Here is a 560,599-nt window from a genome sequence, read left to right as displayed (position 1 = left end):
GAATAGTTTTAGCTATCTGGCTGCTACAGGCACAGAAGAAGAAGAAGGGCTCCGGGGCCCAAACCTGCGAAACCAACAGTGCCAGGCGCGCTGAATATTAGCGCAGCCTCGCTTTCCTCTGTTTTGTTCTGCACCTAACCGGACAACTCGGGTGCCCCTACTCCAAGGCAACCTGGGTTGGACAGAAGCATATAACAACAACTTTTTAAACAACGTGGCCCCTTTTATTTGTTCGGATGGTCCTCGTAAATCAAAACTGATTATCAATCCTAACAGGGCCCCGGAGAGCAAACGGCGAAGGCCCGAAAACTCCCCCAGGACCAAAGAAATAAAAGAAATAAAATAAAATAAATCAAACAGGCTGGTGTGACCCAATTGTTGTGAGTCCTCAACCCCCCCCCAAACCACACTAGTCACAGACAAAGGGAGCAAAGATCACAATACAGAAGAACAATTAAGGTTAACACAGAAATTCCCTTATTTAGAATGGTTAACACAGTTTCATCACATTACTTGCAATATCTAAACAACAACACAAAAAAATAATTCCAGTCTTTACAATCCGATCCAGTGAATTGTCTCTGGTATGTGGACCCAATAAACAGTTCTAGAGGTAGCTGTCGCGAACCAGAGTTCAAGTCTGTTAGGCTGCCCAGAAATCCCACAGCCGGAATAGAACATCCAGTCACAGGTTCGCAAAAAAACAAAGAAACAAAGAACACAGAAACTGTACCTTCGCCTCCAGAGAAACGGGCGTGAAGAACCAGCGGGTTAGAAAAGAGCGATGCTCTCGCATACAGCCAGCTGGAGCAGGGTGAACGGCCAGAACGTCGTCTGAGCGGCAGGGTAATCCAAACATCGGGTCCGCGGAATGCATCGGAGCTCCGGCCGTCCCCGGCAGTGCGAAGCCAAGCCGTCCAACTCCCCTCCCGAAAACACGCTAGCTCTTCGCCAGGCGGCCGTGCTGCCTCGCTTTCTATCTGTGCTCTACAGTCAAACTCTGCGCTATCTCCGTTGACACAGCACCCCAGCGCCGCGCGCGGTGACCGGAGCCGGATTCCACACACAGGGGGAAACTCCGCATAGACTCACTGCGGCACCGTAACCTCCCGGTTACTCTTCGTTCGGGTTTGGTTCTGACCGCCGGACTTTCCTGGTGTCTTCGCTGTAAAGGCACGCGCGCGCTTCCTACCGCAACCCGCTCGCTCTCCCTCGCGCGTGCACGAACACTCCCCCAATACGTCACTTCCCCTTGGCTCATTCAGGCAGGCTGCTAAAAACCCTACATGGCAGTTCTCCACAAATTATAAGTACGTGCCCTCACATATGCATTCTGGGATATGTTGGGCAACGAAGTCTACACCGCCACATCCTTAAAATTCAGGGAAATGAAGGATGCATTTGAGGGCCGCATTTCGAGCAGTGTTTGAATTGGGACAGCCTTCGTCGCGTCGCTGTGACGTAATCGGCCTTAAAATGCGGCCTTTAAGGCTGCAGACCCTGAATTGGGATACAGCCAGGAAGTGAAAAACATGGATGTGGAAAAAAAACTGACCATGACAAAACTGAAAGCACTGGGTCAACCACCCAGGAACCCTGACAGATATTAGCCTGTCAAGAGGAGATATAGGACACCGGAATAAAGATTTATTATATATAAACTAAAGTCATAGTGGGTTATTAAAATTACTCACATTCTACTTGATGTTCATTCATCTAAACTGGAGATTTAAAGAAGAGAAATGTAGTAAGGAGCCTTGATTAAGGTCTTATTGATCGATATATGTTTAAATCAGTTTGAGTTATGTAGCACACTTCACATAAACAATGTAATGAATATAAACAGACATTAAAATGAAATGATGGAATTATATATTTAAATTGTTGTATTATTATTATTAGTAGTATTAGTTATAATAATAATAATAATAATGCAGATATTAATATGGAAAAAGATGATTGATAGTATACAATGTATATGAACGTATAAAAGTTCAAGTTCTATGAAAATAAAGTGTTTATTTGATTTTTGTGAAAACAGTCACACAACGAGAAAAAAGTGTAATTGGAAGTTTCCATTTACTTTTTATGCAAAAGAATATAATGACAAGCAATAACTAAAAAATAAAGTAATAACCTACATTCTTTAAAAAAGCATTACAATATCTGTCATCAGAAAACTTAATCAGCATTTTTTAAAAGACAGAGTGACTGAATTAATGTCAGACAGCAGGATAAATAAGGGAAAATAAAACATGTTACATCCGATTCTTTTGAAAGAGTGCATTAAGATGAAAACATCCTAGTCTTTAAAAAGTTCAACACCTTTTCTCGAATTTCCTTTGTTTTCAAACCATAGATGATTGGATTTAGTGTTGGGGGAAAAATTAAAGTTGACAAACCCATAAATCTTCTGAAATGGGGTGAAACATTACTTAGTCTATATGATATGATGGTGAAAAGACCAAGACACTCCAACAAGAGAAAAACAATCAGATGTGTAGCACATGTCTGCAGGGCTTTGGCTTTTGTATCTGATCGTTTAGATCTAAAGCATGCTATGAGGATCCGGAGATATGTGTAGAAAACAATTCCATTAGCCACCAATTCGGAAAAAGCACTTATCAAAAGCCCATAGATATTGTTAATAGTTGTGTCAGCACAGACCAAAGTCAACAGAGATGCATTATCACAATAGGGGTTTGTCATTTCAGATCGACAACGAGGCAAACGCAAAAGTAAGAAAAAAAGCACAGCAATTAAAACTAAACAACTCATCCATACAATGGTGATTATTCTCATGATATGGGCATTACTCATCACGGCACTGTACTGCAGTGGGTAACATATGGCAATGTATCTATCATATGCCATTGCACTCAGATTGAACACAGTGCCTGCTGCATAGATATGGATAAAGAAAGCTTGAGCAATGCAAGCTGAGTATTGCATTATCCCACTGTTTCTCAGTATTTCTTTGATGAGCTGTGGAAAGAGAGCTGATGAACCTATAAGGTCATTAATAGGAAGATTCAGCAGAATTAAGTACATTGGCTGATGCAGAGATTTATTCAGCACAATGGTGAGGATTAGAGTAAGGTTGCAAAATAGTATGATCATGTAACTCAGAGTTGCAAAAAGAAATGCAGGAAAAACACTCTCAGAAGAGAGATTAAAGACATTAATCTGTAAAAAAGAGGATGTGTTGTATTGGTTGTTCATTTTGTTGCTTTTTCACACTATAAAATTGAGAAGTCACTCATCACTTCTTTGCTAATGAGCAAGACAATATTTACTTACCTCAAAGGACATAATAGAAAATATATAAAAAGAAGACAGGATTAAATGTTACAGTTCAGTTATAATCAACAAACTCTAACCTCCCTCTCCAAAGAACTCCATATACATTTCATGTCATATAATTTGCACTCATAAAAAAAACTTAGAATGTTTTGACCTTAAATTTAAATAGCGCATAGAACACATATATATATAGCAGTCAATCACTTCAAAGGAGAAAAAACATTGTACATATGCACAACATTGTACATACAAACAAAGCACTCATCTTTATCCAGTTATGTCAGTGCTGGCCATGACTACCTAGTAAAAGATTCATGGGGATTAAAGGGTTTATAGACGTGACTCTGAACAGCAGGCAGTTCTCTGGAGTATTAGGTGTTATCTTAAAGCTCATCTTTAGATTCGCATGGTCTTAACCACTGCCTCACAAGGGATTTATCAAGGATCAGAAATGTTATATCATGTCATTAACTACCTACACAAACACCAACAACATATCAACAGGTCAGCTTTCATCATGTTATCAGTTTTTCAAGATTATCTGTAAGCACATAGAAACTGGGGAAAAACAATGATAAATCTGCTGATTATTATTGAATATGATCATTCTATTACCAAAAAAATAAATAAATTCTTTTGATTCTGTGTTTATTGGGGATGGGGGAACCTTTTTTTAATTTAAAGTGGACCAGTGTGTGTTCATAAAATGAAACGCCTCAATGAAAGAGGTAGTTTTAAAAAAAAACAGCAAAGAGAGGAGGAGTCACTGTTCCTACATGATGTTCAGACATCTACACTGTAGATTTAGATGAAAAGAGAAATATGTCAATTAGCCTACATTACAAAAGATGTTAAAATTAAATGATTGGATTACATATTCAGATTGTACAATTAATAATTGGTCTTTTTTTGTCTATTTTTCCTACTTTTTTTTTTCCTTTCTGCATATTGACAGACACACAGGCAGTGACATGTGAAACAACAAAAGCCAAGCATTGCTGAGCCATAGACACATATTTGCAGGACTGAGGAGGCTAATAACAAATAAGATAATAAAAACTATTCAATATTCAAATAAGTACCCACTATCTTTGATTAACTCAGCTTTTGAACCCCTTGATGGAGCCGCTATTTTTACTAAACTTGACTTACGCATTGCCTATCATCTGGTCTGTATCCAGGAGCGGAGATGAATGGAAAACCACATTCAATATACAACTTTATCCTCATTAACGCTCCAGTTTTCCTGGTATTAGTAAATGACATTCTAAGAGATTTTCTGAGCATCTTTGCGTTCATATGTCTTGATGATATCCTGACTTTCTTCAAAACCCCCAGGAGCACTGTGTCCATGTCCACTCCATCCTGCAACGATTCCTCGAGAACCGCTTATATGTCAAGGCCAAGAAATTTGTTCCACTCTTCTGTCAGTTTCTGGGTTATATTTTGGCAGGAGGACAGGTGAAGATCGACCCAGCTAAGGTCCGAGCTGTAAGTGAAGGGCACACTTCCACGTCACACAAGCACCCACCACACCTCACCTCCACCAAAGTCCTGCCTGTCTGGTCCACTGAAGCCAAAACTGCCTTTGTCTTGCTAAAACACCTGTTTTGATCCACCCAGATACCACAAAACCATTTATCATAGAAGTAGTTGCATCAGACTCTGGAGTCAGGGTTGTTCTCTGTTCCCAGTGTTCTGGAGTAATAGGAAAGCTGCAACTTTGTGCCTTTTTCTGTCACCTCCTGCAGAGAAAAATTATGATGTGGCCAACCGGGAGTTGTTAGCAGTGAAGTTGGCACTAGAGAAATGGAAAGAGGGGGCTTACCATCTCGACAGACCATAAAAAGTTAACCTATTTAAGAATGGCTAAAAAAATTAATGTCTGTCAAGCCAGTCTATAGTCTTTGTTTTTGCTCACTTCAAATTATCAGTCTCTTACCATCCAGATTCTAGGAAGTTCAAGCTAGATACCTATGGAAATTGTTTCTGACAGAGGTCCACAGTGTACTTCTCAGGTCTGGAAAGCCTTCGACTCCGCACTTGGAGAAAAGGTCAGCCTCAGCTCCGGTTATCATCCACAAACCAATGGCCAAACCGAGCATCTCAAACAGAAACTGCAATCAGCTCTCTGCTGTGTCACCACGCAAAACCACCAATCTGGTCTACACATCTTCCCTGGGCATACACACAAAACATCAACCCCATCTGCAACTGGTCTCTCACGCTTTGAAGACACCTCTGTTTCCGTAAGCCAAGGCTCACCTTCTCCCTCCACACCATCTGCAACAATGTTGACGCATCTGGACCGAGAAGGTGCTACTCAGATCGATCAATCTTCAGTTCTGCCGTGCAGACAGCCTAAGGACACCTGCTCCCAGGTACCAGCCTGGGCAATGGGTATGACTTGCTGCTAAAGACAATCCACTGAAATGCCTTTCCCATAAGCTCGCTCCATGTTGCATTGGCCCATACGAGATTGAAGCTATCATCAGTCCTGCGGCAGTTACAGTAAGCTGCAGTGCATTCCAGTCCTCTGTGCCCACGACTTGTCAAAAAACTTTGTTTACATAAACTTGTAAATCTTATCGCTGTTTCTGTTTGGTGTTTGCGCTTGGGTTCACTCCCACATACTGGGCTCCAGGCCCCTTTGACAATATTGCTGGTGCAGAAAAGGCAGTGTGTTTGTGTTGCCTTGAGTAACACAAAGTGTATAAAGAGAAATCTGTATTTTGGGTGAAACACAAATTAACAAACTCAGTAATGACCTAAATACCAAACTCTGTTAACAGGCTTTGTCATCAAATGTGTGATATTTTCTGTTGGGGCCATGACACTGTGCATCAGTGCATCTGTGATCAGTCTTTACAAAATGCTTGATCTGTTTTCTTATTACAGTTTTGTATTTAACTACCCATGACTGCTTCAGTTGTTCTGTATTCCTGTTTAATAAAGAAATTACCAAAGTTTACAGACGTGCTCTGGAGACAAGAAATAAACTATAACTCTGCATTTATAGGAAGTACTTTCAGTAGGTACACTGTGGTTAACTTAAAATGAAGTAATGTTTTCAGGCTTCTCAGTGACTCAACTTTAGAATCAAATCAACCTCAGTGGCATTTTGATAAGCTTACTTTTGTTGCACTCTCAATAAAAATCATAGGGGCTAAAAAAAACACAACAAATTTCCCAGGTGTGGGAGTAATAAAGGTTTATCTTATTTCATCGTATCTTATCTTAAAACAAACTTCAATTCTTTTTCCTTATTTCTTGTCTATTTATCATGTTATCATATGGAGTCAACGATGAAATTTCAGGAGTTTTTTATTCTGACACAAGCACAATGATAAAATCAAAAACATGAAAACATAAATACACAAATAAACATGTTACTCATACGAATTCCATAAGAATTAGTAAAAAAAAAAAAAAAAAAAGAACAAAATATATGATTCACATATTACTAAATGCATTTACTTATTTGCAATATACATTGAATATAAATTCCAATATCATTGAAATCAATATTAGATTAATTTCATAACAGTCACTAGGCCTGTAGGTTAAAATAATGATAATGAACATGAGCAGAAGTTCACAATTCTATATTATTCTAAAGTAACTGCATGTGCTAATCTTGTATATTTTATTTCATTATTATTTTATCATTATTTTTGCATAAAGATTATTCTTTAGATTCATTGGTGGTCTTTGATTTACAAAAAAGAGAGAACAAAAACTACAACACAGAGGAGATCAAGAAAAGATTTCTCAGAAGAAACTTAGTATTCAAAGGACTAACTTATGTCAGTTAGATTGTAATTAAATAATTTGATAAAAAGCAATCAAGATTTAATCAGTTTATCAACTGAAACAGAAGTTAACCTACTCTGTAGAATAAAAAAGACATATGTAAACAGCACATTCAATCGGAAAAGTGGCTACATTGTTAAACCCACATTTCGTTTTAGAAACATTACTATGCATTGCTTTAGTTCTTTAGTTTTCAGTCCGTATATAATAGGATCGAGGAAAGGGGGAAAAATTAGAACAGACACACCAAATGCTCTTCTCAGAACAGGGGACGAGCTGTCGATGCGGTGAGAAATCAATGCAAAGACAGTGTTGATTTGTAAGCTTAAGAAAACAATTAAATGTGTACCACATGTCTGAATGGCTTTTCGCCGGGCATCTGTATGATTAGTAATGACACATGTACGCAAGATCTGTGTATATGTGTACACAATTAGTGCCAACGGGCCTCCCATAAGCAGGAATATAGTTGCTAATCCATAGTAGTTGTTCACACTGGTGTCTTCACAGATTAATTTTACTAATGACTGATTGTTACAGTAAAAATCTACAATGTTTGTTCTGCATGTTTTGAAACGTGCAAGCAGAATAAACAATGTAAACATCATTGACAAATTTATGAACCATGTTATAACAATCATTTTCATTAAATTATGTGAATTCATAATGGTTGTATACCTCAGTGGAAAACATATAGCAATATATCTGTCATATGCCATGATACTCAAGATGAGCAAATTTCCTGTACCATAAACATGAATCAGAAAAGCCTGAAAAATACATGCATGGTGGGAAATAAGTCTGTTCTCTGCCACAATGCTAAAAATGAGATGAGGAAAAAAAGCCGTTGCACCCACTATGTCACTAATGGGCAAGTTGAACAGCAGGATAAACATGGGCTTGTGTAGTTTTTTATTCATAGCGATGACAGTTAACACTAACAAATTGGAAAACATAATAATTAAATAGGTAAGTGTTCCAAATACAAATGCTGGATAGATATCTGTGCTAGATAAGCCCAGTGTTTGCAGTGTTAGAAGGCTACTTGTAGATGAATTAGTATACATAATTATACAATCTTTAAACTGTTTCCTTTCCTATGGAAAACAATATGTTCCTCCTGCTTGTCAAAATCTGTATCAAATTTCTCCAGTTAAAATAAATTATCATAAATTAACAAGCAATTTCAATTTGATTATGAAACACAAAGTTAGTTGTACCTGTGTTGTTTTTTTTCCTGAGGCCTTGCATCACCCTAACTTCACCCTTACAGTGCTGTAATTACCAATGATGATGATGTTGTTCTTTATATAAGCCAAAGATGCCCCATGAGGCTAGCTGTTGGAGCATTTTGCATGAAGTAAGTCCTTAAATAGAAGTAGATATGTAAAATTTTACTTTTATTCTGAAAAAGTCTTTGAAGTATACCTCATTAATAATTTTGGCATGCTTTACCCTCCTTTGATTTTAAAACTAAAGGAGGGGTTGCCAAATATGTAAAGTAGAGAATTGTTTCAAATGTGAACACTTATATATGCACATTCAAGCTTCAATGAGCTGAGATTGACTTTCATGACCAGCATCTTATATCTTGGCAACCTGGAATTTGAAGTCCCAGGATTTTAGCTCTGCTGTTCTCAGCCACCTTTTGCTGGTGCATGTTGAGAGTACTTCTAAGTCAAATTAGGCACAGATGTCTCTTTTCCTGTCCCAGTCATGCCCAAGGTATGTGATCTAACATCATGAAACTATGAGCTGGCTATCTTTGCACAACCTGCACTGTCTCTACCTGCCTCTATTTCTCCAATAATTAGGGCCTTTTCTGCCATAAGATCACAAAGAATTTCTGTGTTGTCTTCTAAACCAGCCCCTAGACATGGAGAGGATTTATTTACATCAGCAACTTCCTTGACTTGCTGGTGATGCCTCCTGTGAAGGGCCATAGTCTTCTGCATTGTTTCCTATCCCTTCTCATCTCTGTAATTTCTATTGCCTGGGCCCCTGACTTTTCTTCACTTTCATTTATGACAGGGGTGTCCAACTCCAGGCCTCAAGGGCCAGTGTCCTGCAGGTTTTAGATGTGTCCTTGATCCAACACTGCTGATTTAAATGGCTAAATTACCTCCTCAACATGCCTTGAAGTTCTCCAGAGGCCTGGTAATGAAGTAATCATATGATTCAGGTGTGTTGACCCAGTGTGATATCTAAAACCTGCAGGACACCAGCCCTTGAGGCCTGGAGTTGGACACCCCTGATGTATCAACTGTGCTTCTCAATCTATATCACTTCCTAGGCTGTATCCATATCTACTTTTAATACTGCAAAGGCTTAGACCTCTGCAGAATACCAGTGCAGTGCACAACCTCAGTATACTTGATAGTGACTAATATGCCTTCTGATTCTATGTTTTAGTGATATAACTTGTTGAAGTCAGTCTAAGCTATATTCCGATACACTAGGTCAGGTCTTTTCTTAACATGGGGATTTAGATACTTTACAAGTGTTTTATGGTTGACTTGAATCCTTAAAAATGAAAGATTACTAAATATACATAGCCAAGAAAACAGTCCTCATGAACTGGAAAAATAAAAATAATCTTAATTCTAACCAATATAGAAATTATCTATTAGATTACATTAGTCTTGATACAGCCTCTGCCACACATCAGATCAATTGCTCTGGGCTCCTTTGATCAGCTCCATCACCTAGTGGGGGTGGGGGGTCATAGTTTGGTCCCACCTTCGCTGTTGTGATTGGTGTGGGGGTAGGGACAGGATTGGGGCGTCAGGGGATTCCCCAGGAGCATCTTCCTTGGAGGGCTCAACCCGGGGTTCCGGTCATGGCCTATTAAGGGCTCTGTTGGCTCTTAGGTGACGGTTTCCTCGTGGCTGCGTGCAGCGGGGCTAGGGGAGGGTCTGTGCTGACGGACGTGGGTTACTGACCTGGTAGCCTGGCTGCCCCAGGGTGGGTCCGGGACGGGTGTGGGGTTCTGGGGGTGCTCCGTCTCTGGGCTGGGGCCCTGGCTGGGCCTTGGGGGCTTGGGTCCTGGGTCCTGGTTGGTGTGTTGCCGGGGTTGTGGGCGGGTGGGTGTATGGGGGCCCAGCCCTGGCACAGGGTGCCGCCAGTGCATCGAGCCACGTGGAGGGCTCTTCAACTGGTGGGGGAGGCTGTTACATCTTGCAGGAGGTCTCCTCTCTTCAGGAACTCACTCTGCAGGAGGGGGAGATATAGGAAAGGTGGAGGAAGATCTCAGCCTGGGCGTCTATTGTCTTGTGTAGTCTGGAAGATGAGTGGATGACGGGGTGGGTGCAGTTTTCTCTGTGGTGGGGTCGGGTGGGCTGTCCCGGGCTCTATGGGGCCAGGCGGCGCTGCTGAACTGGGCCCCGGTCCGGATGGGCCTGGGCCCCCTTTCCCTGGCGGGTTGCAGAGTATGGGGGTGCCTACTGGGGTCAGCGGGGGAGCTGGCCCCAGGGAGGGGTCACTTGCCCCCCCTTCCTTCCCTCCCCATCTCCACCTGCCTCCCTCTTCCCGCTCCACCACAATCACCCACACATGCAGGGCCTTGGGGTAGGGGTGTGTCACCAGAGTGCAGGGGAGGCATCCCCCCCCTCTGTCCCCTTCTGGCTGCCGGTGCCTCAATTTTATCCCACAACTTAGACATTCATATTACTCACACTCTCATAACGCATACATATAGGATCTTGGGGGTGGGCACGCTACACGGAATCCAAAAGACCATCAGGGTGTACAACCTCACCCCTGGCGTCGTTGCCCACCTCTCAATTTTAAATACATGTAGACATTGAGGGCTATCAGGAGGTGCTATGCACTTACCTGCTGCTCTCTGGCAGGTAGCTCCATGCCCTCCTGGGTTTTAAATGCACCTTAGAACACACATGCATCAACACTACATATGAGCGGGCGGAGGGCGGTTTGGAGTCTTCACACACCCCCATTCTCTGCAGCCTGTTGGAGTGGGGGGGCTGGGAGGAGGAGTTGGCCGTCCGATTGGGGTCTGGATTGTGGGGCCTCCCTGCTGCTGCCGAGTCGGGGCAGTCTGCTTCTCTCCACCCCAGGGAAAAGGGTAAGACTACCTGGGTCTGGGTGCAGTTTCCCCCTCCAGGCGCAAGGGTACCTAGACCTGGGGCTTAGAGTACGTTTGGGGAGTGTGATTGTGTGTACAGTGTCTATTTATGTCTGTGTCCACGTTGGGTGAGTGCTGAGTAATTGCTTATGAGAGCATGAGGGTGGGAATGGATGTTTGTATCTGTGTGTGCCTGTATGTCTGTGTCTATATGTCAGGTTGGGTATCAGACGCCACCTCTCTAGGGACATCTCAGGCCCTCCAAGGTATGGAGGCCTATCTCCCCCCACCACTTCCCCTGCCAGTGGCAGATGCCCTCAGACATCGGTGCGTTGGTGGTTCTTTGTGTCCAGGGATGGGCGTCCAGGTACACACCGGCTCACTCCTTGGTGGCTGCTTGTCGGGGCCTGGAGCCTGGAGCTCACTTGGGCCACTTCGGGGGTGGGGTACCCTCAGCCTCTCGGCCTGGGGCTCGGTCACTCTGGCACAGCTGGCTGCCGGCAGAGCTCATGGGCACGTCACTGCAACCCCCCCTGGCTTCTGTTCCGCGGCTGCTGAGTGACCCCTCATCTGGGACTCTCCTCAGCTCTTTCTGGGATAGTGGCGCGGCTGCCCCTCTGTTGGTCTTCCTTGGTCTCTTGTGTTCTGAGGGCCTCTGGATGTCTGGAGTCTTGATCTCCTCCATACCTGCTTCATGCCCTGGAGGACTGGGCTGTGGCTCCCCACACCCTCTAGCACAGGGGTGTCGAAGTCCAGGCCTCGAGGGCTGGTGTCCTGCAGGTTTTAGATAATACCCAGGGTCAACACACCTGAATCAAATGATTAGTTCATTACCAGGCCTCTGGAGAGCTTCAAGACATGTTGAGGAGGTAATTTAGCCTTTAAATCAGCTGTTTTGGATGAAGGGCACATCTAAAACCTGCAGGACACCGGCCCTCGAGGCCTGGAGTTCGACACCTGTGCTCTAGCAGATCATTACATGAAGGAACCTTTTAAATACAAGCGCGCTCATGCTCACAGGTGTACACACGGGTGCTCACACACACAAACTACACCCTTTTTGGCTCCTACCTCAAAGCACACTGTGTGCTGTCAATCTTACGTGCTGCACAATAATGTTTAATATTTAGTATTTACTGTTATATTCCCATAGATCATCGTGATGTTGTTTATTATGTTGCTCTTTTTTTTTCTTCTGCTTGTTTTCTCTTTTTTCTTTCTCAACAGGTGATCCAGGTGATTGATATATGTATTTTTTGTCTGCTTATTTTGTTGGTTTTTGTTTTTTGCCCTTTATCCCCGTCCCTCTTCTCAGCTGTTTTTCTTTCCCTCTTTCTTTCTCAACTTTCTTTTCCCCAGTCCAGTCTGTCCCGTATTTAGCAAGTGAAAATAAAATAAAATAAAATAAACAATAAAAGGTGAATCAAATAGACCATTTGATTGCCAGCAAGGCTGGGATGGTCCATTTGGTAAAGTAAATCCGTTGGGCATCTTTCTATAAAAAATGAAGAAAAAAAAAAAGATCACTAAATAACTATGTAAGGATTGTGCTCTTTCTCTCGCACCACTTCCAACAGAGTTTAACATAAAGGCAATCTGGGAACCAATCAGTCTGTCTACTGACCAACTTTGATGAGCTTTACCTGATGGTCCTTGTTTACAAATAGTTGTAAGACATGTTAAAAAGAGATGAAGTTTTTGAGATTGTATTTAGGTAAAGGCATGACCTCCATTGTTTTCTACACAGACTGTTTACTTGTATGAGACCAAAGCATTCTAAAATGATATTGGTCAGTAAAACTCAGAGTACAAGCAGATTATAAATCAAAATCAAAAAAATTACACAACCAAAAGTAATATCCCTCCCTTACAAATTCTGCATAGAGATTTGGTTAAGGGTAAGGCGATGGGGATAGAGTCAGCACAGCAGGCTACAGACAGAGGCTTCATGGCAAGCTGTTTGACAGTTAAAGGCATCTATGTGTTCATGCAGGTCACAGGCAGTTACATTGCAATATATAAAATTTAAAAAGTAAAGTGCTTCTTACTAATTGTGATTTATTTTATGCATGTATACAAACTATGCTCTTTTATTTATTTAGTTTTGTGACTAAACAACTTCATGTGTATATATTTATAAACTGGCATGAACCAGAGGTTCAAGCAAGATGCAGACCCAAAAGCAGACTCAAAAACCCACTTAACTTTTCACAAGTCTTTATTTACACAGCAAGAGTGGAATCTGGCTAAACATGAATACACATGAGGAGACACCAGCAGAGAACAGGTCATCACGAGGAGTCACTAGCGGAGAATGTGAGCGGAACGAGAACTCTGAAACAGCAAAATAGCAAAAAAGCATTCATTCACTTCAATGCACAATAAAGATTATATCTAAACCACATACACACAAAGCAGTCATCTTTATCGACTTATGTTAGTGCTGCCTGTGACTACCCGATAAAACATTCAAGGCTTTATAGGTTTGATTTTGAACAGCAGGCAGATCTCTGGAGTATTGGGTGTTATCTTAAAGCTCATCTTTAGATTGTTAGTTGTGACTTAAGCACTGCCTCACAGGGTTTGTGAAGAATCAAAAATGTATTATCATCTCACTAAGGACATGCACAAACGTGCATGTGGAAATCAGACATAATCGCCCTAATTGAACATTGCAAAAAACAGTATGTGCTCTGTGTTATGACATTTATGCTTGGAACACTAACATCATCTCTTATTGGCAGGAAACAGTGGTGAAGATCTTTTGTGTACAACGCCACCCTATTTTTTTCCTTCTTTCTTTAGAAATAAGCTAGACCAAAATGCTCACAGAAATGTTGGAATATTTTTAATATAGAGCTAATGAAGTGGATAGCACTTGATAACAGTCTGTATGGACACTATAGGGTCAGCAATGGCAACTTCAGTAATATTCCCAGTTGCCCATTTAATTGCAGTACTTGTAAACCTGTCAAAAACAATATAAATAAATAATTAATTTAATCCACTTGAGTCCCCAATGTTAAATTATTGAAGGTATTTCAGCCCCAAAAAGATGAACTTTTACCATTTCATTTTTTTTTTCCAGGGGACCAATGACCACACAGAAACTTGTGGATGAATCGTGATAAATCTGGTAGTTATTTATGAGTATTATGTTGTCATCCTATTATCCAGAAAAATATCCAATTAGCTCAAATAGCCTGATATATATAGCCCAGTATCACACAAAAGACAGGGGGTCATTTGATCCTGTTTCTTTTTTGTTTGTTTTGTTTTGTTGTGTTGTGTTGTGTTGTGTTGTGTTGTGTTGTGTTGTGTTTTGTTTTGTTGTTTTGTTTTGTTTTGTTTTTACCAGTGTGCATTAGTAAAATATCTCTGTCATAAAATATTCTAGTGGAAATTATTACGATGGAAAAAAAAATCAGCAATAAAAATGATATTAGCCTGTTGAGAGGAGATATAGGACACCGGAATAAAGATTTATTATATATAAACTAAAGTCATAGTGGGTTATTAAAATTACTCACATTCTACTTTATGTTCATTCATCTAAACTGCAGATTTAAAGGAGAAGAGATATGTAGTAAGGAGCCTTGATTAAGATGTTATTGACAGACATATGTTTAAATCAGTTTGAGTTATGTAGCACACTTCACATAAACAATGTACTGAATATAAATAGACATTAAAATGAAATGATGGAATTATATATATAAATTGGTGTATTATTATTAGTAGTAGTATTAGTTATAATAATAATAATAATAATAATAATAATAATAATAATAATAATAATACAGATATTGAAATGGAAAAAGATGATTGATAATATATAAAGTATAAAAGTTCATATTCTATGAAAATAAAGTGTTTATTTGATTTTTGTGAAAACAGTCACACAACGAGAAAAAAGTGTAATTGGAAGTTTCCATTTACTTTTTATGCAAAAGAATATAATGACAAGCAATAACTAAAAAATAAAGTAATAACCTACATTCTTTAAAAAAGCATTACAATATCTGTCATCAGAAAACTTAATCAGCATTTTTTAAAAGACTCGACAGAGTAACTGAATTAATGTCAGACAGCAGGATAAATAAGGGAAAATAAAACATTTAAAATGTTTCAGTATGTTACATCAGATTCTTTTGAAAGAGTGCATTAAGATGAAAACATCCTAGTCTTTAAAAAGTTCAACACCTTTTCTCGAATTTCCTTTGTTTTCAAACCATAGATGATTGGATTCAGTGTTGGGGGAAAAATTAAAGTTGACAAACCCATAAATCTTCTGAAATGGGGTGAAACATTACTTAGTCTATATGATATGATGGTGAAAAGACCAAGACACTCCAACAAGAGAAAAATAATCAGATGTGTAGCACATGTCTGCAGGGCTTTGGCTTTTGTATCTGATCGTTTAGATCTAAAGCATGTTATGAGGATCCGAAGATATGTATAGAAAACCATTCCATTAGCCACCAATTGTGAAAAAGCACTTATCAAAAGCCCATAGATATTGTTAATAGTTGTGTCAGCACAGACCAAAGTCAACAGAGATGCATTATCACAATAGGGGTTTGTCATTTCAGATCGACAACGAGGCAAACGCAAAAGTAAGAAAAAAAGCACAGCAATTAAAACTAAACAACTCATCCATACAATGGTGATTATTCTCATGATATGGGCATTACTCATCATGGCACTGTACTGCAGTGGGTAACATATGGCAATGTATCTATCATATGCCATTGCACTCAGATTGAACACAGTGCCTGCTGCATAGATATGGATAAAGAAAGCTTGAGCAACGCAAGCTGAGTATTGCATTATCCCACTGTTTCTCAGTATTTCTTTGATGAGCTGTGGAAAGAGAGCTGATGAACCTATAAGGTCATTAATAGGAAGATTCAGCAGAATTAGGTACATTGGCTGATGCAGAGATTTATTCAGCACAATGGTGAGGATTAGAGTAAGGTTGCAAAATAGTATGATCATGTAACTCAGAGTTGCAAAAAGAAATGCAGGAAAAACACTCTCAGAAGAGAGATTAAAGACATTAATCTGTAAAAAAGAGGATGTGTTGTATCGGTTGTTCATTTTGTTGCTTTTTCACACTATAAAATTGAGAAGTCAATCATCGCTTCTTTGCTAATGAGCAAGACAATATTTACGTACCTCAATGGACATAATAGAAAATATATAAAAAGAAGACATAGGATTAAATGTTACAGTTCAGTTATGATCAACAAACTCTAACCTCCCTCTCCAAAGAACTCCATATACATTTCATGTCATATAATTTGCACTCATAAAAACAACTTAGAATGTTTTGACCTTAAATTTAAATAGCGCATAGAACACACATATATATAGCAGTCAATCACTTCAAAGGAGAAAAAACATTGTACATATGCACAACATTGTACATACAAACAAAGCACTCATCTTTATCCAGTTATGTCAGTGCTGGCCATGACAACCTAGTAAAGGATTCATGGGATTAAAGGCTTTATAGACATGACTCTGAACTACAGGCAGTTCTCTGGAGTATTAGGTGTTATCTTAAAGCTCATCTTTAGATTCACATGGTCTTAACCACTGCCTCACAAGGGATTTATCAAGGATCAGAAATGTTATATCATGTCATTAACTACCTACACAAACATCAATAACACATCAACAGGTCAGCTTTCATCATTTTATCAGTTTTTCAAGATTATCTGTAAGCACATAGAAACTATTTTTTACTAAACTTGACTTACGCATTGCCTATCATCTGGTCTGTATCCAGAAACGGAGATGAATGGAAAACCACATTCAATATACAACTTTATTCTCATTAACGTCCCAGTTTTCCTGGTATTAGTAAATGACATTCTAAGAGATTTTGAGCATCTTTGTGTTCGTATGTCTTGATGATATCCTGACTTTCTTCAAAACCCCCAGGAGCATTGTGTCCATGTCCACTCCATCCTGCAACGATTCCTCGAGAACCGCTTATATGTCAAGGCCAAGAAATTTGTTCCACTCTTCTGTCAGTTTCTGGGTTATATTTTGGCAGGAGGACAGGTGAAGATCGACCTGTAAGTGAAGGGCTCACTTCCACGTCACACAAGCACCCACCACACCTCACCTCCACCAAAGTCCCGTCTGTCTTGTCCACTGAAGCCAAAACCGCCTTTGTCTTGCTAAAACACCTGTTTTGATCCACCCAGATACCACAAAACCATTTATCATAGAAGTAGTTGCATCAGACTCTGGAGTCAGGGTTGTTCTCTGTTCCCAGTGTTCTGGACTAATAGGTAAGCTGCAACTTTGTGCCTTTTTCTGTCACCTCCTGCAGAGAAAAATTATGATGTGACCAACCGGGAGATGTTAGCAGTGAAGTTGGCACTAGAAAAATCGAAAGAGGGGGCTGAACATAAATAAATGGTAAAATGGTAAATGGCCTGTATTTGTATAGCGCTTTACTTAGTTCCTATGGACCCCAAAGCGCTTTACACTACATTCAGTCATCCACCCATTCACACACACACATTCACACTGGTGATGGCAAGCTACATTGTAGCCACAGCTGCCCTGGGGCACACTGACAGAGGCGAGGCTGCCGAACACTGGCGCCAAGGGGCCCTCTGACCACCACCAGTAGGCAAGTGTGAAGTGTCTTGCCCAAGGACACAATGACAGAGACTGTCGGAGCTGGGGCTCGAAATGCCTTTCCCATAAGCTCGCTCCATGTTACATTGGACCATACGAGATTGAAGCTATTATCAGTCCTGCGGCAGTTACAGTAAGCTGCAGTACATTCCAGTCCTCTGTGCCCACGACTTGTCAAAAAACTTTGTTTACATAAACTTGTAAATCTTATCGCTGTTTCTGTTTGGTGTTTGCGCTTGGGTTCACTCCCACATACTGGGCTCCAGGCCCCTTTGACAATATTGCTGGTACAGAAAAGGCAGTGTGTTTGTGTTGCCTTGAGTAACACAAAGTGTATAAACAGAAATCTATATTTTGGGTGAAATACAAATTAACAAACTCAGTAATGACCTAAATACCAAACTCTGTTAACAGGCTTTGTCATCAAATGTGTGATATTTTCTGTTGGGGCCATGACATTGTGCATCAGTGCATCTGCATCACCCTAACTTCACCCTTACAGTGCTGTAATTACCAGTGATGATGATGTTGTTCTTTATATAAGCCAAAGATGCCCCATGAGGCTAGCTGTTGGAGCATTTTGCATGAAGTAAGTCCTTAAATAGAAATGGTGTCACGGCCGGCAGGATCGGCAAGGCGCTGAACAGCATCACTCCACTCCTAGCCCCCCTTCTCTCCTCTTTTTCCTCTCTCTCCCCCTCTCTCCCCTGTTTTGCCGGGGCGGAACTCATGGCGGGTTCACGCCCTTGGTCCACGCCTTCTCGGATTGTGCACACCTGGGCCTCATCAGACCAGCTGGTATATCAGAAGGAGGAGATCAGCTGTTCAGCGCTGGATTGTTGTGAAGGCTTCTGTCAGTACACACCCAGCTCAAGTTTCCCGTGCCTCTGTCTCTGAGACTTAACGTGTTCCTTTGTTCCTAGATTCCCCGGACCCGTTCCCGTGTTTCCCCGTGTGGTGTGTGGAAGGAGTGACAGCTCGCTAGTGGAGAGGAGAGAGGCTGTTTGGAGCGCGAGTGTGGTTTCCCCGTTTTTCCTGGAGCCCTGGACCCCTGCCCCTCACGTCTTGTATATAGCACTAACCCCGCACTGTCTATACATACACTCGGTGAAGATTTGTAATAAACTATCTCTGTGTGAACGCTACCCAGGAGTCCTGCGAGTGGATCCTCTAAGCAGCTCGTGACAGTAACAATCCAGCCATACTATGGATCCAGCGGACTCAGCTCAGCAACCTGCCCCCCCTCCAGAAGCCGTGTTGGAGCGACACGAGCAGATGCTACAACACATTAACCATCAGTTGCTCGCGCTCACTCAGGCTCTCGCTCAGCTTATACCTCTGCCAGGTCCCGCTATGCCCCCCCCCCCGTCTGCTCCCGCACAGCCGCCAGCCCCGGAACTCTCCATGCCGCCGGCCTCCGCTTCCGCGGAGCCCCCGGAACGAGCTCTACCGTCACCGGAGCCTTTCGCTGGTGAGTTCCACAAGTGTGCTGGGTTTCTAACACAGATTACGTTGCAGTTTAGGCAGCTGTGGCGAACATATGAAAGTGATGGAGCTAAGATAGCCTTTTTTGTTCAGTTACTCCGCGGTCAAGCCTTAAACTGGGCTCAAGCCGTGTTACGAACCAACCCGGAGATTACTTATGCTGATTTTCTCTCTAAGTTTAAAAGTGTGTTTGAAAGGGGCACCGGAGCAGAGGCAGCGGGCCACCGTTTGCTGAATTTAAAACAAGGAAGACGGTGTATGGCGGACTTCTCTGTGGAGTTTTGGACACTGGCGGAGGAGACCGGATGGGGGCAGCCTGCGCTGATAAGTACCCTATTAAACAATGTTTGTGATGAACTCAAGGGCGAACTATTAATGAGGGAGCTGCCCAAGACCCTGTCAGAAGTAATCACCTTATGTGTTAAGGTAGATGAACATTTGAGGGCGCGTCGCCGCACTAGCAACTACAGTTCCCAGAGGCCCGTGGGGCGAGCAGAGACTGCTTCCGGCGGAAGCGGAAGCAGCGATCGGGAAGCGGACCGCGGCGACGAGCATGAGCAACCTATGCAGATCGGACGCTCCCAAATTTCCCCGGAGGAAAGAGCACGCAGATGGAGGTCCGGTGAGTGCTTTTACTGCGGCCGCAAGGGCCATCTCGCCAAGGTCTGTCCAGTACGGCCAAAAGGTCTCGCCCGCCAGTAGAGAGGAGGATACGGGTGGGCGAGGTCTCCTTTTCACATGCTCCTCCACGCCTCATGCTAGCTGCTAAAGTAACTGTTCACTCTGCCTCTCACTCCCTTCAGGCGCTGATTGACTCCGGGGCGGAGCAAAACTTCATGGATGCTTCCCTGGCTCTCAAACTCAAGATTTACACACAAGCATTGCCCCACTCATTGCAGGTCACCGCGTTAAATGGTCAGCGTCTCCCCGACATAACTCACATCACTGAACCCATGTCCCTATCTCTGTCTGGGAATCACACTGAAATGTTACAGTTTTATGTCTTTCAAGCTCCTCTCACACCCCTAGTGCTAGGATTTCCTTGGTTACGCCAGCATAACCCCGTACTCGACTGGAAGAAGGAGAGGGTTCTGGGGTGGGGGGAGGAGTGTCACATGACCTGTTTAAGAGCAGCTACTCCCGGAAAAGCATCTAACCCTCAACCACACGAGCCCCCTGACCTTTCAGCCATCCCATCAGAGTATCATGATCTCAAGCAAGTGTTTTGTAAGGACCGAGCACGCTCTCTCCCTCCTCACCGCCCGTACGATTGCAGTATTGATTTGCTTCCAGGTGCACCTCTTCCCACTAGTCGCTTATACAGTCTCTCTCAACCTGAACGTGAATGCATGGAGAAGTACATTAATGAATCCTTGGCTAATGGACTGATTCGCCCCTCTTCGTCCCCCGTGGCTGCCGGGTTCTTTTTTGTTACTAAGAAGGATAAAAGCCTTCGGCCATGTATTGATTTCCGGGGCCTCAATAACATCACTATTAAGAATAAATACCCTCTGCCGCTCTTATCCTCCGCCTTTGAACTCCTACAGGGGGCGACCATTTTCACTAAGCTCGATCTGCGAAATGCTTACCACTTAGTCAGGATAAGAGAGGGAGACGAGTGGAAAACCGCCTTCAACACGCACCTGGGCCATTTTGAATACTTGGTCATGCCGTTTGGACTAACTAATGCTCCCGCTGTGTTTCAGGGTCTAGTCAACGATGTTCTCCGAGATTTCATCAATCGTTTTGTGTTTGTGTACCTTGACGAAATTCTCATCTTCTCCCCCTCGCTCTCTGATCATGTACGCCACGTCAGACTAGTCCTGCAACGTCTCCTGGAGAATCACCTGTTTGTTAAAGGGGAGAAGTGCGAGTTTCATGTGAGTACTGTGTCATTTTTGGGCTACATCATCGAACAGGGCGATCTAAGAACCGATGACAGGTGAGTTTTCCCCCGTGGGCCCATTGAAGCACCCGTGAGCGAACAGATGTGGGAACAAAGAGCGATCCCGGGGGGCCAGTCCCTGGATCCGGTTCTAAGGTACAAGCAGTCTTGGACTGGCCCACTCCACCTAACCGTAAGCAGCTTCAACGGTTCCTCGGTTTTGCCAACTTTTATCGGAGATTCATCCGTGACTACAGCAAAGTTGCTCTGCCACTAACCCGTTTGACTTCCCCCAAGGTACCTTTCTGCTGGGATGATCAAGCTCAGGAGGCCTTCTCTCGGCTAAAGAAACGCTTCGTGGCGGCTCCCATCCTCCGACAGCCGGATCTCAAGCGGCAGTTTATTGTAGAAGTGGACGCCTCGGATGTAGGGGTCGGGGCCGTCCTCTCCCAGCAACTAGAGGGTAAGCTCCACCCTTGTGCTTACTTCTCCCGTCGTCTCTCTCCCGCAGAGCAGAACTACGACATCGGGGACAGGGAGTTGCTGGCAATCAAACTCGCCCTGGAGGAGTGGCGCCACTGGCTAGAAGGCGCAACTGAACCCTTTGTAGTATGGACTGACCACAAGAACCTCGAATACATCCGGTCGGCTAAACGACTAAACGCCCGACAAGCCAGGTGGGCTCTGTTTTTTACCAGATTCTGCTTCACCATCACCTACAGGCCCGGTTCTCGGAACGTGAAACCCGATGCCCTGTCCCGCCAATTCACCTCCTCAGAGGATCCCACCCGTGAGGATCCCATTCTCCCTCCCACATGCGTTATCGGAGCCCTGTCGTGGGAGATCGAGTCCGCCATACGGGAGGCCCAGCGGGCAGAACCGGATCCAGGGACTGGCCCCCCGGGATCGCTCTTTGTTCCCACATCTGTTCGCTCACGGGTGCTTCAATGGGCCCACGGGGGAAAACTCACCTGTCATCCGGGCATTCATCGCACCGTCACCTTCATCAAGCGGTTCGCCTGGTGGCCTACTCTGGCCAAGGACGTCCAAGAATTCATCGCCGCCTGCCCAACCTGTGCCCAAAATAAACCTGTCAACCAGCCCGCCGCCGGCCTACTTCATCCCTTACCTACGCCGAGCCGCCCCTGGTCCCACATTGCGGTTGACTTTGTCACTGGTCTTCCGCCGTCATCAGGTAACACAGTCATCCTCACCATTGTCGACCGTTTTTCTAAAGCTGCCCACTTTGTTGCTCTCCCCAAGCTCCCCACTGCCCTGGAGACCGCCCGGCTTCTGTCAACTCATGTGTTTCGCCTCCACGGGATCCCCGCTGAAGTGGTCTCGGACCGGGGTCCACAGTTCACCTCGCGTGTTTGGAAGGAGTTCTGCACCTCCTTGGGGGCCCAGGTCAGTCTCTCGTCAGGTTTTCATCCACAGACCAACGGTCAAGCAGAACGGGCCAACCAAGAACTCAAAGCAGCTCTCCATTGCCTGACGTCCACTAATCAGACCACCTGGAGCGAGCAACTGACGTGGGTGGAGTACGCTCACAATAGCCTTACCTCGGCAGCCACGGGCGTCTCTCCGTTCGAGGCCTCCCTGGGGTACCAACCCCCCCTGTTCCCTGCTATCGAAGGTGAGCACTTTGTGCCCTCTGTTCAGCAGCACCTGCGACGGTGTCGGCGCGCATGGCGGGCCACCAGAGCTGCCCTTCTTCGCACAGCGGACCGGAACAAACGGCAGGCAGACCGCCACAGGGCCCCGGCTCCGGCCTACTCACCTGGACAGAGGGTTTGGCTCTCGACCCGGTATGTACCTCTCAGAACGGAGTCGCAAAAGCTCTCCCCCACCTTCATAGGCCCGTTCGAAGTGGACTCCGTTGTTAACCCCGTTTCTGTGCGTCTCAAGCTCCCCAGGACCATGCGTATCCACAATGTGTTTCATGTTTCTCAACTCAAGCCCCACTGTTCCAGTCCTCTGTGCCCTCCTTCCGGACCCCCTCCGCCCGCCCGGGTCGTTGCTGGCCTTCCGGCCTTCTCCGTGACTCGGATTATGGACGTCAGGCGCCGGGGTCGTGGCTTGCAGTATCTTGTGGACTGGGAGGGCTATGGCATCGAGGAGCGTTCCTGGATCCCGCGGGCGGCTCTGCTGGACCGGGCCATGGTTCGGCGGTTCCATGAGGCTCACCCTGGGAAGCCTGGGGGTCGCCGGGAGGCTCCCGTTGGGGGGGGGGGTGCTGTCACGGCCGGCAGGATCGGCAAGGCGCTGAACAGCATCACTCCACTCCTAGCCCCCCTTCTCTCCTCTTTTTCCTCTCTCTCCCCCTCTCTCCCCTGTTTTGCCGGGGCGGAACTCATGGCGGGTTCACGCCCTTGGTCCACACCTTCTCGGATTGTGCACACCTGGGCCTCATCAGACCAGCTGGTATATCAGAAGGAGGAGATCAGCTGTTCAGCGCTGGATTGTTGTGAAGGCTTCTGTCAGTACACACCCAGCTCAAGTTTCCCGTGCCTCTGTCTCTGAGACTTAACGTGTTCCTTTGTTCCTAGATTCCCCGGACCCGTTCCCGTGTTTCCCCGTGTGGTGTGTGGAAGGAGTGACAGCTCGCTAGTGGAGAGGAGAGAGGCTGTTTGGAGCGCGAGTGTGGTTTCCCCGTTTTTCCTGGAGCCCTGGACCCCTGCCCCTCACGTCTTGTATATAGCACTAACCCCGCACTGTCTATACATACACTCGGTGAAGATTTGTAATAAACTATCTCTGTGTGAACGCTACCCAGGAGTCCTGCGAGTGGATCCTCTAAGCAGCTCGTGACAAATGGCCTGTATTTGTATAGCACTTTACTAGTCCCTAAGGACCCCAAAGCACTTTACACATTCAGTCATCCACCCATTCACACATACATTCACACACTGGTGATGGCAAGCTACATTGTAGCCACAGCCACCCTGGGGCGCACTGACAGAGGCGAGGCTGCCGAACACTGGCGCCACCGGGCCCTCTGACCACCACCAGTAGGCAACAGGTGAAGTGTCTTGCCCAAGGACACAACGACCGAGACTGTCCAAGCCGGGGCTCGAACCGGCAACTTTCCGATTAGCAAGGCAAACTCCCAACTCTTGAGCCACGATCGCCCCAAGAAGTAGATATGTAAAATTTTACTTTTATTCTGAAAAAGTCTTTGAAGTATACCTCATTTAATAATTTTGGCATGCTTTATCCTCCTTTGATTGTAAAACTAAAGGAGGGGTTGCCAAATATTGTTTCAAATGTGATCACTTATATATGCACCTTCAAGCTTCAATGAGCTGAGATTGACTTTCATGACCAGCATCTTATATCTTGGCAACCTGGAATTTGAAGTCCCAGGATTTTTAGCTCTGCTGTTCTCAGCCACCTTTTGCTGGTGCATGTTGAGAGTACTTCTAAGTCAAATTAGGCACAGATGTCTCTTTTCCTGTCCCAGTCATGCCCAAGGTATGTGATCTAACATCATGAAACTATGAGCTGGCTATCTTTGCACAACCTGCACTGTCTCTACCTGCCTCTATTTCTCCAATAATTAGGGCCTTTTCTGCCATAAGATCACAAAGAATTTCTGTGTTGTCTGCTAAACCAGCCCCTGGACATGGAGAGGATTTATTGACATCAGCAACTTCCTTGACTTGCTGGTGATGCCTCCTGTGAAGGGCCATAGTCTTCTGCATTGTTTCCTATCCCTTCTCATCTCTGTAATTTCTATTGCCTGGGCCCCTGACTTTTCTTCACTTTCATTTATGACAGGGGTGTCCAACTCCAGGCCTCAAGGGCCAGTGTCCTGCAGGTTTTAGATGTGTCCTTGATCCAACACTGCTGATTTAAATGGCTAAATTACCTCCTCAACATGTCTTGAAGTTCTCCAGAGGCCTGGTAATGAACTAATCATATGATTCAGGTGTGTTGACCCAGTGTGATATCTAAAACCTGCAGGACACCAGCCCTTGAGGCCTGGAGTTGGACACCCCTGATTTATCAACTGTGCTTCTCAATCTATAGGCTGTATCCATATCTACTTTTAATACTGCAAAGGCTTAGACCTCTGCAGAATACCAGTGCAGTGCACAACCTCAGTATACTTGATAGTGACTAATATGCCTTCTGATTCTATGTTTTAGTGATATAACTTGTTGAAGTCAGTCTAAGCTATATTCCGATACACTATGTCAGGTCTTTTCTTAACATGGGGATTTAGATACTTTACAAGTGTTTTATGGTTGACTTGAATCCTTAAAAATGAAAGATTACTAAATAATTATGTAAGGATTGTGCTCTTTCTCTCGCACCACTTCCAACAGAGTTTAACATAAAGGCAATCTGGGAACCAATCAGTCTGTCTACTGACCAACTTTGATGAGCTTTACCTGATGGTCCTTGTTTACAAATAGTTGTAAGACATGTTAAAAAGAGATGAAGTTTTTGAGATTGTATACAGACTGTTTACTTGTAAGAGACCAAAGCATTCTAAAATGATACTGGACTCAGAGTACAAGCAGATTATAAATGAAAATCAAAAAAATTACACAACCAAAAGTAATATCCCTCCCTTACAAATTCTGCATAGAGATTTGGTTAAGGGTAAGGCGATGGGGTTAGATGCTCTTTTATTTATTTAGTTTTGTGACTAAACAACTTCATGTGTATATATTTATAAACTGTCATGAACCAGAGGTTCAAGCAAGATGCAGACCCAAAAGCAGACTCAATAACCCACTTAACTTTTCACAAGTCTTTATTTACACAGCGAGAGTGGAATCTGGCTAAACATGAATACACATGAGGAGACACCAGCAGAGAACAGGTCATCACGAGGAGTCACTGAGAAGAAGTCACGGAGAATGCGAGCGGAACGAGAACTCTGAAACAGAGGAGAGGAAGATTACTGGACTGGTAAGGTGATAGAGGAAAGCTGGAGATGAGTACTGACTGAAGGGAGTTTTGCAGGCCAAAACTGAGACCCTTTGGGGAGGGTACCTGTGGGAGTGTCCAGAGCAGGGCATGAACACTGACAACGGTGGAAAGTCAGTTTTCCAGATTCTCCAGAGGGTCTAGTAAAGGCACGCTGGGCAGGAGGGCATGCAGGTAAGCAAGGTTATGGATTCTGAGAGCAGTTTGCAGGTGAGGAAAGCAAGCAGTACCAGCGCTGGAAAAAGAATGGCAACAGAGGGTCGATCTGGGAGACTGCGACCAGGAGCTGAAGCGCATAGAAACAAAGTTGCACATGAAGAAAACTGGGATGAAGCTAACCATAAGGGAGGCCTAGTTATCACTAAGAGGTAGCAGGATGAGTGGGAGGCAGTGCTGGCCAAAATAACCCTCCTGCTGATTGCTCATGAATGAGATACAGGTGACACACCAGAACCTCTGAGGGTGGACACCAGAAGCACTGGAAAATCCCTAGCCACTCCGACGGGCCATGACATAAACCACAACACAAATATCTCCCATCTTTTCTCCATTTTTCTTATGGATCATGAGTATATTTTCTGTAATTCAAAAAACTGTATAAAAATAGAATCTAAATATATTATCATTTATAATAAAGATGATCAGAAAAATGTACTTTGATGTATTGAGCATGTGCAGTATATTGTTAATATATTGACATCACAAAACGAATCACAAAACCAAAAGAAAAAGATCAGGATAAAAGTAACAACAAGTTTTTATAACTGCAGTACGATGTAGTCAACAATCATTCATTTTAAGTGGGATGAATGTTTATCTCTATATTTTAAGAATCGCTACATCTTATAAGTGTTATTGAGTCAAACTACATTAGCAAAAATGTCAGACACAAAAAATCCACAATAATATTTCCTGTAATACAGGAAACTGCAGATTTTTCCACAGTGATGCAGATGGCTTATGTGTCTGTTCATGTGTGTGTCATTATTTTACATTACTTCTTCATGTGTAGCTCTTACAGTTTTCAAAGTGCTGATCAGATGACGCAGTGTTTTAATTTTTATTGCAGCTCAAAGAAGAATTTTATGATTTGATTAACAATAAGCAAATATTCACATAGATACTCTATTTTTTAAGACTCTCAGGAGAGTGCTTCGTATTTCGTTTGTATACAACCCATATACGATTGGATTCAGAAGTGGAGGTACAGTAAATATGAGCATGCCCATGATCTTTTGCATGTCAACCGAAACATTTTGGAATCTGTGAGATAATATCGTGAATGTTGCCACAACCTCAAATATGAACAGTATAACTAACTGTGCGACACACGTGTTGACAGCTTTTGCCTTTGTTTCTGATTTCCTTGTAACCACACATGCGATGAGAATTTTAACATAGGAATACGCCTGAATGGATACGCTTACAACTTGTATAACAGCAGTGTTAAACAGCCCTATAATATTATTGACTGTTGTGTTTCCACACGTCAGCTTCAGGAGAGATGGGTTATCACAAAACACATTCATAACAACATATTTGCACCTGGGAAGTCTTGCCTGCAAAGAGAACAGTGATACAATCAAGACAAAGTCGAGGCCCCAAACTAGTGCAATGATACAACTAATAACTCTTGGTATCATGACAGAGCTATAGCGTAAGGGCATGCAAATAGCAACATAACGGTCAAAGGACATTGCTGCAAGAATAAACAAAACGCCACCACCATACATGTGGAGCAGGAATGCCTGTAAAACACAGAGAAGATAGTGTATTTTGTGTGTCTCTGTAACAATATCTGAAAGTACTTTTGGTAACATTGCAGATAGTCCTATGAGATCATTGAGTGGAAGACTAAATAGGATGAAATACATGGGTTTGTGAAGGTTTCTGTTCAATATGATTAAAGCCAACAAGGTCAGGTTGCAGGAAATTCCAAAAATGCAAATTGAAATGCCAAGAAAAAATACAGGATACTTTCCTCCAGGTGGGATAACAAATGGATCAAGGGTTAACTCGGAACTAAATTCAAAGGACTGGTTTTCCATTTTAAACTTAAGAAGTTAGAAAAAGACAACTGTGAATTTACATTACTAAACATTGTTACTAAAATATTTTCACATTATTATTAAAATTAAGTCAATATTTACAGAAATCAATCATGCCATTTTTCAAATGTAATGTTGCCTGAAGTGCTCCAAACTGTTGTGCTTCTCTTGCTTTATTAAAGTCACCTTGACCAGAACATGTATACGTCACCCCGTGACATGTATACTTCTGGGATTATCCATGGATTTACAAAAATAGAATAACAAAAATCTTTTTGTTAAGTTTGTATTCAGTATCCAAATCAAGTACTAAAAGTTTTACTTAATTTAGCTAAATAAACTAATGTTAAGGGCATTACTATTAAAATAACCACCAGTAAACTACAGGCTAAATGTAGGAAACATAAGGAATAAACTAAAATGTTTCCGACACAAAACAGTCTGTTTGTTCCAGTTATGTATATGAGACTCTATGATAGCCAGTGCCTTTTATCACAGCAGTATAGAATAGAATAGAATTCAACTTTATTGTCATTGCACATGTCACAAGTACAAGGCAACAAAATGCAGTTTGCATCCATCCAGAAAGTGCTTAGCAATAATACAGATATATTACAAAATATATATTAGTAATGAAATAGATATATAGACATATTACAAAAATGTGTCTATTATAGGTATGAGGGTACAAAATTATGGTCTTAAAAAATTATGAGGGTCTATTATGTACATGGTATGAAGGTATGTTATAAATATGCTATAACTATAAGTATGTACAGGCTGTAGTGAGTGTACAAGCTATGAACAGGCTATGAACAGGATATAAATATGAAACTGTATAGAAATATGAACTATACAAGTTATAAACAGTTGTTGAACTATAATAATTATTGTACAGAATTATACAGTAGTGCAGTTTAGATCAGTGAGATATGTTGCTAATTCCTTCAGAGGTTATATAAAGTGCTAGTGGTTGTGAGTGGTGGTTCAGTCCATGTTATTATTGTGTGTATGAGGGTACAGTTGGTCATTTGTTTGTTTTTGTGCATTGTGTGTGTGTTCAGTTATAGGTGGTTGTGGGTGTGTGTGTGATCAGTCCATGAGTTTAATGTGGGTCAGGTGTCAGGAGGCAGAGTTCAGCAGTCTGACAGCTGTAGGGAAGAAGCTGTTCCGGTACCTGGTGGTCTTAGTCCGGAGGCTCCTGTAGCGCCTCCCTTAGGGCAGGAGGGTGAAGAGTCGTTGATGATTTTCCCAGCCCTTTTCAGACACCGCTTCCTGTAGATGTCATTTATGGCAGGAAGTGGTGCTCCGGCAATGCGCTGGGCGGTTTTCACGACCCTCTGCAATGCCTTCTGGTCCGAGGCAAAGCAGCTCCTATACTAGACTGCTATACAGTTGGTCAGGATGCTCTCGATGGTGCAGATGGCGCACCTTTACCTTTCAGTTAAAGGTGAGATGGGTTAGAAAGTTTCTTTCAGTTTTTACTGATGTTAGATTTCCTTAAATAAGGTGATGGTACCAAATATTCAAATGTGGCTTCTTATTGCTTATTGCTTTTCAAAGATGTTTCAAAAATAGTAATTCTATCATATTGTTTGAATTTTACAAATGGCAAACAATAAAGTCTTATATATATATATATATATATATATATATATGTATATATATATATATATATATATATATATATATATATATATATATATATATATATATATATATATATATATATATATATATATATGTATATATATATATATATATATATATATATATATATATATATATATACACATATATGTGTGTGTGTGTGTGTGTGTGTGTATAGATAGATAGATAGATAGATAGATAGATAGATAGATACAAATGGCAAACAATAAAGTTTTATATATATATTATTAGTAAAGATATGTTGGTATATAGTGCTACAAATAATACTTTAAAAGTATTTCTTTTATATACTGTTATAACTGTTTTATAACATAATTGCTGCATTAGCATAACAATACCTTATACCATAAAGTATTGCCACAGAAATAATAAAATATATTTTTATTCAGCTTATATATAATTTCAGCTCTTAAAATAAAGAGCTGTAATTAAACTTTTATAAAACTATTATGTAACTGGAACCACTTTAACTGGGCAGAATTACATCAGCCAAATGCCTGATTACTTTGTCAAAACACATTTTTAATGAGCCCCTTAGAAGTTTGATTAATTGATGTGTTATTAACTGTCTCACATTTTAATTAATCCCTGGACAAATGGTAAACCTCTAGTCTAGAATGATATACTGTTTTACTTGCTAATGAGGATTGTTTTTTAATAATACTCCTGGGAGGTGTGTGTGACTCAGATGTTGTTAAGTGGAGTTACATTTAATATAATAATGTGTGAACATTTGATTTTTTTAAACTTTAATCATGAACTGTGAAATGAAGTAAATTATTTTTACACCTTGGGTACTATAACACTGTTTATTATTTTTTTCATAAATATATAAATTATTATAATAATTTATTATATTTTATATACATTCATTTGCACTGTAGGAACAACAGTTCCTTCTGACATAGTAATTTATTAATATTGAAGTAAAATGTTTTACAGAAAATGCAGAAAGACAAAAAACCATGTTTAATGATTACAATGTTCGGCCTTTCCAGAAAGTATGAAAGAATACTAATTGAAACAGAGCTCTGAAGTGATCACAGCAGGCAATGGGGAACAAGGACAATTTTAACTCACACAAAAGGGCAGTAAGGACATTAGGACTAATCATCTTCCCCTGGGAATTGGACATGATGAACCCTTGAGCTGCTTTGATAATTCATTTGACCCACTTATTACATTATTTGCCCTTTTTTAGTACTTTTCCACAGAAAAAGGCATGAGTTGAGTTTACTGTCTCGGGCCTTTCTATGTAAGGTTAAGGTATTTTTCTGCTTGATTGTTTATTTGAATGGTTGACATATCTGATGACATGGTTCATTGGAACATAAACATACTCACATTTGGGGAATTTGAAATTGCCCCAGTGAAAGTCCCTGGTTCATTTTCAGATGTTAGTGTAGATGTGAAATACTGAAAATATTTATTTATTTATTTTTACATGTGCTTATCCCTTTATAGAGCACTCATTGAAATACATGGAAACTCATGGAAATACATGGAAAGAGGCAGGGTAAATCCTGGACTCCAGCTTGCCACAGGGCTCTTTTTTTCTTGTATGTAATTCAGTCAAAACTAAATAAATCATAGGTGCACAAGGGAGCTTAATAGCAGGTCCTTCCTCCCAGCAGCTTTTAGACTTTATAACCATCACTCTGCATATTATCAAACAACAGTGCTACCATTTCTATGCCACAAATTTCACAAATTTTTAGAATCCCAACAGAAACAACACCTGTCTCAACATTTAGAATAACTTTTGAGCATACATTGTTTTGTGTTTTTGTTTGTTTTTTCACTTTCACTCAAACTCTTATTTCTGATGTTTTGACAAACTACCAACAGCCTTTGATTAGATGTTCTCAGGCTGCGAGAGGGAGTGTGAGGCTCTAAGAGATCAGAAATATAGGCAGGAGACGGTCAAGGTTCTTTTTGCTCAAAAAAAGAAAAAGATTGTTACAGTAATCTAAGCGAGAAGAAATAAAAGCATGAATAATCATTTCTAACTCAGATTTAGACAAAAAAGTTCGCAGTTTGGAGATATGACAGAGAGAGCATTTTTAAACAGCACAGCAGGTAGAATGTCATTTGGACAACTGGTGATTTTCATTTTATCCAGCAGAAGTGAAAGGTCATGTATGGTCAAGGGGTTAAACACTTACAGTAAATGAGGGGAGGGGGGGTGGACCAGAGACACAAACAGGCGGTATTGAAGAACCAATGCTCATGCAGACATTATTAACTTTATCTACAAAGAAGTTTAGAAAGTCATCACTCTCACATATAGAGGACACGGGTACTGGGTGGTCCACGGAGGAAACAATAGAGTTTATGGTTTTGAACAGTACTTTGGAATTTCTCTTGTTTGATGAGATCAACTGAGAAAAATATCCTGATCTAGCTGATTTAATGGTTTCGTGCTGGGAAACCCAAAGTTCCCTAAGGTGGAGCCTGTGAACTTCAAGTTTAGTTGATTTCCAAAGGCATTCTGCTTTCCTACAGAGTCTTTTGACTTTCCTAATGTCATCATTTATCAACGGATGAGCTCTTTTTGGGGCAGCAATGACAGTTTTTAAAGGTACCACTGTCACGATCCAGGGTCTTTTGACCCAGCGTTTTGAGTTTTAATTTATTTTGATGTTTATAGTGTATGTTTAAGCTCATTAGGTTTTCTATGTTCATTTGCTTATTAGTTTCCCCTTATGTTTTCAACCCCTGTGTTAAGTCTCCCTTGCCCGTCATGTGTTTCATGTCTGCATGTCTTTTGTTAAGTTCATGTCGTCAGGTCTGCTTTTCATTATGTTTCCTGTTTTATTTTGAAAGAGGTCCTGTGTTCTTGTGTTCATTGTGTTATGTTCATGTGTGTCAGCTGTTTCCCCATGTCTTGCCACTTCTCCTGATCACCTCATGTGTGTATTTAAGTCCTCTGTCTTCCTGTGTTCAGTGTTGCATCCTCCCTTATATATGTTTGTGTGTTCTGTTTGCCAACCCTGCCAAATTTATTTTGTATTGTCAAGTTTAGTTTATTGCTGAACACTGGAAAAACTAAAGCCACCATTTTGAGTTTCAGCCTGGCCTCTATGTTTGTGTCTGCATTTTGGGTCCTTTCATGCCTCCCTCCACTCCACCTCCTTGACAACGTAGCAACATCAGCATCAGTGCAGCCCCTGATCACATGAGGATCCAAGAAATCAGAAAACTTCAGGGCAACATCCTGATTTATGAACCACTTATTGAACAAGAGATTGGATGGTGGTGTTTCCAGAGGGAAGCTAAGGTTAAAAATAACATAAGAATGGTCACTCACTTGTACATCCTTAACACAGAGATTAGTTATGTCTAAGCAAAGAGAAAACATGAGGTCCAAGGTGTGGCCTTTAACATGAGTGGGACCAGAGACATGCTGAATAAAATTAAAAGAGTCTGTAATGGATAACAAGTCAGAGGCCATGCCACAGCTAAGATCATCCACGTGCAGGTTTAAATCGCCGATCATCAAGACTTTTTCCAGTTCAATAATGGAGGATAAAAAGTCTGTGAAATCCTGGATATAAACACCAGCGGGGCCCGGAGGGCGGCAGATTAAAACACAGTAAAATATATTTGATGAACCGACCTTAAGAAACTGTGACTCAAAGGAAGGGAAAGTCTCAGAGTCCAAAGCTCTGCAGGAGAAACTGTCCCGGAAAACAGTGGCAAGTCCAGCACCACCATATAATATAAGGCCTAACTTAAAAAAAAAAATTTTTAATTTGATTAAGTGTGTTAAGCTGTGTCAGCAGATATGTCTATAACACTTAGTTGCACTTGGTGGTAATGATAAATCCATGAAGGAGAAGTCCACATTGTTTCCATATCCCATTGCTTTCTTCATGTGTCTGGAAGGACTGCAGGTGGAGTGCAGGTCACAAACATAAAGTGAAAAGTTGAAAGAGTACAATTTCTACAGATAATACACACTGACCACTATTTATGGTCCTCATTCTTGTTAATAATTTAAAAAGTGCTTGTTAACTTTTTTTTCTTCTTTTGAAGGGTATGGCAGGAAAAGTTTTAGCTTTTATTCTTGCATCTAGACAATAATTAAATATCAAACTCCATATTAATTCATGTGGGAATCTATAACGAGCCCTTGATAAATATAGAACTGTAGCTGAAATGGAGAAGCCAGTAAATTCATATCAAATGTTACACCCTGAAGATAAAAGTCACTCAGCTGTAGCTGCTGATTAGATTCCCTCCTCCACAGCCAAGGTACAAAACACTAGCAGCTTAAAACACTGTGACTTCACATTGTTGTAGGTTTTGTTGAGCATTTTTTTGTTTTGTTTTGTTTTTTCCAAATATCTGCATTTTCACTTTAAAATGTTGGTACTTTCCTTAGTTTATGGTTATGGTTTATTGGTGTCAATTTTAGTTGTTGTTGTTTTACACACCATATTTGAAAATGAATGAAAAAGGGTTTTTTATGCAAGAGAACAAGACAGAATTTGATTACTGAATATTTCAATTGAAGGTAATGTGTTTTTAAAAGTGTAATTTAATTTAATTTTGTGTTTGTTTTTCTTTTTTGTTATCCTGAAGCATTTTTAATCATATTTTATTTTTATTGATTTTTTTTTTTTTTTTTTAAAGTGTAATAAGTATGTTCATTCAGCTTTAACATACTGGGACACTTATTATGTTTCATTGTCAATGTTTTTTCTTTTAGGTTTCCCATTAAGTAAAGAGAATGGAAAAAAACAAAACAGTTTCAATCGATATTCTGGAGGTCCAAGGTTTTGACATTTCTCCAGAGTTAACGTATCCTCTCTTTTTCTTACTGCTCTTTGTTTACTTCACCCTACTTTTTTCTAACATTGGAGTCCTTTTGCTTATCATTTCTCAGAAGAGTTTGCACCAGCCAATGTACTTTCTGTTTTGTAACCTGTCTGTCAATGATCTCATAGGTAACACAGTCCTGCTGCCTCAGCTAATGGCTCACATCTTGGCAACCGAACGGTTTATCACCTACAAACAGTGTGTGGTTCAGGCTTTTCAAAGTCACACATTTGGATCAGCTTCACATATGATCCTCATCATTATGGCAATTGATAGATATGTGGCGATATGCCACCCCTTAAGGTATAGTTCCATTATGACAACTAGAACTGTGGTTGGGCTCTCCGCAGCTGCCTGGGGGGTGTCAGTAGTGCTTGTGTCTATATTAATAGGTCTTACTGTGAGGCTGTCCCGCTGCAGATCCACTATACAAAATGCTTATTGTGACAATCCATCACTATTCAAGCTTTCTTGTGAGGATGTGTCCATCAACAACATCTATGGACTCTTTTTCACTGTGCTGCTGTTTACTAGTTCAATTGGAAGCATAGCTGCCACCTATTTTAGAATTGCTCTCATTTGTTGGATTAAGAAAAACAAAGACTTAAATAACAGAGCACTGCAAACATGTGCAAGCCACCTTGTTCTTTATCTGATCATGCTCTGGTCAGGATTTTTAACAATTATATTGCATCGTTTCCCAAATTACCCAGACTTAAGAAAAATTGCATATGTTTTATTTCATGTTGTCCCTGCTAATTTGAATCCAATAATTTATGGAATGCAAATGAGATCATTAAGACATAAAATTACTGAAATACTGAAAAGAAAAGTGGTTCCATCCTAATATTTTTAATCTTCAATTTACAATACTAATAATAATACATTTTATTTATAGGCGCCTTTAAATACCCTGAAGGTCACCTTACATTAGTACAAAATAAATAAAAAAAAATGAGGCTTGAATCTAGATGTATTATTAAAAGTTTTCACTGGTTGCAACTAAAAGGTACCTATTTTAGATTAACCTTTTTTTTTTAACTTTTTTTAACTTTCCTTTTGAAAAGTCTTTCAACAGCTCAGTAACAATAACAACAGCATAAAATGACAAGACATCAGAATGAGTGACGCATTAATTTTCCTCCCACCCATGTATTAAAATCTAAATGTTTTCTACCAACCATTTTTTTAAGTGGGGTCAGGCCTACACACTTCTATTGATTGATTGCTGAAAAGCCATTAAAATAATATCTATGACAGAGCATAAAATAAATAAAAATGTCCTTATAATCAGTATCACTATGCATGTATTTGAAGATGAGTAATGCTTTTGTTTTCAGTACGCTTGTGGGGTTTTTCTGTGTAGTCATTGTTAATAACTTACAACCCAAAACTTATGCTCAAAAAGTTAGTAATGTTTTTTTTACTTTAAGTTTTAGAGTATCACGATACAAAATGTATTTATTGTACATATACCAATAGGGAATATATTTTCAGTTGTTTATTATGCACCCTTGCAACTATTATTTTCCATCTAACGCTAACTGAAGCTTCTGAAGCTTTTTTTTTATATCCTATTAATAACAAAAGGCTTTTAGAGTTTTAACTAATTTTACTCATAAAAGCCAACTAAGATTACTGTGTGGCTAAAGATAATAAGAAATGAAAAATTTGTCAAAATATTTCCTTGGTGAATGGCTGTTTGGATCAACTTAATCGATTCAGTTCTTCATTCTAATCCATTATCAACACTGTTCTGTATTGTTTGGCATCATTGTGTGCAAGGAGTTGTCTTTCACACCTTCAGAATTAGGACCATCAGATAGAAGGAAAATATTTTTTACCAAAAATATATTTCTGAATTTAAAAAAAAAAAAAGTACCATTGTAATCCCCCTAAAATACTTTCCTTGTCTTTCTGCATGCCACATGCACCTGGATTATCCAGGACAGATTATTTTTCCATGACATTTTACTGTAATTCTTCTCTACTTCTGTTAATGTGACATTGCATTGTAGTGCATTTCCTAACAGTTTAGAACAGAGTACTGCTGACTAAGCATTGAGACTATTTTCCTTTCTGGTCGAGATTAAAGAGGGCTATCCCTCTCTAAAACATATAGATGAGGGATTATACCAAGAGCTAAGATAATGGCTGCAAACTATGAGATTTCACGGTTAATGCATAAGCGTTACACCAGCGGCATCATCATAAACATGTTATATGTTTTAGAGAAACTGGTAACACAATTTCTATCAAAGGGTCTTGTGCTAGTATAATTATTTTATACCCATACCAGCTGTTATATTTTCATGGATTTATAAATTAGTCAAACAAGCCATGTGAAGCATTAAAAGAGCATTGAAACCCTCTCAGGGTTCACTGGAGGCCTTACTTTCTCAGGACACCACCAGAACTATAGTAAGTGCTTTGTCAGATTTTGGGTTGGAGGGGGGCTGGAGCCTATTTTAGTGAGGGGTGGGATAAACCCTGGGCACATCACCAGTCTATCACAGGGCTATTCAGCTGATTTTAATCTCTGCAATCAACCTAACATGTGTGTCTTTGGACTGAGGGAGCAAGCTGTTCACCCAGGAACAGGGAGAATATATAAGCTCCACACAAAAAAGCCTCAGGTACTGACTGTTTTGAATGAAAAACCCTCTTTCTGTGACATGACAATGATGACCACTATATAAAAATTACTGTCACATCACTGGTTCATGAGGTCCCATTTTGGGCCCTCTATTTGAAAATTATGGGCATTACCATTTAGGCTTTTTGGAGACAAAAGTGACAACATTAGGTTCATTCATAGATCTATAATTAACCATGCATTACAGATACCTGCTAATTAGTGCAGATACCCAGTCTCATTAAGTGAGCAATGCATCTTTAACACTTTAATACCTTTTGCATAAGTCACAGTGCATTTTAAATGGGTGAGCCATAAAAAAATTAAAAAATAATTCAAATATATAATAAATCACCCTGTAAATTTGTTATGAAGGGGAATTTTTCCTATAGAGACTTAAATGGTTTGTGAACCAGGCCGAAAACATGTTTATTTCTGCTCAAAAGTTGTGTTTTTCAACAGTCAGTCTCAAGTGGCTAATTAAGTATTCAAAGAAACTGCAAGTAACTGTTTTTGCTGCTTAAATGATCTGTGTGTTTATTTCATCACTTCACTATTTCATTTTGTATCAGTAAATTAATTGATTCTTTTCTGGGATGTGGACATTTTAAATTTTCCTGCAACAATAAGACATTTCTTAAGCAACAGTGGATAATATTTATTTGTTGCTTGTTGATATTAGTTTATGAACACCTTAAATAAAGGGGAAATAAAAGTTCCTGTATAGAAATTAATCTGTATTTTATTTATTAAAAGAAGAATTCAAAAGTGAACGACTGAAAAAAATATCATTATCATAAAATATATAGATTTGACAAAAGAACTTCCCACTTCTTGGGTGAGTGGAATAACTTTCACATAGCAAGGGGAGAAAGTCCATAAACAACAACTTTATCAAAGATTTAATTCTACTCACAAAAAGGTTTGTAATAGGAGGTGAAATCTCAAACATTCCTGGAAATATGAGAAACTTTTACAGAATCTGATAATACTGGATGATTCCTGTCCTAACCTGGAATAATCTTTATGCTATTAACGGCATTTCATGCTGTCACCAAACCTTCTGAAAAGGTCTGCAGTTATATGGTTTTGCCCATGATGAGAAGGCTCATGAAAAACACCATAATGAAAAAAATCCACATGAAGAAGCGGTCTAAAACTTTGGCCACCTTCTTCCACTCTCCAGTCCTTTTCTGTGTGGCCCTCTGATCTCTGTGGCAGTTGGCTATATACTCTATGTTACGCAAGAGCTGTGTTTCATTGCTTTGGGTGCTGCAGGAAATCTCTCTGTCTTTTTTCTCTCCATCACTCACTCCTCCCTTCCTGCATCTCCTCCCCTCCCCTGAGTCACCACAGTCCAGGCTTGCAAAAATGCCATTCTTCCAAGAGCTGTAGTTGCTAGTAGGGTTCTTCCCTATTGAGCCTATAGGAGACAACATCTGATCCATGTCTTCTTTTTCCTCTGTGGGCATAGATCCCACTATCTCTTGTCCTCTCTCCATTCTGAAGATGCAGTCCTCTCTGCCCGGTCCCGCCTGACCATTCATGGTGCAGTTGGTGTTCTGTACAGGAGGAGGCTCCTGTTTCTCTGGCTGAGGTGACATGCAGTTCTCCCCAACTTCATAAACAAAGCACATTCTGGCCATGTACTGCAGAATGACTTTCTTGGCCCATTTGGGAACAGGCTTGGCATCAGGGCCACAGTGGTGTATGTTCATGACAAATATGGTCAGAGCAGTGGAGGCTGTAATCATCGTCATTGTTGCAATGTAATATTTTCCTGTGGAAGGAAATGAGATGAGAAAATATCTGAACAGATTTGTAGTACATTACTATCAAACATACTGGGATTTGATTCTTACCAATTAGTGGTACATTCTCAGAGGGGGGCATGATCTCTGCAACCAATAACTGAAAGACAGTGAGTGCCAGCATCACTGTGACACCCAATGACACCTTCTCTCCAGAGTCAGCAGGAAGGTAGAAACCAAGTGGTGCCAGAAAAGAGATCATCACACATGGTATGAGCAGGTTGAAGACATAGAAGGATGCTTTCCTCTTAAGTTTCAGTGTGTAGGTCACATCTGGGTAAGGGTCAGCACAGCAACCATAAAGAACAATGCTCTTCTTAGCTGGCATACCAAGCACCTCCCACTCGACATTTTCCACCAGGTCAGCCAGGTCAGCGCTCTCCATTGCATTAAGGATGTCAAGCTGGTTACCGTTGTAGGTCCAGGAGCCGTAGGTGAACCGGCATTGCTGAGCATCAAAGGGAAAGAAAGACACATCCACTTTGCATGAGCTCTTAGTGATTGCTGGAGAATCCCACATTATCTGTCCATCATGTCGAATCACCACATTGGTGTCCATGGGACCAGTGAAATGATCATCTGCGCTAAAAAACAAAGAAATCATTGCTGAAAAAACAATGTTCAACAACACTGTAAATTCATACTAGGAGCAAAATTTGGATAGGTCTTTTACAAAAACAGCTTTGATTAGTTTCAAACTGGAAAGGCACAAGTACACTAGTTAAGGATCATGTCTGTTTTTATAGCTTTTCAATAATATAACATGATTATGTTTAATGTTTCAGCATCCTTTAGTTTCAATGACACTTTTAAACCATGGGAGGCATCACTATATGGAATTACTTTACACCTACTTACCTAATACTTTCTTGCTCTTTAAATCACTTGTCTAAAATTCAAATTTTATGTTTTTGTTTTTATAGTTACCTAGACTGTTGTATATGCTGCATTATTGGACTATAAGAAGCAGCCGGCATAGGCCTGGACACCTACAAATGACAGCTTCAAAGCACGTTTAGCTTGTGTATTTCATATTGGGCAAAATGTTGTGATACAGTATTGAATTTGTGAACTCTATGCCCATCCAACCTACCTGTTATAGAGAACTATATCAGGTCTCCATACATAACTACCCGGTATGCGGATGGTATCAAGGCCATCATAATCATCTTTATTCCATTTAAGGTGTGCATCAAACCACACTTGCCGTATCCATAAATATGCAGTTAGAATTTGGTTTCGCTCATCCTGTAAAATATTGAGAAAGGTGATCATAAAGGGGGAATATTACAGTTAAAACCGTAAAAATAAAAAATAAAACAAAATAAAATAAAATAAAATACAAAACAGCATTACAGATATATGTGTATCTGCATGGATCAATTTCACTCATACAGTTATGTGCACTGTGGGAGTTTACCATGTCAATTATCTGGGAGAGTGTAACCTGTAGAGTTACATTCAGGATGGTGTTTGTGTCCTCTACAGGCCTCAGTGCGCTAGTGTAGTTTGTGAACAAATCCTTTAGGAGTTTCTGAGCATATCTTCCATGAGCACACCAACAAGCTAGGGCAAGGAACAAAACAGTTTAAAGTTATGTTAACACAAAACATGTGATGCCTTTCAGTATTCATGTATGTCCATTTTAATTGAGAAAAATATGTGTTTGCTATTAAAGGCATGCTGGTGTGATCACGGATCATTAGATTTTCAAGCCAGTGACATGCACAGCAAAGGCAGTGCTGTGGATTTAGAGGGTTGCAAGAAAAGGGAGAAACATGTGGGGCATGTGAGACAAAATAAGTATGGTACAACAGATGGTGGTAGGGAACAAAGGGCAATGGCAATCTATATTTCCCTTCTATAAGGCTCTAGAAATAGACCAAACACATCTGCCAACATGTGCCAACAGTGACTTTCTCTGCTAAAGCACTTTGTATGGAGTGCAACATGTGTTGATTTAATGCTTAATCCAGTGAACAAACAACAAATCAAAATGAGCCTAAACCTGAAGGGGAAAGTGTTGGGAATTATTCGTCAAACACACGAAGCCATTATTCACGCATTAAAATGAAATCTAATTAAAATAATCACTCATCAATCAGGAAACGAGCAGGAAGAGTTTTCAACAGGAAACGTAGTTTATAGCACTAAATTTATTCCCAGTGTCAACAATGGATTTGGACTAACCAGATGTTAACCTCGAGTCCTGTTTCAATAAAGCCTCTGAGCTGGATGCAAAGAAGGTCTACAGGATTATGATGACAGCAAAATCCCCAAACAGCTGGCAACAAGTTTGCGGATTCCGGGAAACAGCTTGAGGGGGAGAGGAAATATGAGGTGAAAAGGATGTTCTATAAAATATAATAGATACAATGAAATACAGATGACTGGGATCACACGTCCAACCACACTTTATAGAAAAATGTTATCTAAAGCTCTCTTCTCTGCTAGGACAGTTTTAATATAGTTCCCTTTCATATGATATAAAACCAACCTAAATAGGAAAGCAAAATTGATCGACATACCGACATCGTTTTAGATTATACGAGGTAAACAGAAAATAAAACGAAAGTAAACTTACTCGGCAAAATACCGACACACAGCAGCCAGCGGAATAAAGTCTGGATTCGCCATTGTTTCATCTTGCTGAAGCAAATGCCCTCCATCCGAGAACCATTTGAACTGCTCTGTCCCCAAACACGTTTTCTTCGCCGAAAATAGTCTTTACAAAAGCACACCGATGGGGGAAGTCAGCAGCGATGTAATCCGGTGTTGAACAAGCCCAACAAGCGCTCGGGAAGGGGCGGGGCAGAACGAATCCAGCTGATACGACCACGTGTACACCCTGCACAAACACGGCGAGTTAAAGGTGGTGTTGTGTATTATCTTTGATGGGGTTTTGGTGGCGAATTAATGATAATAAGAATCGTCCCCCTGTTTGCTGTGATTCAGCACCACGGAGAGCTACCGGCAACTAACAAACAAATAATAACACATTTCTCGCTCCTTGTCTTCAGGCTAAATTATCTTTTTTTAAAAAGATAATAATTACATAATGCATAATTTGCATTATGTCGAAATATATATGCTGTAGCAATCACAACACTGTCCTCCTCGACTTTCTCTTCCGGGTGCTGGTGGTCTCCACCTACTCGTTTTACACGACAAGGATGCTACACCCGCAGGCCCGTTATCATCTCATCGGAGCATTCATCTGAGGTCGTGCAAAGAAACAAAACAAACACCCCCTAAAATGCGGGAATTTAAAATGACTGGATGAGCCGAGCAGTGTTTTAGGCGATCGACGATAGCTGATAGAGAAATGCACGTCCACCGCCCTGCATGATCACTTAAATAGTATTGTTACAGCGTAGGTATTGTTGGGAGAGACCACTGGCAAACAGTAAACAGGGTGAAGGTAGGATGGATTTAGCCATTACATGTTCAGTAAATTCACGCGAATGTTTTAAATCTTAAATGTGCCCGAGAGGTTCAAGATAAATATTGACCTTATGGATGTACTTGACATGTTTACTCATCTCCAGTCTATTTTCTTCTTACCTAGCATAGCTACAGATGCCAGGAGCGTTATATCCCGTATGTGATCATCTTTGCACGATTGTTTCTTTTCCCGCTGTCGCAATCTAAGATGCTACAAAGTTCAAATATTTTGGGGCATGAAAGACCCCTGGTTATTAGGGTATCATTCGCCACCTGTGTTCTGGCGACTGTGTGCCTACCCCTGCTCGGGCTCATCACTTGTGTCTTCATATCCTCTGTTTTTCATTTTGAAGATGCCACTGGTACACACTGCCAGGTAATGTGCATGTTTTTTCCTACTTATGCTCATAGTTCTGTGGTAGTAGTTGCAATACCTTATTATGTATTGATTATATATTTTTAACCTAAACAAAATTCTTATTGTGTGTGTTTAGGTTCCTAATTACCTGCCATCTATAAGTGCCTCTATCAGCTTAAGTCCTGAGTGCCACATTTGGCGATTCTGCATTGGACTACACTCAGCACCAAGGTTACTGGTGGCTTTTACCTACTTCAAGTTTTACAAGGCTCGCTTTGCTACCAGGTTTCCAGAGAGTTCACTCAGCTGTTTAAACCTGGGCTTTTCTATATCTGAAAACCTTGGACTCTTGTTGCTCACATATGTATCATCCACTGAGACTTACTGTGAGTATTCTGAATTTATTTTGTGTTTTTGTACAGACTTTGTCTGTACAACTATAGTGAAATACTATAATAATAATACTGATAATACTATTACCTATTCTTGGACATTAAAAACAAGCAGTTTCAGTTGTTCTAAGTATAATATGACCAGTGGTTGGTGCATTTATGCAAAGTTTAATAACATATTATCACAGGTTCTTCCCATTTGTTGATCAAATTTCCCTTTCTCTTTGTGTTTTTGCTCCTTAGTTGTGCATAAGGAAGGTTTTGTCCTGTTCATTGTAAGTTCTCTTATCTACATGTTGATAACCTGCCGTTTATGGAAATCTATTAAGAAATATTCCTTAAGTCCTGAGGTAAGAAATAGCAAATGAGGCTCTAGAACTTAAAAACTGCCATATCATTTGTAGAATTACAGTCAATTTCAGTATTTGTTTACTTTGTTGTGCCCTCACAGGATGCCAAGTCTCACCACTGGAAAGTGCGTTTCTTACTTCTCAATGTATGCTTCTGTGCTTTTGCCGGATTCTTTTACTGGAAACACAACATGTACTGTGAATCAGGGAGTGAGTATTTAACCCATCCTTATGTTTCTGTGAGGATTGTGGGCTGCTTTATTAATATTAATCATCAATCATCATATTTACAGTAATGCAAATATTCACAATATTCTGACCAAATTATATTTTTTCTGTACTCTGTTTCTTCTTTTATCAGGTTACACATTTTTTGCCCTGTTTGAGTATCTAGTTGTTTTCTCCAATATGGCCTTCCATCTTACAGCCGTGTGGGACTTTAAGAGCCGGGAGGTCATGGTCATTTCATCTTCAGAGGATAAAGACTTCTGACTAGAAAGTCAAGGACTAGGTACTACATGCACCACCCCCCAACCACCTGATGACAGCAGCCTTGATCCTGCTGAAGAGGAAGAGTGGGATGAAGGCCTTTTCCATATATTTCCATGATGACCACTCACAAATCCTTAGTGAGTGATGATGTCTGACAAATGAACATAAGATATGCACATGTGCTACTGTAGGGTTATTAGGATAACTTTAAGTGCATTTTTTGCCTCAGTGTCTCATTCATGGATGCCTTCGCCAACCTACATGATGTTATGTAATGTGACATTTTAACTTTTATACACTGCACAGCAAATTTGTGGTCATATTAGAAATGTGCCAAAGTAAAGTGATAGTTCTTCAAGTATGCTTGGCTTTTATTTTGAAATATAAACTCAAAGATAGGAAATGGATGCATTCTGAATTCTAAGCCTTAGTGTCCAGCTTCAGAAACACTGCACTCCATCTAGAGTCCTCAAAAAAGATTGGCACCGATACTCACTTTCATGTAATAAAATGCAGTATTCAGGTTGCTGTTGACAAAGCACTTTATTCTATGTTGTTATTTATTTATGGTTTATTTTTTTAAGGGCAAGTATATTACATGAACCACATTACACGCCAGAGTATTTTTAATCTTAGCTAGTTTGCCATGCCCATTCCTAGTCGGGCTTTTAAAACACAAACAGAGACATAATGAAGTTCAGTAAATCATAACTTTAAATACTTCTGCAATATTGGCAGTTGAAATGTTAATTTAACACTTTTCAAATCAGATTTCCTCAATAATATGTGAGGAACTGTGCACACTATTGTGTCCTGATTACCTAACTCTTCGCTGTGCACCAAAATTAAATCCCCCAATTAAAATCCGCAGATTTAAATGAAAGAGTATACTCCAGATTGACATGACATATCAACAGCTTTAGGAAAAACATGATAAAATCAAATGAAATTAAAGTACCTAAATTTAAGAAAGCAATCAATCAATCAATCAATCAATGAACTGTGTAAAATAATCCAATAGAGTGAATAACTTACCTGAGAAAGTCCTATATTTGTGAAACTTATAATACTCAGGTCTTGCTAACACTGTGTTAGGGATAGATTCACATTTTTGTGATGATGGTTGAATTGGCAGGTTACAGCTCAAAGTTAAGATCAGCCTATAATGTCAGTACACAAGCCTATATTATATCATCTCAATACCAGGAAGGTTCAGCTAAAAATACCTATGTAACTGGCAAATTTAATTTAGGGTGCACAATTTAAGTTGGTTTAGCCTGACTACCTTTACACAACTTCAGCGCATCTCTTTATACTAGTTATACCGTTATCAGTACCATATCTGTTGATGCCTGCCCTGTTTATGTAGGCTGAAGTCTAAGGCCTTACACTTTCCATGTATGCACAAAGGAATTCCTGCACATGGAAATAAATTTGTCTGGTTAAAATTTAAATGTAACTGTGCTGTGCCTAATAAACAAATCACTGTAAAGGTTATTTCATCGTTCTAACAGAACTTAAAATATATATGCACTTCAACTTATGGTTGACTTAAGACATCATTATATGCTACTGTTCATTTGTATTATACCACCAAGATTGTAAGGTAGTCTCAAAATATTTCCTCTGTATATATCTTGCAATATGATTGAATTTGCACTGCTCTGAAGTGTCTTATAATTCACCCATATATCTAAACCAGATGATGCAAATGATCCTCAGGTTACTGGCAAGAAGCTTAATTTTGTGTAGTTTCTAATATTAATCAATCTATCAATCATTAATATTAATCAAATATTATGTGGCAAATGTATGTGAAGTGCATCACTAAAAGTTTATTATTTTGTTCTTCTGTTTTAAGATGAAGTAGTCAGTAAATATCTTGTCATAGTCAACATGTCATTAAAGATTTTAACAAAAGCTATATAATACTGAAACCTATGAACCATGATGTGATGACAGTAATTTCCTCCAATATTAATTCTTTTATTTGCACTTGAACTTAAGGATATTCACCATAATATATTGGCATGACTTGGAAAATACCTCAGTGTGCAGGTTTACTCTACTGGAAAGCTACAGGACCCTGTGTTAGCCTAAGCAGTCAACATATACTCTACAAAGTCTGTACATGTGTTTAATAACAGGAATTCTAAAAAATGAGTAAGAAAAGTAACAACAAATAATATATATATATATATATATATATATATATATATATATATATATATATATATATGTATATATATATATATTTAATTCAAGCACCATTATTCTTTTAAATAGAGGTCTCTATCAAACAGTCAAGGTTTCCCTTTATAGTATAACTCTGAATTGATAACCAGATTAGTAACAGTCAAATAGTTTTTTTGGACACTTTTAAAATTTCTCAGCAAAAGCCATAAACCTTCTTTAAATGCATCTTAGTTCAACAGAGCAGCATGTTTTGGGGCATTAGATCCGCTTTACTTCAAGGGGTGTCCTGCCAAGCTTTGCTGGTGTGCATTCAAGCACAGGAACGTATTGCACTTCTTGGATTTCCACCTCGACACACCCTTTGGACAGAGGTCACACCATTCCAGCCTTTCACAGTGAAGCAGCAGATGTCCACACCTGTCCTAACACATATCTAGTTGTGTTGTTGCTGTGAATATCCTGGGATGTAGACTTCCTTTTGAAACAACACATGTGGTGGAGAGGAGGATTACATTTATCCAGCTGAAAATGCTGGCATGTTGACTTGCTTAAAATTGTGAGCAACTGCCAAGCAAAACCTGGATTGGTGTCTCATTCAATAGGACACAGATGAGCCAGCAATCTGAGATGCACAGGACGAGGATGTATCTAAGCAGGGGAAAGTGCCATCGCCTTGGCCTTGCTGTTGTCAAGACTGACGACCTGTCCAGGGTGAACCCCACCTCTCATCTCATGGTAGCTGGGATGGACTCCATCAGCCATGACGACTTGCGTAAAATCTGGTTATAGCTTGTTGAATTCAGCTGTGTAACTCTACAAAGAGCAGAGATTGAAAAAAAATCAGAGTTTTTGTTTTAAATGTTGTATAATATTCTATTATAGTCCGAAAAAATAGGTAATAAAGAGACAAATATTTTTTTTCCTCATCATTGCAAAAATACTCGATGTCTTAATGTCTCTCTTCAGCTTGGACGCTTGGATCAAGTATAGCCTACACTCCAAACGCTAGGGGGCGTCATTAGCCGATGATGACTATACGGAGGAGGAGGGGCTACTAGTGCCTTTGCTCTGTAGAAGAAGACAGTTTACGTCTGTCCACATTCTGCGGCTTTTTCGGTTCAGTCTCTCGGTCGGTGGAAGAGCGAGACCTCTCACAGGAGGTGGAGTTCGCCGTGCTTAAGCTACGCGGGACCAGTCGTCTCCTGCGATGTTAACAGAGAGCTGAAAAGACAGACCTGCTTGCTCCGATACATGACAGGTAACTTTATCCTGTGTTGTGGTGTCCCTGTAGTAGCATCCAGCGTAGATAAAAACTACAATCCCTCTTCGGTAGCGCTCTCTCTTGTGGTTAGCTAAACGTCAGCAGTCGCTAATGTGCGCCTGTAGAAAATGCAGCAAGTCGACAGTGAAATAAACACCTCCATCTGAAAACTATAGAAGCGTCTATATGAGGCGGGTTAGACTGTTATTTTTCCATTGGAGGCTATTACACCCAATTGTCGAGTTAACGGAGATGTCAAGCTAGCTAGCTAGCACGCCAAGCCCTTTTTAGACATCAAACTACGAGACGGACCAGACTTCTGTCACTTTCTCATAATCTTTTTACTTCTCTTCCTGAAGTGATATTTTGGGGAATGATAGGGAGAAAAAAGGCCACATACCAACTAACCCAGCATAGTAATGGCTTAAAGGTTGCCTTAGCTACAACCAGGTATTAGTAAGCTAATGACTGTATGATGGCTCGTTCAGGAAGAAGAGTCACACATGAGAAGTGAGCTTTATGTAACAGCATTTCTTGGTGTGCCCTAAGCTGCTTAACGTAGTTCCGTGTCCCTGGGAAAGCGGTCATATGTTGTAATATACCACCACTACACTCCGCATGTGTTATGCAAGAGTTGTCAGAGTGTTTCATGGACTCTTATCTTATTTCCAGCGTACACGAGTCATGGAGCTCCACAGATCCTTGAGCTTGTGGATATTGTGTTTGTGTCTTGTTGGAGAAAGTTTGACTGAAAAGCCAAGTTCACCTACACCGGTGGACAGTCAGCTTGCTGAAAATGGAATGCCAGGTGAGTAATCAATCATGGCAATAATTTGTTATAGCAAACCGTGAAAGATGTAATTTTATCCCTCTTGACACACACTATACTGCCTGTTTGAGGACTGCAGTCTGTGTCACAACATTGCGTGCAGGCACTAAATGTAGCCATGCTGAGAATAGTCTGGCTGGCATTTGCCATTAAGCCCTGTCCTCCTACTTCGATCTAGCCACTGAGTCAAACAATAAGCAGTTCATTAAAAAAAAAAAAAAAAAATTAGTGGAAAGAATGACTATTGGGTGAATGTAGGCATTTTATTTCCAGTAAATAATAGATTAGAATAATTATTTTCCAACTACTTGTAGCACAAAAGACAAAGGCGCATCAGCCAATTATAACTTTGTTTTAATTGGTCCACTAGTTTAATGATTTTTAATAAATTACAATGGATTTTAATTTTTTTATCTTGTAAATTGTTTCTATACTTTTTTGAATAGCAAACCAGTACCACTGAATTAATCATTTCTGCGTTTTCGTTATTGAACAGTGCAGTGAAATGAGAAACTGCCCAAATCGTCTACGCGCATCAGTAGAGACGATGCACTTCAAATGTATTTTACTCCTAAAAATTTCAGTGTGCCAGGTAATTTATTCTTGATGTGACAGTGATTTTTAAAGCTTGACTGGTATTCTAAATTATCATGGGAGACAGTAGAAGAAGGATTTATGGGGTGGAAAAGCTATGGGTGTATTCTTCATCTACATGGAAGCTCACAGAATGACGTGAGTAACCTGAGCTCTTAAAAAAAAACCAAACAAAAAAAGACCGCTCACTGGTATGCAAATATCTTATCTTCTGTCTCTGGAGGTTTGCAAGCCAAATGAGAAAGAGAGAGAAGGCCAGGTTTGGCGTTTGAGAGTGTTACAGGTGGTAGACTTTTTACTGGAGTAACTGTCATTTTTTTTTTTTTTTTTAACACAAAGTGTGTTAACGTTGAAGTGAGTAATCACTTTGTGGTATGTGGCTTTGCAAGTTTGCTAAAAGTTGAAAGTGTGCATGCTCACAAATTAACTTATAACTACACGGAAGTTCACCCACACCATCCTTCCTATTTCTAGCTTTAGTGTTGTCATGTAGACTATAAGGTATACTTTGCTAGTTAAAAAAAAAAAGTTTTATAGGCTTACAGACACAAATTCATGGACAGAAATTATTTCAGATATTAATCTGTGACATTTTTACTCTCTGTTCTCTGTCCTTAATTGCTAAGCCTGCATGTCAAAACATCCAGTTCTGGGAATTAACAAAACATGGATTGGTATGATGTGTTGATCAGTAGGAGGGGGCATTACACTGTAACCTCCGGCACAATGCAAGCCAAATGCCTGCAGTCTGTTATAGTTGAGAAGAAAACAAAAAAACAATGTGGGTGTCATTGATTAATGATGAAGCCGCATGAGCTCATTTATGAAAGGGGAAGTGAGGTTATGTTTGCACACTGCTACACCATGTTATGGGAAAGGTGGTACAACAAAAAGAAGAATCCTTGCCTGAGAGTCAACACTGCTCAGTTTTCAACCTAGAATCAAGGTTTTTGTCAGTAATCTGTAGTGTGATTAAAAAGTTCCATAAAAATGTTTCTCCAGGAGTATGTTGTTGCTGTAAAATATCCAAGTTCAGACCCAGAAAGGAAGTCTTAACCACTGTTTCTTGTTGGCATGCAGGCAAGGCGTGCTTCCCTTTTAACTCTTTCCTTCATCGTTTCCTTTTGTGGTTAAAATTTAGTCAATTGTGTAGTAAAGCTTACTGCTTTAATATATGCTTCTTAATCTTACTTATGTTTTCTAAACTTGTTGTTTTGTAATATTAGTCATTCCCTTCATTGGTTAAAATAGTGTCTGAGATATACCTGAGATCAGAGCTGCATATAGTTCATACAAGATAGATTTAGAAGATAGATTTGAAATCAATAGAATATGAAGCTTTCAGGAGTACTGTTCTTGTAAGTTTACCTGAACCGTGCTGCATTCAATCAAGGAATGCACACACACTCTTAAAACTGCCATTGCTGCACACATGCAAAAATGTTTTCCTCATAATGGGAGTGGCGTCATTATCTCATATCTAGCAGAGGATCAGTAATCCCTCAGGAAGCAAAGTGACACAGGAAAACAGTGGGCACGCAGGGACATCATAAGAGATGTGCATTTTGATTTCTGTATAATTAGAGTCCTACATACGGATATTTTTATACAATACTAAAGCCTGTAGAATAGCAAACCTGAGTTTCTTGACATTAAACAGAATAGTGACAATGACATCTAAAATTATGATGGCTCTACATGTTGAAAGCTTATAGTTATTTAAGATCGATTCACTTCAGTGAATGGTCTGTTTTTGGTCTACACATAGGTGTAGCAGATACAGTCAAGAGTACCTGGCTTTGTAACAGCCCGCAGTAAGCGAAAGGCCTTATATAAACAAGCCTTCCTATGCAGCCAAGGAATGTTGCAGTTCAGTTATCTTTGCAAAAGAGAGTGCTGTGGGGAAGCCGATTCAGCAGGGGACATTGAGAAGGTTTTCTGTCTTTTCTGCAGGAAAGTGCACACAAGATTAAAAGCTATTAGCCTTTATTGCATCACAGTGTTACAAAGGAAGTGCTAAGCGCAAAAAAGAACATCTTAGACATTATTATTTTTACGAAAACCTCTAATGTTATATAAATGTTTTTTGTTTATCTGTGCATAGTTACATCTACTCTTTATCCATTTGTGCTTTTTTTTTGTCTGTTTTTGTTTGGTATTTTTGGTAATTGTAAAAAGTAAATTATTAATTGTAGAATAAGGAAAAAACTAAATGTAAGTCAAAGAATTCGTGGACCTTTGTCACTTAACAACTTGTGGATATGACTTCTGTTTCTTCACCAGATTTTTGTCGCATTGATGAGCCACTATGCAAGGATGAAAATGCCTTTCTCACCTTTGAAGCTATCCGTAATATCCATAAGCAGATGGATGATGATGCAAACGGCAATGTAGACGTCGTAGAGACAGATGGCGTAAGTAACAACCTGAAAAGCCCTCTAAGTTATACAAGACTGAAGTGTTGCTAAACTCTAACAATATCAATTCTGCCCTCTGTATTGGAGAAGTGAAGAAATATTGATACAAAGGGTTATCTTGCGTGTTTTATCTCACTGACACAGTTTCTAACTTGCTCTAAGAATAAGACATCCTTCTTTGGTGGGGTTTTTCTTTCTTTTCTCTTCACAATTCAAGAGCTCTTTCTCCTGAAGTCTGTGAGTGAGGGGCAGGGATACAACCAGCTGAGATCCTGCTCTTAGTGAGGGAGTGTTCTAAGGCTTGGACACACTTCACTAGAGCTGAAGCTGACAGTGCACCCGTTATATACTCATTGTCATGCTCAAAATGCTAGTTTGAGAGGATTTGAGCTTTCAGACATTGCACGTTGGAATGTGGGCAAACTGTGGTTATAAAGGTACTAACAATACTTAGGTAGGCTGTGACATATAAGTTACACTCAGTTGGTACTAAGGGGCACAAACTGTGCCAAGAAACGATCACCCACACAATTACACCACCAGCAGCAGCCTGAACCACTGATACAAGGTAGAATAGATCCATCCTTTCATATCGTCTCTGACAAAGTCAAATATCTAAATCACAGTAGGAATTGCGACTCATCAGAACAGGCATAGTTTTTCTTATCATGGTTTTTCTGTCCAATTTTGGTGAGCCTGTGGGACCAGTTTGGATCATGTGTAAATGCAATGAGGTGGTGCTATGTGGTTTGATAATCATATACTGGTGTTAAGCAGTTGAACGTAGAGCAGGGCGATATGGCCAAAAATATTTATCGCGATATATATTTGAAAATTTGCGATGACGATATAACTGACGATATAATTGATGCAAGACAAAATATCAATCTAACAGTGCAAATGCAAATTCCTTGCTGAAATTTTAACCAAAAGGCATTTCCAGTAGTCAAATACGTATTTTTCGGACCATAAGGTGCACGGGATTATAAGGCACATTAAGCGAAACAAAGCAGTCAGATAAATCAAACTTTATTCAACTCATTCTTCTTGCTTCCTCCACTTCTGTACCATTGATTCATTAATGCTGTATTCTATCACAGCTGCTCTATTCCCATGTTGTTGCAGTATATTAATGACTAACTTTCTATTGTGGATGGATTATCTCAGTAGTTCTCCTGACTGAAGTGTGGTCCGTTTACAGCAGGGGTGTCGAACTCCAGGCCTCAAGGGCCGGTGTCCTGCTGGTTTTAGATATTACCCTGGGTCAACACACCTGAATCAAATGATTAGTTCATTACCAGGCATCTGGAGAACTTCAAGACATGTTGGGGAGGTAATTTAGCCATTTTAATCAGCTGTGTTTGATCAAGGACACATCTAAAACCTGCAGGACACCGGCCCTTGAGGCCTGGAGTTCGACACCTGTGGTTTACAGCATCCTGCCATGCGATTGCATTTGTCTCTAACCATCAGGAACCCTCACGTTAACTTTTATTGACTGGAAAAGTGTTAGCATTCATCCTCCAGCTTCACTGTTTATGTTATGCTAACATAGCTGTGTCGCTAGCGGCCACGTAGCACATCATTATATACCACCTAGCCCAACTTCAGTAACCCTACAAACGTCACTGCTGTTTAGTTTCCTGTCTTCATTTATGTTGGAAGTGATAGCAGAGCTGTACGTTTTAATTTTTTCAGAAATCTCTCAGTCAGAACATGCTATATCATGCTTAGGTAAGTAGCGAAACTAGCGAGCTAACTTCTGCTAACTTCCTGCTAACTTCTAACTCCGTTAAATGTAATAAATTCTGTTTTCATGGATGCCTGGATGTTAAACTTAATTGTTACACCTGGTAAAGCAGCAATGCTGATCATTTTATTAAAGATGAAAGAATTTAGACAGTTTTTAACTCTCTGTGATGCCGCAGTGTTCGTTTGACTTTGGGACCTGAAGCGGACGGAGTTTTGGACCCAGATTACTCCCAGATTTACGAGCACCTTAGTCCGACAATAATGTCGGCCCACTTGCATAGAGCAGGGCAATATGACCAAAAATATTTATCACGATATACATTTGAAAATTTGCGATAACGATATAACTGACGATATAATTGACACTAGACAAAACACTTTACAATTCCACAACTTTATTAGTGCAACCTCCCCCCCCCCCCCCCCCCCCCCAAAAAAAAAACCCCATCAATGTATTTTCACTTAAACAAGCAGCTGTTTTTTATGTGCATTAAAGTTATATAAAAATTTAACAGTGCAAATGCAAATTCCTTGCTGACAGTTTAACCAAAAGGCATTTCCAGTGGAAAGTAGCCTACATATCCTCAGCATAACCATGTATAATATCCACAAAACTTAAAAAGAGGTTATACACACACAATTAGTGCTGGGCGATATGGAAAAAATATTTATCACTATATGAATTATTTTATATCACGATAACGATATATATCACGATATACGACCTGACCTGTGGTCATCTGGAAAGTACGCAGTCTGTAAACAGCGAGTGCCGAGGGTGCAGTCTTTGTTTTGAGTTACCGTAAAGTATGTCGCAAATCCGGGTGCACGTACAGCAGCAAACCACGAGACGGAGTTTCTTTGCGAAAAATATCATTTTTTTATACCATATTATTTACTTGCATAAAGTTAAGAGCATGTATATTGAGAAGACAACACTAATATATTTGCCACAGGCTATTTAACCCTTTAAGACCTACCATAGAACCAAGTCCGCCAGAGCTTATCTTTATGTTTTTACATGCTGTAGTGCCATTTGTGGGAGTATTTCAAGTTTCCATATATCAATACAACCGTTATAGCCCAAATTTTAATAATATGTATGCATTAAGTCCATAGTAACTACATAAATTGCAAAAACTTGTAGTGCAATAAACTACAAAAAAATTGAAAATCGTTTTTTTGTTTTTTACATATATTTCTAGTTAAAAAAAATTTAAGCGGTGTATCCCTCAAAACTGTAAATACAAAAGTTTCCAACCACGAGAAATTTATTTTGAGTGTCTTCATAGTTTTATTTTTGAGATACACTAATTTTTATATACTACAGGAAAAATGAAAATAAATATTATAATGCATCAAAATAAACTATTTCCAACAGTGTAATTTGAGTTCTAAGCATCCCAGAAACGATACAGAAAAACATAAAGTCAAACATGTCTTTTAAAAACAGCAACATAGGCTTATAAGGCCCTTTCGCGAAAATGACGTCACTTCCGGTTTCGGGCAGGTAATGCCGGACGTGCGATAGTTCGCGCTGACGTATATGCCAACGTAGGAAGTCTTATGAACGTCGGCAAAGCCTGTTTCTGGAATATTGTGTTTTTGTTGCTGCAAGTGCTTCTTATGCAATTTTTGCAAAGTTATATGTGGAAGGAAACCGTGACTTTGGACAAGCTAATGGCATAAGATGTAAGTACAACTCCGGTTTCACATGCAAAAAAAAATTATTGCACTACCTTATGTGGTTCCAGTTCTACAGGGATTTAAAAATAGTTAGGTAAAACGGAGTGTGCCTGCTCCGACCAGTTGTAAAGGGTTAATTATATATTTCATGTAATAATTTATAAAATTTGGGTTAGTACGATATAAACGATAGAAGACAAATGGCACGATAGACACTTTTCTATCGTCCACACGATATATATCGTCATATCGCCCAGCACTACACACAATACGGTAATATTATGTTGAAGCACAGTACGTATCACTCCGCGAGGCTCCTGCCTACAGTAGCCGTAATGCTCCGACAATCCATCAAGCGGTGCGGGTTCGTAGCTTAGCAAAGTTGTACTAAAACATTTGACAGATTTTCGAGCGCCGTGTACCACATAAAATCGTTTCGAGGTCAGTAAACACAACCAGAGTTCATACATAAGGCACACGGGATTATAAGGGGCACTGTCGATTTTCAGAAAAATCAAAGGATTGATTTTAAGTGTGCCGTATTTTTCAAAAAACACGGTAATAATGACGGTCCGCTAGCATGCTCTACCAAAAATAGTGCTTTGTTGTGTATCTGACGGACGAAAGCTAAACCAGTTCCACACCACTGAAGTTGCAGCATTTTTACAAACCAATTCTGGTTCATCCGTTTCATTCAACGATCTGCTTTCACCCTTCTCATGCTTTTTCCGCCATGTGTGTATGAAAACGAAGGCACTGCGCATACGCGTTTTACCCATATTCTATCGCGATATTTCATTTTCTTGTCATTGCCCAACATTATACCGGTATTACTGTGAACAGTATGATATGGACCAGCCCTACGCTTGCATGTTCTACAAAAAAATGTGCTTTGGTGGGTATCTGACGGACAAACACCAAACCAGTTCCACACCACTGAAGTGGCACCATTTTTACAAACCAATTCTGGTTCATCCGTTTCACTCAACGATCCGCTTTCCCCCTTCTCATTCTCTGTTGCCGCCATGCTTTTTCGGCCATGTGCGTATGAAAACAAAGGCATTGCGCATGCACGTTTTACCCATATTCTATCGCAATATTTTATTTTCTTATCATTGCCTAACATTGTACCGGTATTACTGTGAACGGTATGATATGGCCCAGCCCTAGTTGAATGAGTGTACCTAATATAGTGGCTATGCTGTTACTTTAAACCCACTGTCATCTAAAATTTTATAGATTTTGCTCCAAAGGTAGCCAGATAATGACTGTTTAACTGGTAGGTTCATCCTGTTGCACTCCAGTGCTCTTGCTGATATACCTTTTTCCCTTGTCAAATAATTAACCTGGTGTATTTACTGGCTTAGAAAGCATAGCTGGTATTCTTTCTACCCTTGCCTGTCAGAGTTGACACAAAGGCATTTTTGAATACTCTTGACAGCTTTTGTCATTACAGTAGAATCACGACCATGCAAAAGACAGTCCTAAAACAACACATGCAAATGATGGCCTAGTTTGAAGATGGGTGTGGTGTGGGAGAGTATTTCTTGCACTAAATCCTGTTGTAACTTGCTGTGATTTGTAGACAATTATGCTGCATTTTCTTTAAAAATATGTAGCACGAAGGGATTTGTGAAGCTACAATCTGCTTTGTGCTTACGGTAGAGTAATACTGCACAGTACAGTAGTTCTCTTCAATAGCATGAATTATAAGCAAAACAGAAAAAAAAATTACATATGCATATGTACAGTAGTGTAATGTTGCACTGTAAGCTTTAGTGTAAACTACAAGTTTTGGCCTCGAGAAAGCCGCCTCTGGTGACTTGATTCAGGTATGGTTCGGGCTCAGTCTGTGTAATGCAGCTGAGGCCAGATCAAAGCAGGTGGCACGATCACTGCTTTTAAGAGGGGCACTTGGCATGCAACCCCCTTAAAGCAAATAATGAAGAGAAGCACAGTGAGCAATCATATGTGTAGTGGCTTTTAGCCAAGAAATGGAAAGCTCAAAATGATGATGAAGAGTGCTTCAAGACAACACTCTTTTTCTTGTTAATCATACAGTGATTAAATAAAGTGGGGAGTTGCTTTCTTTACGAGCAAGATGAAAGTGTACATCTGGTCTCTTAACAGTAACCTTGGTGACTCTGTCACATTATACAGGTCTTGCTAATTTTCCACTGAATATGTTTGGGAGTGCAGTATTTCACCTGCAGCAGAGACATCTTGCTGCTCTGTAGTGAAATCTTCCTACACAAATCTATCAAGAAAGAAAGGCATCATGACTTATTACTGTCTTTCACCCATGACTCTGCTTTTGTGGGAGTGCTAGATGTTATGTAGGGTTCATTTTTAAAAACCTGGTGAGTGGGTTAGCCTACAATACAGTGGGCAATCAGCAATGTGGTTCCAAAAGCCAGCGATGGACAATTACCATTTCAGTGAGAGTGCAAGTGGAATTTACATTACGACCAGTCTTTGGTACAGTTTAGTGAGCATGACACTGTTTTATTCTAAAAGGAATACAAAAAAGCTGTTTTTATGATTAAATGTATAGTAATTTTGAACAAAAGTGAGAATGGCATTCTGTGTTGCACAATTAAATAATGAGGGGAAAATCCCTGATGAGGTATTTATTATGTTTTATTTCATGTTAAGCGAGTGAAGGCAATGGATATATCCCACAGGAGTTGCATTTAATTGCACTAAAATGATGGATTGATAATTACAGCAGTGAAATGGGTCAAAGTGCTCACAATCAATAGAAACCCTAAACACCATTTACAAATGTGGTCTTTCCGCATTGTTACAAAGCAATGCACCTCTTTGTAGTAATGGTTTCATTAGAAGTGATCATGTTTTGTGGTGTCACAGCTTTGCAACATGAGAAGTTTGCTTCTCATGTTAGCCATACAATTTTTTTTTTTTAAATTGTATGGCTAATGTTTTGTACACAACTCATGATATTGTTCTAAACATAGCCAAGTACTTTTACTGCCTAAATGTAAATAAACCCTAACTGAGAGCTCACCGTTTGTTCCCCACTGCCTCATCTTCATATGGGGTTTGTGACTTAACGTTTTCACTCTCGGTGTGAACTAGGGCTGGGCGAAATGACCCAAAATTCATATCTCGATATTTTTTTAGCTGGATGGCGATATAAGATATATATCTCGATTTTTTTTTTTTTTTTTTTTTTTAATGCCATAAAGTAAGAACAAAAAGAGAGTTCTTAGTCAAAGCTATGTCCCAGATGTCACACAGGCACTTTTATTAACATACAGTATAGATATACATGAAAAAAAACTACTCAAAAATAAATTATGAGCATTTATTAAATAATAATGCTCCATAAATAAAAGAAAACTGTTGTTTTTGTGCATAACAAAGAGCTCACAATTGTGCAGTCAAAATGTAAACTAAAAGACGCTGAGCATAATAACATAGACAGATTTCACAGCTGCTCTGTTCCCAACTTGTACTGCGTGACTGACAGCCTGGAGTTTGAAATCCGCTTCGTAACCGTGTCTCTTAACAGGTGCCATTTATGGTCCTTATACACGCATTTGCATTTTTTTCCAAGTTGCAAAGCTATCATATGATAACATGGCGATACCTTAGTTGTAGTGATTGCCCTACAGCAATATTGTATTGTAGGAACAACATCAACAAGGTAATATAAGGTGCCACTCCCTTTCCTTTCACTCTTGATGGCACTCGCCCCTTTTAGCAGCAACATTTGTTTAGATAGTTTGTTGAACATGACACCGATTACAATGGGTCTGATTTTTGTCTTACAAAATTCACACCACTTCAATTAAGCAACTAAGTTTGATATACAAAGGTATCATCTTTCAAAGCCACCTTTAAGAACTTAATGATGTGCTCAAAGTTTGGTCAGAATACACTAGCCAAAGTTTTGTATGCACTGTGTCAGTTTCAGTGGTGGAATTGCAGTTGTAAAACAAATGTTTTAACAAGTGTAGCTATTTTGTCATGCAAGTCTTGTAAAAGGTTTTTGTTTGTAGCCATTACAAATATGTCTTTGTCATACTGCAGTTCCTGAGAGAAGATTTAAACTACCATGACCCCAAGGCCAAACATAACAGCTTCCATGGGGATGACCAGTTCATCAGTGTGGAGGACTTGTGGAATTCATGGAAGGGCTCTGAAGGTACAGTTTTGTTGCAAAAAAAAGGCCTTTCTTTCACATCTATTTCTATGTAGAATTGTATGTTGTAAACCTTTTTCTGCACACTTGATACCTCCAACCACTACTTAATGTTTGATATTGTACCAGTGATTTTCATTTTTAATGAAGCACTCTTAGTGACTTTGATTACCAGTCAGAGAGAATGGCAGAGCTTTTATATGCCTGTAAATAAAGGTTTATGTGCTTCCCTCTGACTGAAAGTGTGTGTTACATCTTATCCATGCTTGACCCTTTCACTCAATTAACAAAGGCACAAAGTAGTTGATAAGATTGCATGCCAAGCAAAGTGCACTGTTCTGCCAGAGTGGCCCAGAGTTAAGATCGTTGAAGCTGTCAGCACAAAATTCAGTCACACTTCTTTCTGACTATGTCCAACCATACTAATGTATTCTATTATACTCACTAAGAGCACTTTCATGTGCTGTATCTGGCACTCATCTTTCAGCACCATTTCTCTGACTGCTTTTACCACAGTTTTGTTCACAGTACTGACTTACTCTGCATTGCAGTTTCTTGACAAAGCTTTAGCCATTCTGAGCAAGGAAACAGGGTTATTGTACAAGAGAGCAATGTATTAACTTAGTCAACTCACAGTTTTGACTCTCTGCCAGGTGCTGGGGATCAGATTTGCCTTCCCCCAATTATTCCTGTCAGCATGTCATGCTGCGGGGATCTCGTAGATCATTCAGGATGTGTATGCACACAGTCAAACAATGCATTTTGTGTCAACCTGTATTATGCAGTTGCAATAGTGATGCATTTTTTCTCTGCTGCAAGTGTTAGATTTGAAATGAATTGATGTTTATGAGGTTACAGCTGTTTCTCAGCTTTAATTTGAAAGTGTTTACAGTGTAGCTAGAAAGGAGAACATTGGTTAAATTACTCCAGCCTTTGCTACAGTAATAGTTAATACTCAGTTTCACTTGTTGTGACTACCTGAGGTCTATGAATCAGACATCAGGAGACACTTGGTTTCTTCCCTCTTGACTCTCTGCTGCCCTATATTCGAACATGCTTTAATTATTGCTGGTTTCAGAATTATATATTTTTTGCCTTCAGTCTGTTTTTAAGCAAGTGAAACATTTTCTATCTAGTTGAGGTCATCTAACCAACTGCTGGCGTAAAAAAGGAAGTGTAATTCCCATTCTTGATTGCTTTGATTAACTGTTGTGCTACATGACTCTTAAATTAGTCGCTGGAAAGCTACAGCTGTCCACATGATTCCTTGAATCTTTAGAAGTTGTGTATCATCTGCATAACAGTGGAAACTAGCACTGTATTTGTGGATGGCCCAATGGAAGGCCTTAGATGAAGAATAAAATGGTTCCAAGACTTGAACTCTGGGGAACACCACATGAGAAGAGGGCTGAGAATGAGCTGAATCATCCATTTCGGAAATAAAACAATCTAACTGACAAGGAGGATTCCTTGAACATTCTCAAACACAGTGAAAGATTACAGTCAAAGATTCTCTTTTAAAACAGTTGTGTTAGAACATAGCAAAGCAGTAAAATATACTGCAGCTATTTATTGAGTTCTCTCTATGAAACATGTGAATAAATATGAATTCTACTATTATAAAATGAATAAAAAACAGAAAGAACCCCATCCATGCCACATTGTCATGGATGAGGCTGGAGGACAAGCTGGCATGTAATTTGGTCTTTATATCTGGAACATTTGTGGTTATAGAAATCCTACATATATGTATTCACAGCTAACACTGACAAACACTGCTATAATGCCAGACATGCTTTTATGGGGTATTTTAATTTAGAAGCAGCAAGTTTTAGAAAGGAAATCCTGTTGAGTTACAATAGATTATTATCTGTGAAGACTGATTCATTCATGATATTTGTTAGCAGAATGTCCATCCATCCATTTTCTGTCATGTATCTGGGTCTTAATCCTGGGGCAGCAGTCCGTGCCAAGATGCCCAGACATTCCTCTCCTCCACCTCTTCCAGAGAGACACCAAGGCATTCCCAAGCCAAACCATAAATCTAATCTCTCTTGTGTCCTGGGTCTGCCTTGGGGCCTCCTCCTAGTAGCACATGCATGGAACACCTCACCTAGTAGGTGTCTGGGAAGGCATCCTGGTCAGCTGCCCAAAGATGCCTAACTTACTGTGGGGGAGTAACAGTTTTACTCCGAGCCACTCTTGAATGGCCGAGCTCCTCACTTTATCTTTAAGGCTGAGTCCGGCCAATCACTGGTGGAAGCACATTTCCATCGCAGTTTAACTCTTTTGGTCACTACCCAGTACTCATATTCGTAGGTGAGGGTGGAAGCAAAGATCAACCGATAAATCAGCTGCACTCTCTTATTACTAATACACTCATCTTACTAGCAGAATGTATTTGTCACATTTTTTTAATTGTTTGTGGGTTGTTATACGAGTTGAAGGAAATATTTTTCATTGTAAATAATTGATCCATTATCTGTAGTTTGATTGGATTTTTTTTATAGTGTTTATATTTTGGACTACAGAAAGAATAATTGTCGCTTTGGGAACAACTAATGTGCTGCAAAATAAAGACTAAAATAAAGAGAATTGTAATTATAGTGGATGTTTTTTTTCTTCTTTTTGCCAACAGTGTATAATTGGACAGTGGACGAGGTGGTGAAATGGCTCATCACCTATGTGGAGCTGCCGCAATATGTGGATGCATTTCGCAAGATGAATTTCAATGGAAGTGCCATGCCAAGGTGTGACATCATCGTGACTTTATTTTTCTTTCTTTCTTTTTTCAAACTGAACAGATCTATGAACCCTACACATCACTGTATGTGATAACAAACGTTCTTGGTTTACTTATTACTGTGGAGATATTTTTATGTACTTAATACAACTTTTTAAAGTCATTAAATTGGCTGTCCTTGTTGATCTGTTTTATTTTGATATGGGTTACTTTAGTTTACCTTTGATGAATTAAGGACTTGTCAAGCGATCGCATTACAATCTTTATGTGTGTGTGTGTGTGTGTGTCCTGCTTTCTTCCTGCGAAATGAATGCACGTCTGGTCTCTTTCAGGCTTGCTGTAAAGAACACCACTCTGACACTCTCTATTCTGAAGATTTTGGATCGCAGCCATGTGCAAAAGTTGCAGCTCAAATCTTTGGACACCGTACTCTTTGGAGCACCACTGAGTATGTAACTTTATTTTTTGCAAGTCATATCTGACTTTTAAAAACACGGCTTCCCCAGCAGACAGTCTACTAAATGAATCTCTTGCGTTCAAATGTTTTACTGTGGAAAACAAGTTTCATTACCAACATGACCAACATCCTGCCCAATTTGGTTTACTGCTCTCATTTTCATTCGCTCTTTGTCCCTGTGAAGTGTTGTGGCCAGAGTCACCAGGTCTATGCAATGCTTGGTTTATAGTACTGCACTAAATCTTAACTGTAACTATGCCATAGCACCTTTCCAGAAACGCTACACATCACAGCAAAGCAGATCTCAATAACTCTTTGGTAATGAAATGTGGCGTATTGATTAGTGGAAGGATTATACCTCTGTGAAACATAATGTAATAGACTGTAATTGTGGCTAGCTTCCTCATTAGACTGAAGCAGTAACTCATAATTTGCCAGTTTAGCTTGTGTTTGTTTCTTCTGACAGGTGTAACAATCTGTGTATAGACTCAGTAAGTCCTACAGTCTTCTCCCCATTCTGAATTCCAGTTAATTTAACTATTGTTAAAGATTAATTGGCTTTCACTCATGACTCATGTTAGAAAAATGCAGACACAACAGTGTACGAGTATAAACAACATAACCCACAACTGTGAAAGGTGTATGCTCATTCAACCCAGTGCTATCATTTAAGCTTAGGAAATCCTGTACCACCTGTATCAATTTCAGGGACTGAGGAAGATTTAGACTGTTAGACCACAGTACTCTGTATTCCAGACACATCACTCTGCGTACAGAGGCAAATAAACACTCCACTCATCCTCTTCCTCTGCGTCTCCACTATCTCTGCTCCAATTCTGCACTTATAGATTGTAATCCTTTAGGGGTTTCTCAGTTTTTTTTAGCTCCTTAGGGATTTGTAACATCACAATGGATAGGTTGTCTTTGATGTCATATGTCCTGTCAGCAGTTTAGATGTTTTTTAAAAAATTGTTTTGATACTGGAGAATTATTTCCCAGGAATTTCAAAGTAGAGTGAAGGTGTGTATTTAGAAGAGTGTTTATGAGACATCAAAAAAAAAAAAAGAAAGAAAATCTAATAAACAGTCAGTGGAACCAGGTATTTGCTTTAAGCACACAGATGCACACACAAAAACAGGACAGGGGAAGAGTGTGTAGTGGTGTGTGTCTGGCATGTGTCATTGTAAATGTGTTTTGTAAGAGTCACCCGCAGGAAGACATTAGCAAGGGCTGTCTGGCTTTGACAAGCTCTCAAAACCAGGGGGTCCCACTAACAGCCAGACTGACCAACTGTGAAGCGAAGCAGCATTTTAAGACACACTGCACAAAAGGTTGCACCTAATCTGGCCGACAGTTGTGTAATAATTAACCCAAGCTCGTTTGGGTCCTGTTATTTCCAGTTCTGTGGCTAATTACCTGTCACTTGATGCTCTCTTGGTGGTATTCCTGAAAGAAATTGAATGTTTTGTTCACTGTATGTAAAAGGAAATTGCCTACAATAAATAGCCCAGCAAAGGAGTGGCATCAGGAAATTGCATTCTCAGAGATAATGCCCTGTTTTTCATTTTGGCATCTGTGCTCAGTGAAGAACTATGATGCACTAGACATGCATTTCAGTAAGCGTGACTCATTTTGGGTTATTGTGTTCCAGGTCATTTAAGAGGTAAAGATCTGTTACTCAAGGTCACATTATTGGAGGAACGACCACCAAAATAAGGTTTTTCTTCTGTTGCCTGTCAGCTAGACGTTATTGACCCATTTTGATCAAAACGAGGTGAAAAACCTATCTGTGTGCTTTTATTCTTACATCAATGTAAAAGGAGTTATTCTGTACATTATCTATGTATGGCAGGGGCAGGGAGTGATTAAAATTCTGTGGTTACTATGCATGGTTCTCAAGTGCCCACAACTTGCTGTTTATTCATCTTATTCTGAGAGGTGGTCTAAATATTTGGCCTGGAACAGGTAAAAAACTTACAGGCTTGTACTTCTGGATTGTCCAGTGTTGGCCTTCATTTTAAAAACTGTGTTTCAGCCCTCCAAGGCTACATGCAGGTCTGACTAAAAAATATGGATATATTGTATGCAAAGTGCATTCCTGTTATTCCTACTTATTCAGTGGAACTGATAAGACTTGAGCTGTACAGGTACTTGAGATTTACAGCTTGTGTTGTAGAAGTTCTGTTTCTTCAGGTGACGGAACAAGCAGAGCTGGCACAATTTACTGATATATTCATTTTACTTCCCTTTGTCTCACTCCAGGAAGTATACTGTTCTTTCCTGTATACTCCTACTCAGGTTTTGCAAGAAAAACTTGTGTAACTTGCAAAACTTTGAGAAACTACGTTAGCTGCTGCATGCATGTTATTTGTCATCAAATGACAAATAACTGTTGTTAGTTCCCAGTGGTTGTAAAGGGATCTGAATATGGGATGTGTTCTTACAAGTAGGATACTTGATTCCAAGCTATTGTGACTCTGAAAATCTATAAAACCCTCACAGTGATAACGTCAATGAATACTTATAGTTGCAGCTAAAGTTTGAGCTTTAGCTTCATAGCTTCCCCAGATTAAAATAGGTCGTGTTAAGCTGTCTTTATCGTGGTCTTTTGCACTGGGTCCCTCTCACCGCAACCTGAAATTGTGCTGGTGAGTCTTCTATTTGTGTCACTCCACAGCAGTTGCAATATGACTATGAGATTCAAGTTTCACACCACGTTCTTGTAAAAATTTCTGTGTTGTTAAACAGCTTTATCCTATAATACATGTTGCTGACCAAAATGCATCTCCTTATCTATAGGCCTGCTTAATGACTTAGTTTCTTGTCTTACTAAAATGTAACCTCATGTCTTTTTATTTCTTTCAGTGAATAGACATAACCACTTGAAGGACTTCATGCTGGTCGTGTCAATAGTCATAGGCATGGGTGGATGCTGGTTTGCCTACATCCAGAACCGCTACTCTAAGGACCATATGAAGAAGATGATGAAGGACCTAGAGGGCCTGCAGAGAGCTGAGCAGAGTCTGCATGACCTGCAAAAGAAGTGAGGGTTTTTCCCAACACCAACACAACAAGCTCTATTGCATTTAATTGTATTTTCTGCACATGGCATTCATTTTAGATTTAATATGAAACTGTTATTTTTGTCTTCACATGAGAACTTTTGAGCTTTTAATACATTTAAACTCATCATCCACTTGTCTGAGGATAACTCTTGTACATTAAACTGTGTGCTATAATAATCAGCTGTAAACAGTTATTTCTGACATTCCAACATTTACTGATTCTAAATGGTGGAGGTCACAAGTGAACAGAAGATTTTTACTTTCCACTTGAGCATTCTGCTGATATCCAACCTTGAATGACAATCAAAGCAACAGCCTGACTCGTTGTAGCATGTTTGCAGGGTTACTCCCTAGTTCTTTTGCTGTCAACTTTCAATGTTTTTCTGGTTTGATTGTTTGGATTTGTATATAGTTTTCCCAGGTTTGCACACAATCCTGGGAAAGATTTGATTAATGGCATTCATTGTTCTCAAATAGGAACTTGTGTTATGTTATAAAAGACTGGCAGACCTGCTCTAGCGCCGGGCACTTATGTGTTTATACTCAGTTATCATCAGGCCACTATGGACCCATTCCACGGAGCGTTTTTATGTTCAAATATGATTTAAGCAGGTGACTAATTTAGTGAAGCCAAAGTCTTTGGATAAATGGTGGAAGGTTTGCTTCATGCATTCGTGAAGCTGTCTGATTGCATGAGGGGGTTTTTTCTGCTGTTTTATTTATTTATTTATTTATTTTTCTGGCTTCATACACTAGCATGTCACAGCAAGTCACACATTAACTGGCTGCAGATGCATGTGATCAAGGCATGCTTGCTTCTTTATTTAACAAACTAAAACACTGCTTATTACTGGTAGCATTGGCTGCAGTTTTATAGCCTCCATATCTGCGTAGTCGTAAAGGTAATTCTTAATTTAGTCTCCAGCCATCACTTCTGACTATACTCTGACAAATTGTTTAAAAGTATACATTGTAAGTACCAGTGATCAAAATCACACTTTCCTTTTAGAAGAGAAAAATCTTAGGAATTTGTAAAATGGTGGCCAAAACTCAAGGCTAAACCTTTTAGAATTTTAGAACTCTTTAAAAAAACAACTTTTGAATCACACGTTTTATACTTTGCCCTTGCTTATATCTTATAATACAAAGTATTTCATACTCTGAGGAGTTTTTTGGCCATCAGATCATTCCAGCCTGTCTTGTGATTTAAGGTTTGAAATGAGATGAAATTTCAGTGTTTTAAAGTAAAGCTACATGAATTGGTGAATAAAAGAAAGGCTAATCTAACTATTTTAGTCCTGCTAATACCTGAAGGAATGCTCAGAATGTGCTTTAAAGTGCATATCCTATTTTGCCTTTCAAGGAGACTTGAACTCAGTTTTGACATGATACATGAATCAAAGATTTTTGAGCTTGAAGGTGCAAAGAGATTCCCATTTTATGGTTTTGCATCTCTAACACAGTTTATCCACTGGGGGAGAGGTCATCTTCAAATAAATTTAAAAAAGGAATAAGCTCAGGCCACTGGAAAGAGCCACATAACTGCGTAACATTCTTGTCTTTATTCTTGAAAACAAAGGGAGAGGTGAACTCTTGTCGCAAATTTTTCTTTGACTGCCCTTATTACCCACATACGTTAATGTTTGTATGTTAAATGGGGGATAAATGGAGACAGGTTTTTGAAATATTCATTTTATGCTTTGTCAGTGCTTACTGACTGAACTGAAACTAATGTTTGTGTCTGTTATGGATTCTTGATTTTTTACAGTTGCACCTTTATCTCCTGCATCAGCATATTTTTGTAACAGACATGTTCTTTGTTAGTTCCTTTTCTTTTCAGTACACTAGGTGGAGGGAAAAGTGTTTTGTGGGAGTTTCCTGCTGAATTCCAACAAACAGTGCAACTGATGGCTTAAATGGGGACAAATCAGTGAGGTCAAACTCTGTCCTTCTGACGCTGCCAAGTTAATCTTTGTGTTGACTCTGTGGATTTATACTTTGACTGTTTGTAAAACACCTGCCACTAGCATCTTTGAAGTGGATTTTGACTTACCTTTTTTGCTAAGCTAAGTACGCATAGTTAATTCTCCTCTACAGATCACATTGGCAAACCTTAAGTAAATATTAAAGGCCAGCAAGTGCAGACATTATTTAGTATCCCATGCAAGTAAACAGTCTGCACCATGGTTGTGCGTAATACTTATTAGTGGTTTGTCTGTCTGCAGATAGTACTATAGTGCTTTACAGGAACTGCTCAGATCCCTGAATTATGCTTGTTTGTTCAGCATTGCAGTAAAATTTGCCTGTTACAATTCAGCGGTGTTTTGTTCAGCTGCATTTTAAACTTCAGCTCAGTTCATTTTGCAAAAGGATAAAAAAGGCCATAGAGGTCATTTAAATTCTATTTAATTAAAAATATCTGAAATGCAAGTTGAGAACTTCAGTGGGAACTGCAGCTGCCTCAAATCGGTGTGCTTTGAGCTTTGACCCTCTTGCTTTATGTGTAGTTGGCTCAGAGGATTGTGGGTTAGAGTGGCAGGAAAAGCATGTGGGCTTGTGCAAAAGTGTGACTGCATGCAAAAAGGGCGTTCTATTTTTGGCAATACTGCATGTGACTTTTTCTAGCATAATAAATGCTATGACAGAAAAGGCTAGACCACAGGATCAAATACTTTTGTTGAGTCAAGTCATTTCAAAACCAATAGTATGAGGTCATGATGATTATAGGGCTGCATTACTGTGCAAGCATGGGTATTGTGTGCATTTCTGAGGCAATATGAATGCCAAAGGATATGCAGGTTCTGGTATAATAGGCTATCAGACAGGCAGCAGGTTTTTCAGGCATGCTTGTTTCAATAAGAGTGCCACACAAAAATCAGCAGCTTGAGAGGTTTGTGCTCTGTCTTTAGTTGTGTGTTTCTTACTCATCCCTGCAGCCAGCTGCTCTCTTTCCATACCTTTAAGCAGATCCTGCGATGCTGTCAAGTAGCCTGGTCCAGACATGGCTTCACTGTTGGGAGACAGTGTAAGGAGGTTGTGACGAGAGCTGGATTTCCTGGGTGACTTTTGCAACACTCTTTGACCTTTCTGCCTCACTGGTGGGCGAGTGTTTTAAGCATGACTGTTAAACATGTCAGCTCTGATGCTAATTCACCCACATTTGAATTCGGGTGTGGTGTGCAGATGAAAGGCCTGAAAAAGGACAGGTGACAGGGACGGCTTGCATTGCATGTGAAAAGAACTTAAAGGTTGGGCATATAAGGTTACGTATGTCTTATAATATCAGTGTGTATTCAGTAACGTTACCTGCAAAGTCTGCAGAGACATTGTGTCTGCATTCTTTAAGCTCTGTAATTCAGGTCATTTCATTCAGGAACAGAATTTGGCATCTACTCTGTGGACACTGTTAGTGTCCACAGACTGTTAGTGCCAGTGCTTTCAAATTTTAGCTAGAGAATGGCAGAGGTCAGGGTCGAAAGCATTAGCAGGACTGCCCACCAGCAACATTTTCCATAGCTCATGGTCTGGATCAAGTTTCAATTCTCTGCGCTTGTGTCCTCCTTCTGCTGTTGTGTTCAGCCTCAGTGGGGGAAAGTGCTGCTCCCTGGTGACTGAAATGTGTTAGTACGTTCTGCCCTTGTGCCCCATGTTTAAAAAAACAATAAAACAGAAATTTGAAAACAACAGCATTTTTTTTGTTGTATCACAGTATATGTATAGTATATTCATCAGGCTATCAAGGCCAGTGACATTTTTCAATTGAAAAATATTACAAAGTCCTGCATAAATGTAACCACATCACAGGTTTAGTTGGGCCTGAATGGTTACAGATGAGAGTATATCGGAATGGTGTGTGCGTCAGTGAAAACAATCGTGTTATTGGTGACAAGCCCTCTTTCAAAGGCTTTTTTTTTTTTCTTTAAAGGCTAGTCTAAATATATCCACCACTTGCATGTTCAGAACTCTACAGGAGCACTGGGTGCCACACTGTACTGTTCTAAACTTAAATCCTGACAGCTGTTCTCTTCTTGGCTCTGCTTCCTCTGATGTCAGATTATTGTGAGCTGCCTAGCAGCTGACCACAGTCCTTTGCTCTTCTACATGTTAGCTGTTTCTGGTGATGCATGGCTGATGCAATGCCTACGTTTCATATATACTATGGCATGCAATCTAGGCACCCCTAGTAAACATTTCTGTTGATTTCATCACAAGATAAACTTTCTAAAAGAAATAATGTCAGAGAGAAATCTATCTCTTTAATGTGTTTTGCAATTGTTGAGTAAAAAAGAACAAGAAACACAAAAGATTTAAAATTTGATTCCAGGTACCTTTTACCAAAAGTCAAAGCTTTATAAATCCTCTGCCTCTCTAATACTTGTCATAACAACTAGCACTCAAGGGCTCCTTTAAGCCGGTGCAGCACTGAGCACTTTTTGAAGACGCCAAAGCATTTAACCTAACTAAGAAATGGTATTTAGCAGGAACGGTGGTGGTCAAGTTAAGGTCTGGAACACTGAAAAAACTGATGCTACTAGGATAGCTAGAAAGGTAAATCAAAATTTCTCTTTGACTAAAAAAATCCTTGGCAGACTGATGGTGCATTTTTTCCACTGTGCAGTCTTCAAAATCCTGCTTACTTAGAACAAAATTCAGCATTAAAGCCATGCATATAAACCTCTAAACAAGCCTGATACAGTCTAGAAATGAATCCCGAGGTTGGAGGATAAGATTAAAATAGAACTTATTTGCTGTGATGAGCAAAGGTATGTTTGGAGATGAAAGGGTGCTACAGTTACACAAAAAGAAGAACTTTCCAACTGTTAGTACAAGGGTTGATTGATCATGCTTTGGGCTTGTGCTGCAGCCAGTGGTACATGGAACATTTTCACTGATAGAGGGAGGAATGTACTAAATAGCTGAATAATATAAAGGCAGTTTATTCTGGGAGCAGTCTGTTGCTAAAAGCTGAAGATGACAGGAGTCTGGATTATACAACCGTATAATGATCCTAAATATACCCTAAAAATGCACCATGGACTACCTCAAGAGGATCGACCTGAATGTTTTGCCTTGGCCCTCTCAATCCAGTGATTTAAATATAATCCAAAATTTTTGATTAGACATCAAAAGAGCAGTGACTGCTAGACAGCCAACAATCTCTCAAAATTAAAAGTTGTGATACTTACAAAAAAAAAAGGGTTTTATTTAGTTCTGACCACTTTTTGTAATTCTAAAAAATGTAAAAGATGGAATGTGGTATTCCTTAATCTTGGGGAAAAAATTAGAAATGTTATGTTAAAAAAGAATGTTCATTGTTTTGGAAATCAGCTCATGTTTTACTTACAGAAATTTTGTAGCAGAAATTTTGACCAGGGTTGCTCAAACCTAAGCACATCTCCATAGTTCATAGAAAATAACAATAGCTCCAACACGGCTTCATTTGCTTGGGCTTAGTAAGCAGCCACTGACTAAAAATTGAGCCTGACCTTTGGTCCTTTTTTCCTTAGGTTGCAGATTGCCCAGGAGGAGCATCGAACAGTTGAAGTAGAGAAGGTAAATCTTGAGCAGAAGCTGAGGGATGAGATAAACGCTGCTAAGCAGGAGGCCCAACGATTGAGAGAGCTGCGTGAAGGCACAGAGAATGAGCTGAGTCGCCAAAAGTATGCAGAAGAAGAGCTCGAACAGGTAATGGTTGCAATCTGATCAATTACATTTAAACGCAATCTGTAGTCCACAAAGTAGAAGCAGTGAATTTAAGTAAATAGAGAAGAAGACTTCCAAGGTGGCATCGGCACAGTATGTTTAGGTCTTTCAGATTCACACTAGCTATAGTGTAAATACACCCACTCAAGTCTTTGTCCTTTGGAATTTGGCAGAAGAAGCACAGTTCAGCCCACGTGCGTAAGTAAGTGAAACTGTTTGTGCTTGGAGGATTATCACAGTGCACTAATTCAGATGCTTTTGTCACATTTGACTGTCCTGCTAATTTGGGATTAAGCAGGGCTTCTACATTCCATATAGGTGCTGTTTTCATTAAATACAAGCCTGAACTTTACTAGATTTGAAACCCCTGCTGCGGTAGTACCAGTTGTACCCATTTAAAGAATAGTGCAGGTAATCGTGGATATAGGTAATTAACAGGTAAATGGTGGCCAAACCTGCATGATGCCGAGACTCTCCTGATGTGTGCAGTTGAGAAGGGGCAACTATGGAAATGTTCGGACTTGATTTTACATAAATCGTCCAAAATTCATGTTTGAAAATGGGGGCCATTTACCTAGACACCTTTATTCAGGTTTGAGGTTACATCTGAGCTTTCAGTGTGTGGGATTGGGTTATTTGTGGATATAGGAAAGGCTAAAAATTGTTGGCAGATTGTGGGTACATTTTTCCTTATGTGCTCATCTAGCATGGCTAATAGTTGAAACTTGTTGCAGGTGCGCATGGCATTGAAGAAGGCAGAGAAGGAGTTGGAGTCACGGAGTAGCTGGTCGCCACCAGAGTCTCTACAGAAATGGCTGCAGCTCACCCATGAGGTGGAAGTGCAGTACTACAACATCAAGAAGCAAAATGCTGAACGGCAACTACTGGTGGCCAAAGAAGGGGTTAGCATGCAAAATATATATACATTTCCTTGTGTATGTTAAACAAATAGAATATCATAAAAATAGAGCTTTATGCTAATAATTTAATATCCAAAAATGGTAAACTTCCACAAATTCTGTATTCATTACCCATGAAGCTTTTCCTGTTCTTAAATATTTGGTCAGTTGTTGTAACCTGGGCACCACTTTCCACTTCCTCCTGCTTACCTTGATAAGTCCTTGGTCACTTGCTTTTGCAGGCAGAGAAGATAAAGAAAAAGAGGAACACTCTCTTCGGGACTTTCCATGTGGCTCACAGCTCCTCCCTGGATGATGTGGACCACAAAATATTAGCAGCAAAGTAAGTCAGAGACTCTAATTGTGCGTTGATATGTTGTTAAAAAATAAAAGCTGAGGAAAGACGATTTCATACATACATTTCATACATTCTCCTCTTTGCAAAGTTTTCTTTTAAATACTTTCTTCTGATCTTTTGCAGACAAGCCCTTGGCGAGGTGACCGCTGCTCTGCGAGAGAGGCTGCATCGCTGGCAGCAGATAGAGATCCTAACGGGTTTTACCATCGTCAACAATCCAGGCCTCCCATCACTGGCCTCGGCCCTCAACCTCGACCCCACTTTCATGGGCGGCAGAGCTACGCCTCAGCACTTCATCATGTCTGACGACATGGACGACATGGACGAGGATATCGTACCCGGAACTCTGCCATGTAAGAGTTCCTCCGAAACGCTCGGCCTTTCAGTGGGGATTAGCAAAAAAATCCCTAAACCTTCCTCCAAGGCTCTGCTTGGGAAATCCAAAAATCAGCTCACATGACAATTTGGACCTAATGCTACTATATGTATTATTGTGGCCTCCATGGTGCTGGCGGTAGTGGGGGTTAGACATGTCGAAAATGAGTATTGAATGTTGTTTTACACTTCACACTATGTAAATTCAGATAATTGTCTTGTTGTTTTACACACGGTACCACTTGCCTTTTTGTTAACTGTTATTTTGGATACATTTGTTTATTTCATTCAGTAAATTATTGAAACTGAAGATTGCCATGATTTTCCTCTGGAAACTGAAACCCAAAGAAAAATATACTTCTTAAAGAGAACAATTTTTTGTGTTGACCGATTTGTAGTGCTTGTGTCATGATGCATGTTATAGATATGTTGGCTCAGCTTTTTTTTCGAAGGATGCCAAAAAAGGAAATACTTCAGATGTAGTCACTGCCAGAATTATATTCCTATTTAGGAACAAGATAGGAACACCAAAAAACACAACTCAGATTCTTACACACCTTACAGTTCTTGCAGAATTCATACATTCATACATATGTCGGTTTCAAACCATATTTGACTTTATATGTTAGGTTATGGGTTTAGGTAACTGGAGCTCCAATTTGCTGCACAAGTGAACAAGTGTTTAATCAACATTAATTACACTGCCTGTCTCACTCCCCTCTCTCCCTCCACCACTTCTCTGGTATTTGGCTCCCACTGCTGTCTCATTGGTCCAACTACAGATGGCAATCGACTGTTGGAACGGCGAGCTAGTGACCTGTGGTCCATTGGTTCAGACTGTCAGCCCGTGTGGAAATATCCTGGTTGGCCATTTATTCATGCCCCACTTCAGTCCTCAGTCTGACCTTCCCATCTCCGCTTTTGCCTAAAAAGAGTTTTCATACATTTTAACTGGCAGTATGCTCCAGATGGACCCAGCTGTAATTAAAAAAAAAAAAAAAAAAAAAACTTCTCCATGCTGCGTTCATTTAAAAAACACCCCTGACCTGACATTAGTTGCTTGCTTGGTATTGAAATCCTCCTCCTAAATGTTGCCCCTCCTCCAGACAAACCCCTTTTTTCTACTCCACTATTGTTTTGTATTTGTTTTGTTTTTTAAAGAAACAATTTTTTCCTATTTAAACTTCTTATATTCTTATAATCTGTCTCTATTAGATGGAAAGATTAAACAAGTGTTGGGATTTTACTGATATGCATCACTATTGTGGAGTAAAAAGGCTAAAATTTGTGTATTTTTATACTTAATAATGTGTAACGTTTCCAAAGACTAAAGCATCTTTTCAGTAATTTTCTCATTGTTCTCACTTTTTCCATCAGCCATTTATTTTATGTTAATGTTACTAATGCTGTTATTTTGTGCCAACAGCTCCCAGTATGATGTCTCTGCGCCAACGCCACATTGATCCCCAGCTGGCCCTGGGCTCCCAGAGGTTGGTAGAGAGTTGCCTGTTGGCGGGGCAGCAGGGCGAGGGAACCCCCTACCATTCGAGGCCTAGGGCTACCTTCAGACATTCACGCAGCCACTCGTTTGGGCAGCTCGATTGTCTCCCTCTGCCTCCCCTCTCCTCGGCCGTTTCTCATCCGTCCATAATCTTTACTTCCAGCCAAATTCCTCAGTCGTCATCATCCTTATCCTCATCTTCCTCCTGCTTACCCAGCTCTGTGGGTGGCAGTGCAACCCCTCATTCCCATGCATACCATGCTTCTTTCCAGCCCATGGATCCTATTCCTGATTTGTCATTCTCAGATGTCTCCAAAGTGCACTCCTCGTGCAGCGACAGTTTCGGGTACCCATCTGTCTCCGTTTCTCCACACACTTTGCATGTGCGTGGGTGTTTTTACACCACCTGTCATGGTTTTACCTTGATAACACATGTAGAGTAAATACTTCCCTTAGTATATTCATTTTGTTATGTTTCCATTTTAATAATTTTTTTCTTTTATTAAATTTCTCATCCATAGCTGTTTTTAAGCCATTACAGAAACTTTGCATTTACTCTCTTTCAACCTCTCAGTGTTCCTCCTGTTCTTTGCCTGCTCAACTAACAAGTGTGGAGCCCCACTATCCAGGCTGTGCCCTGCGTGTCCGTGGCTTTCAAGGCATAGTGTAGATAAACTCAAGCATGCAAAGCTGCTTTTAAACATTCCTTGGATCTGATTTTTCCTTCTCTAACCTGTGAATTTTTCTTCCTGCAGGGATCTAAATCGCTCCGACTCAGACTCCTCTTTGTCCCTTTCACAAGTTGGTGATCGGCTGTCTGCCTACAGCTCCAAAGGCCACCTAATCAAGCCCACTTCTCTCATGCATGGCCTGTCCAACCGGGCAGATGATGCCGTCTCACTGCATGCTCACACCCCCAATGGAGGGAACCGTGTTCACGAGGGAGGTCCCGACAGCCCCATACTCATGAAGAAGGTGTACAGCCTGGGAGAGATCAACAGTCTGTCCGAGTCATCTCGCTCACTCAGCCCAAACTCCACTGAACCTGACACACCATCACCAACAGGAGGGCAGGTAGGAGTGGTGGGAGTTAAAGCCAACAGCCGCATCCCACAGCTGTCCTCCAAGAAGAGCCCCCTAGAGGAAGATAGTGGTTCAACAGGAGAAGACACAGATTCAGCTGCCAGCCGTAAGAAACATACCTTCAAGATCTTCAAAAAACAGAGGAAATAAAAGCTAAATGAACTATGGGCTACCAAAGCTGTCTGACTGTATTCCTCTGTTTGACCTGTTTTTGTTTTTGTTATGTTTTTTAGTTTCTAGTTTTGGGGGTTCATTAATGGTCACATGATAGCAAAAAAATTTGTCATTGAATCTTTTTGTAGGTTACAACACCTACTTTGAGAGACTGTGGACTGTTTTACCCAGCTTTATCTGCTTATACTTGGTCAATGTTGAGTATGTGGGGAATGGGCAGGTTTGTATATTGGAATGTAAAGTATTATTTATTCTGCAGGAACTTGTGCCAGTGTCAAAGGGAAATATGTCTCCCTCTTGTTTCCTTTTTTTTCCCTTCTTGTTCTACAATCTATAACATTTTGCATGTCTTCACTATTGTTTGACAGATACTCGAATGCTCTTAGTGTTTGCTTGGTTCTTGTTGTTAACCTGCTTAGACAACACTTGTTTCTTTTATTACTATCAAAACACCTACAAGTCCAAAGTGAATGCGCACTCCTGAGTATTTTCTTTTTATTGAGGGGTACACTTTGTCTGTTTTCTTTTTGTTGATGTCTTGTTTGCGGAGAAAATGGCACATTCAGGGGATCTTCAAATATAAGAGGTGTATTAGAATGCTCCTGTATATTACCTTTGGCTGTAAAAACAAATGTTGCGTGTTGCTATTTGAACTCAGTATATTACGATGCCTTCTTAGGGCCATTCTAAGTAATAATAATAATAAAAAAACAAAAAACGATCAGGGAGGGGGTGATACTCTGAAAAAGAAAAAATCCTAACTTTTATGAGATCTTATGTGGAAAATTTATTTTTAAAATGAATGCAAAAAACCCCAAAAACTATAGTCTCACATTGAAGTCACAAATATACAAAATAAAAATGTTCCTCTTTTTGTAAAGCAATCTCATCACACTAGATGGTGCTTTGCCTCTATTATTCCTACTGACATTATTCAGATGCAGTCAGCAACTATCTGGGAGCCCATAATATCACATTAAGTATAGCAGTTTATTGGGTTATTCAGAAGAAATATACTGATCTGCATGAGATGCTTTTGTGTAACAGTTATTCTTGCATCACGCCTCAACTTGGCCATTCTCTGTTTAGCAATAGAAACCAAATTTTTAAAAAGATAAAATAAAGATGATTATTAAGGGTTTTTAATTTTTTTCTCAGAATATTAATCAGTTATCTTTTTTTCCACATAGAACAGCCCTAATAAGCTGTCCTAGTGTATCAGCATTAACCGCTGGGTCTAAATGTATTTGTATTGCACCCTAGAGGTAAATTCTTGCAAAGTATCTAAAGGACCAGCATCAGACCTTTTGCGGTTTTGAGTTTTAGTGCATTTGAAAAATGGGAGAGTGAAGAATGTCTCTTCTATCTCTTTGCTGAAATATCCAGCTTAAGGACTATCACTGATTAAACTGGGGTTTTACACACACCCTCACTGAACCATATGGTTATCAGGTGTTTGAAGACTAAAAATGTCTAGGGTGTATATAGAAATAATTTTTTTATTAGGCAAAAAATTACCAAGATGTTTGAAGTGGCAGCCATGAAATGCAATGGTATCTTTAGGTATTTAATTTTAAAGTTAGGATACACATTATGAAAAAAAAAATACTAGAGATGCTTGCTTTCTACACCTGTATATCATAAGAAGATGTACAGCTTTGGGTTTGTTTTGTAAGAATAGCCCCTTGAAGGTTAACCAGGATCCCACAATTTTCACGTAATGTGGATTGGGCTATGCTGTCCTGTCTTTTAGTTTTATTATTTTGTTTGTCTTTTTAGTGGACAATAAAAGATCCACAGCAGTTTTTCAGTGAGGATTGGTTGTTGGTAAGGGCTATAATTAAGGAAAGTCTTTTGCTCTGTACAAGACTGAAAATTTAAAGTTGTAACCACTTCTGGTTAACGTTTTATGGAGGCAGGAAGTCAATCATGTAAAAGTGCCAAATTGTGATTTCTGTCAGAGGCCTTTGTATTTGTAGTGTGTTCTAAACCTTGAGCCCCTTTTGCACAGAAGACAAAAGTGCATGATGTATACAGTAATGTATATTCAGAGATGAAATGCTGAATGTCCGAGGGTATTTTCTGTAACAGTATGATCAGTACCGTATGTTTACATTTGTAACAAATAATTATTCTTCTCAGATAAGTACAACAAAAAAACAACAACCTTGTGCCAGTTTTAATGTTGATTGCTTTATTTGAGCACAAAACTATGCATCTAGTTGTAGGTGATTACTAAAGTAGTAGGGACGCCAGTACACTTGGGGTGCTCCTGATCAACGAACAACCAAAAAGTGCTGCAGAAGACACAGAAAGTCTCCCCCAGCCTCATAATGTAACAGGTGGTTTGGATTTATAAGACACGTTTAAATATTTTATTTAAAAAAATAAGACGAGCTTAAAAAAATAACAATTTCCTACTGGTACTTTTTTAAAGTGTCATTTGTACCTTTTTTGCACGACAGAGCTGTAAATTGGTTATGCCATCTGAATGTGTGAGTGTACGTGCGTGTGTCTGTCTGCTCCCGGTATAATGCACTGTAACGTTGATGCATGTCATCTGTCATAACGAAACCTATATTGGGTTAAAAGAGTGGATCAGCTTAAGCTCTTAAGTCCTCCACCCTACTTTTCTCCTTGTCTTTATTTTGAGCTTCTATTTATGAAAAACTACAGTATATTTGTACAGGGAAAAAAAATCATTTTGCATCTAATGTTGTGGTCTAAACTTTGATGGCACTCCTGCATGAAAGCAATAAACTATTTTGAATGAAAGGTGAGCTGCTTCTTCTAATACACAGCACTTTGATTTCCTGCTGTAGAATTTTTTTTGAATTTTTAGATTTGACTCTAAAATTTGCACCAGCACAAAGAATTCAAATGTAGGTTGTGAAATGTAGATTCAGGAAACGGGTGAATAATATTGGGTTACCTTTTGTTATATTGTCAGCAGTGAAATGCAACCAAATCCAGAAAGCTCCACGGAGGTGTACATAGTAAGTGGGTGGAGCTTTGTGCTGTCAAATATTTACCTAGGAGAGTAGCTGAGGTAGAGCAGGATAAGATCCGGGTCTTGATGCTTCTGTTTCACTGCAGCAAGATTAATGCTTGGGCAATGGATTCTCATACACTGTACAAATATATCTGTCAGCTTTGCCTCACGATGCAGGTAGGAGAAGGTTTGCCTTCATCAATAATTCAATAATACACTGATTCCTTCTAGTGTAGTCTTCTCAGGAAAATGTATGCTTGTCTTCTGTCACATACAGGTTGTTTGGGGTTTAGATGAGGTGAAAATCCTGAATCCTCCAGAGGAGGCTTTGCCAGACCATCTTTTGCAAGTACTGTACTCTTGTGATGAACCTGCTACAGTACAGCTGGACTGTGTTGTATCCTTTGAAACTGGCACCATAAGCACATTTCTGCTAAGACAGTGGGCTTGTGTCCCAGGTGTCAATAAAATAAGGACTGCGAAACTGAATCTGCCAGACTGGTTGGTGTATCAAGCTGATGGGATTGTTCCAGACTCTCAGTGGGTGCTGAGTTGTATCCTTCGAGCCTCAGTCAGACACACTGGATATGATGATACGGAGAAGTCTGTCAGAGCTCAACATGTGGCAACTTTGAAACCTAAGCCCTACTTAAGTCGACGTGTCAAACAACATCAGCTCTGTATTGCCTGGGGCACACAAATGCTCCAGCTAACTAAACAGTTTACCCAGAAACAGTGTGCCTTGGAACAAGGTGAGGATGGAGAAGTAAGAGTAAAAGTTAACTCTATATGAAGTTCAAGTGAAGCTATGAAAAAAAAAATTCTCTCACCATGTTTGACAGCAATATTCTGTGAATCTTAAAGATTTCAGAGAAAGATGAAAAAACTCACACAGTCCTCGTTTTTTAAACTTTGTAATAACAATGCTAAATTGTAGGCTTCCAAATTTCATTTAGAAACGCTTCATTTGCTGTCTTCAATCTATGCTTCAAGTGGAGAAAGCTTTGGTATCACAAAGACACTGAATCCCCACAGGAATGAGGTTCTGGAGTATTTACGTGTTAAAGCCATCTCTTTCCCATGGTATGATAGACTGTTTACAGTATATCCACTAGTTTTCCATTCCGTCATTGAAGTTATCATTTAGGGTCATATAAACAAGTCTTTTTTATGGGGGGGTTTCTAGGTGTACGCTTTCCATCTGGATATTTGTAACCAGACACTGCCAGGAAGACTTGTGTGGCGTGTTTCATCATATAAATTCCCAAAATAGTTATATCACACCAGCAATACTCCTCACAAAGTCAGGTATAGTTAATTTTTTCTTACATATTCTATTTATCGCATTATCTTGACTTACATAAGGCTCATCTCTCATTCACATTAAACACAGGTCACCTACACATCCAGATGAATGGAGAGTCTCAGGAATCCTCTGCATTTCTCTCTTCATTCAAGGTCCCTTTAAATGTGTGGTGCAATCTTATTGTGATGGTGCAAGGTAGAACAGTAAGTAGTCTTTTGTTGACACAGCATACCGTTTATCATGCACATCATCATAATAATGAAAAAAACATGCTCATTGTCATTGCATCTCAGGTGGCTGTCAATATGGTATGCTTGGATAAAGACCAGAGAACAGTTAAAACTTCTCAATATATGTAAGTCTATTTCTAATGTGACATCGTGATTCAGTTATTACCCAGAGGAAAAAACTGCATTTGAGGTGTACTATAACACTATGTGCTCTTCTGCTGTATAACATGCTTTACAGGTTTAGATTTATTATCATGCTTGATGACACAGAGGGATATTTTGTGATTGGAGGAGGGAAGTATATACGAGGAGTGAAAGGCTATTTTGGACCAGTGATATACCACCGGAACCGAATAGTGCCTGACATTATGGTACTTCTAGTAATACTGTACTTAATACTTGTAGCTACATCCAACTCAACTGTTCACTGTGTTCAAGTCTGATTATATCTTTCTTTTTCAGTCTGAGTTTTATGTTCCAGATGTTATACAGAATTTAAATCTCACCAGGTGGCTGCAGACTTGTGAAGAATTTAGCCTTGACATGAATGTCAAGATCAGTGGCCATTCAATCAAGATCCAGCAGAGGACAGAAGCCGGTAATACCAGCAGTAGGGTTTACTTACACTAGATGGTGCAAAAAATAACTTTTTAACTAAACTTTTTAAAATAATCACACTGTGAGTAATGTGTTTGTGCTGCTTTTCTTCAGAAACTTGCTCTCATGCTTTCCATAAGTGGGTGGTAAAACACAGACAAACATCGAATCCACAGTGTGAATCGTGGGAAGCAGCTGCTCCTCGCAGAAGACATGCCGCTAAACTGGCCAAATTATTAGTTTTAAAACATGGTGAGAGATGAAGTATAATATTTTCAATTGCCAGGGCATTTTAAAATATAATGCGGTCTGAATGAATGATGCTTTTCTGCAGTTGTAATAGCTGCTGTTTTGGATTCTGCATGTCATTAAACACATTAAAGTTCAATTTGTCCCTTGCAGAAGGAAGACCAGTTAGCCTGCATGATTTGGGCAGAGCACTGTACTCCTTATCACTCCATAAGCTGGGCAAAGCGAGAAGCACGGAAGTGGTCAGCAAAGTATTATCACTGCTTCTCCAAGCTGGCTGTCTAGCTGATACCCGAGCTCTGCACATGTCATCTGTGCTCTACAGTACTGGCCTAGGAGTCCAGAACGAGCCTTTTAAGGTCTGTTTTATCAGGTCATTTATAGTTAAACTAGTTATTTGTTTTTTAAAAGCTTTTTTTCAATATATTCTCACATGTTCAAATGTATGATGCAGGCTTGGCTCCTGGGCCTGCTGGGTGCCCAAAAGGGTGATCGATTGGCATTGCTGCATCTTGGGCACCTGCACCACCTTGGACTGCATGGTCAGCCCAAGGATCATGATCTGGCCTATGCCTATTATGCTAACATTGCTCAACAGACAACTATAGACCGTCACAATCCCTCACCACAGCAGGTTTGGAAAGCATTGTTTTTTTCTATATAAATATATTTTTATACAATTTATGACCTGCTTTACCAATACATTTAGATTACTTTTTATCATGGCTACAGTTTTTGGATTTCTGTCCTCAATAAATGTATCTTTGTTTCTTCAGTTCATAAAAAAGCAGCAGTATAATGAAGGCGGCATTAATACAGTGATCAAAATTAGTTAACATTTAATTTAAAGCAAATTTATTTTTTTATTTTTAACCTTAGCATTTGTCTCCTCTTTTTTTCTCCTTTTTAGACAACAGTTGAGGCTATTTTTGTGAACGATGAAAAGATGTTGAATATCCAGACCAATGAAAACCACCACATCTTTCAATGGCTCAAACATCAGGCCCGGAGGGGAGCAACTGAGGCTGAGGTAGTCTACTGACTTTGTTGTTGCCCTTTTGTTTCAAGTATGCTTCTCACATTTCATCAAGCCAAAGACTGAGTTAACAGGTTTGTCACAAGACTAACTGCTGATATAACTGTTGGTATAATTGTTCTTCCACAAAGACAAAAGCAGAAGTAAAATCACTGATGTTCTTTAGCAAGAACTACAGAGGCTACAGAGGTGGAGCATTGGCAAAGGAAGCTCTGCTGGTGTTGATCTGCATCACTTTTTTTAAAACTTGACTCCTAGTTTATTAATGCACTGCAATGCCTGCAAACTCCCTAAGTGCTTTACTGGGACATTTGTTTAAACTGAAATTTACTGTAAAAAAAATCTAAAATAGTGGATTGAAATGATAATGTAGAACATCACAAGTAAAGACATTCTCAAGAAATGGGGGATTTCAACATTTAGATTTTAGTAATACTTTGACAGTTGTCTTACAGCAAGCTATTGCCCGCATGCTATTCTGGGGCCAGCAAGGAGTGACTCCAAACATCCGGGAGGCTGTGAGACACTATGAAAGGGGAGCTGTCCAGTGGGAGGATCCAGTGTCAATGTATGACTATGGGATAGTACTTCTGCAGGTCAGATTTGTGTTTGATATACAATATGGAACAACACTGACAGATATCTTAATCTAAAGCATTTTCCTTCCACCTGTGTTAGCATTTAGTCACATCTACTTGTAATATATGAATGTTTCTCTCTGTAGGGACATGGAGTGGAAAAGAACATTCCAAAAGCTGTCACATTCCTAAAGAAAGCAATGGATAAGGTGGCTAAATGTTAATAACTTCTTTATGACGTATTTGTTATCTATGCTGTAACATCTGGAGTCCACTTTAAGTTTGCATCTCATTCTGGTTCTCAAAATAATCGGTCCTACAGGGTCATGTTCCTGCAATAAATGCCTTGGCCTGGTACTATGAGCACTTTGAGAAGGACTACAAACAGGCCGTACAGCTATGGGAACAGGCTGATCTCCTCATGTGTCAAGAAGCAGCTTTCAATCTTGGTGTGATTTACTCACAGGGCCTTTATCCAGGAAAACCTGCCAACCAGGTAAGCTCAACTGTAACATCATCATCCACTGTAACGTATATGTCATGGGTCCTGTAAGTGGTAATAACGAATATATCTTAAAATATAACACATTTATCTGTCCTACAGTATATAGCCTATAAGTACTATCTGAAGTCTGCAGAGAGAGGAAATATCAGGGGAGGGATTCTGATTGCTGACATTTGGACCACTGGGATGCCTGGCTTTGTCAACAGACATCCATCGGACGCCGTTTTGTCAGCAACTTACTTTTTTATTTATTTTAGTTCACATGCATTTCTATTTGTCTCTTAACCAGAATGTATTCTTAACTGACTGCAGGTGGGTAAAGTGGGCAGCAGAGCACAACGGATACTTGGGCAGCATCTTACACAAAGCTTTGGATGCCTGTCTCAAGAATGACGTGTAAAGTCTTTCTCTAGTCACAGTTGCCAAAATCCTGATCAGATCGCTAGAATGCAATTACAGCTATTTCATCTTCTGACTTCGCTACAGGTTCACATCACTATTATATTACATGATGGCTGCTGAAGCAGGATATGCAGTTGCACAGTTTAATGTGGCGTACCTATGTGAACAAAATTCAGTAAGTAACAGAAATGTAATTCTGAAATTTGTCTCTATTAGTCTAAATGTTATTGTCACTTTCCTGCTTACTTCAGCTCTCCCTCTTAGAAATATTTACCACTTTTTATGTCAAAAGGGAGGTTTTCTGGATCCAGTATATGCATCAGACTGTATGTGGAGATACTACAACCTTACGATCCAAAGTCAAAATCCTAACACCTATGGTAAGTCACTAGCTTTAAATGCAATAGAACAGTTGCAGACTTGTGCAAACACTTACTATACCTGATTTGATCTCGAAATCTGTTTTCGCCCCAGCTTTTATTAGGATGGGTGACTTGTTTTACGAGAGGCATGATAACAGGCAGAAAAACTTGTTTTCTGCAGCACAGATGTACACACTGGCAGCACTAAGGAACAATCCCCAGGTTTACCTGCTTTTACATTACACCTTTGCTATGTTTTTGTATACATTGTGTGCATTTGTTTATGTTTTAGTAAGTCATACCTGTCATTTTCCACAGGGATGGTATAATTTAGGTGTCCTTGCTGAAGAAGGTTACAAGCTGCCACTGTCTATACTGATTAAACTTGGCATCTCAGAGTTATACCTGGCAGACAAGGAATTGCTTCTAATTGCCCTGTACAAAAGGTTTGTTTGAATACCGTCTGTATTAAAAATGGAGCGTACTGCACGTACATATATGCAACAAAAAAATCTATATTTCTTTCCAAAAGATGCAGAGACTCGGAAGATGCAGACTCATTCTTTCCTTGCAGCCTTGCCCTTTTCAGTGTATATGTACAAACATTTCAAAAGCACTATAGCGCTGCTATTAAGGTAAGTGTAATATCCATATCTACACCAACTCAGTGGCCAACATAAGATTTAACAACCCAAAATTAGGTTCAAACACAATATGTCATAACTGAAGTACTCAATGTCTTTAAATTATCATTCTTTGTGTAGCCTGTAACATGTTTCTATCATTATACAATATAATGATATTCACACTGATAAGAAGTCATCAAATTTAAAAACTTGAAAATATTAAAATCTAAATCTATTAGGTAATGTGGTGTAGTATATATTTCTCTATCAAATTAATACTGCTGTGTTCCTGTTCCTTTTATTTCCCACAGTTCTGCACTGCTCTTGCTGTGGTTGCAGCTCCAACAGTGTTTTTAATCATCCGTGCTATGTTCAGGAGACGCTTTTTGTCTCTGCACTAGAACCAAGGTTGTTGTGACACTTGCCTGCAAACAAACTGAAGGACTATGTGGAAAAGTCAACCTTCATTAGCACAGAAACACCACAGTAGTTTACCTATTGGTTACTTGGGACAACTGTACGGAGCAAAGCTGACATAAAAATGAATGTATTTTTTGTATATGTCTGTAATCTCTTTTTACTGCTGTTAAAAAGACTCGCTTTTATTTTATTTTTTAATTGAATAAATCATAAAGAGTGCTGTTTCCTCTGTTGATTATTTCATCTTGGTTCATTTGTGAGTGAATGACCATCAGATGGTCAACTCCACTATCACCACTTTATACTGCATCATGAGAAACATATATCTTATATTTCAAAATTAATATTTGGATTTACATAAAGTAAACAAACTAAACACATTTGTTTAAAAGCAGTAATAATATCCACAGCCCTGCCACTTTCTGAAAGGTTTAAATGTAATATTATATAATGCTGCTTGCAAACAGAAAACAAGCCAGAGAATTTATATAGCAATTCATATTCTAATAATCAGAATTAAACAAGTAGTCACTGACAACTCTACTCAAAACAAATTAGTGGGGGGGGTGATGATGGTATGACAAATGTTTAATTTTTTCGATAACATTGCATCCTTGCTACTGAGCTGAACATGTGCTCACATTTTAAGATGGCATCCTGAAAAAAAACCCTTAAAACATCTAAAGAAAAAACAATTCACCCTACCATATTCTTTAGTAATATCACTTAAAGAATTAATCATATGTTTGATATTCCTTCGTTATTGGGAAAATGTATGAAAAGAATGCAGAAATGTGTGCCGAAATATTTTTTTCAGGCTAAGGGATTTGCAGGAGTTGACCGGACAGGCTGAGCCAGAGGAGTCATAACATCAGAGCATGTTGTTTTAAGCTAGCATTAGCCAAGAAGTTAGCCAATGCTATTGGCTACCCTTAGCTCCAGAAACAAGGGAACCTTTTCCCCCCTTTTTTACCCACATTGCAAAGCATAATAACATCATGACTGGTAAGTTGCAATGTCGAACATGTTGAATTAATTAATGGATAGGTCAATGCAAGCTTTTTCAGTTAGTTTTTTTAGATACATTTTTTATAGTATTTCTCCAGCTAAGTGCAAGGAAACTTACATTTAATACCATACCATATAAATGTTGCAGCCTTCAAAAAGACTCATCAGCTTTTTTCCAATCGTCTGTTGTCCAGTTTTGGTGAACCTGTGTGAATTGTAGCCACTCCTGTAAGCCATCTGCTTTAAGGTTTGACAAGTTGTGTGTTCAGAGATGTTCTACCTTTGTTGTTGTAATAAGTGGTTGCTTGAGTTTCTGGTACCTTCCTGTCACCTTGAAACAGTCTGGCTATACTTCTGTGAAACCCTGCATCAACAATCCAGAGATCCATCCAACATCCAGAGAACTGCCATTTACTGGATGGTTTTTCTTTTTCAGACCGTTCTCTGTTAACATTAGAGATGATTGTGTGATAAAATCCGGTCATTTTGACCGTGTCTACACACTGAGTTGCAGACATGTAATTGGCTAACAAAATATTTGTGTTAACAAACATTTGAACAAGTGCACCTAATAAAGTGCCTGATAATATAGTTTCTGTATTTGTGCATCATAGCCAAATACTCCAAATAAGTACAATAATTTGACAGCATAAAAACAAAAAGTAACAATTATTTATTCACTCATGAATGTACACTGAATGTACCTTGAATTTCAGTTGAAATGCCCCTTCATGATGTTAGAGTTTTCTATTTTCAGGAATGATTTTTTTCCATTTACTGGTGATGGAGGCATATGACTAATGTACCTATTGGACAGCAGCTTGCAGTCAGCAGGGAGACTGACCTTCAGCCTCCAGACCTGGATTCAAGTCCGTGCATCAGCTTATGTTTTTGAGAAAGTTCCAAAATTCTTAAAACCTGGAGCGTTTCTATTATCCAGGTGACCTCTGTTCTTACCACAATGTTGAAAAGGGCAATGACGTGGTTACAGAGGGTTGACAAATTAATGTCATCACCTCACTGATAATGACGTGAACCCTAAAGTAATACATCAGAATTACAAACACTGCCAAAATGGTTGGTTAAATTACCGGAGCCTGTCTGTCAGTTTAATATATGTCTCAAATTCCCAATACTACCCTGAACAATAGCTGTATTATAATGTGTGAGACATTAACCTCTCCAATTGAGCTGTTTAACAGACAGAGGCAGAGTGGGTAGACTGGGTAGTTGGACAAGTGCTTTTGAAATGTAGAGATGGATGTTGTGCTGTGTATTGCTTACATTATAAGAGAGTGGTGATTTCTGTACTTATGTTAGTGATGATAGCTATTTTGGCATAATTTGAAAAACCTCTAAATGGTGAACTGCCTGTTATCATTTTAATTTATTCAAATTTTACTGGGTCTAGTAATTTAACGGTTGACATATATGCCAGTAACAAAGAGAAATATACATGAGAAAAGCCAGTGATGTCTGAATAGTTGGTCTCACTTGTTCTTCCACTATTTTTTGCTGCTCTGATATATTACCACTATTTTACGGCCATTTTTATCTTGCTTCTTTTGATTTAGGACAGGGACTGTTCTACAAACCATATCTGTTTTTGTTCCCCTTACTGTGACTTTAATATGTTTTCAATTACTTTGTACAAAGAGAGGTTATAGGGTACGCTGTCCAAGCTTCAATAAGGTTCTGCAATCATTGTAATTTAAGTGCTCCATAGCCAGGCTTGTGATTTGAAGCTCAAAAGCTGAAATGTGGAGAGAAGTTGAATAGAAAAGGAAACGCCAGCACTTGGGGAATTTGAAATCAAATTAGTGTAACTCTGCAGCTTTTACTTTGTGCATGCTGGTTTACAATGAATGCAGCTCCTGACAATCTACATTATCAATGCAATCTGTCTCGCTTTTTCTTTTCTTCTTTTTCCCATCCACTGGTTTTGATCTCCTTTTTCTCTTTTTTTCATTTTTCCCATCTGTTTCTCTCCCTCTGTGTTTGCAGAGGTTATTTGGCTGGTGCAAGGAAAGAGAGCTGTGGCAGTTGTGTGTGTACAGATGAGGCGAAGGGAAGAAAGTCATTCAGGCGGTGAGCTTCACTCGTTTGTGGGATATACAACTGAAAGGCTACACAGAGGTGCAGATACTGTGAAGGTACTGTGTGTGTTAGTGTGTGTATGTGGTTGTGTGTCTATTGTATTTGGGGGCGAGTGTAAAGTAGTACTAACTGCAGCACTTGTGGGCATTTTTAATCATTTCTTGTTTGCAGCACTGAAGACTTTTAGTTGGATTGAAGCTTTCCTTTTCAGAGACTTAAAAAGTTAGTTTTAAGTTCAAAGGAACATGTGTGGTATTTGTCAACTGTCATTATTTTTTAAGCTAAGTCTCCACATAACTGTCTTCAAGGATATCTGCTGTCTTTTCATTTTGGGTCTTCATCTAAAAAGCTGTCTTTTCACTTTTGGTTAATATTCTGTTATTTAATCTTAATCTTACAAGTTTGGGTTATTATGGAACATTGGTATACCGAAGCTATAGTACTGTGTGCTCAGTATAATTAACTATAGCCTTGAAATATTTTATTTCCTTTAAAAATGCGATTCTGGACAAAAATCACATTTTCCCATTTTTGCTATTTCTGCTCAAATCTTAAGCAAAATAGTGATATGTTTATGAGTCACTATGTTTTTCCATGTTAGAAATTATATGCCATAATCAGTGGGCCATAGATATCATAATGCAAGTGGTGTGATAAAAGCTATTTGAAAATTTGCAGCACACTCATTTTCTGCTAATTGTGGGGATCAAAGGAACTATAAAGAAAACACTGATCAACCATCTTAGTGCACCAATAAGGCCTTCTTTCTAATGTTGAACGAAAGCCAGCGACAATAATTAAAATGTCTTGGAGGACTTTTTAAAACCACTGATGAGTTTTTTCTACTTACATTTACATGTAAGAAAGAACATTTATCCACAAACTTTGTAATGCTGAAATTTAAGTAAGTTGAAATTTAGTGTTATCTTCCAGTTTACACACAGTATGAAAACCTCGAGCAAGGATTGGAGCTGTCACTTGAGAAAACGAAAAACAGAGGAAATCAGTTTAGGCTTAAGGGAAAGAAAGTTGATGCTCACAAAGTAAGAGATGGATAAACAAAGCTATCATGGCATTTTCAAGTGTCAAGAACTATAGTGAGAAATATCATCAAGAAATTCACACAGTGCAGAACATGCCTGCCAGAGCAAACATTTCAAAGACTCTAGTCTTGTTTGAAAGAAAACTAGTGAGAGATGTGTCTTAAGACCCCAGTACAACTGGCAACACATGAGTGAATCGCTCAGGCAAGTCGGGAATTGTGGTATAAAAGAAGACAATCAAAAGAACCCTACACAAGAATGGATTCCGAAGTTGCAGTGCAAGAAAAATTCCACTTCTGCACAAGATAAAACCTGCAAGCTAGACTGAAGTATCCTAAGGACAATCTGGATGGAGAATCTGCATCCAGATTGTGTGACCAAGTGCATCCCTCGGTCAGATGAGATGAAGCTAGAGCTAGAGCTCTTTGGCCATAAAGACTTGAAGCCCATTGAAAATCTGTGAGTTGAACTGAAGACCAAGCTCCATGCCAGCAGACCATCAAATCTGGAGGAGCTTGAGAGATTTCCCAAGGAAGAATGGGCGGATTGCTCAGGAGATGTGTGTGAGACTTGTTGAAAACTAAAAAAAAAATCACTGCAGGCTGTTATCAAAAGCCTGATAACAGGCTTTTGATAAGCCTGTTATCAAAAGCATGTTATCACGCTTTTGATAACAGCCTGATAACAGCATCGGTTAGCTGATGCTAACTGACTGTTAGCATCAGCGGGTTTAATAATTTTAACCCTGGTAGTTCTTGTTTTCTGTGAAATAATTTTATTTTTGCTTGGAAAGTAAAATAATGTAAGGATCCAAAATAAAACTAGGATGTTTGGAAAAGCTGTGTTAAAAAAAATCCTTGCTCTATTTAACAGCACTTAGGAAATATTTGGGGAAAAAAATTCATTTTCATAGGGAGGATATTAATTCTTCCTTAGCTGTGCTATATGTTGCCACTTTTCTAATCCTGGCACAAGAAGACGACATTCCTGTTCTTTTTCTGGATTTCTGTGAGGGAAATGAGACTTTTCCAACCCAGAAAACGCACTAGTGAACATCAGAATATGAAATTCAGAAAAAAAGAAAAAAAAATCTGCAGGTTTACTTGTGTTTATTTTTCTTGCTGACTTTCTCAGGAATCATTAAAAACTGACTCCTTGCATAACTTAGCAATTAGGTGAGAGTAAGTTCTCTTTTGTCAAATATGTTGTGTATGTGTATTATTACAACTTATAGGATTTTATGTTTCAGTTATATATAACCCTATAATAGTCACAACTCTGACTATTACAAGTTGGGGTTGTAATCACATTAAATGTTCAGTTCTCTTTGTATGTTGGATTAAGCAATACTCTACCAGACTGATGTGTTGTAATGGATGGTGATCAAGATTGTCTTCATATTGTTTAGTATTTGCAAGTCTTTTTTTTTTTTTTGTCTAATTATGAAATGGAGCCAAATCATCTTTTTCTTCAGTGTCAAGATTTGAATAAATGAGTGCATAAAAGTGTTAGGGTATTGATTTTATTCTTCTTTTGGAAGCTCGTTGTTAAATGTCAGAATGAATGATAGCACTTAGTATACCTTGCCAGATAGTGTCCATGAGTTATTAAAGTGGGAAGATGGAGCTTTGCCCACATTTTACTTCACTTCATTGCTTAGTGAAGACAGAATGTGTCTTTGCAGATATAAACACAGTTATGAGTATGCATCTTTTAATTAAGAGCAAGTAATAATAAGTATTTAATAGTGGTTATATACCGCCCAACATCAGCTTTATTATGTATTTATTAACACCATTAATAAATCTTACACAGCCAAGTAAGTTGCAGATTATCATTTGAAGTTTCTCCTATGATCAATTATGATTATTATTGTTATTGTCTTGTACTACTGTTGTCTTTTCAAGTAACTTAGAGGTACTACTGGATTGAAATGTTTAATCATTTCCTGATGGTCTTACATTTCGGAAGCACATTTTGTTTGTTTCAGATTTCACATTTTTTTTATGTATATATTTCTGAATGTCTTAATTCATCAAACTCTACATTTTATTAAAGGTAAACTGATAGATTTTATCTGACTTAGAACAATTGTAAAACTATAAACCTATATTAATACTGTGCACCCGTGTATTATGGGCACCTTCATCCTGCAGCTGTTGTTTGTCCTGAACTGATTTTTGTACCATAAGTTAATTTCAGCTGTAATATTGTTATATTTTTCCAGGTGTCAGAAGGTACCATGGTCACAAGAAGCTTCAGTACTGCGGGATGCAGAGCTCTCACAGTGTGTGTAGCGCTTTCCCACTTCAAACTTCCTTTAATTTTCTGTGGTCACTTCCTGGGTGTCCACGGTCAAGGTAAGAAAACCCCCCAAATTAAACTCTGTTTCTACTACACTGTGCTATGAGGCAGGAAACATGAAAAGGACCATCTTTTATTTATAGTTCAGGACCGCTGTAATCAGAAGAACATCAGTGTTTCCATATACAATCATTTATATTTCTTAGTAAGGTGCAATCAAGTGAGGCCTTTCCTGCCCTTCCACTTGCATATGTCAAAAGCATAGGGAAGCATGGGAAGAACTCACCTCTCTCACACTTTCTGCTTCAATTGAAAACAAATTTGTTATTTATAAAGTATCAAGTATCAATTATTCTCTGGTTCCAGGTGGATGTGTTTTGTTTTGCATTGTATTGTTGGAAGGTCATTTTCACTTGAATTTTTTAAAAATTCGTTTTGGTCCCAAAACACAATAAGAGTAAACTTAAAGACCCTGCAACATCATATCCTAGGTGGAAGCACCAGTGACGCTATATGATGAGGTATGTAAGAAGTTTGAATGTTGTTTTATATTTTGATAGATAAATAATACAGCATGTTAAAATCTGTGCATAATCTATATAATGTGCAATAGCACACTATATGAGAGCCGTAGTGAGCTGCAGAGCAAATTTAATCCCCATATCCTAGAGAGACAAGGCCACTATGCCCTCTGCTGTCAAGGCACTCCACTGGCTTCCATCCCTCCCTGTGACTGGTGTTATTTATAGCATGGCAGGAATAGGTACACTAACAAGTGACAAAAGCTTAAAATATACACGCACACGTATACACACTCACATATTCTGAAGAACAGACACTAGTGCACACTAGTTCCAACTTTCAGGGGTGGTAAGGGGCAGCAACAAGGTTAATGCATGAGAATCGAGTGCGGGGTATTCAGTCTTTATAAAATTAGCTCTGATTAATGGAGCTCAGTTGTGGCATGTGCCAGGGTAAAATGTGTGGGAGGACAGATGAGGACATGCCACACCAGAAAAAATAATTGATCCATCTTAAGAAGCAGATATTAAATACTTGCCACAGTTCAGTTACTATTCTTCTTTAAACTGTTTTGTCTGTCACAGTAATACTGAAACATTTTTACTTAATGCTATAATCCACACTTGCTTATCAGATGCTTGCTTATCAGATGAAGAAAGCTTCCCACAGATCTTTTGACCTTAAACCCTGAAAGTTAGTTTTATAATTGGCTGAAAGCTAAAAAAAAAAAACGTGTTTGTGGTTGACATCTGGTTATTGGCTTCCCATGATTCTATGCCTTCTGTTGAGGATATGGTATTCTTGTCAAGGTGAACTGCCTGCTGCAGAGACACAGGCAGGAGATATAGCTTGTTCTCTGTGCTGCCAGTTTGCTATGCTCTTCACATGTAAGTAATGACACATCACATTATAAATAAACTGAAACAACTAAATCTAGTAGTTTTTACCCCTCAGTCATAAAAGCCTGATAGGGTATGGTAGTCAGCCTACTGGCCAGGCGGGCGTGTGGGCAGCGTGGACACCTAAGATTGTGAAAGTAATAACTCGAGAACAAGGCGACATAGGATTATCAAATTGATGCAATAGGTGCAGCTAATGAAAATCTTGGATGAGTTTGAATCTCAATAAGCTTGACCTCAAGGTCAGAGGTCAAATTTTCTGAAAATGTTGTGAATGCAGTAACTCAATAAGGAAGTCATCTAGGCTTTTTAAATTGATACCAAAGGTTAAATCTTGGACAAGTTCGAATCCCGGTGTCCTTGAGCTCAAGGTATAGGTCAGAGGTCAAGTTTTCTGAAAACTTTGTGAATGTGATAACTCGGGAACAAGGAGACATATTTTGAACTAGTGTGTACTGGGAGGCTGAAGGGTAGCACTGCCAGTTGCTATTTTTTGACTATAAACATTAGACACTAAAACCACCAACATGGGTCATGGACTGCACTCCTTTCCTGCAGTTCTCTGCAACCTGCCCAGTTCTCCATGGTTATAGTTGTCTTTATAGTTGTGGCTCTAAAGTTAGTACAAAGCACAGCAGCAAAGCTATTCACAAACACTTCACTTGAGTCCTTGCAAAATTACTTTGGCTTCCTATTCACTACTTCTTCTTCTTTTAACTCGTCCCTTTAGGGGTCGCTACAGCAGATTATCTGCCTCCATCTCACCCTATCCCCAGGATCCTCTTCTGTCACACCAATGCTCTGCATGTCTTCCTTCACTACATCCATGACTTTTCTCTGTGTTCTTACTCTTTTGATCCTGCCTGGCAGCTACATTTTCAATATCCTTTGCCCAATTAATTATCTTTTCATTGCAAAAGCCATCTCAGCCTTGCATCTTTAACTTTGTCTCCACAGCTGTGCTTCTGATGTAGTCATTTCTAATACTCCCCATTTTTGGTCACTCCGAGTTAAGATCTTAGCTTCTTCAATTCTGCCACTTCAGCTCAGCCTCCTGTCTTTTTGTACACACATCATAGCAGATCTCGCTACCATCTGGTAAACCTCCCCTTTAACTCTATTCTTCAGCCACAAATCACTCCTGAAATTCAGTTCACCCTGCTTGAAATCAGTCCTTCACCTCTCTTGTGTACATTCTGTTGCTGTGAATTGTTGACCCCAGGCATTTAAACTCATCCACCTTTATTACCTTTGCTCCTTGCATCTTCACTTTCATCTTCACTTCAGTGCATGCTCCACTTTATTTCTCAGAACAATAACTGATTCACCCTCAGAGTGGAGAATAAATTACAAAGGGGGGACTGTGTATTCCCCATTTCTTTGGAACAAACTTTCTTTTATCATTAAATCAATAAAAGCTGTTCCCCATTTAAAAAAAAGAAAACAAAAATCCGCCTGTGCAATTTGACTTTTGTGTAATTTCTTATAATATTTTCTTAAAATTTTACTCTAGCCTCTTTATCACTTGTTTGTATTTATATTTTTCTTTCATTCATTTTATGTATTTTGGAATGTTTTTATGTGTTTTTGTAAAATCTATGAAGCAACTTATAACTTACACATGACTTTGGTCAGTATTATTATTATTGTTATTATTTTAGATCTTGCTGATGATAGGACAGCCTTCATTACAAAATATGTATAAGTTAGCCAACTAGGTAAGGTTACGCTGATTACTATGAGGTCAAAATGATGCTTTCGGCAGTTCCAAGTATACAGTAAGTAGTCCTGTTGTTTTATTTATTTAATTTTTTAAAATATCCCACACACTCCAAAATTTACTATATGATGAATAAACCTATTTTAAGAAATGTGATAAAATATGATTCAAAATGACCACTTTGGCATTTTCCAGTGTAAACACTGTTTTGTAAGATAAGCATTTTTGTCAACACACTGTAATACTTTTGGCTGATGTAAATCAGTGTCACCCAGAGGTATGAGCTCATGTTACTGCTGCACTCATTCTTAATTGCACTGGTTAACTGCATCATCAAATAGCCTAAAATAGGAAGTGTACTGTATGCTGATCTTGTGCCATCATATAAAACTGTCATGCAATTCTAATACATCCGTTATAGTAATTCTGCCAAGTCACGATCTCTGATTAAACAATCAGTGTAAATGATATGCAAGTAATTTCTTAGACACACTGGACAACCCTGGGAACAGCACTGGAGGCACTTCAAATGCTTGTAATGTGCCAAAAGACAACTCTGCCTTATAAGTAGCAGTGGAAGCCTGCCAACCACCTTCCAGATTGATTCTTTTCATTACCAAGAATAAATGGTTATAGAATCTATGAGTAACGTTGTGACTGGCACTGAAGACGCTAATGTATTTAAGTTGAGTGTGGGAAAGTAGAGTTTGACAGCCAAGCAGATTGTGTCAGGTGTAGTGTTTTACATTTACACAATGAAAAGTGCCCAAAGCTGCAAGAAGGGACATCGAAAGGCTTCACTGCACTGGCACTGCTCACATTTTTCAACCCCTTCCTGTTAGTACTCTTTGATTTGCAGTGCTATATATTTGTGGTAACAATCAGCATATATAACAGTAGCTGCTTTAGCTTTCATGTAATATGCAAACACATTCTTAAAACATCATTGCAAGAAACTTTTTATATAATTATCCTGTTTACTGTATGTTTTATCACTGGAGAGAATTGCAGTGGTTTAGTTATTTCTTCATAGCTTACTTTCTTGCTTATATGAAGTAAACATACCAGAGGGTACAGATAGAGTCAAGATACAGCTGTGGCTGTCGTACCATTTGTCACTGCAGGCATTTATTTGATCTAGACGCCTGAGCCAACCTTCAAAACCTTGAGAGAGCATGGCAGACATTCAAAGCGGGAGCATGGTGGCGCAGAAATAAAACAGGCCTGTAGCCTTTCTGAAAGAGCACCTGTAATAAGTGAAGCAGAGTCCTGGTACATTTGGCACTACTTACAGAAATCCAACTCTGTGGTAGATCAGTATGACAGTAGGAATTACAAAACTGTTAAAAGTAGTCTTTAAGCATGAGCATGCAGCATTTGCTGGGCAGGCTCAAGTGATAATTACAGGATTGTGGTATTTTAATTTCTGCTGGTCTCTAAGCTTCAGAAGTGAGGGGCACACACAGCATACCCAATCTGCTACTTGTGTTATAAACACAAAATCTCATCTCAATGCAAGCCAGTAATTTTACTGCTCGAAGAAACAGGAAACCTAGTCTTACGTGTGCCTCAGTGGAATTAAATCAGGAAACTCTGTACCATTTATATTTCTTACTTTAGGTTGTTGGTTGAGGACATCAAAAACATCAGAAGGGAAAAAATGCAATTTCCACACTAAATGTCTATTTTAATCTACTTTACAGCATACCAGTGTATTCTCAACTATGTTAGCAGACACTAGTGATAAAAGCAGTCAAAGCAGTCAGCTGTATCGTCAGCTACTGCTAACCCAAGCCAAATGTCAAGCAAGTGCAGCAGCACAAGAAATCCACATGGAAGTTTTGATCTGCTAGTAAAGAAGCATCAATTTTAAATACTGAGTCTGACAAGCAGGCATCCCAGTTGTGTTAGCGTGTATCTTAGTTAGCAAACAAACCAGGATCCCTCATCTGCTTCTGTGCACACTGCTTCTTTTTGATTCTGGTCATCTTGTTCAAGTTCCCTGCTGCAGTGCCTGCTCTTCTTTCAGTGACCTTTTAAATGTGCTTTTGCAGTGTAATTTTTCCAGGAGCTTGTTTTGGCTTTCCCAAGTCCCAAAGTCCCAAAACAGGAAGTTGTAAGGTGGAAATGGAAATGAAAGTGGTTCCATACCTAGTTTATTGTGTCACATAATACATAATATTAAAAAAGGACTGTGGTGCTAAATTTCTCTGTATTGTTAATAAAGCCATTTAATTCCCCCTTATCTGCTTTTAAAGAAACTTATTGAATAATATTGACATTAAGACTGTCTGTCGTCTTATAATACACGTTGTTGCTTTGAATGCCGTCATTGGCATCGCCTGTGAAGACGTGTCCACTTTCATTAAAACACTAGGTGGCACTATTGCTTTGTTTCAAATTAGCAACTATTTTAGGTAGAAATGATGTGTCAAAAGGACAGGGATTTAATTATTTGATAAGTACTATAAGGTGACTTAGTCTATAGTGTTTATTCCTTGAAGTTGAATCTCTTCCTGAGATACTTTACTGTATTCATATTAGTTTTCATTTGAAAGGTAATGTAAATTAAACCTCTTAATATAGAGAGATTTTTACAGTTTAATGCTTGATATTAATAACAAATTTGTTTAACAGAGATGCTGTGCTGTTGAGAGTGGGGTGATTTTCTTCCTTTTGTTTTCTAGACCTCTGTGTCTGCAGTGTGTCTTATTTTTTAATGAAAGTGTGGAGTCATCTAACATTCATTAGCCCAAACACTGGTGTTGTAGTCAATTGAAAAAGCCCACAGCTCAGCAGGGTGCGGCTCCATTACAACACAAATGACTTCAGAAAGCCATCTTACGAAAACCACTATTTAGGGAGTTCATTTAGGATGCCTGGTTGCACTTGCTTATTCTGATGACCTTAATGTCACTGAGCCAAAACACATCACGGTGGAAGGGTTTTTGTAGCAGTGTTTATTTTAGGAGACTGACTGGTGCCGCTGTGTTTTTCATCTGCTTCACTCTGATTTACCAATGTATAGGGTCATGAAATATTACGGACTATAAAAGTCATGGCACATATACCGCCCAGTACAGAACTGGGGGAGTGAAGTCTCAGTGGACTATGTCACAGTCACAGCCTCTGACTCCCTGCACAGAGCAAGCCTCATTAAATCTGGCTTTACGCTTCCCACGAGCAACACCTCTTTTACAACTGAAATTGCTGTGATAGTAATGTTTATTCAGGAATAAATGATATAAATGTGACACAGTAATTTTGTGTTATGAGGTTGTGGCCTTTAAATTGTTTTCTCGAAGAGTCGCAGCATAAAAAAAGACATTTGAATTTGAATTAAATTTTGTCATTCAGCTAGAAACTCCTACCCAGATCAACCTCAGCGACTAGTTCGTCTGCATCATAGGAAACTAGCAGTGAGACGTTCAGGGGAGGAGAGACAAACATTAGCTGCAAAACAAGTCAAAGCGAATTATTGTGGCACTCCTGGAGACAGTGTTGCTACCACACACTAGTCATTTTCTGTCCTCTCTTTGTGAGCTTTTCTTAAATCAAATTGTATCACATAATAATGTCAAGATGGACCTCCTAAAGTTGTTATGGAACTGCAGATGTTTAGGTGTAAAAGGAGATCCAGAGACCATGTGTGAGGGATTGTGTAATTCCTTTTGTGGCTCGTGAGCTTTCTAAAAGCGGATAAAACGAACCTGATTCGATGACACCACCAGAATTTGCACATACGGGAAATGTGCAACATGGCATTTTTGGAGCCAGAGTTATTCTTGCAGGTCAAATTCTAACTCTACAGCTTCAGCTTTTGTCAATTTAACATATCTAATATAGGCCTCCTATCACAGATTTCTAATCCTTGTAGACTAAAGATTCCATGGAGATTTTTTTTGCTGTCTACCGTAAAAGAAGTAGTATATAATAAAATAACACCCATCCACAAGTCAATTTATTATTTCTATTTCATTTGATTCTTTTCTGCATTTGATAATTAATTAAATAACATTGACCAAATATTTGTTCATGTTTTACATTTAATATTTATTGTATAAACACTAAAGTTATGGTTTATAATTCTACTGTAATGGCATCCACATAAAGGTCAAGCCCATAACCCTCTTGAGAAAAACAAGATGAAAAGTGTGCAACAGAAATAAATACCTACAGCTATAATAGAACAGGTTTCTGTAGCTTTACCTGCCTTGAGGGAAGCATTGAAGCTGCAGCAGAAAAGGTCTAGTGAACCTTGTCATCTTGCACAATGACCCCTGCATTGTGTTCTCTTGTTTAATGCCCCTTTTCCCCTGAGAGAGCCCGGCTTTCATTGACCCATTGTGATCCTGCAGCAGTCGTACTTGTGGGCTCAGGAATTAGGTATGTTATTGCATACTCTTGAGATACCAATTATGGAGATCTTTCGGTTTTTGAAATCATACCCAGTACTTGTGCTTTTGTGACTCTGACTGTGCATGAGGATTTATTTGTGTGCTGCTCTTATAAATTTAGCTCTGTTGCCAAGTGGGAAGACTCCAGATGTCCTCTGAGTGTTTAAGTGTTTGTCCTCGGAGCATGATGGTGTTGTGGCGGGGGGTGTGGCTGCATGACTGGGCACCTGCTTTGGTGCTAGCACTGACACTGTTCTTCAAAATGACATCTGAGGGAGGGACCTTTCTCCATATGCATCACAGTCTCATCAAGTCTTGCAGCCTGCCCCAGATTAATGGGGCTGAGAGCTGATTATGCAGGGCTGTACATCATGTCTGTCTAACTGCCTGCTGCTCTTTCTGCTTGTCAATGATCCACCCTTCTAGAGTCTATGCTTTCATGGAAAATGCATTCTGTTGCTTTCAGAATGAAAGACACCTGTCGTTTACTCCCAGACGTATGATATGTTTGAGCAGTTTTCATGTAGTTGTAGATAAAACTACATGGTTGGTGAATCTTCCTACTATCCTTATGGTTGCTACTACTATGCTGGTACTATAGTCACTTGTAAAGATGTCTGCCAAGACCATACAACTTGGAAATTTTAATTGGAATTTGAAAGATGTGGTTTTTGCCACATGTGGGAACTGTAGTTTCCAGTATTTTATTATTATTTTTTTCTTTTTGTTTTGTTATGACACCTGTTTTTACCCCCAGAATTATGCAATATTATATGCTTAAACAGTTTGTTATTAATCTGTAAAGAAAGTACCAGTTTGGTGAAACATCTCCACCTTTGTAATTGATATACATAATTGTAAAGCCATCTATCAAACACAGTTCAAATACAGTTTTTAAAGCACTTGCACCATATTGTATCCCTTAATTGACAGGACATGTACATAGTGTGGATCTAGGAGGTTGGCATGGCATCCTTTAGGTCATTTGGGTTGTGGGATGGAGCCTCGAAGGTTTGGTTTGTTGCAGTGTATTACGTGGATGCCCAGTCAAAATTGAGTGCAGGAAGTCTGGATGGCAAGTAAAATATCTTAGACCGTTGACATGTCCTTTGTTGATGTTGAATAGTTTGTGCACCACAGGGCACTCTGCAACTTTGACAAGTTGTTGTGATAGTAAAAACAAGATTATTTATAAATGGCATTTTCTTTTTGCATAAGTAAGGATTAGGGATGTTCCTTTGGACTAGTTTCTTAGTGTTGGGTCTATGCAGGGGCCTCCTCCTGGTAGGACATGCCTGGCTGGAACACTACACAGGAGGCGCCCGCTCACCCACCCCCTGCTTGGGTTTTATCATTGTCCTCCTGGGAGAGATCTTGATTATTAGGGAGTACCATTTTAGGTGGCATGTGCCGAGGTAATACCAATGTCAGTGCCAGGCTTCAAGGTTTCAGAACATTGCCACATGGTAATGAAATGGTGGTATTATTCAAGTAGTTTTAATCGTCTGTCAAATCAGTGTACATCATTTAAATGCTGGGGGATAATATGCAAAGTATTTGATGAGTCATTTGTTAAATGTGCTGCAACAAATTGTATTTTAAATTTTGCAAAACATTAAAAGGTACGGCATGTGTGGCATCTTGTAGATTTAATTCATGACAGTGTCACACTAGAAATTGTAATTAAATGGATTGGAAATGCTAATATACAGACATTTTAACTCTGAAGGCCTTAACTGCTGAGTTGGGTTACCTGCATGTGTAAATTACCTCAGTCGCGGCACCCCGTGAGCCCAGCCCAGTGTGGGGGATGGATTAATCTTCCCAGCACATTATTGAATGTGTTCCCTTGCTTGGGAGCAGCCGATAAATTGTGCTTGTCACAATGGCCCTGCACCTGCTCTCCACAGCCTTGGAATTTCTAACAAAGCGTCACATTTCTGAACATAGCACTCAGGGACATAGGGAAAAAAACAGTCACAACATGGATAGAAAATGCTTGAGGATGATATGAAGTGTGTCATTTGGAGGTTTACCAATAGAACCATAGGAAAGCCAGGTAGAGAAACCTAGTTGTTATTTTACATGGCATACTATACTTAATGTGAACATCAGGATTTTAAAATGTAATTATTTAGAGACAAATAATGGTGTGGTCTTAAAAATCAATAGTAACTGCCACTGGACTATTTTGAGCAACATGGGTTGCATATTCAGTGAAATATTCTTAGCAGTGACATTTTATATAACCATTGAGAACAAAATTGTTTACATTTTGATATCTAAATTAGCTACTGTTGTCTATTTAAAATCACTGCTGAATCCATATCTTAAATTTGGGGTTGCACAATTCTGTGTTACTCCTTTTTTTTGTTGTCTACAGCAATACTGCGTTTTAGTGTCTTACTAAAGATATGTGTTCTGTCTGCTGATGTTATTGAATATTAGTTTGGATGTAGACTCCTACATACACTGGCCTTTGCAACTGTAATGTCTGCACATGATTCATGCAGACTTGAAATTCTTGGCTATTAACAGCTACAAACAGTCCACAGAGCAGAATTAGCCAGCCAGCTCAATCTGACACGCTTAAACACACATCGACTATGAATATATTTCATTTGGAAACAAACGCAGAAGAATGAATGGACTCCCTTTACATCATTTGCACTGCTCAATAATTGAAACAGCTCCCACAAGTATATTTTTTCCACTGATCTCCCCGTACCTCTTTTCATGCAATTATTGTCATCCAGATCAATAGTCAGTACACTCCACTGAGCGCACTAAAGACTATTGACTTTACAAAAGTCTTGGAAATTTTTTTTTCCACATTGCTTTTTTTGTTTAGTTGCTGATTCAACAACTTTTCTTATATACTAAGCACATTGCATAGCTTCATTTGAGCCTGAAATGTTATGTCCATCTGTGACTTGTACTAATATGCAGTGTGGTGTAAAATTTCAGTGTCACCAATAGGGGGAGCTTGCACACTTGCCATCATATTTGTTTCTTGCAAGCTCTCTTTCAGTCATTCGTCGAGCAGTTTTATTCATGCCATCCCATGTAGCCCTTCTGTAGCCTTTGTTTCACTCTCCACCCAAAAAGGTCACATGCTGTATATTTTCCGTGATAATTTTTATTGTTTTGTCACATTAGTGCTTGGTGGTTTGCAGTGCTCAGACAGCAGTGCTTATTTTGCTTCATTGTGGAGTCACTAAACAAGACCACTGACACCAGTTGTCAAATGAATTTCACTACATCTCCTACTCCATTTTCACCTTCGTCGTTCATGTCTCTTTGTTTTTCACTCACTCACTTCTCTCTCTGCGTTGACTTCCTACACCAATACCACCCATCCCTATTTCCCACCCTGGCTTCACTCATGCAGTTTCATCCCCAGAGGTGAAGAGCCGACTCCTATAATTACCCAAGTGTCTGTGAAATGAATCATTGGGCGGCTGATTGAGCTGCATGATGGGAAACATCCATCCTGAGTAGTACTACTGAGTGTTCTCCGCCCTCTACCCCATCTCTCTGCTGATGCCCAGGGCTGGCACGTGTGCATACTCATTGCCACCGCTGAGAGAGAAAGGGTGTGGTCTGCAACCGCTGCATGCTGTACTAGAATCCCTGACAGCTGACAGGGAAATTTAGTAATCATGAATGCTCTTACATAAACAACTCAAGCGACACACGGATTACTGCGCTGGCATGATTGCAATTATAAAATTGTGAGACTGTGCAAAGATTTGAAATCATGCATGGCATAATTGCATGGCCCACCTAATAAGATGCACATGTGTGTTCGAGAGTTTCTTTTACCTTCTTAGTCTCTTTGGTTGTATAATTTCAGCACATGCTCCTACCTTTAGCTGTTTATTTAGAGGCTGTGCATACTGTTGTGTGACATTTCATTGTGAGCCTGTTTTGAAAAGAATATGAGGCTTATCCTCGTCCTTTTAAGTTCATTTTGATTTTTCCAACACTGATCCCTCACATTACCCAAGGCTGAGTAAAGATACCAAAAGATGTTTTGATTTAAAAAAAATAGAAAGATAAAATATAATAGATGGTTATCCAGATCAAAGAAGGTAAATTTCTTGTTCACAGTTTGACTTTTCTTGTCAGACAAACATGGCAATTTCTGCAAAGCTCAACCTAAAATAAATGTTTATTTTGTTGTGGTTATTGGTCTGTACTTGTACTTTGTTATTGTTAAATTAACTATCCAAAAGCAGTTTCTTACCACAGTTACCGCTGAGTGTAGCAAACTAAATATGTTTATTTTTATGTGCCAATAAATCTGAGCATTTGTGACAGAGATGAAACAGCATGTGCAAACTAAGTGCCTATTTTCCTTGACTGTTACCAGAGTAGATACACCACAAAGTTGCAATCTCTTCCTAATGTTAAATGGATAAAAGGCACCACTTTTCAGTTCTTAGATAAAGGCAGATGTGTTTACTTGGGTCAGGTGACTTGTTAGCAGTAAATGTTCTTTCAACTTGACAACATGATCAGTCTCTGTGGTGGCTCCTCTCACAGCTTTCCAAGTCGACAAAACCAGATCATTGTGAAGTCACCTGATGATTTCCCAGGAGGAATAAATGACATGACTGTTTACATTACTGACTGGTATAAGTTCCTGGGGACTTAGTCACCTTCAGATGTAATAAAACCTGCATCTTTAAAGCTTCCTGACAGATACTCAGCACACCCTCAGTGTACATATATGCAGTTCACTTTCACTCTTACTTTCTGTATTTAAAGCGAAACACTCTTTAGCAAAAACATTGCTACACTAAGCCTTCATGGTTTGAAGGCTGTTGACACAGACAGTGTTGACGACTCTCTGTGTGCCAATGGAGTATATTGCATTATACAGTAGATCCAGCTGAAATTATGCCTTGTGCAGTATGTTAGTATGAGGTAGCTTCATTCAAGTTCAGTTAATAAAACACATATTTCTGTTCCAAATTTCTTTTAACGTTGACTTAAATAATATGTTTGTGGATTAGTTTTGCATCAACTTTATATCGTCTATTTACTGTGGATGACATTGTATTGAATATGAAATAGTATGCAAGGTCCTGTTTATTCCTGCATCCTGTTATGAGTAAGTGCTGTGCCAAATGCTTAATTTCATGCATCCACACATCGAGAGAAAGTTATTTCAATACACTTTTGGAGTGGCAAGTCCGCAATGCAACTTCAGTCACATTTGCGCTCAGCGCTTTAGCTTAAACTCGACACTAAAGCTTTGGTTTGCTCTGTCAGAGCTCAGTGCGGCTGCTGCTTTGATGCTGACTCTGTGCTCACAGAGACGAGGAGAGATAGGGGCACAAACAGTGTGTGACAACAGCCCTTCTCTCTGACTGGCATTAGACATGGGACTTTATACTGGGGAGAGGATGAGTGCTGTGACAAAGTCAATAGGACAGAAGGGGAATGGGACTGCATGGGCCTGATTGTTTAATTAGACTTTACTTCATGGCATGCCAAGCCAAATGAAAAAAAGGGGAAAAAAAGTACTGGGGACAAAAGTCTGATATTCTTGGCCAGAACTCATTCTCACAGATTGTGATGGGCTCATGAGATTCTGGTGAGTTGCTGATAGTGTTGTCATTGTAGAATTAGCACTTGTGTTCAAAGCCAAGACTTTTCATATAAACAATCACATTTTTTTTACATCATTTTTTATTCATGCTTTATGAACTTGCTAGCATAGTCATGTAGTGTGACAGTGTGCATTTACTAATATTTCTTACACATTTCACTATATCGGACAGTGTATTAGCCACCTGGTATAACTCATTGGTAACACCCATCTCTATCAAGGATCGAGGTAGCTATTGATACTTGGAGCTCCAATACTGTCACTTTGGGCCAAGAGGACAAAGCTTTAGTTTGCTGCCACTGAAATCTACATTTTTACCCTGCCTGGCAAGTGTGTAAATGTCAACATTGTCTCAGTCTCAGTCAAATAAGACCCAGACAAAACTAGAAATGTTCGTGTTGTTTGTTAGTTCTGATGATATTCTGGCACATACAGACAGGTCCAGAAGTATTTTGAGAGTGACACAGTTTTTGTAGTTGTATCTCTGACACCACCAAAGTGGTGGTAGAGGTCGTCATCTACTAATCGGAAGGTTGATGGTTCGAACTTTGACTGCTCCAGTCTACATGGCAAAGTATCCTTGGAGAAGACACTGAACCCCAAGTTGGTCCTGAATTGTTCAGAGTGTGAATGTTAGCTAGGTAGCACATGGACGGAGAAAAAAAAGTTGCTTGTATGAATCTGTGTGATTGGGTGAGTGAGACCGCGTTTTGAGTGCTCAAGTAGAAAAGTGCTACGTACAGTAAGAACCAGTCCATTTTTCAATCACAGCGGATTTGAAATTAAACAACTAAAATCTGATTGATGTACAGACTTTCAGCTTTAATTCACTTGTTTTAACAAAAAACGATTAACCATTTAGGGGTTATAGTCAGTGTTTATATCAATATTTTTTTGTTATAAACTCATAGTTTATAACATGACAAACTAACATTGTACACAAGTTGTTTACTTTTAACTCAAAGGTTAAAACAAGTCCAGAGATCTATTAACAGTGATTGCCCCAGCGACTCCACAGTAGGGACAGGTACAGGTAGAAATGATGGTACATTTCTACAAGTCTGACGACTCATCACTGATTTTGTTACCATTTAACATTCAGGCTACGTCCACACGTACCCGGGTATTTTTGAAAATGCAGATTTTTCTATGCGTTTGCACCTTTCATCCACACGTAAACAGCGTTTTCGGTCACTGAAAACGGAGATTTTTAAAAACTGCCAGGGTGGAGTTTTTCCAAAACTCAGTTTTTGCATTTACGTGTGGACGAGGAAAACAGAGAAAACGCAGCGTCAAAGGTGTGCGCCTTTTTTGACATCACACTGTGCGCCACGTTATTGTTTCGGTGAAATGGATTTCTACAATGGTGGACTTAGACAAAATACTGTTACTGTTAACTTTACTCTCTGCAGTGTTTACATGCTTACATATACAACACAGTTTCTGTCCCTCCACACATAGGACTCAGTTCTGCTTCTATGCGCCATCTTTGTTTACTCTTTCCCACCCAGGTTTCTAGACTTCTGATTGGCCAACATTTCTACACGGTTAGGAATATATTGCCACCTGTTGTTTTGGCATGTTCCTAGCAGCGTTTTCCTTCGTTTTTGCGTTTACGTGTGGACAGGATTAAAAAGAAAAAAACGAAAACGGAAAATCTCCGTTTTCAAAAATGCCCGTGTACATGTGGACGTAGCCTCAAGCTTTGGCTGCTTGTCAGAAGTCAGTGTGTACTCATGTTTAACATCATTCTGGTTTCAGGGTTCTTTGTTACAAGCTTTGTGTTAGCAAATTGTCTTTGCATATTATTACAAAGAGTTGATGTTTTATTAGTAGACCCAGTTGTTTCTAGTTGTTTCTAGACACAGTTTCCCATCACGTTCTTGCTCTTTCGTACAATAAAAATACCACTTATGTTCATATTTCCATAATCGAAATTTGGATACAGTTTTTCTCCTCCTTCCACATGAACTAAAATCAGCTGATTGTAGCACAAGTTTATAGAAAAAAAAGATACTTTTAATTTTTAGCCATCGGTCTGTCCACAAGTTATCTTTCCTTGATTCTTTTGATTATAGACCATTACATCCACCTTTTCATAGGTGATCTTGTCACAGCGTTTCCTTGATGCCATATTTTTGTTAACTTTTAACTTAATAGTCTTGATTTTTCAGAATTGTGGTGAAATTACAGAAACTGTGTCACTATTCAAATACTTTGACCTGGAAGTGCAGTTGACACATAAAATATACAAGAAAAACAATTCTTTTAAAAGTCCTTGTTACTTACCCAGACAGCAATAAAACATAATTTTCATAGACTGATCCAAAATCAGTAATTCACCTCAGTGTTGCAGTTTTTTTTTTTACTGACTTTCAGAGGTGATTGGTGTATTAGCCACCTGGTTTGCCATATGCTTTGTGAGTTGACAAAAAAAGACACCTGAGTAGATGAACTTTCTATATTTTTCCACGTCTTCATATGAATAAATAAACAAGTAAATAAAACAAAAAACCAATAAAGGGACAGTCCTGTGCAACTATATAATTTACAAGTAGAGAAGTGTTGAAAGATGAGATTCGTATCTCTTGTCCAGTATGCTCTGCTAATACAGTGCATGTGCATGTTTGTGGACAGCTTGTATATTACATCCTTCTTCCAAGGTATTTTTTGACTGTATTATGGTTTGTATCTCCCTGCTGAACATATCCGTATAAAAAGACACTGGGTATTTCCCCATAGGCTACTCTAAATATACTACTTTTCTGAAGCACACCTGTTTTAGCACTAAAGATTGGGGAGAGAGATTCCCACCTGTCCTCAGAAATTGACAGTGCTGTGTTGTGTGACATCTCTTTGCTGTTACTGGGTTCTCTGGGTAATCCAGTGCATATGGAGCAGTACCCTGACAACTGCAGCAGCTCCCCAGCAGCCTGAGAGAGCTTACAACTGTGCAGTTGATAGAGTATACCTGACTATTGTCAGAGCAGTTACCTCCACCTACACACACTTCAACACAGTTTCTGCCAGTCATCACAGCCCGAAGAAGAATGATTGAACTCTCAAATTATTAAAGTCCTTCATATGCCCTTTCTTCTTCCAAGCTTTATTATCTGCAGTATTTTTCCATCATCTGGATTCAGTGAATATGCATACTTCTTTTCCAAAGGGGATGTTCAATAAGAAAAATGAAGAAAAATGTTAACATCCGCTTTTATTTTAATTATTGCCTTTGCTTCTGCTGATATGGTATACACCATATCTCTGTCTGCAAGAAGGACCATATATTACATTTTTTAATAAGGATTCTGCTCTGAAACAAACAAAAGATATTACTTCTTGTTTTTTTCCCCCTATGTTTAATGCATTGCTTTTTGAATATAAGTGCTTATGAGGCCTGATAAGGTCTGAGATGTGTGACACAGAGTGTAATATCACTGCTGTGGCCATCGCTTGACTAGTCTGAGATTGGGACAAAATGCCTGCAAGGATAAGCTTCACAAAGCAGTTTGAATGTGACAGCGTGAGAGAATTGGTACGGATTTATTGAATTTTCAGTAGGATGTGGAAAAAAAACACAAACTAATAAAACAACATGAGCTTTTTTCCTATAGGGCCATATTTATGACTTTTTGCCATCTCAATAAGAACTGAGAGCTACGGGTTTGTGCATTTGTCTTTAGGCTATGTTGTAATTATGAACCCCCATCGCCCTGCTAAGAAGGGGCTGAGAAAGGGCCAGTCACGCTGCATCTAAAATGACTTTGGGACTGCCTTTATTCTCCTGTCATGCTGACACAGTTATATTTAGTCTTTCTTTTCATTTGCTTTCCTTCAGTGGAGGATAATTTACATATGCTGTGCTTCAGAAAGAAAATACAGAAACAATAGAAGTCTCTTTAATATGAGTACACCAGAGTAACATGTGTGGGTGGGAGTGTGAACAGAATACAAATATTTGCCCAATTAATTGTCTGTGTATTGTGGACTATATAACATGGTCACGTTTTTACCCATTTGGCCACTTTCCGTCGGTTATAAGAAGTAACTCATTGCTACCTTTTAGTTGTGGTCCTGTTTGCGTTCATGGTAAACTTGAAGTGTTAAACTACTTTATTAGACAATTATTGGGATTGCCATCCTGCATTACTTGCCACATGGGAAAATCACATTTTGGTGACTGTTAGTTGGTCATAAAGCTCTTTATGGCTTCTTTTATGTTGATTGTGGTCTCCTGTGTAAAAGAAAGACTCCACAAGGAAGCAGATTATGGACACTATTAGTTAAAACTGACTCATGTACAGTTTGCTCACTTAATTATATAGGATAAAATACACCAAGTAGCACAGCATATCATCTTTACTTTCTTGCTTGATTATTTCTATAATATAGATAAACTAATATAATATATATTTTTATATATATATATATATATATATATATATATATATATATATATATATATATATATATATATATATATATATATATATATATATATATATATATATATATATATTAGGGGTGCAACGATACACAAAATTCTCGGTTCGGTTCAATACTTTGGTGTCACGGTTCGATATTTTTTCGATACAAAAAAATGTTCATGCCTTTTTAATTTGTCATTTATTAAAATTATAAATATATATATTTTAACTCAAAAGTACAGTTTTTAAATGTAATGTTGCTGAAACAACAAAATAATAAAAAAAAAAATCTATCTGATCGAGAAATCCCTCATCTTTGGAAAAGAGAGTTTATTACAGAGAAATGGCTCTTTCCAAAATAAAAGCTATACTATACGCTTCTTCTGGGGTATATTCTCAGCAGCATATTAAACATATCAGGTCCCCATAAGGAGAATCATGTGCTAACGGCTGTCTAAATGACTCGGGTAAAGTTTGTAGCATGCGTGCTTGTTGTTTTTGTCTGCTTCCACTTGTCTTTGCACTAGGATGATGTCGGCGTAAATGTGCAGTCATATTCATTGTGTTCCCACTAGTGCTGTCAGCGTTAATCTCATTAAAATGACATTAACGCCATAACGCCGCAAATCTCCGTTAACGAGTTACCGCGGATCGCCCCGTGTGTGGGGCTGGACGGCGTCAACACTTTAACGAGCTAACTGCGCTAACGCACTAGTTCCCACCAATGTAATTGAGCATTGCGTGGCACATCCGACATACTATTTTACTTTTGTCCATGACGCACTTACCATCAGGGTCATGCTTCACATGAAAACCAAAATAGTTCCAAACGCCAGATCTGAATGAGGGTGGGGGAGGTTCAATTTCGGCTAGCGTTGAGGCAGTTGCCATGTTGCAACGAGCTTAACTTCTGTCTCGCTAGCTTGCGCTGCACTCAGTGGATCTGCGCTCGACACTGCAGCCTAGGCGGAGTAGTCGAACGCAGATCCACTGAGCTCTCAATACAGACAGCATCGTCAGAAGAAAAGTTGATAAAATAAATTAAAATTTTGTATTGTTCGAGACATATGCGTACCGAACCGAAAGCACTGAATCGAACGGTTCAATATCGATACGAGTATCGTTGCACCCCTAATAAATAAATAAATGAATAAATAAATATAGTAGCTCTTTGAATGTGTACTAAATTTGTGCTAAAATTGCACAGATAGTATCTGACACGGGGTGCTTTGAGTGCAATCTGACCTCAGTTTTCAGTTGGTTAAACTCTGACCAAAGTTTGACTGACAGCTTGTATATCAGCATAAAATAATTGAACTAAACAAGCGGCTGCACCAATTTGATAGATATGCACTGTTAAACTGCACAAATGCAAAGTTAGATGTGAGGCAAATTATTTAAAGCAGCATCAAACATTAACATTTAAGCGTGTGTACTAGAACTTGCCTGTAATTCTCTTGATTGCAGGACCTCAACTTAGTCAGTGTCACAAAGTATTTCACATGGCACCATTATGGTGATCTACGCCATACAGAGCAAGACATTTCAATTGGATAGAAAAGCCTCTTCCTTTTCCACATTTCCTCTTTTTAACAGTGACAACTCTAATCATCAGAAATTGATATTTTAAATGCCAAGTCTTGAGCTTCATTAAAGTGGTGTCAGGGGCAATAATAAATATCTTTAAAGTAGGAAGAAATGTGTTTAATAATGACTTTAATCTAATTCATATCAGCATGTTCTCTTGGGGAAACTGTTTAATTTTTATGATTTACACATAGTTCTTTGTCTGGAGGCGAAAATGAGCAATGGCCCATATTTTTGTTAGCATGATATGAAAGCATTAATTTTCACCCACAAACCTGACAGAACAGGGCTCCTAGAGGCAAGTTAATACAAAATGATCACATTTTCACTCATAATCAATATTGGTCAGTGACAGTAGTCTCCTATTTTTCATTCCACCAGTTGTCTGGAGAGAATGATATGTGGCTCTTTCCTGGTAAAGGGCCCTCTCAGCGACTTGGAGATGGAAATGGCGTTTTTAACAAGTGGCCTGGGAAGCTATTGATTATAGTGCCATTTCTGGAGCTGCAGTTTCTACGCCCTGAGAGCCTCTCCAGCCTTCTACGCCGGTTGGTTCTTAACAGTGTGAAAGTAGGAATGTTGAAACTGTAGCCACTGTTGTGTGATGCTTTATTTTCAATATTTGCTGTGCAAGTTGGCTTTGTGGATTTGTCAGTATCTCCAGTATGTTGTTAGTTGAGGTGACCGCTTATTCATTTCTTTTATTTTCTGGTTTTTGATTTTCTGTTTTTTTTTTGTTAGTGGGACGAAAGTCATCTTTAGTGTTTGGAACTATTAAATTGATTTATACTATTTTCCTTAGTTAATTACTAATTACTAATTGACTTTTCTAATGACTTTTACTACCATTGAGCTTCCAGTTGTGTATGTTACTGTGGCATGTACAATCCACATAAATGTTGTTGTAAACCAACCCTAAGCCCCTAGCCCCAAGGGAACAGTGGTCCTAAGCAGCAGCCAGCTCCTCTAGCAGAAAATGCTGAGGGCCACCTCAAGGAAGAAAACAAAGGGACCTAAACTTTGATGTGCAATCTTACGCTGAGAGGCCACAGACACAGCTCATAACATCCACAGCTACCACTTTTAACAAGGAACCTCAGAGGTTTCATTGTCGTGCTTGATGGGCAAGACACACGGAGGACCTAAACATTATTAGGTAGATACTGATCAGTATATATGTCAGGATCTTGGCACACCTACTTAGTACAAAACTAATAATGCTAGATTATTTTCATATTTAAAAAAATAAAAATATGAAAATAAAATGTCATCAGTGATTCAGGATATAAGAGATGGTGATTTTCAGCCCATCCTTGTACAAGCATAGAGTAAGGCTAAAATAGTTTTTCTCTTGTAACTTGGGCGTAACATGTAAGTAGACCTCAGGGCCTTATTATTGACCATTATTAGCTGTTTTGCATTTATAAAGACTGAAAAATGAAAAATAAACTAAAAGGAGACAGGAGAAACACCCTTCAACTGTGTGTGAATATTGATGTTGTAAAGTTTGTCCACCACATGGCACTCTGCAACTTCCTTGTTGGAAACTCATGTGTTGGGAACACTACAAGCACGACAACTGCTGATCTGGGTAAACAATTTTATGTAAATCTGCTTATTTTGTGTGTTTGAAAGAAAACCCATATTTTACACTAGATCAAATTTTTAAATGACCAAATAGAATAAGTCTTAAAAATCCTATATCAGTCTGGCTCTACATGTAACGATACAAGACAACACTTAAGACAGAAATGGATATCACAGTGTGTTGACAATAGACAGAACATAGCAGAAACAAACTTTAAAGTAATAGTACTATTTAGTGATAGATGGGAGGAATGAAGTAATTTGTAAAAGTATGTAGTAACTACTGATATGTAAATATACCAGAATATGAAGTGCAGAGATGAAAGCGTAAAGCTCCTCTTAATTTAATGCGTAGCTTGTCAGTGTCTTTCTGGACCTCCATCCATTTTTGACTGCTTGTTCAATTCAGACTCCCAGAGTAAAGGTGGAGCCCATTCCAGCTTTCATAGAGTGGGAGGCAGGATAGACGCTGAACAGGCTAACACAGAAAGACTGACTAAGGCCAGTTTAGAATCACCAACTAACCTAACGACATGGATGTCCTTGGACTGTGGGAGGAAGCTGGAGGACCTGCAGAGAACCCACGACCTTCTTGCTGTGAGGCAACGGTGGTAACCACTGCACTGCTGTGCCGCCCACAATGCAAACATACCGTACAAGACTGTAAACATGTCTGAGTTAGCTTGTTGAGTCTCTTGATGCAAAGAAGGACCCCCGAGGTGTTGAGGAACCTTAATGCGTGGGAGAAGAAGCTATTGCAGTGTCTCATGGTGGTGGCTGAGATGCTCTGAAACCTTTTTCCAGGCAGCAGAAAAGTGAATGCTTCTCACACACGAGGGGTCTGCTACAATGCTGGTAGCTTAGCGCACAGAGAGTGTTGTTCCATAGGGGAGCTTAGGGCCATATAAAAAACAAATACTATCTTCCAAAATTGTTCTCTCATCAATGTCTGGGTGCAGGTTTTTTTCGCTTTTGTTAACATAATAAAATGGTCAGTCTTTTATTATGGCTATTACAAATCTGCTAAGATTGAGTACACACCAGAGGATATGTGAAAACCTGTCCACATGGTTTAGTTGCTGTATCCCAACCTCTCCCAAGCTGTGCATCTTAGGTGACATCAGTGAAGTAGATATGTAAGTAAATACATCACATATACTCCTTAGTTTTCTTAGTGATGCATAAGGAAATATCTTCATGAACTGGAAATCAAAAAACAGTTTCTATGGGTATCTATGGGTGGTTGGCTGTAGGGATGGGTACCGATAATGGCACCGGTTCTGACATAAACGGTAGTAACCAGACCGAAAAGCAGCACACATTTCGGTGCTTTTTTTTTTTCCTGAGATGTCACACACTTTGGATTCTAGCCAATCATTTTACCTTTGCAAGGATAGTAGGCGGGCCCAGGTACGTACGTTCTTTTAGAGCTACAGATTAAAAATGCCCAAGGCGAAGCGGTCAAAAGTCTGGCTGTACTTCACAGCAAAAGATGCAAACTCAGCAGTCTGCAACAAGTGCTTTAAGGTGATACTGTGATACTGTGCAAAGGAGGTAACACCTCGAATCTGACGACGAACCTGGCGACGCATAGCGTTTTTTAAAAGCAGAGAAATGTACCGAGTTAGCAACATCCCCCAAGAACCCGAAGAGGAGAGTCATGGTCCCTAGCCCTGCCAGTTTAGCAGAAATGATGACGGATGATGATGGCAGCAGCAGCCGTTCTTCTCTGCGTGAGTAGCTTAATGTTGTTCGTGTGTAATTTACGTTGAGTAGGCTAACCACGTTATTAAATTAATGCATGTAAGGTGAACTAGCAAACACCGTCGTAGTTACATGCAGCTGTCTTCTTGTTTGATGGCAGATACTCCCTTCACCCTGGCCAAAAAGGCTCAAATGACCAAAGAAAAAGTGGAAAACAGCTAAACATGAGAGGTTTTTGGACAAAGTTTGTGTTTTTTCCATTGTTTAAGCGCTGCTTCCAGCCAAGAGTGATACTATATATGCCCTATAGCTGCAGAAAAGGCTAACATTGTTATCTTTTTACAAAAAAACAGCTAAACATGAGAGGTTTTAGGACAAAGTTTGTGTTCTCCATTCTTTAAGCACCGGTTCGAACACCGTTTAAGCACCGGCACCGTTTAAAAAGTACCAGTTTGGCACCGGTATCGGATAAAACCTAAACGATACCCATCCCTACTTGGCTGTAGTCTTTTTTCCGCCTTCATCCACCTTGCAGGTGTTCACTGTGTTGGGTGGGTTGGCCAACGCTGGGAAGTCCGTTCCGCACCTTGGAGGCTTGTGGGTGCATCAAAGACCCGTGGTGTGGATTGCTGTGTGAAGCTTGTCCCAGACCCAGACCTGTGTGTCTTGTCCCTCTTGTAATTTAGTGGCGTGAACATTTCTATTTGTGCGCTATCCTTTTATTACATCTTCCAGAACCCCCCCCCCCGCCTTTTTTTTTTGCCTGTCCTGCCTTAGACATTGTCATACTGTATGCCACATGTAATGTAATAACTTAAATAACACGACTAGAAATGAAGAAATAAGCAGATAAACCCTGAAGAAGAGGAGCCTATAGAGAATTTATAGAGCTGATCTTGGAAAAGCAAAATGTGTTTGGCACAACAATGCATTCAGATCATGGTACTGATTGCAAAAGCTGCCAGATAGGACAGGATTTTTTTTTTTTAAAGATTGAGTACACAGAAAACGCTGGTAATAAAAGTTCTTGTGTCAAGTCATTGTTAAGCTGACTTCAGGCACAGCACATTTTTGTAGCTTATTTCCTCTGTGACACCTTTACCTCATTGGTCCCAAGCTTACTTGATAATCTTGTAGCAGCTCGATAACAACTTACAGTGTGTTTGCAATATCATAACCTGATCTGAAAGTAGAACTAGAACCTTTGGATACTTAGAAATGTTGGTTCAGGTACTGATCAAGGTTGGCAACACATAAAATTCAATCCAAGGATAAATTATCTACCCATTTTATGACTCTGAGCCTCAAGTCCATTTGTTTGTGTTGAAGATTGAAATCTTAAGCCTTAGAGCTTCTTTTCCTCCCTTAATATACTACAGAGACTGGCAGTCTCTCCACTCAAGCTGCAAAAACAAAATAAATCCATCAGATTTAGAGGGATCACAAGAAGTAGCCAAATTAACAATTTGGTATGTTTTGAGAATAAAGACAGTACTAGTGGGCACACCAGTAACTTAAAACTAAGTCTAAAAATTGTTGTAATTCTTATCACAATTTTATTACCTTTTTAATGATCACCACTCAGTCAAGTTAGGTAGGTAAACATGTCCCAGTCTGCTCAGAGCCCACTGTGTTTCTGCAGGTTTAATTACATTCTTATTGTAGATTTTATTGGCCACACAGAAAGAAAACAAATATTTCAATCATGGATGGGCAGAAAAAAAGTGTCTTTAGTCTGTCGAGCTTCTCCCAAAGACTTTTTTTTTTTTTTTTACCTTGGGGTCACCTTACCATTGTATAAATTCTTACAGAAGCATCCATTTTCATTGCTCATTAATTGCCTAATTACTCCCCAACTGTCTTTGTTTCAGAGGATGGCTTACTGACCAAGGGGGTAAGTCTCCCAGCTGGTGTCTCAAAACAACCTATTAATCCTGTGTCACAGCAATTCTATGAACTTGTCAGCATTAGCAATTCATTCAACTCTAATCACAACTTGAGCTTTATTTTTAAGAAATTTCAGGTTGCTGAGTTGAGTGGATCTGGTGTTATTATAATGTACCGTTGGCTAATCCTCCACCTCTCTAAAATATTTTAAAAACTGAACAAGGAGATTTACTGCAACTTGCTATAGGAAAGACCATATTTTAATATATACCCAGGTTATAAGAATGTGAAGTTTTTTTTTTAGTTGCTACAACAGCTTTAATTGTATGCCATAATTAATTGACTTTCCTTGTATCCTTATTTATTACTTGATATTTTCTGCTTGGTCTCTTCATTTCCCTAGAGATTTGGTTTATTGGTGTAGACTATAATTAGGCTGAGTTTTGATTCCTGTGCGTTTCTTTTATTATTCTTGTTTCTTGTATTTTAGAATTGTAGTTACTGCGTAGTGTTTTTGAAGTTTTGGTTTCTTTGGTTTTCTCCTGGTATTTTGTTATTTCTAGCCTTCCCAGTGTTCTCCTGTACCTTGTAAGGCTGACTTTTGTCTCTGTTTGGTTTAGTCTTCTCATTATTTCCTATTTTACTTTGTTTGTTAGTGTCTCTTGTGTCTTGTGTTTGCTTATACCACCTGTGTGGTGTTCATCTTGATTTTGTTCAGCGGTGTCTCGATCGCTTCCTGTTTCCACTTCCCCAACTAGCCCTAGAGTATATAGAGTCCTGTCTTTCCCTTGTTCACTGTCAAATATTTGTTGTGTATTCATTGTTCATTCCATCGTTCAGTTTTTTTGTCTCTCAGCTTGCTTTGTGAAATTCTGTGTGCAGGACTTCAGCTCTCACCCTAAAAAAGGTTATTTTTTTCTTTACTGTGTTTGCCTTGGAGTCTTGTGTTTGGATCCACTCTCTGCTGAAAACATAACAGATGAGTGTGTGTAGATCATTAAACTATTGTTAGTAATTAAAAAAAATATATTAATAAATAACACCAACACACTTCCACACAGTTCCGATTGGGGTGAAGAAAATGGATGCATCCCCTGGCTTTTTCTTTTAGGTCTACCAGTCTCCACACCCCATAGAGTGTTGATGAATGATTTGCTTGGCTGAGCATACTAACAGCAACTAGAAAGAGAGATTATATTTATCACATAGTGGTTACTCTTCATTGGCTCACTGTAAAATTCAGAATAAAATTTAAAAACCTTCTCCTCACATACAAAGTCCTGAGTGATCAGGCACGATTATGTATTTAAGAATGCATGAATTCATAATAGGATTGTTTCTCAGTAGAAAATATTACTTTCAGAGTGAACTTGTGCTTCCTAAAGCTTCCAAAAGTAGAATGTGAGGTAGATCTTTCAGTTTTCTGCCTCATTTCCTGTAGAACCAGGTCCCATTTGAGGTTAGGAATAACTGTCTGTGAAGGTTCTCAGGAAGAACGTTCTCTTCTTGTCTTAGAACTCATCTTTGTCATAAAGCTTAAAGTCAGGGCTATATCAAATGCCCCTGAAACATCCCTTACTTATGTTGCTGTAAACTACTTTAACTTAGTTCATATTTATATTTAAAGTATTTAATACTTAGTAAACATACAGGGAGTGCAGAATTATTAGGCAAGTTGTATTTTTGAGGAATAATTTTATTATTGAACAACAACCATGTTCTCAATGAACCCAAAAAACTCATTAATATCAAAGCTGAATGTTTTTGGAAGTAGTTTTTAGTTTGTTTTTAGTTTTAGCTATTTTAGGGGGATATCTGTGTGTGAAGGTGACTATTACTGTGCATAATTATTAGGCAACTTAACAAAAAACAAATATATACCCATTTCAATTATTTATTTTTAACAGTGAAACCAATATAACATCTCCACATTCACAAATATACATTTCTGACATTCAAAAACAAAACAAAAACAAATCAGCGACCAATATAGCCACCTTTCTTTGCAAGGACACTCAAAAGCCTGCCATCCATGGATTCTGTCAGTGTTTTGATCTGTTCACCATCAACATTGCGTGCAGCAGCAACCACAGCCTCCCAGACACTGTTCAGAGAGGTGTACTGTTTTCCCTCCTTGTAAATCTCACATTTGATGATGGACCACAGGTTCTCAATGGGGTTCAGATCAGGTGAACAAGGAGGCCATGTCATTAGTTTTTCTTCTTTTATACCCTTTCTTGCCAGCCACGCTGTGGAGTACTTGGACGCGTGTGATGGAGCATTGTCCTGCATGAAAATCATGTTTTTCTTGAAGGATGCAGACTTCTTCCTGTACCACTGCTTGAAGACGGTGTCTTCCAGAAACTGGCAGTAGGACTGGGAGTTGAGCTTGACTCCATCCTCAACCCAAAAAGGCCCCACAAGCTCATCTTTGATGATACCAGCCCAAACCAGTACTCCACCTCCACCTTGCTGGCGTCTGAGTCAGACTGGAGCTCTCTGCCCTTTACCAATCCAGCCACGGGCCCATTCATCTGGCCCATCAAGACTCACTCTCATTTCATCAGTCCATAAAACCTTAGAAAAATCAGTCTTGAGATATTTCTTGGCCCAGTCTTGACGTTTCAGCTTGTGTGTCTTGTTCAGTGGTGGTCGTCTTTCAGCCTTTCTTACCTTGGCCATGTCTCTGAGTATTGCACACCTTGTGCTTTTGGGCACTCCAGTGATGTTGCAGCTCTGAAATATGGCCAAACTGGTGGCAAGTGGCATCTTGGCAGCTGCACGCTTGACTTTTCTCAGTTCATGGGCAGTTATTTTGCGCCTTGGTTTTTCCACACGCGTCTTGCGACCCTGTTGACTATTTTGAATGAAACGCTTGATTGTTCGATGATCACGCTTCAGAAGCTTTGCAATTTTAAGACTGCTGCATCCCTCTGCAAGATATCTCACTATTTTTGACTTTTCTGAGCCTGTCAAGTCCTTCTTTTGACCCATTTTGCCAAAGGAAAGGAAGTTGCCTAATAATTATGCACACCTGATATAGGGTGTTGATGTCATTAGACCACACCCCTTCTCATTACAGAGATGCACATCACCTAATATGCTTAATTGGTAGTAGGCTTTCGAGCCTATACAGCTTGGAGTAAGACAACATGCATGAAGAGGATGATGTGGACAAAATACTCATTTGCCTAATAATTCTGCACTCCCTGTATGACATACGGTATTTATTTTTAAAAGTTTGACAGTGAAACCATGATAAGATGTTTTGAGCCTTTCTAACTAAATCCATTTGTAGACTGAATTTTAGACCTTGTGTTTGTAATGGACCATGGATAGTCTTGATAAAAAAATACCCCCTCTCTAGACCCCAGATCCCAATTTGATCCAGCAGATGCATGGAGACCTCACATGATGCAGTGTGCAGTGTATTTTGCCTCCACTGTTTTCAACATGTGTTGATATGCTACTATTGCATGTTATTGGCTTTGCTCTTCTCATCTGTACATACTTTTGGCCTGGCTGTTTTTCACAGTCTGTCTCAGTCATGTCAGATAGCTGAAGCTCTCCGAGTGTGGTTTTGCCTGAGGTCTCTTCCTGTTAAAGGGAGTTCATCTTCTTCTCTGTTGCCAAGCGTTTGGTCACAGAGGATCATCACATCTCTATGAAATCGCTGAATATGAAACACCTTCAGATAATTGTTGTTGTAAACTGCTGCTGTATAGATAAAAGTGAATTTATAGCAGCTCATCAGTCTACATTTGATTAGAGAAAGTAGCAATACAGCTATACTATAAGCCAATACAATAAATCCAACTGCCGTGTGAGGGGAAATGGGAACCCAAAAGCAGATTCACATGCAGACAAGATTAAAGAAAGGTCACCTTTAATAATAGTCCACAAGATGGGAGTTCAAAAATCTGAAGAATAACACAGTCCGACTCTTACTGAAAACTCAAGGGGCAGGGTAACAGTGGATGACTAGAAACAGACAGTACAACAAGACAAAAAATAGACTCAAATTGAGGGTTTAAGTACACAAAGATCGATTAGGGGCAAAGGAAACGGGTGGGTGAACAAACAGGCAGAACCAATCAAGGGAAGCAAGAGAAAAGCCAGACATGGGTCAAAATACTATCAAAATAAAACAGACAGCGACAAGACAACAACCACCTAACAAAGAGACTGAGACCTGACAATAAGATACAGGCAACAAACGGGAGTCCAGATAAACTGAAACTGAAGAATTCTAACCACAAAGAGTTAGTCTGCAAAAAGCTAAGAACAAGAAAACAGAGACAAAACTGAGACGACTAAAAAAAACAACCTGGAATTAATTCTAATCACCATAAAATTAATCTAAAAATAATTAGAGAAGTCTAAACTTGCGCAAAAAAACAGGGACAATTAACACCAAAAAGCCTTGAGGTAAGTTATCTCGATATTTAATGTGATATACACATCACAAACGGATGGCTGAGTTTTGTGTCTTGAAAACAATTGTAATTAACCGAGGAGACATAGATTATGTGAATGGGCTGTTTTGTACTGTTGAAGATGAGTGGCAGCTTACAACTGCAGATCTGTTAATTGCCACAGATAATGCTGGTAACATGCCAGGGGCTAAACAACTAAGCAACTTCAAACACATGAACCTAGCTGCTCAGTGAGTTCTGTAGCAGCCCTCTGTGTCACCATTACTTGGAAGGATTAAACAAATCTCCACAGCTAATCATACCTTGGTGGTAAAAGCATCGGCTGCAGCATATGCCACTTGCTGTTTGGCTTGAAATTTGAATAGCACCTTTAACATAATGGAGAGGTATGTTTTTTTGTTTTGTGCAACAACCTGCCATTTGTGTTGCTCTCCTCTCTTCTTAGTTGTGAAAAAGCAGAGCTGATAGTAACACTAATCCAAATTGACATCAGTGGCTTTTAAGCCACCGAAATTAGTGGGCATCATTACACCTTTCCATCGACTGAATTGTGACACATGAACAGGCTTTGGTGGTGCTGCTACATAGGATTTTTGGGAAATTAATCCAGATATACACGTTGGGTTAACTGACTCACATAGCCTTGTTTAACCTGATGCTTACGTCATTGATGTTCAACTGGACATACACTTGGACATTGTTAAATATCCCAATTCTTTGATCTTTGGGCTGAAGGAAGAACAACACTCAGTGTATAAATGCTCAATCAACAATCTCTTTATTCCATACAATTCTCATTATTCCATACAACACTTTGAGCTTTAAAAACGTCTAGACGGGAGTTGTGGACAGGAGGGTGTCCACCAGATCTCAAAGTGTCTGATCGTTTCTCACATTCTTATAGCTTCAACCCCCCCTCCAAACTAAGCATTCACATTCTTTCTCTCTTACGGCGCCTAAGTGACAGCCTTGGCTTCCTGTTTTATCTCCTGATGAGATGGGGCAGAAAACCTCTACGGTATGTTCTGTTCTTTCTAATCAGACAAATAAGGCCATGATTCTCTGAAAACAGTGTTTCTTATAAATCAGCAGTATAATGCATCATAAAACAATGTCATTCATTCACAATAAATCAGCAGTCTACTGTAATACAATACAATACAAATCAGTCTAATAAATGTAATAGTTATCACCTTCTTCTAAGTCAGGAGTATAATGCAACCTAAAACTACATAATGATTTCACAATCTTAGAGGTATAACGTGGCATAAGATAATATAATAATCTCACAACATACACTTTATAATGAGAGACTGCAACACTGTGCAGTTTCTGCATATTTTGTATTATTTTGTATTTTTGCATTTTCCATTGTCACAGGAGGCGACCAAGGACAGTCCTGAAAAACTAAATCTTTTATGATTATTTGATTAGGTTTAAGATGACGGGCATGCACCAAAATGAAGAGTATCTTCTGAGATGGATAAAAATAAAAGATTCAGTGAGGTTGGAGTAACTGCGACTGCGAGCTCCCACTCTTTTTTTTTCTTTAGTAAGACTCTTAGGTGGGTGTCTTTAGCACACTTAAAAAATACTAGATACTCCTGTGCAAAAACATACAAAGATTTAAGAGATTGCTTTTTAACTCTCAAAATATGAGGTGATGAGGTTTTTTCCATTTCTCTCTACATCCTATCTGCTGTTCATAACAATTTATTATAAATAGTATATTTCTATTTTTTTAATCACAGACCTTGCAAATGTCTAAGAGCCTTTCATATTTCAGAACCAGCTAGTTGGAAGTAAATACAGATTTCAAACAGTTCACATTCAAAGAATTTCTATTCAGCTGTAGCAAACACTTGAACATCGCCATGTGTGTGAGATTATAATCACCTTGTCATTGTGTCCTCTGTTGTTGTTATGTGTTGATCATTAAAGCTGCTTAGTGTGGGGCTGGGCCACAGCTGTACACATGTGGCCATATGCAGGGATCCTTCTGTCCTTTCTCCTGTTTGACATATAAGCTCTGTTGGTGCCAGATGAGCTCTCACTGAAAACTGGATGTAGGCCGGTCAATCCTCACGGGCTCACCTGTCAGCCTGTGTTTCTCTTTCCCTTCTAAAGCAACGCTGACACTTCCTCTGTCCCTCGTCTCTACTCTTCTGCTGTCACTCTTTCTTCTCTCCTTCACATTCTTACTGACTCAGTGACTTGTGTCACCAGTACAGGGTTAATCATGTACCTGGCACAGGTATTTCCAAGATGCCAGATCCTACCATGTATCAGTCTTGTCTGGGTCTATATCGTTAGTTCCCTTTAATCCATATATGCCGTGATTTTGGGCAGCAAACAAATTTGTACAAATTGATCAGTAGCAAGGTTGCTAACTGGCCTTTTATACTTCTTTTTTACCTTGCGCAATATTCTTGTTGTTGGAGGTTGTGGCTTTTTTTTTTTCTTTAAAACCACATATTTCTAAAAAAAAAAAAAAGGAAAAAAAAGATCTTAAACACATATTTCAGTACAATCTATCAACAGTGCAAATTGAACAACAAATAAAATAGTAGTCAAATAGTGTTTCATTTCTGCTGGAAGTACTTAATTGTTTATCCACTAGTTTGTTTAGGTTGCAGTAGCTCTGGTTTGCAGTTGTTTGAGCCTTGCTTCCCTGTAGTGGTACAATCATATACTCTCCAAGCGCATTTTTAAGTTAGTGGGACTCAGTACTTTTTGTAATAGATTCATTCCAATTACACTGTTGGAAACATTCCTTTGAGATTCAGATTCATGCTAACAATTGTGATTGCAATACAATTTTTGCAGATTTGGCTACTGCTCCTTCATCCTGATAATCTCCCATTCTGCCACATCCCATTGGGTTTTATTGGATTCAGATATAACCACTGAAAACCATGAGAGTCACTGTCATGATATAGCTACATAGACATACACATAGCAGACAATAGAATTTGACTTTGGTATTTATGCCATGATTGATTTGTATTTATTCCATAAAACCTTTGTTTCCACAAATGTGCAGAAGGCTGAACTTTGACACTAAACAGGTTGGGATCAGTGGATTCATGCTGTTGACACTAAATTCTGACCCTGCCATCTGCATGCCATAGCACAAATTAAGATTAATCAAATCCATGCAACCAGTGCAGTCTGTGTGAGCGTTATAAAGAGTGTGAATTTTGAGTAACTGTGTGCCAAGCTCAAAACAGTCTGGCTATTCTCCTCTGACCTCTTTCATAAACAAAATCTTAGACAGCCGGCTATCTCCAGGTTCTGTTGATTCTTTTGCTTTAGATTGCACACAGATTTCTGTTTCACCCCTTTTCATGTCGAGATGAAGTGCTGCTATTAAGCCAGGCAGACATATTGGAGGAAAAATGAATGAAACAGCATCAAAGAATAACGGTAAGATAATACAATAATAGAGAACAGCCAAACCTGAACAAGCAGGCTACTGGCAAGCAATTATAACTTACTGATCAATGTGCGATATGACACTACACAATGGTTTAATTGCTTGATTAAGCATACAAAACTGTATTACTTATAAAAAAGCTAAAACAAGAGAGTGTATCAGGTTTTCATTTGTTTATTAGTGTAACTAATTCTTTGGCACATGTTTTGTGAGGTGATCTCATTCATCTCACCTAATTTGTTAAGGTTTCATATGACCACTTTGAAAATATTTATTTTTCTGCCAAACCCTGAAATTTTTCAGTTGATTTAATTCGTGTAACATAATGTCGTAATAATTAATTGACCTATTTTTTCAGCATAATATGATTAACTGCTCCTCTGCAGAGTTTCTGTGTAAACAAACAACATATGGGCATGTCATTTATCAAAAAAACCTGCTGTGGGTATTAAAGTTCAAAAACAACATGAGGATAATTAATGATATCGTGTTTAAAAACCAAGCAATAATAATAATTATAAAACTACTGAATGTATTTTACACTTGACTATAAGTACAGTAAGTGCATGCATACATACACAAAAATATACTGATTGCATGTAAAATGCAATTATTAAAGCGCAGTATATCCAGCTTATTGCTACAAGCTGCAACAAACACTTTTGGGTGGGCAACCCCCCCCCCCCCAAAAAAAAACATTACGCAACATGTAAAACTTTACATATGCATTCAGTTAGAAGGCTTTGTTACTAGTTGTTAAAGTACTTTTGAAATCCTTACAGGGCTAGAAATTAAATATAAATAAATACTTGAACCCGATGGAGCAAAAATATTTAATCAGTATATGAGTACACACTTTTTGTATCAGTTAGATAAGAGCTTGTCAAATGATAAGTATTCCACCTCTCCTATCACTCTATCTCAAGTTCATCTTCGATTTCCTAGCTGCAGCCTGGTGTTAATGCTAATGATATGTGGTATCATTGGAGACACTAAAGTTGATGGCTAGCTTTAGTGGACTTGTGTCCTGTATAAAACCCTGTCTCCAGATATACCAAGAAAGATTTAGTGAAGAGCGAAGGGGTCTTTTAAATGAATAAGTGCTGGAAATGTGGTGACACATCTCTACACCCAGCCATTTGGATTGAAATTGCAGAGAGGTGAGCACTGAGGTCCTGTCCATTTGGAAGACTGACAGCACAATCAGGGACGTCTTAATCACATCTGGTTGTCTCATTAATCAAAGGAAGTACTATTGTTAAATGTTATGCCTCTGTCCATCACTTCACCAGTACATTTCTGGTAATAATTTGGCTAGCATTCAAGGAAAGTTCTTTGAATTGACACAGCATGCAGCTGACCTGCTGTCTGTTTTAATTTTTAGTTTGCAAATATCATATGGCTACATTTTCAACTACTGAGAGAGGGTTCGTTATCAAGTCCACAAAGTATATGTGATTGACATGACACTGGAGGCTCTGAAGCATGAGTATTTTCCAAAAAAGCAAAAGCAAAGTGTGCTTACTGAAATAGTTGCTGGGGTTTTTGCCAAGTAGAATTTCCAGAGTATTTTTATTTGATTGAAAAGAAGTCAACACTCCCTTAAACATTTAAATGTTGCATAAGCTGTAGAAAGTGAGCAGCCATCAACATGTATTTGACATCTCATTTCAGTATTTTTTACTTGGTCCATCATATAAAACTTACATGATTGATCAGTTTATTAGGAGATTGTCCTTACGATTATTTTAAAAGTTCAGAAATTGCTAACCAACTACTCCCATTCCCAGAGCAATGCACCACAAGATGGAAATTAGTCAAATTTAAGTCAACTTAATAATAAATAGAACTATTGGCTATGCAATTCATTTTACCCAAGTGTCAAGAACTGGAGGGAGAAGTATCATCAAGAAAGCGAGAGCCACACTGTACAGAACAAGCCTGGCAAAAATATTTCAACTCGTCAAGGATGTATCTAGAAATCTCAGAACAACTGGCAACGAACTATTGAATGACTTAGCCAAGTCGGGAATTGTAGTGGGGATACTTCAGTGCAAGTGGAGCTGGAAATCTCATCAAGTTGAAAGAAATCACAAAGAAACAAGGACGTATGAAGTTTTTGAAAGAAAATCTCAAACAGTCAGCACCAAAACTGGATCTGGGTCTTCATTTTGTCTTCTAACATGACTTTTTGGAACAAACATCAAAACATACATTGCTCCTGGTGAAGAACTACCTCCAGAAGACCAAAGTGAACAGTATTGACTGGCCTGCACGAAGCCCTGGCTGGAATCCCATTGAAAATATGTAGGGTGAGCTAAAGATGAAGGTCCATGCCAGAAGACAATCAAATATGGAGGAGCTTCAGAGATTTGCCAAAGAAGAAATGAGTCTTGGATTACACAGGAGATGTGTATTGAAAACTACAACAAATGACTGCAGACTGTTATCAAGCAAAAGTGAAACACAGTTGATTGTTAGAATCAACTGTGTAGATAGTTTTAGTTTTGGTGTTGTGAAATTATTTTTTTTCTGTGTGCAAAGTAAAAAAATGTAAGCATCCTAAATAAAACAAGAATATTTAGAAAATCTATCTTGAAAATTCTGTACTGTGTTTAACAGCATTTGGGAGATAATTGAAAAAATCATGGAGGCTAATAATTCTGTCCTCTATGGTATGTTTTTTGGTTTACACTTTAGTTTACATAGTCCTTTATCTACTCAGTCTAATTGACTTTTATTGATATGCAGTATTGTCTCAGGGTTTTGGCGTAATGGAAATATTTGCTGTGGAGCATGTTATATATTGTATTGTTTAACTATTCATTTATCAAAGTACATGAATGGCCACTAACAACACCACCACCCGCTGCTTAATCCACCACAATTAGAATCTAATTGTTCGAAAATCCCTGCACAGTATTATTGAGAAACTCTTTTGTGAATGACAAAGGGTTATTTTTTGTTTTTAGTTTCTATTTGACTTGCAGAATATATTTGCCATTGCATGTTTGTACTTTTATTATGCATGCTGAATACAGACTTTTCAGTGCTGTGAAATGTACAGTGGAGATTTCATGTTTGGTATTTTTCCGTGTCAGATACCTGTATCAGCACAGCTAATAACATTCTGCCTCCATGCTTGGAGTCGGTCATCTTTCTAATTCACTCCAATGTTCTTTCCACTCAGTTACAGTATACTCATTTTCACAAACTGCACTAAACTGTCCAACTACTATCCCGTCTCACCTCTGGACAAAGCAGGCATCTGACTGCCCAGAAGAGTAATTCTTAAAGATCCTGCTGAATGCTTCCCTCTTTTGGCTGAGGTAGCTTAATCATTACAGTTAATGGAGATACTTCACTGTCTGTGGGTTTAATACTGTACTAGATGAAATCCTCAATTTTTTAAAGCAAAATTGACTTGTAGAGTCAGTTGTCGTTGATCCTTTCGTTGCAGTGTGACACAAGAGTCCAGGGTTGTCAGTTTCAGGATCCTCCTCTCCTGCTTTTCTGCTCCCGTTGTGACATAACGTGCTGTTGATATGTTGTAGGAGAAATGTCGTTTAAAAAAAAAAAAAATATATATATATATATATATATAAAAACAGGTTGCCTTCAACTAGTGTTGACATTTCGATGTTCAGCTGAGGACAAACACTCCACAAACCCATGATGAGGGTTGACTTGCAGAAAGCTATGACGAGCTAACAATCAATTTATCTCCAACATTCATATTCAGTCTCGCATCATCACTGCAGTCCTTAGGATAAATGCATAGCGGTCAGCATTGTTTCAGGCAGGTTACTGCTGCGAATGGGATTTATTGACTAAGTCATAGTTGTTTGTGTGAATTAAAGAATAATTGTTTTTTCATGTGTAAGGTTTTTGATGAAAACAGTGCAGTAAAATCAGAATGTTAAACCCTCTTGAACAGTTTGTAGGCAACGATTGACTGACTTTCTGCAACCTTCAAGTTGGTCTCATAAAAGCTGGCTAACTGTCACCCCTGTCAGCACAGCCCGAGAGGTGGACGAGACATGTCATCCCAACAAAATTTAAAATGTGTTTTGAGGCCCCTTAGTAGAGTGGCTGCCACTCTTTCTCATCCCCAGGCAGATTTAATGCCCAACACTACTCCAGAGAGCAATGCGCCCACCCCAGCACATCATGGGGTGTATTTCTGTCTTTCTCAAACTCTCTCTCTCTCTGTCTATGTGAAGGGACCCAGGTGGGGCTGTTATAGAGCTGAACCTTGAATTCCCTCCAGAATGTTTCTATATATCAGAAGTTTGACCTCTGCTTTCCATTGAAGGCATCTGAATAAGAATTATTATTGTACGAATTTGTTTGCTTTACCCGAAACCATAATAAACAGTGTGTGCCTGTGATGGAAATATCCTCAGAAATGCACATTCATTGCTTAAATAAATGTGAAAAATTTGAAATTGCATCTGTGAAACTTCGTGCGTGGAGCAGTTTGCCTTTTACCGTAATTTAGTTTATAGTACAGGCAGGTTTAGCTGAAAAGGCTCTGATCTTTTGTTGGGAGTTCTCTAAGAATTTGAATAGCAAAAACTGTTCAGCTTGTGAATCACAAACTTTATTTGAATAGTTTCCTCATTTTCTCAATGCTGGAAATGAATTGCCATCTTAATTTGACCAGAAAAGTCTGTTTCTGTCCTCAGAAATCACTTAAAGACGTACTATGTTTGAGAGTATACTCACCTAATGTACTCTTCTCTCTCTTTCTTTAGTCATCCTCCTCCACCACAGCCAATATTTTGTAATAACAACATTCTAACAACAGTTTCGTATTCAACAAAGGAACATATCCTGAAATCATAGCTAAATAATTAACTGATTAATCAAAATGTTCTGATTCTTTTATTGATAAAGGAAATTATTGCTATTTTCAGTCATGCTCTAATATGGTCACTGCCAGTAGCAACATTTAAAATTGCAGAAAAGATTGTGCCATTATTAAGAGAGCAGTCTGGAAGCCTTATGTTTTATTTAAACTACCAAATGCAAAACATTAAATATGCCAGCTATGTGCTGTTGATTTAGATGCATGGCAATACAAGCATAATTCGAAATGCGTCACTGCCAGTATACCTGCTCTAATTATTCACAATAGTCAGAATTATCAACTAGGACAGGTATGATCTGTCAGTTAATCAGCTTTTCAAGTGTCAGAATTTATAGATGTGATACAAATGTACCAGTACTAGTACTAGTACACCTTTCATGTGTGACTAAGTGTGTGGTGGTACACTACACTTTCTAACCATGTGACAAGTGTCCCTTTTTCCTGATGGTGAACAAGGAAGTTCAGGGGGAAAAGAATATCATTATGGAAACATCGAACTGAGTCTGAGTGCACCTCTCCACTGCCAATTCTGTGTAGTCATCATTTAAACAGGATAGGGGGATAAATTTCATATTGACTGGCTGATTATACTCATTCAATTTGCAGTGATCAAACGAAAGGATGAGCTGTAGGCTTCGGTGACTGTATGGTTGCTGGGTTGGCAGCTCAAATAAAGCCTGAGGTGCCTCACATCTACCTGGAAGTCTCTGTGAGATGATGTGATTGTTGGTGATGATATGGGGTAATGGATGTGTATAGCTTTCAATCTACTGGCAGTCTTTCCTACTCCTGTGCCTGTTGCGGGCAAACTCATTTTGTAAACACCTCAAGAAAGTTATTCGGAGAGACAGGGGTTCTTACTCCATCCATCTGACTAAATAGGACTCTGACAAAGCTTTGGGTGTGTATTTTTATAATGAGAGCTTCTTTCCATGATCCCAAACCACCTTTTGGCATTTCTGCCACAGTTATTTTGTATTTGATAATAAATAACCCCCACATAGTTACTTTATATTCTTAGAGCAAACAAGCCCATGGACTGTATACACCCGATGATCAATTGGCTAGCAGTCTAATAGTCTGCAAATGTACAGTATTCAAATGAATGAGACTGTGCATCAGCCCGAAGCAAAACTGAGCTAATGATTTATGTCTGCTGGCACAGTGACTTCAGTGCAGCCCATTTCTCACCTTTCCATAACATTACCTATTATGGTTCCTCTCTACAACTATATGATAGGCAGTATGAGTAGAAGTACTGTGTTTCTGTATGCAGTAAAATTATAAAAATCCCCACATGAATATTAAAACTTTCACAGAGGGCAAAAGATGTAATGTTTTAATCTGGAAAGGGTCAGAAGCAGTTATTTAGGTATTCATAATTCTGAATGGGCAAGTACTAATAATTAAAATTGTGTTCTGCTTAAAGTAAAATGTCATCCCTAATAAATAAAAAGAAAAAGCTATAATCGAAGCTGAAGGTAACCTTTATCTTCTCTTGATTTTCATGACTACTTAAAGTTTAGTTTTCTGCAGGGTCAAGTACCAGTTCACCATGATGCTTACTTAGATATTAATATTATCACTCTTTTCATTCTTTCCTGGAACCCATTACCTAAATTAACAATTGTCACAAAATTTTTTAAAAAGATAAGCTTTTTCTGTATTTCTGCCTTTATTAGTTACTGCAATTTAAATGTTAAAGTAGTTCAATAGCCAATGAGACTTATAGCTCTATAATATAGAGCCTGGGAGACATCATTATTGTGATAATGCCATATGTAACTCAACTCAATTTTACTCTTGGAAATAGTTAAAGCTGGCAAACTAGTTATGTATTGATCTGTGGTGCTAAACTGTGCGGGTTAGTTTAGCAGAACTATACAGCTCCATCTAGCATTAGACTATAATTATAATGCAGCATAGGTGTAACAAAACCACAGCAGGAGAGAACTCAAATGCAAACCACCAGTTGGGACAGATATCCAAAATGCTGGTCTTTTAATCCAGGCAGGCAGTGCATGCACAAGTGTTTATTACATCAAACACATCCAGCAAGGTAGCAGACACGGCAGAGACCAGAAACAAGCAAAAGGTTATACACGAAGAAATTGCAGTTTGCATGAGGTAGCACAGAACGTTCACTAGGAAAACTACAAACACTGGTGATGATGCACATATGAGGGAGAGAGAATTTTGACAAGGGAAAAGGGCAAGATGAATATAAATTATGAAACTGAGTCAAAGGTTGAAATTGAAAAAGGCAGTCTGGCAAGTGGGAGGGGAAGGACATTAGATATACACTGAGAAGATAAATTGGCTAACTAGAAATGGGTACAAGAAATTAGACACAGGTGAAACTGGTGAGGAGAGGGCAAACAGCTGGAAAGGAAGCAAAGCTAAGAGAGACAAGAACCTGAGAGACCAGGGGGTACAAAATAAAACAGGAAATCACTTGAACAAAAACCCAGAGCCATGCTTAAATTTAAAAATTCCAGTAGTCTGAGGGCAGCTTTTGCCCCAGAGTCTTGTGATGTCACAGCTGTAATATTGATATTTAGTTAGATTAAACTCTAATTGTACTAAGGTCCAGATTAAAACGGCCACAATGAAACTCTTTGGAGGAGGTCTTTGTCCAGTTCTAAACGGGCTCCAGAGTTCTTTTATGGTGAGAACGTGATCTGACCTTGGTCTAACCAAACTACCAGGTGTATGGTGCAAGTATGAGTTAGGCAGCAGAGTACTGTAGACATGCTTAGTACAGCCCAAAATATTGCCCTGATTAATATAAATTAATGAAGTGAAATAAGTTCTCCATGATGTCTAGCAAGACAGAACACAGCATATTCTTTCAATATTTACCTTTTTCGCTCCCACCCTAGACGCATCTGGCCAGTACAGCAAGTGGACCAAAACATGCTTATGTGGTTTTATTGATGTATTTTGCTTCGCTTGACGTTGCTTGACGCTTTCTCTGTGTGACTGGAAACCAAAGCATGGGAAAAAGGTACAAGTTTGCAATTGGTGTGAAGACAACCTAAACAAGAGTGCAACTCGCATCTTCTTGTCAGCACTTTTAAAAGAAGCATTTAGTGTATCAAGATGCCATTTTGTTTTTAATTGAGCCTAGATTAACATGTCTATGATAATCACCACCTTGATGATATCACCTGGTGATAAAATGTCTTAATTTTACCTAAATTGGTGCTTTACAGTTTTGACTTTGTCTATTTTTCTCACATAAAGCAGCATATGCTCTAAGCTTTCAGTTATGGCAAGCAAAAATAGTTTAGTTGAGGAGTTTGTTACAGTAAAATAAATAATTGCAGGTCATATTTTGTTGAGTTTTAGATTTATTCTAAAAATGTCAAGTGTTAGTATAACACTTGACATCTCTATATAAACTACATTTACCATTATTGGAACTTTGCAGCAATGCGACAGTGGTGGGATTTATTTATTCTACATTATTTGTTTTTTATTTGTTACACTCTGTGCCACCACTGTCTTTATGCCATTCTAATAGTGTCATTGTGTCACTATCTTGCAGGACTTTGTTGTGAACAAGCGAGTAATTGCAAAGTACTCGTGTGACATACTGCTAATGGGCCCACTCAACAAAAAAGAACAACAAAAAAAACAAGCTGAAATGCTGTGTTGAGCTGTAAGAGGATATAGCGATTTGAAATATGAGTGAGGCAGAGAAAGAGACAGAGAAGGAGAGAAAAACCGTTGAGAACAAGATTGTTGAAACATGTTATTAAATTGATTGTGTGATATAGAGTGCACAGTGCTGTTGGTCTGAGGAGCTTGTGACCTTCAACAATGAGACCATTGATCAGGTGAGTGGAGATAGGAGAATTGACCACATGTACAATAGTCTGTCCTGCTAGTGGAGAACAAAGCACCAATAGACTGATTCATGCCGTTACAGTTTTGTAATTGTTGCCAACTTTTTGTTGCCCCAGTGGATTAATGCGGGGTACAGATTATTTAGATTTTTACTTTGATACTGTTCACTAACACAGCTGATGGATATGAATTTAATGCATGCTTTTTCGGTTATGGTGTATTTTCTTCATCACATGAAAATAGATTTTGTTAAGTATAAAGCAGTTGTAGCAGTAACATTATTCTTATGACTTTGTATTAGCATTAAAATCAATCTGTACAAATTCACTTGTTGAAAATGTGTTTCCAGTTTACAGCTTTTGTTGGATTACAGATATTAATACAGATATTACAGACATTTTTAATTGCCATTAAGGTTGTTTATGTCAAAGCGTAAAAAAATAAATGTAATGGTCCTTGTTAACGATGCGCATATAAGAGAGAGCAAAAACACCAATACCAAAGCAGTTTTTGTTAATAATTCCTATATTAAATACATGTAAATTTATCTGCTGTTGCCAGTTAAAGATAAAGACAGCTCTTGTTAAAAATAATTTAATAAAGAATATGACTCACTTGCTGTTAAATCCAGAAATTCAGCTTAGCTTCATTAAAATGTTATGCAAAGGGTTTTATTACTACCCATAAAAATCTGATATGTTTAAAATGTGTCAGAACAATAATGTCCCAGTGGCAGACAAAACCTTCCAACCACCTGTTGTGCAGGTTATTTCAATGACAATTAACTTAATCTAAAATAAAGTTAGGGTTGAGTGCACCGTAAGTTATAGGTGTTTTGTTAACCAGTCAGTCCAAAGTTGTTGTTTCTTTTAGACTGCAACAGAACATATTTTTAATATGTCCCCACCTTCTACTAACACTAAGATGCATGCCAACTTTTTTGCCCATTATTCAAAATCAGCTTTTCTTTCCCCCAGTATAGGCCGATTGAGGATAACACTGCATTAATACTTGATTGTGTGATTTAATTGAGGACGAGAAAACAAAGGAAGACCTGAGCACGAGGCAGCAGTTTGGGTTGGTCTCAGCTGCATTTTCGAGTCACGCTGCCACCAGTGTTCCATACAAGCATGGTGCTGTTGCTTTTTTTAGCGCCTGCTTTCCAGTTTGCAATGCTCTATTAGACAGAATGTCCATCTGCCAATATATTCAAAATGCACAGCGTAGGGTATTAACATGCCCTTGGAAAAAAGGGTTTGGCTCTGTAGGGCAAGCATTTCCATAAATCGCAGCAGAGGCAGTTTTATTACAGGTTGTAAATAGAAGTCTCTGCCATATTTTATGACAGCCATCACTAACTCATTCTGATTCTTATTACCTCTCTGTTCTTTGACTTGCAGGACCATTCATAGACACATTCTGTGCACAAGTTTATGCGGCATAAAGGATTGATTGTAAAGGAATTTATTCCCAGTGTAATTGCGCCTTTAGCTTGTGCTACACTTTTGTCTTCAGCTGCTGTTTTCACGTGCATTATAACAGGACCAGGCAGTTTTTACACATAAAATTTTTATACGGATGTCATATGTACATATGTACTAGGAAATTGATTGAAGAGCCATCAAGTACAATATGTTATGAAGGCAGGGAACACTGTGATTAGATTACAGAATATTAAATCTACATGGGGCTTGAAGGGAAAAGTGACTGTTTGATTTTTACTGAATTGATATTACTATAAAGCACTTTATTGTATAGGGATAATTGTTTGTGTAATTTTGTGATTAAGAATTGGCATGACCTTTAATTAAAATTAAACTACAATATCTAGTCTTGTTAGACACTGTGCCCTTGCATTTATAATTTTTACGCTGATAAGTCATCAGCCAGACCAGCCAGGCTCATACATATGTGCATTGCAAATATATTTGCTAATCGTTTTTTAGAAGCACTCCACTTTTCTAGTCTAGCTTGTTTACTTATTTGAATTGGCTGGCAGAGCCATAATCAGCTTATGATCTTTATCATTTTGTTGCCAGGAGCGATACTGAGATTATTGCTCTATTCAAGTATGGTGATTTGTTGACCATAATCTATACGTTAAAGTGAAAATATTAACAAAAAGAGAGTGGCATGACTTTCTCAGCTTTGCTATCTCAGTACAGTTGAATTTAAAAATTAGGGAAAGGGCAACATTCAGCTGCTCAAAGAAGAACAGCTCTACCACTGATTATTTGATTGTTGTTGCTCTGATTCTAGCAAATTATAATTAGAATGTTGATCATTTCCCAGAAGTTAGCAGTGCAGGGGAAATAATAATTTTAGTGCTGCGTTTCAAGAGAGGAAAACAACAAAATCTCTTCCATTATAGACTTCCAAACTACACCCCTGTTTTGTGCTGGGACACACATGGGTGGAGTGAATGGGGATGGATGGCTGGATTAGGAATGCCGGGAGCGAGTAGATTATCCAGTATCTGGGCAGGCAGATGCGCAGAGAAGAAAATGACTACACAAAGAGCCAGATCTCCATCAGGGGATCAATTCATGGTGCTCGGTCTGTCACTTCCTGTGAAAAAGCAAATTTCATGGTGTTTTTTCACAAGGCCAGCTCTGAAAATAAACATCACAAAGACAGTTTCTCGCTCTCTGTCTCACTCGTTTCCTCTGTCCTCCTCCCTGTCCCCACTTCAGCTATTTCTGCTCCACACTCACCTACCACATTCTTGGAGTAATAAAATGTGCAATCAGATATGCACACATGCACAGTTACACTTGAGACACATGACCACATGCGTGCTGTAACCTATATTTGCTGAGTATGGTGAATGCCTGTGTGTAAATTTTTTAAGAGGTTTAGCCAGCAAGAGCTGGAATGAGCATTGCTGTTGGCTGAGTTTCTCAGCCTGGGGCCCCTTGCTTTGCTCCCCCATTTCGCCCAGTAGAGCTTCGTCCTTATCGCTGTCCTGCACCCCATCACTGCTGAAGCTGGGTTCCTTTCCTGCTTGACCACATTTATCCAGGGGGCTCTTGTCTGGGGGTGATAAGCTGTTAGACTTACCAGTATGGACGTTGGGGTTCCCACATCCTCTCCTTCACTCCACTCTACAACTCTTTACTTCTTTCACAGTAGTGAGGACCATTTTGGGGACAGTACCCAATTCAACAATACTTTCACACTTAATTTTTTTCCTGCTTTGGCTATCACACACTGCACAGGTTCCACTCTCATCCCACTTATCCCATCTCTTTCTTTCCTCGTCTTTCTTGTGCTAATGTGATAAAGCACCTAAAAGTGAACTGAATCAAAAACTACTTTCAGTGATTAGTTGTAATGAACACATTGTGATCATATTGTTCAGGTACTCCAAATTTGTATCAGTGTAACAACAGATTGCACAGACTCCACCTTTTTGGGTTCTGAAGACATGCGCAGTTTGTCTTGAGTTATTTTCCTGTGAAGTTTGCATTCAGCACTTTCTCACGTAGTTTAAAGTCTTTGTCAAATTTCTTGTGTGGTTGTGTCATTTTGCTGTGTTTAAAAGGGATTGTGATGGGCAGAAGCCTTGGTTTTATAAATATTTAAAAATGGGGGAAAAAAAGACTCCTCGTCTTTGTTGTAGTGTGATGAATCCTTTGCTTAGTATGGGACTGAGAGCTGTAATTATAGCCTTAAAAGTGACAGTCAGTATTTTCAAGGTTCTTGCTATCCAGCCTTGGGTTAAAAGCTGCAAAGCCATGTGACACAATCTCTAACAAGTTGTCAGTGTAGACCACTTTCTATTTAGCACAAGCCATACCACATCCTTCATGTGTTTTCAGGTTGTCCTCCACTAACCGCTGGCATTGGAGTTACTTGTTGCTTAGGCTTGCCAGCTTCATTTAAATTTGGAGCCCAAGGAACCATCCCAGGCTTTTTATGTGTAAAAAGAATAATCTCTGAGTATTACTGCTTAACAAAAAAAGCTCCAGGCATTTGATGAAAAAGTACTGCTTAGAAGTGTAGACATGCAACTAGATTTATTGCGGTATTACAGTTTGAGTTTGCCTTTTCTAGTCCCGATTTGCTTTTGTAATTTTATATCTCAATTAACAGGAGACTGTCGTACTTTAAATTATGTACTTTAGTTATTGTCTAATAGCCCATAGAGAGAGAAACATTGCACTTGTTTATTTCTCATTGGAAATGTGTATTGCCAACATTGTAACGAGATGTTACAAACACATGCTCCTGCTGGTGTCATCTCTTTTCTCATGTGCAGGGAGCTTAATTATAGTTCTTCGTGTTGTTGCAGGTTGTTATGAAGAGAAAGCGAGATAGTGTGAAGAAATGGGAAAAGGAGAGGGTAAACCATTAAAGACTGTGTGCACATTCAGAATATTAATTTGCGCTGTGTATAAAAAAAATTATGGACTTGATCATGGGTTTCCTCAGAAGCTGTAATTAGGACATTAAACCATGGTGTGTGTACGACAGCCTGTTCTTACTCCCCACTTGTGAAGTACCTGTTTTATGAACTTGGAAGCATAATGACCTTGGAGCTTTAAGATATCTAATATCTTGATCAGCTACACACCACCAAATATTCAGAATAATCTGTTTATCTACTTAAGATTTAGTATTTTGTTTTTATCTGTGTGTCTGCTTATTTAGGCATGTACTGGAGGACCTGCAGTTTTTACAATTCTTCTAACTTAATTGTTAAAAGCTATACTGTAGAATACAGAAACTAGTTTCTTTATCTCAGTGAGCAAAATCACTAAAATCATCAAGTGTAAGTTGTAGTTTTGGGGCCTGTGAAGTCTAAAGCTGATGTGATCAGCTGTTTGCCCAGTCAATAAAAAGACAATCCAGTCACTTAATCCTTATTAGCTGTTTGTGAAGAGAAAATGGCAAATGTCCTCAGGTTTGGGCTTGCTGCTTTTTTCAGTTTTATGCAACACTGAATCAAAATATTTTTGTGTTTCGGACTGTTGATGGGGCTGACCGTACGCTTTGGAGGTGTCACTTTTGCTACTTAGTTTTAAATATTTCAACCCCCAAAAATGTAAGCATTGCAAAAAATAAGAATAAAAATGTAGCTGCTTAGGTTTCAGATTGATTGAAAGATTTAGTTTGCCTTCATCAGCAATGTTTCCAGGATGTCTGTCACAGCTTTTCTGAAGAGCTGTCACTAAAGGGGTGGGACAAGAGGTGAAATCCCTACAAATTCCCTACCAGAGTGCTCCTTGGTGATCCCTCCTCTTTTCTATCTGTTCTTCTTGCTCCTTTGCCCTTTAGATCCCTAGACCTTTACATTCTCAATGGAGAAACAGTCTCCATGCAAATTCCCTGCATCTCAACAAATATGGACCTTGTTCCTCTTCTGTCACCTTTTCTCACCGTGCTCCTGTGTGCTGTTTACGGTATCAGACAGCCTCAGTCAAACACACCCACGGAAACTCCTTGCCACAGCGCTGAAGGTGGATTGTGCTCCCACCTCTTGTTTTCTCCACGATGTGAAGCTCTAAGCCAAAGACAGAGCTCAGAGGAATGAATTCCTCGTGAAACCCAGAGTGAGGAGAGCAGGAAATAATTCAGCAGCAGCTCCAGCAGCAGCATCAGCATCGATAGTGGTGGCAGCAGTGAGCGTGAGAGAGACGGAGAGAGAGGGAGTGTATGTGTGTGTGAGAGTGTGTGAGCAAGCTTGAGTGAGAGCGAGTTCCTATGCACTGAGCCGAGCGTAGCTGAGCCGTGCCGTCGCATGGCAAGCTGTGTGTTCCCCTTTGGTTCCCGCGCGCTCTGATGAGACAGAGCTTACAGAAGGGAGAGATGTGGCTTCACTCGGATCTCCAGCGTCAGTGAAGACCAGCACCCAGCCGGGGCATCACACAGCAGCATGGTAGGACTAGAGACCCACTGCTGACACCAGCGTGACTGATGATGACAGCCCACGCGTGGGTTACCATGCGCCACAGCCGCGCCGCTCTAGGAGGAAACACAGCCATGTGAAAGTGACTCGGCTGCCAGCAACTCTTGGACATGTTTTCCAGGGCAAAGTCTGGATTTCTTTCTGTTTTGAACTTGTTTGTTTTTCTCTTGGTGTTGTCTGGCTGCCCCGAACTCACCTATCAGGCAAGGACTAAAGGCAGATGGAACAAGGGGGGTAAGTCATGATGGGCAACCATGATTTCCATTTATTTTGGTTATTAATTGGAATATTGGAGTAGTGTCATTGAACTGACCTATACCAGGATATTTTATAAATGAGACATTGGACATTTGACTGTGATCTTGTGTGGGATAGTGTTAAAATCTCATCACAGACTGACGTTGCCTTTTAACACTTTTGGAATAATACAACTGTGGATTTAACTGTCATGCTTCTTTTGCAATAACACACTCTGGTAGAAGTGCGTGCAAAGAAAGTTTACCCTTTTTTTAACACAGAACAAAGTGATGACCGCTTACAACCACTGAATGGTAGCTTCCAACTTTTCAGAGCTAGCCATTGAATCGCTGTCCAACACTGAACAGAGGTTAACATTTTTCATAGATGGGATTTTATTTTAACTGTCTAGCTGTGATCTTTTAGATTTTTAAAGATCTAGCTTGAAATCCCTTCACATACACGCACACCCTTCTGTCTCCGTGTGGCGAAGGTGTGTTGCGTGAGATCACATTTATCTTTGCACCCTGGAATGTTTGGTTGGCAGGACATGCCACCGGTGTCTTAGAACTGTGATTTTTGGTTTAAAGACTTAGATCACTAGTCTTGAGGGGAGGTGTAAATAATTCATCTCAGCCCCTCCGTGGGAGCGGTCCTCTCGCCTCTCTTGTAGCATTTAATCCCCTTTGTCGGATTAAAGGAACCTCTAATCTTAGTGCTAGTACTCAGCGAGAAGGCTGAGAGATGCTCCCTGCAGCCTATCGGCATTGTTAGCACTCAAGGCTCATGCTCAGTGGGTGTGTGTCTTCAAAGAGGCAGTGTCACCACCGTGATCTATTTAATGATTCCTTGTTACTTTGCTCTTTTTCTGCCTCACCCACTCTCCACTTAAAATTTCTTGAAATCCAGCTCTTTCACACCCGCCTTGTACATGAACTTCTCACTGAGATGCATCATTAGCACCCAGCAGTTCTAAATTAATGACTTGGACCAAGCTTTCAGGTCACTAATACACATTTTTAAAAGAATATTAGGTAATGAAAGAATTTCTCTTTCCATTTCCAGTACCTCTCACGTAAGTCGCTCTACATATTCACCGTTTAATTTTTCACAGTTTCAGCTATTGGTGTATTTTCAGCCCAGTTTTGAATCACTTGAAATGATAAAGTGTGCTTAAGAGTAGAGCTTGATTTTTTATTTTTTTGCAAATATGAATTAGCAATCGGTAAACCAAGAGTAAAAGCAGTTACAGTATGAAATCCCAGCTATCACTGGCCTCTGGTGAAATGGAGGGCAGTGACCTCCCTCGGTGTAATTAGGCCATAAACTCCATCCCTATCTGTGCACTGTTGAACAAATCATTCCACAGGCTTGCTCTTAATTTTAACCTTGGTGGCTTAATTATAGTTTTGTGACAAAAAAAACTAATGTTTCTTCATATTTAAGATAAGATATGTGTGGAGTTAAGAAATGTTTGTGGATGCCGTTTCATTCGCTGTAAAGATACTAGTTGTGTGTAATTCTGTGTACGTCATTTGTGTACCATCACAGTGTAACTGGATTTCTCACATGATCATATAATTTGCCCGAATTATTTAGGTTGTCAACATTTACCCTGCTGTTACTTATAGCTAAGAGTCCTTTGGAAAAAGGTGTGCACACTGCATAGTTTTATATGTTCAGACTGAGTTTCCTGTTACAAAAATACAGCATGAGCAAAATATAAAATGATATAAAAAACATAAAAAAAACCATCAAACTGACCCAATACATTGAGGTTATTGGCCACCCAATATCTTATGAATGTCAGACACTCGCCATCCACCTTCCAAAGGAATGAAAGCTGTTTATAGAAATTTGGATTCCACTAGGGGCAAGTTGTCACAGTGGAAAGGTGATCAAAACTCTCATAGAAATATCTCAAAGCACTTCTGCAATCTAAGGAGACTGGCTCCCATATTGTGATATCTCACTCCATGAGCTTTGAAGCGCCGCTGAAACACCACTGCTGCTGTTTTTGAGTGAAGGAAAAAAAAAGACTATAATATTTTTCTGCCTCCTGTGATAAGTGGAAAAAGACTTGTGTTGCGTTGATTTGGGTTGCATCGTACTGTAAAGGTTGGCAACTGAAAGAAACGTACTGATATAAAACTGAAAGTCTGTAAGTTAGAACTTCCAACAAGAAAGAAAACCCATTTATCTATAAAATTACAGCAAAAAAACTTGCATTGCATATTTTTGCTGTAAAATTTCAAACGGACTCGAGCATCGGGCTTTGCTTTGCAGCTGAGCGTGGCTGTAGTCGATATTAGAGGTGCGAGCTTCTTCCCACAGATTATGTCTTAGTCAGTGGTATTCTTTGGTTGTTGCTTTAATCGTTTGCTTTAAAGGTAAGAGTAGTTAACCCTTGTACCTGCACGCATGCCACTGATGGGTATTTCACTTGTCATTCCTGCAAGTTGCTAAATTTCTTTGTTAATTCATCCATTGGTCGCCACATGACCTCTCTTTCTAAAGGTCTATCATATTTTAGACATAGGTACAAGCTAGATATGATAAGTTATAAAACAACCTGATCAGTTTACAAACTGTTCTTTATCTATATGTTGCGTTGCTTTTATCTGTTCCAACATCCGACTTCAAAGGTAAAAAGAACACAGACTATTCCCGACTGCCAACTAGCATTATGACAGAAGAATGTGACAGAAGTGAAGGCTTTTTGTAGACACATATTACTATTAACTTTTAGCTGGATTTAGAGATCAAATCAGAACTGGTTGGTCAGACTTGTTAAAAAATCTTAAATCAGTGTTGTCCAATAAAACTGCAGTCGGAGCATCTTTCAGCCATCTTTCCGCAGCCTGGTTTGTGCTGACGGTGTTTAGCCATTTGATTAACACCATGTGTACAAGGTGTGCTGCTGTGTAGGTAAAAATCAATGGTTAAACATTATTTGCTTTCATCCAATCTCCAGAGAGTGCTTGTTCTGAGTGTCTTGTGATCAGGAAAGATTCCACTTACTTCCTATCCATGATGTCTGACACGACACTGGAGAAAATCCAACAAATTACTGTTCCTTCATATTCTTACACCACCCTGCAGAGACATCCTCCATAACTAATATCACACAGGCACCCAGATCAGGGACAGTAGAGATTGAACTGAGCCCAGCAGTGGGGGAGAAATCCAATTGAATGTATTACAATCCCACCAAACTACAATAAATGGTAATGTGAAGACAGTACCAGGTGGAGAGAAGCCTGGCTGTGTTAACACAAAGCTATGAAGACAAATGATATGTGGAATACTCCAGGTTTAGAGATGGGGTCACTTTTTGTAATGTTTTCAAAAACTGATTTACTAAATGGGGGGCCTGCTGAGGTGGTCAGCGATGAACACACATTAGAGAAATAACACACACTCCAACAGCAGAGTATCTCTGGCCGTCTGGGATGATAGTGAGAGTATCAGATTTATAGAGCAAGAGAGGAGATGGGGAATTAATATCATCACTTCCTACTCACACAGGAATAATATGTAGCCTACAGATCAACAGCACAAATTGCTTGCTTTATCACTGTGTTTGCACATGCTCTGCTTCATAACTGTGCAATTAGTAAGTGCCGGTCAAGGCCGAGCAGTCCATTAGAAACAATAAAGCGATCATCTGAAAACGTTGCATACAAAACAAAATTAGCCAAACAAAATGAAGTTTTTACAGATTTATGTAGGTAGGCACCCTAGTTTTAACAGACACGCGCTGTTATGGGATAATTTGTTTGTTTTGCACATATCAAATTCATACATTCAAATTATGAAAATACATGTTTATACCTTACTGACATGACACTGGGATATGGATAAATCAGCTTCTATCAAGAAAAAATGACACATCACTGCATAGGGATGGTAAATACATTAGAGGGTAAAGTATACAACTGGAGCCTGAAATATCACCTAATGACCAACCACCAGCGACAAAACAGGAAATGATTTCCATTAAAATCGGATAGGTGCATTAGTGTTCTTACTTTTAGAGTAGTTAAATGTCCCAGGAATCCACAGGGTAGAGGTTTCTGGCACAATTTGACCTGCGTGCAATGTGGATGGAGAAGATTACAAAGTCTGGTGAGGTTAAAGCTCCAGCAAGTTGCTGCAAGTTGATTGTTTAAAGAATGTGTTGCAGCTTGTGGCCAGACAAAAAAAAAAAAAAGAATTACTCCTCTCTCATATACTTACACTACCTACTCTATAAATCAACCCTTTTCCAGACATTTCTGCTAGAGAAATCAACAACACTTGTTGCCACAACAGACACGGGCACATCAGTGGGCTGAGCATAGAGATGCATTTTGTAGTGTTTCCTTTTTCCCCCACATCTTTGAAATCACAGCTCATGCAAACTTTGTCTCTGTTGGCTTGCTCACAGTTATGAATAGAGTCAAATCTCAAATACTCCCAAAACGTTTAGTAGTTATTCTTTATTTACTACCGACAGCCACCACATTTAACAGCTCAGTTATAAGGCAGAGCTCAGCTGACTATTCAGCAGCAGAGACTGCCTGATGTTGTCATGTTTATGCTGTTTACCACAGTACATGACCTCAGTGTAGCGTTTCTATGAATTTGATAGAAAGAGAAGCATTTATTTTTGAAGGTAACAAAAGTCAGTAGTATGAATAATAGATGATAGTATTGAGAAAGCATGCTTTATGTTGGTACTGTAGTAGATTTAGTCTTCCGTTTTCCTCAGAATTAGGTCTATTTTTTTGTGAACCAGTCTTTATGTAAAATTGCTATTAATGGATATGCCTGAACCCCCAATGTGCCAGTCATGCCGTGGCCCTAGCAGGAAGTCAGAGCTGGCTGCAGGGATAGGAATATTATACAAACTAATGGGGGGAAAATTAGGCAACAGCCTGACAGGAAAATTAAATCACTGTCATTATTTTTACAATTAATAAGCTTTGACTTGTGTCTTGGGGCAGGGAACACATGAAGGACTCGCACGGAACAAGCAAAAAAACAAAAAAACAAAATCACTCACTATCTGTTCCTGTGACGTTTTGCTTGTTTTGCTGACATTCTGTGACTCAGTTTGATTTCATTATAGAGATTTCTCAGAACAGTTTTCACCCTCTCGTGTATGCTAATGTGAAAATGTAGGCCGAATTTTCAGTTCTGCTAAACACTTGATTTTATTTTAGAAAAAAAAAAATGCTTACAAGACAGCCAAGCAAGTACATCTGTAATGAGTGAAGTAGCTCTCCTAATTACGCAATCATGAAAAAGGCTCGAAAGGCAAAAAAATTTGCCTGCTGTTTCTTGTTCATTCCAATTAGATCATTAAGCTGTGTGCCACTGCAAGTTCAGAAGAATCGTTTTCTCAAATGTACTTGCCTTATGTACGCCTACATGTGGTTAGGAAAAAAAAATGCATTTGTACAAGCTGAAAAGTGTGGGCGAGATTACAGATACAGTGGTAACAGGATTGAGTCAACATTAGGTAAATGTTGTTGCTACCCAGTTTAGAGTGTTAGAGGGTTGATGATAAATGAAAGCGAAGAAAATTATTATTTTATGCGTTCTAACGCTGCTTTCTTTACTGTAATGTATTTTTTTTAAACATAAAGCATACAGTGACAAACATATACACACAAAGGTAAAAAATTCAACATTGTTATTTGAATGCAAATTTTAGAAGTAAATATATAAACACATCTATCGCTGTTTTAATTTGTGATTGTGTGGGTGTCACAATTTGCCGTCCAGTATGTGTTTATTTGATATTATCTAACAATCTTTGTGTTGTGACTCATCGGGTTGTAATGAGGGACTGAGGCTATTCATTTATAGATAGGCCAGTGTTTTTTCTCTCTTCTGTGTGAATAGGAGTTTGTCTCACTGTAGTTCGTCCTTCAGACGAACACAGAGCTTGTTTTGAACCTTCACCTTTCTTTCACCATTTTTTATTTTTATTTTTTTTATTGATGGGTTTTTATGCCATGGATCTTGTTGCAAGAAAATTGCCCACTTTTGTCACTGATTTGGCTTTTCTTTTTACACCTGTGGGAACAGAAGGATCAGGAAAATTGTAATCTTTTAATGCTTGTATGGGTGTTTTGAAAGTGATTTTACAGGTTAAATTCTAATTGTCCTTCAATGTCTGGTTTATGAGCCTAACATGTTCCGAGACAGTTAGGTAAAGACAAACAAAGGTAAGGACATTTGTGGGATAATAGAATTCAATAGTAATATTCAGTTATCTGTCATTCCCATTTTGGTATGGTTTAAATAATATGTATGAAAATGTGCCACTAATTTTGCTAATGTGACTTTGGCTGCCAATCAAAATAATAATCCATCTGTCATGTTATGCAATTAAATATGTCAGTCACAGTGTTGTTGTTACAACTAGCTATCTTAAACTTTTAAGTGAAGGGGTTCATCATTTTTGATAAACCTGAGGAAGATTATTTACTGTGGACAATTATAAAGGAAGAGGCAGTGAAATAACTAATTCTGTAAATGGGTAAAGTGCCATCACTGTACTTATTGCTCTTTTACCACTTGCCATGTATACAGCTTAGCTTAATTTCCACATTCTAGTCTTCTAACGAAGCTGACTTCTAATAGCATAAGAAATTACACAGTACAATAACAGTGTTTTATGAGTAAATTTCACACTGTAAATATGACAGCTTAGCTTGACGGATAGAAGAGGGCACATTTTATAGCTGCAGATCCATTCACCCTGTCGTTATCTGACTTGGCTACAGCCACGTTGCAGAGTATCTGCTTGATCACATGTGAAGATGGTCCAAGTATAATAGTGTATGCATGATTGCTTTACTGCACACAATATCCTTTCCTCTTGCATCTCGCTCTCTCTCTAGCTTGGTCTCTAGAGATGATGATGGCTATGATGTGATGATTGTGACGAAACGCAAGTTTTGCTGTTTAAACTTTGGATTTAAATATTGTATTGCAGCAGAAAAACTGTGCTAGTCAGCAGAGAGTGTGGAGAGAGTGTAACGCCTTACTGTTCAAGGTAATTGTATTGTAGGGATTCTTTATTATTTCTTTGGAAATGTCAGGAGCTAAGCTCTAACATCAGAGTCTTTGGCCAATTGAATTTTTCTACTGTTGCCAGGAAGATGACGCTGTCACGGTCAGAAACAGGAATCCTTCACAAAGCATGTCAGTAGACAGAACTACATCTCAGTAAGCTTTTCTTTTCTTTCTTTCTTTCTTTCTTTCTTTCTTTTTTTTTTACCTTATCTGTGACTCTCTCCTCCACTCTAACTCACTTTCTTTTGATATACCTCCTTACCTCTCTTTGCTCTCTGCAATAAAACTTTAAAGAGATAAGAAGCTTTTTTCTATTTCAGGGTCACCATTAGCCTGAATAATGCATTGACAAGAGAAGAGCAGTTTGAGTTCTGTGGAGGATAGAAGCACAGCCTTCAATTAAATTATACATCATTATCACAGCTGGCAAGCCTGGTGCGACCGTACCCACTCCATCCTCCTCTAAATGTTCCATGTTACTGTCTTGTCCAATATTGTGTGTCAAGCAACAGCCTCTTCTTGTGCCAGCATAGAGCTGGGATGCAGATAGCACCGCCTATGTTGGTTAGAGGAGCACATAAAAAAATGGGAACAGTCTAATACAGCAACTTAACTGAAAGTACCGTAGTGGTGACTGACTTCCTGATTACGCCCATCTTTAATGGACCGTGGCATCCAGATTGTTAAGTTGTTCCAGTCAGTCTGTAAAATAATGCAATATGCAGCAATATGTTTAAATAAAACGTTAAGGCAGTCTCCTGTTTGTTTATTTTTTTTCTAAATTTCCTGCAGTGTGTCCTTGAGTAGTGTATTTGAACCTGTGACTGCTAATCAGTAAGGACATTTTAAGAATTGGATCCACTATTGTTTCTGGTTGTCTGTTTCATTCTTGTGTCTGTAAAATATCTGCCAAAGGAGGGAATTTCTTCAAATTTGGCACAAACAATAAGCTTGTCTAAAAGATAAATTAATTAGAATTTATGGACTATGGTCGACAGTAAGTATTGTTGTGACTTTACAAAACCCATTTTTGTCCCACTGTCACATCTCAATGAGTGGCACACATTATCTGCTATCATGTGTGACATAAGCATAAATGACATACTGCGTTTTTTGTTTTTTTTTATCTGTTGTTTTTTGACTGCAGCAAACACAACAGCTTTTAATATGACACCAGGCGTCTCTTAGCTGTACATTTGTGGCAGCTAATTGCTTCTTCCGTAAAGAAAATGTCAAATGTAAAGATCTTAAATTGTTCGCCAGCATATTAAGAAGTCTGAGCACTCATTTGAACAGCATCTTGGACAATAATTGGTTTGCACGTACAACGGTGTATATTTTTATTGCAGATTTATTAATGCCAGTGGCTTTTAAAAGCCACTGTTGTATAAAATGATAACTTTCATTGTACATCTTACTTGTAGAAAAACTGAAAGCTGTAGTTGAGAAGGACATTCTCTAGTGTGTTATTACCTGCCCTATATTAGTGCTGCATTATTAACATTGTCCTTAGCCCACTAGTTAATTAACCCCAAAGACCTTAATTTACAGACGAATAATGCATAACAATGGATTAACTTCCTGTTCTCATTACTAAGATTGATTGATTAAAATCACAGTTGTGTTATCGGTCATGTTTAAATATGAACATATTATCAGTGAGTTGCCATTATTGAGCTATTACTAGAAATTAACTCTAGCGTACTGTATTCAGCTTTCTCATATTCTGACAAAGCTGGTACGTTAAGCAGTTTTGACTATCCTGTCATGACTCCCACCCTTTGTGAATTCTTTCAAGTCAAGCCGTGTTAATACAGTTTAATCTCAGAGTTGTCTTGTGATTAAATATTTGTAAAACACCATATGCCGTACCATGGTACTGTAGAATTAGTTGTCATTAAAAATCTACGGAGTGTCATTAGGCAAGGGAACTGAAATTTTAATATTTTCATTAGCAGTCCAAGTTCTAATAACCAATCATGTTTCCTCAGGCTACGTGCATAGTGAATAAAACAAACAGAATTTACCAAATAGCTTTTTTGAAATTGCCAGATTTAATCTGACTTAAATTTGACCCTAGTGGATAGCTGATGCGTTTCCTGGCTGAATGCTAACATTTCAAACTTACAAATTATACAGTCTTATATGCGTTATTACAAGACAAAAATAAATAACGAAATGCAGCAAATTATTTGTGGAAATTTTTTTTGTTTCTCTGTTAAAAGGAAAAGCAGCCTTAATAGCAGTCTTGTTAAAAAACAGTACTTTTTATATATGTACCAAAGTAAAATAAAATCTATCTGCTTGTGCTCATACTCAGTTTTAACACCACATAAAATTCAATTGTAAAAAACATCCTTCTGAAACAGGACACTGTAGCATTGCATTTTTGTTGCATTGAGCTCATATTTAGTGCAGCATTATTTCTCTGTGCACTTTTGTGTCACTGGATTAGTGTGTTTATAGTCCAATTTATCATGTTGGATTTACCTGCCATGAAAAATCTCTCCCTATCTCTGAATATGTAATGGCTCTGCTTTGCAAATACACCGAGATGAATATTAACAAGTGGTCTCTGCAGTCTTCCAGCTGATGCCCTGCAAAGGTTTTAGAGCGTGATTTCTTGCAGAGACTAAAATAACTTGTAGAATATTAACCCAAAGCCAACAAGTGTAAAACAAAGTAATTCCCAGGCTCTCGCTATACCTACCAGAACCCTTGTTCCTTAAGCATATAAAATACAAAAAGTTTGATCACTGGGAGCTGCAATCTTTTGCTTTTTGTCTGCCATAAATGTCTCACCTTTGCTTTCTGACAGAGTGGGTGGCTATGATGCAGTGGATAAAATGAAGTGATATGTGACCATGGATGCTTTGAAAGATGAGGTGGAAGTCTGCACAGTGAGGCTGGATTAAGAGTTTAATGACTGGTAAAATTGTGGCATTTCGTCCAAGGTGACCCCTGTGGAGAGGTGATCACGCCAAAGCTAGATGGAAAGTGAAGGTAATCCTTCCTGCCTCATTTTCAGATAGATGTCACCAGCACAGGCTTTGTCATCAAAGCCCAAGGCATGTAATTACACTTTTATTGGCTTTAGGGAGCCTGCATCATTCATTTAAAGAATAATCTCACTTCTGAGCACAAGCCACAGTACATATAGATCATACCTGCATGAAAGCCTCTTGTTCTTACTTGCTGTGGGTTTAATGGACTTCTATGAATATAGGTTTGATTCATTGCTACCAGCACGTAGGGCGTTAATACCTGAGTGTTGCCCAGACGTTAGCCCTCTCTCTTCCTCAGTTGGGTGTTTCGTGAGTTGAAGAGCAAGGCCATATGAGTATGACAGCAGTAGCATGTGAGTGTCTGGATCTACTGCCAACCAGCCTTGACACCATTAGCTCTGGTGACACATTAAGGTTCTGTTTGCCTTGTAATTTGTTTTGTCTGTCAGTTTGATGGATGTCTTGTTTGCCGGCACTTCCTCACACATTGGAAAATGGTGGCTCGAGGACATTGTTAAACGAACTTCAGAAAGGGAGGCAGAAAGCATTTGTTTTCTTCAAACAGGTTTTTTTTGTGCGTGTGTGTTAATGGGTGTGTGCAACAATGTCTCCACTCACTACCGCGTCACACACTGGGTAATTAAAGGTGAAAAGCTCATTTGAGGGCAAAGGCAGGGTAGGTACAGCGGTATGAGTAAGCTAGAAATGGAGATGGCGGTGACATTCCTTTGAGTAAATTTCCTAGCACTGAGATTTAAGTCATATGCTCAAATATGATTTGTACTCAAGTGTGAAGACTGTAAAACCACAAATATGTCAATCTGATCTTATTTTATTTCCTGTAAATATATGCTGGTAAGCACCGCTTTTATTAATTCCGCTCTGCTATGCTTTGTTCATACTATTGACCTTATGTCTGTGACTGAGCAGCATGGCAGTATCCGTAAATGCAGTTTAGCACACTTGAGGAAGTGTAGCAGTATGCCAAAGAATGGTTTCACCTCTTTCTGCTCAGCAGGTCATGCAAACGGCAGCATAGGACTGTTGAAAATTTCACTGCCTGACCACTCGCCCCCAGCTGTGCAATGTGGGAAGCCATCAGAGCCTTCTACCTCGACCACTCGGCTGTGGAAACATTTCTGCTACAGCACCAGCTCAGCTTAATGAGCCTCTTCGCCATTACCTACAATATATGTAATGCCCCCAAAGGTGGGTGAATGAATAGATCTACAGTCAACACACTTTATTTGGTGCTCAAGCTTCAAGGATGTTTCAGATATGGGACATGCCATAACAACGTTGATGTTGTTGTTTGTCCTGTCTAAGCGTGGCCAAATATTGGAATCCCATAAATAGCTTAATATGAATGAATTTAGATACATAATTCTTACTGTTTAACGCTGCGCTCATATGGGTTGATGTGTACTCACAGTAGCAGTAAATATCAATATAAATGTAGCTGGTTTCAAACAACCAAGTGTAAAATATGGATTGATTGGTAGATGGATCCAGCTTAGATTTATTCAGAATTTGGATTACTGAATTTTATGTCTACATTGTTTATAAAGGTGGACGTAGCTACTGTGATACTATGTATTGGTAAGTGAAGTCCTGTAGTAAAGTCTCAAGATGAGAGTTTTTCTTAACTCACAGCTTCCTGTTTATAAATCAGACGTGACAAGCGAGGGGCACTGACTGCACGTAGACTAGCAAATCAGTAACAAGGTACTCCCACCCTAAAACATAACTTGCTTTATTCTTCTTTTTGACTTTACTGAGGACTGTAATTTACAAAATGAACATCATGTTGTTTGAATAAGACTTGAAAACAGTGATTTAAAACCACATAGTTATTAAGAAACTGTTTACTGAGGTCTTAGACAAAGATAGGTGGAGCACCATTTTCAAGAACAACTAAATAACTGGAATCTATTTTGCCAGTGTTCCTTATTATGTGAGAATTTTCGTAATTACAATCTAAAGAAACTGCAGTATAGTCACCTGCTCGTCTTCAGTGCACAGTGATGTTAGTATGGAGCAGGTGAGCAGTCTGTGATGAAATGCTGCTCAGGTGCTGCTCTGCTGTTTTCTTCTGTCAGCCCTGTTGACAGTGTACTCAGCTCACTCAGTCTCAAAACTTGACTAAAGTTGGTAAGCCCCGTGTGCTATCACTCTTCCCCTCTTTTCCTCGCGTGGTTTCATTTGTTACAACAGACCTTGAAATTTGAGAGACTGTGAGAAGAGCGATGTAAGACTGTAACAGACGTATCACAGTCTGGAAGCCATGGCTTCTCTTCCATTTTTCCTCACATGTGGAGAAGATAATATGTTACAGCTGAATCTCTTCACCACTCTAATCCACGGAGCAGGGGATGAAATCTTATTTGGGGATCAGCACCAGTGCATCACTGCCATGATAGCAACAACATGCAACTCTGCAAGCTCTTTTTTAAGAGCATTAGAGCCTAGGAATGAATCAGTCAGCAAAAACCCCCAAAAAACTACTTTTTGGCTCAATTATTTCATTTTATTTTTTTTCAATTAGAACTGAAACAGCTGGATGCTGGTTTCTTAAAGTGTGTCACTAAAATAGCCATGCCTTAATCCCTCCATTCATTGAAAGTATCAACTATACTCGCCATTAAATCATGGATGTCTGTTTGAATCACTATAGCAAAATATTTGAGACAGAGAGCGTTGGATTATTCAAATACAAAGGCTTGGTGAATGAGCTTTCCTTTTGTATGTGTTTGTTTCCTTTTCTGTCCTTTTAAATCTGAAGCCAAGCTTGTCTCAGAAGGATATGCAAATTTAGAAGAATAGCTGTCTGGCTCCCTGAGAAGCTCTTATCCTGCACTGTAGCTTCAATGCTGAATAGAGCTGGAAGATTTTAATGTGCTATAAGGGGCCGTTTTGACAAACTCTTCCTTTTGAACGATGGAATAAGCGTCTGTTCGCTGTCTGAGCAACATAACTGGACCCTTTGGTAGAGATTAAAGCATTTCTGTTTCTCTGTTCTGTTGTTGATGGCCTGAATAACTTTGGATTGTCTATAAATAGCTAATATCTGTTATCCAGCATCCTGTCACCAGTTTTAATCTCAAATCTTATTTTAGATTTTGACAAGCTAGTCTTAGTCTGAATAACACCTGCTCACGTAAAAGAAAGGAGGGCACCTCATTTCCTATCATGTTGAATCACTGAGGGCTGAACTTGCTCTCCTCTGTTAAACTTGCATAGCAAATAAGGGTCTCCGAGGAGCCATGAAAAGCTGGAGGAAAGTGTCACAGCTCATAAACAGGAGCTCGGGAGAGGTGTTACAAAGCAAAAAAAAATCGGAGAGGTAAAACTGCAGAACTGCAATTTGACAAGCAGGTTCAATCTTCATTTCACTCAAGTAGCTGCTGACTGTGATTGTTCCCCACAAAAACTCAAATGGTGTCGCTTTTATTTTCTGCTCGTAATGCTTACAGTGTTTCCAACACTTGATTTGCGCAGAGACGTAGTGATGCAGTTATTCAGTTTGTGGATGCAGCCAAAGTGTTTTTGCTGTAAACATTTGTTCATGATTAAGAAGACACCATTAGCATATTGGAACTCTGTTCCAATTAATAAAGATAATTTCATCCATGCCCACACATGCCCCAAATCTGTGCATGGTGGCAGCCTACAGTAACAGCTGAGAGGATAGATTTTGACTCAAACAGATGAATGAGCAGATGTGAGTTGACAGTTCGCCACCACAGGTGAATCTGATGTTGGGGATATCATAGAAAAAAGCAGCCTACCCCAGAATCATTTTCAACAATGCAATCATTTATTCTAACATGATTAAAAGCTAGTTATGAGCCAAACTATCACTCGATTCCATTTTTTTCTTGGCTGGTTCCTTCTTTCTGCTACGTTTTGTTGCAGTGATGTGTATCAAAGTAAGTACGGAGCTTTTTATTAAACAAGAAGGGCTGATTTTATGTTGTTTGTTGTTGTCACGTGTTAAGTTGAGGACCGAGTACAATACATATTCATCATACTTACATAGACTGCTTGTGCTTTAAGTAGATGTCAACTATTAGATGATGGCAAAACTTCGCAGTCTCCTCAGCTGGACTGCACTAGGATGAAGAAGGTGTGGTGCTTCTGTAAGCAGGCCATCGTGATCACATACTGTATGAATATTTTATTGTATGTGCTCTGATGGGTTACTTCAGTAAACCACAAGGAAAGACCATTGCTAGCTGTAGATACACTGTAGTTTTGCCCATCGGAAATGATCTTTTATTATTCTCTTGACTCGATGGGTATATAACCATAGCTAATGATGCTTAGAATGTTTGTACCATTACTTTTACATTAATGATTCCAGTATCTATTGTTTTTTATAGACTGTAATGGTGTTTTTATGAATAGAGTTTAAAAAGGTTTTTTTTTTTTAAATAGCAATTTCAGTTGAATAGATCTCATGTATATACAGTAAAACTCCATTACAAAGATTATACACTTATAGTTATGCAACAAAAAAAGCTGTTCCTTTATGAGAGTCACATATCCAGGTATTTCTACGTGTAACTGATTTGTTGGATAGCCTACTTGTGGACTGACCCTAATATATATATATATGAATTCTTTTCATGTGGATAGCAGTGATATTTAAATTAAAAATTAGTTAGCAAAGGAAATGTAAAAAACATTTGGGTAAGATTTCAAATTTCCCACACTATACTTTTGTTAACTTAAGCCCCCTACTCAGTAAAAAGGACTCAAGAGGCAGAGGGGGTGTTTTTTCTCTTAACTTTGTCCCATTGGGATGACATGCTGTCTTTGTTATCTTACACCCAACATCAAACTCCTGATCCCAATCATAGCCTTTTTTTTTTTTTTATCTGACTGTGCACACTATTCTCCCACGTCACCCCAGCTGCTCCAGCACTGCTCCTCAGATTAGAGAACTGGCCAGCTCTCAGCTTTATCTACCATTGTTCCCCACCAAACAAAATTGGCTCCAGCGGGGAGTGGGAAGGAGAGTCGCTGGGGTTTATCTTAATCAGGAGCAGACATTAAAAAGTTACACAGAATTAGTTTTTTTCTTGCTCCTCTCTGACAAGGGTCATTAGGGTTAACGCTGTAAAAAAGGGATGGGATGAAGTAGAGATTTGTCTCAGCATGTTCTGACTTGAAGTACAAAGCTTCAAGGACAGTTGTGAATTGAATACACCTGGTAAGACATGGTGGGACAGAATGAAAAAGAATCAGCATGACGCTTGACAGCAGTTTGTATTTTGGATCTGTGTCAGAGGCTTTCAAAGGATGGTTACTGTAAAATGTTGCTGTGTTTTGTCATGAAATATCAGTTTCTCAACTTAGCTTGTTTTACTCATGTTTTCAATGTAGATAGTTGCATGGTTGAACAAAGTGTCCTTTATCAAAATCATCTCATCATATTGAAATTCTGCCATACTGAAACTACAAATCGCAGTGGATAAACAGGAGTGCTTGAGATTGTCTGGAACTATAGTGAATGATGTATAATCACTAAGTTAAATTTGATATTGTTTCAAAATAATGCTCTTTTTATGCATTTAAGCCTTGTATTAGTGTACAGTTTATATCTGGGCATGATGTCTGGATAGGGAGGATTAAATGTTAAATGCTGATGTAATTAATTACAGCACATTACAATCACAATGTGAGTGGATAGGTCAGACAGGTAGACTTGACCACTAGACAATATTGGACAATTTGACCACATATTCATGAGAGAAAAAAACCTTCCCAACATATCAAAAGGTCACCTACATCATCCACCTGTGAACTTTATTTTGTATTGATATAAAGACTGAAAGTGATTCAAGACTCAGTATTTTTGTAATAGTGGTTCATTCAGCCACTTGTTGATCTTAGGGTTTTTGAATCCCTCCGTTTGAAACCTTTGGGCCATTCAGAGTTTATTAAGTGGAGAGCGTGAAAGTCAAAGTAAAATAAACATGTAGTCTGGAGCACTCAAACAGTGCCATGCAAAACTAACAAATTTAAGAGGATGAATATGGGTGGTATTTGTCTGTAGCAAGATTTGAGAAATGTACAATAGGTAGTCTAATGCAAACTCAAATGAAAAAAGGGTTATAATGAGCTGTGTATAAGGCGAGACAAAAGAGAATGGACAAAAGGACTTGTAATAACGGGCTCGACGAAGAGATTTTCGCTGGAAAGGATGTGCGGTAAGTTAGGTTGAAGGACAGAAATGGATATGTGCTAACAAGTAAGGAGTGTTGAGAAAATGGAAGGAGTACTCTGGGAAGTTGATGAGACAGAAGGAGATGTGACTGTGTCTTTGTGGATCTCAAGAAGGCATATGATAGGGTGCCAAGAGAGGAACTGAGGTATTGCGGGTTTAAGTCAGGATTGGCAGAGACGTATGTGAGGCAGTTGAAGGACATGTATGAGGACAGACAAACAGTGGAGAGGTGTGGTAGTACTAACGGATACTTTCAAGGTGGGGATAGGATTACAACAGGGATCAATTCTGATGTTGAGTTGACAATTTTATCTCAATTTTCATATTATATTCATGACAACACAATACATTGCACTGCATTGAGTTATTTGTCATTGTTGTCAAAAGTATTGTTTTTAATTTGAATTTCAATAAAATAAAATGTTTTTCACACTTTTTTTTTCACAGTTTTAGATTAATTTTAGTCCCATGTTCCCTGTGTACCAGAACTGTTGGTACTCAGTGAGCAATTCTGGCTCAAAATATCTTCTCTTCCTCACTGGCCCAGTTGGTATTTCCCTGCCTGCACCTGCGCTCCTATAATTAGTCATGTCAATGTCTCCTAAAAAGTTCAGGTGTAGACTGAACTATCCATGTTAATGGCTACCAACTATACATTGTTTGTGTGCATATATACACATTTACTGTACAGGTCAGGACAGACTGGATGAATTTGTGAAGAACAAATGCCTGCATTCACCCACAGATTGCAAGACATTAGCTCACACAGATGGAAAATTTAACTTGGACATTTACTGATTTACTTTTGTAAATGGTCACATATGCTACAATTCTGGTCACAATCTGGAGCTCTGAATTTAAGTTTAGATTGTTTATATTGGATGTTGGATGTAGATAGAGGAAGCTAGTTTCTTTAACCTTGACATGGGACCACCAAATCCATCAGATCCAACTAGGCTCATATGATACTGAGATATGACTGTAATGTAGGCAGCACTGATAACGAAAACACTTATTAATACCAAGATGAGGTAGAAACCCATGATCTGATGTCATTATGAGATAAAGCACCCTAATACAGGTTCATCATTTTTAATTCATAAGTTTAGTTGGATGGGTTTTTTTTAAACCTGGTGATTATACCACACACCCATGTCACGTTACAAGTTTCCTGTGAGTGTGGACCTTAAATGGTTCTGATTCTTATCAATTCTCACTATGTCCTGGTTTTAGTCCTGACTCACACAGGGAGTAAATGTAATGGAAAAAGTGAGTGAAGGACAGCCTGTATGTCCCTGTGGCCAGTGTCCAGTAAGATGGACTTCAAATATGACAGTGAAGGGCAGGGGTTATGGACAGAACCAAATCCCTCATCAGAATTTTGATTGAAACCATAAGACAGTGACAGATTCACTATGACCCTGACCCAAGCTGACATGGCCATGGTGAACTATTCAAATACATCAACCGCGATGAGCTTTTGGTTTTCTCAAAGAGCTGACCTAACTGGCACGTTTCTCTTTCAGTCTTTGTCATTTACTAAGACAGAGCTTACACTTCCTGTATCTCCTCTACTTATCCTTCATAACTCAATTCTCTGTAACCCCTCACATCAAACCTCCCATTTGGCCTAATTTTCCCATGAGCTGCGTGTATTAATCAAGCTTAAGGCCTGATTGACAGGAGTTATCACCAGTGAATCAGTTCAGCCCTGCCTATCTAGCCCTTTCTGTCTGACTGGGAGACTATCAGAGCTTCTGCTATCTCTTGCGCCTGCAGCCAGTGTCTACCATGAGGAAGGGCTGCTACATCTGTGGCTCTCGCTTATCTCTTTCATTTTTAAACATCCCACAATCAAAGAGCCTGTAGCATTTCCTAGCTAATTGCCAGAGGATAATAAATTGCAAAATCCCACAACACCCCCGTCCTCTCTGTTAACCTCCATCTATGGTGCTTACAGTAACTCACTGGCAGCAGGTAGCTAATAATCCGCTTCATTGGCGCCTCTCTTGATCGCCTGACTTGAGCATGTCCGCTATTCAGTTACAGGCTGAGTGACCCACTTTAATGGAAATTGTACCTGAATCCCTGGAACTCATCAAACAAATGGTAAGTTATTCCAAGCGATGTGATGGTATACTGGTACTCTATCTGCCAAGATAGAAATATGGAGCACTGTGGCTGAGCTGCAGTTTTCATTTAAAGATATTGGTCTCTGTCATTGCCCCAATTTACAGGATTACTATCTTTTCATTATGAACTGGTTATGTTAAACCAGATTTACTGTATTTAAACAGATGGCATACGAGGGTGTCAATTTTGCATGACAGGATTAGGCTCATCTCGCCATTTGGGGGTCTTTTAAAAAGCAGCAGAATATTAAAACAGCGCATTAGGCAAGATGCTTTCATGCAGAGTTGCTGAGTGTAATACTAAGGGGTGATAATTGCTGGGGATACACCCTTGGTCCTAATAATGTAAGGCTTAATTATTCCATGAAAAAGAAATGTTGCCTGATCATCTCGACTCCAGCATTTAATCTAAGCCTTATCTAGATTCCTATAGCCTTTTTTGGCTCTACTTCTGCATTTGTAAGCATCCTGATGTTAAACAACATTGGCCCATTGAGACTTATCTGGTTCAGGATGTTCTCTCTGATTATCACTTTAACAAGAAGATTCTTAATTTTGAAGCAAATGTGTCAGTTTATTAACTGCATTAACTCCACACATGTATGCTCACACAGAACACTCTGGTACACACAAACACAAAAGCGCACAAAACTCTCTCTTTTTAAAAAATATCTATTTACACATAGAGCATTAAATTATTATCTAATGTTTTGACATGTAAGTGGAGGACTTTTTTATGTTTTTCATAACACAATGAACCTCACATTATTCTGACGTTTGTGTCATACAGTTTTCAGATCTCTAAGATTTGCACAGAAAGTGTTTTGAACATTAACTTGGGATCAAAGCTGTTGTGAAGTGTCTGATGAATATGTACATGTAGATTGGTTACAGTGGCGTAAATTTAATGTATGTTTTAGCTGGTGTTTTCTACTCCTGGAAGGTTAAACTTCTAGGAAATTTTACCAATATCTTACCGATAATTTTCGTAGTTATGAAATTTTACGTCACCAACAGATAAAGTGTTTGTGAAGGAAATTAGGAAACAACCCTTAAGTTGGTTTCAGAGATGATTTAATTGAGAAGACAAGCTAGTATGTGAGAAATTGAATTTTTGAATATTAAAAAAACACCAGCACAGCTAGTCTCAGAGCACTAACTGTAACATGAACATAGGATTATAGAGTGAGAACTTCATCTACAGTTTTCTCTGGAGTATCTACTTTGCTGTACCTGTCATTAGGGGATCCTCTTGGAACCCTCCAGTCATCCTTCTCACCATTCCTGTGTCCCAGTTCCCACTCCTATTTTTCCTCTGGGTACTAATTATTGTGTGGAGGAGGCTGAGAAGTTAACCAGCAGATACATTATAACAGCATCCCTATGTCTCTGTGACTCCTCCCAGGGACACAAGATACTACTTTTGATATCACTTCAAATCAGACACACATACTAATACTGGTGTTTACTGATATATCTTGTATTTTTTTTTTTAAACTTTGCATTAAAACTGATGATGACACAATTTCATATAGTTTCATACAATAAAACTTTACCAAGTGCCAAGTTAAACCATTTGCCGGCAGCACAGGGACAAACTCTAAGCACCAGATCGATACAGGCTGGGGTCTAGCTCACCAGGCAAGACCCCAGCAAAAATGTGCAAAAATGACCCTGAGACAATCCAACGCATAAAAGCAGGATACTAGCAGGCAGGGCATACATAGAACACCATAACCAAGTGGCTGGCATAGTATACAGGAACATCTGTGCTGAATATGGTCTGGAATTCCCAAGTTCAAAATAGTATGCGACCCCTAGGGTGGTTAAGAATGAGAAATCTAAGATCCGATAGGACTTCCAGATACAGACAGACAAACTGGTGATGGTTGACCAACCAGACACAGGAGTGATAGACAAGCAGAGGAAGAAGCCTTTTCATGATAGATGTAACTATAACAAGTGATATCAACAATAAGGAGCAGGAGCAGAAAAAAACTTGAGAAATACTAAGGGCTGAGAGAGGAACTCGAGAACAGTGTAGGGTAAAGGCAACAGTGGTCTCTGTGGTAAACAGAGCACTTGGGAAAGTGACTCCCAGATTGGGTGAGTGGCTCCAACAGATACTAGGAATGACATCTGGGATCTCTGTTCAGAAGAACAGCAAAAATACTGTGCAGGACCCTCAAACTAGGCCTATGGTAGAGGACCTGATCTTGAAGGATAAAGACCGCCAACAGCTGCCCAATCACATGGCAACCTGTCGGTGCATTTAGGCATGTTCACAAGGATGTTATTCCAAGAATGTGTAAGACAGGTGATTTAAGTGACTCTGAACGTAGCATAGATGGTGGTGGCAGATGGGCTGGTCTGATCAGAAACTTCTGATATACAGGATTTCCTGCACAGCCATCTGCAGAGTTTAAAATACCCATGAGCAGAAACTCTTCTTCAGAAGCTCTTCTGCTGGCAGTGTAATGGTGTGAGGGAGTGTTTTTATATATATTTAGAGAATACTCTCAGTCACTATTAGCACTAACATCTCAATGTGTTACAGGTTAAAGCGTGAAATCTGAAAAATATTAAAACATACCAAAACCAGCTGACCTTGAAACTATGTTCAGTTATCATATGGGGAAAAATAGCTACTTGAACAAAGATGCTAATACATACATAATCCCAGTAATTCATAAAACATGTAACAGCAATGGGCATGAGTAAACAACCTTGTTTATTCCACCAATGTTTTAATGACTCACCTTTGTTTTGACCTCAGTAGGCCACATAATGTGCATTTTTTAATGAGGCCATAACATCCATTTTAACATAAGTAAACATATTTTTGATTCATTTAACACTGTACGTATGATAATGTGTAATTGATCAGTTGTTATTGTCATTCTAGTGTATCATTAATATAGTCACTTTTACAGTATAAATGTGTGTAAACTTTTTTCTGCCACTGGATGCATAAATAACCATAACCATTATATGTTTAAATCACAGTCATGTGGTGTCATGGACAGCACACGATAATAATCACATTTATTAAGAATTTTAAATGAGGTGTTTACACTTTGGCGCTTTCATCCAAGTCTATATGGCACATAAAGAATGCAGCCACTTACGAAGCAAGTTGTTTTCTAATCTTGGTGTATAGCAGTTGCTGGATGCATTATTGAAGTTTTACCAATCTGTGTGTAATAAATCCTCTTGACTCCTATTATTCATTGCATAATGGCTTCCATTCATCACTGAAAACATAGGGTAAATTAGCTGCTGGAACCTGGTGTTTGGCTCTAAGGCTTTATTGAAAGAATCTTTCAGACTCTTTGTCTATTAGTTCATGTCTTTAAGAAAAGGAAAACTTTACTTTGCGTAATGAACCCTTTTAAAATATTGCTTTTGAACTTTAACAATAAGATATCCCCATGAAGTGGCAAACTGTTCTTTTGATTGTGTTTTTTAAGACCTCACACATTTGAGATAAACTTCATATTTTCTGTTCATGAGCACTCCATGTTTTAGATCATCACATTACACAGATGTGCCTCCTCCCATTACTTTCAACCCTTCCCCCCAAATGATAATTAAACAAGGAATGCGTCAGAAAGCACAGAATTAAAGCACTTGATTATGCATTCTTCACACATTAATCTTTCATGATTTGGGAATCAACATTCTTAATTATTCAAAACTGCAAAATGTATGAAAAGTTGAATGTGGAATAGGCAAAACACATGAATACAGGAATAAGAAAAACAAAATGCACGTGGAAGTGGAGAAGCAAAAGTCTAATACCACATAGTGCGAAGCAAGCTTTTTCTCAATTCTCTCATCATTAAGTCAAAAATGTGCATCAGGGAAGAAGACTGGGTTTAATTACCTGATAAAATTTTAATGCAGGGCAGAGAACAGAATGGCCTAAGTGGTGCGGAAGAGATCTTTGACCTGAAACGGCAGTCCTGCAGGGCACATAGACCAGTAGGGACAGAAGGGCCTATTTAGCTATCATGTTGGATCAAAGCGAAGTCAAGTTAAATTAGGTGAATAGAATGTGTCAAGGTACCCATAGTGGTTTTTCTCATCTGTCCAGTTTCAGTTAATCTTATCTAGGAATTAGAGTAAACTTCACAAGGGATTATTTTGTGTATTTTTTTTACTGGAAATTGTTTAGCTCTAATTAATAGAGAATGAGAAGTGATTAATTTAATCCATTTTAAATGGCTGCAAAAGATGAAAGGCCACGTTTTAATCCACCCATATTTCAACAAATAAACAATCCCTTGCATGTTTGCATAAGGTCACACTAATGCTGTGTATGCTCTTTCAATCTGCTTGTGTGTATATATACTGTGCATTGTGTTTGTTTTTGGCTAACCCCAGTTAAAAAACCAAATCAATTAGTCACTGTGACAGTGAATACATTTCGACCCCGCTCTATTGTGGCCATAAATTGGTTTCAAGTTTATGGAGTCTAAAGGTCCTTCTGAGAACAAAACACTGACCTCTGCCTCTGAAATCTTCTGTAGTCTAACAGTGACTCTGTAAACCACAACCCTAGGAGAGAGTTGTTACTGTGGCTGGAGGTCACCCAGGCAAGTCTGCTGGGATGACACAAGGGCTCCCGGCATGTTTTCTGGCCACTGTTGCTTCCACTCCCGGTCACCAAAACAAAGACAGTAGCTTGAGCCAGCACTTGGCCTCTCTCTCCCCGGCCCTTGAAGGCAGTGACAAACATATGCACTATTGTGCGTGTGCATACACACATAACTGTGCATTGGAGTTGACCAAGGTTCCCCATGAGGGTCTTGGCCTGTCATCTGACAAAGCCTAACAATAGCGGTGAGCAGATGCCTGGGTTCCAGGGCCAAACAGATGGATTGGCCAAGTGGCTTGGATAAGGATCACCTTCCTAACCCATAAAGGCAGCTTGGGGTTCTGACTGTCAGGGTGTTGTGTTTTTAGATAAATTAGCACAGTGAGAAGAAAAACAGTGGGGTTTGGGTTTGCAAAGGTCCAGGAACAGCTTGCAGGAAGGCAGGCATAAAAGAGAAGCTTGCTTAGGGCCTAGACTCCTACCAAGTCTAATCCTTCACCCATGGCTTGGAAGTCCAGAAGGGAGGACTGGTATCTCTCAATGAGGGTTTGAATTATTAAAGTAGATTTAAACCATCAGGCTGGCCTGTTCAATGGCTGATGGGCTGGTTTGAAATGACCTTTAGATGTAACATGCTATAGGCAGTGTGTCAGTAACCACGGTTTCCACTATTGCAACTGTGCCCGAGAATTAGGGATTAAATATATATATATATATATATATATTTATTTATTTATTTATTTGTGTGTGTGTGTGTGTGTGTGTGTGTGTGTGTGTGTGTGTGTGTGTGTGTGTGTGTGTGTGTGTGTGTGTGTGTGTGTGTGTGTGTGTGTTAAAGCCTGAGCAACATTTTTGGTACCTAAAACTTGACCAACAAAAAGTAAAATAAGCAGCTAGTGAAAGGGAAATTTTTTAAACGGTCCAACACTAACTCCAGTCTTTGTGATATATAGTCTAGTTTGTGACATTTCTACCCCATGTACCTCCTAACATGGAATTTGTCACTCTCTAAAAATTTAAACACACTTGTGTATCTTTTATGGAACACATGGTTCTTTTGGGTTGTTCCGTTGTGTTCATTTATATAGAGGAGTATTTCTGCACAAAAGATGTAGCAAGAGTTGCACCAGCCACACAGCTCTCTTGTGCCAGCTGTGCCACCCAGTAGGCATTATGGGAGGTGGATAGTGCTCTGTTAAAATAGTGTAAAATAAAAACTAGTTTGGGCTGTTTCCAAGCTGCATTTTTTGCTATTATTAGTATTCATATTATAATTTATACATTTTCTCTTTGATGTTTTCCTTGTTTCACTGTATACTCCAAGACTACTCCAACATAAAAAATGTTATTAAGAGATTAGTGAAGGAGAGTCTTTGCCTTCAAAGAGCCCCAATGTGCTGCTGATGTTACACAGCTTGGCTTGTAATGATGGCTTTGTTGGCTGGCAGCTGTAATTTGAGGAAGAGGAAGTGCTGGTGTCTGACCTCTTGGTTTTCAGGCAGCCCTCACAGCACATATAGTATTAAAACTCTGGCAGTCAAACAGGGAGGGGCAGGCGGTGTAATGGTCCTGAGTAAAGTAGAAGAGGGTGCTTAGCCAGGGTAATTTAAGAGCAGGGCATACGGATGGAATTGGGGGCAGAGAAGAGACTCGGCAGGGCAGCAGTGATTAGACAGAAGGGCTCTCTTAAATGCAGCAATGGATCTTGCCACCATGATAGAAGAGCCACGAGAACAGGGGAACCCTCCTTGTGACGTCATCAAAGGGGTGAAAATGGCAAGGATGCTGACCATGAGGTTTGGGAATTCCATAATCAAAGGGCTCAGTGAAGTCCTTTTGACAACGCTGATCATGCTGTTTGCTAAAAAGCAAGTAGGACACCGGGTTGCTATGCTCAGTAAAAATGTCCTCGTGGTCAGCAATGTACAACAAAGGTTTTCCCAGAGGATACGAATATGGGAAGTTAAACGTTCAACAGCCAAGTACTGTAATGCTACACTGCTGCATCAAGCTTTGTGCACACACAATCACAAGAATTAGCAAAAAAGCACAAGTCATCATGCAGTGGTGCTGCAGGATAGTTAAACACCCTCAGGTTCAAGAGGTTGCTGTTGATAGGGCAGGCAAACACTGAAGGCATGCAAATGTGTTTCAGATGATTTGATGACAGGATGTTACAGACCTGCCTTGCCAAGCAATGAGTACACAATGCCTGCGGTCCTTATGCTGCCTGGCCCTTATTTATCTGAAGGTAAAACATAAATGGAAAGCTGCAAATGGCACTCAGCACCTGCGTGCATGTCTGCTTGGGCATTTAGTATAATGAAAGCCACATGTCTCCTGTCTGGACAGGTTGGAAATGATGCAGCTCAAATGAACCTGCCTCTCAGTTAAATGTTTTTACACTTCACACTCCATTATAGTGGTACTGATGTGAGCAGCTCCAGGTGAGTCGCAGGGATGAAAGCTGTCAGTGGAGGAGAGGGGCTGAGGTCCTTGGAGTGGGAGTGGGAGAAAGGAATGAGAATGGAGCACAGCTCATTGGGAACATCAGCCTGCTACAGGGAGGACAGGGAACATGACTCATTAGGTATGGGCCTCTGCACTTTCTATACTGAGCTGCATGCTAATATTGGGAAGACATGGCTGTACTGGGACTTCAGTCATGGATTATTACAATGCTAGAGAGTGGAAAAAGGTTGTGGCTTTTCTTTGGAGCATATGTTAGATATATCACATCACCTTGCAAGAACCGATTGCATGTGATACAGTCAACAAGATGTTCATATTGTCATAAAAGATCAACTTTTCTGTGAGTTTACTGGAAACATTATAGTAACAACCACATGACTGACTTGAATAGTTAATGAAAAAAAAGCCTTGGATCATATACATTATGACCATCGAAAAGCAAGTGAACCCTGATGGAGAATGAAGGAGAGTGAAAACCTTTATCATACTAATGAGGGATATTAGCCATACTTTCAGGCTTCAACGACATAGGCAATTAATGTCAAGTGTAAAATTGTCAATCTCAAGTACTGGAAATCTTTTTTAACCTCAAGAGTCCAATTTTATGAGCCTGAGTTAAATATGGAGGGGGTTGGTAGTGAATGCAGACAGCCAAAAGTTTCCTATTTGCAACTTTGGGTTGTCAATAAAACGCTTCTGTGATGGAATTAATCAATAAAAGTACATATCATCCCTGGGTGTCATATAAAAAAAGCAAACAACACAGTTCTATTTAAGTCACATTCAATGTGTGAAGCCACCCTGTAAATTATCATTACACACTAAACACAGCACATGGGGATGGACTGTGTTTAAACACCACAAAACAAATGAGGGTTTATTTGCTCTTTAATTTTCTTCCTTTTCCTGACAAAGACTAATTAGATGCTTGAGGATACATCCGATTAAACAATACGCCGCTCTCACAATTAAATGTCATGTGCAATTACTATGAGAGAAGTGACCATTCCTCATATCTCAGAACCCATTTCCATGAATCCCTCTGTCATTCTACAAGCTCTTCTTTTTAGATTTTGATTTCTGTCCTGCCCTTTGTAAATGCAGTAATTGCATCAGAAATCTGTCTGATTACTCATGATGTAAACTGTGTAAAATGTTCAATAATACTAATAATTTTAAAATACCATATCTTAAAAACAAAATGTTAGTAGCTACTTGAATAAGAAGAATAAGCTACTCATTAGTGGAAACTGTTCATTGTTGGATTTGTTTTCTCACATGATTTGTTGGCAATATTAAATATAGAATATCAACACACATATGTTGTATTAAGAAGTAGTACTTTAGATAACTTTATGTTTTGCCTATGGTCCTACATTCTTAACAGAGGTGTCCCAGTTTTAAAGAGATTTACGAGAGATTTGGTCCCCAACTAAGGCAGAAAACATCCCCTTTGGGCAAAACTCCCACTCACTCACACCAAAGTGAACAACAACAATAACTGAAAGCGAAGCCCCTTTGAAAGTTGCCTCGAGACCCGTGAGCTTACCTCTGCATTGTTGTTGTGTTTTGCTTGTTGTTCACCTGCAGTGATTTATGTGTGTATCTGGCGGCGTGTTTGCTGCCATATATTAAGTTCCATTTTTGGGGCATTTCAGCTTTATCCTGTCATCATGTAGCACAGGCTAGACTCGAGCCTCAGTGCCCCAAGAAGCAGGTATAAACCTGACCTTGCTACATTACAGGCTATTTCCTAAGTATCGAATCATTCAATCCCATCTGGAGTACTTCTGAAGAGGCAGCTCATAGTGAAGTGTTTTTGATTTGGCTCACATGATGTGACCATTTCCTTTATCAAAGTGCAGGCTGCTTCAGTTAATCTCAAGGGTGCTCCTTTAGAGAACCCCCACCCACCCACACATGCACACACACACACACCCATGCTGCTGCACCCCTGTGACCAGTCACCTGCTTTCTGTTTCACACAAATCTTGCGTGGGTAGTGCAGTGTTCATCCCCAGTTGCTGCCGTGTCACTGGGAGAGGGTGTATTCTCCAGAGTAATCCAGATTTACTCCTCCGTAGAGCCCGCACACTGCTGCCTCGATGGCTGTGGAGTTGAAGCACAAAGCTAGTTCCACCATACTCTTCTTCTCTCTTGCACACTACCCCACCCATCTTACATGTTCCTCATCTGTTTCCAGAGGTGAGATTTGGAATCGGGTGGGAGTGTGTCCAATGGCATTAACCCACAGTGGAGGCTGAATCAAAGATTAGAGCAGTGGAGGGACTATGCAGAGTGGTGCTGGGTGGGAGGTGATACTGTGGTGAGATGGGGCTTCAGGCGCCTGGGAAGGGTGGACAGCTCTCATCTGGGCCAGCAGGGAAAGAGAAATAATACAGAGATATGGGGCTTGAAATCCAAAAAGGGATAGGCCTAAATCTTATGCTATTGAGATGGAGCTTTGGGGCTAATAAAGGATTCCCTTGAAGAAAGAGTGAGAGCTCGGCAGCCTTCAGAGTTTGTAGTGTCCCTGCTGGCGCCATAGTAGACCAATTTATCATCTGTGTTCCTTTTGAAAGCTGCTGCAGTCATGGAAGAGGCAAATTTTCCTTGATGTCAGTAAAGTTTAGTTAAAAGTTTTACTGACTTGTCAGCGTGTTCTGAAATTTGTCTTTTTAAACTGGCTTTCTAGTGCTGGGTTGAGTTATAGAGATATTGAAGCACTTTAAATTCAAGAGCTCATAAAAGAACAATTATTTGTCAGTATGACTTTCCTTCCCTTTCCTTTGCTTTCCTTTCCTTTCCTCTTTGCCATTGCTGGTATAAATCTGTTTGATGGGGTATTAAGCGATGAGACACTACTCAAAGTATCATAATATGTGCAATGAGTAAATCGTCAATTTGATTCCAAGGAGCACTATACCACACCGATTTCACAGGAAAAAATTATTGGGTTTTTTTTTCAGATTCTTGTAGATTGTTTGACTTTAACTGAATACCTTTAAACATCATAGGAATTCTTAAGATATTAGCAAAATTTGTGATTATCTATCAGTGTCATAGATACGATACACTCCAGCATTACAGGTAAAAGCATGAAGTACTTTTACTTTTACTTCCTCTGCTTTTTTACAATATTAATGTCAGTCAGTAGGAAAAAAATTACCTTTACATTTGGGTGAACTTTCAGAATGGTAAATACATCAATCTTGAATGTTCTGCTCTTTCTGTCTCAGTGAGTGTGTATGTGTGTGTGTGTGTGCAAGGTTGAATGAGTCCATCAGTCTTCTTTGCACTGATTAATAAGGGACACGCTGAGAAATATGAGGACTGGGAGGGGCTGGTGTTTGTATGCCAGTGGTACCTGCATGTTATCAGCACATTACACCAAGTAAAAATGCACTTTTTGTTTATACAAGTTACCACGCTGTTTACTGAGAGTCCCTGGGAGATCTGTCAATGATGAGGACCGGTCTAAGTAAGATAAGTGGCAGGAAGGTGATTCAAAATGTTTTAGTTATTTGAAAGCAGGAACAAGTTGCGTCAATACAGAGGATGGTTCTGTGAGCATTAGGGTAAAGTGCATGAGCAAGAATTATTTGGACTATTTACTGGGAGGAATGTAGAGATGGTTGGTGATGAGTAGAGGGGTTTGCGTTTATGAAACAGCATTCAGTGATGGTTTGATAAGGTATCTAATCGAAATGTACCACTCACTTATTTCTCCTGCAAATCGATCCCCAGATATTTGGCTGCTATTACATCAAGATCAGCAATTATTTAATCTGATTTTTTTCCCCTTTTCAAAAGTTCATAAATGTCTTTAATGTCTTTGTCTTAATATTTCCCCAGGCAGAAAATCCGTATGTATTGATTTACAAATGAGGGGTCAAAGGTCAAAACATTTGAGATGTTAGAACCAGCAAAGATTTAAGATAGTTTGACTGATAACCTTTAAATGACATAAAACTAATATATTTAGTGGTGTTTAATTTAGTCAGTGTTGATGATTAACTGTGCAGTTATTTGAGTACTTATTACCTGTATCAAAGGTGTTCCTCTGTATCACTATAAACTGAGTACACTGCTGATTAGAACCAATGGGCTCAAGGAAATTGTGATCCCTATTACCTACTTCTGTGATTCAAAATCAGCAGATGACTTAATAAGGAAAATAATTACAAGTGGCAGCTGCATTTCGAGTTGGGCCTTCTTCAGATCACCTGGCATCGGTTATACCAACACTAATTCCTTAAGGAGCCTAACCTGTCTCCTAACAAGTACTGAAATTAGGACAGTTAGCCTGCACCAGCCAGTTATTTACACTGCACTGAGCCAAGTAGTCATTATTATGCAAATTCATTCAATTGCAAAAGTGGGGAGAGAGTGGTCTTGTGAAGATGAGGAATTGAAGATAATTAGCAAGAAGGCATTTTGTTTGAACCCAGCCACTTCGACTTGGGATGCACTACGAAGATTGGGTGATAAACAAGCAATGAAAACACACAAGGGGAAAGAGAAAAAAGACAACAAGCGCTTTCATCTAAACCCACACAGAGATAAGTCTAAGGAATACTCGGCTGTTGTGTTGCTAAATGTTGCTGGTAGACAGCTTTGGAATTAGCCATCTCCAATCTGATTGTCCCCAGCACTTTAATCTGTAATGCAGATAAATATGGCTCCAAAGTCTTTGGGAGAGTGGCTGCCGATGCCCCGGGTCTGGCCATCTAACAGCGTCTCTCTAAATGGCTTTGACTGGCGATGAAACGAGACTGTGGCAGCAGCACTGATGTGATGTTAGCTCGCTCTCTCTGTTTGTCTGTCTGCCTGCTTGTTGTTCGCTATAGGTATCATTGTTTCCATTCCATTTCACAGCAATCGGCCTTGGTGAGAGAAAGTGCTTTTCTATCCTTGAGCTGTGTCTTTGTCATATCAAGGCCTCTGGCTTGAGCTACAGATTTTTTTTATATAAGCGTAAGAATGTGTGTATTTGTATGTGCATGCTTATCTAACGTATGTGCCTGTAGTTAGAGCAGTTTAACTTTGCAGTACATAGATTTTTAATGTGTGCAAGTGAGTATGTGCAAAAGTGTGTTTGTGAGCACTGAATGGTTAAGAATGCTGATGGATCTATTTTAGGCTAAAGGCTCTCTGTCAAACGAAATTGCATTAGTATGACAACAGACATTCAAGGCTTGTTGAAAGCAGTCACTAGAATAAAGAATCTTTTATCAAATCCAGGCTTGCACTTTTTACAAATTGTATGCAAAGACCTTTCTTCTGCTCTTTAATTTTTCAAAACTGACAAAACACATTTTGTGTGGCAATTTCAATCGGCTGTTTTCTCTTTGTGTCTTTTTTGACAGATGCATATTTCGGGTACCTACTAACAGTGGCTGGCTTTGATTTAATGAGTGTGTCCTCGGCAAAGCAAAATTTTAAGAAAACACATTTATGCACTGTGCAGCTCTGACAGTGTTAGAAGCCGATTCCTTTCAGTTTTAATTGCGTCCTGATAACATAGGTAGAATGATGCTAGGAGTAATTAATCACGCAACTCTTTTGTAAGTACATTTATAACACACACACACAAGTAGACTCACAGAGACGCACACACACACACAGGGCTGTGGCAAGGTGATCAATCAACCTACGGCAATGTTCCAAACACACCATCATTCCCTCCATGGCTGCCTTTATCAACAGGCTAATTTGTCTCCCTCTGCACCTCAAACATTATGAGTCCTCACACATTTAGCCCCACACCTTTCCCTTTTATCTTTCTACCCACCACTTAATACAGCAATTAGAGAGCTGTGGAGGTTGCAGCTTCCCATTAACTCATGCCAGCTCAGGGTAGTTGCCACAATCACATACTGTAACCTGTAGCCTGCTGTGACAGCTACAGTGTTCGGAAGACAAGGCAATTGCTACCTCAGCCCAGTTTCCCTCCCTCTACCTCTTCCCTGTCTCTACTTTTCATAACACGTCCCACAGATACTCTTATTACATTATTTCTTGCATACCAGTCTCATCGATCTTCCTGCTTGCAAATCTTCCGTCTCATATGCAGGCTCACTGGGTTGATAAAGCAATCAGCACTACTGTAGCATTAAGTAGGTAAACATATTATCACTGCCGCGCTGTGCTCTCTCTCCTCCCCCTTTTCATTTCCTTATAGTTGCCCACACCTTGCGTCTCTCCCCTTCACTCTTTCCTTGCTCTCGCATACTTTTCTGCTTTCATGTGCTCCCCCTGCTCTTGTTCTGCCCTCATCCTCCAATCTTTCATGTTGATTTCAAAACTGGCAAGTCCACAGATGAAAAGTGGAATGGAGTCAGTTGAAGAGAGCCAATTTCCTCTTCTCTTGTGAAGATTAGCTGAGGCTCATTGGAACGTATGCTTTGTGTTAAAGAGCCTGCCAAATGACAGAACACGGTTGGGGAATTCATAATTATCTTTTTATTACACTGCATGTATAATGACTGCCCCTATTATAAAGCTCAGGACAATGTACACAATTACATTGCCCCAGACAGTTGTGAAACAGGTGCATCTATTGTACATTATAGCTGATGTCTTTTTGATAGCGAAACCATGTATTTTGGCCATTTTCTATATTTGTTTATTTGCGATGCATGGTTTACTGCGAAATGTGATATTTTCCAAATAACATTATGGACAATCAAATGGCATTGCCCATTAATGTGGTTAACATCGTCATAATATGTGCGCACACTATTGGAGCTTTGGAGGCGAAATGAATGGAATTTCCTTTATCGAAGCAGCAAAGCTGTTTGCAGTATTTACCATATTATCTGAATTATGTGCAATTTTGAGAAACAGTGAGACCTAGTGGTGAATAAAATATGAGGGCTCATAGAGGGTAGAGCATCTGTTATAGATGTAGCCTGAAGACATTAAGAATGACTGTGGATTACCATACAGTGCTATACCAAAGTGTTGTCTTCATTCCTGGTTTACGTGCAGCTGCTGTATTATTTAAAGGTGGTATGGAAATATGCACATTTTTCCTGACTGAAGGTTTAAAAGGTTTGAGGGATCACAGGAGAAAAAGAGGACCATTTCAAAAGCAGGAGTGTATCAGCAATACATTAAGAGCTTTTGCAGTCTTTGCACTTGTCACGTATGCATTTTTATTTATTTTTTTGCACGCAGTTTCAGATCAAATTCCAAGAATTTTTTTTAAAATTGAATTTTTTCCTTAACTCTGGTTGGTCCCATTCTTGCAGACCTTGAAAATTAAATTGGAAGGAGAATTCCAAGTTTGTAGTAGTGTTTGCCTGGTTTAGGGAATGTGTATAAATGCAATTGAAGGGATGCTTTGAGTGAATATTTACAAATACCTACACATGGTCTTATCCGTGGTACCAAATGGTACAGAGTTCAGCAAGGGCTGGGTTTATAGGTTTTTAAATGAGAGTGGATCAGAACAAATGGGTGGTTTGGCTGTAGTATTTCTGTCATCCCACCACAAACAGAAAAACAACAGGACTGCAGGCTTGTGAATAGACTCTGTTATTAACCCCATAAATCACAGGACTGCTGATGGATGCCATATATGAAACAATTCATCAGATTTTCTCGCTCTCTTTCTCATTTGCAGTCTCTCACACACACACATAAGCCCATACACACAAGCACATGTACAAACACGCAAGCTCGAAAAGTACTAAATGTTTCAGTTCTTTCCCACAGTGTAGCATGACATTGCATTTTGGTCACGAAGAATGTTTTCTTTTTCTTTCTTTTTTTCTACTGCCAACCTAAACAGGAATGGATGATTCCCTAAAAACTGTTCACATCCTAACTGTCCTAACAACTTGTGTTAGACAAGGTATTTGCCGCTTGGCGAGCAAGAGAAAATATCTCTCCACGAATAATCCCGTTCACTCTTGTGGATTGTGTGAAGGAAAAAAAATAGAGGGTAGATAAGATTATAGGTAATGAAGAGGAATGGATTGAGGCAAAGCAGATGGAAAACGGAAGGAGTCTTAACTCCATGACCAGCAGCTTTGTGATAGTGATTTAAGAGGTCAGAGAAGAAAGATAAAGGCTTGTGCATTATTAATGCTGAAGGGATCTAACTGATGTGACTGCAAGTTTCTGCTGGTGTTCCTGCTGCAGAAAAACGATAATTCATCAAAGTGTGTTATCACTGCCTCATGCAATAACATATTTGAATCTGTATCTGCTCTCATTCCTGTTTCTTCATATTGTAAAAATAGAACAAATACCTGCTTTTTTAGCTAGCTGTCACTTTCCCAGGGTGGAAGTATACATGAACTGAACTAAATGCACCAAAATGAATTTTTAAAGTCAGTTCTGCAGGAATTTGACCTCTTTCTCTGTGGAAGTGCTTGAGAAAATATTTCCCTTGGTGTTTGTGAAACTGGAGAATATTTATCTACAAGTGTGGAAAGTTTGTGCAACGCAGGCTGGTGAAACTGCAAACACTGTTACCAGTACACAGTCGGGTCCGTGCACATGTGGCGTTCTCCTAGAATTGTGTGTTTGTGTCTGCTGCCCGTATTTGTACGTGCATGTTTGCGTGCGAGATTGAGTGTAAGCTTGATGTTTGCTGTCGCTCCCAGTGTAGATTGATGGCTTATGGACAGGTAATTTATGACCTCTTTGTGGCAGGCGGAGAGAATGGTGACATGTGACTTTCCCTGCAGAAAAAATAAATGTTGCTGTGGAGCCCACATCACCTTACCCTCACTTGTTTTTGAAAGAACAGATTTTGTTTTTCTGTCTTCTCAAAAGCTCTGTTTTTATGCAGTAATCGTATAGTAATTTCTCTTTCCTAAACCAATAGTTGTTAAAAATTCACCCTCAGTGATTGATAAATACATGAAATATAGCCAGTGTTTTTTTTCCATATGCTGCTGCTAAATGTTTTAAACCATCATATTATAAGACACATGTTGAAACTGAAGAACAAAGAGAACACTACGGGACTTAATTATTATAGGAGTTATATTGCAAAGTAATAATAATAATGATGATGATGGGGTCAAGGTTGGAACCTTGGTCTTATGTTTGGAGTGGAGGAATGGAACAGGAGAGAAACCAGCTGGGGCTCAGGTGCTAGAGCGGGTCATCTACCAATCGGAAGGTGGATCAAACGACAACTCTTACAGCTCATGTGCCAAATTATCCTTGGGCAAGATAGTGAACCCCGATCTTGTCCCCAGTGCATCCATCAGAGTGTGAAAGCGTGTGGGAATGTTATATGAAAGTGCTTAATTATAGATAAAAGCAACGTGTGTGTGAATGAGATTTGCAGTAGAAAGCGCTCCGAGTGCTCAAAAAGGCGCTATATAAGAAGCACTTCATTTAACATTTAATTATAAGCTGTGTTTAAGATTGTGACAAATGAGATTCTAACACTATGGCACTGGCACTATGAAACTGATGACCTAAAAATAGGAAAATGCATCAAAAATAGTAAACACCGCTAATTTTATTGGTCTCTAAAATCTGACATCAGTAAGTGTTGCCAATACAGTTCATCACTTTACTATTTTTGCTCTAATTAGAGTTGTGCAAAAGTTGTACTCCACCACTGCTGGCAGATTCTCAATGAGTTAGCTAGTTTAGGGTTACTGCATGTCTCTGATAGCTAGCTAAACTGGACAACTGGCTGAGAAACAGCACAAACTGCCACAGTCAACGTAGCCTGAAGGGCCTTATATGTATCACATGTCTTCATCTTATTAAACTAGAAGAATCTGAACTTGTTGTTGTAGCCAGGAGTGATACCAAATCCGCAATGCATTATCTGGCAGTTACACGTGTGTCCTTTGTCCTCTGCAAGATTGGTTGAAATATTTTCGATTAAATAATTTATTAAAGGCAATCGATACACTCTTAAAATTACACTATAGTCCTGAAACCACACAGTTGGACTCATTGATTAATCATTAGCTGCCTTACATTTCACCACAGTTTTTTCTCTGTGCCCATCATTAACCGTGCATGCTCTGACCCTTACCTCGCTGCTCAGATTCCACCTCTAGCTGTCTTTGTTTTACCTCTCTCTCAGTAGGGAGCTGGGGACTTTGACATGCCAGCCATCATTTACAGGAATATGGTGTAAAATCGATCTCATGGAGAAGTCTACTGCAACAGTAAATTTGTGAGGGCTGCAGATTAATTTCAAGGTCTTTTTGGGGGAACATATGGTCTGTCTGAAATGGGGAGAACACATGAAGGTGTGATATCATATTGTAATTTATCATGTGGCTATATTCTCTGTTGCCTGCGCGTCTGTGCCAGAGGTTTATTGAAAGGACAAGACAGTTTCATTTGAGCTGAAATAAACATCAAATGGTGGCCCAGCTCAATCAATCGCTTTGTCCGTCCAAGTAATTCTTCCCCAGAGATGAAGGCTGTAGTGAGAGGAGCAAGAGCAGGAAGTAGAATGGCAGAGAGGGAGAGAAATGTGTGAGCAGAGGTTGCCTGATGGATGGGGAAGTTATTACACCATGGGGAGGACGTGTCATTTATTGCCAGTTGCCTGTCTCTTGTTGCCTCTTGTTTCTTTTATGGCAGTGATTACAGAGCGGATGCATGGACAAACAGCTCCCTCAGAGATCCCCATCAGCCGTATAAAACACATGCAGACAGAAACACAAGCAAACTGGATTCTAGCCTTCCACAGCAAGCCGGTGCACCGCCAGGAGAGACACGGCATGCTGTGGGTAAGAGTTAGATTAGCGAGGTCTACTACAGGATGTGTCTGTCCCTGATATGATGTCCTGCTAAAGCCAGAGTCCAACAGACCTTGAACAAGTTCTTTTGTTTCTCGCTACCAGGAACTGTAAACAAATACAAAATCTGCTGCGCACAGAAGTCGTTAGTGTGTCTGCGTAAGACCGTGGCTCATCCCCAGATCAGTCGAGCAAAATGTCTGTGGTGGAGCTGGAAAAACACAATCACAAAAACAACTGTCTGAAGAATGTAGCTGAAGGAAATGAGTATTTATTTTATTGCTTTTTTTCTTTTTTATGGGTAAATTTTAGTCTGAATAAAAATGCAGACCAGGCCAGCCTTAAAAAAATATAATTGTATTTGCCCCGACTTAAAGAAACTGATAATAGACTGTACTGTTGAATACCACATTGTCTATTTAAAGGCGATCACTGGAAGATATGAATTGCCTCCTTCCTTACACTTTACATTTCCATTATACAGAATTTGCAAACTTCTACCCATAAAAAAAGACTTAAGTCGCTGCTCGGGATATTTGTGCCCATGTTCATTGTCTCCTAATCACTCAGCTATCAAGCCAGCCCCACTGCTCCAACTTTTTTATCCAAGGACAGTGGCAATTTAGTGGTGCCTGTTCCTGACACTGTGCCAAGCCATGCTCTTCTTTGTTGTCCTATTTTTCATAACACCACTTTCTTCCAGGGCTAAACAATAACAGAAGGGAGGGACTTTAATAAGCCTCCATCTCAGCACTGTGGAGCTCAGGGGCGTGTGGCAACAGTAACTGTGTGTATTTATTATTGATGGCTGGCACCTTGGCCCTATGTTTGCAGTGGAGGAACGGAACAGGAGAGAAACCAGGTCATCTACTGCACTATGGAGAAAGTGCCGGAGGCCCAGCTGACTCACCCAACCAACATTATTGCATTATTATTGCATTTCTTTCATTACTGCTATCACCTGCTTTTTCAATACCTCTGGCTTGGAGTCACAGTTCCCAAAGAGTTTTCCTCATGGCCTTACGGAGAGTCACTTCTCACAAATTTACCAGTTCTGTTACACACACAGATGCTTTACTGTTTCTCTCAATCCTCCCAATCTTAACAGCCCCCTTTCTCTCGTCCGGTGTGTGAAGTTATTTTTCAAATCTTTGAAGAAAAGTAATACGATTAGCCTTTGAAAAAACATCACTTCAATTCAATATTGTTGAGTTGCTGCAAGGGATAATTTGCTGGACCAAAAATGTTTTGCTACAAATATTTAAACAATCTTTTACTCTAGGGTAATATTTTAGCCTAGTAGATGGTTATTTCCCATTTAATAGCCTAGTTTTACACATGCATTTGTGTTATGGGATGCAATTAGGATGGACAGAATGTTGTTGTTCAGAATTATGTTTTGAGGTCAAAAGCACAGTAAACACCTCAGATATATCACATTGACCCCCAGTGTGTTTTTTGTTTTAGAGGGGTGCATTAATTTGTGCTGCCGAAATTATACTGCACTACATGTAACACCCACATGTTTAAAGTGAAGTAATTATAATTTGTGGGTTGAGTAGAATGGTCACAGAGTTTGTAAACATTGATGCAGAGCATTTGTATCCTAGTCATATTGCTCTTTCTGTCTCCAAGAAGGCAGCCGTGGGTGTTTGATCTCATTAATGTGGTGATTAAGTGTTCATTGTCTCATATTTCTCTACTAGAAAAGATTCTACTCTCTTTATGTGCCTGTGAATTGTAAATGTAATGGGACTAAATGATACTATCACGTCCTGCATGAGCCATTACTGTTTCAGGGTAAATGTGTTTCCCAGAATTAGCAGTAGGTCGGCCCATTGTGTTATCACACGTAGTGATCACGGGGATGAATGCTTCACTGAAATGTTTCCTATTCAAATGGTTAAAATACACAATTAAAAGTGCATAACTGCAACTTTATTCAGTAAAATGTTCCTGTCTGATTTAAGTCACTGATCCATTTGATTGGGCTGATACAACCATGACACAACCTACCATGATATTTATGTACTTGATATATTGGTACTATGAACCAGAAATTGAGTAGGTAGTACCAATACCACAGAATTGCATGATTCTCAAGACTGGTATAATGTTAGTTTAAGCAGTTATATAATGTTAGCCACTGTAAACATGTTAGCCTATGAAAGGCTATGCATAGTTGATTTTTGCAAAGACATTGCCAGCTGCCTTACACAAGATGGTAAGCTGTGTTTAAGGATAACATGAAAATAATGCTTTGACTGCTGTTAGATGTTGAGCTAAAACTGCACCAATGTCACCTTGAATTATTTGAACACATCTAGGTTTGGTCTTTTAGGTGTTTCTCTGAACTGGAAGCCTTTCCTTTTGGTATAGAAAGATATGACAGTTTCCGTTCTGGTGGCCTCCATGGTTTGTTTAAACCATCACCTGTTGGATTTATGTCATACAGTATTATAGAATTTTGAAATTTGTTAAATTCGCAATTATATATTAAATTAGAGCTTTTTAAAGTTTATAATTACGCTGTGTTGTAGGGTAACACTGGAAGTAGTTTTGTTGCTTTTCCACTGAGTACGGCGATGTAATCTATAACTCAACAAATTATGTTCATGCTTAGCCACTCACTGTGTATAGCATATTTGTTACCTTTATCTAACCAGGATGTTCTATTGATTTCAAATCTCTTTTACTAGGGAGAACTGGTCAGGAGAGCAGCCGTAGAAACTCAAAACATCTAAGAAATCCAAGAAATACAACATGGTTGGAAATGGGAAGAAATTCTGTGCTTAAAATAGAACATTGATACTAAAGATGCGTTCTGTTTTAAAACACCAGCACTCCAGCTGACTTTGTGTATTGTACATCAAACAAATAAATACATTAAAGCATTTCTTTTTAATCTAGCATAGAGTGATTTTCTAAAGTATTTCTTTCTTATTTTGTCAGTAAAATTTGCAAACATAGTTTAGAATTGAAAGAATAGATTAGATATGTTTTCTAGATTTTTGATTGATTGGTGGATTGAAAGGAAGTTCAGCAATTCATCACCATCACATGTATTTATTTTGATGGATTTAAAAAACATATGTTTTCAAACATGTACTGAATATCTTCACGATTTGGGGAAAAAAAATTATTGCTGGGAATTGTGGGATATTCGCTATTTTCTGATATTTCATGGACTATTATTTTTACTATACCCTAGTTGTGCTCATGCAGTGGCCGCTTTCTTTTATTTATTTTTATACTGCGTGTGTTTGTGCGTGTATGTGTGTGAATGCTCTGTCTGACAAACCATCGCTGGCCTTGTTTAATGGAAGGGTCACTAGAGGTCATTCAGGGCCAGAGCCGACCACGGGCCACACATTCCTTGGGTCACTCATAATTACCCGGCTTGTAGCCTGGGGGGGCGCCATAAAAATCTCCACTCTTCTTGGCCAAGCTTTTTCCTGCACTAGTTTTAAATGTGTTCAGCGACCCCCAACAAAATACTTCCATAAACCACAGTGAAGTGTCCCTGGGTTGTCAGTCATGTTTTTTTGTTTCCTTTTTTTTTTCATCAGATATGATGTAGGAAGTTATATGAGCATATTAGCCCAGACCTTTAATGTTTTTATGGACCACCTCTGAAAATTGTTTGTTTCAGTAGTTGTGTTTTCCTCATTACACAAGTATAAAACATCTCATCCTTATTAGAAACCTGCATAGCTCACTAATAATTGATAGCATGAAGGCAGGGTTCCATCAGAGGAATAGCAATGAGCATTATGTCTTACACCTTTTATGGGGAAGTAAGTGCTCAGGAGTTGTCTTGTTTTGCATTTGATCATTAAGGCTATCATGAGCTCTGCACAACAGATAGGGCGTTTTTTTTTTTTATAGTTTTCATTTATAGCACTCAAACAAAAGTATCTAGTACATTAAATTGGGTAGACAAATAGCTACAAACAGGTAGATGCAGAGTGTAACTATGTGTTTTACATGTCAGGAAATGTAACTGAAGTTGAAATGAATGTCTTTGTTGGTGGTTTGGGGCAGTGAGGCTCCAGAATAATGGTTGACTAATCCACATCCTCAACCTTACATATTTCATGGAACTATAGTTGATTTTTTCCTCAAGTACATCATTTTCTTTTCAAATCTTCAGCTCTTTGTTGTCTCGTTCTGACTTGTTCCCCAAATGTCATTTTCAGCGTGTCTTGTATGCTCATCATTCATCTTCAGGCTCCCATAAAATTGAGACAGTGATTTCTTTTATGGCTATTATTAGGGATGGTGTCTGTCTTCAGAAGCCTGCACAAAAGTGTGAGTGGTCCCTTGTGCACTGTTTCATATCAAGGTTAACTTGTAGTGATTAGAATAAGGAGATGAGTAGTTGCCATGGGGATGAAGGAAATGGTAGTGGAGAGGATGATAAGCCTAGAGTGTCACAAGTCTGATGTTTGTGTTGCACTGCAAACAAAGCTAATCTAAGTATTGTTCGTATGTATCATATGTATTTTTTTCTCCTTTTGCAGTATGGTGTGATGATGTAACAGATTCCTCTTGCATAATTATTACTACAGTTGAACCGTAGTCTTATATTGTAATTACTTACTTGAATACAGTATTTTATTTTTTACTTTTTTATACCTACAGATGATGGAATGTATTCACTTATGTATTTCTTTATTTCAGGTTTAGAGAGCTAATTGTAATTATTATGAGGGATAATGAGTAATCAAATGTTATTTTATATTATAAATGTTTGCATTCAGCGATTATACAAGCAAGATAATTAAGTACTTTTATTCATTTTTGCAGTGACACTGTCATTTTGTCTTATGAATCCAACACACACTTTTTCTTTGCTGTAGTCCACTTTTGCACCTCCCTAAAAAAAAAAACAAAAAAACCACTCACAGATCTCCTGCTTTGTAGGCGTTGCCCAGCAGGGATCATTGTTTGCCAGTGTGAGACAAAAACATTAAAAAACACCCCCAAGTCATTTAGTTACTTGGTTTTCGGTTAAGCCCTAAGAAAATCAGATGTTTCAAAGAAAATGTTAGAACAAAGATCAATAAATGCATATGCTTCTAAAACTGAGCAATCTGAATTGTAAACAATCATCATCTCAGTATTTATTATAATATTTGTGATTATGATTTTGCCTATAATCATAATCAAAGCTAGCTCGTAATATTTTCCATTAACCGATGAGTTTTGGTTGGCCTTCTGAACTGTTGCTTTGGGAATTCTGGCATCTGTCTTTGAAAAATATGCATCCACAAATAGTATTCATGTGATATTGAACAATTTTCTCTAACTTAACCTCTTAAACAGTACTTTGTTTACAGTACTGCCAACAATGTCAACAATCTAGGCTCCATCTTGGATGGAAAATTTCTGTTCTTTGACATATTTTTAGTAACTGTTTAAGGCTCTTTATAGAAAATCCCCTTGAAATCATAATCCCAAATTATGTAAAACCTTAATCTCAATCTGTTGTTATCAACTGGGTCATCTTCAGTCATTACAAAAATGGTGTCTTTAGTGAAGGAAATTCTCAAACTTGTGTTCATTTTGTTACAAAGACTGTATAATTGGTGATTTTGACCATTTCTATAGCTCCATGGCACCCACTTCTTCTATGGAGTTAAGCCAAAATCCTATTCAGTGTATGTTTCCCTTGGCAGTGCCTTGAACATTCAATCTATAATCCTTGGAGGAAAGGGCTAATGCCCCATGATCGCCCCCGTGAGAGGTACTATCCTCACATCCCTAATGCAGAGCTTCTTCTCCCTGCTGCCGTCCCCAACAACACAATAATTAATGAGCTCGAACAGCCTATCACTGTACAAACCTCCCTGCCCAATCTCAATTATCCACATCATGCAATGATAATTTGACTTACGTAGGTGCTAATTTCATATAAGTTAAAAGGCAATTAGGAAAATGTGTCTTTTTGACAGGCAGAGGGATTAAGGCTAAGCTGTGATGCCACCAGTCTTCAGAGGCTTCAGGCTTATACTGGGTATGGAGGCCTCTGCTTGGCAACAACATTATCGGTCATCACATTAATAACCCCATATTTCACATCTCCATTTGATGTGCTACATTTAATTAAAGTGTGAGGTTGTGTGACGAATTAATGCCTAATTGGAAAGCACCTCTTGAACAATCTCTTTGCCCTACACCAGATGTGGTTAGTTATGTGGTGAGATAAGTTGCCTTTTCTTGTGTCCAAGGCTAAAATAAATAAAACTGGACACATTTTGTGGACGCACATCTTTCTTTTGATACATTACTACAGTATGTCACCTGCAGAACTATGCATTTCAGAAACAAGACGTCTTCAGTGATGCAGTTTGACACAGCAGTGTTTGTGTGTAGGGTAGAAGGTTGTTGCATACAAGAGTATCAACTACACAGGTAAAACTCACCTGTCAGCTAAAATTAAGGGTAAAAGCTCTGAAAATGTGGACAACTGGACCCAGTCTCCAGTTTAGAAACCTCAAACATCTGCTATTCCACATTATAGTCATAGTTTAAATCTCATAAAAATGTAAATCTGCCATAAGGTGGAGGAGAGTGCTTAGAAAATGATTTATAAATACCTCTGACATACTGTGTATTTTCCATGCATATGTTTCTCTCTTTGAAAGCTGGTGGATGGGAATTTGAGCTAATCTGACATTTCATATACCTCAGACTATTTTGGGAGATACTTAAAGATAGAGGTTTTTTCTCCTACCTCAGCATTCCCGGAGCGTAGAAATGATGATTATTGTGGATTTGCATAGAAGTGTTGTTAACGAGTTTACTCACACCGTTTAGAGCCTAAAAAGCAATTTTCACCTAGGCAGTAACCATGCAGGATATTGAAGTATGATATATGCTCAGTTCCTTGGTTCTGCTTATTCCTGAGGACATTTTGACTGTTGTTTAACTTGCTGTTCTCTCTTTAGATCGGGTTTTCTGGGCCAGATTGTTTGTCTTGTGCGTGTTCTGCTCTAAAGGAGACCTAACAAATTGAATTTGTTTAAGAGTGGCAGACAAACTAACTCCCATTACAAACAAGTTAGCCCCATTTACCCTTTGCCTTGTTTCAAATTAAAGCATCAATGTTACACTTGAGCTTGTCAGTCCACTGGACTCCCTCCTGCTGCACGTCAGGCAAGTTTTTATTTTTTCATTGTGTAGCTGTTTATCTCCACGAGATATTATGTTCTCGTGCCTGCATGTTTTTCATCATTTGTACCTCACGCTGTAGTAATGACTCTCAGGAACTTGATTAATGCGAGTATTGATTTCATTGTTAAATGCATGGACTCCGGTGTGGCATTCATCAAAATACAGTTGCATATAATTAAATTGTCTGTTTATATTTAATGGCTCTACATAATTATAAATTATTAAAACTGACACTGGTATTTTTAACACAGGATAATGATGCTGTCTGTTAATATGTTTATTATGTTAGAAATGAAGGCGAAGGTTCATCCAAATTCAAGCACATGGTCTCATTTCAGGTGTACAGTACTACAAGGAGCATTCTGGGCTACATGAATGTAATAAAAAAATGGCTGGTAGAACGATGAAAGATCAGTACTGAAAAGTCGTATGTAAAAAAAGGCCTTTATTATTGAAATGCATCTTCTTCAGTAATTTATTTCAGGTGGCCTCATGTGGATATCTGTATATAACTGTCATTTTTGTAACTGGCATTTAAAATACAAGCACTTAAACTGTTTTGACGAAGAGGGGAGGTCACTGGGACTGGATTGAAGCTTAATGTGACATTTCTTTCTTGTATATTAACAAAAAATGTTTCATTAAGACCACAATCTTTAAGAATGTGGAAAAGTAATCAAACCTGAATTGTTAAATAAAAGATAACGGAAACGTACTCAATTTTTAGAGTCAGCTGTGCTTTTTTCTCTAACCGAGTCAATGATCCACTTTCCTATTCCTGGTAGTATTTTCTGCTCTTACTACTCTCTCCGTTGTCCATCATCCCTACTATAGCTATAAAAAAAAATCCTACACATACCCACCCCCACACATACAGACACCATTTTTGGGTAGTGGGATTATGGACTGTGTCCCAATGCATCCATATTTCAGGGTTGTATCTCTAGTGTCACTCTACATCTTGTCTGTGGAAGCAACAAGAAGGATTCAGCTTGTGTTTAAGCATGTTTATGTTGCTGACCCAGTTACTGTTTTCTTGCAGCGTTAGATATGTGGGCAGGGTGGGGCAGAATGTAGACATCATTTATTTCAGTTTAGCTTTGCATTGTAATAGAGATTTACACATTCACACATGAGCACAAATGAACGACAATACATAGGCATTCAGTGGTGCACACACAAACACACACACCTCTCTAAATTATATGTGACGAGCGCTCAATCACTTGACCAATCCTTGAACTTTATGTGATTCTCATAAATGGCATTAGAAAAAGGCACAAGCATAGAGCTTCTTCAGATGCTTTAGAGTAGCTACATTGTAAAAATACAAATTAGCTCCCAGTGGATGGGTAATGGAATACCTACGCTGAGCAGAGAAAGTGGTTAGATAACCAGGGGAACACAAAACCATGTGGAATGCTTTAGAGTTTCATTTAAAATCCAAGGTATTCAATAATGTAGAGAGAACTTTGAAAGCTCAGCCGAGTATTCAAGCACAGAGGATGCCAACAGTGTTGGGAAAGTTAAAGGTACAGCTTGTTCTGAGCAGCGACTGCGGTGGGTGTGTGAGCCTGTGTGTGACGAAGATGCAGACGCAGCGCAGAGCGTGTGGGAGCAGGGATGCTGTTATGATATGGTGAAATGACATGAAAACAACAATCTGGTATATTTTCATGTTCAGGTTTTTGGGCATTTCTGTTGCATTGCCTACAGTCAGGTTAAAACTGAACTTTGTGATGTCATGTTTACCAGAATTACTGCAAGAAGTCAGCCTGTTATTTGAACATTCAACACATGAAGTAATACAGAGCTCTTATTGAGTCACCACTCTTCATTATTCCCCTTCTCATATTTTTTGATACTCTCACACTTTACATCATCTTTGTATCAGAAGATGATGTGAAATCTGTTTACAGTTCTTGTTGTTCATTGCAATATACACTTACCAGCCACTTTGTTAGGTACACCTGTTCAACTTCTGTTAACGAAACAAACGACTTAATCCTCCAATCACTTGGCAACAGGTCAGTGCATTTAAGCATGTAGGTATGGTCAAGACTTTGAATGTGGAGTGGTTGTTGGTGCGTGATGGAGTGGTCAGAATGTTTCAGAAACTGCAATCATAACTAGGCTTTGGAGAATGGTCCAAAAAAACCAGAAAATATCCAGAGAGCAGAAGAACACTCCTGTCAGTCAGGAAACTGAGGCTACAACTTGCAGAGACTCACTGAAATTGGTTAATATAAGTAAGTATAAGTAATAATAACATTGTTTAAATGCCACATCCTACCTGAGTACTGTTGCTGTCTATGATCATTCCTGTACCACGGTGTGCCCATATTCTGATGGCCGCTTCCAGCAAGATAACAGAGCATGTCACAAAACTCAAATCATCCCAAACTTGTTTTGAAGTGGCCAGTGAGTGCCTCACTTCGCATTACCTACCCCGCTGGGTTTCTATATCAACTCATGGACATCTTTTGTGTACTTAGTAAAGGTCAAACCACCATAATTATCTTACAGCAATTAGGGGAGAATAAATACATAAATACATTATCATGGCATCAAATTTAATACAAAACTGAAATTATTCTTTATTCTTTTATCCCTCTTCTTCCTGTTGCATCTGCGTTTTCTGTGGCATAAGCCACTCTAAACTCTACTTGCTGAGTGAGTAGTACTTTCAACTTTTTGTAGACTCCTGATAGACTGCTGGAACCCCCCAGTAATGAGCCATGTCACCACCACATGTGAAGAAGCTGCTGTCTGTTCACTGGAGAGATGTTCTGCTGCACACACTAGCACACAAACACACATGCTTCATTCACCATCGCTGAGAGTTCTCCTATGACTCTTAAAAGAATGATGCTTCCTCTCAAACAGGTGCAATGTCTCATGTGGAAAAGCTACATCATGCGCAGTCTGTGAAACCTGTGTATCAGCTTTAAGACACATTTTGCACACATCTAATTATTAAATGATACTAGCTGCATACTTTACCTCCTTGATCTCACTGACAACACCATCCATCTGTGTGTCCTTCATAACTCTGCTGTCAGTGAACATGTGACACCACTTGTCCTTGTTGCGAAGCTTGTTGCTCTGACAGTGCTGTGAGATTGATGTATTCACAAACCTTTACTGATGTCTCTCTCTCTCTCTCTGTATCGGTCCTACAAAGCTGGAGAGCTTGGTCTGTAGGCGTTGTGAATGTTAAGAATACTTTTGTCATCACTGGGTTTTGTCTCTGAGGCTATCTTTAGGTTCCTTTAAGTCTCTGCGGTAATTCTCATGATGTTCTTACTCTGAAACTAACCCAGGCAGCAGACATAATTGAGGTGCCCCCTTTTCTCTCTTATGCTGTCAGGATGACACTGTCCATCCTTCCACTCTCAGCTAAGAAGAAGACAAAGGCAGTTAGCTGGTCTTGGCAAGATTGGCTGTGAAAGTAATTAGAATGCACACTTCTTAGGTCCTTACATAGATATGCTAATTCACCCTATTAATCTTGTCCCCCTCCATGTAAACATGGGAGCCAGGTGCTACACCAGTTGCTCCTTGCTTTCAAAACTCAGCTAATGCTGCTTTACTAAGATAGAGCAATCTGCTGGAAAATAATCAACAGTGCCTGACCAGAACATCGCTCTGGAAACTCCCCATGACCTCACTGACTAAGTTCAGAGCTCAAATATCGCTGGAATAATTAGGGTGACTATGTATCTTCCCCATTCCATCAGCCTTTATCAGTAAACTTCTGTCAGGGCTCTGTGTGCGGGGAGGTGGAGATGTGGATCCAAGTGCAGGACTCTGAGACGGAAATGTAACTGAAAACCACAGCTTTATTGCTGGCACCAACAAAACAGAAACCAAACATGAAAACAATAACTGGAACACACAGGCATGATCTGATGGTACGACGCGACACCGAGCACGGGAAAACACAGGGATTAAATACACAGGGTAGTAATGAGGGAACAGGCAACAGGAGGGAGACACAGCTGGGAGAGATCAGGGCTAACGAGACGGGGGGAACCAAACTGCACAGACTAACATAAGACAAAGACTTTCACAATAAAACAGGAAACATGAATTACTAAACAAGAACGCAGACTCGACACTGAGAGACAGAAAATAACACATGGAACTCAAACAATACATGAAACCACAAATCCTTAAGCACGGATAAACAGAAACAAGAAACTAATAATAATCATCATCATCACTACAAGAGAATAAGAAAACAATCCATGAAGCAGAATTAAACCAAAACATAATAAACTCAAAATACTGGGTCCAACGGACCCAGAACCGTGACAACTTCATCCTGTTTATTCAGTGACACTTTAATTGGACAGGTTTTACTTCAAGCGAAGGGCTCTTTACACATTAGATGTTTATGGAAACGCTGATCCAAAGTGAATATGTTAAATCAGTTTTCAAATGCTGTCTATGAAATAGCTTCTGTGGTGTTCAAAGTGAGCACAGTCTCCTTTTGAATCACTCTTGTAGTCTTGTCCTTCCATATGGCATAGACATTTATTATTTAATGGTATTTCTCCTTTGTCTCTCCATTTCCTAAAAATATTTAAGTTTTGCAACAGTAGAGTGCACAGCACTGGGGAAAAATTACTTACAGCAGGTGAACTTAAGGAAGGGATTTCTCACTTTCTCACTTATTTCCTTCAATCCCATGTGCCACACAGTGAAGGGCACAGTTAAGTTGATTATCTTGTTACAAGTGCTGGAGCCTCACTGTATACATTACTGCATACTGTGGCTCCTCTAAAAAAGAAAGGAAAAAACTCAGAGAGATATAAAACAGAGAATGCGTAAGGTGGTAATGTTGTTAGCAGACCTTCATCTGGCATGGAAAAATAGTCTGTTACTCTAATAAAAATAGCCCCTGTACAGCTAGTTCATTTTATTCATCACTCATAGAGGAAAACAGGAAGAACCCTTGTTTTCTAGCACTGTAGCCCCACTTAATAGTCAGAGCTCTGTTGAACCTTTTTCCTTTAGTTGTAAGTCGAAATAACTTCATTATTTTTTATTTTCGAATAAAAATGCAGTTAGAGAAAAGAAAATCATAGCATGGATACATCATTAAGCACAGCAAATGTAATAATTGCTTGTATTTATTAGGTCTGCTTCTCTCCTATTGATCTTCCTGAACTGACCTCAATACTTACTTCCTCCAAACCATCAACATTACTTTTAGAGCACATTCGCAAACTCTTAAAAGAAGTTTTACTACTAATCTCTACTTCAGCTTTACTACTACTTAAAAAAGACCTTACTAGATCCATCTGTCTCACTTATTTATATACTGATTGCCAACTTCTTTTCAGAAGGTCTTAACAGAGTGTTCAAACAGTTCTGTGACCATTTCCAAATGGTTTATTTAAAGAGCTTTAGTTAGTATGTAGAGGTGATGATGGCACAGAGACTGCCCTACTGAAGGTTATTTAATATCTTCTTATGGTGTCTGACAGTGGAGAGTGGCCCTTGCAGACTTAACTGTAGCATTCAAAAGCAGTGATTACATTTTACCACATTAGAACTAACCAATATTAAATGAAATACAGTGATCTGGTTTGAATTATATCAATATGTATCCACAGTATCCAAAATGGTTATGTAAACGAGGAGTGTTCCTAGCACACAAAGTTCTCTGTTGGGGACTGATCCTTTTCACATTATAAGTGTTTCCCTGTAGATAATGCTTAGATAACAATGCATATATTTTCATTGCTACGCAAACGATACCCAGCTGTGTTTATCAATGAAGCCAGATTAAACAAATCAATTTGTTAGGTTAACTTCTTGCTTCCAAATGCTGATGAAACTGAGGTTTACTATTAAATCCAGAATTTAATTTAAATTCTCATAACATTCTTCTCCCTCATATCTTTTTAAAGACTTTTTAGTATCATATTACCTCAACAGAGCACCAAAAGTTAAATGTGATCCAGAGTTTTCAGCTGACAGGACTCTGTCCTGTAGAATCAACTCCTTGTTTGGGTTCAGGAGACAGCTATCATCTCTACCTTTACATTTAGGCTTAAACCTTTCCTTTTTAACAAATAAAATATACTATAGTTAGAACTGGATCAGAAAACCCAGAATAACCTCTTAATTGTGACTCTGTAGGCTCAGGCTGCTTGGTGGGCTTTTGATGATGCAGTGAACCCTTTTTAGCTACACCTGATGAATTTGCATGCAACTACTGCATTTCATTAACTTCTTTTTCCTACTTTCTTCCATAGTTTGTGTTTTTCCTTGTCTCTCTGTGCTTCTGTCTTTCCATTCTTCCCTCAACCAAAAACGCAGATGACTGCCACCCCGTGACCCAGATTGTCCTGGAGGTTTCTTCCTGTTAAAAGGGAGTTTTTCCTTCCCATTGTCAATAAGTGCTTGCCCACAGGACATAGTTTGATTGTTGTCGTCTTATTGTAGGGTCTTTACCCTGCTATATAAAGTGCCTTGAGATGACTGTTACTGTAAATTGGGCAATATTAATAAAACTGAATTGAACTGAATTCAACATATAACATACATGAACATGTTTGTATTGGGTAGAACATTTCATGGTTACAGAAAGAAAAAGTTGTCACTACTCTGGAAAAAAACACAGCATTTATGCTGTTAAATTTCTTCTTATTAATTAATGTGTCATTCAGGAGATGAAATACATGCCAATAAATACATCTCCGATGAATATATTAACTTTAATCATTCAGACTCAAGCAAAGCTGTGTCAAGCAGTACTGCAGTGTTGTCGTATTTGTCGAATTAAGTGTGTGGCAAGTAAAATGAAACTGTAATGAAACTGTCATCAATATCATTAGGAAAATTGGCAAATTTGTTATTCCAAGTACATTGCTTTCAATATTTCAGACTGACATGCTAAAACACACACACACACACACATTGATACACAATGAATACATGCACAAGGGTGAGAGAAATATGCAAATCTACATTTGCAAATCTTATTCTGAGCGATGATGTACCCTACTGCTTTTAGAAATGATATGCCTTTCCGACATATATATCTAATTTACTATAAGACCTCCTGTTGCTGCTGAAAGTTCCAGATATATCTTTCAAAAGTCTCCTACGTGGCTCTTAAAAGCATTTAAGATCTCTTTGGCTGTAGCATTAAATCATATCCACATTTTGCTCTCTCGCCGGTCTCAATGACAATAACTATTTCTAAATACATGTGTAAGATTGCAGGGATTAGTGTTTATAAAAATTAAGACCATGGAGTATAAGATTTATTTGGGTAATTACAAGCTGGTTAGTACATAACAAACATTGCCCTGCTGTTTATCCACTGTGTAAATTTGTATCATCAATAGTTGTGTAATTTGTTTTACCAGATGCAGGTGGAAAGTATATGGAGTGCAGATTTACTTCAGTGAGCCCATCCTCTCTCCATGGTGTTGTAGCTACTCTGGACCACTGACCACCACTGGTAGCTGGTCATGTCACTTTATCAGCTTTATCAGGTGCTATGTCATGTCACTTGTTTGGTGTGGGGGGGGGGGTGTTTTCTTTTTTCACTTCATGCTTTGGTAGGCACGGCTTTGTTGACCAGGGTCTGCTTGCATGTGTACTTTGGGCTTGACATGACGATTGTGCTGGATCAGTGGGAGAATCAGTGGAACAGAACTTGACAAGAGAACACGAAGGTTCCCTCTGGAGGACGTTAGACAGAAAAAGAGTCTTTCTCTGTGGGGGAAACATTTCATTCATTGTTTGGCTGATCCACTGTTACCTCTTGTTTTACCCCAGATAAGTCCTGATGGATGATCACAGACGTCTCAGATGTCACTAAGATATAGTGGATTGCTAAAGGCTAAGGGTAAACTGTTAAAGGAGAACTCCACACATTTAACATATGCTTAATTTACCTGTGTGTATATATATATATATATATATATATATATATATATATATATATATATGTGTGTGTGTGTGTGTGTGTGTGTGTGTGTGTGTGTGTGTATCTTTGGTGCATATTTTAGTGAGGTATTCAAATGTAAGACATTTTTTAAGTGACATTTGTTAGGTTTAGGCTTTCAAGTTTGAACTCAAGCATGAATTCCCCAACCTTGTGGAGTTTCAGGTCCTCATTAGAAAAATTATTTAGGTCCTCTATTTATTTATTTTTTGATTCACCAACAACAATCAAGTAGTTTTGGCTAAATTTGATGCTGGTCAAAGGTCAACAACTAAAATCTCTACTCAATCAGCTTTTGTGGTTTCAGGGTTGTTTTGGACAGTGTGTAGCATCTCAGTAACAGAAGCCTGAAGAAAACATTTATTTCATTTGAGAAAAGTTCAGTAGCAACAAACTAGACATGAACACAGCACACTTTATTTGCTTTAATGAAATATGTGCTCTTGACATTAATCTGAATACTGTTACTTTAGGCTCTGGAGCTGCATGCAGCTCTTCCTGAGTGGCTTCCTGTGTCTTTAAAAAATACTGGATGAACATGAATATGGAAACATATTTTCTTTTTACATTTAAAATTTTATTTATCATTCATTTTAGTAATTGCATTCTTTAGTTATTACAATTTTTAGCCTATACCGACACCAGGTTAAAAAAAAATGTTTAGTTAACTAAACTGTGCGTCATACCCTGTCTCTTTAACCTGCTGCCTTATCTTCTGTACTAAACCTCAGTAACATGGACTGTTATCAATATGTACAAATACCTTCACTTCATAATTGGCAATAATTTTTGCTTTAATTTCATAGATGCAACAAAAGAAATGCTTTTTGAAAACACACATTAAAGGCACTAAATATCCCTGAATAGCCCACTTTAGAGTAGTCACATGTTAAAAGATTAATTATAAGGCTCAAGTATTTTTTTATGTCTCTACGTTTTTTTGGGTGGAGGTTAAAAATTGCTCAATAATGATTCATTTGATCGTAAAGGTTGCCAAACTCTGGTCTAATAGAACAGGATCATTACTAGTTTCATATTCAAATGATGATTACCTTTTGAAAGTTTACTGACGTGCTCTGACTACAGAAACACGGAGAACACTGACGTGTGTGTAAATATAATCTGTTCTGCAAACCCAGATTTGTCACTTGGCTGCAGGATCCCTTGTACGGCTGGCAGTGTCACTGTGTGAGATGGCTGCTGTTGTGATGGGTAGTTGATTATGGCTCATCTGCCTGCCAGCACCCTCAATCAACATCCACAACTAAATGGATGAGGAAGAAGGATGTTTATTTGGGCCTGGATTTTGTAAATGCTAGTGTGGAGATATAAGCCCTGTGCCTTATTTCCAAGCTTGACTTTCTCTGCTTTCTCTCTCTCCGACTCAGTCTTTCACACTTCTCCTCATTCTCCCCCTGTCAACTTTCTACTCCATTTCCCCCTCCTCAGTCCCTCTGCCACAATCACAGAGAAATGTTTATGAGCCGAGCTTGAAATCGTGACCCAAGCCACCCTGTCCCATGTCTCCGTCACCTGCTGTATTTTTCTCCAATCTCCTGTCTCTATGCCAAAGTCAAATTGGCGAACCCTTAACATCTCCTACAGCCCCACCAGACAACCTCCTCCCTCTCCCCCTAGCCTGGCTCAACCCATTCTGCCAGTCTGCTGTGCTGTTCTGTGCTCTACACGCTCCAGTGCGCTGTCGGCTGGTGACAGGCTATTTGGGATTTACCCACTGCTGCTGTGCCTGTCTCTTCATCTGCAGCCTTTCATGGCAGTAAAAAGCAGTCTCTCCTCCCCCTTATCCTTTTCCTCCCCTCTCTCCCCCCCTCACCCTTCATCTCAGCTCATTCCAGCCATCCTCCCCCTCCCCTCCATCCATCTCTGCTCGTAATCCCATCCTCCTAAAGACTGTAATTGAGCAGCGTGGCATGCTGGGATTAGGACTGTTATTGGGGGTATTATCATTACAGGAGAAATTTGGGTGAAAGTATGGGCAACCGGAATCTAGTGACACCAAGATGTGAGCAGATGGTTGGGGATTGCAGGGTGTAGGGTGAGAAGGAGGGGGATGCATATTCAAAGGCTGGGTTGGCTGAGGGAACTGCCATCACTGGACCCCAGTTCTGACAAGGTTGATCTCCAGGTCACTGCTGATATCCAACAAGCTGACAGGAAATCCATAAAACCATCACGCTTAAACAATAAAACATCAGCTCCTACAGACCAAAATGACATCATATCACTGAACAATGATGGACATACAGTATTCTCCATATAGTATCTAACATTTGGAATTTCATTTCACATGAACCATGGGGGCTATTTGAGTGATGGATAGCTTTAATGGCAATTATGAATCCATGTCATACCACCTGATGTGCTGTGTGAAGAGAAAAACGTGTGACCTGGCACAACTGGCTCTGTGATGGAAATTTACTGCTTTGTGAGAGGAGACGTTTGTTGTTAAAATGTGCTTGCCAATTTATATTGGTCAGGTCTTTGGGCCTTGATCCAACCTTGTTTTTAATGTTTTCAAGAGATGAAAGTGAAAGTTACTTCAAGTGGACCGAGGTGGAGTTCATTTTTCCCTCACTTTCCAAGTTAATTGAGGGATTTGCCATGACCCACATGGATATTGATTCCTAATGAAAACTAGATATCAACTGGCAAGTAGGTGAAGCAGGCCACTGAAGCAGTCAATAAAAAATGGAGCTTCAATTTATCTGGTAGCATCCAAAACAATTAATCAGCTTTAGTTTAACAAACGACGGCAGTTTTACATTTGCGATCAAGTGTGCACGATTTTGATCGTGCAAATTGTCGTGTGGACAGCATGAGGTGGGATGTGTATTTAAACTCTTTAGGATTTAAAAAAGTCATGCAAACTGCTGTGGAATCATCAAGTTTATTTCCCTGTACTTTGTAAGCTGCTTAAGTCCTGTGCCAGCTTAGCATTGCCATATTAACATCACCCAGTGAGACAGCTCTGACAAGCTCCCTTCCTCCACAGTTGCCTTCTGCTCCTACTGCCTGACTGGCACTGTTGGAGGAAAAAAATAGTCTTAAAAATGTCTTATGAACTGATACACACACATAAACACACACACAAACACACACACACAAGCACACACCTTTTGCTACACATGCAGATCCTGCTTAAATGCGCTTTAAACAGACGCGTCTTTTTACTTCATATTGAAGCTTTGCGTTTTGATACTAAACAACATTTGTCCGAACTGTAATGTTTGCCAGGATTAATACCTAAATCATCAAAAAAATACATAGCTGAGGTATGTACATGTGATGATTGACATAGCTTAAAGTCATTTTACCAGATGATCAACACCATTTGCTTACCCTTGTGTTACTGGCTTGGTTCCCTGTTTCTTCACTGTTGAGTTTGTACTCCTGTGCCTGTGTAAAAGTAGGCATGTGGAGAGTGAGGATTATGAAGTCACTGTTAAGGAAAGGCATGAACACAACATAGTTTTGTGCATTAGGCGATTAGTTAATGACATGTCATTAAGTAGTTTGCCTTACATCTTCTTATATGATGAAACCAGCTGCCCTGTGACTTTGATAAGTCTGCCTCTTAAGTCTGGTTAGCTGTTGGATACTCGTTATTACTGTATGACTCTGGTTTGATTACAATTTTGGGAATGATGAATCCTAAGAGAACGGTTGCGGTGCCTACCAGATGTAGCTGGGCAGTAGTAGCAGCTTTTTATATAAAGACTTATGAAGGAACAAATTTCTTCCTAGGTTTTGACCCTTGGCACTAAAATTTAGTTCCATATGTGACTGTCCTCGGGCTCTGCTCTATAGTAGTGAGTAAGTATGCATCTACTGTCACTAGTTGTTCATTCCGCTTTAGATAAAAATTTGTTTCACTGAGTTTAAGGGTAACATATGTCAGGTGTTTAGGGAAGAAGAGGTCAGTTGAATATTTACTTTAAGTTACTGATTGGATCGCTGCCATTTCTTTCAGATGTAGTGTGTCTTTCTCTTTACCAGCTTTTGTTTGCTTTCACATTAAGATGCCTTTACATCTGAATTTGAGTAATTCCTCTATCTTTCGACATATTGCGAACACGGCACATGCTTCAGACGGTGACAGGTCCAGCTTTTTGTCAGTGACAAAATTTAACCGCACGCGTAAGCCTCTTACTACTGCGGCAGCAAACAAGATGGACCTTTATTGGTTGGTACAAAACAAAGGTATCATTATTATTGTGTGAAGAAATATGCCCGTGAAATTATGTTCGCCTGTCAGACTGATTTCTGAGGCAGCGCAAAGCAATAAATTTGGAAACTGAAAATGTAATTCTATTCATGACATTCTATATTCCCTGAGTAATGTAACATTTATATTATGTAGCAGTCTGGTTTTTCTCTGGAGTCTCTCTCATATCAGAGCCTTCAGTTTTCATAATAAAGACCTTATAATGGAATAAAGAGTACTCACACATTTTGATGTTGCCTTCTACAAAGCATTTGCCCTTTTTAAGCTATTGCTGTTGGCCACGTTTTAGCATAAAACCAAATATTTACTAGAGAGCGAATGATGTTCGGCACATTGGAGGCCAGGGTTGGTATGCAATTTATAATATGGTATGTATGATTCATCTGGGTAATGAGAACAGAGCTCTTTTCTAAGCCGTTCCACCCACCGTATGCCCTGATTGATTAGGCCCTGGCAAAACAAACTCAGTGGATTCATGTTCCCTTAATGCTCTGGACCCCAAGCTGGAATATTAACCTAGATGCATTACAATAAAATATTCACCTTCTTGGGCCTTATAAATCACAAAGTGGACAGAGATTACAGTGAATGTGCCGCTGATGTGATCAGGGTCAGTCCATTTTCTCCTTTCTTACTGCGTCTCATCCTTCTCTGTTCGCCTTCCTCACTGCCGAATCAGGAAGAGCATGTCATAGACAGACCACAGGGTGGGGTAGGAGGACACATAAACAGCCATATGTCTTCACTCTGCAACACAGCAGCCCTGGGGGGAAATGGGAACACAGCCCAGTGCATCACACAGTTTGTGTAGAATTGAATATAAAGATGCCATTTGTTATTCTTTTTTCTTAAAGCTGTGTTCTATATTTTCTGTCTGCCTTAAATACGAATGAATAAAATGGGATTGTGCGTTGGAACTTTGGTTAATAGTCTTCTGGAATAAACAGTAAGATGTCATCAGTCATCAGTACTTATTAGGCTTTGATAGGCTTATGCATTCCTTTTATTTAGCAGTATATCCCATCATGTGGGTGCTACATCGCACCCTGAGGCTGTATTGTAGGTGAATAATGAGGGTGTAAATCGAAACGCTGGGTTTGGAAAGCAATCGTGGGCACACCTTTAATATTCATCTGGAATTTCAGTTTGGCGTAAACTTTCATAAAATTGACAAGAGAGACATATTAACAGAGCCTTTCCCAGTAAGAGAGAAAAAAGAGGGCTGAACAATGCCCAAATACACACACATGCACAGAGAATGAGACAGGAAGACAAACAGTTTCCCCAATGAGCGTGCAACATTAATGCAATTTAGAGATGAGTAACAGCGAGAAACAGACAGCATATTATCAACTAATGGCTTTGGTTTTGCAATCCATCTCGCAGTGAATGTGCATGCTGATATAAATAACATTACTAACCGCGCTTGGAAAAAGACATGTCTCCACTGCAAAGAAATGATCGTGAAACATCAAATAAAAGAACAGGGTTTTTTTTTTTTAATGAAATGAAATGAAGAGTCAAGGTTGTGCCATAATGTTTCTATTAGACCAAGAAAAATGTCAAAGGTGGACAGCTTGTGGTTAAACTCACACTGGTTTTAAAAAGCAGCTGCCTTGTGTGTGATGTGGCTTGAGACATCTAACATCAAAACAGCATAATAAGGTTGTTGTGTGAGTGTATATATCTTGACACCAGTCAAATCTATCAGTCAACAGTATAGATCCCTTGAGTTTTCCAGGGTGACGGGTTTTATTGCTGTCTCGCTGCAAGTTGTTGCAGTGATGATCTAATGGCTTGTTGTTATTAAGTGTAAAAAAGCTGCAGTTAAAGCTTTGTCATTGTCCTTAAATCCCTCCTTTGTTGGATATTATTAGATTTTTTTTATAATTATACATCTTCACATTAGGTTCAGTTTTTTATATTGACAGATTCAAATATTCATTTTGGAACTTTCCTCAGGGGCACACTGTAAAATGAAAATTGTTTCTCTGTAGGTAGATCTTCTTCTTGGCAGCAGTATAAAATTGTGCAGCATGTATTTTAGTTTTCTCTCACTCAGGGATCCAGCAATCAGCAGTATTCATTGTAGTGCACTAGACTGCTAGACTTGAAAAGCAAAAGGTAAAAATGCAGAGTTGCATATTAACAAGAAGGAATGAGATGTATGTTTTGCAGGCTGACTTTAAGCCTGCAGCAGTAAGCATCCCTGAAAATGAGTATCTGAGTGTCTCTGGGTTATTATTGTGCCCGTCCTCCCAGGATTGGAGATGGTGGTAGGAGCTGCTCAGAGGTATGAAGAAACTAACAGGATTAACAACTCTATCCCCCATGCACGCACTTTGGTTCATGTAAGTGCATATATGTGGTCATTTACGCAGAAATGTTGTTTTATTAATGGAAACATTTTTCTGGACCTTTTAGCTGAAAAAGAAACAAAAAATCATGTGGTTTTTCTTTCCCCATCTTCGCCAGATTCCTCTCAGCTTTGTTCTGTTTTGCTTTACTTTTGGAAAACAAATTGATTTACACACTCTTGATAACACAGTCGGTTGGGGTAGTAAATAACTGGAGTACAATCTTGCCATTATCTCAGGAAGCTCCATTATAACAGCTTTTGTATGTGTTCATATTTCTAGACATGGAAGTCATTATTATTTTGTCCATGTTCGTCTTGGAAACATTATTTTTGTAAATGGTTTTCCAGCACATGTATAGCAGGCCTATTCTTGGTTTTCATTACGTGGATGTAATCAACTATAGACACATGTAATGGACCCCAGCGAAAAACCTAGTATACACTGATGAGCTGGGGCATCACAGAGAAAACATACCAGTGAGGTGCACAGTCCTCGTGGTAAACTCTATTCCAAACACCATATTTAGATTGTTGCTGAGACGTGACTCAAAACTGTCTGTTGTTTTTATTATTTTCTGTTACTATCAAGTAAGTATGGTTATGGTACAGCTGTGCAAAGAAACATCTTGCACTGCTAACCATAAACCTGCTGCCTGACCACATTACTGCTTCACAAACCACAGTGACATTCTGTATCATTTCTTTTTAATTCTTTTGTAATGTTTTAACCCATTTTGATCGCACTATAAATGAGAGAAATGCCTCAGTTGTAGTCTAGACTCTGCATGTTGGTTAAACAACCCCGAGGGCTTAACCAGGTTGGCATCGCTCTACATGGGGGAAAGACTGGTGAGTTGGCTGCTGTCATGTCTGCTAATAAAGACATCACATCCAGTGGGCACGCATGCTCACGTCCTTGGTTGGCATGACAAATAATACCATTAACCCTGCCTCCCAAAGCAGCCATTTTGATTGATGGCAAGCAAAAGTGAGTGGTGCATGTGTGTATTTGTGTGTATAATAAACCAGTGCTGGTATTTATTGTTGACCATTCTGGTTTTTGTTCTTTTATGAAGCTGGTCAGCATTTCAATTAAAAGCTGAAATGCTGGATGGGCTGATTATCTAGCCGAAGCCCCGATCAGATCTTTGTATGATATTCCACAGATTTACCGAGCAGCTTTACTGCAGGCACATGGGGTGCCAGTGATTTATCACCAGGTGGCAGTATTTATGTACAGAATAACTGGGAGCTGCAGTGGTTCTGAATTCCTGCACTCAACTCTGTAGACCCCTTTTGCTTGGCAAGGGTATGGTGTATTATTTTGCACATTGCTCACAAGAAATTAAAAATCTAATTTCTGAGGATGAAATACTCCAATGTCTCATAATTAAAAAATGGAGGACATTTAAAGTGAATAAAAATTTAATGGCTCATCCATAATTTAGAGAAACAGATGGGCATTCTGGCACATGGGATTGGCTGCATGTGAAATGCTGTCACTTTTCAGGGGGTGCCGTGTGCTTTGTATGATTTGTATGATTATAGAGTGATTGGGTCATTTTGTTTTGTTTACTCTGAACACATCCCCTCTTGCAGGGCCTTTTGAATGTGAAAGTTGAATGTTAGAGTTTCTGAAGGTCACATAAGAACTGTTGAAGTCAGTGCACAATCACAGCTGGTCAGATGTATACAGATATGAGAGCAACAGTGCTCTTTTTTGTCTAATACCTATGATTTCCCTGACCGTTCTCAGGTTCATATTAGCTTAAATTTTCTTATTATCTTAGTAAGTCATCGAAAAACACTCTCACTTATAGTAATAAGGATTGTAAATACACAGTTTATCTCATGTATTACTTGTCGCCAGTTCTAAGCCGGTAGTTGCGCATACATTTTATTGTTGTATTTACAAGTAGAATTAGGGAATCATGCTCACGTCCAGATCCTTTTGTGTGCACCAGCAAAACTGTCATGAAAGGGACTGCCAATTAACATCTCCTGAATTTCACCCCCATCATCTCCAACCAGCCCCCCTCCCATCCTCCTCGACTGCCCTTCACTCTGTGGATGACCCAGGATCACTGAACAGAACTGAATGTCTGACTGTTTTAATAAAGGAAATTGCAGTCAGAACACTCTGGACCCAAATCAGATTTGAGTGATGATGATTTGACTTACGGCGGAGCATGCTGAGGACTCTTTGTGTTCCGTGCTGCATGTATGTGTGCGTGGACACTCGCTCCCACACACATGGAGACGTATGTGTGATTTCAGGGGCTGATTGCATTAGGTGCTACAAGTTAGTCCCTGTGGAGGAGCCACATGCTCGTTGTACCCCAGCTGTAGCTGAGATCTAATATTCCTCCACCAGCACCATTATGTCCTTGATGGGCCAAACCCAATCTTCTGCTCTTTGTGTCTGCCTGGCAGGGTGGAGGACAGAGTGAAAAATTGTGTGAGGAAGCACACTGTATGCAATATTAAATTGCAATGTAGACTTACAAGACTGACTTTAAGGCAACTCCACCTGAAGAGCCTTTGGTTCTTTATACTGACATTTAGCTTTGTGGGAAAGAAGAGAAGTCAAACACCAGTCTGAAGAGTGACACTTTAAAAGATTCATCTTCAGTATTGCTTTTTGTCTACTGAGGTAGACAGAAAACCTTTCAGTCTGTCCTTTGTTAATTTTCTCAGTTCAGAGGACAAGGGAGCATCCATTTCTGTTTGTAGCTGATATTTAGTTGATGTTTTTTTTCCCCTCTCTCTTTTGGCAGCAGTTGATGCAAACACATGCTGTAGTGTGAAGCGGTCAGACAGTGGGCACTCTTGTTACCTCTCTTAAAATGGCCACTGTGAAAGCCTCTATTAGACAGCATTCAACTTGTGCTCAATATACCAAAACAGCAGCCCTGACAAACAGAGAAGCCTCACTCTCCAGTATGTGCACATCAGTTTCAGTCGGCCAATTCACTCTTCATTTTAATATGCCCCACCATGCCAGATGGTCTAAGTGCAAGCTATATTCCCCATTTAGGATTAATTCTACAGCTGTTGTGTTTGTTTAGCATATAATGAAAATCCTGTCTGTTTTAACAGACACAGGCTTCTCTCATTGCTCTGTATGCTTCTGTTATAGAGAAGAAATTGACCTTTTCGGGCTGTAATCTCACTCCATTGTCTCTGCTGATTACCATTATTGTCATCAATTCATAAGCAGTTAGGATGGTGCCATGTTAGATTGACAGTAGCAAGCGGAGAAGCAATTAACACAAACAGCTGGTTAGAGAAAGAGACAGGGACTGTCATTCATGGGGGACAAAAACAAACACCATCATGGCAAACGCTTTGTCATACTGGAGCAGCTTATACAAGTTCCAAGATTACGTTGCACATTATGGCATGTATATTAAAGTGTATACAACTTGTGCTATGAAATTTGGTCTGTATGTATTCATACTTGAAAGGAAAATCCACACAAGTATTACAAAATCTGTATTGTAACGGGCAGAATGACTGGATATTTTCAGTACTGAGACAGCATCTTGGCTGCAGCTTAAATTTAGCCATATTATGTTTTATTTATATAAGAAGGCAGGAAAACACCCTGAGTGTTCTGAGCAGGTTTGGTGTATGGGAAGCAAATGTGATTTAGGTGTTGTTTATCATAGAGTTAACACAGAGGTATACATGCACAGCTGTACATGTGCGTTTCTTCAACAGCATAGTCACGCTATCCCAGTCTGGGATGGCTGATTGTATGCACAGCTTGTTTTTATGGCTGTGCCATTTTAGATCCAACACTTAACTTTCCCTTTTTAATTTTCGCTGGTCATTTATGTGAGAATTTTTAAATAGGTCTTTATTCACTGACGTGACACAGGCTATTATACTCTATATGAAATATTTAATGGAAATGCTATAGAATAAAACACTGATTCATTTCAATCATGAGTGGTGGGGTGGGGGGGCAGTTGAATAATTCCCTCTAATAGTAACTTTGTTGCCATGGTAACACTTCATTCTGGCAGTACGTCAAAGGCTATTGAAGAGAAATTAAGCAACCCATTTGCCACATGTTGCCTCTTTTGCCATATGTGCTCATTTCTGACACCAGATTTATGTGCTCATATGAGCAGCAGTTAAGATACTATCTTTTTTTTATTTTGAGGTGCAGATTCATTTCATCAGTGACCTGCTTGTTTACCAACATCTGCTTAATTAACCTCCTGCCTTGGCTGCAGACTAGTGAGTGCCATCTCCCAATCCAGGACAGCTGCCAACTGGCCGGCAGGTGACTGCATAAACCAATGGACCCAGGACAAGATTGATCACTCCAATAACACCTCCGGATTCAAATGTGGGAGATGATTGCTGTAGTGATTGGATGCCTCTGATAAACAGCAGGCTTTTTTGGGAGCTCTCCTGCTGGGTCATTTAGAGTCTTCTGGGTCCAACATGGCAGCTCTGTGTCCAGATGTTTGATAAGTGAATGCCCTTCATTAGCAAGTTTTTGAACTTTACTTGTTTGCTTTTGCGGCATTTCTATTGTATGTAGGCTTTTTCGTGTTTTGTTCTTTTTTGCATCAGATATTTGCAGATATCAATATCTTGCTGTACACTGTCTTAATGCATTTCATGGATGACACTCCTAGGTATTAGATATAATGAGAAATCGCCTATTGCTTCTAATCATAGTATATTAAAAAGAGCAGAATAATTATTGAGAAATGATCACTCTCAGTATTCACTTCATGTGCAGAAATTCTATAAAAATGATTTAAGTCCCCGTCAGATGTTTTGATCGTTGCTTTAGGACATAGATGTACTCGTACTGATTATAAGAGAAAAGGCAACGAGAACAAAAAGTGGGAAGTAACCTTTGAAGATGATCTTCTTTGTCACCTCTCTTTGCTACCGGCGATGTCTCTATTGAGGCAAAAACTAATTTCATTAAGATGTGGGGGATGGTTTGTGTTTGCCTCACAGTTGAGCCCACATTATATCATTAAAGACTTCATCAGTGTTTCAGAGGGAGGAAAAGAACGATCAATACATAGTTCTGAAACAGTGTACCTTGCTGCCCGAAATCAAATCCTACGTACATGATTCAGCCACGAAACCACAGAGAGTGGGGACCTCACCAATTCAAGGTGTTGGTGTGGGCAGTAAAAGTAGTGAGAGGCTATGCTTTCTTTAATCTACTTTTTGCCTCTCGTGCTTCTATCATTGTGCTTCCAGCACTCTGCTGAGCAGCACGAGGTAGATTGGAAGGGGAAAGCACTCAGAACATGACTTTATCTCTTTTCACCAGCTGCTCTCTGCTCCCATCTATAGAGGGAGCAGGGGAGGAGGGTGAAATGCAGTCTTGTGCTGCTGCTTGCAGAGCTAACTCTAAAAAAGGCCGTAAAACGACAATGATCGCAAACCAGTCATGGCTTACCTATTCCGTGTGTCGCACTTCCTGTTTTTTTATGTTACCTTGGGACGCTGATCTTACTGTACACGCAACAGGGCTCCAAGTGGGAATAACAATAATAGAAGTTATGCTGGTTATTTTGCAGGGTTGGGACATTTATGTAATGAAAATGTTGAGCTGCTACAACAAATTAAAGGGTGATCAATGCTGGAGTTCATATGTAGACACCAACACATACCGCCTTCTAATGGACAATTTCATGTCAGTTAAACTTTAACTATTTTAATTATTTTTCTTAAATTGAAATTAAAACTCATATCTTTAAAATAAAAATGTATATTTAATGTTACTGTGGCTTTGTGGTAATTCGTGCATGTGTGTGTAAATGACTATAAGCCTGCAGACTGGCACGGGGGAGGGAATGGTGCCCTCTGCTACTCCTAGTCAACACGTTAATTAAAGAATTATTAGCAGTGTTCCACATGTAGCCAGACATGGGTGATTAAAATGAGAAAAAAAAAAAGAAAAAACTATGTTCAGCCCTTTTTGTTCTAATCTATGAAGCCAAGCCTCTGATATATAATTAAAGCTGTGGTATCATTTAGATTAGAATTATGCTGACATTAAAACATCTCATTTAAATACTGCCACTGTCACAGCCAAGTTTAGTTTAATCAAAATGTACTTTGCTCAAGCTGACCTGTAATATTGCCACGCACGGGATAAAGATGGTAAACTCATGACATCAACAGATGAACCTGGCTACGCATGCTTTAGATAAGAGAACTGTGCTGACTGGGATAAAATAAGCAATGGCTACATTCTTTTCATGTTATTTGATAATGCGACCCGAAATTGGATAAGCGGTTAAGAAAATGGAAAGATGGATGGATGGACATTAAAAGGAAAGCTAACCTTTACTTTCATGCATTTTAGGCCAGACGGCACCCTTCAGCAAGCCTGATTTTTACCCACAGGCCATAAATCGAGGATTACTATACTGTAAGTGAGGCAGATTGTGTTTCGCTAAAGATTCTTTTTTCACTTAAAATATGATCAGTGTTACAAACGAATACAACCATAAAGTGTTGAGCATTTTAAAGTTGGGTATTTGTTTGAATGTTTTAGCTTAAAGGCTGATGATCGATATTTTTGGATCCTTTTTTTCATTCACAGTTAAGAGGAAGAGACTCAGCAGAAATGGGATTGAGAGTTATTAGTGCTTTAACATCACAGGATTTGCTACTTAGAGTAAATGCTGGATTAGTGCAGAGAATTGTCAGTAGCGTGCAGAAATTTTCAGGAATACAAATATTTAAAACAACAACATGTTGTCTGTGTTTATTTTACACTTGTGTGACTGCAGATTTATAAGCTTGAAGATTGTTTGGAGGTGGGTATTTTTCCTGTGCATGACCAAGCGTCCTCGGTTCTGAAGTTATGACGGGGCAGCCTTTCTGTCGTGGTTGCTTGGTCATGGCAGAGCACCAGTCACTTCTCGGCTCTCACACCAGCTACTGTCACACTCTGGCTGATTTGCTTTATACCCTTGACTGCTCATACGTCTCTTCGGGCTTTTCACCTCTCTTATGTGTTACCAAACTGACATCTCTGAATATGAAGATGATAAAAGTACATGGCTCATTGTTTTAAGAAGAAGCCATTTTAATGGTTTAATAAGTCCAGAACTTCATAGTGATCAAACGACAACCTATTTACATATCCAGCAGACAGGAAGTGCTGGATATGTCTCTCAGGAGGTAAAGCAGGTAATCTTATAGGGGTCAGTCGTTTGATCGTCATCCTTTCGGTCCAGCTGTTGGAGTGTCTTTGGCAAAAAAACAATTTGGGCTGAACCCCAGATCCTCATGAATGAATCCATTGTGTCTGTCAAAACTGTATGAAAGGAAAAACATGGATTATAGATTAAAAGAGCATATAGCACTCATGTTAAGGCAGAAAAGTGGTATATAAATATCAGTCCAGTTATGATTGGCTTTAAATTTTGGGATTTCACCGATTTGGGAGCAGAATTTAAGAGAGGATGTTTCTTGCTTGGAAAAAGTTGTTGATTGCGGAAAAAATGTCAAAATAAACTTAAAGTCTTAATGAACGCTACTTTTTAATGTATTAAATATGATATCATATTTAATACATAAAAAGGTATCAAGTAAAACTTTCACTACAGACTAGAGTTAGGTAATATGGCCAAAGATGTTCATATTAACGAAAAGGGTATAATTCCTCTCTTAATGGATACAGATTCCCTTCATCTCTTGCAACAGATATCTGTTTTTCAGAGTTAGAAATCCCCCCCAAAAAATCTGTTGTGTGACTATTCTGCACAACAGTTTCCTTATTTTTCTGCTAATGTGTGACTTTCCCCTACGGCTCTTAGCTCTCACTTTTCATCATGTTTTCTTTTCTTTCCTGTTTTTTTGACCTTACAAATAATAGTTATCCAGTGGCAAAAGGTGATTGTAGATCAATATGTCAGATTCATATTTAAAAAAACAGAGTAGCTAGTAAGCTCATGTTTTCTATGCTCCATTCATTTTATTTATTTATTTGTTCCGTGTGCTTGTACATTTTGTCATCTGGCAGTGCTGTGAAGATTCTTTTGAACCTCAGTGACAGTATAAGTTGTGGCGATAATCTTAATAATAGTAGTAGATGGATAGATAGCGCACAGAGAAGCAGGATGAGATCGCTTTACCATTCAGTTTTCAATGAATTACATAAACTCCAGTCCATTTTCCATAAAGAGAGGAACAAAAAGCTAATATAGATATATATTTCTTAATATTGTCAGAGACGCTTTGGGGATTTGGTGACAATAAGAAGGTTTTATTGGTATAACACAACTTGAGCTGCAGTGCTATAGGTTATTTAAACAAACCCCCTTCAACCAAACACAGCTCCGTTTCTGTTTACCAGCATTAATGCTGTGTTATTTAGTGCCACGGGCCCGTAGGGAACAGGGTTCGTCTACAGGGTGAATATGCATCTGGGACTGACACCTGAGACACACCAGCTTCTTCTTCAGCCCATCCTTATTCTTCATTAGAAATGCAGTGAATGCACACATATTGACTACATTGTTTCAGAAACAGCCACTAGAATCAACACATTAATGTTTATGTAGCTTTGTAGAAGTGTGCTTGGTAATTAAGATATGTTGTTGCATATTGTAGTTAAAAACTAAGGTACAGTAAGACTGATGATGTTATCGTTAGGAAGGGGAAGCTGGAAGAGTGTTTTATCTTACAGTATTTAGATTTAAGAGTATTTCCTTGATGCTAGTGTAATCCAGTGTATTGTGAAGCATAGAATTGCAGATGCCATGCTTTTGAGCTTCCTCAGGCTTCTTTGTGTGCAATATAATGAAGGCATTGAGCGCTTTATGAAATCCATTTCCCTCTAGATCAATCTGGCCTAATGTCATCTGTCTCATTCACATCTAACTGCCAAGGACTGTATTAATAATTGCATCGGCTGTATTGATTTCTATTGACTGTCAGAGCAGCCTGTGTGAAACACTGTAGACTTCAAGCTCCCTGACCCTAAATCAAGTGACATCTCATTAGAAAAGACAGTGGCTTTTAAACAGATCTTTTTCCAGCTATAAAAATGGAAATGGGGCCAGGCCACTAACATAAAAGAGGATTGTTTCTTCATTCTTTGCTTATATGTCATCTCCTGAATGAGTCAATACATCCTCCGAGGCTGACAAAAGCCACCTTGTTCTGTTTTTGTTATTATTATCAAAAAATAAACATTCACACTGGCAACTTTATTAGGAACATTTGCCTTCTATTTTATAATCACTTTCAAGGTTAGATTTAGGAAACAGCTTTGTTTGCCCCAAGTTTTGACAATAAACATGCATTTTGCATATATTTTTGGATGCATTTTTACTTGGAATCAAGTCATTTTTTAAGATGTATTTAACTGTTTTATGTAGACTTGCTGCAGAAATTAGAAACTCTAAGAAACATAAATAGCTGAGTGAAATACACACTATAATGTCTGACATTATTTGAAGTCATCATTTGAGATTGATGTTGTTTGAAGTGCAGTTGGGGGTTAATTAGGAAAACAGTTAGAATCACTCATAATTACAGTTAATAGTAACATTACAGTCATGCTAATGCACATAGCACACTCATTGCTGAGGTTCAACTAATAGAAATTTAGCAAACTTTTGTTTGTGTGGCAGTGCAAGCCTTCCGAACATTAAGAAATTGTATATGTGTTTCTTTAGGTAAACACAGAAAAATAAACATAGAGTATAAACACAGGAAATAATTACCTGAATGTATTTTTTTTTATTGTTAACTCTCATGGCACAGTGGTGCAGCAGAAGGGTCCATGGATTTGAATCTCCTGGTTGGCTGGAGCCCAGGACTTTGCCTGGATATCGGGCCTCCTCCCAGAGTCCAAAGACATGCATGTAATGTCTAAGTTGGCCATAAGTGTGAATGTGAGCACGAATATTGTCTCTCTGCTACCTGTCCAGGTTGTACTCTGCTCAAATAGGCTCTAGCCCTCCCTTGATAAGTGGAAGAGGATGGATGGATAGATGGAAAAAGTATAGTAAACAGAAAAAAAGGGTTTTTGGGTGGGACCACACTTGAGTTTCAAAAGCAGGCATTGCTTTGATTATACTGGTGAATAGTATTAAATGGCCTGTATTTGTATTCATAGTATTTAGCAGGAAGGATGTTCTAAACAACTTACAGAACTTGCAACACGTGTAAATGTTTGCTGTCTCAGCTGTTTCTGTCTCTCCATGTGATCTCATACCGACTCTACAGTCTTGAGACTGACATTCTTTGAGATGTATCTATTTTTTAACTCCTTATTCTTCTGAGAAGACTTCTTCTGGCAAGTCTCATGGCATATTTGAGATCACAGGCTTGAACTGATGAATTAATTTGTACTAAGCTCACTGATGCATCTAAGCATGTTTGTTGTTTAGAATTTCTGGGCCATCACTGTACTATGCAGAGGCTAATTGTTCATTTTCACACACCAATTTGTTTATATTTATGAGGAGTCTGAGGGTTATTGCTCGGTTGGACCTAAAGTTTAGGGCCATTGTTAGTTTATATTGGTCCTTTAATTGTTGCTGAGCATTTCCAGCATAATCACTGACATTCATATCTTTCTTTGTTTTTTCTTTTTTTTCCTGCCTCAATTGACCTCGTCCAAAATAGGTAAGTTCAAAAATACATTTGCCACATTGCACTGCCAAAGCTTTGGTTTGTTTTGTTTATGTTTTGTAATCTAATGAGTTGCTACGGTTTCATGCAGGCTAGTCTCCATTTTCTAAGCACTGTAAAAATAAACCAAAATAGCTTCAGCTTGTGTGTTCAGCTTTATACCATCTTTGTTGTCATGCATTCTCTAGAGTATTGTTAGCAAGCTAAAATAATCAGAGCAATTAAGAATTTTAGACTTGTGTAATTAGAAAAAATAGTCTAACACAAGTTTCTCTTTCTTGTCTTAGTGCAAGCAGTCAGGAACATCACTACACACACAACACATTTAATAATTAAACACAATGTCTGTTTCAGTCTGTGTATAACAGATAAATTAAAACTCTCTACATGTCAGAGTGATTGACAGAATAGGTGTTGACTTGTCAGGATTACCAGTTGGAACAATTATTCATTTTGTACAGTGCTGCCCAGGCCAGTATAGAGGAAAATCTGTTCCTGGTGTTAAATTAGTGTTTTATGATTCAGTGTGGTTCTCCCATGGCTGAGCTGCATTCAGTAATGAGTTAGTAATGAAATTTGGGTTGGTGGGTGCTGGGTAATGTGGCTAAGCAATGCGCTGGGGTCCATGGTGTATGCTCACTTGCTTGTTGGGCCCTGGGCTCTTATGAAACCCCCACAGGTTTTAATATTAGAGCAGAGGCCAGCTCTGTGTAGTTGGACTAACACAACCTTATTGCCTTCTGATAAAGAATATTGACAAAGACAGGCATTTTCCACATCTCACCGAGGATACACACGAGGAGTGATTAATGAATAACGAGATAAATAACCCATATAATGTCTAAAATAATTCTCTCTGATTTAACATTATGTCCGTTCGGTCTTCTAGCTACCCTTTCTATCACTTCTCCTCGCTTACTTTCCAATCTTTTCCATCAGACCATTCTGCTGAAAGCAGCAAAATGGGAGCCCTCGTTTTCAACTTTAATAGTCATTAGATTTGTAACAGAGTGACAGCTTCATGAATCCACAGCGCTCCTTTATTGTGTTAGTATGCTCAACCTTGTAAATTCCTTTGTGAGTCTTTGTAAATTTAAAGCATCAATTACACTGTGTAGTGACGATCTGTGATAAATCTATGTGGTGAAAGTGGCGCTGTGAGCTCAGAAGGAGATCGCTGTTGTTGCATATATCCTCCAGCTGCCATGCATCCCAAAACAAATCTTACTCTGCTGTCAGTATGTAAATGCATTTGTATTCATGTCACTACTTTCATGACTGATTAACTATAAAATTTAAATGCCTACCTTTGCATAGTTTATTCACAGCACAATTTAAAAGTAGTCTTGTATAAAGTTGCATCAAGCCTGAAGTTATTACATGTGTTTAGTGAACAATATGTTCTCACTCTGTTACCTGTAATTAATGTAATCACCTTGTTGCAGTTTTCAATTTGTTTTGTTGTTGTTGTTTTTTGCTTTGTTGTGTATAAAATTTATTTTGAAAATAAGAAGCTGTTTGTGTCAAAGTCAAGCCAATGTAGGTCCCTCTGCAGTCCTTTGCTTAAATTTAAGCCTCTTTTCTGCATTGCCCGAGTCAGTATAGGTACAGTACTGTTTCCAAATTCCACCTAATCCACTGTGGATTTTTGCCTGCCTTCCTAGCTTGCTACAGCAGTGACGGTAACACTGGACATATATATGCAGCCCAGGGCCAAATAAAGAGCACCTCTACCTAAGGGAAAGAGGAACCCCCGTAATAACTAGTTGAGACAGCTGGATGAAAGAAACACAGCAGAGAAAAGAAAGCAGAGAGCAGAGCGTGGCTGACCTAAGGATCACGCACTGGTTTGGCCCCGTGGGGTTTAGATCATAGCCAATTGTAGTGGCCCCACTGCCCTGGCCTCACATGCAGCATTTCCTGAGCAGGGCCGTTCACAACCCTTCTACAATACTGACACTGCTTATGTAGAGTATTAAAGAAGTATTAGACCCTGACTCTTCTTGGAATAAACTAGGTGATATTAATGTGAAAAACTACACTTTATATTTGTCACATCATTAGAGTCTAGTTTATTTCACTATAGTGTTTCAAAAGGTGTAGCTTTGTTAATGTTTTGTTGCATGACACTGTCAGTGCCCAGGCAACTCTGCGCTCCAGCTGTGTTTGGTGCACCTCATTTAAATGGAAATTGTACAGTTATAACTCCCGTGTAACTCTACCGCTGTGATGAGAAAATTGAGACTTTTTTTGTGTCAAACATGCATTTTTGGTTAGGCAATTACTGATTTAGAGTTTCTTCCCTTTTTCGACAGGAGGGGAAACTGCTTAAGGTGTGTTTTGCCTCTAAATGCACTATAGCAAAGATAATGGCAACTATCAAGCTATCAAGCTTTTTATTACATGGGGCTCACACACAGGGAGCCCATAAGACTGAGTTCTAGTAATCTTCTTTCCTGCGTGACTCCAACCCTTAACTGAGTTTGGCAAGGCCTGCTGGCACAATAGCCTCAACACTTATCATAACCACCTGCCATTTACCTGCAAACACAATTCCATTCTCTGACTAGGTAATTACTCTGTTTGCTTCCACATTGTTGTGCCTCCACCATGCTGATAGTCATGTCTGAAACTGACAGCCACTGCTGGTTCTCCAAAGCCTCTATAGCAATGTGCCGTATGTGCCTAGCCAGCATTGTTTATCTTTTTGTTGAACGTAAAGCACCCTAAAGAGACAAGCATGCATCACATCTCGTTTTTATACTCTTATGCAGCCTTTGCACCTCTTTTCGTTTTATTGCTTTTTCTGTAAATCGAGTCAATGAGGCAGAGGGGGTGTGAAGATCTGTGAGCGACCATTCATCCCTTGCAGCACAGGACAATTGACTTAGTGGATAGGGATGGAGTCAGAAGTAGTATGAAGGACTTCACAACCTGTCTTTGACCTGGCAGGACGACAGCTGCAAGATGTTGACTTGCACAAATACAAGTCCTCTACACTGGCTGGGATTAGCGGTGTGGAGAGGCGAGGTTGTACAAAAAGGGCTGGGAGTGGAATGTGGTTTTGAGGGGTAAAAAAGCAGCTGTTTGAGGACTGTAAAAGCTTTCATGATGTAGGCCCTGTGTACTCGATAATGATCTCCTTGCATCCTATTACTCCAGAATGAGGGAGTCAAACAGTCATTCCCTACCATTTAGGAGCAGGATTCCAGTTTGTAATGAGAGGCCCCTGGTCTGGAAGACATGGAAACAGCCATGTGAAGCAGGAAGTCACCTTGACTCCAGGTCACACAACAAACACACTGACCTTAACACTCTTAAATCTGATAACTAAATACAGTTTATCCATTAAGTGTGTGAATATGATCCTTGTAAAGAATATTTAAGATTACAAGATCACTACTGCTCATGTTTTAGGATAATCTTACCTTACCTCTAAAACCTACTAGGTTTAATGAATAAACCTAACAAGTATCCATATATTTAAAGATTTAAAGTAAATCACAGAGCATGGTGTTATCAGGATGACAGGCTGTGTTTGTCATCTCGGAAGGAGGGTGTAGGGATGGGGGATGATAAAATAATTTCAAGGAAGGACAATTGGTCTCTGCTGAATTTTAAAACTCATTTACTGTCTTTTGCCAATTCTTGACAGATGGGAAAGCTGATGTTAAGCTCCCCAAAGACTAAACAAATGAAATGCAGTGAGGTCACTGACGAGTTCCTGTGACTGAATTAACTCAGCCTCTTCATAATTGCTCTAGAATATGTGTTGTGAGTTTCAGGTGATAAACATTGCCTTATTGTGCACATAGATTTAGCTTAGAGCCTGACCCCCTACAGCTGTAATTCACATCAGGATTAGATTTTCCCCACATGCTTCTTCCCTGTTTTTATATATTTGAAACTCCATCTAGGTGCAGGCATCATCCACAGTAAGTTCATAATAGAGTTTATTAAAACCCACCATGGTGGGTTTGGTGGAATGGAGGTCATATAAGAGAGTCTAACCTGTGTCATCTATAATTCATTGTCAGAATATGCTCTTCTTAGTGGGATTAAAGTTTAATAACTTGACAGACTCTGTAAATACCTCTTTGTGCAGAGCTAGTGTCTTGCCTGGTGCAGGGACTGGTGCAGGAGCGAGAGCTTGTGCTGAGTAGGGGGCTGGGAGAGATGGGGAGTATCTGCTATGGAAGAAGAGGTGCAGTAAGCCCAGGTTAAGCCCTAAGAGCCCACCGTCAGCAGGCCGTTCTCGTGCGTAAGGACAGACCCGGCTGAAATGTGTTTCCCTACAGATAAGGTCCAGTCCAGAATGGGGGCATGGAAGAGATGTGGCCCCTATCTGTTATGGTTCTTATTGTGTGGGCAAGCGATTAGGTTAGGGGAAATGTAATACCTCTGTGAAAGAGTTTTGCAGCATATCTAAATACTGTAGTAACTTTAGGTGAGGTTAGACAGGGTTGAGGACGTGTGTGTGTGTGTACAGTTGTTAAAGTCGTAGAGTTGCAAATTTACAGCCTCATCATCACAGCAACATATTTAGCAAAACTGCAGGTTGTGTATAAAACACACGACACATGGCACACATCTTTGTGGAATGACAGAGGATAAGTACATGCTTTCTTTTATAATATGTTGTGGCTGTTTCCGATTTTACTGTCTCAGGAGAGTTTGGCTTTGCAGCGAGAGCCTTGATTGCCTTTGGCTGGCTCTATTATTAGTAGATAAGTCTTGTTTATAGCTACATACAGGCTTTGGACTAGGTGGGGTCACAGAAAGCAAAGGAAAAGAAACAAACTCTATTTGGCTACCACTCAGTTCTTGTTAAAAATTACAGCTCTGGCTCAGCACATAACACACTTTTCCTAGAGTGCAGTACTGCTTAAGTATCAGTAACTGATCTGTTATTTTCCTGCATTTCATAGCACTGCTTCAGTGCAGTGACTTTTCTCATGTATTGAGTTAAGTAGTGTATGTTTTTGATCAGACTTTTGTAAATTAAAGTGCCTGAACGCTAACTGGCATTCATGCTAACTGCTTCTTCACTCCTACAAATAATTTCTTATAGTATGTGCAGAGACTTAGCCTTCACTGAATCTGTTTGGCACCAGACCAAGCAATTAACCTCCCTAAATGGCAGTATGGATTGTTTGAAATCCTTTTTGTCACATTTAGACCCCCTGTGGTTTCTATCAAGGAACAACGGGGTAAGGGGTGAAGTCTGAGTGCATTGTGTGTGTGTGTGTTTGTGTGTGTATTTTTGCATGCTATTATTGAACTGAAAGTGTAAGGCATAGTCTCAGAGCTATTCCCTAGTAATTCCATTTTCTCTTTAATATAGCTTGAACTCTCATTAAAGCTATGGATATGTACGTATATTTCTGCCATTTCCCCCCTCAGTGGTCCCTCTTTCAGGTTTATGGAGCACATTACAGTCTAATTGCTTTGATTTGGATCCCTCTTGTAAAATCAAACCCGCTGTAGTGCATTTCAGACCGTCTTCTTACTTTAAAGAAGAACCATCTGTCCCTTGCAAATGCCCTGTTTGCTGTGGTGGCAAATAGGTGAGCAGGAGGAAGTGCTTCCCTTCAGACTCATCTCACTGATACATACGAGTTTGCAATTATTTGTGATGGATGGGTTCAAAAAAAAGCTTTTCTTTTTCCCAAAATTTCACCTCCATTCCTGAGTGTGTGTGTACATGAGTGCACACAGTGGTGGTCTTGTGATTTAACCACATAAAACAACCTGTATTCTTGGCCTCTCGGGGGCTGTCCTTTGACACTGAATAAATTAAACAGTGGAGGAGATGGTTTTGTGTGCTCCGTTGAGCAAGTGTTACAATGGTCAGGTAATGCTAGTGTAATGCATTCCCACCACACCTCTTTTACAGGTCTGAGTATATGGCCAACAGCAACACTGCAGCGTTGTCTCTAACTGTTGTCTTGTGACTTGGCGCAAGCCTCGTTGCTTGTGTGGAGAATTTACCAGCAGAGTGCTCAGGGAAAACATACACAATATTTAAGTGAAAATGTCTCAGCCTATTAATATATTTTCAGCTGAAAAAAAACCTGTCTATATACCTATATATATTGCGTACAAAAAAAAATCTAATCTTAAATTTAAATCAAACGTTAGGTAAAATAATTTCAAATTAACCTACTTTTGTCCTTTAAAATTAATTTCAGGAGAGTAACTGATATATTTTGATAAGACTGACACTGCAGACACTCATGTATGGGCAGATAATAATCTTTTTTTATTTTTAGATTAAAATACCTTATTGATTTAAAGAGTGGTTTTGTCTGTGTTACAAACTTAAAAGAAGCAAAAGCCCACATAAAGGTGGTTAAAAAAAATAGAAGTATGTAATTATGTATGATACATTCACCAAAGGGTATGAATGTTTCATGGACATTATGGCAGTTAACAATCACAATTCATTAAAATTGCACCACTTTTTCTAAGGTCTGTGACCCTACCTGTTGTACAGCAATATGAACACGCACAAATTAAAAATGCATTGAATATTGATTTCACTGTATTGATTCATTTGCCTTGTCTACACAGATCTTAGCCTTTCCTCGTAGGGAAATACTGAGTCTTACCTTTGTTTTTGAGGTTGATCAAGTGGGATTGCTTTGTCAAAAAATGTGGCTGGCTATTTGTCTTCATTCGGTGAACAATTGCAGTGTAACCAGGGGGCTTCCTGTCTCTATTGTTTCCTTCAGTTTTATTCATTTTTCTCATTTACAGTCATTTTACTCAGTGTAGAGACTTTGTGCAAACCTCAGAATGCTTTGAAAAACCTGATTACATACTCTTGCAGGGATAATAAAAAAGAGTAATTCCTTCTGATTGTTCAATGGCGATCTGTTCTGTGGTATACTTTGTGGACATTACTGTCAGAATCCAGTAGAGGGCATGTTTTGCCAGCTGCTTTAAGTTTCAGATCACTTTGTTTTTTAAATTCACCACACTTTATTCTCTCTAATGCTCTGCTGTTACCAAATAGCTAAAAGGAATACTTTTGAACTCACAAAGCAAACATAATTGGGTTAAAGCATGTTTAAACATTTGGGTTTCAGCATTTTGTTTTTAAAAGGTTTCTTTTTCTGACTTTTTTTTATGTTTTTCAGTATTTCTCTGAAAAAGAGAAGGTGGGAAGAGGATTGTCTAAAGAGTTTTAAAGTTTTTTCCCTGGACGTCACTGATCGTAAATCATTTCTGGTGTACCAACATTTAGGTTTAAATGTGAGAAGCATAGCAACCACCTTGGCCATCATTCTGCACACATGCACACACTAGATTTATGACTGAAGTCATGGAACCCCTGGGAGAAAAGCTCAACATTTTGTCAACACCGAACAGGAAGAATATATAGCACTCCCAGTCACTGAAAGCTCAATACTTGAGTCTTAGGGAGAGATTTTCAGTGCTGAACTTTCACATCCTCAGAATATATGTGTATCTAGCCTCTTGAATAAGATGTGTTCCTGGTTTCTTTTAGTATTGCTGTGTTGCTTTTTTTATAGAAGGGAAATGCAACACAGAGATCATGCCACACAGAGTTCATGGCACTCATTAGAGGAGAATCACTGGCCATTTAAAGGGATATTTGTGTGGGTTGAGACTCTTCCTGCTATTGCAGTAGCTTGCAAGTACAGCTCTATCTTTCCTTACAGTATGCTTGGCTTGTGGCAGAAAGAAAAAAATATTTTACTGCATTTACATTAAATTAGTAATATCAGCTACAGCTTCAGAAATGCTTTGATTTTCTGTTTTTCTGGTGATTTTCTTTCTTTAACATATTAGCACTAAGAATTTAATTTATGTTCACATTTTCAAGAAGTATAAAAGTACTATACTTCCCTACATCTTGTTCTTTCTTTGTTTTCTTTATATGGTGGATAAGCGATGTCTGCACTTAAGAGTAGCCTTACTAAACCTGTTCTGCAGATGCTGAATCATCCTGCAACATACAATAGAGACTGTGGTATACCGATGCCTTTTTTTCACCCTTTTTTCTACACAAAGCTGAAAAGTGCTTTGAAAAATAAAAAGGGGGCAGGGCAACTGGCTATGTATTATGTAATCTACTCTATTTTAAGGAATAGACTTAAATTATAGTTGGAGAGAGGATTGTTTAGAATTCTGCAGATGAATAGTAAAGATTTGAAAGCCTGTGGCGTTGACATGATTTCTCAAAGCCAGTGTTCAGGAAAGACGGCATGCTGTGAGGATGGGAGAGGGCAGCAGATGAGGTACACTAATAAAAGATAAAGAAATGCTGCTCAAAATACTGCTTGAATAGGATGTAGTTTGTAATAGAAAAGATGCCCAAATCATATTTTATCTAAATGTAGTTTGTTTAACATGTAGAGAACTCATTCTTTGCATGAACATACTGTGAATAATAGTCTTTCTAATGTGCAGTGCTCGGCTAATAATAATAATAATAATAATAATAATAATAATAATTAGAATATCATGAGAAAAAAACACTACAGTCTGTTACAGAATGACACCAGGGATCTCTGGTTATGAGAACCATCAGTCAAATGCTAGATTAGACATCGACATTAAGCCAATAAGCTAAACCGTTTCTTCAATATATTTGACATGCTTCCTCACATAGACTGCAACGATAAGCAGGCACCCAACATCAACAATAGTACCTCTAACATGCTAACTGCCTCCACTGAACATGTGTATAGGTAGCTAGGAAAACTTCACCTAACAACCGGTGCTCTCCAGCTGTTTATCACACCTCCAGCACCTATTTTGGCCGATGGGTGGCCCCACCTGTTGTGGGAGACCTCCTTCCTAGTGCCACCAGTGACTACATGTCATTATCATTAAACTCACATTGGGTTTTTAAATGAACGTTCATAGAATACCCTTTAAATAATTCTCCATTTTGCCTGCTAACCAGATGGAGTTGATGACAGTAGCATTATAAACACAGTCTATTGTGCCTACAATCATAGGTCAGGCCAGTGGATGCTGTCAGAATCATTTGATTTGATTTCTCCACCAGCTTTTAACACATTTTAGCCTACACCACTGAGAAAGAAGATGATTGCTATGTAGGCAGCTCTTAGATGCATCAGATGGGAGGATGTGTCAGAGTACCAGAGGGTGGTGCACAGTTTGTGGACTTTAGTGAAGTGAACCATGTGCTGCTTAACATTAGCAAAACACAAAAGCTGTTGATAGACTTCAAGAAATTCAAGATTTCTACTAATTCTTTGTCTACTATGAAAGAAATCAGAATGGAAAAAGTACAAGAAGAAAAAAGCTCACTTTGACCACAGTCTTAATCAATGTCAGCTTTTTTTCCTGGCCTGTCCTCCAAAGTATTGAACCCTTAGTGAAGTGTTGAGTCTGTGGCACCTTGTGTTGGTCTGCTGCATGCTCATTAGACACTTTATTAGTACATCAGTTCAACTACTCCTTAAAGCAAATATCTAATAAGCTAATAACATGGCAGTAGATCAATACAGGTGTGTAGATATAGTCAAGATGGAATGCTGAAGTTCAATTTAAGCATCAGAATGGGGAAGAAAGGCGATGTAAGTGACTTGAATGCTGTTCCAAACAGGCTGGTCTGAGTATTACAGCAACCACTAATCTTCTGGGATTTTCACACACAACCTCTAGCTCTAGGCTTTAAAGAAAAGGGTCAGAAAAAAAGAGAAAATATCCAATGAGTGGCAGGTGTCTGGACAAAATTGCCTTGTTGATGCCAGAGTTGTCAGAGGAGAATGGCCAGACTGCTTTGAGCTGAGAGGAAGGGAACAGTAACTCCAATAACATAAGCTTATTACAACCAAGGTATGTAGAAGACCATGTCGGAATGCACAACACATAAAACTTTGAGGCAGCATAAGACCACAACTGGTGTCATTCCTGTCAACTAATAACAGCAAACTGAGGCTACAGTTTGCACACAGGCTCACTAAAATTGGTCAACATAAAAGCAGAGGCTCTTCACGACCACAGTGTACCATTTACTAATGGGAGCTTCCAGCAACACACCTTGTCATAAATCTCAAATCATCTCAAAAGAATGTTTCCAGCACTTTGCTAAATCCGTGCCATGAAGAATAAAGGCAGTTCTGAAGGCAAAAGAGGTGTCCAACCCACCACTCACAAGGTGTACCTAATGAAGTGTTAAGTGAGTATATATGTAGCAGAAAAGAAGAACATGTCAAAAACTCATCTCTATGTTAGACAACTTCTCCCACCCTCTGGGTGGTGTTCTTGCTGGCCATAGGAGCCCCTTGAGGAAGAAACTAATATTGACAAAATGTTTCATTGAGCATCGCAGGCGGGTCTTCCTTCTTGTGGACATTCAGTTACACACAGTAATTTTCTGTCTTTTATTTTCAGAATTAATTTATATTTTAGTTTTCCTCCACATTCCCTTATGTTTTTTGTTATAAAAAAACCCTAATTATTCTTATTATTATTATTTAACATTATTTATCAAACTTTTCTTAGAATGTATTTATAGTCTATTATGTTCACTGCTTTGATACTAAATATTTGTAAATTTTCTTAAACAAAGCGTTCTTGGTTAAATAAAATAATTTTCAATTTTTAACACGAAAGTGTGTCAATATTGATTTTTTTTTCTTTAAAGACTGTCGGTGCTTTATCACGAGTTATTTGTGTTACTTTAATTTTGAAATGGTATAAATATGTAAAAAAAAAAAATCTTATTGCCTAATCTGGGTTGATCAATCTTTTTGTAGAACTGCAAAAAGTATGTCAAAAGTAAAAATGGAAAAATGTTTTTATTCCTTTGCTGATGTTTGTCTCGAGGCTGCATTGTTGAATTTGTTTGAAGTAGGTCACAAAAGCAGAGCAGTGTACAAGCAAGTATCTGCATGAAAACCTGTGTCCTACTTTAAATTGGTACTGCGATAATGCACATATTGTAAATTTAAACAGCTGTTTATTTATACAGTGAATCACATTTCTGAATGTTAGTTTAAATATAATTCTGTAAAGTGCTTAATGTATTGAAAGTAAAAGACTGATTCCACCAAAATTATGACCATGCTCTAAAGAGAATTCAGTTCATCAGGTGCAAATAAATTTTATACATATCCCTATATTTGCTTTATCGAGGATGAAATCATTACCGTTATTTGTGCCTCTTAGTGGAGTTTCCAGAGCCCCAAATGACTTATTTGTAAATATGCACTAGTCTTTACAAGCCAAAGCAACAATACGACTTATTTTCACTTTCAGCGATGGTCAAAAGCACTACCTCATATTATTTTTATTACAAAAAGGATTTAGAAGCATTTATCTTCATAATGACCAAGAGCCTCTGTCTTTATGGTGAACACTTTCCCATAATAAGTGATGTTCACAGGATGACAACTGCTCTTTTTCTGCATCACGGTCCGTAATCACCATCTCCAGTAAAGCATGTATCCCATCATACCGTTACAACCACCCTGCTCACATTACAACTGCAATAATGCCACTTTTTAGTGCTTGATTATATCCTTAGGACAGATCAGACAGTGACCACCTTCCTGCTGCAAACTAATCAGCTCCAAAAAATTACTTATTGATCCTAGGCCAGACCGAGAAAGGGGGATTTAGTGGCGGGGTCAGTGGGAGGGCCGGTAGTGCCTGATTGCCAGCCAGCTTTTCTGAATCACGATAAACATACACTCACATTGATATGCACACACATAAATATACACACATTCATGCAACACATTGAAAATTTTCATTTCCCCCCAAAATTAATCAGTTACAACCCAAACATGTACTTGTAATGTTTTTCTTTGGAAAATCACATCATGATAGATGTGACAGTAACTGGAACTGGTTTCAAATAAAATACTCCCCAGGCATAACATCTCCTCCCTTTAAGATACATAAATTGGAAATGGATTTTTTTTATATATACACTGTGCATGGCATTTAGCTGGGGAAAGTAATATGCTGGGACTGGAATTGAAAAATCATCTCCAGTAGTAATGCTTACTGTATGATCCTGTTGAGTTTTGTAATAGCTCACTGTTGGAGCGCAGACATATATTGAAGCACTGAGAGCTTTGATATTGTTTTTCTGTTAAACCTATTTCTTATTTCTATATATTATTGATGTTACAGAGTATATGGGCTAATACATACCGTTGCAGTTCACCAAATTAGTGTTTTGTCAATAATTTCATTCAGCCTAGTTACAGCTTTAACCAAACCATGGTCTACATGGTTCTCCTGTACTATTCCCCTGGCATGGCATTCCAGACAGCATTGATCGGATCTTTTAGAGATGAATGGATTAATTACAAGCAGTGAGAGGAGACGAAATATAGTTTGGCATGGGGACGAATGGAATTGAGGACTGGGATTGAGAAAGCCATTAACTCAAATTGAGGGCATTAATGACTGTAGCACTGCCAGGGGGCCCCAGTGGCTCACCCTTTTCCTTGGCACTACGGCTGTGTAATGGCTTTCTCGGGTGCTCTTTTCAGGGATTGGTTGAGCAGTGGCTCTGTGGTAGTGTGGCTGACATGATGTACTTTTCTACACCTCTAAACCTTTGAGATTTTACAGTGTTCCAAAAAAGCTGCTTCCAGAAAGCACATGAACCACCTGCACTGGTCTTTCTTATGTATATGTTGGTGTATTGTTAGGTTATCTGTGACCACCTTCCTACTAGATATATAGATTTGGTAGACACTGATAATTAATGTTGCAAAAAGATGGGCTTAAAGGTTATGTCTTGAAGCAATATGCTTATGTTTATTTTTAAAATGGGACAGTTCACATTAATTAACATACAGTACTGTGTAAAATTCTTAAAACTCTCCATTTCTTCAGATTTTGCTTGCAGGAGGTAGACTTCTTTGTATTTATTTTTTTAGGTGATCTTGAGCAATAGTTCTCCAGGCTTTCTGAAGTTTTTCTTTCAACATTGGCTGATTTTTCCCTCACTTTCAGTCCATTCCCTGCGCTTAATCATTTTCTATCCCAAACAGACAACTTTGCAAAGAAACAATTTTAAAAACACATACATTTTTTCCTAATTTCTTTACTTGAATATGAAAAATGCCAACAATAGCACAGTTTGACAGGCATAAAATCTAATATTTGCACCAAATAGGTGTTTCACAAAGACCTATTTGCCAAAAAGCGTATATCTCGGGATGGTGTGCAAAGTGAAACCGAACAAGCAGAGGAAGAACTAGTGGCAGGCCAAGACATTATCTGCAGCGGATTAACAGTATCTAAAAGTCATGTCCTTAAAAAATCGGAGGAAATCCAGCCTTTCACAGGACATGAGAGATACATCTGGCCTTTCGGTTGATCCATCTACCGTTCACTGAAGCCTCGTCGGAAATGTTCTCAGTGGGGGAGTTGCTGTCGAGAAGCCGTTCTTAAGGAAGAGAAACAGAGAGAAAAGGCTTAGGTGTGTCAAACTACGCAAGCAATGGTCTGAAAAGCCTTATGTCTTATGTAGTACTGAGTCCAAATTTGAAAAATTTTGATCAAATCATTGTCAATATATATGGAGAATGTCAGGAGAAATGTACAAGAGTGAGTGTCTATAGCCATCTGCAAAACATGTGGAGGATCTGTTTTGGTTTGGATCTGCATTTCATCTAGGGGTGTGCGGATATTGTTAAAATTGATGAAATTTTAAACACATAAAGTACCCTCAATTTTTGATCCATCATTTAAAACCATCTGGAAATTGTTTGATTGGTATTTTTCAGCAGGACAATGATCCTAAACATACTGTCAGTGCGATAAAAGCATATCTAGACAGAAAGACACACAGTGGAACGCGATCAGTAGTGGACTGCCCTCTTGACAGAGAATAAAACAAAAGGCAGCCAACATCCAAAGAAGAGCTTTGAATGTGCTTCAAGAACCCTAGAGAACTATTCCTGAAGATTACTCATTTCAACAAAGCTAGCCCAGCAAAGTTCAGGCTGTGTTTAATAACGGCAGTGATACCAAATACTGACTTTCAAGCTTGTTAGATTTATGCAAACCATTTTTGCCTGACATACTGTATTTCCATGTTTCAACAATTCGCCGCACCTCTATTTCCGATTTTCCCAGCAAAATATAAAGAAATGAGGGGTGTCTCAAGACTTTTGCACAACGTGTTTAGTTCTTTTTGTAAGACTTTTGTAAGTGCTTAGGTCGATCGTTTAAATGTGCCAGATTTGGCCATACTGGGAATCCCTGGCAGTCTGGTGGAATTTATAGGTTTTACAAGATAACCTACAAAAGCATTCGGACACACATGAAAACAGATGTGCAAATACAAGCTGAAACAGTGACATAACTCTAAAACAGATTAAAGAAACAAAAGAGAAAACTGAAGCACATAAGACTGAAACAAAGGCATTTAGTGAAGTACTGATATAGCTACTCTATCAAACAGCATGTTTGATTTTCAATTAGTCTGTTTTATAGATTTTAAAAAGCAGCTTTTCTGAATGACATTAAAATGGTAGATATATTTAGATTTCATTTGAAAATGCACACAATTGAATAGTACAGGAAACACAGGCTCTTTGTTTATCTAATTGTTCTTGTTCATATTTGATGGTTTTTTTTTCAATAAACAGTTGTGTTTTACTTGCAGGCTTTTAACACACCACACAGGTGCATCTAAAATCATTTAACGACAGTTTAGAATTTAACCACAATAATAAACATATGTATTAAAAATGCTAGCTGGTGCATTATGCCACCAAATGTTATGCACATGAGGTCCAAGTACGGACGTAACAATTAATAATAATAACAAGAATAATTATAATAATCATGGCGTTTGTGCTCCTCTTTGTTCTTCCCTTTTAAATTCGTTTCACCCCTTCTCATTGCCTGGACTGTTTAAATCTAATCTAGCTGAACACATTACTCCATTCGCACGGCCGCCAGCTGAATGTAGCAACTCATAAAAGCCCAATATTTCAGCCATATTGATTCCTCTGGTAAAATTGGTTTGAGCTATGAATGCGCTGCAACACTGTTCACTGAAATGTTTTGCTGCCCTGGGGGGGAAAAAAAGAGCGAGGTGACCTTGAATGTTTTTTTCCCCCTCCTCTTACTTTCATATCAGTTTTTCTCATTCTGCCTTTGAGCACTGTTTCATGGCTTTTCTGATATCCTTACATACGCTCTAACTGGAGTGACCTATGGTACGCTATTCACATTCTCTCAACCCTGAATTACACTCTCTATTCATGCCTTCTCAAAAGAAGAAAATATTTGGATTTGTTCCTAAATTTGATTGAGGAAATGACATGGAGCAGCTCTTGTTTGATCTCGGGTTCAGATCATTCGTGTGATGGTTTCTCTGCATCCTTTCATCTTTTTAGCTATTTCACCAAGGGTTCACTCAGATGGAAAGTATTTTATGTGATCTTTGACCAGTATTTCAATAGCATGCTGCTGCATTACAGCTTACAGCACACTGACTATACAGTATGCATCTGAGATAGGAAATGTTGCATGGTAAGACACCTAATGCCTACAGGTTTTCAGTTATGAATAACCCTAAAAAATATCCTCACACAACCTCAAGCATGTGTAAACATATTTGTCTGTATTTACTGTAGTTAACAACAGCTCTAGCATCATTTGCACTTTATCTTCCTCTTATCTTGATTAGTGCAGACAATGAATGATCACTGCTACAGCTGGCTGTTTAATTTTTACAATGATCCATTCACTCTTTAACAGCCACAGCTGTAGTCTTATCAGTACTAAGGATGGGTCTAGTTAGGATTTTATAGATACTGCCATTTATACAGATACTGTCAATACTGCTCTTAGTGCCTTAATGCTAAGGGCAATCGAAGTTCTTTTTCACAAAGGGATCATGGCATATAGTGAAGAACGGGTGAATAGGTGAGGGCTTATACATTGAATCAAGTTCGGCACATATGCATGGAGATAGTTTTGATTAACCAATTAAAGTAGATTTTATCCATTTATCCATGAACATGAATTCAGGAATCATCTTGAAGCACTTAATACCACGGTTGAATGAGAAAGCAAATAATTTCCTATGAACAAGCACTTAGTGATAATGAGAGGGGAAAAGCCAATTTTACAGGAAGAACTCTTCAGCAGAACCTGGCTCAGGTAGAACAGCCATCTGGCCCAAATGGCTGGGGTGAGGGAAAAGAATAATAATAAAGAACATCATAGAGAAGCTATAGGCTCACATGCAGCACATCATATATAGGAAAACAGCTGAATTGCTGTTATTGCATATTAACCTCCTAAGACCTGAACTCTTCCACAGCATGCATTTTTAATTTCTCTTTGATATTTGGGCTGATTGGGACCTGATGAATGTAAAAACAAAGAATTACCAGATTTTTTTTTTTTTTACCTAATTTTTGTTTCTAAGAAAAATGAGAGCCACATATGAGGATATTCGTTTAAAATTTCGAACAGTAGCAGTATAATGTCCTTGTAAGTGGATATCAGGCCCTTGTAGAGCAAAATTGAGTATTTTGGTCTAAATAACCCAAAATGTGATGTCCACATATGTGGACGCCAGGTCCGAGGAGGTTAAAGAACAGAGTTGCTTAATGCCATATGAACATCAGACGACATAGCATATGCTAAAGTTACTGTTAGCTTTTAAAACCTTTTATTTAGGCCTTTTTGTTTGGAATTTTTAGGCTCCGGCTGAATGAGTGTACTGAATGGTGTGCCATCCTTTCATCCATCTGTCCATCAAGCCGTCCTTCTACAATACAAAACATTTGCTTCTCCAGCTAAACAATTGGTCAGATATTAGAGAAACGTGTATAAAGTGATCACCTAATGGGTTTTTACCCAAACCTTGCTCAAGGACATACCAGTTGCTTTACAGGTACTTCCCCATTTTCACAAAATTTGCTCCTCGAGTGTTGGTCAAATTATAATGGAAGATTAATTTGTCCTGGGTATGATGGTTGGTGAGCCTCCTTGACCTCCCAGTGCATTTTAATTGTCTTCTGTTTGCACAATACAGCCAAACAGCAACAAACAAATTATAATTTTCTTTCTGTAATCTACTTCACACATTACAATAACCCATGAGCTCTGATCAGTTACATTTGCCAACTGAAACAAGCAGAAGTGATAATGTGATTCCTGAGCAGCCACTTTGCAATTGATGTGTTTTTTTTTTTGTTTGTTTTTTTGTAATTTTGCATACATCATTGTGCAAAAATATACAGTATTGCACTTAAATTAATAGTAGGCAGTATTGCTTCGTCATGTCATGTCAATCTCACATTGGTATTTTAATGCTGGTGGTTGCTTGTTTTCACTTGCAGAGGTCCAGTAGATTTGACAGTAGGCTGTCAGTGGAAACACAAAATGTTCCTCTAACATTTTTGCTAGTTGATTTATGTCCTAAAAAAAAGAAAGAAAACTCAGCTCTTGTTGTCTTGAACATGTGCTCCTCTAGGGCAGACTTGTAAGTATAATGCTGAACTGTAATAAAGCAAAGGGGTAAGACCTAAAATCAGTGGAGGGAGATGGAAGGAAGTAGGAAATTGTGTGCCAGGATCTTCAGCAGCAGGTTCATTGTGGCAAAATTGTGCTGCTCCAGAAAAAAAAAGTTCTACCTGATGGAAATAAATTGGCTGCGGGAGTCAGTGCTGAGCTGGAGTCTCTAAAGACAGAGCCAGCTTCTAAATGGCTCAATTTAGCCTTTGTGGGAGCCAGGAACCAGAGCAGGTCACGGGCCCACAACCTGACACAGTAAAAATCAATAGGTAGTTTCAGAACAAGGGGCCTTATTAAAACAGGTCCTTTTTCAGTGAGGTCTTAGGATGACACCGTCGCACAGAAATCATTAAGCTCAGCTCAAACTACTCACTCGCGTTTAAATTGTTGCAATCCTTTTGACCCACACATCCTCTCGTGTTGTCTCTTATATCCTCTTTTTGATCCTGAAGATAGTGGGAGCACAATTACGATCAACTGTAATTGGATACTAGAAACTGGATCATGAATTTTCCAGTTTATTGCCTGGAAACAACAGCAGTAATAACTAAGGGAAAAAAATATTTTTAAGGAGAAGAACAACAAGACAACTTCGATAAACTGGTGCAGTTTTTGTTTTTTTGGATTGTTGTTGATTTTTCTATATGACTATGAAAAAGAACAGGTCTCCGAAATAAATAGTGGGACCATGGGAGACTTCACTGAAGCAAAGTAGGTTGTGTTGTGTGGTGGTTCGATCATGTTAATAGTAATACCATGTTATCTGAGCCTCCAGAGCCTTTCAAGTGTCCAACACTCCCAGTAAAGTAAAACATTCATGACAGGACAAACATACCTTAAAAACTCTATCTGCAATGATTTAAAGCTTTATCGGCACACTGGGATTGTAGATGCACAGCTGCTGAAAAAAATCCCAAGGAAAAAGTTGGATGCTTTTCTATTAACTTCTCTTTCTCTCCTTTCCCTGTCTTTCTTTCTCTTGTACATGTAACAATCTCCTGTTTTTAGAGCAGAGATGACCTTTTCGATTTTATGTGTTAGACCTCGATAGCACACTGTAAAGTCTCAAGGGCAGCAGTGCTGCACATCGAAGCTGGTGTAGTAAAAATCCAGATAATGTTGTTGACCAGAGACCGTATGCCTGTACACTCTCTGTTTACCATCTAGAAGCCTCTAGCATCAGCCACAGAAACACAAGCAGTGTTTTGGACATGCAGGAGCTTTAAGGTCCATGAAGCTCTGAACTTTTATTTTCCTTGATCATTTTTTAAACAGATGATTTCAGTCACAGACTCACCGGAGAGCACATTCGCTCCCTCGCCACATTGTAGTATTATTTCTTTGGTCTACCTTTATTCTGAATTCATGATCTGCCCCAGCAGGAAACCATTTATAATAAATGGCTGTGTAGTGTAACATTCTTGCACATCTCTGTGTCTGTTGTGTTTTTGTTAGCTGTAATTAAAAAAGCAGAAAATAGATACACCAAAGTACCAACCTAGAGCATTACGTCAACCTTATCCCCAATACTAGTGCTTTGTTTTGGGTTTTTTGTGTGTGGACATATATAAAGGTACATGCTGTACATTAATCTGTCCAATAAACCATAATGCTGCCACTAAGCACATGGCAAGGAATGACAGTTTTTCCACCTCTGTCAAGTGGGGAAAAGGGTATTTTACTCAGTTTCTGCTGTTTCCATGCAGGCACGGTATGGGTAAATATAGGGTTGGGTAAATATAGAAATGAAACACGATCATTAATATTCATAAAACCTCCACTGAATATTAGCCTACTGTCTTGGTTCATGTGCATGCACTTCTTTTTTACTCTGAAATAGACAAAAGTTGCGAAAATGTATCAACTTTCAGCCGTGATATGGGACAGGGAATTTATTTTTTCTTTGGGGGGGGGGAGTCAAACGGTTGTCAAAGTGTCTTTGACACCATAGTTAAGTAAGCATCTATCAGCACTACGTAAACATGAAATCATTCCTCGTGCATGTTCTCATTGCCAAAAAATCAGCATGCGCCTCAGAAGCGCTTGGAACACAGCAGCTGAGAGTAGCTGTGGGTCAACATTGTGAAGGGAGGGAGATGGGGTTACACAAAGATGGTGCCAGAAACCAAATGGTGCTGAGTTCAGTTTGAGTTGTAACAACAGAGAGTCATGCAGCAAAATCAGCATCTAATTTTATTGTCCAGATGTGTCTGTCTTGTACTTGGGTGGTAGTACCAGATGTCTATTTTCCATTATTTTCTGGTGGTACTTTCTTTTGCTTACACTGCTTAAATAATCTCTACTGTGTGACATGTATACCCATGTCCAATGAATCACTAGCACATTGAATTAATAATCACTGGTACATAATGAAAGGTTTCAATCTTCAGCCGTTGTCCTTTGGACCGTATGCCAAAATATCCAGAAGGCGTGCCGTCATTGTGTGAAAACCTAAACGCCTTCAACTGCGATCTGAAATGAAAAAATCAACTGATGTTTTTACAGCTGGAAACTGCAATGTGACTGTAAACTTCAGTAGTAATATGTGGACTCAGTGTTGTAAATAGAACAAGTATTTGAATCAGAATTTGTACCAGGGAGTGATCATCTTTTGTCTGCTCTGCCAGTTTAGAACAGAAGAAAAAGCTATTCTTGGAGGTAGGGATATTATAATACTGTATGAGTTGAAAGTAAGCCAGATTAGACAACAAAGGCAGCAAAAACAGTAATTTATTGGAGCATTAAAGCGGATTATGGAATTTGCAAAAATGCTCTTTGATGATTCCTTGCAACTGAGATGTTTACCAGCTCCAGTTAATGTATAATGTACAGTAGCTGTAAAAAATAACATCTTTGATGAATGTTAGATTTTAAGTAGAAATACAGTCTCACTAAGCTGCACATTGTTTGGCCTCATTATATTATCTTTTACTGTGCTGTGCCATAAAAAATAAATTAGAGGAAAAAGCGGCATTGCCTTTTCTTCCTGCCATTTCAGTATGGAAATGAGAAGTTTAACTAACATGCTTTGTTTCCTTTTCTAATTAGGCATCCTGTTTGCTGCATAAAGCAACTAAAGTTCTTGAATATCACTCAGTACACATTCTATAAAATGTTTGGCGAAGATTACAATATTTAAAATACAATAAAACAACATAAATAAAGTGAAATTATGATTAACGTGCCGTGTAACCATAAAACTTTCTGAGTACCAGAGCAGCATTTCTGTATTGATGGCATCGTGGATTTATAGGCTTCCATACAGCCTTTGTGTATTCATAGCTTTCAGGTCTGTTTGGCTTAATGTCCCAGTGCTGCCGACAGTATTTGTGGCACGGTGCGAAATCTGACTTCTTCGGTGCTCAGACTAGGCCTGTAATGGCTCTGCTGGGACAGAGAGAAAGTGCTTCTTCAGCGCTCATTAATGGAGCAAATTGAACAGGTCTCCTGGCCTAGCTCTATAATGAGGGCCTCCCTCTTTTCTACCCCCCTTCCTACTATCATCCTGCAGTCTATTGTTCACCTGCAGTTAGGGTCAGAGCTTCCGAACCATAATTGTATCACTCTGACCCTCTTTTGGTTCTTGTTTTGTCACAGATACCTGCTCTTTATTGGATGCCGACTATCCTTCAGGTTGTAAAAGCCAGTGCCCCTCCTCCCATACCTAGGGACAAGGGTGCTGCCTGCCTGCCTGCCTCCCTGTCCGCCTGCCAAGGATCAATATGCCACTGTCGTTAACTGGATTTGTTGCTGTGGCGCTTGCTTATGAGGCAGCAATTAGAGTGTGAAGTGGCAAGGCCAGGGTATGAGGCAGCGACCATGTGAGCGTTGGCCCTGGGGGATGGAAATGTCAGGGGCACAAGCCCAGTTTCATTAGGGCTTGAAGAGAGTATGACGATCCATACTGTCCATGTAATTCATTCTGCCGAGGGGGGTTTAGAATTATTTGTTGGAGACAGTTAGCAAACACAGAAAGAGGTCACAGGTTAGGAGTGGCTGTGGACACTTGCTCACTGTGAAATCCACTTACACCATGTGGAAGCCACTTACATGCCTCCATTGTTTTATTACCAGATCAGTGCTTTGAGGGGAGCTTAGCCTGAATAGTGGAGCTGAGCTACAGTCTCTTTTCATGTGTCAATTCAACATCACTCGTTGCCATTTACAAATCAATCTGTCCTCCATTATTCATGTGTTCCAGTGTAAATTTTTCTTAAAGGTTTGGCAGTCATTTCAATCTGATTGTTGATGTATTTTGCTTTTCTGTTCTGTTTTTGCTTAGAAATAATTATAGGCCAGCATGGTCATGTCCAGCGTCATTTGTGTCAGACCATCACTCATCTCAAATTGGAGACATCGAAGACTTTATGGTGGATGGGGGCCCCTGTCTGGACATTTTCCTCCCTCAAAAGGGTCACGGTGTCCCTGGTCAACCATGAGGATGGGGTGTCCTAATGTGTCATTTGGGACTACTATGACCTACGGCTCTAAATCACTTTCCTTTTTGGGGGACAATTAAGTTTGAGCCTCTGATGTATATGGCCTTTGGCTGATTCTGTCGATGGCACTCAGGGGTGGGGGTTATTTTTTATTTTTTTGTTTGGTCGATGTTTTTTAAAGTGTCAATGTGCTTTGTTTGCAAGGCGGTCAGATATATTGATGATTGAGTCAAATGCGACAACTGAGCAACATTTTGATTTGGCATTTACACAGTCAGGCTGCCTAAGTGAATTTATATGTGAGGGGGTTTTTGTAACCCCTACTTTTGGCTCCATATGAGCTTGCTACTGTAATTACTTCTTCATTCATAACTCCAGAATGCATCTTTGGTAATGCCAGTTGTCTTCATGGAAATGGATTTGTTGTGTCGGGCAACAGATATCTGATTTCTGAAAATTGCCTAGAGCATAACAGAACTAGCCCAACCAAGAGTTAGCAGATGTGAACAATGTTATTCAATTCTCTTAACATATGTCTCCTTTGTGGTGCAAAGGAGACAGTTTTGTGTGAGGGTTAGGCTGTTTTTCTAGTCCACAGTCAGTTTGCCGAGGTTACGAGGGATGAGGAGAGTGAAAACATCTGAGTAGGGGTGAGAGAGAAGCTGTGAGAGGAGCAGTTTTAATTCTAGGCTCTGTTCCAAAAGTGAGTGCATTGTTGAGAGTGTAATGGGTTACATATTTTAGGCATAGTCTAGACTGTGTCCAAAAAAGTGCAGTCTTTTCACTGATAAAAGCCAACATTCATCGACATTCTTTCTTTTCCCTCAAAATGGGCTTCTGGTGAAATAGGTGGATTATTATGTTTACCATTCAAATTAAACCCCAGCATACTGGGCTGAGTGCTGAAATGGATAAAATATAACAATTGCAAGGTGTAGTATTTGCTATTTAGAATTAGAATTAGGACCATTTGGAATGATTGGACGCATCCATAAAAGAAGTGAATGCAGTAGATTTACAGTACCTATCCTTTAATGTATCCTTTAATGTCTTCTTCTTTCTTGTTAGAGTAAATTAGAGTATGCTACATTACTTAGTATAGTACTAAGTCTAGTGGCATCGCTATCTTCCATTATAGACCTCTGTGTTGTCAATAAAAAACTTGAATCTAAGACATTTTCAACATTCTGGAATTAAAGGCTAGCTGCAAATTCCCTACATAACTCACTTTAAAATCCCTTTTCTCAGAGCAGCAATATTTTCCATGTCAAAATACAGTTTTATAAGTAACTACTTATATAGTATATAGCCACACCTATTAGTTTTCAGCCCCATTACCACAGGTACAGAGTTGCACAGTGCTATATAAAAGTCTTGTTCTACTGATCAATTCTTTATATTCTGCTAGGAAAATGGGAAATAGGTGCAGCAGTTTACTGAAGCATGTGCAAACAGAAATGAAAAAATAGTATATATCTTCAGCTCAGCCTGAACTCTATTAGGTAACCTTTTGTCTCTCAGGTACTATGCCAATTCTATGAAGGGTTGTTTCTATTTTGTAAGGGCATTTTTTGAGACACTGTTCATCTGAAATGAAAATGATATGTTTTTGGGACAGGCTGATGGTAAAATGTACCAAAAAATAGAATCTAAAATTGGTTCTTTGTTAAGTTTTCTGTTATGTGTAGACACAACACTAGCCTTTTTTATTCTTGAATGATTGATAAGTCAGTGTTAAGTGGCTGAACAAACAAAAAAAAACCCCAATTTATCTGAAAATGGTCGTGCACAGGGCTTAAAATAAGTGAAAAGTAACAACAACAACGAAAAGAAAAGAAAAACAAAAAATGTGCCTCTGAAATACAAGGAATGAACTAAAAATTAGTAAAAAAAAAAAAGCAACCAATGTTGAAAAGGGTTTCAACAGCTTTGAAAGAGTTTCAGTATTGCTCAAGACCACTTTGGAAAATTCCAGGAAGGTGTTATAAAAGAAATATAAAGAAATGTGGGGTGACTCAAGACTTTTGCACAGTATTGGACAGAATCAAGGATCTAGTCATAGTTATAAACAATTGTGAAAGAATGGGTCTTTGTAAAGAACTCACTTTTGAGCATGGTACTGTAATACAATGCTACTAAGCACAACAAGTCAGTTTGTGAAATTTCTTCTCTACTAGGCATTCTTAAATAAGAACCACAGCGACAGATTGACTCAATAATTGGTGAGTTCCAAACCTCCTCTGGCATTAACGGCACAAAAGCTGTGCGCTGGGAGTGTCATGGCATTAGTTTCCATCGCCAAGCAGCTCCTGTACAAGCGGTGTGTAGATATAGCCCAGTTCTTTTGTTCATAGAGTGCATGTGGTTTTCTTCATTAGTCATATTCAAATCAAAACTGTTTTAAATATGAACCTCCTGATCTGTAGTGATCCATGCATATCTATACATGCTATGTGCATTTGTACATTGAATGCCAAATATACAATTTAATGTAATTCTAACTTCCAACAACAGGACAGTGCAAAAACCTTAAATACTGTTTATTGATCAGATGTCACCACCACCACAAAAGGAGGTTTAATTAAACCCATAGTTCATGCTAATACCCACTCTGCTTCCTCTAACAAGGAATAATAAATATTTACAGTACATGTCCATAATATTGTATGGACATGTCTCTTTCATAATAAATAATCAAACTTGCTGCATTTATGTATTTACAACTCAAGCTATAACAATATACAAGTCTTACAACCTGTAATGTGGATGCAATTAGTTACTGGAAGCTCACACATCCATTTAGAGATAAAAAAGAAAATATTAACAGTTGATATTACGGCATGTATGAGGTAATCATTCTTGCAGAATACTAAATGCTAGCGGCCATAAGAGCACCAAAAATAGATTTGACAATCTTCCTCTAAAAGTCTTTTTCTACAAAAAAAATGCTTCTTCTGTTAAATTACAAGCCAAAACAAACTGTAAAGTAGGAAATATATGCTCTATGTATTTATTGGTTAAATCATGTGAGAAATAAGGGTGTAATTGATTAAATGAGGCATATCAGACATCAGACTTTTAATGTATTATTTCTGTCTTATAGAGTTTATTCTACCCACCGAAATTTGTAAATTGTTATGTCCCAGTTGAGACTTTTCTTTCCAACTTACTGGGAAACTTGACAATTCTTTATAATGATTTTAATGAGCCAAAAGGAAATGACAATGAATATGTGTTTTTGTATATACAATCAAACTGCGACTGTAAAAGGGGCTGGTTTCCTTATGTCAATCATAAAACCTGTCTTCACTTTTTTATAGTCAGGTCCTTTATGTATGGCTAAGGGATTTATGAACCACAGGAAATAACGTCTGTTCTGAGCTTTGCTAATGATGGGTATAGCTGTGGAGGAGGACTGGAAAGAGGAAGGACAATGTCCTAACTGATAAGCAGGTTGGAGAGATACTTGAGAACCTCCCTTCCTCTCATTCCCTCCTTTCTTACTCATCAAGGCTTAAGTATTCACCTCTCACTCATTAGCCGCTGCTGCCCATCGTTCACTGGACCAAACTGTTTACCCTGTACTGTCATGAAAATGACATGTACCCTGTTGTCAAGTGCTGCCCTAGGTGGGGAGTGACAGTCATGATGAGTTTCCACCGAGGCAGATTAAGCAGCTGCGTTCAGGAAAAAGTAGGGCAGCTAATTAGCTACAGCGCTCAAGACCATGGGAGTGGGCTGTTTTTTCACCTAGACAGGGAAATTCCGTAAATGGCAGGAATGTGTTTAAAGAAGTGGGGCTGGAATATCTAATAAGAGTGGGAGGAAAGGAGAAGATGACATAGAATAGAAAAAGTGAAGGAGGGAGGCAGATTGTGCTGGAAAGTTTGCTCCGAAAAGGAACTTATAGTGTCATTTAAGCCTTTTTTTTGGCATGTGTGGGTTTGTTGATAGGGTTAGGGTTATCTTTTGAAATGTGTTTTTCAGAGGAAAAAATGCACGCATTACAGCGTCTGTTCAGGACTAAATATAAATGTTTCTGTAACTCATTAATTTTTATTTTTGTTCAGTCATTAAATCCGAATTGATAATGTTTTGCTTTTCATTTCACTTGAAAGATAATTGTATTTTGCTAGTCTTTATTTAACTTGTTTGGTGTGGACAGGGCTCAGCATGTGGTGTCACATTTTTGTACGCCACAGTTCAACAACATTTGAATTTAAATGTGATTAGCTCTGAGCATTTTTGCTCAAAATTCTAGACCACTGACAGTTAAAATCTGATCAAACAACACCCCAGAGCCTTGATGAAATGGATAAACTATTAGACCCCATCTACAAAATATCTAAGAATGTTTTCCTCAGACTTTATCTTTGATTGCTGCATATTTAGTCATGAATTTTTGATAAAGAAATAAAAATGTGAAATTAAGTTTTATGTTTTTCACACTTTACATGCAGTGCTGTGAAAAAGTACTTACCCCCATTCTGATTTTGTTTCTGGCATATTTGTCACACTTATGTGTGATCATCAATCTAAAAAAAACCTAAAAAAAATCTAAAAAAGCAAACACAGTTCTGGAAAAACATGCTTTGAACAGATGAAACGAAGATCAACTTCTACCAGGATGATGGCAAGAAAAAGGTATGGAGAAGGTGTGAAACGGCTCATGAGCCAAAGCATACCACATCATCTGTAAAACACGGCGGAGACAGTGTGATGGCTTTGGCATACATGGCTGCCAATGGCACTGGGACATTAGTGTTTATTGATGATGTGACACAGGACAGAAGCAGCCAGCTGAATTCTGAGGTGTTCAGAGACATACTGTCTGCCCAAATCCAGCTAAATGCAGTCAAACTGATTGGGCAGCGTTTCATAATACAGATGGACTATGAACCAAAACATTCAGCCAAAGTAACCCAGGAGTTAATTAAGCCAAAAAGTGGAAAATTCTTGAATGGCCAAGTCAGTCACCTGGTCTGTTGAAGACTAAACTTTGGACAGAAAAACCCACAAGCAAACAACAACTGAAAGTCGCTGCAGTAAAGGCTTGGCAGAGCATTAAAAAAGAGAAAACCCATCATCTGGTAATGTCCATGAGTTCAAGAGCAATTATCCACAAATGGAGAAACAGTAGAAGACCTTTCCAAGAGTTTCTGGCCTATAAAAATTACTTCAAGAGGACATCAATGACACATCCAGAAATTCACAAAAGAACCGAGAACAATATCTAAAGAATTGCAGGCCTGCTATATCTGCCATAAAACTAACACAGCATTTTATAAAAAGAGCATCATACCAGCAGTCAAATATGGTAGTGGTAGTGTGATGATCTTGGACTGCTTCAGGACTTGGACAACTTGCTGTAATTGATGAATTCTGCATCAGGTCGCGCCCTGAAGCTCAAGCACGCTTTCTTTATGCAGAAGTACAATGATCCGAAACACACCAACAAGTCCACCTCTGAATGGCTAAAAAGTAAATAAATGAAAATGAACAAAAACAAAATGAAGGTTTTAGAGTGGCCTAGTTAACCCTGGAGAACCCATGGGGTCAGATCCGACCCCATTGGTTTTCTAGGGAAACCATGGGGTCAAATTTGACCCCATGGGTTCTCCAGGGTTAAAATCCGGAATTAAATTCAGACTGTCCTAAACTGTCAATTATGCAAAGAATAGTGGGCCAAAATTCCTTCACAGTGTTGTGAAAGACTTATCACAAATGCTTGATTGCAGTTCTTGCTGTCAGGGATGGCACAACCAGTTATTAGGTTTAGGGGGCAATTACTTGTTCACACAGGGCCAGGTAGGTTTTGATAACTTTTTTTCCCTTAATAAAAATCATCACTTAAAAACTACATTTTGTATTTTCTTGTGTTATTTTTGTCTGATATTAAAACTACTTTGGTGATCTGAAACCTGCAAGTGTGATGTGGATGGATGAATATTGAACAGTTAAAAAAAACAGCGAAAAAAAACCCAAGACAAAACATTTTACTACATAAAGTTCGTCCTAAACGAAATCTGTACAAATAATAATCCTCTTCACAGCACAGATTTTTTTCACTTCTGTTTTTTTGTCTCCTCCATGTCTTTCAGTCCTCTGTGCGATTTAATTCTTTCTTTGCGACTTGCCTTTGTTTGATTTACATCATAAGGTTCATTTATCTTTTTCTCTCTTTCTTTCTGCTCCTCTGCCAGTGCTTTCTGCACTTGATCGCATATTCTTGATCTATCCCTGTCCCTTGTTCTTTTTCTCCAGTTTTTTTTCCTTTACCTCTTCAAGTTCTGCTTATTTTACTTATCCTTGACAAATTCCTTATTCTTCTTTATCAGCTCTTTATTTCCATCCTTCAGTTATTTGTTTTTTATTTCTTTTATTTCTCCCATGTTTTTGATTACCTACTTTTCTTTTTTCTTTACCTTGTTAAGCGCTTTCTTCTCATCCAACAGTTTTTTCTTATTTTACTTCTCCAAAGTCGCCTTCTCCTCCTACGGTTTTTCCTCTCTGTCACCTCCTTTCTCAGGCTCTTCTCCAGAGCGTTACATTTTGGCATGCTATTTTTGAAGGTTTTCAGTTAGCCCTGCAGAGAGGCTCTCCATCTCCTTGTTGAGTTCTAGTACTTTACTGTCCTTCTCCCTGAGCAGCTCTTTCAGGGTTTTTACCTCTTCCTGGCAGGCACTGGATTGATTCTCAGTCTCTAAACAGGCCTCGTCTTTCTGCTGGTTGTTCGTTAAGTTTTTTTCTTTCTCTGCCTCCAGCAGTGTGCTGAGTCTGTTCAACTCTTGCTGGTGTGACACTGGAAGCTTCTCCAGCTTGTCTGTTTTCAGTTTGTCCTCATGCACATTGTGGCACATAGACAACCTTTCGGCCAGTAGGTATTGGATGAACTATGTGAACTATGTATGTCAGGTGGTGGGGCCGGGGCATTGGCATCACTAAATGGCTCACTTTTTGACAATATATGCCAATATTAAGTATTGGTATATTGATATACTGATAAATGAAAATTTAAAAAATAAATGAGAGATAGGAGAAATCTAAAATCATCTAAAACACAAAACAAAACCCAACGATATTGGCCATTATATTGGATTTTAAAAACACCAAATATCTTTATTGATGTTTTTCACAAAGATATTTGGTTATTGGCCTATTGGCAATGGGTTCCATTCACAATAGGCTAATATCCAGTGTTTGCATCATATATATCTCAATTCCTAACATGCATGTTTGATTGAATGCTTAATTGAATGCTTTTCATTTTTAAGGATAAGTAAATTTTATCCACTTTATACATCTAGGTAGTTTAATTTGCAATAATGTAGTGAAACACATCTCAGCTCGTAATCTAGTAAAATATTATTAGTAAAATACTTGAAAAGAATTAACACATTTACACTTAAAGAGTTTAATTTCCCAAATAATACAGGCAGAGGACAGAATGTGTATATGTGTTTACTTAGCTGAGATCATAATACATGAATAAAGACATTTTTAGCATCAGTAGATGCTGTAAATGTAGAAGTAGTTGCATTAAATTCAACCAGAATGCACAAAATTGTGTGTGATGCTCAGCATTTGAGGGAGAGCTTCCTCAGACTCTCCGTTGATGTGTCCGCCTTCTGGTTTTGTTTGTTTGAATCCACTCGTATCCAAAATTTGTAATATGATGTAAATAGCAATGTTCAGATTAAAAAATAAATAACTTCATCTTTTAAATATATATTTTGGCAACAGAACTTGACATGAACTTCAGAGTTAATAACATAGAGATTCCCGTATTTTTTTAAATAAAATTTCATAAAAAGTTTATGTATGACTATGAAAAGGTGATTCCCTTGTAAGTATCACATTAAAACTTGCAACCAAAATCACAAACTGATGACCTTTTTAGTCACATGAAAATAAGAAAGTCAGCAAACTCTGGAGCTGAAGTGGATGTTAAAAGAAAGAACGCCTGTACAGTTAATCTTCAACTTCAATTTTCCAACATTTGATAGGGTTCCCCTATCTCGCTTCCTGTACCTTTCAGTGAACACAGAGGAAGAACAGACGATGCATTACATGCAAGGTTTATGTCCTGCTGATGGAAGACTCTCTCTACACTGAGCTCAAGTGTCATATCCTCCATACTCTCTCCATCTGTCTGGCCCCTTACTTAAGCTTCTCTCAGGGAGTATCAGAGAGTACAGGTTTTAACTGGTGTCATGCTGACTTCCATTAAATGTTTTATTATCCCAAATAAACCCAAAATTTGGATACCTATAAATGTCTCCCTGGTTCATGTACCTTATTAAAGAAGCAAGTCTAGATTGCAAAAGCAGCCCTAGTTTAGTCTTAGCCAATATTTGAGGGGTATTTGCTTTTAGCTGGCCTCATTTCTAGACAGAGATTTTACAGAATCTGTACTCAGTAGCCATTCAGTGTGACCTTTTTATAACTGCATGGGTCTTATTCACTGGTGACTAGAGTGATTTGCATTGTTGGACGATACATCATAGTGAAAGGTTTGTCACTTTTTCAGCGTAATGTGATATTGGGCTGTGTGTATTAAAGAGTAGAAGGAGAGGAGGGAAACAGTGATATCTAATAGATCTATGGACTCATTGTCACGCTGAAACAGAATCAGTAAAACTTGCTAAAGAAGGAAGTAATATTTCAGCGAATGTTAATGCACATGTGGTGATGTGTTTGCGAGTTCTGCCTGTGCCACACTCTGCTGTGTGTGTTTATGTCTGTCACTGGATTGTATAGGAATGTGTGTGTGTGTTTGTGTGCCCGTGTGGGCGTTATTGCCAAGGCTAGTGCGAAGCAGAGCACAGCTTAATATCTATGTTTGACATAGAGGCCCATTAATAAGGGCCTGATCCGAGCTGGGTGACAGGACTGCTGACAGAGGAGGATCATGGGGAAGAATCATGCCCTGCTGAGGGAGCCTGGGCTGCAGGTAGGCCCATTCTGCCTTCCCCAGGTGTCATTACGGATGCTGGGTAGGGAGCATAGGAGGAAGGGCCGCTACTGACATCTACATTAATCACCCCTCCACACATCAAACCCCCACCCCACCATCCTCTGCACACCACCTCCTCCCACCTCCAGCTCCTAATCATCCCCACGCAGAGACCCAAACCCAGTAAGGGGATACTCAGCCATGAAAGATATCCAGCTAAGAGCTCCCCAAATACCACTCTGATCTGATCATGAGTGATGTTGCTACCTGAACCTCTGACCTGGCGCACAATTAAAAACACTTTTCTTTTTCTCCCTCGGACACGCAGGAGAAGCACTTCTGCTGAAACTACACACTTTGTCACTGTCTGCATGTGATTCATAGTTTGCATTTGGATTGCACCACAGTTACATGCAATTAAAGTGCTGCAAATACCTCTGCTGGAACATGTAGCCTACAAACCCCCAGAGTCCGCAGATGCTGTTGTACACACTCCTGATCATCTCGTAGATATCACTCGGTCCACTTGGGGACCCCCTATTGATTCTCAGCCATGCTTTTATCTGCAGAAAACAACCACACTGTAGCACTTTGTGTTCACAGCGCTTTGGTATAAGCTGAGCCTCGTCATGGACAATTCTTAGTGAGAAAAAAACTGCAATAATTAAAGGGTGGAGCATTTCATATGTAGGGTGATCATGTCAGTCGTCTTTGATGCTTCTCTTTGTTGTATTGATTTGCAAACTGATATTTTGAATACTTATATTTGCCATAAAAGTAAGTGGACTTGACCAATTAATGTCATGTCATTTGACAAGTAGACGAGGATGGATGAATGTAGGTCAACCGTCCCAATGAATGGCTCCACCCATGGATCCGTCAATGAGCAGATGTTCTGGGGACATTAATGGGTAATTATCTGATTGATTATTAGTTTTGATTTAATTAAAAACACATAATTGCACACAAAAACATGACAGCAATTAGTCTAGGTCAAAACAAATGATTCATTTCAGCATCTGGTGGTAAATTCATATATATTTTGTCTCTTTGTGGAAAATAAGGCGCACTTGCATGCTTTTAATATATTGGAGTCCTGCGTTTTTAATGCACTCGTTCCAAACCGCTGCTCCTGATTTGCTTTCCCCCCAGTGACGTCAGCCTCATTTGTTTGTGGTTACACCTCATCTGCAAGCTTTCAGTTTTTGAAATGAAAGAACTAATCAACCCAAGCAAACCTTGTTTGTCAGTAATATTATAAATGTCACCCTAATGAAAGATTTGTAATGTATTTCCAGCAGTGGAATGAAGCATAAGCTTGTATCCTGGTGTCCGTGAGTTATCAGTCCGTTGCTTATGCCCCCCAAACTCATTTTTATGTAACATGCCTTGTCCTGAGTAAACACAGCCTCCAGTTTAATTAAAATAAATCCACTTTGAGCTGATATTTAGAAAGCCACAAAATATCACTGCTTGTGCTACAGATAAAGTGATTGAGAGTGGGGAATAAAAGGCTGGGCTTGGGGGAGAATTACACTCTACTTACTTTTCCATCAATGAAGCCATACACTCCATTGTTTATGTTTGAAGTGGGCTTTTCTTTTTCGTAAATGACCTTTCTCCAGTTCCCTTTTTTCTCCCTCTCCTCTCTTTTATTTGCCTTCAACCCTCAGCAACACTGATGACACAATAAATTTCTGTTTGCCTCTTTGTGTGTCTGTTTGTGGCTGCACGCATCTGCTAGAATCTAGGACACTGGAGAGACACTGAGAAGACAGCATTTGCATGCAGCTCACAAACATATTAAAATATGAAGACAAATCACTGTGTCTGGCCATCTGACAATGCTCCCTGCAACGAGAGCCAGCTAGCAAACTTACAGCATGTCGCAGTTCCCCGTAAGGCCTTTACAGGGCAAGCTTCGACATGTAGCTCAACAAACAAACAGAAGAAAAAAGGGCCGTGAACAGTCAAAGCTATCATTAAAGGCGGTGGAAGTGTTTCCTTCTGCCACAGCCATTCGATCATGTGCTTTAGCCTGTATATTGTTTTTAGTGGGAGAGCAGGGCTTTCAAAGACATCTTGGGGGCACATATGTTGGGCTTTGTTGTATGGCTGACTTTGATGTAAATCACAAAATGAGAAATCCAAGCCTTTCAGCCCACACTTCTGCTAATGTTGCGTCCATTCAGAGGAGAAACAAAGCACCAACTTGTTAGATTGTGCTTTCCATCTTTTTACACTGGTGTGCCCAGAGCTGTATTCTTTAATTTGCAAGCATGCTTATTTATTGCTTTGTGCCATTTTTGCTTTCTGAAAGTCGTTTGAATTACACAATATACTGACTGGGGAAATGAAATGATAATAGTTTGGTACAAATTTTGGAAAACAGTTTGTCAGCGTAATCATAACTTTTTGATGTAAAACAGTGCATTCGGCTTGTTATTTCCTAACATAGAAGATTTGAGGTTTATTGTACATTGCGGTGCTGAAATTGCCCCTTAGGTGTGGCATTTATCAGATCATGTGAATTCATCTACTTGATATAACACAGCAATGCTCGCAATCTCCAGGTTTTCTTATATCCGTCACACTCCTGTTGGGTCTCCATATGCTGTACCATGGCATTAAATATTTAAAAAAAAAAAAAAAAAAGGGCATGGTAACAAGAAGGTAGCCATAGCTGACACCAGTAGGGGGAGCTCACAGTTCATAGCTCCCCCGTAATAAACCCTGTACGAAAACGTGCAGAAGGCTGCTGCGCGGTAGTTCAGACCACATACACGAACCTCCCCTCTATCTCTGACCATCAGCACATCTCTGGTCCTCCTTGTTGTTTCCAATCATGATTTGGCCATGATTAAAATTGGATTGTAATAGTTTTGTTCTCTGCATTCCGTGTGTGCGTCTGCATATCTCGCCCTTAAAAAGACATTTGTGTATTTATTTGTTGGTATGCAGAGCTGCTCCTCTCCTCATCCTGGGGCAGGGGCTCGGTCAATCAGTCATTGATTTCTGACAAAGATCATATTTACAATTCTGCTTCAGTATCTCAATGGATTAATATCCTCATGCAATTCAGCTTAGTGTAATTTGCCTGCGTTCAAATATGGAATATATTGATTAGCAGCTTTATCATATGATGAATGAATTCCATTCATAAAATAACGTGATTCTTATGTTATCCTGTTTTCGTTTTCCACCCTTTTACCGCTGTTGCCTGTGCGGATGTAGTTGTTGGCCCCACTAGGAAATGTTTCAGTAAATAAGATGCTTAAACTCCTTGATGTCTTCAGATAACATTGTTCTCCAACATCCAGCCCTGTGTGGTGAACAATGACTGCACTTGAGGCTGTAAACGTATAAAAAGTTAAACTCCTAATGTGTAAACATTCAAATATGTGTAAAGTGGTTTTATGGCTTTATTATCCTCCCTCTTTCTCTCTCTCTGCTTGAAATGCTTATCTTGATTATCACAACTTAAGAGAGATTCGGGCTGACGTCCAAACTCTCCTCGTTCTCAAACCACTAGGCTGCTCTCTCCGCGTCTCGCTCCTGATTTCGCGAACCGATCCTTGTTTTGTGCGAGTGCGTCGAGCTTCAGTGTGGTGGGCTGCGGGCTGTGCGCAGAGACCGTGCGCTCCTAGCGGCCGCGCTGTTGAAACCCAAAGGCAGAAAGAGAGGAGGATGTTGAACTGTAGAATGACTGTACATTTACAGCGCTGAGCACATGGGTCTTTCGGGAGCTTCTTCTTGCTGCAATAACACAACTTTCTGGAAATGCACGATAGCTGAAGTTTGGTTTGCTGCCGAGTCGTTTCTCCAACTATGGAGACGTCGCTGAAGATTTGAAAGGTGCCAGAGACGCGTCTCAAGGACCCGATAACGAGCGGAGAAGTATAGACACTATGCTGTGTTTTCCAGTGTGGACTTAAATTACCTTTCTTTCAGACTCTGTTCGTTACAGCGTGTACAGTAGGTCATCTTGTCAAACAGCAGAGACTGCAGAGGAACTCACGGGGCAAGCAGGGATAATATCCAAAGACCGAGAGTTTGGATTCAAGGTTCGCTGTGTATTTACATCCCGCTCTGCTCCGGGTAAACTACTACTTTAAATGGATCCTCTCTGTTTCTGGACCTTAACACTGGCTTTTGTCAGTAAATAGGGCCCATCCATAACTCCTAGAAACACGGAATTGACTTGATTGTCATTTTGGACATATTTCTTTCTGTAGTGAAATCGAGGATTTACGCGCCCGCCGTGGATGGTTAATATGCTAGTATGGGTCCGCTAGCGTTCATCCTTGTCAGTGGACTACTGTATTTTCAAGTTGATGGTAAGTTACTAAACGCGTTGTTGCGTAAAACTCCTTAAATATATTATAATGTTCTGTTCTTCCCTGACTCCGCAAGTCCCTGCCGTGCAACACCCAGTTTAAAGCCAATTTTGTTTCTCATTTATTTTACAGTTTAATTATTATAATAATAATAAGTCGCCATCAGTATTGGCTTTTGGGTGATAACATGACGAGCTTGTGGAGTTTTGATTTAAATGAATTTACATCTCCTCAGTGCTTATTTTTCATTTTCTTCTCTTTTTTCATCCACTAAAGTTGAAGCAAAAAAAAAAAAATCGAAGAAATGATTAAAACCAACAAAAAAGCTCCTCCCAAGAGGCTAAAATCGGAGCAAAGATTAGGTTTATTTTCTTTTTATATGCAACAGATGAGAAAAAGCTGTTCAATATAATATAGAACCATAGCTCATACCATGACAGAACACTTTAAATGTGTTTTGAAACACTTCTGACTGTGACACAGGTTTTAGAGAAAGCTGAATATAAATGATTTCCAGGTTCTGTCACAGCGACTACAGGTATTTCCATTGCAGAGGTGAGAGAGACCCTTTTGGAAAAGGAAAATAAAGAACGTATCAAACATATGAGATTCGATGTGGTATAAATGGAAGTAGTGCTGTATAAAACAGACAGTAGCCTAGTTCTGCTCTGTAGATTTGAGGGTCATTGGCCTGCTTCTTATATGTGCTATACAATACTCAGCGTCTGCACTCTGCACTACATGGCGTGGTTTCTATGCTTTAGGATTTCAGAGCTGTGGTTGTGCGTTGTGGTGTAAGCTGACCTAAACCAAATCTGGAACAGCGCCACAGTTTATTATTTCCATTTGTTTGATTAATGTTTAATGATGATGTGGATTACAGACAAGATTGATTCATTTCTGCAGCCAAAAGCTCCTGCCCTCTTGATCCAGTCTACCACTGAGTGCCCAGTCAGCATCTTTATATTACATGCTTCTCAGGATTCTCTGGCCTACAAGGGAACTAGTTTAATAGAGGAATTAAAACAGCTTCAGCTAGAGAGTTAATGTAATGACTCACAGCAATCATCAAAATAGGACAGCTTAGGTGACGGAAATCGTGATTGGAATGGGTCCAACCTGTGACTGGCGAAACGATAATCGGTATTAAGATGTATTACCTTCAAATTCCGTGGTCTGCTTTCATTTTAGTGCTTCTTTTGAAAAGGACACACCTTTTTTTCAGTCGTCTTGCACACTGTCTGCACAGACAATCAGAGGCTCATAATCAAAGAATGAGAAAAGAATACTTCTGATGAGTCTCGTGCTGGGACATTATATTATCATACGTGAGTGATGATTCACACATATGTTTGTATTGCATTGTTTGCTCAGCTTATCCATATGTGAACCAGTTTTTTTGTTGCCCCTGAATGCAAGAGTCTGTAAGGTCCCATTTTTTCTTTTCTTTTGCCTGTCAACCCACGCTTTTGTTCCTCACAGCTGCAAGTTTTGGTTCTGAAGCGTCTTAGTTCAGTGTCCACGTTTAGTAGTTTGCAAATCAAGTCTCCTTTCTTCTGGGAATTGAATTTTTTTCCCTTTGGCCTTTTTTGGTGTTTTTTACTCTGTTCAGCCACTGGTTGCTAAGCAGTAGCTGATGGCATTGCTAGCTGGACAGAGAGAGAGCAAGCACATCTCCCAGGGAGCAGTGGATCTTCCCAATCATTTGCCTGTCACCCTCCTCCCCCCTCTTTCTTGCTCTCCTATTCCATCCCAGCAGAACTCACCCATCACCCAGCCTTTTAAGAGGTAATCTTAGGGTCCATGGAGAGGGAGGAGCTTCCACTAAGAGTCCACTTGGGCAGACAAAAAGGCCTGGAGTTGCATTCACTGGGCTGCATAGCCAACAAAGCCAAGACTTGTGAATGGCGTCAGTCACTGTTTAGTGTGCTGTGATTAATACTGCTAGTGTGCAGGAGAGGACTGATACGGGGAGGGAATAGGTGGAGAAAGTGGATGTGTGTTGGCTGTTGTTGGCCAGAGTTGGAACACATTTAGTGACCCGAGACAAGTTGTGCATCTGAAAACAGTTTTACCACAGTGTGGGTTTTTTTTGTATGAAACAGGCCCACTGCAGTAGGATATACTTTCTGGAATACACATGTCCGCAGCTGTTTTTGTTATCTTACAAACTCTGCTGTGCTGCTTTTGAAGCTGGTTTAGAACATGCTTTGCATAGTGGACATGCACTCCTGACCCTTTGCTATTTTGAGATCTCCTGCATGCCTGTGTCTGATGTAGGAGCTGGTGACATCACATTCATCCTGGGTGATACACCAAGAGGTGCTGAAATAAGGACCAACTTAAATATGTCAAGGAGGCAGTTTAGATGGCCGCTTGGGGATGGGGTCGTTTCTGTGCATAGTGTGTAGTTTTTGATTCACCAGCGGGGTTGGGGCTTCACTAACGCTGAGTCAAGAGAAACTCAAACCAGGAGAGCGTGCGCGTGCGTGTGCGTGTGTGTGTTATGGAAAGGAGGAGGGACAGAATGGGTGCAATCAAATCTAAAAACTGAGAGAAGAGTGGTTTAACAATACAATCTTTTAAAGATAAATTGCAAGGCTGATGCTTTATTACCAAAGAACACTGCAAACTAACAACTCTGTTGATGGTTATGATTAAATGAGAGAGGTTTATAGTGCTGGCCTATAATGGAAAGTAAGCCCAGATTAAAATAGTCTAGGTGAATGATGAGGCAGGCTGAGGTCATTGTGTAAGAGCCATTGCGATTCGTGCCCCAAATGTGATTGTTCTGCTCGAGCTGGCAGTGTTTAGGCAGTGTTATTGTAATTGCGGTTCATTTGCTGGAATGGGGTTGCTGTAATGATGAACCTTCATCTGAAATGTACAGTAAAGTCCCCTCTCTACTGTCTCCCATAGTCTCATCACTGTCAAGGAAGTCGCCTTGCTCTTCGCCATGAAGCGCTACTGTTTGTTCTCTGATTAACATCAAAAATGAGTTAAGACAACAAGACTGAAGCTGGTGATCGTAATACAAAGTGACCAAATAGGGAACGAGGAAATGGGATGCGGTGAGCACTTGTCCAGTAAAAATCAGCTTCCTGATCCTTTTGTGCCATTTAAGTGTTACTTGGCCGGTAACGTTGTCATGTCATCTCCTATGATGTTTTAACAGACAAGTCTGGCTGCTCAGTGGATCGTGTTTCAACAGCGATCACTTCACACATTCAAGACGTGATAAAGTTTGAGCTCTCCATAAGTCTTTTAAATCACAAAAATAATGCCGTGTGATCACTCAGATATAAGAGGACTCACAGCTGTTTTAAATTCTTGAAACACAATAGGTAGTGTCTTTGCATTTTCATAGTGCAGATGTGGGAGAGAAAATGTCAGCATCAGACAATGCACATGGCTGGTTTTCCTCTAAGACCAGCAAAATGGAGGGAAGGTAATGCCACTTTTCCCTGTTTTACCTCCGCTTTATTAAGCCCCAGTCAAGCATACCCCTGACATTTACAGAGCGGAATTGCACAGAGAAAAAGACAAAATAACTGAGAGATTACAACAGGACCAAGTAGAGGTTTAACACTGTTAGGCAGACAGCTAGTGTCTTTCCTCCCACAATATATATTTTCAGATCTTCCCGCGGCCTTGCTCTTCCCCTGTATCTCACGTACACACATACTGTCATTGCTCAGGTATCCCATCAGTGGCAGTGTCAATGAGGGTGGAATTCAAACAATGAGGAGTTCGTTGTACACCTGTGATAGGAGCATAAAGTGGGAGAGTGTTTAGGTTGGGGTGGGGGAGGAGTGATATGATGAATAGAGATGACTAAAGCAGGTAAAACAAGTGGTAAGGGCCTTCACCTGTCTCACACACCTGTACTTATAGAATACACACCTGTGCTTACCGCCTGGGCCCCAGAGCACAGATATAAGCCTCAGTCTCTTCTGTCATCGTCTTTGTTTCGCAAACAGCAGATTAAAAGTTGTAAGGGGGCCAGCAGTAAATAAAGGTGCCGTTGTATAAATCAGGATGTGCAGGATGTGTTACTCATTTACACTGTGGAGTTGATGAGCAGTCCTATCAGGAAAAATGCATCGTCAGAGCACGGCAAAACAACATGACATAAGGACTGAGTATAACGGAAGCCGGTAGTGATGTAAACATGGAAGGGACTGAGTGTTTGTCTTATCTGTGTTTTCATGTTGCAAGCTGCGCTGAAATGTTGTTTGGGGAAAGCATTTATTTACTCTGTGTCCTGTTGCCCTCACCCTGCCCTCTGTTTGGCTGTCTCGCGGCAACCTTCAGATAGGAGGAAGGGGTGTCAAGGTTGAATGACTCAGTACTTGGAACTGTATAATCCATGCTCATAGGATAAAGCCCCCCTACACAAACAAACACAGATACACAAATGCAGCGTAAACTTACAGACTATACAGATCTATACTGGCAAACATAAAGTGATTGCAGGAGGATAAAGTAAGAAGAAATAATGCACAATTACAACTGTGGGGGGATGTATGTGTTTTTAATTTTCAAAGTTTTAAGCCAAAAAACAACCCATACTCTCTTGTTCTTCATTGTCAAGACTTTGTGTGACAGTTGTACCTGAGCTGAGTATCTCACCAGTGTTTTAAAGATGAGGTCAGGTCTGGTGATAAAAATGCATGAGCTGTCTCGCAGTGCAAGACGTATGAAGATGGACAACCAGAGTACGACACTCAAGCACACATCCATCACGCGCAGCAGTAGTCCAGCACAGCTGTAATGCCACTCAGAGTGGTGGAGCCACTGAATAAGTGTCTTGTTCCACCGTCTTCATCTCCTGCTCGGTCTATGGATCACCTAGCCATGACAGCTATCCAGCTTTTCTTACCTGAAGCTAACTGGTGGATAAAAACCTTTAGAAATACAAAGACTCCAGACTATAGACCATCACCTCATTAGAGTAGTGTTTCAGAGCAGAGGCTATAACTTTGATGATGCACAAATGAAAAATGCACACATCTCTCTCTGTCAGTACTGTAGGAACCTGTTCTTGTCGTGTCCTTGCTGGGAAAAGAAAAAAATGGCACCCCACTGCTTTGTAAACCAAGTCACCATGACCCGGGGCGAGTTGATTTACTGTATATAATGACTCCTGGTGAGACTGGCTTTGCGGTTGAAGTTTCAGTGTGGAACGTGGCATCAGCCAAGTGTCACAACCGTTTCGGTGAAGAGGACAAAAGCCCTAATCACATCCTTGAACATTTGAACTCTCCACTTTCACTTCCAGGATGGTGATGATTTTTTTTTCTGCATAGCTGCTCCCGGGCATTTTTCATTGAGAGGCTCTGCAACACAGAGCCAGCTCCAGAATTATGAACTGCTGTAGGAGTGTGTGGGTAAATGTGTTTTGGAAACACTATTAATAACCATCAAAGTCTTGTTTTGTGTTAGCGTGGATACATGGGCCTCAATAAACTGAATGAGTCCTCTTCCACTTACTGCTGGCACCCTTGACCCTGTATCCCAAAGCAAGACCACACTAAATGTCTTGTGGTATAAAAATTTAATAAATCTTATTCTGACTTGCTTGGCTGCACCTTAAAAAAGAAAGTATCAGAGCCGGTGCTTTGCTTTCTGAGTTTATCGGTTGGATGGTGTGGTTATAACTCTAATTTTTCATGTTTCCATCTGGAGTTAAGCTTATCTAAGGACCACTGGAGTGCTTGACATGCAGGGAGGACCAATGTGTTTTTATATTTCCTTGCCTTTTTAATAACTTGGGTAAGAAATCCTCTTAAAAACTTTTTGGGTTTGACCTTTGGCCTGTGAAATAATATCATTATTTTTGAGAAAATACTTATTTTTTGTTTGTGCACTTACATAGGAGGCTCAGGTTAGTTATTTACCTTCTGACTACCTGATGTCTCTGTGTGACATACATATGCTGATCCTGAAGAGGACTCAGCTGAATGAAATGCTTGTGGTTAGATAGCAGAGAGATACCGTTTCTGAATACATCACATGCCTGGTTTTGACCTTTCTGTTTAGTCTCTTTTTTTTTGTTTTCTCCTGAAAAACTCCACAGCTAAATTTAAGTTAAATTAAGGTTTCCATTATTTGAATAGCTTATTATTTTGAGTGCTTTATGAAAAGTGTGTCAGTATCTCCCAACCTAACTGTAGGCAGCTAAATAAGTCTATTTAGGATTAGTCAGTCCACTTACTGCACAGTCACACAGTCACAACTCAACACCATGTGTCACCTACACCCTTCTCTATCCTCCTCCACATTTTATAAAAATCTATATTTTTAAATTTCTGTTAACACTTGAAAGTGATTTTGAGTCAGCTGTCTTTACAATTACACGCACTCTGCACACACCGATATACCATGAAAAGATAGACCTAAACACTGCTGCTTTCTTATCTAATTTGTAGAACATTTACAGAGATTAAAATGACCAAAGAAAATTGGACTCTATTACGATAGCTTATTACTGATGATCATTGCATGACTGGAGGAAGTGAACATTACCTTAACTGTAAGGGATTCTTTGTAGTGGAATAGGAAGGGGAGACTGTGAGTCATAAAATTTCACCTCTAAAATGTTTATTACTTGGCTGGAATTGAAATCGTTGAGTTTCCAAGCATACAACTTTAATATCAAGGTTACTGTCATGGTGCAAAGCAAAGGCCAACAGTCAAATGCTAGAGCAGAGGCTCTTCAAAAGGATCTGCAGGAAAAAAGAGAGGTTTGAAAAAGGTGGGGTGGCGCAGTGAGCTACACGCTTCACTGGCCCAGGAATCGGAAATCATTTAATCTGCATCACGCAGTTTAGTATCCCTACCAGTGGCCTGACAGCCCCACAGAGCCAGCACTGTACTCCTTGTACTAATCAGTCCATACAAAGAGAGGAAGCAGCACGCTTGTCAACACTTTTCCCTTTACAATAAAGCAGTCTTAACTGTTTTTACGTTATCCTGCTCTTCCTCCTTTAGTATCTTTTTGCAAGTCAGCGATCTTCGCTCTTTTGAGACGAGGCAAGTGCTGAAAAGTGATAAGATCGCCTTTTCTGTGCATGGCTACTCATAGTAGGGTGGAGAGTAAGAATGAGGGGAAAAACAAGGTTGAAACTCCTTGAAATACAAGCAATGTGAATCAGCCCTTTGCAGTAAAATCAGATATTCTGTTTCCCACAGTTATCTATTTATATATTCCATCTGCATGGGGGAGAGAGTAAATACATGGATGCAAAGTCAATTTGACCCCACCTCGACACTGCCTGAAATACACTCAGAATGGAATTCTATCTGATATTTGTTAGAGGCAAGCATGGATGCATTGAGGGGTTGGGAGCAGCTCATAGAATTACCCCTGTGTTTGCTTTCAAAGTATGGATCCTAGCAGGAGAAGAGAGGAGCAGTATGCGGAGCACTGAGGTGGAACAGACTCCATCATGTGAGCCAGTTACCTAGTTGAAACCCCTCCCTCTCTTGAAACAGAAGATGAAGCGGAGGAATCTGCTCTGCACCTGTGAACACTCTTCATTTCACTCTGTGTGTCTTCAGTTTGAGGATTCTGCTGTATCGAGTGGCTGGCCGGATGCGCTGGACTGGGCTGGGCTCCAGCAGATACAGCAGGATGTCTCCAGTGACACCTCACTGAGATGGGCTGTTTGTCTGGTATTGGAGTATACTGGCGCTCATGCGCTGTGACGCCACTGACAGCTTGGCATAAAGAAGATGAATTTCGGGTGCAGAACGGGCTGCTTGGAAGTGTCACGGCAGGGCCAGTGCTGAGGCATGGAGGGCCAGTAACATCCGTCTTTCACCATCACCAGTTTCCCCCTGCTGCTTTATCGCATTTCCCCTTTGATGACATGACGGATATGACTCAGTCACCCTCACAGTGAGGACAGCATGTAACAGGACAGGGAGCAAGTGAAATGGACAGAGAGATATGGGGAGGTAGAGGCGGAGATGCATAGAGAGAAGGTTGAAGTGGGAGGTTGAAGAGAAGTGGAGAGAGTTGGGAGAAGTGGGAGGCAGAGGGAGGGTATACTTCAGATTGGACAACATGGATCTAATGCATAATTCATTCACTCTGAAAATTCTTTGAGGTTTTCGGGGGTTTTTTTGGACAATTTTATATTCACTCAGTCCACTGGGTTTCAGCACTTTCTGCCCGAAATACCTCTGCCTGTTCACTATCCACATTATAATATTACTGCATTCCTGGCCCGGACCTTGGTTTTTTCTGTTTGATGTTTTATGGCGCTTTGGTGACCAAAACTTTTTGCCTTGGTCTGGGGTTGCCATTGGTTACCTCTGATCAGCATGCATCTGTTGGTAGAATAATTAATATCTCTTTGGGGAGCCCTTCCTTCAGTGCTCTTCCTGTGACTGGTGTGTGTATTGATTTGGTTGGTGGGAGAATTTCTCCTGGGAGCTAATAAAAATAATTACAAAAAGATCATCAAAGGCCTGGCCTTCTGTTGCACACATGAATAAATATGTGACAAAGATAACAGAAAAGACCAGTTCTAGGTGTGTGGTCAGTGGCAATGCAGGAGAATGAGTTGGAGTTAAGCAGCTTTTTATCTCGGATTTAAACGACAAATGTTACCCATCTTATTTTGTTTAACCTATATGTTTTTCAGTTATATTTCAATGCTAATGTCACATATTGGTTGAAACACTATAGCGGGAGAAAAGCGGGTGCTCAAATACTGCACATTTCTTGGATAACAGCACAGCGAAATTGCATCCATTTCAGTGAAGCTGACATAAGTAGACGGGAAGAAAAAAGGCAGAAAAGAATCAGCTTCTGGTTCAGTAATCCCTCTCTGATTTCATTCCCTGTCTGTGTGCTTGTTTGTTTGTTCTGTGGTTCCTACTTTTCTCCAAAAGTGGATGACTGCACAGCAGTGGTGAAAAGTAATGGTGGTATTATTGCAGACAGGGGGAAACACAGCATTTTGATTGGAGCGTGTGCCCTGAGACCCAGTGAAGTGCACTCGCCTCAGCTCAGAGAGCACTTGATTGCACAGCACCAATGATCACATTAAAAGGGCAACAGAAAGCCCATTTACCGTAAAGAGAGTGGGAAAAGGGGCCCAATAGGAAGCTGAAAATTGACTTTCGCTCCTGTGAGGAGCTAGGTCTGATGGCTCAGCAGTGGGAATGTATATAAAGTTTTTTAATTTGATATTTTTGGACAGTGCACATTCAGGGACATCCCTTGTTCATGGAAGCCACATGAGGGCTGTAGTAGATACACTCGCTTAAGCTTGTGCAAATATTTTTCTTTGCACTTTTCAAAGTGAAACTGCTCACAAGGTTTATGTGTTGAAGTTTTCCAGTATTGAGATTAATGGGTCATTTTCAAACCATATTCCACAGCATATGGATGTGCTTTTAACCTCTACACCTGACTCAGGAAGGACACTGACCAGTCACGTCTGGCCTTCTGTGCACCCAGCTTAGCTTTTTTTGGCAGTGAAAGGACAATTGTAGAGGCATCTGCTGTGTTCATTTCCACAGGAAAGAGGAGACCAGATGGAGACTCAAGGTTTAAGTGATTAGAAAGCAGTAGATTGGAATACAAATTGGATTCAAAGAAATTAGACTGATAGAAATCGAATGGAGTCACTGCAGTTTAGTCATGTCCATTGGCCTTAGTGGAAAGCCACTGCACGATTTGTGGATTATTGGGGAAGCAGATGCTCCAATGAGATAAGAATAAATGTGCGTTTGACACTGGATCTGAGGGAGAAGGGGGCCTACATGTCTGTCCTTTATCTTGCCCTCCATTTATCAATGTCACAGTGTTAATTACTGCTTAATCTATTAAGTCACTTATTGCCAGAATACAAACTTGCTCTTTGCCCTCTCTGTGACAGGAAAATTGGCTGCTGGCTAGGTTATTGTTCCCTACTTTTGGTGAAAAAGATAGCAAGCAAAATACGTTAGATTTTTGTTCCAAACACCAGCTATACCTCTTCAGTTTTCTACATAATACCAATGAGATTAGATCATGGACTCTGGGGACAGAATATTACCTACCCCTCTACTACAGATCCCTGTCTGTGGCACCAGTTAGTGCAAGACACCAGGCCTGATCACTAATCAATGACAGGGAAATGGAGGGAATTAGCCCAAATTAGGAAGAAGAGAGAACAGACTGCCTCCTGTTCAGGGGTCAATATGTCCCTATCTGATCCCTGATTCCTGACATTTTGTGAACTAGTGCACATTTCCAGACTAAATCTGTGTGTTTTGTGTGTGTTTGTGTGTACATATGCACACACATCCACCACACTTGGTCTTTGAAGTGGATTTTATGCTGACCAGCAGGTTTCTGCTGGCTCGTGTCCCTTTGCCTGTAGACTCATGAGGAGAAAAGACCTCGGTACAGCTTGTCCTGGTTTCCCCTGGGAGGTTGAAGTGTAACGGGTGGTGGGATGTGCAAAACCCAGCCAAACAAAGAGCTGGAACCACCACTGTTATGCTTGCATCCTGTGTTCAAATTACCCCTTACATAAGCACAAAGGCCTATGTGGTATACTGCACTTCTGTGCAGCAGGCATCATTCTATTACCCCACTGTACTGCCCCCAGGGAAGGGCACAATCATCAACTCGGCTCAATCACATGCACACCTGCAACAGCTCATTTTAAGACAAAGAGCTGAGCTCTTAACTTAAGGCAACACTGAGTGGTTAACATTTAGCTGTCAACTGAAGCAGAGTTATTGATGAGGTATTGAATGGTTCAAAAGAAAAAAGGGTTGTTGGAAAACTGTGCCTCATTCCCCATTCTCTTTGCTGTGTCTTTGATTGCTGGATCAGACTGTTTGATTGTTGCATGGTTCCCATGGCTTCCTTGATATAAGAGTGTGTGCGTGCGTTTGTGTGGCCTACAATCTCTTATCACCATGGGTAAGACCTGGTCACAGACACACTGCGCACTCTGACTCGGGGAGCATTATCTTAACTGCCAGGCTCCAAAAGCTTACCCACTGTAAGCTCTAATGAAAAGGAGTGGGCCAAGGTTTTCAACCACAGGGGATTAGCATTTGACATTAGTCTGGACCCCAACATTCATATTCACATCACATGCCTGCTTTTTGCATAGTGAACTCCCACTTTTCCTGACTTTTGCTGAAAACCAAATATAGAGGGCAGATAAACAGCATAATGTGGGTCTATGTGTGTAATTCTAATGTAAGCTAACTGTATGCCTTCATTCACTGTTTGCCTATAGGTTCCATTACTCTCAAGCTCTTGCATGGGCTGAGAAGAGCAGATAGAATTTTTTTTTGACTAACCTGTTATGGTTATTAAAAGCTTTAATAGGCTTTTATTACAAGCTTCCATCCCAAGTCAGATATATAAAGGCACTTACCACTGCTATTTGGGTCCAGGCAGCAAGAAAAATAGCAAAAACAACTGCTTTTGTCACCTGGTTTTTGATCAATGTGAATCAAATTTGGGGGGGGGGGTTAAATGTGGATACATGTAGCCAGATGAGCTGTTTTGGGTGGGGTTTTTTGTATATATCTATTGCTGTTGAGTTGAATTGTAGCTTGATGGTTTTAGATGTCGCTTAGTGAGTAGTAACTGCATTTGTAAATTATGTATAGGCTGCCAAATCAACTCAGCAGAACACAGTGGATCGCAGTGGATAGTGGATCATTACACAGAAAGTAGTAGTTCTGTTGTCCTTCTTTTCCAGTATATAATAACTTGAGTTTACTTTTTATTTGAAAAAGTGGATTACCAGAGTTTCTTTTCCTAGTGGTTACTATTTGTTTGTTTTTTATGGGATACTTAACATTGAATTATATATGTCCATCAATTTTCTTAATCGCTTTTCCAATCCAAGGTCACATGGGCACTGGAGCTTATCCCAGCTGTCAGGAGCAAGAGGCAGAATACATTCTTGACAGGTCGCCAGTCAATATAAATGGCCAGAACATGGAAGCAGACAATCATTCACGAGACATTCACACTTACAGACAAAATCCCCAGTTAACCTAACATGCATTTCTTTTGACTGTGGGAGGTAAAAGGCAGTAGGTACCCAGTGGGCACTGGGTAAAAACCCCCACATATAAAGGCCACAGCTGACCAGTGGATTCACCCAGGACCCCTTTGCTGAGAAACAACACTGTTTATATGTGCTTTCACTGTGCCACCTGTTTATATGTTTTTCTTCTTTAAGAGTAAAAGTTGTCAATTGATACCTTGGAGACCGCTTCAGAGCCACACCACATAGCTCTTGCTCTGGGCAGAGGTCGGTCTTCCCGACCCAGACAACTTATTTGTTTTGTTGCCACTATTTTTCTATTGTTTGTTATGAAAGAGGTTCTTGACTTTATAAAGCTTATATAATAACATCACTGAACATAAATCATCCTTTTTTTTCCTCAGGATCCCGTCTGCGCCAGGAGGACTCCCCACCCCGGATTGTGGAGCATCCCTCTGACCTGATCGTATCCAAAGGGGAGCCCGCCACTCTCAACTGTAAAGCAGAGGGGCGGCCAACCCCAACAGTGGAGTGGTACAAGGATGGAGAGCGGGTGGAAACAGACAAAGATGACCCACGTTCCCACCGTATGCTGCTGCCCACCGGCTCGCTTTTCTTCCTTCGCATCGTTCATGGACGACGGAGCAAACCCGATGAGGGAGCCTATGTCTGCGTGGCCCGGAACTACCTGGGAGAAGCTGTGAGCCGCAATGCATCTTTGGAAGTAGCATGTAAGTCAAGAGTCTCTCTCCTTTTGCTTCACTTCTCCTCTTTGCTGGAGTTCAAAATGATTCTGCTCACATTATGTAATTTATAAGGACAGATAAAGAGAAATCCTGGTCTCACTGCTTACTGATGGAAAGACATTCAGAATACATTTTTGATCTAATCAAGCGTTGAAGCATTGACTCTACTGTAGGTACTTAAAGTAAACAAGTCAACAATTTCTGGCACTATTTTTAGTTAATTTCATTTTTCTTCTCCATTTACAAACAATACTAATTTCCTGCTGGTCTAAAAGAGCCACTTAAACCCTATTACGACCTCACAGTGTGGAATATTGGTCGGAGTTTTGGATAATGAGTTTTTTCTTCCATGCACTTGATAAATGTGATCCAAGCCCGAGGGATATATATTGATGTTGTGTGTATGGGTTGGAGTATGTACGTAAAGCTGCTGGTAGGCTTTATGATGGGAACATGATGGCATGGCTGACATGGCTCTCTCGCAGGTGAGTGGGGTCGAATGACAAGCACAGCTTGTGATGGACATTCAGCACAGGCCTTCTGAAGTCTGTTGGTGAATGGTGACAGGCATAACCTGAGCTGTAACTCGAATTACCTTTGAAGATGAGCCTACCCCCCAGCAGTCTCAGGATGGGCTTCCTATACAGCCACTCCCAGGCACCTCAAAATGCCCATAAGGCAGAGGGGAAAGTCCCTATGTCCTTATGTTGTGGAAGAGGAGAATTCTTATCATGAAAGTGACAAACTTTAGACAGTCTCTCAAAATGTTGAGCTGGACTCCTTAGACAACATAAAACAAGCAAAAATTGGAAATCAAATTTTTAGATTTTTAGACAAAAGAGAGCAGGAACAACATCCTCTGCCTGTAATTGTATTTCTGAGGTGATGACAGTAAAATTCATAGTTAGTTTTTGATCCTTAGGAAATGGGTTGGAGGGGGTTGGTCTCTGCTTCTGATCCACTGCCCTGCCTTCCCGAGGGCCTTCCAGTGGCCCCCAGGTGCTAACTGTGTGACAGCAGCTTGATCTATCGATTGCTGTAAGAGGCCTCTCCCACTCTAAATGAAAATTCATGAAAAATTGATGAACCCTCTCGATTATTTTATTTTTTTCCTTCTAACACGGTTTCTTAGCCTTTCTTCTTCAGTATTCTCTCTCTCTCTCTTTCTCATGGTCTCACTCTCCCTCTTTCTCATGTAATATGGACTGAGGAGCAGAGGGGGTTGAATAGAGGCATTGACTACTTGAATGGCTTAAAGGTGAAGGGTGAGGGGTCACTAGGGCAGGATGGAAGAGCAGAGCTAGGTGAAGAAATATGTAAAGCGCACATCTGATGGGTATTAACATTGATGCCAGGTTTGAGAGTGAGGTTCAGCATACAGGCTACAAACAAGTGTACAGAACTGGACATGTTTGTATAGCTCCATACACTACACAAGATATAACAAAAGAATGGTGTAAAGTAATCTATACAATAAGACAACACTACTGGCTAAAAAAATAAATACACTGAATTTTTCACTCAGTACTTTGAGGTCTTTACTTTTTAAATTACAGTGAAGACTTCTAATTGGAGTTTGATTTATTTTACCTCTGCTGTAAAACACTTAACAAGGACCAACTATGAAAACGTGAAATAAGCTGAACACTTGAGTATTCATTATAGTGACAGCATACTGGACTGAGCCTGTATGAGGCATAGCAGTTTGAGAATGACAGCAATGGTGGCCAGACAAAGATGGAGTGTGGGTGCAGGAAAAGGCTCTGTTCGACAGTCATTCACTGTGTTACTTGATTACAGTGTGATGGTGCACAAATGTGACTTTTTGTTAAAGTAGGGTAATTTTGATTTGAATTATTTTAATAGTAGGAGATCAAAGCCCTCAGAGGCATGTTGAAGAAAATGGAAAAGGTGAGGAGAAGGAAAAAGATGTTTAAAAATTCAGGTAGTGTGTTATATGGAGACATTAATTATTTGTTTCAATTTTAATAATACTGTAGGTAATCCTGAGCATCTTGAGGAAGAATTTCCTGAAGCTGATTGGCAGCATTTCTTTCTGAGCTAATCAAGTTTCTGGCTTAAGGTACCAAAATGGTCAGAAACAGTGCAGAGCTCCAGAGTCTTTTGCTATTGTAGTTTTGTCATGGTTAGAGTGCACTATCTTTTTCCGTATTTTAAATATTGACTATTTTTGGTCTTTTAAATGGGATTAGATGACCAAATAATTATGTTCCTTTTCAGTAAACTTTAGGTATTTGTTGACATCTACAAAGTGATGATTAGAAATTTAACCTCCGTGATAAAAACATGTGCCCATTTTGCAGCGTATTTCCTCTGTGTGTTTCATTTTTACTGAGATAAGGGTATCATAGAGCCTGAAGAAGAGGGAGGGGCACTTTGCGGCACGCTCCACGCCTGGTCTGTTTTGGGCCCTGGGCTTTCTCAGTTTTCTTTCACAGCCAGGTCTTCAGGGGGCTGCGGGGGCAGAAGGGGGGGGGGCGATGTGCTAAATCCCTCTGCATTCGCTTTACAGCAGTGATTAGCTTTATCAGGTCCTGACATCCGTCCAGTGATTGTAAAGCCAAAGCTAATCTCGCAAGAAAAAGCACCATTTAAATCTATATCCATGTTGAACTGGATTTGTGTTTATGATATGTCTTGTAACCCCCCCAAACCTCCCCCATCCCCTGCCTCGATCTCCCCCTCCATTGTATTGAACGCACCTTTGCCCCCCTTCCATTCACGAGTGGTTGAACAGGACCCTGGTGAGATAATTGAATTGCAGTTCTGAAACAGATTGAACTCTGTGTCCACTGAACAGAGTGGCGCTGCTGCATGCCAGGCATCAAGCTGGGCCGGACTCACCACTCTCTCTTTTAGAGGAGGAAATGTGGAGTGAAGAGGCAAAGGGGGAAGAGCCCTCCAAGAGGTGCCAGTGCATTATTAATGTGGGCCCGAGTGGGCAGGGGCACTTGTGCCTTTACTGGGCTTAGGTCTACAACCTTGTCTCCTTTAAGTGTTGGATGTTGAGCACAAATAGATGGACAAGAACATGAACTCTAGGAGCTGCTTTGTGTTATCTAGCTCCATGGTGCATGTGCAGAGTGTGGGGATAATGCCCAGACATCACTCTGCTGCATTTGGGGAGAGATTTCATTATAGCTGTTGTTCACTGTCCTGTACTTCAGAAGATAAGAGAACTTGTAAATGTGTTGCCTAGAGGGTATCGGAGCAGCCTGCCTTGTAATCTTACTCCTCTTCAAAACTGACTCCAGGCCAGCAATATGGGATATACTGCATATAAGAGAATGTGCCCCTTTTCTCTTTTCAGGATAAACTAGGTCAATGAGCAGGTTCATAAATCATTGTGAAGCCTGTGTCAGAAATGCAAGCTGCAGCCATCGCTGCTGAATAAATTGCTAGCACTGCGAGTATCTGTGTATATGTAAGTGTGACAAGGCACACCTGGGGCAATAGGATCCCAAGGAAAACGTTAATTAGCCCTATCTTTTCAGGTGTATGACGCAAACTACATCCACCTGAAACTAGCACATATCACTTTTAATTGAGTGCCAACTGTGATATAGGCCCTCTGACATGTCTACTTGTGTATTAACTGTATGTAATCATCAGGGGAAAGGCACCACATATAAATGAAGACAAAAAAAAGGAGTTTTAGATGTATACCTTTGCAGCTTTGTTCGGTTTTAACCTTTAAAAATGCAAATGACACTGAAATGAAACAGATGTCTTGGGTTGGTTCTAAATGCCGCTTGGAATGGGATTGGATGACTTTTAAAAAGGTCCTTTGATATCATCTAATGTACCACTTCTGCAATTAAGTGAATCGTTAGGTAGCAGTTGGTACTCGTACAACAAGGTAATTAGCAGGAAAATTGAGTTGGGAAAGGTGCGAGTGTTGAAGAGAGGAGGAGGGTTACCAAGCTGTTGCTGTTGTGTCCAGCATGAGGGGGGAGCTAATAAAGGGATGGGCCAAAAGGAGCAAGCCAGGTGGGGAGTCAGGATGAGCTGCACTGCTGAGCTCATCTGGACTCATTATTCCAGTTCAGAAATGAGAAAACGGGGTGACAAGTGCACACAAACAACAGACACTCACGCACTTACACACACATGTTCACAAACACCTGCCCTCATGCTTGTATAAACCCCGGTAGACTGAGGTTTAATCTGTGTGGGAGTCCTTGAGAAATAATGAAGGGTAATGAAGAAAACAGCAACAGCGCAACCATTACAGCGCATTAATGATGCATGCTATAGTTAGGAAATACAACACAGTCTCAGAAACTCTCATTTGTAAGTGTAATATCTAAGTGTTTTATTCATACCACACATCTTGACGTGTCTGTTTCTTTATGTTCTTAGATGTGTAAAACACAAATTTCCGGGTCCATCTAAAACAGTTGGTCTGGTTTTTCAATAACTTGCTCAATAAATAAAAGATCAGTTGCTCACACAGATAAAATAAACATAAATCTGCTGCTCACACCACACCAAAGTATTTTCTAGCTTATTACATTTTCATATAAAAAAAGTAAAAAATAATTTAAAAAACCTTCCTGCTGGAGCTCACTGTTGTCTGAGCTGAAACAAGCAGTGATGTGATGGAGGAAAAGCAAAAAGCTTACATGCAGAAAAAGTGGGAATGTTGTCCTGTGATAAGAGCGATGGGGAGAGAGGGCAAGCGTGTGAAACATATCTTCTCCTGATAGTGTTAGAGAGGAAAAAATCCCTGATTAAATGTGTCAGCTGGAGTTTGCTGACCTCTGTAGAGATCTTCCTTTCTATTCATATGCACACACACACACACACACACACACATATTCAGATGCACGGCTATAGTGTTTTCCAGCCATATACAGCGTCACGCAGCTTGATCGTATCACCTTTATCAGTCACAGATGGTCACAGTAAATGAGGAGCTCCTACAGATACCTAACTCCTGTGCCATGCTTGGAAAGAGGCCGGGCTGCAGAAATGGAACAGAAATTTGGAAAGTCTCACAGGAAGATAAATCATAGGAATACACTACGGTCACTAACAGCCTCACTGTCTCACACACACGCACACGCACACACACACACACACACACACACACACACACACACACACACACACACACACACACACACACGTACACATCCTGAGACTGCACTTTTACTTTCCTCAGCGGGCTTTGTGTCCCAGCTCTGACCTCGCCAGCTCCACCTAGGGAAATAGATTGCCTGTGTTACCTTTAGATGAAGCGACAGCAGTACTCTAGAAGGGAAATACCGCGCACATACATTGTGGCTGAATCACGACAACAGTAATGTAGAGGTGTGACAAAAGCTGCAGACAAAGATGGAAAATGCGGTGAGTAGGTGGCGAAGAGATCGAGTACTTAGATCCAAGTTTGGGATGACCTTTGACCATCTTTCTCAGCCTATTATCAGTCTTTTTGTCTCCTTTTCTTTCAAACTTCACCTCTCTACTTATACCATTATGTCACTTTTGAGTGTTCAAACTGGATTAAGTAAGTGCGTGGCGCTCCGTCAAGGATGCCATGGCCCGTCACAGGAGGAGTGAGCCATCAAGCAAAGAGTGCTGAACCAGCCGCTTCTCACGCCCATTAGTGGCCAGCAAGATGAAGCACCAGCCGCACCAGGTTTTGTTGTGTTTCTTTTATATACCCCGCTCTCGCTTCTGCACACTCTCCCTCTTTCTCCCTTCATAGTGACACTTTTATTGATGGCCTCTCCGCTCTGACAATGCAGGTCTATTGCTTTGTCTCTTCTCCCTGCCTGCCTGTGTTTTGCCTCGTCCTCTTTGCTCCACAATGTCTGTCATCACCCATGCTACACCGCGGATGCTCACTCACCAGAAAAAAAAAGTTAAAAAAGAATCTTTGCATTAACATAGAGTCTATAAATTTTACAAATCTGACAGCACTGTAGAAAGCGAGCCCTTTTAGACAGGTATCAGACAGTTTCAGATGTAGACTGAGCTCTAAATTATTGAAATATGTCTGCAGGCTGATTATTGATTAACTTTAAAACACAGACTGGGTGACAAGATCTTGCTTTCTTCACTGTATTGGTCTTTGATTTCTGTTGTCATTTTTTTAAGTGATGGTTCAGGTTTATTTGAATTGTGTACATTTTGCAAATTGTTATGTTTAGCATTAAAACAATAAACCCTTATCACCGTATTAATCTAGTCTTCAGTGTCTATCTGTTAATAACAAATGAGGTTTCCAATTCTAAGTCTATTTTAATTTGTTGCACAGGTGTACCATTTACCAGATTTGGATTAATATGTGTGATACCACTCTATTTGCTGGCAAGTGGGCGAAAGGACAAGTGAGTGATAATAATATTAATCAAAAATGTGACCCTGAGTTAAATCCCTGTAGACCACTGCGTTTTGAGGGTGGCTTGCCATTGCGTCTAGCCGGGATTGGATCCTCTGACCCCTGAAAACCCCTTTGCCCTCTCCTATCCACCCCAGATCTCTGTCATACCATAATTCCTTAACCTAGCGCTCCCTTCCGATGAATATGTCCCTGTCGTAACTGACCTCCCCCACCCACCTTCCCTTCTCTCTAAGACCCTCTGAGGCTGCCAGAGATGGTAATCCATCATGCGGAGCCAGGGAGGAGGTGACAGGATGAAGGGCTGAAGTTCAGTCACTAGCTGTTGTGGGTTTGAATCAAATGTTGCCGAAATTGATTCAGGCTCTGGTGTGTGAAGTGCTGTGTTTTTTCTGTGTTCAAGTTCCTGGTTCAAATGTCCATTATTCCTTATACTTTCCTACACACCCTTAAAAAACACATTTATTCACATGCATGCATGCCATCACCCAACACTGCAGGGTGCACAATGCTGCTGGGGATTGATCTTGTGAAAGGGTCAGGACTCAGCCAGGTCCATATTTCAGTGTGTTTATTTTGGGCTGCATATGTCACACTGCACGCTGGTGTTCTGATGGATATGTCCGGTTAAATACTGTTGTGCACACATAAGTACACACGTACATTTACACAAGTACATAAGCAAACTTAAAAATGCTTAAGGTAAATGGCTTTTGTGGCTGTTTTTCTTGTTGTTCAAACATTAAGGACATTCCCTCCTTAAAGTAGCCCTTGGGGAATGTAGGAGATGCAGCAGTTCAGCTTCATTACATTCTTAACTGAACTGTGGGAGAAAGAAGGGAACCGGGGAAGGGAGGAGGAGAAAACACATACTGCAAACTGACCATAAGAAGCACAGTATTCATAGTATATTGCTTTTCTAGCCTTGTGGTTTTTAGGGGGAAAAACAATCACCACTGGAATATTCTTCATTATTAATTCATATGTTTATGCAGTTATTTGTTCTCTTTTTTGCACTGAGCTTTGTTTGCCCCTGCATCACGCTCGTTATTGAGGATCCGGATGTGTTATGACTGTGATTTTTTTTCCATGGCGTAGACAGATAATGTGTTTCACTTGGATTACGTTTGCTGTAAGGGACACCTAGAGCCCTCAACAGCTGCAGACCAGCGTTGAAACCTAATCATCCAGTCTCTGCTGTCTCCATCTCTTTCCTTCTCTTTCCCTCTCTCTGTGCTATCTTTCCCTTTTTCCACTCCCTCCCTCGCTCACTTCCTTTCCTGCTGTTTGAAACTGATACTATAAGTATTTTAGTCACTTTCAAAAGTGAGGGGAGACAAGATCAAATGTTTGAGAGTACTTTCTAAAACAGCTGTGGTTCCTTTCCACTTTGCAGCTTGGCCCCTACATGATTGTGCTGCTCCGTCCATTGCACATGTCAGCAAAGGAAGTTACATAGATGCTGTGTGTGTTTTGAAGGTGACCTTGTGTGTTCCAGAGCTAATAGCTTCCCATTTTGATGTGGATTGGGTCCTAACTGCTGCCTGTGCCTGTTAGACTGCTCTGGGATCAGTCCCAGGCTTGGCCAAGGTGTGGATGAGTCACAGAAATGTGATTCGTTCACTCAGCCACCAATGCACCACAGTAAGCTGGCTATCTATTCCAGTGAGAAATAAATGTCAAAGGTTTTGCGCTTCAGGGACAGACACTTCGTTTAACAGGGGAAAACTATCTTGCTCATTTACATGTAACGCAGTATGACCAGGTGCAGTGAAATGACATCACATGGTGAATGAGACTGGGAGCTGTGGTATGTGTGGCCACCTGCTTCTGCAGCTGGGAGGATGATTAGCAGCTAGCCAGGCTGATTATTAACCGGCCAGACACTGATCCAGCCAAACGGACAGACAGACAGACAGACCGGGACACTGATAGACGTTGCACATTGCCAGATATGAGCCTGCATATTTGCTGGCACGGTGGAGACCAGTCACCAGACAGACTTGCCCAGACCACTTCAGTACTAGCATGGCCAAAGGCCAGCTGAATAGAAATCAGAACTCTCTATTCAAATGCTAAGCAGAATCTTATCTCAGTGCCTCTTGCTGCTGGCCCCTGTGCTCTACACTGTACAGGGCAAAGCTATTAGTGAACATGCAGGTGCCGAATGTGTTTGTCTCTGTTTCACTGCGTCTGTGTGTATGTGTGTGTGTTCAAATGGTTGGACGGTTAGTTGTCTTTTCTCTTTGCTTCCTGGTTTAGTAAAAAATGTGGAAAATAAATCATGTCATGTCATACTGGTGGTGTGTTTCGAATGAATCTTGTTAGTGTAACAGTCTAAATTTAATAATACCACACGCAACAGCACCCGCCACCCAGTAAGGATGAAATGAAGGCAGTGAATCATCTGAAGTGTTGCTATGATTGCAGGGATTTGTCTGGGATCTACCAAGATCCTCTTATTCCACAGGAAATGAAATCTAATGACACTAAGTGATCACCAAAGGGTGTGTGTCTAACTGATGAGCACGCTCATTTGACTCCACCGATCTTTAGAAGCCATTAGTGTTCTCCTGTTTCACGCACAAATTAGACCTCCACACACAAAGGCACACAGGAACAACGGTACATAGCTGTTTCTCATACACAAGGCAAGGTTTGTAAAGGCACATATGCACTAGCACACACATGCCTGTGCCCACACACTGTAACAGACTCCAAATTCCCCCTTTGTTGTCCAACTGGCACAGTCAACATTTGCCCATTTGAGCCCTAAATGGCACAGTAAGGGAAAGATGAACCCCAAGACACAGCGTTGTAATGGAGCTGAAAAGAACAGCTTAATTGGCCAACATAAGCCATGCCCAGGCATTAACTGTGAAATTTACATGTTAGCTGTGCTGCCATCTTTCTTTTGAAGGTCCCTGTGGTGTTTGTGCGCAACAGACACATGAATTGCAACTCTGACACTTCATGAATATCGATCTAGGCTTCTGTTGCTGTAGGGGCAGGCTATGGAAAACAGTATCATTCAAAACATGCTGAGTGGGATACATCTGCAATTAGTCGGTTGATAATTTATGCAGCTAATGTGTTATTAGTTTAATTGCCTGTTTTTGGCAATTTACTTATCCCCCCTTACACAAAACTGCACAAAAGAAATCCTAAATGGCAAAAATTAGCTATGATTTAAAAATATCGTTGGCTTGTTGTTCTCATTTTTTAATTATAAAACATTAGTTTAAAGATGGGGCAAACTGCTCTTCTTATCAGGTTCTCTGACTCCAAGCAGAAGGGAGCTGTCCACATAATTTAGTTCCATTCATAGCAGTTAAGGGGTTGATAGGCCCGTTGTACCTTTGGGTCCAGATAGGCTGACCTTTGGCCAGGTCTGGATGTGACCTCCCATTGATTGACCATCATCTGACCTCATGGCTTGAAAACAGAGCTGCATTCAGGTCCATTTGGCAGTCTGGAGAGCATCTCTAGCATACACTGCTAATACAGTTATGCTAGTGTTATTGGGAGATGTATGAAAGGAGAAATAGCTCAAGAAGGCAGGGTTATTCCTGTGTCAGAGGAGGAAGAGCTCAGATAATTTAATTATAGATTAAGGGATATGAGGATCTGTCAGCTTTTTCATTCTTATAGTACGCCCTACTCAAGTTCTGTTATTAGTGGTATAATCTCAAAAGTAGATTGCTCCTGGATCTTGGATTGTTATTACCAGCTCTATGGCTGACTGGGCTCATGTAGGTATTATGATGTTCTTTAGTAAGTTTTATTTACCCCACAAAGACATTTTGTGAAACTAAACCTAAACAAGTGATTGTTTTTTTTATTTATTTATTTTTACATTTGCTAAGGGCTATACTGGATTTCGTTATCTTTCCCTCAGCATCTTGCAGCTCTTCAACCCACACCCCTCCTCCGGTTCTCCCTTATCCCTTAAATTGATGCTCGCTCTGCTCTGAAGCCAAAATGCTGATCGCGTTCCCCTTCTTGCTATCAAAAATCAAATAGCGACCTTGTGATTGACTGCTAACAAAATTAGCAGAAGTTCTCATAAACCTTAATTAGTAACTTGACTCGATAAAGCATGCTGATGAAGGCAGGAGACAGCCATGTAATTGAGAAGAGAAAAAAAAAGAAGGGGTATACTGTATCATTCATGTATCACTCAATAGTGCCAAATGGGGTGTTGACTGTCATAAATGTTCTCAGACCCTAAATTTTCACCAATGTGCCACACCCCCCTCACCTCACAAGAGCATCTCACCTCTTCTCACTGCTTCCATGTGCCAAGACACGACACCCTCAGTCGCCTATCTCTGTCTCTCTTTTCTCGCACGCAGCAGGGGGATGGTTGGCCCAAGAACGTGGCATCATTAACTTACTTGAGTGGCAGACGTTAGACGTGCAGAGGGCTGTCCTGTCCCACCCCCCTGCTGGGTGTCCCTCAACCCCCATCACTCCTTCCTGTCATCCTTCATTTCTGCATTTCTTGATTCCTCACCCCCCGAAAAAAAGCCATCCACAGATTGCGTAAACTTGGTGCTCCGTCAACCGTAGATGAGTGGACGCATTAAGCCATGCATTTATAATTTCAGCATGATGGGCGTGCCACATGATTATTTATGGGGGTTTTTTAAATACGATTTTAATACAATTTTGCTATATATAAATGTCAATTTTGATATTCAGCCTATTGTGACTAGCTGTTTTAAAGTGTGACAAGTCCACAATCCCTCAGTGTATGGAGTTTTTGTTGTTGCCACCAGTGCGGCACGTGCTGCTGAGCTCCTTGTGGCGCAATGCCCTGTCTCATTAATCACAAGGCCCATGCTGCCTGGAGCCCTGACAACTCACAACCTGGTGGCCTACCACCTCCCCTCATCTATACTGTGAAGGCTGTGCCATTATCAGCTCACAGGATGAAGGTGCCACACTAATGACAGCTGTTGGTGGTCATATGAACCAGCCCCATTTTTCAATTGAAACTCCTCATTCATGTATCCCCCCACCAGGCTTTTTGGTTTTCACTTGTCTCGGGTTCACAAGTTTTGAAGCACCAGGGCAAAGGTCAGTGGATTTTCCCTGTCGCCACAGCAACTCTCAACAACATCAGATGTCAAGAGAGTTGGTCGACCATAACGGAGCCAGGCAGAGAGCGCTGCTCAGCCAGCCACTTCCTTCTGGAGAGCAGAGGAGGCAGGACAGAAGGGGAGAGAACATCTTTTGTTAAGCATACACTCTCCCTCTCTCTTGGCTTCAGTCCGGGGTGTTGGGGGTTGTCATAGATGGGTATTTAGGCTTTTATGGGTGGAGTGTTAAAGGCTTGTTGGGGTCCAAGTCAGGCTTGTATTGTGGGGTGTGGGGGCTCAGAGCAGTGCTGTGGTCTAGTTGTGTCATGACCATGAAGCTGAGCTGTCACTTGCGTCTAATTGGCTTAGATCAGCCCACGAGTGGCTCAAAGCTCACTGACCCACCCTCTGTCTTTCACTGTCTTTCACTGTCTCCCTCTCGCTCTACTCTCTCATTAGCTATTTTCCTTCTGCCGACCCAAAACAATGGTCTCCACATGGTTCTTACCATCATTCTGCTTGATCCAAAAGTTCTCTATTGTTCCAGAAGGCCTGGCACTTTCTGTATGTCCAGTTATGTCCTATTATGAGGAAGAATCCTTGTGATGAGCAAGATACTAGAATGATGGGGAACGATATAAAGGCTTGATCTAATCTTGATTGGAGACCTCATTGATCTGGAAGCTGGGGTCATCACAAGGTCAACATAAGGAATGATGATAACATTGTTCATCTTTAGGGAATAGGCCTATCATAGCACTTTTACATGCCATTACCTCTCAAATCTGTCCCAACAACAACTTGTCTCTAACAGATTCATCCTGAAAATACTACTGAGTATTCTGTCTGCCTTTCTGAAGCCTGTCAGAGTGGGGGTTCTTTCTTGGGTACTTGGATTTACTATGTGTTACAATGGATCAGGCAATGACCCTGCGGTGTGCATCCCTGATGATGTTCTAATTGGATGGAGTGACCTTTCTACACTGTAATTTTGAAGCGTCCTTGGTCTTTGGGGGTGGAAACAGATTAAAAAGCAGCAGGAGCGGGATGATTGATGTGTGCTGTGGGTGGTATGGTTGTGGATGGACAGTGGCAGGTAGTGCGACAGTAACATATGAGTCCACAGCTGTTGAACGAGGGTGTCCAGACTGATACATGGGAGGTGGCTACACCCAGCCTGACTGATTGCTGCCTTTTGGTACATCAGCATTTTCTAATGGCCGCAAAGTCTACATCTGCTTTGACTGAAGGCTGGTTGTTGTGTTTGCTTATTCGTCTGTGGTGTCTCATTTCATGCAGCACCTTTATAATTTTTAATGTGAGGGATTTTTTGTACTTATTTTGAAGATCAACACGGTGAATAATATTCTAAAGGGTGGAAGTGGTTAAAACTTTGCCCATGACTGACATGAACTGGTTGCTTGAATGAACTGCATTTTTTTTCTTCATTGTAAGAAATCAGAGAAGCATGTCCAAATGTTGAAGGAGGAAAAATGTAAGCATTGCTTGGGAAAAGTAAAAGGTGGCAATGAGAAAAAATCAGCACACACAGTACCTATAAACATAAATATTTGTAATCAAAAGAAGTATGTTTATCCTTGAATTTTGTGTGTGTGTGTGTGTGTGTGTGTGTGTGTGTGTGTGTGTGTGTGTGTGTGTGTGTGTGTGTGTGTGTGTGAATATGACATTTACTCTGCTTTTCTTTGTAGCCAGAATGAAGTGAAGTGTGGTGAATGGGGTTGTTTTGGTGCATTGACTGGTGGATCCTATTTTAACAGCGTATGAAGCTGGAACTAATTCCTGCATATTTATTTGGCCTGGTCTTAGCAAACTAAGCACTTACCCTACTTGAAATTCTACACAGTACTAACAGGAGCAGACTGTAGGTGATAGCAAAACAGCTTTATAGTGCCTTCGGAAGACTGAGCAGAAACACTTGGAAACCTCAGAATGTAGAAATCATAGAAGTATTTAATAGAACATTTTAAAATTTCCTTTTCCAGCTTTTAATTAGTTTATGTCATTTAGCCCCCAACCTACTCTGAATGCTATGCTAAAATGTAGTGTAGTATTAACTGCTACAATTATTGTCAAAACTTGCTTGATGAGTTCAGTTTGGTCGCTCAAAATAAATGAGATTTTTCTCTGCATTGGTTGTTTCGTCTAGGTTCAGCTAGCCCCTTTGTCTTTGTATTTCCAACTCTTCGTCCTACATTAACTGAAGAAATGTAAAAGCAAAAAGATCAGAGTGTGAGGAGGAAAGCAAGTCTCATCCTGTTCCCTCAGCCATCTCGACCAAGCTTGAGATGCTTTTGTTGTGGGCTGCATATGAAAAGATCAGCTTTAACAACCAAAGCAAATATCCATGGAAAGGCTTGTGAAGGGAGGACTTTGAACCTTCTGTAGAACAGGTGTGTTTTATAGCACTGTGTTTCTCCTTTGGTCTTAATGCTGTACAGTCCCATGTTGTGTGTGTATGTGTGTATTTCTCAGTGGCTGAAGCTCCACTGTAGCGATGAGCCAGTCCCTGCAGGAGGGCCGCAGTCAACCCTGTGCCATGTGAGAGCTGCAGGGAGTGGGGCTAACGAGGTGTCCAGGCAGCTGACAGCTTTGTCCTGCCGCCTGCGAGTGGCGATGGCACAAAGAGGGTCCTGCAGAGAGTACTGTCTGTTCTTTGTGTCTGCCTTTCTCCTCTGCCCAGGACTTGTGTTACAAAAGAAAGCCACGCAAGAAAGCATTATGGCATCAGGTGGATGAGGCACTGTGCCTGTTCTCCATTTCCCTCCTCCCCATTTGCCTCCTCTCTAGACCAGAAAAAAAGAAAAGCATACATTTTAGCCTTGAATTGCTTTCAATGTGTTTCTCTTGTAGCTGTTAGACTTGAACATTTTTTCTTTTCTAAAGCTTTGCCAAACATTTAAATCAACAATTATATAGTTTTATTAGCCTTCCCGCCTCTTCTCTTGCTGTTTCTAGCTTTTCCTTCTCCCCCTTTTCTGCCACATTCTCTTGAGTTGAGTGACAAGCCAAATGGGAGATAGTTTTCTGTCATGTGTTTGCTGCTTGTATTTGCTCAGTCTCCCTTCTTCCTCTCTTTGCTCATGTCTTTAATTTATGAACTGCTACACTTGAGTGGGCCTAGTGTCTGTTTAAACCAGCACAGTGCCTGTGTTTGTCCTGGCTGTCCCAGCTCCACAGGAAGCTCATCTAGAGCCTTCAGTGCTTAATGCCACTGCAGGAGGTGAGCAAGAAACACGCAGACTTCCGTGGATCCTCTGCCCACTGGGGGGAGAGGTTTGACGCTTCTTTTAAAAGGCCAAAGTCGTTTGTCTTTGTTGTTTTTTGTCTCCTAGGAATTGTTTAGAGAGAAGAAGACAGCCAGAGAGATAAAGGGTGAAAGGAAGAAAGAGCAAGCAAGAAAACATGTCTTCCTCCCAGGAATTTCTTTGTAGAAGTTGTGAATGTTTCTCATCTGGGCAACTGCTCTGAAGCTAGTTTTCGCTGTGTTCTGTAAGGAGCCTCTGATGAGTGTTGCTATCATTATGCATTTTTCTCTCCTTTGGTTGTGTACTGTTTCATCCTCTGAGTTTAAAACATCAGATTCAGAAAGCTGAACAAATTTGGTGTTTATGTATTGAATTTTTTTTTTTCATATTTCTCACCTTTTAGCTTTATTTACTGCTGTAAAGCAAACGTAGTCAACACCATATGTGTGTTTGGCTCTGCACATCTCTGCATGATTAATATTTAATCATGTGGACAGTAGCTCTGAATATTGGTTTTAGGATTTATGGTCCATCAGCGCAAACATTCTTAACTTCGGTCTTTTAACCTGTGTGCTACATTGTGAGTGGACCGAGAAATAGTGTTTGCTCTGTGAGTGAGCATCATGAGCTGAATATCCACATCGGAATCAAGCAAGCTCAATTAATGTTGAAGCAGACTTTTATTCTGATAAACAATCCACACCTTTGGCATCGACAAGCACCATATTCGTAGTGAATGCACAGTGTTGCTGCTTTGCTTCACATATGAAATTCAGTTGCTTAGCTCATCCAAGTGTTTCCATATTGTAGAAGTAATCGGATTTAAAACAGAGGAACACAGAGGCAGACAACCAAGGGAGAACCACAAAAATCACAGAAAGGTTAGGATGGAATCCCAAAGGACTACAAATCCCTTCTCTGAAATCTCATTGTTTGGAAACCATGAAACCGGATTCCTGTAACAAGTCTCTGATCAGTGGAGCCTCGGCCCAAAGGACTCAATTAGACCAGAACGGCCCTTTCTGACCAGGCCTTTATTTTGCTTCCTTCCCTCTCCCAGCATGCTGCAGAGGAGCTGCCTAATGCCCTAGACTGGGAGCAAAGCCATACAGCACACCGAGCAATCACATCACTCAGCCTTTGCCCCTCTCATTACACAAAAACAGTATAAATCCGCACCAGAATTTGTGCATGCCTGTTTCTGTTGCTTCACAGTGAACCTGTGGCACTCCCCTTGACTTAGTGTTTTAATTGGCGGAACGAGTATAGTAAACATATATTAAAAAAGCTGGCAGAAAATAGCAGTTACTGAAACATCCTTGCGATCGGAGGCAGTAATCCAGAATTTAATTTCAGTCATTTTGCCCTCCTTCACTTATGATTAGAGTGAATTATGATAATTTCTTGATTATGGTTTGGCCCCTGCCTGTGAGGACACCACTTGTCTGAGCTCAACAGAAGAGTGCAACCCACTGGATCTGCAGTATTAACCACTTGCCTCTGAGATGGTATAAACACAAGCTGTACTCGGTTCTGTTTGTCTTCAACTTGCCCTGCAGTTATTGAAGCACATTTAGCTAATGATGCAAGGATATGCTTTTATTCTGATCCATGGTTGCAGAAGTGTTTCACTATCCATCTGTAGTTCAACATCGGTTTTTAAAAGTCTCATCTAAAGGTGCAAACAAAGAACCAAATGAAAGCGGTAGATGAAAGATATGAAAGCGCTTGGCTTACAGGCATGAATTAATGTATGGATGACAATGAGGGAGGGCATGTGTGACACAGAGGAACATCAGCAGTCGGGCCAGCAATCTTCCATGGTGTGCAAACACAATACCATATCACTAATTCACATTCAATCAGGGATTCAAGTAATACAAGCTGGATCAGCCACATCGCTTTCTCCACACGAAAGTCAATTAGAGCTCCATTTAAAAAGCAAAATTAGTTGTTATAGATTTAATAAGTGACCTGGGCTGTGGCAGACTGGGCAGAGGATAGGAGACAGTGGCTGGAGGTCCATGGGGAAATGAGCACCACATCACCAAAGCCCACTCGTAATGACTTCTGTTGAGTCTTGATAATGTCTACTAATTAGTTAATCAAAGACAATGGCCCTCTACATACACCTCCCACCTTAACAGCTTCTGTCTGCTTCATTGAACAACAGCTCAGAGTCTAAAGCCTTGAAATCCCCATTCACTCTCATCGCTGGCGGACACACCTGGTTGGGCTTGGTGTATGCCTGCAGTAAGATGTACAACACATTAATTTGTTGAATTAATGTTAATAGGCGCATGCACACAAAAAATATGTAGTGTTCAGTGTTATAAAACATGTAAGAGGATAATGAAATATAAAGGTAATAACACTTCATCTCATGCGTGGTGTCCATGCTGGTCAGAAGGTCGATATAAAGACCCTCAGGGCTGGACAGACTGGGAAAACAGTGCATTGACAAAGTGTCTCAGCACCCCTTGGAGCTGCCATCATAGGGTGAGTAATACTCTGTTTTCTCCCTAATCAATTAGTAAGCCTTCATTAGCTAGGCCATTCATTATGTTGCTGTGTCAGGGACGGGACATGGTGCTGTGGTTGCCCCTGGGATGGGCACGTCAGTGGGTGCTGATACATGACAAGGCTCTCACGATTGCTCTTGCATCTAAAGAGGACGCAGCTATTACTCTGTTCCACAGTCAAGCATTAACAGTGGACAGCCAAATCAACAACACTTTGTTGTTACACAGCCAGCCAAGTAAACATTATTCATTTTAATCGCAGCCTAGGCAAATATTATTTACTGCTCTTACATAGCCAAATATTCATTACACTGTATTGTTTAAGCCATTTACTCTAATTTATTTTTCAACTAGAAATGCTATTTCTGTCCAACAGCATATGGGAGCTAAAGCCTACACTGCATATTTGGGGATTTTTGAAGTAGCAAAGTGCAAGAAGCCCTGTTTTTAGTGCAGTACTACATAGTTACACTTCCTAAACATATCCCAATTACTTTGGTTTCTCATAGCCCTTGTGAATATTACAGTAGCTTGCGAGCTGTGCTACGAATCATTAATATAAAACAGATGTTAAGCACATTCCAGTGCACCAGCCCTCATTGCTGGAGTCAGTATCACCACAGCAGCCTAAGCAGTGCTTGTTTGATGCATAGTTAATAGAAACACAAATTATTGTGCTATATATGGGCAGGAGAAAGAGATCATATGACTGTGCTTTGACTACGTGTGTGTGTTGGTGTGTCAGCGTTTGTTTGTGACCAGTGTAAAATATGCCCATAGCACAATGTGAGCCTTCTCTCCATGTGTAATGACCTGTGCAGTGGAATAATGTTGAGGGGTAGACAGAGATTAAAGGAGTAAGATATTGAATAGTCCTATGATGGATGAGAGCTGTTTGGAGATCAATTAAACAATAAGAAATTAATTCTGCCAGCGACATGCTCATTAGGGACTTGGTAAAAAGAAGGCAAGGGGGGGTGTGTGTGTCATTTTTTAAATTTTGTTCATCTTGACCCAATCTAAGACTCCTGGAGAATATGGATGGCATTCATTTACAGTTTTATTTCATTTGATTTAAACATTTATTATTTATTAGCACTGAACCTGATCACATAACAATACCCACAGTCAGTCAGCTACTTGGCAAATGGTATTCTGCCTGCGTGCTGCCACTCTCTGATGTTATCTTTTATGTTTACCATATTGCTGACCTTGTTTAAAGGCCAACACTTATGGCTTCTCTTCCTTTTTGTGCTGAAAAGAAGCTGTTCTCAGCCTTGTGCCCTGCTCTGCAGTCTTGCCTTTGTGCTGCCCACTGCTGCTAGATTTGGCTAAGCACAGAAATAAAGGAAAGTCAGCTAGTTACGATAGCAGCTTATATCAAAGGGCTGCTGTGCATTGCAGATTCGGGAGCCAGCAGATGTGAGTAACAGCTGCCATGTTGAGTGTCAACCTTCTCGCTGCTGTCATTCTCCATTTGCCCCGTGCATGGGTAAATAACGTGTTGTCTTAATTCATTTGCCTCCACTTGCAACAGCCGGAGCGTAATGGATTCTAATATTAAACACGATCCCATTCCAGTGTGCAATTAGTTTGTAGCTCCACCTTTTAACACTTACTTATTAATGACATCTCCCAGGATTTGCTGAATAGATGTTGTGGGCAGGAGTGGGATACAGCTACTGGCAGGTGCCAGTGGTTGGGGATCCCTCAGTCTAGCTGCCAATTGAAGGCACTGTGGAACTTCTGTGGTCCAGTGGCAGAGCCAACCTCTCTCCTCCTCCATGGGGAAGGCTAACCTGATGTGCTGGCTCAGGGGGTGAGCACACAGACGGACAGGCGGAGCTAGTTGCCAAGTCGGGCCAGGCCTGCTTGGTATGTGGGGGGTTTTCAATGTGGATAGACTACTAAGTGGAATTTGAAAAGATGGTGTGGGGGTGTGGCTGCTAAGTAGTCAAGGGTATACTGTACAGATGGGGTATGTAAAGTTTGCATGGCGAACAGATGTTTTAGGGGTCTCTGTTTGTCTTGAGGGTGCGACATGGTCAGTGAAGGGCAGTCGAGGGTGCCGTACAGAGGACATTTGTTGTAGAGCCTGCTGTTTTTCAGGGGCTACTCAGAAAATGTTTGATAAAGCATGAGGCTTGTACTCTAGGAGTTAATGGTGGCATTACAGTCAGTAGCCCCGCAGACATTTCTTTTCTGACATGTATTCATTTGTGTTTACTTGTTGTTTTGTCATGAAGACGGCAACGCTGGCACTGGGTTAGCAGGGAACTTCTTCTGCCTTGTAGTAAAAGGGCTTGATGAAGCACATTCATCATAGCACTCCTTTCATCCCTAGCCTTTTTCTCTGACTGCTTGGCACTCTTTCCTTTGGTGCATGGCAGAAAAAAGCAGATTGGAGTTTTCATTAAGGCAGAAAAATGTCAGATTCTTGACAGCTTTTGGTCTGGACATATGCTCTGTTATAGCAAACACTAAGCCTAGAAAATCTCCCTCTCTCATCTCTATCACTTTTTTTCCATCAGCCTGTTGCGCTATGTTTCTGTCTACATTTTTACTTCACCTGCAGTCGAGGAGAAATGCTTGCCTGGATCTGTTTTTCATATTTGCTGGAGCTTTTTTTTATAATTGGTAGATAGAGATGGGTCTTTGAGTATGGATCATGGCTCTGTAATGACTCTCTCCGTGTGTATGGGTGTGAGTGTAGGGTGTAGACTAGCACTGAATGGGAATGAGATGAATGCTGGGTGGAAATGAATTTCTAAAGGCCATGGTGCTTCATCACTAGCCTACCACTGCCTGTCCCACTCCTGCCTGAATAACACCAGAATTATCACTCAGAGGGAGGAGAGAGCGATGAATACCTCCAGCTACTACACCCTGGGGATTTGGGTACCCCCCACCCTCCCCTGTTGCTTTCACTTCTACACATACACAGACACACACACACACACACATTTGGATGTGCTGCACACTCACACAGGTAGAGATTGGGAAGGGGGGGCTAACATTATCCACTAATGGTGTGCTCCATTAATCATACAATGATGAAGGCCATTTCCTTTATTTAATTGGCTCCCAGTATCTCTGTGCCTTTGTTGCATGTCATTTCAGACTCACTGGCAATATGCTTGTGTATGTGGGCCACTTTTAGCTAGCAGAGTGCAGCATCAGGGCGTGGCTGAGAGCTCTGTAGACATATCAAACAAGTGTCTTTTGTATCTGTTCACAGCATATCTCTAATAGACTGAGCAATATTAGGAAAAACAACCCCCCTTTTTTCCCTTTTGTGCAGTTTTTCTACACACAGCATTAATATACACTTGTTCTAAAACCATCAAATTTCCTTGAACAAGCAATTTAGAATTTTCATTTATTTTCGCATTAATGGTACATGTTTGCTTGCTTTTGTTTAAACGAGATCCTGACAGAGCACCTGCAGTACTGTGCGCTGTGTACTGTTTTTAAATGTTTAGATCTTACCCATCACAGAGTGTCATTAGCAAGCATCTGGTTAAATTCATTCTATAGCATCAGCATCAATTATACAAGTTATGCTCATCAAAAAGAAGTACTCCAACAAAGGGTATGCCATAACAGAGCACTGATCTAAAAATCATCTTTTAAGTCTTGGATTACTTGAACAGACAGAAGTAACTGAGACAGCTTAAATCCATATAAGAAGTCCCTGAAATAACCTCCTCAGTTTTATTTACATAACGCCAAATCACAACAACAGTTCCCTCAAGACGCTTTATATTGTAAGGTAAAGTCCCTACAATAATACATACAGAGAAAAACCCAACAATCATATGACCCCCTATGAGCAAGCACTTTAGCGACAGTGGGAAGGAAAAACTCCCTTTTAACAGAAAGAAACCTCTGGCAGAACCAGGCTCAGGGAGGGGCGGCCATCTGCTGCGACCGGTTGGGGTTAGTGAATAACTTGACATTTTTGTGACATTTTTAAAGCATCCTTTCTCTTCTTTAACATTGTCTGAAGTACTGAGTAATATGTTGAATGCTGATATGTAAAATGATTCCTGCTTCAGTGTAAAGTTAAAGTTGGGTTAAAGTTACTGGGCAAATTAACAAAACTGCTCAGAATGAAATATGCTTTGAAACAAAATGCTAGTTGGAGTTCAAATTAACAAGTGATACCAGGCAGATGTAAATGGATCAAATGTGTGCTCGGTAAAGTCAAACACCAGGGTCTTGCATTGAACGGGTTTCTTTATTGCTGCCACATGGAAAGCATTTGCTAGTGTGTATCCTGTATTAGATATACATCATAATTACTGTGTTGATTTTTAACTTCGGTAATTTATGGCATACTAAAATTGATTTTTGGTCAGATTTACAGGCTGACCGTGGTAATTAGGCTTCATTCGTTGTTTTCTCACCAGAGGAAATAGAAGCATTTGTGTACTGCTGCACAGATTAGTTCTGACTTATAGGGATCATATTTACCACTGCTGACCCATTTATGGAGCTTAATAAAATGTTAGTTTTTGTGAAATGTCTAAATGTGGTTGCACATAGTTTTTTTTCGATTAGAAGTTTTGACAATATGAAAGTCAAATGTAAAAGGATGATCATTAGTACCAATATTTATTTTCTTTTTGGTCTCTCTTTGATAAAACAATACAATAAAATAGCAAAAATGCTTTTCTGTTTTTAGGCCTTAACTACTTAGTCGCAAATATTTGAAGGATAATGAGTAGAAATGGTACTCCCATGGATCATATTGCTTTAAAAGACAATTAAGACAAATAAAACCATTAGTAAAAGATATTACATAGTCGAAACTTGTTTAAGAGAATTGCTGTTGTTGTTTATGTTAATTTCTGAAGCTTTCAGTCTACTCAGTCCTTTGTGGTGCTTCTAATTAGACAAGACAGCTCTCACACTGCAACAATAAGGGAAACAAAAAAGTATGCCATTGTGTACTGCTTGCAACAGCCTTTTTGATTTACAAAACCCAGCAGCTTTACACAGGCATGTCTATTACCATAATGCCTAGTGCCTGTTCACTGTGCAGAGAGTAGAGCAAGACAGGCAGAATGCTGCGGTTGGCTTGTTTTGCTCTTTGAAGGCTGAAGGAGGGCATGGCAATATTTACTGAGAGAGTGCCCCCCTCTGTCCCACCCTGCTAGCCTTGTGTTTGAGCTTCACAGCCGGGGGATGTGTTTTGCACCAGTACATCACTCCCCCCTCCAGCTCACCCACCCAAGCCCTCCATGGGCACACTGCACAGGGACACCCACTTCCTCATTAAAAAACCAACAGCCATTAATGTTAGATGAGGGCAAGAGGAGCTGGAGGAGGTAGAGTCGGGAGAGAGAGGGAGGTGTTTTCCCCTTGATCGACTCCTAAGGATGCATGATGAATCCTCACAGACACACAGGCCAACATGCTGAGGAAGGGGAGGAGATGAGAGGCTGTAGACATTTTTCCCAATGATAGACTGACAGACACAATCGAGGTCCTGCAAAGCGACTGCAGAATCTCCCAGACTGACGCACAGTTGGACATAGTGGTAAATGCATCAGAGATTCATACAGAAGAATTGTAAATTGCAGGATTTGCATGACTGCAGGAAGCATAATTAATGCCAAATTTGTTAAAAAGCACTGTCTCCCTCCCTGTCTCCCTTACTCTCACATACACAATCAATGTGCCCCCACCCGCTGCCCTTTGAGATGGACTGTTAATACTCAATATATCCCTGCTGTGCAGTCTTAAATTGGTAGGCTCCCTTGAGTGGAAAAAAGTGGCAGGGGGTGGAGGGGGCAACACCATCCCAGCCGTAAGTCTTGGGACTCAGCAATAAGACGCAGCTTAGGCTTAGAGCTTAAACATAAACAGGCAAGCTCAAATGCTAAAAAACGGAGGCTTCACAAATGTCTGCCTTTGCCTTTTCATTCTAAGTAGGCTGAAAGTTCCTCTTACCTGCAGCTGTCCACCAATGTATGCAATGATCAATTCTCTGAGACCCTCCACTCAATTGCACTTCTACTTGTACAATTTTTATAGACAGTTTGGTCCAGGTAATCAATCCCATCAATCTTGGGATTGACTTCAGCTGCATAGACTAAGACACAGGCTCAGAAAACAACAGCAGTTTTGGACATTTACATTTCACTAGTTTATGCACATTGTTGAAAATTTCCTTTGCTATGGTCTTTATTCTTCACTGTGTGTCTGTGTGTGTGGTGAAATTGGGGTCATTGTTATTCTGCTGTATTTAGAGAGAACCTCCAAGAAGACGAGATTACCGCCCAAAGCAATGTCAGTGAGTGTTATAGTGGGTGTGTATTTAGTTGCTGTGCGATGTATGTGCGATTATGTGTGTGTGTTCGTCTTTTCTTTCCAAATATTCATCCAGAGTTATTGGGGTTGCGTGGAGAGTTCCAGAGCCCTGATGAGCTGTAGAGCTGTAGCCCTATAGCAAAGGCTGGTCTATGGGGAACCTACTGTGTGTGTGCGTTTGTGTGTGAGTGTCTGGAGGCCCTGTCTGTTGCGTAGAGCTGGGGGAGACAGAGATAGAGAGTGCGGGCAACAAGAGCTATCTGACTGGGTAATGAATTTACTCCTGCGGCACTCTTTAAAGCATAATTACACTCATCAAAGCCAGGAAGGTTTCTCTCGCCCACTGACTCTTAGCTAAAACAAAGGCAGAGCAAAAACACCACTGCTTAATGTTCTTTCCATATTAAGGTACCACAGTCATCATTACAAACCGCAATATAATTTTTATGTCTTTATTTTGTCTTTAGGCAGAACACAGACTGGAAGTCAGATTTTTCTGTGTAGCAGTAAATGACCATAGCGATTTGTGGTCAAAGGGCGTAAATACTCCAGAGTTCAGTTTAAAATTTAAACAATACAGACAAAGTCTTTTTATCCATACCATTTAACCTCCGCTTTTAGTTGGTCACACATTACATTTTAACCTTAATACTTTATTCCCAATCTCCCTGTTTGACTCTCGTTCTCAAATTCAACCCCACGTTTCTCTTGCGCTCGCTGTCTGCCCCCTCGTCTCCCCTTTGATCCCCATTTCACCTCCGATTTCTGTGGAAAAAGGTCAAGGTTGTGTGTCCATGCACCCGTGGGGTGTGGGGTTCCTGTGTGTGGTTAGCATACAGAGAAGCCCTGCAGGGAGTGCGTGAGCCCACTTACACCTGTACTAGCTCTGGTGACGAACTGCATGCTTAGTACAGCTTCCAGTTCTCAGACTTGAATACAGACAGTCTGACACTGTTGGGACCAAGTGTGCAAAAGCTAATATTGCTGAATGTTTCATTCATCTCTCTTTGCAATTTTGTTGTGAGATTCTTTAGGACTTAAAATTATTGATTTTACAAAATGCATAAGTATGCTGTTGTAGCAGTGGCTTCTATTCAATGTTTGGTGTCACTGGGACACTCATGAGCAACCTATCATGATAATGACTACAAACCCACTACACAGCAGCCCACAAAAATTTGCTAGAGGACAGATGTGGCTGACATCTTTGAGAATACTACCATTATACCCCTTCAGATAAGTGTGTCTCTTTGAAGCCTTGCTTGTAGAAAATGGAGGAAAAGAACCACAACTTTGATCAATTTAGAAACAGTGAGTTTATGATTTGAACTACTATGATTCAGCATAATAAAAGTCGACATTTGGAGACCGAGGAATTAATTACGAGCTGTCGCTTTTCAGCTCACATAGTTGTGGAGAGAATACTGTAGGTTGTATGTGTTTGTGACTGTGAATGACTGCAGAGGAGCAGTCGTGTCTTGGTCATACTGTGTGAGGGGAGACATTAAAAGCAGTAAATACATTATGTGTGCTTTTGTTAGGTGTGTGCACAGGGTGTTTGTTCAGTCTGCATTTAGTCTAATTACTGCAGCCCCTCTGCTTGGTGAGGTGATTTACACATTGTTTTTCTCCACCAGGTCTTTTGGTAAATTTGAGATAAGCTCTCTCTGTTTTCTTGCCCTCCAACTCAACATAATAAACAGTTTCATTGTCTTGTTTTCCTCTGCAATGCCTTTGTGTCTCTTGGGAATTTATCATCTGCCTACAGTATTTTAGGGGTCTTAATCTCCTACCATTTGATTACTAGCAGCTAATTAAAGAGAGGGGATGCCAAGCAGGTGACGGAGCGATGGAACAGTGAGGCAGCAGCAGTCGCCGCACAGAAGACGGGGCTCCTCTTTTGTTCTCTGTTCCACTTTCCATGTGCATAATACGACCATACTTGTAGAAAATTTAGTTTGCACAGTGAAGCACAGTATATCTTCAGATCTGTTCCATGAGCTGAGTTGTTTTTCTTTTTGGTTTAGATAGACACAGTCTTTATTTTGCTTTACCCTTGCTACCAGACTGCCAGAGGCCTGTAAGAGGGAGGGGTGCTGGGTTTCAAGGCTCTGTGGCTAGAAGTAAAGAGCTGCTGACATCAGCACCCAAAAGCTATATTAGTGAGAAGAAAAATAGTACAGTGGAAAAAAAAATGCTTATAGATTTTTTTTTGTTGTTTTTTTATTTAAAAAAACAACATTTAAATCGCGGGGAAAAAAAATCTTTTGTTCCGATTTTCTCCCAAACAAAGTTCCGTGTCTTTTAATTTTTAGTCGCTGATATGGCTCTTTAACTCTGTATCCATTTGCAATGATGCCTTGCCACCCATGAGGTTGCTTTAACTGAGGAGTGAAATGGTGGTGTGCAGATATGAGAAGGACAGTGATAAATGTCACAGATGACAATGAGTTTGTCGCAGCGCAGAGATGCCCTTTTCCCCAATCCCTCAGCAGAGATGCTCTCTTCACAGGTCTCAATCCCTTGTCAAGTGGTTGAACCTGGACATACATATGCATGCTGCTACACATGAAACAGAATGCATCTGCTTGTCGTACTCTGCGGCTGCCCTCGTAGACAGGCAGACAGGATGTTCTTAGCCGCAAGGCCAGGGAGACAACACACGATCTGCTGACCGGGAGAAAGGGGCCACGGAGATCCTCAGGGCAGACGGATGCACTGCTGTGTATGTGGATGAACTACTGTATCTTGTTGACAAAGTAGACTCTGTCAGCATATCAGCAGAGCGATATTCAAAATGACCTCTTCTGGCGATTCACCAATTTTGCTCTCATATGGGAATGCACATTCTTTGAGGGGATAAGGATTGTGGTATTTCTTACTGTAAGCATGCTGAAGGGCCTCTTACGTATTTCGGGATTACATTCTTATAGAAAGCACGGAGCATAAATATATTTTTTTTATGATTAGATGTAGTCAAACACATTATCCACTGAAGAGATATCAAGTTGTACAATATGCATTTAATACGGCTTTTTCTGGTCTTAAGTATGAGCAATGAATCGCTGTTGTTTTTTTTTTAATTAGAACAAAATACTTTTGCTCTCTGCTATTACAGGATGTTGCTTTCTATTTTAATTGTCCAGAAGATATATATTCCATCCGCTTTTGTTTCTTCTGTTTAATCACAACCAGAATCATCTGTCATAGCGTGGATTGGTGCCCATTAATCATAGGAGAAAATGGGATATCTTTTTCATAGGAAGTATCTTGATAATGATGATTTATTGAACAACGGTATAACCTTTTTTTTATTTCCAAGTTTTGTTTAGCTTTCTAAATGAGTTCTTTTTAAATTGTTTTTGTATGGCTCTTTAATGTGATGCTTTACTGATTTGAATTCAAATATGAATTGCCTCAGCGACACTTAATTAATCCTAATTGCTTTGAAACAAGCCAGCCTGCAGAATCACCTCGTTTTTCTAAACGACTCTTCCTTCAACAATATTGCATGCAACCATTTTTCCCCTTCTCTCCTGGTGTGATGAAATGCGCTTTTCTTTGCTATCTATTCCTTATCCACTCTGTTCCGCCACACACTCCTCTCTCCGGCTGAGGAAAAGCTTTCGGAGGCTGCCAGAGCAAACCCGTCATCCGCTGGCAGTCTGTTTGCTGTTGTTGGTGGGGGATGAGTAATGGCAGTACCACTGTCCTTATCACCAGTCCACACACCTGCACTTCTGCCTGTGCCACACACTTAATTGCTCCCCATACCCCCACCCCTGCTTCAGGCCCTGATATCTGCTTATGCTCTGCATTCCTGGATAGAGGCCTTATGTCCATTAGTGCCATGGCTGCATAGAATTTATAGCCTTGCTAGAAATCCAGTGCAGCCAGAAAGCTAGAAATCAACATTTGTGGTGTGATGAGGCTGGAAAGGTTTTCATCTTGATGGAAGATTGTTTTTGGTGCGACAGATGGGGAGTCAGCATTAACCATGTTTGCTGTGAATTTGCTGAAGAAAAGCAGTGGTGATATTTGCCTTGATTTTCAGAACTGACAGATCCCTCATGCTCAGGGTCTCAGGTGGCGTGCCACTGAGGAAACAATGAGGGACAGAGCATCAAACAAATAATACCAGAATTCCTGAAGGAGCATTGAAGTGATGTCCACATAAAGCCAGGCAGGCTATTCCAAGGTGAGTGTGATACCTAGGTGTATGCAGATATATATGTTTTTATAGCCAAAAAACCATGGAGTTATGAGCCTGACAAAACAAGGCCAACAAGCGGAAGTGCCTATAGGCTATAAGATATATCTAAAGGAACATTACTTTGGGCTGTTGAAAGGTAATTGGAGAGCTATTTGAAGTCCTGCGGTTGTAGATTCCTTAGGCCCACTCCACCACTGACAAGCCTGTAATAGCCTTGTCTCTCAGTAGCTGTGAGAATGTGGAGGGGATACCCAGTCATTCTTTCCACGAGGAAAGAACTCTCACAAGAGATCATGATTGTAGCTTAAGAGATTATGTCTGTGTATTATTTGTCTTTCTAAATGTGGAGGACTTGTATAGAGTTATTGGTCTGAAAGGCTTTTTTCCTATTGATAAATGCACTTGAATGCATTTATTCTCCTATTTTCTTTGTTAAATTGTAAATGTCATATTTAAAAGGAAGGAATATTTTTGTGCTCTAGCAGCACTTTGTTTTTTTCTCTTCTCGAGGTGTCACTACACAAAGGAGTTGGAGCGAAAACTTGAGACATGCAAATGATTCCTGTTTGTAAAGACTGATAGAAGAGTGCTCATTCAAGCAAGCTGCCTTCTCAAATAGAGGCAGTGGCAGCATGGGCTGCAGCTCTGGCCTATAAAAATCAGCAGCAGCAGCTTTAGTATCTATTTAAGAGTATCCATCCTCCTCTGGGCGAATACCCCAGAGAGAGTCTCTATTAGGGCTCCAGCTGGATACAGTAGCAGCTATGGTTATACTCTTATCCTGCCACCAGCCTCCCAGGTCAAGGGGGTGTTAAGAGGTTTCTATTGGCAGCTCACCCCTCCCCGGTGATAAATATCCACAAGCCTACTGGATGACACCAAATTTTTCATCATTAATCCGGGCCATTATGAGGCTGTTTCCTCGGCATTGATCCCCAGTCGAGTCCAGCTGACGCAGCCACTCCAGGGTTGATGGGGGGGCTGGGGACTTGTCACCAGTGGAACTGGGACACAGCCAGGCTGCCCAGTCAAGTGCAGGGTGGAAAGCAAGTATAAGCATGAACATGAAGCTTTGTTTGTGCATGCTAATCATGTGCACAAACAAACTCAGGTGAACACCTTCATACACACATACATAAATATAAACACAAAAATGCACCTGTGAGGACTGGGTTATTATGAATCAGGGCCAGATGTCCAGGTGTTTGCTGATAGTGAAGTCTTAATTATATTCACATGTGCTACAGAGAGGCTGTTGCCTTTATGCATGCACTGTACCCACACACCACTGAGCTCAAGGGGGCAGATGCACAGCTTTTGTCTTAATTTCATTGCAGACTTTTCCTTGATTTGCTCTCCTTTACCCTTCCTGTCTGGCCCAGTTGTGATTGGCCTGCTGTTGCACACTCCCAGTGTTTCAGAAAATGAGATGAGCAGAATGCATTAGATCCCACTGGAGACACACGTAGAGCAGGGAGATTCACCATATCTTTTTTTTTTTTTACAAATGATATCAAATCAGGGAAAGGAAAGTCTGTCAGCTGTGAAATTACTGATCATCCGGGTCTTTCTTGTTTCTGTTCACTGAGAGTCACAGAGACTGTAGAGAGAAACAACACAGGAAAAGCGAATGGGAGGTATTAGGCTCAGCATGTGTTCCTCATCCCTCATTTTTTCTTCTCTTTGTAATTATTTTCTTTTTGTCATTAGTTGTTGAGGACAGTCTTGCCAGGGCTGACACATTCTTTGATGAAGCAAGGCACCAAGATTGTCCTAGGGCCACACAGAGGCTCTGAACTTTACCTCCAGGTTAACAGTGGGGACTGCTGCGAGTCACACCCCTTTAAATATTTCTCTTTTATTGTTCTGAGGTAATGGCTTCATGTACTTCATGAAAGCTGAAATGAGTGTTGTTTCCGAGGCGGTACCGTCAGCCTTAGTTTATAATTAAAAAAACATGGCGAGTTGATCTTAGGGTGGCCTTTTTAATCGAGTAACCATATTGTCTATATAGCTCTCCCAGACTCTTCATTGCAGTAGTGACAGCCACCTCGGTCAGAGTGGTGTGGAGGTGGTGTTGTGTCTGTGGAGAGAGGGTCAGATGGACGAGGTAATTACCCGGATCAGTGAGCATGAAGGTGGGGCCATGGACCGCTGTCATCACCAGGCTAACAGCTGGAGGCTAAAGCCTCTTCAACAGCTGGGTGATTACATACACACTCCAGCACCAACACACACGCAAACACTTGAGCACAGTCCACAGGAATTATCTTCACCTGTACTGAAAAGAGTTTGGAGCTGTGATAATTGAAGGCACGGTCAGCCAACTACTTTACTCTTTGTTTATTGAGCTGGGCACTCCGCGAAGAAAGCAATGAGCACACAAGGTCCTCCCTCTGTCCTGCTGTTCATATCGCCATTAAGACTGTATGAGAATGTGACCTCCCCCATGCCCTCCCGTTTTCTTGTGTTTTTGAAATGTTGACATCCCTGTCGCTCTCTTTTATCCTCCTACATGTAGAAAATAGAGACATTAATGGAGCAGGCAAGCCTACTGTGTGAGTTATTATACTGCTCTTTCCCTAATGGAGAAAAATTTAATTATCAGCTAATTTGCTGTGTTGTCTCTGGTGACATGAAGTTCCCCATAGTGTCGGCTCCCATTAACTGCTCTGCCATGACTCCTTTATTCAGACACTGTGAGTGTAGAATACAGGTAGGCATGCTAAAGTGATAAGTTCTTTTGCCTGTTGTAGTACACGCTATATGGATGTTGACATTTCAGGAAAAAGAAATGACTTTCACTGCTTAGTTTAATACCAGTGTCAGCTTTGCATCTGACCAGACACATTGTAAAATTAGATCAGACAAGTTTCTTGTTGATTTTTTATTAAGAAAAACTTGTTTACATTGTGAGTTTTTTCACTGGTACCAAGAAAAGATAAAATCAGGATAATTGGAGATAAAGTATCGGAAATTCAGGACTGGGACCACGACTCCAAACATGCTCCTTCTGGTTCTTATCTATATATGTTCCCCCAGTTCTACAAGCTGTTCATTCTCGTTTACGTGCCCCACCCTCCTTCCCCTTTTCAGTTCTTTAACTTTTTCACTTCTATTTAGTACATGGGGATCTGCTAGGTCCAGGAGCTGCCACCAGTCCCCTTCGAGGCCCGCTCCAAACCGTAGCTCAATTCATATCCAAGCCATTCACCTTTATCTACTAAAACGTTGTCAAACCTAAGATGAGGACGTCGGCCCAGCTAGTGAACTGTAATGTAAAAAACAGTCAGTTGTGAAGACTATTATTGATAGCCCTCTTTTAAAAATAAGTAACCTGTATTAAACCTTTGCATAGTTTGTCATATTTTTATCTACTAAGTGCGCTCCTCATTTATCTGTCTGTCTCTGCTCATAACCACTGGGTATAATAATAGTCAGCAGTGGAGCCGTCTTGCTTCCATATATATTGTTGATGTCATCCAGTGGGACCATTAAAACAATGTGTTATGATTGGGCGTCTTGAGCAGTGAAAGGGATTGATTTCCATTTACCCCCCATTAAATCCTCAGACATCTGGCATGCCTTTGCCAGCATGTTACCAACTCCTCCTTTTTGTTTTCTGTTGAAATATTCAGGAGTACCTCTTGCTTCCTTGCACTTACTACCTCCCTGTCAAAATACGCTCAGTCTAATTTATTTATATATTTAGTGTTAGGGTGTGAGTGTATACTATGCGGGCTTTGTGCATAATCCGTTGACAGCTGAATTGAAATCAAGTGATATTATGTGATTATACGATGTGACTCCATAATTGCTTTACCCCCCAGTGTGTAAGTGTGGTTTTGTGTACCTGCATGCATGTGGTGTCTGTAAATGAGTGAGTCTGTGTGCAAGTGGTTGTGCCAGTGCTGTAGTGAAGCTCTATAGATGCTGGTATTGTGTTGTTGTATGTTAACCCTGTAGGCCAAGCGTAAAGACTGAGAAGGCACATGAAAAAAACATGATAATCATCCCACCACAGTGCACACAAAAGCTTAATTGGAGAGAGGGACCCCCTCTTTATTTGTGTGTTACTGTCAGTTCATTAGGCTTTAGTTTTTATCTTTATGTCAGATATATAGCTTTGTTTTGTTTTGCTATCGATAAACATTGCATTTAACACAAGGATTCAGTGCTAAAACAGCAGATAATGAATGTCACACTATAGTGAGGGTGCAGTTTAACCAACGTTATTTATGGTTTTGGCTATGGGTATGTATCTCATTTTATTCAAGAAGCACAATTTTACTAAGGACAGTGCTCCAGTTTCACCATCTTCAATCTGAATATTCTAGTGGCTGTTATTGAATTTGGCTTGAGGCACTGTCAAAAGGGGTATAAATATGTGGGTCAGAAGTGAGAAGTGTTTGGCCACCCCCGTCTTTGCTCTCATAGCCATTAGAACAAACACCACACAGATGTTTATCCATGCGTACCTCGCCTGCAACACAATATCTTATCATCAGAGAATCCGCACTAACCAAATCAATTAGAGCCTGTGACTATCTATGGATCTGCAGTGCGAAAGCATAAACATCCCCCAGCTCCTCCTGAGAACAGCCAAATTAATAACTCTAAGTGGATAATGCCCTTGCTCCTATCAGCATCAAAATTGAATTTTTGCAAACAGCTGAAATATAGCTAGGGCATGCTGCATTGTGGTAGTCAGCAATACAGGCATTTGCTTTGATAGTTGGGTATCCTAGGGTCCCGATCTGCACATTGAAATTCAAAATGCAAATTCTTAACAGTATCTAATTGGCAGGGGGTGCTTAATGTAAAAGTGTTCCTGGAGCCATTTCTTTCCAGACACTCTCAGTTCAGCATCGATTCTCCACTGAGCGACAAAGAGACTATGAGTACAAATCTACAGTGTGGTGAAATAGTTGTCGTGAGCAGAAATGGGTCAAACGGAAGTCAGGTCTACTGGTTAGCTGTAAAACTGGGGACTCTTGGGGATAGGAAGCAGCAGTGTTTTGAAAATGAGTGGAAAGGACAGCGTAAGTGCTTTTTCATAATACATAGTAACATAAGGGCCATCAAAGTCCAACCCCCTCCTTTGTTTTTTTTTGAATGCCCATCGACTGTTGAGATCTCACGGCAATCGCTTATTTTCACTGTTTTATCCACTGTGGACCATCTACAGTACAGTGACAGGAGCAAAATAACACACTTATTTAAAGAGTCCTTGTGCTGGCACCACTTAGACGTTCACCATTCACATTGGCTGTGATGGTATGGTTGGGAAGAATGCATTTGAATAATCAGAGAGATAGAGCTATTGTACTTGGTAATATCAACCAGTCTTTGAAGCAGCAGTACATCAGCCTGGACTCGCTCAGTTGTTTGTCCCTGGAGTTTGTTAAAGTAAATCTGGCTCTGATTAGCTCTTTTAATAAGATAAAGTGTCTGTTCTCTGGAGTGGTTCATTCTTCCTGGAGAACAGGCTTCTGTGTGTTTTCCGTGTTGTACTTTCCAAGGACTTTGTCATATTTTACTTCCCATCATACATTTAAGTCAGTACTGACCCTGATTCACACACATCCTTTCTTATCCTGTTCAGACTGTTCTGCTCGATGGAATTTTGCTCATTTTAAGGCCATTTCAAAGCCTTCCCTGATTACTTTTTCTACCTCCTCGTTCTTTTTTCTGCTTTGTCCTCCTGTCCTTTTTGTCCTTCTTCATTTCCTTCATCATTTCACTCTTCTCCATCATGAGTGGATAGTTAGACTAAGTAGTTCTTGTCTGTGTCCAGTACATCATCTACAATGGCCCTTGAAGCAGCCAAGAAAATGGATAAAATGTCAGAAGTAGCAACATGAACACAGAGGGCACTGCCCTCTTTCTTTCAATGTCAAAAGCAAAGCAGTGGCAAATAAGCAGCAAATAACTGAAGTAGGCAGTACTGAAGTGGAGGCAAATGAGATGCCATTGAGAAAAATGCAAATCTGCGTATCTGACAGGATGCTTTTTAGAGAAAACACATGAACAATGTATTAAACATTTTCTCAATCAGTATTTCCAAATGTTTTAAATTCACAGAAATACAGCAGTGTTTTGAAAGCGGTCAGTGGAACACATGAAAGGTTACAAAAGCTGCGGTCTATCCTCTCTTTTGTCCTCGCCGTACCGCAATAGTACGTGAAGTTATTGGGGTCCACCGTGATCTGATACAAGGGGAGATAGGGTCAGGTAATCCACTAGCCTCCCCGCAAACACTCTTTCATGCTAGACTGCCTTTCAATAAATAAGAAATGTTGTCTCCTTCTCCAATATAATATTAACCTGATCCCCCCTACGGAGAGCGTGAGGGGTGGGGGTGGGCACCTCCTGGGTTAGTGGCAGGAGAAAGGCCTCCAGGCCACACTGCTAATGGATACACACGTACACAGTGTTTGAGGATTAGATGAAAACCCATCTAGGGGGAATATAGTCCAGGAAAGAAGAGGACGGGAGTACAGGCATCTCATTTGTGTTCATTTCAAAAAGAAACCCCATCACATCTTTAACTCGTGGTCATGCAGTTCGCAACGCAGAATCAAGAAGAATTTGTATATAAAATGGCACACTGAAATGTCAGTGTGATATCATCGGGACTTATATATGACTTTCCTGTGCTTGCTTCTTATTGATTATAATGTTCACTTTTTAAATTCCATCTTTTTGGTCACACTTAATACCACACAGCACAGCTTAGCCCACAGAAGATGAGATCCATTCCAACTACTGGACTACTACTGGACCCATTGTCATTCAAAGAATACCCCAAATACCAGCACTCCAATTCAGCCGATTCAAATGATTTTGAGGATTATACAAGATAAAATATTGTGCTGGAGACACAAAGAATAATTGCTAATGGTGGATTTAGAATGGCCTCATTCTTGAAATGAGAATGAGGCTGACAGATAATATTTCAATTCTTTATCTTGAGCTGTCGTTAATGCAAGTTTAATGGAAAGGATGCTGAGAGAGGAATGTTAATTATCACTATTCATTTTTTGCCAAGCAGAAAGCCTGAGAAGGTTCCACCGGAACAAAGATGATTCAGACGTGATGTTCACATAACCTGTGCTTGCGTACCGACAGATCCAGTCTGGCTTGTTACATGTTAATGTTACCCACCCATGGCTTTTGACAAGCATCCACGTTCATGCATTCAACTCTTTATTTTTAGTCCCAAACCAACTTGTACAAGGCTTTTTATGCCTGTAGTCAATCAATAGTTATGTAGAATATTGGACTACTTTGTGAGCAATGAGAGTACAGAGCCTTAAATGTCAATCTTTTATTTATGTCTCCACTAGGTTTTGATATATGTATGTATATAAAAAAATGTGTGCTTGTGTCTTGGTTTGTAGAGGAATGCAGATGTAGTTTTGAATGCAGAATTGATGCTCCATTGTTCACTGTGTGGAACTCGTCTATAATTTACAGGGTCTCCACCCCTCTCTGTCACTAATGGATAGGGGTGTCTTCCTGGAGACTGAGGGGGTTGAAATAGGCTCTAGGATTGCCTCTTAAAGACACCCCCCAACACCTCCATGGACAGAGCAGATAAAGAAAGCCCACTTCAATTTGTTGCATGCCTAGTGGATGCAGTGGGTTACCAAAGACACCGAGACAAATCTTGAATACATTGCTAAGGTTTTGAGGTGGGACAGGTGGTAGATATTTGAGGGAGGGATGATGGAGGTACAGAGGGGAGGGGTGTACAATGCGGAGTGTACACAGATCATTACCATCTCCTATAGCTCTGGGGCTTGTCATGCTGAAGGCAGGCAGATTGAAAGAGCTAATGGGAGCTGGGGTGATGCTGTGTGAAGTAATTTAGTGCAGGAGGCGTGATGGCTGAGAGAAAGGCAGGGAGAGAAGGAGCCCCTAATCCTTCCCATAAAAAAGAGATATACCCTTTCACCTTAGCGTAAAATAGCACCTTTGATACATTTGGGACAGGTGCTCAGCTCCAAGAATGAGGGAGGCCACTGTGGCCCCTAGGCTACATTGGAGTGACTTTATACCAAGAGCTGCTTATCTTTCTCTGTGTAGCGTCAACTCAAAAGAGGACTTTGTTGTTTGCTTGTTCAGAGCCTTGACACCAGATGTGTGTCACCCTCAGGATGAAGAACAGCTGCTGTGGGGTTGGAATGGTATTGCCTGGGTAAAAATACCCTGCATCTTTGCCTGTGAAGTTCAGTGGCTATATGCCGATAGTATGTGGATGCTGGTTCGGCTTAACTGAACAGGCTGGACTAAAATTTGGGCTCAGTTAGATTTGTTAGGGATTTACTGAGCTAGCACATACAGCAAGCGATACAGTGACCAAAGCACTCAAATAGGTTAAATGTTACTATAAACTCATGCTGATTGACATTTGAATTTCCTTCTATTATTCATTTATTTGCTCTGCTCTTAGATGGACTAACCACACTCTTTACTTATTTATAAAGACAGAGAGAGAGACTGAGACATTTCTCTCCTGCTGGCAGAGGATCAAGTAACAGGGGTTCCATCCAGATAGCTTTAGGCAGAATGGTGTGATGAGAGGGCTTGATGAAATCATTGTTTGAATCTGAAGGACACAGAGGAAGCTGTCTGAAACAGTTAGATTCAATTTAATTTGAGCACTGGGATCAAAGGCAGGCCTCTGGGCTGCTCAGTATTTTTAGTGCTGCCTTTAAAATCATCAGTCATTTTCAATCCTGATTAACTTATGGAAATCGTACGATATTTTTGAGGTGTTAATTCTCATTAGATTATTGATAAGCTGATGATGACTGATGCATAAGCCATTGTTGTTGACTAAGGCTCCATTGATTTTCTGCTTTTTAATATACACCATGTCACGCGATTCTTTTTCCATTTAGTAAAAAGTTTTCACATGCCGTAGGCTCGTGTGGTTTTATGTTTAGTAATGGTACCAGTGTGACAAAGCCTTTGCTGTAGTCACTCAGTGATTCATAAGAAATTGCTCTTTACTCAAACACTGAGTAAAAGCTTTCCTGTTTTAAACACAATGTTCGAGGTATTGTATATAGTATTTTTTAAAAGGTCACTTGTTGTGTCTGACCTATTAAGAGGTGGCCTGAGGACACAGCACTCTTTCTTGGGAATGACTACATGGCTCGGACAAAGCAGCTGATATAATCTCCACCATCTTCAGGAAGACCAGAGGTGTCATTGAATGTGTACCTGAAGCCAAATGATGTAGAAGTGTGTTAGTATTTATAAAAGAGAGTAAGCACACTTCAGTGCACCAGGATTAGCTTGTAGGTCCTTGTGGGCAGCCTGCTGTTTTCTGCATCATTTCCAGCCCGGGTGTTTTTAGAGAAAGATTAGGACAAGACCAGATTGTTGAGTAATTGGTGGAGGGAGGCCACAGCTCCCTATGATCCCATCACACCCGTCACACTTCACTGGCGTCCCCCCGAGACCAGTCCCATACAGATAGTACGAGAGCCATACACGTACATGTATGTGAATGTGCATTTGTATTCATGTGTGTGCGTTCTTGATCGTGTGTGTCCATAATGTTAGAGTGCAATGGCACACCAAAGTGCAGATTGCAATATTTAAATAGTGTTTTAATGTTTTTGATGTTGGTCGAACGATCTTGTGTCAGTGCTGGAAGTCTGTTAACCTGTGTTCCTGTCCCGAGGTTCATGCCTGGATATGCAATCTTTCCTCAGCTATATCCTATTGCCCCCTAAACCCCTTCCCCTTTTGATCTTAGACAGATAAATTCTGCCTGGCTGCCCCTCCGTCAGAGAAAACCCCAGTGGTGGGTTAGCCAAGGTCGTGTGGAAGGAGGGACAGAGAGAGGGGTAAGGGAAAAGGATAGAGTGCAAAGAGACAGAAATAAGCTGAAGGAAAAAAAAGGAAAAAAAAGGTGTTACAGAAAGTTTCACCTGCCTTTTAAAAATATTGCATCATCAGCAGACATTAGATTCATTACAGATCAAAGTTAAGACTTTCTTTGCTAACAGTGAACAGGCACAAATTCCTTGTTAAGCGGATCACACAGATTAGCAAGGATAATACTAATAATGGGCCAAGGGAGTATATACACTTACCGTATCTACTTCAGTTACCTTATCTGCGTTTCTTTTTTCCTCCCTTTTCCCGGCCTGCCTTACCTGCCAGCCTATATTGATTGTCCTTATGTATATTTGCTTAGTGGTTAAAAAGACACTAAGGCCACTGTCATGCTATCATCCTGCTTTGCTCTGTATTTATTTATTTGGCAAGCTATCCTTTCTGATTCTGCTCATGTCTTCCCTCTGTCCCCGACTCTGTTCCTTTTGAAGTAGGTCATTTTATAGATAGGGAAATGTCATTCCCCTTTTTGCTCTGCCCCTCTGCTTCTCTCTGTCTCCCTCTGTCTATCTATGTTTGTAAGAAAAAAAAAGCCAACTGGTTTGAGATAGTGAAAGAGAAGGAGACTGAAGCATAAAATATTATTGGAGAGCAATGCTACCATGTAGACAATGCATATATCACTGTGCAGTAGTCCTGGTGGTGAATGAGTGACTGTCAGGGCTCTGCTTCTCTGACAGGCCTGTTGACAGAGTCTACACACATGTGTGTATGTGCGTGTAAAACAGGGGGCAGCTTAGCTTTGTCACTCTCTCAGCACCCAGCCTTGTGGGTTGGACACATGGCCGCATGCCTGCAATTAGCAGCATACAGACACAAATATATTTTTATCTCCCGTGTGCCTGTGTGTGGACACATGCATGCTTTGCTCCTGGCATCCAAGCCATTTGCGTGGATGCACAAAAGCACACAAATTCCTGTGTGTACTGGTAATAAGACATACACAGACAACTTAAACAACCTGGGCTGGCAGGCACGGCGATGCAGTTGTGCTTTGGGATGTGGTTGTATTTTGAATAAATACATTTGAGGAGTATTAGAAAATCTTGTTGAAATTCCACTTAGTTCCAGTGAGTCATTATATTTTATGTTAGGCATCCTATTTTCAGCAGATTCTTATTAAGTCTGAAAAGTATTTTCTCTTTAGTTAAGTGTTATTTTCTGTTTTTTAACTAAAAAAAAATACCCCTTTGAAAAATTTTGTTGTAGTTTTTTTTTGCAACAGATGCAGACATAGATTACCCTCTTATGTCTGTTGTTTATACCAGGAGCATTTGCACAGCTACAGGCACACAGGAAGACACAATAGGTGTGAGGTTGGAGGTTTGACCCAACCACCAGCAGCTCCATGCCCCCTCCGCCTCCCACCACCTGCCCCTCAAGTCCTGACTGACATCCCTCTATGGACCTGTACCCCCAGCAGCAATGGTCAATAAATCCCTACCTGATTCCACACTTCAAAAACAACCAGCCCCAGTCCGTGCTCAAGCCAACAGCATCATGAATAACAATTAACACCCTCCAAAAACAGCAGTAACCTCCGATAACTCCAGTCTATCTAGCATCTGCGGTGCATTTGCATTAATGATTTCTCTCCCTCCCTTAGTCTCCCTCTCTGGGGCTTGTTCGCTTTGTTTCGCTGCGCCTTTTTGTGTATCTTTTTCCATTTTCTTTTTTTAAACAGTGTATATCGTAATTAAAGCTTTAGATGGATAGCAGTGTTGTAGCTACACAAATGCAGTGATATGAGTTGTTGTTTGGAAGACTGCATCTTTTTTTCCCCACCTTTGCTTTGTGTCAAGAAAGACCGAGTAGTAAACAATTTTAAGTATTTCAGATTTTATGCAAATCCAGTCTGTTCCACAGCAGCGGGCGGCATCAGTTATACTGTGAACATAAAATACTTACTCAAACTGTGTTTTCAATGCACTGTTTAATTCTCAATCTTGTCTCTCCTCCATGCCACTCTTGCCTGGTGATTTCATCTTCCAAAATCTTCTCATTCAGGTAAGTCATTTTTTTAAAAATCCAATTAAGTCATTTCAAATTTAATATTTACGTAAATGCTCTTAAAACTAATTGTATTTCATTCTTACTTATTTAAAAAAAGTCCTGGCAATGTCATGAGGTTTCCTGTAAGTCACACTAAGCAGGTGTAGTTCTAGTAATGTTTCACCACACAGGCGTTGTATCAAACTCAGAAACACACACACACACACGGAGTATGTGAACATGCAGACACGCACGCCTCAGTCACACCAGCATCCATAACGGCTTTCTAAATAAGCCACTAGAATTGTCTCAAGGGATCCGACTAAAATAACTGTGATATTCCTTTGAAGGCCCCTTTAGAGTACAAAGAAATGAACACTCACCATGGAGTCTGCATGTTGTGCTGTGAAATTGTCATGAATTAAAATGAACAAGAAGGGATTCATACTTGCTTTTCGGTGGAAAAAACAAACGTCTCCTCTCCTCACCTACTTCACTTTTTGTTTTAACAACTTTGCCAATCTATCTCTGGTACCTGTTCTGTCCTCCTCTGTTTCCTCTTTTTCCATCACTCCTCCTGCCTGTAGCGTCTCATTTCTCTCCCCCATCCTCGTTTCCATATTTTATTCTTATACATCTCCCTTTCTTAGTCTTTCTCCTCTCCTCCTCCTCCTCCCCTCCATCCTCGTCTCCATATGCTGTGTCTGGGCTTGTTTACATGGCTGGAGGAAAGGAAAGGAGAGGAGAGGGCTACTTTGAATTATACATGCAGCAACAGTAGTGCACCAATCCAGTTGGGACCCACCAGATGCTTGCCCTCCAGATTCACTGCTTTTGTCTCGGTTGCTTCTCTTTACATGCACTCTGTGTGTCTTCTGTTGTTTGTATTTTTTATGTGTAGTCTTATTAAACAATTTTAGAATAGTTGCAGCATTTACAGTATGAGGACATCCGTTTTTGGACAAAAAGAACTGATGTCTTCATCACCTTTTGTTTGCTTTTCAGCCTTGCATAGGACAGCGATTACAATATAATTGCATTTCCTGTCATATAACTCCACTTCTTCATGTTTATCATATGCATTAATCCAGTCTTTCTGCTTTGTCCCGGGGTTAGTGGCTCCCATTTCTCAGGTAAATGTGATTGGGGAACCCGTCACCCCACCTTCTCAGATGTGTCTGCAGCATGTGTGTATGTGCATGTGTGCCTATATGTGTGACAGGGAGATTTACATGCTCTAATGATGAGGGATCAGGGTGAGGACGGGGCCTGTCAGCACCCCTAATGAGAGAGGGCCTGCCTGTAGCCCGGGGCCAGGGTAAAGAATTGGAGGGGAATATGGGTAGAGGCTGGGGGTTGCACTTTGCAGTTGTGGGGGGTCCTAGGTGACAGGCTGGCATCTGTCTTCAGTGTCACTGCCCTCATCTGTAATTCAGAGCACCCTGTCCTGAATTCCTCTGTACAGAAGTGATGTGCATACAAGAAGAGGTGTCTCCGCTCTGTTGAGGAGGACTACTGATTGGGGCTGTGTTAGACTCTGCAAGGGTTGAAGGCTTTTCACTCAGGCACACAGTGTCATCCTGCTGTCTCAACTCTGGTAAATGATGCTGCTTATTGATCCAGAATTCAGCTATAACAACCCCATGCTGAATTACTGAATTCAGACTGAAAAATATAAATGAATCAAATTAAGTATCTGGAGTTTGTTCTGCTCTTTATAATTTATTAACACTTACCACTAGTTATTGATTTCAATCAGATGCAGATCCACCGTTTGTAGATGAAGGGTGTTTTTCCTAAATTGTTTTCTAAAGAAGGCAAAATCCCAAAGATTATCCGAGTCTTATAGAAAGCCTCTAAAGATGCCCTGTAGGCCTGAATTGCCTCTCTAGACACACCCTCACCTGAGGGAATTTTCAGCTGCTCAGCTCTGCATTAGTGTGAGGTGCTGCTGTAACATCACACCTATGGTATTTCTCTACTTGAGCTACTTAAGCCAAATGTTTTCAAACCAAAAATGGCAAGACTGACCTCCCACAGGATTCTCTCCCCCAGATAAATCCATATCCACAAAGTGCAAATTCTCACCGTGTTTGCCTGCAGTGTATTTTAGCTCAGGTTATTACTTTCTAATCATTAATCATATCAGACTGATACTCTGATAGCATTTGTTTTTCTTTTGTTATCACTTATAATCTCTTTAAGGTTATCAAAATCACCCTAATGTCTCTAATGGTATAGTTGACAACACATAGTGCATTAATGCAGGCCATTGACTTGACCTCTGACATCAGAATCGTCCTCAGGGCATGCCCTGGCTGTTTGGAGACCTCCCATGACACGCTGATGCTGTTCTGTGTCCACACGTTCCAGTGTGGCTCTGCTAAGTCCATTGATAATTCAGCTAATGAGTGTGACAGGATGACCAGGATTAACCCTCTTTAGCATCCCACTGTCTACCTGCCTATCTGGCTCTGCCTCACTGAGCTGTAGCAAAAAGATAATCAATAGCACAAGATCTGTCACACGGGAACCAAAAGAAGAGGTATTTTTAGGTAAAGAAAGTACATGTTTTGCTAACAAAAAATGACACACATGTATATATTGCCATGCTAGAGTTACAGTCTGCTCTATTGTTGTCCCATAGTTTGGTAAAAGACATAGCGGATAAGCATTAGAGGGCTTTTTGCAGAGAGCAGCCAGGGGTTGCCACATGCAGCAGGCAAGGCCCTGTTCAGGGACATGTTCTGTGCCTGGCTTTACCACATCAGTAGAGGAGTCCTTATTCAGCAGCCCTGCCTCCTCGCTCCTCTCCACCTCCTAACCCATAGACCAAACCCAGGCCCAGCCTCCACTGCTCTAATTATAACAGGAGCTCCACAATCTGTAATTTATAAGTCTAAAACACTGTAATTAACTACAGCTTTTATAGGGAGTCATAAATAATGCCAGACCTTTCTTTTTTTTATAAATCTGACTTCTCTACACTCTTCTTTTTGGCCTGCTCTGGGTTTGTTTCAAGGTAACACGGGGAGACCTAATTATTCCAGCCTCCTACATCATACAACCCTCTAACATCCCACTCATGTAGACAGCCTTTTTTCTGTCTGGTATGGGGGATTTTGTGGGGTTACCTAACAACATTGAGTCAGAACATTTTGTCAAGTCCTGCCAGTTTTGCGATGGCTGACTCAGAGTTGGGGAGGTGGGGAGGGCAAGAAGCACAGCTTAATATGTGTTTGGTGTTCCTGGAAATGAAAGTGCGGTGAGGGATCCCTCTGAATGATCCTGATATACTTGTCTTAAGCATAGTGATGTAATTAATGACTCTAACAGAGCAAGACATAAAAGCACCAAGGACAGGAAAATGTTACCATATGGCTGAAGTGAAAGAGTTCTCTGTAACGCTCTGAGAAAAATATAGGATAGAATCACAACACATACAGTTTCCAGGTTAACAGTTAAGCAGCAGCTATAGCTTATGTGGTTGCAATACAGTCTGGTCTCTGTGCAGTTAAAAAAAAAAAAATCCCTGCTGCCTTCCCACAGCCGCCTTCTTATGGATGTTTTACTCAGGCAGCAGCAGATTTTCCAAGATAGTTGAGATAGTCAGATATGCAAGGGAGATGATGGTGCATATGGATGATGGTTCCTGCTGTAATCAGTCGCATTGTCTGACGGCTGTTTTCTTCCCCGCTTGTTTGGGTGGCTGGTGATTTATGTGGTGGTCTTTATATTCAGTCCTTAGGGAGGGACTGCCACCAAACAGGCTGGAACAGCTAGACTCAGCATTCGTCTCCTGTCACTACCAGCCTTCTCACTTGTTACTCAGACAACACAAAACAGCCTACCCAGAGAAAAATGACCCCCACCCCACCCAAAACGAATAAAGAAGAAAAAATCTTTTAAAAGTTAACAAAAGTGAGATACATAGCGAGGCACAAACCAACAGCAAACAAAACAAAGTGTAACAAAGCAAAAGACTGAGGGGAGGCATAGAGGTGAAGTACGGGATAAAAAAATGGGCCACCCTGGGCACAAGGAAAGCTCTTAGCACCCACTCCCCAGGACTCAACAGACAATAGTCCATCTGCTGGAGACACACAGGCGCTTTCAGTCTGCAGAAAAGCCCCCTCGTTTGGATTCAGCCTCCGAGTATCTTCCACTCCCCTCCCTTTCGACCACCCAGACACTGCCGCCGCCATCTCCCCACTCTTGCACATCGCACATATGCAGGAGATGATTATAGTCCTCCCTGTCTTACGGCCCTGCCTCCAGTTTTTTTAGTATCCACTAGAGACAGATCCTGCTGATAGTTCAAGGCAGACAGAGGCTCTGTTCTATTGCTGCTTAAACCCTTCTCTTTAGCAGACTATTCAGCTTGGAATCAATTAATCTCAAGCCTGCCTGGTAAAAAGCCTGCAGGTGGGATTTTAGTTGAAACCAGCATTCTGGGTTTTTTCCAAGAAAATTCACAGCAGAGAATTTAGTTTTAGGTGTTATGAAGCGCTAAATAGAATACTGATCAATTCCACAGTGTGTCTCAAGAGATTTTTTTTTTTAATCTTGTTTTTTTTTTCCTCTTTACTTTTGAAGATGCATATAATGAATGTGCACACATATGCCTGTCTGCCTGGCAGTCTGTGATTCTGGCTGTTTATTTGGGCTTTTGTTTGAGCAGTTCTGTGGCTGGAACTGAGTGTAGTCCTCAGCGGAGTAGTTAGGCCTCCTGAGATGTGGCTCTGGGGTTTCCTGTGCTCCCTTGCTATGCCAGGGTCTTTAATGACAATATGGTGGCCCAGGCAGTGGCAGCTCCTCTGAGAGAGAGCGAGACAGCGAGGGGAGGAGGTAAGGCACGGCAGGGGCTGATTAGCGAAGAAGCCAAAGATGTTTACGAGGCTTTACCGCTCACTGTTTTAACCCCTATCAGGCACTCTGTGGAGATTAGGCATGATTTTGACTCCACTAGAGAATATGCAGATTATCTTAGCTTAGGTTTCTCACCTTTAGTGATCCCTCACGTGTTAAGAAATAATGTGATTTCAAAATTATTTCAATTTTAATTAGGCTGAACCATGCCGTTTCTTCCTAATTTACACTTGTCATATTCAAAGCAGTACTCTATCGCTCTCTGTACAATCCATGAGGCTCCTAAGGAATCCCGGGATGTAGTGGCCTGGATTCCAAATGTTTTAGTGGGTTTACGAAAAGGGTTTTAGTCTTAATGTGGTTGGCAGCTTGCCACTGGTCCCGCACTGATTCGGTTGAGGATAACTAAAGTAATTGCGTGTATGTGTGTGTGTTTGTATGTTCTTGCGGCTGTTACAACCCGAAAGCTCTTGACGTGAAGTAGATTTTAATCCTCCCTCTAACTAAGCTGCCAGCTCTTGGGTATAATTTGAACCCATCCAATCTAAATCTCAGCGTGCCTCTTCACTAAGTGGTAGGTTGTGGACTGCAGCTTCTTTCTGTGCGTGGCAGCTTTTCCTCTGATGACATAATGTGCTGACCCTCCTTCTTGTGTTTTATGCAGTGGGCTGTTGGTTGTACAATCACATAATCCGGAAATAAGTAAGTGGCAGGGAGTGGGGATGTTCTCTTTAAAGCTTAGCTGTCTGCCTAGCAGTGATGAGAGGTTTCAGTGTGAGGATGAGGGGATCTCAGCATATCCCAGTGCTCTTACTCCTGCCGTAGCCACTTTTCAGGGACAGACTGAATGGGTGCTGGCAGGTCTCCCCCTGTTCCTACTTCGCACTAGTTCACCTCGTCTCTCTATAGCAACATACACCTGTGGGAGTAATAGGAGCTGCGTGCTGACTGCTAATATTGTGTTTACCAGAAAGCACAACAAGCTTCTTATCACTGCACTGTATGTTTTATATCTCAGATATAAATGCAAATGTATTCCTTATGGGGTCTAAATAATTCTCTACTCTTTTTATGAAATACCAACCAAACCCCGTAGTGCTTTGATGGATTTGTGTACTACGTTCAGTGATGCTGCGGAGTGGCTCCGTGTATAATAACCATAATCAAATCAGTGCCAGTAAATATGTCTCTTGAGCTGAGCAGGCTTGGCATTAATGTCAAAAGTGTTGAGATGTTGAAGAAACAGACTAGATGATTTATTTGCTGAGGAAATCGCTGTCACAGCAGCCCTGCTCTCAGCTCTTTCCCTAGTGCCCAGTGGGCCAATTAGACCAGCCTCTAATCCAAGGTACAACACCTAACTATGCCACCAGAGAGTAGAAGCATACACAACACAGATCAGCTGCTGTCATGCACATTTCAGTCACTCCGAAACTCTCCTGTTTGCCTATTTTGCATTCTTATCCGCCTCCCTTCCATCTTAGTTCCTTCTCTCCACTTTCTCTCCCCTGTGGTATCTGCCACACTGTGGGCCAGTCAGGCAGGATGGCTGCTCGGCCAGTGCCGTATGGTCGCTGCCATGCTCAGGTGATTAGGCCTAATCATGAAGACATTTGTGCTACACTAATTAACGAGCCTGTTGTGTTTCCTCTCAACCTCTTCTCTCCTTCCCTCTTATGTCCCCGCTTAAGTTCAACCTGTGGTCTCTCACCTGATCCGCAGCCTGACGTATGCCCTTGCACTGTAGCAGCAAACAGATTGTAATCTTCACACTGTGGCTACACTCCCCCGACCAGGTGTTGACAATTAATTTCACTTCACCTTCATCAAGAGCAACAATAAATCTGAAATGCTCTGACAGTCAATCAGCATGCACTGGCAGTGTGTCAGATATGACAGCACTGATGTTTGACTCTGTCTTATCAGATGTACGTCTGTATGCTTTCATCCAGTGAACCGCCAGTGGTGCATGTACATTTACAAATAGACACTCAAACAGACAGGATGTCCATGTACACGTAAAAAAGAGGCCTGATCTTTTCAATCTAGCCCATAATGTATTAGAATATCCAAAAGAGGCTTCACAGAAAGATCTCAATGTTCTCTTGTTGCTGATGGCTTCCTTGACAGTGGCACTATTAGCAACTGGTGTCAGGGTAAGGGCAAATCTGGGCGGGGATGGATGGTCTCCGGGGAGAAAGCGAGGAGCTATATGGTGGCTAGGGACGAGGGGGATGGGTGTCATATTGCAAGTCATCAAACAAAGCAATGAGATTACTGCCAGTAACTGGTTTTAATATCAGAGCTAGGATATTGCCAGAATCTCCACTGTGGCAACTTAAAAATGTCAGACATGATTTAAAAGGTTATTCCAGTGCCCAATGGGGAGGAAGAGACAGTCTCTCCTTTTCCCTTTTACTCCTTTTCTTTGTCAGCTGTTAGATTTTTATCTGGTGTATTATCTCCACTTTAGCCATCTTGTCTAAATTCTGACAAGTGTACCAACAGTATCATTTCTCAAATGATTGATCTGGGATAGAAAAAAAAATCAAACCATTTTAGACTCATTTCATAAAAAAATCAATGCATCTCCTGTTTCGCTCCAAAACAACTATTTCAACTGGAAGTCTCAAGAAAACTCAACAATATCCTGCATTGATCTCAATGTGTGGTCTTTGTAGTCTCATTTTGGCTCTTGTCGTGATACGAGCCTATTGTGTTCCCTATGAGACTGTGCTATGATCTAAATTCATAGGGAGCCCTCAATCCTGTTGTCTCCCCATGTTGTTGCCGAGGGGGGCCCTGTTGGAACCAGCCTTTCCAGGGGCAAGCTTTTGATACTCACAGGAACCATTAGATGTCTTGTTCAAGCACATTAGTTCCAGTGTTGACTAGGGAAGACTCAAGAGGACGGGGTGGACTGAATCTTAATGTTGCGCTCAGGAAAACCTTAGTTTGGCTTGTAAAACAGGTTTAACTTCCAAAGTTGTGGCTAAGGTCAAAAAGGCTTTAATAACGGCGTCTCAGCTGAGCTTTACATTGCCGTATAAGTCCGATATCTTGCCTAGACAATGTTTTATGAATGCTCATGCACCTGCTCTCTTCTTCCCCACTGCTCCCACACATCTAGGCCCCTCAGGGAGGAACAAAACTGATATTCTTGGCACCCCACCCCACCCTCACCCTTCCACCTATACTGCCAGCCACCTGTCAGTTTCCCTCTCATCGCTCATTTTTCTCCAGTTGGAAAGCAAACAGGATTTGGCAAAATACAAAAATAAAATTAAAACAAATTCATGCATGATAACAAAACCTCCTGCCATTACGCTAACAGCTAACAATCATCATCTCTTTCTTTTCTTTATAATCAGAGGGCGTCGGGTTTGTTTTTTTCTTGCTTAACCCATTTTAAAGAATGTCTCTTCTTTAACACCTGCATTCAGTGAGTAGTGTGCCTTGGCACCTGTGCCAGGATGTTTTTCTTGTTTCAAGCTTGATTTAATGTCATCTTCTTAATGGAGAATTGAATGATACAAGGAAGCTTTTTGCTTCCTCAGAGACACAAGTGTATATGTCTGTGATTTGAGCCAGCAAGCTGTACACTGCACGTTCTGCTCTTTTTGTCTCCCATCAGCAGGTTTGTGGTGTGGCAAGCTGAAGTGGTGTATGCTCATTTACAAATTTGTTTGCTTCATAAATCATTGGCTTTCTTCATGGTAGATGTACTATAGAAGGGAAACTGGCAGGGAGTGAAAAAGTGCTCTTTAAGCACCCCCAGCTGCTCAGCTGTCCTACTCATGCACAAGTGAAGACTGAGGCAGTGCAAATTGAACCAATCCATCAAATAGGGTGCAATTTGTTTAACCTTCTGATTCAGATATTTAATGGCTTAGTTATTCCATGTAGGAAAAAGGCTGCATATACTGTTCAGTCAACTTAAATAGTTACAGATATGAATACAGGTACACAGATGCACATTGCATGCACGCACACATTGTGACTAATGCAGCACCATTAAAGGGAATAGAAAAGTGCTCCAGAGAAGAGTGTTAGACAAGAACCAAAGAGAATAGAGGAGAAGATAGTATGCAAAGAAATTGAGAAAAAAAAGGTGTAGGAATAATAAAACAGTTTCTCTGGCAGGGATCCAGGCAGAGTGTGAGGGCAGGGTTCAGATAAAAAGAGGAATAGGAGACTTGGAAGTAAGCCAGTCAGATTTCACAGTTTTTTACTCCCCCTTCTCCACCCCCCCATTTATTGTCAGTGCCAAGATCTTTTGCCAGAAAGTAATGGAAACTCCCTTGTAGCTAGCGTTCAAATTGTGGAAGAGAAGAGCAGGTCTGCTGAAAGGCCATTTTTGATTCTCTTACATGTTCAGTATATATGGTTTCCTGCAATAATCAAAGGAGATTCTCCACCATACCCTAAAAACCCTTTGACCAGTTTGTTTTTAATGCATGACTCATACTTTAACTGCCCACTTTAGATGTCACCAAGCCCATCCTGTCTCAGTATAACTCAAAGTGACCCAGCAGATTTTAAGATAGGGTTTCTATGCTTTTCACCACATGTAGCCATTTTAAGTCTTAATGCCAAAAAGAATCCAAGGGAAGTGAGCATTGAGCAGGAAGGTCCCCAGTTTTTTGAGCGGGAAAGAAAATAGGCAATATTCAGCAGCAATCACTGAGATAGAGACTTTCACTCCCAGCTGTGGAAGCTTTTTTTCTATAAAAAAACAGCAACAGACTGGGCAGCTTCCATGTGCGAATGTGAAAGTGTGAATGTGCAGCAGAGAGGTCCTGCAAAACAGCACGCTCAGTTGACCTTCCCCGTATTAATAAAGGATTGAGAGGGGCAAAAATAGTGCATCCTGCTTTTCATAACATACACCATTAAAATGTAGAGAATTCATGTTGTGAAAATTGCAACCTGCTTGTGTGGTTGACATAATGCCCCCAGAATGACACAATTAAACCCTAACAAGCATGCCCTTGACACCCTGTCTTTTGCCCTCACAGCCTACTTCTAGAGCCCAGAGGTTTGTCTGAGCACCAAGAGGAAAACGCTGACATTGTGGGCTGCTGCTGTTGCTCGTTATAGCAACCTACATCTCAGAGCTGTCAGGAGCTCGCTCGTGGTGACACGGGGAAATTGGACTGACTGATTTCTGGAGGGCATTCCCCCCTGCTATGCTCTGACCTGAAATACGAGAGAAAGTGCACTAGTCAGTGGACCATCACCTGCCTTGAGATACAATGGCAATTGTACCTTAACTAAAAGCAGCAGTAGCCAGTATTTGGATTTCAAAGTTTGTTTAAGAAAGAATCATACGGCTAAGCAGTTTTTCCCCCTTTGCATTCTCTTCCATTGAGGCTGAAGTGAGAGGATTCTTGAGAGCAAGGGGTATTGAGCAAGACTCACCAGTGGAAAGAATTTATCAGCGATTAGTAGGAGATTGAATGAACTAATCCTTGGGAGCTACTTCAAGACTTCTCAGTCCCCTTTCCTTGGGGATAGAGTCCTGTCTCCGCTAATGTGCTAAAATCCACATAAACACACATGCTCCCACACACACACACACACACACAAGAGCTCTTATTAACGGAAATACAAAACGAAAAGGTGCCATCTTTAAACTCAGCTTTACAATGATGAAAACGTATTCAGATAAACTCATGTTCACACACATTCACACAATGAATCGCACACACTTATGCACTAGCCACAAAATCCTTTCTCCACCACCTGCTAACCCACATCCATAATGTTTTCCTCTCCCCTGCAGCTCATCAGGGATTAGGGAAATTGCCTGGAATGAAAGAAATATGTTCTTTGATGGCCCCCTTTTCATGCATATGGTGGCACAAGACGCAGCTGGAGGTTCTTTCGGGAGCCAAAGAAAAGGTTCAGCTGTGGAAAAGCCAAACAGTGAACGATGAGGCGTCGTGTCCCGCTTCCTCTGTGTTTAAAGATGGGCATTTTTAGCTTGTGTTTTCAGTAGCAGTGAGTTTACCCACTATTTATATTCTGTAGGGTAGTAATAGTATGGATTATGCATCAGTTGTCTGCTGGTGAAGCTGTGCCATGCTCTTTGAGCAGATGTTAAGTGAATTGGGACATCCTGTAACCACAGTTTTACATTGGTCTAATCTAATTGGCCTCCCAGCCTTCCGAGCTGCTGGAAAATTTTGCTGCGGTGTTGCATGATGCCGTTTACTTTTCACAAAGCGCACATGGCTTCCCCCTCAATTGCACCACATGTAGGCACCTCAGCTCATAACCAACTGGATGCCAGCAGCCTGATGGTGAGGGTAGAGGTAATGACCCCCTGTTCATGCGTGGGTGGGGCTGAGAGGGCAGACAGGAGTGTAGTTGCCTATAATTTACCCAGTGTGACTACATGTTGAGGGTTTCATCTGTACTTGATGGTCTACGAAAGCCGTGCATCCTGTTGGGGGCGTTGAAGGCAGGGGAGTTAATTGACTGGTTTTAGCAAGGACTGCCGTTCAGGTTTATCACCGCAGGAGTATACAGCATAAGACCTTTATCAGAGGTGTGTGAGGACCATGTTCGTAACTGAACCTCACAGCCCCCTGAAAAGGATAATTACACAAAAAAAATTTAAGTTTAATTTTTTAAGAAGATATGCATATATGCATACTGCTGGATGCATACTGGAGCATTTATTTCCACTGTGATTCTGTAAGAGTCAGTGGCAGCTTTAGCTTACATCAAGTTACTGTACTAACATTGTGCTGTGGAGTAATATACATTCAAAAAACTATAGAGAGCCTGCTGTAAGTAAAAGCAGAGAAGAGTACACAGATTGACCAAGTTAAGGTCATTGTGTAAAATTACAGAAATTGATCTATCAGCTTAACTGGTTATGGGTCAAATTCAGTAATATTTGTCCTCAAGTGATTGCTTTTGGGATTATCTTGACTCCGTATGTGAGTTCAACTGATGAAATATATTTCCTGCTTTTTAGATGTGATTACCAATCAGGTTTCCTTGTGTTTCATTTCAAACTGTTCTTTGCTCTCTTCTCTGTGCCTCCCTTTCTGTGTTTTTCACTTAAGGATAAACATACCACTTTGTGTGTCTTTCTGTGGGTACAACTTCGATTTTGGCTTTGTTTTAACCACAGCAGAGAGGCTTTGATCATTTTGAGATGGACTCTTATTTTAGGACTTGTCTGTTAATGATCAGCACAGCAGCAGATGTGTACAGCACATGCTATACATACAAAGAGTGGGGAGAAAGATGCAAGCTACATGTGTGCACATACCTTTGTTTTCCTGTTGGTCCTTTTCTTCATTGTGGAAATTATACTATCGCAGTGGCTCTGTACCCTACAGTGGGGCTGTTTCTTTGCCCCCTCCCTAAAATGAAGGGAAAGCAAGGCTGAATTTGAAATGGACTCCCAGCTTAGGTCTCAGGACTTTGTCCAAGAACCACAAGCAAACCAGAGTTACTCCTCTGTGGTCAGCCCAGCCTTGTAGCATCCTGGCACAGACCAGTGGCACAGAAATAACAGCAAAGAAAAGGGAAGTCATTATGGGGCTGTGTTACTGTTCACGTTGAATTATTATGATAGTGTCCAAAATAAACATGCACACCACAGTCCGTTGGTTTATGAGAAAAGGGAAAAATAATCAAAATGGAAAAATGAATGTAATTATAAAAAAGTGGCATCGTGTTTCCTTTGAAGTCTGTCATTTTCTAATTTTGTTTTAATTTCACTCTTTCATCCAGTTGGCACTAAGTCCCTGCATTTCTTGATATGATGATGGAGTGCTGATTATAGAAATGAAATGTGTGGAAGAGAGCTATTACAAGACTTTGACTGAATGGATCTGTGAAGCAATCAGAGAAGAAATGTTATGTAGAGTTTAGCACAGGAGTGTCATCCACATGTCCAGTAAATCATGCCCCAGTTCTGCCTTTTTATTCTGAACTTTAGTCTATGTGGCAGAGGCATAATCCATCAGTAACAGAGAAGCCAAATCCACAGTTTACCCTACTGTGCTAATGGAGGGATTGTATCTTCTTAGTCCCACAGGAAAGTTGTGCCATATACCTTCCCATTGTGAGGCTAATCTCTGGTTTATGGGCCAGAGAATATCTTTGCAACCACAACAACTACTTTCCAAAATCTCTCTCACAAACCACACAAGGTCATATCTCAAGCAATTAACTGAGTTCAGCCCAACACATAAGCTGCCTCCTCCCAGGCATTGAGAAGCGAAAAGCCAGCACTTGCATGGGGTCCTGGGATGGCGACTGCCCTGGGGGCTATTGGAATTGATTGGCTATCCTTACTTAGGAATGACCGAGCTTCTCTAAGCGCTTAGCATTCTGACCTAAGAAAGATGAGGTTAGTGTCCTCTTGGCAATTTCCACACAAATCCACTTCACTTTACTCCGCTGCAGCACTTGACTTCAGTTCACAGGTTCTATTCACTTTAGCTCTCTGTGCTCTGAGAGAGAGAAGATGCATGAAATGAGATTAAGTTGGTGGCTCTCCCTTTTCGTCTATCCTACCCCTCTTTTTGTTGTGGCGTGCCATAATACCCACCTCAGGGTCACAGCAGCTGAGAGCAGTTTGAAGGTAAATAACTATGGAGGGTAATGAAGTAGATGAATAATAAACGTGGGAGTGTGCCATGTGGTGCCAGGATTCAGGGGCAGCCAGGATCAGTGTGTTGTATGAATGCGGGCCCTGGGGTCATAGTCCACACACTTGGGTAGGTGCCAGGCAGCAAGATCACAGCAACAACAGGAACATCTGGATGTTCCTGTATTACGGTCAGCATAGATCTTTATCTTCTAGGAGAATATCTTGATCTTCTGCTTAAATATAGTCTCCAAATTAGTGAGGATCAGGTTGGAGTTTGAATCTGTTGACTTTCAAGATTGCATTTACATGGTTTTCGACATGATAATCGTGACAATCACAGCATCTTCATCGCTTCTAGGCAATATAAACCAAAGCTTTCAGCATTTCGAAATCTATTTTATCATATTTTAGTCAAGTAAATGTGACCAAATGTAGTCATTTTATACGCATGCTGCATTGTGGTGTGTCATTTGATGTTAGAGCTATCTGCTCTTTCCTTAGAGATACAGATGTAGTGCTTTCATCTGTGAATTATCTACTCAATGATTGTCTGTGACATTTTTAGGCCATTGACAGCTGTCTAAATTTTGCACTTTAAAAGCTCAGTGCAAATCTTTCTTGCCCTTTCTTTTTTACTCGATTTGAGATTTTTGAGTTGTTTTGAAGTTCACACAAAAAAGAGATATAAATCTTTTTTTTATTTATGTGATAATGTGGTAAAGAATCCACATGCTGATCCTTGAGCGGCTGGAAAATAACAGCAATATCTAAGCATTTTGTTCTTAGGGGGGCAAAATGTATACACTCTACTAGCTTCCAGCTGGATCATATCTCACAAACACTATCAGCATCATTGGAGCACATCATTTATATGAAAATTCCTGCAGACTGTGGGTATTAGGTAAAATGCAATTCCTGTAAATGTATGGTGGAAGTGTGGAAGATGTCTTTGACAGCCATAAAATATAGAATAAATAGCTGTCTCTGGATAGGTCAAAGGCACAGTACATGCTTATTATTGGGTTTGGTTAAAAAAATCCAATAAATTCACACAGCCTGACTATCACTCCATGGACACAACATCTTTCAGGCCCACATCCAATACACAGCCCCTTTCTCTTTAGCCTGAAAAAGGATGTCAGTTCACGGGAATTTAAATTGTTTTTCTTGGCCTGAGACAATGAAATGATAACGGATAATGGTGATCCACGAGGCATAAAGAAGGAAAAAAGAAGAAAATGGTCAAGGTTGAGAGAGTAAATTTCCTGGGGGTCAGAGGTCTAGGGATTAGCAGATGTCAGAAGGAAAGCTGGGAGTATGGGGTGATACAGCCATGGTGGTGGGGAGACGAAGGGGGCAGAGAATATGATAGTGGCCTCAGACATGATCCAGTAGTAACCCGAGGTCACCATTACTTCCTCTTAGACCTACATGAAATGCATTGCTTTCTTTCTTACTGGATGTTACTGTTGCTTTCTATTTGCTTCAAACTAACCAGTTCTTTTCTTTTCTTTTTTCATGTCTGCTCCTGACCACCCCTTTGTCTTCTGCTGCATCCTGAACTAACTGTACACTCCACAGGTGAGTGAAAATAATTTAACTGAACAAAAATAGACATACTAATTAACAATACAGCCACTGAACTATCAACAACATACACAAAACCAAAACAAAATTAATTAACTGGTAGATAGAGATGTATAGATCGCACCTAGTGAAAGCCTGAGAAGAGCATTTACTAGATTAAGAACTAATGCCATAAACAGGATTTTCACCATATGATCTTGCTTCTCATTTGACACACTCTAGCAAGGATCCTATGCAATCCTCTAAATCTGAGCTGTTAATATTTGTTCTGAAGACCCGTCTGTGTGTGTTTAAACCCAGCTGGGATCCCACTGAGTGCAGAGGGAGTGAAAGAGTGCTGCTGAAGAGAAAATAAAATCTAGAAAATCGGCTTAATTGGCTTAAATTAAAACAGCACAGGAGAAATTGGAGCGGATGTGGTGTGAGGTTATCTGGAACGATGCACTTGTACAAATATGTGTGCGTATGTGTGGGAGGGCACCGCAGCACATTGTAAGTACTGCCTCAGTTCCTTCCTCTGGGTTGCTTGGCACCAGATGGCCTCCCTGAGCGAGGAGCAGCTGAGGAGTCTGACGAGCCCTCACGAGGCCATGTGCAGAGATGTGAAAGAGGCTCCACCTTTCTTACATGTAGCTCTGTTGGAGGGGGTGAAGGTATATGGGCCTTTGGAGACCCGTTAAACTTTCATCTGCAGTCGTCCTCCCACTCTACAGCTGGTTCAGCCCACATCCGTGGTCCCAGATAGGCCACGGCCAGGGTCACAACCTCTCTACAGCCATAAAATATACATCACTCCCACTGAAGGAGTTCCTCCAGTCCATTTTCCCATCCCATTATTCTTGACATGGTTTTCTTTGTACACAAAATGATTAGGAGCAAACTTGTTCCTCTTGATATATTCGTCCTTGTCTGGCTTTGTTCCACCTCTGTTCATTTACAATGTGAATTCACTCCCACTTTTGCCAGAGAGCAAATAAAGGTCTTCGCTGTCGTTTCCACACGTTGAGTGTCACACTCTGTTTCCCTCTGTATCTCAGTTTCTTAACAGCAAATAGCATTTCTCCTAGCCTGGTGTTATCTCCTCAGGGTCACTGTTGAGGGAGAAAGGGAAGTGATCCAGACTGGCTTGATCTGGTTGGACTTCTCTCTGATAGCAGCAAGTCAGGGCATCCTGGGATAATGTAATTCTCTCTGGTCCAGTACACTATTAGAAACATTAAGAAATAAAGGGAGCTCTTTGTGGGGGGGTTTGCAGTCCTCGAGGTTGACTGATTTACCTTGCATGCCGTTATTACCATGTCTGTGAACTTCACTCGGGTAGGTTGTTCAGCACAGGTGGTTCTAGTCACCAGGCAGCAGTGGAGCATATACTGTAGGAAGTGTCTCAATCCAGAACAGATTGCATGCTGGCAGTTAACTGATAAAACTACAGCAGTGTGGTGGTAGAGCTGATGAGCCAGGAGACGTTTCTTCTTCAGCTGAAGTTCAGTCTGCAAAAAAACACCCCAAAAAAACAATAAAAGTGAAAAGTCTAGCAACTATGCTTGACTGCATTCATGTACAACGAACGTGGGGTGGGGGGGATTTATGAAGTCTGGACTTGTTCTTACTTCACCCCAGAGGCACATGATGACATAACCAGAGCAAGTGAGAAAAAGAGAGAGGAAATGACCATCTATAAACACTGCATGTTTCATCTGTTATGTTTTGTTTATTGGAGAAGGCAGAAGAAGTTGTCTGAAGAACATCTTTAACAGCCGTCTTCTCATTTCTGGTCAGGTTGACATGCTGTATCAAAATGAAGCTATCCAAGTCTGCCAGCAGGGATTCATTCAGACTGAATCCTTTGGGTGTGTGTGTCTGTCTGGGTGTGTGTGAGTGTGTATAGACTTCTATAATATTTGAACAAATTAATATGGATTTATATTAGGTTAATATTGAGGTTTATTGGTCCTAAATTTGACTTGTGTGTATAAATTATAGTTAAGCCACACATATATACAAACTGAGTAAGTGTGTTACACTGCAGGTATTCTAATTTGAAAATTGCTCCTGCCCTCACTTACACTCAAAACCAAAGAAAAATTAATGAGTTTTTCACCAGCTATGGCTGACCATGTAAACCTTTTCTGCTGCTACTATTATTAGTAATATAATAATGAAATTTACATATTAATATATTTGCACATTTTCCATCTAAATGTGTAGCATTAAAGTTAATTGGTGACATATTCAGATCTGCACTGAATATGTATTTGCAAACCAATATATCAGTCCAAACCTAATACATATGTGTTTTTATGTTTTTTTTTCTTTGTATCTATTATTGTACGATCTACTGTACAATATAAAGCGCCTTGAGGCGACTGTTGTTGTGATTTGGCGCTATATAAATAAAATTGAATTGAATTGAATTGAATATTACTATGCATTATGTTTATGTAGCACACAGGAGCAAGAAGGCAAGAGATTGAGTGTCAGCTAGTCACTTCTCGTTTTTGTATTGCTCTTCTGTGTTACACTGCACTCCTTATTGCTTGAAAAAAGCTTCCTGTTAAGAAGATAGAAGGCAGCTCAACCATATGCTTGTTTGTCATTTCTGCCAACTTATGCCAGCTTTTACTGTTTGAATAAAAGTTGATAGAAGTAAATTGGAACTCCTGGGGTTCCCTTGTCTGTTTCCTGTAGCTCTGATTCCTCATCCGTCTCTGACGGATTGAGAGGGCAGGAAAGAGTCTTAGATGTGAACAGGTTTTCTCACCACAGCCAAGTTGCACTATGTGAACTGTGTGTGAGTGAACCCTGTCGAGGCTGGACAGAGTCCTGCGTTGGAATGAGACCTGAGGATGACTTGTGCGTCACTGTTGGCTTATTTCCTCTCCCTTTACTGTTTAAAAGCCACAGGCTTAGTGATGAGGCATGCTGAAACACACGATGTGGGGAGTAACATTCCTGACATTGTTGCCTCAGCCAGTCAGAGGTAATTGTTTATTTGAATATTCTGGTGCAAGACGGCTTCAGCATGTCAGCTGCTCAGAAACAAATTGATGAGCAGCGCTGTTGTGAGAAATTGGCTGATGAATGGAGCTGCAAGTCCCAGTGTGCAGAACTTGGCAGAAAAACCTGCAGTTCATATGCCACAGTTGTATATACAGACTGGGTTTTTCTGTTACATGAAATGTAATCAAGCGCTGACCTGAGAATTTAACCCAAACTTCGTACTGACTCTACATACTTCCACACTTTGTTTACAGAGTTTAACCTGCAGGGTAAGGAAAGCACACAGAGAGTAATCAGCAAAATAGTCCGAATAAACACCAGAGACCTTGAATTGCCACATTTCTGTAATAGCTAACTACGCTACACCTGGGGAGAGTTGCCCCCTGGTCTTTCCTTTGCTCTGACGGTCATGTCCACATAGGACGTCAGTGTCTGGCAAGGATCACATCAAAGACTGTTTACCCATCAAATAGTCAATGCAGACTGGGTGATGTTTATTTGGCCCTGGGCTCTCGTTCAGTTAATAGGCAGGGCTGCACTCTTGATGAATTATCAAAAAGAAAGTGCCACATTCCTCCTCTGATGGCACTTTGAAAGTGTTATAGCTTTTTTATTGCCTTCCTCCCTTAATGAGTAGAAGGGAGCCCAATTACCAGCAGAGGCCATCAGGTTTCATCTCCGTAACACATTTCAACCGGAGAGTATTATTATTGTTCATTAGGTTAGGGCCAGAATCTGCGTAGCTAATGAGAAAGCTCAGTAGCCAAGAACCCTCCTGTACACCAGCAAGACCACAATTCTATTAATCATAACATATTGCCTAATACTGCCTTGAGAAAGAAGCATAATCATCAATTATTATGTCCCTTTTCTTCTTCTTTTAAAGACACATCATAGTAAGCCACACTGTGAGGAGTGTTTGTTTAAAGAGCAACTCTCTGAAGGAGTTGAGTCCAGTTGAGTACTGTTGAAAGAGACCTCTTTGTGTTTGTTGGCAGTGAGAGGAGATTGGGACTGTAGGAGGCCTGCCAACACTGCTGTTTAAGTACATACAACGTTATTGGGTTACTCCAGAGGGGGTGGGCGTAGACTCGGCAGGCTTGGATTAGCATGGGGCCAGAGAGCGGACAGCTGGGTGTTTCTGGTGGCACAGGATGGGGGTAGGCGTGCGTTTATGTGTGTCCCTGAGAGGGAAGCATCGGGGAAGACGGTGAAAGAGAGAGCATGCACAGCCGCCGCTCAACCATTTTCTCCGCGACATTTACTCCTTTTCCTTTTGGGGCCATTTCTCTTTTATAGTCTGTGGCATAAACAGGGAACTGCTTCCCTGAGCTTAAGAGGGCTTCAGGTGAAAAACAGAAGCTATTGCCTCCATCATCATCCCCAGTGACTCACCTCATCTTCCAGTCTACCAGTCCCAAGTTCCCAATGTCTAATTAGCTCACCGGCACAGAACACAGGCAGAGTAATTGCGCTCAGTGTGGAAACTCAGCCCGTAGCAACCTGGCGTGTGTACACACAAGACTGCTCAAATAACGTGGTGCTGTGGCAGGCGGCCACCGCAATCTTCTCTCCTTTATTTATTCACTTACTCATCCATTGAGTCACTTAGCCCTGCTTGCCATCCTCGCTGTGATGCTTAATCAGATTTACCACGCAGTTAAGGCTGTTTCAGTCTTCATGTTGTTCTCTGTGGCTTTACTGCTTTTTTATTTGAACCTGTCAATCGTTCTCGCCTCTCCTCATACTTTCTTGTTGCCACAGGTCTTTTTTTTCTACCGTTTTCTTCTTGAGGACTTTTTTTAATGATAATCTTATAATTTGGGTCAAACATTCAGCTCTCTTTGATCCATTAGATACTCGAGAAAACTTTCTCACTTGATTGTTATACTATGTTTAGAAAGACTGCAGTTTGAGTCACTGAACGGAGGACCCTGGAGGTTGTCAGCCCTTTGAGCAAGGCTCAAAAAGTGAAATCCTATTTCGTACTGGCATGGGTTCACACGAATATTAGCAGATATTTATACAACTCTTTCAGTGTTATCACACAACCTTTTAGGGATTACAAAGAGTGGAAGTGAAGTGTACTTAGGAAATTGCATTGTGGCTTTGACTGTGTTTTGTAGGCTTCAGGGTTATGACAATTTACCAAATAAAAGACCACAAATCCTTCAGACAAAAATATTTTTGTGTGGATTGCAGATTCAGAAGAAGACACAACGTGCAGACTTGTATACTCGCAAACACAAATACATAGGGGCTCAGTAACTCTTCTCTGAAATAAATGGAGAGACTATTCACTTCCCTCTAGACAGCAGTATTTAGTAATGTCACCTGGGGCAAATGGGGAGGGGTCAGGAGTCAGGGGGCTGAAAATGGACCCATCTAACCTGCACCATCGTTCATCATGATGGCTGGGTTAAGGGAGAAAGAAACAAAAGAGGCTAGATCGGAGAGGAAGACAGCTTGAGCATGGGGGTTCTCAGACCAGGTTTCCCACTATGATGGATAGAGGATGTTTAAAGAGTATAGTGCACTTGATGCTTGTGCGGCTGAAGAGCGAGGGAATAAAAAAACGAGGCTGAATGAAATGATACATCACTAGTGAAAAGGTATTAGTTGAACTGAAGGACCAGTAAAGAGAGTAAAAAATGGGGAGGAGTAGACAAGGGGGGAAAGCGAATGACATAATCTCAGAGGTTTAAAGGTGAAGATTTGGTTAAAGAAGGGAATTAATGCCAGCTAGCAGATGGAGGATCTGCCAGGCAATGTTAAATAATCATGCTGAGTTTAAAGAGAAGTGGGTGGGATGGGTATTGTTTCGTCTTATCCCACCCCTTCAAAGTACAATTTTTTTCCTGCTGTCTGTCTAGTGGTGGGTCTTGGGTGTTACGGGGATTATGAGTTTTGCCAGGCAGGCTGGGGTTAAGATGAATCGTTGTCCTTTTGGATCCAAGATGGTCATTATCATTCCCACATGGTGCCGCCAGATAAAGCCCCCAAAGCCTTTTTGATTCACATGGGTTTGTTGTCCGTCTCATTTTTCTTTTGTTTCTTTGTTTTCTAAGTAAATGCAGCACTGCTTTATTCCACCTCTTGAAGCCGAGTGAGGCCCCCATAGCTTATTTGTAAGTTTAACGTATATTGTTTTTAGAGCTCAGTGAGTGATAGCACTAATAAGGGAAATAACATGCACTTTCCAAAATACTGCACTTATAGCACTAATATACTTCACTTTTAGGTGAAAACCGTGAGTCATAATGATTAAGCAATTACATTGTAACAAACAGTTATTTTTTTAATATCAAAGCATTTGTCATTTGTCAAATAAACACGACAATTTAGTGTTTAATGTTATCGGATTTACTTTGTTTTTCCAAATGAATAGAATTACTGCTGGTGGTACTGCTGGTTTAATTGTAAAGTGAATGCCTAAAAGAGGATATTTGCAAAAAAGAGTTAGTATTCATCATCTTTCTCGTGTGCGGCATAGATGGTCCTTGAACAAGCGCTATTTTTGTCTATAGCGAGACACAACAATGCATGTGTTTCCATCTGTCGCCTTGGTAGCAAATAACAGGGTTTAAAACCATTTCTCACATGGATTCCCTTAATGGTTGTCTCTGTCTCATTCTTCTCCAATCAGAGGCCAGTGTGATTAGCCATGTCAGTCACGAGTAAAAGCCCCTCGTATACAGTGGCTCTGCAGTTTTCAGAATGAAAAGACTTGGGGCGGGGGGACTCTCCAGTGGCAGTCTGAACACTGAAATTCACATCCGCTTTTGTAGTGTCACTTCAATATTGTAGTATGGAGAAACATGTTGACATTCCTCTCCACAGGATTATTGTCAGTCTTTGTGCTGTCCATTAAGGCCAAGCTACACATTATTCTGGGTAAATAATAATCCACCCAGGCTCACTGCATGACTCTCTCAGATGCAAATAGGTTTTAAATGACAAGGAGATTAAATGTCAGCTTGTCTGGTCAGCTCACTAGCAAATTTAGCTAGTCTGGACAATATCAGTTTAGAACAGTTTTGATCGGTATGTGAAAGCTGTCAGCAAGTGTTGGTGATCTGAATATGTGTGCTTATATTAGGTCATGCATGCTGATGTGAGGTGGTGTGTTGATTTTAAGGAGACGTGCTGTCCACTCTGTAATGCACTTTGCTGCAGCAAAGTGTATACACTACCCTCTTCCCATGTGCACCCATGTTTGCACAGCAGTGGACATGAGCCTTGGCTAAGAGCATCTAGGGTGCTATGATTAAGTATTAATTCAGGCATGTGATCGATTTCCTTCCAGCCTCTGAAAAAGCGCTGAGCACGGGGGGGGGGGCAGTGTTCAAACACTGACTCGGATTAGTGTTCAACAACAGATCTTTTTTTTTTCTCTTTTGCTCTGGGTGCTATGTAGAGCATTCACTGCTGAACTGACCAGACAGACCACACGCAGTTAAAGAATTATGTTCTCTTTAATCACCATCACGTGATGCTCTTTAATTTTTCCTCTCCAGACACAAAGTTGTCAGAAGGGTCACAGAATGTTACTGCTGCACACTCTTCATTTGATTAAAGGGAAAATGTGTTGTTTCTCTTTGATTGTAGGGCGAGACATATCTTTCGCTCTTTGCGAGAGTGGCAAACTGGAGATGCGTCCCTATCCCTTCACATCTCCCCCTAGCAGATCACTTGATCTCTGACCCATGCTCAGGATAGATTGACACTCATGCCACTCTGTCAGTGGAAAGGCCTTTCGAACCCATTTCTAACCCTGCAGGTCACCAATTAGGCTCTACGTCCATCATCCAGCTGGCCATCCCAGACCCCCCTTTTCCTATAGATGATAGCCTGCCACAGGGAGACCATATTGGTCCTGTCCATTTGTCTTCATCAGGAGCTATCGGAGTAGAGGCCTTCCTAACCCCAGAGGGGCCCCAACCTCTGCTCATGTCTCACTCACTGCCTCTAACTTTCCCTGAAAGGTCCATGCATATTCTTATAAACCATACCTTGAGAAGCACTTGATGGTCGGCAGAATGGCACCCTATTACAATGAAGCACTTTGTTTTTAGCATGACAATGAAGAGTGGGAATGGGGCGCAAGCAGCAGACAGCACACTGAATAACGATAGCTTCAGAGGGGCCATGGTGCACTGAAGCGTTGAGTAGGGCTTCGCCAGTATATTTCCCTGGAATTGGACAGGGTGAAACAAGACTGAAATGGCAGTCAGAGGCCAGTTAATGGGTCTGTCAACACAGCCAACATTGCGTTTGAGTTTACTGTTTTAGAAACATTTTCGGGGGGGTGTGCATACGTGTGAGAGTATGCCATCTACACCAGTGCACATACAGTTTGTGTGGATGAGGGCCTCCTTCCTCATCACTCAAGTCGAATGGACATCAGGCAGCAGTGAAATTAGACTGTCTCTCCTTCAATGGTGGACTGTCACTGATGAGATGGAAGCAAGGTGAACTGTCTGGTCCCAGGGCACTTTTAGTGGAGGCCCATTTTGAAGCATTTAATGTTTGACAGACAGTGTCAAAAGCACGATGACCTACAAACAGCCACGCTGTCTATAAAACAGGTGTGGCAAGGCCACAGCATGAAAGTCACACACCCATTAAATCAGGGAAGCAGTTGCTCTTTATTTTGTCTGAGGGTCTGTATTTGGCACCATCTAGCTACCAAGTATCAACTAAGGCAATTGATGTAGTTGTTGTATAACGATGGGGCCCCTCTTTTTAGAGAAGCTTTGGATAAATAAATGTATATGGCAGTCAGACCTTCATGTTACTAAGATATGACTAAACTTATGCAGGCATGCACATGAATTTGCACATGAATTTCAAGGTTAATCTCAAGACCGCCCTCTCCCTTTACAAGCTCGTGATTATAAGGTTTGGTAATTACTGTGGAGGTAATCTTCATACTTTTCTGTCTCTCTCACTGTTGGCATTCCCCGTCACTCTTTATGTTCCAGACATGTAATATATGACTGTTTTACTCCTTGTCTTTTTTTCAGACCTACATACTAAACACTTCTGTAAACATTCCTTGTGTTCATTTTAGTGTGCAGAAAGGCATACATGAGGCTAAGAAACAGCTGCCAACACACACAGCATGTTGTGACTTTATGGTGATATTGCTCATGCACTCCCTGAAGCATCTCTTTGTCTGATGGCTAAGTGGAGTGAGGTTACACTCTCTTATTTTATCAGGCTTTTACCACTCCTCCGCTTCCCTCTCTCCCATTACAGGTCATCCTGCAGCATCTCCCGCCGCTGTGCTTAAATGTTTAAAAGCCTTTCCCCTTCAGCTTTACTGTTTGTTTACCTATTTATTATTTTACCATTCCCTTTATACGGCCGGTTATAATATTACTCTCGCTTCTTTTTCTCTCTTTGTGTATGACTTGTTTTTTTTCCTCACTTTGTGTCTGCTCTGATAAGTGTCTAGCCAGGTGCTTGGCCTCCCAAGTCAGTCAATGGTCCTAACACTCACAGCAGATCAAATATGTCCACTGAGTGCAGAAACAAAACTATATCTATATCTTTTCTCATGCCCCATTCTTAGCATGCCCTGTGATCCCCTAGTTTATACAAGGTCTGGTTGTCCTTGCAGATTTAGCCACTTTAATTTGCGTTTGCCCATAAATGCTGTGTTGATTCACGACCAGTAATTTAGCGTGTGGCCACAAGAGGAGTGGATAAGGCCTGGTTCCTGGCCATTAATACTGGAGCTGCAAGCGAGTGAGAGTGGAAAGTCCTCCAGACTCCATTGATTCACCGTCTCCATGCTGCATACTGATGCAAGTAGCCCTGCCTAATGCTATAGTTCAACAACCAGTGGTTGGGCAGGGTGGGGGTGGGAGGGTTGAGAAAAAGATTTTCAAAAATGCCTTGGATTGACACAGATCACAGTCTGCACTGAGTAGCCTTGCTGGTCCCAACTCCAGTTACACCCCTACTCTCCAGAGGAGCGGCTGAACTATAGAAAGGCCATGGTTTTGCCTCTTAAGTTTTCACCAGCTGTCGGTGACTCTTAGTCATCTCTCAATTGTCTGTTTAGACAGAAGGCTTCAGAACAAAGTGGTGTGTATAGCAGGTGTCTTCCAGCATGCAGGCTTACCTCTAGTTTATAATGCCTTAGTAGTACATTTGTAATTTCAGTCATGATGAAGATTAATAGCTCATTCCCATCAACTAATCACTGTTGATGTTCAGTGAAAACAGTCATGACCTTGATGGCTCAGTCAGACACCCAGAGGGTTCAAGCAACTTAACCCTGAGGGGTTAAAGGTTGACTAAAATGGTTAACAGAGCATAGAGTAACACCTGATCTAACCTCAAAGTGACCTGAGACCAAAGATTGACCACCAGTTGGAAGCCCAGCTAATTTGTCAGTTGGACTTTCCCACATTGCTTCAGCACACACGTGTAGGTGACAAGGTCATGAACACTATAAAGAGGCAATAGTGGCATCCTGCTGTGAATAGCATGAATAAAAATTGAAAATGCATAATGTTATCTGGCAAAAAGAAGGGCTGAAGGTGTAGAACTTAAGTAAAAAAAAAAAAGGACTTACAAGGAGTTCAAAAGTCAAAGTGTTTCTTGAGTTATATCTTTTGTTGTCTAAAAAAAGATAGACTTTAACCAGTAAGCTTAACAACAGATTCACTTTAAGCTGAGAAACATGTGCATATGTTTGTTACGGAGGCCCCTTTCTTCTCAAACAAAGAGTCTAATGCTGCCAGCTTTGTTGAACCCCTGTGCTCCAGTATGGTGGCTGTATGTGTAGCTGGCCTATGTGTCAGTGCTGCTGAGGCCCTGTCTCCTCTCTGGGGAGTCTCCTTCCACTTGCTCACTTTATCCTCCTGCTGTTGCTGCCTTGTGGGACACACAGGCACACAGAGCCCAGATTGAGCCACTCTTGCTTGGCCCTGCTCCATTCCTCCAACAACGCTAATTACATCTCAAATGGTAATAGATGAGGCCTCGTTAGCAGCTCTCACTCCCTTGAAAGATTCACAAACATACATCAGAGGGGCCACTGATCGGCCTGAGCTGCCTCCTTCAAAGCCGGACTTCACAGGGAGCTGGGGGCCCGGTTCGCTAATTACTCCTGCAGTTCCACACTGTTGCCCTGCACACCGCCTGCACAGAGAAGACAGCTCTTCTCGCATCACCAGTGCTATTTTCAGTTATGCCTACCCTCAAACCCAACCCAAACTGCATAGGCGTGTTAAATCTATAATTCAATGATTAAATTAGTTCGCTGTCTATTTTTTTTCTTTTCCGTAAACCAGCTGCTAATGTAATGACATTGCAGAAATCAGTTCTCTCATAGTCACCAACAGTTTTAACCCCAATTATAGAAACTCTGGCATGTTATCAGATAGACAAAGGATAGTTCATGGGGAAATTCTGTCTCATGATCTTACCACACTGTGTGAACAGTTTTGCATAAAACAGATGTAAAATTCTGGTTCTTCCTTCAAGTATCTCATTAAAATACACGTCCATGTTTGCACAGTGTTAATATGCACAGAATATTGCATTTTTTGTGTATATTGTTTAGTATTACAAGGCTGTATTTTGCATTTGCTACTATTGCCTTACCTGTTGAAAGCTGCCACTCCACATGATGTATCACCGTGAAGAAAAGCTGCTCTGCAAGCTTGTTAAGCCTGGGTGCATATAAGATATTGATTGGTATATACCCCTATGTGGCTGGATTCTCTTCATTGTTTAAGTGATTTAATTCCACAGAATCCCATTAGATTTCATTATCATTTGTGTTTCATTCGCCGGCTGCTGTGAAGGAGATGAAGTCAACAAGAAGATTACATGCCGCTCTAATTGTGGTGTGGTTTACAGTGTGCCTGTTTGACTGCATCGATCCGCTGCGAGAAATAATAATAAAATGAAAGTAAAGCAACGCAGGGAAGGAAGAGGAGGCAAGCGAGCAGGCCCTTGTTACTGAAGGAATGATGTATTGATCGCGTCTGACAGGGTACTGTGGACTGATCAATTCTGATGGGCAAGAGGAGCCTGTTAGGAGGTCTCCTGGGTCGTCAGGGTCACTCAGGCAACAGGCAATTTGAGAGAAATTAACTCATCGAGGAAAAGAGGTAGGTGGAAAATGGAGGTGGTGCATGATTAATCGAGATAAAAATGTGAGGATTATGTTGAAAATAATTTATTAAGTACCATAAGGTGAGCATTTTCATTTCTGTATGAATGAATAAGTGGGCCATGAACCTCCTACTCCTTACCTGTTCCACTACGTGAATGAAACCACACCTATCTCAATTTTCAGGTTTGCAACTGAAAATAGAAAGATGTAGCAATAGTGTCAAATGAAGTATTTGTGTCTGCTGTCCAGCATCTTTCCAAGGATGCTTTTCCCTTGTGTACACTACGCCTGGTCTTCCGAGCTAATTGATAGCCTGTACATTAATTTAAGTCAGACATGAGTGGCTGCTATTAATGAAGGTAGAATTTGCTGTCCTGACAGTGAAGTGAGGGCTCACGGGAGAGTGATCTACAGCTTGAGGCACAGTCTAGAGGCAGATGCTGGAGTGGTGTAGAGTGAAGCAGCCATTACATTTCAAAAAGGCATTCACTGTGAACTGAGAATGAATCCATTTTCACACTAAAATTGCCTCTATAAATTGGTCTAGGACCCATTTTCTGCATGTAGAGCAGAAACATGAGCAAAGTTTAACTCCTCAATTGCTTGGACAAAACTCACAGAGGATAATGACGAAGCGAGCAGCAGGGGTCACTCCACAGTGGCAAATGTACGATCGGGTTTGTTTATTGCTTTATATGCTCAGATCGATAGGTCCATCCACACTGGCACCCCATTTGCATTTAGCCTGCGTAATTGCTGGCATTAATAGCACACATTTACAAAGTATTGTCAGCCATGAAGTGATTATGGTAATCAGCAGACGGATTTGAAAAGGCAATTTTAAACTGCATTTTTTTTTCTCAAATGAGTTGATCGACTTCAATCATCTGAGTGCTCTGCGGAAGAGTGGCCATCAATTATCTGTGTTAATGACAGGTTTTTAGCTGGACAGGGGTGTTTGCACAACGATGTGACAACGCAGTTACACACGTGTTGTTTTCTTCATGGGTGTCTGTTATTTGCACAATGCTGGAGGGTTATGTTGATATAAAACATGCAACAGTTACCTGGTGGGATCACACTTTTGTGGGCATGGTGAGGTCAGGGGTCCCCATCCATAGCAGAGTGCTTACATGTCACCTTTCTGCTATTTAAACTGAGGCACTTTGCCCCATCCCCGCGTCTCCCCCTTGCCCTCATATTTAATTCAGTAGCTGCCCAGAGAGCAGGACCACTGTGTCTGGGTGACTTCTCAAATGTTGTGCTAAAGCAGGGACAAATAATTTTGCCCTCCTTTTGACAGTATCTCTAATAGCTATGGTTTTACCACTGACCAAACACTCCTACTGACTCATTAATAAAGGACAGATATCAGAAGTGGATACTTTAGCCATCATTATTTACTTTTTGTGTTGACTAAGGGGATGAGGTGCAGACGTCCATGCCGAAATTGAGGAAGCAGTCAAGCATAAGCGGAGCTCCTAGCTCTATATTTAACGACCGTTTTTGGAGGAGGAGGATGCCTTCTTGTGGCTTGTTATGCTTCCCCCACATTCAGACCTGCTGTATGAAAATACAGCTCTCCGTCCCTGCTATCGTGGATTCAGATATTCAGTTATTCATAGCTTGAGGCTGAATAATGAAAGACGGTGAAAAAACACTTCAGTCTGTTCCTCCCTCTGCCTGTCTCTCCCCTTCTGTCTCTTGACTGGATTTCTACTTAGTTCTTAAGTCCTATTAAGGAGGTGCACCTCCATCTCCAACTCACTAACATGGCATTTGATATTCAACAGCGTTAATGAAATTTGAAAATTAGTAGCTATCTTTGCTAATCAAAGATTAGGATATAAGACAGCGAATCCTCCTCTGTCGATTCACACAGAAGGCAGAATCATCCTATATATCTTTCGACATGGTTTTTCAGCCATACAGTATGCTAGGTGGGAGCCTTGGCATCTTGACAGTGATCCATGCCTTCAAAAAGCCCAGAGTGAGGCGGCATATGCATAGAGAAGTAGCTCTTTTGATGGCTGCGGCGGAGCAGAGGCTTGCACAGCACGGAGGCTGCAATTGCTGCCACTCTGTTCTACTCTTTTATGTGGCTGTGAGAGACGGAGGTGTTAGAAGACATGCATAAGGCTGGGACTGTGACACTGCTTCATTCTTAAGTTGTGGTCACTTATTTGTTTATTTTATTTTATTGTATTTTTTTTTGGTCCGACAGCACAGCTAGTTACCTGGAATACATATTTTGAAGCAAAGAATAGACCTAGTGTTAAAAAAACAGACTTTACTTTTGCTTAATTGCATATAATACACAAGGACACAGCTTGCTTACATCTTCTGAAAGCTAAATTTGATTATTTATTAACAGTTTTAAATCACAATTCATTCAGATCTTGTTGTGTAATGGATCACCTCTGTTTCTCTGTTAACAGTTTGATTCTATACTTATTAATGTTGATTAAGCCTCCTGTGGAGAGCACATTACCCCAGTAATTTATTCTCCATAGTTCTTATTTTTCCACTTGCACCTGCTTGGTTGTGTGTGTCCAGAAGGGGGCAGACAACCAAAAAGGCAAATCAATGTTTTGCACTGTGTTATCTGTGTGTAGCTCGAAGAGAACTGATAAAAGCACATACACTAATTGGGTTTTACAGCAACCACAATCTCACAATGCTCTTTCATTACCCAGGGGACACAGTGTCTAGTTGTTTCTGTGTTCATACAGGGGGGTTACACCATGTGTGCATGCAAGTTAATGTTTGTATGTGTGGGCTTGTATCATATGTGATGTGCGTCAGCCCCCACTGATCTGAGACTCCAGTGCCTGCGTGCAATCAGGGATATCAGCGGAGGCAAGAAAAACAACTCAAGTGGTGTCTTTAGCCGCACTACAGTGAATGTCCACCCCAACAACAGGGGTTCCTCCTAATGGCTCCACAATGTTGTGCTTTGTGGAGTTAGATGCGATTTCAAATGTCATTTTATCATCACAACCTTTCAAGGACCTTTTTAAATTGAAAATTAAATATTGAATTTGAAAATGTTTAAAGAAAAAAAAAAAGGTTATGTCAACCCCAAATTTGGATGGAGTATTAGTTGGTGATTTTCAAATGGTTTAAGGTCTGGTGTTTATACACCAAATGATGCATTTTTAATTGATTGTAATTTCGTAAATATTTTAGGGAAAAAGTTGTGAATTTCTTTGTAGATATCCACTCCTTAACTGTCTTAACTATAGATACATTTTGAACTTATCAGCTATCGACTAAATGAAAGACAACCAAAGTAATCTTTGCACTTATTTGGAAATAATTACTTAAGTAGGCACAAATTGGACCCTGTCTTGATTTTCCTTAATAATGGCTATCTAATTACATGTTCCACACACTAAGTAATTAGGGCTTATTGTTTGGAAACTGTTCAAAAAATCTTTATTAATTATTTAATTTAATTTTAATTTATTTAACTTAAAATACAAATAAAATAAAGCTGTACTGATATTTCCCCATGTCGAAAATTGGTCTGCAATCTAGTCATTGCCAGCAAGTGTCTTTCAATGCCCTTAATGTTCTTTGTCTCAGAACCAGAGCACAGATTTGCATTTACCTGTTCTTGCTAGACACATCAGTGTCAAACAGTAACAAGCATCCTACAGAACCTACATATTGTGTTGCCAGACTAAACCTTATTTCGTTCTGTTGTTACCAGTTCTTGCTCAGTGGGTTTACCTCATTTAATCATTAGCTAATTGCCACATTCAGTCAGTGCTGATTGATTACTGCACAGCAGCTCTTGGTTAATAGCATTGTGGGCCTATTGCTGGTCACAAACTGGATTCTCATGTGTGGTCACATCTCTATAAAAAATGGGGACTGTAAAGATAAAGAGCACTGCATGGGTGAAAGTGGAAATGCATGTCCATGCACGCCCACACAAACACACACACAGTATCTTTTCACTGCTCTGTCTGTGCTGGAGAATCTTTGCCCTGGAGAGTTCTGGGATCACTGTGCTGTGCTGCTGTTGAGCCACTGTCTTGTCCTTGTAGGTCACTGGTGCCCTCCAACGATATCTTATCTCATCTGCAGTGCAGTCAATACTGTTGACAGAACTCCAAATAGCTTCTGATTAGAAGTTCCCTCATTAGCTTTGTTTCTTTGCCTAAATAATTAACCCCACATCCCCAGCCTACAGAGATGTTTATGGTACCAGCATGAAGCAGTGCAGTTTCATCTCCCTTTTGATGGAGGAGAGAAATGGGGAGGCTGAGGAAAGGGAGGGTTGAGGGATAGAACGGGAATGGTTTAGACACACTGCTCTGCACTGATCCTGAGCATGGCAGCCAGCGGTGTGTTTCAGATTGTTTTCCATTTGCATGATAATATGAGCATGGATTGACTCACACACAGACATTCACACATACACACACACATAAATGCACACCCGGGTTATTACATACAGACTGCTGCTTTATACAGGGCAGATTACCTGAGTGAGCATCCTTGGTTTTACTCCATGCCCTGAAATGAATGAAATTCTCACCATTAGCACACAGGTTACATAAGCCCGGTGTACAGGTATATCCAGCTGCACTAATGCTGTAAGCTGATTACAGATGGAATTAAGACAATTACTCCTCTGTACAACAATTAATGTGACTGAGACAGTGGAAAAATTGTAGTGATATGGATCCTCTCAAAAATCCACAAAATAACACCAGAGAAGCTGTAACTTTATAAATCCTTTAAATGCTCCACTAAGCTGGTTAATGTCAAACATCTAAGCATTGTTCATGCATTTATAAATGCAATTTCAGATTGCATTCATATGCAATTACATGTCAAGCATAAACATGTCAATTATTATGTGTTTCTTGTTGTGTGGTATTTTTAAATTTCTTTTCATCCGTCCCCTTCTCATTATGAAAATAACTATGTTTTTTGAAATTTGGTAAAGATCTTCACTTGTACTCAGGGTTAAAGGGATTAGATGCCAAAAGTCAAGATCACTTTGTTTGTCTTTTTGTTTTTTACCATACTCAACAAACATGTGAATGTGTTAATGTGAGGAAATGTATACCAATGTGTAATAGGATGTAAAGGGATAAGGTGATGTTTTTTATATCCAAAAAACTGAAAACAAAACATATACAGGCCCTGACTAATCATCAAGAACAAAGTGAGACTGTGACCTTATTTTACATTGGAGTCTTTGGTGCCCACTTATTAAATTCTTTTAAAATCTTTGCTGTATGATATAAACAGCTGCTTGACTAGTTGGTCTTATGTCCTCAAGGTGTTAATTCTGGTTTTATCTCAGGAACTTCAAGGGAATGTGCATGAGAGCAATTTCTGCCATTTCAGTGAATTATAGAGTGATCATGCTGTTATTAGTGCTGTTGGTGCATAACTCTGCTGCGTGCAGGGCAACTGCTTTCCATGCAAACTGACAGACTCTGCAGCACAGACACTTCAAATTGCAATTTGTATATGTATGAGTATGTGGTACTTAGGTGAGGCTAATGTAGCAGTGATTTGCTGAGCAGGCAGAGGCACTGCTACAATTTATTCCAAGTATTTAGATGTTATGTGCAGCATTCAATCATGCTTCAGCAGACACACATAAAACGTATTGGGGATAATAGTTGCGCTGGTTGTACAGAGGGGAGTTTTCGAATGCGCTGCCTAAGTGGTGAATTGCTTTACCCCCTCAGTCATAAACAGCGTACACATATATACAGTGGAACATGGAAATGATTAAAAAAAAATACCTGCCCATGGATGAGGCTGTTGTAAAGGTCATCTCTGTATCCAGTTTAATTTTTGCTCTCCCTCAAGAGTTAAGATCTATAAAGCGATCAATAAATCTCTTTAAATGTCTCTGCATCCAGGCTGTGTGTGTGATTTAACACCCTGCCTCTTCTGCTTTCTGTTCACCTCACTGACAGACCTCAGCCTTCCTCTGCTCACAAATCTAACTGTATCACCTCCTGCCCGAGCCATCCACATAGAAAATGGTTAGACCTTTACATTTGATGGATAACAGAACTGGTTCAAAGTCCTCTGGAAGGTTCTGATTCAGAACCATCAGATGATTCCTGATACAGAAAATGTGTCACCTGTGATCTACAGTGGGGAACAAAGTGTCCTTAGGTGTGGGATTCTTACTTTCAGGGAGTATTGATTGAAGGACAGATGATCTGAAGAGGCCATTAGGAGGATTGAGGAGGGGAGAAAAGGCAAGGGAAGACTGTGATGAACATGCACCCCTCTAATCATTATGCCGCGTACAACACTGCCTACAGCATCAACCTTACATGCCGATCTATACGCAGTAAAGTAGAATTATTTCAGAAGTTACAGCAGCACTGTGAGTGTTCTGTTCAGTTCATTTAGATTCTTGTTTGTAGCCATTTGCTGCTACCATGTTGCAGGGCTGGCTCTGCAGCTGCACCAATACACACATGACTGCACACCACTGATGGGTGGGGCTCTGTCACAATGAGCACAAGGAGACACAATAATGGCATACATGCACAAACACACCAAATTTTTTACAATGTCTCCAAGTATCTTCTTAGTCCAGGATGTAGATTGGTGTCAAGGGAGGACAGCTGAGTATAGTAAACTGGGCTATCTACAGCTGTTGCAAGCACCTCCTTTCCTCCTCCAGCTTGTCCTGCAGAATGTTATGAAGCACACTTGCACTTGGGGCTCATCAGGCCAAGCTAGATAAAAGCTGCTCAACTCCAGCAGAGAGCTTAATTAAAACGGGGCTGCCATCGCAGAGTGACACCTTTTACAAGCTCCTAACGGCGCTCTACTCGCCGTTACTGCCAATCCAATTATAGAGCAAAACAATAAAATAGACACACAAGGAGCTGCAGCAAACAGGCTGGCATAAAGAGAAAGACAGGGATGCTGTTAAAGGTTTTATAAAGATTTGCAGAGTGGACATAGGTCTAGACTGCAGAGGTTTCCTTTTTCACCAGAGATGCCGATGTAAGTATATGCCACACTGGATAAGAAACTACTTCCTTGTGTGTTTCTGTGTGCATGTGCACACTGTGTCTAAGGTAGTCCTGCACTGTTCTGAGCTTCCTGGGATTATATTTCCCTGTGGAAGGACACTACCTCAATGTCATCAGGCCAGAACTTACACAAATATGCTGAAGAGATGCACACACAGCACCATTATCATTGCACAGTACCCACAAACAGCATATCAGATGTTCATTTTTTCAGGGCCAGCAATGGAGCTACTCTTTCGGTTTGACAGCGTGTCACAGCTGGACTTGTGACATCTGTTACACTTGAACAGCTACATGGAAATAAAACTGTGGGGGGTAATACATATTAACTCTAAGCCTGCAGGTGAGAGGGGGTGATGGTGAGGATAAAATGTAATAAGATATTTGGTAGTATAGAAGGAGAAGATGACAGGCAAAAGATGTATGAATTTTAGTATTAGAGCCTGAGCGAACTCTGAAATTCAATTTGTATACTGGGCACCTTGTTTTAGCGAATCGTATCCCTGATAAGGGCTAATGGAGTCAGTCTCAGCTAGTGATTGGGAGCCGCTTAACTAAGTTTGCTTTTCCAATTGTTTCAAAATCCAACTTATGACTCACTCCATGTCATATATACCGAGATAGGGCTGATGCAATAGGAGACTGATTTCTCCTGGAGGAAACATTAACAGGGGCATTTGCCTGCTGCAATACTTCCTCTCTTCCTTTTTAGCTTCTCACTTTACTTCCTCTCTACTCTTGCTTTACCCGATGCAGGAAGCAGACCCACCTGCTCAATCATGATGCCTCACTACCTCTGTCCGTGCTGTCTCTTTGCTGGAATTGGCAGAAAATCAATCCTACTCTCATCTCCAAACCCCCCACCCTTCATCGCGTTCCTCCTTCACGTCTCACTCCCCCTTCTGGCTGCAAAGTGTCCATTCTGGACTGAGCACAACCATCAGCACAACATCATGCCTTATCAGAGCAGGCACAAAGGCCCATGGGCACATTGTTCATCAGTATCAGCCAGCTCCAGTTTCAGCACACTGCCTGCATCTGCCAAGCCCCCCAAACACAGTCATGACCATAAACAAGACAACAGACTGAAAACTGGAGCGGCCACCAAAATCATTTTGGGGCAAAATGCATCTTTAATTGTAGTGCCTGTTAATTACGGAGTGCTATGAGAATGGGAAAAGATAGAGATGAGGATATAGCCCATCATCATTTATTATGTAAATGTATTCCATTTTAGACACAATTAAGTGATTAGAAGGCTGTCGCTCTCTGCTCTTTCTTCTCCTTGTCCTCACTTGTCTTTTTCTTTGCTTTTCAGCATATTACTGTAATGAAGCCATTACTTCTTCAAGTGAATTTTAATGAGTTTTTAAATAACATTTTAATGAGCTATACATTACCATAAAGCATGGATTAGGCTAAATTGAATTTTGTGTGTGTGCGTGTGTGTGTGTGTGTGTGTGTTAGTATTGTTAAGGAAAGAGGTTCATTAAGAGTTAATTATATTGTTTCTCAGGAGCCACACCACAGATTTTTCTTGGCCTCAGATTTGCCCACTGTCCTCTTACTGCCATTACTGTGCTGCTCAGGGGCTTGTTAGGCCAAATTAGGGGTGCTGTTTGAAAAATTAGCTTTGATTGGGGCTGCTGTTTAAATAAAGATATTTGTTTCGGCTTATCTACTTAATCAGAGGTCGAAGCTCCATATGAGGCATGAGTGTGATGGAATGCACTCTCTTCATTTACATTCAGCCCCATCTATTTAGTCCCTTTGTACTCCCCACCACCTCTTCAGTTTGACCTTGATCAGGCATCATCTCGTTATCCCCTGTTGTGTTGTGTTATGTTCATTCTTTTTTTCTCAGTGCTCTCACCAGGGCACAGGAGCACTGTCTCTTTTATTCCCTCCGAGGCTCTATTAAAGATCCACATTTCATACGGTATCCCCCCAACTATAATATCACTGGCAGCCATATGAGTCTCTTTACTTTCACTATTTTCCATATTCCTCGAATCTTATCTGCGAAAGTGACAGTGTTATTTACAATCCCTTAGCACAGGATTTGCAGATAGGGAGAATGGTGGTGATCATATCAGACTTGGCCATGGTCTGTGGAGGATGACTGGGTGTGAATGTATACGGCTTCATCTGCAGAACCTCATCTGCAGTCAGTGCAAAGAGAGAACACTGACAAGCCAGTGAAAGTGAGTGTAGGGGGCAAGATGCAATTCATTGGACAACACTGGGATTGGAAAAAAACGATTAACAGAGAACGCAGCAGAATGACCCCTGATGATGGAGAGAATAAGACAGACAGAGAGATGGATATTATTTGTGCTAATGATGAGAGTCTCTATCAAGCTCTCAAAGGAGGCACAGCCTTGGGCATGGCCAGACAGTCATATTTTCACAGCTGTTTCTGTGGTCTGACCTGCAGCCCCTCAGTGGAGGGATATAGGGGATATGTGTGAACCTGCTGCTTGCCTGCCTGCTGAGGGGGTAATTTCTGCATCTGGATGAGGGGCAAAGGTTAGCTTTGGCCGGTGGGAGGGCAAATGAGCGAGTCAAACCTGGAGAAAAAGCTTGCATCCAGACAAATGGAGCATATCTCCTTTCAGTGTGGTATAATATAGTGTGGCATTATCCTTCTCCTGCCTTCAGCATCAACAGCAATACAAAACATCAGTGACAGTACATACAGTAGGTTTGCTTTGTCAAGTGAGATATATATTGTCTATCTTCTCTAAGGGTGGGATTGAAAGTGGTGGCATTGTAATAGCACTCTACCAGATGAACCGCAAAAACCACTCAAATGAAATGATATTATAGCTTGGAGCTACCTCTCTACAGCTCTCCTAGTTTGTGTGTGCATGGTTTATTTTCTAATCAGAGTGTGGGTAGAAGGTGGTGGGTTTGGGTGCTGGGGTGTGGCCCCAGGCTTCTAACTGTTGTAATCTCACTGTGTGTTTCTGAGCCCCTGACCCAAGAGAATATCTGTGAAAGCACGGAGGGTCTGTTCTACCATTAACGGGGAGGGAAGAGTAATAACAAGCACACAAACATACACAAATATTCATATTTGCAGTATCACAAAGAGATATGAAAGCCTGCGGCTTTTAAGACTGCTTCACAGTTTGTCAGGGTTGGTGTGTAGTTGTTTGTGTATGTGGGGAGCATCTATCAAGGTGATGTGAATGTCAGAAATAGGTCTCAGACGTCTGTGGTGTTGTGGCAGTGAGCACAACCTTTGTGAACCAAACCGAGGTGCGCTCCTGTAGGTGAATGTTTGTCAGCACTTATCTCGGTATGCAGGCTGGACGCTTCAGTCAAGGCTCCCCACTAATCTTTCTGACAAGCAGTGTCACCCTCCAGTGACTAATATCTTAGGTGGAAGAAGAGGGGGCACTGCACAAAATATTTCCCCTCATGCTGTCCTTGCCCTGCCACCCCTGTGCTATGATGCTTGTTGTGTGAGCTGTCATCTATCTGCGTCCAGCTGATTTTTGTGTGCTGAGTCTATCTTAGCTAAAAACACGCCCGCATATAGACCTTTCTAATGGTTGCTGGCATCGGCCTCTCCTGCCAATGTAGCACAGTCTGGCTTACAAAGTAGCTGTGTGGGTGTCTCCTTTGTGTTTTTGTGTTGGCAAAGACCTCCACTCTCAACCCGTTGGCTGTTTTACAGCACAAGTTGCAACCTGACTCCCTCCCCTTTAAGTTGGAGGTGTTGAAACCGTGCCAGCTGAAAGAGCTGCAAATTTGCCATGCTTTGCCCCCTGCCTGATGCTCTTTCATTCAAATCAACCCACTCCTCTGATATTTAGGAAAAAAATAAATAAATAACACACGAGCGGGAAAGGCATATTAATATTTTTCAGACATGGGTTCTTTTTAGCCCGCAGCCAGATCGACAGATGTAGCACTAGTCAACAGAGGGAAGGGAATGTAAAAATATATAAATATTAATAAGCAAGTAAGCGAGCGAGCAGAGTTTGTGGCTTCCTGGTACTTCATGGGAGGTGAGGTTTTTCGGCTGAAGAAGAGCTGAATGTTTCAGGGGAAGAGAAAGGTAATTACTTCACGTCTGTTGGCTGATTCAGGCCTGAATGCCTACAGGGCCTCGGAGTTGGAGCAAAAGTTCAGTTTCTGACGGATACATGCAAACCCACTAAATTATACACACATATCAGATGCATCACACATGGATTAACAGACAGGCCAGTCGATGTTAAGGTGCTAATATAAAATCATTCCCTCACAGTAGCAAGCATTGTTCCACCCATTGCATTGCCTCTGGGCAAATGAAGCCATGGTAGAGATACAGGCTGAAATTGTAATAAAGGAGGGCAAATGTTAAACTGAGAGGATGAAAATCTGAGCTGTAGGTGTTTTTTAACTGTAGGCTGATGACCTTGATGACTGCAGTTAGGATTAGATAGTTTACTAAAGTGTATTTGGGTTGGCCCATCCTCTCATTTACTTAGTAAATGTGTCTGGTGAGTATTTTCTTGGTATCAGCAAGCCCCAAACCTGCACACAAAGCATAATCCTCTCGCCAGTGACATGTCTGTTTATTTGCTCCTAGTTGTTTGTAACCTAATGTTTATCCTGCCTGCAACAAGTGCGTGTGTGTATATCTGTTGTTCTTTGTTTGCTGGAGTGTGTGACTCCTCTGTTTTTATTTATTTATTTTTCCATTTCTATTCATCGCATATTTATTTAGATTGCAGTGCAGCGATGCATTTACTGTGACGTACTGTGCTGTATTAGATTAGATTAGATAGCGTGGCACAAGCACCGTAATGATGCACCTAATGCGTGTTTCTTTTGTCACTGTTCTGTTTCAAAGGAAATTGATTCTGACAAAATCCCATGGGTGCTATCAGCAATGAATGGAAAGGAGCAATTAAATCCAATGTGATCTTGAAAACAACAGCCTATGTATGGTCCAAACCAGACTATGATTTTAAACAGCAGGGCATCTGTTTGTAATGCAAATACAGAAAGCCCATTGGTGGTGGCTGTTCTACACACACTGGTTAGGGGGTCCGGCACACTGGAGCTGGCTAATTACCTTAGCTTTTTAGATTAGAGGCCAGCCCTGCATAAGAGAGAGAAAATCTCTATCTCTGCCTACTCTGTATTCTCTCTTATTACCCCTGTGTAAAGGTTTCATTTGAATTCATGTCACACTAAAGTCCCACTCTATACCCCTGTGCATCCCCAGGATAATTGGGTTGAAAGCTTCCTCTATTCCTCCACTCTCCTTCCCCTTGGTCTAAATAAATAAATAAGAAGACAATAGCTTTGTGGCTTTCTGTAGAGAGGGTAAGAAAAGTGAATGAAGAGATGAGAGAAGCCTGGAGTGCAGGGACCAGTTATCCCCTCTTATAATCCTGGCGCTCCCTGCCATTGTCCCTTGTGCCACATGGAATTTACATAAGGACCTGTGGTGCTGCCCTTAATTTAGCCCTCCTGAAGTATCTTCAAATATCTCCCAACAAGCTCAGTGCTTTCATCAGCAAGCTCAGTCAGTCATCAGAGGGATCGTGTCCCTCACCGCTGCACTGATAGCTACACTGCTGATACCAAACTTCCTAAAGTGCTACTTCAATTTATTGGATTTATTAAAGACTAAATAGGAAAAAAACAGTTTCATTTCACACATCAGGGAAGCCCCAGTCTAAGCTATTTTTTTAGTACATTAGGTATACGTTATTTTCATTCATTCATACCATAGGTGTGTGTTCTGAATACATCAGTGACTCAGGGTTTAATTTCTCACAGTTAGTTTAGCATGATTGTGCTCCTATGTGTGTTTCACTGTGACAGCGACTCCCCTCATTTGTTAATGAGCTGCTGTTGTGTGTTTGGCTGAACACTTTAGAGGGGGAGAGGCTATCCCCGCTATGGCGGGCCTACCTGAGGGTGATTAGATGCAAGGCCACAGTTGTTCAATAGACCACCCACTGTTTTTGTGTGTTAGCACATATGTGGCTGTGTGTAAGAGTACATGCCGAAGTGAAGCGCTGTTGCACCCCTGTGAGCTCTCACAAGTGAGTGACACCAGGCTTTAGGGCATTCTGACTCTGTTTGTTCTGCTCCCTCCACAGGGACCTCCATTAGCTCCAATTAGCTTTCACTTGTGCTCTCCCAGTCAGATGAAGCTGTGCATCCCATTTAAATAGCCTAGATAACCGATGCATACACTAACACTATGTTGTGCAATTAACATAATAAGCAGAAAGGCAGTTTCAGAATGGTAAGCTGGATTTCATTCAGGCAATAAAATCCAGCCAAACCATATCTACTAACACTCTACTCTTACTCAGTTGGCTGCTCTTTTTTTCCCTCAGTGCTGAGAGATGACTTTCGACAAAACCCTACGGATGTAGTGGTGGCAGCAGGAGAGCCAGCAATCCTTGAGTGTGTCCCTCCCAGAGGGCATCCTGAACCCACCATCTACTGGAAGAAGGACAAAATTCGAATTGACGATAAGGATGACAGGATCACTGTGAGTATCGTTGCTATTTATTTTAATAACGGCACAAAATAAGGAGAACTATTATCAGTGTCTACTGTGAATGTTGCTATTAGTGTCTGGGAACACAGGGAAGAGCTTTTGCTTCTGGAAATGTCTGCCACTGAGCACAGTTGGCTGGGCATTCATGTGTTTGAAGCCAGTGAGGGGGAAAAATGCTGCTTTTGTGTTGACCAATGATTTGACAAGGACAGAATTCAGATGTGTAAAATGTACAAGCTTTTAATTTATGAGTTTTTTAATCTATTTATTTATTTTATTTTTTAGATTCGAGGAGGGAAACTAATGATCTCCAACACAAGAAAGAGTGATGCAGGCATGTACATCTGTGTGGGTACCAACATGGTCGGCGAAAGGGACAGCGAGACAGCACAAGTCACTGTATTTGGTAAGGATTGCTTCTTCAGGCCTCCTGAAATTTATCTTCTCAGTTATTTGGCAGAGTGATATCCATCCATGTTAGTGCATACTCCTGAAAAGAAATACATTGAAGCCAAGTTTTCTCAAAGCTTAATAACAGTGGTTTTTTTTGCTACACTCTCCCATCTGAGTTGCATGCAATCTGGAGCACATTTTTGTGTTGGCCATTAAGCTGTCATGAGGTTATAAAGAGCCAGAGTGAACGGTAATAAATAGGTTAGTTCAATAAACGCCAGTTCTTATATTTCCAATTAAGTTACAGGTCCATTTAGTGCACTATTGCTGTATATTTGTGCCTCATGGAGGAACAGAAATATCAGATAATGAACAAAACATGAGTAATTAGAGGGATAATTATGTCGGAACTGGGCAATGTGAGGAATAAAGCAAAGCCAACTCCTAACATAATGAAATTGTGCTTTTTTTTTTTGTGCCCATGCTGCAGAGAGACCAACCTTCCTCCGGAGGCCAATCAACCAGGTGGTCCTGGAAGAGGAAACAGTTGAGTTCCGCTGCCAGGTGCAAGGAGACCCCCAACCCAATGTACGCTGGAGGAAAGATGACATTGATGTTCCTCGTGGGAGGTATGTACTTTTACCAGAATATTCTCCAAATGGCAGCGCTTTAAGTAATGAGATGAATATAAGCAAGCAGTTTAAATTGCATGTGTGTGTCTGTCTGTCTAAATGCCAGCTTATGTGTTAAGTTCTAATGTGACAGACTGCACTTACTGAAAAGGAGCTGTGAAGGCACTAGCGTCAGTCTAAGTGATTGTTTCAAACTAATGATAACTCACACTGCCAGCTCTCACCTGGTGTGGCTGCCAGGGAGCAATTAAATACCCCTATTAGGCTGTACACAATGCACATTAACCATTCTGAGGAAAAAAAAAACATTCTACCCGTCGATGCCAAAAAAGTCAGGCAGTGTCTCATGTCATGGAGGAGGTCTGCATGAAGACAAACAGATACGGAGCTAAACAATTAAATCTGACTGACAGGTAAGTGGGCATGGGAGGCTGAAATGTAGACATTTAGAGAAGCAGAAAAAAAAATCTGCCAGGTTGTATAACAGACAGGTAGAGACAGAGACCAAGAGAATGACAGGAGATACAAAGAGACAGAGTATAGCAGCTGACGTGACCCTCAAGTGTCTATGTACAGGTGCAGCTGTTCAGGGGAATTCTTGGCATAGACACCAGAAACCTGGAAGATAATCACTACCTCCTATACACGTTTAACCCCGTTCAGTTTGTGTATCATCACAGACATGATGCACACGTTTACTCACACTTGCAGAAATAGAAACTGATGTAAGGAAAAAGCAATAAAAGTCTACAATTTGGAGAGAAACTCTAGCCCCACTCCCAACTTTAGACTATCTGACTTCCTGTAAAAAGCCACTGACGATATAGTGATACTGTTCTTTCTGGGTCCTGCGTGTCGGCCTGTTTCTTCCCATGAGTCACTTGACTTACAGTCAAAAGCAGTGTCATTGTTAGAAGTGGACTTCAAAGAGACCGGTATACTGTCCCCAGCCAGCAGGCAAGTCACACACTGCTTGGATCACCTCATAACACGTACACACAGTGGACCTGACTTCTCTCAAGGCTAGCTGCAGAGCTGAGCGTAGGCGGGTTGTTTGTGTCTGATAAGGATTTGGTTCACTGGGCAGTGGGACATGAGTTCTGTGCCAAAGCAAACACATAAAAGTATTTCACTCATGTCTTTGATAGGGAGTTGGCTCTGGAAATGAGTTCATTTTGTACACTAATTAACAGATTTATAACGGAGTAGGATGAGTGTCATGTGCCTGCGTCCTTGCTAACTGTTCCATCCCTTTGAAGTTTGGCCTTATTTGGATACGATGCGCATGAAAAAGATACTGCCAAAATTAATAAGAGATAAATATTGCAGTGTTACTAATTACAATGTGGGAACGGTTGTTTTTTCTTGCTATATTTAATTCTCCCAGTTTTGCTTTGAAGCAAAAAAACAACCGTGAAGACAGACGATATTTTAATTCTGACATTTTCTTCTGCCTTTGTTGCCTGCCAAAAAGAAGACTGCATTGTATATTGTTAAGTGATGATCTGTTCCTGCTTTCTCTGCTGCTTATCTTCACTTAATAAACATCAAACAGAACTCCTTTTTTTTCTAATTAACAGAAGAATGGTTAACATTCTCACTCAAGACTAGTGCCTAGTTTGCCTTTGGGCCACTCCAGCTGTATCAGTATTGGTCTCCGTCACAGGAATGTAGATGACTAAGGATCAAGTAGTTCTATATACAGTGGGAAGTGGTCTTTGATTGCTCTTTAACCGAAAAGGTTACAGTGTCCTTATTATTATGATAAGCTGTAGAAAGAGGGAGACTTAGCAAGGCCCGTCCTCTTTACCATCAAATTGTTTTAACTTTGCTGGTCCCTTTATGTACCTGCATCTCTGTGTGGATGTCTCTGTGTGCTACTTTTATACTAGGAAGAAGGGAAATGGAGCTTCAGCTGAGTAAACAGGTTGTTAATATGCTCAGTGGCTCCAGCAGCCTCCCAGGCAGCCACACACACACACACACACACACTGGCACATAGACATAAAGCATGCCAGGATGGCGCTGGCTTCGGTCTCTCTGCGGGATAGAAAAGAAGATAGAGACAGAATGGTTTCAATTAGAGGACAAAGACAAATGTGCTGCTCGTTTAGCACTGTTTGGGCATTTTACTGTGTTTGCAATAGAAAAATAAATAATTAATCACCAAACAGCTACATCTACTCTGGGATTCTAGTCAACAGCCCTTGATAGTGCAGTGTAATGAAATAGGTCAAATCTTCTGTTGTCGTGTCATTATACAGTATGATACCAAAACCCTTGCAATCTCCAAGTGAAACCTTTTAAATTACAGTCTGGCATATGTCAGAGGAAATAGCCCGAAACTGTAAATTTAAAGGTCAGAGGACAACAGCTGCAGTATAATGATAAAGAATCCAGATATTCCTTTATCTTTTAACATTTACACTGAGTCTTGACCTTATTCTAAGTAAGATGAGAATTAGGTAAATTTCCACACTTGCTATCTTTGGACTATTTTTTATTTTTTGCCAGAAAGCCCAGCTCAGATAGAACAGATATTCCAGATGAACACACAGTTGCACCAATCCTTCTCCGCTGAATGCCAGAGGAGAACCATGATCTGTAAGATGATAGAATTAAATACATTACATGTGTTTACCACACATTAAATTACTTATAGGGTGGTACTCTAGCCAAAAAACAAAAAACAATAAGCTGTAGCTAAAATTAGATCAGCCCATCTTTCTCTAGTAATGTTTTTCCTTTTGTTCTTTATCATCTGGGCTCCCAGATAGGACTGGATTTTGCTGTCAGGTCAGAAAAAAAGAAACACTTCCAACTCCTCTATTGTTACACAGAAATTCAAACAGTGTGCTGAGCTAATTAAACTAAATTTCAAGGTGTCTCTCAGGACAGGACCTAAATTATGAGCAAACCATTAGCTGTGCTGAAAAACAGTGGGTAATGGGGACTTTAATTATTACAAGCATAACCGAAGAAAAATCACTTAGATGTGCTCCAGGTGGGATTAAAACCACTGACCAGTACATGTAATATTAAAATTATCCAACTTCCTCTTTTTAAACGTGTTTCAAATTGAACTTTTTTTCTTTTCCTCAACACAAAGCACTTAAGATTCAGTTCAGATGGAAAAGCAGCATGTCCTCTCCAGGAAAAACCTCTTGCAGATGTCTTTAAGCAGCTGGATTTCTGCACCTAAAATCCACACAGTAGTAGAGACAACCATAATTTGTCAGAACTGACATAATTCTTATACATTTGTTTACGCTTAAGCAGTTCTTTCCAATTATAAAAATGTCTTGATGTGGATTAAATTAGTATCAGATTAATGTCCATCAGTTGGACGTTGTGGCGGAATCGTGCCAAAAGCGCACAATAGCTTCTCCCAAATCAGAGAGCCTGGAAATGAGTGCTGGCAAGCTTCATGTTTCAAAACAGAAAGGATTCTATTCTAGCACAGTCTATGAACCCCAGTGAAAAGACTTGGGCAGTGTGTATTATCTCCCGCTGCCTACTAGCAAAGTGTGTGGCCCATGTCTTTCCCTCCTTCGGTGTAGCGCTCGCTCTTCATTTGCTTTGGAACCTTGTACCCTCTCCTGTGCCTTATCACAGCCCCTTTGGTCCTGCAATCCATCTGTATTCAGGGCACCTTTCCCTGTTGACCTCCACAGCACAGCCCCTGCAACATTCAGCAGAAAAGCCTTTCTTTCTGACTCAATTCCTTCGTGGTGTGTTCATGTGTGGGGGTTCGTGTATGATAGAGATGTGTGGGTCATTCTTTTTGAGAGAGCTGTTAAAGCTAGTGTGACAGGAGTGCCTGTGTTATGCTGACCACCCAATTTCAGTGATTTCTCACCTCTGCAACTCAGCAGAATGAAAAGATGACAAGCTATGGTTCCTGTCTCCATTACTTGCCTTGATATATAAGTGGATACATCTAGTATTTATGAGTGGGTCTGTAAGGGGGTGGGTGAATGAAATATTATTCATTTGTTCAGGTGTATTTTCTTTAGGATTTCTTAACAGTAACTGTGTCACCAACTAAGCAAGCTAAATGGATAACTGACTAATAGTTTGTAACAAGAATATGACATTGTTATGCATTATTAAGAACATCTACTGGTAAGCCACCGTAAATATGCCATCATATATCAAAAAAGGCTTCCAGGCATTGGTTAGCAAGGTCCAGTTTTATGTTTTTTCCATTAAAGCCATAGTGCCTGCTTTAAATAAAGTTTGAACTGCTTGCTAAGGCAATGGGGAGAAGAACTATTCGAAAAAACATAATAATGGTAAAAGGGTAATTTTTTTTCCCACTAAACTGCCAACCTAATCATAAACTTTGGAATCTTGCTTAACCGTTGTGTGATTAAAGTTGGACATGGTGATGAATGTTAGTTGGACTGTTGCGAAGGCCCTTATCCTGCTAACACAAGAGGTGTGCCAGGGACCAAGGATTGGAGCTCTGGCTCAGGGCCTTAGTGAAGCAAGATGAGAAGCAATAGTGGTTAATTGATTCCCTCTTATGGGTGACGAGGCTTGGACAGGTATACTCCGGTTGCTTTGATCAGCATGAGGTAAAGTCGCAGTCAGATGGTGTAAAACTGGATCAGACTGTCAGAGCGAAATGGAGCAGAGAGGAGACTGTGTGTTAGAGCAGTGAGGCCAGAGAGCAAGCTGGAATTAGTCCTTTACTGTATCTGGAGTCTGACTCATGTGCTTAGAGTTGGCACACAACCCCTCTCCCTCCTCAGAGTACCGTTCACATGCACTCGCAGAGGCGAGGCAGATAAGATCCTCTCCTGTTGAATCATTTTGTAGACACACTCATCCAGTCATACACACAACCAAGATAAGATTCTCTTAATGGGAGTGAATTGGCACAAGACTGAGGGTCGAACATGGGTGACTGTGTTCGTGACAGACAGTTTAAAGGCAAATCCTCTAAGATGATCTGGAGGATTTTTGAGCTGTAATCCTTTTAAATTGTGTCCAGTAAAGTTGTCATCTCTGTGCTGCTTTCTACATTCAGCAAACACATCAAGTTGACAACTGAAAAATGCCGCTTTGTTTCGCCATTTGCTTACATTCCTATCACTCCTCATCTCCCTTCACGAGTGAATGACTCTACATATGAGAGGATATGTGTTTGATGATTGTATACGCCATTCTCTGTGTGTGTGTCTGTGTATTTCTTCCATCTCTGGTTTAAAAAAAAATGGAGTCCAGCAGGGTGAACTTGGCTCTCCTATCCTTTCCACAGCACTTCTTCATGTGCAATTACATTCCTCCTCTAATAGAGAACAGAACTCTCCCCAAGTTCAGTCACAATAAAGAGCTACTGTTCCCTCGTTGTGCGTACTTACGTGTGTGAGTATGTGTGTGGGTGTGTGTGTGTGGCAACAACTGCCTCTTATCCGTGAGTATTTCCACTCATCTTGTCATTTAGGTTGATATCATATGGGAAGTTGATTACAGATTGATTGTACTCATGTTCCTCTAATAAGTCATGGACGGGCCTAAGGTCCTGTTTTGAGAGTCTGACAGAGATGGGACCAAGAACAATAAGAATGTTGTCCAATATGTGCATACCTGGGTTGTCCAAAAGGCAAGGGCTCAGTCAAGACTGTGGGAACCTCTCTAAGCACTTTAGCTGTTACAGTAGCGTCTTTATGGCTGATTACATTGCCTATAGTATTCATCAGTGCTCTTAATATATCAAATGAAAAGTGTAAAATCTAGCCGAAGGCATATATAATGTACTTCTGACTTTAAAAGATCACATAATTAGTAAAATTAAATAATTTGCTAGCCATGATGCTAAAGTCTAAGGACGACTGCTGGGTAAGACCTCAGTCACACTAGTGCAAAAATAGGAGGGCAGCCTCAATGTGACCAGGGAAAACTGGTGGTTGATGAGTGATTGCGTTTCATTTTTTGGCTTTCTGGGATTTTGAGTAGTTGAAGTGACCAGCTTGCAACCAACAATTTTGATTGGTCCATCACTGTCTGACTTCAGTCCCTCTCAAACAAACTAGTGAAGGTTTCCAAATAATCACCATCAAATTCATAAACGCAGACAGATTGCCAACATGTTGTAATCACTCTGAGTAAGTTGGAGTCAGTGTAGACCAATGAGCACAACTCATCTGCGCTATCAACTAATGAAATGCACAAACCCAATTTGCTAAGGTTTGTGGTGGGCAATTTACTGTAAATTGCACTAAATTTAATACAGAAAAGCATATCTTATTTTGCACACGATATGTGAGAGGGGGAGATGTTATCAGAATGAGTGTGTAATTGGCACCACTAGAAAGCTCAAAACTGTGAGCCCAGTGCCAAAACTTTGGCTTTGTCCTGATGCTCTTTACTTAGTGCTCACTTTGAGTGTTTAGAGAGAAGCTCCACATATTCCTGCTTCACAATGAGATTGGGATATTGTTGAAACAGAGAAGAACTGAACTGTACTTATTGGAGCATCTGAAATGCATACAGTGCATAAAAATGCATGTCTTCCTCTTTATGTTTCAGGCTTTCAGTCACATTTGTAAATTTCTAAATTGGTACACAATGGAAACACATCTGAATGCCTTTTATGAGCAGTTCACATAGAGAAACATCTTTGTTTCTGTGTTATTCCATTTAATGTGTTAGTGTGTTAGATTAATGTCTGAATGTAACAGTATGTTAGGGTTAGGGTTAGTTAAATGATATATTCACAGACTCATGCTTTCCACTTCAGACACTGGCAGTCAAGCCCAACAAGACAAACCGTAAACCATGCCAGCATTATAGTCTCCATCTACTTTGCACTCCTTGGGAAGCTCTACCACTTAACTGTAATATATAACATAAAATAATGTCAAAATGCAACAGCACAAAATGCTGTTGGATTAAAGAATTATTATGACACTACAGTAGATTCCTAAAAAAATATATATTTTTTGCTTTACTGCAGAGCATCGTCTGCAGCATATTGCCTTTATTATTATTATTATTGGGGTGTTTTTTTTTAACACAGCTATAATTGTCCACATAGATGACTAAGGATCATCTAGTAAATTAATGTTAATTCATTTACTGAGATCAACAGCTCACTTGACTTAGTTTAAGCATTAATAAATATGTGAACATTTCTCGGTTCTTTAACATACAGCATCAGTGATGCAGTGAATAATCTCACATTAACATTGATGTTTTCACTCAAGAGTGTGTGTCTTCCTCTCTATTAACCCATCACAGCAGCTGTAACATCAGTTGAAAAACAACAAACCGTGTGCGTAACATTTCTTTTGAAAAGCCTTTGTAGCTGCAGGATATGTGACACCAGTGATGGTACGCAACTCCAGTTCATTTTCTCAAAATGCAGAAAAACCAAAGCAGTTTGTGTATTTAGGGACATGGTACAGTAGCGGTAATTTCATTAACACATAGACAGCTTAGGATCTGCCAGTAAAAAATATTTTTTGTTCTTCTACACGTACATGCCAGCTGTTACACACAGATTCCAGGTTTATATAGTTTGTAATAAAGCAGCTCCGGATAAATCCTGTTCTCCACCTGATTCTCGGTTCTCAGGACTACAACTAGTTCCCTATAATTTTTAACAGAAGAGTTCCCCCTTATGTAATAGACATATTTCTTTGTCTTCAGCCTACTCTTATTTATCATTTATCAGCAAATTTGTGGTACTCTTGTTAGAATGATGGTCAGTAATGAAATTAATTACCTGCATCTGTTTGTTTCTAAATTTATACATCTGCCCAATTTAGATCTGTCGCAACAGGGTAATGTTTGATGTGTGGATTCTGCCAGGTCTAGTAGTAGCACGCTGGTACAGCGCTACACGTTTGACGTAGATGCCAACATATTTGCAACAGTCTGCAACAGATTTGAGTTTCCTCACAGTTAATCATGGTATTATCAGAAAGATTGTATTTAAATGCCAGCTTGACCCTGTTCAGTCAAAAACTGATAGCAGACTTACTTTGTCTTATTGTCGTTTTATCGCATTCTTGATGCACCAATGTGAGTTTGAAGAAATTAACTCATACAGGTGTTGGACCTGGACCCTTCATTCAAAGTGACCATTTAAAAAGCAAGAAGATTGTAAGTTGATTCACACTTTCACAATAATTTTAGTTGCGCAGTGGTCTCTAAACACTATTTCTCTAGTGTAGCTGTAGCCTAACAAATAGAAACTGTAGCTCTGAGTGTGACAACACAGAGAAAAGGGACAGATTTACCATTAACTACTGAACACTTTTCAATGTGCCAGATAATTATTAGTTAAGTAACCACTGTTGTGCCACAGACATATATGTATACAACTCCCGTACTTTAGAGATGTGCCTTTGGATCCTATAGTTAAATCTATAATGAATGTATTTTTTTAAACTCATATGAAAGATTCCTACAAATAGCTGAAAGCAACAAACACAATGCCAGTTGCTTTTAATGTTTTCTCAAATCTATATTCATTATTGGTGAGTCCTTCTGTGCTGACAAAACCTTTCAGAAATGATTGAGACTGGTCTGGCCAGTGTTAAAGTGTGAGAAACAAGGTGAAAGCGCATGTCATGCAAGAAGTTTGAGAGTCAGCCTCCGTTGAGAGTCATTTTGCGTAGCTTGATTGAAAACGGTGGAAACTATGCATTATTCACTTGCTCACCTCTCCTTTTGTTCAGGAGTTGTGTTGTTTTGCATAAGCCCTAACTTGTCCCACCACTCTTTCACCTTTTCTTCCAAGTAAGGAAATCACGTTGATCCTTACCATCCGGAGGGCAGGTGCTGGAGGATGCTTTCTCTATTAGCTTGTTTGTTTTTCATCTGACAGCAAGCTTGCCACAGAATGTGCTGCCTCATTCCTCTGGATGCCACGCACTTGGTTTCAACAATAAATGCTTTATGCACATCCCCCACTATTACCTGAACTGTACATCCCTTCTCTCTAGAACAAAGCAGTCAGTCATGACTCAGTCAAATAATCATTATAGCTCCTTAAATACATGTGTGGAGGGGTGGAACAGGCATAGTTGAGGAATTTACTTCAATAAAGCTGCCATTGAATGCTTGCTGAGGAAATGTCATAACAGCAGGTAAAAAAAAATTAGACATGGATAGACAGGATAGATTAGTTTTGCAGCTGCCAGTGGAAAACAGCCATCAGTGCACCTGATGGTTGAGCAGAGAGGTGTTTTCCACTCCCAGGGAAATGGACCATATCATACTCTTACCTTAGTCACAAAGTACTACTGTTAAACACAGTTTGCTGTTATATCCAAACTTCAATTGTGTTATCCAGAGTAAATGTTATCCTCCTTTATATAAAAAACAAACACACTTAAAAGTATAATTTCATTTTTTATTGACGATCAAAAGCCAAACTCAAAACTTTACACCTTTAACTAGTATCATCTGTAAAGCCAAAGCCTTATATGGTGTATTTCTCTGTGTTGTAAAGTTCTATTGTTATCAAAAAACCATTAAAAACACATAAAACAGTCAAACTGTTGGACTGGGTAGTATTTTTCTTCATTACAGAGAACATGACCAGTGTAGTTTGTTCAGAAACAACTCTGCTTTGGCATTTTCAATCTCTGTAGGGTTTGCTCTGTTAGGCAGACATTGCGGTTCTTTATGTGTTTTTAATAGTTGTTGGAGTGCAAGTGTGGAGCTTTATAGCACATGGGCATGTGCTATAATAAAAGAGTAATATGATGTCAGGCTTTTTCTTTAAAGCTCCTGTGTGGATTTGAAAAAGTCTGAAAATCTTTTGCAGACTTTGCAGACTTCGACAATGATCCCTCTTCAACAGTGGTGTTGACTTGGTTGGATGTTATGAAATTGTATTTTTTAAGTCTTGAAATAATTTCATGATGTGCTGTGAGTTATATTATATGACAGCTAAAACTCAGGCTTCAGGCCCTCATTCATTCTTTTTAAGAATGTACCAGATGTTGCTGATTTGCTCGCTTGTAGTAGTTGCTGTCTCTCTCATTTATTATTATTCTTTTTTTTTTTCAGCCTAATGATGCCCTCCCTTACTGGCACAGACATTTATATGTGCCTCATACTCAAATTGACAGTGAAAAGCTATTAAATAACAATTCAACACATTGAATCAACTTCAGATATTATGTCTGCTTCATTTGTCATGAAATAACAAGGGAACAGGCCTCACCTGACCACAAATCTGCTTGTCAGTTAATTGTCCAGTTAATGCAGATTTTTTTTTTGTAAAGCCTGTTTAATTAAAGCTGGATGTCTGCACTTTAACCAGATACTGAATGTTTAATCCGTTTAATTTGAAGTCCACTGTGGCAGTATACAGAGGCAAAAACACCAAAATTGTGACTTTGTCCAACAAATTATTGAACTAACTGCACTGCATCAGTTCTAACAATATTATTGTTTTCTACATACTAATCTTTTAAAATATCTGTAATCACATTCTTGTCTAATGCAGATCTAACATTAATCTGTTGAACTGATGCCTGTTTTTGGCCTCTGTGAGTGACAGACTGTGGACAGGGAAGGACTGTCAGCCTGACAGACTACCATCACACAGCACTACCACCCCTCAACTAACATACTACTTACACACTGCCAGAACAGGCACCCTCTTCAATTACAGACTGCAAAAACAAACCATACCAGCATCGCCGGCTTGTCAACTGCCATATAATTCACAAAGGTCTGCAGACACACATCAACACAAATATTTGACTACCACAATGAAATTGGAAACAACCTTTCCCTGCTATACTTGATATATTGATTCAGTCAGTTAACATGTCTTACACTAAGAAAGTGTAGTATCTATAAAAATCATATGGAGCTGAGACACACACACACACACACGTATATATACACAGTTATTGAAAAACAGCTCATGAATATTGCACAGGTTTTGAACGTTTCCAATTGAATGAATACGTCTCTGTGTATTGCCTGTCATTGTTGAATAATTGATCCTGCTCCTTGCAATCTCCATTTGTCAAAACGACCAGTTTTGCTTCCCTGTACCACTCCAAGAGGGGAAAACCATTAATATCTATTGTCATACAGTTCTAAAATAAGTTTTACTTGGTTAATGTTTTATCTTTTTTATAGCATTTGAATTGAATGATGATCAGGCAACTTGAATATCAGTGTTATGTTTTTGTTAACAGGTATGAGATCAAGTATGACAAGGAGGACTATGTGCTGAGAGTGAAGAAGGCTTCCATTAATGACGAGGGCACATTCACCTGTGTCGCAGAAAACCGTGTGGGCAAGCTGGAGGCCTCCGCCACCCTCACAGTCAGAGGTATGAAACAGATATATATCAATTCAAACAATTAAATCAGTCAGTTAAAAACACACAGAGAAACTGTTGAGCGTATTTTTCTTATTCTTCTTATATACAAAGATGAAGTTTTGGATTGGTAATTCACTCCTTACTGACCCCATTACACAAGTGGAAATGCAGAATGCTGAGTACTATAGCCAAGAGAGATGTAGACAGTCCATGAATCTGTTTAATTATTTACATTTCCAAGTGCAGCGTCGACACACTCTGCCACCCTCCCCCTGTTGTGGTGGCCTGCAAGCCACACTGCCCTCCATGCTGTAACCACCCAGTCAGCAAAGCCATTTCACAGATTACTGGTGCACACCACACCTGGGGTTTGCAAGGTTAATAAAATCATTCTAACCATTTTTTTTTTTCTATTTTCACCACTCTTCTTCCCATTAAAGTCGAGTGTTTAACGTCTCTGTGGAGCGCTTTACAGCGACACAGAGGACCAGAAGGAGGTAAAACAAGGTCTTGGTTGACTACTTGTTTTACGCTTTATGAATCCAGATTCGTGAGAGCACCACCTAATTTTTTTGTTTACTTCACCATGAGTACCCATACAGCAACGCAGAGGAAACATTGGGAACAACTACCAACAACTACTTCTCTGTGACAATTTCAGAAGACTCATCCTTTGGATATAACCTACATGCCTGACTTTTTTTTTGGTTCTTTTTCCTCCTCTTTCCTTTTTTTGGGTTCTGTTTATCAGCATTTATGGCAAACACATCTTTGCCTCGCTACTACAAACATACACCACCCATAGAATTGTAGATTTCATTATTGCAGAGAAGGTCCAGCAGTGTATTTGTCCCTGAGGAGCAATAATGACTGCCCACACTAAAATTTGAATGCAGTTTAAGACTTTTGACTACCAGTGGGTATTCACATCAGACAGCCTCTGTCATTCAGGGGTCTGAGAAACAGATGATGGGAGCTCATCAGCAAAACTGTCCAGTGGGCAGTGGACAAAACCTACTGGATCCTCTCTTTGTAATGCTTACACTGTGCTAGAAGTGTGTTTGCCCAACACAACATGTCATTCATTCTGATTATTTTGATTTCCCTTGTCTTATTTTATTATGTTCTGTTCCTTTTGTGTTGTTTTCTATGTTTGTGCGTCTGTGTCTTAATTTGTTTCTTTTGTGTATCCACTCCACCATTGTCGTGTTTCCAGCTCGCCCTGTCGGTAAGTACCCATCCTTCTGATTTGATCCCATGCTGCATGCCTTCTCCATACACCCTGTTGCATTTGACTGCTTGACAATCAGTAACCATCGCTTTAACATTCCTGTACTTGACTAACACATTTGTTGCATAAGTTGTCCTTTCTTTCAGTTATTCTTTGTACATCAAATACTTGTGAGATATTTGCAGATTTTAGAGCTGTATCTCTTTTCATTAACTGGCTCTTGTACATACTTTAGAATTCAGAAACACTACTAAAACTTTTCTGTCTATACAGAGTCCAGATCAGATATATATTTAGACATATACTTTTTTTTGTTCTCTCCACGCTGTGCTCTTGAGCATATCCAGTTTAAAATGAATGAATGAATGAATAAATGATGTTTTCTAGTGGCAGTTCTCAGGTTTAATTTCAGGAGTGTTAGGTACATAGAAATTCCTTGATGCTTTACGACTTTACTAGAAATGCTTTCCCGTGGATAAACAGGTGCCATAAACTTTGCATTGTCACAAAGTTACTATTCATTGTGTATTTTTATCGCTTATACGTGAGCTCTACTGGCAGCTGATGAATATTGCGTATGTTGCTTTATTATTATAGATTAAGGCTTATGTTAGCATTGTTGCTCTAAACTGAAGGTTCTTTAGATTCTAGTCTCTATTCTTTACAGTGAAAGAGTGGGCTAGCAGTCTAATTGACTCAGACATTGTCATCTCATATGGTCCAGAATGTGTTTAACTTGCGAGTCTTGAGGCCATCTGTGGATTTTTGGATCACAGAGCTGAGATCTGTTTAGTTTTGATCAGCTTCTTTCCTTCTGAGCCCAAGAACACCGGTCTGGGAATGTCGTTTTATTTCCCTATAGATTGGTGTAGGTCAACAGAAAACCACATTTGGCACACTTCATATGTGAGATTGTTAGAGGGAGTAAGTGAAAATTGGCATCTTGGGAGAAGGACGTGCTTTTGAGAGCAGAAACGGGAAGAATGCAATAATGAGAAATATGCAGGAGGAGAAAGAAAGGGAAAAGAATGGCAGAAGTGTGTGTCAAGACAAGCTTGACTGGTAGAAAAAAACAGACACTGCCTCAATGGCAGGACTTTGGTTGGCAAAACAGCAATGGCGGTTCTCTGATTGTCAAACTGTCAGTTTCCAAGAAGATGGAGGAAATTACACATTCACTCTGCCTGTGGGAAGAGACAGTAATTGCTGTCAACCTTTGAATAAAATATGATTGAATGTGGGATTTTAAAGGAGGAAGAAATATTTGTGCTTGAGTGTGCTGAATGGATCGCTGTCTCTTTGTCCATTTGTTCTTTTCACCCTGACTGCTGTTTTATGCTGAGCCCTCTCCAAGCCAGGCAGATGTGACTTGTCATGAATTAAATATGGGCCCCTGATCGTGTGTTTCCTTAGGAGGGAACAGGAAGGAGCTTCTCATATGTCATTAAGGGTTTCTGAATAAAAAACAGGGCCAATGTCTGCTAGCCCTGAGCCAAGCTCTGAAACTGTCGCACACTGACTTCCCCTTGATTTGTCGGAAGTTTTGATCTGTTCTTCTCCGTTGGACCCTGTCTACTTTTTGGTCATTCTCAATCACATTCCCCATGGCTATTTTATTCAAATATAATTTAAAGATAGAAAGAGGGATGAAAAGTTGTGAAATATGTAGATGACTAATAGAAAAGCAGTAAAGACTTAAACCGAGCCTTTTTGTTTAAATTGCAGTTTTAACTGGAGCCGACAATCACACAACTGAGATTGGATGGATTGGATGTTTTTGGCACTTATTAGTGAATCTAACAGTTAAGCACACTTGCACATTAGGAAGCTTAACCATTAATGAAAAGATATCTTGGAGAATGCCCCCAAGATATCTGTGGGTCATGACAAAACTGGTTTCCAAACAGATTGCTTCCTTTTATTTGGTATGTTAACATTGACTGTAGATTAAAGAGGGGGGTTTTTTGGTCTGCCTTTGGAAACAATGACTCATACCTGAAAAACAGTTCAAAGCATAAGAATTCAGGCCCATTTAACATGACTTTAAATCATAAATACTGGGAAAAAAGGAAGTAAGCATTCCTTTTTTCTTCTTAAGTGTGTAAATAAGTCCATGAGAATGGCAAACAAAGAGTCATTAATGGGAATTGAGAAAGTGACAAAGGACAATGCTGGGTAGTACAGTGATAGGAGGCATTCTGTAAGGTGTGAAACCATATTTTAGTGAGTTGTTAATAATGCAGTGTGTGGTATGGAATGGAGCAGAGAATGAGAGGGAGGGAACTAAGACCTTGCCAGAGCAGGATTTAAGAGCTCTGTATCAGGCCCAGCATTGTGAGAGCCACAAGATATCCAAGCAGCAGAAGGCCAAACGGCAAAGCAGTAAATCTGTTGCCATCTGCACCATTCCCAACTGTGTGTATCTTTGACAAATACACACGCCCAAAAAGGGATTACATGATGAAACCAGCCAAATGGGAAGAGTTTGCCCTTACTGGAACCAGCTGGCTTATCAGAGAAAGGACTTAGAAGAAATCAAAAGAAACAGAAAGAGTGCAAGATGTTGCATTGCAACAATTCTTGTCAGAATTTTGCAGAAGTCTTGGTGTTTCTCATTGTGTTTCTTAAAAGGAAATGGTCCCTCTAATCCACTCTCTGTGCTTATTTGATAGTATGGCAATGACTCAGGGCCCTTAATGTGTTGACTTTCATTATCTCTGCAGGAGCTGTGTTTCCTATGTAAGAGTTTTTGATTTTTATCTTGGCAAACATGGCTCTTGTCAACATGACCCTCAATGACATTCACCGAAGAAACAAGTAGAGGCCCTGGGTCAGGCAGTAATTTACTCAGATAATTAAAATGCTTTCTTGCACTTGTACCGATCATCATCTATCAAATGATAGGTTATTATGTCTGGATAATAAAGTTTTTCATGCATAAGGACACATGCTATATGCCTTTATTGTGCCATCCATGCACTTGGATTATGTCAGCTTTTGCTTTTTAAATGTCTCATTAAAAAGCAATTGAAATATCTGTGAAACAAAGTTTGGTGTGAAATTCTCCCTCCTTCACCTGGTGTCACGGAACGGTCAGAAAGCAAAAACGGCAGCACTGCACGCCAATAGAAGTTGTATCCAGTCCTGTGTCTTTGTTATTGACCTGCATCTGTCAAGTTGTCAGTCAGAAATGTCTCACTCTGTTCGTCTAGCTGCTGATAAACGTGTGAATGTTAGCCGAGAAAGCTTCACAGTACAGTTTCAGACTTTGATAGCTTTTCAAGTGTTAGCTTGTTGTGTGGTAAACACTGAAGTAGTCTTTTCTTTCTCTCACTCTCTTTTGATACAGCTTTAATCAGAAGTTGTATCAAGCTGCTCACAATCTTGACTTTTATATGAGATGCATTCTGATGCAGAGTAAACCCTCCATATGGAAAGTCAGACACAATTAACCCTGTCTATTCCTGTTATAGTTTTCGATGTTTCCAGGGCATGGGTGTGCCTATGTGTTGTCTCAGATCTAAATGCCTTTGTGACTGAGACGCTTCCTTGTGTGAATGCCACTGTGACTGTCATTCATTCAGCTTCAGTCTCACCTGGATGAATGGCCAGCCTTGTTACCATGGCAGTGAGAGTCATGATAGTCACTGGTGTTCAGAGCAAAAGACAGATATGATGCTGCATGGAAGCTCTGTACAGCACTCCCATTTTGATTTGACCATGTGGTATATTGCTTGTTTTTGCTTGAAGTCTTTAAGCTTTCATGTTCGGCTTCACTATGCACCGCAGGTCCTCTAACACTGTTGTTCTGGCCCTTTGACTTCAGCTCCTCCCCAGTTTGTCATCCGTCCAAGGGACCAAATCGTGTCACAAGGCCGTACTGCTACCTTCCCATGTGAAACCAAAGGAAATCCACAGCCTGCTGTCTTCTGGCAGAGGGAGGGGAGTCAGGTACAAACACAGTCTAATCCATCTTGGTGTGAAGAAAACAGTTTAATTTTGTTTTTTAATTACTTTTTCACTATTATTTCTTATATGTGAAAACATATCACTCTCTTTTTAGGCGGGATTTATTATCTACCGTACATCTGGCGTTATCAGGTTTCGATTCTACCAACTGTACACACAGTCATTGTGTTTTTTGGATTCCCCTGCTTTGCGCACACACACACAGACAGCACTTCTACACTATCTGCGATCGGTATCTTTACCACAGACACATAGATACACCTTTGTTCTCAGGATCCGCCAAATCAAAGTGTGCCTGGCAAAGTGCTAATTGGTTTTCTGTGACCCTGAACTGATAAGAACGATCCTATCCCTCACTCAAGCAGATAACCCATTCAAATACCTGGGTGTCCTCACAACGGTCAACAACAGTGCCAATTAGGAACCTGTTGGGGCTTGTAGATGAGCCACAGATATGATTCAGCTCTCGCTAAGGTTGAAACACGCTCACGCATAGCCTGCAGGCCAACAATTAGAACAGAGTTTTCTGAAAACAGTGAACAGAAGTGAGACACATGCTTACAACTTTGCACAGGTATGATACTCAAATAACAATATGTTACCTAAAGCATCGTGAGTCAGTGCTATTGAGTAATGTGAACTCATATTCTGTGTGTGTCTTACTTTGTCATTAAAGTTGAGGCTTTTCAAATGACTGTTCGTTCTTGACATTTCTGCACTTGTTGGCACTTGTCCTTGTGTTTATTAAAGCTTTCTATTCTTTATCCTTACTGATATGTAAAAGATGTGATGGTATTTGTTAAAGCTAATTAAGTATATTAGTTAAATAACATTAATGCATTTCTTCCAGTTGAACATCTCATATGTTCTGGAGACCCATAGAGTCTAATAGAAAAAGAAACTGTGCAGTTTGTTACATGTAAGTGATTAGATGTAATTCAATCCAGCTGTTTTTGCTGGTTCCCTCTGGGGATCCTAATAAAAACAGTACAGGAAGAGCTGGGACAAGGTGGGAACTACTCAGAAAGAGATACTTTTTTCTGTGTCATTAGTCGTCTAATTCTGTGTATTTACTCTGAAATGTGTTACTCTGATTATGTATTCCTTTCTAAATTCAAGATTACATTATATTTAATAAAGTCCAATTTACATGAGGTGGTCTCCTTTTAAAAAAATACATTTAAAAAAATCTCAAAACCACTGTGGAATTGAAGCAGAGAGGAAAGTGGTCATGAAGCCAACAAGAGCAAAAGTTCCCTTCCTAAGAGAGTGGAGCCACTGGCTTGGCCCAAGAATAAGTATGAAACCAAGTCATCAAACATGTTTTGCAGCTCGTGAAGTCGGTTCACATAGTCAAAGAGAGAATTGTTCATGCTGTGATTACACTAATAGTCGGATATGTTTGCATGTTAGTGTGGACAGTATATGTGTGGATTCGATGGTGATGGATGTGTGACCATTTTTGTAATTCTTCCAGGTTGAACTGCTTCCATGTTCTCACTAATTGGCTGTTTGTTCCATTTCCTGCAGAATTTGCTCTTTCCCAACCAACCCCAGCAGCCCAACAATCGCTTTTCGGTGTCGCCCAGCGGAGCCCTGACCATCTCATCTGTGCAGCGGGCAGATGCTGGTTACTATATTTGCCAGGCCCTGACCGTTGCAGGCAGTATCCTCGCCAAGGCTCAACTGGAGGTCACAGATGGTGAGGAAAACCTGACGTGTAACTTCTGCCATGCCAGCACACTACTACACACTGACACATTGCTTAGTATCACTGCAGATGGGGTGAGGCAGGTGAACCATCACCAAACAAATTACTTATACTGACACTGATGGCATCTGACTTGAGTTTGTCAGCTTTTAGCTACAACACGGCTATTGCCTGGTTAAGTGCAAGTAGGAATTTGGCCTTCAAGACCTTTGTGTGTGCAGTAGGTGCACAAGTACAAATGAATTTTTTAAACAGTCAAAGTGCAAAGAAAATTCAACTATTGTTGAAGAAATGTCAGTATGTCCATAACCTTCAGTTACTGTGTTTTTGCTCTGTGCACTTATTTCTTTCTTTCCTGATGCAATTTAATTAAAAATGCCTCGTCTTCCTATTGGAAAGAAAATAGAGCATTGCCCTTGAGTTTGTTCAAGTTTAATGGTCAGCGGTTTGGTGAGTGAGGGAGCCACATGTATGTGTATGAGGGCGGGAGCAGGAGAAGGAGACTGATGGAGTGACAGTGGCTTTCTATGAAATGAATTATTTTGTCTTGCTAGGCGCGGGAGCATCTAATCAGCTATTGTGATGGCAAGATAGACGGCTATCCATATGTCGGCTAAAGTACCTGCTAGCAAAAAGATTAAAAACACAGCATGGGCATTTTTTGGGGTTTTGTTTTGCAGTCGGGTGCAGGTACATAATTGAAAGTGCCCTTCAAATTCCTGCTTATCACTTTTTCAGCTGTATTTGTATTTTTATTTAAACAAACATTTTGTAGACATGGCACGCGGGTATAACAGTCACAAGTGTTAGAACTCTGATTGGGCTTTAAATTCTTTATGAGTGTCTCAGACAGACTGAAGAACTCTATCAAAGTCTTACAAAGAAAGATACAGGTATCCTTTTTGGATATTAGTGATACTACTTCCAGCTCACAATTGGCAGTACCAGGGCCACAGGGTGATCAACTTAATGGCACTATAGTGGACAGGTGGTGGCAACAAATAGGATGTCTCCATAACTCAGTGTAGACAGTATGGTGAAAAACACATTCACTTTGGAATGAAATGTCTAGCATTGTTATAGTTAAGGTATTTTAACTCCCACTTTTATTTTTGCCAAGATATGCTATTGAAGACATGTTAGCAAAATGAATAAACTCAGCGGAAAAAGAGGAAAGAGTGTGGTGTGGGTCAGGGTGAGGTCATGGCCACACCTGCTGCAGTCTTCATGTGATTTACTGCCCGGAGTCCTGCCAGCAGTCTGTGGAGTTCAAGGAGATCTGTAATGAGAAATTCCTGATCCAGAGACCCAAGGCCTTAGTCGAGCTTTGCCTCCTCCCTTTGTCACTCCCACATGCCATGAACACATAAATTAAACGCATCAAACCCCTTGACCAAACCATGCCTTCAGTTTGCGCTTTAGCTTCTGTCAAACCGAGTCTTACAGCAGTGTACTGTATTAAGTAAGGACTGCATTAATGTGAGGGACGTTGCTTTAAACATCTTTTAACAAACATGGATGCACATTATAATTTAGTGCATCTTAATTTGACAAACTATGCTATTAGAAGACAAACTGTATCTTACTGAGTCCCTGGCTAAAAGCAGGTGCTTTGAATCGTCTCTTGGCTGGATTTCAACTTTACATTATTACTTTTGATTCATTTGATCACATTTGCCCTACTTACTTATTATAGAGGCCTAAAAACAAAAAGGTGGAATTAATGTAGTATATTTGGCTGGTGGATAACATATCAGGTTTCTCTCCACCTTCTAGACCCGAAGCATCTATGAAAGTAGAGAGAATAATCTGGAAACACTTCCTTTTATCAGATGTAACTGCGGGACAGAAAATAGGGTTGCAAGCGAGGTGTGATAATGTGTTGAAAGGTTACTGAGGTACTTGGTAATTAGCCCCTGCAGGTCTGACATCATTAATCCATACTTTCTAATTAATGTAGGTTCTGCGAAGCCAGGGGGACTCCACATTATTCAACTCTAAATATATAAACTGCCTGTGTGCTACAGTACTAAATCTCTGAGATCGCCTCTGACACATCCCCTATTTTACAGATGTTACCCAAAGGCTTTTTTGGCACATTAAAACAAATGAATTTGCTCATATAAATGGAATCCATCAAAGTTGTAGCATTTAAATTGAAACTGGAACCAAATAATAAAAAAATTAAGGTTGCCTTCTCTGATTCTTTTGATATAAAGAGTTCAGTTTCCATACTTTCTAAAATTCACCTTTTATTGTGCCCCACACTGCACATAATGAAGTATTTATCTGAACCATACTGACTCAATAGGCCAGTGTCTCACCGCCAAACTGTACCACAGAGTCTAGAGTAGTGTGTAAAAATAAAGCTACCCAGGCAGTAACTGGAAACCGCTTAGCATCCCTCTGCCACATCAATGAAAGAAGAAAACACTACTCAGCTTTTCTTTCCTGGAAATACAGGAATCATTGTTCTGTGGCACAATTACAAGACCTGCAGAGAAAATAGTCTACTTTATGATAGATACCAACATCCGCCCCCCGCTGTGTGTTTTATGACCAGTGCTATCACTCAGTTTATTTTATAGTCATGCGCATTATATGAGCATCGTCATTCATCTGAACTACAGAATATGGATAACACTCACATTTTCCTCTTTGTTTCACAGTGCTCACAGATAGACCTCCGCCTATTATTCGCCAAGGCCCATCCAATCAGACCCTGGGGGTTGACAGTATGGCGCTACTGAAGTGTCAGGCTTCAGGAGATCCTATCCCCTCCATCAGCTGGCTGAAGGATGGGGTCAGTCTACTAGGAAAGGACCCCCGCATGTCGCTGCAGGAGCTGGGCAGTCTGCAGATCAAAAACATCAGGGTAAAGGATTTTAGTGTTAAAGTCACAGTTACTACTACTAACTGCTACTATGTGTTAAAAGTATTGCGCTTTCTTTGTAGCAGAGCTTAAAACTAGCATTAACATAAAATGTTAATTAACATAAAATGCATTAACATAAAATGTTAATGCTGTTATTTGCAGTTATTTGCAACCGCATGGTCATGTTTGCAAGACTCCAGGATACAAGGTTTTTCCAGTGGGCATACAAGAAGTACCAAACTCCCCTGTTTAACCTGCATGATTGTATCACTTAGTGGCATGGTAGCTCCATTTGAGTTCAGCTGTGAAGGGTTGGATGGAATCCAGCTGTGGTTCAGAATATATACACACACATTTATGCACACGCAAATGTATCAAGTAGATTAAATTTAGAAGAATCGCATCTCCCTTTCTGCACTCTGTGGCCTCAGTGGAATACCTATTATGCTTGACAAAACCGGTGACCACTGACATGTTATTTAATAAATGGAAGGAAGGCACAGGGACAGAAACCAACAAACAACCAAAGTTCCTAAGAGGGATGGAGAGACAAGCCAGCTGTCATCGGTCCAGGGGGTTCTTGCAGCCCACCCTAAATTAATTAGCCTGTCTTTGTTGTGGTCGGCAGGACAGTGGGGAAATAAGGAGGGGGAGTGGAAAAGTGATGGAAGGGTGGTGAGTAGAAAATGGAATTCATTAGGAAATTAGCGTCAGCACTTTGAGGCACTCACAAATGACACACGGTTTGTCCAGCGCAGGGCCTAGCCGGAGAAGTCCCCCCATCAGTTTCACTGTGTCAGCGATAGGAGGAAACACGTATTCAGTCACTGCTGCTTTTAGGAGGGGGAACTAAAATGTCCCTTTCGCTAATAGTGTTATTAATGGAATCCTTACTACTGCTTATATTGTTTGCTGCTGGTTTTCATTTATATATATGTCTTTATTCCACTGTGTTCTAGCTTGCAGACTCTGGGATCTACACATGTGTGGCCACCAGCTCCAGTGGCGAAACATCATGGAGTGCCTTCTTGGAAGTCAAAGGTAGGTCGAGGGAAGATGACATGATATTGACATGATATTTGTTTTAACTTTACTGTTTATTGATGAAAATGGCTGTTTGTTGTATTCTTCACTGAAACTTTCAGAATCAGGTGGAGTGATTGTAATGAAGAACCATGATGATAATGAGCTTCCAGGTCCACCATCTAAACCTCAAGTTACCGATGTCACCAAGAACAGTGTGTCCCTGTCCTGGCAGCCTGGGCTGGCTGGAGCATCTCCTGTTTCCTCCTATGTCATTGAAGCGTTCAGGTTTGTTTTACCACTCCCATCAAAGCGCCAGTCACTAGCTATCAGCTCTGGTATGCTATGGATTGCAGATATAACTTTATTTCTCTTGCACTGCAGTCAATCAGTGAGCAACAGTTGGCAAACAGTGGCAGACCACGTCAAAACCACCCAGTTCACTGTCAAAGGTCTCCGTCCGAACACCATCTACCTGTTCATGGTGCGAGCTGTGAACAGCCAGGGCCTGAGCGATCCAAGCCCCATGTCTGATCCTGTCAGAACACAAGGTACCTTACATAACACTAATATGAAGCGACTTCATTACATTCACTGCATGTATGCATAGGTTCTTCATAAGCCACAAGCTGAATTTGATTTCTGTTTCTAAGGATAGATTAAGGTCGCTGTGTTCCACTCCAAACTCTGATACTTATCAGCCCATCTCAGCAGTCTGAACAGTCATACTGACACTAACACTGCACAACTTTCAAGAGGTCAAATTTTTCATTGCAGTTCAGCTCATTAAGGCTGCACTTAAGCAATTATGTAAAATAGCCATGTCTACTTTTGGAAGGCCTAACAGAGTTAGTGCTATGCCTGCTATGTTAATCATCATAACAGAAGAAAATGACTGTCTCCAAACCCAAAAATGATTTGATTACAGTACTGGACAGTCTGCAGTCAGATTGTATTGATATGATAACACCCTCCCACAAGCAATCCTTTGGCCGTGCTCTGTCAAATGTAAGCTAATACCATCCTAAAAAAGTGAATTTGAATTTGATTTGCAGCCTATCTCTCTCATGGTGAGATGAAGACCTTCAGATGATATATAGAAGTGTTGATTGACAATAGCATGCACTGATGATAAATTGATTTTTTACTTCTTTTAACTGTGTTTGGCCTGTCTTGCTCCTTTGGTGTGTCCATGTTATTTATCACTGCGCTGGGTTGTGTAAATGAGGCATCTTTTTTAAATATAGGAAATGATATTTGTGGCTTTTTTTCCTCCAGTAAATAACTCAAAATGTGGCTCATTTCAGCCACACTCAGTATCTCATATGCTGGAATTTTTTATTGCTTATAACTTGAAACACATGCATGGGGGAAATGAGCTGGAACATAGTGTCATGGTGTCCATTCATCTTCCATCCAGTATGTCTAAGGGGTCATATATTCAGAGTTCATTCAGTGATGTGGTTTTTCAGTCAGATCCCAGTAAGTGCAGACAAGTCGCACGTCTAAAGAACTTTGCAAACCCAACTCTACTTTCTTTTCTTTAGAGCAGAAAAGTGCTTAATACAAAATGGAATGAGGTCATTTTAATGCAGATGAAGTTGCTCCTTTTTAAATGAAGTCGTGATTACCAAGTGTACACGTCTTTGTTAAATCCGACTGGTCTATTCAGTCTTTCTTTTGTCATTCCACTTCTGATGGTGATGAATCAAGGTTTATTGTGTGGAGCTGAGTGAACAGAGTTTAAGAAGAGTAAGAAACATTTTACTCTCTTTGACTTTACTTTGGGACTTCTCTTTCTCATTTTTACTTTCTTGTTCTCTTGTAGATATAAGCCCTCCAGCTCAGGGTGTGGACCACAGGCATGTACAGAAGGAGCTCGGCGAGGTCATAGTTCGCTTGCACAATCCTGTTGTCCTGAGTCCCACAACCATTCAGGTCACATGGACAGTAAGTATAGCTTAGCATACTCAGACTTCAGTTGAATCTGTGCACTGCAAGAGCATATATTGTGATTCTTTGATTGTGCAAAATTGAGTCACAGTAAAGATAGTTGGTATTAAATATTCCTCTTTGAAGTCAGAAGGTGCTCCTTGAGGCTAGGATTTGTTTTATGCCAGGAAATTTTTGTCAGGTTATTCCCTAACACTGCAGCTTTGAAATATTGTAAATGGGAACTTAAAAGTAACTGAACATCAGATAGCTGTAAAATGGTTTTATTAACCACAGTAACATCAAAAGAGATGTCAGAGACATCTGGTTGTTCATTTATCTTCCATATGTCTTCAGCTGCTTCCCGCTTACATAAAGGACTACTCAGATAAAACCGGATTGAAATTAATTTTTGTGTAATACAGTGTAGTAATCTGCAAACAGGAACCTTTGCATCCACCATATCCTATATGCACTTTCTGATGCTTCAAAATAAGAATAAACTTTTGGCCAAGTTTAGAACGTTTTGCCAAATGTGAAACACTTTTTAAATTTTTTTATATCTGTTTAATAATGAGAACATAAACACTATGGTGTTTAGACTGTATAATATGTACATGGTTATTTTGATTGTGGTCCTATAAATCCCTTGGTGGCAAAGGGAGTGCATTTTCAAATTATCCACATTAGCAGTTTTCCTGGTGACATCTTTATTGACCCCTGTGGACTTGTTCGCTAATGTAATGCTAAAGTATTGCTTTATGATTGCAGCGTACAGTCAACACAAAACACGGCTGCCTAATCAATCAGTGGCTGGGACCCTTTAAGTAAACAGAGGGGCCCCTTTCAGAAAGCTTTTATATTCCCAAATCATTCCATTAATAAAATTCGTGCACCAAGAACGGAATCCATTTTGCTGATTTACTCAAGCTACACTGGTGAAAAACAGCTGCTTAACATCCCACTTGAAAGCCCTGCTCACTTCTTCTTCTACTGTTAACAAGCCATTACAGTGAGTTATGCACCCGTTCCTCCTCTGCATAAATTCAGCTTTTTCTGTCTCGCTAAATAGGTCCAAGTTTTAGACGAAGGACCCTTTGTGGATTTCAGGGGGCTATTACAATTGCTGTCTCTCCATCTTTTCTATGGGACACATCTCCTGTTACCATCTCTATTGTGTATCCTCCTCATGTCCCCAGGGTGTATGTATTTGTTGTTGCATGAAATTCTTATATTCACACCACGTCCTAAATGTAGTAGGACTTGCTTTATGGTGCCACTATTTAGCATTTATAATACACATGAGACATTCCTATGTCCTTCATGGAATGCCTTTTTAATGTTGGGGGGACCACTTTGTGGTAGGATCTATGGTATGAGATGATGTCAGGGTGTTAATTCAGAAAAGTGTAGAAGTGCTGGTGATAAAAGCCTCTAAAGTGTTATACATGCAGCCCTGTAAGAATTGCAGAAAAACATCAATGCATATTATCTATCAAATGTCCCAAAGTAGCATCTATTAATCTCCTCTGCACAGTTGTCTTTGAAATAAAAAAATAATTGTGCCTTATTTTACCTCTTTAGGTGGATCGTCAGTCCCAGTTCATCCAGGGTTACAGAGTTCTTTACAGACAGACATCTGGACTGCCATCACCAGGACCATGGCAGACCCAGGATGTGAACGTCCCCTCAGAGAGAAGTGTGATCCTCTCTGGTCTCAAGAAAGGCATAGTTTATGAGATCAAGGTCCGGCCTTATTTCAATGAGTTTCAGGGCATGGACAGTGAATCGAGGACTGCAAGGACCACTGAGGAAGGTAAGTGGAAGAACTTGCTGATTATATGTCTATTACTGTATGTCAGGAGCAATAAAATCAAACTGTGGCGCATCCACTCAAATGATGAGTGACACAATCCCATAGGCTGCTTTCGTGTCAGTTTTTGCTGCAATATCATTGGCGCCCCTCTTTAAAACTAAGAACTGTATTTTGTTTAAACATGCTTCCAGGATATGCTCATCTTTTTGACCTTCCAGCTGTTTTTTTTTTTGATTGGTGGTGTTAGTGCCAACCTTTGTCTAATCCATCACCCAGCAGCCACAGATCTGAGCTGTGATTGGGCACAGCTCACACTTCCTCCTGTGAAGATGATCTGTCACCTAAAGCTTGATTCATACAGGCTCTGACAAGGCCACAGAGCAATGTGGTGCTATATTATAAACAGGCGCACAGACAGATATGTATTTCGATCAAGTTTATTGTAGTGAACTAAAACTGAGCGACCAAAGTGAAGCTAAGTGTAAAACTGTTTTTGTTTTAGTGCCTACTACAATCTACATTAAAATTAATTACACATTTTAAAAAAAACTGCAATAACACTGTTTTGCTTTGATATAAACTTGAACAGAAATACAACCACCAACCTTGTTTCAACCTTTTAACCATATAACTTCATACCTACAGCAGCACAAAAAGACAAATACAGACGCTTAATACTGTAGGCGAAGCCTGTCTTTCCACTGCATATTCAGGCTGCATGGACAGGAGACAGTTCACATCCTGTTGGGATGACAGGCCCATTTATTTTCCCTTTCTCAGAGGGACCATATCTCCTGTGGTCAGCTAGTGCATTCACTGCAGCAGTCGAACTGCCATCAAGTTACAGCTGTCGCCAACACACACTCTGGCACAAACACACACATACCTTAAAGTCACACATGCCAAGGTACATCTCCCTAAGGTTTCCTAAACCCACATGTCACAGCTATTACCAATGCTGATAATATTCCCTATCTGCATCCAGGTCCTGCACAATCTCAACAACTTTCTGCCATAACTCTGCTGCTGCGCTTGGTCAGAGTTAATGCACTGTCAAACACAGGGCTCTAGGCTCTTCAGAGTCCCTGGGACTGCTGAGAAAGTGTGGCTAGACAGATAGAGAAATCCAGTTCAGAGTGTGATTAAAACTTAGGTTGTCCATTAGCACAATTAAAGAATCCCCAGAGTACGTCCAGGCAGATTCAGGGTTATAGTATGCTCAGCGCGCCAGTGCTGTGTCCATCTTTTTGGTCTCCCTTTGCCTTTTTCACACATTCTCTCACTCTCCATCTGGACAGCCATATCATGGCTGATAAATGAACTCTGACTGCCATCTGATTCCCACTGCATAATTGTCTAAGAAGTCACCGCAGAGGATCATGTTTTATGCAGAGTAATTCTTATTTAAGGGGAAGGGAAATCAGTAATGTTTGTATAAATGTTCATTTCTAGACTAATGATCTACAGTACATTGATCTCTAGGGAGATCCCACACCCAGTCTTTTCAATAGCTATTGGCTCCTTTTTTGTATGGATGACATGTTTGTATTCCTTCATCATCCAGCACAGCATGCCATGTGCATGCGAGACAGAGGGTCACATTCCTGCCTGCCATACATCACTCTGCTAATGGCTCTATTAGCACAGCCTCTGAGGCCTCTAATGAAAAATGTGTATTGTTTAGCACAAATATGCATGATAATAAGCTGCTAAATCATTCATAACATTAACTTTGAACGACATTGCTTCTGATGACTGCCATGCACAAATCCAGCACTTCGTCACCTGAATGTAATTCGGTGCTGGAGAGCCCAGAGCTTGATGGTTGATCAGATGCTCCCTTGGAAGATTGTTTCTAATCTGGCTAAGGTGTTGGGTTCATCATTGGACCCATTCATCTTCTACCATGCCAGGGCCTTCTGGCTCTCTGGGGGCTGGTGTGGCCAATTGCACTGAGGGATGAGCACAGATTTACAGGGTGACACGTGCCATTTTGGATGGAGGTGAGGTGAGAGAGCGGCAGCACAGGAGTAATTGACCTGTCAGTATTCTGCTGTGGTGCTGCACCCCTGCCAGCCACTGTGGAAATGAGAAAACATTATTTTTAAAACGTTATTTCCAGTTGGGCCAACTGTTATTTATTTTTCCTTTTACTCCTTGTGGGGTCAGGAGATTGTTGCCATCAGAATAACAACAGAGGTTTATGAAAGCTTGGACCTGTCTTGTTTCTATCCACTCCCTGGCTGACTGTGGATTGTGCAGATTTCACTTAGATGGGCATCACCCTGAAGCGTCCCTCTGATCCTCACCTACTGGCTTTAGTTTCATCTCGCTGATCGATGGAATCAGTCAATATGTTTACTGAGACTTTGTTTCCTTTTCCTAAAATGTATTTTTTTCATATTTCCTTCTTGTCTGCACTTCATCCTATAAGCTCATTGACCCGTGTGCCACCCTGGTCAATGCTAGAGTCTTAGTGTGACTGAGAGTGCTTGCCTGACTATGCCAGGCCATTATTCTACAAATCAATACCAGTATTTTCTGTGCAAACCTACCAAGCTGGAGACAAGGATGATATATTAAATCATTGTGATATATTAAAGACAGGTTATAGCAGTATCAGATCTGCTCTACTTTTTATGTAAATCCCCCTCTAATGAAACATCATGGCAAGCTTCGGTCACCTGGGTTGTCCTTATAGAATATCAGGGCGAACAAAAATATGTGTCTGGTATGTGCATGGTTGTTTCTGTTTTGATTCTCTTTGCCGTAACTGATGGATAGTGTATTTGACTTTTGACATCGATATTTGCACCTCCTCTTTCAGCTCCCAGTGCCCCTCCTCAGCAGGTAACAGTTCTGACCGTTGGAAACCAGAACAGCACTTCCATAAGCATCTCCTGGGACCCCCCGCCACCTGATCACCAGAACGGCATCATCCAAGAGTACAAGGTTGGTCCCAGCACGTCAGCATGGATTCTCATTTAAGTCACACAAAGCGAAAGGCATCACTTATTTTTGTCCTTTCCGTTTCAGATCTGGTGTCTTGGGAATGAGACGCGTTTCCATGTTAATAAGACAGTGGATGCAGCCATACGCTCTGTAGTGGTGGGTGGGCTGCAGGTAGGAGTAGTGTACCATGTGGAAGTGGCTGCCAGCACAAGTGCAGGGGTTGGCGTGAAGAGTGAACCCCAGCCTATTATCATTGGTAAGACTGACTGATAGACATCAAATTTCCCTTTTTTTTTAATCCTTAGTGAATGATATTCAGGTATCAAATAATATTGTTGCAATAAAATTGTATTTCAGCATTAGTGTTTAATCTCGGGAATTGAGCAAATATCATTACTTTTTGTCATGAAAGTCAAGGAATTACCAAATGGATGATATTGTTAAAATATTTTGATATGTGGTCTGACTGGATATGATTTATGTGGAGCTATGGCAGATTGTGCCTGATTTGACCCATAACTGATGGCTTGGCCCGCAGCATGTTCTTATTTCCCCAGCGTCACTCACATAATCCATCTCTGAGAGCAGAGCCGTGAGCTTACAGTTATGATATGTTGTGTTTGCCTGTCTGTGGACGTGCAAATAGTTGTGTTCATGTGGTTGGTAATGTAAAGAACATGAGCATTTGAGCATCTTTGCACGTGCATATGCAGACATATGTGCGTTGTTATCCTTACAAGTGTACTTTTTTTTTTCCCTGTCACTGTATGGGAATGTTAATAGCGTGCAGTTTGCACTTTTCCTACCATGCTGCAAGAGATATCGTCAAGCACACTGGTCAGGCTGAGCTCCAATTGGAGATCAATACAGACCAGGGTCCTCTCATCTCATTTCACAGTGTGTTTTACCAGCTGTGGAGGGAATTGGGGGCTAAACTAAGCAAACAACCTGCTCACCTGGGGGTTTGTTATAAGCTTTTAAGCTTTGTCTTTTTCAGTCTGTAAAATATATTTTACTGCACATCCTTTAGATCGACAGTATGTCCTGCTTCTCTGGTCAATACCTCAGCTGAAATGTAACAGACACACTTTCTTTCATCTTAATCTAGCTAACCTTTATGTTTCTGTAGGTGTGGGGAAAAAAGTGAAATATTTCTAAGCTTGTCAGTATTTGTGCATTAACCTTCACCTTGAAAAATCAAATGATACACAACGGCATAAATCTTTATGGTTTTTCTCAGTAACTATTCAGCCAGCATCATATAAGCGCCGCCTTTGTGTTCCTGCACAAACAGGTAAAGAGTTTCGGGACGTGATTATACATGGAAACCGGAACAACAGCATCACAGAGCAGATCACAGATGTGGTGAAACAACCTGCTTTTATCGCCGGTATTGGGGGGGCCTGCTGGGTCATCCTCATGGGCTTCAGCATCTGGCTGTACTGGAGGAGGAAGAAGAGAAAGGGTCTGAGCAACTATGCAGGTTAGATTGATCACAGTTTCATGCATTCTGGTGCCTTAACACACTCTTCTAACTTTAAAGTGATTTTCTTCCTCTTTCAAAGCAAGAGTATTTTACCACAACTACATTATCGTTTTTCAGTTTTAATGAGTGCAGTCTTGATGAAATATATCAGAACACTGCGATGAGATTGAGATGGCTACTGTGTTAAAGCTCAAAAAGAAGACAGATGTCAGCATGAATCATTTCCAGAAGGTCACAGTTTTTGACAAATCCACCCACTGTGTTGGTTATTAGCCCAGGGTGATGGAGCTGAGTGGGCAGGCTGGACTCTCTGCTGGTCACTGAAAACTTGGGTTTGTCCAGTTCTCCTCCCACACACTGACCCTGACATCTTACTGAGAGACCCCCTGTCAATACTAGCAACCACCAAGTCCACATAATCTGCCAGGAGTACAAGATTTAATTAGAGAACAGAAAATGGTAATGAACTGACAATTTAGTGTCATATTCTCTGAGTGTTCGCGCGTTATTTCTTTCCTTTTAAATAAGTCTATATTCTTATGACGTTTTATGATCAAGTCAAGAAGTGCTACTATATGCTGACTTGGTTGATTTACTCTTCATTTCTGTTTGTTACATTTGTATGTGTGTGTGTGTGCGTGTCTGTTTTATTTTGTTTATGCCACCCTCTTTACACCTCTGTGGCCTCTGAGCTGGCTGCTTTCTGGCTGTCGCTCTGCACACTGGGTGACGTTGTGGTCTCCCATTCTCTGACCCTCAGCACCTCTCAGCTTGACCCAGTTCCTTGTGTGCAGATACCCCCCTAAAGCGCTGCTTACCTCTGCAGGCTTTTAACACACAACTTCTCTGTCTTCTTGTTTTGCAGTTCAGTCCTTCACCTTCACCCCTGCAGGTACTGTTCATTTGTCCCGTCTCCTCCCCCCACCTAAATACAGCTTCATCTCCTGCCCGCTTCTAGTGCATATGTTTGAACCGTCACACTTAGGGTCATGGCTAATGCAAATTGAAACCTCATGCTGGTGAACGCAATGTGTGCCATCAGAGAATCAAAAATAGAAGTGAAAAAACATTTCAGTTTGTTATTGGCCATGATCTGGGCCCTGCAAACTTAAACTCTTTTTTTTCCTGCTCAAACCACAACTTTATTCCATGTCGTGCTGTATTTGTGTGTATTTCTATTGAAGCTGTCCGTTTCTGAATGGCGAGTCATTCTGATTTGTGTAGCTTTGTTTGTGGCATTTTTGTGGGGTACGGTCAGACTGTCCATTTCCCTTCTTTCCCTCTTTGTTTTCTGTTTTTTCGAGATTGAAATTGTGTTGGAAATTATGCATCTGCTTTCCTTTGTTGTCATCTAGTCAGCTGGGTGCCGTTTCCTTTCTGAGTTTTGTGTTCCTTATTTGTGACGATTCCTCTACTACTGTGACAACACATGTTTGCCTTCCTTGAGTAACATTACATTTTTAATGGGCCAATTTCGTGAGTGTATGTTATCATCTGCCTTTTAGCTAATTCAGCTTAAGAGGAGTCCAAAGTGTATAAATGATTCATCTGAATAAGAAAAGGGAGAGAAGAGTAGCGGTTGGAAGTTTTAAATATTTAAAATATTATAAAAAAAATAAATACATAAAAAACTACAGTAAAACTACAGTTTTTTCCTTCACTAATTAATTACTTTTGTGAAGTATCACAGCATCCCTTGCAGGACATTTGCTTGGAAAAACTTGGAAAACACTCCTCAGAGATGCTAAAGAGAGAGCAGGTTTTTTCACAAAGAGTGTTGAGTAACAAGAACAAACAAGGGCAAACACAGCATAAATTGGAGGGCGATATTTTGAATGGGAGTCAAAGTGGTGCTGAAGAGTCTTACAGTGCTCTTGTCTGCATTGACAATTAGTTAATGTGTTGAGCGTGTCCAGTCTCAGCCCTCTAAAGCTGTCTCCACAGGAGTGGTAAATCACAACCATGTTGAGGCACGCGGCCAGCAAAAATTAGATTTGATGGAATTTTTATATGCTGATTATGCCACTCCCACCCCCACCTCCACCCACGATCAGTGCTTATTAAAGGGGATTAATCTGTATTCATATTGGGAAAAAAAAAGTGCTTATCTTGACGACTGAGGCGAGAAGCACAGCCCTGCCGCCATGTCACTCTGGCTAACATAAAAGTATTCCACAGCAGCCCAGAAATGTGCCCGAGCACAGATAGGGACTTCAGAGGCCTTCCCGCTGCACAGCCTCCCCCTCACACCCGCCTGTCAGTCCTCACTCAAACAACTGAGTATTCTTTAATGCAAGTTTGGTGGTGGGGAACAAAGAGAAGCGGCTTTGGATTTCACTGAATAAAGAATGCGGTTTCTGTCTTGAGCTCTCTGAGATCTGTTTTATTCTAGCAGACTTGCAATGTTGGCTCTATCTGGGTAAAACAAAGTATTTTAATTCCACCTGCTGGTGTTCACTTGCTTAAACCCTAATGTAGTAAATAAACGTTCAACTCTCCAACATGCATGCTTGACAGAATTTAAATTGTCTCGCTCTCATTTGAAAGCCTGGAATTGTGGTTACGAGAGTGAAAATTGGATTAAGTAAGCTTAGGTAATGTTGGTGATACATTAAAGTGTAGCAGCCTCTCTAATCTATTGTGGGAGTTTCCTCTGTCTGTCTTCTGTTACTACGTCACCCACAGAAAAGCCCCCTCTTTTGCCCATGCCTAGGCTTGTTGTGGAACCGACTTGAATGAAACAGAAAAAAAGGGGGAATGTTCAGCCTTCTTCTCTCTTTAATCTCCATCTGTGGAACAAATGAGCCAAATTACTAACAGCTTTCCTTTGCTCTCTTAAGTAAACCAGCTCTCTTATTTCCCCCTCTTTTAATTTTTTTCCCCCCTCATTGGTATGAGGTGGTTTCCAAAACTCTTGCTGCTTTTCTGTGTTTCCTGTGATCCATTGAAGTTCTTACATGCTTAGAACTCTCACTGCTGCTTTGCCATCACAACAGAGATGAAATGGATCCTTCACAGTCGGCTCTCACTTTCGGCCACGCAGTTTTACCAGCCTCCGACTAAGAGCGGCCCTTGTTATCTGTAGATCGCTGTAATGAAACAGGCCACATGCATACCTTCTGGGGAGCCCTGCCAGCCAAAAAGCATCAGCAACTCAGCCTCTACGCTTGTAGATAGAAAACTCTGTGTGATTAATGAAGCCTCTGCCATTTCTAATCTTTCTTTTTTTTTGGTTTGAGATTTAATCACAAATCTGATAATAACACAGCAGCAAAATAAAAAAAATGAAATGAGTTTTCCCTCTCATCAGGCATCTTGTCCTTGAGGAACACATGACGTCTCCACTTATGCAAAGCAAAGCAATATGCAGTCCTCTTCATAGCCGTTAAAAAAAGAGAAAGACATTGGATGCAGACGGACATCTGCACCCCTTTGTGAATCCATCAACTATCATGTCGTGCATGAAAAAAATGAATACATTTCTACTGAAGCACAAGAGCAAAATGGGCAATGCTAAAAAGACAATATTTCTTTCCTTTCTTCGTGTGGAAACATACCCTGGTTTGCTTTATGTTATACCTGAAAAACTTAATATCTGGTATTTTTTTCCCTTTTTCTTTCTTCTCTTTAGTGACATTCCAGAGAGTTGATGGGGGGCTGATGAGCAATGGAAGGTGAGTATCGCATGAAAGTGAATATGACACCCATTCTACACATTTGTGTGCAGTCTCATCTAAAATGAGTAAAAAAAATCCTTTACTTTATAATTATTTACTTCCCTATGTCATTGGCTTTACGCAACCTTTCCTCCATAGTTATGCATGAAGTCCTCAGCAAGCTGCTTTTGATCCCAGCACTTCTAAATGTCTAATAGATTGATTGATAACCGATACCTGTTGTGTGCCTACCATGCAAACACGCATAGAAATATACATTTCAACCACATCTCCATTCATGCATCGGTAGATGAACTCATAAATCTCCTCAGCGGAATTAACAGAAACAATTTAAGCATAGAGTGCTTTTATTTTGTCATTTATCTTCCGCTGCTGGCTACAGGCAACCCCGAAGCCCTCTGGAGTGATAAATTTGCCTGTCACCTTGCGTGGGCGGCTGGGATCTGAGCACATGTAATAATGTAAAAATAATTACCCAGGGGAGAGGTGTGTGGAGGTACCCCTCTTGCACCCCCATACAGCCTGCTCCATTTCACTCTGTGTTAGAGGGGCTATGGTGAATAGGGCACATCTCAATGACACCAGTTACAGAGCCTTTGTAGGTATTCAAGAGACTCCCTGGAGAATCCTAGGCTTCTGTCTATCTACTGCTTATCACACCTGACTAGGTAGAATCTCAAGATCTCAAACACTCAGTGAGAGTCTGCAACTAAATTTGACCCTGAGTGTATCTGGGCTTTTGGGAACGTGTCTGCTCTGCAGTCTGGTTGCAACAATTTTTTTTTTATATTTATGCTTTTTTTCCCCCAAATTTTCCCATTTTCTGTGCATACAACTGGATGCTACTGTGGACAATTTTGTTTGTATTGTTCTGTCAGCTGCCAGCAATCTCTTAATGAATTAGCCACGCCACTTGCCATGCCGTTTCTCATCTACTTTCTGCTGAAGTGTTTTTCCTTCAATTTTCCACATAAGTGGTTCTGATTCTCACTCCAGCGAATGGGATTTGAAATGTCTGTATTTTTGCTGCTCTATATTTGTCATATTTTTAGTCAGAAGCAGTGACTTCCATAATTTTCACAACACTGGGATGCAGTCTGGAGCCCTAGCACAAGCCTCTGATCCATTAGTCACTCTATTGTCATCAAATCCCAGATGTTGCTACTTCCCCATCTGCCCTGAGAGTGAAAATGTGGAACAGAATATCTTGGGGAAAAAGTGTTCATGTGTTGCCTGAGATGTTTATTGCATTAATTAGACAATAGCAAATTAAACCACGTCTGTTTCTAGTTTCTCATTGGCTCCTGCCAAATTGCTCTGACTGAACAATTACACTTAATCGATCACAAAATAAATGATTCATGGAAGATGAATAGGCTGCAGATTGGTAGACCTGGACCATTTGACTTTGGCTGCTCAGCTGAAATTGATAAAAGCTGATAAGGGTTCATTTCTTATCCCCCTGCCAATAAGGAGATGGTAATTAGAAGGTAGTAATAACTTCCTATCTCGGTGCTGATCAATATTTTAGCACAGCAGATTTACTCCGATCGGCAGGGAGCATGGGATGAGCACCGCAGTGAACAGGTTTCACTGACACTGTTGCTATGGAGATTCCTTTACATCCCAGAATACTAAACGACAACATGTTCTCTCAGAGTTAATCTAGAAAGTAATCTGTGTTTCCCCTTGTGCTAAGTGTTAGCTAATGTCTAGACTTTTAATCCAAGTTCTGTTCACTTGTCTGTGGGACCATAAACGCTTGATTTATGAAGTTGCTTTGGAATTAATCTCTCTCACTTGGCTTATTTATGGGAAGCTCCGTGTCAGGCATCTTAGGCAGTATTTATGGTTTCCTTCCTCCTCATCACAAGTAACTGAAATATCTAACAAGAAGAAGAAATGCTCCAAATCAAATTTCTTCTGCCAAGGTTGCTATCCATTCTAGGTTAGGCATGGATTAAGAGTTAGGTGTCAACTTTTCATTAAACGTATGACCCTGTGTCTGTCCTCCAGCCCTTCTCCATTACCCCACCATTGGAATACACACATGCACACACTCACATACACATATAGCGAGTCCGTGACAGAAATCAGTCTTATTCTAATTATCCTTAGAAGAAATGCTGCTTTGTGATGAATACAAGGACGATGCAGCCATTTCCTCTGTCAGCTCCTTGTCTTTCAAATGGTCTTCCTCAAGTGGGCTGGGGGAGGACATGCTGGAGCACAAGCCTATAGCTGCGTGCATTTCTGCGCTATTGCTGGAGTCAACAAAATAAACAATGTCTCTTCTTTTTCAGCTGTTTGTAGTTTTGCCCCAAAACAGGTGAAAAATAAGGTTAGAGAAAGAGAGTGTGGCGAGAGAAAATAATGGCAATGGAGTAACAAGACAGCCAGAAACAGAGGTAGAAGGACGAGATGGCTTGGAAGATGTATTACCCTATAAAAGTGCATGTGTCTGATGCACAGCCATCAATTTGAATGACTTGTCTCCCCCGAGGGCCTGTTTTGGCATTCAGGAACCACAACGAGGGCTCTTAGCTTGCCAGGGCTGCAGTTCATTTGGACTCCCCCCACTGTGGAAACAGCATCTTCTCATTAGAACTTGTGGCTTAGGAGAGAGTGACTGCAGCAATGCCATTACCTGCCCTTGTCCTCAGGGCCTGACTCGCGCACAGTCCCTGAGAGCCAACACATCACCCCTCTGGAGCTAAGGCAAAAAAATCCCATCAGGCAGCTTGACTGGTAACTACTGTGTTACACAGCTTCTCAGAGTGCACACATATCTGCAGTCTGCTGCTAACTGAGGGGTCTGGAGTATATACTAAATATACCAGCTGAGGATCATTTGTCTAACGAGGTACACTAGTGATTACGCAGTTAGAAATTTTGTTTTGCATTTTAATCAGTTTCACAAGTGGCAAATGGTGTGGCAGTGAATTGAAAACAAAGGCATTTAACGGCATCTTTCATTCTCATTTTACTCCATCTGTGTTCCTCATGGTAACGAGCCTTAGACGTGATTGTACAGTAAAGTGGCCCTAATGGCCTCCCAGCAGTCACCCATGACAGGTTAAAGTTGTGATGACTGCGTTTATAGCTCTCACCCCTCAAGAGGGACACAACACCTGTTAAATGGACCTGCCCTCTCCCTTAGACAGACATCCCACAAGCCGGTTCCAGGGCCGAGGTCTCACTCCCTATCAAATAAGATTTAGACTGTCTGGACGTCACCACAAGGGGTTGATGGGAAAACACAGCAGAAGGGGCAAGATATTAATGAATAAGGAAATATATACATGTGGGTGTCAGCATGTACTGCTGCACTTTTCTGCAAAGCGCAAATGCATGCATTAGTCTGCCCACGGTGTGCTTTTGCATTAATAACTCGGAAAATGTGACAAAGGCTCAGCAGGAACAGAAATTAAAGGGCCTGGAGGAATTCCAACTTTGCGGGAGAAGAAATGTATCTATATAGCGTTTCCCCCCATACTGAAGACTTGTTTCATCAGCTTCAGAGGTTTATAGATAGCTTATCTCCCATAAACACACATGCGTGTGCACAGTAACATTTAAACATATGTTTTAATTTTTTTGATGTCTTCACAACTTTTTGCTGTTGATTGCTGTCATATTTTCTGTATGTGTGTGTTCCAGTAACATAATAAAGAATTAAACAGGGTGTAATGTGTAATTGGGGATAATCTTGTATGAAAAAAAACAAAACAAAACAAAAAAAACCCTTTTGTAGTAATATAGTTTTATGGCCTGTATCTAATCTGTTGTTTGATCCTTTGTTTCCGCTTAGCCGCCCAGGCTTGCTAAATGCCAGTGATCCAGGCTACCCCTGGTTAGCAGACTCTTGGCCAGCAACCAGCCTGCCTGTCAACAGCAGCTCCGGGGGACCAAATGACCTGAGTAACTTTGGTCGAGGAGGTGAGCGCCCCGGTGCTTTCCCACTTGCTTTGAGAAAAAAGACCATGAGAGATGAAAGATGACTGCTCTGCCTTCCTCTCTGTGACGCACATATATGCATTCAGGATGTATACATGCATGTACATTACATTTGTGTCTGGATATATATTTATCACACCAGAGGACAGCTACAGCATTAACAGCAGGGGCTTCACTGTCACCAGGCTGAGTGATGGCATATAGTCCAGCCTGGTGTCAAAGCCCATACCTCAGAGCAAGAGAATGAGAGAGGAGAGACGGGCAGAGGAGCAGGGGGTGGATGGCTGTTTGAAAGGATGGTGTTGAGCAGCCAGTCGTGAAGGACAGGCACAGCTTGACTGGCGCAGATGCGGACACTTCCGCCATGGCTTTACATCATCTCCCCTTCACTGGGCATGCAAACCATGCACTACGGAGAGAGAAGCTGCCTGCTCTCCTCCTAGCTCTCCCTCTTTGACTCTGTTAGTACACACACATGCAGAGCAGCAACATTATGCCTAATGTGTAGGAACACATAGGGAACCTAGTGAGATATCCAGAGGATATGTGGAAGGAGAACAGGAATGTCATAATGCTACAGTAGAATTTATTTTCAACAAATATATTTGTTAAAATGTGCAACTGATGGCAAGATATACCATAGATATTGCAACATTTTTGCTTTTTTTCACTTTCTTTTGTCAGTAATGCAGAGCTACAGGTGAGGTGGGCATTTTTAAAAGGAATCCGTTCATGTAATCTCTCCATACTCTTACCCAGATCTCCCCACTGGACAAGGGGATAAGACGGGCACCATGCTCTCGGATGGAGCCATCTACAGCAGTATAGACTTTACCACAAAAACCAACTACAACAGCCCTGGCCAAACATCCCAGGCCACTCCCTATGCTACCACTCAGATTCTCCACTCCAGCAGCATCCATGAGCTGGCTGTGGACCTGCCTGAGGCCCAGTGGAAGGCCTCATTGCAGGCCAAGCAGGAGATGGCCAACCTGGGCTACTCCCTGCCCGACAAAAACTCCTGCAACAACAGTAAGTTGCGAAAGTAAATGCAGTCTGTAGGGATTTGTGTGTATGTGGGAGGTTCACCAAGGGTTTTTGTGTTTGTTTGTTTGTTTGTGTTGGGTTTTTTTTTATAGAGTATGATAATATGTCAGCCAGAGCTATTGTTCCAGTGACATTAAACTGAAAGCCAGATTACAAGCCACAGGTTTACAGTTGTAACAAGACAGCCTGTTGGTATTGAAACTTTTCCCTCAAAAGTTGTGGAGGTCTTTGTTGCGCCACTGTGGTGGGAAGAGGTTGTCTTAAAAAGAGCGGTTTCTACCTCAGCAGACATCATCTTGGTTTTTCTCCAAGGCTGAATAAACATCTCACAAAGGAATACTGCACTTAAGCGATCCATCTATTTACCCGCTGAGTTTTCTTGACGGTACCGCAGCTCCTTCAGTTTCAAAGTAATTGCCAATCCATTTTAGCTTGACTAATATTTTAGAAAATAATCCAAATTAATTATTTGGATTTGATGCAGGATTTTTCAAGGCCGAATGGAGTTTGATAGTTTAAATGTAATGAGCGTTCTTCCGCTTTATTCTAATACATATTTATGATCTGGTGATTTTCCAACAGTCTAAAATAGATTAATTATAGTTTTTACACATTGCAGTGACTCTTTCAAAATGTTTTGTAATTCTCCCTGAAATTATTTCAAGAAGTATGCTCAAACATGATTATGTGTGATTATACCTCTCTGAAGCAGGACAAATAGTGAAAAAAAATCTCTACCACTGAGTCATTCATCCCCTTTAATGAATCGAGAGGAGTATTGTGAAAGCTTAGCTTGGTGTTTATCAAATCAACAACAAATCCGATTTGTCTGTTGCATACGAATCAAATCGTGTTAAATAATTCAGCTTTGTGAACATATGAATCCTGATTTTATCCTGCTTGCTTGATGCTCTAACTGCATGTTTGCATGTGCTTGTGCTAACTGCCAATCACCTGATGCCACTGTGATTTTTGCCCTTTAACCCCCACTGTAGCCCTCCTATTCATTCCTGACTACCGATTGGCCGAAGGATTGTCTAATAGAATACCACACAACCAATCACAAGATTTCAGCACCACCAGCTCTCACAACAGCTCAGAGCGAAGCGGCAGTCTCTCAGGTTGGTTTACGCAGCAGAGAATTAAGCAGACTGGGACACGCTGCTCCCCAGCCAACTTTATGATCGACTGATGTCTTAATAATTTTTATTTATCTGTTATTTGCATGTACAAACTTTATATCCAAAACATTTTTTAATAACACAATTCCCTCACCATCACCAGTGATACTTGGCTCACACAGATCTCCCTGCTTCTAATTGATCACATATGAATGGTATGGTGTTAGTTTTGTTATGTAGTTTTGTTATGTGGTTCTGAGCACAACTACTGCTGAATGTAAAGATGGATGTGAGTTGAAAAGTCTTTCAAAGCATAATGAAATAGGAAACTTAAGTCAAAAGAAAGAACAGTAATATAATCAACTGACAAATTATGGCTGCAATTGCTAAGGCTGGGTTCATGCCATTACTGCTGGTCTTTGGGAAGGCTTTGTCTCTCACTGTGTGAGTGAGCAGACGGGAGTAGGGGCAGAGGGAGTCTTTCAGACAGAGTGGACTATATACACACACAGACACCATTAGAGATGCTTGGCTGGGTAAAGTGGCAAAAATACCTCCCTTTTTCCCTCTTCCTCTAATGGTGGCCGACTACACTAAAACCCATGTTCAGAGAATTACAATGTCATTTATAGGACACCAGGGCATCCCTCTGCCTATCTCCCTTCCACTCTCCTCTTTTATCTAGTTACAAGCCACTGCTTTAACTGGTCTCTAATTCAATGCTGAGGCACACTGTGGGTTGAAGAGAAGGATGTGAAATGGTCATGCCTTACAGGCAAATTCCTCCTATAGAACCACAGGTGACTTATGTCCCTGTTTGGGCTTGCCACATAGTAGTATAATTTCATAAGATGAAAAGAAATAATTAAACACATAAATTTCTGCTTACACTAAACAAACAGAGTGTGTAAATATGCTTTAAAGCAACATTTTGCAATCATTTCGGGAAATATATCTAGACGTAGATGAGAAGATTGATGCAAAGTAATAAAATCCACACAGCAATTAGTCACTCATTAAACCACAACCTGTTGTTCTTTTTCAGTTTTTCTACCTATTAAAGAAACGGAAAATATTGTGTCAAATAATTAACTTTCCATATGCTAATAGACAGATTTTCCCATATATTCAAAGCTTTCTTTACTCTAGGCAAGCTATTGTCTCCTGGCATATGTTTACAGTTACGGTAGACAGATTTAGATAATCTGTTTACCTAATCTCAGCAAATATTTGCATATTAATGCGCAGAGTCTGTGGGCAAGGGGCAAGAAGCTTTCTGGTTTCCACTTGAAGTCTGTTTGTATTCTGTGACCAATATGTCCTCATTTGAGAAGGAAAGTACAAAAAAGAAAAAGAGTGCATTCACCAAAACATAATTTTAAACCATCAGCTCTTATGTAAACCTTTTTTTTTTTCTTTATCAGCTTTTTAATGGTATCTAAATTAGCGAACGGTGGCCAGCAGTTTGAACAGGAAGACTTGGCTAAGATATCCACTGGCTAGACCGGAAGTCCTGAAAGAGCAGAGGTTAAGTCTGAAGACAATAGCAGACAGATATCCAAATCATTTCTACTTCTATCCGATGGCTTGAAAGTAAATACAAATAATTAAATCATTAAGAATTAAGTCAAAAAGACGGCAGAGGTGTAACTATATGTGGATTATTTAAAACAAAAATGTTTTAAGAATTCTCCTCATTAAGAATCTTTCAGTTATTTTTAAATAGATGTCTCTTTTTTCATATTGTCTAGTATATACGCAATATAATGTGCAGTGAAATAATCATGCTTACCAATATTAATGATGCTTTAAAAGTAAATTAATCAATAACAGATATTCTGAGGTGAAACTTAATGGGATTTTGAATCAGCACATGCTAAGCTTTGATTCAGACTTCAACCAAAGTAAACTCAACATATGAGGGGAGAGGGGCTGCTGGAGTTTCTGTGCTTTGCTCTCTCTCTAAGGACATGGAAGGAATAATGAATGTCAGGTCTGAAGGAGGAGAGAGCGGGATAAAAAGAAACCGAAATAGAGCAGCTTTCATGACAGCATGGATCTCCACTGGGACATGAAGCTGCTCATTAAAACCTTTCTTAGTGTAGGGGAGAGGAGGTAACTGGTGTTTTCTGTAGTAGTTAGAGACCCCAAAGACACCTTGTTCTCTTCCTACACTCTCACCCATCCTGTGAAGCTGCAAAGTCTGTGATTATGTGAAGTCCATGGTTGTGCGTTACCTGTTGTGCTCCTGAACTCTCTGTTGTTGCATCTCCATTCATTATATAACATGTTGCCTTATTTCTTTTTAACCTAAACTAAATATGATGATACAAGACTTTCAGTTATATATTTTCCCCACTCATGAGTTGTATTTGGCTGTATAGTCTTTCTCAAGTCTCTCTGTGGCTTTTCCCCTCAGCACTAAGGCACCCAATGAAAACAAAGCAAGCTCAAGGCTATGCAGCCCTACAGTTATAGAATGGGAGTGCCCAAACCCTGGGTATAAATACCCAAAGCTCCATCTATATTTAGTATCTCTTCCCCTTTGAAGAGAGGCCCAGTTTTGTCAGAGGAGATGAGTGCGCTGTGTAATTCTTGTATAGCTCCTAGCCACAGCTTCTCTCTATATTTTTCATATTTGGGTTGAGCTGTTGCAATTCCAGCGCCAGACCATCCTTCCCTGGAAGAGGCTCATTTACAATATTGATGGCTGGTCTTGTGTAGAGGGACTAAGGATGACTGAACAATCACGTCAGCTCACCATTTATTGGTAAAAGTCAAGCGTCGCCCAGAGGTACGATTAGGAAACCCAATTACTTTCAGACTATACTTACACTGTGCTGCCACCTGCCTTGGGCTTACAGTTGTTTCTTTTATTACTTCCATTCTTTATTAATCTTATTCTGACACTTCTTCTATATTCTCATTTTTAAATTTTTCTCTCTAGTGCCAGTATTATTACTTGTTTTGGGTTTGTTTTTTTTAACCATGCTCACCTTTCATTAAAGTGTTTTTGTCATTCTTGCAGGTAAGTCTTAATAGCAGAAAAATCTATACTTTTTGGATTAAAAACAAACTGCCCACTGTTTCTGATTTTCCTGCTGTTTGGTATTCATAAAAAGAGATGGTCGAGATGTACTCTATTGCTTCTGTAAATGTCTTTTGATGACAATAAGATATTTTTTTTTTACCATGTGTGAGCCAAATTACTTCATTACATTACGTTAGCGTGCATGATGCTACATTGCATAAGATGCCATATTGGCAGCTTTTTGGGCCAGTGGAAAAAGTGATTACAGGCCTTTGGCAGCAAAGGCTAACCAACAGATGACAAAAACAAATGCGTTTAGCAGAGATTCCCAAAAATAGCTTTCAGTATTTTGGGAGGGTGGTGATGTCAGGCTGAGGTTATTTTATGGATTGCAAGGTGTTTACTTGTAGGAAGAGCCTGACATAATCCACAGAACGTTCCAGTCCCCTTGCCCATGCACAATCTAACATTCAAATACTAATATTAATTCCCACATATTGGTTGTGTGCTCCAGGGTTGTAAAACTCGGACATATGCATGGTGAACCTTCTGATGAACAGACATTAAAATGTTCTTTTCTCAGAATAATACTAAGTAATACTAACCACCAATAATGTTACAAAAAACATATTTACTGTGACTATTAAGTATATTTTCATTTTCATTTATTTAAAAACAGTGTCCATTATTACTGTAGCACTGAAAGTCAAAAAACAGTACAGAACATCATGAAGCATAATTTCATTTCATGGATCTTAAGATGTTTTGGCCATTAAGCAAATTTAATATGCATGATGGGGTAAATATGCAGAAGACCTTTAAACACAGTATAATGCAGTTTACTATCTGCTATAATCTCAATATCATACACGTGGAATTATCATGTTTCTTAAAAAGTGTCTGCAATACCTGAAAAAGTAGGATTCATGGCAGAGCTGTTGAATTGCCCCTAATGAAGTGGTAGATATAAAATACATTACATATATATAAGTAAATAATTATTATAGAAACTAGATTTAAAAAAATATTCAAATAGCCATAAAAAACAGGACATCTTTTTCCAGGATATGTTTTTTGTGGTTTTGTTTTTAAGATTTGAAGTCAAATATCTTAAAATAAATAAATAAATAAACAAATAAACAAATAAAGGTTTCTTCCACAGTGACCAAATCATATAAAACTTGGTATTGAACTGGCTGGCAGATTTATAAAGATGGATGGGACCAGGTAGAATCTGCTGTTGGAGGGATATGAGTGGAAATAGATGGGGTTAGCGGCTCTCCGGTGTAATAAAAGAAATGAAAGTAGTAATAGACTCTCAGTGAATTCCATTAGGGACACATCGACACTACACAAGCCATTCATTATGATGATGCTGTGAAGTGAGATATTTCATTGTGGAACCCAATGCCCGGTGTGAAAGGGGACACTGAGGGATGGGTGGAGCACAAAGGTCTGCCTCAGCCTCGTTTACTGCAGTTCTCTTCTGTTTCTATGGAGATTTGAGGCTTTTCAGCCAATCAATCAATGAAAGCATGCTTTTCATCAGGCAACCTTGAGGTTTTCTATGGACGCGCTGATAGGCAGAAGCGCATTGAAATCTAGTGTTTGAAAATGTGTACGACTTTCCAAGGCTGTGTTGAAACAGTCCAAATGGATTTGTAAACCAAGTAGTGTGTTTAGAATAAATTGAGTTTATTTATAATAGACATTTGTCAGATGGCAAATGCTCTCCCAGTTGTTTATTAGTTTTTAATTGGTTTTTGTATACAGTGTCGTTTTCATACAGTTTCATACTGTGTCTCATCTTTTCTAGGTGGAAAGGGAGGAAAGAAGAAGAAAACAAAGGCTGGCTCTAAACCTACTAAAGCCAATGGGTCCAATTGGGCCAACGTTCCCCTGCCCCCTCCCCCTGTTCACCCTCTCCCTGGTACTGAGATGGACCATTATCCCAATGATCACCACGACGGGGGAGGGTATGTCTGCTAATATAAAAAAATACACACAAATGATTCCATCTTGAATAGATATTTTAAAAAAAACATTTAAATGCATAGAAACAACATACACACTTTGCAGCTCAGTTTTCAGTAGAAAATGAAGCGCGATATTACACAAGTTTTATTTTAACCAAACGATCAGATACCAAATCTTGGAAGTTGTCTCAAACTGCTCTCCTTTTTCGTATTTGTCATTATTTCTCATTAACTTTTACAGCCCATTTGACCCAATTATGTTGTTTTCTGGATCACCTCCCATTTCACACTGGGCCTCCTGGTTTTTTGGAGCAACCAAATGTAATACGTCAGTCTCTTTTAGTCTACTAATCCTGCCTATACCCAGACAATTAAGACATTACAACTTTTAAATTATTTTTTGAAAGTCAACTCAAATACAAGTCAAGCTGTCAAGAATTTGTTTAAAATATTGTGTCCACTGTTTTTGAAAATCTGTTGTAGCCAAGTTAAGGCTTTTAGGAAAGATTTAGGAGGCTAAGAAGCCATACGCAGAAGCTTTGTAACTGGCAATTCTGATATTGAAGAGAAGAAGCATGAGCTCATGTGGAAGCGCAAGAGGGAGAAAAATAAACCTGTTCCAAGTAATATTTTGTGTGTTTTGTGGGCAGCTAGCTACACACAAAATAAAAATGGCAGTACAAAAGAAATGATCACAGAAAGCAAAGCGATATAGATGATGTCCAACAACTTCTTGTATAAGCAACACACTAAATCTGGTTGCATTGTGCATTAATGTCATCTGACTGTACCTCACTGAGTTTATTGACTTAAGATTCAGTTACTGTATGTTTTCTCCTCTTAATACCTAAAGAGTAGAAGATCACGTCTGTTTTTATCAGGCTTAACAACACAGCGCTTGCTGATGTGAACAGCTTTGATTTTTCTGCAAGTAGTACTGTAAATCTGACGAGAAGCAAAGGATCAATGCGCGTATAGTCTCTACAGGCAGCACACATGCTCTTTTGCACAGGGCTCTTACACAAAAACCCACATACAGATGGGTGCCAATCAAACTATCTGCTGACCCGTTCTTCAATCTATAATAATAAATGAAAATAAAACATGTCTGTCTTTGTGAGTTTGTAGACATACGGGTAGTTTTGGTTTAATCTTGCTGATGAATTCCATAGTGGGAAAAAACCCCTCCTAATAGTCCTGTTTTGTAAAGATAGATTTATGTTATCCACACACGCTGAGGCTGAAGTTGATATAAAAAGCTGGATTCTTATAAATGATTAATGTCGTACCAGACATCTGATATTTTTTGTTTAATTTTCATTTAATGTAATGGTGCAGTGGTTTGCACTGTTGCCTCACAGCCTTTCTTTGTAGAGTTTGCCTGTTGCCTTGTTTTTGCGTTAGTTTCCTCTTGAATCAAGCTTCCAGCCACGGTCCAAAGAGATAGTTGTTAGGTTAACTGGGGATTCTACATTAACTGTCGGGGTGAATATGATAGTTTACCTGGTAAACATGGATGGAAATGGATTTTGTGTGGTAAATGCAGTAAATCAACGCTGTACTTTAAGTGTGAACTAACAGTAACTTGTGTAAGTGATTGTGAGAGTGTCTCTCTTTGGTCCAGTTGGCACCATGTCCTCTTACTCCCATTTCCAATCTGGGAGAGTCATCTGCTTTAATAGGCTATCTGGCAAATGAAGAGTCTCATGCACTGTAAATCTGAGGCCGCTCTTAATGGCAGCAGATTAAAACAGTTATGCCCTATGGAGTGTGCACTGACAAATTTCTTTAATGAACACCTTCTTTATGGCTAGTATTATTTCAGCATGTATAAGCACAGCTATGAGGAATTGAAGCTTGACACCAACTGTAATTCTAATCAGGACTGTTGTATAACAAATTGCTGTCCAATGAAAGTTGGAGAAGGTCACAAAACTGTGTTAGCACATATCAGTTTCTTTTGACATATTTATTTTTTTATGCTATCTACTTTTCTCAATCGTCTTTTACTTGCAGACACTGACAATATCACACATCTACAGTAATGCCATTACTATGTCTGTCCATACTTTCCAGTTTGATTTCTATAAAATATGCATAGCTTTAAAATCAGCAAGCTGTGCTAAATTAAATTAGTAGATTATCATTTTCGGTTGTGGTGATTAAACCTCCAAGCTCCTTATTTTTTAAGTCTATCAAATGCTTCTGGCATTTTCAGATAAACTCATTGATTGATAATTGGGAAAATACTAAATAGTAAAAATAAGTCGATATTAATCAGTAACAAAAATAACTGATTATAGCTCTTGCTCAGGCTATATGTAACCTTAACTACATTTGTGTGGTAAACATGCATTTTCCCTCAGGTATGAGAGCGATGGTTGGGGACCGCCCATGCCTGTGCAGACATATCTCCACCAGGGCATGGAGGATGAGCTGGAGGAAGAGGAAGAAAGGGTTCCCACCCCGCCTATCCGGGGGGTCGCCTCATCCCCTGCTGCTGTGTCCTTTGGACAGCAGTCCACAGCCACCCTGACCCCCTCTCCCCGAGATGAGATGCAGCCCATGCTCCAGGCCCATTTGGATGAGCTGACCAGAGCGTACCAACTGGACATGGCAAAACAAACATGGTAAACACAGCAGCATTAAAAAGCACTGTAAATATTTAAATTAGATACTGCAGTCCTATCAATCTATTTATCTAGACAGATATACTATTGTAGTCGTACATGCATTGTTTTTATTTTACAGTGCTTACTGTACATTGTGTTCCTGTTTATTGCTTCCAGGATTTATTCTGTTCTTGCAGTATTCCTCATGTCAACTGTGTGTGCAGCAGAGATAAACCCATTAATCATTCCATTTTAATGGGCCCATGCTACCACTTAGGCGACTACTGTATTTTGCTCACTCTAAGAGACACAATTTCGTACCCATGGTTGTTTACTCCCCCTACACTCGTACGGTGCATTCCATTGTTGTGCTCATGCAAGTCAGATGAAGACCATGCTTCATTCTGTCAGCAACGCACAGAGAATGAGAGACTGGCATTCATTCATAATAGTGAAGTGGGTGGTAGTGGGGGAGCTGGGAAGCCTTGTCAGGAAGGAGATGTCATGTTACCCGGTAATGACTCTGTTGGTTAGAGAGCATCTCTGACAACACCAGAGGGCCAGTAATTACAACCAATTCCCACTGCAAACCGCGTCAAAGACTTTGCACTCCTCTAACAAACGTGACTGTCAGCAGAGCAGGCTGCCACTGAGGTGACAGCCATGTGTCGACAGGCCTGGAGAGCATCCCTTTATACCATCCACAGCAGCAATTAGTAGGTCATTGTGTTAGCATACAAGCTGCACTGTGGAATTAGTGAAATTGTCCATATTTATTCAGCGGCCCACATAATACAGGTCTCTGTAATTAGCTCTACATTTCCACATGCAACCACATGTTATACGTTCAATAGTCATCACCACTCCACATTCCCCAATATCAGATTATATGGAGTATTTATTTATTTTATTTTATTTTCACCAGGCACATGCAGGGAGGCTCTCTTCCTCCCCAGGCTCCAGCTCCTCCAGTGGGCTACGTGTCGAGCACAATGGTTTCCGACCTGGAGACTGACCTGCCTGATGAGGAGGAGGAGGAGGAGGAAGATGAGGAGGAGGATGAAGGCTATGGAGCCAGGCATCCCCGCGGAATTGAGCACACACCAGGGTCTAGCATGGACAACCTGGACAGCTCTTTAACAGGTAAGGCTGTTGGATTTGTATCTGGAGCCGGCGGGGCTTTAACCTAATGTTGTTAACCGCAGTATAATTTATTTTAATGAACAAGTAAATGGGATTTGTTTATTTTTATTCAAATGTCCATAAGCAGGTAAAATGTATTCAACTCCCATTGTTGTTACATCTTGTTTAACGGCAAATGGATTGTTGTTCATAACACGTTCTTCATGACTTTGGTGTGTTAATTTTTGGCCCTCAATCAAGTTTTTTAAGCACCTTTGGCAGGCTCTGGGGAATTACAATTATCATTTTCAAAAAAGAAAACAGATAAGAAAGTCCATGAATTTTAAACAGGATAGTGAGAGGGAAATTAAGAGGAGGGAGAGGGTAGGGGAGAGTGACTGTGATTTAACTTGCACACAGCTCCGGAGCCAGAGCCAACCGTATCTTCCCGAGGAGATTTGAAATAAATTTCACGTGCGGCATATTCCATTCCAGACTAGAGGCACCATTTCCATTTTTACAACTCACTGAAAACTTTTACAGCCGTCTGTTAGGGGGACATATGAAGGGCATGACATTGCAGTGGAAGAGCTGGGTTCTGGATTGCTGCTCTCATACTGACCAGGCCTGACTATCCATCTGCAATGTAAAGGGGTAAAAGTGCAAAAATGGACTTTTATGATAAAAGTGACATATGGGGAATAGGTTTGGTAGAAAATTTTAGTTTAGTGTTGACCTGTGATACTGTGTATCCCTCAGGTTATGTGTGGTAACACTGAAAAATAAAGGCTATATTGAGACATTTATGGGTGGTCAGGATAAGGAAGAGAGCAAAAAATCGAAGGAGCTGGGCTATCTGAGAGAGAAAGCTCAAAAATAAGAAGACAAACAGTGCTGTATATTGGCCTACCCTGTCAGTAGAAACATTAAAGAGTGGTTTTCCAGGGGATGATGGAACAGTGGTTTTGGTAGCACTGACACATGCTGCTGCTGATGTATTTAGAGGAATATAAAGCGGCAACGGGGTCCTAATCTGCTGCATCTCTCCTCCACTGTATTACTCTGAAGACAGCACTATTTCTTTTTATCTCTCTCCAAGTCTGCCTCTCACCCCATCGTTTGACAACAGAGACAGGGCCCCAGCTCCGGGGTGAGCAGGAGGAAGAGAGGGAAAAGGGGAGAAGCTGCTGAGATTTATTGTAGCCACCGTTTTAAGGCTACATAAACAGGGGAGGGGCAGAAGTGAGATTGCTGTCAAGCGTATCTTGATGGATTTGTCATTGTTTTAATAATATGGAAATAGGTCTGTTTTCATAATGTTACACCAAAGGCCAGTAAATCTAACTTTTCAGTGATGTTCCAGAAAAAAAGAAAAGAAAAAAACCTGCACTCTCCTCAGGGGCCATTTTTCACCAGCGGACTGTCTGCACAGGTTTTCCAATGCGTTATTCCATGCTCTGAGTTAAGGCAACTTATTTTTAGCTGATAAATGTAACTCCTCCTGTTGTGGTGGTATTGCAGAGCGATTGCTTGCACGAGCTACAGGATTGAGGTGAACACGTAGGTATTACTTGGCTCTATATAGGTCATGGACAGCTAAGATGTGGTGGCAGTGAAGCTGTTATGCGTACAATGACTTGAAAGCTTGGCTGTTCTGGGCGATTACTCACCCATAAAGTCTTGCCAGGTTTGCGAGGTGTGGGGTCAGATCTCCTGGTGGCAGGTAGAGACGCCTGCTCATCAGGGGGAATGATTTTCCTACTTAACGACATGCAGATTAGGGTTCCCGTCAGTGTAAATCAGTTTTAGTGGCAGGAGGGAGGCAGCCTGGGTTTTACTGCCCTCCATTCGCCTAGCGTTTACTGGTCTTGCTCTATCAGTGCATGGAACATGGAGGGTGTCGGCCAGCGTTTTTTCGAGAACACAGTTTGGCCCATTGCTCTTGTTCAAGATGTGATAAAATGGCAGATATGTAGAGCAAACCTTGGTCTGGAGCCAAAAAAAGTTATATTTCTAGGGCAAAAAGAAAACTAGATTGAATTTTTATCAAATTATGTTAGAATGATCACAGTTTGATTGGATTGCTGTTTCTGAGAATAGAAGTGCTCCAGAGGTTCTGCGGTAGAAAGTGGCAGTTAGAGCAGCTGAAAAGTCATTCTGTGATGTGATTTGCTGAGGCAGTGTTCCTTCGCTGAGCCGAAAGGACTTGGAAGCTTCAGTGCTTTGGCTGGCACTGCCTATACTTCATTATCTGCTCTATTCTTTGTGGGAGGATTGGACCCAGTGGAATTGCTGTCTTTCTTTCTTAGTGAAAAACTCTTAGAAAAGAATTTCAAAGAAAATGGCCAGGAAAGATGGAGGGCTCAAACTAGTTGCCTTCGATTTCAGTTTGCTCTGTAAAAATGGGATGTGTAAGGGGGTACTCTACCTTATGCAAGCCTATATTTTATAGAAGTTTCCATTAATCTGAGAGAATTTCCCTGCAATAGGAGTGAAAAGATGTTGCAATCTCTTCTGTTGAAAGTGCAATTCCATAAAGTCACAACCAGTGACTAAGTTACAGTCTCTTTGAGAAATCTGGTTACAGACAAAGAGACTCACAGATGGGGAAGTTGGAGAAGCCTTTGAAGGGGATTTCCCAGTGTGTCTGGTTAAATAAACCACAGTGATATTAACAAGTTTTATGTCCAATTGTTAATGTGATCTATTGTGTTGCAAAGGGAAGTGCCATCTGAGAGAGCACACTCATGTGTTAGTTGTGTTCATTTCAATCACAGCCTGCAATATGCAGCAGTCCTGGCCAAGAATCTGCTACCCTTTGTATTATCCTGACCTTTTGATGAATCCTGCTGCTAACTTTTGTCCCCACCTTTCTCTAAACAACCTTTACCCTCACATCTCCCCAATTCTCTGTTACACCAGTTTGTCCAATCACATTGCTCTGTGTGAGGGAAAGATAGTGTGTGTGAGCTGAGTGCTTGGGTTTATGCCACTTTAGCAAAGACTGCCAAACCAGTCCCACTGAAAGCTGTCACATTAGCCGACTGTTCTCTGTTTTTGCTTGCCAAAATGGCATATTTTTATTGGCAGAGTGATGCTTTTATATTTAAAGTGCTGGCCTAGCTTTTTATGCGAAGGAAGAAAAATTAAGGCATAAAGAAATATAGTAGCATATAAGCCAAAAGCCTGACAATATATATACACATTTTATTTATTTGTGCCCCTTTGATCCTGTAAAATACTCGCTTGTGTTGTTGTAGCTTATTGAGCAGTATATTGATTAATGCTCATAGGATTTTAAATCATTAAAGTGCTGTGCACATAGAAGTTAAAACCTGTAGTTTTCTTAAAACTTCTGCACATTTTTAGACAGCGATGGTTGTGCATTTTTAAACGGGACTAAAAAAAATCTGTGTGCATACCTCCAGGTGTTTGATTCAATACGATGTTTTGTGAGATGTCACCTGAGGCAGTCGTGTAGCTAACTCCGCTCTGCACAGGTGCGCTCATTGTTCTTTATCAAAAGACGAGCAAAATAAGTTGATGACAGTCCTGCTGTTCCACTGTGTATATTCTGGTGTGTGTAAATGTGCACTTTTGTGTGTGTGTGTGTGTGTGTGTGTGTGTGTGTGTGTGTGTGTGTGTGTGTGTGTGTGTGTGTGTGTGTGTGTGCAATGTGTGTGTTTATAATAGATGAAAGAGGGCATGCCAGAACAGAATGACTATACAAAGCGCTCACCTGCAAGAACAGAAATGCCCCACAGCAAATTTAATTCATTTAAGTGTACAATATTCATATTGCTTCTTTTTTTTAAGACCACTCAATAAGTTTATTCATCTAAATGTCTAATCAAAGCACAGATGTTCAGAATGTGAGCTCATATATCCATAGAGGCTATAGCTGTTGAATCTGTATGAGCTTGGGATTTCAGCGTGAGTGTTTCAGATAAATAACTATCCATTTACACACATACTCACATTAACACACACAAACATCTATGCTGAAACCTATGGTGTTCTACAGGGTCCATGGTGAATGGGTGGGGCTCGGCCTCAGAAGATGACCGTAATTTCTCCAGCCATAGGTCCAGTCTGGGCAGTTCATCTGATGGCTCGATTTTTACCCACTGCAGTTTTGCCCAGGCCCTGGTGGCTGCTGCAGACAAGGCAGGCTATCGCCTTGAGGGCACTAGCCTCAGCAAGAGAGGTTGGTGTGTGGGACCAGATATCCATTGCTGGGCTGGACCGTCTGCCACTGACAAATTATCTTTTCTTCTCTGTTCTAATTGTTCCTCCTGTCATCCATCGGCTGATGTTTTCCCCATAATGCTGCCTTGTTATTTTCTTTTCTGTTGCTTTTGGATGCTGTGCCCAGGTTGTGCATGGTACCTGCTCTATATGGCTACATTGCGGGTATCTCTTGATCCTTAAATGTGACTTAGCTCTGATCTGCCTCTGCTTTCTTTGGTGCATTGTGTAATATCTGGGTGATATGCTATGCTTAAAACCTTTTAAGGACTTCAACCAAATGCTCTCCCTTCTAATGAAAACATTTACCTTTTTCCCCTATTAGGCTTGCTGGATCTTGATTGATAACTTTTCCTTTTCCTGATGACTGTTTTGACTTCACTGTTGGCTCCGTAATATCTTTACTAACCATCTGGCCCGTGGTCCTTTATCCCTCCTGCAGGTAAAGGCTTGTCCCATAGGCCTCGGCCCAGCAGTCCATTTTCAACAGATGGCAGCACAGTCGGCACACACAGCTTGGGCCACCAGAGGGCCACTAGGCCAACTCGCAAACCCAGAAGTCAGGGCACAACACCCCATCGGAGAGATGCTGGTGCAGACGGTGAGGGAGGAAGCAACCGAAAACACATTTTGAAAGTTTATTTATTAATTTTAGAGACATATTCATAAAGGGGTTATGGTAATATATACATAACTCATGTATTTAGTTGATTTAGTGTGGTTTTCTCTTGGCACAGACCTACCTCCTCCACCTGAGCCTCCTCCCTGTCAGGGGCAGGGCCGTATCCAGGGGGCCCGCAGTATAAACAGCATGGCGCCCCCAACAGATAGGAAGGCTTCTTCCCTAGAGCGCCCGCCTATGTCAGGATCCCTGTGTGGGCCAGAAGACGTGAAGAGCTCTATTGACAGACAGACGCGCACTTCTTTGGAACATCATCGCCAGGTTCAAGACAGGCTGGGCTCTGCAGACCGAGCTGATGATGGCCGCAGGGGCCACAAAACAGGTGCAGATGAAAATATTTAGCCACAAAACGGGAACAGGCATTAATGCATTAAGGCTAACACGGAGATAAAATTTCACTTTAAAGCATAGTATGCAACAATGTGTGCGCTAATGGGTTACAACAATTGCTTTTTTAAGCATTAGGCTGAAAGTCAGGTGAGGCTTTCCATGTGGTTGTTAGGACTTAAAGTTTTTTTTATGAATTAATGTAATAACCGATTGGAAATGTTTGTGATTGAGTGCAGATCAGAGTCTTGCCGCTGTTGTTCAGGAAAGCACATTATGTTTTGTTCACATAAACAATTCATCCTTTTTATTTGTTAAAAAATGCACTTTGCAACCTAAAAAAAATCTATAAAATAATTATACTCACATAAAACCATTCATTAGCAAGAAAAATAACATTATTTTCAAAGCAAGTGAAGTCAAAAGGGAAGTGGAACATTTCTTGTTATTGGCTGAACTATTTATTTTAATACAAAGATAATTCCTTTCATTATGGCCAGAAAACAACAATAACACAGGAGTTTAGCTGCTGCTGTGCCTTTGCGGTTGGGGATTTTTCTCTAAGTGATTGTGTTGAAGTTAGTCATGCTGCTTTGAGACTGGGCTCCCATGAACAGATTGCACTGTCTGCCACTTGCTCTGGTTTCCAGAATGCCCCCCTCAGCCCTCCCTCAGCCACCGTAATGCCCCTGTAACTGTTGCCAGTACCAGCCTGCTCCACTCCAAGTAAGGCAGGAGGCCCCAGCAACTGAAATGCACTCTAATCGCTTTAGCTTTCTCTTCTCACACAAACAGCAGCTCTCTACACTCCATCTGTGTGTGTGTTCATTAATCTTATGTGTGCGCACGCCTGTTTGTTTGTGACCGTTAGAGCTCTTCATGCTGCGCTCCTTGGACTCTTTGTGCCAGGAGTTTCTCAGACAGTTAATCTGAGGCTGTGAGACAAAGACAGGTGTCACGATCAGCATCTTTACGAAAAACACTGTAGGTGAATTCCCTCATGTTTCAGTGCATTGACTGATTTGCAGTAGACTCCAGTGAGGTCAGGGAAGGCTATATTACAGTCATTAGCAGAGCAGTGGGGAGCAGTTTGATGAGATTTCACGCAATGATGGAGACTACTGAGGGTCAATGTTATGTTGCCCTGCAGCAGGAGGTGCCACAGCAGCCAGTAGTCCCCCTGTTATTGTATTTACCCTCATCGTAAGGGTGGTGGCTGCAAGGCCATGTGCGAAGCTGAGAGTCCTCTCCGTGGCACGCCCTGGCATTGCTAGTTGGCACGGCCACTCTGCAGATGTCAAGAGTGTGGGGTGGTGGTTGCAAAGTGTTCTTTGTCTCCATGCATCAGATGCAAGATGTGTAACACTGCAATAATAAAAGTTCAAACTTAAAGTATGCCTCTTGGTTCCTATGTGTGTGCTTTTAGAAGAGGGGTGTCTGCCATACAGTAAACCATCGTTCCCCTCCCCTGGTGGCCACAGTTCTGGCACAGGCTCCTCCAAGGGCTCAACAGGGCCACGCAAGACTGAGGGTCCACGACAACCACAGCAGTGGACCGCCACAGAGCATGCTGAATTTCTGGGGACCAACGGACAAGGACAGTACTCAGGAGAGTTATGTGAGTAATTTAGTACTTTGATGTTTGACAGCAGTGTTTTATGGTAAATGGCACGGCACATATACTGCAGTAAAAAGGGCAAGTTTTGTAGTGCAGCAATGCTTACCATAAAATTACTGTAACTGCATCTTGCCAAACAACAGTTTATCCACCCTGCCAGTACTTGTGCACACTTCCTGTGTTAAGTGTGTCTGGCTGTTTCAGCATATATTTTCTGCAAAAGCACAGCTTGTCAGTGTTTGTGTATGTGGATGGATTCAACTTAGATTTTATTGTACTGGCAGTTATTGTTTTAACTTGGGAAAGAGTCAGTCCAGCTGTTTCCTTTGAATTCCTGGCAAAAATGCCTCCCAACATGTTTATTAGGTTCTTTACTTAAAGTTAACAATTTTTTTTCTCTTTTTTTTTTCCAATCCTAATGTTTTCTTTTATTCCTCTTCTCACAGAGTGATCTGCCTGCAGTTTAAACTGGAGAGAACCTGTTCTCTCTTTGGAAGAGTGACACCCTCTTTGCCGGGGTAGTGAACTTTGTCCTTACCTGTGTGTTCTCAGAGGGAAGCAGTGCAGCAATGAGAACTACGGAGAAAAACAGTGTCACAGAACTGTAAATGCGATGTATAGACACAGACATACTGTACATCTCACTATGTTTTTTGTCCTCAAGAAAATATTTTCCACCTCCTACCTTACTCCAATTTTCTTTTTGTTAGAAAAAGGCAAGTTAAAAAAGAAAAAAATCAAAACATCTATAAGAGAACAAATTTTCTGGTAACTGCCCTTGAGGAAAAGGGGATTTTGTTTCCTGTAAATATATTCTTTAACTTGTTGTTGCATTGCTATGCAAGCCTGATTCTGTTTGAGCTTTTTATTTCCATATACAGGAACAGTTGGGTTTTATCTGGTTATTTGTATTATATGTGAAATGAGTGGCTGTTGTGCCATAAAATAATTGTTTTATAATCCATTGTTTGTTGATAGCTACCATTAATTATTATCATTATTATTATTATTATTAATTATTGTTTTTGCACTGCAATTTTTGGTGATAAGCACAAAAAAACATAGCTCCTGCTGACATGAAGAACCGGAAGAATATGTGAAGAGGAGTTTCTGTACTGTAAAGTAGAGAGAAGAAAAATATATGCTAATGTACAGAGAGATATTAAAGAGTAATGCTTTGCTCACAGACAGCAACAAATAAGGCGCCCATTTCCACAGTTGAGACAAATTGGGTGACAGACACACAAGGTTTAGGTTTAACCCCTAAAATAATAGAAATATCTAGTTTTCGATGTTTGGGAGCAACTCCAAGCATTGGCTCCATTCTAGTACAAGGGTTTCCGAGCATTTCAAATTCTGTTTCTTTTTTTCATTTCTATTAGGTTTTACTACCTAAATAATTCAGTAAAACAGCACACTTAGAATAAAATGGTTAAAAGGGAGGAGTCGCTGAAATCTATCCGCATGCTGCAGTCCGGTCAGAGCACTTACAAAGGCAGATTTGTGATTCTTCTATGGCCTTAATAGGTAGGAAACACAAACAAAGGAGCATTTATTGTTATTAGTGGTAATGTTACTCCTAAATCATGAGTGGAACAACAGCAATTGTTTACATCTTTTGTGTGTGTTTTTTGTTTGTTTCATTTTATTGTCTTTTGGTTACTAATATTTTTTTAATTGTTTGATTTTTACAGCACTTACTCTTTGGTGTTTGTGATGTTGTCACTGGGTACAGTATGATCCAGGAAAACAACACACCGACCTGCTGGGTTCAGCTGGGTGCTGTTCATTAATGAAATCTACAGAAGCGGCGGTTGGCCTCCAGTATGCTAAGATCAGCACAGTCTTGTGTCAGTGATGTTAAGGGATAAAAATGAGTGCGTATGTTTTACAACGTAGCTGTGAGTGGAGCGAAAATGGAGAAAGGCCTTGTATATTAACTGGTAGGTCTCACTGCCTCCATGTGTGCAACCCGAGTGTGGAGCAGAACACTTTCTGTCTGCCCGACTGCCACAAAACACACACACTTATCTTTTGCCGCTTTCGACTTCTCAGCCTCTAATTCTTAATTGTTGTCTTTTTAAATGACTTTTTTTTCTTTTTTGGTTGTCCTTTTTTAATGAGAAGCTTGTTTCTTTGTATGCCTTTTATGGACTCCAAAACGCTGCTTAAAACAATGATGTTTTCAATATTAATGTTCAGGATTTTTGTGGTTTAATGACTGTTTGTTTTGTCTTTTTTTGTACTGCTAATGTTGATAAAGGGGGGGTGGGAAACTAAAGGCCATCAGATGCTGTTGTACTGTTGTCGTCATGCCATGTCATTTTGTTTTTTTTACCATCCACCCAGTGGCCAGTGTTCTGGAAATGAGGTGCAAAGAGTATCTCAGGTTATTTTACATTCTGGTGGTGTTTATGTATGTGTATATATGTGTATATATCCATATGCATCTCCACTTGATTATGCCATTCCATTCTCATTGACAGTTTATCCCTCTCATGTCTGATTCTGTCTTCCCCTCTTTTCTTTTCTGCTGTGGACTTTGAGTATAATGTGCTGGTTCATCCACCTTAAGATGTCAGTAAAAGAACATACCAAATTAAGATTGTCTAATGCGTTTTAGTGTCTCTTTAATACTCATTGTTTTTCTTTTAAATCACAGTGTCGTTTTGTATTTATTAAAATGATAATAAAAGTATATTGTGAAATATGCATAAAGATTTGTGAGATATAAAATGTGTTTTTTTTTTTTGTTCCTTGTAAAGTTTGGTGTCAGAGCCGAGCAGCAAGGCCATAATGAGATGAAAGGCACACTGTGCTCACAGCATGGTGAAGTGCTGGGTCAGTAGTCGTCACTCTTCGTCTTGCATGTTCACTGCACTGCTCTTCTCATGTCAAAACTAAAGAAACTTAAAACCCTTTCAACACAAGGAGTAAAAATGCTCACAATTTGCTTGACAGGAGACTAGAGAAAACATCTTTTTGGAAGGATAAAAGTGCTTTCCCTCTCCTTTGTTCATTTTCTCAATATTGTTGGTTCTTTGTAGCCTATCTGTGTGTTGCCTTTTTTGCTATAAAAGAGGATTAAAAATGACAAAAAGAGAAAGGTGTTGGGTGAAGTCTTTCTGTACAGTAAAGGGTGAGGTCGACACCCTGATCCAATGCCATTTCTACAGTACGATACATTCTCCTTTTTTTTTTCCTGTAAACCACCTTCTGTATTCACTTGCATGTCCAAGAAGAGAGTGGATCAAGAAAATAAACTTTTACAGCTTCATTCCCACGTCCTGTAAGATAAATCCATGTTCTTTTATTTCCTTGTACCTGGATCAATATCAAATAAAATATTTTTGAAAAATGGAAAATGGCTCTGTCTTTGATAGAAAGACTATAGCGTGGGAGGTCAGATTTGACACAGTATGACAGACAAAATACATACAGTACATACAAAAATACAGTCAAACAAGATTATTTTCAAGGTTAAATATTCAGTTTTTCTTGGATACTTGCACTGCAGCTGCAACATTAAAAATGCAAGTTTGCCTTTTTTCTACAAAACATGGCCCTGCTAATATCTTAATAGTGTTTGACTCAGCAACAGCACAAGTGTAGTTTATTTTGTGCTGTGTGTGTATGCAGTAGAGATGTTTAGCTCACTGTGTGTTTAAAAGGGTTCCTGACTCAGCTGTGCGTTTTATGTCAAACCAATCCCTGCCTTGATCCTTCCAGAAGAGCAGCTTCAAACACAAACCCAAATCTCCTAAATCACTGAGACAGGCAGCTTGCTTTCAAGCTCTCTTGCACAGAGCTCAAACTAAAATCTGTGAAAATTCTCCAAAAACTTGTGAAAGAAGTGGTGTAGAACGGGGTGCATAAAATTAGGAACAGCCTCTGTATCGGCATTAACATTCAGGTATAAACAAGCAGGCTGCATGGTGGTGCACTGTCACCTTAAGCAAGAAAATCCAGGGGCTGAATCAGCCAGCCAGAGCCTGGGGCCTTTCTGTGTTGAGGTTGCATGTTTGCATGTCAGGTAATTGGTGATGTTAATCTGGACATAGGTGTGAATGGCTGTTTCTATGTGATAGCCCTGTGGTGGACTGGCAGCTTGCCCAAGGTGTATTCCACCTCTCAAACTATCACAAATGAGATAAGCTCCTACCATACTGGGATCCTGAATCACATAAGTGGTTAAGAAAATGGATAAAAATTAATTACATTGCCACCTATTCTTACTTTTTTTATGAAGGAGTAGTTCACATACCAGCACATGCAGTACAAACTACCTGCTCTGGTCTCAAATAAGCAATATTTTGGTTATAACAGTGGTTGTTCTGGATTTTCATGAAGGTGCCCATGGAATGAATCATAACCACAAAAAATGAGCTATTTAGACCATTTGAGCCCTTAAAAATGTTCCACGTGGACATGATATGTTCAGAATGTGTTACCAGCTCCATAGCCTTGGCTAGCCCCTGACTGGCTGAACCTCACAAACAGAAGTGGTTGGCACTTCTATGATCACAACCAGAATGCTATATGTTTGACATGATCATGCTAAGTATATTAGCAGTCAGTGACCTCACGGACATCCAAGAACAGAAAAAAACCCCCCCAGTCTGAAACCTGAACATACAAATATTTATTGCCAGATGCAAATATAACCCACGTGAGGTAGGTGGGTAGGCAGGACCAGACTGTAAGTTTGTAAGTGCAGTAGTCATACTGTATTAATCCTGGTACATATTGTGGTGTGTTGGGAGCGGCTAGTTATCTCCCATCATGTCCTGGGAATACGTGTTGCTGTTTAAGATGTTTATTGTTACGTGACTCTTAACTGTTCTCTTAACTGTTCTTTTAAATGCTGCAGTATAAATTCACCGACAGTTAGTGTTGATGGAAAGAATGTTGTACCATGAGTGAAGTCACCAAGAAAAAGTTCCCACACAGTTATTCCTGACAAAAATATTTGTGAATCTCCCCTTTAAATATTTATAAAATCTCTATAAACACTCACAAACAATGAGCTCACATTTTAATCATTATAGTCCATCACTTACTTCCTAAATTATACCAAATATATGTTATATATGAGTTTAATAATCAAAAAAGATTATATCTGTATTGATAAATTACATAATGAGGAATAATGCTTTTTGAATTATGTATTAAGCACTTGCTGCATAGAGCTTATAATAAGTCCTGACATTTCTGTCACATCATGATCTGGTCTACTGAGTTTTCTGCATTGACTATGAAGATCCATAGAGCTCCTCCAGAGATTGGTGAAGCACCCCCAGCATTTTCATCAATACATGTTCAGTAGATAAACTACTATATAAAGTTATGGGGAAAAAAATATTTAAAGGTTTTTTGGGAGGAAATTTAAAGAATGACCTTGGTGAACTCACAAATTAGAGTTCACTTTGTTCAATCTGCATGGTTATTCCAAACACACAGCTGTGATCTTTTTATTAAATCATGTACTGTGAACTTGTTCTGTGTTATTTTTCTAAATTTCAGTTGCACCATTCCGCAGATGTAGAGTTCACCATTTAGGCACCAAAAACTATGGAATTGTATATAAAATTGTGCTTCCGTTTTTATGCTAACTTTTTACTAACGTTACTCATGTATAAAAAGAACCTGAAAGCATTTTTTCATCTTTTTACCAAATTCGCTGTCAGCAGTTTAGTGGCCTAGTGATCGCCTGCCTAAAACTGATTTCCAATGTTTCCGTGTATTTTTTATGTGTAACATCTTTACGTATGTTGGTAAATAGACTTCGGTGAAAAGGGTTTACAAAGGGGTTATATATAAAAATTTTAAATTACCTGGTTTTCAAGTATCTTTATAACTCTGTGTTATTGTACTTACCATAACCAATCCGGTCCTTTTTGTCCACTTAGAATATGTTTACAGAACTATTGTTATATTTATTGCAATTTCTGCTGTCCTGTTGTCCAGATTACTCTTACAAAATACATTTTTAATGTCAACGACATTTTTTTAACTGGATAAATAAAGGATATATAAAAGTCACTGCCAAAAACTGATTGGCTTCTACCTTGTTACAGGAATGTTGTTTGTAGCTCAAGCTGAGTTGATGTCATTCATGAGGGATACATTTGACATAAGTTTGACATATTATAGACCAACAAGTTATTTATAGCAGTTTAAATACGAGCAATCAGTTTTTGGCAAATACCGGAAATCAGGTTTTGGCAGGCGATCACTTTTTGGCACAACAAGCACGAGACCAAACACTCTCAGTCACGTGCATCTGAGGCTAAGAGGGGGGGCAAGAGGCCCACATTTCTGGAATTTATGAGTCTGTCTAACATCAATACTAAAACAAATACTAAAAGTCAAATGTTTCAAGTTTCAGTTTCAAATGAAAGTAGGACAATTTCCGTAAAGCTGCCAGTGGAAACACGACGTGAAAATACCGAATTTTGCGCATGTTAGCTTAGGACTTCTGAGTTATCAAAACCATGTTCTTGAAAATGCCCAGCGGTTTTCACACAGAAGTCGGATATTATTTCCAGAGCTGGTTGAGCAGAGGACACGTGATTTGAGGTAAGACTATCCACTACGATAATGAGGCACTGTTTGTTAAATAGATACCTGTTGGGTCATCGTCGACAAGTAGAAAGCTTGAGAAGTGGGTGAAGTTTGTAGTCTGTTTTTACGTCATCTAAAATGTTTTCAGTTTAAGTAAAAATTTGGTGTTAAGCAAATGCTAAATTAGTTGGTGCCAAGGACCTTGTGTAATCTATGCTCCATTCTGCCAAAAGTGATGACTCCATTAAACAATTGCTTAATAATACTTATGCAAGAGGAGCTTGATCTGTTTTTTCCTTTCCCACTATTCTTCCGTGAGTTATTTACTTAATTGCTAACTGCCAGCCACACGTTTTTTTTTAACGTGTAAGATGTGCCAAAATCAATTGAGGCTGTCGCCAATTATTGAATTAGTGAAATCTGATACTTAAGTTTGAAATCAACCGCTTTGGTTTCATCTTGTAAATCTGGTTGAACATTTGCAGTTGCAACTTTTTTGGACACTGATCTATGCCTCGTGCAGGCTTGTGATACTTGATGCGTGGTTTCTCTCCCTGAATGATTATGGCATATGTAAAGCAGACACTTTTAACAGTTTGAACTTTTTTTCTTCCTCAGTTGCTCATAAATGTCAACAATTACTCATATCAGTGTTCTTTTTTCCCCCGCCTCTCATCTTGCACTCACTTTCTTCTTGCTGCCGGATTTTTCTTGACTCTCCTTCATCTGAAAAACATACTTATGCAGAAAAACAGCCAGTTTCTCTCTAATACTGGTTCTTTTTTTTAGTGACACTGAAGCCTGAAGAGTTTATTTATGTATATGTTTGGTTATCTGTCAGAGCGTTTGGACTCATGGTGCAGTGGGAGATCGAGCCCTGCAGTTTCTCTTTGGTGTGTCGTGGCAGAGGCTTTAAAAATATCAGGCTTTACAGATCATCTTACTTATACTTGCTAACTTAGTTTTTGATATAGCTTTACTTCCATTAATTTAACTCTTACCTTCATTTTCACAGTTGTCGCAGTTATAACTTATCTCCTGTGCACTATTATAGGCATGGCATGAAACATACATTAATCATGTTTTTCTGGTGTTAAACTGTATTATTTTGGAAAAGCACTGGAAAAAAAAAATTATTTTATTGACATAAGGTCATGGAACAGATTCATGTAGCGTTGAGATAAAAATTCTTGATGAAATATTGGAACAGCAAGGCATAAAATTTAAAACACCCCCCACACAGAATCAAAGAATAATGTGTAAATAACCCATTTTCATGATATTTCCTTGGAATGGTTGAGAGGTTTTTGCATTCATATTTATAAAAAAGGTTCACCGATCTATCCTGACCTTTTAAACAAACCCATCAGTGCAGACTAGGAGGCAAGCGCTGCCGTTTCGCAGCTCTTCCTCTCCCTGTGCCTGGGGGGTAGGACGAGTAATGACTGCTCTGTTCCTTGCCAACAAAGCAACTTTCCCCTTCCAGTCCCATTTTTTATTTCCAGCTGTTTACCAGTGTGTACTTCGCCTCTTATTCATTCTCTCCTGCAATGGGATGTGTAGCAAATATGCAGTTTGTGGTGGAATACCTGTTTTTTTGCGTAATCCCAGAAGCCCTTGCTTTCATATGGCTGTAATTGTTGCATCAGGCGTTGGTGGAGATGGTCTGGAGAGAGCAAAAACTGGTTAAGCAGCCAGAAAGAAAAAGGCTTTGCTCAGCAAATACATACTGCAGTAGGATACAAGTTATCAGGGTGTGATAACAGGAGTGAGTGTGCATTTGAATGTGTGTGCGCTTTGATGTTGGTACCAGTGCATTTTTGTGAGGAAAAGGGAGCGTCTGCATGTGTGTGCGCGCGTTTGTGTGTGAGGTGATGAAAGGAAGCATCTACTGCTTGTGCTGCTTGTGCTGCAGGATGTTTTTTTTCCCCCCAGCTTTTTTCCTCTTCTTTGTCTCTAGACTGGTGACAATGAGTGGAGGTGAGAGGCCAGCAGTACCAGTGCAACACCATTCATCACACATGTCAAACAGTTAGACCAGCTGTGTGGGACAAGCGGCAAAAATTAGCATTTCATCCCTCTCCCTGTCGCTCTCTTCTGTCTGTCAAGCTGTATCTCTGTTTATTCCCATTGTAGCAGCGAATGTGATAAATGACTTCAGAGGCTATATAATATTCCAATTGTTTGAATGAAAACATGGTGTTATTGACCAGCACTTCCACATATTGAGCTTGTTTTACAAAACAGACTATCCCTGCATAGTGCTTCTGATAAGGGTGCTGTTGAGATGTGGGTCTGAGAACTGGTAGTCTGTAATGATAGTGTTGGTGAAAATGATGATGCTGAGGATGGTAAACTGGCCAGGATGTCTCTGACTGTCAGGCAGTAGAAAATTTGATTTTCTGCCCAATTCATTGACAGTTAATTGAAGAAAAAAAAACCTAACCTAAAAATGTAGGGAAGATATAATATAATATTAGATCTGATCTGATTAAAATCTGGATTAGAACTTCATTGTTTATATGGACCCTAAGTAAGGTGATCTGATCCTGATGTGCATCTAACGTGAACAGAATAAATCATTTTGGTATGTGGGAAAACAGTATGTATGGCTGATGTGAAAGACAAGCACAAGTATTTAAAAGCAAATGTTGAAAACAGATTTACCAGGAAATGCCAAAGGATGTGATGTTAATGCATCTCCTGCTCTACTACAGTGACTATTGTGCATTTCTAGCTGACATTAGCTTAGAAACATGCGATGCATCACACCCTCTTCATGGTGAATAGATCTTAGTATCATCAGGATGCAGGTACAGTCTCGCACCCAGAGGCTGTTTATACTTGCAACATCACTCTGTTGAACAAATCCAGATGATATGATATCACTGCAATAACTGTCGCTGCAGTTATTTCTGGTTCTTTAAGTTCTTAACTGTGATGTTTTTATTGTTCTTGTTATATTTGTTCGACAGTTGCAGCAAAACAAACCAGAAATTTCTCAAATGGTGATTAAAAAGTGAATACAAACATTAAACAACAACTAGCTTAACACAACACTACTCTAAACCAGACTTTGAATGGTCTAAAAAAATAAACATGGAAAAAAGGTCAGAATTAAGGAAGTGTGCAAGGATCCTAGGGTTTGCTATAATTTAGCTTGGTTGTATATTAGTTTGTACTGTTTTCTGGTAAACTACCAAATGCCATATTCATATAGAGGAACTAAAATACAGCTAGCTTGCTACCCCTTGCTTGCTCACTACTCTTTTGTGAATGGATATACTACATAATTCCCACCCACTAATCCCATGGTTTCGCCATTTTTGTATTATACTATTATCTACTGATTATAGCTGTAATAGATAAAGTTGTACCAATGGGTATTAGCCATGTCACTATCCAGCTAACTGTGTCTTAGCTAGCTCATGAATATACTGTAATGTGGCAGCTTTTTAACATTTCAGATAAATTCAGGTTCTTCGGTGTATTAATACTCGGTCTCTCAATCCCTGAACAGCCTAGTATATATTACATACGATAATGACAGTCTTGATTTTTATATGCCATGTCACTGTTTTGCCTGACGCCCAGGATCCTTGGTAGGAGGTGCGAACATGGGTGGACTTCAGTCTCAAAATTGATGCAGGTTACAGTATGTTTACTACAACAACAGTCATACCTGAATCACAGCCATCATCAGCTTAACAATTGTGTCCCACAGTTAAGCCTCAGTGGGAGCTTGCTATTTGTTTTATGTTGCTTTTACAAATCGCTTATTAGATTGGTAATTACTGAACCTTCTTTTATATTTAAGTGCTGCTAATTAGCAGTCAAGCTAATGGGAATTTTAGTGTTTGCAATTATGTTGCAAGTGTTAAAATTCTCTTTTTGTTTAAGTTGTTTTGAATGTGTCAGTTTAGATTATGAACAGTATTTATTATTTCTCTGTGTTGCATACCCAGAGTTCATCTTTCTATTCAACTCTTCTGGCTAATTTTCCATCCCACACTCTTCTTTATCACATCACCCTTGCCTGCCCACACTTTCCTTTCTCTTCACTTATCTGCTCTCCTTGAGATTTGTGGTTCAGTTAGGTGTGGAGTGGGAGGAGGCGTTACATTTCACCTTGCAGTCTTTTCAAAAAGGACTATTCATACAAGCTTAGAGCAGAGATGTTCATGAAAGCTGGGGGATTTTATTCAATAGAAAAGAAAACTGTTGGCAAAAATAAGCAGCAGTTGGTTGTCATGTATTGTAATGGCATCTAGGGAAGGTAGAAGCAGTTGAAAAGAAACTACTGCATGTATTATTTTACTTTGCTAACTTGAATAGCTTGTGTGGATATGTCTGTCTGCTTACCCCAGGATATTTGAAGCTAAGTACACTTGTAATCGACTGCCAGCACCAGTGTTTCCAAGTAAAGGGCTGTAGATGGAAAGCATCCTATCCTAAGGGTTTTAAATGTGCCAGTGGCTGCTAGTGGGATGGCTTGATGAGCAATCTCTTAATCAAAGCTTAATTGTTTAGCATGATCCTGAGTGACCTGCTTAATGGAACCCCCCCTTGATTAATGATGTGTGTTAACAAACACAGTGGGAGACACCCCAAAACCTTGTCTGATTGTTGTTAATTAAAGACAGGGTCCAACAGTATTTGAAAGTAGATTATTTATTATAACGTAACAAAAGTAAAAACAAAAATAGCCAAGATTCCTCTTGTGCCTGTGTGGCAGTACTAGCGTATTAGATTTTTTAAAATATTTTGTGTAGTATTATACATTTCCTGTGGTGTATATTTAAACGAATCAAGGAATACACACAGTAAAACAACAAAACAGCAACAACATACATTAAGACATCTTTTCTCTCACTGTGAACCAAATTGTGTCTCTCTGTTCAGTAAAATTCTGACCACCAAAGAAAGAAGCGTTTCTAAAACCTTCAGCTTGAAAAACACGCTGAAGGAAAACGAAGCAGCTTTGCCAAGGCCAGCTTTTGTCTCTGGTTGTATGAAGTGGGGCAGAAAAATATGCCAAACCATCTTTTTCAGCCCACACATGCACTCAGATAACACATCAGACTAACATTTCATTTTTTTCCCATATCTAGTAACTTCTATGCAAGTTTTCTCACGTTTTTTCACACAGCAGCACTTGAACACATACGATTTCAAGTCTTTGCCAAGGACCTCACTGAAACTCTGACCCTGCCTTTGAATGCTGCAGTAATAATTTCATGCTTGTATATATTAACACTAAGCTTTACAATAGAAAACAGATTAAAGCTGTTTAATTTGTGCTAAACAAGATGGGAAATAGATTTTCATGCAATGTAAAATACCTCATTCGATGTATGCTTATAGATGTTAAAGAAATCTCACTGCTACATTGCATGTGAGGCTGTAACCCTCTTTTTTCCCTGTCTTGCTGATAATGTTCTCTCTTCTTCACCTGCTGCTGTTCCTTTGAAGGAGGACAATTGCTGGCCTCCAAGCATGAATGTCACCACTCTCTGAGGCATAATGAGTTAATCACCCCCAGATGGGCAAGGTCACACACTGCCCCACCACTTATCTTCTATGGCTCAGGCCACGCAGGAGGCAGAAGTAAGGCTGGAAACGAAGAGGAGGAGGAATGAATAATGCCAGAGATTATATTATCCTGCATCTTTAATCTGTTTTGGGTCCTTTAAGCTGAATGTCATCTTTGCTTAATTGCTTAAAAAGGCTCTGTCATACTTATTGCACAGATTGAAAAAAATAAGTGTGGTTTGACCCATCTTGGCACTTTTGCAGGTCCTTGGCGTTTATAAGCCTAAGAATGTATGCACATTGCTACCTTCCCAAAATTCCTCTTAGACCTCTTTTTCCACTCATTACTTTGGTCACGGACAATGGCAGATGGTGCAGCTGCTTGTTTAATTGTCTTTATTACAGAGGCATCTGCTTTCTGCTTTTTTAATCCAGAACACCGTGGCATCGTCTAGGCAGTCAAGGCTGTATTTGTGAAATTAGAAAATAAACAGAGACAAAGAAAAACAGTTTCTCTGTCAGGTTTTAGCGATACAACACATTCTAATGTAATGGTCTGCATATTACAGTAAGTTGTCCTGCACTTCGGTTTGTGTTACTTAAACATAATGTATAACTGAAGTAATAAACATTATTGTGTGGGTATGTTTGGAGCTTACCATCTGCCTCACATGTGTTGCTTATGCTAAAAAGTTTGTAAATGAGAAAAGGAGAATCCCTGTGGCTCTGTTCAGTTATTTTCTTAGCTGCCTAGATGTGTTGTACTGAGCTGAGGCTAAGGGAGACAACAGCAGATGTTGGGCTCTGACAATCTTTCTGCCTTGGATCTGCAACAACAAAGCAGCTAAGGGAAAATGTCATATGCGGATCATCCCTGACGGCCCTGCGTGAATGAATAATTACTTTGACTCAGGTCAGGGAAAAGAAGGTAAAGAAACCTCTAGCCCCTCTACCTTGAAACCCTTTTAAATGAGAAGCTGTGCGTCATGACATGCGATAAGACACTGAGGAGGTTGTGACACACAGATCCTTCAGAAATAAAAAGATTTTTCTTGTGGCAAAACGTTCAGGAAAATGAAATGATTTACCTCAGCAGCTCAGTACGTGCTCTTCCTCAAAAAGATGAGATGGGGACATGGGGTTTATCTGTGAAGAGGGTTGGGGGGTAGGGAAAATGTTGGAGGATTGGTTAGCTGTGTTGAGTTTACTGCAGTCATGTCAGGAAGCAAGGAAGGCTTTAGAAATGCATCATTTTCACCATTATGCTTAATAATTTGAATGACATCTTAGCGCATGACTCAAAGGCACTTGTACGGGGGCAGACGGGGTTATTAGAAATGACTCCCCCAATGATGCGTGTCACTGAAGCAGCAAATTAACATGGGGAGATGGAGGCATGTTAAAAGCAGCTGAAAAAAGGAGGGAAAAGCTGAGCTGGAGAGAGGAGCGGGAGTGAGATGTGAAGAGGAACAGTGATAGATGCGGAAAAAGATGTTGCTATTTTCACCCTCTTTGTTAGCTAAGACGCTCTGGTTGTGGTGTTCCAGCTCCTGCTCTGTTCAAGCTTTTTCTGAACATCAGGTGCTCCTATTGTGATAAATGATTCTCAACTGTGCCGAACAATGGCAGAGGCACCCAGACATATCCCTCATCAAACAGTTCCACAGCTCCTCTTCCACAACTACACAATGAGCACACTGGATTGTGCTGGAAGTTGTTTGTCTTGCCACCACACACGACTGAAGGCTATTTTTGCTTCCTGTTTACCTTGGTGAACAGGAAGTCACTATTATAGGAGCTGACAGTCCCTTAAAAGATGCTACTGTATGACTTTTCTACCTATTGGTCGACCAGTGTTTTGTCCGGCAGAACTGGCTGTTCTTCTTATCCCCTCTAACTGCACATTTTACATCCTTGTCTATTTTTTTGCTCAGCCACTGTGGGTTTCTTTGTTTCCCTGTCTGCTGTCTTTGACAGCAGACGAGGCTTGATACATGTTCAGCGACTTCACCTTTTTCCGCCCAGTAATTTATGCTGTCAGAGGTTTTACTCTATTTGGATGGCCAGGCTTTCATGTGTGTGCAGAACAGTATTGTGGGTTGTTGACACATTCCTTCGTGTTCAGCATGAAACAGATTGTAGTAGGTAATTGATGGGGGTTTACTGCCACAGGCACAGAGCACAACCAGGGAAGAACCCACCAGTTTTCAACCCCACCAATTAGATTTGCAAAATGTGGTGTGGTGAGCTCAGCAGGGTGCTGATAATGTAAACTTTTAAGTGTTTTAGGTACAGCTCAATTTAAACAATTAGTACTGATAACAATGCTGTCACCTGTAGTATACTGTTTGAGACTCCGAGTGTAATGATTTTCCAAATCTGTGGTTTGGATAGGACCAAGATCTTTAGCAGGTTGGTGGTGCGTGTATTGTGGATTTGGTCTTGGTTTCAGAACCATTACATCACTACTATAATCCCTCTGTGACGGTTGTATCTCAGTTTTTTGTTGCCTACGACACGAGAGAAGCCTTAATATTCCAAATCATTAATAATAATGCAGGGCAGTCCAAAAATGACCATGTAGCTGTTAAGAAGAAATATGGGACTTTAAGCTTTAGCACTTGATTTTCCTCTGGAAATTGAGTTCATTTAAATTGTAGATGGTGAAAGTTCTCTTTACATTTTGAGGACTGTTAAGATTGAAATGGAGTTCTCTGCTTTTGATCAAGAGTTCACCTTCATGGTTGCTCTGTCCTCACTGTGCTGACCTGCCAGTTTCTGTCTTATTTATTAGTGTCTTTACATGTGTGTGCATGTGGTTGTATTGGTTTTTGTGCAGTAGTAGGACTCGGTGGAGATTTCTTTCCACATACCTGCTGGCAATCATGCACCTGCCTGTTGAGAGCCACTACTTAAGGGAGTGGCTGAACTTCAGTCGGCGTTGAATGCAATCCCGGCTCTGGTGTTAGTTTATGGTACCACTTGTTACCTGTGAAGAAACTTGCTTCTCTGTTCTTGTCATGCAGAGGTATGGCAAGAGTGGTGATCAAATTGTAAATACTGAGTGAGCTGCAGTGGAACACAGCCTCCTGGAGAAGATTCAATGGCACCTGGAATATAAACAAAACTGTAGAACTGAGTTTTTCGGGATAGTAGTTGTTGCACATTTTCCGGAGTGCCATTTCCCCTCAAACAGCTAGACACCCTTGCTGTTGGGCAGTTGAATGTTTTAGCTATAGAAATACAAGCCCATCCAAACCTGTACTACAGATATTTATAGACTTTGTTTTTTTGTGATGTACAGTCATTTAATTTTATTTGATTTTCTTACTGACTCACATATTGGTATTGTCATTAACCTTCAAAATCCAGTATTGATTTAGCCCTAATTTTAAGATGTGCCGAAAGGATTAGTCAATATATCAATTACTTTTTTCCACACTAATTACTTTTCCAACTATCTGAATAATTGATTAATCATTTAAGTAATTTCAGTTTGCAAAAGTGGCAGTTATTTTCTGGTGCCAGTTTCTGAAATGTAAGTATGGTGCTCCTTTTTTTTTTAGTTTTAAAGAATGGCTCTGATAATCGTTGTTAATTTCCTTCTCTTATGTGAAGTTTGTTTATCTTTGACCTGCTTTAATCCAAAATCCACTGTACTGTAGCTAGAAAGGAGCTTACATTCATCTTCATGTTGGCACAACACCTTCGTGCTTAATGGCTTCAGTTCCTGCACACCTCCTTGTCCTCAGAGTAAATCGTCTTGCCATTCATCCTCACTCCCCATCTACACAATAGTCCTGTTCAGTATTCAGGCAGGCATACTGGCCAAGATTCTGCCGAAGTGATAAAACCCCATTTATCAGCGGGAAGTGTTCACAGACTGCACATATATCCAATCTCTATGCTTTCTGGTCGCACAAGTATGATTATTACTGCCTTACTGAATCCCCAGTGGTTAACTGCTCAGGCACAAGATCTCATTACCATTTGGTACTATTTCCTAATGAATCTGTGTCTAATCATGTTATTTGTTAGTTGCCTCACACAACTTTTGGTAAATCATGCAACAGGTCTCCAGGAGCAGGACTGGATATAAGTCGTCCCTCAAGATTTTATATTTTTTTTAGAAAACAACTCTGCAATCTGTATTCTCTGTGGTTGATTTGGCACTTTATTTTGGAGTATTTCATAGAAATCCTAACTGGAATGCTCTTGAAACAGTTGAGCGATGAAAATCATTTTAATTTTTATTATTTATTTATGATCCATGTTCATTTATCATAGTGCCAAAGCCGCCATTGTAAACGTAACCTTTTTCCCCAGTTGATGGCAAGCTTCACATAATACTTCACACCTTTAGGTTGATTACTGGAGCTATTAACATTCAATCATAAATGTGTGCAAATGTATGTAATAAAGTTTTTTGAAAATGTGCAGCCGCAGCATTGTTCTAATCGCTTTGCAAACATTGCCTCAGAGGAATAAAAATCGCATCACGCTTAGATCCAATTTGTGCTCCACTCACCAATTACTTTCACGGTCCACTTCCCGTCTAATACAGAAAGGCCAGATTATCCGCTGGATGTCTGGGTCCTGCACACCCTAATTACAAACACAAATTGGAAAAACGCAACTTGTGACAAAAAATTTAGCATGTGATTTGTCCTTTTTCCAAGAAAAATATTTGCACTAATTTGCTTCGACTCTGTGTCCTCAAGGAGATACAGAAGGCCTACTTATGTAAAATATGAAGAGTTTTTCATCTTTCCATTGGTCTTGTAATCAGATAAAGCTGTAGCATCGATGTACTGTGTCTAATTGGGTTGATGTATAATTAATCCAAACTGTAGCACCAGTGTCGTTCATTACATGACTGATTAAGAGGATATACAGAAGGAAGAGACAGAACATCAGGTTATCAGATATAGTGCAGTTCTTTGAAGAGCTGTGTAACTCTACAAAGCCTGGTTGCTGGAAAATTAGGCTTTCAAAAAAGGCTCTGTAACCCAGTATTAACTGACTACTGTGTTTCACTTGCAGCTTGTTTTGCTCTTTCTTGCCGCTCCGCAAACTCATGCAGTTTCTGCTGGCTGCACACATCTCGTGCTTGGACTCACACAGGACTCAACTAGCGAATAAGTCACGGGTGATTGATAGTTGTATAACTGAGGATCCAACCAGTAGCTTTGAGTATAACATTAATGCATGTGAACATGAAGGCAAATCCAATGATTTGTGTTTAATAAGGAGTCGAACTGAGAGACAGATCCAAACTAAAGAAACCAAAATGGTGACACAGTGACCTTAGATCAGGGGTGCCCAATCCCAGTCCTCGAGAGCTACCGTCCTGCAGCTTTTAGATGGATCCTTGTTCCGACACACCTGAATCAAATGAATGGCTTGTTATCAGGCATTTGCCAAACTTGATGGCATGCTGAAGAGGCAATCAAACCATTTGATTCAGCTGTGTTGGAGTAGGGATGCATCTAAAAGCTGCAGGACAGTAGCTCTCGAGGACTGGGATTGGGCACCCCTGCCTTAGATGATATTAAGTGTGATGAACACATCACAACTTTTCAGCAGTTTTCTTCTCCAAGCCTTTAAAATTAAAATATAAAGTTAAGTTGGGACTAGTGCTGGGCGATATGGAAAAAATATTTATCACGATATGAATTATTTTATATCACGATAACGATATATATCACGATATACCACCTGACCTGTGGTCATCTAGAAAGTACGCAGTCTATAAACAGCGAGTGCCGAGGGTGCAGTCTTTGTTTTGAGTTACCGTAAAGTATGTCGCAAATCCGGATGCACGTACAGCAGCACCAGCTCGCAAACCACAAGATGGAGTTTCTTTGCGAAAAATATCATTTTTTTTTTATACTTTATTTTCTCTTGCATAAAGTTAAGAGCATGTATATTGAGAAGACAACACTAATATATTTGCCACAGGCTATTTAACCCTTTAAGACCTACCATAGAACCAAGTCCGCCAGAGCTTATCTTTATGTTTTTACATGCTGTAGTGCCATTTGTGGGAGTATTTCAAGTTTCCATATATCAATACAACCGTTATAGCCCAAATTTTAATAATATGTATGCATATGTATGCATTAGGTCCATAGTAACTACATAAATTGGAAAGACTTGTAGTGCAATAAACTACAAAAAAATTGAAAATCATTTTTTGTTTTTTACATATATTTTTAGTTAAAAAAATTTAAGAGGTGTATCCCTCAAAACTGTAAATACAAAAGTTTCCAACCACGAGAAATTTATTTTGAGTGTCTTCATAGTTTTATTTTTGAGATACACTAATTTTTATATACTACAGGAAAAATGAAAATAAATAGTTTATTTTGATGCATTATAATATTTCCAACAGTGTAATTTGAGTTCTAAGCATCCCAGAAACGATACAGAAAAGCATAAAGTCAAACATGACTTTTAAAAACATCAACATAGGCTTATAAGGCCCTTTCGTGAAAATGACGTCACTTCCGGTTTCGGGCAGGTAATGGCGGACATGCGATGATTCACGCTGACGTATATGCCAACGTAGGAAGTGTTATGAACATCGGCAAAGTGTGTTTCTGGAATATTATCTTTTTGTTGCTGCAAGTTTGGAATATTATGTTTTTGTTGCTGCAAGTGCTTCTTATGCAATTTTTGCAAAGCTATATGTGGAAGGAAACCGTGACCTAGGACAAGCTAATGGCATAAGATGTAAGTACATCTCCTACGGTTTCACATGCAAAAAAAAAAATATTGCACTACCATACGTGGTTCCAGTTCTACAGGGATTTAAAAATAGTTAGGTAAAACGGAGTGTGCCTGCTCCGACCGGTTGTAAAGGGTTAATTATATATTTTATGTAATAATTTATAAAAATTTGGGTTAGAAACGATAGAAACGATAGAAGACAAATGGCACGATAGACACTTTTCTATCGTCCACATGATATATATCGTCATATCGCCCAGCACTAGTTGGGACACTAGCTAAGCACTGTTGTTTTTTGTTTTTTTTTGTCAACCTCATGTCATCATATGGTAAGACTTGAAGTTATCAGTCTGGTGTTTTTGATTTCTTTCTTTTTTTTTCTCTTCCTTTTCACAATTTTATGGACAGAGTTTCTAGGTTTAGTCAGAGGTGTAAACTGTTGGGTTCGGTGGTTTCAGGCTGTCCTCTGTCATCTTTGCTGATCACGTGGTTGTGTTGGCTTCATCGGGTCACGACTTCCAGCTTGTGCTGGGGTAGTTTTCAACTAACTGTAAGGCAGCTGGCATGAAATTAGCAGCAAGTCTGAGGATATGGTTCTATTTTGGAAAAGGCATGAGTCTCCACTCTTAGGGCAGCAATGCATTCTAAGCTAAGTGGAGGAGTTGGGGGAAGTCTTTTTCACGAGTGAGGGAAGTGGAGTGGTGGACTGTCAGATCGATTGGCATAGGATCTGCAGCATCTGGTGTGGTATCTGCAGTGATATAGATGCTGTACTGGTGTGTTGTGGTGAAAAGAGAGCTCAGATCTATGCCCTCACCGATGATCACAAACTCTGGGTATTGACTAAAAAAATTAGATTGAGGCTCATGCCTCCTTTAGAAATAGGGAGGAGCTTGAATTGCTTATCCTCTGCATTCAAAGGTTGAGTTCAGGTAATAAAGACATATGACTTGGTTGTCTCCTGGACACCTTTTGCATCTTTAGTGGTCCTTCACGCTTTGTATTTCAACTTTTTAGGCATTATCTTTTGAAGTCATAGCATAATTTTTTATTGTTATCCAGATGATACCCAGCTCTTTCCATGAACCTAGATGACACACACCATTTAGTTAAACTGCAGGAATGTCTTGAAGACATAAAGACCTGGATTTCTAGAGTAGAATGGAGGCAGAGCCTTCAGTTTTCAGGCCCCTCTTCTGTGGAAGTTTAGATTTGGGAGACAGACACCCACTTTGCTTTTAAGATTAGGTTTAAAGCTTTCCTTTTTAATTTTTGTAGGGTCTACCTTACAAAATAAAGCACCTTGAGGCTTCTGTTGTTGTGATTTGGCGCTGCATAAATAAAACTGAATTTAAGTTTATAGTGAGATCATATGATGAGATCAGGTGACTGTGAACCCCCTCTTAGTTTTGCTGCAGTAGGCCTGGGATGCTAGGGGCTTCTTCTGATGCTGATGAGTGTTTCTTCTTCACTCACCTTTTTAATTCTCTTTATGTTTATACATCACTTTGAATTTAATCATTAGTTATTGTTAAAGTGTGGCTCTCTTTTGCAATGTGTCTTTTGTCTTGTCTCTCTCCCCTCAACCTCAACCGGTCATGGGAGATGGCCTCCCTGAGCGATTATGAATATATTGTTTAAACAGTGGTATATTGGCAAAGTTTTAGCTTTAGTAAGGTGGAATTAATAGTCATGGATAAGCCATGTCACCAACTAATTTTTGAAGAGCTTTTGACGTCCCTCTCATTTTATGCAACTTACTTCATGTCTGCCAAACCCAAAGAAAACTTGTGATGCAAGAATATTGAGAGTAAGTCACATACTGCCCAGGGCTGGAGTTACAACTGTGAGCAAGTCAAAGAGCGGATACAAAAAGCAGCACTCCTCAGCCTTCAACAGATAGGTGCATCCTGTCACTGTAGAAGTGGGTGTCGGAAACATTTTGTGAGAAAAATTTGTGAGATGTTTCAAACATTATGATAGTGACGGTGAGATGAAAGAGGAAAGGTTGTATGCTCGATAGGGTGAGGACCAAAGGGATCAGGATTTCAGGTGAAAAACTGGAAAAGGCCAAGGTAATTGTTAAATGTTACATAAAAGGCTTGCTAATGAGAAATAGCAATTGTTTTGGAGTAAATGAAAGAAAAGAAAAGATAGAAATGGGTTAGATTGCGTTAACAAAGAGGCACAAAGGGCGTCGATTCTCCACTTTCTATTACTGAATAAATCTGCTATACAGTCAGCAGTGACCATTTCTTTAGCAACAACTGTGATCATTACTGCGTTCATAATGACTGTGTTGTTAGTTTTTTGTGCCCTGTGTGTGCAGCCCGTCACATGTGAATTGCATCATAAACACTACAGCAACCTCAGAGCTGAACCACGACTGGCTTGAATTCAGAGTAATAAAGGAAAGAGCCACACTGTAGAATAGTAATTACTCAAACAATCAGGCAGGTCTGATAAAATGAATAAAAGCGTATGACTTGGCAAACCAGCTTCATGGTTAATTCAGGACTTCCTGGATGAAGTTGGAAGTTATTGGAGGATTGTTTCCCTGCGGGATAGTAAAGTGATTTGGCCGTACTCTGCAGATGTCGGTCATATAGAAGAAGAGATAACGGCTGTCCGCCGCAGGATGGATGAGATGAGGAAATTAGAGAGACGTAGACCACAGATCAGTCTATGACTAGGATGCGAATGACATTATCAAAGGAACAATGCCAAGACTGGTGACTAGAGGAAAGATGTAGTGGTTGCATCTCCATTTCTCTTCTAGTTGCAGGAAGTCCAAGATCATATTCAACCATTTTGGAGAATCACCCGCAAAAGACAGAAGATAAAGTGGCATCCTAGTTATTGTCAGAACAGGCAGGAAGTGATCACATGACCCTGGGAGGTCAGTTTGGCCTCTATCATAGAACAGCATCAGCTATTGACACACGGCAGTAATGACCTACCTTAGGGCTGGAAGCTTCACACAGAGTAATGATGACCCATTCCTGCCTGCAAGCTACTGCTTCCCTTCTCATCGATGCAATTACTGCACTGAGGCACGGCTGGTCATAGTCTCTTCATCTTTGCCCCCATGGCAAAGAGGAAGATCAGTTCCCTGCAGTGGCTTTTACCACTGGTCTTACAGCCAGAAATAACACTAAGACGGTGACTGTGTGAAAACTGTAAAGCTAACTGGTTAATCTGTAGCAGTCTGTAGAGAGATATCAGGTGTATTCTGTACACAGGTCGTCATGATGCATTAATTACTGTTGATGTTCATATGCGTGTTTAGCCCCTCACCAGTGAAAAGTGAGATGACAAAGGAGGTAATTTCCTCTTTCTCTCAAGCTGGTGTTTAATTGTGTGAGCTACAGTATAGGTGATGGGGCGGGGGGTGGTGTCTTTGTGTGTGTGTGTGGGGGGGGGGGGGGGGGGGGTGGGGGTCTACTGGTAGGAAGGAGTCTGTGTGAGGCTTCTCCCTCCTCATTCCTTCTGACAAAGACTTTAATTCACCGTAATTATACAGATGGATTGAAATATACAGCAAGACAGGGAATCACTCCAATTATGCAGAGTTGATTAAAACTTGGACCCCATGCCAGGGTACTGCAGGAGCATGGGAGGAGTCAAGATGTGCACCACTGAAACACTGAACACATAATACCAGTTAACATCTGCAGCAAAAGGACCAAAACCCTGAATATTATTTCTGTAGCGCTTGTAAGACAGATGTGGTTTTTTTTTTTCTCTATACAACAAAGCTGAACATTAACAAACAGTTTGATGGTGTGGCGCATGGATACAAACATTTCTGGCCTGGAATGAAGGCAGAATTCTTATAAAGAAGTCTCTTTACCTTCTAATGAAGATGGATCCATGCTATTCATTTACTGTCAACTGCACACTCTGTGCAGCACAGCACATCTCTTGCGTTGTGTCATTGCATATAGCTACAGTATTGACAGACAGAAGTGGAGAAAGTCCTTAGCATCTAGAGGCCATGGCCAGCGAAGGAGAACGAGGAGGAGACAATAGGAGGGAGGAAAAATGGAAGACGGAGAATAAGAAACAAAGAGAATGAGAGGGAGAGAGAGAGAGATATCACAAATGGGGAGGAATGGAGTGAAAAGGGCAAGACATTTGTCACCCTCCCCTACAAGACCATAGGAAGAAAGAACAATATCATTAATCTCCTGACATTTCAATATTGTATTAACCTTTCTAGTGGAATTCTGTGTGCTCATTAGTCTTTTTTGAGAGAGAGAAAAATAATAATCGATAGAACAAGCTCTGGACACGATTTAGAAATACACTGCAGTCAAATAACATCTAACCTTAAGCCAGTCACATGATTTTGCCCTGTCTTTAGCAATCTAGGTCTTTGTCTACATGAAATTAATTGGTTAAAATACAAACATATCAAGTAAAAGATAAATTTAGGTGAAAGGTTGTTCTCTCAAGTAGGTTACAGTCATAAAAGAGAAAAAATGACCTGGCTGTAAAACAACAGCTTAAGATGGCAACATAAGCACTTCAGCCATCTTATGTGAGGAGAAAAAAAAGCCCCAAGGCCACACAAAGCATGATGTCTCACCTCCACCATGCAGTCTGTCAGCAATGGAGAGAGAGAGAAAGAGAGCGAGGGAGAGAGAGGGCTGATCCTAAAGGTGCCTAAAGCCTTTAAATTCCACCAACATGATCCTCCCCTCCCTGTAACACCTCCACTGCCCACTCACCCTTGTCCTCACCTTCCATCTATCAATGCCTGGAGAACACCCGCCATTCAAGTACCCAACACTCCCTAGGTCATTTGACTAAGAAAACACTATTAATTTATTCACATTATGTGCCCTTGGTGAACATCAAACACTGCCAGACCTTTTGTCTGTCATCATTTACATTTGGCCTCCATGATTGGTCATGTCAGTGTTTTGCTGAACGTGTTCGGTGATGCTGTTATGGAAACATGTGCCTTTTTGAGCACTGTGATTGTCTGTTTGTGTTGGGCATTCAAAGCCCAGAGGAAAAGTCACACGGGTTCAAGGTTATTTCCAGTACTGTAATTATGGGTCTAACAAACACCTTGACTAAGACTAAAGGTGTTTCAGTGGGATTGTTTGACTTAACCGGGAAATGAGTGGGAGGTAGATTCACACGCCTACTATGTATATAAGGATTTTAATTTGTTTACTTTTTCATAATGTCGCAGAAAAGAATCATATTAGTAAAAGTAGTGTATTAGGCAGGAGCCTGAGTTACAATCTATAAAGGACCAAGGAGCGCATGTAAAGATTGCTCTACAATCTCTGAGTTATCTCTCTTTAATAATGCAGGTTGTTTTAGGTCAATGCAGACCCAGTGTTGCAAATCAATTATTTGGACTGCTGTGTGGCAAAATGGGATTTACATGACTGTTGCATCAATGTGATTAAGCACCTTGGCATGTATTTAATTTACTGCATTAGCACAAAATCAGCCATTCTAGTATTATTGTTAAATCCATTTCCAAAGAACAGTGTAATGATGGTAGTGCTAAGGTGATTATTGCATTAGTTAATTCGTCAAATGATGGGCAGTTACCCAAAGATTGGTTTAATCTGTTGTTCAATTGAAAACAAATGTATTCAGTAGATAAAAAAAATGGAGTTCAGTAGAATGCAGTCATGGAGTGAAGTTTCACTCTTATCTTTAGTCTTCTAGAAATGCCATATGAAGTATAACATGTGATTCTTTTTTTTTTTTTTTTTTATGCATAGCAGTAACTGTACATCATCTCATGTGTTAGAGCAACTTTAAATGTGTTGAATGTTTTTGTAAAACCAAAAATTTCTGTGTGTGGTCTTGGGTATAGGGGGTTCAAAGTCAGGTGAAAGTGAGTGTGGTGGAGTTTTCTGGTGTTATTAAAGTAAGGTTATGTCACCAGCAGCATAGAATGGTCTTTATGCAGTGATCACGGGTAGTCATTATTATATGAAATGCTGTGTGGGTGCAGGCCATTTCAAATAAAATGACAGTGATCCAAATTATTATTATTATTATATAATATTAATAACTAATAATAGTATTATCTTTCATTAATATTGTCTAACTTTTTTGAAAAAATGGGTGATGTGTGTGATGCTCTAAGGCACTAATGTTAGTCTTGAGGAATGGGTTATAAATCATTCACGTACTTAGAAAGTTTTTTTTTTTCTTTTTTTCTCCCTCTCTCATCCACACCACTAGGATTTACAGTAATATCAGAGTGTCATTTGGACTGGAGAAATGTAGTCAGATGGCAATAAGGAGGGAAGATAGTCAGTCAGAACTGAGGAAATTGTTGCCGTCTTATTACTTCTAGTACATTGCAGACACTGAGAAATCCCACAGGCAAATGGGAACCATGAAGACATCACTAGGAAAGCTGCAACCACCAAATACCCGGAGAGACTAAGGCCAGTCTTGAGGAGTCAGGTGAATGAAAAGAACAAGAAGAACAATCAACATCTACGTCCTGACAGTCATTCGATACCCTGCTGGGATAATCAGCTGACCAAAGGAGGAAATAGGAGGCAGTGACATCAAGACAAGAAAGTTCATTAATGTGCAGGGTTTTACCCCAAATCCAGCACCCTGAGACTGTATGTTAAGTGGAAGAAAGAAGGCCAATGACTAGTCGGTGTTTCTCAGGATGAAACAAAGATCCATGCACTTCAAGGAATCTGTTCATACAAGAACTTTTTTTATGCTCAGGTGCTAACATTGACAAACATTTACACTCTTTTGGATGCATCGGAGAGCAACTTGGGGTTAGTATCTTGCCAAAAGGTATATGGCATGCAAACTGGAGCAGCCAGGGATTGAACCACCAACATACCGATTAGATTAGATCAGATGACCTGCTCTACCTCCTGAACTATAGCCACACATTGTCTGGACCTCGTTTTCTGCATATTGATTAATGGAACTAAAAACAAGTAATTATACGTCCTCTTTTGACTGATGTGCCTGTAATTGGTTGACCTAGCCTCCTCTTCTAACGTTGCTTCTGTAGAGATATCAAAGTGGTGATTATAAGGCATGTCTTATAGCTCACAAATACTACCAGCTGGCATTCAATCTAAAATAACCCATCTTTGTGCAAGTGTTTGGTTTTTTTTGCTTAAATAACAACAGTTTTTTAATCTTCTTTTTTTTTATCTTTATTATATATATATATATATATAAACATCACTGAGCCAACAACTGTTTAATAATTATAACAAGCACTTTGATAAAGTCTATGATTCACTGGTAGTGTTAAATACTAGATTTTGAGATCAACTTACGAATGCAAAGCAGAGAAAAAGCTGAGGGAAGAAAGATTCCAGGGGACAGCATGAGGAGGCTATATTCCTCTGGGTTAATTGTGCGGACCCGTCAGCACTAAATAAGGATGGTTAGAATGACTGGCTAAGTGACAAATGGATGTACAAATCATCCAGATTACTTCTTGGTTATTAAAAAAAAAACACACACGCACAACTTGGATTTGGCAGGCTTCCACAGTTCCTCTCTCATTATGCCTGGCAGTCTCACACTGACGGCCATCCTTTACAATAACTCTCATCAGTTTAGTTTTCACAAGTTTCACAAGCTTAAGAGTTTAACACTGATTATAAACAACTCTTTTTGTAATGGCATGTAATTGTGATGAGCTGGTTGGTAAGACTGTTAAACCTAAATGAGTTTTGATTGATTGTCTGAAGAGATGGCGTTTGACCTGCAGCTGTAGTGTAAATGGCTGTGGAGAGGTGCTGGTAAGCCGTCTAAACGCTGCGCACCTGTGATGATGGGTTCTTCGCTGGTGTTTTCACAGAGGGTAGTGACAGTATAAGATGAGTTGTCAGACAGAGCACAGCTGTTCACTTAATTACCTTCTAGTATGGGAAGGAGGTTAATGAAGCAGTTTTGCGATCAGAAATGAGAGACAGCCTGAATGTGCACAAAAGAAATTAGTTTTTGGCTGCTGGGAAAGCAACAGCAGTTTAAATTATTGATTGCAAAAAGTGAAACACTGAAGGCATAAAGATGGGAATTTAAAGGAGGGGGAGAGGTTAGTGTGCTTATATTCCTGTATAGAGTCACAGGAAGCAATGTAATGCATGCAATAGAGTACTGAGAAGGAATTGCCTTCTGCAAATTAATCATTCACTTGTTCTCTTCAAAGTTAGGCAAAGGCAGTGAAACCAATGGCTGGTATTTTGCAATCCTTAGAACTTGTAAAAATTGCTTAGATTTAATTTGTAATCTCTTCATTGCAGTCACCATAGACTGCTTATAAAAGATAGATTTAGTCACTATAAAATGACCTATTAGTTAATAGTAGTGCTGGGCGATATGGAAAAAATATTTATCACGATATGAATTATTTTATATCACGATAACGATATATATCACGATATACGACCTGACCTGTGGTCATCTGGAAAGTACGCAGTCTGTAAACAGCGAGTGCCGAGGGTGCAGTCTTTGTTTTGAGTTACTGTAAAGTATGTCACAAATCCGGGTGCACGTACAGCAGCAAACCACGAGACGGAGTTTCTTTGCGAAAAATATCATTTTTTTTTTATACCATATTATTTACTTGCATAAAGTTAAGAGCATGTATAGTGAGAAGACAACACTAATATATTTGCCACAGGCTATTTAACCCTTTAAGACCTACCATAGAACCAAGTCCGCCAGAGCTTATCTTTATGTTTTTACATGCTGTAGTGCCATTTGTGGGAGTATTTCAAGTTTCCATATATCAATACAACCGTTATAGCCCAAATTTTAATAATATGTATGCATTAAGTCCATAGTAACTACATAAATTGCAAAAACTTGTAGTGCAATAAACTACAAAAAAATTGAAAATCGTTTTTTTGTTTTTTACATATATTTCTAGTTAAAAAAAATTTAAGCGGTGTATCCCTCAAAACTGTAAATACAAAAGTTTCCAACCACGAGAAATTTATTTTGAGTGTCTTCATAGTTTTATTTTTGAGATACACTAATTTTTATATACTACAGGAAAAATGAAAATAAATATTATAATGCATCAAAATAAACTATTTCCAACAGTGTAATTTGAGTTCTAAGCATCCCAGAAACGATACAGAAAAACATAAAGTCAAACATGTCTTTTAAAAACAGCAACATAGGCTTATAAGGCCCTTTCGCGAAAATGATGTCACTTCCGGTTTCGGGCAGGTAATGCCGGACGTGCGATAGTTCGCGCTGACGTATATGCCAACGTAGGAAGTCTTATGAACGTCGGCAAAGCCTGTTTCTGGAATATTGTGTTTTTGTTGCTGCAAGTTTGGAATATTGTGTTTTTGTTGCTGCAAGTGCTTCTTATGCAATTTTTGCAAAGTTATATGTGGAAGGAAACCGTGACTTTGGACAAGCTAATGGCATAAGATGTAAGTACAACTCCGGTTTCACATGCAAAAAAAAATTATTGCACTACCTTATGTGGTTCCAGTTCTACAGGGATTTAAAAATAGTTAGGTAAAACGGAGTGTACCTGCTCCGACCGGTTGTAAAGGGTTAATTATATATTTCATGTAATAATTTATAAAATTTGAGTTAGTACGATATAAATGATAGAAGACAAATGGCACGATAGACACTTTTCTATCGTCCACACGATATATATCGTCATATCGCCCAGCACTAGTTAATAGTTCTGTTAAGTTTTGAGCTCAGTGTTTTTGCCTTTGCAATGTCGGTGTTTTGAAACCATATGTGTCTCGAGCGAGGGGTGGATCCACACAATCTCTTCTTAATGATTTGTGATTGATTAATCATTAGGTAACGACTCTGGGTAACCCTCTTTCTGACTTTCAGAATGACCAATAATTTAGAAAATGTTAAATTTTGATTCATTATGACCTGAAACTTAACCATTATGACTTAATAAAGTCATAATGGTTTACTGAGGCCAAAAAGCAGGCGAGCACAAGAACTCGGACTTCTGAGCAACTTTTTGCAACCAGGGGAGTCGCCACCTGTTGGCAGTTAAAAAGACTGAGGTTGATTTCACTTTTTAAACTCAAAAGTTCTGACCCTCCTCTTTTACTGTTTATGCCTTGAATCCAGTGCCGAACTGCCTTAATACTGTAGTCTTTCAGTAGATCTTCTGCTCCTCTTATTGGGAAATATTTTGATTGTATAGCAGTATGTGAGAAGTTGAAACTTGTTTATTGGTCCTGTGGTGCAAATTAAGACTTTTGCAGATGAGTTTGAGTTTCTCAGTCACTATCATTTTGTATTTTGTGGTTCCCTTGTCAGCCTTGAATCTCACCAGGTGTGCAGCATATTGTTTTGGCTGTGGCATGCCTGTTGGAGTTGCTTGTGCCCTCTCAAGACAATAATTACAATTCCACTAGATGCACTTCAGTGTCCCAGAAGTGCTTTCCACTCACCAAAAAATACTGGAGCAAGTCTATTTTTGATGGAAGTTGAATTAAGCTGTAGAGAGGAGAAAGTCGGACAGACACCGCAAACGATTTGATTCTGTGGCTGCCTTGTGATTTACAATAGCAAATTAGTTTGGAGCTTCTTAGTCAGATCCATCCTGCCCTTTTGATGTCACAAACCAATGGGTGATCAGCCAGTTAATGGCAGCCCAGGCTCACCTGAAACTTGGTGATGTCGCCGCTGAATCGGGGAATTACCTACAACCGTTACCTTTTACAGTTTAACCCTATGTGGCTCCATAGTTCAGTGGTTTACACATTTTCCTAACAACTGAAGAAATATCCCCGGTTTGTTCCTGGGAGCTACCGGTGCTGTGGTGAACCCTGTGACTGGGGAACAGAAAGTAGCTTTCTCTCTTATCAATTGCTACCATGCAAAAGCTTTGATGTCCTCCTAATTATACCTTTATTCTATAGAAATATTTAATTCAGTAATATAGAAATTCTAATGTAGTTATTTTACTGGTAAAACTTTTTATTTTATAAGCTTGGAGCTGATTATATTTTTGCAGTCAGTTAAGGCTGCAACTAGCAGTAAAAATATTTTTTATTGTCAACCAATCTGCAACCTGTTTTTGATTAATTGGGTCATTATTTGTTTGTCCAAAAGCTCAATAGGTCCTTTTTGGCCAGACAGTAGAAAGAAATAGGGCCAAAATATACAACATAGAATTATTTTAAATGCATATATATGCACACAGGTTGAGTAACTGTAAGGACCAGACCAGAGACAGTTCACCCTCATTGTGCATATTCATGTCATTATGGAGTGAATAACCCTGGCTGCCCGGGTATCCACTTAAGATCTTTAATCACCTGCACTTCGTTGTGAGAACAGGACACACCTCTACTCATTAAAATGATGGATGGAGGCATGAGGGGATGCTCTCTCCTGTTCCAAATTTGTTCTTGTTTAGAAAGGTGCTTATTAAAGAACACCTGGGGGAATGAGGGGGGAAGGGATCTGTGAGAGCTGAGGAGGTGGTTGAGGAGCGAATCACCTATTCTGAGGGTATAGCTGCAATTATATTGTTGCTAAGTAATACAGATATCTTTCACATTTTAATTTATATGTGTAAATGTTAAATGCCAAACAAACTATGTTCTCTTATTTTTAAAGAAAAAAGTACAATTTTATTTTAAAAAAAATGTAAAAAATGTAAAAAAAAAAAAAAAAAAATCAACATATTCATAAATGGTAAAAAAAATTATTCAAATTACTGCAATAGTAGATGCAAAATCCTGCTTTCAGCAGAGGCATAAGTCTCTTGATGGTACAGCCTGTTGAGGTGGGCAGCACTACTCATTAGCTTGTAAAAACAGGACTTAATTCCAGTTCTTTGAGGTTCATGAGGGAGTACAAAGGGGAGGAATCATCTCTATTTCTTCATCACTGCTGTTTGAATAAGCCAGTCAGACAGTGCTTGACATTAAAGACTCCCATAGGCCAGGTTATTGCCTCTGTGAGAACAAGCAGTAGGCAGGTTAGATGTAATAAACTGGAACAAATGTATTTCTGTCTCCAATTAGGATAAGTCGCTGTCTAAAGTCCCTCTGTGGTGCCAGTGTCATTTCCTGATTCTTTTTATGGATATTTTGTTTTGTTACATCAGCAGCCACCCCATCACTGAGTGAGTGACGAAAAGGGATGAGTACTGTATTCACTCTCTTATGTAACCTCATTGAATTCTCCTTACACCTAATTGGCAGCAATCTAGGCCTGTCAAATTGAATATAATCCCTTCGCCGTTGGTTTTAGCTTCCCTCTATGGTTCCAAATGCCTTTTCTGAATGACATGGCATGCTGATATTGTGAGTAATGGAGAACACTAATGGAATTGGCATTAGGTAATACATTTGAATAGCTACAGTACAGAACAGAAATGGCTATTTAGCGACTGAGCCAAGAATATTGATAGTTCCCTCCTTGATGGCGTTGTTGAAGTACATTGTATACTTTTGGTTGAGGTCAGCTCATATTAGTTCTCATTAAAAGTGTTTAATGTAGCTGATGCAATTACACTTGGGTTATTATGATCAGTTATATTTATGGTAAATATATCATTAAAATAAATGTGTGCCTTTTTATGAATAATTTATTATATCAGCAGAAATAGTTTTGTATACTTTGCACACACTATTGATTAATCAGAAATGGGAAATTAATAGAAACCCTGTTTATGTGGTGCTAAAAATGAATTGAACAGCTCATTGCTTATGTTGTGCAATACTCTAGAAAATGCTCTGGAAATCCTGGCAACTTTTTGGGAGGGTTGGCAGTGGGGGGTGTCAGCTATATGCAACTGAGAGATCAAAGTGGATCACATTTTGCAGTGTCACAGGATTATTTTAGTTTCTTATTTTGAAAAGTTAAAATGTTGGCTATATCTTAGCAGCCTGCGAGTTATCCAGTATTTAGTAATGCAAAAATAATATAAATTATTAGAAGCTGCATATTGTCAACATGCTTTACTCTGTTTATAAGTCTGTGGTATTAGAGTTGTGCAACATGTCCTCAAAATTCTATTCCGATATTTGGAAAAGCGTTGGCTCATGTTCCTGATGATGCAGTGAAAAAAATTGTTTATCGGCATTTATAAGTTATTTTATCTTTTGGTTTTAGGTAAAACCGTAAAGAAACCCTTTAGTTTAACAGTAACTAAAGTAACTTAACCTTTCTAACTTGTCAGGAGCTGCACAATATTGTCACATTATAAGACTGAAAAGTATTTTCCATCTAGGATCTTTAGTCAAGAAGGGTTGTCTCATTATTTTGTGCACTATAGGAACAATATTGTGATATGACATTTTGATATGACGCAAAAACTTGCAAATGACTGAAAATGATTTGATATAGCACAGACCTGTTACAGTATAAAAGGCTAAAACTGCCATTTAGATATTTGACCCAACAGTGACAAAATGCTTGCTGCAGACGTGCAGAGAGTATCACAGTTTTTCAGTTCTTACTGCCAGCAGTAGCTCCTTTTGTGCCGTGATGAAAGATGTGTGCGCAGGTGGGCAGCTTATAAAAACTTGGTTCTGTGTTCCCTTAACGGTGATGTGTGTTGGTACACAATACTGTTTCTTACTTGCAGACAAGAAAAAGGAGGCAGCTTCTTAGGAAAAGATAACAGAGGGCAATACATAATATTTTTTTTCCATTCTTATGCTGAGGGGGCATAATTGCACATAATTGAGCCTATGGTGCAATCATCTGTGTCATATTATGAGATTGTCTTCTTTTCTTTTTTTTCTCCCCGCCTTGTAACTGTTTCGATACGAACAAACTTTAGCTTTGTTTGGAGTTTTTCCAAAAACACCAAACTAGGAGGCCTGGGAAAGCCTCAGGATCCCTGCAGGAGTTGGAAAGTGTTCCTGGGAATAAATTCTGGATAAGCGGTAGAAATCTGATGGCTGGAAAGATTCTTCAGTAGGAGTGGGGTTGTGATTGAGTGCCAAAAACACCAAAGGAAAATGGATGTTGAGTCATAGAATAACAAATTGTTGGTCTTAACCTTTTTGTGGATTTGAGCTTTAAAAAAAAGGGATATAGGCTTATCCTTTCAGAAAATACTGACAAATGACCAAAGGAACATTTATAATTTGAACTTTTTTTATTCATCTTTTTTTAAAGTTCTTTTTACTTTTTTGCTTTACGAAACAAATGTTTGCAGATGTCCTATGAATAAACAACAGCACCCTTTCTCCTTAAAACAGGGCTCAATCAGCCCTTTAGTATCAAGAAAAGAGACTCTTCTTGTCCAATTACAACCTCTCCAGATTCCCAAAGTGACATTTTTCCTGTATTTGACATTCATTTAAGTGCATTCGGAGTCAGCATTACCATTTCAATTAATGTGCAATAGCTGAGTTTATGGTCAATGTGAAAAGGTATTTACATTGCAGCTATGGCTCACATTAACTGTCGTTGTCATCACTTGCGTCAGAACTGGAGAGGAAGACAATCACAACATGAGGAGTCTCCTTTCAAGCACAGCCTTTGTAAACGGCAATCTTTACCTACAACATCATCATCATCATCATCATCATCAGGATTAACTAGACTCTTTTGTCATACCTGTTTTCCTCCAGTAAGACAAAAAGGTTAATAGATAGAATGGTTTAAAATAAAGTTTAGTGATTGTGCTTTTAAAACCAAAGTAAAACAAATAACAAACATTGATGACGACACAAAACATAACAGTGCATTACAAAAAAAAAAAAAGAAGAAAAATCCCAAAGTGGCACTTTCTTGGGGAAGCTAAATAATATAGCAATTTACAACATGGATGGAATTGATAAAATAATTATATTTACTGGCATAATAAAATTAGAATTTGCAAAAAATAAAACAAGGAAGACAATTTTGAGGTACCACAATGGGTAAAACAAGAAGACATCATGTATACATGTATATTTACAGACAGTCCACCTCTCTCTGCTTGCAGCTAATTTATTACAGTAACATCTCACTGTATGGGCTTTCCAAAGTTCTTTTCAAGGCAAGCTGAGTCATGTCAATATCTGGAGTAAGATTTCACTCCATATTGCATTGGAATTAAACATAAATATACTACTGTGTATTTTGTTTTGAATGCACCATTTTATTCTTCACTCTTTCGTTTTTTTTTCAATGGACATATAAAATGATAAGTTAGAAAAAAAAAACATTGGTCTGTTTTCCAGATGTAAAGAAACACTACTGATGTACAGTATGAGGGCAGCCAACATGATGGTGAAATACTAAGATATTTAAAACTGTAAGAGAAACAATGGTGCTCCATTCTTGGAAAAAAATCAGAACAGTCTGTCCTTTTCCTCCTTCTTCAGCTTTCTACCATCTGGGAAAAACAAAAACATTTTGGTTAGCACACAGGTCAGCCAATATTGACTCACTGTAGATCTGTATCTGTGAAGGCCGGTGGGGGACAATAGACCAAAATACATAAATGAGTGGACTTCAAACTCTGTGCACTTGTTGGTTGTAGTTATTCTGCATTGCATTTTTTTTCATACTATTACTCAGTGTTTCAATTTTCACTTTTTCACCAGAATGATATATATGATTCTGGTAACATTACATGTTTCCCTTCTAGTAAACCCCAACATGGCTAATCTGTGACTCACTGCACATCTGTAAAATTTCTTCTTTTTTTTTTTGTCAGTGCCATTTTTATACATAGTCCCCTATTGTCAGAGGACATTTGGACAAACAATTTAAACAAAAAAGTATTTTAAATACAAAATTATTGGCTGCAAAGGATTTTCATTCTTTGCAGTCAATGACTTATTAAAGTCATAGACATCACCAAAAGCTGTTTTGTTCAGCCAGCCCATCACTACAGGCACCTTCAGTTGCTGCTTGTTTGTGGGTCTCTTCGCTTTCAGTTTGGTCTTCACTAACTCAAAAGCATATTATATTCTTTGCCTTGAGAAACTCGTTTTTGGAGTATGTTTGGCTCATTACCAATTTGGACTGTGAAGTGTTGTCTGATCAGGTTTGCAGCATTTGGCTGAACCTGAGCTGAGAGCATATCCCTGTACAGAATGAATCCATCTATTTCTATCAGCAGTCGCATCATAAAGAAACACTAGTGACCCAGTTTCATTGGCGGCTGTACGTACCCATTTTTGCTGTGTTTTTGATCAGGAAGTATTGCAATCCTACTAATTACTTTTCTTTTCACACCATTCTGGTACAAGATAATTTTGGTTTTTATCTTTTTTTTTGTTTTCTGTTTTGTTTTCTTCTTTTTGTCCCGAAGAACTGTGCTCTTTTATGTGATATGTCTACCTCCTTAAGACTAGCTAACTATTGCGTAGGGTTTTTCCTAACCAAGGAAAGAATTTTGTGGTCAATCACTTCAGGTGTTTTCATTGGTCTTTCAGGCCTTTTGGTATTGCTGAGCTGCCTAGTGCATTCCTTGTTTTTAACAATGGCCCAAATATGGATTTGGCCACTACTATAATGTTTGCTTTCTCTCTGATAGGTTTATTTTGTTTTTTAGCCAGTAGTATCTTTCCCTCTTTTGCATGATGATCTTTTTTTCCTCATGTTAAGACTTCCAGTTATTGAAACATAACCTGCCTACTACACTATTTGTCAGTCAGTTGTCCAATTCCTTTTCAGCCTTTGAAAATTGCTAAACAACTAATGCAATATGTTTGGTAAAAATACCTTGATTTAAAATATAGAGCCGTTGAAATAAAGTTGCCTCTATACAGTCTGATAGTGTAGAGAGCCAAAAATTACAAAGATTGAATACAGTTTTTGGACAATGACACAATCTCTTGCCAAGATTAACAGACGCAAACATGGGACATTGTCTTTGACATTACTCAAGTAGAATGCAGATGCCCATCATGTATATTTCAGAGAAGTAGAATCTAAGACTACCCTTTACCTCTATCTCTTCATCTCCTGGTTGGAAGGCTCCGGAGGTGTTGAGGCCCATATCTGCAGGGTTCCTTCGCCCTCCTTCTCCTCTCCGCCGGCCCCCTGAGCCCCGGGAGGACATGGAGCTAGAGGAGCTTGGGTCTCGGGGGCTGTTGACTGTAGGGAACTGTGGTCGGCTATACGGCATAATGTCTTCTGAACCTATAAACAGGGAACAATAGTTAAGAATCAAGGTGCTACCCATCGGACTGAAGAATTCCTTTATGCTGTAACTATTGTAGCACCTGCATGCTGGCGTGCTTTGTTGGTAGTGCTACTCTCATATTTATTCCCTTTCCCTCCGTGAGCAGCCTTTTGTCTATCCTGAGCATCTTTGCGTTCAGATGAGCTGGTTCTGGGGTCCGAGTCCTCTCGGGCTCGATATCCCCCTGTTCCTCCTCTCTTGTCTCGACCTTCACCGGCTTTGGGGGAAATCACTCCCCGGCCCTCCAGAGCTACCTTGGAAGGGTGTGTAGGGGACTTGAGCACTGCTGGAGGGGGGATGGGTGGAGGTGGGAGATCTGAAAAATAAACACAGGAAGCAAAATCACATTAAATACAAAAAAAACCCCACAAGAGTTTAGAAAATTGCAAAAGACTGGAGAACAAGATCTGTGTACTTATGAAACTTTAGTGTGTATCATCTGTCACTCACTTGTCTCACACCTGCAAGGTGATGCACAAACACAGCTGTGATGTGTGTACATACACCCAGAGCTGCAGACATAGCCATGCTGAACGGAAACTCCCCCGAACAGACAGTAAACAGAACAGATGACATTAGAGAGGCTGAATCTGCCAGGGAGTTATGAGATTTGAGCAAAAAGGAGGGGAGTGTGACGGTCAGCAGCTGCCTCTCTGGCCTATTCGACTTCTTCTGTCGATGAATCAATGCTGCTTGTCCTTGAGCCATTATTCATATGAGACCAGCCAGTGAGCCGCCTGGCCTGTCACACATCACACGGCTATCTAAACAAAACGCAGAGCAAAAAGCCTTGTCTGCTTGCGATCAATGGCATTTCATCTTCTAATCAGCTACCAACCTGGAGGATGGTTTTGTTGGCAGCCAGACCCATAATCCACATTGGATTAGAACGTTATTAAACATAGTGAGTGTCAGCTCTTACACTTAAGATCTCAGTGGCTACCTCACAGACTTTAAGACAAAACTGGATTAGAAGAATCAAAGATTTTTATTCTTTTTTTCTTTTCTTTTTTTAAACAGACAACAACCTAATGGGGCTGGTGATGTCTTTGCTGTGTTGTCTTAGCAGTATAGTGAAGCTTCAATACACTTTCCTGATTATCCTCCACTCCCCTTGAATACAAAAGGGATGGTCAATATCATATAGAAGAGAGGCGTCTGCAGTTTTTTAATATCTGTCTTGCCTCCTGAGTTCTGCCTCAGTCAGAGTCCGATCAATGCCACAGTCTTTGAGCTATAGCTTGCTACAAGGAGGAGCAGAGCGCCTTTTAGATTTACGAGGAAATATCGGCGAGAACAGAGCTCAGGTCTGAAACTGTCTCTGAGCTTGCCAAGGAGGATTAATCTGAGGGTCTGGTGGTTAATTAGGCAGGCAATGCTGAAGCATATCGGAAGAGAAAGGAAAGGAAAGGGTTAAGTTCGGTGAGGAGGCAGACAAAGGCATTAGAGTCAAACATAATATGAATCATGGAGAGAATATAACTTGGGTGTTTCCACATCAACTGTGCAAACAAAAGAAATGACTAGGTCAAAAAAGGATAAGTAGTAGGGAAGTGAGGCTGCTGAGGTGCAGGGGTAGAGGTGTTGATTTTTTTCTTCTGGTTAGCAGTCTTAACCTAAAGAAATTAGGACACCTTAGGGATATATAAACAAATGACAGTTATGTGTTTGCCTCTGTAAATGTAATTTGTGCCTAGAAAACAGGGTTTGTGTTTCTATTCTTTTAAATTTCATTAAATCTTTTTTACCTATCACCTCAGAAGCAGTATTCCAAACCACAGACAGGGTATGTAGGGTGGGTGGTTGGGGGCAGGGGAGGCAATAAACTCTAAATGAAAAACAATCCATTCAGATCAAATGTAATCAGCAGGAGGACTGATAGACAGACAGAACTGCAGAGCTGTCAGTACGCCCCCTCCTTGCTCAAACAAAGACGGAGCAGAGCAGGAGAGGAAAGGAAAGGAGAGTGGAGTGGGATGGAGAGATCACGCCAATGGGAGGGGCAGCGGATGGGGAGGAAGCCAGGATATAAGGATGATGGCAAGAGGCGGGGGGGAGGGGGGGGTCTGCAGTGATATAGCTGGTCTGGCTCCCAGTGAGCTGGATATTAAATCTCCCTGTCAAGTGCTTCCAACACTCAAGGACACCTGACACTAAGAAGAGAGCCAGCTCTGGGACAGCACATACTGTACACACAAGAGTGACAATGTGCACACTCTCAAATACAGATAAATTAAAAAAAAATAGATCTTTCCACAAGATCAAAGCAGAAAGGAAGTGGGGAAAAACAGGTTGTCCATTGGTAGGCTTCTGAGTTTTAAATGATGGTGCTATAAAATGTTAATTGCTCTGTCCCTTAACAAGGTTAAAGCTTTTCCTTCTCTGTGCAGCTGTTCCAGTATTTAGCCTCTTTTTAGTTTATGTTCCACCCCTACTGAGCTAGGTGATGCTTCAGTATGAGCCACAGCACCTTGATCCATTTCATTAGTGGCTAGAGTAGAGAGACATCCTAGTGTCAGCATCTCCAAGCTGGGCAGAGCCCCCGTGAGACAACCCCCCTCAATTTCTTCCCACCATGGCCCTGGCCTCCAGCCCACCACTCGCCCGATCTGTTCAGCCCTGCCACAGATTAGGAGTGAAGCCACGTATGCATGCGCATAAACACATGAGAGAAGATGATTAAAATTCTGGCTTACAGCACACCCATACTCAGTCATTTACAGACACTCTGTCACAGATAACTGCACTTCTCCCTTCCATATCTTTACAGGAAATATAGGAGCAGCATTGATACAAACTGACCATCTGTGTACTTGTGGGATACAGCTAAACTGCTGCCACTTGTCTGTGTAAATAATGATAAGTGATAAAGAGACTGTGTGTGCCCGGATGGAGATGATAAACATTTAATTTTCTTGATAATTGATCATTTTTAGATGCTGCATAACACACACACACCATAGGCTTTAAACAAAAAAAGACCTGAAAGAAATATTCGTTAAAACAAGACTTGTAATTCTGGATCACTATTACTTGAACCTGAAATGTTTTTACTTAATTGGCAGAAAGGGTTTTTACTATTTTATCTTACTATATTTTTGGTTAGTAATCTACAATATCAAATGAGCCTGTTTTAAATATAACTAGATGTAATTTAAAAATGTGTACCTTCATTGAAAACTTCACGTCGCTGGTTCACTGGATGACCTACTGGATGTTGTTTCTGCTTTTTAGGAGGCCTCCTGTGTACAGCGGCCATACTCATGTTACTGTCTGTAGACACCGGGCTGCCAGGACGGTGACTTGATGGGTTTATTTGGTATTTTCGTGCTGACAAAAGAAACAGAACAATAGTTTTTTCCCCTCTTTTTCTTGGACAGCAAGAGAATAAAATTATTGCAGAAACATTTCCTATAAAAGTGGTCTACTTTACCAGAAGCTCCCCCAACTTCTTGGCCCTGTGAATTAGGGTACTTTGCCACCCTGAGGCCTGAATACTCTGCAGCTGCAGCAACCGCTTGAGCAAAGTCGGCGTCTGTGAAGAAGGATCCATCTGATGAGCTGACTGCACTGGATCTCCCCGAAGAGACATTATCCTCTTCGGAAGCTGACCCCCATCCGTTGATCATGGAGCCTGTCACTGAGCTCTCCAGGTCCCCCATGCTGGATGCAGGCGTCTGTTCTAGCCCTCGTAGCAGCAACCTCCGCGGATGCATCTGGGGATGGTGAGGGTTTGTGTGGGGGTGGGTGTGGTGGTAGTGCATCTTAGCCACCTCTGCATCTGTCTCATCGCCGTCCTCCTCTTCCTCCAGTATGTCCTCCTCCTCCATACCATCCGTGTCCAAGGCTAACGGGGTGTTGATATACCCATATGTGTGTGAAGGAGACATGGGCCTGGGAGGGGGTGGGGGGCTCACAGCATGGCGCCTATAAAAAAATGAGAAAAAACTCATATCAGTATCTTATAAACTGTAGAGATTTTTGCATCATTAAATCATAGTTACCCAGTTATGGAAAAAACAACTTAATCGTCCCATGTTTTAGCCAATTGACTACAAATGAGGTGCTTTACTGTTGATGATGCTGATGATCTTCTGATGTCACATTAGAAGTTAAGTTTTGATCACCCCAATGATGTGAATTTGCTAATTTATTTTAAAATGGCTTCTCTGTGGAAGATGAACTTCAAATTCATTATGGCTTTTTCCCCCCCCTTCAGGCACAATAACAGGGATGAGTTTTCCAAAACAGTTCTCTCTCACAGCTGGATTTCTGCACAATTATAATCACTGACAAAAATACATTTGACTAAATTTACGCTGATGTGCTACCTATTTGAAACACATTTTTTTTTTAAAAACCTAATGTTCTACGGAACACGGAAATGAACTGCAACAAATGACTCCCTAGAAGGTAAGAAATCAGTCTAAAACCTAAGATATGCTTTGGAAAAATGGCCAACAGTGCACACAATATACAGACGATATACATGGAGTTTAATGGGCTCAATCAGGAAAACAGCCATGAATTTCAAATGCAAAGTAAATCATGTTTCTTTATGAGGCTTTAGAGAATAGATACATTTCTTGAGGATTTTTTCTTTTCAGCGGCTGAGTGCTCTTCTTCTGCTACTTTATTCTTGCAGACAGCTTGACATCATGCTGCTGTACCTGCGTTCATGGCTGTCTGGGGCATCCTGGAGCATCGGCTGCATCTCCTCCTGGGGTGAGGGGGTGAGAGTGGCTGTGGACTGGTGACTGTAAGACACGGCAGCAGGGGAAGAAGCTGCCCCACGGATGGGAGGAGTGGGCCCCCTCTCCATCTCTTCTTCCTCCTCCAGCTCATCAGGCTGCAGGTACATGTGAGAGGGGGGCATGGGGCACTGCATGTCTGGATCACAGCTGCCAGCAGAGAGAAACAAGCCTCATTACCTTCATATCGCTCAGCAAAAACATGAATGTTTTTTTATATTTTTTTATATTGAGGCCAGAAAACATCCTCTAAATATTCATGTCAGCCTTCTATCAGGGTCTGACATGAACCTAGCACTAATGGACAGAAAATGCTCGGGGCAATTGTTTGGAATGAATGTGGAGAAAAGGCAGCAGCAGTGAACTAGTATTTAAATATACCGCATGCCTGTCAGATCAGATGACCATTTAGACATGTCCCACCTTTCTTCCATCGGTAGAGAGTATTCCTCTGTGTTCCGAGTTGGGGGTGGGTTTGCAGGAGGAGGGGGCAGAAGGTCAGCCCAATTCATTGTGCTTTGTTTGGGTACTTTGGGGGTGCGCACTCCCTTCTTTTGACCCTGACTCCCTGTTCACAAAAGGGAAAACGATCATTCACAGGACCGCTACAGATACACATACTCTCTGTCTCTAAAAATCACATCAATTATTAATGCTGGAGAAATCACAAGGTAACAAAGATACTGACAGCAGAGAAAATTGACATTAATAAGGCTGACTGACAAGAAAACGATAATTTTACACGTGAGAGTGAAAAGGCTAATGCAACTCTCCAATTTATGTAAGTATGCCCATACTGCTCAGAAATTAAATGAGGGGAAATACTATAAAACAGCTATTTCCCTGAAGGGGTATAACCCAGTATGAAGAGAAAAGGTAGAAGGAAAACAGCAGAAAAGGGTCTAATTAATAGAAAACTATTAAAATTGTGAACCAATGAGCTGTGATGTGCAGGCAGCACTAAAGGCTGCTCCTTAATGGCTTGAACTTCAAACGCAATATCAGAATGGATACATGGCATTAAGGTGGCAGTGTTGCATGCCGTCTGCAATGTGTTATCATTTGTCCTTGTCCAAAGACAGACATTGAGGCCATGATGAAATTAGGCTGGTCCATACTGGAATTAAAGTAAAGCCAATTAACGGAAGTAATGCAAAATAAGCAAGGACAAACACAGAAATAAAAGTACAAAGCAGAATAACAAACACAAAATAATTTGAAGATGCATTTCCTTTTATCTAATTTGCTTTAAACATCCTTGGATGATGTTGCATAAAGAAAACAAAAAACAATGGAAACATGCTCTCATGCCTTTGTTTCAAAGTATTGTTGGCACTTGTGTTTTATTCACCATGTTTCCACACTGAAGGCTTTGCTTCAAGATGGGCTAACATGCAAATTAATCAAATTACAATTGAAAGCATATTTTATTAGTGGCTCAAAGTGATTTAAAGCCTTTGAGAAAACTGGGATTTTAAAATGGAGCTTGAGGGTATATGTGATTATAGAATTCATAGTAATAATTTAGCTGGAAAAATAATATTTTGCCTTTTTTTTTCTTCCTGCGAACATCGAATGAGAGTCTGTGTTGATTTGTATAGCTGCCGACTGCCCGACCTGAAAAAACTCCTGTCCTTGATCCTCTAACCATCTTACCGGAGGTACTACTGCTGCCCCGGTCAGAGCTGTTGTAGGAGCCCCCAGTGTGGCTGTCATGAGTCTGGCTGTAGGGAATGGTGGCTGGCATAGGGCTGTCACCTCCTCTGTAGCGATCTGGTGGTGAGGATAGTGAAGGATATAGTTATTGCAGGGAGGCAGGCAAACAGGGACACCACAAAGACGACTACTTTGTACTAAACAATATATGGAGTGAAATGAGATTACACCGAGAACTATGCATTTAGCTACACATGAGGCATGCAGGTCATGCTTTCATATTCATTCTCATGTGAGTATGTGAACACATGCAACAGCTGCACTGAAATCTTAAAACTATCACACCAGCTGTAGTTCCTTTCTGCAGGTACGACCAGGTGATGATAGCTTCATTCAAAGCATCTTTAAAGATCTTTGAGTTATCTTTATCTTTCCTTTAGAAATCTGACACCAAGGATAAACTCTCACACCTGCTTTCGTTATAAAAAGAGACACCCCAGATACCAAAAGATGACAGCAATTCAAGCCTGGCCCTCATTTAGCAGTAAAGATTCTACTTGATTGCGTGGAGAGGTTGCATGAATGCCATACAGACAGGCAGAAAGACAGTGATGGTGCTTTTGTTGAATGAAAAGGACTGAGACAGAGCCAAGGGATACATGAGCATGAAACTCTTCTACACGTATCCAGAGTGGGGCGAAACAGCCAGGAGAAGAGAGAAGGTGAGGGAAAATCGAGTGGAAGAAGATCATGGCTTGGAGTTGGCCTCTCTAAAGATGGCTGCTGGCTATTCCACACACTCACCCTTGTTCAGCTTGTTTTGCTCCATGATGTTGTACTGCAGCTGGGAGCTTATTTCCTGTTTCTGCTGCTGGACTGAGGGGGGCTTCCAGCAGTGTTTCTCATTCACCTCTCCTCCTCCCACGAGTCCACCTCCACTCCCTCCAGTCCCTCTGTCTGAGTTCATGTTGTTTCCCATAATGGAGGACTGGATGAGCTGAGTGGTGGCATAAGGTGTCGGCTGGCCCCCTGGACCTACAAAGCGGCCATCTTTAAGGTTTGGGCTGTTGAAGGTCTTCATCTCATTGATCTTGTTGGACAGGTCTACATCTCCATAGACTCCTGACTCAGGCACCATAAGGTTGGTCTGCTTGTTTTCCATCTGGTTGTTATAATTGGCGATACAGTCGGCTGAAGAACATGAGGAGGGCATTTAGTCAGTCTTTTCTACTGCTGATCAGCTTAGCAGCAGTATGCCAGTTTGGCAAAAGATTTCAAACAATAAGGCATCATTTCATCTACTGTCGAGCTGAAAAAATTAAGAAAAGCGACACATTTTTCATCTCAAGCTTTTTGAATGATCCCCACCTACCAGAGAGACATTTCTACTTATGCTTTAAGTCTCAGTTTTGTTTGCAAAAATGATGATCTGCTCTAGGTGACTGACACAGGTTATGTTACCCCCTTCTCAGTTTCACCCATGACTCAGTGTAGGTGTCATCTGTGTTCTTTTTCTTCTGATGGTTGGGAGCGTCTTCGCTCATTGAGAGGGACGGAGACATGTCTGTATCAAAGACCTGGAATGAGGCGTGCAGTAAAAGCACAGCTTCACTGACAGATCCAATTTTCCCTGGCTCATAAAATATTCAAATCCTCCAGCAGATCTGAGAGCCAGCCTTGCGGTAAATACCAAGGACGGCCATAGGTGCGCGCAGCTCGTGCCACGTAACTCATGTTTCAGCTGCATGGAAAAGCTCAAACACTTCAAAGGTTGATGTGTGAAAGCGCCCCTATGGCTGAGATAAAGGGACATTAACTCGTATTTCTTTGCTCTGTCACCTAGTCAGTGATCCTCTTAATGTTCAGAATTTAGGTTTGGCACACACACAAAGCATGCGTCTGGCAAGCTCCTTAGTGTCATACAGCAGGGTGTCATGCGAGTGAGGGCTGCCTCTAGCCTGTTATTCCCTGTTAAACATCTCAGACCATGTTAAGGTAGAGTTAAACACTTCAACCTCAGAGGGGTGATTAGCACAAAGAAAAACTCAACTTGACTATAGTCTACAAAATGAATTATTAATCCTCATTGGAAAGGTTTGAAGTCAGGAGAAACTATTTAGTGGCTGGATGGATATTGGATTGAACAGCTGGACAGGAATTATGTGCTGCCCTTAAAGGCATAGTCCCAAAGTGCATAATTTAGAACATAAAGCATTTCATTGCAATCCAAGTTCCAGAGGATAGAGGTTTTTTGGTCATGGCTGTTAATTATTAATATTACGTCCTACATCATACTCTGTGTGTGTGTGTGTGTGTGTGTGGTTTGGCAGCAATGCATAAGATTCTGAGGCCAAATATGCTTCCCTTTGTTGATAACTGTACTAGTGCTAAATAAACTAGAGGCCACCTGGTGGTGTTCTCTTTTTTTCCCCTCACCCTACTTATCTTATCTTTGCTTTGTATTTCTGCCAATACATCTCACTGTATCATTTAACATACACTTATTCTTCGTCACTACTTTTTCCTCTCTTTCCATCTGCATTTCCAGGTACACCCTTCTCCCTCTATCATTCTCTTTTTCTCTGCTTCTGGCCATCGTCTGCAGTCCAGCCTTGACCCCTTCGCCCGCTGCACATTTCTTAAATAACTGAGCACTTAGGGGAAATTACATTACCGGGTATAACAACTGTATGGAAATCAGCAGAGCAATTTGATTAGCAACAGAGTAGAGCTATGAGCCCTGCTCAGTGTGCTCCTTTTATTTCCTGCCTAAAACAGCTCTACTTTAACCTCAGATAAATCAAACACACAAGCGCACAGCCTCTCTTAATCCTAATATTTCTCTAGGTTTTTCTTGTGGAGACCTACAGAAGGGAGCGATACACAGAATAACTCTCCAGGGAGCTAACCTAGATATCAGATTTTACTTCCTTTTGCACTGCAGATTCCCCCAGCTCCCTACATTTCTTATCTCTACAGTTATTTTGTCAAATGATTGCATTGTTGCCTTCGAGAGGAGGGTTTATTTTGGTTGTTGACTACATACGGCACTGACAAAACATGCATACCTGGTCGGCTGTATGTTGCCAAGTTGCTGTCGCTGTTGCCATTGCCAGCAGTGCAGCAGTTGATGCTGCAGTCATTGTGGTTGGAACATGAGTTGGGCCATGTGTCAGCCAGCCAGGGTTGAGTGGCAGAGTCCCCAATGTTTAGTAAACCAGGCCTGTGGACAAAAAAAAGGAGGAGGAAAAAAACAAAAAGGGCACCAAATGGTTAACAATAGTAAGAAACCAAGCCAATGCCACAGTGACATTTATGTGAATGAACTGCAACACCCACAATAACATAATATTTGAAAGAGAAGATTATGTGAGTTTATTTATCCAGCTGAGAAGGGGAAAAGTAGAAATCCGGCTTTAGCACTTTTTGCCTTTCGGCCACACACAGGCCCAGGGAGCACATTAGAAAAAAGCCCAGCTAAATAGATTGTGTGTGCTTGGCTTGGCCATAGCCGATGACACTTTCCCTGAGCCCTCGTGAGCATTAGCGATCCGCCTGGATTAGACAGCTAGATAAAATTCTCTCCCAATGCTGCGAAATCCACGTCCTGAACAGGCAGTGAACCACAAATACTCACAGAGTAGATTCCACAGTGTCACACAATATCTCTATCATTGGAAAGTGTTTTTTTTAAGCTGTACACAAGGAGAACAGACTTGAGCAACGGAAGAAAAATGCATCCTTATCATTGTTTTGCCATCCATCTCTGTCTTGTCTCCTGTTTTTCAGCTTTAATTCAAATTCAAATCAAGATGGCTCATTTAACAGGATTCTACTGTACTATTGGACCTTAAGCCAAGTAAGGACAGTCTGTTTTTGCTCATTGAATGAATCAATTTAGTATACAAAAAGAATGCAGGAACATATATTGTTTGAGTATCCAAATCTCTATAGAGTGACTCTGGGTTTGCGTATCGAAACAGTGAATTAGCCATGAATTACATTTTCTCATTCCCTCTTAAATGACTCATTTCTTGGATTCATTTTGGGTAATGAACACATTTGTCTTGTACAGCCAAATACAATCTCACAATGACTCCTCAATCACCCTGGCAGTTATATGTTGATACTGAACAACCATTGTCTTTGTGCAGAGCTGACACAGCCAATTCAGTCATACAACTGAATAATATAATGATGGCTTCAAGCTAACTGTTCATTAACACAAGAACAACACACGCATACATTACAGTATTAACTATGTTTTGGACTAGAGTAAAGAGCGCATAATGAATGAATGCATATTTTCCTGTTTTTTCCCTGCTATTTACCAGTTATATGAACACATGCCAAATGCCATCCAATGGATATACAGGTCCAAGTCCAGACATTCTTGCTGTTTATGCAAAATGCACAATTCCACTACATTAGGCGGCATGCTGTTGCTGCTGTGTACATGCATGTAGCTCCATTAATGTTTTATGGTGATGCTACGGCACAGCCTGGTGGTTGCATGTGGTTCTCCACCATTTGGGACAAGGATGGGCAGTTGGCAGACTATATGGGGCTTTGTTCCTGTAGAATTATTACATACTTAATGCAAGTCCTTACCCCTCTCCTCTGCTCTGTGCTACCTTTGAAAGGCACAGCACTCCCCCTAGTGTTTGTCAAAGAAAAGTACACAAGGCACACCCTACTAATATACTCCGGAGGTTTAAGGATTCTTTGTATTTGAAATTACATTCTTAGCATTCATTCACTTAATGCGCCTGTTTAAAATATAATTTTTTTCAAAGACACTAAATGAACTCTTACCTTCCAGCACTGCTGACACCTTCTCCACCTCTTTGATATGCCACTGAAAGAGAGAAAATGAGTGTCGTGATGTCCTTCTTTTCACCACAGTCATGTAAGTTCAACATAAAATTCTTTATTTGAGTTACTTATTTTCTTATTGAATAATTTATTTATTTTGAATTGCCAATTTTGTGAAAAATGATTGGGAGACTTCCTTTTAAGCTAGTGCTGTGTTTTTGTTTTTTGTATCAGAGCAAGTGAGTGTGTGATTGAATGCGTGTGTCATCATTTCAGCTGAGTCATAGACACACACGCACACACGAAGCAACAGGAGCAGGAGGATGTGTAAGAGGCTTATGAAGAACAAAGATGCAGAGCTCTTTGGTTGTCTGGCTCGGGTTCAGCGTGTTTGAAGCTCTGTGTGCTGCAAGTTGGACTCTTTCAAGGAGCTCTAAGCTGCCGGTGTGTGTGAAGGAGAGATAAACTTCCAACTTTAATTACAATCTCTTCCCTGAGAGGAGAGAAGGTGGAAGAGGGGTAGGTTGGGCCTTTGCTGTGTTGATTCCATGTCTCTCTTTCAAAACAGGAAGTGTGTGGTGTGGTCTCTGCATGTAGCCAGAGGAGATCTTATGCAAAACTAAATTATCACAGTCTGGTTAAAGATGAAAATCAGTATAATGCTCAGTAAAGTCCTGGTTTCACACAGAGTACCAGGGCAGGGAATTTCTCTCTAAAGAATCTAACCTAAACGCGCAAGCAAGGACTATGTTTCAGCTGAAAGATTTCCATGGAACAAGCCTGCCACTGCAAAATTATTCTACCTGATTGCAAGCCTAAAGGCAGACACAAAGCGCACTGCTACCATGTAGATACAATCCCTGCACAGACAGGATCAACCAGTAGAACAACAAACACAGAGTGCACTGGATTGTCTCCTTCACTGTTACTTCCTCTTATCTATTCACACTGTTGCACATTTGCCATTTCGCTAAACACCGCCAACACCCTTTTACACACCTCAAGGGGACAAGGAATTTCCGAGGGATGAAAGTCCACGAGTGAAAGAAGAAGGTGGAGAGAACTGTAAAGACAGACTTGCAGGGACAGAAAGATACAGATATACAAGGAGCTTTTCTTTTATCTGTTTTATGCTGTGTCACTTCAGCTCACAGATAACCTCCTTAGCTCTGCTGCCACTTGCCTATTTAATTGGTGTGTTGGAGACTCTGGTGGTGTGTCATTCTCCTAAATCCCCTCTGAGGTTGCCAGCAGCCCTTTGATCAAGTTACCACTACTATAAAACAGATTCTTGGTAGTGTGGCCTCTTCTTTTTTGGAGCTTTAAGTTCTGAAACAGCGCAAATATTTGCTGGAACATTTATGTGGAGGTAGACCATTACTGTGCCAATTAATTGGGCCTTTTTTGGTTTTTTATCAAGTGTTCCTCACCAACTTCTCTACAGCTGGTAATTTCTCTAATGATTCTATTAGGACTGTGGCTGTTAAAGCCATTAAAGGACGCTTTTCCCAACGGCAGTGAAAATGTTTATGTTGTTATAAGATATTCTGGTTTGGTTTGTATTTAAAAGGAAACAAAGAGGACAACCTTCCCACTGAAAGAATAACATATATTGAAGGACAAACAAGGGATCTTTGAATAGGTTTAAGAATCTTTTTTGGATTTTATGGGGGATGTGTATCTGTCATTGTCAGATTCTGATTGTTTTCTTGTGTTGTTTTGTTTGTCCTCCTTTTTTCCTGAATTGGCCTTTTTCTGTTGGGAAATTGGACTGAGATGTGCTTAAGGTTTTGAGCACACTGTTTGGTATTTTTATGTTCCAAGAAGTTTGTGAAAATGGGAAAAGGCCTGTGCTGTAGTACATTGAGTTTATAAAAACATAGATACTGTATGTACTGCAGGAGAAGGTGCTTACCTGTTGGTGTAAAAGTGAAGGATGGCACTGTTGGAAAAGACAGAAAAAGAAAGTTATTGAATTATCAGAACTATCTTTCTAAATATTAACTCCACAAAATTTCTAAGTTTCGCAATATACTTCAATAGCCTGTATTCACACGCTACATGCTGCTTGCTAGTCTTTGATCCTCTCAGACATCCCAGAGGGAAAATGAATGTTGAGCCAGCTGCTGGTTCAAGTCGTGGCCCAGACTGTCAGAGGCCTGCTGTTCAGAGGTCTCGCACTGTTGAGATGTCTGTTGCTATCTCAACACTCACATCATCACCCTCACAACTTAATTGCTCGCACAGGCATGGAAGGGATTCTTTATTAAACATCCATCTACTGTAGTAGGGTTCCTGTTTTTGAAAACTCTTGTAGAAAATAGAATCCTAAGTATCTGATATTTACTGCAAAAAATTACTGATATCATGCTATAGTTTTTAACTTTAACTTTGTGACTTTTTCAATACAATATGTGGCAGGCAAAGAAATGCATCAAATTCTGTTTTTTGTTTTTTTTTTAAGATTATTGCAGCCCAACAAGTAATTATGGCCTGGTCATGAAAGCCTTAGTACAACATTATTTTCACATTTTCATTTTTATTTATTGTTACATTTTTTTTTAAAGCATTGGTTTATGAAATGGTTCAGAAACCCCATGAAAGTGGATTAAATTCTTTAATAACTTCTATATTTTTATGGTCTTTAAAATATAGTTTAGTCGTTTCCCTGTTTGAAGAAGTTAAGAATGCTCCAGTAAACACTCCAGTTGATGCAACTTTGCCCCATGCTGGTAGTCATCCAGCACACTGCCTTAAATATGTGCATTTTTTAGAAATGTTGCACTTTGCCTTCAGACTAAAACTGCATTTGCGAAGAGACATCTAAGAAGCAGGATACTGCTGCTGTCACATTTTTATTTCCTCAAACAATTACCTCATACAGTACCCCGTGCGAACAGATGTCCTTTAAACATCACAATCATCTTATCACGTTTGAATCTTTCCCCTTGATGCTCAAACAAATCAAAAGATATGAGTGGTTGGAAAAGATTATCTGTTTGATGAAGCCTTTGAAGAAGAGACGTACCCAAAACAGTCATGAGAAATAGAAACGTGACTAACATGCATAAATCAAGAATCAGGTTGCCATTCTCACAGATGTTCGTTCCCAAGAACGATGAACCAGTATGTAACCTGTGACTGTATGTAACTGCTGCTTTCTCTTTTTAAAAATGACTTGAGCTAAAAGATATGAAGGCTTCTGTAGCATAACATTTGTGTTACACAGTGATGTCATGTGTAGCATTTTGAATAATGACAGAGCACCATGAGGTCATGAGGGAAACAAGAGAAAGCTGTTTAGACTAATTTTGCATTGACAAAATAAATGTAATCTTTTAGAGACGGCGCTAGCATATACTGTCACACACAGATACACAGTAATGCAAATTCAGCTTAGCGAAGATTGCTGATTCATGTGGTTGCAATTATACTCTTTTCAAAACAAAGACTGTGGCCTCTTGTGGTCTGGGAGCACCAGGAGGAGAAAAAGGGGAGGTATGTCTGTCTCCTGGTTTTCTAAAGAGCTTCCATCTTTCTTTCTTTCTTTTTTTTTTTCTTCCAAATTTGAGCAAACATCAACATATATGATTCACAGCGGGACATGAGGTAACCTTACGCTACACTGTCTTCTCATCTCTTACCTGACCTCAGATCATGACTGCATTCATTAAATATTGGTCTTCAGTTTGTTTTCTCTGTAATCTAAGACATAACAAAAAAAACACAATAGCTCTCACAGACCACACAGGTATTTGTAAATGTGCAGGAGATCAGGATAAGCATAGCTGAGGTGTCTTTTACTTTGAGAGACACTGCTCCCACTTTTATCATGGCTGGAGTAAATTGAGAGCACGGATAGCCACAGATTTACAGCTAAAATCATTGTTTGTGTGTGCATCAAGGTTGAAGGGTCTATCTTCTCTAACCTTGGCAATCAGCAGTAAACCTAAACCTGGAAGTGAGGATGTAGAAGGTAGCACTCACAGGCAACAGCTGCACAGCCCAAGGCCACACATTAAGCCAGCCAACACATAAATGAGACTCTGAAAGAGGGGCTAATGGCTCTCTTTATACTCTAAATATTGCGGGCAGAGGCTGGGGATGTCATGAACCTCATTACTTTAACTTAAGTCGGGTAAAAAAATGAATGAGTTAGGCAGAGGCTATGCCAACATCCTTGAAATACAGTCTTTGAGTTTTTGAAACAAAGGTATGAGGTCCTTATTAACCAGAATGAAATAATTGGCTGCTCTGTATCTGAAGGCCTCTCTCTCAAAAGTACTTTGACCACGTGAAAATGTGTCCTTGAAAAAGCGAGATTACAGCCAGACATTATCCCTTTCCCAGCGCAGTCAGAAGGGAGTTGGTAAAAGGAGGAGTTTTGGACCCCAAAATGTACTTGACTGCAAACACTCCTAACACACTCCTGCAAAAACAGCGTGACAGAAGTATGAAAACAAAATAAAAGAGGTGTTTATGCAGTACTCTCAGCAGGAGCTCACACTGCATCTTAAAGTACTCTACGGGAGAATACTTTCAGTAAGACTTCACCTCCAGCGCTGCTCTACAAAGAAATCTTTCTGTGTTTGACAGAGAGAATGTGAGGTAGGTTGGCGTCATTTAGGGTAAAGACGATGGGGAAGACCGAATTGCGTTGCACTCGCTCACTAAATGCAGTGAGAAAACCTCACTGAAGTAAACCGGCGCCTTGAATTTGAAATTCAAGTTGATAGTTCTGTGAGTGTTGAATTTGTTACACTCGTGTACTGACCTTTGCGTATACCTGCATAGCTGCTGGACAGGCCATTCCGCTTCTTTCGGTGTCTGTACAACCAGATGCTGAAGACCATGAGGATAATCCAACAAGCAGCTCCTATGCCTGCTATAAATGCCGGCTGTTTGACCACATCTGAGATCTGCTGGGACAGGGGGTTCTCCTGGTTCACTGTGTCTGTCATTCGGCCAGAAGCATCTAGAACAGTGAGAACAAAATAGAAATTATTTTTTGTGCTTTTTGCGATTATTAGACAGCATATTAGTAGACAGAAAAGCAGTGAAAGTGTGTGGTGGGACTTGACCCCAGGCCGCTGCATTTCAGCCATGTGGCAGTGCTAAAACTGGCACCCACAAAGTAGAAATGATTGAAGAAGCAGTATATTTTGTCTTGCAAATTTTGGATGGGACAAGTGAAATAATGTGAGTTGGGAATGTGAAAACAACATTATTCAAAGCTGAAACTAAACCATGTGGAAAAAGACTGAAATAGAGAAATACATTTAAAATAAATGGAGCCTGCACAATACATAAATAGGGATATTCTTTCTCCTGGTACATAAAAAGATTCTTCATCTCAGCGGGTATGTATGAGGCTGGGGTTGTTGTGGAAAAGGAGTTTTTTCTATAATTCAAAAGGCTTTCATTGCAAATCCCAGTCAACAATAGCAGGTGAGCATATAAAAGCAACCAGAGACATTCAAACAGAGCCTGTGCAGCATAACAGCCTGATGGAAGCGGCTAGGAAAACAGACATCATTCACACTGAGCAATAGTGGTATCATAATCATATAAATAAATCCAAAGAGATCAAGCTCAAACACAGACACCACAGTAATTAGCAAACCGGGGCACATCTGTGGAAAAACTGAGGTGTGAATGCCTTGAAGCCGGTTTCACTGTGAAATGCGCTGCTGCAAAGATGCTGGCTGTACAGCTGCTCACAACAACAGCCTGCTCTCGGTCTGTTTTTCTCATCTGTCTATTCTCCCTCATACGTGACACATGAAAGATTTCTTTGACTTGCCCCAACCCCTGTCACTCTGAAATTTCTTCATGTTCTCGTTACTTTGTCTTCATCTCTTTTTCTCGCGTCTTTCATGTTGTAGCCACTCTTCTAAACTGGCACTCTTAGCCAGAAGCAAAAACACTTCCCAAAAGAAACCAGCTCGCTGCCTTTACCCCTTCCGTATCTTACTTTGTCTCAGGCACTGAGGCTACGTCTCCATTTGGCTGCATCCCTTCTTACTTTGCCGTCTTCTCAATTTGTGGCTCTGTCTGACCGAGGGAACGTAGCATGTCAATGTGACTAAGCAGCCCACAAGGGACTGTACAGGTATCTAGGCCGGGATGACGTATACAAGCTCTGAGTGTGACAAATGCATTTGGGTGAAGCGCTGGTCCCCGAGGCACATTGTTCCAGTGCAGTGTTGGAACATGGCAACAATCACCACAGGAACTCTTCAAGTGAGATAAATTGTATCAGTCACAGCCAATGCTTCTTCATGCCCATCCCAGCCCACTCAATCACACATTTGAAACCAGATGGAGCTCTTTCTCTCGCTGCCTCATCCTGCTATTCATGTGTTTTCCATCTCTCCCGAGTAGGCCAGCTCAGAGCTTTGGGGAATAAAAACTGACAAAATATCTCCAAATATTTGTCCATCTAGACTAAAAGAACAAAAAACAATAAGTAAATTACAACAACTGGCCTCTGAAGCAGGTTCCGCTGTGTGTCTTAGCATTAATAACATGTCATGTCTGAGCCCGGAGTGCAGGATTCATTATTGCCTTTGTTGTCTGAAGCGAAGCAGAGGCAGAAAACATTGCATCCTTGACTGGAGAATGGAGCAGGGTGCGGCAGTCAGCTCAACAGCTCTGCCACACAGGAATTTAATGTGCCTGTGTTGATCGTACTGCCAGCTACTGTAAACTAAAACTATTTCAGACTATGCAAAAGCTGTATAAGACCCCCTGTCATTCAGACTCATCAGACTCCCGTGTGGCAGGTTTGATGATGTTTTTCTAACAATAATCACTCCAATTATAGTTTTAAAACATCGCTGATGATAAAAAAGAAGACAGGCAGAGGCTTGCACATGGCTGTTCCCATAAAGAAGGGCATTACATAACTGTCTGTTTACTTGGCATTAAGTCCTTTCTCTCTAAAGCTCTTAATTTAAGATGTCTGGATTAATGCCATAATTATTTGTCAAATATTTGGACTTCACTCAGTTGTGAGGATTGGCAGAAGACAAAGGCACTGAAGTAATGTTTTTAAAAAAGGAAAAGAGGGGAGAGAAGCAACAGTTGTTTCTACTCACCGAGCTGAAAGAAAGTGACATCACTCTTGACCCCTGGACCTGCACCAGTGCTGGCTGCTACCTCCACACTGTAGCGGATCCCCGGGGCCAGACTGGGAATCAGCACGGAGAAGGTTGAGCCATCAACTGTACGGTTGATGTGGTACCTAGTCTCATTCCCCAAGCACCAAATCTGCCATAACAGAGACAAAGATGAAGTGGAGATTGAGGCAATGTTATGAGCGTTTCGTGAGAACATTTAGTTTGGTAGCTGCCACTGGTCTTGTGCTCTTATAATAGGCTGGGGCCATTTTAGCACAATGTGGGTATTGTGTTTCATCTCTGAGGTAGGAAAACATGTTATAACTTACAACGTTTTACAGAATATGCTCAACACAGGCTTATTATTACTTGAGGTAGTCATAACATGTCACGGAGCAGTCTCAAACCAATTAAAAACAGTAATCATCTCCATAACCCAATTTTAGCAGAAGCTTAGAGCTGCGAGTCCCTAGAAGGACGGCTGTCTCACAGACAAACTCCAACAGGGTCACAGAAGTATACTTTAACCTGGGATTAGGACTCAGAGACATCTACATCCTGTACCTCTGTCAGTCTGTTTTCTTTACCCCTCACCTCCTTCCACCAGTTAACTGTGTTAATATGCTCACTTCATCCAGCGTGTGTGTTTTTGCACTTCTGTGATGAAAACTACAAAGGCTTAAAATTTCCTGTGCATCTTAAAAATTGTGGTGAGAAGCAGTGCCGCTGGGAACTGAGCTCAGTAATGAGCAGGGAACACTCTCGAACTGTACTTAAAAACCATGAAATTACTCTAAAGTCTATCAGCAGAAAACATTTACCTGGAAAATTAACAGTGGCTTAACTTTTTCACAGGCTCTGCCTCATCTCCCTTTTTGCCACTCACCTATATTTCTTGTGACTCATAAAGGCTTTCCAATTAAAATAAAGGACTTCCACAGCATAATGTATGACAGGAGAGTGCTGTCCTATATTGGCCATTGTTAAAGTGCGAATATTATCTGGTAAAGAGGTAGGGCAGGGGACTAATAGAGTTGTTACAGAAAGAAAGATACTGAGGTCTTTTGCTTTATGTCTTTTGCCAAAAGTTTACTCTCATTCTTATACACACACTACACTGATGTCTCTACTACATCTTTATTGACAGCAGGCAATAAAGGCAAGTAGTTTGTTCTCCAAAGGAAACTTCTCATTTTCATTAATACCACTACAATCAAATATTATAATAACATAACATAACATAATTTCCCCTAAACTCATAAAAAAAACTAACATTCCATTTCTACTTCACACACACATCTGTAATCACAGCTTAAAGCCTCACTACAGCCCAGCAAATAATAAAAGATAATAATAACATTTTGGTGAAAAATATACAACACTGATAGATTTTTACTACGATTTCACTTTTGAAATGCCACAAGATGTGTGAATTTACCACCTCCACCAGATGGCACTGTTTCACAACTGTTTCCACTAGCTTTCCAACTTTCCTGTCTGAGCTTTTGTCAGCAGACACTGAGAGGTGTACAAAGGTATGCCTCATCTAGGAATTCATTACCTTTCCATGTCTATGTATTGTCTCTTTCTCTGTTATTCTTTTATCTGAGCATCTTCACCTCTGTTTTGTCTCCTTTGTGTCTCTTTCTGAACAGTCCCACTTGCTCAGACCTGAGGTAACTGCTGGCTGTTTGGGTTTTTTTTTCTTCCTTGTTACCTTGTACTCCTGGACCACCCCATTCTGCTCCTCTTCTGGAGGGGGTTGCCAGGAGACGATGATGGCAGTCCCATTGTCCCCACTCTCTGTCACTGTAACCTTACGAGGAGGGGCACTGGGGGCTGGGGAGGTAGACAAAAGAAAAAAATGTTCATATATGATAGGGGAAAAAAAAGCCTAAGTGCCTACAGTCTCTCCCTGCTTTCTCTGTGCAATTTAGCTGTCAGAATTTCTTCTGTGTGTGACTAAAGCTCATGTGTGAACAAATGACTAATTATCAAATTTATAAGCATTTTTTTAATCTGAAACATCACTTTGCTAAATGTAAGTGGTTTTTTGGGGGTAAAAGCAAACAACTGTTATTCAGAATAGACAGTTATAGTGCTGGGGCATATGCTGCTGTGTGAGCGCCAACCTGTGATGGTAATTAAGCGCACAAAAAAGAAAAAAAAAGTCACAGTGTGCGTGAGTGTTACAAACAGACATTTTGCTGCTTATGAGAAAACAAACGTTATGTTTAGAACTCCAGAAACAATTATCGACACAATTGGAAACAAAGGAGAATCCAGCAGAAAAAGATCAAAACACTCCCACACATGCAACACAGAAAAACGCACGCACTCCAGTAAACACTCTGCACTACAAATTAAAATTTGCAGTTGGGTTTAAACCAAACCTCACAAGTCTGCCACAACCACACCCTTATGAAAAATGAGTATAACACTTGCACTGGAGTGTTGTATATTGCTCGCCATACCCAAGCATGCGTGAATACAACACAGTTAACGATAACATAATCCTGCCTGCTGCCAGCAGCTGTTGTATTCTCTCACACATGCAAGTCGTGCATATAAAACAGTGTAAACATGAAAACATGCATGCACACATGCAAGCACTGAAGCACTCTCGCACACAGCCGTACACATTTACACCCTCCCCACCTTCCTCCAGCGTCCTGCCAATTTTGACATCACTGTCTGTTCCCTGGAATTCATTGAAGAAGGGGCGGACTTTGAATTCGTATGTGATGCCCTTCCGAAGGTGCGGCACGACGGCGCTGCCCTCCCCAGGGGTTCGCACCTCAAACACGGCCCATTCACTCCTCTGTTGCCCCTCTGGTGAAGGCCTGTACATCACCTTGTAGCCCTGGATGTACTGTGACTGCTGCTCCACCTAGTGAACGCAACAGGAACAGAGGCAAAGGTGGTGTCAGCTTAACTGGATCATGCATGTCACAAGTAACAGTGGAAAATGATACGGCAGCGTAATAAACTCTAGCATCACTGGACAGCCATGGATTCATGCAACTGATACGCCAGACGCAGATGGAATGGGGTGCTAACTCATCACATCACCCCTCTGTTTATCCATCCCCATCTTCTACATTTCTCCTTTCGAAAGTCTGTCTATGCGCCATTTGGAGCAGCAGTGATTTGTGCAAACCACACTATGAGGTCATTGGCCAAAGGTTCCTCCAAGTCTGGAGCTGCTTAAATAGGCCCAGACTCCCAGAACTGCCTGTCTCATCCTGTCCTGCTCTCTACTGACTGCTAAAGTCAGGAAAGAGAATAAAAGTACACCTTTATACAGGAAGTAGTAGTAGTAGTAGCAGTAGTAAAAAACAAAAACAAACAAACACACAAACAAAACAAATGGTGTGTAGCTGAATAAAGACATTTTTTTTCAATCATAGTGATAATTAATGTTACTTCCAACATGGTTAAAGAAAAGAATAACTGCTAACCAGTATGCTAATATCCCTATGAGTCCCTGTGGAAGGCAGGCAGCACTGGCTTGTAAAGATTTTAGTGATTTCTTTATCCCTCCCCCATAAAATATGCTGCTGGCTCAGGTGGTCTTCATTAAGCTGAAAACTGTGCAAGCATTTACCACAACACAAAGGAAAATGTAAAACCAAGAAACTGCACATTGAGAATAGATTTAACCCCACAAAACAAGGAAGTTGTGGTGCTCCCTCCTGTCATGTCTTTTACTGGAACATTCCAGCGAGACAGAGCAACTGGGCAGTAATGGTTTAAATCAGTCTTGACATGTCAGTATCCTTTTTACGTTTCCTAAGCCCCATTTATCACTCACTATGGCACTTCATAATACCAGGGAATGCTGGGGTGGCCTTGTGTCAAAAGACAGAACTGGGATTGTTTTTACCCCTTGGTGACCCCCATCCTATAGTCTAATATCTACTATGCAAGGAAGTTGGTGGAGCACAAAAACGTATTTGCATTGTTCCAAAAAGATACATTTGCCAGATTAGTTATAGAAGGCCATTGGTACTTGTTATTTAGCTTTTACCAGCAAAGAAAAATCACCACGAGCTGCCGTTTCTACTTCTTCCTCAACCACCTATCCGTTTTAACATCTGTAAGCCATTTCTACTTTAGAGCATAAGTTGGCAGCTTCTTCCTTCTCACTCGTATTATTTTAACAGCCATCAAGTGTTTTCAATCTTAGATGGCACAGTCTGGCATGGCACACACTGCTATATAGCACTACATGGCCTGTTGCAAGAGGTTGTGCTCTGAAGTCTAGCTTTTGGGTGGATGAGTGGTCCGCTATAGACAGAACTGCAAATCTTTGGTTTCTGGCCAGCTGACCAGTTCAGACTGATGCCAGATGGACGCCAAGAAAACTTGGATTGTGTTCCATGCTGCTTTCTGCAGTGTCCTTTCTCTGTACGATGCTAGGATGTTAGTACATCTGCTCGGCTGAGTGGTCTGACAAATTGACCATAGGCCTATAACTAAACTAACCTTGAAGCTCTAGTGACGAGCTATACCAACGATCCACTCTGCAATCTGATCCTGAGAAAAAACAAACTACAACAGTCCATTCATTGCTAAAATTATACTCACTGTCCACTGAACCCTGACAGATGAGGAGGAGAGAATAGTGGGGTTGTGCAGGTGGATGACCGCATCTCCTAGCTCCCTCTGAATCTGACGATGGTCCACACCCTGACTGGTGGGAGGGATATCTGTGTGGAGGTGAACAAAAATGAAAAATAGTGGTCATATTTTAAAACTCCAAATGTGACATTATTATATTTTTAAATTTACATCAATAAGAATTTATTATATAGTTCTCACCTTGTGTTTTCACAGCATCAGTGATTGGACTGGGATCGCTCAGCCCATAGGCATTGGCTGCCCGTACTAAGAAGAGGTAGACTGCACTGGGCTTCAAGCCCTTCAGTACAAATGACTCAGTTTTCACATGCTCTGCCAAGGTCTGCCAGCTGCTTCCTGATGCATGACTGTGGACACACCACAAAGAGAATTAAGATTTAAAAAGCTTTCAATGAAGCCCTCCAGTTATTAGTTTGTTCATGGCCAAGCTTTACCTGAAGGCTTCTATGATATAGGAAGTGGGCGTGGCTCCAGCATTAAGGTTAGGTTTCCAGGAAAGCGTGACAGAGCTACGTGTAACATCAGTGACCTCAGGTTTGGAAGGAGCGCTGGGGATCAGGTTTGGGTCAGTAGGTCTGTTTGGCTGGAATGGGGCCCCAGATTCTAAATGCAGAACAGAGAAAGGCAAATAATAAGGAAAACATAGTCTACTGCTGTTTTCCAAAACCAGGGGAATGTGGAACATCTCCAAGGCTTATGTCTCTTGTTCTCCTTCAGTTTAAATAAACACAATCACCAAAATAAACGAGAAAAAAAGAATACACTTGTTAGTAAAGTGGTTAGGCTTACCTTGGACCTCTAAATAGGCTTTCCAAGAGGCCTCTCCACTGGGTGTGGAGGCAGTGCAGGTGTAGGTGCCAGTGTCACTGAGCTGAAAGAGGAGGAGGATATTGGAGGATATTTGTTTAAATGGAAATTATTTAAATGTGTCCCACGGTTTCCTGAACTGGGCTCTGCCTCTTGTTATCTTCACCCTACCATCATTGCTTTTGCTTATTGACATGCTGAAGGAGTCTGTAGCAGGCAGCTGTCATTGCCTGATAATCTCAATATCATCTCCTTTTGAGCAGAAACTGGGGGAAAGCAGCTGGAAAGGCCAAAAGTGGCAGAGCATTCCTAGTCAAATGGAAAAGATTTTCACAGGATCATACACTAATTGGAGACCTTTTCTCCCTTTGCCATCCACCTGAATGCCAAACATGAAAGCGACTGCTCTGTGCAACACATGTGGTATATGTTTAAACATTGATTCATGATTCATGTGCTTGTAGATGTACTGTAACTTTGCCAGACAAAGACAAGGTTCACTTGCATTTTGGAAAATGTGAACCATTGTGCAGCAAATGGGTAATTTAGTATATTTGTGGAACTGGGCATAACTGGAAAAGGGCTTATTTGTCTTTCTTTCTGACTAGTTTGTTTTGAATAAAAATAAAATTGTAATAAAATTCTATTAATGCATTAGATTCAGGGGAAAGATTTCTTTCAATTAAAATGCAGCAATTTAAGAAAAACTGAAGTAACACATGTTCTCTTTAAAAAATAAAGTCAAAGTTCCGGACATCTGGATCTGGATCCAACCAAAAACAAATCAGAATTTCTTGGCCCTTAGCCTGAATTTCCTCCTAATTTAACTGAGATTTGTTGACAAGTTTCTAAGATATTCAGCTCAATGGCATGCTAATAAGCCAAACATGAAACAGAAACATGATGGCACAGATTATAAAAAGGTACATTTTTAAAACTGTCTGTTCTGTCAGCTGGAGTCTATGCCTCTGCTTGATACTAATAACTCTGTTACAGTTTGTTAGTGATTGATGCTATTCTGACACTACTGTGCTTATGTTTAGACAGAGTAAAACAGAAAAAAATGAAAAAGATAAATGTTTGAATCATGAAGTATAAGCATATCCTGTCGACAGACCTCTGCAGATACTTTCCCCCACCCAAATAGGAAGAAATTTCATTAAAACAGTAACCTGCAAAACAATATGAATAAAATATATTACCCCACACATCAAAAACATCTTCATTAAAATATTGTCTGGTATAAATGACAAGTTCATTAATGTAAAGTGCCTGCAGAGTTTACTCTTCTACAGCAGGGGAAGGGTTCAAATGCATCTCCTTTCCTGCCTGGCGGCCCAGTCGCACTGCAATCTTGTCACCACAAGACGTGCCGGCATTCATCAGAACGCCACAAAATGACGTGACCTCTGACCCTGTGACGCCTCCATCTGGAAGACACATCGTTACCCCCTCCTTGTCTCTACCTATAAGTGTGTTCAGCATCACACAGCTTGCCATGACACATAGACGTGAGCACACGCACACACACGCAGCCCACAGCGTCTGCTGACTGACAAGAACTACAGACTGTTCAACTTCACAGACTCCATTTCAGATCTGCGGCAACTGACTGACAGCCTGCTGAGGGTTGGCTGCTGGCAGGCAACACATGCTTTATTTACCAACCAGCAGGGGTTTGCCAAGCACATTATGCATGTTATATGGGCAACCTTGAAGTCTATTTTAAATGGATTGAAATCATGTATTATATATAGTGTATATAAATACATGGCAAGTTAGCAGATTTTGAGTGAAATTATGAACAGCAGTGGGTACTATGCCTTCCTTTAACTTTGCTTGACATTAAAAACTGACTTTTTTTAAACGTGTCCAGGCGTCTCACCTTTGCATAGCGTATCTGCAGTGCACCTGTGTCCAGTTGCTTGACCCTGGAGTCATGTGTGGACACTAAGACGCCGTCCTTCCTCCACAGGATGGTGGGTGTAGGGTTACCAGATGTCACACAGTTCAGAACAACCGTGCCATCCACAGCCACCGTCTGATTGGTTGGGCCTTGGCGGATGACTGGTGGCGGGCGGTCTGACACAACTGTGGAAGCAGGAAGGAAAATGGGCAATTATGTGGATGGCGCAAATCTGTGAAGGTTTCATGTGGTGTAGCGGGGAAAGAAAAGACATGACAGTTATATCCAGCTTGTGGGAGTAAACACACAAAAGGTATAGAACGGTGAGAATTGGGTAAACAACCTTGTAACAATGAAAGAATGGGAAAACTGCAAGGGTAGCAGGAGTGGAATTAAATTCAATTTTAAGAACTGGAAGCAATTTTCTAATCATTCAACAGCAGGAGTCCAACTTAGCCAAATAAAAACAGTGTAATTAAAATGAAAGCGGCTCAGATACTTCAGTCCTCTCGCTGCAGATCCACCAGACGAATAGCAGTATACATAAAAACGCTTGTAGCCAGCAATTCCCTGGCCCATCCCCCTGCCATAAAACACCAAACAGGGAAAAAAGGCTTAAAAAAACAAACAAAAAAAAAAACATCTAGCCAGAACAGACAAAGGTATTAGCATGAGGATGTTTAAACTCCTCCCTGTCTCACAGCCTGTGAACCCCGGGTGTTCAACACAAATCAAACAAAGACACAGAGTAAAAGCGTGTGTTTGACAGAAAAAGGATGTAATACACAGAAAACGGCGGAAGACTTTAAATAATTTCTGCCGTTTGTGATTCATCATATTCCTACTATAGGTTTTCTGCCTCCCCCTGATTATCATTATTATTCATAGCACTATTGATGACCACTGCTGTCAGCCCCACTGATTTACTAGCAAGTTGCATTCAGTGAGAAGAACTCAAATTAATATCTAACACAGTGTAAAAGCAACACATAATGATATATGTATGTGTGCGTAGATCTTCAGAACCATGCTGTGGTGTAATCTGTGGGCTGCTTTGTCTTTGCTTTTGTGCCGGGGATGGTGCAATTACTAAAACACTGTCAGCATGACCTGTAATTACCAAATCTGCCTGCGGAGAAGTGGTGGCCTCAGAGCGGCCTGCTCACTTTAATAACTGTTATTATTATCCAGAGAGCACGACAGAATGAGAGAGAGAGGAGGACGTAGATTTGGAGCACGCCATTGTAGGTCTTAAATGAAGAAGGACATTTGTTAAATGAAGGGATGAATCTAGGTGTGTCATAGACAAACTAATAGCTGCCCAGATTACTGTGGGAATGGTGGAAGTGAAGCCAAGGTTAGTCCACCAGGCTTGTCAGGGATTGGCTAGAAGGGTAATTAGAGGACCCAATCCAGACCTCACCACATGGCTACAGTCTTCCAACAGTAGACAGCAGCAAGCCAGCCATGGAATACTGAAGGAGACATTAGCCAGTGTGAAGCCAGCGAAGCCAAGTACTGCGCCACGGTCTGGGTGCACAGGCACCAGAGAGTCTCTACCTCTGACAGGAACACAACGAACTGGCCAGACCAGACCTCACAAACCTCACTTTGGATATTAATATGCTCTGAAGCAAAGCCACAGCATTACATTTGAACAGCATTATACCAATGAACCAAAGATTATCTGAAATTCCGAAGTATTATCCGACATATTCCTCTAAATTTCCTCTTAGTGTTCCTAATTCTCTCTCAGGCTTTGTTATATGCAAAAAGGGTGTTTAAAAGAAGTTTGCCTACCATCTGTGACCTCTAGCAGAGCCTTGGTGATCACACTGCCAGCAATGTTGAGGGCCTGGCAGCTGTAGTATCCCCCATCTGAGCGCACAGCATCAGTGATGGTCAGATCCCCAGTCTGAGACACTGAAAATCGACTGGAGGGTTGAGGAGGTTGGTAGGAGAACAGCAGGTTCTAGAATGGATGAAAAAGGATTACATGTGATCACCATTTTAGTATTTCCTTGAGCAAATCAACTGGACAGATGGAAGATTTAATTCTAAAATGATAGCCAATCATGTGAAATAAGCTTACAAATAGTTATTTACAAAGCTTTTTGAGATGAAAACTTTTACTGCAGTTTATTTTATTTACCTGACTGCCTTCCCGCTGCCAGAAAATGGCCGGTTGTGGGTTTCCAGTGGCCTCACACTGGAAGGTGACAGTTCTGCCAACTCCAACCACCTGGTTCTTCGGTCTTACCACAAATGCTGGCGGTACTGGAGGACAGCCATGAAAATGGTTAGCCAATGAATAGACAAACACACTACTGCCTATTACATTTATCACAGTATTATAGTTACAAGAGGGTCTGAGTTCTATGTATAAAAGACAGAGGAAATGTAAGTGCAGGCCAATGTTCTTGTATTTAATCTGTTATTGAATCCGGCTCGTTTTCAAAACTTTGCATGATGTGTGCACAGCAGATCAAACAGTATGCTGATCAAATGCAAAAATGCAAGCATATTATTGTTGTAATGAATAGAAAAAACAAGGCTCAATCCTGTGCCCCTCATTTGCATGGGCAAGGGCATGGACCATTAAAATTTACATGGAAATGGGGAATAAATTTAAGCCATCTGTCCATGCTGACACCCTCCAGTAGTGCAGACCTCAACCACAATGCCATATCCATGCATGTTAATGACAAAGTCCATCTCAGACAAAGTGTGGTGACACAGACCAATGTCACATGGTGACACTAGTCTCGGTCTGTGAGGACAAATAACCTGTATGTAGAGGTCGAGAGGCAGCCCAGTTTACGCTTTTAATACCAAAAGCGCTATGGATATGCCCTCAAATGATACAACTCTGCACACATTTTCATCTTTTTTTACACAGTGGCTGTATAATACATAAGAAAAGCAATCTGAAAACTGTCACTTGAAATACAGAAATAATTTGTCCATGAATAAGATGGGGTTTGGTAATGCATAAAAGGGGAAAATAATAGAATGAAATGGTGCAGCTTTACCTTGGAGGCCCAAGCTGAGTGTACTTTTTTTTTTTTTTTTTTTTTTTACCCATTAATGTCCTTTTGCCACTGTTGCCCGTGACAACTGAAACATGAGTGCTGATTGGATGGTGGAGAGGTGATGTGAGGAGAATGGAGGGGGGTTGTGACAGCTTCCTGTCTCTGTCAGGGCGGTGAATAGGTGACGGGTGACATTTCAACTTACCAGACACAACTAAAAAGGAAACAAAAACACAACAAAAATCCAAAGGTGAATAAATAAATATTAAACAGCATGACACAAAGAGGAGAGACAAGGAAAACAATGTGATGTCCACATGTACAAATAATCATGCCATCATCAGTAAAACATGTCATATTTCATACTTCACTCAAACCCTAGGGACCACACGATAACATGCAGCAAAGAATAATTCCTGTGAACGAGTCAGAAAGGCATTGAAATGCATCTGATTCAATGTGATTTTAATTTTGGAAGGTGTTCAAGGACAGGAAAAATGGCAGACTAAGTGAAATAAAAAGGCACAGAGATATGAAGCACACAGACCAGATGTTTTATGCTCAGCAACATCAAGCTTTGTTTATCCTTTTTCCTCTTGTTCCAGGTGTTGTGTGAAGGTGAACATCCCTACACCCTTAATGAGGTTTAGAGCACCCTTAGGAATGGCTACACCACGGTCTCTTAAATGTAGCCTTGCAAATGTACCCCAGGACTATAAAAACACAAGGTGAATGTTAACTGTCACTCTCCGGTCATAAATCTCCCCCAGCCAATCACTCACCTTATCTAATCTGTCTGCTTCAACGGCTCCCTCGGAAACATAAACGCTGTCAGTCAGAGTAATGACCAACCTCTTCCTCCTCCCCCTGCCTATCGCTGGCCTTTAAAATGCAAATAGCACGCACTTCAAACAAACCTAGAAGACGCTCAGCACTATCCATGTGTGAGATGCTCCAGGAACACACAGTCATGTGAACATACACAACACCCCCTTCACCTTGCAACGCTTCCACACACCCATTCATGTGTGTCTAAGCCTTTAATTAGGTAACCCTACTTCTCCCATGCTGCTGTGATCACAATTGTGGACCTGGTGGGAGAGGAGATCTTTAAACCTGACCTGGCTACTTTGTTGTGAGCTTTCTTCTGGCTCACAGAGCAGAGGTTAGTCTATCAATAAGCTGATCAGAGCAGCCGAGGAAAACACACCGAGCACTGTGGCATCCAGCCCAATAGGAGGCAGACTATGTACCGAAGACCACAGCAGAGATATTTATAGGGGTTTGATCGAGACTGCTGTTCAGTGGGCCTGTCATCAACACAAGACTCAGGCTGCATGCAGAGGATTTGGCCTGATTAATAGCAGCTCCCACTGGGAGATGTACATCATACTTTATTCTGTCCCTCGCTGAGATTTTGTATTCTGTACATGAGCCGAAGTGGAGATCTCACAACAACAGGCAAATATTTATTATCACAGGTTTTGGTATTTATTATAACTAACTGCACACACAAAGCCGGCGGGAAAGTTCCTCTCATTGACTCTGTTTTGGCACCAGTTCCAAGTCTCCTTCCAGACCCTTTACATGGGTTATTAGCAGCGCTGCTCTGGGGACCACCATTGCATTCAAGACCTTTCTGCACATAAATCATGGCTAAGGACAAACTTAACCAGCTGAGAAATAATAACACATCGACTTTTTTAAAATTCTGTGCACGACAATGTGAAACAATGTTTAAATTCCTATGCCATTCACTAGCAAACTCTAATTAACAAACATACTGCATAAACATTGTCCCCATGCCCACTGTAGTGTGTTTTTTTTTCTAATTCTTAAACCTTATAGATTTTGTATTCTCATAACTTAATGAATAGCTGAACAAACCATTTCAGGACTACATTCTCAAGTGGCTTAGATTAGCTATTTTACAATCAACGTATAAATAGAGCTGGTGACTTGGCCAATTCTGTGTTTCTTCCATCAATCAAATGGATATTTCACTTGACATATTTATAAGACCAGAGGAGCTGTAGCAGACTGACAAACACATGTGTAAGACAATAATTCACTGATTAAGTTAGTAATGAGAGCAGAGCGCATTGAAAGAAAAATAGCCCCAGGCGCCACTTTCACAATGTCGTCATTGTTCGCTGACAATCTCACCACAGAAAGTGTGAAAATCTCCCCATCCATACAGAACAGCATTCTTCTCAGAAACTGTCCCGCTCTATAATAGATTAACTTTGAAGGCCAGTATCTTTAATACTGCGTGTCTCGCTATAGTTCTAATATTTTTTTTGCTCAATCAGCTGCAATGATAAAGACATTTCATAATGACATTGTAGGAAATGACTTCTACATTGAACCGTTTTTTAAATCCAGTTTTAATTAAACTGGTTTTATCATGCATTTACACATGACCACACAATTAGAAGAAAAACTTCAATTCAAAGAATATTTTTATTAATTTCATTTCAGCCTTATATGCCCCTTTACTTTTCAGGCTTAGCAATATTGCCCTACTTTGAGTTTTGATTCAGGGCAACAGCAATGCCCACTGAACCCACAGGCTAAACGACTACCCCCCATAATACTGTTGTCTTCAGTACTATAGCGGCATCTTACTACCTATACATCATTTACTCTACTTTGGCCTGCTCAGACCTACAATTACCCAGCGTTTCTTTCCATTCCTGTGCCCACATCTGTAATTAGAAGCATGTCATTTCCGGGCGTGGGACTGTGGCCTGCTAGTCTTTAATTAGCTGGACTACTCAGTGGCCACAACCTCGATGGCCTCCTCATGTCCTGGTCTGAATAAAACTCATGAAATTCAAGGATAAATGGAAATGATTCTAGGAACTTGGGTTTAGGCATCAGCCATCGTTGGATTTAACCATAGCATTAGCTCAAGGAGTCATATGATTTAAGTTATATGCTATTCACCTGGTGTTACACTTGGAGAGAAAAAATTGGTTTCTAACTCTGTGGAGGTGGTTTTTCTTAGTAGTTTAAGTGTTTTTTTGTACCTTTCTAACTCTTATAATATGTGGGCAAACAGTAATGTATGAAAAGAGGGTCAGGGCTTTGCTTCTCTCCTTCTCCACACAGCAGGGAACTGGCCCGAGGTTAAGACATTTAATTTCCACTCAGGACAGGAGAGGTTTTAGAATTTCAAATATGACCCTTGCTCAGGAGAACAGCTTATTGAACTGGTGCATCAATGCTGTTCCCTTTCATTAACTAAGCTTTCATCAGGGAGAGAGAAAGAATGAAAAAAGGCAATAAGAGAAGTAGATTTATTGACGGGTTTATTGGCAGGTGTGCCTAATCTTGCTCCTCAAACCAATCTAAAGATCGCTGTCTTGTGGAGAAAGGCAAGAAATAATTGCAAAGGGTAGCCATGTGAGGATGAAGTATCTTTTTTTAACATGTGGGGGTTGGCAGAGGAATAGAATTGCCTTGTCTCCTTAAATCTCGGCTGTGCAGACTGCTGGTAGTGACATTAATATGACTGACCTCACTGGAGAATTCTTTCTCCCCCTCTATCCTCTTCTCCACAATTGCCCCCAGCCCCAAATCCCAACCTGTTCTGCATCATTGGTGAGGCACCTCCATGACCAACATACTCACTGCCCTTCCATCCAACACCACTAAGCTCCCCCCTCCTTCCCTCCCGTCTTGTCTCACCCGACTCTCAGCATTCCCCCTTAGTTTGCCGTTAAATGGTCTCTGTGTTCCTCTGATTCTCAGGAGGGTTTGGGGGGTGATCCCAGCCCCCAATTCCTCTGAATGGTTTCTTTCTGAATGTTCATACTCTGTGACCAGCTGCTTTATATTCCAACTGTGTTAATAAGACATCCAGTTGAGACGGCCACTGGAGGCACTGAGATATTCCATATTTTCACAAATACTATTGTACGTCTTAAAATGTGAAGAAAGACAGGCCTCCGGAGTAATGCCACTTGTATAGGGCAAATGAAATCGATTACAGCCGAGCTCCCATGTGCTCTCTACAGCTGTTATGGATTTTTGCGTTTTGTTTTATTAGAAATCAATCAGCTAATTGAGAGAGAATAGCTGAAAGTGATGACCATGTGGTGCTAAAGCTGAAGACCATTATTGCACCGTAGCTGGGCTAAACTGCATTTAAATCAGGCAGCACAATAACCCAAAATGGAAATGAATTCAGAATAGCTGTCCAAGGGGCCATGAATAATATATTTGTAGGACTATAGGAGTATTTTGTCTTACCGTGGACAGTGAGCGTAGCTGATGCCTCCGCCTTGCCCACCATATTCTCTGCCACACATGTGTAGGAGCCCACATCAGCAGAGACCAGACGACGGATCTTCAGGGTGTGGTCCTCGCGAATTTCATACCTAGATTAAAACAGGTACTCATATATCACATGTTGTCAAAGACACAAAAACAGTTGCAGACAAAGACAAAAGCGAGGGTGGATCAAACAAAGACGGGGAGTGTGTGACTTAGGCAGGTATTGTGGGATGAAAGGGGACCAGTTGATGAGTCATACCTTCCTTTCGGCAGGTCACCATCATCTTTCCTCCAGCGGACAGTGGGAACTGGATCGCCACGGGCCTCACACCTGAACTCTACGCTTTGGTCCACTAACACCACCTGGCTACTCGGGCGACGGACAAAGCTGGGACGCTCTGCAGAGATGAAAAAGAGCACGTAAATGAACACACAGCAGTCCTTCAATCATGTTTTTTTAATAGAGCTGAAGCTTTGATTCCATCAAAAAAACCCCTCAGATCTGTCTCAGTTCCGTCCAAATGAAAAAAAAAAAACTAAAAATAAATCAGTGGAAAAAGTTAAAAAAAGAAAAAGAAAAAGATAAGAAAAGGCAAAAACAGTTGTTTTGTATTTATTTAAACCAAGGTGTCAGTGTTCATGCTAATATAATCTCTCATTATTATTCAGTTTCTAGTACGTGTCAGTTCAGTAAATGAGTTTTCTGATTTGCCTTCCTCTGCTGTTCACCATTTTCTCTCTTTTTAGTGCAACTTCCCTTTACTTTGCCCTACTTTACAAGATAAGCGCCACCACAAAGATTCAATGAGCTTAGACTTTAGAAAGTCAAATTGCTCGGGAAATCAATTTAGAGCACCTGCATGTTTTAATAAAAAAAATATTGATGTTTGGTGCTAGAGTATTTTTATTTGTAAATCCATCATAGAGCCAAGCTATAGCAATATTTGAATCCCACCCCAACAAAGATAGACACCTATAAGACAAAATCCAGTATACTATAGAAGCCAGATGGTATATACCACTCTCAGTCCGACTCTCTCTGCTCAACAAGTCACAAAAGTTAAAAAAATAAATAAATAAATAAAATAAAAATAAAATAATATATATATATATATATATATATATATATATATATATATATATTAGTAATTTATAATATTATCATAAAGAGGTTGTAGAAAAATGCGAAATTCACATCTCTTAGCTTGTCTTAACACATTCCATCAGATGAGACATGGTGAATGGACTGGTTCTTATCTAGTGCTCTTCTACTCGAGCAGGCAATGCATTTTTTATATAGGTCTCATTCAGCTTCTATCTAACATTCACATACACACCCGATGAATGCATTTGAGTAACTCTGGGTTCATTATCCTGCTCAAGGATACTTTGGCAAGCAGACTGGAACATCCAGGGATGAAACCACCAACATTCCAATTAGTAGATGACCTGCTGTACCTCCTGAACCACAGCCACATACCATGGTTAGTAGTTGTTGTAGTTGTTTTTTTTTTTTTATTTAGAAAGAGGGGCAATACATATTAATGAACATTTAAACAAATGTAAGTTGTAAGGACAACTAACAACTTAGATGAAGAATTTCTTGATTATGACACTCAGAAAAGTAGAAGGAGTAGCCCTTATGTATTCTGAGTTTATTTCACTGTAATTTTCTTAGCTTGACAAAAGGTTTCTGGGGAAAGGAAATAAAGGAAGTGAAGAAGATGGTGCTAAAAATCAGGAGTCTGGACATGTTCTGTGCTTAGGCCAGAGAGAATCAGGGTCAGAGGTCAGTGACGGTGAAACAAGATGCAGCTGGTTTGCAGGGAAGCTGCAGAGAACAGCCTGAGATTCATAATGAAGTGTGAGATTGGAGGTAATCTCACACTTCATCTGATAAAGGTCAGTGACACCATTTAGTAACCTGGGAGGGAGACGATCATAGCTTAACATCTGGACCTTTGTTTTTATTCTGTAGGCCAAAAAAAAGAAAAGAAAAGTGTGTGGCTGTTGCATGTTTTGGGGGTAGCATTAGAAGCAGAAAAAAAGACAAAAATCTGAGGTACATACCAAGCACTGTAAGTTCAGCTATTTCGCTTTCACGTTCTCCAACCATATTTGTGCCGACGCACACATACTTCCCAGCATCGCTTTTCCGGGCATTTGTAATCATCAATTTCCCTCCACGTATCTGTGAAAGCAGAAGAGAAGGTGATTTGTATGGAGAGAAAAATGGCAATATTAGTCTGAGAGACACTTGGGACTTGTTGTTGACACACAGAAAACAGCAAAGCCCAAACATTAGGAAACATTTCCTGATTGCACTCAAGAATTCCAGCGAGCATTTATGTACCAAAAGCCCATTACAACACCGTGATAAAATGCACTCACAAACATATAATGGCTTGATGGGAAAGAGGCTTTTCACTGGGTTTTTGCTTTGAGCTTACGGAGACACAGTCCAACCGGATGACTTTAGTCTTTAGTTGTTTTATGCTGTTTGCAGTCACATTCAACTTGACTCTAAGCCACTATCAGCTGGCCTGTTTCTCCTCAGGGTACGCCAAGCTAAAGAATACTTTTCAAATCCAGCAGAACCACAGCTCACTGAGGTAACACCTGAGGCATTTTTTATTATTTTTTATGTATGTGCATACAACTACAAGTGAGAGCAAGTGGACGTTCATTCAAGCACACATGAACTACATACACGTATACACACCCACACACAGAGGAGAAAATGTGTGTTTGTCCAGGTGAATGTCATGTCTGTTATTTCCCAGGGCTTTGATTACAGGCCAGAGGAGATGCTTTGTTCTCAGGCAGTCGGAAAAGCAGTCCTGGTCCCAGCACAGGCCCCTCAGCCCTTCTCTCTGCTGACAACCATGCCAGTCAGCAGAGATGCACACAATAGCACGGTGCACGGTGATCTCTGTGCCCTGATAAAGCTTAAGGTTTTAAATGCACACATCAGCCTGCAAGACCAGGACCACCCTCTGCAAGCATGTAATGGATAGCTTCATTAGGGAACACCTGACAGAGAACTTGACACACAATATTGCAACAATCTGCTTCAGCCATGACCACCGTGTTAAGCCCAGTTACACATGTAGTCACATGCGTGCTAGGGCACCTCATCTATACCATTGCACTTCGCATACTCAAACAGCGTGTTTTCATCTGTTTTTGTAAAGTAGTTGCAAGAAGTTTAACTTTCTTGAAGGACAACTTTGGACAGCAGACACATTCTTCTGGTTCTGCGGCATTCCTCGGCCCTTCACCCCTGATTAATATTCATGGTAAAGCAGGAGGCAGAGGGACTTGAAGAGGCTTGGAAGCCTGGCTTATTTAGGGCACCCTGTGGTGCTGGAGGGGTTTGAAGTATCATTATGTTACTGTTTGTTTGAGGAAAGGCTTAACAGCTAAAACACTGTGACACTCACAAAGGCCCAAGGTCAGGGCAGACCATGCAGCAGAGAAAGAGGGGGTGTACTGTTGGTTCCACAGGGCTTTGACATGAGGAACCACTTAAGGCCCCTGTTCCCTCTATCCATATCCTTACCTCTGTGAGTCTGTGGCAGTTTCCCATTCTCTGCAGGCATATTTGGAGTGCCAGAGCAGCAGGGACTCTGAGAGCTGGCTAAAGTAAATGAATGCAGCAGCGGTCCTCTTTTTTTCTGCATGCATATCCTCTCAACACAACACAGTGCAGCACACTGGCTGCTGAAAGCCCCAACAATCTGACCATTATCCCTGCAGTAGAGGGAGATGGCTCTATCCTGTTGCCTTTTGTCTCATGTCATTTGGCAATGCTGATAATGCAAAAGCCCCCCATTCATCACCAACTCTGTTGGTATTCACACAGCAGTTCATTTTCCAGGCCGATAATTAGCCACAACTACAGCACAAAACGAGAAGGACAATGTGCTGCATTTTGGCCATTTATGATGCTGCCGGCAGACTCTCTCTCTAACGAGACAATGGTCTAGGCTTAAATACTGGCATTTTCTCTTTTTCTATTTAGTTGTCCCTCCCTTATTGTTCCTGGAAGACCATTTAGACAGAGTTGAGAGGGATGTGGCCAGCTGCTGCTAGTGGCACAGCAGCAGGGTAACTTACTTTTTATGGCTCTGTGGGAAACCTTTCGCATGAAGTCATGAATATATGTGAAATGGCGCACAAAGTAGGGACGTATACAATATCAGGCAGGTGGTTTTAATGCCGTGCTGGATCCATGTGTGTCACGGCACGCAGTGTGCAGTAGGTGTTTGCGTATAGCTGGCTAAAATAGATAGCACATAGAAGAATTCCGTGCGCTCTCTCTTCCTTTCTGGAGTTCATTCCCTCCTTTTTAAGCTTTATCCAGTAAATCCAAGCCATCCCAAACCCAGTATAAAGTGCAGCGCAGAGAGAAAATCCCCACTGCAGGTGGTTTGGGACCTTGCCCTGATCAACAGTGATCACCAAGGAGACTGCACGTTTAAGCATGCTGCATGGTGGGAGAAGTGGATTGAAACAAACATAACAATGCAGACTAGATGGGGTGGGGTTTGACGAGCTCAGCTGTTCATTACATTAAAAAGACCTCTGCTTCTCCCTCTATGGTCATTCATTGCAACCAAATTTACTATACCATAAACAAGCTTGCCGTACGATTTTTCTATTTCTAATACAACTTGATCTGTTAACATCTGTCACCACAGTTGATTACACATATTCCGATTGCCATTCATGACGTCTGGCGCTACTTTTAAAGTGGTCATTTGGGAACACTCAATCTCTACGGTTTTGTACTTGACAGGAAGTTTACAGTGAGCAACACCAGCTGGTCCAGACTGTTTTTAGTTCCTCAGAAGGCCCAACATTGCTCCAAGCTACAAGGACACAACTGAGTCATTAAGCAGCAGTATTGAAAACGTTTACTCAGAGAATTTCATCCAACAGCGGACAAAATCTCATATACTGCAGTAAGAATAAGTCATAGCTGCCACTATTCTGGGTGTAAAATCAGTATTATTGCAGAAACAGGAACAGTTTATCCGTGTTGTTCTTAAATAGGCACAAACGTGATTAGGTGGAAGAACGTGTGTGTGAGGCATGCATGACACGGAGATGAAACAGGACTGCTTTATCTTCAAAGTATGAGGTAGTCCAGTAGATAATAACCAAAACTGAAAGGGTAAAGGATGACAGAGATTAACATTCCTTTTATTTTACAGAAGATCAAATGTTCAACATGAATAGTTTTGATGTCAGTTTAAGGAGAGAACACCATCTGTGATGCAACAGTGGGCAAAGATAGCTGCTGCGCATACAATGGCCAGATATGCACTATATGAATGTGCAAATACTACACTAAATTCCTCCAGTCAACAAGGTCCACTGTGTAGTGAAATTTTCGTGCTCCTCAATGACAACTGACTAAACTCAGAGACAGATATGATTTAATTCTCTTTAAACCAGATTATGCGCTTGTTTCTTTCAATTATGCTGTGCAGCGTCCAGATTTCCTGAATGTGCAGCTTAGGGAAAAAAAACTGAGAAAGAACAGCTACACTGTTAAAGAGCTTGGGGCTCAATATATCCAACCTCAACTCACCCTCACTGTGCAAAACTGTGTTTAGTCATGAACAGCTCTCCGCTAAAGATAGCCAGCAGCGATAAATCACAATTCTGACCTGCCCAGAAAGTTTTATTATATTGTGCACAAGTAGCCCAGGCTGGTTTTTCAGCAACAGACTGCAGGCATACTGAGTGGAACATCTTTATTAGTAGCTTATATTTATTATCTGGGCAAGATTAGATTTTCCACGACTGTACAGTGAAGTTCAGCACTTTGTCAGCACTTGGGGGGCCAAACTCTTTGATTGCCTAAAAATTGTACAATGTGCAGCCAGAATCTTAAAATCCATCTAGTCAGATTGTTAAAATGTGATCCAGGCGCACTACTAACTACTGCCTACTCACTGCCTGCTTATGTTAGCCAACTGCTGAGTTTGACTTACTTCTAGCGAGCGCAGTATAATTAAACCCAAGTAAAAATCTCCTGCTCAAGAACAATTACTACAGACACAAACTTGTGTTTGCTACAAAGTGTTTAAGCTGGGGATAATCAAGAAACATCTTCAGTAAGCAAGCATGTAGAGCTGACTGATACTGTTGTGCTGGCCTGGGTGCTATTTTAATTAAACTGAATAATTGGTGGTTTGGTTGTAAATGCAGATAGTTGTTTTGATTCTGCAGTCACTCCTGCTGCTGCTGAGTGCAACTTTCTTCGATTACAGTCAGCTCATTTCTCCCTCCTGATCTACACTTCTCCTGGTTGATTTCACCAGTAGGCCATCCCTAATCAATGCAATGCTGCCAGCTAATGGAGCAAGACTAATTCCATACCTCAGTTATTAAGTGTATAAGGCATCAAGATTGGGTATTTTGGGTTTGGGAATTGCTATTTGTGAATAATGAGCCGAACAAATCAATCTTTCAACAAACGCTGAGGTGGTGGTAATGACTTGACCTAGAGTACTAGGTCATTCTCTCTCATAGATTTAAACAGACCGTCTTTATATACAAAGCAGTCTCTAAGCTTCAGTACATGTCAGCGATAACAGTTACTTACAGTGATTCTCTCATCTCTGTCATCAATATTCACTCCATCTTTTTTCCATGATATGGTGGGTTCAGGATGTCCACGAGGAGGTTGACACTCCAGGACTGCCGGCTCTCCCGCTGCCACAATCACATCTGCAGGATTTTGTCTGAAGTCGTCACGTAGAACTACGAGAAACACACAAAAAAGGGAAACATTTAATGAAATGCTAAAATGTTTCCCTCTGGGGATGGTATGAAAAAGGAAGAACGAAGGAAGCACCCTATTGAGGTGTTTTAAAAACAACAACAACAACTACAAAAAAACCCAACACTTTAAGTCAAGTTGTCTTAACACACAAAACTGGCTCTGCATCAAATGACAAAATGTTGAACATATCTCACTTCTGATTTACTCCATGCAGAGGATCAGTGTGTACTAAAGAGTCTGTCTGTTATTGCATCTTCACCTCTCCTTGACCTTTCATATTTAGATATTCTGAATTCATGCACCCATTCTATTTTAACATGCTTGAAAGCCTACCGTAGATCCAATCTGCCACTCCTGTCTTTTTGATTTTCCCTGCTGGAGTGCTTTAAAATAGATGACACAGCCATGGATTTTCATTTTTTTGGATACACGAGTTCCACTGTTTGTCATTTAATTATTTTTGGTGGAGAGTAATTTGATAACGAATAGATGTGGAGGTTTTAAAATATGAACTGAGTGGTTCTGTATACGTGGCTGCACCTAAAAATCATTAGTCTTTGCCTCCCTGCCTAATCAGACTAGTAGATTAATATCATTAATAAGTGGACGTCGCAACAAAGTAGATCAATGCAAATCCACTTTCTGAGGGGCAGACAAACTTCATATCAATGAGCTCATAATGTGCAGTGTTAAAGATAAACTGGAGGTTTATTGAGCGGAGAGAAGGTTATGAAAAAGCAACAAGCTCCTTTTGGCAGACAGTGTGCCAGTAATCATGTTTCCAGCTCCAATACATATATACATATAAAATATATAAAAACAGTATCTGTATCCTGAAATTCAGGCCACACACAGAGTAGGGAAGATCAAGGCACTGTGTGCGTGTGCATTGCTATCTGTCAGTAAAACCTGAAAATTATGTGCAAGTTGTTCTGTCTGCATTTTGAGGATAAAAGTTGCACTTTAGCTATCTTTTTGTCTCAGGCTCCTTAGCTTGCTCTAAAGTCACCTCAGTCACAGATCAAAGTCAGGCTCACCGAAGGACCCCTCACCTACTGACAGCCTACAAATTCCTGACTAAACCCTTTAAGCACTTAATTGGTCATTGGCAAGCCCAGATACTGCTCTCTGTTTCTTGTAACACTGAGTATTCAGTCCATTAAAAGGAACTTTGTTTTAGAGGAAGATGGCCTGTAATGGCTTCCACAGTCCTGTTGCCTAATCACACCCACGCCTCCCCAGAAGCATCTAAATTCCAAAGCATGCGGCAGCATTTATCAGAAACAAAGCAAAAGGATTCACTGTATATTTTGTGAGTTATTTGCCATTGCACCATCAAGAGAAGGCATGGGTCCACAGATCTATTCACACTGTGCTGTATACAGTTGAAAGGCAATTACGTGTGTAACTCCCTAAATTTTCAGCCTCTCACTCTAATTCATCTCACACTCAGCAGTGCAGCTGTGTGCTGAGTTCATGCTGTATGGTTAATAGCAGATCGAGTCATTCAGGAATGTAAACACCAAACATCCGATCCATTAGAGCACCAGCTCCATCTGAAGAAACTGTCTCTGTTTGTATCAGCAAATCCAGCTTGTCCTTAAGAGGATTATTGTAAAAGTCAACCTAATGTACCAAGGTATAAATATGCTGCATCAGTTGGAGACAGTGATTGATATTGATCAAGAATATGTACATTGAAGATATGAGGGAAATCATATTTTTCTTTTGAGGTAAATACAGTCTTTCAGTGCCAGGGAGCGTGAGTTCAGTAACGTTTAACTGTGACCTTAATTGCACACCGTCTTCTCTCACTGTGTCTCTACTTTCCCTGCTGGGCTCACTGTATCTCTTTTAGCTAATATTCACAGGCATCTGTCCCTCTGGAAAATAAAAAATGATATGCTCGGAGGAAAAGAGGGAAAAACGATGCTATATTGACTTGTTGGAGGCCCGAGGGAGAGCTGGCATCATTCAGTGTTTACACCAACAGTGCAGTGACCCCCCCCCCCCCCCCCCCCCCCCTCAACAGCACTCACTCCCCCACCTCACAGCCTTTCTCCACCTCCAAACCAACACCTCTTTGTTATAAACACAGCTGAGTGCAGCACAGCAGACAACGCTGAACATCTGCGTAGTGGAAAACAAAATCCTCTGGGATTGAGGAGGAGTGAGCAAGAGGGAGACAGAGGCAGCCAGACAGTCTGTGAGATCGACAGACAGACCGAAATCTGGATGGGGTACAAAGCCCCAACTCTTTCCCCAGAAGCCCCATCAGATCTGGGGCTGGGGCTGTGGCAGAATCATTTTGCCTGCCCTCCCAACTCATGTAAATAAAAGATCCAGTATTGCTCCTTCCTGTATTCACATATATCCCTGCTCGCCCCTTACAGCTCCTGTTTTGGGACCCAGAATTCTGGAGAAAAAAAAAAAAGTGATGCAAGGCTCTCACACTACGTGCTGTCCTGTAAGTGTGTGCGGTGCAGTCTGTATCTGTGTTTGGGATAATGAGCCTACTCTACCATTCTGTCTCTCTAGTGAGCCTGCAGCTGTCCCCTTGCAGATAATATTTCCTGGGCTATTAACAGAGGGGCCAAACTCAGTGTGTGTGTGTGTGTGTGTGTGTGTGTGTGTGTGTGAGAGAGAGAGAGCAAGAGAGAGAGAGAGAGAGAGGGGAGTGTATGCGTGTACAGAGAGATTTTCAGTTTGTAGCTTAATATGTGGAAATGAGCCAAAGTCACAGGTCCCAGCATGAAGACGCCTCTTTGTCCGTCCTGGATTTGCACAAATATGCTGATGATGGGATGGAACAGAGTGGATATCCGGACCTGGACAGATATCAATACGCTTTGTCAAGGTAAAGGGATGCATTCTGCCCTGTATTTCCTCTTTTCAGGAGTGGAAGAACAAAACATGTTTTACCTCACCTGGCTGACATGGCTTGCTGCAAGACAAATAGCTGACTATGCATAAAAAAGGAAAAAAAAAAAAATCATTCATCAAAGCAGAGTCTTAGCTTGTAGTGGCAAACATCTGTTGGGCTATATTGTCCTGTATAATAAATCTGTCTCCAGGTCCACAGTAGCAAATTGGAGCTGTGTTGAAGCTAATGCAATTAGCTGCCATCATTTCTTGCATTCAAACCCTCCTTTAAAGGTCAGCTGAGATGGCTGCTCTCAGTTCTGAAAACTAACAGGTTCATCACCCCCATAAGCTATCCCCTGTCCACCCACACAAATGCGCGCGCGCACACACACACACACATACACACACGCTCATTCACACACATGAACACACACTCTTTTCCTCAGGAAATTGAAAACAGATGTTTAAATGTCAAATTAAAATGAGATTCCCGTGCTGCCCTCCAACATTAATGAAAATGAAGACTTAATGCCACACACCAGTCTGGGTGGGAAGATCAGATGAGCTTTGTTCTGAGGAAATTAAACCAAGTAAAACAAGCTCTTCACAAATCTTTAGAGGGATACAAAAAACAGACCCACCAGGGAATTAAAGGTTTATCAGAAGGCACCCGCACTCAATCCCACAGAGACACAGAGCACAGCGTGGGTCTCGCCTTTGGCTTTTTCCTCAAAACAGAATGGACATGGCTATCTCCACAACGGAAGCAGAGGGAATGACAGGAGAGGAGAAAGTGAATTAATGAGAGGAAGAAGAAAAGTAGAAACAAAAGGAAGAAGAGACTCTGCTCAATGTATAATGCAAAACTGCTTCCTTTTTATCCATCCTGGTTTCCTCAGGGTAGTTCAAGTTCACAAGCTGCAACATTGTTGGGCTATCGGGGGCCAAATATCATCAAATACTACCTGAGGATATTAGACAGAGATGAATGTGCAGCACAGCGAACACCAAGAAAAATATCAAATGGCTAAGCAGCCCCAGATGTTCCTGGTTATAGGTGACTGCTTAAATCCTCAGCTGTAGCAGAAATGCATTGGTTTTTTTATTTTGCACTGCAGGAGTATTTACTATTAAAGTGTCTCAATGATTCAACATGATAGAGATGTTAAAGTTTTTGTACACGCAAAATATGTACATAAGAAATGTTTAAAAAAAATGGAAATATTGAATAATAGTTTACATGTAAAGAAAGAAAACATCCACTAAATCTCTTCTTTTCTGGTCAAATAACGGATTTATGTGCATTAAACTAAAGCTTACAGTGGATGAGCTCCCCTCCAGTCCTTTTATACTGACTATTCAACATAAATCCTCTGCCCCATCATGAGTGTTGTTTACGCCATAAGCACAAACCTGGCCTAATCACAGTGTGGCTCTGTTGTATGCTTCCGTACTGATGCTCTTCACCTTGCCTCCAGCTATGTCCTGCGATACAGACAGCTCTCATTCGCTCACTCAATGCATCTCCAACTTTGTCTTTAAATTTCTCTCCCCCCTCTCAGCATTTGACCCCCTTATCTTACCTCTCTTTCGGCTCACACACATTGAGCGGCTTACATCAAAGACAGGCTTATAGCAATGGTGTGTTAACCCATGGCACTCTACTGCAAAGGCTGTTGCAGGTGGATAATTTGCCAGAGGCGTGCATACTGTGTGTCTCTGCTTGCACTGTATAAATCTGTTTTTTTGCTGGTGGGTGTGAAGATATAACAGGACTCCTGGTGCACTCTGGAGAATCACTGCTTCCTGCCTCCTTCGTGTTTCTTTGCTCCCCTCTGACCCCACCACCAGAGAGTAGAGACTGGACACAGCAGACGCGCCTCTCTTTCTGGATCCGACTGGCGTTCTTCTGCTCTGAGCTTATTTCCTCTTGCCCACCGTGCAGAAAGTCTTATCTGTCTGTCCAACAGCAGGCAAGCCACACTGAGCATGCAGATAATGCTGTCTAGGACAGATGATTGCAGATACAAACTTCCAACTCATGAACAAATGAACAAATGAAATACAAAGATAAAAAACTGACAAACAGGGCAGCTGAAAAAAAGAGCTGTCATCATCGTGAAGCCATCACAGATTTTCCACTTGTAAATGTTTTGTTCTTTAAAGAATTGATTCATAGCTTTCGCATTTATATTTAAATTCTGGGTTTATAAATCACATAGAAACCAATCAAAGCTCCCCAGACAACCGTGACATTCAGTATGAGGTCACATCTGCAGAGTCACATCGGTAAAAATGCTTGACAGCCTAAGTGCATGGTTGACCGTAAGATATCGCATGCACACCCGTAAATATGTCAACAAGCGCAGAAGGACTATTACCCCACTGGCCTTTAGGGTTTGCACCTGCACGCCCCGAACATCATGAGGTCATCCTACAGAATGTGATGTCATGTCACGGAGCAGAGACAGGATGTCCCGATTACTCCTACAAACAGAACTAGCTTGAACAATAAAGTATGGGAGTCCTTTTGTAAATAAAGAAAACTCAGGCACAGCCCTCAACATGTATTCACAGCTTGTCTTACTTGTCTTTGGTATCAAGATACAAAGGAGGAATCACTGCGGTTTAACATTACTGGAAGATTTCTCAACAACTGGTTTGTTGAGGGTGACACACAGACACATAAATACAAACCAAGCCATGTAGGGAAATAGGCCAGCTTAGCCGATGTGTTTGTGCGTGTTGGATAAAGGCATTTTTATTACACTAGGCCAAGTGATTTCAGTAACTGACACTGGCAGGCAGGGCAGATGGCTTTGCGAACCCTTAGGTGACACACCAGAGGGCTTGTCCGAGCTTGCTCTGGCCCAGCGAAGCTGCCAATGCAGAGGGTTCAATCTCGGCACCTCACCCTCTACACACTTTAACACGCACATGTAGGCCTCATGTGCAGCAGTATCCAACAGCAATTATGTCCGTACATAAAGAACACAAACATGTGCTCACATACAGGCGCACACACATGCACCACATAAAGGAAATTCTGCCCCACAGCCGCACAGACAGAGAGGCCATTGAGTGCCTGTGTTTGTTTAAATGGTCATAAGTCTTCTCGTCAGGCTTGGAGAGCGAGATGGCGTTTGGCGAACATGGCAAAAGGCACAGAGGGCAGCGGGGAAGCAGGTTTATGTGAGTGACTGAGTGAGTGAGTGACTTGGCACCTCATAGTTCAATAAACAGTGCCTGTTTGATTGGAGTGCTGGGTGAGCACGAGTTGGACTAAAATAAAGAGTGTTTCGAGTGCCGGGGCAGCAAAGCCAGGAATGTCAGAGGAAAAAAAAAAAAGAAAAGAAAAGAAAACTCGAGAACAACTCTTTCGGTCCAAAAATGTTGTGAAAAAGGAAAAAAAATACAAATCCAATAAAATCCAGATAAGAACACCCACTGCCACAATGCAAGCTGTGCAATAAACATCTGTATAGGATTATCGCATTTTAATTTAATGACTGAAAAACATTGACAAGCTCCTTGTGGATTTGTGAGCTGACAGATCACTCACTGTCTACATATGAAAGTAATCAAGGCTGTTTGGATTTTCAGGGAGAGCCTGTTACCTGTTGTGGAAACTGCATCAGATATTGTGGGTATTAAATGCACTCAAATCAGTATCAGTACTGGTCAAGCTTAAAAAAATGCCAAACACTTTTCCAAAGCATTATGCTGCTTCTAGTGGAATTCATACTTTTTCCATTCTTGCTGGTTTAGAAGTTTCACTATGCAGTAAAATAATAATGAGGGAGAAAGATGGGAGAAACAAGTAAATGAATACACTTTATGAGCAGTGATTTACCTTCACGTTTGACAATAGATCACTTAATTACCACTACAGCAATTCTGTGCACACCTAACTAGTGGGTTCGTGATTTGTCCAGCCTCACTGGACTGTGCTCTACTTTTAAGTGTACGTCATCTGAGTAAAACTTCTACTTTGTATTCATAATCGTGTCTATAGGTGGAGCTTTGCATCCAGAGGAAGACGAGGAACTGAGAACCGGTGTAACTTAGCTCTCACCACTCACTGTATAGCCCCGAGCCTGTAGCTCTCTGCACACAGATAAAAAAAGAACAGGTGTAACACTATCGTCCACACAAGCATGTACACCTGTACTGTGTGCTCGCTCATTCTTTGGCTCTTTCTCCCTCTCAAACACAACAGAGGAGACATATTGCAGCCCTGCTTGTCATTTCTCTGAATTGAAGTCTTACTGTGGCTTCTAAATGCTTTCTATTAAAGCTGCATAATGTAGATCCTAAAAGAATTCTCTAGATTTATTATTATTTATTATTATGGAAAAGACATTGAAAAGACATTAAGCTTTTAAATTTTTTAAATGTAATTCTTCAGCACTGTGAGCACCAAAAAACAAAATTCGGTTACTTTGTACTCATGGGTAGAGGCAGAAATCTCAAAGATGGATCTCAAAACCTCAAACCACATATACGCACAATGAGATACTACTTGAAGTAAGTGAGAAAATGTGTTATTTTGCTGCTTGGGTGAACTGATCCTTTATGAACTCTTTTCTCTTTCTCTCTCTCTTTGCGTTTATAGTTTCACTCGCTGCTGTTCTTTCTTCTCACTCTGTGCTCAAGCTAGACTGTGCTAGTCTGAGTCTTCACAGTGTAATAGGATTTTACACAACACACAACTGGTGAGGATATGCAGATCACACATTTGTCACCATAGAATGCTCATTATAGTAAATCCCTTTACTTCGAGAAAAGCAGGCGTAAACATGCCAAGAGCCATGGAATATCTCTATCCACAAGTGCCTAAATCCCACTATGTGTCTAACACGGCTTAGTTCACATTGTGTCAGTTATGTTTTCTGACAATATCGCGCTGTGAGCTGCCCTCCTGTCTGTGTGGCCCCAGCAGCTAACCCTCTCCCAGCATCTGCAAAGATGAGAACCTTATTAAAACAATCTTCCCAATTAACATTCCTGGCACTTGGAGCCCCATCCCCCAAGGAGCAGGACCTCCTCAGCCTCTCCTCCTCCAAATCTGACCCCTCCTCATCTCTGTGATGACAAAGAAGCTGTGTAGGACCAAGGCCAGCCATGAGACCCTTGAGCATGAGTGGTGAGAAAGGGGATGTGAGGCAACTTGTTTTCCTTCCTGCTGCAGAACAGAGATCCGTGTGCTTGTCTGTTTTTACATGTGCATTTGTTTACGTGTTCATCTGTGTACCGTGTGTGTCAAAACGAGAGGGAAAATACAGTTACGCATAAACTAATTACTACCAATCAGGACAGCACAGTCATCACAAATAATCCTGATTTGATGTGACGTGCAATGACACGGGCTTATTTGCACAGGGTGGAAAACTCATGATCCTGGGCTCAAAGAGGTACTGTAAGAACAGGCTGTCCACTGCAGCTAGCACACATCAGAGAAATTACATCCATAAACACAGCATGCTTTCCCGTAGAGCGCCATCTGACCCTTTGTGAGGCCCTGTCAGAGATTTTAAAACACAAACATCTGCTGCAAATCTTTTCACTTCTCTATTATCCTGAGATCTCACAACCAGATAATCATACTCGTTCCAATCTCTTGCCCATCTTCCCAAAACAAAGCTATATCAGCTATAACAGCAGAGACTAATGGACACGGATGCAGAGGTATTCTATAGCAGTGCTGTGCAAACAGCACCGTGGTGAGGGGAATGAGATCCTGATGTTAAAAGAGGGATGTGATGTTTACAGTGACTGAGTTTCTGGCTATGCTTCATGTGAGTGTTAATGGAAATCACAAATATTAAACAGCTCCTGCTTACCATACGTTGGCTGAACCTCCCATTGGCTTATATACTGAAGCATCTAGTGTGTTTATATGAGTGCTCATGTGCAGGTAGGTGTGTTTGCTTGGGTTTTAGCTCTCCTGACTCACTTTGCTGCCAGTCTGTTTGGACTACGCCTTATTGATGCATGCTTAATGAGATCCAGCATACACACAACTTCACCGATGCCTTTGTAGCATATGTCAAACACACTAATTCAAAGCTGAAAAGTTAGAATTCAGCCTTTCATCTTAAATTGGTGTAATGGAAATCTTAGCCTAATACCCTTAGTTTCCAATGAAAGTCTAATTTGTTGGAGGTTTAGGAAACAGTAGGAGTGAGCGATTGTTGCAGTGTCTTGGTCGGTCTGAACTATAAACTGGAATTACATCAGTTGGTGTTGCAGAGGTGACTGGGGAGGAGTAATGTGATAGTGGCTACGTGGAGGGAAACAGTCAGGTGCTGAGGAAAATGGTGAAAGAAAAAGAAAAAAAAAACCCCGCTAGGGAGTCCAATGTAATGTTACAGCAGATCTCTTAGCCTTTCGTCATGGCCACTTTCATTTCCACTATCCCGTTCCCTCACCAATCACTTTACCAGGCACAGAGGAGATGGGAAAAGAGGAAAGGAAGAAGGAAGAGCGACAAAGACAGGAAGAGCTTGTAGAGGTTAAGTAAAAGTTGGGAAGTGGGGGTAAGGGGATAGAGATATAGGGCACAGGAATGTTAAAGAGGGTGAGACAAAGCAAATGAGGGTACTGGTATCCAAACATGTGCTGCAGCTCCAGAGGGGCACATCTTTCTCTGATCAGTTGCCGTCCCCATTTCAATGGTTTCCACATGGACCCTAAACTTTCCCAGATGGACCCTGAGAAGATGAAAAGATGTCCACATCATATCTAAGAGGAGATCTGTTACAGTGGGAAGTGTTGCCGAAAGGAATGGAATGAGGGAATGCTGTCAGATACGGTGTGCCAAACAGAAATATAGAGTTGAAATTTCATCTTTAGCACTTGCCTACTAAGTGTGTACTCCTATGTGATCGCTGCCAGATACTTTGGTGCTATAGCTTTTCACTACGCTTGTCAACTTGTCCAACATGCAATATCGAGCTTTGCTGATACCAAAGAGAAGGTTTTGTAAATGTGCCAGAAATTAACCTGATCTCTGTGAAATTGACAGTGTGTAAGGTTTCAAGACTGATGTTAAGTCCCCCATTTTCCAAATTTCAATTTTCACAGGATTGAGCGTGCAGACAAAAGAAATGTTTTGTCATAGTTTTTCTCCTTTGTTTTATGGGATACTTTGCTACTGTTAACATGCCTGAAACATCCTACTGAGCTGATTTATGATAGTCTCCCCAGGGTACAAAGCCAAGCCCCGTAGAAGTGGAAATTTAAGGCTACTGCACTCACAGAGTTGGCGCAGTAGCCTTATAGTAGATTTATAGAGGTGGGAGCAGAATCTTTTCCACCTCTGTGGCAATGCATGCCTGTTGCATAGACTGAATTTTCAAGCTTGGTACCCTGAGACTAGAACAAAGCTGAGTGTCGCAGTGTTTTCCGCCTAAACAAATTTTATGTGGGGAGTTTGATTTTGTCAATTATATTTTAACTGAGGTCATTCAGAGTTAGTCATCTTCATCTTTTTATCACAGACAATGCTGTCGTGAAGCTCATTTTTCACAAAGAAGATTTGTTTGACTTTTTCTTAAATATCATTTTCAAGAAAAATATATCTGATTAAAGAAAACAATAAGTGTCTATTAAAATCACATGGTTTAACATCATGTTTACATTTGTCCTGTAAAATTGTGACACCTACATGATGTGACACAAAGTTATAAAACCACATGCGATAAAGCTATTAAGTGATTCGTAATTGGAAATTCTCGAAATAGAAAATATAAGAGGGAAAATTGCTCAGAGATGATAGACATATCCTGGCCTCATTGGGTGACAGCAAAGGATAATACTAAATACTAGTTTCATATCTTTTGAGCCCCATTCCCTGCAGGCTTTCTTTGCAATACAGTTGGAGATGAGTCTTGAAAACACAGACATGTGAAAAATTCATCTGTGAACATCTAATCACACTAAAGAAATTTCCTCTGGCAGTTAATCCTTTTGGGAAGAAGAAAAGCAGTGACAAGGATGGTGTAAAACCCATCAACTGTACAATATAATGGACTTATTAAAGATCAGGGATGTTTCAATTGTCTTTTAATAAGGGCAGCTTATCCTGCTGGTTCTAACTTTCTGTTGTTGTTTTTGTCATTTTCTTTTTGTTTTCTAAATTGTTTCTTTGACTTTCTGTCTTTATTAATCATTTAAGAGTATTTTATTTATTCCTTTAATTTGAAACACTGAGAGCCTTTCTTCTCTTTCCTCATCTTCTGAACTATTTTGCTGACAGACAACAGAAGCAGCAACCTCTCTTTCACCTCTTCATTAAAAAAAAAAAAAAAAAAAAAATCCTACTCAACACGGATGCCATTCCCAACATCCAAAGGTATGTGGTCAGCCCAAAGCCCCCATGCATCATAGACAAATTATCCTGAAAGCAAGAGAGGAGCCCATCTGGTGCAGAGGAGGGGCAATGAGCAAGAGGAAAGGAAATTTAAGAAATGAAGGAGAAAGAACTGGTCGGCCGATAAGAAGGATAAGGGAATGGAAGGCAGAAAGGCAGAGGAGTGTTTGGGGGGGTGGGGGGTGGGGGTGGCAGATGTTTGAATTTTCTGCCAAAAGGGAGAAGCAAAGATGCATGAGCTGGATAGCTAAAGCACCAACTGGGGTGTGTTGTACAAATGAGCCTGTGAGAGGCAAGAACTGGTGAAATAAGAGTTCGTGTGAACACCATTTAAATCTTGGCAGTCTGGATTATTTAAGAGAGGAATAAACACTCAGCTATAGGTGAAATATAACTAAAAGACATTCAGCATGGTGGCATGCTGTGTATTGCCGGCTGCTAGATGAGGAGCGCATTTGAGGTCAGAAGCCATGTGTACACACACAACGTTGTGTTCAAAGCTGCCAGGTTGCGTGGTCAGTAATACAACTCATTAGCACTTGCTGACCCAACTGCTTCAGTGTACTAATAGAGCAGTGGAGCTGCGGTGTAAAACAAGCAAACATGAAAACTCTGAAACTGTCCCTTGGCAAAACAGAGCATGTGATTTTGAAATCAACAAGCAAGACAAGGAGCCCCCACAACCATCATCCGCTCCCTCAGTATCTCTCCAACAAACTAACCATCTCATTTGCAGAGGTAAAGACTCAGCGAGCAGATAAACTACCTCCATTCCTCCCAGCTCTCCTGAGATAAGACCTAACATCTAACATGCCTCACAAAATACTGCCACCGCCTCCCCGCGGAGGTAATCACAGAATAAACCCATGTTTGGTTTCTACCAGGTACAAAAAATGCCAACAAACCTTTGATAAGAGACCGTACTACTAAAAAGCTACATTGTGCAAAAAAGGAAAAAAGAAAAAACAAAATCGGGGCCAGGATGTGACAGGGCTTGTTGCCCTCTGGAGCGCCAGATGAGGGCAGTTTGTTGTGGAGAAAAGCAAAATAATTCAGAGGAGTTCATATTATGTGGGTTAGACCTGCCTGGAGGCAGAAGCCATAAGGGTGACATCAATAAAACATTCCTTCACTATTTTGCTTGAGCACAGGGATTTTGGCATAGTGCAGCTTAAATGCAATATGCAACACTGGAATTGGACAATACAATATCAGCCTGACAAAGGTTGACGGTTACTTATTTTATCTTGGTATATTGGTGTTACGTTGCTACAACAAGCAGCATCTGGGTGACATTATGATTCTGTCCCAACAAGAAAAGTTAGCATGTGACGTTTTATGACACTGGCCAATTGGAGCTTCCTTTGAAACATGCTGACTCAAAAGAAGTATGGCCCCCTAGCACCTAGTTTCAGATCAACTACAAAAAAACACGATGAGAAAGATGATATTACACAGCTGGTGTTCAACAGCACAAAATACTGTGCAGTTTGATCCTGACACAGCACAGCCAGAGCTGCAAAATCAAATTGGGAGTCTTCCTTCCCTGTAATTTGCATCTTTTTGAAATGTGGGATGAAACAAGCAAACCTGGGTCACATTATGCTGGGAGAAAAACTCAGCTAAACACTGCACATATTTTAACTTAGCTAAAAACAAAACATTACATTCCCTTGCAAACAACTGGATCTGTCTGCAATTTTTGAAGTGATTGCAAACACACAACCCTCCTGCAGTACCAGAGACCACATGCCTTCTATTGTTTGAGTCCCCACCATGTTGTCTGTATCTGGGAGAGATAGCATCTCTGTAGAGCGCCGTGGCGTTCAGAGCCTGTGGGAGGCAGCACACCTGCACAACAGAGAATAGCAAACGCTTCTATGGATACTGGGAGTCTTTGAAGTGGTGATGGATTCTAGTTCAATACCCAAGACCCTCTTTTATCACACAAATCACTCTGTGGTTTCAGTGCACATTCTTTGTCATGAGAAATGGCTTTGAGACAAGTCAACTGGAGCTTTTAGGGATGTTGAAGTGTTTGGTTGACCAGCTACTGAGACATGAGAGAACGTGTTCACACGGAGCATACACAAAAAGTCAAAAACACTAGGATCTCTGAACACCAAGGTCGGCTCACTCAAATTTTTATTGCACAGTTAATTTGCAAAGGTTCAGGTATCAAAACAGAGACAGTATAAATACACACATCGGGTAAAGACTAATTAATGGAATACTGTAACTGAGAGTTACAGTATGTTTGGGTTGGAGAGGGAAAATACCACACACACACACACACACACACCGTATCAGAGTATCACAGCTACATCTCCAATATCTACCTTCAGTCTCTGGGCTTTTACGGGCATCCTGAGTATAAACTAGCTGTGAAATATGACATCATAAAAAGCAGTCAGTTTTTCAATTGTGAAGAACCTATGAATTATTCAGAGGCAACTACTGGCAATATATTTCCCCTCTATCTAGCTGCTTCCATCCTTATTGCATAGTTCTCTCTGCTTTTCATCTCTGCCGCTCTTTTTAACTTTTGTATATGTGTCAGTTTTTGTCTCATTTGTTCATCTCTCTCAATCCCGTATACTGAAATGACTAGCGTAACTGCGGAGTGACGATGACAGAAGAAAAATGGAGCAGAGTCTGGAAAACATGAGAATACCGCATTGTGAATGACTGGTGTTAAAGTGGACACCTCACCTTTGACAGATCTACAACAAAGTTAAGTGAGTGGAAACCCCGACTAGTAAACAGAGACCTCTCGAGCACGCCAGACGATGTTCCAGTGTCAGCTCTGTCATCATGTGGCTAAAAACCCAGCCAGTGTTGTCCTTGCAATCCCAGTGTCTGACCCTCCATCTGTCACCATCTATTTTACCATACCTCCTTAACTACACACCATGAGCACAAGGCCCTAGAAGTAACCCTCTTACTGTACATCACAGTGGTTTACTGTGCTTGCTTAAGCATGATACAGTAGGAGTCTCTGGGGAGTGAACCAGTCACATGACAACATCTTCCCTCCGTGGTGACAGATAAGGCCATACTGTATGTCTTTGCACAGTGATGAGTAATGATCTCACCGGGGTTCTTTGTCCCGCATCCTATTTTCTATCCATACAGTTCTGCATAAAAAGATGAAGCACATTTCCCGTTAATGGTCCAGCATCAAAGCGTGCTGCTGATATCACTAATTAAAACCATTAAATCTCAAAACTACCATATAACGTTTGAGGGTAAGAGAGTGCTTGGGCTAAAGGTCAGAATTTTTAGATTTTTTTACTCATATTTAGACGAAACATTATTTGTTCTCAGTGGCTGGTGGTGGGTGTTTCGTGCAAAATCATTGGGGTGGGGGGAGGGGTTATTTTTTTTAATTCAAATTTGGACGCCACTCAGATTTTTCTTTTCAGCTCGTTTGCATTCTGACACCAGCTTGAACTTTACACTGAAATGAGTGAATATTTTCTTGGCTCATTTCCAGTTACACATTTTGGACTGGAGTCAGGGTTGCTAAGGAAATGTTTATTATGTGTGTTTGTTATGCATTTATGTTTCCGGATTTTCACTAATTGCTCCCTCATTTAATAAAAAACGATTACTGGGCCAGATGTTGAGTATGTTGGACAGTAATGAAGATTATACAGATACAGTCTATGAAAACTTAACTTTCTGATCCAAAATACATTACTTTTATATAATAACAATAATAATAATAAAAAAACCCCAACTTGTAGGAATAGATGAGCCACGACATCCATTTCAACTGGCTACACAGTCCGATTCTGCCATTGTTTCACTACAGATGCCACATGCACATGCAAGCACACATACTGCATTATATATACCACACGTGTAACTTTAACACCGCTGTGAAAACGCAGCTGTGTGCACCACTAATGTACTCCAAATTATGTCCTTGAAAGAGTTACCACCGCTAACAAAAGCCATTGTTTAGAATGGCTGGAGTAAGGACTGGCAGTGATCAACTTGAATGATGTAGTAAGAGCAATCCATGGCCACTCCACATGAGATAGAAGAGCACTGCCCAGGCTGAAGAGGCCCTCCACCTTCTCATCTGTCCACTAAAAGCCCTCTGTCACTGCTTCATGCATGTATCCTCATCCACCCACGCCCTGTATGAGGCCATAATGAGCCCTGGGCTAATGCATAGAAAAACACAATTAAAGTCAAAATGGATACTTCCCCACTCCAGTCCATGCATGAGCATGCAAGAGAGCACTCTCTGTGTTGATGTGTTTATGTAGCTTACAATGTGAGCTTGACCACTTGTGTTTGTGTACTGTCCGTGTGTGTGTTTGCTGTAAGAAGCTAACAGAGCCGACAGCTCCAGCCAGCAGGCCTTTGAACTGTGGCCTGAAGGCCCAGCAGAAGATAGCAGCACTGGCTTGTAGTTAGTCCCTTCTTTTGGCGCAGAATCCTTGGCAGGTCACTATAAAAGGCCACGTGCACATGGACCTGATCCAATATGCATCACTTTGTCTGATCTCTCACTTGGCACACACACACAGAGAGAGGGAGAAAAGTCCCTGTAGAAGATCCATGAAAGTGACCTGAGGGAGAGTCCAGCAGTGTGCTTCACTGTAGTCAAAGAAATCCAAGTCCAAGATTTCCACTCTGAAAGGCCAACTCCAGCTCCCAATAATAGTTTGACAGAAGCAATATTTGCTTCCAGCTGCACTGTATGCGAGTTAAACTGCCTTCACAATGGTACATTTATTATGGCCCTGATATATTTGTCCTTGTCTTTCTCTTTTTCTGTGAGCCAAGAAGAAAAATCATTCTTGGTTTCTCTGCTTCCTTGCCTTTTCCCATTTCTGTCACAGCTATTATTTCATGAAATCTGACTCCTGGTATTCAGTTTCTTTTCAATTTCCTTTTCAGCAAAGCCCGACCGTTCTCTCCTCCCATGTCAACCATGTCTTAGTGCACATCACAATGTGCCAAAAATATCTCCGTACCAAGAAGCAATCTTAAAACTACATTCAGCTACATTTGTCATTTAATTTCAGGAATGAGCTTTCATGGAAATACAAAAAACAACTCATCTGAAGAATTCAACTTGCCTTTGTTCTACATCTCATGTTGCTGTTTGTTTACTCATCTGAGTGTGTTTCACCACTTGTTTTGGACAGTCAACAAGAGCGCCACAGACTTCTACTGAGTCCCAGACAGCCATCCTTTCCCCAAGGATAATATACACTCTTATGTAGAAGAAAAAAGCAACTAATTGACCAGAAATCAAAGCTAATTGGCTCTGTTTAGCCTCTTCCTGTCCCATAGCAGTATGGACACTGGGGAAATACAATCTGGCCCTATTCACAGACTACCACCAACAAAGAAGCAGTAATGAGTAGTGGAAGTGTGATACTGGATTGTATTGGTATCTGCAGGGTGTGGTGGCCCCTGGCTGAGCTGTTGGCCACTATTGACTTGCTGACCTGTGTCTGCCAAAAGCTGCCTGGGAGGATATTTCTATCAGCTTCCACTATGAGAGACATTTAAACTTCTGTAAGTTCCGTGGATCTTTTTGTTGATTTCTCTCAGGGATTATGCTGTAACACATCTTTAGTGTGTGCATTATGATTTGAATTAGGTGCATTTACTAATCTTTATCAACAGTAAGATTTACATGAAGCAAGAAGACTTCTCTGCTTATACTATGTTCATGCCGTGTATTTTAGTGTTCCGGCAACGTACAAGCTAATTACATGATTATATTTCCACCGGCTGTGGCAACCGCAGTGGAAATAAGGGAGCAGACGAAAGTACCTTCATCCGATAGCCACATTAGCTGTCTGTTAAGTTATCATTAAGGTAGCGCCTAGCGGCTATGGCTAATAATAAAATGGTAATGTTAATGTGGGGGCTAGACACCAAGCGCCATCAATCCTGCTGTCTGTAATGTTATAATAGACAGTGTTCATTTACGAGGATAACACAATTATTGTGCCCCAAAACTATTATGTTTCTCTTAAATCCCACATGAGCTGAGAAAAGTCTACCAGCAAGAGGACAGCAACAAAAATGTGGAGCCAAGTTACCAGAAGCACAGCACTGCTTCAGACAACTTGAAAATACTGTTGTTGTTTTTGGCACCAAGATGATTTTTGTTTATTTATTTATTTTGCGCTAAATCAGTCAACTTTAAAAAAGCGTCGTCATAGATGTTATAAAAAATGGTTCTTATATTTTCTTGGGTATCAGTATCGAGATTGAAATTCTAGTATCGTGACAACCTGACTTGATATTAGAAAATAAATGATCAAAAAGGTGGAAATACAATATTATGTGTCAAGCAGTATTGACTCCCTGTGGACATGTTTATAATACATTCTTGAAAAGTTTCTTAAAGGGGGACACTCCTGTTCAAAAATCTATTGTGTAAATGAACACCATGTTAACTTTTCCAGAGATTTCACACCAACAATCTCACCAGGTCAGTCCTTGTGAGATTCATGAATCACATGAAAACATGACAAAAGTCTGACAGGGAGACAGAGAAAGAGAGAGATCCAGCTTTTAGCAGCAACAAGATCACTAAACCTTTGAAAGTATGGTTAAACTTAAGTTGGTACATGCAACAGCTGTCTCAATTGCAACAAGTCTTTTGCGCATAAGGCAAAATCTCACATGAACACCGCGGTGCTCTCAGTCATGCTCATTTAGTCTGTTCAATTGACGTCTTGAGGAACATTAACTAAAATTTAACGTCCCCACCACCACACTTCTAATAGCAAACACAGAATATTCTCTATTGTAAATTTGTTTTAGTAAATTATGTATGCATTTCCCAAACACAATAATGTGGTTTTATCTCAGCCAAGTGGAAGAAAAAGAGGCGCAATGTACTCAATTCATCTATGAGGTAGAAGGGCAGATAATCCACAATAAACAGTGATGGGTCATAAAACAAATGAAGCAAGCCTCAAATGCTGCTTGCACTGCTGTGGCTACATGACCTACATCTGTAAAGTGGAAGAATGCCGATCCTTATCTAATGTAGGATAGAGCTGGAGGGCAGTTCATCTTGGCACAAAAACCTCACTGTTATTCACCATAAACTTTCTATTCACAGTGTATTTGAACTACAAGAGAAAACCTTCAGAGTTGCTGAGTGTACTTTAAGCACTGCAGTGATAAAGACTGATTCGTGTTACATCCTATAAGGAGAGCCATGGAGTATCCGATGAGAGCCCTGGCAAGGTTACATTAAAGGCATTCCAGTGAACCCTCAGCTCTCCACAGCACAAGATCCCAGTTTCTGTTTCTCCCTTCCAGACAAATGCCAAAGTCATTGTTTTTTCTGAGCCTGCTTTTCGGAGGGAAAACTCAATCCTACTGGCTGCCAGTGTCACCAGTGGCCCCTTGTCCTCCCCTGTCATTCAATCCCATCTCTCCTCCTTTCAGGAATGCACTTCAGTCATTCTTTTGTACTCGCCTTCCCTTTTTCTCCAGACCACGGTGCCCTAGGCAGTCTGGGGGCAGTGTGTGTGTTTGGTTGCCCCAGATCTATTCATCCTCTCTGGTGAAACAGGATACAGTGACCTCCTCTGTGTCCGGTGGTCCCCATCCCAGGCTCCTGTCTGCTAAGTGTCAGAGATCGGGAACTTGCGAGAGGAGACGAGGTAACTCAATGGCTGATCAGGAGGAAAGCCAAGAACGCACGCCTGTTGGGCATCACAGATAGATGATACTGGATCAGAGTGAATAGACCAAAAGTAATATCAGTTTATGTTAACACTCTGGACCGAATTCTCAGAGCCATCTGGTGTGCTGTCCTCTTCTGACTCCCTTGGAGAAAGCCATATATCTAGGTTCCAAACCGTGACTCATAAATGATGCAGAGTGATGGAATATGCCATACTGTACCTCAGCAGGCGATACACATAAATGTGTTGATTTCAATGCCATTTTACAACACTGTGTCATACGTCAATGCTACTAGCAAACCCCTCCCTTCCCATTATGGAACAAAAGTGGGAGCATTTTAGGAAAGGTTCCTTCATTATACAGGGGAATACATGACACCCCCTACCTCACAAGACATGACAACCTCTCTGCACCTCACATTAGCATAATCGACTTTTACCACGTGAGCTGCAATTTGTCTGGAAAATCTTTCCCCTACAGGTTCATTATTGAGAGTGTGTCCATTAAAAATAACTGAATTACCATCACAATTGGTTCACCATAAGGTACAGTGTTGGCAGTCTTTGAAAGAGTAATTGGATCCATTAAGGCAGGAAAAAAAAAAAACGCAAGAGCCAGTAAGATGCATGTTCTTTTGTGTTCAGTGTGTGCAAATGTGTGCGTCAGTGTCTCTCTAAATGCCACTGCATGTCAGTTCCTCTCGGCTCTCTTCTTCTGCTACTTCTTCTCCGCAAAGGTAGATTGGGACCAATTAAGATTAAGTTTCATAATTAAATTTAGTATTCTTTAGAGCGTATAATGTAGGCAGCGATTTATTATAATGACAATTTTCAACAAGAGATCCTCCAAACAGAAATTTGAATGTCTCTCCACTAGTCACAAGGATGTTTCTGGCAGTATAAACAGCCACATGGAAGAGTCCCGCTGTATTGATTTTTATGCAAAATAACTTTAAAAATGGAATGGAAATTTAATTTATATTGCAAATTTCATTACACATAAATGTGATATGCTTTACTTAACATAGAAATAAAAGCATAACCATAATAAAACAAGTGACAGGCAAAATAAATGTAAGCATGGTCGAAAATCTGAAGAAAAATCTAGAAAAAAACTAAATATACACCATCACAGACTTGTGAAAGGAGAAACCATTATGAAGTGCTGGCCTGTTACATACTGTCAGTGCAACTTCAAAGCCCCTTTGTATTGATTCTCCAAGTCTCTCGAACTCTACTGGAGGGATGGAAGACTATCCTTACAGAAGATTTTCCTTCATTTGGCGCTTTAATGATGGTGCTGGAAAGCCCTAACATCTAAGATCTCCATCCAAAATCTCCCAGAAGTATTCGCCTGGGTTCATGTTTGATGACTCTGAAGGCCATAGCATATGATTCACATTACTTTCTTATTCAAACTATTGAGTGAGTGGACTTGACCTTTTAAAGGACACTTTTCCGTCAGTATAGAAATATTTAACAATATGATTAAGGTGATAACACTGAAATTTGCATTTACCCATCCCCCATAGACTATGCCAGCAAATGCACTGCACAGCATAAACACCTAAAATCTGTGACTCTCAACCAGTTGCTCTTAGATCTGAAGAAGATTCTCAGATGAGAGGTGAAACATGTTCAAGAAACTTAAAGAAGTCCAGCTGCTTTTCTTTCCAAGCTCCTTAGATTACCAAGAGCTGGATGACAGAGTACCTTCACAAACAACAGCCTAATTCCTTTACTATAAAGGTAAATGTTTTTCCATTAGTCTGTCACTCATCTGTACATCCCAAGCCTTCATTTATTTTTATTTAAACTTGAGGATACAGGCTGAATTCATACAATTTTTTGATTAATATTGCAGTGTTTCTGCAGAAACACCTGTGTTGTCTGCTGACTCACAGAGGATAGCGTGTACAAATAAGAGCAGGCAAGTAGGATGATCCATGAGAAAACTGCTCTCCCGTGTAAAGCACCTCAGTCATGCGAATCCATTTACAGTTTAGCCTTAATAAAAGGCTCTTTAACTTTGCCGCACCCAGTATGCTGGACAACTTATCTAGCTAATGTTAACAAGCTGAGCGGGAGTTGTGCTCCGTGATAAATCTGGCCACAGTCAGGAAAAAGCTCCACCAAACAGCCTCTGCCTTATGATGAATGAACAAACCAGCAATAGTCCTTGAAACATGAGGGTAACTAGAAAGTGCCACAAACTAATCTGTCTCAATTGTGTTCAGCTGCCTGTGATTTCTATGGGTCTACGCAGGAATGTGTGTGCGTTTGTGTGTATGCCCAGAATAAAACGCTGTTACGCCATTACCTGTCTGAAATGGTGGCCCAATTATGACAGTCTCCTTCAGCATGCAGCCTTGCAAAACCAGCCTCCATGAAATTGATTACCTGCACACCTGGACCTCATTTGAGACTATTTTTCCCCTCACTCCCCCTGTCTCTGCTGGGACCCTGTTCATTTCCAACAACAGGGGAAAAATGTTTTTTAAGGATGCATGCATAAAAAAGTATTTGTATATTAATCAACCAATGTAATATCATGTTGAAAGAGAGAAAGTGCAAAAGGGAATTAATTTTTGCTGAGATGTGAGAAAAAAACCAATTTAAGACAAATGGGGAGAGAAAATGAGAGGGTGAGGAGGAGTGATACAGGGCAAGGAATGAATTTAGAGATACTGAATAATCACCTGACTCCCAGTGTTGCCCTCCCTGCTGCTATCATTAGCAACCGCAGGTCTTTTATTCCCTCATTCTATTTTGTAATTCTCTTTTAAAAGAGTACCCGCTCTGATTCAGACTGACCTCCTCCATTGGGCTCAAGGTTACTGGGGTAGGTACAAGGACACCGCTTTGAGAGAAACAGCAATGCTTGGCTGCCACTGAATAAATAGAGACGTTTTATGAGTGCTGGTGACAGTAAAACTGAATGAGATGACAAATCTGCCAATTGGGTTATTCTGAATTGTATTTTATTGCTGAAGTAAAGATGAATGCTTAGAGGTTTTACAACAGTTATCATGCTCTTATTCTATGAGATAATATTATATATATCTGCCATATTGAGAAATAAATTCAATGGTTGTTAGTGATGGCACTTCACTGCGGCTGCTGTTCTCATTTTGGTTCCCTTTTATTTGGTCTTTGCACCTCTGCTGTGCTTCTTTGAGGTCTGCTATAATGAGGCCTCAGTTCTCATTGACCGATAAGGTTGGGAGGTGGAGGTAGAAGGGGTGGGGGCTAGTTGGTGCTGCTGTCTTACTCCCTTACGGCTCCTGGTAAAAAAAAGCCCATTTGTGTTCTGCTGTTGACCTCAGTCTCTCAGTGGGAAAATCTCTGGGGACTCCCTCTGCTCTCCATCTCTCCATTTCTCCATCTTTTTAGCTATCCATTCTTCTCTTTATCATCCACTGCCCAGTAGCAATGCATTTCTGCTGATAATGTTACAAGGCTTTTCCCCTCACAGGGATACCTTTATGGGGAAGTGGGATGACAACCTAGTCAAGTAAAATTGCACACATATGGCTTATATCATTGGCAGTTTTAAAGAAACCACAAATGTCGAGTTACTTATTTTTTTTCTGGGTCCCAGTTTCTAGTCTGATCTTAGTTTTTTCTTAGATGGACTCCAGGGATTGTCTGAACTCCCACTCAATGAGCTCAAATGTGGGTGGATTTAGTCTTGCCTGCTGGCTGCAGTTAGAGCAATGCTTGGTTGCATGGTGCTACAACCGCAATACAGGGCTGTCAGGTTTGTGCAATGGCTATGTTAATACTCAAACAACTAAGAACACAAAGCAGTGTTAGTTTCAAAACAGGATGGAAGAGGAAAAATTCTGAAATCTGAGGTGGTGAATGTAGCGAAGCAGTCACGCTGTGGTGGGTCCCGCATATCTGTAGCTGGTGAGCTAGCCCGGCGTACGGATGACTGCAAGGCAACCTCTCCTGTCTCTCTTGACTGTTGTTTTGCATTCTTCATAATTAGAAGTGCCCAAGCATGCTAGACATTCCTAATAGAGGTGTTTTACTCTTGTGGCTGACACCATCACTCAATCTGAAGCCAGTGGTCCTTTCCCAAAAGGTCAACAGCGCAGTCTTCCCCTCTTTCAAGCTGCCTCCTTCCAAGAGATGGGAGGCCCACGCGTCAGAGGGACAAAACCACACGCCGCCTTCTTTTGTTCCAGTGCTCCTGTTTTACCTCTGTGAACCCCAGGGCTGGATACTAGTTAAACCTAGCTTCCCCATAGTGACAGATGACTCCGCTGCTCTCTATACCAATGAAGATGAATGCTACGCATGAATTATTAAGGGCCGGAGCAGTTCAGAATATTTTTATATTGAACGTCTCATGAATAATTCCAGCAAGGCTACACCAAAATGAATTACCTTGTTCTTAATGTACTGCAAGGAGGTGCTACTCTTTGTCTCCAGGTAGTGGAAAAAGATGCTGGATGTAATATCTTGGACATAAAAATTCATCTCATACTGGTATTTGGTATTGTGAGTGAGGCGAGAGCAACCTGGGCTGTGATGTGTTTGGACAGTGCGGGATTGTATATTCCCTTTGATCTAGTGGTCGAAGATGGGTCCACCGAGAGACTCACACTGGGATGCGAAGTATATGGAATACAGAGGGGGCTAGAGAGAGGCAGTGATTGGGAGGGGAGGGATGGGGTTGCATGTCCAATTATCTAGCAGCCAAGGAGAGAGGGGAGCTGGCCAATTAGAGGAAAAGGGGGAGAGACCTCTGCCAAAGACCCTAGATATACCCCACCGAGAGAAAGACCGACAACCAGACAGAAAAACACAGCCTACAGAGACAGAAGCAGAAACTGAAAAGTTAAAAAACTAAGAAAAAGAAAAAACAGAGCAGGGTAGATAAAATATATTTCTATTATACTGTCTTGGGAGGTGAAGGAAAGGCAAGCTGAAGATGAAACGATTTTTTTCCCTCATTGCTGCAAGAGAGTATTGTTGCATGGTTTCTGCTTAGGTTTACAGTACTGAATACTTTATTATGATAAGCTCAGTTCGGCTTGTGTTACATGAATTCATTGAATTTGGATAAAATCGGATTTCATGTGTTTTTATTTTCCAGAAGCATTTCAGGAATTTGTTATTTTGTTCGCCGCTGGTAGTGCTCGTGTATGATGAATACTGTAAAATAATTACTATTTAGTACACTGTGCTGCTGTCAGTTCGGGTAAAATGATGATTACAACCCTACAGAAACTGCAGCCAGCCAAATCCCCAACTGAAAAACACTTAACGGGATTATAACTTAATAAAAAATGTCACATATCCACCCTTATAATGCTCTGAAATGTGTGTGCCGCTGCAAATGTTTCCTATAATTTACAGTGAGGCTGACTATAAATCATCTTCTGTCTTAAAGAAACTTGTCAAAGTGACTTGGAACTAAATCCAGGTGTAAACAAAGAGAAAGTCAAAGTCTGTTTTTTACTAAGACAATGCCACCTTGTCTTTCTAAAGATGCAATTCCCTGTCAAGACAAGAAAGGTTCTTGGAAGAAAAACCCTCGAGCACATCTGGAGCAGAGATAAATGGAACAATTAAGGATCATCCATTATCACCTTCTTATTAGGGAGGTCGATGACTTTTTGAGTCTCAGAACATGATTAATTGTTCACTTTACCAGCACTTAAACTCTTTGAAGGGCTTCCATTTTGAAATAATTTGATATTTCTTGTTATTTCAAGTTTTGCTCAATTTCAAATCCACGCCGGATTTTTTAAATGATTAATTGTAGCAGAGGATTAACTCAGTTAACATGTTGTGTACTGTGCAAGCAAAAACATGACAAGTGAGGATCAAGGATTGCTCAACTAACTTAGTCACGCACTGAAAACAAGCATGATAAAACTCACTTCAAAACCACAACACTTAAAAGTCCTCAGAGCTCAGAAACTTCATCTTACAGTTAAGACTACCAGTATTTGTGGCAACTCATAAACCGCTTAGCCACCTTCAAACTCAGTCAGTTACAATTGCTTTCTTTGTCTCTCATCTCTGTGCCACTGAAATACAGAATGATTGCTCACTCACTTCAGGAATGTCTGGTGACTTCTCAATGTCTCATTTAAGTCTAAGCAAATTGAGGGGTTTTGAGCTAAACAGCACTGCGCTCCGCGGCCAAGTCAAGTCCAAACAGCGGATCCTGTCGTTTCAGACCAACTGTATAATTTCTGACACCACAGGAATGGAGCCACAACTCTAAACTGAGACAATGGCTGTTTGCTTTGAAAGGCGCGCAACGCTGCCCAGAAGTCTGACTGCCATTCTACGATCACACTCTTTGATAACAGGAAATCGTCTTCACCACAATCAAGAACATGGCATTCTCTCTTTAGGCACCTGCGCTTCTGATTGTCATCTGCTTCCAAGACTAAAAGGACATGCTCAATCATCTTCAAAGCAGCAGCCTCCATTTCTGTCGTGCTCCTCTGATACAGGGAAACATTTAGGAGCTGCAAACAGGATATTAAAGATCTTAGTCATCTAGTCTTACAGCTGGCTCCAAGTACAAAGACTGCAGTGAGTTAATAATTAGCCACAGGTCCACTTCACACGCTTGCCTTGACCTCTGACCTTTTTTACTCACCACTACTTCCTGTGAGCATATTTAGGGTCCTATTGTAAATGGCCCTTTGATCATGAAGCAGCGCAGATGTTTAATACATGCAAAGCCATTAGTAGTCCTTTGTGCTTTAATACATCATAATTTGGAGTTAAGCAGACAAAGGTCAAGAGGTCACTGTGGTCTGACCTGGGAAGGCCCTTGGTGCTTGATCACTGGTCAGTCTTTAACAAGCCTCCTCACGGAGAGACAGTGTGCCGGCTTAAAGAGGAGTTAGTGGGGGCTGCTTGGTAATGTGCAAAGCAATACAATTTACATCAGATGAGAAGAGAAATTAGAAGTAAATAAGAGGAGGACTGGCTCATCATTCTTTCAGCCCTCAAGTTCACGCCCCCTTCTTTCTTGTAAAATTTCAAAATAGAAATGAAACAGGAAAATAACATAAAACATCTTGTGAGTCTGTCCTTATATTGTATGAACAAAGACAAAAATTCAGACATGATGGATAATCAGGGTATAGAAAGGTTTCTGAATACTTTTGGGAAAAACTATTGAGAAACAGACACAAGCACTGAACCTTACTAGTGAAACCTAGTAACTCATTGCTCATCAGTCATACCCACGGGCAATTTTAAAGCCGTTTTTCTTCTTTCTACATTCTGTCCTTTGGTCTTGGGCCTTTTACATTCTGCCAGTCCTCCTCAGTATTTTCTAACTTTTACTGGAACTCTATCTACCTCTGAAGTCCGTTTATACTGTGGTTCTGAAAAATCACAGAAGTCACATCCCAGGTATTTAATATGTTTTGACATAAATTAGGCTATAATGTGAATTGTTAATTAGCCCTTCCATTGTAAGTCACTAGACTAAAGACAAGACTTATCGCATACATGCTGATAATACCAAAATCACCAAAGAAGAAGCAATTTGTTCAATGTGCTGATGTGAGTATAAAATGAGAAGCATCACTAAAAACTGCTATTAAGTCTGAAAGCACATTATAGACTATGTTTTTAATAAATCAGTATATTTCTATGCTGTGTCAAACTGGCTCTCTTTCTGTCAGCAGTTACAAAAGTGCACAGAGCCATTCATCAAATTCTACCAGATTTATTAAGAACCAAATAGCTCTAATAATTTTAGCCCCTTCCCTGGCAGTCAAAGGACACTAAGATTTTGAGCCCAATGAAACACGATTTATTAGCAGGCTAAGGAAGACTGCAAGAAAATTGGAAGTTGGCATCTGGATAGATTAAGATAGAGAAATTTTACAGTGCCGCATCTGTCTTCAGTGTCCCTTGGCTAGAAGAAGAGCTCAGACTGATTGTAATCTGTGGCTGACGACAATCAATAAAGTCCTGTCTGCAAATCAATGGCTGACAATGGTAGATGATATGGAGTGAATGCTTGTGTGTCTCTGTGTGTGCGTTACATAATCAAAATACATTCGTATGCATGGAAACAGTAGAACAGCTAATCCCCCACACCTACCCAACCCTTATTACAACTCATCTATCTCAATGAGAGAAGTAAGGGATGACTGGCAATTGGCCCTCTCACTGAAGACACTCAGGAACACTCATGCAAACACACAAACAAATGTACTGAAAAAAAAAAAAAAAGACTTTTGTTATTAGCATATTTCCAGGTTAGCTGTTTTTCAAGAGAATGAAATCATGTTTTTCATTGATGTATCTGTGCTGCATGTGCAAACTAATTTTAAATCTTAACCCTGAATGCTTGGAGCTACAACCACTTTATTTATTTTTTATTTTATTTTGCAAATGAAGATGAACAACCAGAATAACTGTTAAATTAAAAAAAGAAAGACATGCAGGAAGAGAATGTATGTCACAAATCCTATCAGTTTTAGGCCTGCACACAGCTATCTCCTCTTCTTCTTTGACTTACTTATAGCACATTTTAGCAAAAATATGGCACAAATCCCGTGTGTGTGTGTGTGTCATCAAAAAGACAGTAGCTTATTAGAATTTGTATAAGCGCAGTTCTTTATGTCATTACATTTCTACACACATAGCTGTACGCAAACATGCTTGCACTGAAACATATATCCCAACATGTGCGCATAAATGATGCAGACTTGCCAAAGATCACAATGAATGCTCTATAATTAGTATAATAAACATGTGTGGAAAGTACCATACAAAAAAGCTGTCGATGATTTACCAAGATAATTCATCCCAGGGAATATGGTGGGTGCAGTAGAACGTGCATAAACACTACTTAGATGCACTAACCTCCCTTTTAACACCTGTCTAAATAAAGAACAACGTTGAAATGCCTGTTTATACTCAGCTGTAATGTCACTGACCTTGCTTTTATCCTTGGGAGATTTTTAAAATAGAAAACTTCAAACAGTTTACGCATATGTTTAACACCAGTGCATGCTGACCCAATGTCAAAGGCAAGCGCATTTTAGAAACAGCTGTTTTAAAAGTTGCTTTAATGGCAAAATGTGGAAACTGGCACCAAACTGCAGAAGTAAAACACTTGATCCATCTTATAATTAATAAATCATCATTAATCAAGTACAAATTACATCCGACTGCTCCATATGTACGCTAACCATGCTTGTATCAGATGTAGACCATCTTTAAGTGAGCAACAGAATGCTCTTCCAGTCTGCAGAGCACTGGCTGCTTCTTTCATGTAATGAGGGTACGCTAGTCATGACGAACAGTGCACAGATGAGAGTAAATACCACTCACTCACAGCTGCGTTTGCTTGCTTCTCTGAGGGTGCAGTGGAGAGAAGAGAGAATGCTAACATAAGAGCAAGGAGCATAATGCGAAACAGCGCTCGTCTAGCTTGACAGTTATTTGCATGCAGGGTAAATAGGAGAGGAAGGAAGGCAAACTACAGACTGCAAAATACACCATGAACCCACCTCCGACTCAGGTAATGATAGAGCAGAGCTTCAAAATGAGTAGGCGCACAGAAGTGTGTGGAAAGACAAGTGAGTTAAATAGGGAGAAAGGAGGAAGGAATAACTCACAGGCAGATATTTTGTCATCAAAATCAGTCTTTTAATCTCAAGAGGCAAAGTTACCTAAAGTTTCCCTTGAAAAGAAATGTTCAAAAGGAGGAGGATATCCTCATATGTCTGCTGCTCTTTTATTGTAAACCTAATTATCACCAACGCATCTGACAAAGAACGAGCCCTCAAAGAAGCATTTTGTCAGAGAAAATACATAAAAGATTAAAAGCCCGGGGAAGAAGGGAAATATTCACTTTGATAAAAAACACACTTATGGTGGTAATGGACGTCTCCGCCTGTGCTGTTTTCATTGCCCTCCCTCATGTTTGGTGAAATTTTATGGTCTCCTGGAATCTCCCAAATCTCTGTTGGTAGGAGGGCTCCTTTGAGAGCAACCACATCCCAGGGGAGAAATGTATGATGAGAATGCTTTTATCCTTCCCAGAACCGTCTTTTTGTACAAAATTCATCATAATAAGTGCTACTTTGAACATACACACTGCAATTCTGCCTCTGAAAAGATGGTAGATTTCATTTCTTTACAAATGAATCAACTAGTTTCCAAGAGGTGACCATTTACAAGTTCGAAAGGGATTCATAATGAAGGCTGTTCCCTGTGAAAGTCATTACTACTGATGATAGCACGGGGCTTATTAACAGTAAGAGAATCACCCGAGATGTCTGGCATGATCTTCTTTACATGTGTGATCACTCTCGCGCTCTCCCCCCTGCTTTTCTGAAAGGTTAAGAGGGAGGTAATATGTTATAAAGAGAGGATTAATCCAGCTGTCTGACTACCACTTGGCTGTGTGACTGTGCTGATAACAGGTGCCGAAGACATCATGGACAAATTAACAGCATCTACATCCATCTATCTATTTACTGTTGTAAAGTCTAATAGGAGAAAAGCATTCTTGTGCAGATTTATCTCCACTGACTTAAAAATGAAGAATAGAATTCTATAAAAAACAGATCAGAAATAACTGCATAAATAAGCCAACATTTGCTGTCACACTAAACCAAACGGGCCGAACATGTTCATACAATGCTCACAAACAGGCAAACAAAACCCCGATGCACCTGTACTGCTGCATATAGCTCTAATCAGGTCAGAGACTGTGACATAGAATGCGTTCACTATCTCACTTTATATGATAATGTGCCACGGTTGACACGCTGGAACCTAGATAAGCCATATCAGGCTGGGAAGATAAATGTGACAGGACTTGCAAGGGACCACTACTAAATCGGCTACAGTATATAGAGTTTATTTGGTGACTGCCTGGCGTGAAAGTGAGGATATGGCCCAATGATCTTGCTTGTTCCAGGTGAGGGCCTTCGCTATTACATTTGCTTTCACGACAGGAGCAGCTGACGTTCTCCCACAGGGAGTCACAGTAAAGGTCAGAAGCACCCTGAAACAGGTGATGGAGAGAGAATCGCACTTGAGCTTTGGATTTAATGTTTTTAGAATAACAACCCAAGAAGCCGTGTTTTTCGTGAAAAAGTTGAGTGGGCACACATGTTCGTGCTGAGCAATGCAGGGCTTCACATTTACACCCAGGACCCACCGACAGCCTGTGACTGCTGGCAACTGACCAGACCCACAAGTGTAGCTGGCATCAAGTGTACCTCGACAGCAGCTGCTGAGAAAGCATAGAGTGTGAAAGCAACAGTGCAGTGGAAACAACATTGAAATTAGTGTGGCTACAGAGGGAAAATAGCCCGTTTCCCTGTGGAAAAGCAGAAGAACTGAGGAAATCAACCTTGGCGTGGCAGTGACACATCCTCAAGCGGACGATGATGGGTCAGCAGTTCCCCTCACCCTCTGGAAGCAAACCGTGTCAATGTAATTTATGTGAGTGAACCTGTACAGTTTGTCACCTACTATAGCAAAAAGTGAGTTATAGCCCATTATGTATAACCGATTCTTATATGTACTCCAGTAAATATAAATCCTCCATCGCTCTATCCATGGAGAGCTCTTAAGGTGTGCAAGTCTGCTGCACCCTGGCTGGGAGGCTGCTGGTGCTTGTGGCAAAAAACATCCTCTAGTCTTAGCCTCTCTACAGACCAAAGCATGTCCCAGGCTGCCTTGATTTAACAAGATTTTACACTTGAGAATAATGACTTGACTAGAGCACAAGCAGGAAGAGAATCTCAAGGACCTTCTGCCGAAGGAAACAAGGAGACTGATAATTCTGTAGGATGCAGCTAAATGCAACCAATGGGGACCAATTAGTTATTAGAAAGTACAATTCTTCACACTTACTCGAAGACATCGATTAAGTATCTGCCAACCCAATACTCAATTCAATATTCCCTTTTTTTTCTTTTTTAAGACTCCGTATGTGTGCACAATTGTGTGTGTAAGGAGAGAGAGGTGACACACATATCCCTTCAAACATTGAGGTATGGTGATGAAGTATGGCAAACATCTCCACCTAAACACAACACAACAAACACGGTGACCCCGCTTTAACCCCGGCTCTGTCCATCCATCACCCAGCAGCACACACCAGTGAAACCCATATCTCTCTCCTTTGTCGACATTAGGCCTACCCCGTGGAGAGATTCATGCGGCTTCACTCCATTAACGGTTCCAGCGCGCACACACACACAGAGCCGGACAGTTTAACAATCTAACAGACATTTTATATATGAAGTTATAGTGAAAATGCTTGGGCATTGACAGCAAGCTGTTTAAATCAAAGAGCACAGTTTAGACTTTAGATTTAATGACTTTCCACCTGTCCCTTTACAGAGTTGGAACAGAAAATGTGCGCTGGCTAAAGAAATATAGCTCCAGAACAAGTTTTCTTTGGTTTCTGGAACATATTTTCACTGTGAAAATGTACTTTCCCCACATTAGTCTTAATGAAGAGAAAATTACAGAAAAACTTCTGACAACCACTCTGATTGCCAGTGTTTTTTGGAATGCTTTTGACGTTTCAGTTTATGTTTATTACGTTTATTACATTTATAAACGATTGGATATCAAGCCTTTCAGTTAAATGGCACCGCCATTCCTCAAAACACCAGACAGATAGAAGATAAGAGCTTAGACAGTCAGACGTGGTCAGAAAGGCAGAGGAAATCCCTATCATTTGTCTCAGGCCCTGCAGACGTATGTTCAAGCTCAAGTCTCAACCCCCCTATCTCTCCTCGCTTCTCTCTCAATAGTTTAAGGTTCATGTGGAGGTGAGGGTTCCTACCTCCCCTTCCTCCACAGTGACCCCTTGCTCTCTGCGTGTCTCAGTGGAACAGAGCCCCTCAGGGATCAACCTCTTCCCCTACAAACAAACAACACACACACACATCCACACGTGTTGCTTTTATGGTCTCTGCAGGTGCTGCTACACACAGTGAAGCATACAAAGTCCCAAGATGCACACTACGCAAGCCAAGAAAGGGCATGGTTCTTTTTCTCCGAAGAAAAAGATTTTGATATTGTTGTTTTGCGGTGGTAAGACCAAACTGGGTGGGGGGGATCATTCAAAAGACCTGGACTCTTGTTTCAAAAAGCAGGTACGGTCTGTACTTTATTGTTCACAACTGGAGTTAGAAGATTTAGACAGCGCTCGATGTGCCAGAACTTTCAGAGCAGGTAATTATTGTAATTTAATCTTGAGTGAAGGAACAACAGAAGAATAACTAGTATTACTGCTCAGTGTGAGGGTGTTCAGGGCGAGAAGCAAAGGGAACTCGGATGACCCTGTGATGCATAGAGAGCACTGCCAGTCAAAATTACTTTAAATAACTAAACATTTTACTGCAACACTTGTAACATATGTGATGGAGGATTTTTCACAGCGTGACACGCTGTCCAGGTGATGCAGCTGTTCCCACTTGCCAATCACATCTTTTTTTCCCCCCTGGACCTTCAGGTCTTTCTAAACAGCAAATTTAGTCTGACTAAATTACGAGGTACACAAGCCGAATTCAACAATCATGTGTGACTGTGTTTATCTCCCTAGAGGAACCATGCACTACCACTGACTGACTGAAAAATGTGGGGATCCTGCAGCTGATCTTGACCACCCAGTCCTGAAACTGGAGAACACGGCACTAATCTTGAGGTACACAGAAATGCATTAGAACTGTTATCCTGAACTATTTAGATATTTGTTTTCTAGGCATACGGCAGAATTTATCTTTTAGGATTTTGTCTTTTTTTTTTTAATATCCAGAATATCCATTTGCTTATTTTGGGTACCTGATATCCCCCTCACATTCAGCAGTGACCATCACTTTTCACTACACCCTACTGGTGCCAGCATGCTGACTATGTGTCTAAATTGAGAGTCTTTTTTTTTATAGCCCTTCAGCTATTTTCTTCAAAAAAGCACCCAGGAAAAAAAAATCTGTGGACAGTGCAGCTTCAAAAGAGCTACACTTTAAGAGAAAGGAAAAAAAACTCTCTCTCTCTCTTGTATCATTCAGCAAATGAGCATTGAGACTGGGCACTCTGTGAGGAAAAAAGTAAAAGAGACTTCCATTTTTCTCTAAGTGATCATTTTACTTGGAAATACAATGGAATCTAAAGTAGAGTCATCATTGTTAACTTATATGCATGATGACTTTATCAAATTATAAAATCCCATGCCAAATGGCAGCTGAAGCTTTGCATGTTCCCTGTTAATTATTAGCAAAGCTCCAGAGCACAAACATTGGTATTCAGGACAGCCTTAGATTGCAGTTACATTCTGGATACACCGATAATGATATGCAGGTCAGAGAAGCTCCATCATCCATAATCAATAACACACAGTATTAGGTCTGCTCATCCATGGAAATGTGATGTGCAATTTTAGACCGCATACATGTTGCTGGAGGCAGCATTGTTCCCTGACCCACATGCTTCACCTCTTAGTGCCTTGGCAGCACCCCTGGGCTTGTGGCGGTAATGAGAGGGCAAGGGGACAGGCAGCCTGGGTTCACACATAGAGCATAGGCCAGGGGGGGCAAGCAAAAGAGGCCAAAGGATATACAAGCCTGAGATGCATACTAAAAAGGCATCAAGCACAAATTCCATTGGCAGCAATCTTTGTCAGGGCCATCACAGCTAATATAATTACCCTGTGATCCAAAAACCCTGCTGAGCACAGAAAACCTAGAGGGAGGGTTGTGCATATCTTAATCCCTCTGTCAAAGACAGCATATCTCAACATTAACTGCTCTCGTCACCTTTTGCGAGGGTAAGTTGATAGGAGGAGGGAATTTCTTTTGTATCGCAGTGGCGGAGAGGAGATGATCAGAAACTCCCCGGAATATTTTAACATAACACAATGAATTCTTAAGTAGACTGACATTTAACCCTAACATTAGGATGCCTAGGATTGAGCGAAAAAGAAGGACAGCGTGTGTTGCGTCTTCTTTTTTTTCCTGCAGCGGCGGTTCATTCCCCCACAGGACTGTGGCATGACAGCTTGGGCCCATCACTAAGATGAATGGTTCTGTCCTACACAAGGCCTTTTAATTAGCTCCACAAGCTGCCTTTTATAAAAAGCGCACACAGAAACGCACCCGCACACACGTCATGCTACGCACATGTTCACAAAACATAAAACCCACAAGCAAAGAAGAAAACATATCAAAACTACACTAGGAAAAGTTTTTGAATAGAGCAATATTTCTGTTGGGGAAAAAAATATGCCAACATTAAATACCTTTGATGAACCTCAGCCCCCATCTATGTTTAACCCAAAAATGCGGGAGGGCTAGTAAAAAGCAATTTCTGCTCGGTGTTATCAATCTATCATCATTTTACTGGCAAAAAAGGGGGTAGGGATTAGAGGAAGCACTGAAAGGGGTAAGCATGCTGGCGACCAGACGTGCACCATCAAGACTGGGACAGGAAGCAAGAAATCACACTCTTCCTCCTCTGGCTCCCTTTCATTGCCTTCTTTTCTCCATCTCCTCCTCCTCCTCCTCCACCAAGACTCTTCCTCCACACATGGTTGGGAATGTGGAGTCCCATCCACTATTAGAGCGTGGGTGGGGTTATAACAGGGCCTGGGAAGGCTACAATGAACCACCAGGGCTGTTCCAATTACAGAGTGACTGATACCAGATGATGAAGCTTGCGGCATCTCACATTAACATCCACCATAGCCACAGCATCTGCCCAGATGAAGGGCCATAGCAGGACATTGAGCTCCACACACATACTGCACTATCCAATTAGTGGAACTGCCAGCTATGCAGCATGTTGGTGGGTGGAATAAAAGGAAGGCTGCCTGAGTGGACTCAAACCTGTGCTGCAAAGCAAAAATGCTGTAATTGTGCTACACGCTCTCATTAGCTAAAGGTCCTAAGTTGGGTTGTGCGTGGGTGAGTGTCTGTGTGTGTGTGTGTGTGTGTCTTCGAGTGTGTTAAGATAAAAAGAAAAAGTGAAAATAATGGAGAAAGAGAATCATAGACGTAGACAGAGACATATTTCTGATTTGACAACAGCAAGATGGTCAGTGAAGTACAGATAATGGTTTGATCTGTCAAACTCTGCCTTCACAATGTTCCACTGTTCTTCCTCCTCACTAGGCTTGTTCAGCCGCTTGGACAGACGCACACACACTTGCGCGTGCACACACTGATAATAAAAGCAGCAAAGGGCTTTACAGTACATCTGCCACACTGCTGAAGCAAACACTGTGGCCTCTCAACACAACACCAGCTGTTCTGGAGCTAGGACTCAATGTTTGTTTATGGCCCATTGTTTTCTCTGCCCTGTCTTTCACTCCTCAATTTCAATTTACTCAAATACACACGAACACAAAGGAGGGCAGTGTGTCAACGCCCACAGGCCTTTGAAGTGCAGACTGAGTGTTAGTTTAGACATCCGAGAGCAGTTATAATGTGAGCGTGCTCTCCACTCTGTCTGCTTTGCACCCATTCATTGCACACATTTGGTAATATATGGGGCACTCAGAGGATGTAGAATAGATGGAAATCACTCTAGCACTTTCTGCCCATTCTGACCCTCAGCTACACCGGGCTGTATCATTTGTATAGTTAAAGAGGTGCAACAAGAGCCGTCTGGTGCGGAAGAAAAGTTAATGATCATAGGTCACTAAAATAAGATAGATATCGAACATCTTACGCGTTTGCACGACTGATTTCCTGACCTGCTCCTGGTGGTAATAAAATAATTTGTTATCAGATCTACTTTAATAACTGACAGCCCTATAAATCTGTCAAGTGCACCATGAATTACTGCATTCCATTCACTCAATCCTGATATTCTCTGTCTGCATGGAAAATGGCCGTAGCTGCCAGGCAAGTCAAACAGATTTGATTTCACTCATATCTAGTAACAGTACGTTTTTCTTTCTCCTGCACTGCCTGTAACAGAATATGCCTTGTTCTTCTTGGCCTCAGGAGAAATCTTCTGCCTAGCAGGGCTAGAGATGGACGGAGAGAACCCTGACTGACTGTGGCTGGCGGCGGGTCTGTGGGGAGCAAGCTCATCAGCAGTCCACTGGAGAGGGAAAGAGGGAGGAATGGATTGAGGGAAGGGGTGAAAGAAATAGGGAAGAGGAAAGGGAGATCAATAAGCCAACCAAGAGTATCCTTTTTCTTGTATGAGAGAAATTTCCCTTTTTTCCCCCTTTTCTCTCTTTCGCATGAAGGATTGGTCCACAGTACCCCAATCACACTCACTAAGAAATAAAAAGGATATATATATAGAGAGAGACTGATATTACAGACAGTCTTAGCAGGACAAAGAATCCAATCATACACCCAATATGTACTGAACTTTTCTTAGTTTTGGAGAAAACTACCCAAAACTTATTACTGTAGGAGGTTATAGTACTGGATATATCTACAGGCACAAACATATACTGAAACCAATATAACTGAAAGTGCCACGGGGTGCTTCTTTGAACACATTCACACACAGTATTGTCCCAAGAGGAATTTATTTGATTTCATTAAAACACACAGAAGATGTCTATTTTCTTCTTTCCCCCACATCTAATCCTGTTGTCTCTGAGTTGTCAGCATAAAGTCCTGATTATGATGAAACATAAAGATGATAGACTCCTGAGGGTTAACAGTAAAAGGCAGTATCCCCTGAGAAGTGCCCTTACGACTTGTTGGAAACAGCTAGGGAACACATATAGGGAAGAGAAAAGTTCCTCCTCCAAATGAAGTACATTTATTCTCCATCTTGAGCTGGAGAGAAAAGTATATCATGCAACAGTGCAGCCATGTCTGACAGATTCGTCATTGTAACCCAACTCGTTAGTCACCCTTTCAAAGGCCATCTTTGTTACTACCGTCATTAAGAGGCAACAGATTAGTCAAGCAGGCATATGAACATTTAACCTCTGTCCACTGAGTCAGCATGGCCTGATCGATTCCTTCAGATCAGCAAAGAATGACAAACAATAGCAAACAGTCATTGTAAGCTCAGTACTGAGAGCAAGACCGAAAGCCTCTCCCGCAAGGTCAATACTAGAGCCTCTTTACCTTGATAAGGAAGCAATGGGTGATAAAAAGAGGGCAGAGTTTGTACAAGTTGACAGTGTAGTACATTCTAATCGACATTCATAAAGAAGATGACCTCATATCCTTTTTTATCATCGTCTATCTAACATGGTTCAAAGTCCTCAATAGGTACATAGAGAGTTCGGCTCAACTTAAAAGAGCTTTGACTTCGATTTGATTAAAACAGAGGGGGATCACAGGAGGGCCCTGACGCTGCCTAGCACAAACTAGAGCTCCAGTGTGGCAGCTAAAATCATTCATCCTGAATATTGCCAACAAAGCTATGTCACTGTTATTCAGGCTTCATCTGAAAAGGCCATGCTTGATGAAAGGACAGCTGTCATAGCGGGGGACCGGAGTAAGTACTATGATGACAGAGTGATGCCGAGAGAAAAGGAGGTCATGTAGCTGAGAGTCACTTAGGAGACATGGACCAGGGGAGGCCAGGATATTGTTCGTCAACACGACTAACCTCACAGGGCTCACAGAAAACAGTCTGGCTCTCATTTAGTCTACCTCTGTCTCACCAACTGGAATCACAGTACAACAAACATACCAGCATTTAAAAACTGGTGTTCAACATAAAGATTCATTGATGTCGTATAGGACATTTACATATATATGTACTTCCTATTGGCATCATCTGTTCATGATAAAGCCAGAAAACTTACTGTGTTACTTGTAGCATAACTATTTTGTTACAAGAGAAAACTCCATTCCATCTGATTAGTGTAAATCTAGTCTGTTTATTGAAGCAAAATTCATGTTTGAATTATCTGGTAAAATGAGTCATCTAATAAAAACATTTTTTTTCCTCTTTCCCTCCTTTTTTTAAAAAAACAAAACAAAAAACAAAACAAAACACAGAACAGAGGCATTAGAAGCACTAGAGCCAGAAAAAAAAGAATGAAAAAAATTCACTCACCAGATCCCAATAGCACCTCGGAGAGGCCGAGCTGTTAAACATAAGCGTCCTATCTGCATTTCACTGACATTTTCCTGGCAATATTTCTGGGAATATATGCAGTTTTCCACTTTTCACTCACTGTTATTTGAATCTACCAGTGTGAGCTGGCCATCATACCCCTAAGTCTATAAATAAAGGAAATGTTCAACAAGCCAAGACATTAAAATTAAACCGAGACAGTAGCAAAAGAAAACGCAAAAAGCACTGGCATGTGTCTTGTTGGTTTAGAGTAACATGCAATCAAATTGTTTTCTTCCTTCCATCCTTTCCCCTGTCAAGGGCCTGCAAACAAAACCGCCTCGTTTGAACAATAGAGCCATGATTGTTGTGGGCATAAAGTGAAACTTATCTGACATGTAGCACCCTTTGAATATACAGCACTGAAGCCTTGAGAGGGAAAAGAAAAGCCAAAAAATGTCCCTCCGGTACAATGGCAGCCTTTGTCAGAGTGCAGGCTGATACATAGCAAACTAAATGGTAAATGTTTGAGCAATGAAACTGAATCCATGTTTCACTGCTCAAAGCAGGGTCTAACCTGTTCAGTACTTTGGCAGGCTATTTATGTGTCTGGGGAAGAAGGAAAGTAAAGAAAAGCAATAGAAGGCAGAAAAAGCTCAGTGCTTAACAAAATACCACACTTTAACCAGTTTAAACTCTCTGTTCTCCAGTCTGCCTTTCATTTAGTCTGAGGCTTTGCTTGTAGTCTGCATTTTTTACTGCTGACCAGATGAACCTACAGTATTTCCACATTTGTGCCTCTGATGACAAACCTATGTTTGACTTTTTGGTTAAGGTCATGTGCTCTGTTTGGTTTTGGGCCCCTGATCTCAGACTGCCAACACACACAATACAAATCCATAAGTCACTCGACTGGCTCAGTTAAGAACCCGAGCCTAAGTTAATGAGTGTTTCTTTAGCCCCAAATTAAGAAAAAGCTGAGATGATGGAGCTTTCACATAGGACAGATGATGACAACTTTCTTTGGTTGCTGAATCTATCAAAAGACCCTCTAGATCTGGATTAGGGCTCTCCAACAAAAGTGAACTTCAGTATCCACATGAGGAAAGCCAGACCATTCCTCCTACCTCAAGGGACAATGCTGTGGTAGAAGTCTTTGGCATACATGGCCATAATCAGCTGTGGCCATGTTCACTCACCTACTGAGAAAACCCAGATTGATCCTCTTTCACAAAAAAATCTCAGGGAGGGATACAAATCACATGTGACACCACATTGTAAAGACACTGAACAGAACTGCAGCACGGAAGGAGACATGGACAAGAGGAAGGAGAAGATGAAAGGAGGCACCAGAATGTCACAGTGAGTCTATTGTGGATTTTTAAAGACTGAATGTGTTCTTCTGTAGGGAGAACTCAAGCATGCCTTCCTCTGCACATCTGATAATGAGGGTATCCACACACACACACGCACACACATATACACACACGCACACACATATACACACACACACCCTAAAAAATATATTGTCAAGACATTTTACTATTGAAAGAAGCTTTGCTTAGTCTACCTATTCCCATTGTATAGCCCTGCTCCATAAATAGATGAAGCCAAATGGTATAACATAAACTCAAGACTGACTTGTGTCCCTTAGTAGCATCTGCCACGGAGTAAATCTGCCCACAGCCTGCAGCTGTCAACAGGAAGCCCAGAATGACCTCCATATACACACACGCACGCGCACTCAGTCAAACAGTCACACAGAGCTGCACACACACACACACCACGCGCACACACACACACACACACACACACACACACACACACACACACACACACACACACACACACACACACACACACACACACAGGCTTTCATCTGTCAATGATTGGCTCACATCCAGCAGTGTATATCTGTTCCACTCAGTTTTAATAAAACTTCATACTCAGGCTTACTCAAGACCAGTCTTGAATATTAAAAACTGCTCTTTAACTTTGCCTGTGTATTAAAGCGAAATGGAATTAGTAAGACAAACTGTGTCAATGAACTGTTAGAATAAATTAAAAAAGTGCTCTTGGAAGGTTGGAAACACTTCCTATATTTAACTGGAGTGGCAGCCCATATACCTTGTAGCAGAGTGCCGACAACCACGTTCTCGAAGGAGGGAAGGGCTTCTGGTTTTTGTCAGCGCAATAGCTCCCAGCACCTCAAGTGCTGCGCCTCGATTGCCAGTTTGCTCATATTTTCCCCCAGCCCCTTGGCAGAAAATTTACAAGAACGTTTTTAACAGTTTGTTATTTCATGGGCTGGCAGAGTCAGTTTTGCTGAGAGCCTTGTAAATGTCTTTTAGGACCTTGGATAATCAGCGGGACTATCAGCACTGCAGAGACTGGAGTGCATGAAAATAACAGTTTCCAACAATCCATCATGAAGAGACAAAGGTAAAGCAGACAATAATTGCTGAGTATACATATATGTGTGATTGCCCTGTTTTCAGCCTGTATCAGAAAATGTCACAATGGCATTTTTTTTTTCATTTCTCACAGCATGTCATTAAGATCAGATGGAGCTGCTGTTTTAAAATTGTACAGATGGGCTTTTACAAAAGATGTTTTTCAAGTGACAGCTGATTCAACCGTCCTGCAAACATCTAAACTCTCATCAGTCTTTGTAGACAGCTGGACTAAACTGCGATAAACATCATCAATGGAACAACAGAGAGGATGCGCACACACATGCGCAAACACGCACACAAGCAAAGCATCATATGCAACAAAACAGACCAACAGCAATCCATTAGCGATAATGGCCATATACCAGTGAGGGTGTGACTGTGGTAGAAAGATAGGGGGTGTGCACCCTGTTTCAGTGCCAATGTGCCATCTGCACCCAGTACTGGCTGAACTAATGAGAGGATTAGGCCCACATGCACAGCCCTGGGACAAGGCCCCTACCCTAACACCAGCAGGAACCCACCACACCGGCACTTTAATATGGAAAAAAAATGACAGAAGCAAGGTGTGCACATGCTGAGCAGAAACCCCGCTGACTGACAATGTGCAAGGGCATGTGGGTTGTCTGTTTGGCTATTCATGGATGAGACTCAGTTTAGGTGTGTAGAAAAATACCAGTGTGCACTTGTGTGATTACATTACACGGGCATACTAATAAAGGACAAAGCAATGTGAACATGAAGGAAACCAGAATCAAAAGCTCAGCAAAGGGAATAGTGGGAATCACAGGGACTCTTTTCCTCATCTCTCACAGACAAAAGATTTGCTTGATAAAATAAAACAAAGAGAGAAAATAAATCTGTTCACCTATGAAAAAAAAAAAATCTGGATTACAAAACATGAATATGTTAGCTGTTCAGATAGCATCGACCCTATGAGTACACTGTTTATACCAAACATACCATCAACACCACCACCAGAGACTGCATATCCTAAGGCAGCCAGCCCTTTTACACGGCCCACAAGGAGTAAAAGCTCCCTTAGGCATTCCCAGCTAGTAGTGAAGCCTTTATGGGGCACCGGCTTCCTACTCAAGGCCATCATCACCTCCAGCGAGGTGTTTTGTTGCAGAGGGAGACACGAAAGGAGGGGTACAGACCTAAATGACAGCAACGGATATAAAAATACCACCAGAAAGGATGATTACTAAACAAATGAACAGATAAATGAATAAATCCACTGACCTTGGGTGCAATTAGTCCTTAATTACTGCACACCATGTGCTCTGGGAGACACATTAATTAAAAGGGGATAATGGAAGGCAACAAGGGAAGCTTCATGTGAAAATGGTTGCCAGCAAAGAAGATCCACCAAAGGCACCAAAATGAATTTTTCATTTGAAGACTGGTGCTCATCTATACTGCATGATAGTGTAGCACGACGATGGTGTGAAAATGACCACGAAATAAACATACACCATGAGAAAAAACCCCAAAATACAACAACAACAAAAAAAAATAGTTGGTCAAACAAGTGCTCAGATTTCTTGAAGCTCAAAATTTATTATTATGGCTTTGGGAAGTAATGAAATGTGAAATCACACAAAATACTAATCTGCCACAGAAAATGCCTACCATTATAGGTATTATGGCAAATATCTACTAGCATTCATGCTGGACATTTTAATTTAAACCTTTCATGTCCAATACTGCCTCCTGACCACAGTGAGGAAACTTTAATGACTAGTCAAATTGGGTCTTGGCAAAAGAGGTAATTTGCCTTGTCCCCCTTTTAACTCCATCTGTGTCTGAGCATATTTCTGTTCATAGTCTGCTTATGGTTCTGTTCCCACAACTGAGATGGACATTCTTTCCTTTTTCTTTTCTTTATGGCTGTGGAAACCATCATTACCCTGGCCACCACCTACACTAAAGCACTCCTCTGAGGGCAAGAACAGAGACAAAATGAGTTTGCATACACATTCAAGGGTCAAACAAAACCTAACCTTTATCATTCGGGCCACAGTCTTCCCTTCTCATTTTGTGCCACATGAAGCAACAGCAGTAAGGGCTGAATACCAAAGGACAATTATGTTTATGTCTTGACTGTCTCCTTCCTGCTCTCTGTTGCCCGTCTCTCCATACTGGCTGATCAAGGCCCTGAGAGTCCTGTAGTAACACTGAGTTTAGACACTCACTGACTGTCAATTAGGGTCTCTGTCTCTTGTGACCCCCCACACAGAGACTTTAAGGATCTGTTGACAGAGTCAGTCATCTCTACCTGGTTAGTCACAGTACTATTTAAGGATAACGTCACCTTAAAACATTGACGTACTGCTGAGTGTCTCCAGTGTGTCCAAGACAAATCGACACAGTTTCAAACAGTATAACATGACAACTAAGAAACAATAGTGTACAAAGCTGGAGTCTAACAGCTTGATAAAATATGTGCTCATAAATTAATAAAATCAAATCACTGGCACGCTCAGAAATGGAATGACTCACCGCTTGTTCACGCAAAGCTAATAGAGAAAAACAGACCCAAGAATAGACTTAAATAGAATGAAGGGCATGACTCTCCTGTGCCTCACATACAGTCTATCAGGCCAATAGCAGAGCTGGCAGAACATTGTCCAGCGGTTCTGTTTTATTGGAGGCTTGTATTTGTTAATGTGTCTGGGCTCCTGCACTGCTGAGAGAGACAGCCTCACAGAGAGGCTGTTGTGTTCGGGTCTGGCTGAGCTCCACTGTCCCCTCCAACCAAACTGCCATATTCACACTTTTTTATAAACCCTTATGAACTGGGGGCACTATGTGTGGGTGAATAGTCACTCTACCTATTCACACACAGAGCACTGTTTTTAGAGTTCACAGTGTCAGCTGAGCTGAGAGCAATTGTTCCAAGAGTGTGTTTATGCTTTATTTCCATCACTTTTTCTTGTTCAGTCTTCCTCTGTGCCTTTCCAGGCTGCTGAATAGTCTACACCCTCTCTTTCATGGTGCCCTCTCTGTTGCTGGAGCAGTGACGCCTAGGCAGGACTTGGGTCTTAAATAAGGCCTTGAGGCCTGACACATGTGGCCTGTGAACTGACAGCAGCTTTGTGGCAGAGGCAAGAGGCGTGGGAGTTGGAGGCCAGGGGCCAGGGACACTCGGGGAAGAGAGACAAGCTAAAGGAGCCCCTTGAGAAAAAGCCTGAGCCAATAACCACAACAACACCTCAACAAGGGCTCCAGTCATCCAGTGGAGTCGAGCTGGAAGAAAAGTAAGGAATGGTACCACTGCTAAGTGCCAATGAGAATCAAGAAATCCAGTGGCAGAGGGAGATGAGGAACAGGCGTGCTGTGGAAAACCAAAAAGGCAAAGTGAACAGATGATAGAGTGCTGGAGAGAGGAAAAGGGAAGAAGAATGAAAAGGAAAGCAGACTTTACGGGTGGGCTACTGATGGCAGACAAAGGCATGTGGAAAAAACTGTGAGGAAGCCAACCAGTATAAAGGCACAGTAAATGTGAAGAAACAGGAACAGGCAGGTGAGAGAAGAGAGGAGCTTGAAAGTGTGTTGTGTGTCACAACACATTGCTGCACATGGTGTGGTACTTGTGAACGGGCCAGCAGGGAGGTAAACAACTCCAGAAAGCATAATACAAAAAAAGCAGCCAGAAATAGTTTGATAGCGGGGTTATCATGGAAAAAAACTGCAAATATTTAAGAGTGTCTCTATCAAATTAGATAGGGAACAGGCCTGAAACAAAAACTCTTAATGATTAGTATTATTGTTTGCCACCTATAGGATTTCAACAAAGGATGATGGAAACTCACAGCCAGGGAGAAAAAAAATTAAGAAAGAAAGAAAGGAGAGAGTCGGTGCTTTTCCAGAACAGCAGACAAAGAGAAAGACAATTACAGAGGCTCTAAAAATCTATTCAGTGCATTTTGCTGGGAACAGTTCCTCCTCCATTTCAGTCACTGTGCACTTCTCTGGCTCAATCCCAGCTTAATCCTCCAATTTACCTCCATCTCAAGTGATTTCACAGTTGTCACCGAACACTGAATTTCCTTTTTCCCTTCTTTCCACAAATGTTATGGGGTACATGCCAAGATGGCGCCGAGATAGTAAACTGGCGTGGGGGGTTGAGGTGGAGGTGTGTGTGTTTGGTGGCCGCAAACCTTTCCTTCACGGATGTTAACATTCTCGAAACAGCAAGTTTAAACACTTGACTGTCATTTAGCAGGTGAAAACGCTCAGGCTGGACCTCCTGTCTTTAAGACTTTAGAGAGCTGGAAGAGTCGTCACACCAGCTAATGTCCCTCACTTAACATTGGAACCATCAACATTTCACTAACGAGACAAGAGGCCCTCTGAGAAGTCAGCAATCCAAGTCAAAGAGTTCCTGAGGCACAAATAGACACACACATACACACACACATACACGCAGACACATACTGAAGGTCAAAATGTTATCCTCACCTGTCCCCAACCAATCAACTGATGTCCACACATCATGATGAAAGTCGTGTCTGTGGCTGGTCTCCAAAGCACTGAACTGGAGTTGTCTAATTACAGTTGGAGAGGTCACTGTCCTTCCTGGAGCTAATGTGGATTTACTGACACTAAATCCTGCCTTAACAAGGCATGGAATCTATCAGACACAAAGAAAAAAACAACATACAGCTGTGCAACATGGGCAGTTTGGATAACAAGACAAGAGACGGTAGCTAATGGTTTAAAATCCTGCTGAACATTAAATCCCCTCTGTCATGTCTACAATTGTGCCCATTGATTCCCTCCTACAGCTGCAATACTGTTTTGTTTTCTACACTTCAGATCTCTTGAGCTTTGTGCCATGAAGCTATGCCACTGGTATGTGATGACTCTGGGCAGCGGAGTGAATTAGGTTTGAAATGGGGTCAAAATAACTACACTGGGGCAATGTTCTTGGCATTGACAGCACCATGTGTTACCCAGGCTGGTTACCGCTACACAGAGAAGTGAGGTGTGGTAACAGTAAACAGCCCAGACACAAGAATGCACAGTGCAGTAAAACGCTATACAGCACCATTCATCACAGCACCCAGAGCGCAGCAGGGGCATGAATATCAACGTTTCCTCCACACGCCCTGTTCTACAAACAGATTTCAGCATACTTTTAGTCTCCCACTGTCTATAATTCTCCCCCATGTGCCTCACTGTCTATAACTGACTGACTGACATTCTTGCTGTCTGTTACTGATGTGCTTGTCACTGAGGTTTTTATTAATAGCTCTGTGAGTAAACCATTTGAGGTTTAGCGTTATGCCACATAGGCTGTGGTGGATGCCAGAGGGGTCACCTCTGGGACAGAATCTCAGGAAAAAAAGGCTCTGTAGTGCAAAGTGGTGTAGCAGCTGAGGGTTTAGTGTCTAATGCATAAGGTTGGAATACTTTTATTTATTTATTTTTATTTTAGGTGGGAGGACAAGATTAAGCACATTAAATAACACTGCACCGTGCTGATTTGATGATAAAATATGAGTCAACATTTGTACGAGCTAACAATAAAAAGCAAGTGTCTGTGACCAGTAAGAGGAGGTGCAGTCCATATACACCGCTATGGATCATTTAGTGCACCATCAACAGAGCAGGGCTGCAGAAGTAGAAGCATGTGTGACATTCAGGCGTTGGAGGTGTCTTTGCGCGAGTGTGTTCAAACGCTGAGTGTAGGAGTTCCTCTAAACCCTTTTGGTGATAAATTCAAGCTTTTCCGGCCAACTTAAACACAGCATAAATCTGTCCTCAGAGCCAGTCAGCAACAAACAGCCTCAGGGGCAGATTTGTAAGGAAGAAAAATCCAAGAGTGACAGTCGGCAATCTATTCTCTGCTCAACGTGTCCTTTTTCATGTTAAACACCATCAGCATTTATCTCACTAAAGCTTTTCAAGTTTCAGTCTTCATTTTCTTCAATTTACTGTATGTAAAAATATACTTATATATAAAAATGTAGCAAGCAAGCAATTCAGATAGTAATAATACATATACCGCACGCTTCCTTTTTTTTTTTTTTCTTTCTCAAAGATTCCCAAGGATATTGGATAGGCAAAATGATTTAACAAAGAGCTGGGAGTAGAACAAGGTGCTTGAAGCAAAAAACAAAAAAAGGAAACAATGAGCGATAAGGAAGACTGCACAGAGAAGATAATTAATGAATAGCTGCGTCAAATAATACAAGCTGTAACAGTGGGACCTCTTGTCCTACTTCTTGCTGTGTGTTATGCACTCACAAAGACACGCACGCTCAAGTAAGGGGGAGGAGGAGGAATTAAGACGTGGTTCCGAAAGGAATTTAAGAGTGATTTACTAACGGACTTTCCCATTAAAATAAAATATGGAACAGTATGGGTCATTGAGAAAGACAATGAAAACAGAGAAAAGCTGGCAAACACAAACATTCTTATAGCAGTGACACGACTGCACTGCATTAGTTAGTTCAGTAAAAAAGAAAAAAACCCCACAGAATTTTAGGTGGAAGCAGCAGTGTGGAGGGACTCATGAATTTTGTTCTGTGGACGGGGTGTTGGAGTTCACTTTCTTTGTTAGGCTGTTCAGCTGGTCAGGGCCACGGGGGAAACAGAAATGCCCACCCAAAAAAAAAAAAAAACTGGACAGAGCCAAATGGTGTGGAGAATGGGGAACTATTTTATATGGAAATCCCAAAGGTGCACTTGCATTAAAAATAGAAGTCAGTCTAGGAAAAAAAAAATACCGGTCAGATAATGAAACCGGTTTCCAGATGTGCATATTCACCACAAACTGTGACTTGTAAATTAATATTAAAATATATTCAGTTCACGGGTCCTGCTTCGAATTATGTGAGGCAATTTTGCCAGTGTTGAGAAAGTGCCTGATTTCTGTGGCAGGTAATTGAGAGCAGTGATGTGAATAGTGTCGGATATGGTGAAGACCTGACTCTCCCCTCAGCGTCAATGTCTCTCGGAGGCCCAGGAAAGAACCATTGTTCCATCAAGGGACACAAAAAAGGGATTAATTTGAATTTGGTTTACAATGCCATGCCTTTCAAGTTAATCCATCTGGCCTGTGCCCCGGAGTTGCCAGTTACTCCCTCCATTCCTCATTCACTCTGCCAGTGCTCTTTGTCTACAGGAGGGCTAAATGTCAACTCTACCACTGCTTGCAGACTAAGAGCCCTGAGAGATGCTGAGAGACAGAAACAGAAAATGAAGACAGAAAGAAAAGAGCGTGCTTTACAGATACATGTTTATACTGAAATTAAATTATCCTTTCACTCCTGTTTTGTGCCAGCAAAAGCTACAGTATTGACAGAGAGATGCATTAAATGATAAACTTTTAAAATCTCTCTAAATGCAAAGGAATTTTGCAGTGCTGTACTTAACAGATGGAGATTTGGCATTCTGATTCAGTAAACAGCCGCCTGTGTGGAAAATAAATAAGAAAAATAGTCACGTCCTTTCTTTCTTCCTGTGTAGTTGTTAAGTGGCCCACATTATCTGGCACCCCTGCTGAGAGTGGTAAGATGAACCTTCCCATACATCCATCATGTCTGCTTCCTCGCTTTCTCTCGCAATAAAACCAGCTTCTATCAAATTACTATAATGGACTAGGACATTTCAGTCACTCTTTGATTCTCTATATTAGTTCGTAATATTTTCTGCCATTTAAACTTTCACATTTTCCAAATGTTGTGGCTTTAAAGGTTTAAAACATAAATCTGGTACATTCCTTCTCTTTAAATGGAACAAAACTAATTGGGGAAAGAGTACAATACTTGATGCTGTTGCTTCTACACTCAGTACTTAACATTTTGTGTTTGTTTCAGCAATTTTTAAAAAAAATACACATTAATGGTATTCGAGGAACTGCAATAATTCATAGTCATTGCTGCTCTATAGTATAGTGGTTTGGAGAACAAAGTGAGCCAGTGACTGTGAGGCACCAATGGGTGAAGCATCTAACGGGAAAATGTATGGCGCTTTAGGGTACGGAGCGAAAGATGATTTAAAAACACTTTGCTAGCATCACTGGCTGAGATAATAGCAGCACTTCTCCGTCACTTTCTCCATTATGCTATATCTGCTGCCAGAGGGACGGTCACATTACTGACCTGTGTTTTTTATTTTTTGTATTCTTTTTCTGCACAACTCCCATCAGACTCCTAATACACTCCTGTAGGACTCACACCTCAGCAGATCAACACAGGAGGACACTAAACAGTTGCAGTAGACATCTGCAGGGTGAGTGCGAAGTGGAGAAATACAGATGGGGTTTTTGAAGTCTCTTGGCTGTTTCCTCGCTAACAAGCCTTTCAATTAGGAAACGCAGCAATTTATGGCAGCAAATATATCTAAATGCATGAAGATGATTCATTTGGAGCTGAACTTGATGAAAATTATTTTGGTCCCAAGAGAACCGAGCAAAACCCAGATAATATATACAAAGAACAAATAAGAAAGAACACTGATTTTAATTAGAGATGTTTTGTCAACGCTACTGTCTCAGCTGATGTCCTCACCCATTTAAATACTCGTCAGTATTAAGCAGACAGCTCGCTGAGTAGATTATGCATAGAGAAAGGTCTATAATTCTCCACAGATGGTGAAAAATGGGATCAATTTTCGACTTTTTCTTCCCTCAAAATCAGGCCCAGTAACACTACTTCATACTTTCCTTTTTTTGTTTTTAGCAAAACGTTTCAAAAGCCTAACACAGGAGGATGGCTAAGCCAGTGCACAATACAAATTAACAAACCTGCCTGTGATATTTTATTTATAATCATGCACAGAGCTTTTCAAAGACTAGGTGCTAATGATACCAAATGATCTCTGCAGCTATCAGATTCATCTAACTTAAAAGCTGGTGTGAAATGGAAAAGAAAAGAGATCTAAACAAGGAGTCATCAAAATACATTCACAATCGACGCTCCGCTGTGGTTGCTACTAGACTTCAGGTAATAGCTGACAAACATAATAACAAAGAGATGATGATCTAATTAATTTAAGATAAACACAATGGTAGAAGCCCAACTGTGATGCCTGAGGTGGGCACAGTACTCCAATTACACATTTGGGCTTTTTAGGTCAACGCTCAGTAGTATGGCAAGGATTTAACTAATATTCAATTACACAGTGGCTTAGTTTTTCATATAAGCCTGCAGATTTAGCTGTCACCCAGAGTTTTTTTCCAGCACGTAAAACTGGAAATAAACGGACACAGTGTTGTGACCAGGTCAGATGTGTTTAGCCTACAAAGATCCTGCATCCTGCTTGCATTTCCCAGTACACAAGCATGCTATCAAACCTGTTTACAAGAGGTCTTTTCCCACAAACATCAAAAATATCTGTTTTACTGCCAAAGTGTCAAAAAGACAGAATCAAGTTGTGGATTTGGTAAACAGCACTATGAGTTCTACAATGCAGCCATTCTTAAGTAATGAATTTGAAACTTTATACTTGAGTTAGAAGTGCAAAACATTGTGGGACTGAAGACTGGAGACACAGTTAAAGAGGTGTATTGAGGTAGACAGCTTGTACCACCCCTTTCTCATACACCATTAGCCCTGGCAGTGTGTTGCACATTCCACCCTCCCAGAGTGTGTCCGGGAAGTGGGGCCCCACAACTGTGGGTCCATCTAAAGAGTGCTAATCCACTGCTGGGCCATGCAAAACAGGGGACGACCAAACATAAATAAATAAGAATGAGCTGAATCTCCGTCGACTTTTCCCATTTCAATCAAGTGCAGGGATGGAAGCCAGACGGCACGGTCACATTCAGGGGTCAGTTCAGGCCCAATTAGAAAGCCCTCCACTGAAAACGGGAGTGATTATTTTTAAACCTTTCGAGTGTCTCTCCCTACTGGCAGACAAGTGGGGAACTTAGGCTAAAGAAGGAAGGGAAAAAAAAAAAACCTTTGCCCCCAAACCCGCCTTTCTCCCCACACTGCCTGTCAAAATGCATAAGGTTTATAAACAGAGACAGACAGGATTAAAGGTGTAAAGAGGGAGGTCAAAGAGAGAGAAAGGACCTCCAACTCTCTCACTGACACATACCAGTCGCAGGCAAGCTGAGGATCATCACCAAGACCACACTGCTATTGAAAAGAAAAAAAAATACAGCTGAGCCAGTAATGTCTGGGAGCTGGAACAGACTTTATTAATTCTTATCACTCATTAAGAATTCAGGTAAAATGATAGGCACCACATTGGGGTGAAAAAAGGAGTGGGAAGGTGTAGAATGGGGTTGTGTTAGTGCTTCATATACCAAGGGAAGATTATCATGTAAATGGTAGTTACTGTACAGTAAAAACCCTGCTTTTATAAATGATAGCAGCTGGGCCTCAGAGAGGGAGGGATGGATCCCGAGCATAAGTGCTCTTCAGGGATACTATCCCTGCATTTTGTCTGCTACATCAAAGAGATGCAGCTGAAGAGCTTCCATTTCCATAGTTCAACACTGTGAGCTTCTTCTATGACATGTCCATAATGCTTTCTCCCTGACAACAGCCATGTGCATGTATGACAGCTGCACATGTTTATGAAAGTGAATGGTCCTCTCCATTTTATATTGCCTTTCATTTCAGACATTCACAATTATTCTATTTGTGACCTGGGGAACACTTGGGAGTATTTCATTAAAACTCTGCTTGATAACACAATTCGTTTGATTAACTTAATGACATCCAGCTAGTTTTATGCTCCACTGTTAAACACTTATTAACACAGTAACTTCCCTCATCATCCAAAGTGTAATTCCACATGGAGAAGCATGCATACCACAACAAAATTTCAATATTTTGTTGCCAATCCCTGTCATTTTCTCAAATGCGTGTTGACACTTATTTGGATTAAGATCAAAGGAATAACAACAACAAAAACACAGCTGGGTGGCAACTGTTGTAGTTCAGCATGCAGCATGCATGATTGGTGAAATTACATCCAAGTCAATTTATTCTCTTTCTACTTTAAACACTGTAGAGGTAATACGGTCGTCACTCGCAGGTCACATTGTGCGACTGTCCACATCAGACTACTTGTCTTCTGCTTGTCTAGTGCAGAGATGTTTAATTCTGTCAGCCAATTACAGGCCAGTGCTGTCAGCAGATTGGTGCTGAAGCTTCCTGATGAATGCAGGCATGTCAGGGATATGGATGGGTTTCATCTGGAGTCTCTCCACACGTCCAAAGTGCACATACAAACACACGCATCCACACACTTCCACACCCTCAGACACACATCCTTGCTGAAAAATGTCCCCTTGGGACTCATACATCTCACTTTGTTCCACAAACTCACTTGGGCTCGTTTGCAGAAAAAAGCCTTCAGTGAGCATCTGCTGAACACAGTTGTGCAGGAGTACAGTCTTTTAGCTTGACATCAAAGTTGACCAGTGAGTGCAGTACTTAGCAAGTATGAGAACTCACTACAGATCAAATGGAGAAATTGTATGAACAAAAATATACTGCATGGAAAAAACAGGCAAAAGTGGACTATAATGTGCTGAAACTGGTTCCCACCATGGCTTGGATAAAATATTCCATGACATTCATAACTAGGATGAAGTGTTTGTATAACCCAAATAACTGTATTTTATCCTGCTTTCTAGGTGCTGTAGCTCAGGAAAGCCCTGCAGGGATAAACAGTCTCATTCTGCTACGTACAGGCCTGCTAAGAAGAAATATGGCTACAAACTACCACCAAGTTGGAAAAACAGTTCCTAGTTCTCCAGGAAATGTATCAAATCCCTTGACCGTCTCTGCCTCCTTGAAGATATTCTTAAAATTCCACTGCCAATGAGAACCCCGTTGCGATTAAATATTTTCCTATTCCTCCAGTAAATTCCTCAGAAAGGGGAGATAGCCTAGATAATACAATTGTGCATTTAATGTGTAGTCTACCATTTCCATGCAGAAAACCTTTTCTCTAAAAGCTAGATTGATGCTCATTCTCCATCTGTAGTAGAGAGGATTAACAGACGGGCTGAGGGAGTGTCTTATCTCACCTTGCACAGATAAATCAGACAGGGAAACGGCTCTGTTCATGCACTGCTCTGGAGAGCAGTAGAGAGGAGACACAGGCATTTGAACAGAAATGCCACACACAGCCTTGACACCAGACTGTTTGTTTAAAACCTGCTTTAAGGGTTTATGCTCTGCTCTGGCTGCCCTAAGGAGTGAGTGGGCAACGGCCGTCAGCTCTGAGGTTGTTTGGAATGAGCAGAATAGTCACCTTGATCTCGTCTCTTCTGACAGTTTCCACACAACACGACAAAGAAAGCTTCCTGCTGAGAACTTGGCCTAGTTTTTCTATACCTGACCTGTTTCAGATATTTCTTCTTTCTGTGGAATATCCTGGCACTCATTTGCATAAATAAAATCTGAATCTTTTACCCAAGCAAGAAAATACCAAACTGGCACGTGAAGCTTAGCAATGAAAGTCACACATAAACATCAGACAACACTGGGTTTACATGCTCCTCAAGGTTACACTAACATGTACCAGGCAACAAGAATTTCCATAGTACTGTGACTGTTATTCACACTGGAGCATGCATACTGTTGTAACACCTGCAAAGACTTTAATGTATGATTTGGTATCACAGAAAAATTGAATGCTGACATTTCTATTGTGTCCTGCATGCCACAGTGAAAAGCTACAGGATTCCTACAACTTTATGGCCAAAAAGGAAAACAGTTGATGTTCAGAATGAATATATTTATAGTTATGAGGACAGCTATAATAACATGTGTGTGTCTGGAAGACAAAGATGGCTTTATGTGGACTTGCCTCAAGGGGAAATAGCTGGACCCTTGTGCAGGATAAAGGGAAACTATATTTCAGATGCCATTCAACCTTGGAAAGCAGTGCAGCAGAAGTTCTTGTGGCAAAGCGAATGTAAGGAATTGACCATGTCTGAATGAAGCAGTGTGTGATCTAATCACTGCAGCAATTTTTCATGTAGCATTTTCCACAGTCACTGCCGAGACAAGCCTGTGCTGCTCATTTGTCTCAAGACTAGGAGACACTAAATGGTGAATCTCAAAGCTAGCTGTTCTGTTAGTGTGTTAGCTGAACAAAAAGATCATTTCTATTCACAATATCCATTAAGCAGTGGGCGTATATTTGAAAGCTCCCAAGCAAATTAAAATCATTGATCTGCAGAATTATCTCCATAACTGTTAATTAGATATTTAGTCAAAATTAAGAGATACACACGAAGGTAGCAGGAACCTTGAAGGAGTCATTCTGCATAAATGATGAAGTATGTGTCCCCATTGGCCTAAATGCAAGTGTCATTATGGTCTTTAAAGGATTTTAAATGTCATTATGAGTCTGCTTTAACAGCTGATTAGATTTGGAATGTAACCATGATTCATATATGGTGAAATGTTTAGATTCTAATCAAGACTGATAGGGAAAAATAAATTGAGCGCAGATGCAGAAAGTGCTGATAGTTCTTTCATCTAAAAAAAAAAAATCACCATCATTAATTTTTGCATATGAAAAAGTTCTTTGCCACAAAGAAGGCACCCTTATCAAGGTGACCTCTGGGGCGTGAAACATCAATGAGTCAGGTGCAAGCCAACTGTTCTATTGAAGGTGGGAAGTTGAAAGGAACTTCAAAGAAACCATTAACAAGAACAGAGAAAAAAGAACACTCATAAGAGTTGACACCAATCAATAGCGGTCTAGGAAATTGATTCCTATTCGGTTGACCAAAAGCAGTGCTGGAGGGGAATCTTTTTTCTGAGCCTCCACCAGAGCACGATGGCCACGCAGAGCATGAATTACATTTAAGAGCAACTTGCATTGTGAACAAACTTTGTGGCGCTCAGGGATGAAAGCCAGCTGTCAGGCCACTGTGGCAACTGAGTGCTTCACCACTGAGGACAGTGCTTGTTTGCCAACAGCAAATAAGCGCCTCTGGACCATTTAGTGCCATCTCTTTTTCTTTTCTGCAAACAAAAGCAGTCTGCCACTGAGATGACACAAGCTCTTCTCAGTGGCCGCTACACTGCCAGATCAAACACAGTGCTGTATGTGGAACGAGCCCAAAGCCAACACAGTAAAGAACTCCGAACTAACCACAGTACACGCACGCTACATACTGCCAGGCCAGCACAGAGGAATTTTAAGTCCCTTCTGTTTTGGCTCATTTGTCAACCCAGCATTTGCTTTGCATGGAAAAGTCTTCATTGGTCATGAAATAAAGTTCATGAGGCACCGCAGGGTGGTACCATATCGATGCGGAATCTTGCCTACAGTAAAAAGCCTAACAACAACAACAACAAAAATCTGTCAATTTTGTTGCTGTTCTCACATTAAGGGTGTAGGTTAAAAAAAAGGCAACAGTTCAGCTGGTCTTTCATACCTCAAAATGAGCACAAACACACTTGGTTGTGCAACTTTTTGTCATATAGAAAACTGAAAAACATTCACTTCTTTAAGCAGGGTTTGTTAAATTCTACTAACTGGCAACCTATCATTTCTCTCTATCCTCTCTGGTTCTTGACTGCTAATTTTTCCCCAAGCACTCTGCACTGTTGTGCACTGTTGACCATGACTGGATTGGAGGCACAGATAAAGGTAAATGTACAACCCCAGTACACCCCCAAAAGTTGGGACACTGCATAAAATGTGATCAAAAATAAAATGCAATGATTTCAAATTCATAAACTCAAATTTTATGGGTTGTAGTAAATGTCAAAAATGTGCACCTTCCATTGTTCTTCTCCACACAGAATCTACAGATTATTGACACGTTTAATCCTCAACACACATGAATAAAAATAGTCTAATAAAATATTTACTGGCATAAAATCGTCAAAAGCTGCTGTGTTTCCAGAGAGAAGAAAAAAAAACAAAAACAAGAAACAGCTATAAAAACTAAAAAATACGACTCGAGAGTGACATCAGCAACATATCTTAGCTGCCAAGTGTTCAAACAACTACCCAAATGCAGACACATGTAGCTATAAACACACAAGAACTTATAAACAAATGTCACACAAACATGCATACACGCGCTCTCGGAGACATGCACACATTGTATGGCAGCATGCTTATAGCCAGAGAGTTGCCAGCTGTCTGAGATCTTGGAGAGAACAGAACACCACCTGTCCCCTTATCTTCCCCTCACAAGCCAAAGGAGACTCTCTGTCCAACTGGAGCCACCTTCTTCTACTCTCTCATCCCACGCTTAATGGCAGCCTGTCTGCAATTTTCTCCTCAATAGTTTATCTCTCTTTGTTGTTCCTTCCTATCTCTCCTTTTGCATGTTTGATCTCAAAGCAGCAGATACTGCGCAATTATTTAAAATCGCATTAAGGCTTCTTCTTCTTCTTCTTTTTTTTTTTTAAGTGGACAAGAGAGCAATTTAAATGTTGTACCTGGTGGAGATGGAACCTGATGACGTTTAGATTTGGGCTTAGGTGGACAGTTTTGCCAGATGTTTCTCCTATTGTTGCCAGATAGGAATTCGGCCATCAGGTCAGTGTCGGTGTGTGTGTGTGAGTCGGGGTGTGAGGTCAACATTTTTCTGCCTCTGTGTTTACATTATCTCACTCCTTCACCTCTCTCCTCACTGTGCCATTGTTTTGCTTTTGGTTAGCTGCGTCTTTGGGTGCAGACAGATTGATAAAAGGCAGACTAAAGCATGGGCAAAGTCCAACCACAGCTAAACCAAGTTTTGCTGCTTTCTGTGTAAATAGCAGCCAATATGATGTCCTGAAAGAACACAAAAAGTAAATGTGATGAGCAACAGATTTTAGTCCCAAAATCAACCTTAACTGGGAAGGATGGGGTTGGGGGGAAAAAAAGGAAAAAAAAGAAAGCGCTACAGAGCTCTTCCATAGTCTAAGTATTGATCTAGAGCACACTTTTAGTAGCAGCTTTGCTTGAAGCTTTTAAACAAGAGAGATTGTGTCAGTCTGTTTTGGTAGCTAGACGGCAGCCAGTCAAATAAAAGCAAAATGTGCAGTCTCCAGGTAACCAGCCATAGTAAGAATGTGCATATGACGGCAGCGCTAATGGGCCAGACTTCCTCCAAGGAACACACACACACACACACACACACACACACACGCACACACACCTTCCTGCACCTACTGTACGCACATATACATACTGAACAGGAGCACTTTAGCCTGAAAGAAAAAAAAAACTAGGGGAAGAAATGAGTGATGGTTCAACCAGCTGTCTGAGAGTTATGGTCTGAATCGTGGAGAGAGGCCAGGCTGATGCTTTTCAGACAACCTGAGGAGCAGTATAGCAGATGGTGGTCACCACTGGGTAGCATAGCTAAAATTAACCCAACAGCTTAGCATGAATTAAGCTGGGCCTCTGGGCAGAGAACCTGCATCCCCTCAGGACTGAGGTGGGTGCTGGGTAGAAAGTACCAGGCCGACAGGGACCAAACCGCAGCTGAAGGAAGGTTTCACAAAATTAGCAGGGTCCTGTCTGTCTCAGAGCAGTTATTCCGACTCCTCTGAGGTTGAAAGTGAATTTACATAGCAGTAGTGAACCCTGGTTAATGTGATTAAATCCTGGCAACACACTGAGTGATGATTAACTTATTCTCTCCCCTCTCCATGCCCTTCCATGTTGCTTTTTGCATCTCTGTCAGGCAATCAATAAGCTATTATAGCTCCAAACAGTGGGGTAAATTAACTTAGGCTTCCACCTGCAGAGTCGGCACTCTGGACTAATCCTATTGGCAGGGGAAAAACGCTACTGGATGCACAGGCCTGGTCTCAAGATCACGTGCTTCCACACTGCGATTACTGACATGACTCAGACAGCAAAGTAGCTTCTAAAGCCCAAACATTAAATAAGTTACATTATAAAAGCAATGGAGTAAAGGTAAGGTGTGGTACAGTGCCTCTTAAAAGTTTTCCTTTCTCAAGAACAAGAAAGGAATAATGAAAGTGTTGAAAACTAGAATCAGTAAGCGTCCAATCCCGAGGTATTTTTAGGTGTTAAGGGAAGAAACCAGCTAGATCCCAACTGGTTATTGACAGCCTGTCTATCCGATCCATCAGATGTGAGCCAATCTGCTAAACAGAACTAAGGCACCATTGACAGATTTGAATCTGATACTAGTGTAAGGTGGAGAGAGAAAGAAACAGCGAAGGCGGTGGGAGAGGGGGTGGTAGGGTAGGGAGAATAGAAATGTCACCCCTAAGCTTAACAACATCACTATGGTCATACAATACCATGCCTCAGTGAGTCACATGTCAGCTATTTCAAACTTACCCACAGCAACACTGACTACTGTTTGAATTTTGAATGGATCCTCTCTACTTTTCTCCTTTTACACATGACGTCTCCCGTCTGTCTTTTATCCAACTCTTTGCCTGTATATGGTTACACGGAGCTCCCTTTGTGTTGCTGCCACACCCTGTTTAGAAAGGTCAAAGAGGCACAAAGAAGAGGTGAGGGTGTTTCTGTTCTGTTCACTGCTCAAGCAAGCCACCCTCTTCTTCACTGTCCAAATTAGACTGTTAGATGTATATGTTTACATACCCTCCATCGAGGATTATTATGATCACTGCACATGTAATTAACCCCAAGCTGCACAAACAACATTCGCTGTGAAGCTAGTGAGCCAGATGCTTAAACATGTCAAATAAAAGCTTTCAGATACAACCTGCATAGCATTAGTTTGTTGCTGTTCCAGTTCATCCATTTCTTTTCATTTGCTTCATCATTAGTACACAATCACTGTGGTAATGGAGCCAATCCCTTCATTTGTAACATGACCTAGCATGTTGAATATCTGGGGCTTAGAAATGAACTGTTAGAATTACAGAAAGGTCAGAAGAAAAGAAAGCTTGTGGAAGAACTACATTGTGTTAATGAGCATCAACTTTCATTCATACTGGTCCTATTCTTGGACACGCTTTTGTCTATGTAACATGACAAGGAGAAACTAATTTTCTCCCAATTTGTGCGTTAATGATCAGAGTAGCTACCACAGCGACCAAGGGCGATTAAATGACAAATGAATGCCATCATACATCTCCTGTTTGTTTGTCACTGAGTGATTGCAGGGCTCTGGCTTTCCATAATCAGCAGCAAGAAGACTGCATTTCATTGGTAGTCAGATAGCACAAGGCAGATTATTATCAGTGTTTGGGTCGACTGCTTAGTTCTCCAGCTTTTCCTGCCTGTCACGCTCCAGGCTCAGCAACATGCTACATCTCTGATAAAATTTCAGATGTCTTTTTTTCCCCCCACTTTCTCTCCCTTCTCCTTCGCAGAGGTCGTGGAAATACACCTCGGTACTTCAATCTTTCTCTCCTTATCAAGTCACAGGAGACAGAGCGAGAGAAAGCAAAACAGTGAGGAAAAAAGGGAAGGCGAGAAACACAGTGGGCAGGAAAAGAGGAGATAGCAGTTTAAGAGGGAATAGATATCACATAAAGGCTGCCTCTCAACAGCCCAACAGAAGCTAGAAATCCACAAATTACACAACCAGTTCACATATTTGTGTACTGTCCACTTGCCACAGTTTCCTGTCACTATAATTTATATTTAATATTTTTTTAACCATTTCTAAAGTTTGTGAACATTACAGGTCAATGTAAAGGAAAAGAACTAGCAAAAAAAAAAACCCTAACCCAAAACTTACAACTAAAGGTTCTTAAAGACTTATCGGTCTCACGTTATTTGCTTGATGCATGCTTCATTTGTATTTAACACAGTGTATATATTATATTAGAAATATGCTTATTGTTGTTATTGAGGTTTATAAGTTTTCTTTTCTTAAATGACCTTTTGTGTATTGTTTACATGATAAAAATAAATCCTAGAAAAAGTCTGTACAGTCTGTCACGTGCAAAATTGGTGTCTGTCTTCATGAGTAAATCACAGTATGAGACATTAGTCTTTTAAGATAAACACAAAAAATATTTACTATACTTTTTCTATTTTTGGTGAAATTTTACTGGTTATGTTTTTTACCCTAATTGTAAAACAAGCAATAAGTTTCATTCTCCCATTCATGAGAGAGTGAGAGTAGAGCTGAGGCTATCAATAGATGGTATGTTACATAGCAAAAAGGAGGCTACCGCAAAAATCCCTGGATCCTGACCTTATAGACTAATGGCTGTGCAATTTTAAAAACATTTTTCTCTGTGCACGCTAGCCTTTCAACTAAATGCGAACACAGTTTTGGGTCAGTAAAAACTGACCATTTGCAAAACTTGTTTGAGGCTGAAGAGATTCAGAAACTGTTTGCAATGCAGACAGGGAAATCTGAACTATCAGTGCTTTGAGCTTTGAGGTTAAGTTTATATTGCCAGCGACTGGTTCCCAAATCTCTTAACAGCATGCTCTTGACACAGCTTAAGTTTTGAGTTATCGTATAGACAGAGAGCACTTGTGTGGGCAAGATTACATTTTAGAATAAAGAGGGGAAAAAAGTTTTCAAAAATATTCGTGTACACTGGGGCAGAATGTGCCTCTTGAGCACACTTTCAAAACTTTGGCAAAAACCCCTAAAGTTCTGGTCTCCAAACCCCTTAATCCTCCCCAACGCCATCGTCTCGGATCGAGAAGCATGATAGAAGGTTTCAAGTGAGGGCTTAACCCAGGTTTAATAACCAGAGTGTGTCTGCAGAGCAGAACACCTCATCATATGACCAGACACCAGAATGCAGGCACGTATGAATGCGCAAGCCTCACAGACATATGAACACACATACGCAGAGACTCTCTGGCCAAAGGAGGGGCTCAGACCAACAAGAGATTACACCTACCAACAAGAGTAATACCCGACTCACAGCAGAAGAAGGGGAGATTAGAGTCAGCAGCATGCATTCATCTAGTTCTCACCAGCACTGACGCAAGCTTTACCACCATATGGAATATAACTCAAAAAATATGGACACATTTCCATAAAAAAAAAAAAAAAAAAAAAAAAAAAAAAAAAAAAAGCACAGTAAAATACACTTGCTGGACACAACTCAGTTTTTAAGAGTAGAGGAAGGAAAACTACTCTGTTATCAGTGCTGCTCCTAAGTGGTAGTACAGGACCACTGGTCTCAAGAGCTCACACACTTTATCTTATCTGTCCTAGACTAGCACTTCATAATGTTAATATCATACTTCACTATCCTGGGATCCAGCAGCTGTCCTACAAAACCTCCTGTTCTGCACTATAGCCAAAGGCGAGGATTACATCGAGATGAATAAGCAGTCACTGTGGCGACCGGGGGGTGAAAAAAAGATCTGACGCACAAGAGTTTGGGGAAGTGTCCAAACACTCAGACAGACATAGCTGTGAGGTAGTGTTGCCTTTTTCAAAGAAATCCAGAGATATCTGGACAATGTCATCATATGTAAATCGACGGATTGCAAAAGCCATCACAGAAACAGAGAAAAGTGCTTAACGTGGACTCGGTAAGTCTGGGCTAGCTACCTTGTTAACAGAGACAAGTTATTTACTACATGAATGCACACTGAGAGATCTGTAAGGCAGAAAGAGCCTCATGTCAGTGTGTAACAGCTGTGTTTAGCACATCTAATGCACTCCACGCATTCTGTCTTTATATATAGGGAGATCAAAGAGGCCAATATCTATCACACTAAAAAGACTAACCTAATATAAAGGAGTATATTGTCACCATTACAAAGTGCCTTATTCACCCAGGCTCTGTGTCTATCGTTTAATGGCGAAATTCTACTTGTGAGATACAGAGTGGGAATCAAATGGACTCTGGGTTCTCAGGTACTTTTGGAGGACATGTCCCGCTTGTCTCACCTGTCCCACTTTGCTGTCAGAGATGGGTGGAGCATAAAGGGATTGATGGCACATTGAGCTTTACCCATCCCTATACACCTGCACCTTTAGTCTCTTTCACAGAATACATCACTAGACATTGTTCAGTAGAGCAGTGTACACAGACTGACAGACTGATGGAATCAAACATGAACACACACGCATACACACACACACAGGAAATCTCGCTCTGTCGAAAGCATCATTCTTGTGTAAACCAATCCATTCATTCGAGTTTCTCTCACTCTGCAGGATGTGTGTTTCTCTTTAGGCTCTGTGCCCGTGTTCACTGTAAAACACCACAAAGCGCCTAAAACTCTGTCAAAAAGCTGCTCTGGCTCTTATCTGCTGCTACTCTACTGTTTCCCATGGTGAGCAATTTCAGCGCTTGGCCTCCGCTCGTGCCAGCAGTATTAGTTTTGGTGGGGGAGGGCTGTGTGGGCGAGGTTATGCTTGCATGGTTGCGAAAACCATGTTCCAAAAATCCCCAAATCACTGTGGCATTTGACACATTTTCACATGACTGAAAGAGACACTAGCATCTTCTCTCCTTCACCCCAGGTTGCCATCACTGCTGGGAGTGACAACTCCATTTTAGGGCAGTTATGTCAGCCAATATCTGCCAGGATGCTTCTTATGAATATTTAGTGAATGTGGTCAAAGTTTTAAGGTACATATCCAAGTCACTAACAAGAACTGCATGCTAGTTCCGGGCTTGCTTGTGTATCACAGAAATTTTCATCTCAAAAGGGGACTTGGGTATCGACCAAGCATAGCAAATGGATACTCCAGGTTTAATTAAATGGAATGCATTGATTTATGCAAACAGCCTGAAGCAGCAAAGACGCTAAGTTCAACAGACCACACGTAACATGCATGATAAAAATTGCTCTATGCATATATGGCTATACAGACGACTAATTGAAATGCATGTGTTGAGCATATCTCCCCTGCAGAGGTTTCACAAAGACTAAGCTGACAGTTATGTGCTGTGGGGAGTGTAATTAGACAGTAACCAGTTGCTTCCCATGTACTGCAATTTCAAAATTAACAACAGCGGACTGAAATAGGTTTGAACAGCAGTACACACCCTGGAACTATTTAGAACAAAATAAAAAATAAAAATGAATAATGAATCCAACATTTCATAGGCAACATGAATATTTTACTCTAATATGAAATGGAGACTTTCTTTTTTTGAGGCAGCTTTGACAGCTACACATGCACACGCCATCGGGCTCAGAGATTGTGGACCGGGTCTGCATTCCAACATGAAACAGATTGGAGTGAAGGCCAAGGAGCGTCTGTGGTGTGGAGCCCACGCCTCAGCTGCATGTTGACTCACGAAGCAGACCCTGACTGTGCCGTTTGCACCAATTTGCTCTGAACCTCCCTGAGACAAATAACTGCCACAGAGCTGTAACGCACTGCCTCCAGTCCACTGGCAGCTTGCCAGCACACTCACTGGTGCTACTGGTGGAGTTAGCTGTCCTGTTTTTTTTTTTCCTTTTCAAAATCAGTCAGCTCTTTCACCCTTATTCCTTTCTTTCTTCACCTTACAGTCTCATTTTGCTTCTCAAAGTTCTTAATATTTGCTGAGCTGAAAAGGGAGATTAAAAGAAGCACGATACCCCGAAAATAATAAAAAAAGATGGATGTGAACAAGAAGTTGATGAAATTTATAAACCCAGACCTTCTGCACTATATTGCTCCTCTCGTAATAAGTTAATGAAAGGCAAAGACCATGACAAATAAATAATTACCCTGCCATCAGGCAGTGAAAGAAGCTGTTTCAGTCACAGAGCGTGTTCCATTTCAGTGGGCAGCAGTGGAAAAATAATCACAAGTAAAGAGAAGAGATGAGGAGATGGGTAAGGGCAGCGGAGAAAGAAATGTTTGACAAAGTCAACTGGAATGTTTATGTTGTGTGTCAGGTGGAGAGGATTAGTCTGAAACGTTTACAATACAAAGACTCCAACTATTCAATATTCAACAGATGCAGTACAAGAGATGTCCTGCAAAAGAGACAGGAGGGTCTTCAGATCAGTGGGAGGTGGCTTCTTTGCCTTTGGACTGCTGCATGCCAGCCAACTGTCCTCCACTCTGCAGATGACCCTCAGGCATGGCCCAGAATCTGTCAGGATCAACTGAGCCGCCTTCAACACATCTGATGCCCTGACCTACCCCTACTAATCAGAGAGTCGGTGAAGCCAGCTGGCTGCACATGGTGACAGAGATTTCACAGCAGCATCGAGATCAATGAGATTCTGGGGTAAACTTGGCTGAAAAGAGTTATATGCTGTGGACCGAATTCAAGTAAACATCCCTTTGCTTCTGTTGTTAGTGGCTGTAAAAAGTAAACCCTGCCTCTGGAGAAAGGAATCTGTGTGTGGATATGAAGCCTGCAGCCAACCCTGTGCGGTCAGCACTGTGCAGTCAGCCAGGCCACTACACAGCAGGCCCTGAGGTTATCGCCTACTCAAGTGGAGCAGTGTGCCGTCCATTACCTCACTGTACTATCTGCACAACCAGGAAAAGGGAAACAAGCTATTCATAGAGCCTCTCAGGGACTCGTAAACAGCATGGGTAAAACAATCTACTCTGACAGATCACAGAGTATATCGACGATTATCATTTTGTGCCTGTCTGGTAGTGATTACTTAAAAAATTATAAACATTATAAATGATTCTTTTACTTAATATATAAAAATTAATAAAAGGTATTCATTTCCATTTTAGTGGAACAGTGGTAAGAAGATTCAAATAATTAACTTAAGAAAAGAAAATCAGTTCTGCTTCTTCTGTGCACTCACATTAAACTAATCTCAGATACACTTTTTACTTTTACTTTCCCCTTCTGAATTCAGAGTCTTGTTTGCTCAGCGTTTTGCAAAGAAAAAAAAAGAATGGCATTTGAAGATTTATATCATGGAAAAATAATCATAATGTTTGAAATACTTTTAGTTACAATCTTGAACAAATGGTCTTTATCACCTGGCTGTTCTCAAGCACAAAGGCGTTTCATTATTTGTCGCTGACATCTTTAAAGCAAAGAAAACAATAACACAATAGGCAAAGAATTCTATCTTAAGCTTGTCTCAATGCACCAAGCAAACATGATTCATGGTAAATGGCTTTGGGTTAAGAGGCTGAGATAGAGAGATTGTGGGCTGTACTGTACATGTGGTTAATGATAAACCAAACAAACTGGGTTAGCTCTCCTAGCCTGGCAAAACAGGACTTGTTGAAATGTGGATTACGTTAACAATCACTGGTGAGCACAGGAAACTGTCAAAGCCAGGGTCTTAGAATAACATCACAAAAAAAATTCATGTTTTCAACTTTTAAAGCGAAAATGTTAGAGAGGGAGAACGAGGCAAAGTAAACACAATTAAACCCATGACTTCCTTCTTTGGAGTTTCATTGGAAATTAAAAGTCTGGTTATTCCCTCAACTTAACCTGAGTGAAAAATTCTATCTACTATATTGAGCTCATAACAGTATCATTATGACAAGCATCTCTAATGACAACAAGGGGTAAAAAAGGGTTTAAAACTTTCCTAAACCCTCATAAGTCAGATATATGTCTCAAAGTGTCTTTACTCGGGAGTTTAAATGTAGCCTCGAAAAGAAATCTCAGAGTTTCTGAACTTTTTCTTTTGCTTTTCATTTTAATCTCCAGGGTTCCATCCTGGTTGCTCCAACAACATAATTACATGTAGTTAAGCATGAACTGTGGAGAGGGGTGAGCGAGAGACACCAGCTAAGCGAGAAGGAGAGAGAGTGCTGGAGCACAGTGGCTTGTCATTATGCATCTGTTTGAACCTTATACAGCATAGACCTAAACTTGAGACTGAGCCAGTGGTACTCTGGTCCTCGTGTTTCCCGCCAAGTATCTTGTTTTTCTACTTGAAAAATCCACCTCTGAAATAAACACAGCATATTGCCTACTACAAGGGAAAGATATTTTTAGCACTCTGGCCTATGGAAACTTGTAAGTATACCAAACTTAAATGGTCTTCCACTTTTATTAAATTGTGCAGAATTGTAATTTTTATGTTAGAAAGACTAGTTGGGAATATATATATGATACTGATTCTCTGCAGCTCTTTGTCATTATCCTTACTTCTAAAGCAAGACCTTGACTCTCAGTTCTAAATCAGAGCATAGACAATACACTATAAAAACTTTTAGTCTGATCAGGAGGCCTCAAAATGTCTTGGATCTATTGCTTCTGCTTTACATTTCATTTAGCTGACAGCTGGGATAGAAAATATTAAAAAAGCAATCAGAGTGGGGAAGTTTTGTTACATTTGTATATTCAAGATATTCCACTAATTCAGCTTAAACTACACAGCAATCCCTTGACTGACACCTCATACCCAGTACCATAACAGCAGCCCATGCCCAACGCAGCAATGGCTCACATTCATTCACACATGCTCACATTAAAGCGCACACACCATTCTTTCTTTCCCCATCTTGATTAGATTACAGTGAGTGAGGTTGGTGACAGCCTCTGGGCACGCTGGAGGAGCGGTTGATATCTGAGCTCCTCAGCCTTCACTCTCAGCTAGTCAAGAGCGCAAAGAGATAATATATCTGAAGAGCTGACCTCACCAACAAAATCAGTCTTTTAAAGAATCATGGGAACAATTTTGTCAACACCAGTCACAACTCTTAGAAGACTTAAGGTTTTAGAAAGACTTTTTTATTATTTGTCCTGCATTGCAAGCACACTGACAGCCAAATATTAGCCTTGTTAATGTGTCACAAAGGCCTCTTGTTGACCCTACAGATGCTTAATCCACTCTACATCAAAGCTCAAATGTCATAGCACAAGCAAAGCAGACAATAAAAAGGCATCGCCGATTCTTCAATGAAATGAGTAGGAAGGGTCTTTATTAAAAGATGACTAAACACAGATGCAGCAATTGCATTCTTTTTGCTATAAAACCTCATATCTACCTCTTTGACAAAAAGCAGAGGTAGGATGAAAACAGAAAGGACTTTGTTCCTATTGTAGCTCGTGACCACCTACCAAGGGCCCTTTAGAGAAGCATTCACCCTGGAATGATCAGGCCACTCTCCCCCTCCAAGGCTCTGCAGGCCTACAGAGACGGCTGGGCCAAACACATCCTGCCCATCGCCCGAGAGATTATTCAACTCAATGAACACATTGAGCGCAGAAACACAGGAAGAAACTGGAGCCTGCTATTCAGCAACATCTGAACCCAAACTACTCTATTCACACCCACACCAGAAAGTGGCGTGGGTGTGAAAGTGGGAAGACATGCTGCACTTACTGGCTACTTCCAGCGAGGCGTTGTGGCTCACTGCCTCTCCCAGGTAGTTGCGAGCAACACAGACGTAAGAACCTTCATCCGGTTTACTCCGCCGTCCGTGGACGATGCGCAGGAAGAAGAGAGAGCCACTGGGAAGAAGCATGCGCTGAGAACGGGGATTGTCCCTGTCCGTTTCCACCCGCTCTCCATCCTTGTACCACTCCACTGTTGGGGTTGGACGCCCCTCTGCTTTACAGTTGAGAGTTGCGGGCTCCCCTTTGGAAACAATCAGGTCAGAGGGGTGCTCCACAATCCGGGGTGGGGTGTCCTCTTGGCGCAGACGGGATCCTGAGAAGGAATGACAAAAGTGACCATTTACATCTGCGAGTCCTTATTTAAGCTATTTAAAGGAATGATAGGCTTGTTGTGGACTTTGTCTTATTTGATTGAAAAGTTTTAAAGGGTTAGCCCAATGTGGCTACAGTAGATGCATGTAAATTTAAGCAGCTGATGGTAGGCCACTTTAAAATACTTTGTCACTTCAGTATAAATTTTAAACAGTTAAATTAATTCTACTTTACATATATAGCAATAATCAAGTTCTTCACTAATTTGATAGTAATAGATGTATTTAAGGTACTATTTGAGGTTGTGGTGATTAAAGAAGTAAAGAACACGTCTTTGTTTTCAATAGCAGCTCCTGTGGTAAAGGTTAACATTGCTGCACCTTTGTGAGTGTCATTTCACAGATTGAAGAGCAGAAAAGACAATGAAGGGAAAGGTAAACAAAAATATGACACACCTTGAAGGTTAAAAAGGAAATTAAGAGATAAAAGATAAGATAAAGGTGCCATGCATAGCTTCATGACAGAAAAGGAGCAAGAGTAGAAATTGCACTTTTGAAGAAAGACAGATGAGCCACAGCAGAGCCAACAGCAGTGCCAAGGGGGTTAACACCCCAGTGCTATCTCTGGTCATTAATATTGCTCTCTGACCAGTCAGCTGTGGCTATCAAACCTGCTTTACATGCAAATTAGCTTCCTGTTGTTAATTCCTGAAGGGCGGGACTGGATGGCTGTGAATGCATTGTGTGGCTACACACAAAAGTGTGTGTGTGTGTGTGTGTGTGTTACCAAGAGAAAGAGAGCTCTTCCCTTCTCACCATATCTCCCAGCATAGGCCTTTGGAGCCCATTCAGCACCAATTAAAGAGAGTCGGGTATAATTGGAGGCGCAGGCCTGCAATTAATTTACCCAGCATCCCGTGAACTTGCCACACTACCTCATTTATGTGCCATACACCCACCCATGTTACCCAAGAGAACTGGTGCTGAGAAGGCATCTTCTTGTGGTCGCCACATATATTTGGTAAAGTCAGCATAATTAGTGACAGCTTTGTGGAAAGATAAATCACTTCAAGGCAAGTGTACTTTGGTCAATGAGATATAATTAATCCAGTATCCCAGTGAAGGACATCACGATCCCAAGTCTTTCGAAATATCCCAATAGTAATGATTTTGACAGGTAAGGGCTGTGCGGACTTTTTGAAAATTGCTTGATTGATGGGAATCATCAGAAAGAGACACTGTTAAAGAAATGGAGTTTTTATCTCTGAGGGTTGACTCTGGGTATGCTTCTTCTGCACCTCATCATTCTTACATGAACCCTACACAAACACTGAAATGTGGCGTCAGCTCCTCCATTGGGACCCTGTTTGATGTTCATATGATTCTGCACACTTCTTTTTTTGAAATTACTGGTCACAAACTGCAGTGCCTGATTGCGGTGGTTGTGGGGAAAAATATCAACCTTTCAGACTGCAAGGTTGCTGATTATTTTCTTCTCAGGTAATTTCAATTCAGTTTTATTATTTTATTTAAAGCACTTAATCAGGTGGAGGACAAAAAAAATCCTCCAATAATTCTTCCAAAAAGTAAACACTTGGTGACACTTAACGTGAGCATTTGTTTGAAGACTGGAATTAAAATAATGATAATTAAATGAAATTCTGTGATTAAGATGGTAACATATTAATGGTGCAGTGCAATAATTGTACACCACAGAGCACTGCAGTCAAAATGTACCCGTAATCAGTACTCTATCTGGAGTTATTACACTAACGCCAGCAAAGCTGAAGTTTTATTATTTTGTGGCAACATGACACATAAGATAAAGTCACACACAGAAATCCCCGCAATTCTGAAACTGTTTTGGTCCTGCACGTCAGACGCTCCGTGGGTATAAAAACACATTTGTAGATTAAAGCATTTCTGAGAGTCGAACAGAAACAGATGGAGAATTAGAGAGCGATATATCAAGCCTTTAGCAAGAATGAATTAGTCCTCTATCTGGCACTGAATAAAGTTTTTAAAAAATACATATCTATGCTTTCTGGCTATTGAAGCCGTCTCAACCAGTACTAGGCTAATTAACCCCCATTTGTAACCTGCTCTCAAAACAGACCTTTTAACTTACAGTCCATATGCTAATAAAGACCCAGCCCTTTGGTCAGACAGCATGGAGCTGCACTAACTTCGCTAGCATACACAGGCTGATTACTACTGTAGCAACTGTACCACTACCACCCCTCAGCAGACAAGGCAGGCTAATATGTTTTATTAAAGAGGACTTTGAAGAGCTCAGCCGCTATCTGCTCTGCCCGTTCCCTTCCTGATTTAGATAGCTTCTCTCTAATTTAAAATGGTCTGAAGTTTGGGGCCTTATGGGGGAACCATTAACTATTTAGATGTAGCACACTGTGAAGAGAGCTGTGCAGCAGGCGGAACTGTGTTTGATCATTGACTGTTTACTGTAGATGATTATGGCCGATCTGCATGATGAACATGCAGACTGATAATACAATATGAAGTGGGCCACTGTGTCCTGTAACAGAGAAGCTGGTGAGAATAATTGTATTAATAAATATTCAGCAGTTGAACTACTGAAGTACACTAATAAGTGTTTTGTGTGCGTCTGCTGAGAGGGTGTGCGTTTTGAGCCGTGACTGGGTGCACGGGATGTATCAGTTACACAATGCTATCATCCCTTCCTCGTCACGACTGAATTCTTTCTAAGCATATTTTGCTTGTGTGTGCGTATGTAGGCTTTGCCGTACTGATCCCCGCAGACACTTTGAGTGACCTCTGTTACTTCAGCTCCATTACCCCTCACCAGGGGAAGGAGAATTATCCTGTCAAGGAACAAACACTCCCGTGCTCCCTTCTACAGGTGCACGCTTTTAGGAAATGGATAGAGAGCTCACTTCACTCCTTCGATGCAGCACACACAGACGACCAAATTTGAGACCGAAATAAGAGATGAACAGAGTGCGTACTTTCACCATTGCTTTCTCGCATTACTTTAAGTTGTCTAGCACTCCCCTTTATTTCAAAGCGCTGCCCTTCCTTCTTCACTGCTGCTTTCAACCATCCTCTCCCCTGTTTTCTATCCCCCTCGTCACCCCCCCTCTTTGCTTCCAGACAGAGAATGCAAGATGAGCTAATGCAATACACAGCTTCACCAAAGGGAAGCTGGGACTTCTACTGCAAGGATCTGATCGATTGGTGCCTGAGGCAAAATTCTACTTCTCCCTTAACCGTCTCACTTGCTAGAGAGCTTTGTGCATCTGTCTTCTCATTTACTCACATAGGGAGACTCACACTGCACAGTGTTAAACTATGCTTGAGGGAGTCTTTGCTCACTGGAGGTAATTAAAAAAAAACAACAATGGAGTCAGAGTTTTCTCACTTATGAAAGTAATCTTAGTAACAAACAACAATCCCAATAGCAAAAGTGAACACAATGAATTGGAAAGGCTCATGCCAAACCACATTGCCACAAGGGTGCAGACCTAGACATTGACCCATATACTGTACGCATGCAAGGATTCATGAAGACCTCCAGGCGTTTGCTCACTCTAAAACCCAGACTCTTCCCCCGACTCTAAACATGGATAGACATGGCATAAGAATGAGATTTATGATGGTTCTCATGAAGCGAATGGCCATTATATCGCCAGGAATATTTATGTGTATTGAGATTATGGCTACTAGCTTCACATGGATTCATCTATGTCTTGGGGCTAAACTTAATTTTCACCATGCAACATGAGATGATATACTCTGACTTTATATTCCAAAAGATAATCATGCTTCCTCAATCTGATTAAAGAAATATGCTTAAAAGAGACAGACTACTTCCAATGAAAACAACATAGTGAAACCTCAGGAGGGGACTATTTTTGCACTGGACTTTACTGATGTAAGCTAGTAAAACTATCACGAGAGATGATATAATCAAATAAAGTCTCTTTAAATTTGCAGTGTAAGAATTTATTTGTTAATGTTTACTGCCAGTGTTAATCGCCCAGATATCAACATGAAAAAGCAATGGAGTGCAACTGTACAGTAACAAGTTACAACTATTCCTAAGTCTGGGATGTGGCAATCAATCAAGCTAACTATTCTGACTTAAAATAGAGAAGGCCCTCCATCGACCTTAACTCTCAGCAGCCTCAGGACAAGAACCCCCCCCCCCCCCAAAAAAAAAAAAAAAAACCCCACAAGGTTAGCTTTCGTAGAGACACGGGCCATTTTGTTAACACTTTTGCTCTTTGAATTTAAGATGCAGTTGGAAGAAATCTAGAAAAGTGCAAAATAAATTACTATGAAATAATAATAGAAATAAACAAAGAAAAAGAGACAGAATCAAAGAATTAAAAAAAAATCTTCACTTCATAGCATCAAGGATATACTAGAAATGCACTTGAAATAATTCAGTGTATATTTCTGGATTCACAAAGGATTAAAACCAATGTTGACCAGTTGAAAGTCTTCTGCTTTGCTAGTTATGTCCTTAAGCCTTTTTTAAATTATTTTTAATTTTTTTTTTAAATTTCATGTAATTTTATTTATCTTTTGGCTCTTTATTCTGCTTCATAGTAGTTACCTTCTGTATGCTGAAAAGCCCTGTGATTAGCTAAAACAGAACCTAGAGGAGGAGCATGAATCCAGTTCCCTGTGAGACCACCTCAACACCAAAAATATTAAAATGTTAATATGATTTTTTTCTGTCCATTTACACCAGCCCATCGGTGGGGAAGACAACAGCATTTATAGAGTTTTTTTTTTTTAAACTAATCATGCACCACTGACTAAATCCCTATATGAAGGACTGAAGGAAATAAGAAAGACAAGCTAAAAAGACGTAAAACAATCACCTAGCTTCAGCAATCAGTTCTGGTCTAGTGATTTCCCTAACTTCAAAAATGAATGTGCCTTTGTCTCTCACAGCTGTTTTCCATGGCTACTATCTTCACAGAGTGTGAGGAAGAGGAAGGGAGCCAGGCACCTGCCCTTTACCCCAGAGTACTCACAGGGGAGAAGGACAGTGAAGCAATTTAGATCCGTTGTCAGTCTGGTCCCCTGAGGTAGGGAGACAGGATAATGTGTCTACTTCCTTGACTGATAAAACAACTTCACAATGCTGGGTCATTCACCTGTCACAGAACAAAGGATCCCATCGACAAATTTCATTTGATTATATGAGTGAAGTTGCTGCAAGTTTAATTTTCCCCATCAAAATGGGCAAGGCCACAGAATATCATAAAGACAGGCAGTAAAATTGAAAGCTGTTGCAGGAGCCTTAGCCGTATCATCACAAGCCATATCAGATGTCCAGCTGAGCAATGGTAAGAGATATGGAATATGGATCTGTGATAAGGAAGGCCAAGCACAGTAGGGCACTTTTTATCTACAGCCCCATTAATCTGTGATTAGGGGACTTAAGAGGGATTTATGGCAGAGATAAGAGCAAAGGGTGTGTCCCTCGGGGTAGCCAGGCGTACACAGGAGCCACGCCTGCTCGGGACAGGGCTGGCCAATAAATGACTTAACACAAAAGAAAAGGCACCCTTTTCTGTTGAATTAGAGGCGATAAGGGAGAGAGGGGCAGAGATAAGCGGGAGAGACGGACACAGAGAGAAAAGACGAGGTACTGTACTCCTGCTGATCAGATGACATTAACAGGAAAGTGAAACTGAATCTTTTACCGTTTCAGCCTCAGAATCCCACCCTGGAATGTGCTGCATGAATGACTTTGCCAGTTGCATCAGATCAGACCTGTTTTTAATGTTACACAAGGCTATCGCTTACACTCCTAAGAGGCAGGATTAGAGCCCTGTGTGTGAGTCTGTATGGAGCTCCAGAGGTTGGGTGATGGAGGGGGTTGATGGATATCTTTATGGCCTCTTTTCCTCCTCATCTCTTTGTCTCCATTTACCAAACACAACAGGGTATGGTTACCTCGCTTATACTACATCAGCACTTGAGAATAGTTATCAATTTCCAAAAAATGGTATCTCTGTCCAAATGCTTTTTTAACACAAGCAAACCAGAAGATCGTTATCTATGAGTTTATACACAACAATACACTATTGGGTTGGCTGTATTTGTTGTTATAGAAACTAACACTCTCACAGATTACAATGCTCCCCCATTGATATTTGAGCAAAATATGGCTGTGGCAAACTGGCAATTTGCATACACATCACAACACCCCTTGATAAAAAAAACAAAACAAAACAAAAAAACACCATGCTTACTATTGTGCATCTCAGTGGAGTCCACTACAATTTATCCAATCAATTCTTATAATTTTCACAATATGATAAACATAGAAGAAGAAAAAGTAAGCCCAATTACTTGTTATCTTCCACCATACTTGCTCCAATTTCCAACTTGTGCAAACACAACCTAACTATTAAGATCTGTCAGAGTCCCTTTATCACTGTTCTTGCCTTTGATCATCCTGTTGCTTGTTCTCACCTGCAATAAAATCATGACAAATCAGCTGATGATACCATAAACAAGGCGTTCTACTTCCTTTGCTCGGGGCCAAGGGTTACTAGCATAACTTCCAACGCTCTAGGATATTCACACTTATCGCTCATCGGGACAAGAACCAGCAGAGGTCTCAAGGCCTGAAGCACCAGCCCGAGTTCCTGGCTGTGTCAGCTGGGAAACGCATCCTGGCGCATCCCCCTGCAATGCGAGCCAGGTTGAGAGTAAGACAGCATAGCAAAGTACTCCTTTGGGAGGCTGGAGCTCATCCTGCTCTGGGGCCCCCATCTGAATCTAAGACAATAGTAGCAGGATTTCAACTTCTGCACCAGGCTGTAGATACAAGGCACAGGAACAAGTATGATGAATGCAAAAATATTTGTTTCGTGTGTCTTTGAAAAAAAATGTGAGCACAAACGTATTTATAAATAATGTTACCCACTGAGGTTTACCCCCACAGTTTAAACAATCCAACATAATTTCACATACACTGTCAGCAACATACCAAGCAGGAGTAAATGTGAAAAGATGTGGCAAGAGAAACACACACACTAAAAATAATGAATTTTCAACAGGCACCCATGGGACACAATTGTGAATGAGTTGCAGTTCTTCCTGATACCAATCTGCTACAGTCAGTGTCATTAGACACAAACAAAAGCTGTCAAACTCTGCAGAAGGCCATCAGGGCAGATTTCATTCCTACAGGATAAGTATAATAGCTATTCTTTATTATATCAATTCACTGGGAAGAGGAGGAAATCTGCAGTGGAAAAGACTGGAATGCTTGTTAGGATGCAGCCTGTCAAATTGGCTCTGGAGACCGCAGGCAGATGGGATGAACAGAGCAGCGTGGATGCAAGCACAGAGTCCGTCTGTCTGCATGCATGTGTGTCAGTCTGTCTGGTATCTATCTATCTATCAATCTATTCACAATGTGTGTGTGTTTGTGTGTCTTTGAGCAGACTTGCAGGCTCCTCAAGTTGACCCTGTATATTCACAGTGATGACCTGAGAAGAAAACCTAGCTCAGACTCCTCATGAATGCCGGTGTCAAAGATGTCATTCCATCAGCAGTGCAGATATCCCAGGAAAAGAGTTGTAATTAATATGGAGTGCAGATGACAGGCTTGGACCTTCTATTAAGGAGCTTCATGCAGCACAGTCAAGGCTTCAAGTAAGGGTGGGGAGGGGATGGGGGGGATTACTGAAAAGAAGCACAAGGGAGCAAGACTGGGCAATTACTTCTTGTTTTTGTTTTCCAGCATTGCCAGTTTTTAATGAGGTTTGACCAGTGTGATCTCAGGGATACATCAAAGCTTTCTGCAACAGCAGGATAGGAGAAGCAGAGGTAATTGAATACACTGGTACATTTATTTCCCAACAGGGGACAGTGAGTATCTCACTGCTGACTTATGCAAGCTGCTAGACTTGAAATCCTCAAGTGATTAATACAATTGTATTTCAGCAAAATAAAGTGTTTACTGTTTTTGGAAAAATAAAAAAGCATTCAAGCAAGAATTATGAGCATATTTTGATGGGAATGGCACAGTAGAGTAAATGTAAATAAAACAGTTTGCTTAATTTAATTTTGAAAAGTGCTGCCTGCTTAGTTTTGTGTCAATAACGATATCATCAGGTGATTCTCTCCTCCCAAGGTTGCTCTCTGGGCTAACTGCAGTATTTCTGTCCAGCCACTAGACATGTGGGGACTGAAGGCAGGGGAGGGGCTGAAAGAGCAGTGAGGAGGAAGAGGGACCAGCACACTCAGCTGGCACAGCCCAGTCGTGGGGAGTAGGGCATGTGGGCTTAATGCCAAGAATGAGAACTGCTCTGAAGAGATGCCAATGTGAATCGAGGCAGGCATGGCCAAAAGCACCTAATGCTTTTTTGAATGTTATTCATTTGATGGTAACAGTGATACAAGTCTACTTTGGACCAGCGTTACATTACAGTTGCTTAGTGCAAAGCTGAGGACCTTAACTTCTTATGTGGGCTATTCTAAACGCTCAGCCAAAAACATTCTGTAGTAAATCTCAGACAGCTGCATGCAGAAAGGGAATTTCATTTATTGCATTCAGTCGAGGGCACAGTGGTAACATCTGAATGTAGAAACCCGGCACATTTCCTTCTGGTGCCCTTTAGGTTAAAAGGGCAAATACAGAGCACATAGTATTGATGTGTCAATGTGTGCAAGCTTAGGTATTGGCATATGCAACAGCGGTTCACATACTGTTGGCTATGATGGTATTCTTAAAGTGAAACGTGGCTCCCACAGCATAGGTTAAGACTCTGTGGAGCCATGTGGCAAAATCCCAGATACACCAGCATGGCCCTGCTGAGTGGGACATGGCCCAAGTCCAGCCAAATGGAACACAAATTGCCCCAAACTGTTCAAAACCTTGCCTGGAAAAAATTAAAGTGGGATGTAAGGCTTGCCATGTGATGCACAGTAAATATTTGGTCAAAATTAATGAAGGGGCAAAGTCTGCCAAGAAGCCTTTTTCTAGACGTCCACAGAGGGGAGACTGTGCCCAGTCTGGCATTAAAAAGAAATTTCCTTTTGCAGACAACTGCTCACTGGCCTGAATGCTTTCCAGCACCCACTTACCACGTCTCTTCCTCAAAACATACACACCAACTGTCCAGGTACACAATGTAATGAACCAAATACTGCTTCCTTTGATGCTTCAAAGTGAAAACAACTTGATCGCAAATGTAGTTACTTCCCATCTGTCAGTTTTCCACATTTGACAGCAGAAGCACTGCTCAGACTAAATCTGTGAGAAATGCTAGTTTGGAAATATTGATTTAGGATGATGATTTTTTAAAAAAGAAAGTATATCTGAGTATATCTTAACATCATTCCCTGCCACTGGTCCACTCAACATCCTCTTTTAAAAGTGAACTGTTGAACTGCCAAAATAATGATTTTCAGACAGTACTTCATCATATATGCAGTGCCATACATTATGGTGTGAAAGTCTTTTGTTAGGATAACGGGAAATATGACCACATGTGGAAACAAATTTCCCACGTGTGGGACTAATAAAGGTTATCTTAAACATGTGGAAATATAAGCACACAAAGCAAAAACTGAGTTTGTAAAATTTAACAAGCTTGTAAGTCAATATTTGGTATGACCAATGCCAATATATTCTTCAATACACTCCAAGGTCTTTTAGGCAAACTTTCTTGTAATTTCTTTAAAAAGTCTTCAGGAATAGTTATTCAGGACATTCAAAGTTCTCCTTTGGATGTTGGCTGCCATTTGCGCCATTGTCTATCAGGATGCCACACTGGTTCAAGTTAGTTACCGGTATGTTAGATTCCTTTTTATGCTGAATGCTCCACAGGTCACTGTTAAGTCATTTAATGAACAACAACAAACCAAAAAAAGAAAGAAAGGAAAATGGTCAGGTTCAAGGACTGTAATTAAAATGAATGAAAAAGCAGCCAATGGCCAAACTTTAAAAGATCTTCAGAAAGCCTGACCAGACCAGAGAATTATAAGAAAGTCTGGCTCATTGAAAGAAAAAATAAAGAAATAAGGGGTTGCTCAAGACTTTTGCACAGTAGTGCAGCTAAATTGAACATTAGTTAGATTTAGAAGCCACGAATAATAAGAAGAGCTCTGAATTATTTTGGTCTTGTCTAAGATGCTCAAAGTATTCCCATCATTGTCACTGTACACTGTGTAGAGGTGAAGAAAGAACTGTAGTATTTTCTGGTTAGACAACCTGTCAAGACTACATTTTAGAAGGAAGTAAAGCCTTTCTACATTAATGACTTCTAAGCCAGGAAAGGTGAATCTGTCAAGGCAAAGTGCATACAGGGAAATGGGGATGATGCCCTAAACCTACAACGAACCTGTTTTAAGTCAGAAGTATGAAGCTCACCATTAAGAGTTGCTGACTGACATACAGACAAATACCAAAGCAATCTTATGTTTAAACGCTGAGGAAGCTGTCTTTCACAGAGTACCTACAATTGTTATTCAATTAGAGCTTTCATGGTTTAAGCAAAAGACGGCACATCAGAAGGAAAGAGGGGAGGTGACTGCAAAAGAATCACACAGTTGAAGGAGACTGAACTCTTTACAGAAGAACTGAAACAGATTTGCAAGTCTCTCGAAACTGAGAAGTAAAAGCTTTCTGAAAGAGGGGAAATTCAGAGCCTTTCCACATAATTAAAAGGCGTTATTCTTGTTCAAAGAGTTCAATAGCATTTGGACATTTTAGAGACTGTGGCACTTCACACATTATCAACCAAGAAAATAAGGGGAAAAACAGTTTGGGGTTTTTGTGTGAGATTCAATGGTGACATCAGGTTTCAGAAAAAATAATGTCACCAATTCACAGAAAATAGGTGAGGCTGATAATGGGCTGGGATTAAAGTTAATCTCCTAACTCAGAGCAACGGTGTATTTACATGATGGAAAAAAAAATCACCCAGTTATTTGAAGCCTCCTCACCATGGTTACGGCTGAATGGTAGAACAGGCTCCAAAAGCAGTCCTGTAATAGTAAGTTTCAAGGTCACCTTCTCATTAATTATGTTTTTCAGTGCTTCCCCTTAAATAAAGTGCACCCCTCCTACTTTTATCACTGTCTTTTGTGTGACAGAATTAGCCCCCAGGAACCAGTAGATTTAGCTGCTGACACAACTCACAATAAGAGTGGCTTTTAATCATGAATCTGCACTGCATAAATAGATAACAAATGTTTCAAAACATAAAATAAACAGAATTTTAAAAAAAATGTTTGATATAGGAAGACAACCTTGTCACCAAAGGGAATCTTAACGGTGGCGGCATAGCTGAGAGGGGGAGGAACCAAATACATTAATCAACTAATTAGCAGTCTCTCTTTTAACTGCTAATTTAATCTATTCCTCTCAGCCTCTTTAATGGTATTTTCCCCTGTCAGTTATAACCAAAGGGAGGTTTAGCATTTCAAAAGTGTATCCAGGCCTTGAAATGAGAGGGTAATAGAATGGTCACAGAGGCTGGGAGGAGGCCTGAGCTCTGGGAGTGAGAAAGAAAAGAAGGATACAGGGAAAGGCTGTCCTCAATGCCATCTCTCAGTCTCCCCAGTGGAGAAAATGAAAGGGAGGGAGGTCTGAACCTTTTTAAAATGCACAAGGCAGAGCACCCCACGGTAGCACAGCTTCACCGCCACAGCAAACGGCAGGCCCAGGGCAAGCCCTGTGAGAGTTCCTGAGCATGCAAATGTTAGACACATGAGGGATGTTGGCCATGCAGCCCGAAAACCAAACCAAACCCTCACCGCACCACTGAAGCTTTGTTCCAGGATCTTTTATTTACTCAGCACTTCTAAAAATCAACTTCACCTGTCCCCACATGTCCTCCTCTAAAAAACCCAACTCACAGTTTACTACCTCTATCACCCTAATCAGCACATCCAGCAGTGCCATGAGGGAACAGTAAGAATATGCAATGTGCGCACAGGGAGCCATATCAAGAGTATTCCCACAAGCTGGCGTATCGTGGTATGTTTGACTGCTCCGTCCTCCCCTTCGTCCTCTGTTCTTCCTCCCTCCATCCCCCTTCAACACCCTAGGGTAGCCTTTGTGTGTAGCTGCACTCCTCTCTCCTCACACACCCTCAGTCTCTGGTGAACTATTCTCTTCCCCTCCTCCATGCCTTACAATCGCCCCGTTAAGGCAACACAATACGGCCTCCTCGTCCCTTCCCCACAGGCTTTTTCTGCGTGTCGGCCTGCTTTATTTAAGAAAGACTCTGCACTGACCAGTCACAAAAAAGGCAAGTCTTAAAAAAATTGGGCCAAAACAAAAAAAAAGAAGAAGAAAAAAGTGGGGGATGGGTAAGAGGATGAAGAGATTTCTTAAGCCCCTTTCGCCACCCCACACAAACACAAGCCCCATGTGCCTGTCTTTTATTCTTGATCACATCTATATTACTGAAATGATCAGGACACCAGTAATACATACAGGGTAGATCAAAAAAAGCATGCATGTGTGATACAGAATCAAATGTAACTTGTAGGGCTCTGTAGTAAACAAAAAAGGTCTTTATATTTTTTAATAACAGAAAGGAAAGCTGTGGGAATTCTAAGGGTGCCATTTGTGAAATGGGACAGAAACCAGACAACACCTTTCATCCTATAAGGACACACCATTCATCACTTTTAGACCGAGTGGCAAGAGGGAATGTTTGTCCTCCACGTCAACCGACAGAACAAGATGCATCAACTATATTGGCCCAGGAGTCTAATAGCCTAGACATGCCTGCTGCCTTCAAATATCAGCCAGCTGCAGACTAAAACGCTTATATGACTTATATGAAGTTATGTTCCAGAGTATTCTTAGTGTAGACAGCTTATCTCTGTCTGGCTATACGTTTTTGGGGCTTAGACCGACAGACAACTTGACAGACAAAGTGATACTTGCTAAGTAAGTCATGACAACATTATCAGCACGGAGCGAGCAATACTCTACGAAACTCACACCGTCTAAACTGAATCCTGGTGAGACACAGCCGTTAATTCCTGTGGTACTTAAAATACCAAGAAGTTGACACAAAGGACATTGAGAAGTATCTTCCGCAGTTTTAAAAAAATCCAAATCCTCCGTTTCTCCTTGCAGACATCCCTATCAGTCGAGCTGCAGCCACGGCAAATTACAAACTATTGACGTCAGATGGATTTGTTAATTAATCCAATTAAGCAGTCCTTTGAGGTCATTAAAAGAAGAGCAGTCGAGGGAAAGCAGATCATCAAGAGTCACTGCCTAATTTATCTGCCCTCAAACAAAATGTTTTGAAATGTTTATCTTGTCGGTCATTAATGAGTTAGCCACAGTTCTCATGGACAGGAAGAGCACACTCGCTGGCCTCCCACATTCCTCCATGTGTTTTCACTAAGCCAAAGTCTACCTAATCCCGGATCTTAGGGTGTAAAACCCAGTTTGATTCGGATTAGGATCAGATTAAAGTGTATTAGTGGAAGTTATGGAGCTACAGCTTTATGGACACCATCATCTCACGCAGGTGTGAGATTTTTTTATCTCAGAAAAAAAAGGTGACACGACAGACTCAAGACTCGAATTTCTTAAGAAATCTGCTTTGCTTACCCAAAATCAGTTCAGAAGGTTAAACACTCAGAAAAATCATTATTTGGGGGCCATTTGAAGCAACTCCTAAACACTATTTCACAGAACTGATAAAGAGAAATGGGTAAGGGAAAGACTGGCTTTAATGAGCATGTTTCCAGGCCATGTGGTAAGAAGCCAGGAGACAGAGATATGTCTCACCTGTAGTCTCTGGCCATTAATTGGCTCTGGAACCTGCTGTGTCCTGTCATATGAAATGTTGTGATATAGCAGGTGGAAGTGCTCCACGATTTATCAGCACTTATGGGTCAATTTGTCAAGACCTCCACAGCTTGATGCTGCCGGGGCTGGAGATGCTTACCGAGGTGGTACCACTCCCACTGTCTATGTTTTTATCAGCATGACTACACATTCACACTTAGGCACTCTGTTGGGCTGGATGTAATCACTCCAAGGGTTTATACCAGCATAGAAGCCAACTTTTAGAGGAAAGTCTGATATGTGCCTTAAAGGTAGAGCCTCCCTGTTAATATATATATCATTCTAACAACCCTTATTTCCTCAAAGTAATCCATAGCATCCTTCTGTGTGTGAGAAGCAGAGCCACCTCTTGCCCTCATCTGAATGGCACCTCTGAGGTGAGTGCAAGGTTTGATGAGCACTTGGAGGAGAGATAACAACCATTTAGTGTATAGCAGGAGGACAGATCATTCTGATAACAGGGCAAGACAAGACAGAAGGAGGTATCAATTTACACCCTTCACACACAGCAAAGCGGCAATAAGCAAGTCATCACAAGTCTGTCAGGGCAAAGGTCATTTTATCTCTCACTTGCTATTTCACAGATACAAGAGGTATTAAAAATATATTCTCTCACCCAGGCTAAATCTTGAATGTGTAGAATAGGATACAAAGACATGATACTAAATGCCACTGAGCGTTTGCTTAAGGGATCTGATATATTCCCTACTCCAGAATGAAGTTCTCAGCCATGCAATTAGTGGCAAATGTGAATTATTTTTTCCTGGGAAGTGGCATGAAATCTAATTTTCCTGACACTTGTGTCTAAACCAGGGCTAGTCATTATAGTATTTCTTGTCCAGTCCATCTCTCCCCAGAAAACATCCCGAGACATTCACAGACGGGAGTAATTGGAAACTCTGCTCTCCGACAGGACGGGACCATTACTGGCTTAGGAGCCAGCTTAGGGCGGAGCAGATTCAGTTCTCAGCCCTCACCTCTGACCTGACTTCCTGTTCAGGTGCTACAATATTTTCTTGTGGGTTCACAAGCTCTCCCCATCACCAAACAATAAACAATGGCCAAACTCGCATGAAACAAGTCAGAGGTTCAAATAACTCAATGCAGACAATGAAATCATGCAGAAACACTGAATCAAAAAATGGATGAATATAGGCTGCCAGACCTTATAGGGAATGAACTGGATATTTTATTGGGGATATGTCGCTTTAAGGCTTAATAAAAGTCATTTAAGTGTGAATATGAGTTTTGCTGACTATTACTTAGGTAATGAGGTGTGCAGTAGCAACAGTAAACTGTAGTAAAGGGTTCAAATGTCACTGCTATTTCTCTGACACAGTAGTTTCTTTACAAATATAATGTATATTGAGCATCTTCCTGTATAGAAGTTATGATAACTAGTTTTTTTGTTTTGTTGTGCAGTTCTTTGTCTACAAAATGCCCCCATTCCAAACCCTATCCTCTTAATGTCCTAAAATGAGGTGGTAAGCATTTCTTCTCAACTCTGAAGCAGCTGACCTGGAAACCCCAGCTAGCACGGTCCAGAAACTCTATAAAGAGATCCATGTGATGGGTGAGAAGAAAAAAAATGTGAAAGATAATGGGAGGGAGTAATGCAGGATTAGGCAACAAAGACACCTAAAACTGTTGTAGTTCTACATGAGTTGCATAAATCTGTATTACAAAACAACCGATGAAAAAAAAAGAATAATCTCTGTAATTTGATCTGCTGCAGCAGATTTTAATTTTATAAGCATAAAAATAGTGTTGCACTCAGCAATAATCGTGGTCCAGGGGGAGAATCTTGACATACACAGAAACATGTTCCCCATAGGGGCATGTGCTGTCTGTATGACCGATGATAGCTGCTCTTTCCACTCATCCCATACGGCCTCAGCACTTTATGTGTGACTTTATGTGTGCTCAGCTTTTAAAAGTTAAGACAACCCCTTTACCCTGGATGTTGACTTTTGTGGTGAAAGAAAAAAAAAAATCACCGTTTTGTGGTACCTTTCTCATTTCAAAGCATGAAAGTGAAAGAAAATACATTAATAAAATAGGATCATCTTACAAAGGGCAGACCAATGACTATGACACACTTCCTAACAAAAGTCCAGCTCTCAAAATGTGTTTTCTTATTTCTGGTAAAGTTTGTAACTACATTAGTGCAGAAACCATTCTGCACGGAGTGCTCCTAAATCAAATACGTTTGTGTATCCACTGTCACTTAAATCATTTTAAAATGGCCTTTATAAAATTAAAGATTAAAACTTGAATTTAACTCTTCCCCGAATTTTTCATTTCAGCTAGTAAAACCCCAGTTAAAGGCTAGCAGATTACTTTGAATCATTACCAACGACTTACCTGAGCACACATGGAGAATTCCTAACAGAAATACAAATCCAATTAAAGTTGGAGACATCATTCAACGTCTCTCTTGTGAGAAATGTTCTCGTATAATCCAAATTATATAAATAAAAATTGAGGCATCCGCTTCTTCATGTCAAACTGCACTCAAAAGGAGAAATCTTAAAATCCACAGTTTAAAAACAAACACACCGATTTTCGTTTGTGAGTCCCCAAACGCAAATGATAAAAGTCCAAGATCAGTCCAGCCTGATATGGCTTCTTGGTGTAGGTGAAATTGGGGAGTTGAGATGGGAAAGAATAATACAGAAACAGTCCGAGATTTCAACACATGTTCTGTTCCAGTAGTCCAGTTCAACTGAATGATAGCATGTGTTAAATGTGTGCTATAATCTCTCAGCGCAGAAGTGGCAGAGCTCTATCCTTTCTTTGGATTCATCCCGTTGCTGCTCTCACTGATCAACCAGGCTGTGTTGTTTAAATCGTTTAGTTCCTTTGTGCAAAAAAAAGTAGCAAAGTAATAATTCCAGCGCAAAGCAAAACTTAAGTCCAAAAGTGCGTGAAATCACGCCAGCGGTCGCCAGAGTCCACGCTAAACTGCTTGCAGTCACATTATTTCATTCCAGTTCTGAATGTGTCACTTGAGATCGGAAACTTTGCGAGTTAGTCCTATCCTCTCTCATCCACCGGATCCGGACACAAGATCACTGCAACTTTTCCATCACTTTCCCCCCCGTTTCTCCTCCGCTGCAACTCCTATCACTTGTGCGCGTCGCAGACACCGAACCTCAGGCGAGTGGGGGGGAATACGGATTCATATTCACAGGATTTCATTCAAGGAAAGCGGAATGCCTCGTCAGTTGGTATGCGCCTTTCTACCCCCTCCATAGACCCGAATCTTTCCCAGAGAGGAAATTTAACCTCTTCCCGCCTGGATCCCACCGAGCAGCGAAGTTTCACAGAGACAACTGGCAGTCTACTGTAATTTCTTTCAGTATGTCCAGTCATGAGACAAACCCTAGAAAACTAGTCTATCCGGATATGTGTTTTATTATTTCTGTGGCTCCTGACCACGAACATGCAACAGCCGATTCCAGTGCTATTCCTACAGGGATTTAATATAATGTTTTCACAACTCATAGTTATTAGCCCCTGTAATGGGTTTAACATACTTTAAGGTTTTGTTTTCCCTCCGATGGTTTCATAGACCAGTAATTATGCAACTTTATAAACTACTTTAGGTATAAAATGCTGTTATTTTAATCATTTTAAGCATTAGGCTAGAGTTGGATGAAATATCTCTTCTTTAAATATCCAATACTGTTTTTAAAACTCCCTTTGTTTTACAGTACATGTAAAACAGTAGTCCTCCAGTCCAAGCAGGTAAATGCTGAGACTGGGAGCTGAATTCATAACATGTTTTTCCAAATACCCCCAGCCTTTCCACCGTTTCAGATAAACAGTATAAATACATTTTAATAAAAACCCAAAGAAAACATCTCACAGTTATTGCGACAAAGTGCACCGTCCATGACCACACATAGTTAATTGAATTCTGACAGTATTTATATTCTAGCTTATCATTTCCTTAAAACAAAAACAACAACAACAAAAACAACAACAACAGAATAACCTATATAAAATGTGTCGTCCCGCCCCCCCTTTTTGTGAGATTTCTCTGCTATGGTCAAATCAGTGCAGTTTATAGATCCCAACTTCTGAGGCGCAATAGTAGGCATGACGACTTTAGACAGAGAGTAGCTGTCTAACATGTATAAATTATAACTCAGCAGGATATACTACATACTTTATTAGAAGATCCAAAATGTGGAAAGAAAAAAAAAGGAATAGCAAAAAAAAAGAGCCACTGAAAGACACATTTCATCACATAAGATCAGAGCGTCTGTGTCGGATCAATTGAGCATTTGTTACCACACAGCGCCCTCCAGTGAACACTATGTGAAATAATCCAACAACGACTGCTTTGTGTCTGCTTTCGTGAAAGAAGGTGTGGCAGTATTACTACCTGGCACTGAAATATGTGCCCCAGCTTTTTTCAGACAACAAGGAAGTGTTCACACTGTGAAACCTGAGCACACTGGCTTGCTGTGATTACTGTTATAAGGCGTTCATCTTCATTAGAGGGAAGGAAACAGAGTATAACAAGCCCTAACAATCCTTTCTTTTTTTATCATGACAGCATTTTGAATGGTAAAAATACAAGGATTATGAATACATAAATTAAAAATATTTCTCACGTGCATGGTTTAGAACACCTCTTTCTGTATTCTTAAGTTTAAAAAAATATTCTTAGATCTACTTTAAGCTTTCACTGCTTTGATTGTTTCCTTCTCTTTGCCCCAGTTTTCACTCCTGCTGATGAACAATGCCACATGACTGACATATTAAGAGAGCAGTCTGTTTTTATTTCTCATTCATCCATGTGTGCATTACATTACACTTTTACACACTCCATTCTCACTCCGTCCTTGTGCCAGGTTTTCCTAAAAGCTTTTACAGCCCTGGATCTGCAAAGTGGCTGTTCAGTTGATCACTACCAGTTGAATAGTAAAATTTCCTCTAGCCAGCAGCAGATGACAGTAACATAGAAGCAATTATCAGCTAGGTTCATGGTTAGCTCCATCACACAGGAGGGTGTATGAAAATGCTGATTGCTACAAGAGGACGTGAGTATTTTAATGGTTAGATGTTGCCCAGCAAAGACTAAAATGTAGGTATAAAACTGGATTTCACATAGCAGACAGTTATCTGTGTCACAGATCACTCATAGGGCTGTCTTATGTCTTTTTTCACATTAGCTACAAAAAAGGAGAAAAAACCCCTCAAGATGATACAAGAAAGGCCAAAAATTGTTCCCAACAATAAAATGCTGTTACGCTTTTATGCAATTCTTGGACTCTAACCAGGAGCAGGACCTCAATCATCCTAACATAACTAAATATGGTCATGTTAAATTAAAGTCTTTTGTAATCTGTCGTCTTTTATTTTATTTTCTTCTTTCTTCACTCTTCTTCTATGGTTATCAAGAAAAGAAAAGAAAAGAAAAGAAAAGAAAAGAAAAGAAAAGAAAAGAAAAGAAAAGGAGCCTGTACAAGTTATGATGACCGAGCTCTGTAAATGGAAGTTCTTTGTCCTCACACTTCCTTCTATAACCTTGATTAGACTAGCAAAGGCAAAAAAAAGTGACATACTATCAAGGCTGTGATGGCAAGAGCCAAGCTGAGAGCTTTTAACACTACAGCCTAACGTTTCCCACAAAACATCTTCCAAGAATTTGTGAGGTAAAAAAGGACACAAAAACACCCGCTCCCAGACTGCAAAGTGCTCCAAATAATGTTTTAACGGCCGTTAACTAAAATTACTTTTTGATCCTGTCAAAATGTTCAACTGGCAGTTACGTGGCATTGCAGTTTTGTACTTACTGTGAAAGATCTGGCTACACTTGTGGAAGCGCCTCAAAGTCTGATGTTTTCTGTGAAGTTCAGGATTGTTTGGCATCTGTTTGCACCAATGGGACTTCTGTAATCCAGATAGGCGATGGGTCGCGTGTGGACCCTTATGGTCTTTAGGGACTCCCAGCATGACCAACATTGCGAACACCATCACCAGCAAACCAACAATCTGCATGGTGGTGAGTCTAAACAACACAGAACCAGGGCAATGTAGATGTGCATATAAAAACACACCTTTCAAACAATCTACTGAAGTAAGGAAATTTCACAAAGACTCCTTAATTCATCCCTGCTCCAATTAGATAAAAGACACTCCTTAAAATGTAGTGAATAATAAAAATGTAATCCAAATTCTCCAAAGCAACAACCTGCAAACACTGCCGCACTTCCCACCAGTCCTTCATGCTGCTACTCCTGAGATCTGCCAAAATACATAAACCCCTGCAGTCTTGGCTACCCTCCTAAATCCAGTGACAATGTTTCGCCCCAGAGTACGATGGGATCCTAATGAGGGCAAGTCCATGTACAATATGCGTGGTGAAATTCGCTCCCTTCTCCATCTCTTCATCCCAATGTACAAAGGAGAGACTCTCTCTCATCTTCCCAGTCTTTTCTTTCTCTGATAACTCTTTTTAATATTCAAAAGGAGTTTGTGGACATTCTGTCTTTTCTTATGATGTTTCTATGCATGCAGCAGCACAGGGGATCCTGTTGACTACATGCTGGGCGTCTTTTCAGTTCTGCTGGCCACCTCACAAAACCTAGGCCCCCTCAGCACAGAGGTGATGGGGTGAAACACAGACAGGCTATAGCAAGGGAGCCTACATCCCCCTTTTTTTCTGACTAAGACTATTTAATGGCTTTCATTCCCATCTCGCCAGCACACCAAACAAGATCGCATAAGACAAAAACTTCCCCCCTCAAAAAGATGCTCCCTATTGAGAGGCAAACACAACACTCTTTCCCAGAAGACAGAAAAGTGATGCAGTATGGGATTTAACATTCCACAGGCTAGCGTTGTTACTCCTAAATCCATTGAGGCATAAACAGAGACAGACTTGCAATTGGAGACACCTTGGAACCACAGGTACAGTATGTTTGAGTTTCCTTCACAGGCATTTCGGCTGAACTGTTACCAAACTTTACTCGCCTCAAATTCTCTACAGCCAGCCTCTTCTCATTCATGTCCTGTTATTGCAGAGCCATCCTTTTATTTATTCATTGTGCTACTTTTCTTTTTATAACACAACAATTCAAATTTACAGTCTCCTTGAGTTGGCAGTGGACAGCACAACCCCAAGGTGTTTTCAAAAGATAAAGATGAACAACTTGAAGAAAAAAGGACTTGTTTGAATGGACTCTCATAGCATTTTCCAAGACAATCAGCAAACACCTCCAGGGAAACTTTGTCCTGCTCCTGTTTTTGACTGTGATGATTTTACAGTTGCACAAGTGGCCCATCACAAATCAGAGAGAATATCTGAGATGTCAGGAGAGAAATGTCCTTTGACAAGCAAGGTCGAGTCTCTCTGGACTTTATGCTCAGATCCAGACCTGAAGCTCCATGAAATAAACGAAAGAAGACCAGAAAAAAGCCATGTCCTCTAGTTATCACAAAGCAAAAGATGAACTTAAAACAGATTCAATTAAAGACATGAAATTGGACTTCATAAAACCCCTGCGCCAGCTTGCAGAAATACCCTTTTTTTTCTTTTACAACCTTCTCTACAAAGTAGGTGTTGCATATGTGTTGGATTGAACCTGCAGAATATATCATGTTAAATAAAGATTGCTTCATCATACATGGATCCTACAATGAGAACTTCTTCTTTGTCAGGGCTCTCTTGAGACAACATGATTTTTAGGAGGCATGACAGACTAAGTGGAAGGAGTGGGAGACAAGAACTGATGTGAGGTGGAAAGTAGAGGTGACTTAGGGTCCTGAGGACGTTGGATGATATTAGTGTTACTGTGTCACTGTGGCAACAAATCATTTTTGATTGGTTGGTGAGGGGGTGATAAAGCTTCGGGAGCACCAACCACACTATAACTAGGTGTACAATCATAAGAATTTCACTACAGTCACCGTAAAGAGAATTACTGTAGTGTTTAACCACAGAACAGTCAAAAACATTAACATATCAATGAAATGGGGGAGGCTCATCAACCAGTGTGAACAAGAGTTTAGTGCACACATCTTCAGGAGTTAGACTGCCACGGTGCCAAACAATGAATCAAATTAAAACCAGAGCTGGCTAGTTAGTCTCAAATCAGCCATATTTAGTCCCTGACACTATTCAGTATGCACTAAGTGCAGTCATGTCATATTTTAGGAACATATATGACAGAAACCTCAGCAGCTGTCAGGCCATTTCGTGATGCCTCTCCACTATGAACACTTACACTGGAACATCAGCTCTACAAGAGAGCCCAAGAATGTATCATTCTGGGCTCTGTCCCAGGATAAATACAGTTAACCCACTAACATGCAGCCAAGGAACACGGCAAAAGCCAAAAAGCCTTTTAAAACTGGACATGACCAAAATGTTTTTGCTATTCTCTACTGACAGAAATATCAGAGAATCAAAAAAAGGACAGGCAAAACAAAAAAGCAAGATGCAAAGCTGCATGTAACAAAAGCTAAAGAAAAGAGAAAGAGTTTTTGTCTTCTTACTATAGAATCTTTGTTCAGACATGTAAAAAAAAAAGTAAGAGATCCACTAAAAGAAAATCACAGAACAAATGTGTTTCTGTTCAAGGAATGTCCTCATGCATGACACTGCTGCAAGAAATGTGAGGCCGGGGTGGGCACTGACGACAAGAAAGACGGGGGTGCTTTGCAGGATGCCACAACGAGGTTTGGAACACAAAACAGGATGAGGCGATAAACAGGCTGTTGCTTTTCCGCTTGCCTGCGCACACTGAATCCCTCTTTCCCTGTGTCTTTTAATGGGCCTCACATTAGCATCTGTTTAGCGTCAGCCTCGACATGGCCTGTGGAGTCTGATTAAAATAACCCAGCTATCACGTAACACGCTGGCAACGACATCAATATACAGTCAGACATTGGAATATGTGCAGCAACAGACATTGGGGAAGTTAACATGAATGTTCTCTACTTCTGTTGTCCGAAAATTTTTGATTAGTCGCTTCTGTTCAGACTCTGTATGGAAAGACGTCAAGCGTTCAGATTACTGTGCAGCGCTCACTATGGTATCTGATTGTTTTTTTGTATTCATGACTGTGCTTGCATCACGTGGAGATAAGATTTGAACAGTACAGGCCTCTCTGGCTGTCCTTGGATGCTCTTATTTTCCTTGAATGCAGCTTGTTTGGTGACCAAAACTTCACTCCTTCCCTCATAAAAATGCACAACGGAAAAAAGAAGCAGCATTGTGTTTCATGGTTAATTGGCTTAATTGCTTTAGAGACACAGGAGCTTTAATGACTGACAGTAGGACTCAGTAACTGAGCCAAGAGATTCTTTTGTTCTTATCACTGCTGGACCTCAGCCAATCACATGGCAGTGAGATTGAAAACAAGAGCCAGAGTGGAGCAGCAATCTGACTTTAATTTAGGTGGAAACATAAACAATCATTTCCTGGTCAGATTCATTTTATGCAAGTCACACACTGCAGCTGTCTGATACAGTATATTTAGGTTTCGACTCTTATGTCCAACTGAGTCACATCTGTAGGTAGTGGCTTGCAGATATGGCATACCTGTACAAAGAACAGGGTCGTATATAAGGAAAAGTATCGCTGCAGACGATCATATATTCAGAATGTTCTGGAGTGCTTCTATGTCAAGAGCAGTTGCTCATTTTACGCACATTCAGTTAATTTTCTTTTCATAAAAAAATTATTATCTTAGTTTTAACTGAGAAAAGCAGTAGTTCAGCTAAGATGGAAGTACTGTCAGATAGGCAATGTCAAAGTTATTTATATAGCACATTTAAAACATCAACTGTTGACCAAAGTGCTATGCATTTAAAAAATCAAAAGAGATAAAATAGAGAAAAGAAAATTTGATTAAGAAATAAGACAAATAATAGTAGTAAGAAAAAAGTAAGTAGTAAGAAAAAAGCCAAAGCCACAAAGTAGTCTTACCTTTGCTTATTAAGTCTGATGTCATTACCAGTTTCTGGGGCCAAAAGCTCCTTTACTTCCCAGAATTCAAAGAAACTCTGAGGCACCAGTTAGAGGTAAAAACAGTACAAATTTTTTCACTTCCAAAAAGTGAGTAGCGTTGCTGCTCTCTCAGGTGTTACAATAAATTTTAACAACCAGGCATCTAAGAAAAATAGGCTTTATAAGATTTAGCCAAGCTAGAAGTTAGCAGGAAGTTAGAAAGCTAGTTTCCACCTAAAGATGATATAGCATATCCTAAATGAATTATTTCTAAAAAAAAAAGAAAAAAGTACAGCTCTGTTAGCAATATTTGGAGGGGAAGTGAAGTTGTGCTAAGTGGGATATAAGGATGTCCTTGCTACAGAGGTATGGTTAGTTTAATATAAACGCATTAGCACAGAAAAGGTTGGGAGGGGGGATAGATTGTTCTTGACAGAAGTTCATATTGAGGGTTCCCGCTGGGCAGAGATAAATACCATTATATGGCAGGAAGAAGATGCTGAAAATTGGATTTTATCCAAGAGAAAATCTGAGATGATCCCTTCCACTACAAGGTTTGTCATTAATATGTTGCTATGTGGTTTGGATTACTTGCTGTGAAAAACTCCTGATCCTATACTCAATATTCACACTGAAGTCTTAATTTGCCTGACTGGGGATTTAGACTTCAGCGGGAAATCTACAGCATAGACTCGTCGTACCCATAAACCTCTGTGAAACCCTGTAACATAGCCTGATGTGCAGCTCCCTGGAAATGTAACTGCACGACCACAAAGTAATTAACACAAGCATAAGTACTGGCGATGACATCAGCCACTTACATCGGTTACATTGTTGGCTCTACAAAGATGCACTGCTGAAGTCTAAGACATTCTAATATTTGGTGTCCAGAATCCATGAGCTGTAATGTACATTTGTTTTTAAAACATAGTTTAAAGACATGCTGCACATACAAATAAATAGTGCTTATAAAAGGCTGGAGGGGCACAGAATGACTACTGATTATTTTTGGGGGGCTTGTTTTTTATTAAATAAAACAACACACAGCATTACCACATGTTAAAAACATGACAGCCTTAATCACTCAGACACTGGAAACAGGGTTGATCTGTCCCTTAACAAATGGATTTTCTAACAGTTTTGAGCGTACACTATTGTGAAACTACTCGAGGTGAAAAAAAATAATCTGAAGATACTACAATACTACCAGCTCTCTGAGACTGTACTGTAGCACAGTAGCATTTAAGGCTAAATGCTAATACACTCAAAACGATCATCCTGACCTGAGTTTGGTAAGTGTAAAGGACAATTGTAGTTTAGAATCTTAGAATACAAATATTTCTGACTAATAATGCATAATGCTTGTTGTGATGCCATTAATTTTACAGATATATTTCTTAATTTACTGATAACGGCCCGAGGTGATCACTATTTATAGTTTTAATCATGAAGAAGCCATTATTTTGTATCTGCAAAACGTGACAAGCTATCCAGTTGTAGTTTAGTGTTTTCACTAAGCTACATTGTGGTGGTAGCTAAGAAGTCAGAGAAAACTAAAGCTCTCAAGGTAAACCCTCTAGGACCACATTTTATGCCAGTCCAGTGATTCAGCTAGCCAACAGGCCCACACTGCCATTGTCAGAGTCTTACAGCTACTTTGATTATAGCTGGTTACTGCTTAACATTCCTAATTCAAAATGGTTTGGTTTGTAAAATCTTTCTTTTATATTTTGAAAAGAAATTGATCAGTGAAGTAACAACACAAACTGTTGTTTCAATAATCCACACAAACCTAAAGTGGCACAAAGTTGAGAACTGATGGGGCATTAATATTTTTCCTGTGAGGTAGTTCTTATAGTAACTTTCCAAGTGTATTTAGAATATCATTCTAGTTGCGGTTACAGTGGATGCTTTGAGCCAACATCAGCGATTGATCTTCTAAGACCCCGAGCAAGGAAAAATGCAAAGACACTGCTCATGCTAAAAGCATTCACATCCCTCAAATAAAAAGCCTATTCTTTCTTT

The 560,599-nt window shown here is 40.4% G+C and overlaps 11 protein-coding genes across 24 annotated transcripts; 5 read left to right on the top strand and 6 right to left on the bottom strand.

Moving 5' to 3' along the window:
- Positions 1–2,286: 2,286 nt before the first annotated feature.
- Positions 2,287–3,222, bottom strand: LOC134640681 (olfactory receptor 52E5-like). Its single transcript, XM_063492583.1, has one exon. The coding sequence runs from the start codon at positions 3,220–3,222 to the stop codon at positions 2,287–2,289; it is 936 nt and encodes a 311-aa protein (XP_063348653.1).
- Positions 3,223–7,244: 4,022 nt separating this feature from the next.
- LOC134640680 (putative gustatory receptor clone PTE03) lies at positions 7,245–8,183 on the bottom strand. Its single transcript, XM_063492582.1, has one exon. The coding sequence runs from the start codon at positions 8,181–8,183 to the stop codon at positions 7,245–7,247; it is 939 nt and encodes a 312-aa protein (XP_063348652.1).
- Positions 8,184–15,364: 7,181 nt separating this feature from the next.
- On the bottom strand, positions 15,365–16,300 carry LOC134640678 (olfactory receptor 52D1-like). The gene has a single exon (XM_063492580.1). It carries the CDS (start codon positions 16,298–16,300, stop codon positions 15,365–15,367), a length of 936 nt encoding a protein of 311 aa, XP_063348650.1.
- A 10,983-nt stretch (positions 16,301–27,283) lies between these two features.
- LOC134640677 (olfactory receptor 52B2-like) lies at positions 27,284–28,219 on the bottom strand. The gene has a single exon (XM_063492579.1). The coding sequence runs from the start codon at positions 28,217–28,219 to the stop codon at positions 27,284–27,286; it is 936 nt and encodes a 311-aa protein (XP_063348649.1).
- Positions 28,220–34,625: 6,406 nt separating this feature from the next.
- On the top strand, positions 34,626–35,561 carry LOC134641270 (olfactory receptor 8G17-like). The gene has a single exon (XM_063493613.1). The coding sequence runs from the start codon at positions 34,626–34,628 to the stop codon at positions 35,559–35,561; it is 936 nt and encodes a 311-aa protein (XP_063349683.1).
- Positions 35,562–38,073: 2,512 nt separating this feature from the next.
- chrna10a (cholinergic receptor, nicotinic, alpha 10a) lies at positions 38,074–41,962 on the bottom strand. 2 transcript variants are annotated; one of them, XM_063494166.1, is made up of 6 exons: positions 41,745–41,960; positions 41,351–41,476; positions 40,581–40,726; positions 40,254–40,408; positions 39,212–39,744; positions 38,074–39,129 (listed from the first exon to the last, which is right to left on the bottom strand). In XM_063494166.1, the coding sequence occupies exons 3-6, from the start codon at positions 40,581–40,583 to the stop codon at positions 38,429–38,431; spliced, it is 1,392 nt and encodes a 463-aa protein (XP_063350236.1). In that variant the 5' UTR covers positions 40,584–40,726; positions 41,351–41,476; positions 41,745–41,960; the 3' UTR covers positions 38,074–38,428. The 2 variants fall into 2 exon arrangements, with proteins under 2 accessions (XP_063350236.1, XP_063350235.1); XM_063494165.1 differs by lacking the exon at positions 41,351–41,476 and having other exon boundaries at positions 41,745–41,962.
- Positions 41,963–42,316: 354 nt separating this feature from the next.
- Positions 42,317–47,031, top strand: LOC134641365 (post-GPI attachment to proteins factor 2-like). Of its 2 annotated transcripts, XR_010095521.1 has the most exons (6): positions 42,317–42,980; positions 43,099–43,348; positions 43,598–43,704; positions 43,806–43,914; positions 44,066–44,333; positions 46,995–47,031. XR_010095521.1 is itself a non-coding variant. In XM_063493754.1 (5 exons), exons 1-5 carry the CDS (start codon positions 42,813–42,815, stop codon positions 44,194–44,196), a joined length of 765 nt encoding a protein of 254 aa, XP_063349824.1. In that variant the 5' UTR covers positions 42,317–42,812; the 3' UTR covers positions 44,197–44,730. The 2 variants fall into 2 exon arrangements, 1 of the variants encoding a protein (XP_063349824.1); XM_063493754.1 differs by lacking the exon at positions 46,995–47,031 and having other exon boundaries at positions 44,066–44,730.
- Positions 47,032–47,463: 432 nt separating this feature from the next.
- Positions 47,464–78,226, top strand: stim1a (stromal interaction molecule 1a). Of its 2 annotated transcripts, XM_063493094.1 has the most exons (14): positions 47,464–47,650; positions 48,326–48,461; positions 51,360–51,490; positions 58,988–59,102; positions 61,738–61,849; positions 62,175–62,290; positions 65,165–65,342; positions 70,872–71,049; positions 71,802–71,969; positions 72,209–72,309; positions 72,448–72,677; positions 73,482–73,562; positions 74,126–74,189; positions 74,956–78,226. In XM_063493094.1, the coding sequence occupies exons 2-14, from the start codon at positions 48,338–48,340 to the stop codon at positions 75,431–75,433; spliced, it is 2,076 nt and encodes a 691-aa protein (XP_063349164.1). In that variant the 5' UTR covers positions 47,464–47,650; positions 48,326–48,337; the 3' UTR covers positions 75,434–78,226. The 2 variants fall into 2 exon arrangements, with proteins under 2 accessions (XP_063349164.1, XP_063349165.1); XM_063493095.1 differs by lacking the exon at positions 73,482–73,562.
- A 346-nt stretch (positions 78,227–78,572) lies between these two features.
- On the top strand, positions 78,573–84,930 carry si:dkey-24p1.6 (protein sel-1 homolog 3). Its single transcript, XM_063493856.1, has 23 exons — positions 78,573–78,626; positions 78,727–79,201; positions 79,406–79,532; positions 79,636–79,757; positions 79,843–79,958; positions 80,049–80,110; positions 80,224–80,356; positions 80,448–80,583; positions 80,697–80,834; positions 80,985–81,190; positions 81,286–81,465; positions 81,742–81,861; positions 82,323–82,463; positions 82,592–82,654; positions 82,768–82,941; positions 83,050–83,177; positions 83,263–83,346; positions 83,437–83,527; positions 83,645–83,732; positions 83,827–83,936; positions 84,033–84,160; positions 84,247–84,349; positions 84,652–84,930. The coding sequence occupies exons 1-23, from the start codon at positions 78,573–78,575 to the stop codon at positions 84,739–84,741; spliced, it is 3,069 nt and encodes a 1,022-aa protein (XP_063349926.1). The 3' UTR covers positions 84,742–84,930.
- A 52,914-nt stretch (positions 84,931–137,844) lies between these two features.
- Positions 137,845–395,534, top strand: robo2 (roundabout, axon guidance receptor, homolog 2 (Drosophila)). 9 transcript variants are annotated; one of them, XM_063494105.1, is made up of 31 exons: positions 241,454–241,965; positions 242,103–242,204; positions 254,632–254,958; positions 335,265–335,422; positions 335,717–335,837; positions 336,315–336,453; positions 347,637–347,773; positions 348,981–348,992; positions 352,822–352,946; positions 354,495–354,666; positions 357,345–357,550; positions 358,510–358,591; positions 358,696–358,861; positions 358,958–359,124; positions 360,402–360,523; positions 362,090–362,321; positions 365,149–365,273; positions 365,358–365,529; positions 366,568–366,756; positions 367,625–367,651; positions 370,391–370,433; positions 374,248–374,375; positions 375,153–375,425; positions 376,436–376,561; positions 381,409–381,568; positions 383,935–384,198; positions 385,106–385,323; positions 389,993–390,151; positions 390,288–390,554; positions 391,986–392,177; positions 392,624–395,534. In XM_063494105.1, coding segments are annotated over exons 2-31 (4,566 nt in total). In that variant the 5' UTR covers positions 241,454–241,965; positions 242,103–242,149; the 3' UTR covers positions 392,626–395,534. The 9 variants fall into 9 exon arrangements, with proteins under 9 accessions (XP_063350170.1, XP_063350169.1, XP_063350172.1 ...); XM_063494100.1 differs by lacking the exons at positions 241,454–241,965; positions 242,103–242,204 and adding an exon at positions 137,845–138,304 and having other exon boundaries at positions 391,989–392,177; XM_063494099.1 differs by lacking the exons at positions 241,454–241,965; positions 242,103–242,204 and adding an exon at positions 137,846–138,304.
- A 29,590-nt stretch (positions 395,535–425,124) lies between these two features.
- Positions 425,125–551,804, bottom strand: robo1 (roundabout, axon guidance receptor, homolog 1 (Drosophila)). 3 transcript variants are annotated; one of them, XM_063492729.1, is made up of 29 exons: positions 550,969–551,804; positions 534,437–534,763; positions 467,766–467,923; positions 463,217–463,337; positions 461,406–461,544; positions 461,123–461,250; positions 455,986–456,110; positions 455,634–455,805; positions 453,813–454,018; positions 451,910–451,991; positions 451,555–451,723; positions 451,301–451,467; positions 451,067–451,188; positions 449,135–449,366; positions 448,194–448,315; positions 446,456–446,627; positions 444,130–444,330; positions 441,271–441,297; positions 439,356–439,398; positions 437,609–437,763; positions 435,345–435,731; positions 434,541–434,657; positions 433,308–433,452; positions 432,804–433,034; positions 431,567–432,060; positions 431,302–431,463; positions 428,174–428,449; positions 427,897–428,090; positions 425,125–426,333 (listed from the first exon to the last, which is right to left on the bottom strand). In XM_063492729.1, exons 1-29 carry the CDS (start codon positions 551,027–551,029, stop codon positions 426,319–426,321), a joined length of 4,950 nt encoding a protein of 1,649 aa, XP_063348799.1. In that variant the 5' UTR covers positions 551,030–551,804; the 3' UTR covers positions 425,125–426,318. The 3 variants fall into 3 exon arrangements, with proteins under 3 accessions (XP_063348799.1, XP_063348800.1, XP_063348802.1); XM_063492730.1 differs by having other exon boundaries at positions 444,142–444,330; XM_063492732.1 differs by lacking the exon at positions 435,345–435,731.
- Positions 551,805–560,599: the final 8,795 nt, after the last annotated feature.

This window comes from Pelmatolapia mariae, linkage group LG14 (genome assembly GCF_036321145.2).
Source record: "Pelmatolapia mariae isolate MD_Pm_ZW linkage group LG14, Pm_UMD_F_2, whole genome shotgun sequence".
Classification (NCBI taxonomy): Eukaryota; Metazoa; Chordata; class Actinopteri; order Cichliformes; family Cichlidae; genus Pelmatolapia; species Pelmatolapia mariae.
This window is presented reverse-complemented; position numbering and strand designations above follow the sequence as displayed.

Coding starts and splice junctions, on each gene's coding strand:
- LOC134640680 (XM_063492582.1), bottom strand. CDS start 8,183: ATGTATACTAATTCATCTACAAGTAGCCTTCTAACACTGCAAACACTG.
- LOC134640677 (XM_063492579.1), bottom strand. CDS start 28,219: ATGGAAAACCAGTCCTTTGAATTTAGTTCCGAGTTAACCCTTGATCCA.
- chrna10a (XM_063494165.1), bottom strand. CDS start 41,829: ATGGAGGGCATTTGCTTCAGCAAGATGAAACAATGGCGAATCCAGACT. Junction 40,409..40,580: donor TCTCCCAGATAATTGACATG/GTAAACTCCCAC, acceptor AATATTTTACAG/GATGAGCGAAACCAAATTCT. Junction 39,130..39,211: donor TGAGAATGTACCACTAATTG/GTAAGAATCAAA, acceptor TTCCTTCCACAG/GAAAATATTACATTGCAACA.
- robo2 (XM_063494099.1), top strand. CDS start 138,181: ATGTTTTCCAGGGCAAAGTCTGGATTTCTTTCTGTTTTGAACTTGTTT. Junction 352,947..354,494: donor GGCAGAGGGAGGGGAGTCAG/GTACAAACACAG, acceptor CATTTCCTGCAG/AATTTGCTCTTTCCCAACCA. Junction 390,555..391,985: donor CCGCAGGGGCCACAAAACAG/GTGCAGATGAAA, acceptor GTGTGCTTTTAG/AAGAGGGGTGTCTGCCATAC.
- stim1a (XM_063493094.1), top strand. CDS start 48,338: ATGGAGCTCCACAGATCCTTGAGCTTGTGGATATTGTGTTTGTGTCTT. Junction 59,103..61,737: donor TTCATGGAAGGGCTCTGAAG/GTACAGTTTTGT, acceptor TTTTGCCAACAG/TGTATAATTGGACAGTGGAC. Junction 73,563..74,125: donor GCCCGTGTGGAAATATCCTG/GTTGGCCATTTA, acceptor TTGTGCCAACAG/CTCCCAGTATGATGTCTCTG.
- robo1 (XM_063492729.1), bottom strand. CDS start 551,029: ATGATGTCTCCAACTTTAATTGGATTTGTATTTCTGTTAGGAATTCTC. Junction 444,331..446,455: donor TGTCACTTTCTTTCAGCTCG/GTGAGTAGAAAC, acceptor TCACTGTTCTAG/ATGCTTCTGGCCGAATGACA. Junction 439,399..441,270: donor CTTCACTTTTACACCAACAG/GTAAGCACCTTC, acceptor TCTCTCTTTCAG/TGGCATATCAAAGAGGTGGA.
- LOC134640678 (XM_063492580.1), bottom strand. CDS start 16,300: ATGAACAACCGATACAACACATCCTCTTTTTTACAGATTAATGTCTTT.
- LOC134640681 (XM_063492583.1), bottom strand. CDS start 3,222: ATGAACAACCAATACAACACATCCTCTTTTTTACAGATTAATGTCTTT.
- LOC134641270 (XM_063493613.1), top strand. CDS start 34,626: ATGGAAAAAAACAAAACAGTTTCAATCGATATTCTGGAGGTCCAAGGT.
- LOC134641365 (XM_063493754.1), top strand. CDS start 42,813: ATGCTACAAAGTTCAAATATTTTGGGGCATGAAAGACCCCTGGTTATT. Junction 43,349..43,597: donor ATCATCCACTGAGACTTACT/GTGAGTATTCTG, acceptor TTTGCTCCTTAG/TTGTGCATAAGGAAGGTTTT. Junction 43,915..44,065: donor CATGTACTGTGAATCAGGGA/GTGAGTATTTAA, acceptor TTCTTTTATCAG/GTTACACATTTTTTGCCCTG.
- si:dkey-24p1.6 (XM_063493856.1), top strand. CDS start 78,573: ATGGATTCTCATACACTGTACAAATATATCTGTCAGCTTTGCCTCACG. Junction 82,464..82,591: donor ATGGGATAGTACTTCTGCAG/GTCAGATTTGTG, acceptor TTCTCTCTGTAG/GGACATGGAGTGGAAAAGAA. Junction 83,528..83,644: donor ACCTATGTGAACAAAATTCA/GTAAGTAACAGA, acceptor TTATGTCAAAAG/GGAGGTTTTCTGGATCCAGT.